The sequence below is a fragment of the Ambystoma mexicanum genome, chromosome 3q (genome assembly GCF_040938575.1).
Source record: "Ambystoma mexicanum isolate Mex_15411 chromosome 3q, UKY_AmexF1_1, whole genome shotgun sequence".
Lineage (NCBI taxonomy): Eukaryota > Metazoa > Chordata > Amphibia > Caudata > Ambystomatidae > Ambystoma > Ambystoma mexicanum.
The window spans coordinates 380,551,066-381,127,781 of record NC_090926.1 but is presented as its reverse complement, the minus strand read 5'-3'; the positions used below and the strand labels follow the sequence as shown (position 1 = coordinate 381,127,781).

At 46.9% G+C, this 576,716-nt stretch overlaps 1 protein-coding gene across 2 annotated transcripts; it reads right to left on the bottom strand.

Moving 5' to 3' along the window:
• Positions 1-99,822: 99,822 nt before the first annotated feature.
• DCTN4 (dynactin subunit 4) lies at positions 99,823-547,532 on the bottom strand. Of its 2 annotated transcripts, XM_069654034.1 has the most exons (14): positions 547,352-547,532; positions 508,406-508,476; positions 472,235-472,413; positions 415,093-415,136; positions 413,089-413,196; positions 411,840-411,860; positions 411,312-411,385; positions 407,175-407,287; positions 357,677-357,786; positions 299,392-299,465; positions 241,252-241,306; positions 240,727-240,831; positions 142,444-142,541; positions 99,823-102,906 (listed from the first exon to the last, which is right to left on the bottom strand). In XM_069654034.1, exons 1-14 carry the CDS (start codon positions 547,484-547,486, stop codon positions 102,693-102,695), a joined length of 1,401 nt encoding a protein of 466 aa, XP_069510135.1. In that variant the 5' UTR covers positions 547,487-547,532; the 3' UTR covers positions 99,823-102,692. The 2 variants fall into 2 exon arrangements, with proteins under 2 accessions (XP_069510135.1, XP_069510136.1); XM_069654035.1 differs by lacking the exon at positions 411,840-411,860.
• Between the last annotated feature and the right edge of the window lie 29,184 nt (positions 547,533-576,716).

Sequence of the window (576,716 nt, the reverse complement as noted above, 5' to 3'; positions counted from 1 at the left end):
CAATGTGGCAGAGACTGAATGAACAGAGTCTGGTAAAACAGGGAACCTTTATAATCATGTGTTCCCGGTTTGTTTCACTTTTCGGCGGATTTGCAGTGAATTGCGTCCGCCTTCATCAGGGCTCCGTAAAGGCGACCCTGCAAAGTGTATAGAAAGCTCCAGTGAGTAAATATTATAAAATGCAGACAATTGTTGAGTATGAATAATGATACGACAGTTCTCACAGCACCGTGCTGGTGTCTTTCCTGCCGGTGCTATGTATCCCAAGTCCTCAGTTTTCGATCACTAAGAGGACTAAAGCTGAGCATTGAGGCTCCTCAAAAAGGGTCCCATAGGAGTATGCGGGAACCCGGACAGTGTTGGTGATCCACACGGTGGTTGTGGGTGGAGAACAAAAAGAAAATGGAGGGGTAGATAGGAAGCTGCTAGATATCCATAATCCTATAATGACATCCTGGTGGCTGGATGGTGCTGATCCACTGTTGGGTTAGTAGGCTGGTGCTGGGATTATTTTCCTTAACGGCGAGCTGTTATCTGATGAGAGTCCTGGATTGGTCAGGGAAAGGAGAAGATGACCAAAATGAATTGGAAGACCAAGGTTAACAGAGAAGGTTATTGCTAAGGGGGTTGTTGTGTTCATTGTCTATAATGTGCACATGAAAAAAGGTGGTGGGTAGAGATTGCCGAGCGCGCTCAAGTATTTAGGCTCTGAGCTGGTAGGGTACACCAGTGGCGGTAATCTATAGTGCAGGGGGCAGGAACCAACAGTCATTCTAGTAGTGCTGTGCATGTCAGTGGCGGTCTCGATGATTCATGGGATCATAACTTAATAGTGGTTTCCCCGTGAGAGGGTTTTGCGGGCAATTATGTAGTGAGGTGCCCGTGTACCTGGAGTCATACCTCGTATATAGAGAAGTGCTGTTAGTCTCTATGTATAGGAGTTCCGAAAACAGATTGTGGAACGTCCGATCTATACACGGAGTGCCGCTTATGTGGATGCGTCACACAGTGGAAATTAGCATGCAACAAAGTGTGGACAACCGGGGTCTCCTCACCTGGTAAAGGGACTCGGTTATGCCTCCTGTGTAGGGAAAAACGAGCTAACCGGCATACGCTCGATGCGTCTTAACGATGTCTCTGGACGCGTGAGCAGTGAGGGCCGTTGTATATGTAACAGCGTCCCTGGAGACCGTGCGTGCGTAGAGCCCAGGGCGCCGTGACGGCAACCAATCCCATGTAATCAGGAAGCGCAACCGTGTCGGGAGATGTGCGCATGCTCTCACAGAGTTGTTGTTATGTTGGTTGTCATGGAAACCCGTGTGGAACCCGGGTCAGGAAAATCTGTACTGCCCGTTGTGGTAAGCCTAGAGTGCGTACCTCATAGACGGTAAGTCTTAATGAATAAATCCCAGCACATGGTTGTGTAGTGCAGTTGTATAGCAAACCACGGTCATGGGTCCAAGTGTAATTATCATTTTTGCAACCACATGACTCGTGAAGTCTCAGGGCTATTATACAGTGTGTATGCAAGGGACATATGAGACCAATGGGTTGTGTACGGGAGTTCCTGTGTGTGTAACAGGTGTCCCAAAGTTCACTAAAGCTGAAAAGTAGGAACAGTGTCACGAACAGTGGTTATACATGCCAAGGTACTCGGAGAGGGTGCGGCCTAGAGGGATGCGTAGTGAGGGCCGAGGAAGCAGTCTCCCCATTCCAGATGTGATTTAAATGAGAGGCTGAAAAATCTCGTTCAAAACCTCATGGTATGTGTCTAGGTGGTGAATCCACCTAGATTCTTTTTTCAGAAGACTGTGTTGGATATCAGGCCCACCTTTGATTTTTTCCACCACCCACCACAAAATGTCATTGGGGGTATGGTTGAGGGCAAGGTAGTGTTTCACTAGGGGTGCTGTCAAGTTTTTGCATCTGATTTTTGATCGGTGTTCTGAGATGCGAATATTGACTGCCCTAGTGGTCTGACCTATGTACCGAAGGCCACATGGGCACTCGATACAGTAGATCACGTTTTGACTTTTGCAGTTAGAGAGATCCCTAAGGGTCCATTGTCGTTCACCGATAGTAAAGGTTTTCATCTTCTTGGTGAATTGGCATGCTACACAGTTTCCGCATGGGTGGTGACCTTGTAGGGGGCAGAGGGTGCAGGAACTACCGCTAGCTGTGTCTTGCTGCTAAAGGGAATGTACCAGATGTTCTTTAATGTTTTTGGCACGTTTGTAGGTGATACTCGGAGGCTGTTGGTCCGGCAAGTTCAGGTGTGCTATATGCCAGTATTTGTTGACAATTTTCTTTAATTGTGCCGTGTGTGTGCCAAAAGTGACAACACATGTCATACGGGTCTCTGTTGATGAAGTATCCTCCCGTTCTGGGTGGATGAAGTTGTCCCGATTGGTGTTGCGGGCTCGTTTACTGGCCTGTGTAAGTTGTCTTTTTGGGTAGCCTCTAGCTTGTAAACGGGTAGAGAGGGCCTCAGAATGGCGTTTATAGTCCACAACCGAGGTGCAATTTCTCCGAATACGGAGAAATTGTCCGTAGGGCAAATTGTCTTTAGTGTGAGCTGGGTGGTTACTGGCATAATGCAAAAGGGTATTCCTGTCCGTAGGTTTGCGGTAAAGATCGCATTGTAGGGTGCCTTCTTTGTGTCTAATGATTAAGTCCAAAAAGTTAATCTCAGTATTACTGTGGTCGATGGTGAATTGTGTATCTGTGTTACAGGTGTTAAGCCACGTCCAGAAAGCACTCAATTCAGTGTCTGTGCCCGTCCAGGTAAAGATTACATCATCGATGTAGCGATGCCAATTACTAATCTGGGCCTGCCAAAGGTTACGGTCTGAGAAAATATGGTCATTCTCGGATTTGGCCATATAAAGGATTGCCAAGCTAGAGGCGAATGCCGCACCCATAGCAGTTCCTTTGGTTTGCAGGTATATTGTGTTATCAAATGTAAAAAAGTTTTTACACAGTGCTATATCCATTAATTCCAGTACAAAATTAATCGGAGTCTTGCAAGGGGTAGAATCTGCAGTCAGCCATTCCCAAACACATTCAATAGCATCAGCCTGGGGGATGTTTGTGTATAAGGACTTAATGTCCATTGTCACCAGAAGCTGACCTGTGGGGTCAAAGGCAAGGCCCTCGAACACTGTGATCGTGTGAGTATGTCCTTTAAATATGTAGGTGTTTGTGTACTGATAGGTTGTAGAAAATGGTCTACAAACTTGCAGAGGGGCTCCAAAATAGAGCCGCAGCCTGACACAATCGGGCGGATTAAGAGGGTCTTTATGTATTTTAGGCAGAGCATAAAAACATGGAGTTCTGCCCTATGGTCTGCTTAAAAAATCTGCCTCTTTACCTGAAATCCAGTCTCTTTCTCATGCAAAGTTAACAGCATTGCTTATTTCATGACAGAGATCCTTTGTAGGGTCTTTACGAAGGATGCTGTAGCTTTCTCTGTCATTGAGTAGCAGCAATGCCATGTCCTTGTATTGTTTGTTGCTCATTATCACTACACCGCCTCCTTTGTCGGAGGGCTTAATGATAATTTTTGTATTATTCTGCAGTGATGTCAATGCTCTTTTGTCCGCTGTGCTAAGATTGTGTTTAGTTTTCATGGTTCTGGTTTTTAGTCGGTCTAAGTCCTGTAAGATGCATCTCTCAAATGTGAGAAGGTCATGGGGGACTTGGCTGTCAGTCGGAGTGAAGGTGGAAGGTAAGTGAAGGCCAGTATCTTCTTTGTCGGCTTCTACGTCTGAGCCATGTTCCTGAAAAAAGGTTCTCAATCTCACTTTGCGGAGAAAGGTGCGTACCTCCATTTCTAAGTCGTACCAATCTGTTGAGGCTGTCGGTACGAAGGATAAACCTTTAGATAGTACAGATAATTCAGGCTCAGAAAGTTCAATTTTTGCTAAATTGAAGACAGGGTTTGTTTGGGCATTTGTTGAGGGACTCGGTACCACTGTTGGCGTCAGCATTGATTTGTTCTGCCTCCATGAGCGGGGAAAACCCCATTGTGGTTGCCCCCATTGGGGGTTGCCAAAGCCTCCACCTAAAAAAGGGAAGAAAGAGGGGGGAGGTTGAGGAGGATATGCAAAATTTCCCTCTGGTGGACCCTGTTGTTGCCTAGACTGGTCGTCAGAGGATGACCTACTGCTTGAGCCTGAGAACGTTACGCCCCTACGGCGATTTCTCTGTGGTCTTGCGTTCAGATTACCAGGTGCCGTCGACTGGTTCAGGTTGGAAATGTAGTTATCGGCGATGTATGGATAGACTACTTCAAGTTGAAATTCTTTGATATCTTTTTGAAGTTTCTTTGTCTTTCTAGTTAGTGTTGCAGATTTAAAATCAACAAATAATTTGTTGAGGTCTGAAAGTTGATTTTTAGCGTTGGTAATGGTAGTGTTCGTTTTGAAACGGCCTTCTTCCAAATCTCGATCTTTCTGAATTCGGTTGCTGATGCGTTGTGCTGTGGTGATGGTTAGGACCATCAAATCCCGACTGCACTTAGTTGCAACGTAGCTGAAATTTGTTACATATTCCTTGTCGTCTAGGAAAAGGCATGAGGTGTTTTTTACAATCAGGCCACTAGGGATAATATTGGCTTTCAGATACTCCCTCAAGAAGTGTGCAGGAAGTTCTGTGCAAAAACCCTTCTTCTTAAGGAGTAAAATGCTCTCTCCTGTGTTGGTCATCCCTACCGGAGGGTTTGTACCAGTGGGGTCAAAAAAAGAAGGACCAGAGATGGTGTCCTGAATCTGTTGATCTGTAAAGCTCAAAGTTTGCCTTTCTGCCATATCAGATAAGAGATAAATCGAAAGTGTGATGTCTTAATCTACTGTGTTGATCCAGATGCTCAGCCGCCCAACGTGATCGAGTGCCGTGAAACAATAATCTTGGGGGAGAAAATAGAGGCCAAAGGGAGAATGGACAACAGTTAGTGGTCACGAAGACCCAAGTCCTAAATATATAGAATACACCCTAAGCAACAAGGTTGCCTAAATTGGTAACATAGAGAACCCCGAAGGGTAATAGGGTACGGCTTAATTCAGAAAGGGTACTGAGCCAAAGGGAATAACGTGTAAACAAATGTATGTACCCTTACTGGTGATGAATGCTCTAAGCAATTGCTTGGTTGAACAGATACAAAGTTTTGGGCCTGTCCACAAGTTTTTTCAAAGTATGGTCTTCTAAGTAGCAGATCCAAAGATAAAGTCAATAAGTACTAATCACTCACTGTGTTAGAAAATACAGAAATTAGAAAACAATAATTTATTTGCTAATCATAAAAAAAACATATAGTGCATACATTGACATGTGAAAGTAACAGTTGACAGTGGCATCAAATGACAAATAAAAAGTATAGTGTATACAACAAAGTAAACATAAAATACTGTATGGTTAATATACAGATAAATCTCAATTGTTATTTCATTGGTACAGTAAATATACATACTTGTGTGAACACATAAGTGCTTTCTGATGAATCCAAAAGAAAGAAGAAACAAAAAGGCTATAATGTTGCCCGAGCTTCAAAGGTGTCCTAACTAGGGAATAATTTCCTGTATGTATTTAGTATTCCTTCGAAATATAACAATAAATGTTACAGGGTCATAGGGAAAACAAGATATCTTTTTGCCAACGTGGCATAGACTGAATGAACAGAGTCTGGTAAAACAGGGAACCATTGTAATCATGTGTTCCCGGTTTGTTTCACGTTTCGGTGGATTTGCAGTGAATTGCGTCTGCCTTCATCAGGGCTCCGTAAGGGCGACCCTGCAAAGTGTATAGAAAGCTATACACTTGAGAGTAAATATTATAAAATGCAGACAATTGTTGGGTATGAATAATGATATGACAGTTCTCACAGCACCGTGCTGGTGTCTTACCTGCCGGTGCTATGTATCCCAAGTCCTCAGTTTTCGATCACTAAGAGGACTAAAGCTGAGCATGGAGGCTCCTCAAAACGGGTCCCATAGGAGTATGCGGGAACCCGGACAGTGTTGGTGATCCACACGGTGGTTGTGGGTGGAGAACAAAAAGAAAATGGAGGGGTAGATAGGAAGCTGCTAGATATCCATAATCCTATAATGACATCCTGTAGAGGCAGTGAAGGATATTGTCTGAAAAACAAGTAATGAAAGAAAATACTAATGGGGGAGTACCTGGTGGCTGGATGGTGCTGATCCACTGTTGGGTTAGTAGGCTGGTGCTGGGATTATTTTCCTTACCAGCGAGCTGTTATCTGATGAGTGTCCTGGATTGGTCAGGGAAAGGAGAAGATGACCAAAATGAATTGGAAGACCAAGGTTAACAGAGAAGGTTATTGCTAAGGGGGTTGTTGTGTTCATTGCCTATAATGTGCACATGAAAAAAGGTGGTGGGTAGAGATTGCCGAGCGCGCTCAAGTATTTAGGCTCTGAGCTGGTAGGGTACACCAGTGGCGGTAATCTATAGTGCAGGGGGCAGGAACCAACAGCCATTCTGGTAGTGCTGTGCATGTCAGTGGCGGTCTCGATGATTCATGGGATCATAACTTAATAGCGGTTGCCCCGTGAGAGGGTTTTGCGGGCAATTATACAGTGAGGTGCCTGTGTACCTGGAGTCATGCCTCGTATATAGAGAAGTGCTGTTAGTCTCTATATATAGGAGTTCCGAAACAGATTGTGGAACGTCCGATCTATACACGGAGTGCCGCTTATGTGGATGCATCACACAGTGGACATTAGCATGTGACAAAGTGCGGCCAAACATGGGTGTCCTCACCTAGTACAAGAAGAGGTGCTGTTAGTCTCTATATACAGGAGTTCCAAATCAGATTGTGGAATGTCCGATCCGAAAGCGGAGAGCCACTTGTGTGGATGCGTCACACAGTGGAAATTAGCATGCGACAAAGTGTGGACAACAGGGGTCTCCTCACCTGGTAAAGGGACTCGGTTATGCCTCCTCCGTAGGGAAAAACGAGCTGACCGGCATACACTCGATGCGTTTTAACGATGTCTCTGGACGCGTGAGCAGTGAGGGCCGTTGTATATGTAACAGCGTCCCTGGAGACCGTGCGTGCGTAGAGCCCAGGGCGCCGTGACGGCAACCAATCCCATGTAATCAGGAAGCACAACCATGTCGGAAGATGTGCGCGTGCTCTCACAGAGTTGTTGTTATGTTGGTTGTCATGGAAACCCGTGTGGAACCCGGGTCAGGAAAATCTGTACTGCCCATTGTTGTAAGCCCAGAGTGCGCACCTCGTAGATGGTCAGTCTTAATGAATAAATCCCAGCACATGGTTGTGTAGTGCAGTTGTATAGCAAACCACGGTCCTGGGTCCAAGTGTAATTATCATTTTTGCAACCACATGACTTGTGAAGTCTCAGGGCTATTATACAGTGCGTATGCAAGGGACATATGAGACCAATGGGTTGTGTACGGGAGTTCCTGTGTGTGTAACAGGTGTCCCAAAGTTCACTAAGGCTGAAAAGTAGGAACAGTGTCCCAAACAGTGGTTATACATGCCAAGTTGCTCGGAGAGGGTGCGGCCTAGAGGGATGCGTAGTGAGGGCCGAGGAAGCAGTTTTCCCATTCCAGATGTGATTTAAATGAGAGGCTGAAAAATCTCGTTCAAACCCTCATGGTATGTGTCTAGGCGGTGAATCCACCTAGATTCTTTTTTCAGAAGACTGTGTTGGATATCAGGCCCACCTTTGATTTTTTCCACCACCCACCACAAAATGTTGTTGGGGGTATGGTTGAGGGCAAGGTAGTGTTTCACTAGGGGTGCTGTCAAGTTTTTGCATCTGATTTTTGATCAGTGTTCTGAGATGCGAATATTGACTGCCCTAGTGGTCTGACCTATGTACCGAAGGCCACATGGGCACTCGATACAGTAGATCACGTTTTGACTTTTGCAGTTAGAGAGATCCCTAAGGGTCCATTGTCGTTCACCGATAGTAAAGGTTTTCATCTTCTTGGTGAATTGGCATGCTACACAGTTTCCGCATGGGTGGTGACCTTGTAGGGGGCAGAGGGTGCGGGAACTACCGCTAGCTGTGTCTTGCTGGTAAAGGGAATGTACCAGATGTTCTTTAATGTTTTTGGCACGTTTGTAGGACGAAACTCGGAGGCTGTTGGTCCGGCAAGTTCAGGTGTGCTATATGCCAATTTTTTCTTCACAATTTTCTTTAATTGTGCCCTGTGTGTGCCAAAAGTGACAACACATGTCATACGGGTCTCTGTTGATGAAGTATCCTCCCGTTCTGGGTGGATGAAGTTGTCCCGATTGGTGTTGCGGGCTCCATTACTGGCCTGTGTAAGTTGTCTTTTTGGGTAGCCTCTAGCTTGTAAACGGGTAGAGAGGGCCTCAGAATGGCGTTTATAGTCCACAACCGAGGTGCAATTTCTCCGAATACGGAGAAATTGTCCGTAGGGCAAATTGTCTTTAGTGTGAGCTGGGTGGTTACTGGCATAATGCAAAAGGGTATTCCTGTCCGTAGGTTTGCGGAAAAGATCGCATTGTAGGGTGCCTTATTTGTGTCTAATGATTAAGTCCAAAAAGTTAATCTCAGTATTACTGTGGTCGATGGTGAATTGTGTATCTGTGTTACAGGTGTTAAGCCACGTCCAGAAAGCACTAAATTCAGTGTCTGTGCCCGTCCAGGTAAAGATTACATCATCGATGTAGCAATGCCAATTACTAATCTGGGCCTGCCAAAGGTTACAGTCTGAGAAAATATGGTCATTTTCGAATTTGGCCATATAAAGGATTGCCAAGCTTGAGGCGAATGCCGCACCCATAGCAGTTCCTTTGGTTTGCAGGTATATTGTGTTATCAAATGTAAAAAAGTTTTTACACAGTGCTATATCCATTAATTCCTGTACAAAATGAATCGGAGTCTTGCAAGGGGTAGAATCTGCAGTCAGCCATTCCCGAACACATTCAATAGCATCAGCCTGGGGGATGTTTGTGTATAAGGACTTAATGTCCATTGTCACCAGAAGCTGACCTGTGGGGTCAAAGGCAAGGCCCTCGAACACTGTGATCGTGTGAGTAGTGTCCTTTAAATATGTAGGTGTTTTTGTACTGATAGGTTGTAGAAAATGGTCTACAAACTTGCAGAGGGGCTCCAAAATAGAGCCGCAGCCTGACACAATCGGGCTGATTAAGAGGGTCTTTATGTATTTTAGGCAGAGCATAAAAACATGGAGTACTGCCCTATGGTCTGCTTAAAAAATCTGCCTCTTTATCTGAAATACAGTCTCTTTCTCGTGCAAAGTTAACAGCATTGCTCATTTCATGACAGAGATCCTTTGTAGGTTCTTTACGAAGGATGCTGTAGTTTTCTCTGTCATTGAGTAGCAGCAATGCCATGTCCTTGTATTGTTTGTTGCTCATTATCACCACGCCGCCTCCTTTGTCGGAGGGCTTAATGATAATTTTTGTATTATTCTGCAGTGATGTCAATGCTCTTTTGTCCGCTATGCTAAGATTGTGTTTAGTTTTCATGGTTCTGGTTTTTAGTCGGTCTAAGTCCTGTAAAATGCATCTCTCAAATGTGAGAAGGTCATGGGGGACTTGGCTGTCAGTCGGAGTGAAAGTGGAAGGTAAGTGAAGGCCAGTATCTTCTTTGTCGGCTTCTACGTCTGAGCCATGTTCCTGAAAAAAGGTTCTCAATCTCACTTTGCGGAGAAAGGTGCGTACCTCCATTTCTAAGTCGTACCAATCTGTTGAGGTTGTCGGTACGAAGGATAAACCTTTAGATAGTACAGATAATTCAGGCTCAGAAAGTTCAATTCTAGCTAAATTGAAGACAGGGGTTGTTTGGGCATTTGTTGAGGGACTCAGTACCAAAGCCCCCACCTAAAAAAGGGAAAAAAGAGGGGGGATGTTGAGGGGGATAGGCAAAATGCTGTCTTCCAGCGCTGCCAACCTATCATCTCCTGCCATTTCTAAGTGCCTGTGTCTCACAAGCAGTCACAGTTGCCAAACAGCACCGAATCGTTGGATCTTACTGATGCCACTCCTGACTGGACCCCAGCTCCGTGCCAAATGTGCTCAGACCCCCGTTTGGTGCCTAAAAGCCTGCACAAGCAAGAATAAAGGTATGGATAGTGGTTGTGCCCTCTTCCCCACTTCCTAGCCACAAAGGGCTTAAATTACATTGAAGACCCTATTCCTCACCTTTTTAAGCAATACAACAAACTAGAACATTTGCTTCAGAAACTGTTTGCCTGGCTACCCCTGGTTTCAAACCCGGAGTGCCCTTTTAGTCCAAAGTGTGCAATCTTTGTGTTTTCATTCACAAGGGTGGGTCATTAGTGTTTTTTATGAGTGGTGTGTATATTTAGTTTAAAGAGTCCTAATTGTATAGAACTCTAACTGGACATTCCCTTTATCTTGTTGACACCTTAACATTGTTAAGACAACTTCTGTCCTATCTCACACCCTGCCTGAAGAGGATTGCCTGCCCTTGGCCCAAGCTACCTTCAAGAGGCGAAGGACGTATTTCTGTTGAGCTGTGCCCGTTTCACCTTTAAGATTGGAATCACTGTTGGATTAGTAGTAATATGAGCCTGAGTAGGTGTTTAATTCACTACTCATACCTGTACTCATCTTGTCAGTTAGTAAGGACGGAACTATAAGGGAAAGGTAGTGAGGACCTAAGAAAAACGCCTACAGATGCAAAGTGGGATCCATTCTTGATTGTAGTCCACATTGTGGTTAGGAGTGAAGCATCTGACAAAGCTGCACACGTTACGTTCTGCCTATAGGATGTATAGATGACCAACTACATGCTCAAATGTGTATAGATGGTTATAGTAGTTCATTGAAGAGCCACATCTTTAGATGGTTCCTTAAAGTATGGTGGTCTTCTTTCATGTAATGTTGCTTGGGAAGTGATTTCCAGAATTTGCTAGCCAGTAGTGAGAATAAGGCTCCACCCGGATAAAACTTAGAACAAGTGCTAAAGCAGTATTACAGGACCTTAGGGCTCTTAATTTGTGTTGTGCTGGAGCATCCTTATGAACGAAACTGGGCCTTTTTCATGGTAAGTGCAGCGGACGATGCAGAACATTTTTAAGTGTATTTTTGTTTGGCCATGAGGTAGTGGAGAGTGCACAGCACTTTCTTAATGTGTTCCAACCTTTTCATTCTAGGGAGTAGTATGGCAGCTGAATTTTGGACTCTCTGAGGTTTTCCAAGAGGTATTCCAGGAGGCAGAGATAGAGGCTGTTGGCATAGTTCAGTCTTGATACAACTGATATCCTGTGGGTAAAATTCAGACAAGGCATCATATGTCGAAGTGCGAAGTTGGAAAAACAACTTCTGACAATGCCTCTCACTTGTGGTTCAAGCATGAGGCAGCTGTCCATTGTAGTTCAGAGGCTCTTTCCTGAGGGTGATGGTACTTGGCCTGGGCAGCCCAAGGGATTGATCTGCTGCTTGATGCAGCTGAACAGCAGATCATGGGTTCGGTGTTGGTGGGGTTAAGCTTTACTCTGTTGTCATCAAAGCGTCCACCTTTGTAAGGCATGTCTTTAGGTCGGTGACTAACAGGATATATGTGATGCAGCCCCCTTGCAGTTTAAGCTGCATAGGCACAGCTGCAAGGAAGGTGACCATAAACCACGGCAAACATCAGTCAAGCCTTCATGCTGGGACATTAGGCACAACGGAGGTCACATTTTTCCAGAAAAAGGTCACTCTTTGGACCCTCATTGGCTAGTTCTAGAAGAATCCAACTCTCAAAGCACAGGAGTGATCCTTAATCGATAATAAATAAAAAAAAGAACAGTTCTGGATATTTAATCTACAATCAACGACACAACAGCAATTTTAAGCTTGCATTGTAATAGTGTGCCTCGAGTCCCACAAATATATAGGCAGGAAAGCAATATTCAATATATTGGTATTTGTCAGCTGGAAGTGAGAGCATCAAAGACAGCATCTGATCCTTTGCCGATTTAATATAAACTGCATCGCCCAATAAATATAGCGGGCAATATATTCGGTGCCTAAAAGCCTGCACAAGCAAGAGTAAAGTGCAAGCACTTTCTGGGCACACTTTTTGAAAAACTTTCAGTGGAAGCGAGATAGTCATAGTTGGTGTATATTCTGCGGCAGGCCCATTTCAAACTACATGTCCCCTCGCCTCCTTTCTTAGCACAGTTTAAAAATGAATTGCTATTTGTTATAAGGAAAACACTTTGTTTTTTTACAATTTCAATTATCAGTAAGGATGATCGTTTACTTTTAATATTACAATGAGATTTCTTGTGAATTTGATAGCAGGCCAGAGGGGAGATATATATATATATATATATATATATATATATATATATATATATTGATGAAGGTACCTATGTAGTGCAATAATGGATTGTTTTATCATTTTATTGTCCTTTTGTGCATGTAGTTTTAAAGGTAAAGAAAGGAGCATGGCAGAAATCGCTCAGAGTAATGCAATACAAACATACTGTCCTGAAGAAGACAGACATGCATTTCTGCCCCTATCTCATCTATTCCCCGGGGAGGGCTACATGAGATGCCCCCCCCATTCATTTGGGGTGTGGGGAGAGGGCCACCAGAAAAGTTGGTGCAGGCCCCCCCAAGAATGGGGGCACACGTATTGAGACCCCTGGGGGCAGATGGGTGATCATCTGCCCACAGGGAAGGGGGCACAGAAAAATAAAATACAAAAAATATTTGAAAATGAAGGAGATTTGGGTGAGGGTAGGGGGCCACTAGCCACCAGTTTTTTTGTTGTTACTATGAAAGGTGGGTGGCCCTTCCCCCCCCAGCCTAAGTGGATGGGGTGGCACCTTATGTATCCTTCCCGGGGGGCACATTTCTGACCCTATCTGCCTCCAGAGAGGGCTACATGAGATGCCCCCCATTCATTTGGGGTGGGATACAATTGATGGGGCAGGCCACAAATTGCCCCCCATGCCAGCAGAACATTGGTGTTTCCCTGGGAGTTGACTGCCTGCAAGCCCACGCTGCACCTCTGGCTGTGCTGCGTTACAGATGTCACCTCAGGAGAGGAATGGGGATCCTGCACGGTCTCCCTGCGACTGCCGCTGCACTTGGGGATGGTCAACCCACATGGGAGACAGGTGCCCAAGGCCAGGTATGTGATCCCCAACCATCCCGGTATTCTGGCTGGCCTGCGTTATAGCCCCCCCCCCTGCGGGAAAGGACGGAGAATGTCCTGGGCCTCCCGGCAACCACCGCTGGGCTTGGGGACGTTCAACCCACACTGGGAGTCAGCCGCCCAAGGCAAGGCATATGACCCCATACCACCCTGGAGCTCTGGCTGGGTTGCATTATAGCTTCTCCCCTCTGGGAAAGGACGAGGGCCCTGCCGAGGCTCCCTGGGACTGGAGCTGCACTTGGGGATGGTCAACCCACATGGTAAAAGGATGTCCAAGGCCGGGGACATCACCTCCAACTGTACTGGAATCTGACTGGCCTACGTTACAGCTTTTCCCTTCGGGGAGGTATTGGCACACTGCCGGGACTCCATGGTGGGGAAAAGCTGTAACACAGGCCAGCAAGAACTCCAGGATGGTTGGAGGTGATTGCCTTTGGCCTTGCACATCCAATTACCTTTTGGGTGTACCATCCCCAAGCACAGCGGCAGCTCCTTAGAGCCCGGAAAGTCGGGTGTAATGTCCCTGGCCTTGGGCGCACGTCTCCCATGTGGGTCTTTGCCGGGGTTTGTGGGTAATACATTCTGGGCCGATTTGCACAAGTCAGACCTCTGTGGATTCCCACGGGTGTCCTCTTTTTGGAAATGCATGGGGTTCCATGTTTTCCTTGGTGTCTTCGACACCCTATGCCCAAATCTGGAGGTTGTCTCCCCAAACCCTTTGGGGGTCACCAGTGGTTTAGCCTTTTCCCTTTGCACCCAGGTAGGTGCACCCACACATGTGAGGTACTGTTTTCATCGGGACACCTTCAAGTCAGACCTCTAGATTCCAACGGGTGGCTTCTTTTCGGAAATGCATGGGGTTCCATGTTTTCCCTGGTGGCTTCGACACCCTAGGGCCAAATCTGTAGGTTGTCCACATCAGCAAAATTCACAAAAATCTGCTCGCCCGAAAGACTTGAGGTTACCAGTGTTTTGGCCTTTTCCCTTTAAGCCCAGGTGGGTGTACCCACACATGTGAGGTACCTTTTTCATCGGGACACCTGTGGGAATGCGGGAAGGTAGGCCATGTGTTGTTTGCGGCGTGTTTCGGTGGGTGAGCAGAGCGAAATGTGCGGGAAAAAAAAAGAATTCGCCACATTTCGGACTTTGCCAGGGGTTGTGGGTAATAAATTCTAGGCCCGATTCGTGCAAGTCAGACCTCTGTAGATTCCTACGGGTGTCCTCTTTACAGAAATGCACTGGGTTCCCTGTTTTCCTTGGTGGCTATGACACCCTAGGCCCAAATCTGTAGGTTGTCCACATGAGCAAAATTCCTGAAAATCTGCTCTGCCGAAAGACTTGGGGTTACCCGTGTTTTAGCCTTTTCCCTTTGCGCCCGAGCAGGTGCACCCACATATGTGAGGTAGGTACCGTTTTCCTCGTGACACCTTTGGGAACGCAGGAAGTTCTGACATTTGTTGTGTTTGCATGGTTTTCATAACGTTGCAACTAATTTGCTGCTGCCCTTTGTCACACAACCCTTTCATTTCCCAAATGTGACCTACAGTTAGTCGCTGCTTTAGGCACTATACACTTTTGTAACCTGCACAAGTCACCTACCCTTCAAAAAGTCTGCCTGTCCTCTTTCAAATAATGTATGCTTGCCCTTCCTCCCCGCATTTGTTTTCCTTATTTACACATGCTAAGTATGTCTGTTTAGGCCGTAAGCATAAAACTCCTGTGTACCATGGCTCAGTTTTTGGCTTTTGGTATTGCTTGTTTTGTGAAACATTACAAAAAATGTGTGGTTTCCAAACTGGAAGAGTTGGGGGAATGTAGTGGAGCATTGATTTTCTCAAAATTCACAGAAGCCATTGCTTTACCAGGCCAACCATGTCCACCACATACCTTTTTTTCTGGCATTTTCCCGATTTTTCCCCAAACTATGGAATGTTTCCCTACATGGTTGTTGCTTGACCTGCGCAAATGACCCTCCCTTAGGTTGGAATTGTGTCTACTTTTCAGAAATGTATGCCTTTCTGTCCTCCCATTCGGCTTTCCTACCCTTTTCTTCCATTCTGTCCACGCAGGTCCTATTGGAAAAAAAAGGCCAAAATCACCTACCTCTCACAAAACGGTTGGTAACTATATCAAAATATGTTTTTTTGGTTTCCACTCAACCTGTTCTTGAAAGCCTGGACAATGGGAAATTCAGCACAGCAAACCATTTGTTCCTAGCACTTACAAGGAAAAAAGCACAAGCTTCTTTGTACATCATTTTATTGGCATTTTCTGAAAAAAACCAACATTTTTTCCTTTTTGGTCATTTTCTCTCACCCCCCTACAGCAAACTAGAATTCCTTAGTGGTGTTAAATGTGGGGGGAAAAAAGAAGCCAAATTTGGCTGAAATATCTCATGTAACAAAAAAGTTACAAGGCATTGCATGGCGATATATCGAAATCACCAAAAAAGGACTTGGCACTGTGTGGGAAAACCCATGGCAGTTAAGGGGTTAAGGTGAGCAAGAATGTCTCTTCCATACAACATGTTCTCAAGGTTGGCAAAATCTGCTCTTTTACACAACTGTTGTTTCAAGGATGGCTGTTTTTAAAAAAATGATTCGAATATGACTTCCTGGTATACTACGCCACCAGGAATTCTTCAGTAGACTCTTTAAATCCCCTGGTATATTCTCCTGCCAGGTACTGTAAGGGAGGCATGGTATCACAAGTGAAGACAGCCACCAGAGATGCAATGTTCAAGGGTATTTATTGAACACAAGGGTTGGATAAATTCCTATCTGGCCCTAACTAAGGATGGAAGCACGCTATACCATCAAATAATACATAAAAACAGTCCTAGTAGTGTCTGTCAAAATAAGATGGCCTATACTAAAGAAACCTATTGCCTACCCTTATGCTACTACAACAAATAAGTGCATGGGAAAATGCTAATGTAAAGGAAAACAGGGTTCAAATGAAAAGTCAATGTGGTTGAGCTAGCAAACTCCCTTCCCCAAGTTTCTAGTACAGGAAAAGGTGGCACACTCTGGCTCAGGTTCTCAAAAGAAAGGCAGTTCAAAAACATGGATTGAGGCCCGCTTGGCCTTCCACGTTAAAGTCACCTATTCCAGCTTTCAATAGTTCTTTCACAGTTCAACAAACATTCACCCAGGTCTCCCTTGGTCAGGATCAGACCTCTCAAAACAAAAGGTTAACATAGGTCTCCTTCAGTCAGGCTCAGACCTTTCAATCACAGAACTTGCATGGGTTCCCTTCCCCAAGCCTAATTCACATACTTTAGGGGTTCCCTTCCCCTATTTTATCACACTATCGGTCTCCCTCGTTCGGGCTCCAACCTTTTCCTGATATTTAAGACTTTCAAATGTGCAAGGCCTTTACTATAGACCTCCTCTGGACCACTTTACTTTCCATTCAGCTCAGACTCTAGTGTTATTTGCCCCAGTGTCTCTTGGTCTGGGTAGTTCAGTATCACAAGCACAAAAGTTAATCATTCACCTTTTCACTTCCCCTTTTGTCAGGGTTCATCTTGCACAAAAGTTGAATACAAAAATATGTCTCTTGGCTTCAAGGTCCACAATGCACCAGTCTCCATTTCGCTACCACTATGCCAGCTCCACACAATGACATTCTCCAGGTTCTGGGAGTTGTGGGATTTCCAATGGGGCTTTCCTAGGGTCAGGGCCGTCCCACCTGCCCCTCAGAGGCCTGGGTTTAAATGTTACACCCAGGGGATGAGCCTTGGCTTGGGTCCTGTCAGATAGCTCCAGCTGCCCGTGGTATGGCTGCCTGCAAGCACAGCTCTCTTGCCACACTACAGCCTCTCCTGCACTTACGGGCTCAGTGACTTGGCAGCCTGTCCTTCTCAGGGTTCCTTCCCAGGGTCTCTGCAGTTTCTCCTTGGCTGCTCAGGCCAGCGCGATCATCTCAGCCTCTCCAGCTCACTCAGAGTGTGCCTGTGTGCTCTGTCTTTTATACTGTCTGGGAGCATTAATAGGTTTCAGGTGGGAATTATTGTTAAGGGAGGCCTGATCTTGCCTGGCCTCATCACCGGGACAAAATGGCAACTGCCCATAGGAATCCCTGGTGCATAGAATTCTATGGGTAATCTTCATCACTCCATTCTGCTTCTTCCTCGTCCCAGTGGTTTTGGAAAAGAGCAGTGGTGAGGAATTATGGGAGTTGTATTGGTCCTGGGCAATTGTGTGAAAATTGTGTGAAATGTTGTCAGGTCGGGGAGGATATATGTATGGGTGTAGGTTTTCCATAAGGCTCTTACCTTCTTTCCTTTAAAGGAATGTGCTGGGGTAGGATGGGACTTGGTTTAGAAAATCCCTTGAAGACTGAAGGGATGTCTGGTAGAAGTATGCCAGAGAGGGGGGGAATACTGTGTCCCTCCCGAGGGTAATACTCCTGCAGTCCCCATGGACCCCCTGCCAAGGGGATCCTCCCTCACTTGTCCACCCCCAGGGTTGTGATCCAGGCGCGATGGCCATTCCCTGGCCATCCGAACAAAGGATCCCCAGGGCCTATAAGTGAGAACACCCTCCGGTTTCTCACATGCCCTTCCCCTAAAACACTAGCCATCCACCCAATAAACATTAGCTGAAGGTTCTCCAGGGGGTGCTGGATCTAAGGGGTCTACCGCCTGAGTTGACCCTGTTGCAGAGGTCGCACAGCGGGAATCGTGAGAAATGGACGCTTACCCATTGAAGGTTCATTGTGCAGAGGTTGCGCAGCAGGAAGCAGCAGTAGCGAGGGAAGTGCACCCACTTTAGAGGCTTCAGATGGATGGGTTTCATTTCCGAGTGGCGTGAGCAGAAGTGGGCCAGAAAAGGCTGTTGGCCGGATCGCGAGGAGCCACAACGACAGAAGACCTCCGTGAACACCAAGCAGATAGCGGATGGTGGATATTCAATCAAAATCAAGGACTTCAATAATCCTATTCTCCCATTCTGGTGAGATGAAAATTACTAGCATGGGTTCTCAACTGTTATCGAGTCAGATCCCACTCCTGACACAACACCATATGTAGGGAAGACATGGTATCACAAGGGAAGACAAAAACAAGCAGATACAATTTGAAAACCTTTATTGATTTTTTAATGGGGTTGGGGAAACTCCTACCTTGCCCTATAGCTATGATGGGAATAGTCTCAACCATCAAATCATAAACAAAACAGTCCTAGTAGAGTCCATCAAACCAAAACGGCCTATGCTAACAAAACATAATGCCTGCCCTATTTCTTGTAGAAAAAGTGTATAAAGGAGAAATCAGTGTTCAAAAGTAATAAAGGTAGCTAAATCGGCTCTCCTCCCCATGTTAGACCCCACAGAATAAGATGGTCTTTGTAGGTAGGATGACACACTATGGCTTGGGTTCTTAGTACAATAAACAATACAGACCTTTTCAGCACAAAATTCAACAAAACCTGCAAAGGGGCTTCCTTCCCCAGCTTATTACACTTCAGGTCTCCCTCAGCCGGGCTCAGACTACTTTCGAGTGTCAAAAGCTTTCGAATGTGTGTGGCTTTCTTTACAGACCTCCACAGGACCGCTTTTACTTATAGTTCAAGATTGAACTTCCACTCTCCCCTTTTCTAGGAGATAATTCTGCTTGCTTACAAGCAATGCACCTTTCACAGAGACTTTCGAGTGGGCTACTGTCACGACCCGTGACCTAGAACCCCACTGACGTGGTCACATGCCAGGTAGGGTTAGGACCCAGGGTTCATTCGGGGCCCCAAGGGCCTTACATTATCATCAGGGACTCTCCTGGAGACAGTCCTGGCGCCTTTGGCGCCAGGCTCATATTTGGGATGAGACTTGAGGGGACTACTTTTTGTGTGTAAGCCTGCAGCCAACATGGAGGCACCCACACAGTCTAGTCCCGAAGAACCAGACTGTGCGGTGCAGTGTTTTAGGGTGTGGTAGCCCGGACTACTTTACCTGGACTACTTTACAGGGGTAGGCTATATAAACCACACCCAAGCTACAGAACGTGCTTTGTGTTATTCTGCAGCCAGCAGAGTGACGCTCATCGTGTTCAGTGACCAACACCCGGCGTTCCTGGAATAGCAGACCTGCTGAGGAGACAAAAGAGCATCATTAGCAGTCCCTGCTTACCTGCAGCTTTCCATCCTTCAACCCCGGCTGCTTGCGGTCTCCCATCCCGTTGGCAGCATCTTCAGGACATCACGCACCAGAACGAAGCACCTGGAGGGAGAGAGAAAAAAGGACAACGTTGAACAGGTTACTCACGGCAATCACAGCAGTACCATAACCTCTTCACCTGGCTGGGCATTTCTTGGCCGGTTCCGGTCCGGAAATCTCTGCACGTCCAGAAAGACCATCGCGACCTGAAAAGGAATAAAGAATACAGGTTAGCTCAAAAAGACATTAGTGCGCCGCACTTCGCGCTGGACCTACCATTCTTCATACGCTCCGCATTCATAATCCCGGCAGGAGCCTGATCCAAGCAGCGCACCCAGCGAACCTCCGCACACCTAAGGGGGAAACAATCAGTGAAAGACATTAACAGCACGAAGGAAAAGCAAAGGCCTTCAGAGACTGCTATAATCAGATTTACCTCCTTAAAGATGCTTGAATGGGTTGGCACCAGTGAAGTTAACTCGGTCGCTTCAACCCGCAGAAAACTACGCGCCCCTGTGCAGAAAGCAGGACGGAGAGCACGCCAGACATCATAACAAGGTGAGGAGGGGGCCATCAGGTCGAGTCCAAGGGGCTGGTGGGGAGGAAATGAAATCTGTTTCTAAGTCCAGTCCTCCTGTGTTTTAGGCCCAACTGCCATAGAAGACATCATCCCAAATTGGGCACATCCAGGGGGAATCCGGCAACCAGGGCATACGGGCGTACCTGTGGATACCAGGTGAGCGTAACAGAACGCAAAGCCCTCATAACAAAATCCACCTGGACACCATGGAGACTTCAGAAATGGACCAACTGGCCCAGTTATTAGGACAATTATGCGCCGAAGTGCATTCGGCTAGGCAAGAGACTAATACCCTGCGAAGAGGTCTTGTTGTCACCAAGGATCGCACTGAAGAAATCAGCAGGCAACTACTGCAATCACAGGCCGGGCAAGCTCCATTACCCGGGACAACTTTGCCGGCACAGGCAACCACTTCGTCTACCGCTCCAGTGCAAATCAACTTACCCAGAACAATACCGTTAGCACCGCCAGAAAGGTTTTCAGGAGATCCAAGAAAGTATGCTGCATTCATGAATCAATGTCGCCTTCATTTCCTCTGCATATCAGGTGCATTCCCTAACAGGCACAAGTAGCATTTATTTTGTCATATCTAAGCGGTAGTGCAGCAGATTGGTCAGTGCCGCTTGTGAGCTATGATGATCCGTTACTACATGACTTTGGGGGCTTCCAAAGAGAAATGGAAAAGCTCTTTGCCCGACACACCCATGAACAAGCTGTAGACAACAAACTCTTATCACTCCGGCAGGGGAATCGGGACTTACTAACATACATAGCAACCTTCAATAGGTTAGTGGCCGAACCCAGGTGGCCTGAAGACAAGAGAACCACATTGTTTCACTGAGGCCTTCGAGGGGAATTAAAGGACGTCTTGGCTCAGGTAGTTGATCCACCTAGAGACTGTAGTGAATTTATCAATCTGGTGGTGCAACTAGATCATCGACTACAAGATCGGAAAGTGGATCGTTCCAAATCAGATACACGGACCGTGTACCTACGAACCAAGGATGGTACTCCGCGCACGTCAGAGAATTCCACAGAGCCATTGCAAATTGGAGGCATACGGCCACCGTTCACAAAAGCCGAAAGAGACAAGAGAAGGCAACAGCAGTTATGTTTGTACTGCGGACAATCGGGGCACTTCTTAAAAGACTGTCCAATAAAACCCCCCAAGCGAGTTGTGGGAGCTACAGAAAAGGAGAGTAAGGAGTCGGAAAACTGCCTAGCTCGACAAAAGTAGAGGTCAGTTTGTCGAGTGAGAAGAATGAGCCACCGACCTCACATTTTGCAATACCAGTGATCCTAATCAATCACCAACAACCTTCAAGGATGCAATCCGCTGAAGCTTACATAGACAGCGGAGCAGTTGGGAATTATATTGATCGAGATCTGGCCGCACGGATGGGGCTTCCCTTAAGTTTTAAGCCGAACACAGAAAAGGTAACCACAGTAGATGGGACTGAAATAGCTTCCGGACCAGTAACCCAATGTACTGCAGGAATAACCCTGCTGTGCCAGGATGGACACCGGGAATCGATTTCTTTCGATCTGATGAAGGCGCCTCAGTTTCAGCTAATATTAGGGATACCATGGTTAGTTGCTCATAACCCTCGGATAGATTGTCGTGCAAGAAAATGGACTTTTCCTCATTATTGCGCCTCCACCTGTTATTTCCAAGAAAACAAGTCCAGTTTTAAGGTTTCTATGAGTCCTAGAACCGGTATATCTACACTTGATGCCACCAGTACTCTACCTGAAGAATATCAAGATTTCCAGGATCTGCTCCAGAAAGAACAAGCTAATACACTACCCCTGCACAGGTCCTATGACTGTCAGATTGACCTCATACCTGGTGCACAGATCCCTTGCGGCAGAATCTATGCACTCACCGAATCAGAAGACCAGCATCTAAAGTCTTATCTGGACCAGTACTTGGCAAATGGGTTCATTCGCCCATCCAAATCACTGACAGCCAGTCCCCCCTGTATTGACTATCGCGCCCTGAACCAGATCACCGTGAAAAACCGTTACCCTCTGCCCCTTATTCCCGAGATGCTAGATCAAGTCAAAGATGCCCAGTCAATGTCTAATTTATACTAAGTTAGACCTCCGAGGAGCGTGCCACCTGGTCCGAGTTAAAAAAGGAGATGAATGGAAAACAGCCTTTTGTACTAAGTATGGGTTGTTTGAGTACCAGATAATACCTTTCGGGCTTTGCAAGCCCTGGCGGCGTTCCAATATTTTATGAACGACGTCCTAAGGGAGCTGATCGATGTTTGGTCTACATACATGACATCCTAGTGTATTCAAACTCAGAACAAGACCATGTCAAGCACGTCCGCGCTGTCCTTGCCAAACTGCACCAACATCGACTATACGCAAAACTTGAAAAATGTTTTTTCCACGTAACCGAAGTTGAATTTCTTGGTTTCGTTCTTACTCCGAAAGGCATTCGAATGGACGCACACAAGGTGGATGCCATTCTTAAATGGCCCTCCCTGACCCCATTAAAAGGGGTCCAGAGCATGCTAGGTTTTGCAAACTTCTACCATCGATTCATCCCAGACTTTTCTCAGATTGTGCACCCGATCACGTTACTTCTACGAAAAAACAATAAAAGATTCATGTGGTCAGAAGATGCCGAAAAGGCCTTCCAAGAACTAAAGGAAAGGTTCACCTCAGCCCCGATTTTACGACACCCTCGTCCAGATCTTCCTTACATCGTGGAAACAGATGCTTCCAGTATGGCTATGGGAGCGTTTCTTTCTCAAAAAGATCCTGAAACTGGCCAATTGCACCCCGTGGCGTTCTGGTAGCGAAAATTCACATCTCCTGAACTCAATTATGCCATCTCCGATAAGGAACTGCTTGCTATAAAATCCACCTTCAAGACATGGCGGCATTATCTCTTAGGGGCCAGGCATACAGTCACTGTAATTACTGACCATCGGAACTTACAATATTTAAAAACAGCAAAGGCGCAAACCTCGCGCCAATTAAGATGGGCCCTTGTCTTCGCCGAGTATGACTACGTAATCACTTATCGACCAGGCGTAAGAAATGGGAAAGCTGACACACTATCTCGCATGGGCATTGATGCAAAAGAATATGCAACTCCAGATCCAGTGGCCATTATACCTGAGGACAAGCTTTTAGGCCTCACCACAGCTTTAACACAAACTGAACTTAAAAATATGATCCAACGTGAAATAACCCCAAGCGAGTTACTGGAATGGCATACCAAAGGAAAACAATACACTGTTAAAAATCAACTGCCATATTTTGACGAACGCCTGTACGTCCCTAAAACCGAGCTACAACAACAAATAATTTCAGACTATCACGATTCTTTGATGGAGGGTCATCCCGGAATTGCCAAAATAAAATGCAATTATTGGTGGCCCACTTGGCGTCGAGACGTCATCCAATACATTCAGTCATGTGGAGTGTGTGCACAAAACAAGTCATTGAAGCAAAGACCAGCTGGCCTCCTGCAACCATTAGAAATACCTCTGGCACCATGGCACACACTCTCTCTCGACTTCATTACCGATTTACCTCCCAGCCAAGGGTTCAATACCATTTTGGAGTTAGTGGACCTATTTTCTAAAATGGCTCATTTTTTCCCTTTCAAAGGCCTTCCAGATGCATCTCAGCTAGCAAAGGTGTTTTTGGAAAACATTATCAAGCTGCATGGGTTCCCTTCAGTCCTGGTCTCTGATCGAGGGAGCCAATTCGTATCGAACTCCTGCAAAAAGTGCTGCGCTATGGCTCATATCGACATACGGCTATCCACCAGCCATCACCCCCAAACGGATGGTCAAACACAGAGGACCAACCAGACTCTCAAACAATATCTACGATGCATGCTGCACCAAGTCGAAGGAACCTGGAGAGATCTATTATGGATAGCCGAATATGCTTACAACAATTCAGTACATTCCAGTACTGGTCAAACACCTTTTTACACCCTCTATGGCAGACATCCACATACTTCCGAACTAGACAGCCATCCCAGCCTCGAAATGCCAGCTGTAAAGACTCTTCATTCAAACATCACTCAAGCCTTTAAAAAGGCAACTGAGCAATTAATCAAAGCCATAAGTAAGCAAAAAAGATTTGCAGACCAAAGACAGAGTTTGGCTAGCAGCAAAATACATACCCCTAAAGGGAACCCAGACTTTTCGCCCTCGCTATTTGGTACCTTATCCTGTCCAAGCCATCATCAACCCGGCAGCAGTTAAACTAACATTGCCTGCTAACATGCAAATTCATCCAGTGTTCCATGTCTCACTGCTAAAACCAGTACAACCCGGTACACGAGTTAAACCACCACCTGAACACATCATGATCGATGGAGAACCCGAATACGAAGTGAAAGAAATCCTGGATTCCAAATATACCAGATCCAAACTATACTATCTAGTCGATTGGAAGGGTTATGGCCCTCAAGACAGATCTTGGGAACCTAGTGAGAACATTCATGCACGTTTAATTAGAACGTTTCATCGAAACTTTCCAGACAAGCCTGGACCAGGCAGAAGAATCACCTTAGGAGGGGCCTTGGGGGTGGGGGGTGGGGGGGGAGCTGTCACGACCCGTGACCTAGAACCCCACTGGCATGGTCACATGCCAGGTAGGGTTAGGACTCGGGGTTCATTCGGGGCCCCAAGGGCATTACATTATCATCAGGGACTCTCCTGGAGTCTGCGCCAGGCTCATATTTGGAATGGGACTTGAGGGGACTACTTTTTGTGTGTCAGCCTGCAGCCAACATGGAGGCACCCAGACAATCTAGTCCCGAAGAACCAGACTGTGCGGTGCAGTGTTTTAGGGTGTGGTAGCCCGGACTACTTTACCTTGACTACTTTACAGGGGTAGGCTATATAAACCACACCCAAGCTACTGAACGTGCTTCGCGTTATTCTGCAGCCAGCAGCGTGACGCTCATCGTGTTCAGTGACCAACACCCGGCGTTTCTGGAATAGCGGACCTGCAGAGGAGACAAAAGAACATCATTAGCAGTCCCTGCTTACCTGCAGCTTTCCATCCTTCAACCCCGGCTACTCGCGGTCTCCCATCCCATTGGCAGCATCTTCAGGACATCACGCACGCACCGGAACGAAGCACCTGGAGGGAGAGAGAAAAAAGGACAACGTTAAACAGGTTACTCACAGCAATCACAGCAGTACCATAACTTCCTCACCTGGCTGGGCATTTCTTGGCCGGTTCCGCTCCGGAAATCTCCGCACGTCCAGAAAGACCATCGCGACCTGAAAAAGAATAAAGAATACAGGTTAGCTCAAAAAGACATTAGCGCGCCGCACTTCGCGCTGAACCTACCATTCTCCATACGCTCCGCGTCCATAATCCCGGCAGGATTCTGATCCAAGCAGCGCACCCAGCGAACCTCCGCACACCTAAGGGGGAAACAATCAGAGAAAGATATTAACAGCACGAAGGAAAAGCAAAGGCATTCAGAGACTGCTATAATTGGACTTACCTCCTTAAAGACACTTGAATGGGTTGGCACCAGTGAAGGTAACTCGGTCGCTTCAACCCACAGAAAACTACGTGCCCCTGCGCAGAAAGCAGGACGGAGAGCATGCCAGACATCATAACAAGGTGAGGAGGGGGCCATCAGGTCGAGTCCAAGGGGCTGGTCGGGAGGAAACGAAATCTGTTTCTAAATCCAGTCCTCCTGTGTTTTAGGCCCACCTGCCATAGAAGACATCATCCCGAATTGGGCACATCCGGGGGAATATGGCAACCAGGGCATACGGGCGTCCCCGTGGATACCAGGTGAGCGTAACAGCTACTTCCTTTCACTGGACCTCTACGTTACTCAGTATTGCTGTTTCCACAGCTGTCTTTTTACTTGAAAGTTCACTCACAGGTCTGCCTCTATTTGCATTTCATCCACACGCGTGCAGCCTTCACTTGCAATACAATGTTAAACTTTCTTTAACACACATTGGTCTCTCAGGTCGCTTGCCAACTCACCAGCTGTGTGTGTTTCTTTCTTGGTTTTATGATTTCCAATTCATTAGTCAAGGTTAGTCAAGGTTAGTGCCACAGGCTTGGCCTCCTGACTCTGCAGTTCACCCGGGAGGGTCGCTGGCATCTTTGAAACACAATGGAGTCTTCACTTGCGGGACCTCCCCTTCTCCACTTGTCTTTCGCGGACTGGCAATGACCTGCAGTAGGGAACTCTTGGGGTTTTTGATGCGCTTCTCTCGTCCCCTGGTCCCTTGCTCTGCTCCAGTAGGTTTGCCTTCACCCCGGAAGTCCTGCTCGTACTTGTGTTCCGTCTTGCTCAGAGTGTCTTTAGGTGTTGCCATTTATCAGTGTGAGGAGAGCTAATTGGTACCAGGTGTATGCACTTGCAGTCAAGTGCCTGACTTCGTCTGACCCGATTAACGGGACAGGTCCAGTATGATGTATGAGAGTTAGTCTTGTTACTCTCAGTCACCCTCTTCCTCAGGCCAGTGTTTGTGTAAGAAGGGGGTGGGGGAGTTGGGACCTCTGAGAATACTACAAAATAGAATGGGGTAGATGAACAAAAAAGGGTGGGAATACTGCATCTCACCATCGGCTGCCTCACCCCCACTCCCTGAAGACCCCTCAACCAGGTGATCCTCCCACACTGGTCGACCCCCAGGAACTGGATCCAAAAGTGATGGCCGTGTCCTGGCCACCTGGATGACAAGTCCTTGAGGACCAGCGGGTGAGACACCCTTCTTATTTCTCTCACTTCCTTATATAAAGTTGCTCTAAAAGACAGTCTGAGATGAACACCTAGACTGAATTTATCCTGTCACCATCACCAAATACACAAGCAGTGACACCTCAACCTGTACGCCCAACTCAGGTGCGCAAAAATATTTGTTTGTTACAAAATTTGAATAATATAGTAATTTTTTTATATATACGTATGTATAGTTAACACTTGTATATGATCATCAGTCATCAATACCACACAATAATGTGGTAGCTTTTTCAAAACTCAGAAATTCTTCTAAAATAAAAAACTAAACAAAGAAACACAATAATCTATATTCATTGAAACCATTGTTCCATACTGAACCCTATCTCCATTTGATAGGTTAGTAATAATCAAAAGTAACCGCCCCTCACCAAGCTTAAGACAAAACATTATTACTCACATACCTTGAAATAATAACCAAACACGTTTGATTGTTCCTCAAGTATCTAGTTCAGTAAAATGTATTAAAAGGAGTTCTTTTTAAAGGGTACAATCACACCCTAGGTAACCGGAAAACAAAGGAATTGAAGCTTTGAATCATTAATTATCCAAATTTGAAAGTTAAAACTTACAAGTTTCTTGAACCATAACAACATCTCCAAACTCACATTCGGTCCCAGCCAGTTAGGCCGTAGTACTGCGGCGGTCCACATGGCTTTAGCAGCTGCCATTTTGCTTTTAAAATGTAAATAGTACCCATGACGTCAGACGGCGAATGCCTGACGACACGGGGTATTTATCATATCTCAACATTGGAAGCGCATTAAGGCACAGTCACTTCCTAAAGTCCAAGTGCGATTATCATCACCAAGCTTTCCAAATCACGATACATAATATGGCTAATGAATGTTTTAATATAATTAATTCCTAAACATCACCGCACATGGCTATGTGCATCATAGAAGGTATATCAAACAAGTACAAAATATGACGGAACTACCTTTTATCCATTATTTTCTTCATTCATTTTGTACCAGTTCAAATTAACTTACTGAACAATTCCATCCTAAAAGAGGATAGTCATACCAGTTGCCGGTCTAAAATATTGTCCTCACTCTCTCAGTGTAGTATCACCACGTTTCCACCATTACTGTGATCATTAATCTGGACCCGTTCCAAACAACCTACTGACACTAGTAAGTTGTTAATAATACTGATTGCTGTTCTAAATTAATAAACCCACTTTCTTAGTGTGGTATTGTCAATCTTTTGTGATGAACCTAACAATGTCACCACTATTTGCCGTGGGAGAGTCTCTTCCCATGTGGCCAAGGAAGGGCAGCCACTACCTGATCCCGACCCTGGGGGTGGTATTATGAGGGAGGATCATGTGGAAGGAGACCACTATCGAGGACGAAGTGATGACTCCGCTGGAAGAGACACGATATTCTTCCCCTCCTTCTGAAACTGTAACTTCTAAAATACTGATGGTATATTCTCAATCTGGCCAAAATAACATTCACACTTACAACACACACATAACATCTTCTGTCTTGGATGTTTTTGATTTAAACAAAGATTTAAAGCAATTTAACTTCAAAAGGTTTAAAACTCCTATGGACTCCAACTCCCATAAAGCCTCAAGTACCGAGATGAGGAAGAGGAGTCAATGTTTATCATACTAACATTCAGCTGTGCGGGACATTTAAAACTGAACACCTTCAATTCAGGAGAGGAGAAGAGAGCTGCAGACCGAGCGAAGCTAGAAGCAGAACCAACAGAAGAAGCAGATGCTGGAAAGCTAGACGCTTACAGGCAACCGCCTGGAAGCTTACTTTACCGGAGAGACGGGAGACCAGTGAAAGTGCAGCAGATAAATTGGAGAGACCGCTGGAAGGCAGACAGGAGCCACAAAGCTGTTGGAGACGTGGTCTGTGGAGCTGCCTTGGTTCCATCGCCAAGTAGGTTCAAAGCCAAAACGGGAACCGAAAGAGGGTGTACAGGGCAGGGGAAGCCTTCCCTGAGACAGAACTTTTCTGCAGCTACACGTTACACCGGTCAGTCAGCCCATAGGAGTTGGCAACCCTGGGTTGTGCCAGCAGACTTCCGAACTTTTCAAGAATTCTTTTGAATACCAACCAAATAGATTGGAAATGCAACATTTGTGCATATCTCTTTATATGAAATGTCAATTTGGGGAAAATTGGGACGAGCATTGTCAGAAGCAAAGAAATACTAATGGAGAGATTGCCAGACAGAACTTGAACAAGTCTCCATACATGAGATGTCAATATGGGGGAAGTTGGAACAAGTAGTCCCTGAAATAACGAAGTATAAACAGTGAAGGAGTGCAACTGTGTTATACTTGGAAGGAAAGTGAACATTGCGGGAGGCTCTGGTGAAAGAAGCACCTCAAGAAGTGAACCCTTTTTGGAGAAAGATACCTGGCAGGAGAGTACACCACAGAATCTGCAAGATCCAGAAGGGGGGAGTTCTGGCAGGGGAGTATACCAGGTAATCCATAAAACATATAAAAGAGACAAAGTGAAAGATACCTGGCAGGAGAGTACACCAGAAGATCTAAAGAATCAATTGAAAAATTCCTGGCAGTGCAGTTTACCAGGAAATCATCCTTGGAACAGTTCTATGAAAGAGACACTTTGTCACCTGTGAAGCAGTTGCGTAAAATAGACATGTTGCCATCTTTTAAAGTAGAAGAAACTTCTTTTGCTATCCTCCAAACGGTGTTGTGTTGAAAAATACATTTCTACTATTTCTGAGCAATCATTGTTTGAAAATGACACGTTTTGCCACCCTTAAGAAAGTGTTCTATGAAAGAGAAATGTCAGCTACTTTTAAAAGACGCAGGCTGTAAAAGGAACACTTTTGTTATCCTACCTGAAATACTCCAGGGGAAGGGAACCCCATTCTGGATTCAAAGATTTGTTACTTTTTCATACTTGATTTCTATATACTTTTCTGCTAAGCCATAATCAGAAACATTTACCTTGCACCTTTAATTGTGTATTTAAGTGTGAGGGTCGGATATGTTTTGGACACAAGGGCTATTTGCATAATTCTTCTAACACACACACACTGATCTTTAGCTTTGGTTTCCTAGGGAGGAAAACTCTCTTTAGGATAGGGCCCTTTTCCAACCCCTTTAATTTATTGTTTATTTATTTGTTTATTTATATAGCACTGACTGCCCGCAGGCATCGGGGCGTGTACGAGGAGACATGGACAAACGAAGAGTCGCACAGCGTGAGACGGGACAATTAACAGGAGTTTAGTCATTATCGGACCAAAAGGTCTAGCAATGTGGTCTACTTGAAAACCTCAGTTTTAAGCTTTTTACAAAAGGCGAAGAGATTGGTCTCCAACCTAAGACATTTCGTCAGTTTGTTCCAGTTAGTGGCTGCTCGGTTAGGGAAAGCTCTACCCATACCGAGTTCTTTTTTGTGTTTCCGGCTAGTTATAAATCCCTTGGCTTCTGATCCTAGAGCCCTGGGGGGGTTGTAAAGAGTGAGTTTAGACTTCAGATAGGCTGGTGCTTTGCCAGAAAGGCACTTGTGTGCTAGGCACATGGACTTAAATTGAACACGGTCCTCCATTCTCAGCCAGTGGAGATCCCGTCTAGCTTCACTGATGTCTTCACTTCTTGCTTTTTGTTTAATCATTCTGATCGCGTTGTTTTGGACCAGTTGAAATTTGGGCATGCTTTGCTTACTTGCTCCTGCAAGAAGTGCATTTCCATAGTCCAGACACGACAAGATGGTAGCTCTGGCTATTGTGGCACAATTCTTTTCACTAAGCAGGGGTCTAATTGCTTTAAGGAGTCTGACGTGATAATTACAATTTTTGATAACATACATAGCTTGGGCATCTGCGTTGAGGGAGGCTTCCAACGTCATGCTAAGTGTTTTAACCTTACCCGCCACTATGATACGAGTTTCTGTGATTTGGAATGCCTGATAGTCAGAGGCGAGTTTGGCGCGAGCCTGAGTAGGACCAAAGACCATTAGCTTGGTCTTATTGCCGTTCAGGCACATCCAGTTGTTGTCCATCCATTCGTCAATATTTTTATAAAGTGTGTTTAATGTCATACTGTCCTTGGTGTAGTTCCCGCTCAATTCCAGGACCAGCTGAGCATCATCAGCATAGTTAGTAAAGAACACCTGCAGATGTTGTAGTAACTCACATAGAAAATGGATGTACAAGTTGAAGAGCAGTGGGGACAGACTAGCTCTATTCTCGAGGAAAGAGGATAGCCAGCTTATTGCTTCCTTGGAGCAATTAGCAACTTTTTAAAGTGCTTGTTGTAGAAGCTGATGGTATAACAGATCAAAAGCAGCACTGAGATCCAAGAGGACTAGTAGGCCGGCTTTTCCCTTGTCCATAATTTCCAGCATTCTGGTCTGTAGATCGAGCATAGCTGTCTCGGTGCTGTGTGCGGCTCTAAAGCCAGATTGTTGTGGGTGTAGCATCTCATAGCTTTCTACATATTCCTGAAGTTGTGCTGTTGCTATCTTGTCCAAGACTTTAAGAATAAAATTACAGTTTGTGATAGGTCTTAGGTTGTTGGGATCACGTGGGTCTAAGTTTTTTTTTACTAGCGGTGTAATGGTGACCTTTTTTATGTTATTTGGCACTGCTTGATCACGGAAAGATGTGTTTACAATTTTAGTGAATAGTGGAGCAAATGCGTTCTCTAGCTTTTAGAAATTTTGTTAGCGAATGCTACCTGGGTGTTTTCACATTCTAATTGTGATGGAATAAAGGCAGGGGCCAGAGCCTGGGGCTTATCTATAGATTTGAGAATGTCAAAGAGTTTACTACCTGAATTGGAAGATGCTTCAATTTGACTATTGAAGTAGTTCATTTTTGCCTCATTGATGTTATTTTTGTAGGATTTTTGTAGTAATTTCCAGCTGGTCTTATTGTCATTGGTTGGGTTCTTAAGCCATTCTACTTCGCTGCGTTTCTTTTCCTTCTTAAGGATAGTTAGTTCAGGTGTGAACCATTTTTGATGGTTAAGGTTGGGCCTGACAGTTTTTTCTCGGTTAGGCGATTTCTGATTTATTAATATGAGCATCTGCTGATCATATTTTTTGATGATGGTGTCACATGAGTCCTTTTAATTTAGGTCTGCGAGAATTGCATTTACGCAAAGTTGCAAGTCTGAACTTTCGATGTTTTTGAAGTTTCTAGAAAAGACTTTCCTTGCTTCATTAGTGTTTTTTTTTAGCTGGTAAGGGTAAGTGTAGGTTGAAGACTACTTTATAATGGTCCTTCCATTGGTTATATAGTTATTAGTGTCTATGCTGTTAGTAATGATCCAGTCCAGTTGATGACCGTTTGCCATGGTGTGATCATGATTCATTACATTAAACTGCATTTTTTGCAAAGTTTTATTTCAAGAAGGATTGCTTCTTTGCATTTTAGGTCTCCACGCCATCGGTTTAAGTCTCTGAGGATAATCGTGGATTTATTTTGACCAATTAGTGAATTAGCAAGATGGATGAGTTCATCATTGAACTCAGATTCCAGTGAGGGTGGTCTGTAAATGAGTAAGAAATTGATACAGTTATTGTCTGTGGGACAGTGTTTTAGATGTACTGTTTCGCAGCCTATTTAATAAAGATATCTGATGTTGAAAACATTATAACTTTGTGTCCTCCTCTCATTTGTGACCCTTCACACTTTGCACCATTAAGCATTAGATTTCTCTATTGCATATAACCCAAACGTGTTGCTGCACAACCTCAATGTGTATACCTAACTCATAATGATCTTATTAGCTCTGCTAACACTTATTGTTAAACCACCCAAATTGTACAAAATAATGGCTCCAATGCATGTAATAAAATGACTTAAGGGCCATGAGAAAGTGCATGCCTATTACACAAAAATCAATGTTTCTGTGGGGTCCATCAGTAGATCAGACGCCCTTAGCCATTTGCATCCCTATATGAGGTGTGCTTCACCAATGTAGTATTTAGAAGTTATACAGTTACTCTCAATAACCCTGTGATCTCTAATCAACATGAAACAACAACATGCTCACATTTGTAAAGTGAACACGTTTTTCCATATTAATCAGTTCATCCTCCTCCACTAGAGATTGCAACCTCCACACATGTTATATTGTTAAACACATGATGTGTGAAAATATAATCCTTAATGAATTCTTGTTTACAGAAAACCCCCCTCTCATTATCTGTATTTAAGCCACTTTGCACAGTTCTGTATTTACAGATCAACTATGCCTCCACCAGTCATACGGATTTCTCCCTCTCCGCTTCGTGGATCCTACCATACTCTCTTCAATACGATAAATTGCATTGCTACTTTATCAAGTTGGTGATTTTCTTGCCAATGCGGATCATCATTCTTTATTGCATTGAAATGTTCTCTAATCCGTACTAGGAGTTCACGAATCATGCTGCCAATGTACACCAATCCACATAGGCGCACAATATCATAAACCACAAATTTAGATCTGCAATTAATAAAGTCTGAAATTATAAACTCCTCCTCAACGTTAATTTTAATGTTCTTACTGTCCCTGGCATACTGGCACATGCTGCACATGCCACATTTGTAAAAACCATGTACATTTCGGTGTCTTGGGAGGCTTTAATGGTTTAACAAATGAAGGGCTCAGTACAGTTCTCAATGTCACGGCTTTAGTATTCACAAAAGTAGGTACATCCTTGATATAGTCTCGAACATTACAATCCAAGGCCAATTTTTTCAGATTATTTCAGGAAGGACGGCAAAAGTGTCCTTTCCCAAACAATGTTCCCTTAAGGAGGGCAAGAATGTCTCTTCCATACATGTTCTCAAAACCTGCTCTTTTACACAACTGTTGTTTCAACGATGGCTCTTTTATACAAATGCTTGGAAGATGATTTCCTGGTATCATCCCTCGCCAGGAATTCTTCAGTAGACACTTTTGATCCCCTGGTATACTCTCCTGCCAGGTACTGTAAGGAAGGCATGGTTATGGGGGCCTCCAGATCCCTTGTCTCAGCTCCTGACAATTTGAGAAGGGGGATGTCTGACCTATATGTGTAAATACCACCCACCTCCTGTTTAGACTAACATTTATACAAGGCCTCATAAAAGTAAGCAAAGGCCACTTGTATCTGCTCAGAGGACGTCATTTTCACATTATCTTTCCTTGTGACTTCCAAGACTCACCTTCCCGCCTGCTATCTCTGCAACCTGGCCACCAAGAGTGCATCCGCCTTATCCCCTTTCTCATAAAACCTTTGTTTGAGAAATTGCGGGTTTACTTTCCTAAAGAGTCGCAATTTTTCCCTCTTTCCCCCAGCCTCTGCAAGGTATTCTTCCTCCCACTCCAGTGATGATTGCGCCTGCTTATCGAGTCTTCTTCTAAATTCCTGCTCAGCCCACATTCAAAGAGGGTCTGCTCCCTTTTTTTCTGCGCTCCTTCCCTGATCAATATTCCCTTCTAAGTCACCTTCCCCGCTTCCCAGACTATTCTCTTGGCTATTTCGCTTGTGTGGTTTGTGTTGAAAAATCCCCTAATTTCTTTACGCTTCTCCTCACGAAACACTGGGTCCTTTATTAGGCATTCGTTGCATCTCCATCTACAACCCCTGGGGTTCATTCCCGACCAACCCAGGTCCAGTATAACCAGTTCATGATCCGACCATGAGATAATGTGGATCTCAGATTCCCGGGCAACATCCCACAGGTCTCTAGAGATATACAAGTAGTCTATTCTCATGAAAGTTACGTGGTTGGGGTGAGAAAAACGTGCACTCCTTCTCCTACGGATGGAGGTGATGCCAGATACCTCATATACCATACAGTTCTAGTGTTTCCCATATCTCACCATAACCCAGACTTGGGGGCTCCTATTCTCTTCTACGCGTCCCCTGTCTATGCATGTCAATATTTGCCCAGGTATTAAAATCACCTTCCAGAACCAAATGTCCTGTACTTTCACTCAATATCTTAGCGAGGGTACCCTTCAAGAATCTCAATTGCCCCTGCTTAGGGGCATAAATCATGGCAAACGTAAAGTACACCTTTCTAATGCTCCCGAAACCAACAGAGCCCTTCCCTCCACCTCTGACCAAACCCTAGACACCACCATCTTGAGTATTTCACGGACTAGAATGCCCAGCCGCTTTCCTGGATGGGCCCGAGCCCCAGAATTCGTGCCCCGCTGTGCCATTCGAGATCCTCCGTTCTTCCCCATCATGAGTTTCGTCTCCTGAAGGAACAGGATATCCAAACCCGATTGACGACATTCCCTGGCCACTAAGGATCTCTTTGTCAGGGAGTTCAGGCCCTTTACATTCAGGGTGCCAACTCTCAGGAAGCCCATTTGCGGTCCTTCATCTATGGCATTCATCATGTTACCCTGGACGAGAGCCCCCTCTCCTCCACTTACTATGCCACTGTATGGAAATTTGAACAATTGTCATAACCCAAACAAAGGCGCCAAGTGTCTAAGAGCCAACTTCATACCCAAACCTCCCTTCCCTCCCATTCCCCCTGCCAATCCTCATTGGTGCTCGGTCCACACCCAAGATTTATACTAGGCTGTGGATGAACCACCAATCGGACGCGGAACACAGGTAATTTCAACTTTTATCCTATAACCATTCCCAAGCCAAAGGGGGCTTCCGCATCTCCCAGGAGTTCGTCCTTGGCTCTGTTAATCTCCTCCTCAGCAGCCAGTTTGGGTTTGTATCCATCAATTTCAAAAGAGATTGAGAATGGGAACCCCCATCTATATCCAACTCTTTTATTGTTAAACCACTTGTTAAGAGGCTGACAAAGTCTTCTCTTGGCGAGGGTCAGGGATGACAAATCCTGAAAAATAGTGATTCTAGCTCCACCATAGGTTATGGACCCCACCTTCTTAGCCTTCTCGAGAATCTTCACATTGTCCGGGTAGTTGTGGAAACAGATCAGGACTGACTTAGGGCCCCCGGTGGTGACGCCAACTCCGTATCCTCTTGATTTATGATTCATCTCTGGTGTCATCGCCAAAAATAAGTTTCATGATTTCGTATAGGTTTCTTTTAAGGTCTTTCTCTGTCTCCTCTTCTTTATTTATATATTCCAAATATTCTGAGATTATTCCTCCTTTCTCGGTTTTCAAAGTCATCCATTTTTAAGGTAATCTCAGCCTCTCTGCGCTCAATTTCGGCCATCCTCACATCGATTTGTGTTTCCAGTATGTCCAGGGAAGATTGATTATGCTCTACTTCCTGAAGTTTCTCCTCTATCTTGTCATTGTGATTTTATCCACCTTCCCACCAATGTCCGCTCTCATGCTTCTGGTCTCGTCCATTATTGAGGCCACATCCTTTTTTGTAGCCATGGAGTCTTCCTCCTTCTCTGCCATGGTCCCTCTCTGCTCCACAAACCTTGTGCCGTCCCTTGGGGTGTATCCGTAATCTGAGAGCCTCGATACCCAGTCCTCTTACACCAACTACGCTGACGACACTCAGATCCTTCTCACATTAACAGGTGACTATGACACTGACTGCGCAACTCTCAACAACTTATATAACACAATCCAAATGTGGATGGCCATCAACGGCCTCTGCCTTAACTCTGACAAAACGGAGCTCCTACTCGTAGGATCCCCTGACACCCTCAATAAACTTGACGTCCAGTTTAGCCACTTTACCATTGACTCAATCAGAATTCCAGTACTGGACACAGTAAAAACGCTAGGCGTCTATCTAGACTCCAACTTATCTATGACCAGACAAGTAAACGCAATCGCCTCCTCTGCGGCTTACTATGCAAAAATCCTCAACGCAATCAGGCCTTTTCTGTCAAAAGCCACTTGCACCAACATAGCCAGAGCCATAACTGGTTCCCGGCTAGACTACTGTAATGTTCTCTTCCTAGGGACCTCTAACAAAAACCTCGGGAATCTGCAAGTAATCCACAACAGCGCCCTGCGTGCTGCACAAGGCATTGCCAAGAGAGAGCACATCACTGCTGCCAGAAAAGCGTCCCATTGGCTCCCCATAAAAGAAAGGATTTTATTCAAAGCGTTAAGCATCACCCACAAATGCATCCACCTCTCAGCCCCAGCGTACCTATCCCAGAGAATCCACCCGGCCGCCTTCACAAGACCCACTACGACACCCTATGCCAATATGCTCTCCGTACCAGCGTAAAAAGAGCTAGAACAGGTGGTGCCAGCTTCCCCTACCTTGCTGCTTTACACTGGAACACCCTTCCCACCTCTCTGCGAGCTGAACCCTCATTAACTGCTTTCCGCAAAGCCATGAAAACTACCTTGTTCACATAACCAAACCCACATTTTTTTAACTCTCATGACTAACACGTATGATGTACTATGGTGTATTATGTATTATGGTGTATTATACTCCCTATCACTTAACACAGGATCCTGCCTTACTGTAACCCAAGGCACAACCTGTACCTGTACCTGTAACTAAGTTCCCTTACAAGTAACAGCGCCACAATGCCCCTGGGCTGCCTGCGCACTATATAAATGTAATACATAATTAAATGTGTCACCCCACCATACGGTGTGCACTCTTGTGGTGTTTTCATGACTCCGGTCTTGGGATGAGGAGGGTTCCCTTGTGCAGCCACTGATCGGGTCGTCCCCCCTCTACACAGTGCTCCCCAACACAGTCAACGTGAAGTGATAATCAGCTGGGGCCACCACTCCATGAGAGCACCCCCTGCAGGGAACCCAAACCGTCCACAACTGGGCCCCGGCTTCAATTCTCTGACCCTTGTTGAAATGTTTGCCCAGTAAGGCGGACACACTCCCCTAGTCAAAGCCAGGGGGCCCACACTTGAACTCTCAGTCCAGGGTCTCACTCCTCCAGCAGGGCCTCACACCACACTCCGCCACAGCTCTCCAGCGAGGGCCCCCTGCACCAGGTCCACCCAGGGGACGTGCCACACCACCCAGCCCCCAACAGTCTCACATTCCTAGGGGGTACAATCCAGTCCGTGACCCACTCACTCACCTGGGGCCACCACACTGACTCACCAGCGTCGACTCACCTGCACCTCTGCTCACTCCGCAGCCACACTGCTCAGTCTAGGGACAGTTGGGTGGGGGTCAGTATCCCACACGTACGGTCCAGGACTCCCAGCACCTTCTCACTCTCCCGATCTGAAATCAGGTAGGGGGGGCAGCCTGTCAGCCTCCTCCCGGATCGAGTCTCCTGCACCACCCCACCCCCCACTCACCAGAGCACCAGAACTCCAGTGCTCTAAGGTATCACTGTGGCCTGGGCCTCAGGCCCGACTCCGCTCCTGTAGCACCCTTGCATGTCACAGCTGTGGAACGCTGCATCAGGCAAGTCACTTTCGCTTTGCCGCTCCAACTTCTCACTAGCTTTTCTTGGCACCCTGTGGGGTAATTCATCCGCACTTCGGCACCTGTGCTCCCCAGGCACACTCACACAGGGCGGACCCAAAACCACTTACCCGGGGGTCCAAGTGGGGGCTCAATCCACTTTATGACCTGGTGATCGGGGACTGGACGCCTAAGCAGGTAGCATAGGTGCGGCCCCTGGTGGCCTTGCTAGCCAGACTTATTTTTTTATTTTTTTTATTTTTTATTCACTTGTTTATAATCACATTAGCAATTTTTACAAGAATCTTGAACGTTCCTTAGGAACTAAGAGATTACGGCAGAAGAGGAGACAGAAGCAAACTGAAGATGACGAAGAAGAAGAAAACAGGAGAAGAAGACAAAGAAGAGGAAGAAGATAGAAGAAAAGAGCAACGAAACTGTAGTGAAGACTGTCAAAAATAGTTAGGATGATCAAAAGCCAGGGCGCACAAAACCAAAAAACGAGATGTTTAAAGTTCAGAGATCAAAGCAGGGGGGTGAGGAAAGTTCTGCAGAGCCCACTCTCACACGGTTAGAGTCAATTCCCGTCCTGCTTGCTTAGCCTGGTCTCGGGTTGGCAGCGTAATAAGTGCGTCTGTTTGGGCATTAATTTTTTGAAAAGCACCTTCCAAAATGTTTGCCGCAGCTATTGTCCAGTTCGTCTTTTCCCCTGACATCAGTCTATTCCACCATTTGGATTCTTCTTCTCCCTGATGACCCACAAAGTCGGTGCATAGGCTGTTCATGTAAGTAGCCTGTATATCTCTTAGCTCCGAACAGTGCATTAGGAGATGTCTTAATGTTTCAGGTTGGTTGGACTCGCCACAGAGTCTGCGTTCTTTGATGGCCATTTTTAATCTGATAGCCTGAATTTCGCGTGTTGGCAGAAGGTTTAAGCGTGCTCTCATAAAGGTTATCCTTAGTTGTTTGTCTGGAAACTTTATGCAGTATGGCAGTGGTGTCTTCAGTCTGTTAAAGGTCGGAGGGAGGTGTTTTGTAAGTTTGTTAGACTGAGCTTTCTGAAGCGTATTAATCCAATCTTGGGCTTCTATTTTGGATTTTACGCTTACTGGGTTTGCTAGCAGATCTTCTTCTGTACATGCAATCTCCGCCAGCTTCTCCCTTAGTTTGTCTACCCGAACATTTAGAGTAGTCAAGTGGCAGTTTGATATTTCTCTCGCGATGATCTTGTAGATTGGCGGAGAATCAGGTGAGGAGGTGTTTCTGAGGAGTTGCATGGCGCCGAGTGTTACTGTCGCTTCCAGAGAAAGCAAACCTAGCTCTCGCCTAATGAGGTCCACTGAAAGAGTTAGGAAGGCCCAGCAGAGATTTCCAAAGGTAACCTAATTTCCGCCAGATAGTTTTTGGCATATTCAGGGTTGCACCCATCCCATAGGTAATAGTGGGGACTACTTTCCCTTTGTAGAATTGTATGACTGGTATAAATGAGAATTTCCCAAATTTTCTGTTAACTGTCTTCATTTGGGCTGCCAGATTTTTTGCTTTTTCCCACAGTTTTGCTTGCATCGTGGCTTCATTCACTGATGCATTGATAAACACTCCTAGGTAGTTGTAGGTAGGGACCACCTCGATGTTCACTTTGTCTAGAGACCATTTATTGTTTCTCGTTTTTTGTAAGGAACTTTTTCCCAGTATCAGTATCTTTGTTTTGTTTATTTGCAGGTTGTTTATTTCCATATATGCAGCCAAGTTGGAAAGTTGGCGCTGAAGGCCTATTTGCGTCTGATCTAACAGAATGAGGTCGTCTGCGTATAATAGGCGTGAAATATTCACATTTCCTAGTTTCGGCGGGAAGGCTCTGATGGATTGTTCAGTTTCTTTGAAGTCCCCTAGATAAGCGATAAACAGAGCCGGCGCAAGGGGACATTCCTGCTTCACTCCGCGATTTGAGGATATTTCACGAGATAGCCCACCTTGGATGTTAAGGCACACTCTTAACTTTGTGTTCCTGTGAAGAGCCATTACAGGGTCAAGCACTTCTTTCGGGCGTCTCCATTTTTTCAGTTTTGTCCATAATCTTTGCCTGTCCACTCTGTCGAACGCCTGTGACAAGTCTACGAAGGCCAAAAACACTGGGGGCTCTCCTTGCTTTACCTTTGCTTTTATGAGGCTTCGCATTAAGATGTTGACTGTCGTGCTTCAGTTTTTTAAGAACCCCATTTGAAAAGGGTCATTGGCAGGTGACATTTTTGCCCATTTGCGGAAGTGGCCTAGAAGTAAGGTTGCAAAAATGTTCCCTATTATGTCGAGAAGTGCAATCGGTCGGTAATTGCCCGGTTCTTCTCTTTCCTCTTGTTTGAATATTGATACAATTACCGCTTTGGCCCACGATGCTGGGATGGCTCTTTTTTCTCTGCAGTCGTTGTTGGGGGTCGCCTGCCATGGCCATCCGGCAGGCGCCCCCGGGGTGCTGTTTCCTCGCAGCACACCACAGGCCCAGTGCCTGTGGGGGTTTGGGGCCTGCCATGGACATCGGGCAGGCCCCGTGGCACCATGGGACACCAGCGCCATCGGGGTGGGGGGCACAGCCTGCCAGGCTCCTGACCATGCGGACCTCTGCCACCGTCCTGGCACGAGGGTCCCATGGCAACAGGGCCTGCAGGCCTGTGCCGCCCCGTGTAGGCCTCCGGCCTACATCAGTAAAGGAGACACAGACTCAGACCAACCTCTTATGGAGTCTGCAGCCGTTCTACCTCACGTGCCTGCAGGGGCTCCTTTTATTAGCTTGGGCCATGACACAGTCATGGCCCATCTTAAAGGGGCAATACACGTGGGAGGGACACATGCCCTTAAAGGGGCAATACACACACAGGAGGGTCACCCATCACACTCCTCCTTTTTCATAAAAATAAACAAACGTTGCTGAGGCATCCATGCATCCCCCCTGTTACAGAACAACAAACTAATAACCAATTCTACACACACTCAGCGGGTGACAGTCGATCTCAGTGAGCTGCCGGAGAAATGCAGGTAGTTCTACCAGTCTACAACACCCTTTATTAACCTGGGGTTCGGAACGGCAACTGCCGGACCAAGGCCATGATTGGCGGCTGGCACCACATGCACACCCTGCAACGGCGGGACCCCAGCTTCACATTTTAGTTCTTTACTGCGACCGATTGAAACATGTAGTTACTATGCCGGTTCACAGCATTAAAGCACACAAGATTACTGAGTCCTCTTTAAGCAATTGCAGGACCACAGACCAGGTCGCCTTTCATCAGCGTCGGTTCAGGAGTCACTTCCAGAGTCCAGGTCCATCAATGGCATAATTCACGGCCGGTAAAACCGCACCTGGCAGGTGGTGCCAGGGGCCACATCGGCATAGGTCCTTGATGTTGTGGGCAACTCATGCAGTAGACACTTCCCCCAGATCCAAGTCCCTTGATGGTACAGAGCACAGCCGGCAAAGCCGCACCTGGCGGATCCCAGGGGCCACATCGGCATAGTTCCCTGTTGTTCAGAGCAGGGCAGTGTAACGCAGGTCTCGGGGCGTCCATGCTGCTCCTGACGCCATTGATGAGAGACGTTGTGGGACGGTGCTGTAGGTCGGGACAAGGGGTAACAGGATATCACTTACCCCCTTGCCCGCGGTGCTCCCCCCAGTCAGGAGTATCTCCTTCCTCCCGGAGTGCCACGGGCGACAAGCACTCCTGATGAGCTGCAACCCATGCCCTCCCCGTTGCACTGCTTCTTGGTGTTGGTTCGGTCAGACATTGGTTGTTGGCCGAACTTGGGGGGGGCAGGAGGTACCGCCCCCAAACCCACATTGGCATGGTCTTACGATGGTATGGCAGGGAGGGCGACACCAGTGGCCGGCAGTCCAGGAACCTTGGCGGCTAGATGTCGAGGCCACCTGTGGGATAGGCAGGGTGGCTGTGAATTCCAAACAGCATGAGGGTGGAAGTCCCACATTGGCCACGGGGTGGCCACAGTTGGTGTTGGGTCTGTGCCATACTCCGGTAGCCTAGGGCTGCCTTTTGTGCACTGAGTCCTCCTTGTGCCCTGCCGAAGCGGCAGCGTCCCCGATTTAGGCTTCCCCAGAGTCATCTGACGTGGAAGGAGCCGCTGCCCTCCTTACACCGATTGATGACCCTCTAAAACCGGGTGGAGACAGCAGTCCACTTTTAAGACGGTCATTTTCGCAGCAGAAGCGTGTGCAGCTGGGTGACGGTGTCTCAGGCAAGATAACACCGAGGGGCGCCACTAAGCCATTTTGCTCTCACCTGCTCTGAGCATCGAGGGCAGGCATACTGTTGACACTCCGATCGCCGAACAAATGGGAGCACCCACCACCACACACATCTCTCCATGCCTTTGCCACAGCATCGAGTTCTCCCCAGTCACCGTCTTCCGGCCGCGGCTGTAGGGGCAGAACCAGCATGGTAGATGCCAACACTCAAAGTCACTTGGGTTGGGGGCGCACCTGTCACTCACTCTGGACTGGATCAGTCTATCATCTGCTGATCGGCAGCCTTTTATCTTCTCTGCTCCTCAGGCTGGTCCGGGCTGCAAACGAAAACCCCGAGACGTTTTCCATTCCCAGCAGCGGGTGCTGCAGCGTTTGGGCCGGCTCCATCTTTGCGGCCCTGGCAATGCCGCCAGGGTTTGTAGGCCGGCTGCCTCCCTGCCCTCCCTGGCCTCCACCACGGGGCCCAGGATTGTGCTGGGGGCGGCTGCAGGTGTTCACTTCGCTCCTACCAGAGCACGGCAGTTGCACTTCGAATCGGGTCACCTTCTCCATGACACCGCTGCAGGGCCCGGGATCAGGCTGGGCCTCATTTCACTGCCTGTCTGCTCCGATGACAGGAGCACGCATTCTTTACCGCCGGTGGCCCAGGATCACACGAGGGGGGGGCCACCAGCACCCATGGCGACAGCAAGCGTGGGGCCTCTATCCTTTGCCTCAGACTGGAGCTTGCATCACTCACACCGCCCAGCGGCCCGGGACTTCACACGTCCACTCGAATTACATCTCTGTTGCGGTGGACACCATAGAGGTGTGCAGGTCCGCTCCCTCCCTGGTCGCACGAGCACCCTCATTGCAGAGGGCCACGGCCAGATAGGATCGCAGACAGGGTCCTCTGCCCCCTCTGTTTCAGGGCATCTCCACTGCTCGCTTGGTTGCGGCATCAGCCGTTACGTCTCTTTGCGGTTCATGGGGAGGGGCCAGCACAGCTTCTCCTTGATTCGCTTGTGGAACGCCGCCAGGGGCACGATGAGGGTTCCTGTTAGCACAACTTTCGCTACTGGAGCACCTCCCTCCTTTTCAGCAGATGGCCCCAGATTGCGGTATGGGAGGGGCAGCAGTCTTTCCCTCTGCTCTGGTGGAGGTGCTTGGGCAGCAGGCGCACACCCGAGGTGTAGTCCGGGTGTTCTTTTACCATTCAGCGGGGGTTGCCGCGTTCGGCAGGTTGCCTCCTGCCTCCACAACATGGAGAGGCATGCTGGTGCAGGCCGTCTCACGCCCCTTCACACGGCGAGTCCACCACCTCCCATCTTCTTGTTCGCCATGACCGACATGCCGGCCTCCTTCATGCATGCAGCGGGTGCTGCGGGGAGCCGGTCGTTGTACCCCACATGGCGGGCGGGTGCCCCAGGGACAGCCCACTCTGCGGGGCCTCCAGGCGGATCCCCACCCCGGCCGCACGAGCACCCTCTTTTCTGAGGACCGCGGCCGGGGGAACAGGATCGCCAGTAGGGCGTTGGGATGGCCCGCCCCCCTGTACCCCATCCGGGGGCCAGGGTAGCACAACTCCTCGGTGTGCGGCAGATGCCGCAGGGGTGGAGAGTGCCTCTCTCACTCCTTCACTTCTTCGTGGCGGATACCACAGGGGCTGCAGGCTGGCTCCTCCCCTGGCCGCACGAGCACCCTCGTTGCTGAGGGCCGTGGCCAGGGAGGACCCACTGTACCGGACACCTCTGAGCCCTGCTGTCTTCCAGCAGGCATCCTTTCCTTTTTTTTTTTTTTTTGCCGCAGCAGGCCCAGATTCTGGATGGGCTGCCGCTGGCAAAAGTTCCCTTTTGCAATTTTTTTCTATTTTTTTTTTGAAAATTGCTGCTCCTCCCCCTCCGCGGTGGATGTCATTTCACATCTTCTTTGCGGGGTGGGGGGCGCACCTCCTCCCCATCGCGGGCTCCGACACCCGTTCTTCTTACTGTGGCGGGGGGAAGTGCTCGCGCAGCCGATTCCGCTTTTCCATCCCCGCGCGGCTGATGCTGCGTGCACCGAGCCGCCTGATGTTGTGCGGCCTCGGGTGGGGAGGGGCTGCTCACCCTCCTTCCCACACGGCGGATGCCGCCTTCAACGGTGGGCGGGCAACTTCCCTCCCTCCGACGGGAGGGGAACACCAGCTCCTCAACGTGGCAGCCGAAGCCGCGGGCAATCTCGCTCCACGTGGGGTTGGGGTGCAGACCCACACCCCCCAGCACACATCTGACACCGCTCGCCGAGGCGAGCGGGGGAGGGGGAGGGGCAGCTCCTCACCACGCTACGGGGCACGCAGGGCCCTTACTCCTTCGTCGCCATTGTTGGGGGTCGCCTGCCATGGCCATCCGGCAGGCGCCCCCGGGGTGCTGTTTCCTCGCAGGGTTTGGGGCCTGCCACGGACATCGGGCAGGCCCCGTGGCACCATGGGACACCAGCGCCATCGGGGTGGGGGGCACAGCCTGCCAGGCTCCTGACCATGCGGACCTCTGCCACCGTCCTGGCACAAGGGTCCCATGGCAACAGGGCCTGCAGGCCTGTGCCGCCCCGTGTAGGCCTCCGGCCTACATCAGTAAAGGAGACACGGACTCAGACCAACCTCTTATGGAGTCTGCAGCCGTTCTACCTCACGTGCCTGCAGGGGCTCCTTTTATTAGCTTGGGCCATGACACAGTCATGGCCCATCTTAAAGGGGCAATACACGTGGGAGGGACACATGCCCTTAAAGGGGCAATACACACACAGGAGGGTCACCCATCACAGTCGTCAAAGAGGGTGCTGATAAAATGTGTCAATTCGTCTGCGTTCTACTTGAGGTCTATATTGCAGAGACCGTCCGGGCCCGGTGCTCTTGATTTTATTATTTTTGTTATTGCCATCATTATGTCTTGTTGGAAAGGTCAATCCATGAGGTGCCTGTGTCGATTTGAGATGGCGTTTTAGTGGACGTCAGGGCTTTAAAGAGTTTTTCGAAAAAGGTGGCCCACGCTTCCTCACTCACTGAGTTAGTGATTCGGGTGTCTGTCGCCTTGTTAGGCCTTTTAATAAGGGCCCAAAAATCGCTGTTTTTTTTTTGTATACAGTGCCCGAAGCATCTCCTCCGCGTCCTTCTGGTACAGTGCATGTCTATGACCTAAAATCCAGGATTTATATTTCCTTTTTCAAGTTGGAGGGTACTCAAAGCCGTCGCGGAGTTGGCTATTATCGCTTGTCTTTCGCTTTTCTTAGTGCTTTTCTTTTTTCTACTACTTCTTTGTCATACACGTGGCTGTTTTTGCTTGCGGCGAGATTACCACCTTTCGTTTTCTTCCTGTACTGAAGCAGGAAGGGTAGATAGTCCGGGCATGCAGATTTTGATTCCGAAGGGTGGGATCCTCTTTTGTAAGCCTCTGTGATGTTTTTGATGTTGGATGCAGGTAAACGTAAGCGCGTGAGTTGATTATTCACCTCTATGGGGTGGTTGTAACTTTGGGTCGTCGGAGATGTTGATTGTCAAGAGGTTGTGATCACTCTCCTTTGTTCTTGATACCGAGTAGTCTTCTACATAGTATATCAAACTATGGGGGGATGAAGAAATAATCGAGAGTTGCATTCGAGTCGCCTCTCTCCCAGGTAGGTATCGTCACTTCCCACGCTTTCAGTGATTCAACGTTGTGTAGATTTCTTGATTTCATCAGGGACATCCATATTATTCCTCTTTCTTCCGCTTGCGTTAGGGCTTTCCTCACCATGCCGTTTTCCGTTTTGCAGATTGAGTTTAGATCCCCACATATGATTGTGTGTCTGGGGGTCTTCCACTGAGATGTTAACAACATTTGCTAGGTGTTTGAAAAACTCAGCACTCGTGGTTTTCTGCGAGTTCAAGTAGACAGTTATGATTGCTATCTTTGCTATTTCGCTTCCACTCCGCTGTGTTTTTGGGTCCACGTTGTTAAAACCGCAAGGATGCCGTATGATTCCATTTTTTTTTTGTGATCTTGATCCCTGACCCCATTCGAATTGCTATTAGCAGGCCTGAGGATGTGCGGGCGAAAATGCCTTTTGTTGCCCATGAAAATGCTATCTCAAAGCCGTCTAGAGATGGTTTTGCCATTAGCCACGTTTCCTGGAGACAAAGTATATCAAAGACTCCAAGGTCTTGGTTGTATGGGTGAGTTAAATGATGGTGGCCTCTCGTGTTCCATGAAACCATTGTCAAACGCTTCTTCGGCGGTGGATCTTGCAGACGAGGTGGAGGAGATCTTTTTCCTGGAGCTCCTCCTAGTGATTGCTATTTGTCGGGTTTAGAGTTTAAGGCCGCCTTTAACCGCTTCCATGGACCTTTTGATATTTTTGTGTCTCTCCTGTCTTGTATTCATTCTCTAATTCCGTTCTATTGCCATGTGTGGTCAAAGTCTGGTAGCCATCGTGGGCTCCTGGTTGATCTCTATGATTGCGACGTTGGTCGCTCTTCCAAACTGGAGTGTTCCTTCTTACATCCCTTGTGTCGATCTCTCTCCACCTGCTGGCCTCCCGTCTGGGTTCTTGGTTACACTGCGCCCTGTGGTTGTAGTATTCCTCTGTGTATTTCGATCTTGAACCGAGCCTTTTCCGGTTGTAGAGAGCTTGAGTTTTTGATGTGAAGTGGCGTTTATGGTCGCCACTCTCACTGCTGGTTAAACCCCTTGAAGTCTGTTTTGTTTGTGGAATTTCTGTCAGTGTAAAACCTGCCTTTTGTAGATCTTTATAAGTCTTGTTCGTAAGTCCCTTAAGTGCCCTACCTTTGATATGTAGGTAGGTTTTTGCTTTCTGTTCTCGATGGTAAGGTTCATTGAAATAGACTCCCAAGATCTTAACATCATTCCTGTTCACAATTGTTAGAGGTGCTAAAGCCAGAATGAATAACAATGGAAAAAGAGGGCATCCCTCTGCTTTGTACCTCTTCCCAATTTAAAGGCATCTAAACATATACCATTACCCAACACAGCTGCGACACGGCCTGAATATAGTAGCCTAACCCACCCTAGAAATTCCAGTCCAAAGTTCATTTCCTTAAGAGTCATGAACAAGAAGCTCCAGTTTACACAGTCAAACGCCTTCTCAATGTCCAAAGAAAGCACTACTATCCCCGTTTTCAGTTTGTATCCCTCTACCATCGTCAAGATCAGTTTCCCCATATTTGTTGCTGAACTTCTTTTTATAAAACCCGCTTGGTTTGGGTTCACAAGTTTAGGCAAAACTTCCTCTAGTCTTCACACTAATACTTTTGAAAATATCATGCAGTCAGAATAATCAGGCTGATAGGCCTATAGCTACCCAATATTGTCAGTGAGTTATCCTTCTTTAGCAGGACTGATATTGTAGTATGACACAGCGTCACTGGGAGAATACCTCTGTTCTGACTCAATCGATACATATCCGCTAAAATACTGAATACACTGTCTGGCATTATCCTGTAACTTTCAGCTGGAAGACCGTCTGGTCCTGGATACTTCCCCATGTTATGGCTATGTACAGCCCTTTTTGAACTCCGTTAGCTTTACATTTCTAAAGCCTCCTCCCCCCCCCCCCCGTTAGCTTTGGCAATGTCACCTCATTAAGAAAACTTGATATGTCATTCTCATTGCTTTCAATATTACTGGTGTAAAGGCTTTCATAATATCCCCAGAATTATTCATTGATCAAATTGGGTTTGTAGGTCATTCTTCCTAAATGTTTCTCCATGGCGCAAATAGCTCTACTCCCATTGATAATCCTCAGGCAATGAGCTAGTAAGCATCTGCATTTCCACCCACTCAAAATATGCACATCTTTTTCTTTTTCACATAGTCGCTTATTTAAGTCATACTTTGCCCTAATGAGTTCTCTTTTGTCATGTATCATCAGTTCTTTTTCCAAATGTTTTACTATACCACCTGGTGACTTCAACTCATGTTCTTGGTCTTCATTTTTCTGCCAGAGAGACTCATTAAAACCCGCCGTATGACATACAAACATTTCCCATTATCATCACTTTCACCATTTCTGCTCATTTTAATACATTGTTCAGCCTTGTGTGTTGTCAAGTCTGTTACACCCTAATCCTCCAGGATACATATGTTCATTTTCCAGGAGAGAGACCCCTTGGTCGAATAGTCAAGGGATACCTCCATCTTGATCAGGGAAGTGTCAGAAATGATTATACTCTCAATCTCAACTCAAAACTTTGAGTGACATTGCCAGCTGTTAATATATTTTCAATCCGTCAGTACACATCTTGTGCTCACGAGTGGAAAATGTATTCTCTTCCTCAAGGGTCACACAACCCAAACAGGATCGATCATTCATTGTTTTTTTTGCACAACCCCCCTCCTCCATCCTGATGAAGGCCACCCAATCTCAAGCACCATAGAATGCCTAAAATTTGCCGAAACACACCTGTGTCAACAATTCCACTCACAGTGTTTAATGTCAACACCTTTATCTGTCAGCTGTTTGAACCAGCATACACCACAAGTTATGTTGTGTACAATATGTCTTGTAAAAATTGTCTCTGATGTCCATTACTGTATGTACATTGATTTCTGTGCTGATTTTGACCAGAGCACATGTATGCAATAGTCTGTTTTTTTCCCTGTGTAATTAGGATTACATCAAGGTATTAGTTAACCAATATGTCATGTCAAAAACTCAGTATGAGTAAACCATTCTTATAGAAAAGGTTTCTGATACACACGTTTTTCGTCCATTCGGGACGCCCTGATCAATTGTATACTGTATAATTCCACTTACCTGGACAGATCAGGGGATTGCCAGGAGGCCCAGAGTACCCAGTCTCCATATATCCCGCAGATTAAATTCATTCATTAATGACCTTAGAGCTTCCCTATTCCCCTCTTTCTTTCTCTTTGGACTTCTCTATAGCTTCTGTCTAAAAAAAGGGGTCTAGGACCGAATTAAAATCACCCGCTAGTTAATATATCTTTAACTCCAGTGTTTTGCAAATGTTGGGCAACTTCACCCACAAATGTATTATTACCAATTGTGGGGCATAAGTGCTGCATATCAATAAAGTAGATTCTTGTAATTTAATAACTACAGATATCAGTCTTCCTTCCTTATCCATACTGTATCCAATGACCAAACCTTGTAGAATTTTCTTAATCAAACTCATCACCCCATGTGAATTTGGAGAATAAGAGGAGTCTATTACGTGGCCCACCCAACCTTTGCACATTTGTTGAGCCTCTGAATCAATCAAAGTAATCTCCTGTATCTGCACTATATCTGCCTGTATGCATTTCAAATGTGATATCTTTTTCCTTTTATTGTTATGTTATTGCACGGTCGTCCAAGGGCATCATGGCGCTAGAGAGGAGAGCTGCTCACGGAAGGGAGGGCCAAAAAGAGTGGAGACCTAAAACAAAATGGTCTTAAGGGCTCTTCTGAAACCAAGGTGGTTGGAAGCAATTCTTAGTGCCAATGGAAGATTGTTCCAGAGTTTAGCAGCTGCGATGGAGAAGGCCCTACCACCGACCCTTTCACGCTTGAACCTTGGAACAGCAAGAAGATTAGTGGTGGAAGCGCGTAATAAGTCATGTTCAGGGATATAACGAGATAATTTGATTTGCAGAAACTCCGCTCCTTGGCCGTGGGCCGCCCGGTGGACAATACACAGTGACTTAAAATGGACACACTGGCCCACTGGAAGCCAGTAAAGTCGGCGGAGCACTGGAGAAATGCAGGCTCCATAGGGAGTGCCAGTGGCTAGCCTGGCCGCCAGGTTCTGCATGCGCTGAAGCCGCTGTATTAGGCAGATTGGCTGCGACAGATATAGAGAATTACAATAGTCCAACCGCGAAAGGACTAACGCAGCCACCACAGGTGGGCGAATGGCTTCTGGTATCATGGGTAAAACCCTCTTAAGGACCCTGATCAGATGGTGGGCGGCTTGGCACACAGCAGTCACTTGGTTGGACATAGAGAGGGAGGCAGAGAGAATGACACCCAGGTTTTTTACTTTACTAACTGGACTAGGAAGAGGACCTAGAGAGGTGGGCCAGAAAACAGAGGTCCACAGAGAAGAATCCGGAGGACAACCCACCACCAATACCTCAGTTTTGTCGCCACTAAATTTGAGCCAGTTCTGATCCATCCAGTCACCGACGGCTCTCAAACAGTCATGAAGGCATGACGACACATCAGCCTGATCTTGATCTAGTCGGATTAGGATTTGAGTGTCATCAGCATAAGAATAACAGTTGAGGCCGTAAGAGCAGATGAGGCAGACCAACGCCCAGATATAGATATTGAACAGAAGCTGGGAAAGTGAGGATCCCTGTGGGACACCGCAGTTGAGAGAACAAGAAGAAAGAAAAGGGGGCATAGCAAGAGTTTGTGTACGTTCTGAGAGAAAGGAGGTAAACCACGCAAGGACTGGGCCAGATATCCAGATCTGAGCCAGGCGTGACAGCAGGATGGGGTGATCAACACCATCCTGGGTTATTGGGTTATTAATACCAATTACATTCCATAAGGTTATGGAAAATGTATCTTTCAGGATTGGGGGTCCATTCATCTGGACACTCCTTCCAAATATTATTCAATACAGGAAAACTAAACCTAGGAAAAAGAACCCCCCTCATCCCCAAAAAACAAGGCCGCGTCAAAACTGATTCCCACACCAGGAAACCTACTTTAGAAAGAAAAACCTTCTCTAGAGTGGTCCTTACTTATCCTTGGAGAACATAGATTAAGTTACATTAATTTACCAGGAACATCACAACTTTAGCTATATCTCCTAAATCAGTCTACAGCTTGAATGGTGCATATTATGTGCGTATTGCATACGCCTATATATTGCTCACGTTGTAGATCTCATATCTCCATATTTTGTGTTATATTTTCTCATTCCAAATATGTATAAATTATTGAAGCCCTGCCACCACCTATAATCAATCCCCTTACTTGTTAAGTGGCCGCACAACCTTACTGCTCTCACCTGCCTTTCCTTATTGTAATCTGAAGCCACCCTGCACAACCACCACGTGGTCAGGTGTTTTAGGGCCTGTCTGGTGCATTTTGGATTTATATGTGTTTTTACTTTGATTTCCAATCCATTTTCTGAGTTGGTCTGCATCTAGAGTGCCATGTCTTTGTTCTCTAGTCATTTGTTTGTTTCTGGCTTATTTTCCTTTTCCATCCTCCATTTCTTATGCACCACTCCCAGGGCAGCCTGCAAGGGCACAGGCTAAGCGCACCATCTCTAGGGCACCTACCATCTTCTTGTCTTGGTTCCCTAGCCCTGCCGGACATCTCGCTATGCATCTAGAGCTACTTACAGGTAAGGGACGTCTTCATTGAATATTTTTTGTGCCACACCTGCACAGTGCTTCAAAAGGTGTTCCAACAGGGGGCACCACATTTGAGTTTTGCCGCTGCATAAGTTGATTAAGGCTGCTTTTGAATTCAGCCACACTAGAATTGCAACCTGCTGCTTTTGAATTTAGCTACACTAGTGAAGGCACGCCCCTGTACACTCACACCAGAAAAAATACAGCCCACTAGGGAAAAGGGCCAAGACACTCTTGCAAGGATAACCAGTATTTATTTCCTAAACATCAGGAATGCATCAGCAAAAAACTGTGCTGCCGCCTAATGCTCCGAGCTCTGTAGGGACGTGCAGCACATTATAAGCACAGATAACGTCACTATTGACATAATCATATATGGTACAATTCTACAATCCTAACAGGACAAGTTCGTTATGTACATGGCCTGCTCCATATGGGATAAGAGGACATTGGTCCATCTTTATCTGTTTATCTTCGTCCACGTGGGTGTTGCTGGGCTCGTCATCTGAGGTAAAGTTGGCCTGATATTTAATTGGCTACCAACATAAGGTTATTTTATCATTGAAACGAGCACCTGACAGATACAGGGATGGGCTTGGGGGGGAGAGCGGAGATCACACTAAGTCACAAGCTTCACTCACTCCCAGACAGATCAGCAACCCCCAAGGTCCCCCACCTTAGTTTTAGGCTATCATTTGGATGCTACCCTGCCCCTTCTTGCACAAATCACGTGACCCATTTCTGAAGACGTGATAGCCTTGCCTTCTGATCTCAGTGATCAACCAAGGGGTGTAAAGGTTTTATGGTCGGTGGTCTGCGTTTGGACAAAGCCATGGTATGAAAGCATGCCAAAGCTGTATTTGTCGTGTTGGGATCGTTTGGGGCATAAGGGCCCAGCTCTCTGTCCCGTGGGATGGTACTGTCAAGAGGTGCTCTGCTCCCTTCTCATGACCTTGCACAGCACATTCTTTCCAGGAAGTGAGGACCTGTGACTTTCTGAACAATAGAGAAGGTTATGATCTCTGAAACATAGCCAGTGTGCGGGTGGAGTTCATGCTCATGCAAGAGGGTCTAATACTAACACACAAAATACTGTTCACCATGCTTCGGCCTAACTTCTAAGATGGCTGCGGATTGCCAAGATGGTGTTTACACCTGCATGTAGCTTACATTGCATGAACTAAGGTGATCGTGCACCCTCCTTTATGTGCACCCTGCTCCCTGGAGGTGCTCTCTTAGTGTTTATTTCTCATTCGATATCACCTGGGGGGGGATGGGGAGGGGTGGGAAGACCCTCTATCCTTCCCAACACTAGAGTTTCAACCAGCTGCTTTTGAATTTAGCCACACTAGAATTGTAACTTGCTGATTTTGAATTTAGCCAAAATAGAACCATACTCATTTGGCATCCGCTGATTTCGAATCTAGCCACACTTGAATTGTACTGATTTATTTGCTTAGATTTAGTTTAGAGTCTTAGACGCACCACACTGCAAACCATACACCAGGACCAATGCAAAAACAGGATAATATAGAAGAAAGAACCGACAATAAAACTACTCAACATGCAGAGATCACCTGAAATCAACTAACCACTCCCCTTCTCATCTCCACACCCGCACACTTCTTACGTACTACACCCCCCCAAAGGGCTAGTGGAACAACCCACCAAAAATGCGACAAATCACACACCCATCTCTAATCATAATACAAACCCAATACCTGCAAACAACTCAAGACACTGACCGCCACCCACATCCACCCACCCACTACGTACCTTTTTGGGCGTCCAATCATCTTCTGACACTGCGGCGTTGGATCCGTCCCTCCCACGTGGGTTGGATCCGACACCCCAGGGCCTGCTTTTCTTTATTTTCTTGTCCCCTGCCTCCAAACCGCCAGAAACGGGGGGACACCCCTGGTACCCCCAAAGGCCATCACTACTAAACATGGGGTCCAGGCGACACCCCCGCAATCCCCACTCCCCATGTTTGGTAGTGATTACCCAATCTGATCGTTTCCAAACGATTGAATGGTACTGGCCGAATTAGGACAGATTTACCATACGATCAATTGGAAACAATCAGTTTGGATACTACCACCCTTACATCCACCACAAGCCCAGTGTAAATAAAGCACACCCAGAAATCTCACACACAGATGTCAGTTCCTCCTGGTTCTGCATGCTTCAATAGATTAGCATAAATTCTATTCTATCCCTGGCTCCCTCACTAAGCAAACCCTACCCACTTTTCTTAGCGCCATGTGAGCGCCTGGAGACCATTCAAATGGCAGTGGTGCGTGGTATAAATCAACCATAACCCAGAGGCCAGTCTTCAGACCTTCTCATGGAGCGCACTGTGTGAGTGCCAGTGAAGGGAGATCCTTTCGTCTGTACAGCAGAATCGCACAAATCATATCTTGATACAGTATGTGGCAGCATGATAGGTGTCTGTGGATTCTGAAGCTCACTAGGACCTGCTGCACTCGGGGTGGGGGGGGGGGGTGGGGCGGGGGTGAACAGCTGCATGAGGATAAGCCTGATTCGGGCCTCCCTACCCAGGTGCAACAGAACCCTTGGGAGAAAACCCAGTAGTGCTGCAATGGACCTTGAGCTGTTGCTCGGTAGGCCATGGGGCCTCAAGGGTAGACTTCAGTAGTCCAATCACCTAAAGGAGTCCCCTCAGGCCTAAACCTGGTAGCAGAGCTGGTGTGCCCCTCGGCACAAGCACTGGCAGAAGCAGCCCTATGGGCCTCAGGCTTGTGCCAGGCACTAAAGGGTTTATGCCACTTGGAAGGAGGTCAGTAGGTAAAACCCTACAGGCCTCAGTTTCCCAAAGTATAGCAAAAGAACTTTGCTGAAGGGGAGGAGCGCTGACCCCTCGAATCAAGCCAAGAAAGGACCAGGAAAGGAGCCCCCACCCTCCCTGCTTATGTGCACCGGAAAACAAGGGTACACTTGCCTGGTCTACATGGGTCTTCTTGCTGGAACAATCTTTTAAAAAGTCTGGAGGGGACCTAAAAAAGAAAATCTCCCATCATCACTGAAGTGTATATTAAGCACCCTTGGAAGAAGTATCACACGCGCCTCAGAGTGCTTGCAAGTCCAATGCCAGGAAACAGTTAAAAAAACAAGCATTTGGAAAACCTGGCAGACACAGTCCTGCACCAGAGTGAGCGGGGGAACAGAGGCACCGAAGGCCATATGTGAAAAATTGAAAAACAGGAAAAAGGCAAGAGAAAAGCATGCTAAACATGTTGCTCTGGTAATGGCAATCGTTCCGAACCGCAATGAAAAAAGGACAGATTTGTGGCACCAGAGGGCAGGCTTAGTGGCGAAGAATAATGTACTGCAGCTGTGCCCACCTTGAAAAGTAAAAGGGGAGCACACTCTTGCAGTGAAAAATGCTCCTGTCACCTCTGCAATGATCAAAGGGAATAGGACATAGGAACAAGGAGAAGGCTAAGAGGCCAGGAAGCGAACAACCTGGGAAGGGGGTTCCCAGGCTAGGCGCTGATAAGGAGTGGAAACAAAGGTGGGTGGGAAGAACGGCTTGTGGCATGCCAGCGAGGGAGATGGGCCTGATCCAAAGGTAGAACAGGAATGGCAGAGAACTCTCCAGTATAGGTAACTTCTATCTCAACCTCACCACCTGAAGAACCCAGAGACCACCCACCTAAAAATGTTGAAGTCGCCTAACAAGTTGTTTTGCTGCCATGCAGACCTTGCTGTTGGGATTGAGCAGAGAGACATAGGAGAATTACGACTGAACTGCAGTGTGTTATATGGGAACCAGTTAAAGTCCAGGCCCAGTAGAATGTATTAAGGAAGACACTTAGATCGTGGCATGGCTAACTAGCTATGGGATAGGCTGTGGATCTCTGTGGCTCCCGCTGATCCTACATCCTCCTGGAAGCTTGCAAGAAAAGGGCGGTGTACAAGCTACTTAAACAGATCTATGGCCGGGGGAACGTACGCTGTAGGCAAAGTACAACATTAGTGGCAGATCCGATGTACGAGGAAGAAGAAATACACAGTAGAACAAGGACGAGATCCCGAAGACGCCTTAGCAAAATGACCGCTCTCCGAGAACAATGGGATTGAAGTTCTCACTCAGCGATCTGCCGCGGAACTTAGCGAGAACGTCCGCAACACAACAAAGTCTGGCCAGAAGGTCATTGGAGTGCCGAGCAACGTTGTAAGAGTGAAGCAGGCCTGTGGGTGAGACGAGCAGAGCCCTTGCAGCGTGCCACGACAGAGAGTAGCAGTACACAGACGGCAGGAGGCAGACCGCCGGTATGCAGAGACCTAGAGGCTAAACCGAATGCCATCTGCGAAGGAAGTAGGGCAGCTGTTTGATACATTTACAGGTCGGGCACGTAACGTTATGCATCCCGACTTGTGAACAAAGTCAAGTCCGCAGACAGATGAGCCCAGGAGAAAGAGCTGCATAGCCCCAGCTAGCAGGGTGCTGAAAGTGAAACTGACACGGTGCGATTCGGGAGAGGCACATTGAAGATAGGAGTGCCTACGATACCTGGAGTCAACAACCTGCTACAGTTTCATGCAGGACACAGAGCTGGCAACGGAGAAGCCAGACAATTATATCAAGTCGCCCAGCCAAGTAAGCACGACTGAGGAACACTTTGTTGCCCAGGCACGAGTGTCATCAGGGACGCACTGACAAACTGGACTTTCAGTTGTGTGTGTTATGGACAGAAAAGCACACTTTATATGAGCTGCTAGAATGGAAGGCTGGAGCATTGCTGAGACCCACCCAAATAACGAATAACGTGATGGATAGGAGGCTGTAGCAAAGAGGAGCCATATGAAGTGGGAAACAGATACCAAAACACGGGCACCCTACTGTAGGTAGTGGGAAGCCTAAGGAACAGTAATACGAAGCAGAAGGCTAATGACAGTGAATGTGGCAAGGTACACGATCATACCGAAAGTGATAAAAGGTATTGTGGCAGAGCAAACAGTGCAGCAGACACGAGCGCTTGGAGCTGTAGCTGGTGGATCTGAAGGGGATAGTGTCTCCACGAATTGAAGCAGAATGGCACCCTGAGCACACACGAGTGCAACAAGGATACACAGAGGGCAAAATGACAAGGGGCATATAAGGCTGGCTCCAGTATAATGGCGCACAGATGAGGAGTCCATAACGGAAGGTTGAAACCAATGTTCTGGACACCTAAGGCAACCAAGGTGAAGGAGTAACTGAGGCAACACGGGGTGGGATACCCTTGCACTGAATAAAGTGAAAGGGAAACAGTCAACGATGGAGGAATTCACCAAGTCACCACAGGCAACAGAGATGGGCAAGAACAAAGGGCAACATTCAAAGAGCGAGGTAACCCCGACATGAGGCGATCAGCAGATACTAGAGGCAATCGCAGACCTGAGGCATCATGGGAGGCTAAGCTTGATGTTAAAATGGCTGAACTGAAGACCTCACTGGAATTCAAGATTGACGGATTGACGTGGTAAAGGTGGACGTTAATTTGCTACGGCAGGATGCGAGGACGCTAGCGGAACGTACAAGTGTGTTGGAGACAGAGGTAAAGAAAAACGCTACCACCTGTTCGGCTAACGCCACGGAAATAAATACACTGCAACAGCAAATCCGTTCTGTTTTCTAGGTTACGCAAGGAACATACGAATTGTGGTACTCCCGGAAGGAGCAGAAGGATCGGACCCGACTGACTATATCGAAACTATGCTACTACAGGAAATCGGAGGGGAATCCCTCACCCAAGGGTTCATGGTGGAGAGAGCGCGCAGAGCCCTGGTCAGGAGGCCGCCGCCGGGAGCCCCCCCAGATCTAGTAATTGCCAAAATACTAAATTATAAAGATAGAGTGAAGATCCTAGAGCACTTCTGAAAAGGGGGAACAATAATCAGAGCGTCGGCAACCATCACTGCGTACCCAGATTACACCTTCCTGGTACAAAGACGGCGAATGAACTACAGGGCGGTCAAAAGGAGGTTACGCAAAGCGGGCTACAAAAACATGTTGATGTACCCAGAAAAACCTGAAGGTGTTTCATAAGAATAAGGCCCTCTTTTTTGAGACTACAGAGGACGCGACAGAGTGGTTGGACGCAAAGAACTGCCCAGCGGGAGTGGATGACCAGACGGAGAGCGATAAGTGAACTTGTACTTTCCTGCGATGTATTGTAGTATAAGAAAGAGACTTTGGGACTTGATTATAATATGATAGTACAAGCATATGACGAGCCCGAGAAAGATGTTCCGGAAAGAGATGTAAACTGAGCGATACATGGTTAGCTTAATGCGGGAGACACACGTGTGGCAACATATAACAAGCGCCAAGAGACACAATCACCCCCCTAGGTAGTTTAGTTAAGGTATTGGTAGCACGGTATCCTGCTGCTGTGCTCCGAGTAATGGTAACACCGAGAAAGGGCTAGATGCAGGATTGCCTGAGATCCAGGGATGGAGCTGGGTGACAAGTTAAGGGAAGTTGGGTTGGGAAGTGGGGCTAGTTCAAATACGGGAAGGGATACGGTTTGGGGAGTTAAGGGGACGAGGGGAATTGGGGGTGGGGAAGGAGCCTGCAATCATAAGCCAGTTCTAAAAAGGAGAAGGGTAGGAGTGGAGTCGGGGGAGTAGGAAATGGCTGGTATGTGGGACTTGAAGATAGTGACCTGGAATGTGAGAGGGCTAAACAGTTAATTAAAACGGAACAAGATTATGATGTATCTGAAGAGACAGAAAATAGACATTGCATTGTTACAAGAAACCCATCTGACCGGGGATAAATTAGAAGTGGTGAAAGGGAAATGGAAAGGGACCACAATAGGCGCAACATATTCCATGTATGCCAGAGGGGTTACCACTTGGATAGTACCACATGTCCCATTTAAACTGTTACAACGAAAGGCAAAGATGGATGGCAGAATGGTATTACTAAAGGGGATAGAAGGGAATAAAGAGGTGAAAATGATCAACATATATGCCCCGAATACTGACAATAACACATATTTCGGGAACTTATATGCAAGTATCTGTCCATATATGGAAGGAGCAGTTATACTTTGGGGGGGGGGGGATTTTGATTGTACATTGGACCTTGAGCTTGACAGATCATATAAGAATGTTGCCAAGCCCACCCCGGTGGCAAAGGCCCTGGGGGCACATTTAGACTATTTCCGTTTCGTTGATGTGTGGAGGATGCTTCACTAACACAGAGTACTCTCACTACTCAGCCCCACACAACCTACACACCCGTTTGGACTATATATTTGTAGCCAGTGCTAATTAATCGAAGGTATGAGAGGTCCAGAGTACAAGGCAGCAGAACTCTCAGACCACGCGCCGCTGATTGTAACATGCAGCTCTCACCCCCCAGGTCGAGAATCCCAACATGGAAGCTTAGAGCCGAAGTATTGAGGGATACTGCATTTCGAGAGGACCTGAGGAAGGTAATTAAGGAATACTTTGAACACAACACAGGGAGCGTGAGGTCAGCCGGCACACTGTGGGAGGCATTCAAGGTGGTGGTGGTGAGGAGGGGGAAGCAATTTTAAAATCAAAAGGATTACAGGGCGGTATAGTACGGGAATTGCAAGACACGGAAAAGGAGATAGAGGCTAAAATGCAAGAAGGACAGGTTCCTCGGGGGAGGCTGGTCATATTTAAACTACAGGAGAAATGCAGAGGCCACTGGGAGAGATTAAGTAACTAGAATTATAGGAAATATATAGAAAGGCAACATACGGAAGGTGACAAACCAGGCAGATTGCTAGCCTAGTTGTGTAAGAATCAAGCCCCCAGACAGGCAATCAGGGAAATGCAGAGGGAAGATGGGAGGATGGAGGACCATCAAGAAGGGGTGATTGAATGCTTTCATGAATATTATCAGAAGTTATACGCAAACAATATAGAGGAGAAGGAAATTGACATATTGGATACACTGGCTGAGATCAATATGCCTAGACTTGGGGAAGCGGGTAGGGAGAATTTAGAGGCCCCACTCACGCTAGAAGAGCTGGAGCGCGTGATCCAGACACTGCCCACTAACAAGGCCCCAGGGGCAGACGGCCTCCCAGGCGAGTTCTATAAAAAATATAAGGCAGATTTACTTTCACCAATGTTAGCTATGCTAAACGAGGCGTTTGACAAGGGTAGGTTGCCAGAGACTCTCAAAGAAGCGATTATTCCGCTCCTCAAGCCAGACAAGCCGAGCGCAGACTGCGGATCTTATAGACTGCTATTGTTGCTTAACCAGGATAGCAAGATACTTACCGCAGCGATGGCGAAAAGATTGGGACCAGTGATAAATAAACGTACACGTCCGGATCAAACAGGATATTGTCCCGCGCAGATGTATCTCCGACAATCTCAGGAGGCTTCATCATGTCATAGACTGGATGGAGGGGAGCCCCCAAGAAATAGCGAGTCTCACTGGACGCAGTAAAAGCCTTCAACTCGGTCAAATGGCCATGGCGGATGGCGGTTCTGAAGGAATACGGGAAGGGACCAATGTACCTGAAGTGGGCTCAGCTATGATATGATATGGCATTTGTAACGCGCCTATACACAAGTGTTTCAAGGCGCGATGAGGCAGGGGTGGGAACAAGGGGAGACAGACAACGATCCTACTAGGCCAGGTGTCATTCAGATCGCGCAAGTGCAAAGGGTAGAGGGAAAGGGAAAAGTGCAAGGGGGAAAGGGAGAGGGGAAAGTGCAGTACAGGGTTAATAGCATACAGCAAACAGGATAAATAAGGGCCAGCTGGTGGCAAGTGCAAAGTAAGTGAAGACAAGTGCTGGGAAGGGGGGCTGTAGGGATACAGACACAGTCCCGTAGTGCAGGGGTTGCCATGGAGGCAGTGCAGGGGAAGAGTGGCTGGGCCAAGGACCGAGAACGGTGAGTGGCCCAGTTGCAGATTCAGTGCAGTTTCAGTAGTATTAACAGGGGAGAGGTGGAGAGAAAGCGGAGGCAAAGAGGAAGGTTTTGAGGTGCTTCCGGAACCGGAGATGGTTCTCCTCAAGTTTCAGGGAGGCAGGAAGGCTGTTCCAGAGGGAGGCCCCTGCAGCGGAGAGAGATCTGCCCCCAACTCGTTGTTTGGAGAAGCGGCTGACCCTGAGGGAGTTGGAGGTGGATGAGCGAAGAGCTCGAGAAAGAAGATATTTAGGAAGAGAGAGTTAAAGGTATTTTGGCCCAAGGCCCCAGACGGCCTTGTGGACAATGCAGAGGGTTTTGAACTTGATCCTCGCAGTCAGTGGGAGCCAGTGCAGAGATTTCAGTCCTGGAGAGATACGGTCCCTGGGCTTGAGGCCAAGGACAAGTCTTGCAGTCCTGTTCTGGATGAGTTGCAAAGGGCGGAGAGTAGAGGCGGGCAGATTTAGGTAGAGGCTGTTACAGTAGTCCAGCTTCGAGAGAACCAGGGCTCTAGAGACAGTGAGCTTCTGGGGGAAGGAGAGGAAAGGAAGGATACCTCTGAGGAGTTGTAGCTGGTAGTGTGACTTCTTAGAGATGTGGGATATGTGAGGAGATAAGGAGAGTGTGGAGTCGAAGATGACCAAGGTTTTTTGCCTTGCAGGTAGGAGCAGGAAGAGGGCCAAGAGAGGCCGGCCAGAGAGCTGCAGGGAAGGAGGGAGTGGGTGTGCCGATGAGTAGAATCTCAGTCCTACTGGCATTAAGGCAGAGTCGTTGGCGGCACACCATTCCTGGATAGTAGAAAGACAGTCAGAGATGAGCTGCTGTACAGTGAGCCGTTGGCTCGTGTCCGAACAGGACCGATCACTTCGGAACAATGGACCCTGAGCAGAGGCACCAGGCAGGGGTGCCCTTGGTCCATGATGCTCTTTATCCTGGCACTGGAACCTTTGGCGATCTATCTGAGGCAACAATATAGCGAGGTGGGAATCAGCACGAAAGGAGGACAGCATCTGATATCGCTATACGCAGATGATATGTTGCTATGCCTGAAATATCCTGAAGAAAACCTACAGTACATTTTAGAGGTAATGGGACGATATGCGATACTCTGGCATAACAACCCTAAAAGGTCTACCATATTCCCCCTAGGTAGATATGTGGGAATACCACGAAACAAGCTACCAGTGTTACAGATAGGGTGGACAACTGATAATTTTAGGTACCTGGGAGTGGACATATATCACAAAGTCGAGGATGAACACAGACACAACACGGAGAAGGCGGTGGAAAAAATGGAACGTAGCATGATATTCTGGGTCCGGCTACCTTTAACGATGATGGGCAGAGCGGCATTACTGAAGATGATAGTACAACCCAGGCTACTGAACTATTTTGCGAATGTCACGTATATGATACCTAAGCGGTTCTTCACCAGGGTACAGAGCATATGCAGGGGGTTCATTTGACAAAAATCCAGGAATAGAATAGCATTGTGGAAATTGCAAAAACCGTATGAGCAAGGGGCAATTAGACTGCCGAATTTTGAGGTTTACTACCTGGCTGGCCAGCTTCAATACATAGCAAGATGGTTATCTAAGGACCCCACACCAGAGTCTAAATTGTTGAGGGCGGAGTGTACACATTATTTTCTGTATGAATGGATGTGGTTAGCAGAATCTCTGAAGTGAAGGGGGTCCACATTACTAGACCTGGGGAGGAAGATGTGGTGGAGAGCCTGCCAAGTGATGGGGAGCCCGCTTGCGTGTGCCACACAGGTACCACTAGTGGCACTAAAGGGGGTGGATGAGCAATTGAGGAGGACTATCAGAGAACACTGGGAACTAGTAGGAGTAACAACCAATGGAGATGTGTGGCAAGAAGGGCAGCAAATAGAATTTGATATACTGTGAGAGGACACAGGTCTACATGGTGGACAATAGATTACATATGCTAGGCTGGTAAAATTGGTAAAAGAGACGTGGTCGGAGGCAGAGATGACCCGGCCACCGGATGCCGCTATAGAATCATTTCAGGCGGTGTCTGATGGAGGCCATGAGGTCTCCCGAATCTACGAACTAATGATGTACAGAGTGGGGAGGGAGGTGGTTCAGATGAGGCGAGACTGGGAGGAAGAATGCAGGGAAACAGCAGGAGATGGGCTATGGGTCAGAATGCAAGGATAACATAAGAAAGCGTCAAGAAATGTGAAACTGCAACAGATTCAGTTATTTGTCACCCATAGGGCATACATGACCCCCAAGACGATTGTCAAGTTTACGAACACCAGGACACACATGCCCGAAATGTGGAGAGGTTGATTCAGGGATGGTACACATGTTTTGGGCATGCCCAGAAATAGCAAGTTATTGGAAAGAGGTAGTGCACCTCTTAGCGGATAAAGGGATAAACTTGGATGTGGACTCTGTGGGCGTGCATGGTGGGGGGGATTACCAAGACCACGCAAATTTAAACATGTGAGCAAACTTAAAGACCTGCGTATGTCCTAGCTAAACGCAGGATAGCAATGAGCTCGAAGGCAAGCACAGACCGAATGCAGAGGCGTGGTGGCAGGATCTCCTGAAGTGGGCGGATGGTCAAACAGTGGGGTGGAGGGAAGCGGTGGACAAAGGGAGGGGAGGAGGAGTACACTTACAGCCTGGCTACATTTGGTCACCTCATTGTCGGGGTCCGTGCAAGAGAAGCCCGAATAGGACAGCTCCTCGGGAAGTGAGAAAAGCGTGCACATGAGTTAGGAAGGGAAGTTTGTAAAATTGCGAGGCTGCAAGGGAGTGGAGTTGGGGGCGAGGGGTAAATGTAGGGGAACTGTATTTGTACACCATGTTTTGGTGTATGTATGTTGATTATATTGAAATTAATTTAAAAAAAAATTCAAAAAGGAAGACAGTTAGATGGGGATTTGGGACATCCACTTGAAAGCCCACACCTAAGAGACTTTTAGAAAGGGAGTGGTACATTTGTCCAAACCTCACAACTGGAGCCCGGTCTGGACTCATGGATTTCAGTTCTTATATCCTTAAGCTTTGAGATTAATTTGAGTTACGCGGTGCCATGAAAGCTAAGGGCTTTCTGTATGTTACTTTGTCTAATAAATCCTTGAAATCAGATATTGTGGTCTAGAGCGGTCTGCGATCCTGGCGTCCATCAAGATATAGCCCATCCACAAAAGATGCCCCTCAAAATACATTCATGCTAAAGTTACTTACCCCTGGTAACGTTCTTTTGACTGGATGTTCCTCCCACATATTCCTCATCTCTTGATATATATCCATATTCAGCTTTAGCTGCATCGGAAAATATTTTCAGCAGAGGGAGCTGCGTATATCGATGCTGGTTGACTCGATGTCCCTTGAGGGCCTTCGGCCAGATGTCGACATCACCACTGGTACATATATTGCGTGCAGCGACCCGTAGCTTCAGTTCTGTCTTGATGCGTTCCCTCAATACTATATGGTGTGACCCTGCGTAAGGCAGTATTCTGCCTTGAAACAACGTAAAGTGTAACACAGAAATTCTACTGCAGGATAGGTTTGGAGGGGCAATGAGGAATATGTGGGAGGAACATCCAGTCGGAAGAACGTTACCAGGGGTAAGTAACTTGTTCTTCAAATGTATTGTGTCCTCCCACGTATTCCTCATCTTTTGATACACTCCCAAAGAAGTATTTATTTTGGAGGTGGGAGTCCAAATTTAAGAGTTCCTTATGGGTTTGTATGAACAGAATGTAACACTGCCTTCCCAAAACCTCCTTCCTGGCATGAGGAAGAGTCCAGAAAATAATGCTTCCTAAAAGTATGAACAGAGGACAATGTGGCTGCCGCACAAATATCTTGAATTGGGACTCCTCTCTGTAAAGCAGAGGATGCAGCCATGCCCCTGGCCGAATAAGCCCTAAGACCCTCAGGAGGATCTTTTCCATTTAGTCTATAACACTTAGAAATGCCCAAGATAATCCACCTAGAGAAGGCTGGTTTTGTCACTGCCATCCCCAACTCATGGCCTGTATAACCAACAAACAGTTGATCATCTTTTCACAATTTCGACATTCTAAAAATATAAAAGCTAGGTACTTGCCTTGGGGCAGGCCTTTGCAATCTCTCCTCCTTTTTTCCCCAGTTGAGGAAGTGGATAAAAAGAAGGTAGTACAATTTTCTGTGTTAGATGAAAAGTAGACAATTTTGGATACAAATGTGGGTTTAACTGAAGTAAATTGTATAAGTAGGCTTGCAAGACAAAGCCTGAAGTTCACTCACCCTACGGGCTGATTTAATAGCAACAGAATGGTTTTGAAGGTTAACAACCTTAAAGGACAAGAATGGATTCGTTCCAAGTAAGTACACAAGGCTTTAGAATTTAGAATCAGAAGAAGGTCCCAAATTGGAAGCTGAAAAGGGATCGGAGGGAACACATTTGGCAGTCCCTTCAGAGATTGTATCACTAGTGGCATTTTGACGAAAGATATCTCTTCGACGAGCGCTTAAAAATTGTCAGCGCTGCTAGATATTCTTTAATTGTGCCATCTGGATTAGCTAGATGTAACAAGAACGATAACAACATAGGTGTACTGCACATAAAAGGACCCACATTCTTGTCCCTGCACCAGCTGCAGAACTTGTTCCAACGGCAGAGGTACAATGATTTTGTTGCTGGTCTTCTGACCGAAGGCAAAATCTCCATTATGTCATCCGTGAAGTCCCAATACCTATATATCAACCTCTCAGAAACCATTGTTAAGGTTGAGTTTCTTGACCTCTGGAATCCGACCTTTCTATCGCGTGAGAATATCCTCTCTTTGCGGAAGACTTATTGGAGGGCAGATGGACATGTCCAGAAGGTCCGGGTACCACGTCCTCCTGGCCCAATCCGGAGGAATAAGGATCATGGATTTCCCGACCTTTCTCAACCTCCTTATCACGTGAGGAATGACAGGGACTGTAGGAAACCCGCACAGGAGTGGCAACTCCTGGTCAACTACAAACACGTCCCATATAGCTCCTCTTGGGGGAAATTCCCTGGAGCAGCACAGCTCGCACTTCCGGTTGGACCTTGTCATGACCAGATCCACTTGAGGGGTTCCACAAAGGGTGAAGATCTCTTGAAGGACTTTGAGTTAGTTCCCACTCGTGGGAGACTGTGCTCTGCCTGCTCAGAGCGCCCTCCGCCATGTTCTCCTCTCGATCTAGGTGAACTGCCAATGGATTCCTTCTTGATTTGCCCAGAACCAGAGCTGCATTGCTTCTCTGCATAGTGGTAGTGGTCCTTGTTGAGGTAGTACATGGCCACAGTGTCGCCCAACATTATCAGAACATTTTTTCCCCTTACAGAGGGCAGAAAGGCCTTCGGCTCTAGTCTGATTGCTCTCAGCTGCAAAAGATTGATACAAAGTTTGGACTCCGATGGAGGTCAATGACCACGGATTGTCAGATCGTTGGCATGTGCCCCCCACCCTGGAGGCGTCTGTAATTACCGTCATCTCCGCCCATGGTTGCAAAAAAGGGTCTCCCTTCAGAAAGTTGTCCTTGCAGGCTCACCACATACGATCCTGTGCGAATCTGCATGGAACCTGAAGGTCTTCCATCCTGCCTGAGAATTGGGACCATTAAGTCCTGAGAGTCTATTGGAGAGATCTCATTGTCAGACGAGCCTCTGGCACCAGAAAAATGCAGGATTCCAGGAGGTTGAGCAACCTCAAAATGAATAAATACAAGAAATCTAAGGCCAGGAGACACTGGGCACTCTGGAATGTGGTGACCATCTGCAGAATGTGTTGAGTCCTTGCCTCAGGTAGCAAGGCTTTTCCCAAGGATGCATCCAGGACTGCCGCAATGAATTGGAGCCTTTCAGATGGTATCATGTGGGACGTCTTGTAATTGAGGGAGAAGCCTAGTCTGGAGAAAGTGGCAGGTTATGCTGAGATGTTACAGGGCCTGTTCGGGTGACCGAGCCGTGATCAGCAAAACATCCAGGTAGGGGTAGATGCGAATCCCACCACCGCCATCAACTTGGTGAAACCCTCGCGCAGGGTGTCAGCCCAAAAGGCAGAACTCGAAACTGATGAGAACCACCAACAACGAAACTCAGGTACCTTCTGTGCTTGCGATGAATTGGCACATGAAAGTAAGCATCCTGAAGGTCCAATATCATCATCCAGTCCTGAAGCTGGAGGGCCTAAAGGATCTGAGAAATGGTAACCCCCTTGTACTTATCCTTCCTGAGGAACTTGCTGAAGTCTCTTAAATCCAATATGGCTCTCAATCCTCCATCCTTCTAGGAGATTAGGAAGTAAGAGGAGTACCAAACCTTGTTCCTCTCCACTACATGTACTGATTCTATAGCACCTTTCTCCAGCAGGTTCAATATTTCTTGCACAAGGAGCAGATATGGAAAGTTGAAAGAGTTGCTCCCCGGTGGATAATCCAGAGGCCTTTTTAGAAAGGGAAGGCAGTAACCCTGGGTGGTTTCCAATCCCCATGCATCTGAAGTAATACCCCACCATTCTTGAGGATGCTGTGAGAGTCTGCCTCCTACCATGGTTTGTGGACAAAGGCCTCAGAGCGGTTTTAAAGCTGCTGATGCAGTAGCAGAGGGTAAAGCAGCAGTTGCCTGGGTGCTCTTAGCACCTCTTCCCCATCCACCACAGGGGAATCTTCTCCGACCCCTCTGAATCGCCAGTCCTCTCACTCTTCCATCTATGGAATTAAAACAAAAGAACCTGCCCCTCGAAGCTGTTGCACTGGGGAGAGTTTGCGGTTGGCTGACTGCAGCACAAAGGGATTTGGATGCCACTTCGGAGGTCTGCAGCTTCCTCAAGCTCTCGTCAGCCTTGCTGCCAAATAAGTGTGTGCCGTCAAAGGGCATGTTAAGAAGCCCTGATTGTACATCCAAAGCAAACCCAGACTTTAACCACGCAAATCTGCCTATCACAGTGCTAACCGCCATTGCTCTGCGGATACTGTCTGCAGAGTCGAGACCAGTTTAAAATCTGTTGCATTCTTCGCCTTCGGGAATATGATCAGCCGCAATTGCTATACAGTCCCATAGGGTAAAAGTGAACTTCGCAAGTGCTCATGTGGCGTTCGCCGACTTAAGGGCCATACTCCCAGCCAAGAAGACTTTTCTTGCCAAGGCATCATAACGTTCGTCTTCCCTGTCTCGGGAAGCTTTGGGTAGGCAGTTTGTTTTGAAGTTGATGTGGCGGCCTGTACCACCATGCTTTCTGGAGTTGGATGTTTCGATAGATAATATGGATCGCTGCTAGAGGTCCTGTATTAAATTTTGTATTTACTGCAGGAATTAACTCTGGCATATCCCATTTTGCACTGATCTGCGTTTGCAAGGGTATATGGAAGGGCAGGATGGGATCCTCTTGGGGTCCCTTGTTCAAAATGTGCCTTAGGTCATCCTGTTCATAAGGTGGTGCAGGCCTGCCCCACCCCGCAAATTCAATGATAAATTCAAGGACTTTAGCAATTAATTATCTATATGACCCATCTGCGTGATCTGAGGGGTTTGGTCTGCCAAATTCAATCTCTGGGTAAGTGTCTATCCCGCTTTCCGCCTGTAATGTCTAATACAGATCCTTTATCCGTGACTCTACTGATATTAGAGCCTCTGGAACACCTTGTGTTCCATACTCCAAGCCAAAAGGTCGATTTTCATCATCTGATGGCTCATGCTCCTCATATATTGACGAATGTGAATTGAAAAAGTATTGTCTTGGAAGTGGAGTGAAGGATTCTTTAGTTTTCTCGACCTTTTACAATTTCCGGCATTTTTGTCGACGATGGCGTTAGGGTCGTTGAACCCTTTGTTGTTGAAGATCTGGAATATTTTGGCTTAGACAGAGCAGGTTATCAACTCGAAAGGACCTTCGAAGGTTCTCGAGGAGTCATGGACACCACAGGCTCAAGGGCGCACTGGGTTTGTCCTTTGCCTTTTCCTTGTTGGGTTTTTCCTCGACAGGGTCATGGCTCCTACTCTTCTGCATCGAGGGGGTTGGGCCGCATTCTCAAAGACTTGGAGCATTTTATATACAAAATCCCTCTCATTCAGCCGGTGAAGCTGATTTCATCAGGTACGTTACCCATTCCGGGGAGGAACTCTATGCAGAGGACAGCGACCTGTGATGCCTTTTCTTCATTGGTCGTGAAGACTAAGATGAGTGGTGAGATCCATTCCTAGATAAAGATCTTTTAGCTTTCTTCCGACAAGGTGAGTCGTCCCTCGCCTAGTCAGAGGACTGCTTTTTAGACGGATTAGTTAAAGGGGATTTATCTTTCCTACCAGCAGCTAACTTCCCTTTACATTCTTTCAGGGCTTTCACTGTCATCAAAAGGCAGGATCCACACCCTGTCTTACGGTCAGATCACAAACACCACAGATACACTCGATGGAAATCCATAAGGGACATCTCTGCCCCGTAGTCATGGCATTTTTGCCAATGAAAATTGCATTCTTTTATCAATCGGTTTCTCGAAAGAACCGAAGCGCGCTGATCTTCCGAAGCGATAGCCCTTGCGAAAAAACGGATCTGAAGCGAACGGTCGCTGTGCAACCTATATGCACCAGTGGTGACGTTGACAACAGGACCTTGGATCTCAAGGGACATCGAGCCGACCGGCATCGGCGCACAGCACCCCCTGCTGAATTTTCTTTCCGAGATAGCTAAAGCTGAATATGAATATATGAAAAATTGAGGAATACGTGGGAGGACAATCCATTTGAATGTAATGTTTCACTAAAATCAAAAATGCTTTCCTTTATTTTCAAAAGGGAGACCCAATGAACCCTGCGTTACTCCTCAAAGCAAGTGTCTAACCTGCTACTCATGTTAAGCCAGTGAACCCACTTTCCCCTCTCCCCCCATTTTCTCCTTCATCTGCAACGTTCAGTGGCTTCACGTCTTATCCTCTTGATGGCAGCAGGAGAGGCTAGTGTGCACAGGCATACACCACTGTCTTTGACAGCCATGGGCCTGCACCAACTCATGTGTAGCCTTGAGCTGAGATCCTCGCACCCTCTGGCTCCATGTCATGCTGGCGGAAGAAATTAGCCTTTGTGAGTATGTGTCTTTATGAATGTTTGTAATTTTGTATCTGCTCTTCTGAGAATGCTTTGACATAACATATCCTGGAAGGGATGCATAGGTTCTAGTTGGCTGGGGAGAGGGCACTGTGAGAAACTAGACAGTATTTTCACACCCACTCCCTCAGGATCTTCCATTCAGGTGGCCAGGGAAGGGAAAATCGCTTTTGGATCCCAACCCTGGGGGTGGACAAGCAAAGGAGGGTAATCCGAGTGGAGGGTCACAGTGGATTGGAAGGAGCATACCCAAGGGTGAAACATATTTTCCCAATCCTCAAACACCTTACACCTTACCCTACTCTCCCTCAGCCTTTGTGGGGTGTTTACAATCTCACCTCCCCCTTTCCCAGAAATACAGAGATGAGGAGGCAGCGACTAAGATCAATGAGGATTACCCATAGGAATAACACGGGGAAAGTAAGAGCCATTAATAGAGTCAGGCAGCGTCAGGCATGGGCATGTAATATACTCCATTTGACTGTTCAGCTATAAAAAGGTGTGGTCAGTCACAGAGATTGGAACGAGCTGGGGATGAAGTCCAGACCAGTGAGCTGCAGGCAGGAGGGAGATGGCGCGCAGAGACGCTGGCCCGCTGTGTGTGGGCTGGAGCGTGGCGAGGAAGTCGTGCCTCCAGGGAGTCGGAGAAGTGCTGCCTGCATTCCGCAGGCAAGTTCCACCAAAAAGCTTGTTCCCTTGGGGCCAGTGCTGACCTCAAGGGCACCCGAGTGGCAGGTGGTGAGACCCCTATTTCCATCTCGCACTGCCTGGAGGAGCCGCCTCTCTATACAAAGCTGCCCGGTAAGTTTCATGAAGAATGCAAGAGAAACTCAGGAGCGTGCATTTAAAGGAAAAGCGGCACAGAATCAGAAAGAAAGAAAAGTGTGAAAGTTAAAAGTGAAAGAAAAGCGAAAAGGCTGAAATGCAGCAAGGAAACTGAATGCAAAGGAAAAGCAGTAAGAAAGAAGATCGGGGCAAAAGTCAAGCAAAAGCACGATCAAAGCAAAAAGAGAGAAAGTGGGAAAGAAACGGCGAGTGGCCCATAGTGAGAGAGGCACAAGAAAGGCAAAGAAGAGTGCCTGGGGCACGCAAAGTAAGGTGCAAGTGCGCATGGAACAATAGGCTGCAATTGTGCACAGAAGGAAAAATAGATCAGCAAAGTGCCGGGGGCACAGTAAAGAGGGTGCAAGTGTGCACAGAAAGGAAAGCCAAAGAAAAGGGGGGGGGGAAGAGCATCCAAAGGAAACAAAAAGGTAACAGAAGAGAGGGAGAAGAGGGTTTGAGTGGTAGCGCCTAGGAAAAAGCAAAAAGCCTAAAGCCTGACATTTTTGAAAGCTTCTGATTCTACCTCATGAAAGAATGGTTTATGAATTCAAGAAAGAACTGTAATAAATCATCTGTTGTGTTTGGAAGCTGGAAGAGGCCTAGAGTTTGGGGAAGGAAGGAGACACAGAGAGGCCCATTAAGAAATCAAAGTACATTCCAATAAAATAACTGATTTTGTGTTTGAAAGTTGAAAGGGGCTTGAGCTCGGTGGGGGGGTTGGGAAGGGAAACCTAAGAGGCCTAACCAAGTTAGAGACTTACGTTTTGTTGAACTGGTGAGAGGATTGAAGCGTGGGGAAAGAAACCCAGAGATGCTTACAAAAGGAACAGTGTTATTATTTTCAATGGTGGTTTGAAACTTGATGAAGCTGTAGCTCGGGAAAGGGAACCCCCCCAAGCAACTTAGACATTGAAGGTAGTTGGAACTACAAGAGACCTGTGGAGAAGGTCTTACGAATAGCCCTGTGGATTGAACTTATTTGTGTGACATTGACTCAACAACACCTGGTGAGAAGACCACACGAAACCAATTCTGGTTTCCATTTTTGTTGATCCACTATTTTTCTTATTTTTGAAAAGACGTTCCATCACATTTTTGTATAGATTGAGGGCAAGCATATGTTTTGCATTTTGACACAGGAAGACTTTTGTTTTGGACTCTTAGGCGAGGACGGCCATTAGAACCATCAGTTGAGGGAATTATCCCTTTAGAGTTAGGGCCAGTCAGGCATTACACCAACTCAGGAACCTTAGTAAATAAAGGTTTTCAAACAAATCCATATGAGTCTGTCTCTCTTGATACCATGCCTGTCCCACAGCACATAAAATAGAGCAATGCCATTGTTTGTTGAGTGCACCATTTTTGCGAATTACCAATCTTTGGTGTTACAACCACTAGATCCTTCCATGACACCTGCAATCATTGATGATCAGTCATTTGTATAAAGGTCTCAAGTGTAGTTGGTCCTTCTGTACCTTATGAATACAAGCAACCTCCTTCCAACATAGTCATAACATCACACGCTATCAGTCTGAGGTCTGGTAAAGTGCAACATGTTGCAAAAGGCTTGTGTCCTCTCCTATGAGGGAAAGGCCAATATGATTTTTAATATGAATTTTAACAGCCCATCCACAATTGAGTAATATTACTCATACCAGGGAAGATAAATGGATAATCACTGCACATCCCATATGGTGCACGAGTTGGACTGCTCTACTGCTCTCTGTATGTTAGAAACATTGTTTGCATGTACTCTCCTTTGCCAGCAGGTCTCCTAGGTATGTGTCCAAATGCAACGCATTTCTGCGTAGATGTGATGCCACAGCTGTTGACATCTTTGTGAACCGTCCTGTTACTGATGTGATGCCACCCAGGAGAGCCTTCAACTGATACCAGCTACCTAAAATCATACATAAATACTTCCTGTGGTTAAGACTCATTGAAATATGAAAATAGGCATCCTTGAGATTGATGGTGGCCACGTAACTTCCCTCTTACAGCAGAGCTATAACTTGTTGAAATGTGGTCATCTGAAACCTTAGTAGTTTGACAAACTTGTTTAGGCAGTCCAGTATAAAGTGTTCTGCAGACTCTAGTCTTTTTTTATGACTAAGGAAGAATGAGGCATGAATACCTTAATTCCTTTGCACTTTCTCTCTGGCTCCCTTTTGTAAAATGGCCTTCGCCGCTTCCAAAAGTGGGGGTAAATGAGAATTGTTCTGTCTTTGCCCTAGTAAAATGTCGAATGGTATCTGGACAAATTTTATGCAGCACCCATTGTGTTTTGTCACTAGCCCACACTGGTCATTGGAATATCTTCCCAACGACAGTAAAATGAATAGATACTCACCGTAGTGACTTAACTTACTCATAGTCCCCTTTCCTCCATACTGCATGGGCGTCCCACGCAAGGGACGGGAGACAGAACCTTTCACCAGAAAAAAGAATCTTCCCCTTTAAATTCAGAGGCACACGGCGGCACGGCCCTGGGAGCATGCACTCCCCTTACTCCGCCCACCGGTGCCACTCCTCAGTCACCATTGACACCATCGACAATATTTACCATTGCCTAATGACACAAGTATTAAGGGGGGGATGGTGGAACGTATGGAGGAAAGGGGACTATGGACTAAGAGTATGTTATTCACTACGGTGAGTAACTATTAAATTACTCTTAAGTCCCATCCCCTTTCCTCCATACTGCAAGGGCGGTTACAACTGAATGTAGCCCCAGGGTGGAGAGGAGACCCTCCTTGAGAGAATCGATTCCTTAAAACCACCTGCCCGACAGCCGTGTCTGACTTAGTGTCGGCGTCCAAACAGTAATGTTTACAGAAAGCCGACGGGGTGGCCCAGGTGGCCGCCCTGCTGATGACCTGCCACGGTACACGCCGTTGGAATGCAATGGCCGTGGCCTTGGCTCCGACAGTGTGGGCGTGCATGCTGGCTGACAATGGCCTGTGCTGCCCCTGTTAGGCCTCCCTGATGGCATTGACCATCCACTGTGCAATAGAGATCTTGGATGCCCGATACCCATGCCTTCGCCCCCCCCCCCCCGAAGGTAACAAACAGTGTGTCAGACTTGAGGAAGCCCTTGGTGCTGTCCAGATAGCATTTCAGAGCGTGTCTGACATCCAGCCAGTGCAAGACCCTCTGAGCCTCGTCCTAGGGTCAGCAAAAAAAAGTAGGTAACAATATTTCCTTGTTTAAATGGAAAGAGGAGGGTACCTTAAGTAGGAACGCAGGGTGAGTCCGCAGGACGACCTTATCTCTATGAAAAGTGGTATAGGGTTGCGAGGCCACCAGAGCCTGGATGACGCTGGTTCTGCGAGTAGAGGTGAGGCCCACTAATAAAGCCGTCTTAATGGTGACCAGCCTGATGTCCACGATTCCAATGGCTCGAAGGGCTTGTGCGCCAAGGTACCTAGCACTACATGGAGGTCCCTCACGTGGTGTGGTTTCTTGATGGGCGGGCAGAGCCTGGAGAGGGCTGCCAAATGTATTGGGACTATCTGGTTGAGGAGGAGAAGGTCTCCTCCTCTGAATTTCTGGAGGCCCCTATGGCAGCCAAATAGGTGCGGCATGTGTCCATCATCCAGTGTGCACGTAAGGAGGTTGACCCCTTTACAGTCCGCCCAAAGACAGAACCTAGTCCATTTACTTTAGCACTGGCTCCTGGCAGCTTTGCTCCTGGCCCTCCGAATGAGCTCTAGATTAGCCTGCGAGAGGCTCAGGTGCTTGAGCGTGACCTGTTCAGGAACCACACTGCAAGGGCTAACTTCTTTGGAGCCGGGTGGATGACCCTGCCTCCTTGCTGTGCCAGAAAAGGAGCTGGCCCCCTCAGAAAAGTGAATGGGTGGTCTGTCCCTGAGGCTGAGTAGTTCGGAGAAACACAGTCTCGCCGGCCACCATGGAGCTATCAGAATGACGCTGAGGTGACAAGATTCCTTTATCTGCATATCACCCTGCGGACAGGGATGTGGGAGGGAAGGCATACGCTGTAAGCCGTCCCACTGTATCTGGAATGCATAGCCCCAGGAGCATGGGCCCTACCCCTGCCAGGACGCAAACTGCTGGCAACTCCGTTTGCTGAAGATCTCCAGCAGTACCTGGTCATTCAATTGGCACACGTAATTGTCCGATCCCAGTCTGCTGAGCCTGTCCGCCTCCAGTTGGACTAGCCGAGGAGATGGACAGCCGTAAGGTAGATATCGTTCTCCAAGGGAAAGACTCTCTCTGAGCTTGTGTCCCAGATGAGGCCCAGGAAGGACAGGTTCTGCGTAAGTTGCAGCTGAGACTTCCTGAGGTGGATTGTAAACCCCAGGTCGTGGAGTGTGTTCCTAAGTGCGGAGGAATTGTGGTGTACCACCTCTGGAGATCTCGCATTGACGAGCCAGTCCAGGTACAGACAGACGTGGTTGCCCTGGGTCCTGAGGAGGGCTGCCACTTCATTCATGCACCTGGTAAATACCCTGGGGGCTGAGTTGAGGCCAAAGAGTAGCACCTTGTATTGGAAATGGCAGCCCATTATCCTGAAGCGCAGGAAGGAGTGATGTGGTTGCCAAATCGGGACGTGTAGCTAAGCGTCCTTCAGATCCAGGGAACACATCCAGTCTTCCTTGTCTAATGTCTCTGCAATGAGTGCTGGCGTACCCATCTTAAATTTTTGAAGACAGAGGGCAAGGTTGAGGGTGGATAGGTTCAATAACTCTCAGGCCAGTCTGGTGGTTCTTTTTTATGATGGTAATCCTGGAATAGAAGCCCAATCCTCTCTGGGAGTCTGGGACTTCTTCCATTGCCTGGCTCTCGACAAGCGACCGAATTTCAGCCAACAGATTTGCAGTCCCAATCTATGGGCGTGGAGGGGAGGAGAGGGATGGACCGGTAGCAGTTACCCCGGGGATACTACAGAGAGGATCCAGGGGTCCGAAAAGTTCTGTCACCAAAATGGCATGTGAAAGGCAAGCCTGCCCCCCACCGGAGACACATGGACCCAAACTTTCCCTCTGAGGCTGCTGCAGAGGGGGACTGGAAAAGCCTGATTATCTAATTCCTGATCAGTGGTAGAGTGAAAGAGGTCACTACCCTCGAATGGAAGGCACAGTATGCGTTCCTGGACATCAGGGTTAAACTTCGTAGTGCGAAGCCAGGCAGTCCTCATGTCCACGGCAAAGCATATGGCCCGGCCAGAGGTATCGATGTGAGCCAGGGCGGACTCCATGATGTCTTGCGCTACCAGCTTGGCTTCTCCTAGCCCCGCCTTGAAGCGTGCTTGGCTCTGCACCAAAGTTCTGGAAGGAAGTCTGCTATATCCCGCCAAAGCTTCTAGTTAACGGCTGCCAGCATGGCATCCGTGTTGGATTGACGAAGGTGCATCGAGGCGTTGGAGTACAGCTTCTTCCCGTATGCCTCCAAGATCTTCTCCTCCTTGCCTAGCAGCGCAGAGGACGAGGTGGCCGTGGACGACTGAGGCTTAGAGTAGAGTGACGCTGCAGCAGTCATGGAAGAGTGCATTTGAGGGTGCGCCGACAGTAAGAGTGGATCCCCCTCCACCTGTCTATACTTGGCATCGAGGCACCGATTGACAGGTTGGGCAGAGTGTGGCTTGAGCCACCCCTTCTTGGCTAAGGCAACAACCTCTTTCTGCATCGGGATAACCGCTCTGGTAGAGGGTCGTAGGGTGAGGACTTCTGCCAAGACCCCCTCCTCGGGCTGCTCGACCTCTGGTGAGGAAGGCCCAAATATTCAGCCAAACCTGCAAGCCGATAGTGGAAGGCTTTAGCTGACGGCGTGTCAGGGTCCTCCACTATGTCTGTGTCCACCAGAGTGTCTGGCTGTTCCGAAGCGGATGGAGGAGTGGTGGGCGCCATGGGCTGCGGCATGGAGACCAGAGCCAGAGGCTGCTGCTGCAGAGGCTGGTGTGGAACCACCTGTACTGTGGGAGGCAGGGGAGCTGGAATCGAAGGAGCTGAAAGGGGCAGCGGGGGCTGCACTGGGGCCTGTGGCACCAGAGCCATAGGAGGAATGACTATGGGTGCCGGTGGAGTGACCGGAGGGATTAAGTCCCTAACTGCATCCCGCAGGATGGCCCCCATCTGAGGGGTTTCTATCAGTGCCAGAAACCTTTCGAAGACCCTGTCTTCGAAGGCTGAAGTGGTGGCAGGTGATATTGACTGAGTGGCTGGAGGCTGCTGGGGCTGGAGCACACTGCGTCTCGGTTGCCGGGGGAACCTGCCCTGCGCTGCTGATGGATAAACGGTAGGCCACATACCTGGTTGACACCAGTCCCACCTAGAAACTCGTTCTCTTGCCTGCTCAGTTCCTAGAAGAGGCATCGGACAAGCGGCCATTTCTTTGAGCTGCGTGCCATGTGCCAAATTCGTGGAGCTTGGCTCCCTGGGCGAAGCCTCCTCCAAGACTCTTGGGGGTGGAGCATGAGACCTACCCTGCACCTCAGGCCAGGGCCTGCAAGGCGTATTGCCCTCAGCAAGGTCGCCGGTAGTGCTGCGTGCAGGCGCCCCCTCGGACATTAGGCCGGTACTAGGGCGTTGCCCCTAGAGTGTACACCCGGTAAAAGAACCTTGCGGTCGCTCAGCACTGTGTCGGGAAGGATCTACTTGCCCGTCGGCCGTGAGGCCGGTAGCTGGACTAGCCTTGGTGCGTGTGCTCATGCTAGAACCAGAGATGTTCCTCCCGCTGAGGCACTTCCTTGGGAAGGAGTCACCCTTACGGGGTGCGATGGAAAAGAGTGGCCCTCCCTTGGGCCTCGATCTCTGTCTGACGAAGTCCTTTAAGTCCTCTGGAGGTGACCTTCCGAAGAGCTCCCTCCACCTAGCTAGCCTGTTCTTCAGTGCGTGTGGAGTCAGTGCGTCGCACGCAGTACAACCTTGCCACCGGGGGTCGGGGCTAAGGGAGCGGAGGCAAAGAGCGTTGGGTTTCGGATGTAGGAAAGAGCCCCTCGCAGGCTGGGCAGCTGCTGAAGTCGACATGTGCCGGGGAGGATTGTGGCACCGGAGGACCAAGTACCGGATTGACAAAAAGAAGACAAAATGACAGAAGTATCCAGGGAAGAGCGTGTGCAATTACATGGCCGAAGCCAAACCCAGGATCGCTGGTGAAATCAGCCCATTCTCGTCGACGCGGAAAAGGGGACTGGGGAGTGGCGTCAGTGAGCAGAGTCAGGGGAGCGCATGCTTCCATGGTCGCACCCCTGAATTTAAAGGAGGTTTTTTCTGGTGAAAAAGGTTCCGTCTCCCGTCCGTAGAGAGGGACGCCCATGCAGTATGGAGGAAAGGGTAGTGGACGTAAGAGTAATTATGTTAACCTGCCTCCCACATTTGTGCAATGGTTGAACTTGAAGAAGGTAATCTGTAACTTCCTTGAAAGTGTTGTTGACCTGCTGGTGCCTGGCCCTGAAAGGACTGTGGAGTTTGTAGGGATGTTGCATATGGCCTATATTCCCTCTTGTTGGGAAGTGTCCCCTTCTATAGAACAGTCTAGACAATGGGGCTAATTACGAGTTCACCGGTATACAGTAAAAGTGCAGTTAATGCGATTTACCTGCACTTTTACTGGTCCGGCAAAGTCTGAGTTTGCCGGAACACAAGTGCCAGAATGATCAGTTCCAGCATCACCTCATCTGGTAATACCAGCAATGAAAATATTCTGATTGTCCGTAAACCAGCGTCGGTAATACAGGCACAGTGGTATCACCAGCATATTACGAGATTGGGTATGCTGGTAATAATCGGCAAAACCAAGGCAGAGATATGGAAATAAGGCCACATGTGCACACAATCCACCCAGGCGCACCCAATGCACACAGGAACAGTACAAAAGGGGCACACCTTCCCCAAAACACTTCCCAACACAACCATGCTGCCAGTCATTGTTGCAAACATGGAGCAGGGGGCACTGCAAGGGCCAGAGTAGCAGCAGAGGCAACAGGAGGCCAGGGAGAGAAGGAGGATGAGGATGATGGGGATGCACATTGTGAGGCGGAGGCATGCAGTGATCCCTCACACAAGGTCAACACTTTGGGCCTTCACCAACAGGCAGATAACCCTGTACCAACTAAACAGGGAGACCATACTTTACCACCTGACCCACACCCAGGTGGACATTATGACCAGGATTGGCATCAGGTCAGCCATACCACTGGTGGTAAAGCTGGTGTTGGTTCTGTACTGGTCTGTGGCACATTCCAGCCCTCTGTGAGACTGCTGCACAGCACGTCTTCTCCAGAGTGCTGGTGCAGGATGCCCTCCTGCGCCTTGTGGGCCAGGACATCGCCCTCCCCACCACCCAGGCACAGCGCAACGCCACCAAGGCTGCTTCTGTGCAGTTGCGGGCATGTCCAATATGGTGGCAGCATTGACTGCATGCATGTTGAGCTTGTGCCCCACTCCACCATGCCTCAGAGGAGTGTAACGCTCACCTGATTCCCACGGAGGCGCAGGTGTGGCTTCGAGTGCTGATGCTTCTTCAATGGTGAAGCGCTGGACTCTGAAGATGGGCAGGAAGGGCCCTCTACTCTGGCTTCTCCGGCTCGCAGGAATATTCCCCTGTGCGTGAAAAGGGAGTATTACCTACTGACTGAGTTATGCTCAAGCCTCCCACTCTCTTCCAACCCTCCACGATACCCTTCCAAGATTCCCCGTGAAGTCTCCCCTTAGGGTCAGGAAGGATGAGCTCTCCATCTTGCTTCTGATGCAGGGGCGCGTTGAAACCCAGTTACTTCACTGGATTGAGGATTGGTGGGAGTTCAGGTAAGCTTGACTATTCAGGTAAGGCTCTGTAAAAGTTCTGTTGCAAGTTCAAAAGTCCAAGCTTAATAATAATGTTAATTGTCTTTTTGCAGCAAGCGCTAATGCTTATGTCTTTTTTCCCCTTAGGGGCCGGGGTTCGGAATGCCGGAGATATGGCGCCGACCCGAAGTGAAACGTGCAGCTTCAGTTCCGGTAAATGGCAGGTTAGTTCTGGATGAGCGCTCGGGAACTGCCTTTGCATACGCTCATTCAATGTCTTTGTCTTTTTTCCCCATAGGGGCCGGGGTCCGGAAAATGCCTGGAAGCGGCAAGACCCGAAATGAAATGGGAATGACCCAACAGGTAAGTCTTATTCCCTTCCTTCTCTCACCTCTTATTCTTGTCTTTTTCTCTATGCTCTGGGAAGTGGCTGTGTATCCGGATGATCGCTGCTGAAGTTGGAGGAACCCAGGAAAGGTGAGTGAAATGCAGCGCTGCAGCGATCGTAACGAAATGCTTTTAAAAAATAATGTCTTCCCTTTCAGGATCGTCGGTGATGTCTCCGTGGTGCAGATTTAGCTGGTAAGGTCTCTTGTCTCCTTTTGCAGGTGACCCAGGATGCTGACAGGCGTGGCTGAAGTCCAGATGCAGGAGCTGACACGGTGAGCGTCCAGCTGCGAGTTGCTGATCGGGTGTGGTTTAAATAGCTTTGGGGAGAAGTCCCAAGTGTGGTGATGCTAAATATCCTTCCTCCGATCAGGTATGTATCCTTCCCCGACCACACCCGGGTGGAAAGTAGTCCCCCAGGTAAAGTAGTTCCATTCAGGCCTCAAGAGGGCCTGGATGTGGCAGCATGGTCTGCATCAGGTAAGTGCACATTAAAACACTTGAACACATGTCTAGCTTTATGAGCCTGGCGCCTAAGGCGCCAGGACAGAGGTCCAACATGAGCCTGGCGCCTAAGGCGCCAGGACTGCGTCCAAAGGGCCCCAGCTTGGGCCCGCTGGCACTCCCCTGGGGGAAATGATGCCTGCCTCTGGGGTTGCTGGGTCGGACCTGGCTCCTTGGAGGTAGGCATCATGACAGTACCCCCCCTCAAGGCCCCTCCCAAGGTTCTTCCCTCCGGAGGTTTGGGCTTGTTCGGAAATCTCCGGTGAAACCTTTCTACTAATCGAGGTGCATGGACATGGTTACTAGGCTCCCACGATCTCTCCTGAGGTCCATATCCCTTCCAGTCAACAAGATAGAAGAGTTTCGACTTTACCACCTTGGAGTCTAAAATGTCTTTAACTTCGAATTCTAATTCCCCTTCAATTTGAACTGGATCCGGAGGCTTGGACAATCGGGTTCCTGGTTGTAATGGCTTCAAAAGTGATGCATGAAAAACTGGATGAATACGCATGTTGGACGGTAGATCCAGTTTAAAGGCCACTGGGTTGATTATAGCTTTGATGGGATAAGGTCCTATGAATCTGGGATTGAAGGTTCGCGGGCCCTTGAGGGGTAAATGTTTAGTTGCTAGCCATACCTGGTCTCCTACTTGGTAAGGAGGAGTTTTACTTCGGTGCAAATCAGCGTTTTCTTTATACTTTTTCTTGGCTTGCTGTAAATGAGTCGCAGCTTCTTTGAAGGCTCGGGTTATTGTGGAATGCAGATGATTTACTGCGGGCATTTCCAGGGTCAGAGGTGGATCTAGGTCAGAGGTCCGAGGATGGTGACCATACAAAGTATAAAAGGGGGTTTGTCCGGTTCCAGAATGCACTGAATTGTTGTATGCATATTCTGCGATCCAAAGGATGTCTTTCCAATTTAACTCGGATTGGTGTAACATGCACCGATGATATTGCTCGAGAGTCTGATTGGTTCTCTCTGTTTGTCCGTCGGTCTGGGGGTGGTGGCTGGTGGATAACCGCACATCTATTTGTGCTAGTTGGCAACACTTCTTCCAAAAATGTGAGATAAATTGACTTCCACAATCCGAGACTAATATGGAAGGGAAACCATGTATGCAAACTATATTCTCCAGGAATTCCTTGGCCAAGGTGGAAGCTGAAGGCAGACCCTTTAAAGGGATAAAGTGGGACATTTTGGAGAATAGGTCGACAATTACAAGGATTGTGTTATAACCAGCACAAGGAGGCAGATCTGTTATAAAGTCCATTGACAGGATGTGCCATGGCGCCGGTGGAATATCCAAGGGTTGAAGTAGGCCGGCTGGCCTTTTCTTTTGAGCCTTGTTTTGGGCGCAAATTCCACAAGACAGTACAAAAGACTATGTCTTTTCTCCAAGAAGGCCACCAGAAGTGGCGTTTGGTTTTTTCCTCCGTTTAAGCGATACCAGGGTGTCCTTCCATTAAAGATTCATGATGATGGGCAATAACAAGTTCTTGCAATTCTTTACTTGGCAGAAACAACCGCTCCTGGAAGTAGGGTAAGTCATCCTTAACGGTGTAATGAGGACCCTTTTGACTCCATTCCAGTAAGGTTGAAGAGTCTAGAAGCTGTTTTACTTGCGTTTGGATATCCTCAATAGCTTGCAATGAAGTTAAGCCTAAGATTATTTGCTCAGGTATGATGGGCACAGGTTCTAAGCTCAAATTAGGTTCTTCCATGCCAATCCGGGATAAGGCGTCCGCTTTTCCATTTTTGCAGCCAGGGCGATAGGTAAATACAAAATCAAATTCCGCAAAGAATAGAGTCCATCGGAGTTGTCGTGAAGATTGAGCTTTGGCCGTTTTTAAATACTGTAAGTTTCTGTGGTCCGTAATTACGGTGATGGTGTGTCTTGCCCCGAGAAGGTAGTGACGCCAAGCCTTGAAAGCAGATTTGATGGCCAGTAACTCTATCGGTAATTGCGTAGTTGATTTCAGGAGGATAACATTTTCTGGACCAAAAGGCCAGTGGGTGTAGTTGGTTAGTTTTTGGGTCTCTTTGCGACAGGACAGCTCCCATGGCCGAACTGGATGCATCGGTTTCCACTATGTACGGGAGATCTGGGTGCGGGTGCTTCAATACAGGTGCAGAGGTGAATTTGGTTTTCAGGTCCTGGAAGGCTTGTTCGGCCTCAAGAGTCCATTCGAAGCATTTGTTTTTCTTTAGGAGAGCAGTGATGGGTTGGACTGTTCGGGAAAATTCCGGGATGAATCTTTGATAGAAATTGGCAAAGCCGAGCATGCTCTGAACTCCCTTCACCGAGCTTGGAGATGGCCATTTGAGGATGGCGTCCACCTTTCGCGAGTCCATTCGGACTCCTTGAGGTGTCAGGATGAATCTGAGAAACTCAACTTCTGTGGTATGAAAAACACATTTTTTGAGTTTTGCAAATAGTCTGTGCTGGCGCAGTCTCAAGAACTGCCCTAACATGTTTTCTGTGATCAGATTCTGAAGAAGAGTACACCAGGATGTCGTCAATGTAAACAATGACACTGACATCGATAAGTTCCCGAAGAACATAATTCATAAAGTACTGAAAGGCGGCAGGTGCATTGCACAAACCGAAGGGCATCACCTGATATTCGAAGAGCCCAAACTTGGTGCGGAATGCAGTCTTCCATTCGTCGCCTTCTTTTATGCGCACCAGGTGATAAGCTCCTCGGAGATCTAACTTGGTGTACACACAAGCGTATTTCACCTGGTCGATAAGCTCAGGGATCAAGGGCAGAGGATAACGATTCTTAATCGTTATTTGATTTAGGGCGCGATAGTCTATACACGTTCTAAGGTCGCCTTCTTTTTTCGGCACGAAGAACAGAGCTGAGGAGACAGGAGACTTGGACGGGCGAATAAAACCATTGGCTAGGTACTGATCTAAATACTGACGCAAATGCAGGTTCTCAGGTTCCGTAAGAGCATAAATCCTACTACAAGGTAGTTGAGCATTGGGTACCAGATCGATTTGGCAATCATAAGACCGATGGGGAGGTAACGTGTTAGCCTGTTCTTTCTGAAAAACGTCTTGGAATTCTGACGGTAGCTGTACAGGGGTGGAAGTTGCTGAGGCTAGACCCATAGCTGGATTTCTTGGATAACAAGTTGGTTCACAATCAGGAAAACTTATCTTCTTTGCTCGCCAGTCTATTCTGGGAATTGTGTGCTTCTAACCAAGGAATTCCAAGAATTACTTGAAATTGTGGGCCTTGATCACATCAAACACGATAGCTTCCCGATGTCCATCCTGACCCACCAGTGTCACTTCAACAGTGGAATGCGTTACAGGGCCTGAGGCTATTTCGGTTCCATCTACCGTAGTAATGACATCTTGGGTTACTTTCGGGCGGAGAGGAAGCTTAATCCTGGAAGCCAATTCACGGTCTATGTAATTTCCAATAGCTCCACTGTCGATGTATGCTTTTATAGCATGCAACTGCTGAGGCTGTTTTGGGTCCACGAGCACCATTGGCATGACAAAATGCGAGGTCAAAGAGTTAGTTTTCAAGCTTGACAAGCGGACCCCTACGCTTGCCGGGCTAGGTCGTTTCCCGAATCAGGTGTCACTAATTCGTTATCAGTAGCTCCAACCACCTTCTTAAGTGGTTTAACTGGACAATTTCGAAGAAAGTGACCGGAAGTCCCGCAATACAGACAAAGTTGCATTTGCCGCCTTCTCTCTCGTTCTTTCTGCGTTAATGGTCCTTTAACACCACCGATTTGCATAGGTTCAGATACGTCGGTACTCTTGGAGTTAGCGTGGGTTTTGATCGGTGCTCGGTTTTCATACTTGAACCGATCTGCTTTTCTATTTTGAAGTCTGTGATCAAGTTGAACCACCAAGTCAATGTAGTCTGCGCAGACCTGGGGTGGGTTTACTATCTGAGCTAGAACATCCTTAAGCTCTCCGCGTAGGCCTCGATGAAACAATGTGATCCTTTTGCTTTCTGGCCATCCAGTTTCCACAACCAGTCTGTTAAAGGTGGCTATGTAGGACAGAAGATCCTGATTACCTTGTCGTAAGGATAGCAGTTCGTTATCAAGGGCCTGTCCTTGAGAGTGTCGAGCGAACAATCTTTCCATGCTGGCCTGGAAGCCCTGAAAATTCTGGAGAATGGGATCATCCTGATTTACCAATGGAATAGACCAATCGGCAGCACTGCCACTGAGGTAAGATAGTATAAAGGCTACCTTGGTCTGGTCGTTAGGGAAGGCTCCGGGTCTGCATAGAAAGTGTAAACGACATTGGTTCATAAAGACGGCATATTTCTTGGGATCCCCCGCAAAACTTTCAGGCGGGGCCAAAGGCATGTGTCCAGGTAGATTAATTTGTACCGGGTTACTCAAACCCATTGATGTGGAAATGTCTCCGGAATTAGGTAAAGGAGTGTGCCCTGCCTGGGCCTGTAATAACCTTTTGGCTAGGTCATCTGTTCTTTCCTTGGATAAGATCAGTTCTCTTTTGAGAGCGTTAGTCTCCTGGCGGGCTGAGTGCACCTCTGCCCGTAATTCCCCCAAAAGCTGGGCCAGCTGGTCAGTCTCGGAAGTCTCCATAGCGCCCGGGTGGGAAATTGTGGGTAGGCTTTGCGTTCTGTAACGCTCACCTGATTCCCACAGAGGCGCAGGTGTGGCTTCGAGTGCTGATGCTTCTTCAATGGTGAAGCGCTGGACTCTGAAGATGGACAGGAAGGACCCTCTACTCTGGCTTCTCCGGCTCGCAGGAATATTCCCCTGTGCGTGAAAAGGGAGTATTACCTACTGACTGAGTTATGCTCAAGCCTCCCACTCTCTTCCAACCCTCCACGATACCCTTCCACGATTCCCCGTGAAGTCTCACCTTAGGGTCAGGAAGGATGAGCTCTCCATCCTGCTTCTGATGCAGGGGCGCGTTGAAACCCAGTTACTTCACTGGATTGAGGATTGATGGGAGTTCAGGTAAGCTTGACTATTCAGGTAAGGCTCTGTAAAAGTTCTGTTGCAAGTTCAAAAGTCCAAGCTTAATAATAATGTTCATTGTCTTTTTGCAGCAAGCGCTAATGCTTATGTCTTTTTCCCCTTAGGGGCCGGGGTTCGGAATGCCGGAGATATGGCGCCGACCCGAAGTGAAACGTGCAGCTTCAGTTCCGGTGAATGGCAGGTTAGTTCTGGATGAGCGCTCGGGAACTGTCTTTGCATACGCTCATTCAATGTCTGTCTTTTTTTCCCATAGGGGCCGGGGTCCGGAAAATGCCTGGAAGCGGCAAGATCCGAAATGAAATGGGAATGACCCAACAGGTAAGTCTTATTCCCTTCCTTCTCTCACCTCTTATTCTTGTCTTTTTCTCTAGGCTCTGGGAAGTGGTTGTGTATCCGGATGATCGCTGCTGAAGTTGGAGGAACCCAGGAAAGGTGAATGAAATGCAGCGCTGCAGCGATCGTAACGAAATGCTTTTAAAAAATAATGTCTTCCCTTTCAGGATCGTCGGTGATGTCTCCGTGGTGCAGATTTAGCTGGTAAGGTCTCTTGTCTCCCTTTGCAGGTGACCCAGGATGCTGACAGGCGTGGCTGAAGTCCAGATGCAGAAGCTGACACGGTGAGCGTCCAGCTGCGAGGAGCAGAACAACGCAAAGCGTGAGTTGCTGATCGGGTGTGGTTTAAATAGCTTTGGGGAGAAGTCCCAAGTGTGGTGATGCTAAATATCCTTCTTCCGATCAGGTATGTATCCTTCCCCGACCACACCCGGGTGGAAAGTAGTCCCACAGGTAAAGTAGTTCCATTCAGGCCTCAAGAGGGCCTGGATGTGGCAGCATGGTCTGCATCTGGTAAGTGCACATTAAAACACTTGAACACATGTCTAGCTTTATGAGCCTGGCGCCTAAGGCGCCAGGACAGAGGTCCAACATGAGCCTGGCGCCTACGGCGCCAGGACTGCGTCCAAAGGGCCCCAGCTTGGGCCCGCTGGCACTCCCCTGGGGGAAATGATGCCTGCCTCTGGGGTTGCTGGGTCGGACCTGGCTCCTTGGACGTAGGCATCATGACAAGGAGGTCTACAGGAACCAGAAGCAGTTCCATTCTCCGAATGTCCATGTCACCTGTGATGCCAACCTTCCCACCACACACTGTTGTGCCAGATTCCCAGGATCAACCCATGATGCAATGGTTCTCCGGAACACCACGCTGCCGGCCTACATGGAGCGTCACAGAGGACAAAGGACCTGGGTGTTGGGTGAGTACATGTACAATCCTATCTACCTTGCAGCATGGTTAACAGGTAAAAGGCTGGGAGAGCAACAATGTCACAAATGCATGTCCGGGATGGTCCCTGTACATGGAGGACCCACCAGCACACCCCTAAAATGACAGGTCACAACACACAGCAGTAGCATATGATTGGGGGTACAACAGTCACTGACCAGGCCTAACCAACCCCAACAGGATAATCACACAATGCACTACAGGTGCCAGAATGCAACCTGCTCCACCCCTGATGCAATGGCAGTGAATAGGTTGACATGGCCACCAATGGGAATCAAAAGCCTGTTGTCAAGCCTGGAGATGCCTGAAAGGAACATCAACGAAGACCAAGGTATACATGCAATTACAGGGAACTACACATTGGATTGATGCACAATTGCCTGTGCCTATCCAATGACACACAGATGACCACAACAGGCTGCCCGGGCCCACACAGACCTGGCGTAAGACCTGGGGTACAGGGCAAGACTAGGTGCAAGGCCCAAGAATAACAATGTTGCCCATGACAACACTGCAAGTTGCGCCACCCACTGACACCCCCATACATGGGATGAGACACTGCCAAACAACTACTGGGGGTCACTACCTTGCCATCAGGCCTGGCATGCACTTCGTTCACAAGTAATGACACACGCCATCATGGATGCCAGACAGACCACCTTCACATGTGACCCAGACTCCGATTAGGTACCATGCATGGTGGCAATGAATAGGTCGAGACCACCCTCCGGCCACTATGGCATGGCACCATCACAGTCACAAAAAAGGCAATGTTTGTTGCTGTGTGCAAGTATTTCCATGTCAGACTGGACAACCTCCTTGGCATTGCAATACGCATGCAAAAGCTGGAGCGTGCAACAGCGTGGCACACTATGAAATAGGACATGCATGCACAGACTGACCATTGAGTTGCTGCACGACAGGCATTACCAATGCCTGGCATCATGAGCAACACCTGTGTCTTTCCCCCCCTTGTAGGTGACTCTTGATACCCACTGCTTCCATGGCGGATGAACCCTCTGAGGAATCCCCAGACACTTCAGGAAATGGCAAGGAACAGGGCCCACGTGAGGACCAGGGTAGCCATTGAGCAGATCTTCGACCTCTTGAAGGCCCCATTCATATGCCTACACTGGTCTGTGGGTGTATGGATGTACAGACCAGACAAGGTTGGACAGACAGTCCTGGCCTGTGAAATTCTGCATAACATCAGCATCTGGAGCAACATACCCCTGCCTCCAGATCTGGACATGCCTCCCCCAGAGGAGGAGGAGGATGATGATGATGATGATGATGATGATGCAGCGTCAGCCGGTTCCATGCATGTGCGTGCTGAGCTCGAAGGCCAGGGATGGATGCATGGCCTGACAAGAACTGCTTGAGAACATTTGAGTTTGCCCTCCACTCTGCACACCCCTTGCACTTTTGTAAATATCATGCACCATCACAGTAAATGCCTTTTTGAAAAAATGAATGTCCGGTCATTGCTTCAAGTTCAATATTTTGTATTGTAACGTGAATAGTGCCAACCCCAAACATACCCCATCTACCCACCCTCTCCTTGCCCCGTCGCGCCCCATCGACCACCACACACCCCCTGTCAAGCACCCTGCCAGTGTTCTACAGTCACATGTGGCACAATTTCGCTACGGGGCACTTTGCCTCCTCCTTTGATGACTGGAGTTGCTGGGTGCTGCTCAGTGGGGTTCCAGGCTGGGAGCGCTCGGTGGTGGGGATTGAGGTTGATGGGTCAGATCCCTGGTTCTACATGTGATGCAGGGTCAATATGGCTGATGGCCTCCGCTGTGGTGAAGGCAACCTCATTGCTCTCACAAATCCTTTAGGCAAGGGAGACTAGGGCAGCAGTGGCATGTCCAAGGGACCTGGCAGTCCTGCGGCTCAATATCTGCATGCATTCCTGCATCTGCGCATCTCATTGACCTGCTGGCATGCTATGATGGCGAGTTTGAACTGCCTGTACTCAATGACACGCAGGCATGCACCCAGTGATCAAATGCTGGGCTGTGTGGTGGGCCAGGGCTGCAAAAAGCGGAGAGGTAGGACGTGTCATCATCCTCCTTGTCAGTGGTGGACACCCTGCCACCATGGACTGGTGGCTGCAGTGCCAGTGGGGGTGTTGATGGCGCAGGAGGGACAGCAGCATGGGGGACCCAGACTGTGGCCTGGTAAGGCATGCCAGAGGTGACACTTGGGGCTGGTGTGTCTCCCTGCTGACTGGTGGTGGGGCGACAATAAAAATGTTTACATTTATTTGTAGATCGCGCCAAACCCAAAGGCATCTAGGCTCTGGTTACAGGGAATACATTGGGATAGGTGGTTAGATAATACCTTTGCTTAGATATATGAGTGATTTGCATACATAGTGGGACTTAATGCTTGCATAGATTTGTTATGGTTTAAAGTTCTTGCATAAAGAGCCATGTTTTGAGGCCTTTCCGGAAGGACTAGAAGGATGGTTCTGATCTTGGGGCTTATGGTAGGGTGTTCCAGTGTATAGCAGCCATCACTGGAAAGCTGCGACCTGCTTTTTGCAGTTTGAATCTGGGATTGTGAGAAGGTGCGAGTAAGTGGCCCTAGTCGGGCTATTGGATTGTGATTTGTAGAATTTTTCTGAGAGGTGCAGTACTTGAAAGACATTTGTGTGTTAGTGAGAGTGCTTTGAACACAATACATTCTTGAATGGGCAACTGGTGGACGCTATATCTAGCGGTGCAAATATGTTTTTTTTTTTTTTTAGGGATGTTCAGTGTACTCTTAATACTTTATTTTGCAATATCTGTAATTTTTTTATGTTACGAGAGGTGGAACCTGCAAAGAGGGCATTGCAGTTGTCTAGTTTGGAACGAATGAGGGCTCTGGCGATTGTGATGCAGCTCTCTGTAGTCTGGAAGGGTCTGAATGTGCCGAGTTTTGAGGTGTATGCTGTGGCAGATGCAACTGCATTTACATGTCTGGTTAGTGATAGCGATGAGGCCAAGTAAATAGTTTTTACTTTTTTTGAGACAGGGATAGTGTTTCAGTCGATGATGAAGGATTCGTAGGCCCTGTTAAGTTTGTTTAGTCAGGTTTGAGTACCAATGAGTTTTCTAGTCATTCAAGCATGGAGACTGTTGAGCCATCCAGGCCTGAATGGTTTGGTTCCTACACACGGAGCAAAATCTACCAATCTCGTAGGTGCCTGAGATGGGTAAAGGGATCTGGGTATTGTCTGCATAGTTAGTGCAGTAGATGCCCATGGTGTCAAGGAGGTCGAAGAGGGGCTTCATAAAGAGGTTATAACGTGTTGGGGATACACAGGAGCCTTGAGGAACTCTGCAGGTAACTGGGGCTGGGGGCAGCAGGGGAAGTGGAGAAGACCCTCATTGTTCTGTTTGAAAGCAAAGACTTGACCCATGCTATTGCTTTTGTAGAGAAGTAGGCCGCTGATGAGAGATGTTGGCAGAGGATTTTGTGGTCCACCAGATCAAAGGCAGCTGAGAGGTCAAGTAGGAGGAGAAGGCCTTGTCAATAATCTCATCCATTAGTATTTTTAGGCTCACGAGTGGTGATTCTGTTCCGTGCCCTGGACGAAAGACGGATTGGCGTAGTCCTAGGAGGTTGTTTGCTTTGAGGTATTTTTGAATTTGCAAGTATGCTGCTCTGTCCAGTATTTTAAGAAACGGACTATGATGGGGCGGTAGTTGGTAGGGGTGTTAGGGTCTAGCGTGGGTTTCTTCGAGAGTGGGAGGAGCCAGGAATCTTTAAGATTGTTTGGAACATTGACCGAGATAAAGGAGTTGTTAAGTGAAGCGATGAAGGAGGCAAGTTCTAAAGCGCACCCTTTTATGAGCGAGGCTGGGCCGATGTCCCCTTGGCATCTAGATGGCTTCAGACCTTTGATGATTTTTGTAACTTGAGGTACAGACTGAAGTGAACTCAAACAGGTGAGTAGAGAGTTTGCATTTTCTATTCGCTCGTTATATGTCAGACTTTTGGCTTGGTCTATGGCCTATTTATAAGTTTTGGAGACAGTGGTGAAGTGCTCTTTATTGGGCCACTGAGAGAGTCTTTTTCCACATAGATTTGGCTGCTCGCTTTGTGGAGCAAAATGATTTGCGGTTAGGGGTGTATTAGGAGTTCAAGTGAGCTACTGGGTTAGATTTACATTTGGTAAGGGTATACCTTATTGATGGCCAGTTGTAGAGTTTGATTGTAAAGTTCTACCATAGTGTACGGTGAGTCATTAGAGGTTGCAGCAGCGGAAGCATATTAGGTTGTGTGATATTTTGGGCATTCTTTGAGAGGTAGGGCGGTGCCAGCTGGGGTGTAGCAGCCATTTCTTTGTTCTTGAGGATAGTAAAGAAGATAATTTTGTGGTCAGACCATGGGCATGGCTCATTGGCTAGAATATTGATGCTACAGTTGGCATCTGCCAACCAATCTAAAGTGCCACCTTTGTAATGATTGGAGCTTGTAATGTGTTGGGTGAGGCCCAATGCTTCAATGGTGTTGGCTAAGGCCAGTGCAATGCTATCAGTATGATCGTTGAAACCCAGGTTTATATCTCCCAGGAGGATAATTCTGATGGATGGCTTGGAGTCGTGTGAGAGGAGTTGAGAGATATCTTCCTCGAAGTATAGCAGGGGACCAGGCGGTCTGTAAATTAAGTGGAGAGTTAGAGTGTCGGTGTCATATAGGGCCAATTTGATTGAAAGCAGTTCCCCTGAATGGAATGCTTGGTTGGGGATTTCTCGAATGGTCAGATGCTTTTTTGCTATGATGGCCACTCCTCCCCCGTTGCGATCTTTCTTAAGGTTGGTATAGCTGTCCGGGGTGGCAAGGGCGAGGGCTGAGCCAGCAGCAGCATGCAGCCACGTTTCGGTAATGGCTATTAGGTCAAAGTTATTGGAAGTGATAAGGTCCGATATGTCAAGGGCATGGGCTAAGATAGATCTAGCATTGATGAGAGCTCCCTTAAGGGACGATGATGCATCAGTGTTGGCACTTGGGGTCATCCCGAAGGCAGGGGTACGCTTAGCTGGTGCATGGGATTTAGTTATGAAGGTGTCGCTTGCAGGGGCACCTGAGGCAAGGTTGCCGGCTGTGCTGGTAATAGTGGGAGCAACAGTGGCAATGGCCATTACAAGGGCCACAGGCGCAAAATCGCATAATGCACTAGCAGTTACCGGGACATCGGGCTCCCCATTGCTTGGGGCATTAGTGCTCTACCTTTCTGCAGTATTGTCTTCCTCTTACTGCATCTCGATATTAAGTATTAAGACTATGTAGAGCCCACATGGCACGATACTAGTGGTTCGGTTTCAGGCGAGTCTTTGTAATCATCACATATGCTACTGTTTATAGTCATCAAAATATACCTTCTGCACCAAGGAGCCCAATATTTCAACAAAGAAACTTGGGAACGGCCGTTTTCTGTGTATTTGAGAAGGCTTCTGTGGATCTGGCATGGATCTTTTGTCCCTTTGCTACTGCCCGATATTTCATAATTTTATTGAGAATAGCTAGTGTCTTTTGAAAAGTCAACAAACCTTTTTCTGTATGCTCACAACAATTTCTTGCGTTTCCGGCATATGTTGCGGTCAAAGCCCAATGGAAAGGTTTCTTGTTCATGATCTTCAGGCACTTGGTGTATAGGCATGGAAGATGTTCGGAGTGGAAATACCTTTGGAGCCAAGCTAAGTTTCGGCACCTGGTTACATTTGGTGCTATATATTTTGAGGCTATGTCAAGGGCCATTGTTTTCTGTGCCATGTTTAGATAGTGAACTCCTGGTTGTCTTTGAGGCTTCAAGGTCATAGTTTTCAGGTCAATGAAGTCGATGCATGCATAGGTGCTGAAGTCACATTTTTCTCTTTTGGCCTCAAAGGGTCACCACAATCTCAAAGTTTGCTTCATATGTGAATGTGACCATGTTTTTCTCTGCTAGTTTTATCCTTTCAATTGGTTGACTTGCAGTTCCCTCAACTAACAGCAAATCAATGGAGCTACAGCCCCCATGATGTAAACTGCCTAATGCCCTGTCTGCCTTCAGAGTGCTGGATGCAGACCTTCTGCAGATTTCACACTTGGTTTCACTGTGGTCTCATGGAAAACAGCAAACAGACACAAACACAGTGTCTATAAACAGGAACCTACGGTTGTAACAAAGAGAAAGCAGTGCTGTGAGACAATGGACAAAACTCCCTTGAAAAAAGGAAACGTTAAACCTGAAAAAAATTATCTAGCTAGTATAATGCCGAAAAACGTCTGTCAATGTCATGTAAATGGCATGTCCCAACCCAGTTTCTGTCTGATGCTTTCTCTTCCACGACTCAATCTGAAGTGGGTATCAACTTTCAAGGGCATTGTGGGAAGTACATACACAGCAAACCGAAATCCTACTTACTGATACCCATGCCAACGTCAAGTACTAAATTTCAAGTAAGCAAAGTTAATTACTATGGAGCAACCACTTCATGGCACATATCCTATGAATCCAAAACCGAATCACACGCTGAAAAATTATACATATTCATCAATATTCAATTTATGAAATACGCATAATCCATTTTTGAGCATGTGAGATCTTGCAGAACTATGTCCTTTGAAATAAAAAACAAAGCTCTGTCAAAGGACTGAACCCAGTTCCTAAGGCTGGTCCCCTTTTAAAATCTTTCGTATTCAAACCTCTACGCTAACGCTACTCTGGTTATGAAGCATCGAGAAGCGTTTATAGCATGCTGCGTCGCTTTGCGTTATGCGCCATCTAGGCATTCAGTGCCACTGCCTATACTGCAGAATGATTGATCATGCAACGTGCTTAGTATTGCTAACCCCACATAGGGGCAGTGAAAGTTGCTTCTAGCACCACACTGGAGTGAGTGAAGCATTTTGTTGTATTAACAATGGGGGAGGGGGAGGAAGGCATGCAGAAGGTAGCTGACCCAGATGAAGGGGCTTGTCGCGTGTCAGCTAGGATTAGTAAAGTACATGACAAATACTCTAGCACAGAATGTCATGGGTTCTGGCAGAAGATACAACATGGAATGTACAAGAGAACTCCATTGCCGGTTAGTAATATTGGGGAGCAATGTTCATGATTTGAAAGGAGAAAAACATTAAGTAGATAGCGACAATTGGTATTATAGTGATAGGAGAGTGCATAGGTAAAGACATGTCTGAAAAATCTTCCTTGAAGCAGTCACGATGAGGTGATGCTACCATCCAAGTTATCGGGGCTTGGAGTCCATCCTAGGAAGGCAGGCTTCCTCATTATGTATGGCCCCCATCTCTGTGGCTGCACATTGCCATAATGCACACGCCACGTCCAGTGGTTGAGGTGCTTTCTGTCCTTTCTGTGCCATTGATAGGAACCTACAGTTTGTGGTACACAGGCTCAGTCCTTGAGGCAAGCGACTGCCTAGCACTCTGCATCAGACTAATCATCTGGTGGTCACCACACTGCAGAGAGACTATTGAGTAAATGTTGGGAGACCAGCATTCACTTGGAGGTTCCGACTAGTCTTGTTGATCGTGGCCCTGACTTAATGTCAAGACTGTGGAGAAGGGCCATCACCTCGGCTCGAGAGCCAGTGAAAGGCCATCGTGCAGCTCGCAGGATGATTCCAAGTACTAGGACTTGGCAGACCTTTCACACACGTGCCTGTGTACGGCCTTGATGACCTTAGGAATGGGTCTCTGGTGTCGTGCACCTATCAGTACTGGACGATCAGGTGGTAAGCACTGGAAGATCTCCTCACAGCATCACAAACTAGTGGCGAGCGCTCACATTAAATCCTGTTGATCCAGAAAATGTTGAGATGCAAACACTGCAGGAAGGTGCGTGTGAACTTGATTACACAAATGCCTTCCATAAGAAGCACAGAAACTACACCCTGTACCCAATTGTTAGGAAAGACGTTATTTTTGCTGATCTCCTCTCCATAGACTTCAATGGGGAATCCATCTTTTTTGCTATGGTCTGCATTCGGTTTGGATATTTGGAGGCAAGTATCAGCTGCATTTAACTTGCTTTTGTTCACTTTTTATGAGGAGACTGATCAGTACTGGGAGACCCTGTCCTCCCTTAGTGGAAACTTATTTTAAAACTGCAGACATCGCCTTAGTGTGAAGTACTGTTGGCATACTTCATGTCTCTTTAACTTTTTATTTTGCAACTTTACTGTTTTAATGTGTCCAGGATGGCCGGTGGCAGCAGATATTTTCTTCCATGTTTTAACTATTCTTCACATGCATTTTACCGCAGTATGCCATTTAGAGTAACATATACTCTGAAATTGCAGTGCCACGAGAGGTTTGCCTGGCCAATAGCCATTTTTGTCCTTGCTGTTCCAGCCCTTGCAGGTCCGTATTGCCTTATATGGCAATCCTTTTCCCAGGACAAGTGGCAGTCTGGGTGAGGCATGATGGATGTGCGGGCTGGGTCTTTCTGGACCCAGCCCACATCCAAGCCAAAGTGCGTCTGTTGCTGGGCAGATGTGGCAGCCAGATGCTGTCCATGATTGGACAGCCCCTTCCAGTTCGAATGGTGCAGCACCTTATCATGGAGGACTTGAGGGAGACTACAGTCCAAATAGTAGGACAACTGCAACCATTCGACAGATCATCATTGGAGCCAAGCCCTGTAGGAAAAACGGCAGCCTGTGGATCACTAACAGCATACCAGCATTGCCTCCAGCCAAGTCCCGGTGAAGACCTGCTTCGCTCTAAAGATCTTCAGAAGGCACTTGTAGGTGTTTTGACCCCTGGACTGATGGGAACAACCTGTCGCAACCCTGCTCCAGGATCCGTTCCTGCTGTGCCTTTGGAAGTCTCCCTGGACCACCTAGTGGAATGGGCCAGCTCCCCCAGGGCTACCTCGCTGCACCAGTTGCTGTTCAGCCTCTGAATTCTGTAGATCCTCAGGTTGTAGGAAGAGACCCCTCCCTGCAGTTTCTGCCTTCCTGACCCAAGAGACGCAATGCAGGGCCTGTTCTCCTTTGCTCACACCACCAGGATCGCCTGTCGCCACCCGGTCGGGGTGACCACCGGAGCAGCCCTCGCATCCTGGACATCCCCAGAGGTTGCCTGCTACGCTGAGGTTTTTTTCCTTGTTGTGCCAAGGGTATACAGCTGTGCAGTTTCCAGTACTGTCACATCTGAGTACACAACCACCGACTAGCCGGGGAAATTCCAATAGTGACCTCTGCATCCACTGTCCTTTGACTAGACAAAGCATAGAAGAAAGTAGGCTCTGGATTCAGGAACCCCTGAAGTGGTTGCTGAAGAAATCAGAGTAAGGGGGGTGAGTTTGCATACCTATTTTTAAATCCCCCTGCCATATGGTTGTATGTACTGTGACAAATCTAGGCAATCCGTCTCCTCTCCCCAGGGGAAAAGCCACTCTGTTTGAAGCTAGGGGGGTGAGCACACTAAGCAAGACCGTCCCTAGGGATCAGGGAAAGCGGGACCTCACTGGTAGAGATTCCTTCTGTGGGACAAGGTCTCCCATTCCTTTAAGGAACTCCCTCCAAAGAACATAATTTCTGCCCATCTGGGAGTAGAAGAAACTAATGGTATGACTATATGGACTGTTAAATGCTGGAGGCCAGTTGTAGTTAGCTGTGGACGTACACAAATACACCCCTTTGATGTGTGCAAGGGTGAATAGAGATGAAGAATCGTGAATAGAGAACAGATCCTTCACAGAGGTGAGCCCCTAGCATATGGACGTCCTGGAGGGACGAAGCCGCACTAGACGGCGGAGCCAGCCGTAGCGTGGAAGCGAAGCGAGGAAGCAAAGATGCCACAAGGCTGGCGCCGAGAGAGGCGACACCGCCAAACTAGAGACTGCGCCGGGTGAATCATCCAATTTGGTGGAGTGACCACGCTGCAGCCGTGATGGACCAGGGAACTGAAAACATTTTTTTTAAAAACACATACTAAGACCACAAAGAACAGAGGAAATAATCCTCTGTTCTGGATATGACATCCAAGGAGTCTGCCATGCCGGGCAGTATCTAAGAAGAAGATGCCTATAGAGGTGAATGAGCTGAAAGAGAAACAGAGATGTGAAAACCATCTTCCTTGGCAGTGTGAACACGGTGCAGCCATGGTGGGTGAGGGACCCAAGAAACAGCACCAAGGCCAGGACAGAACAGACGAAAGAAACATCTGTTCTAAATACAATAAACAAGAGATGTGCTGGCTGGGCAGCATTCGAGAAGCAGACACTTCTGGACAAACCACACAGAGAAGGGAGGCCAATGGCCACAACTCTGCTGCGAAGTCACCCTGCTGGAGTACGTCAAGAAATATAGAAGGTATCGGGGTGGCAGAGGGTGGTGAGAAGAGCCCCGTGAACAGAGAAAGAGGGTCACGGGAGCCTTAAAAACCGGAGAGATGAATATGTGATAGAAATATTGAAACCAGCACAATTCCTAAACCCACAAAGCAAAAGGGGTCTGAAAGGCCCAAGAGAACTAAGACATTTGTGGAAACGCCACACTTAAGGGAGTCTGGAGGATTCAAGCAAGGAGGCTATGATATAAAGCCAAGAGACATTTGGGAAAACCCAAACAAGAGAGAATTCAACAAATGGGTTCCTGATATAACCCCAAAGAGACATTTGGGAAGTTAAGAGATGGGAACCGGGAGGGTCCGAGCAAGTGGGCCAAGTTATAAAGTCTAAAGTAAAGGTGGGAAAAGGATAAAGAAATCATTTCAACCTGTAAATAACTAGAGACATTTAAATTAAAGAGACTTGCAACTTTTACTGAAGAGATTAAAAAGAGTCAAAACCCTTTTTATTTCGAATGGTTTGAAAACTATCTCCAGAGTGAAATCCTCTGAACATTGACCCAAGAAATACTAAGTGAGAAGGCCATCACCTGGGCCCATTTTATGTCCTTTGAATATAGTGGTAGGGCTAAATAGGTTACGGAGTGAGTACTGCCTTTTTTGTTGATGACTGAAGAGCGCCATTAGTTTACGTTATAGGTAGGGAAATCCGTCATAGCCATAGTGATAGAGGCATTTTTATTTTCATTAAACACAGGTCATTCCTGAGTCCGTCTCCTTCTGGTTCACCACAGTGCATAAAGTCCCAAACCCAAATCCCCCTTACCTAGGTGGTCTGGTCAAGCATCCTTCTGGGGATTCCCCTAGAGTGGTGGGATTGGGAAAGGGACCCGTAAGAACTTACCCTGCTTTTCTATTGTGGAACACTTATTTGAAACCATTGTCCACGAATCATAGTAAATCCTCCTGCAAAGTGAACCTTGAGGAACTGACGTCCTTTGGGCCATAAACCTAATTTCCTAGAATGGCTGGGCTTATTAAGAATATGAACCTACATCTAGTTTTTCTTGAAGGCATTTTAACTGTTTTCTACCAACATACTTGCCCGTCTCCAACTGGTTGTAAATTGACATGTGCTCTTTTCTTCATTAATTTAAAATACACAGTTATCTAAAGTATTGTGTTTAACATTGCTTATAATTGCAGAACTGTTTTAAAGGTAAAGTGTTGGTGTTCTGTTAGTAGAACCCTCTCGCACCCCCAACCGACCCACATCAGGGAATGTATGTACAGTAGTAGTGTGACAATGCCAACAGGAGGTTTTTGTTGCTTAGAGTGTATTCAAAGGCCTAATCAATAATTGTCTATTTCTGTACATCTTCAGTCTAACTTGAATTATTGGAGTGCTGTGTGTCTCTCTCATGGTAGCCCGAGACCACTAGCCCCTTCCTTACTGCTCTGCTACCCTACATTGATACATTTTAACTAGACCTCAGTGTCTTCTCCCTGTTCACTATAGTAGAGTGCCCTGCCCTGCCCCACCAAGGTTGATTCTGAAAATCCATCTCAACACCAAGACATTAATGCGAGGGAAGGAAAAAAACCAACACCACACACAGTGTGTGATGAAACACACTGCTCCTTACCGATGGTCCTGTACCATCTCCATCTCCTTGATACCATAAGCATATGTGATGGAAGATTTGCAGAGGTATGGCTGAAGTGATACACCCAAGGCACAACGTTTTTTCCTTACACGACACACAGTATATTTAAAAGACTTCATTCTTGTCAGGGTGGATTATGGGATAAACATCTAAGTTTCTCTGTACAAATGAAAACTGTGTCCCCATTTCCGAACAATCTAAACAAAGTTGAGACAAACGGAAAACCTATAGTTACTCTGCTTTTCCCGGTCTATCGGAGATGCTTCTATCTTTCCAATTCCCCTTCCTTGTTCCAAGGTTATAGTGCTCTGCACGCTTCTTGCTGGTTTCAAGGTTATACCACAAAGCACACCTCTTGATCCTCTAAAGATAGTCTCATGGATAAAATGACCAGGGACAGAGCTATAGCGCCTATCTAACTATACACCCAGGTATATGGCACCCTGTTTGCTCTTACAGCCAGTCTCAGATATTCTCACCCACTGCGTTCCAGTCTCACAGATCTCTCCTGGACTCAAAGGCCCCTCGGTTTTCTTCAGTGTCCCAGTCTCCAAGAATCTGTGCTCACCCAGTTCTCCAAGGTTTCAACTTTTTATTCTTGCAGGTTTATCTAGTTTTATTTGCAAATGTCAGCCCTCTGGCATAAGAGGGTTCTCGACTTCTCACTTTCCGTTCTCCTGGCATCAGCATCTTTCGGAATGATCTGAGCAACTGCCATGTTTTGCTGGAATGGCTTGGTACTGGTAATGCCCCGTGAACCATTCTTTTAGCCCCTCTAGTTGTTTTGAGATTACAAATGTTTAACTCCGATCACCTGCCGGCTGTGTGTGCACCGCCAAGGCTTCAAAATACCTGGTGGCCATTTTGGGAACAGGAGGAGTTGCCACCTTGTGTCCAGGTTGCTGTGGGGGTTTTCGGTGGCATCTCACTGCAAATGCCTAACCAGCTAAGTGCGCTCTAGTGGGGAGCGCTGCTCTGTTCAAAAAGATCATACAGCACCTGCCTTCTGACATGGAGTCCAGGCTCTGAGGTGGTGAAACTTGGCAATGGGTCTGATCTTGCACATATAACAACTCAGATACTAGCTCTTCAGATTGGGTTAAGAACCACTGTCGTGTACAATTTAGGAATTGCAGTCAGGCAGAATAGACAAGAACCCTTTACTGGTGTCACCCATTACTCGGATTATTTTAAAAGGTGCTAGTTGGCCTGGGGAGCCAAAAGTGTCTCCTGGCAGCAGTCGGGCTCAGTCCAAAATAGCTCTTCTAGGCTACAAAGAACTATAGAGCTCCTAGCCATTTCAATCCCTGTAACTGGTAGGAATATGATCAAGATCCCACAATGCACAAACTAGCATTTATTTTAAATCCAAAACAAACGCCCAGGATCGCAAACATATTTTATCATTAGATATGTGCAGCCAGGGACAAATGTTACACATACAGTCAAGCGCAGAGCAGATGCGACTATGCTCTTCAGAAATAGTGTGTCATCAAGATGGTATTCAGCATTTCTGAAAGTGGCATAAAGCAAAAAAGTTATAACAATCACATGCTGCAATATAATTTATATACACCACACAAGATGGATCAGCTTTTACTTAATCTGCTTTATTAACATTTAGCGAACTACTTTAAGTTAATAAGGTTACAGTGTCCAGCGGTTGCTGCAGTATATGAAAAGGCCTGGAACAACAGACCATTCAGCTGTCTTAGGTTGTGGAATAACAGGAATGCGCTTTTTTTCATGTAAGAGAAATCATACATATGAAGTCAACAAATTAAAATTGCAAGTGCCAAATAAATTATTTAAGAAATTAAAAGTTTCCTTTTTCACAAAATTGGCAACTGGATACATTTTTTAATTAGTATTTTATACCCTGCTTTTCAATGTGGAAACAATGAAATTCACAGCAAAAAATTACAAGATGAAATAACAGAAACGATACTTTACTGATTCTTGGGATCCCAAACTCCAAATGTTTTCGGTGCAAGTGGAAAGGGGATTCCACTGCTTTTTGGTGGTTCAGTAACTGGCACAACTGTTTTTGACAACTATTCAAACGGGGTTCCACTGTCTGCAAAAACCGGACTGATTTTGGCAGAGGGTAATCATTTCATGGTACATTGTTCCCACCTAGATGCTTACACATACTAGACGAAGGCAGTTTCGGAGGTAGCTGAAAAACCAGGAATGTAATTTCCATTAGTCCCGAATGATATAACGCATTGGTGCGTCAGGATTTTTAGGGCTTAGACCGGGCCCATTTTTAGCCAGTATCCTTGGCAGACTGAACGACATTAAATTTCCTTTCATGCGTGTAAAATCTGGATGTAGTTGTCAAGTCGTGTAGCGTGAGGTTGACATTTTATCACAACTTCTCGGGAGTTTGGGGGTGTCAGTGTAATTAACCAAAATAAAGTCAAAGGGTAAACCAGCTCACTACAGCATCCTCCACAACCCAGCAGACACACTGTGTGAAAAGATCAATTGAACAATGAAGTGTAAATGTAAACTGTGATGTAACATGCTATTGCACCAGTTCTGAAATTCCGCACGAAGTCCGTGTTGCATTACTAAGCGCATAAAACAGCAATAGAAGCTATAGTGTGAAAGTCATACCATACATATAGGAATAAATACAGATAATGCCTTAAACCAATTGTAAGCCTAAACTAAGAAAGGCTGTACACGTATCGTACAACTGTGACGTGTGCTTGGATAATAAAACCGTGATACCTCCCAGCGCCTTTACAGAATGGAAAACGCGGTTTGCAATGTTGAAATAAAAGAACCATGGCACTCACGAGTGCCAGAAGGACATTATTAAGGTAAGCTCCAAAAGACGGACGCGGGCAAATATGTTAGGGGGGCCTGATTTGGCTTATATAAGACCTTACCCGAAGCAGCTCACCCCCCTTGTTTTGCGTGACTGACGCCGTTTCCACTGGACAGCTCGGTACGACAGATGTCTGCTTCTGACAGTAGCATTACTGCCTCTCTTCATCCCTAGAGAATCATGCTACTATCTTTATGCAGCGCCACACATCCGCCTTATTTCAATTGAGTTCCAAAAGACTTGGCATTACCTAACAGCTAGAGAGGAAACATCACTCGAGAAAATGATTGGCTACCCCAAGCTCTTTGTTGCAGGCTTGCAGCCATCCCGCAGATCCGCTCTGCAGCATTTAACACAAATTAAAATTAAGGCGCCCCATTCCTGTAATGCAGTTGCAATGAGAGATAATCCAAAAACGGGAAGGCTAAACCATCCATAGGCCGCATACAGGTAGGCAAGGATTGGTGGAAAGATTGCATGAAAACTAAGGATGTAAACTTGTTTCCAGAGCCAGGTCAACGGGAACCATATTATGAGGGTTTGAGCTGCTCCAGACTACATTTTGAGACTCTTATCTGTAACAAGAGAACTATCACATCTCAAAGCCACAGAGGCACTACTTCCTCACCATAACTAAATAAATAAATGGGGCAGAGACTGCAAGGTCAGTATTCCCAGTGCAAATGTACTTATTAATTGACAGTCGGAGTTAAGAGGAACAGAAGCATAGCAAGAAGATATGACTGCCACATGCTTGCTAGCACTTGAATACTTCACGAGGAAGCACAATTATCCAAAGCAAGTTTTGAATACATTTATGCAAACCTAGCATAGTCATCAATGCCAGTGCAACACAAAAGAACAGTGCCATATGTGCAAGCTTTCTTTCCCACTTGGCGGAAACCCATCTCTCATTAACACTCCTCCTTATAAAAACAAAATGCCTTTGCCCTCTGAACACTAACAGGGAGAGGACAGATATATTAAACATCGAATGGTTTCCCAATTTTTAGACACAGGTCTCCAGTTTATGTCAGAGAGCGTCATGCCACTGGCATACTGATAGATGATACCCATTAGTGCCTCTGCTCAAAGAATCCAAGTACAAACCAGATTTTGGGTGAAGCAAGACTTCTTTTAAGTTAGTGATCGTGGACAGAACAATTACATGCTGCACATTGGTGAATGTAGTGCTTCCTTCAATAGACTACTCACGAAAATCCATACCAAATTACTATAAACGTGCGCATTTAGCAATTAGTAAAAATGGATTCCGGTCTATATGCGTGTTATGTTGGCAAGTAATAGACGAGGGCTGAAACTAGTTCTGGGCTCAGCCGGACACAGAAATCAAGTACTGGAGATTCTCAGTAGAGTTGCAAGAAAGGAAAGAGGAACCTGCAGGATTTTGCTGCTCTCTTATGCAAAACATACAACAGCTAGTTGACAGATTCCCCTTCCTTTTCCTCATGCCTCTCCTGCCAAGCTGCATCCTCGGATGCTCTTGGTATCACATGAAAAAGGTTTACGAGCACTGTGTCAAAATTGCACCAGTATTCATTCCGTGCAGAGGACAGCTGGTCCAACGAAGCAGTCTTGATATAACCATGTTGCGAACCTTCAGGGGATAAGTGGCCCAAGGCTCAGCTCCACGTGGTGGGTGAGCCACACGGCTTCTGTTGAAGTGTCGCCTTCATCTATGGGACGAATAGGAGTCGCCAAATTCCTAAACTCGTGCTTCAGCTTAAAGCTCACCATCACCGGCCCCTCTTCCTGTTGCGGGGTCACCTTAATGAACACTCCCACCTTGTTGGCCTTTCTGAAGGCGACGACACTGAAAGGGATGAAAGAAAAACAATTAAAGCCACACACAATCTCCTGCTCGACTAACAATTGGGGCACGCGTTAAAGAAGCTGAAGTTGTTCATGCAGGTTTTTAAAAAGTTGGTTAGTTTCAAATGGGGCAAAAAAGGAAGACCTGCACTCAATTCTTATTAAGCTCCAGGCCCCAAACCTGCAAACCCTGGTAGATAAAAGGCAGATATTTGAATGGCTAAATCCAGAGTTCCCTAAATGTAGAAACCAAGCAGGCTGTTTAGTAGGGCCGACACAGGACTGCAATGCCAGTTAGCCATCAGCTCTTTTAAAGTGATAGGAGAGTAATAATTTGGAAATATATCAGTCCTACTGACATTGTTTCTTTTGAACTTCATTACCAGAGCCACATGAACCTTTTGCTCTTACCTTACAAGTTAACCAAACCCTGCCCCCTCAAGTGAATCCTAACCCTAGCCCCCAGATTTTTGAAGTGGGAGCATTTTACTCAATTTTTCTCTGAACCTGGGAGTAAAAAAGTAATACTCATTCCTGATGGTGGTACTTTTTGGAGGGCGTAAGCATATACTATTGCTTTAAAACATCTGCTTGTAATCTATACCTATTTGCACCTAGTACTATATTCAAACTACAATATATTGTGCCTACAAGTCTCTCTTTAGATTAGAAAGTAGTGCTCCTTCGGCGTCACTGCTTTGCTGGTACCACTGATCAGAAAATACCACTGCAGCAGTGCAGGCAGCCTGATCTGCATCAGTTTATCTCCATGATTTTTTGGGAGCACTTTTACTCCACATTTTAGTTCGAAGTATTTGACAGTCCTTAAGTAAAAGGGTCTGATGTGCCCCTTATCTGTAAGCGTCCCAGAGTGGGGTGCTTTGAAGGCACCCATTGTTTTTCCTGATCATACAATCTTGTCTTTTGATGGTGTGCACCGCCCCAGATTGTGCAGCAAAACCTGTAACATAATACATGTTAGGGTATGTTAAGATGGATTTCTGAACTCTGACCTTGTGTGCAGAGGTTCAGAAGGCCAGCCTAGTTTCTTGTAACAGGGTAATCTTCTGAACAAGCCAGACCAATCAAGGTAGCATTGGCGGCGGTCAAAACTAGGTCTCAGGAGGGGTGAGGGTGTTTGAAAGCCCACAATGAGCACATACAGAAAAGGACACTACAAATCACTCCCAGTCAGGTGTATATGAGAATGCATTACTTACCGTAAAAGCATTTCTGATGATTGTATCTGCTTAGATTCACATGCTGTGCATAGGTCCGACATCCAGTGGTCACTGCGGAGTATTGCATTTTGTTTTTCGTAGTCGAAAAGGGGACGTCGACAAGGCGTGTCTGAAACACTATCCCTATAGTGACGTGCGTTGTACCCACAATCCCTCACGCGTCGAGGTCCCTCTGTTTGTATTTTTCTGCCCTGAGGGAGCCTTCTAGACGTGAGTGAGTACAGAAAAGAGAGAGATATATAAGGAAGTCTATGTTCCTTCTATCCGAGCGGGGAGGAAGGGCGGGCGCATGTGAATCTAAGCAGATACAATCATCAGAAATGCTTTTACGGTAAGTAATGCATTCTCTTCTGATGTTTGTTAATCTGCTTAGAATCACATGCTGTGCATAGACTAGCGAGCAGTACCCGGAGTTGGCGGTGGGTTATGAGAAGGAACAGTAGAGAAAAGGTGTCGTAATACTGCCTGTCCCACTTGGGAGTCAGATCTAGAGTGTGTGTCTAGACAGTAGTGTTTTGTAAAGGTGTGCACAGAACTCCAGGTAGCCGCTTTGCAGATGGACTCAAGGGGAACATTTGCAATGAATGCTATGGATGCCCCCGTGCCTCGAGTAGAGTGTGCTCTTGGCCTAAAGGGCAGTTCTCTCTTAGCAAGAGTATAGCAGAGAGTGATGCATTGAACAATCCATCTAGAAATAGTGGATTTTGAAACTGCATCTCCTTCTCTTCCGGCTGCCACCGAGACGAAGAACTGTTTAGTCTTCCTCAGTGGTTTGGTTCTTTCCATGTAGAACATGACCGCTCTGCGTACATCTAGTGTGTGCAGAGTCCTTTCTCCCAAATTGGAAGGATTTTGAAAGAACGTTGGTAGTTCTATAGATTGGTTTACGTGGAATTTAGAAATAAATTTCGGAGCAAACCTAGGGTGAGTGCGTAGAACCACTTTATCTTTGTGAACTGTAACGAAGGGGTCTAGAATAGAAAGAGCCTGAAGTTCACTTACTCTCCTGATGGAGGTGATAGCTATTAAAAAAGCAGTCTTAAGCGTGAGGTGTTTAAGAGATGCTTTGTGCATGGGTTCGAATGGAGAGCCCATGAGTCTGGTAAGTACCACATTAAGGTCCCATCCGGGAGCTGGGTCAGCTATCGGGGGGTGTATTCTCTTTACTCCCTCCATGAAGGCCTTTATAACAGGGATCCTCCACCACGACACTTTGAGTTGGGAAGTGGTGTATGCAGAAAGTGCAGCTAGGTGGACTTTAATGGAGTTAAACACTAGACCTGAATCCAATAGGTGGGTCAGGTATAGGACCACATGTGTGGGAGAGCAGTCAATAGGGTTGATGCTTTTACTCCTGCACCAGATGACAAATCTTTTCCACTTGCTAGAATAGCAGTGGCGAGTGTTCGGTTTTCGGGCTTCCCTGAGGATGTCCATGCATCTTTGCGGGAGTTGTAGATGTCCGAACTCTATGATCTCAGGAGCCAAGCTGCTAAGTTCATGTTCTGGGGGCATGGATGCAGAGTCCTGCCTTTGTCCTGAGACAGCATGTTGTACGGGCAGGGGAGTTTTACTGGGGGGGATAGAGACATCTCCATCAAGTGAGCGAACCATGGTTGTCGTGCCCACATTGGGGCCACTAGTATCATGGTCACTTGTTCCTGGTGCATCTTGTGCACCACTTTGTTGAGAAGGGGAGTCGGGGGAAAAGCGTAAACAAATTTCCCTGACCATTGCATCGACAGACCGTTCCCCTTGGATTGGTTCTGGGGGTACCTGGAGGCGTAACTTAGGCATTGTGAGTTTTCCAGGGTTGCGAACAGGTCTATTTCTGGGAATCCCCATTGTGTGAAGACGTCGAAGACGATGTCTTCGTGCAGGCGCCATTCGTACTCTTTGGGCAGGGGGAAAATCTCTGCTGAGACTGTCTGCTAGCAGATTGAGTTCCCCGGGTACATGTAGTGATAGTAGGAACATGTCCTGTTTGAGAGCCCACTTCCATATATTCTGGGCCAGCTTGGACAGGCCTGGAGAGTGGGTGCCACCTTGCTTGTTGATGTAGTACATGGCTGTGGTGCTGTCTGTAAGGACCATTACTGTTTTGCCTTGTAGGTGTTCCTGGAAGGCTCTTAGCGCCTTGAACACAGCTAGTAGCTCCAGTAGATTTATGTGTTTGGATGCTACGTTCGGAGTCCACACTCCGTGAGCAGTCTGATGGGATAGGTGCGCCCCCCATCCTGTGAGGGATGCGTCTGTGGTTAGAGTGGCTTCCGCCGCGGGTGTGGCAAAGGGTTTCCCTTTTTCCATGTTTTCCTTTGTCCACCACCGTAGCGAGAGAACTAAAGCCTGCGAGACCACAACTAGATCCTCCCATAGTCCGCTGGCCTGACACCACTGGCTGTTGAGCAACTCTTGCATTGGGCGCATGCGCAGGCGCGCGTGAGGTACCAAATAAATACACGACGCCATCATTCCTAGCAAGCGCATTGCTTTGCGTACCGTCACCTCTCGACCGGTTACATATTGAGGGATTTGAAACAGCATGTTTTGGACCCTCTCTTTGGAGGGGAAGACGAGGCCGTCCTTTGTTTGAATTAGAGCCCCTAGGAATTGTTTGATTTGACTGGGGTCTAAACTGGACTTCTTTTCGTTGATGGAGAAGCCCAACTGGAACAAAAGGTCTACTGTCTTTTGGGTATTGGAGAAGCATGTTTCGTAAGAATCCCCTGTTATGAGCCAGTCGTCGAGGTAAGGGTAAACTGGGATGGACAACCTGCGCAGGTGGGCCGCTGCCACTGCCAGCACCTTCGTGAATACCCTTGGTGCTGATGCTATGCCGAAGGGTAGCACTTTGAACTGGTAGTGTTTGCCCTCTATCATGAACCCGAGGTATTTTCTGTGCGCTGGCAACATTAAAATATGAAAGTATGCATCTTTCATGTCCAATGTTGTCATGTAATCTCCCTGAGAAAGCAGTGGGATTACTTCCTGTAAGGTTACCATACGAAACTTTTGGGGTTTGATAAAGTTGTTCGCTGGGCGCAGATCTAATACAGGGCGCATGGTTAGATCCTTTTTGGGTACAAGGAAGTACACTGAATAAATACCTTCCGTTACCTGAGATAGAGGCACGACCTCTATGGCTCCTTTTTCCAGTAGTTGTTGTACTTCTTGGAGAAGGATGGCAAGATGTTCCGGTGTCATGCGACGTCCCCTCGGGGGTCTGTAGGATGGGGAACTGTTGAATTCGATACAGTATCCGTGGGCTACGGTGGACAGTACCCAACGGTCTGACGTTATCTCCTCCCATGCAGGAAGAAAGGATGTTATCCGGCCCCCGACCGGTGTTGCATGGGAGGGGACGCGAATCTTCGCGTCACTTGGAGTTGTTGGGGGCTTGGGAGCCTCTGGGGGTGGATCCCCGACCCCTCCCTTTGCCCCGGCGTTGTCCTCTTTGGCTGTACTGCCCACTATTGGTTTGGTAATTGGTGGCAGGGTATTGCTGATGTTGATTTTGTTGTTGGTGTTGGCGTTGGCCACGAAAAAAGCGTTTGTTGCCATAGCCGCGCCTGGTAGTGGGCTTAGAGATCTGGTCGAGAGTCTTGATAGTGTCGAACTCTTTTTTAGCCATCTCTAGGGCTTCATCTACCGCTTTTCCGAAGAGGTTAGCGTCCTCGACAGGTTTATTTATCAAAGACGCCTGTGTCTCTGGTTTAAAGCCTGAGTTGCGCAGCCATACATGGCGCTTTAGGAGTATTCCTTGTACCAAGGAACGTCCTGCTGTTTCTGCCGCGTCCAGAGAGTTTTTAACAATGCTCTGGTTCACTTGGGTTCCTTCGCCAATAGTTGACAGTAGGCGCGTACGTAAAGGCTCCGGTGCTTCCTCGGCGTCTTTTCGCAGTTTGGCCCACTGCGCGTCTGCGTAGCTTGCAAGCAAGGAATTGTTGTTGGCAATTCTTGCTGAGAAGGCAGCCGAGGAAGTAACCCTTTTTGCAAGGGCATATAGCCTCTTGCCCTCCTTGTCAGGGGGTGCCTCACTCGTGGAAAGTGGTACCCCTGCCCTCTTTCTAGTATTAGAAACCACTAGGGAATCAGGAATGGAATGTCCCCTAATGTAGAGGGGGTCTGAGGGTGAAGGAGTGAAAAGTTTTTCAATCCGTGGATTGACCCCTCTGATCATAGCGGGAGTGGACAGCGAAGGTATGATCCTTCTCTTCACTGAAGCGAGGAGTGGAATGGTCTGGCTGACCGGTGGTTTTTCCTTAATCACTCTTTCCACAAAGTCCAATTCTGGAGAGAGTTCCCCGGTGTCGAGTTCGAAATGCGCTGCTGCTCTGCGCAACAGTGCATTGAACGTTGGCTGATCGTCAATTGGAGACGTGTTCCTAACTGGAGAATTGTCCGGAGGAGTTAGGTTTATGACATCAGTGTCGGAATACACTGATGGTGATTGCCAGGGGTGTGAAGGTCCCTCTTCTGGGTTACCCCCGAAGCCTTCTTCTATAATGTCTGTTCTGTCTTCCAGACATTCCTCCTGGTTCTGTTCTTCATTGTCCATGAAATCATCTTCTTCCTCGAAGTCTTGCTCCTCCCCAGTGAGGTCATATACATCTTGGAAGTCTGAGGCTGTGTCCTGCTGGGGATCGACTAGCCTCGGATTTTTGGCCCTGGGGTCCTCCTGAGGCCCTTCTCTGGTCCTCTTGAGTGTTCGAGAGGCCTGGGTGCTCATGAACTTTTCCATCCTCTCCATACAGAGGTGGAGTCTTTCCATAGTTTCATGGGGTACCCCAGAGCGGTCTGGCGGGGGAAACATAGGGTTATCTAGCTCGAAATGGCTCGACCTCTCCCAAAGCGTCGAGGAAAGTGTCCCATCGCCCTCCGAAAAACCTTCTGGTGTGTCGGGAGACTCCCTGCCTGAAGGGGGTAGTCCCTGCTTCCCTTCGGGCTTTTTCGGCGTATCCTTTAATTTATGCGTAACGCTCGACGAAATCTTCGGCGTACGCTTTTGGGCGTCGGCTACAGCGATCCTTGCTAAGCTATCGGCGACTCGCTTGTCGGCGACTCGTTTGTCGGCGGAAGCTTGAGTTTTCGACGCTATGGGTATCGAACGCTCTACGGCGGTCTGCGCTTTCTGTTGATGCGCACCGGCCGATGGTTTGGTGGCAGCGCCCTTGTTTGCCGAAAGCCCAGTCGCAGGTCACGGCTGCGAGAGGGGCTTCGAACCCGAACGGTCCGAGGAGGCCGCCGGTGGAACCTGCGTCTCCTTGGGCGCCGAAGGTCTTTTCGACTTTGTCGACGAAGAGCCGTGGGTTGTGTGTTTATGTGGATCTTTGTGTGCGTCTGTGTCGCCGGGGTGTTCATCCCCATAAGCAGGGCGTGAGCCGAGCCCGTCGGGGCCGGGGACAGACGACGAAGCGCGTAAGCGCTCCTTAGAGGGGGTTTCGACTTCCGTAGCGGAGGTCGTGGTATCGCGTTCCTCGTCACTGTCGGTGGTAGCAGCGGCGGGTGAACCTTCGGCCTTCGACATCGCGTAGGCCGCCCACCTTTTAACCCTTCGGTCTTTTAGAGTTTTAGGCTTAAGAAGCCGACACGCCGCGCACCTTTCCTCCTTGTGATCGAGGGGCAAGCAGCGGTTACACCGTGAGTGCTTGTCCTTCCAAGTGAATTTGCCTTTACAAAGTGGGCAAAACCTAAACGGTGTCCTCTCCATAGCCGAGGCAATAAATCGCGATACACACCCCAAGGGAAAGGAAGGGGAAAGGGAAAGGCATTCTCAGAAAGACCCAGAGATGTCCCACGACCCCACTCTCCCTACTGTATATGGCCTGCGAGGCCAGGCCACGTGTTCGGCAGCGCCGAAGGATTTCTTCCGCTCGACCCTCCGTCAAAGATTCTTTTCGGCGGAGAACAGCTTACAACTGCGTCGAGGGAGGGATAATAAATATTAGTGAAAATACGACCAGGGGTCGAGGAGTTGCAATGTCTCTCGAGGAGCTCCGCGTGAAGGCGACCAGAAGCTGGGCGGAAAAAAACAATCTGAGGGACCTCGACGCGTGAGGGATTGTGGGTACAACGCACGTCACTATAGGAGAAAGGACTCTGCACACACTAGATGTACGCAGAGCGGTCATGTTCTACATGGAAAGAACCAAACCACTGAGGAAGACTAATCAGTTCTTCGTCTCGGTGGCAGCAGGAAGAGAAGGAGATGCAGTTTCAAAATCCACTATTTCTAGATGGATTGTTCAATGCATCACTCTCTGCTATACTCTTGCTAAGAGAGAACTGCCCTTTAGGCCAAGAGCACACTCTACTCGAGGCACGGGGGCATCCATAGCATTCATTGCAAATGTTCCCCTTGAGTCCATCTGCAAAGCGGCTACCTGGAGTTCTGTGCACACCTTTACAAAACACTACTGTCTAGATACACACTCTAGATCTGACTCCCAGGTGGGACAGGCAGTATTACGACACCTTTTCTCTACTGTTCCTTCTTTTAACCCACCGCCAACTCCGGGTACTGCCCGCTAGTCTATGCACAGCATGTGATTCTAAGCAGATTAACAAACATCAGAAGAGAATGCATTACTTACCGTAAAAGCATTTCTGATGATTGTATCTGCTTAGATTCACATGCGCCCGCCCTTCCTCCCCGCTCGGATGGAAGGAACATAGACTTCCTTTATATATCTCTCTCTCTTTTCTGTACTCACTCACGTCTAGAAGGCTCCCTCAGGGCAGAAAAATACAAACAGAGGGACCTCGACGCGTGAGGGATTGTGGGTACAACGCACGTCACTATAGGGATAGTGTTTCAGACACGCCTTGTCGACGTCCCCTTTTCGACTACGAAAAACAAAATGCAATACTCCGCAGTGACCACTGGATGTCGGACCTAGCAAGGGTGCAGAGGAGCAAAAACTGGGTCTCCTGCAGGGGCTGTAGCAGCTCAGAAAGGTGGGTGAGGCAATAAAGAATAAGTTCTCACTAATCCAGGAGGGTCTCCCCAAAAGGGCAGGATAGGTTCCAGGAGTTGGGAATCAGGCAGTAGCACAGGATACCTGTGGAAAGGTGAGTGGCCCCAGGGGCACACGTGAGTAAAAGTGGATGGATGTGCTAGGGCCCACCGGTAAGGGTTACAAGTACTCACCGACTCACTGACCCCCGGCGCACTCCGGACCAAACTTCTGCAGTCGAGTCCACTTCGGTTGCAGGTTCAAATGCAGCAATTGTGCCGCTGAGTGGCTTTCAGCGGCTGAGATACAGTGATGATTCCGTGGCAGGACAATGGCGATTTATTCGCTCCTGGTGAAGGGATCAGGCCAGTTTCACTGCAGCAGGTTTCAGGGCACAGCAGCAAGGCACCTGCGTAGTTCGTAACCATGGCTAGGCAACACAGTGACAGCGGGTACTCCGGTTCGGGCGCTCACTCTTTATTCCAGACCTGGGAATGCCAAGTGTACAAAATTCGGTGTGAAAGTGCAGTGACCACAGAGCTTACGAACTACCATGTTTAAAGTGTCAACTCGAAACAGCGGCGGTTTCCGAGCAAAGGTCCTGCGCAAGCTGGTCAGTTCACTGGTTGGCCCAGAAGAGGCTTACTTGCAGGTTCAGATGAAGGTGCCGTGAATAGCTAGTCTCACTATTCAAATGGGTCGAAGTGTCTTTGCAGACATTCTGGTTTGATCAGAAGCAGAGGGGTCCAAACAGGACAACAGCGGCTGAGGGTGCCAAACTTTCCAGCGGGTCACCAGCGGTTCCTCGACTCAGCTTCTTAGTTTCAGAATACTTGAATTCTATCCTAGGGTCTGTGAGAACTCAAGAGATCGACCTGGTATGGGTGATTGAAGCCTTCTCTGATCCAGAATCTACTTCGCGCCAAAACAAAGAGGACCCAATGGGAGATCTGCTCAAATACAGGCACACCAGACGTGGACCAATCACGGACCACAGTGGACCCAGTCATTCCCATCACACCAGACTCTCTGGCACCCAGGATGTGTATTGGAACTAGACGGTCCAGCACACATCCTGAAAGCACACACAAGGCATGCAGAAGCCCACGAAAGCTTGGCTTTGACCAAATAAGGACCGACTCGGGTCTGCGGACCTGGGGAAGGTAAAGGTGCAAGATGGCCAAAGGACAGGACAAAGAACCTTGTGGCATGGCCATTTTGGAGCCAGGCCACCTTCCTGTGCCAAATGCGGTAGACGCGGTTTGCATGGCAAGAAAGGGTTAAAAATATGCGAAAAGATATGCTGCCACCAGCCCTGTCCAAGGCACATCTGCACTTCTAAAAAAATCCTTTGAGGGAGTATACGGCCTGGTATATTTTGCTCACCACCCTGCTCAGTAGTGGAGTTGTGGAAAAGCATAGGCAAATTTCCCCGACTAGTTCATCCACAGGGTGCTCCCCTTTGACCCATGTTGGGGAAACCTGGATGCGAACATGGGGAGAAGATACCGTTTAGGATATTTCTGTCAAGCTGCCACTCGTGCTCTTCAGGTAGAGGATCTCTGCTTAATGAGCCTGCCGGAGAATGGAGTTCCCCTGGAACATTTTGCGATGTTGAGTGCCCACATCCACATTTTTTGTACTAGCCTGGACAGACGAGTGTGTGTGCCCCCCTGCTGGTTTATGTAAAACATAGCAGTTGTGCTGTCTGTGATGATTTGTTCTGACTGACCTGAAAGGTGCATTTGGAAAGCGTGCAGTGCTTTGAGCACTGCTAGCAGTTCCAGAAGGTTTATGTGATTTTGGGCTGTGTGGTGAAGGTAATGGGCTCCCCACCCAGTGAGTGATGCGTCTGTTTTGACAACTGCTTGCACTGTGGGGTTGTGAAAAGGTTTTCCCTTTAACAGGTTTTCTTTGTCCACCAGCGTAGTGCTTGTACTATGGTTAGCGAAACAACCACTAGATCATCCACCGACCACTTGCCTGAGAGACTGTTTCGATAACCACTCTTGCATTGGACGCATGAACAGCCATGCATGCAGAACCAGGTAAATGCATGATGCCATCATCCGATCAAGCGCATTGCTTTGCATACTGTTATTTGGAGGCCGGCTAAATACTGAGGTATTTGCAGATGTATTTTGCACTCTTTCGTTTGACGGAAAGACTAGACCCTCTTCTGTCTTTATGACAGCTCCTAAGAACTGTGTGGTTTTACTTGGAACGAGACTTGATTGAGAATCCCAATTGGAACAGGAGATGGATTGTTCTCTGGTATTTTGCTTGCAAATTTGGGGCGATTCCCCTGTTATCAGCCAGACGTCCAGATAAGGGTACACTGGGATTGATACTCTTAGATATTGCTGCCACTAACGCTAGTACCCTGGTAAACACCTTTGGAGCGGAGGCTATGCCGAAGGGTAGTATCTTGAATTGGTAGTGTTGGTTCGCTATTTTGAAACGCAAGAACCTTCTGTGCGCAGGGAACATTGAAATATTAAAAAGTTAGCATCTTTCATATCCAGGGTTGCCAGGTAGTCCCCCTGCTTTAGCAGTGGGATTACCTCCTGTAGCGTTGTCATGCGGAATATTTGCGGCTTGACATAGGTGTTTGGCAGGGCGCAAGTCTAGGACAGGGCACATTGTCACGTTTTTTTTCCGCCACAAGGAAGTACATTGAATAATACTCTTGTTTACCTGGTTTGCCGGGACGATTTCTATTGCGTCCTTTAGAAGCAATGCTTTCACCTCTTCCAACAGGATACGTTGTTCTTCCTGGGAGGTGTGTCTTTCTTGGCGGGTGGTTGGCTGGTGTTTGGATCAGCTCTATGCAATACCCCACCCTCCACGGTGGAAAGTACCTATTTGTCCGAAGTGATCCCCTCCCATGTGTGGGTGAAGTGTGAAATATGACCTCTTGGGAGTGGCATGGGAGGGAACCTATAGCGGGTGGTCATTGCTTGGGGGTGGGAGGGTTTGAGCCCCCTCTTGAGGAGGAGGATCTGCCCCTACTGCGAGACCTTCTTTGGCCTTTTTGAAAACCCTGTTGTGAGGACTGCCCTTGTGACAAACCCCAGGACAAACCTTGGCCACCTCGATTGTAATTTGAGGCCCGTTGGAAGTTTCGTCCTCTGAAATGCCAAGAGTTAGAGCCTCCTCTTAGCCCAAAGGGTTTGTTAGTGAGCTGCCCTAGGTGTCGGGTAATAAAATCGTGGCAAAAATTTCACCGGTAAAAAGAAATCGCGGCTTGCAGTGGTTTGACTCAGTATAGGTGTACCCCATTATACCATTTAAGGGGAGCGGGGGTGTCCCCCGTTCCCCTTAAATGGTATAATGGTACAGGCGTTGCGGGGGTGTCCCCCGCATCCTTTACATGATTGTGGCGCAAAACCACAGCATTTTTGCCACAATATGTTGTATAAACAGCCATTTTTGCTGCAATTGTAAGACATGGAACCCTGCCCTAGGGATTTAAGGGTGTCCTATTCCTCTTTCGCGCTCTTGAGAACATCCTCCATCGATTGCTAAAAAAGCATTGGGTTCAATGGGCATGTTTAGGAGGGTTGCCTGGGTTTCTATTTTGAAGCCCGATTGGCGTAGACATGAATGGCGTTTAATCCGTGTGCCTTCTGCCACGATTTGGCCTGAATTATCCGCTGCATCCAAGCTGTTTGAGGCTGCAGTTGGCTACTTGTTTCCCCCTCTGCGATGGTGAGTGAGAGCTGCGTTTTGAGGGGCTCTGGGACAGTATCTGTTGAGCGATTTTATCCCACTTGTGACAATTATAACTGGCTAATAACGTTGTGTTATTAGCTATCCTGGTTTGGTAGGCTGCGAGGAAGCTACCTTCCTGCCCAGGGTGTATATTTATTTACTCTCCTTGTCAGGAGGGGCTTTGGCAGAGGCTAGAGGGGTTCCTGTCCTCTTTCTTGTATTAGAGTAACTACCAAAGAGTCAGGCTTTAACTGCCCCCTAATGTACAAAGGGCGTGAGTGGGCTGGTCGGGAATTCTTCTCGATGCGCAGGTTGACAGCCCGTGTTAAGTTGGGTCTAAGCAGAGAGGGTTGAATGCATCTCTGTACAGATTTTAACAGGGGGATCCATTGGGTTGCTGATTTTCTATACCCAAGGATGTCCTCCACGAAGTCATTGTCGACTTGGGCTTCTTGTGTGTCTATTTTGAAATGATCTGCAGCCTTTAGGAGCAGGTCATTATATTCTAACTGGTTGTCGATTGGGGAGTCAGCCACCGGTGGGTCAGTGCGATCTGGGGACAGGATGACATACGTCCTCATCGTCGTCATAATATTGGTACAGATCCACTGTGTCCTCTTCGTCCTCTGGGTTTGTGTATGTGCCAGGGTCCTCAGGGCCTTGCACGGTATGGTAATAAGTGTCTTGCCCTAGTTCCTAATGCGAGGTGGAAGACTGTGCAGAGTCTAGGCAGGCTTTTTTGGCGGCTGGCTGAGTGGCTGCTGTCCCACTCTGTGGGGTTCCCTGAAGATTTTGGAGGCACTCAGGGTGGTCGCCAAAGAAACTAATAAAACAGGACATCCTCCTCATAACTATCAAATTCTTTTGATGTCCATTGTGAGGAGCTTGGCAGTACAGAGGGAGTAGGAGTAGCAGGTGTAGGTGGGGGCTCTGGGAAAGGGCTTTTCTTGTGATGCATAGCCCCTGAAAGAGTGCCCACTGGGGGTAGTGAAATCCCTGCTTTAGTACCTTAGACTTTTTCCACCAGGGACGTTGAAGACCTGTGGTTTTTTAGACATTCACGCTTTTTTGGAGGCTGTCAAAGTGTCTTGACGCCTGGTCGTCAGCACCTAAGGACTTTGTAGGTTTAGACATTGTGTTGGATACAGAATTTACCGTCTGTTTCGGGGCCCTGTCGTGTGGTGATCATGATGGCCCAGAGGACAGAGAAAGTCCAGACCTCCCCCTTGACGCCGCATGTGGCCTATCGATCGGCAGCGTGGTCGACTTTCGGCCGTGGGAGGTGTGCTTGTCGTGATGAGACTTGGTAGTGCTCGAGCCCCTAGGTGTCTCGTAGCAGAACCGCCGGCCTGCCTGGTGGGGGTCAGGGGCTCGCACGTGGGAATCTGATGGATCACGATCACCCTCTGCGTCATTTAAGACGTCAATGCTGTCATCGCTAGAGGCTCCCTCGACGTCCATGCTGGCCTCAGTATGCATGGCGTGGTGGGCCCAGCATTTGGTCTTGCGGTCCTTTAGGTTTTCAGGCCTGAACAGTTTGCAAGACTTGCACCGTTCCACGGCGTGATCCCATGGGAGACAACAATTGCACACCTGGTGCAAGTCTTTCCAGGGGAACTTCCTACTACAGGAAGGGCAACATTTAAAACGTGTTTTCTCTATGATGTATGGGGGTGGCAGCCTGGCGAAATAGTTGAGGAAAGGGGAATATACATTCTCTTAACAAGACTAGAATATAAACCTCCCCCCCCGCACTCCCTACTGTGCAGAGGCGAGGCCAGGTGGGGCCTTCAGAGGCCATAGACAAAAGGGTCGTGGAGACGGGTGTTGCTGTCGTTGAAGATTGAAAACTTGTCCTTGAAGCCGTCACGGAAGATCTTGCGGTAAACTGATATCGAAAGGACAGAAAGAAATACTAGAATGAAACTTTTTCTAAATAATGGCATCAGCCAAGAAGGAACTCTGCGATATGCGTCAGACTAGGACAGCAGAAAAAAACAATCTGAGGGACCTCGACGCGTGAAGGACCATGGGCACAGTAGACGTCACACTAGGGATAGTATTACTGGCACGCCCTGTCGACGTCCCTTTTGAAGTTTCAAAAACAATAACTAATACTCCGCAGCTACCACTAGATTCCGGTCTATGCATAGCATGTGATCTAAGCAGATTCCACAAGCCTCAGAAACAGTTATAAGGTTCATGTTGTAATATAACTGTCATTTCTGTTAAACTTGCATTGCCTATTACACCTTTTATGATGTCTATGTATGTTTAAGAATGAGGAATAGATTCCTTTTGTTAGTGTTTTCCTTTAGTCTTGGTTTGATAGGCAGGGAAATCCTCTTTAGGTTGGGGATAGCGAGGTGTTTATCACACTGTTTTGTGTTAATAAAATAGCTGCTTGTGAAAAATCTTAACCAAGTAGTCTTCTTCTCATTTCTGACTCTTCATATTACCTGTGTAGTTCCTTTTATTTATCATCTTTCCAAGTGTCTCCTTAGTTAAGCCTGACCGCTTAGCTTTGCTATTTTAGGAGTGGTTATATCATAGCCTTATAGACTGAGTAAGAACTCATTATAGCAGGATAATTCCCCACAACCAAGTTATGGCCTGAGGCGAAGCCGATGACCATATTTGAAAAGGCTCATTACCCCCAAGCAATAATTACCCCTCCCAATGTCTATAAGGCTATTGGCACATAGTGCTAGTAGCAGTACATGTTCTGCAGTTTTTGTGGTGAAGTAGAAACTGTATCCCAATAGGGAAAAAGTAAACTGAGTTAGTAAATGTAATGCATGTTTATTTTGCAGAATTGACTTCTTGAGTCAAGCACACTTGGTTATACTGGGTTTAACATGAGCAAGCATTGGGTGTCATGAAAAGTACAAGATTTCTCTGAGAAAGTTAAAGCATTTTCCCCATGTACTACGTTTGCTTTCTCTTTGTTGCGTTAAATAGGTTGCTGTAGCAAAAAAAAGCTCGTCCCAGAAAGGAAGTGTATTGTTAAAAAATATTGCATTGTTGTTTCTCCATTTGCTTTTGAAGACAAAATGTCCAGCTTGCATTCAATACCAGGGGTTATTGACTGAACTATGAACATTGTGATTGGCTAGGAGGAGGTCATTAATGATCTCAATGTGCTAATAAAAGTTGGTGGAGACAACCTTGTTGCCCCGGATTGTCTTCTCCGAGTCCTACCCCAACTAATGACTTGGGGGTAAAACCCTCCTAACAGCCCCCCAATCAGGAACACATTAAATCTTTCCAGAGCAAACACAGAATGAGGTTTCAACCTTGAAAATCAGACAGCCCATATGCACATGCTTGCCAGAGCTGGTATTGGATTCAGGTATGCCAGACATCCTGTGCACAGAGTACTCAAGACCACACATGGGCACTCTTTTACACAAAAGAAGCCAGGTTTAGCAATGGGCACTCGTTCAGTTTCTAATGCAAGAGAGGCACCTCGGGGGTTCTATGAGAGGGAAAAGGTTACAGATCCCCAATTGTCAACGATGGGCAATAAAGTCATTTATAACTCTCCTTTGGCAGACTTTTTAGTCCCTGTAAGCTTTTGCCCGCTTTAATGAATACCAACTTATTTTCAATGATGGGTAGACCTCTACTGAGGTCCCCTTGAAAGATGCAACTGAATCTTTATGCGCTTCCCCATATAGTTCACTAGGGAACTGAGACAAAAAGCCCCATCAAAGGCTGGTTGCAGGTTTGTACTTTTTTGGCTGTACGTTATCGTAGTCCTTTTACCACGCTCAGTCATTAAGGTGGATTTCCAAAAACACGCCTTGGGGGGAGGTTTTTGAAAGGCCACCCTGTTATGGTGAACAGGTAAGCTAGCAGAGCAGCAAGGCTTAATCCCAGGAAGGGTGTGAGAGTGGTCAAAGGCTACAATGAGTCCACACAGAGAAACACCAATAATCCCAGTTAGAGAAGGAAGTATAAAAATATACACTTGTTTATTAGACCTTTGAAATATACACTATGCAAGTAAAACCTTCAGTCAAATATTGTCACAGCAACACTGATAAAACAGATATATACACTCATCCTTCAGAGACACAGAATAGCATTTCATTCAATGACAAGTTTAATATAGGTGAGTATCCATACACAGTTGTGCAGTCTTAAATCAACCGTTGGCGAGTCCCGATTATAGATTTGGATAGATATAGTTCAGTTGTCTGAAAGATATGCTAGCCCATTATTGAGACTGCTCAATACTTGAGAACTGGATAATCCAAGTTGCGCCAATATAGGCGAGTACTGTGACGCATTAGAAATAGAAAGAACACTTTCTAATCACAGAACAGCTCTGCTTCCCTAGCTCTTCTACAATCCACCCATAAGATGCTTTGGGACATTGGCCCAAAAGTCACTAGTTCCACAGAGATTGGCAATGTCAGTAGTTATGATGAATAACAGTCAAAATGTTAGATACAGTTAAGGACAGTACATTCACTCAATGGTTACATGTCTTTATATCGAAGTATTTTGTATTGAATGCACATATCTCGAATATTTTATAGTGAATGCACTTTTTGCCCACCCAAAACCCCCGTTTCAAACCACTAAAAACCCACCCCGACCCGTTTCCCAAAAATATTTAACCCTTTCCTGCACCCCTTAATGCATTCACTATAAAGGTTTTCATTATAAAATATTCGATATATGGGTATTCAATATAAATGATTTGATATAAACACTGTATACCCCACTCAATCCCAGTCCTTTGGATAGTCTCAGATAAGAGTGATTTAGGAACAGGACTTTATGCCTCTGTAGCCCTATGGAGAACAGCGGGGTAATTTACGACACAGACTCAGATTCTTTCAGAGATCAGTGCTGGCTATCTTAAGGGGATGAACACAGACATGGTACAGCTTGCGCTCATGCAAGAAGGCTAAAAATGTAGGCGCAGGCGTCTTGGTCCATAAACTGAAGATCCTTCAAGTTACAAGAATTCACTCGGTATGACAACCACTACAGCGAGGTACCCCAGGAAAGAGCTGGTCAGTCCACTGGTTGGTCCAAGGATGCATCCCAAGGCTTCTAAGGCAAGGATCCTCAAACATACCAACTGGAAAAGTTCTTTTGACTGGATGTTCCTCCAACACATTCCACATCTTTGACATGTAATGTCCACAGCTGTGCACTTTGGAAACTTTTCGGCAGAGGGCGTCCTGCGTCGATGGCATCGGGTCCATGTCCCTCGAGTGCCTCCGTCGTGGACGACGTCACAGAATGTTATAAATAGGACGCACAGCGCCTGTAGCCTCAGTTTAAGGTTTTTCCCTCAGAACGTGACACACCATTCTGATGCCTGCTGGACTGCACTTAGCCTCGCTGAAACGGAAGCTGCAATCACAAAGAAAATTCTCCTGAGGGGCGGGCTGGGAGGGCGATGTGGAATGCGATGGAGGAACATCCAGTCGAAAGAACGTTACCAGTTGGTAAGTATTTTGTTCTTCGAATGGATTGTGTCCTCCAACGCATTCCACATCTTTGACAGACTCCTAAAGCAGTACCAGTAAATGGAGGAGGGAAAAGAATTTAGAATACCCAATTAGATTGCGAAATAAAGAATCACCTTCCCAAAGCACATATCCGGACCATGGATTGTATCCAGGGAATAATGTTTTACAAATGTATGGATTGAAGCCCAAGTAGCAGCATCACAAATATTCGTAATAGGAACACCCCGCTGGAGGGCAGTGGAAGTAGCCATGTCCCTAGTGGAATGAGCTCTCCACCCTTCAGTACCGTCTTTACCCGCCAAACGGTAAGACTCCGTAATGGCAAGGATAATCCACCTGGACAAGGTCTGTTTGGTAACAGCCTGGCCCAATGGGTGTCCAGCATATCCTACAAAGAGTTGATCGTCCACTTTGACCCTGGACATCCTAGAAATGTAAAATCTAAGAGCTCTCCTAGGATCTAACTGATGGAGACGATCCTCTTCCTTACCGGGATAAGGAGGAGGGTAGAAAGATGGAAGAACCACCTTTTGAATCAAATGATATTCAGAGACTACCTTAGGTAGAAAAGAAGGACATACTCGCAGTACAGCCCTGTCCTTGTGAAACACAGTAAAGGGTGGCTTAACTGAAAGTGCCTGCAATTCACTCACTCTGCGAGTGGAAGTAACCGCAACCAAGAACACAGTCTTGAAGGACAGTAATCTCAAAGGACAAGAGTGCAAAGGTTAAAACGGAGCACCCATGAGAAATCTCAAAACCAAATTCAAATCCCAAACCGGCAACTGGAAATGGGATGGCGGGAATACATTAGTCAGTCCTTTAAGAAACTGAGAAATCAAAAGGAATCTTAAAGTAAGAACATTATTCAGATAAGCGCTTAAAGATAGACAGCGCCGCCAGGTAGCCTTTAATGATACCCACATGTAGGCCCCTGTAGGCCAAAGAAAGCAAGAAAGAGAAAACCATAGGAATGGAGCACTGAAAAGGATCAACATTTTGATCCCTGCACCAGTCACAGAACTTACGCCAACGGTACAGGCCGCCTGGCCGAAAGCAACACCTCCATCACGTCATCCGGGAGGTCCCAATCCTTATAACTCAACCTTTCAGATACCAAGAGCGAAGGTTGAGAGTCTTTACCTCTGTATGGAGAACCTGACCCGACCAGATCCCCGCCCCCCCACGCCTCTCCCGCGAGAGCAGATCCTCTCGTTGGGGAAGATGGCATGGAGGGCAGATGGACATTTCCAGACGGTCTGGGTACCATGCTCTCCGGGCCCAATCCGGAGCAATGAGGATCATGTGGGAACCGAACCTCCGTAGCCTCCGCAACACTTAGAGGAAATTCCCTTGAGCAGATTCTCTCGCACTTCCAGTTGACACTGGTGGCGAAGAGATCCACTTGCGGGGGTACCCCAAAGGGCGAAGATCACTTGAAGGACTTCTTGAGCCAACTCCCACTCATGAGAGAGTGTGCCCTGCATGCTCAGAGCGTCCGCCGCATCATTTTCGTTGCTGGCCAGATGAACTGCCGAGATCGAAAATGTCCTGCTGGATGACCCAGAACCAGAGCTGCATTGCTTCTCTGCACAACGGGGGTGACCCTGCCCCCCCTTTTTTGTTGAGGTAATGCATGGCCACTGTGTTGTCCGTCATGACCAGGACACTCTTCCCCTTACCAAGGGCCGAAAAGCCTTCAGAGCTAGCTTGATGGCTCTCAGCTCTAACAGATTGATGTGGGGCCTGGACTTGTTGGCATAAGCGCCCCATTCAGTGAGGGAAGCGTCCGTCACAACACACCTCTGGCCACGGTTGCCAAAACGGTTCCCCCTTCATCAGGTTCCCTTCGTTCACCCACCACAGAAGGTCCTGGGAGACCGAGAGTGGGATCTGAACAGGATCCGTCATCTTGCCGGAGAACTGCGACCACTGCACCTTGAGGACCCATTGCAGGGATCTCATCCACAGCCTGGCCTGTGGCACCAGAAAAATGCAGGAAGCCATGAGGCCCAGCAATCTTAAGAATTCAAAAGCCGGGAGACTCCGCATGTTGAAACTTGTCCACCAACTGCACTATGTGATGAGCCCTATTTCCCCCAAGGACGTATCCAACACAGCCCCGATGTACTGGAGCTTTGGGGAAGGTGTTAGGTGCGACTTCTTGAAATTCAGGGAGAAGCCCAGCCTTTGGAGGGTGCGGCAGGTGACACCGAGATGATCCAAAGCTAGCTTGGGAGAGCGCGCCTGGATCAGCCAATCGTCCAGGTAGGGGTAGACGTGAATCCCCCCTCGCCTCACGTACACTTCCACCACCACCACCATGCGCTTGAAGAAGACCCTCGGGCGGAGGTCAATCCGAGCGGCAGGACCCGAAACTGAAAGTGTGAGTCGCCAGCTGCAAACCTCAGGTACTTCCTGTGCGCTGGATGGATTGGCACATGGAAGTAAGCATTCTTGAGGTCCAGAGACACCAACCAATCCTGAAGTTGAAGGGCCTGGAGGACTTGAGAAAGAGTGACCATCTTGAACTTGTCATTCCGGAGGAGTTTGTTCAACCAACGCAAGTCCATGATGGGTCTCAATGCTCCGTCTTTCTTTGGGATCAAAAAATAAGGGGAATACCATCCCTTGTTCCTCTCCGCTACAGGCACCAGTTCTATAGCGCCTTTCTCCAGCAGGGACAAGTTTTCCTGCGCAAGGAGCGGATCTGGAAGCTTCAAAGAGTTTCCCCAGTGGATTGTCGTGAGGCCGCTGAAGGAAGGGAAGACAGTAGCCGTGGGCTATGGTATCCAACACCCACGCATCTGAAATAATGGCCTGCCATTCTTCGAGATGCTGAGACAGTCTGCCCCCAACCATGGGACATGGCCTCTTGACTGTTTGGAAGCGGCTGCGGCAGTGCCTAAAGGCAAAGAGGCAGCTTCCTGAGCGGTTCTGGCACCACGATTCCCCCGTCCACCACAGGTACCTTTCCGCTTGCCCCTTTGACTGGCAGCCCCGCTAATACTACCAAAGGAGGAGTAGTACCGAAAGGAACCTCCCCTCCACTGCTGTCTCCTAGGACAAAAAGGCAGAGGTTGACGCACGGCGGCGCTCAAAGACTTTGCCGCAGCTTTTGAAGTCTGCAACCTCTCAAGGCTCTCGTCAGCCTTGCTGCCAAATAAATGTGCGCCATTAAAGGGCATGTTGAGAAGACGGTCCTGCACATCCGGAGCAAACCCCCGACTTCCGCAACCACGCAAATATGCGTATCACGGTGCTTGCAGCCATGGATCGGCTAACACTGTCAGCCGTATCCAAACCCGACTGAAGGGATTTGCACATGGCATCCTTGCCGTCTTGCACGAGAGCAAGGAAACCATCCCCTTCTTCACCCTCGGGAATCTGCTCAGCCGCCAAGGAAACAATTCCACAGAGTGTGTGAAAACCTTGCCAAGGCACACGTGGATTTGGCTGATTTCTAGGCCATGCTCCCAGCAGAAAATACCTTCCGGGCCCAACCGTCCACGCGCTTGTCGTCCCTATCCGGAAGGATGGTAGGGTACGCCGCCTGCCTCGAGGTGGGCATAGCCGCCTGAACCACCAAACTCGCAGGAGAGGGGTGAGTAGATAAATAGCTGGGGTCGCTAATGGAAGGGCAGTATTTCTTAGTTCGATTTATATTCACAGCCGGAAGAGATTCAGGGGACTGCCAAGCAGCTGCCACCCTTTTCTGCACGGTAGAATGAAATGGCAAAACAGGGTCAGAGGACGGACCTGGATCCAAGATGTCCGTCAGATCATCCTGCACAAAGTCTTCCGGAGGACTAGCGCCAGCCCAGATACTCCGAGACTCGCGCCATGAGTCTCCTATAAGACTACTCCGCATGAGCCCCAGGCTCAGGTCTATCAAACTCCACTTCCATCATGGAGGGTCTGCCTCAACTCCTCCAACTGACCGTCACCAGAAAACGTTGGAGCATCATCAAGGTCACCAGGTTCCTCCACCTCAGACCTTTCCTCCTCTTCAAACATATCATCCAGGGGTGGTTGAAACCCAGGTCTGGGGACAGAAGAGGGCCTGGAGGCCAAAACCGGCCTCACCAACTTCGATGTAGCCTTCCTTGAAGGATCCACGATGTCTGGGTACTTCAACGGCAAATTTCGAGAACAAAAATCCCAAAAGGCGCCTATAGCGTCGAAGGCTTCGGCATCGACATCGTGATCGCCAAAGGCTTCGGCGTCGACGCAGGTGATGACGGCGCCGTGGGCTGATATGAATGCAAAGCCCGAGCCTTCAAGAGGTTGATGCGGTCTCGCTGGGGATGACTGAGACGTAGAGACACGCATGGATTGCAGGGGCGCGTTGATGCCAGTTACTTCACTGGTTTGAAGGCGTGGGAGAGTTCCGGAGAGTATTGACTCTGAGGTTCCTGGCAAAGTCCGGTAAGTATCAAGTTCATAGAGTTCAATATGTCCGATGTTTCACTCTTGTCCCCCCTTCCTTCCTTGTCTTGCAGCTGAGATCGTGAGAAGATGCTCTTGTGGCAGCTGGTGACGCTCAGTTAAGAGTCTATTACCCGATGCTGTCCGGTAAATGTTGCACGTGTTTAACGTGTTGTTTTCTCTCTTTGCAGGTGCGGCACATGAAGATATGGAGAGTTATAGAATAATGCCTCCAGCGGTAAATCAGGTAGGTCTATGGTGAGAAGAGTTATATTTGATGGTTTTCTCGGCTCACCTTGTTGTTTTCTTTTGTCCACCAGGTGCCAGAGTTCGGCGAAGAAATGATGGAGGCAGCGCTGAATCGAAAGATGCTGCGAGGACTGGCGCGTATGGCGCGGCGCTGCAGCTGGAGATGCGATGCGTACAGAAATGATGTTCTTTCCAGGTCCGGAGGCGAGATGGATCCGGAATCAGGTGAGGAATTCGAAAATAGTTTGTTTTCTAACCTTGTCCTTTTCTTTCCTCTTTGTTTTAGGAGCTCCAGATTCGAGGCGGGCGTGGCAGAAGGCTGGATGTAGACTGTAGGCACGGTGAGCGTTACGCTGCTGAATGCAGAATAACGCGAAGCATGTGCTGTTGTTCGGGCGTGGTTTAAATAGCCTCCAAAGTAGTTCCCGGTAAGAAGTTGCCTAGAACCACACCGGAGTAAAAAATAGTCCCTGTAATAAAATAGTCCCATCCAGGCCTCACGATGGCTTGGACTCACTAGCAGCATGGTCTGCATCAGGTAAGTAAAGTCTATGAACCTGGCGCCTAAGGCGCCAGGACTGAACGCAGACAGCCCCCAGCCAGGGCTGTTGGGGTTTTAAATACTATCTGGATGCCTGCTCCCGGAGCTGATGGGCTTGGTCCTGATGCCCGGGGGTAGGCATCATGACACCCATTCCGACTTCGTAGGACACAAAACCTTCCTCGAGGCACCAACCTCCAAGGAGGGCGGGGAAGGCGAGCGGTGCCGGCGCGTCCTTGAGTGCCGGGACGAGGAAGATGAGTGGCAGGACCCACTCCAGGACCGAGATACCCGGGAATCCTCCTGACGCTGAGAGTCGCCCCTCGAGTCGTCCGTGGAAACCCCCTTGGACTTCGAAGTCTGGGACTTAGCGGGCTTAGAGCCCCTACCTACCTGGAGCTTCCCCTTCCGCTCCTGCAAGTCAGCAACTGGCATTTCGAGCAGTCGTCTGTGTCATGCGTCTCGCCCAGGCACCACAAACAAATGCGGTGGGGGGCGGTGAGCGACATCTTAGACTTGCAGTCCCGACAGGTCTTGAAGCCGGACCGCGGAGTCGGAGGGTTCGATGAGAAAGACATCTTCAATGAAGAACACACGAGGCGTGCCGAGTCTCACGAAGTTAACAGGTTCACGGAAAAAAAACGGAACTGAGGCTACGGCCGCTGTGCGTCCTATTTATAACATCCTGTGACGTCCTCGACGGAGGCCCTCGAGGGCCATGGACCCAACACCATCGACGCAGGACGCCCTCTGCCGAAAAAGTTTCCAAAGTGCACAGCTGTGGACATTACATGTCAAAGATGTGGAATGCCTTGGAGGACACAATCCATTCGAAAGGGCCATGTTGGTCATTTGTTCCCAAGTATGCTCCCTCAGTGCCCCCAAAAAATTATTTCTGCAGGTGCCATTTAGTTCACTGGATGAGAATCTCTCAATCAACATCCTTGTGAGCGAGCCCGCCAAAGTGGCATTTGGCTGGCCTGGAACATGAGAGTTGCTTAAGAACAAGATGGTGGTGAGAAACCTGAAGGTGTCTCCTAACTAATCCTCGGGGATCTGTCATCCAGATGGCCAGGACACTGCTATCGCTACTGGATCCAGTTCCTGGGCGTGGACCAGCGAGGGAGGATCAACTGGATGGGGGTCCTCGAGGAGTGGAAGTCGGACACTGATGGATGAGACGCGTTATCCCCTTCTTATAACACCTTTTCCCCATCTAACCTGTAGGATACTCCCAACACTCTACCTAACTCAGCACGGCAGTTCAAGAGGAGAAAGACGGCGTGAAACTTGAGGATGACAAAGAGAAACAACCTTGCTCTTTCCGACCTAGGTCCAGGTCCGTGAAACCTCCACGCAAGGAATCGTAAGACAGCGAACATTAGCCAGCGTGTGTTATGAGGCCCTCCTCGGTTGATAACCAAGCCGAGGAGAAATGCTTGCCTCTGCGGTACCAGCCAGGTCTTCTCAGAGAAGAAAAGCCAAGCGGTTCATCACAGCCGGTGAGTCGAGGGGAGAGCCGATAAGAAACCGAACTGTGTTGAACAAAAGTAGCAAATGGCTAATAGAGGAGAAAACCAGCTACATAGGAGTCAGGCACCACGTGGGTGCTCAATCGGGAGACTCTAGGAGATTACCCAATTGTTGAAACTACTGTTACCAGAAGGCCTTGGGAAAGGCGAGAAGAGGGTCAAAGTGGTCACATGGGGGTCTAGTAAAATGTTATTTTGCATTTGTATAACGCCTTATGTACCATTGGTATAGTCTCAAGGCGCTGGTAGGTTGAACGCTCTCGGGAACCACAGTTCGAGTCAGGGGAGAGAGAGGGGAGAGAGACGTAGAGTGCCTACGTGCACCAGGTATGTGTGCAGCTGCTGTGGTTGTTACATGATAGCTGCTTCTTAACGGTAGGTGTGGTGCAGAGGAGATCAATTGAATGTGTTCAGTTTGGAGGGTGGACATTCAGACTGAGATCTGGCCGCGTTAGGCCTGAGGAGACGCCTAAGCTAGCCGGTGTGTGCTAGATATCTGTTTTTTAAGGATGATGGGTAGTTTGATGGGTAACGTTCGTATGAGAACAGCCTTACCCAATGCGTCATAGTACTTCTGTGTTCTAGTTGAATGATGGTGTATAGGAGAGAGTAAGCGAAGTAATGGGATATTGAGGTAATCAGTAAAGTGTATGCGACCAGGTACACTCAGTGAATGTTGGGAATACCTACTAAATTCATTTCTACTACAGTGACGCTATTGGGCACACTCGATGTTGGAGTACTGTCTAGATTCAACATTAGCCTAGTGATGCTATTAGGGCACACTCAATGACGTTGGGAAAACCTTCTGGATTCGACTTTAACACACTGACGCTTTAGGCATATTTTCTAGGTTCAACTTTAGCACAATGATGCTGTTAGGCACACTTTCTAAGTTCAACGTTAACAGTGACGCTATTCGGTACACAATCTAGATTCAACTTTAAGACAGTGACATTTTATGCATTTTTCTAGGTTTAGCAATTAATACAGTGACGCTATTAGGCACACTTTCTAGGTTCAACTTTAGCACAATGATGCTGTTAGGCACACTTTCTAAGTTCAACTTTAACACAGTGATGCTATTGGAGCACACTTTCTAGATTCAGCATTAAAGCAGTGACGCTATTGGAGCACACTTTCCAAGTTCGACTTTAACAGTGACATTTTAGGCACATGCACTTTATCAAAATTGTGTCTAAAATGTGGTACATGCTAACATTCATAACTCCGTATGCATGTGATCCATGCTGATCTTCACAATTCCCTCCGAGCGTGGCACAAGCTAACATTCACAACTCTGCTAAGAGTGCGATATGCTATCATTCACAATGCAGCTACGTGGGGGGTTATGCTATCAGTCACAATTCTATATAGTAATTCTATCTACGCTATTTGGCACACTTCTAAATTCAACCAAGGCTCGCTAATAGGCACACTTCTAAATTCAACTTTGCACAGAGAGGATATTATGAACGCTTCCAAATTCAACCGTGAATTCCCCCTTTCTAGATGCAACTATACCACAGATAGGCTGTTTAGGCACACTTTCTCGATGCAACAGTATCACAGCAATGCTAGTAGGCAGGCTTTTAAGTGCACTGCCACCACGGTATGAAACATTTTACAATAGTTTGGCTTCTAGGGTTGAGTGGTAGGGCAGTATGGCATGAAGTAATGGCTTCTGTCCCCGGCCTTGCCACACTTATTTATTGTTGGCTTCTTGATTCTCCTGCTGATACCTGCAGATACGATCTGGAGACGCTTCTGTAGGAGCCGCCCTTTGCCTCGGGGTCCTTAGCTGCAGGGGCTGCCGGGCAGAGGGCTGCCCCGGAAGGGTCAGTAATGGGCAATGATCTTACCAATAGGGAAGAGGGGGTGGGCTGGAAGGCGGGAGAAAGAGGAAGCGGACACAGGGAAGGGAAACCGGGGGACAAAGGGGCTGCTGGCTCAACGGCACGTGCCCAAGGTGGTCATGTCGGGCAATATTGGGCCCAGGTGCCTCTAGCAGGGCTCACTCACCTGCAATCCTCTGTACAGTTGAAAGCCTTTGACCGGCACATGATCGTGAAGCAAAGGGAAGTGAATTCTGCATCGTGAAAGACTATTCAATCAATTGTGTGATTAACAAAGTTAGCAAGAACGAACCCGATGAAGGGATGCCGATAAAGAGGGGGAGAAGATTTAAGTCCCGATAAATAGCATGTTGATAAGAGTGAACCCAGCAGAGGGTTGTCCACAGTGAACTGTTTAAATACACATTAAGATTCGTGAATGTCACAAGAAATTGTGTTACAAGCCGTAGTGAAACCGACCGAGGGAGGCAAACAGTCGATAAGGGTCTGAGCCCAGAAGAGGGGGATCCACGGGTGAAAAGCCATCACCCACCAACCCGTGAATGCAACAGAGAAAAGGCAATAGAGAAAGTCTTTTGAATACAGGCCAGCGTGAACCCGACTGAGGGAGGCTGATATTCGAGAGGTCTGAACCCAGAAGAGGGGGACCCAGGGCTGAAGATGTATCACCCAAGTACACTGAGAAAATAACTTCAGAACTTTTGTTTAACTTTTGTTTATTGTTTTGAACCCGTTAGGCCCACGGAAGCAAGAATATTTACCTACCGAAGGTCCTGATATTGCTAAGAACCGTTTGTAGATCTGAGCCCGGAATAGGGGGATCCAGGGGTGGAAAAGACATCACCCAATGTGCAAGCAGAAAGGAACTTTTGTTTATTGTTTGGACCAAATCAGGTCCTCAGAGACAAGATACTTTTTATAGAAAAGAACCACCAAAGGCCCCGATTGCTGAGACCAGAACTGTAGTCTGGCGTTGGGTACGCTCGAGAGTGTGCTGTGCTCCCGAATCCCACCTTGTCCCATGCTCAAAACGAGGGGAAGGGGTAACCCAGGCTAACACATCCCGACTTCTTATTTGTAAAGACTTCTTTCTTTCCTGTGAATCCTATCCCACACCCTGTATTTAGCGTAAGGATTGGCAATAGGTTTTACACACTTTTATTTGACAAGACGCCACTAGGACTGCCTTATTATTAATTAATGGTTGCAGCTTGCTCCCATTTTCAATTTAGATTAGGCGTTTTTCCAACCTGCATATACAGTTTAATAAACACCCTTGAACTGTGATCACTTGTGTCTGTCTTTACTGTTGCCACCATGAGTTCCTTACACTGTCCAGAAGACCATTTGTTGCTTCCTCCCCATCTCGCTCACAAGATATTTCCTTTTCCTCCCTATATTCTTCGGGTGAAGCACTGCTCCTTTCTTGTGAAGGAAAAAGCTTGTCTAAAACTTTCTCCCGCTGATCAAGCAGGAAGAGCTGGTTCCTCCTCCATTTTAGCCATGTGTGCCTCGCTTAGCACCTGCTTAATTTAGTTGCAACTAGGACTAAAAGGGTGCCTGATGGATTGATGGAACAGAGGTCTGCTGATTAAACTTTTTTACTCCATTTTGGCACATCTTGACCTGGTTTCCGGCAGCTGTTTTTCATTCTGTCTCAAGTCCTGACTAACATTGTCCTCACAGAGATGTGAAGATTAAGTCTGCATCCAAAGTCAACCACTGTGGTATTAAGCTGCTGCGGACATCCAGTCTTCCACCATCCTGCGGGTCTTCTGTCGTCGACCTGCTGACTGTCTGGATGTCTAACTATCTGTGCCCAGCAGCGCCATTAAGCTTCAGCAGCACAACCTGTAAAAGCAGAGACCTCCTTCAATGTTTTTGCCGGGATCAGCAGCCTCTTCTACATCCCTTGCTTCTCTGGGCCTCAAATCTGTCATTGATGGCAGTCTGAAGTTCATGGGTGCTCCATGTGTCGATCATCTTCCAAGGTGCCATCACTGCCACTCTGCTTCTGATCCTCTTGGTTCCTTTATGCAACCTTCTTCCGGATGTCTGGAACTCACATTGTGGGGTCACCCATCCTCAGTAGCCTGAGAGTTGCAGTTAATCCTTACCAGAATTTTCATGTGACCGGGGGCTAAATGATTGATTATAACTATGTCCCATTCTTTTTTATCAACACTTCTGAAATTCAAAAATGCCTTAAAAGTTCTCGATACATTAAACGTTTAATTTGCATAGCGTACAATACTTAAGGGTCTTGGAATTTTTTCATTTTGAAATCCATTTCAAGACTACTTACCTGCTATTTTATATGCTTTATATTCTGTCTACAGATCACTGCTTCTCACTACTAAAAGCCCTTTAAAAGTAGTTCAGATTGCACCTGCACATGTTTTCCTACCAGGATTAGATTTCTTTTGATCTTTTAGAGACCCTTTTCTGTTTTTATAATACATTTATCTTTTTTAAGTACCTACCTGCAAATGTGTACATTTCTTGATGCTTTAGTTTATACTAAAGAGAAGAATTTTCAGTCAACATATTGCAATCTTATATTGTGTCCTCTGAGGTTGACTAACAAATGTATGACCACCACAAACCCGTCCGAAGAGTGAAGGCAGGCTCCTAGTCATGATACTATTGTGAGAGTAAGGAATAACCTAGTGGCAACTGTGAGGGTGCAGGAGTAAGGCTCGGACACAAGTGTGGCATTGTTTTGGTCATAAACTTATATTCATAAAAGAAGAGGTTGGAGAAAGGCCTTTTATATCCCTAAAACTAAGAGGGGTTTTCCTGCCTCAAAGAAACTAAGGAAAACTGTCAGAATGTCCAAATGAAAATAGTCCCTCACTGTCATGTCCCAGACCCCTACTTCTCACCCTAACACTATTAACTAATGACTAACCTGCAGGGACTCCAAAACTCCAAATTAAAATAGTAGAGATAGTTCTCGCCACTTCAAATTTCTCAGCATCTCAAGCATTCCAAGGAACACAAATGTTCAGTTTCTTAAACGATATTCCAGTTACCAGGGGTCGACTCCTTTCCCCTGGCTTCTAACGGGTTCTGATTAGGAGCTTATCTTCTCCTTTTCAGTAGTGGGCAGTCTTTTCTACCCTTAGGTTTTCAGACCCTCTTATTCTCAGGTCTTCATATGGGTGAAGGTCCCAGACTTGCAAAGCAGGATCACAAAATGTTGATGTAGATTCTTGACAAACATACTTCCTTCTGGACAGTGTTTCTCGTAGGGTCCAGGCCCTCTTATTGGATCCACATGTGGGTGCAGGTCCCAGACTTGCAATGCAGCAAAACCACAATTTGATTTACTCTGCTGCCAAGTATGTGGTCACTTTCAAATGCCTTTATACTCTTCAGGGTCCCAGATCCTCTTGTGTTTTCCGATATGGGTCTCTTATATGGGTGCAGGTACCAGAATCACAATATGTAGTCACCACGGCTTGGTTAACCCACCAAGCCTGTGGTTCTCTTTCACTTCCTTCAGTTATGTTCAAGGTCCCAGACCCTCTTGTTCTATGTTTCTCATGGGAGCGTGCACCCCAGACTTGTACGCCGCGTTCAGCGTCCCCGACCCTTCAGCAATGTTTTCCACATTTCTCCCGCAGCTTCCGCAGACCGCCACCCTTCTCGGTATGCTCACATACCCAGGCTTTTGGTTCGCGTCTCCCGAGAAACAGTGCTCTTCTGCGAGGCTCTGTCAGCACTTGGAAACTTGGCTTTGTTGTTCGACGCTTTGCTTCCTTTGGCATCCTTTTTGGAGCGGATTTGCTCCGCGTCGCAGCGCTCTGGTTCGGGGGACGCCTGAAGGTTGATTTGGCTACTCTAAGACAACAGTAAAGACAGACACAAGTGAACACAGTACAAGGGTGTTTATTAAACGGTATAAATTGGTGAGAAAAATGCCTTTTCTAAACCTAAATCTAAGATGGGAGCAAGCTACGACCATCAAATAATAATAATAAAGGCAGTCCTAGTGCCGTCTAGTCTTGTCAAATAAAAGGGCCGATACAAAAAAAAAAAAAATGATTGCCAATCCTTACCGCTAAGTTACAAAAGAGTGTGGGATAGTGTTAACAAGAACAAAACAAAAAAAGCGTTCACGAATGATAAGTCAGGATGTTATAGCCGGGGTCTCCCTTCCCCACGTTTTTAACACGGGTCAAGGTGGGATTCTTGAGCACAGCACACTGCTGGGCTTCTCCAGTACGAGGCTACAGTTCCTTTCAGCGATATCGGGACCTTCAGCGGTTAAGTGTCTTTCTGCAAATGTCTCTTGCCCCCGAGGGTCTAATGTATCCAAAATAACAAATCAAAGTTCCTTTCTGTATGTACGTTGAGTGATGACTTCACCTTGGGACACCCCCTCTTCCGGGCTCAGATCCTTCTCCAATGTTAGCATCCCTCCGTCGGGTTCACTATGGCCTTTTCTCAGACTATTTCACTGGTTATACTCACAAGTTTCAATCTCTTTTTAAACAATCTTCCACTGTGGACATCCCTCAGCCGGGTTCACTCTTGTCAACACAATGTTACCAAGGTTATCATACTTTACCCCGTTCCGCAGGCATCCCTCAACCGGGATCACATTTGCCACAAATACAGTTCACTTTGCTTTATGCAATGCAAGATTTAACTTCCCTTAGCTTTCCTCTTAGTTATGATATCCTCCCTCTGTGGGCTTGGACCATCAATTCCCTGCTTTTCATTCTCTTGCTATACCTCTTAGGTTCACTTCCTACCTAAATCCGGGTTTTCAGCCCCCGATCAGGCTTCATGTACTTCAATGTTCTCGGGGCGTTACTGATCACCCTTATTCGCAGGCATCCCTCCGTTGGGTGCACATTTGCCACAAACGCAGTTCACTTGGTATTCACAATGGGTCAAAGACTTGACTGTACAGGGGCTTTTCACTTGTCCCTTGTAAGGCCACTTTGACCTCTTACGGCAGCCCTCCTAGGGCCTTCTGGTATCTGTTGTTTCAACAAAAAGGGGACCGGTCAGAGCCTCTCCCCCACCCCCGGACCACTCTGCACCCGGCCTCTCCCCGGGTTTTCTTAACAGTTCTGTAACACACAACATTCACATAATGTTGCCACTTGCAACCTAAGCCCATCACAGTTCCGTTTACTCCATCGGACTCACCAGCTGTGATGAACAGTTTGGTATTTCTGGACTCAAGGGCGGTACCATGGTAGTAAGCGGGTCTCTTCGTCTCGGTTACCAGTGTAGGAGTTCTCTGCATCACCAACACCTGCTACACCACATGTTGGCTGTGCCCGCCCTTGTGTTTCTTTTCTCAGAGGCTTCACAGGTCTGGGTCGACAAGGGCAAGGGCTCCTCCCTCCTTGTTCTTTTCGAATCTCGTTGCCTTTCTGCTCCTCTTGAACTGCCACCCTGGAACAGCTGCCTCGTCGCACGGTCTGCCTTGCTCAAAGTGTGCTCTTGTGCTCCACCTTTTATCTCTGTGGGCAAGGGAAAGGGCAGTCAGGTGTGTGTGGATATTGTCAATTGCCTGACTTTGCCAGAACCTGGTGTTGGGACATGTCAGGTAAACGGCCCTGGTGTTAGTCCGTTGTCTTTCGTGGTGTAAGAAAGTGTTTGTGTATGAAAGGGGGGTAGGAAGTTTGGAACGTGCGAGTATCCTACGGGGTAGGATGGAGAAGAGGGGTTTTAAACATCTCACCCGTCTGTGTCCCACTTGCACTCCCGAGGACCCCCATACAGGTGATACACCTGCACTAGTCCACCGCCAGGAACTGGATCCAATAGCGATGGCTGTGTCCTGGCCACCTGGATGACAGATCCTCTGTCGCCTTCAGGTTTCTCACAGTACCTGATTGCACCGTTCCTTCTTCCTGCAGCGTGCCACATCTTCCGTGTGCAGCGTCTCCTCCTGCTCTACCAGGCTTGCCAGTGCAGTTCCTGCGGCTGCCAGCTGCCCTCTACTCTACTTCTCGGAGGGTACCTCTCCCTCGGAATCCCAGCTGACAGGGATTTGAACGCCTGCACTTCCCTGTTGGTGTGGTGTGGACCAGTCAAATATTGCAGAACACTGGACCATTCACTCTGGTTCTCTGGCGTGCTCTACATCTGCGTGGGCATCTTCACAGTACTTGTGTAATCTTTACATAGACAACCAATGGTGTCCTCCCCGCCCCCCTGGTATTCTTGTCAGGTCTGAGATATTAAGTTGACTGTACAACAAAGGATGTGGGCCCTATCTGAAGATATGAAAGAAGGGTTGGTCTTGGTAAAGAGGGTGTTTGAGAGAAGCAGGATCATACATCGTTCTCTGGGAAGGGTCATCCATAACCCCATAAGGGGCTTCCTCTCCCATGTGATCCTCCCCCTGTGTACCACTCACAGGGGTACTATTGTACTGTGGATGCACCACCTTTGCCCCATGGGAAAGGTGTCATCCTAGGGGAGATGGGGCGACATCCTCAGATTCATCACACAACCCATTCCTAACACTACAAGTTGCTTTTTGTAAGCCCTCACCAAAGGACACTTGTGAAACCTCCCAGAGTTATTTACTTGCAGGTGTTTGGCAACATAGCATAGCAGCCACCATGGTCCGGGGCATGCACACTTAACTTGGCATGGTTGAATGAGGGACATGTTTTAGGCCCTGAATCCAAAGCAGCTTAAGGTCTCTCAGGGGCAAAACATAGGGCTGCACCCTTAGTGGATACTATGATTGAGACTCACTAGTCTGATTAGGCACTAAGGCCACAGGCATGGAAGCCGTGGGAGGTGTGGGCAGCTTTGGATGAAGAGGAGCGTGAAAAGGTCTCGCAGGAGAAGATGGCATTAGATGAGGAGGGGTTCTATATGTAAAAGGTGTAAAGCATGTTGCATGCAACAATAGAAGCTTCTGCCACTCTTCAAAAAATCTCTTTCTGGGAGATTTCAAAGGCAGAAGTAGCATTTCGGATTCAGGTGAAGATTAAGGTGTTTTTCTGCCATGCTTGTGGGCACTGGAGAGGCCAGTTCTGTTGACATGGACCTTGTGTGACAAATCTGGGCAATTCCTCCTTTCTTTCCAAGAGAGAGCAACCTCCTTTGAGGCAAGGGGGTGACCCTGCTAAGCCAGAACCTCCCTAGGGGTCCAGGAAAATGGGTCCTCACTTGGAGTGACTGCCCTCTAGGGGACAAGGACACCCAACAAAGAACACGGTCTGCCTCTACGGTAATAGAAAAAACGGGTAGCATTGCTGTGGATTGGGATACTCAACTTACTAACCTTTCCCCCTTGTCTTTGGCTGAAAGCAATGTTGGAATCCTAGTGAAGGCAACAGCTGATGGAGATCAACACGGCCTGTGGGAGGCACGGCAGTGAGAGTAAAGGGACGAAGAAGCTGGAATGGAGGGGAAGGAATCCTATGCAGAGGCGAGCCTCTGTCATCCAAACGCCCTGGAGGGGCGGAGCTACGCTACACCGTGAACCCAGAGGTAGCGTGGAGAGAGAGGAAATGAGTGAGACGCCAGATGGCCGGCGGATTGAAGGGCGAAAAACGCCAAAGCAGAGATGGTAGCAAGAACGTCTCGCCTGGTGGTGGGACCACACAGCAGCTATGGTGGGTCGGGGGCCTGTTAACCGATGCAGAGAGCAGGTTGGAAGAGGGAAGCCAACTCCCAGATTTCTGCAATCGCTGCAGAGCCAGACATGAAAATGGAAAAAAACACTCCTGAGAAGGTAAAGCTGGGGAGAGAGAGAGAGACAGACGGTTATGTCCCTGAAGTAAGAAACTCGATTTGATTTTGAATGATTTATAAGCACGCACCGGACAAACTTAATCATGACTGGGCATCGATGGAACAAGTAACAATAAATCTGCATTCCTCCTGATGATATACGATCAGATAATATTTGCATAAACCAGTAACTAACCCTCCGCATTCCCTAACGGAACAAGTACATCTTCACAGCCTTACGAAATGCAGCGAGTTTTCATGTCTCCAATAATAGCTGGGAGCTTATTCCAGAGTCTGCGATCCCTTTACTTACATATTTAGACCGTGGTTCGTGCAGCAGATTCTTGTTGCATGAACGTAATTGGCGGCTAGCGAGATGGCTCTGAATTTTGTCCCATAGATAACTTGGTGCTATTTAATTCACACATTTGAAGACAAGACAGAACTTTAAAATCTATGTGCTCTCTCACAGCCAGCCAGTGTATAGATCTTCTTAGATTGGAAATGGGGGAAGATTTTGCCACCCTAAACACCAGCCGGACTGCTGCATTTTGGGCCACTTGTAATCTCTGCATCTGAATGACTGGTATACACAGCAGAGCATTGCCATGATCTAGTCGTGAGTTAACAAGGGTCCCCACGACTGTTGCTCTATCCTCGTTCTCTATGAACGGCAACATTTGTCCCAGCATTCGTAAGGTGGAAAACACTGATGCACCTTTGCGCTAACCTGAGCTCCACATCCCATGTTGTCGTCCCACACAAAGCCCAGATTTTTTACTTTTTGGGCAAAGTCCAACTGTGAACCCCGAAAACAGGGTGACAGCACCTTTCTTGGTATGTCACAAATGGTGTTTTGAGGTGAATAACAACCTCTGTTACGCTAGCATTCAGCAACAGCCGATTAGCACACATCCAACGCTGTACCTCTTTTAGGCGCTTTTCCACCACCACAAAAGTCTCTTCTGATCTCTACTTTCAGGAACACCCGAGTATCAACCGCATAGGAATGAAATTTGATGCAGTGTTTCCTCAAAATGTTCATAAGAGGTTTAACATATAGATTCAAAAGTAGAGAAAGTGAAGACCCCTGTGGAACCCCACACTTTTGTAAAAAGTAGTCCGACAGGAAAGCTCCAAGCTTAACCCTTTGTTCCCTTCCAGTTAGAAATGATTCAAACCATTGAAGGGCTTGTCCCAAAACCTTTCCCACCTCCCTTAGCCGCTTCAACAGAATCTCATGACCTACCGTATCAAATGCGGCAGATAGGTCCAACATAATCAACAAAGACATGACCCCTTGATATGCCGTTTTAAGGAGATCGTCCCAAACTGTCAATAATGCAGTCTCGGTCACAAATCCTGGACGAAATCCTGATTGTAAGGGATCGAATAGGTTCTCCTGTTCCACATATTCCTGTAGCTGGGATGTGAGTTTTCTCCAGAATTTCTGCCGGCCATGGTAATCCTGCCACTGGTCTATAGTTCTGGAGATTCTTGGGCTCTAAATGTTCTCTTTTTTTTGTTGCAATGGGGTAACCACTGCCTTCTTCAAGTTTACTCGCACTATACCTGTGGTTAGAAATGTGTTCAAACTGTGATAAAGGGGGGCAATACCCGTGGCTACTCGTTTGGCTACTGAAGATGGCATTACAAATAGAGCATCATTCGTAGGGTTCAGGTTAGAAAGTAAAGAACATAACTTCTCCTCCGACATTTCAGTAAATACGAATGGTTTCTGAACCTTTGTACTATCAAAGCTAATAGCCTCACCCATCTGATTGTTCCTGAGGATCTGTCAGTGTGGCTTGAGCAATCGTTTCTCAAATCAGATCGATTTATTTACATAAAATAGTTGTTAAAAGAGTCTACCTGTAATTGAGAAGTTTCTGGTGTGGCTAACGCAGACTTAGGTTCCACAAGATGTGAGCTCACAGAGCCTATTAATTGCCTTCTCAATCTTCCCTACCATGAATTTTGATTTGGCCTCAAAAATAGCCTTTCTATACTCTTTGGGTGATCTTGATCAGCTCTAGATCATTACCTGTACTCTTTTTTTTCCAGGGATCTCAACGGTCTTCCTTTTTTAGCGAGATCTTGCGAGAACCACGAGTTGGCCACTTTCCCAGGTCTACTTTGTTGGAAAGGGGACAATTCTTTACACAGCCTATCCATGATCTTTGTGCCGTTGTTAAAAAACCCTTCGCAAGGCAAGGAGTTATCAATTTGAGCAAAGGCTTGCTTTAATTCCTCCCCCTAAATCTTTAATAAGTCTTTAGACTTACAGAACTGGCCAGTCGTACAGTTATCGTGCGCCTCAGGTGTTTTCTCAGACAGTACTAAATTAAACAATCTGGCATAATGATCTGTCCATGATAGTGGGAGCGTATCCAGGAAGTGTATGATATCGCCTCTGTACAACAATACATCAAGGCAGTGACCCTGACAGTGCGAAGTTGAGGTTAGTAAAGATTTCAAGTCTTGAGCTTCCAGAATCCCTGTTAATTCCTTCGCCTCCACAGAAGTCATATCGTCCGCCCAGATGTTGAAATCTACCAGACAAAGCAGTTCCTTATTTGTATTTTATTTGTATTTTATTTATTTCTATAGCGCACCAGGCCCAGGGGCAACCGGGCGCTTAACTTAGTTACAACAAGATGAAAGCATGACAAGGCAATGTGACAGAGTATTACAGGATTATTACAGGAAGATTTACAAAATTTACAAAATATACATTCAAACGAATATCGATAAGGCAGTGATTTACAGGATAGTTAATAAAGGATGCAGAGTAGGTCAAAGTGCAAGTAGGGCAGTAAGCTGGTGTTAGCAGTCTTGGGCGGATAGCCAAGCTTTGGTAAGGTATTTGAATTTCAGGAAGGAAGGTTCTGCTCTAAGGTCATTGGGGAGTGAGTTCCAAAGTTTGGCTGCCAGGATGGGGAAGCTGGTTCCACCAGATCTTTGGAGATTAAAACGCGGGATGTCAAGGCAGTTGGCTTGGGCCGCTCTGCGAGGTCTGGTGGAATTGTGGAAAGAGAATCTGTTTGCCAGGTACTACTCGCATCTGTGAGAAACAGATCCAAGTTATCCAGAAATGCTCTTGCAGGACCTGGTGGGCGATACCCAAACAGAATCTTTATAGCTATGGTTGGGGTACACTGAATACATGCATGCCCTATCTGGGTGAATTCATTCCACTCCAATGATTGCAAATGGGATAGACTTAGCGGTGCTCGAATAACTGCTACTCCGCCCCCTCTTTTTCCAGATCTATTTATGGTTTGTATAGCGTAGCCTTAGGGAATCAATAGATGATACATGGCCTGTGATGTATCATTAAACCAAATTTCCGTCAAAAAGATACAATCCAATTCCTGGGATTGGATGAAATCATGGATCTCTATAGCATGCTTAACTGCTGATCAAACGTTCAGTAGAGCTGCTCTGAAAATGTTTACGTTATTGTTCTGTTTTATGGGTGCACTTCCAGTATTCTTCATCCTCTCAATGCCCAAATTCCTAACTTTAAGCAACGTGCGCATGGAAAGAAACCCTCCCTTTGCACCCCAACTCCTTTAATTCTGCATTAGTATATACTATCATAGTACTTTAGCTTTCACAGTTCCAACCAGACATACAATACCCAAAGTTGCTCACCTAATTCTAAAGTGTCCAATCCGTATAACAACGGGCAGAGCTTTACGCTGCAATCCGGCCGCTAACAGGCCTATAACAGACTTCACCTCAGCGCTTCATGCTGACGCAGACCAGTTATAGGCTTTGGCGCCTTCGAGCGCGTCAGAACCAGTGCACGAGCACCGGAGAGCTGAGAAGTTTAGTTTTCCCACACAGACTATTGAATACTAATGCAGGAGCACATTCAGTCCCTCCACAGTAAGTCTACTACTTCAGGTGGGCCATCGCTTCCAGAATTAAGGTCACCACAAAATTCATCTATTAACAAGTAAAATCCTATAAGTGACAGAATTTTTTTTAATGTGACCGCACGGATCGGTTCAATCCGGTCAACCGACGCGGGCCAGTTATAGGCTTCGGCCAAAAGGGTTACGAGAGCCCGAGAAACCAGACTGCTTGAAATTGGCAGATGCCCAAGAAAAACCCTGTGAATTGAGCCAATCAGAGGGGCAGAAGTCTTTGGGGAACCCTATGAAAATAAGCAACGTTTTTCAACATTTGGAAGACAAGGAACCTGGAGGGTTTAATTACTCATAAAACAAGGAACAATTGAAAGACAGCATCCAAGGGGATAGGATCGGAATATGAGAATCATTTCTCCTGGTTAGGAACTGGAACTATTGGATTTTTTTAAAAGTAATTAAAACTCACTATAAAGAACGTGAAGAGAGGATTGTAAACTTTATTTTGATGAACCATTGACATCCACGTTGGGCTGATGAACAATATTGGGGAGTAACCCAAGTAACATTGGCCTGAAGAAGCCCAAGTGTAAAGGCTACTGCTCTGGGCCATTTTTAGGTTACTTTTTTTTAATTTTTTTTTTTTTTTTTTTTAACAGTGGTAGGGCCAGATAGGAGTTGGGCATCAGACGGAGGGCTGATTTTGATTTGGACAATTGATGAGCACCCTTAGTTTGTTAGGCATGGAAAATCTCTCATAGCAATAAGGACAGTTAGGCATTTTTATTTAAAATAAAACCTCTGGAACGATAATGTCTCGTCTGTCTCCTTCTGGTTCACCACACTTGATGGAAATGTTGTTGAGGTTCAGGACAACAACGAAAAAGTATACGGTGCAGTGTTTGTCAGCAGGCATCGTAGCACTAAAGAGTGAGCATGCATATGAAGCATATTGCAGGGGTGGAAGGAGGAGGGGGGGGGGGAAGGCGGATGGATGAGTAGATGGGGAAATTACCATGTTTTCAGTGGGTCGAAGAAGATTCTTCAAGCTAGAGAGCCTGGACAATAACAGAAGTGCTAAATGCCATGATAGATGTGTATGCCCAGACAGCCATTGCCTTCAAAATGCCTTGATTGTTTACATGTTGCTGGTGAGCCCCTCAATGTTGAGGTGTTCCTACAGCTGCGAGTGGCCTCAAAGGTCCACAAAGATTTCAGGAGTGTCAGGCTAGTGACAAGGCAGTCCAGAGGATGCGACTTTCTCCCTAATTGGCCTCTTCAATACTTTGTTTCACGGGCAGAGTCTGAAAACACATTCTCTGCTGATTCGAAACGCAGCCTGATCCTAGCTCGCATTCTTCCCCACCCCATTGTTTAACCTGCAATCACAGTATGTTCTGGCAGATCCAACCGTTTACATGCAATGGTTTTCAGGCAAACAGTACATATGCACATTGTGCTCTTTCGTCTTTGCACTCATTCCTCCACATGGCTCCAAAAAGAGTGTACTTCAAAGGAAAGGGAGGGCTAAAAAGCTAAGCTGTGTTTAGGGATCCTCTCACATGATTACTGCATTACGGGGGTTATCAAGAGGCTGCTGCTTTAAAGTGACGCTTTTAGAACTGCATTACTTTTCATTTTTGTTTTCCACAAAAGAAAGCACGAAAAAAATAGCCGTGTGCTTGGTTTTCCTAACTTTATCATTATGTGTTTTTGGAAAAAACACAACTGTTGCATAAATAATGGTAAAATCGACTCTTTGTACAGATATTTCTCTAGTCTTGCTCATATGCAAACACAGTAATGAGTTAATGGATAATAATAAAGATCCCTGGATGAAGAACTCACTGGGTCATTGGAAAGCCCGTTTATTCCAAGTCACTGCAAAGTCACCAAATAAGCAATTGCACAACAATGTTAACTCACTCTGGGTCATCCTGAAAATCCTGGGGTTCAGCCAATTCATCATACTCTGCTGCAGCATCCTTTCCTGCAAGGACAAGCTCCTTGGAGGGAACTACCACCTGTAATACAAGTTAGAGGATGTCAGTTTAATGAATGATGTGCACACATACACTATTTTGGAAGGCATACATGATAGAAAACGTTGGCTACAAAAAACATTTTTCAGTGCTAAGGTGGTTTTCGTACCACCCTTTCCAACGGATGCTACAACAACCGACACTAGGGGGCAGGTTAAAATACCGGACAAGAACGGGAAGCCAATGCCCTCTTAAAAATGGGTAGCATGGTCAGAGCAACAACACTCATCTCTCAGGTAGGGGTGGTCAGTCGACAGAAAGGTACAATTATTCCACACGCAGAGAAAAAACACCACACTGACATACAAAGAAATATATAGGTTATCAAATCACACATATAAAACTATCAGGTCAAAAACGTATTTTAGAGGATAAGACAGCATTAAACAAATAGGAAGTAGATTTATAAAAACAGTAAAGCATGCAACGACTCTCCCAGTGCTCCAATGTCTATGTGTAACCTTGAGTTGAGCACCCAACATAAAACAACAAGGGAGTGGGGAGAACCAGGAAACTATAAACCCTAGCAAGCAGGTAGTGCAGTGTGCTAAGGAGACATCCAAACCCTAGTACATGTGAAAGGCCCTATGTGTAGTGGTCAGCACACAGCAAATATGGCAGGCAGGGTATAGTATTAAAGGAACAAATTACTTACCTGTTGTTCGCCAGCATGGGTCTGGCACGGATTCACATGCTCATGAATATTCCCCGTCGTTAGGCTGGGAATCCTCAGTAAAGAAAAAAATCAGTTTCAGTTTTGTTTCTGAACTGTCTTTCTACTAATAACCAATCACTGGTCTCTGGGTCATACTGCCTCCAGCCAATGACTGCCCTCTACCTAAGCCCCATCTCTGGCAGCCATCTTCAGATTTGGTAGCACGTAAAGTGGCAGTAGGATCAAGAGAAGAGCCGCATAGGGGTTGGAGGGAGGGTTTGCATGTGTATCCATGCCAGACCCATGATGGAGAACAACAGTTACAGGTAAGTAACTTGTTCCTGGTCTGGCATGGATTCACATGCTCATGAATACTAGAATATATAGCAGTACACACATGAACAACCACGGGAGGTGGCAAGGCTCACCATTAAGCATCTCTTACCTCCTCACCAGGCTCACCTTCAAGAGAACAGGTTGCGCAGCACTGCGTGGCCAACTCTGGACGCCTCCCTGGAATCTCGGTCGACGCAGTAGAATTTCATGAAGGTGTGCGTCGACCTCCACGTAGCCGCCCTGCAGATGTCCAGCAGGGGCACACCAGACAGGAAAGCCGTAGTAGCAGCGATCGGTCTGGTTGAATGGGCTCTCGGACGGCCAGGCAACGGTCGGTTAGCCAACCGGTGACAGTGCATAATGCAGCCGGAGAGCCATCAGGAAATGGAAGCCTTGGAGAGGGCCTTCCCTTGGTTCACAGGGCCAAATTTCACAAACCGCTGTGATGTCTTCCGAAAACTCTGTGCGGTCCACGTAGAAAATCAGCGCTCTAACCACATCCAGCGAGTGCAAAGTCCTCTCAGCTGGTGACAAAGGCGACGGAAAGAAAATAGGCAACACCAAGGGCTCGTTGAGATGGAAGTCTGACGGCACCTTGGGTATGAAGGAGGGGTGCATACTCACCACTGCCCTCGTCTCGTGGAATGTCACGTACAGGGGCTTACTGGAGAGGGCCTGGATCTCTCCCACTCGTCCCGCGGAGGTGATGACCACAAGAAATGCCGTCTTCCACAATAGAAATTTTCAGCGGCGCTGAATGTGAAGGTTCGAATGGCAGACCCATGAGCCTGGTGAGCACTACGTTGCGCTCCCACGCCGGGGCCAAAGCCTTCACCGGCGGGAACGAGCGGACCAGTCCTGTCCTGAACTCCTTCACAAGGCGGTGGGACCACAGCGACGACCGCCCCAGAGTTCTGGTGTAGCGGGAGATAGCCGTCAGCGGAATTTTGATGGTGGCATGCGCCAGCCCCGCCTTGGCCAGCGACAGCAAGTACAGCAGCACTTGAGGGGCCGTAATCCTTAGAGAGTTGGTCTTCTGTGCATGGCACCAGACAGAGAACCTCTTCCACTTATGTCCATAGCACTTAAGCGTTGAGGAAGCCCTGGCAAGTACCTCCTTGTAGTCCACCGGGATATTGTAGCCTCCTAGTGCTGCAGGAGCCAGGCCTGCAGGTTCAGCGATACAAGGGCTGTGATGCAGGATCGCGCCTCCTTCCCTGGCGTACTGATCCGCGTCAGTCAAGAGCTTGACTGGAGGGGACCTTGACCTGTCCAGAAGGTCCGGGCACCATATCTGTCTTGGCCACGCTGGTGCGACGAGGATCATCCTGCACCGGGACCGTCTGAGTTGACCGATGAGTCACAGAAGCAACGGCAACAGTGGGAATGCCGTCCCAGGGAAAGGAGAATGCGTCCCCCAAGCTCCCTGGCTAGGGAAACCTGAAGGCGAACCTCCGGCACTTGGAGTTTGCCGCTGTCGTAAAGAGATCGATCTGGGGATTGCCCCATCGTCAGAAAAGGAGACCCACCTGATCTTGCCGAAGCTCCCACTGGTGGCAAGAGCGCAGCTCCCTGCTGAGTGAGTCGACAACAGTGTTCTTCACTCCTGCCAGGTGAAAGGGTACCAGGAACATCCCTTGGCTGACGGCCCAGTGCCACAGATCTTGCACTTCTTTGGAGAGAGCCGGGGATCTGGTGCCCTCCTGCTTCCGGATGTAGAACATTGTGGTGGTGTTGTCTGTGAAGACCTGTACCACCTTGCCCTTGAGGGACGGAAGGAAGGACGAGATCACAGAATATGGCCCAGAGCTCCAGGACGTTGATGTGCAGCTCCCTCTCCTCCAGTAGCCAAAGGCCTCTTGCATGGGGATCGCCGGTGTGCGCGCCCCATCCCTCCAGGGAGGCGTCCGTCGTCACAGTTTCCTGATGCGCTGGGGTCTGGAAGTCCATGCCCGCCGCAAGATGTGCACGGGTGCCCCACCACCAGATCACTTGTCGGAAATTTTCGTTGAGGGTGATCTTGTCCTCGAAGCTTCCCACCACTTGTATCCAATGGGCATCGAGGAACTCCTGCAGCAGCCGCATCTGCAACCTGCACAGCCGCAGGAGTTAGATGCATGATGGCATCATGCCGAGCAGGGACTTGATGGACCTCACCCTGGCAGCTTCCATGGTCAACAGCCGTTGTACCTTGCCCAGGATGGCCTTTATCCTCTTCTCAGACGGTAAAGCCAGCTGCGCCACCGTGTTGAGCCTGGCTCCCAAGAACAGAGCATCCTGCGATGGCACCAAGCAGGACTTCGCATAGTTTATCGAGAACCCCAGTTCTGTGAGCAGGCAGACGGTTCTCGGTGTGTGGTCGATGGCGAGTTCCCTTGACTTCGCTCGGATGAGCCAATCGTCCAGATAGGGGTAGACGTGAATCCCCTGCAGGCGCACCGCCACCGGTGCCAGGCACTTGGTGAAGACCCTTGGCGCCGACTTCAAACCAAAGGGCAGTGCCTTGAACTGATAGTGCCGCCCTTGGACCACGAAGCGCAGACATTTTCGATGTCCCTTGTGTATGGCGATGTGGAAGCATGCATCCTGCAGGTCCAGTGACGACAGGCAGTCCCTTCTTCCAGCTGTCCTAGCACGTGCTGAAGGGTGACCATCCGGAATTTCTGGGATTTTATATATTTGTTGAGGCAGCGGAGATCTAGGATGGGCCGCCAGCTGCCGGTCTTCTGTCAGACAAGGAAGTACCGCAAGTATACTCCGGAGCCTCTTCGGGACAAGCTCTATCACGCCCTTTTCCAGCATCGCTCGTACCTCCAGAAGTAGCTGTGGAATGTGGTTTTCTTTCCTAGCCACCAATGGGAAAGTGGGGACACTTCCTTTAGAACTCCAGAGTGTGTCTGTGGGCCAGGGCATCCATCACCCAACAGTCGGTGGAGATGGATTTCCACACTCTGACGAAGTTCGCCAGCCGACCTCCCACCGGGGTGCTCGGGTGGGGACCCGACATCACGGCCGGTTCAGTCCTGCTTTGCCTAGGCCTTGCCACCTTGGGCCCCCTGGCGACAACGACGTCCACCGGCCTTGCAGCGGCCCCTGTAGGCTTCCTGCAAATAACGGGCCGCCTGATGGTATGAGCAAGCGCTGCCGCCCAATCCTTTGGAGGCACCTTGAGACTTTCCTCCGGAGGTCCGAAAGGACAGCCGTCGCTGATGGAGCATGCCCAAGGCACGGGTCGTCTCGGTGTCAGCCTTGATGGCTTGCAGTGACTAGTCCACTGCCTTGTCGAACAGGTTGTTCCTGTCGAAGGGCATGTCCAGTACCCTGATCTGTACGTCCTGACGGAAATCGGTGGCCTGGAGCCAACCGAGCCGGCGAAGGCAAACGCCGCTGCCCATCTGGCGAAAACCTGTGTCGGCGATGTCTGTGGCTACCGTGATGGCATGGTCAGAAGCCACCTCGCCCTCCTGCAGGATTTCGAGGGCCTCAACTCTCTTGTCGTCCAGAAGGAAGTCCAGGAGTGGGGCGATTTTAAAACCACAGCTCCCTATCGTAGCAGGCCTTGATAGTGAGAGCATTTGCCGCCTTAATGGTAATCGCTGCCAACGAGATGACCCGATGTCCCATGGAGTCCAGCTTCTTCCCCTCGCCGTCCGGCGGGGAAGTGGATGCCGTCGCCCCTGCCGATTTCTTCTTGGCCGCAGCGGAGACTACCGAGTACCGGGACTGCTGGGCCCTGAGGCACATAGGAGCGGAATCTGGGACCTGGTACTACTACTCGTACTGGTCTCTTCGCAGGGGCCGTGGACTGGTTCTTCAGAAGGGACAGTCCCTTGTCCAGATGTCGTCCAACAGCAGGACTGATAGTACAGTCTTCCTCTTGGCCTCTCGTCTCTGATAAAGGAATCCCTCCTTCTGCTCTTCGGGGCATAGCTGGAAGAGCTCTGAGGCCCTGGCGATCATGGCGTGAGCCGAGCCAATTTCGTTGGGAGGGGAAGCACGGGGAGGGGGCGACGGGAGATCTGTTCAGTCGTCGTCGTTGGTCTCTGCTTCAGTCCCCGTCTCATCCCTTGGTGGAGGGGATGGAGGTGAAGGATGGTAGGGTGGGGGGAGGATGGGTCCGCCTTCGCTTGGATAGTGGGCTCTCTGATGGTCCAGGGGCCGCTGGGTCGTCTGCCAGATGCAAGGGCAACCTTGTCCTTATGGCTAACAAGATGTCCTCCGACCTGTCCACCGGTGGAGGCAGCGGTTGCACCGGTGTAGAGTCCTCCGGGTCTTCTTAGATCTGCCATTCCTTGCCACCTCCACGTCGCTTTCCACGTCTGCCTCGTCGGGGTCCTTCCCCGTAGGCCATGACCTCAGCAAATTGCTTGTCAAGAACCATTTTAAGTCCTCAAAGCTCGTCCTCGGAGGAGATATCCGAGTCCGGTAGGACTACCGTGCTCCGCCCCTTTGTCACTGAGGGGCTTCACCGGGGTCTTATCGATGGGCGTGAAAGACAATTTCCTATTGCTGGGCAGGGAAACTCTAGGCTTGAGGGTCGTTTCAACTGGGGCCGCCTCTGCGGTCTTCGCCAGGGACGCCACCACTCCCTCAATCGATGCCCTAGTCTGGTAAATCTGGGCCTTCGCGACCTTAGGTGCGCCTGAGGCCTTCATCGTGGGGGGAGGGCCACTGCCTTGCTCCCTCTTGGCTTTCTCCATCAGAACCGATCGTGCCGTCTCCAGAAGCTTACCCGGGTTCAAGATTTCCTTTTTATCGAGCCGGAGCGTTGACAGCGTCAGTGATGTCGCGCCCGGCCTGGCAGCCGAGGAGCCCGTACCAACGGACTCGCAGTGCTTAGCCTCATGTCGGGCCCCTGTCGCCAGAGCGCCCTCAAAGGTCTTAAAAGACCGTTCGGATTTTCTCTTCGGAGAAGTATGTTGCCAGGGCTCACCTCTCGCTGGGCTCTTCGACTCCAGCTAGTCAGGGAGTCGCTTGTGACGGTCGTTCATAGTACGGGAGGACATGTCCTTGCAGAACGCACAGGCCTCCTCGACGTGCAATTGATCTGTATGCAGGCAGTAGAGGCACTGTGAGTGTCCATCCTCTTTGAAGACGTTCTGTAGTCCATATCCTGGTCAGATCCTAATCAGAGGCATCGAGTCTCTGTTGTCTTCGGCCATGACCAAGAGGGGTAGGCCGCCAAGATCTTATGGAAATTCTCCAAGAAGTGAAATTCGACGAAAATACGCCCTTGAGGGGCATAGAGATTTCCGAAACGGGTCCCCGTTGATCGGACGATGGATCAGTGGAGCTTTAGGCTCCATTTGACCGAAAAAATAAGAGTAAACTCTATGAAAAAATGCAATACGCAGTAAAGCTCGAGAGCCAAGCAAGAGGACTCCCAAAACTTGAACGTGCTGTAAAAATCTGAAGATGGCTGCCAGAGGAAGGGCTTAGGTAGAGGGCAGTCATTGGTTGGGGCAGTATGACCCAGACCAGTGATTGGTTACTAGTAGAAAGACAGTTCAGAAACGAAACAAACAGATTTTTTTCTTTACCGAGGATTCCCAGCCTAACGACGGGGAATATTCATGAGCATGTGCATCCATGCCAGAGAAAGAAAGTAAACAATTTTTCTGAAAGAAAGTTTGACTTACAATCCCTAGGCCTAAACACACTTATTAATTTAGACCTCCTAGAAAGGGGTCTGAAACCTGAGGCTCCCCAGATGTTTTGGAATACAACTCCCATGATCCCTCATCATTGACTAAACTGGGAAGGGCTGATGGAAGTTCTAGTCAAAAACATTGTGAGAGTCGAAGGTTGCAGACCACTGTCCAAAGGTCTTTTAACAGTATTATAGCCCAGTCACCAAGAAGAATAAATTAAGGTCACGGAGGATGGAACCACAATAATCTTAGCAAAAGCCTTGAAGACTCAATGAACATTTCAGTAACAGTTACCTTCCCGATACATTTTACAGAAAAATATTAACATTGTTACTAATTGAAGTTAGTGTTTAAAGTAGATCTGTCATGGCAGAAATGAAAGGGAGGACTTTGAAAATGGATACACAAATCAAGTAATGGTGACTCTTGGTCTAGAGCTCATTGAACTGGGATACAGTAAAAATGTCCATGGGCAGGTAAGTACCCCAGAGTCACTTTAAGGAGAGTGCCAGACTCAGTTCAATGTTCCATTGCAAGTAATGGGAAAAAGGTCAATCCATACTAATGGAGGCAAGTGCATATCTACCCCACTCGTGTGGATACTTCAAATATCTACCCTAGGGAAGGCCACAGCAGACCCCAAATAAGAGTTTGGCAGATGGACCTCAGAAAGCGTATGAGAACAAAAGTATCTCCCCCCCCCAACGCAAGTCAACCGGGCACTGCAGTTAGGACATGCCACCCAGGAATCACTACGACGTACCAGGGTGACACCCAGGGCGCGGAATCACATAAATAATCACCCTCCCGAGAACTCCAATGTAGACACTCACGTTGGCGGAAATGGCTCTATGGACCCGAAACAAGTGGAGTTAGTGGACGGTTAGCTCTTCTCTACAGGTGCGGTTTTCAAGATTTGGTTATCTAGGACTTGAACCCTAGGCCAATGAAGGCCCCAGCAAACCACAATATAAAGAAAGGCTCCTCCCAAATCTGGTGAGTGAGACTCCAGCGAGAAGAGGGAACCCAAATAAACGCCTCCCACTAGCAAGGCAAAACAAAAGAAGGCAGCAGCATGGCGAACAAAAGAAGGCAGCTGCATTGCAGCAAACTCCCTCAGGACAGAGGATGGGGACACCCTTGGATGTCCCAAACTGAAGATCTGTTCAAGTGATTCACTCTCAGAACCTCTCTGCACTCCTGCGGCAGCTCACAGCCAAGCAGAACTTCCTGGTGGTAAAAGGAGGGATGTGGAGGGCTCGAACCAGCAGATGTGGGGGAGTCACTGGAGTCTCTAGGAAATCTAGATTGGACTTCTAGCAGCAAAAAACCCAAACCATGATATGGCCAAGGTATTGCACTCCATGTTACAGTAACCAGCAAGCAGGAGAGTGAGCTAGGGGCAGGGCAGAACCTACACACACCTATGAAAGGTGATTGGTTTAAGGTTGGCCAGCCAATCATAAAAAGGGTCTGAGGGTCAGATGGCGAACCATGCTGTTTTGATATTGGGACTGCCACTCAGCCAAAATCACTCCCACAGGAAGTCAGAGGGCTACAACAGGGACCTCTAGTAGCCTAAACCAGTTAGGCCCAGTATGGAGGCCACCCCATGATGAGGTCAAAAAGAGCCCACCTTGCCAGAATGGCCATTTTGATCCTATGCCGAGTTCACCTAGACAAGGGGAAAATTAACAGCCTTCACCAGAGGGTTGTGAGAAAAAAAAATCTCCCCGATGACCACCAAAAAGCACCTGCAAGAGCCTATTTCACATTCACACCTGTAACTATTCATCAAACTCAAGTTCTAAATCAACTCCAGATCTTGATAAATAGCGCCAGCCTAACAGTTAATCCAGAGAGGCATCAAGACAACATCACTGTGGCTTCATGTAAGATCCAGAATCCAATTCAAGGGCCCCTTGCCGACTCATAAGGCTCAATATGGACATTCATTCAGTATCTCATGAACAAATGTAGCCTTTGCTGACGGTCCATGTCCCAACGACAGATGGTAGTTCTTACCTCAGAAATGTAAAAGTTTACTTTAAAGCACATGTGAACGATATGGCCGATAAGTGTGCATAAGAGAATTTGATAACTGGGCACAATGTAAACTGGTAATGATGCAGTAACTAAGTTCAAAAACACAAAACTTTTTTTTTTGAAGTACAGTGAGACTCCACAGCAAGTCCCAGATTCCCCATGGCACATAGAAACATGTATCGCCATATGAAGTCATTGTCTCTGGAGCTCATCTGGACAGTTGCATTCGTAGGGTGTTTGGAATTCACTGCGGAATCCACATACTGCGAGTTTATCCACATGTGTGAATGTGGTGACCATTCCCAATAGTTGGTTCCAAATGTTTGTTGGGGAGAATTTTCATTTCTGTGCCAATTCCCTTTAACCGTAGGGACGCACATCTCTTTTGCTGGACTCAGGGCTTTTTGAATTTTACTCTGGAGTGAGTAGGTCCTTTTTATCACTCACTTGTGTGTTTTTCTGACTATGAATTTCTATGTTCCATTCTGTTTTATGGAGTCTGGTAAACTCCATAGCCATCTGCTTTTGCATTGTGACACACAGCACCTATTGTGTAGTGCCACTGAGAAGACCCTTGGAGTCCTCTAAATGTTTAACTACATTTTCTCGGGTGAACAACGGTTCCCAAGAATAGTAAGATGACCAGTGTCTTACTTATCTTTACTTTATGGATCCAGCACACACCACCCTATGTGGAGTGCTGCGGGGTTACATAGTAATTCCTTTAACCCATTCCTTTCTTTTTTAATACCTAGTGACATATCTGCAGGCCGATACCTCAGCTGCAGTGCTGCACCCAAGAGTGACCATTTTCTTAAAATGGCCCCTGTGTTCTTTTTTTGCCATTCCTAGTTAGTTTCTTCTAGGCTTTTACTCTGTTTGCATCAGGTTTGAGTCCTTTGTGTAGTTTGCCTTTGGTGGGCTTCAGCCCTGAAGCCCACACAGGCTCCAGTGCGTCTGGAAAGGCAGGAAGTGAGGGGAAGGCCCAACAAGTTCTCTGTCCTTTGTCTCTAGGTGTGCCTGAGTGAAACCATTTCCAATTGGCCGGCTGGCTTCCTGGAGGACAGCCACCCTGTTGTGAGAGTGACAGCCTAGGGCTGTGAATGAGTGGGAACTTGCATAAAAAGCGAGGGTTTTGGGACTAGAAGGAGAGTCGACCACTGGAGGACAACACCCGAAGCAGAACACGAGAGAAGACGCTAGCAGCTCCCTCCTGGACTGCAAAGTGCCCGGTGAAGCCGTGCAGCTGTGCCAACCCCATTTTCGAATAGACAATGAAAACGTGTAAAGGACGACTTCCTCCCTTAGGCTGGTGGGACCAACTAGCCTCGAGACGAACAAGTTACTCTTACCTGGTAACGTTCTTTCGATGGGATGGTACGACGACATATTCCATATCTATGACAGTAATCACCACAGATGTGCTGATTCGGAAAATCTTTCGGCGTCTGCGTCGATACGCCGTCCTCGAGGACCTCCTCCGACGGCCGACGTCACCAGAAGTTACAAGTAGGACGCACGACGCCTGTAGCCTCAGTTGTAGTTTTTTCCCCAGAACGTGTGGCACCAATCGTCTGCCAGTATGACCACAGAAAGCCTTGCGGAAACGTAAGCTGCAATTGCATAAGAAATTCTGTAGCGGGGAAGGCAGGGAGGGAGCGATATGGAATACGTCGTTAGACCATCCCATCAAAAGAACGTTACAAGGTAAGAGAGTAACTTGTTCTTCGAGGGGATTTGGGTCCACCGACGTAATCCATATCCAAAGCAGTACCAAAGTAAGGAGGTGGGAAAAGAATTTAGAATATACAAATTTAGAATGCCTAATCAAATTGCAGAGTAAAGGACCGCCTTGCCAAAGGCCAGATCCTGCCCCTGGAGATAGAATCGAGGGAGTAGTGACGTACAAAAGTATGGACCGAAGCCCAGGTGGCTGCATCACAGATGTTACGAATAGGAACACCCCATTGCAGGGCAGTAGAGGCAGCCATACCCCAGCCAGCAAGACGAACAGTGGGTCCTTACCCGCCAAGCCGTAACATTCAAAAATTGCCAGAATAATCCAGTGAGACAGTCTGCTTAGTCACAGCTTGTCACAGCTTGTCCCAAACGCTTTCCAGCGTAACCAATGAAGAATTGATCGTCCACTCTGACCCAGGACATGAGTGAAATATAAAAAAGCTTAAAGGAATGGTTCGCCCAAAAAAATGTTATTGCAAAAAAAGATGGGCAATAATAAAAAAATAGATAAGGAATTAAAAAAAAAAAAAAAATAGTGCCAATGCAAAATTTTGAGCAATTGAAGCTCAAAATTTACAAAAGCAAGCACATGGGGGCATCCATTTTGTGAAATGGATGCCCGCCTGTGCTCGCTTTTGGGGCACTAATGAAGGAAAAGCCAGCCAGCTGTAGTAAACAAAAGCTACCACTGGGTGGCTTTTCCTTCATTGGTGCCGGGACTCTGATGACGCAGACCGGAGACTACAGGCAGAAAAGCTGCAGCTGCATCTCGGTAAGTGCCATTTATTTTTAAAAAATAAGCACTAGCGGCAGGTTTTTTTCTACGTTTTCCAGGCTGGAGGAGCCCGGAAAACTTAGAAATAAAACTGCAGCTTTAAAAACTTTGTATTTATGTTTGCGGTAGCTTTTGAAGCTCCCCTGGGGGAGCACCGGAAAGTGATAGCCACGGCAGGCAGAAACAACGCGGTTGTGTTTCAAAAACGCTGCGGTTTTTCTTTCCAAGTTTCTCAGGCTCCTCCGAGCCGGAGGAGCCTGAGAAACTTAGAAAGAAAAATTGCAGCGTTTTCAAACACAATAACGTATTTATGTTTGCGGTAGCTTTTGAAGCTACCGCAAACATAAATACAACGTTTTTAAAGCTGCAGTTTTATTTCTAGGTTTTCCGGGCTCCTCCAGCCCGGAAAACCTAGAAAAAAAAAAAAAACAGCAGCTAGTGCTTATTTATTTTTAAAAGAAATAGCACTTACCGAGATGCAGCTGCAGCTTTTCTGTCTGTAGTCTCCTGTCTGCGTCCTCTGAGTCCCGGCACCAATGAAGGAAAAGCCACCCAGCGGTAGCTTTTGTTTACTACAGCTGGCTGGCTTTTCCTTCATTAGTGCTGCAAAAGCAAGCACAGGCAGGCATCGATTTCACAAAATGGATGCCCTCATGTGCTTCCTTTTGTACATTTTGAGCTTCATTTGCTCAAAATTGTACATAGGGACTTAAAAAAAAAATGTGGCAATCTATTTTTTTTGTTTATTATTGGCCAACTTTTTTTGCAATAAAATATTTTGGGCAAACCATTCCTTTAAAGCTCTCCTACAAATCGAGCCTATGGAGCCTCTCCTCTTCCTTACCAGGATGCGGAGGAGGATAAAATGCCAGAAGAATAACCTTCTGGCCTAAATGAAATTCCAACACCACCTTCGGAAGAAAGGAAGGACGGGCTCTAAGGACAACCCTGTCCTTATGAAACACAGTGAAGGGTGGCTTAACTGAAAGTGCCTGTAACTAACTCACTCTGCGAGCGGAAGTGACCACAACTAAAAATACAGTTTCAAGGGTTAACAGTCTCAAAGAACAAGAATGCAAAGGCGGAGCACCCATTAGAAACTTGAAAACAAGGTTCAGATCCCAACCCGGCACCTGGAAAGGTGACGGAGGGAACACATTAGTGAGCCCTTTCAAAAACTGAGAAATTAAAGGGATTTTAAAATAAGAATACTCCTCAGACGAATGCTTAAATATAGACAGCGCCGCCAGGTAACCTTTGATGGTACCCACCTGCAGGCCCCTGTGGGCCAAAGAAAGCAAAAAAGACAGAACCACAGGAATGTCACATGAAAAAGGATCCACATCCTTAACCCTGCACCAGTCGCAGAACTTCCTCCAACGGCAACAGTACAGGGACTTCGTTGCCGGCCGTCTGGCCGAAAGCAACACCTCCATCCGTCTTCAGGGAGGTCCCAATCCTTATACCTCAACCTTTCAGAAGCCAAGCGTGAAGGTTGAGGGACCTGACCTCTGGGTGGAGAACATGACCCCCTCCCGTGAGAGCAGATCGACTCGGTAGGGAAGACGACGTGGAGGGCAGATGGACAATTCGAGAAGGTCCGGGTACCACGTCCTCCGGGCCCACGCTGGAGCAACGAGGATCATTCGGGAACCGAACCTCCGCAGCACTTGCTGGATGACGGGGACTGGAGGAAACGCGTACAGCAGTGGGAAGGACCACTCCACCACGAACGCGTCTCCTAAGGCTCCTCTTGGAGGCAATTCCCGCGAGCAGAACCTTTCGCACTTCTGGTTGACACTGGAGGCGAAGAGATCCACTTGAGGGGTCCCCCAAAGGGCGACGATCTCCAGGAGAATCTCCTGAGCCAACTCACTCGTGAGAGATCGCGCTCTGCCTGCTCAGAGCGTCCGCCGTATCGTTTTCGTCTCTGGCCAGATGAACTGCCGAGATCGAAACTTCCTGCTGGATTGCCCAGAACCAGAGCTGCATCGCCTCCCTGCAAAGAGGAAGTGACCCTGCGCCCCCCTTTTTGTTGAGGTACGTCATGGCCACTGTGTTGTCCGTCAGGATCAGGACATTCTTTCCTTGCACAGTCGGCAGAAAAGCTTTCAGGGCAAGCCTGACGACCCTCAGCTCCAACAGATTGATATGGAGTCTGGACTCCGACGGAGACCAACGACCGCTGTCAACTCGTTGGCATGAGCACCCCATCCTGTGAGGGATACGTCCGTCCCGATCGTCACCTCCGGCCAGGGTAGCCAAAATGGAAAAATGGAGCCCCCCTCATCAGATTGCCTTCGCCGGTCCACCACAGAAGGTCCTGGGCGACCGATGGCGGCACCTGAACGGGGTCAGACATCCTGCCGGAGGACTGAGACCACTGGAGCCTGAGAGCCCATTGAAGAGATCTCATCCGCAACCAACGCTGGGCATGCTGAAACTTGTGCACCATCTGCTGAATGTGCTGAGCCCTCACCTGGGGAGGAAAACACTGCCCCAGGGACGTGTCGAGCACTGCTCCGATGTACTGGAGCCGCTGAGTTGGCGTCAAGTGGGACTTCTTTAAGTTGAGGGAGAAGCCCAGCCTGTGAAGGGACTGGCAGGTGACGGACAGAGGACCCAGGACTTGCTCAGGAAAGCGCACCCTGATCAACCAATCTTCCAGGTAGGGGTAGACGTGAATCCCCCCCCTTTCCTGAGATACGCTGCCGTCACCACCATGAGCTTGGTGAAAACCCTCGGGCGGAGGTCAATCCGAACGGCAGGACCCGAAACTGAAAGTGCGAGTCGCCAACCGCGAACCTCAGGTACTTCTTGTGCTTTGGATGGAACGGCACATGAAAATAAGCCTCCTTGAGGTCTAGAGACACCAACCAGCCCTTAAGTTGAAGGGCCTGGAGGACTTCAGAGAGTAACTAACACACAGGGATTTTACTCAAATACACATTACCTCAAACAGCGGGTATGTGTCCTTTCTGTTACCAGAGAAACACTATAACACACAAAACAGAGTAAGGAACAAAAGCTTCACCAGAGCTATTTATTATATTGTGCAATTAATGCGACCCTAACTCTTTCCCTAGAGGGAGTACACTATGCTAACCCTGCATGATGTTTCTAACCCTCAAAAGCACTAATGCGCCGGCTACCGGCAGGGAATGCATGGGGACTATTTGTGCCCTATGTCGAAACAATGAAAAAACCTTTTCACAATGAACTACACAGTAAATTTTATACATACAAATTTCATACAGCTATGGGTCATTAGCCCAAACAATTAAAACCAAAGCAGTTACGGGAAAACCATTTCCCGGCTGCACCCTTGGATGAAACAGACCGGTCACGTGGGACTCGGCGTCAAACACTGACAATTTAATTGCCCTCCCTGAGGTGTGTCTGGTTGATCCAGGAGTAATTTCTAAAACATTTTGTAAAAGTATAAGTGTCGCACAGATTCTCAGCACCATATGCACTCTATACTCAACTCGTTTTTTACAGGTGCATGAACCATTCTCCTGTGCGGGAATACATGACAACTCTATAAAAGAAAACAGATTCTCTGACAATAATTCAAACAATTTTTGTCTAAAAGTGCATAAGTCCACTTGTGTCACTCTAAATGAGGTGACATCTGTATGTCTGGTCGACCGGTTTCAATGATGTCTTGCGTATATCATATTCTTCAGGACCCATTATTGCTTCTTTTGACCCAATCAGCAAGCCCCGTAGGGGCGGGATTGCGACATATCCTGTGGATAAAATTGGAGAACGTCAAAATGACTTCTCTCATATATGGGAAAAAGCATACGGCATTTCTTAATGGCTTTTATTGATGGAATGAAGTAATTTTGCTTTCCAATGTACTGAACAAGTCAATTTGTGACATTAAAAAAGAGGCTATCTTCACCCTGCCCCATCACCATTGAGTGCATGACATTATGTCTAATCTGACAAAATCGTACCTGTCCAACTATTTGTATGTGCGAAGAAGAGGCACATTCGATTTCTGTAGTGTTGCCACTTTCAGATAGTCAAGTTGGGACGCCTAAAATGGTGCTTAATCTGCAACATAAGAACACTCATGTTGCATTATCTGTGCCTATACTCCCGAGGGATCACATCACCTTGTCCTCAAATGTATTGTACCCGCAGTTGTAAAACTATTTATTTACCTTGCCACTCAAACATCCCTTCGATGAGGTGAGCTTCTTATAGTCTCGCAACCTTATTCGTGATGCTTTTGAAGGGGTCCTGCAAGAAAGGGGATTGCAGAGCCTTAATCGCAATGGATCTTTTCTTCGATGTTTTATTTTTATCTATATTAAGTGGAAGAGACCAGATGGCCGGTGCAGTCGCCAAGGGTGGCCCGCTCATTTATATCTCCTGGTGGTTCAGAGAGTAACCATCTTGAACTTGTCCTTTCTGAGGAGTTTGTTCAAACCGCGCAAGTCCATGATGGGTCTCAAATCCCCGTCTTTATTCGAAATAAAAAAATAAGGGGAATACCATCCCTTGTTCCTCTCCGCTACAGGTACCAGTTCTATGGCGCCTTTCTCCAGCAGGGATTGAAATTCCTGCGCAAGGAGTGGATCCGGACTCTTCAAAGAGAGATTCCCTGGTGGATTGTCTTGATGCCTCTGCCGGAAAGGAAGACAGTAGCCGTGGGCTATGATCTCCAGAACCCACACATCTGAAGTAATGACACGCCATTCTACAAGATGCTGCGCCAGCCTTCCCCCAACCGGTGAAGAATGGGCCTCAGGACTGAGCAGAAGCGGCTGCGGTGTTGGAAGGTAAAGAGGCAACTGCCCAAGCAGCCTTGGCACCTCGAGTACCTTGTTTTCCACCTCTGGCACTCTTACAGTTGCCCCGTTGACTTGCAGCTCCTCTCGCTTTACTAAAGGAGGAGTAATAACGAAAGGAACCTCCCCTCCATTGCTGTCCCCTAGGACGAAAAGGCGGTGGTTGGTGAACTGCAGCGCCCAGCGACTTTGCTGCAGCTTTGGAGGTCTGCAACCTCTCAAGGCTCTCGTCAGCCTTGCTGCCAAAAAAGATGTTCACCATCAAAGGGCATGTTAAGGAGCCTGGCTTGCAAGTCAGGAGCAAACCCCGACTTCCTCAACCACGCAAACCTGCGTATCACAGTGCTCGCCGCCATGGAGCGGCTGACACGGACTCACACATGGCATCCTTGCCATCCTGAATAATAGCAAGAAAACCATCCCGTTCGTCCCCTTCGGGAATATGTTCAGCCGCTTAGGCAATACAGTTCCACAGAGTGTGCGTGAAACGAGACGAGGCACATACAGAGTTGGCTGCCTGAAGCGCCACTTTCTTCGCCCAGCCATCAAAACGCTTGTCGTCCCTATCAGGAGGGATGGTAGGATACGACGCCTGCTTTGCTGGGGCCGTAGCCGCCTGCACCGCCAAACTTTCCAGAGTGGGGTGCGTGGTCAAGTAGCAGGGGTCACTACTGGCTGGGCGGTATTTTCGTGGCAAAGACTTGCCCACTGCCGGGAGACTCTCCGGAGCAGTCCACGACCACTTGTGAGTGCATTGTCTCCCGAAGTCCGAATCCGACAGATCTTCGTGGGCATCCAGAGGACCCTACAGAAGCAAGAAATCAGCGTCCAGAGTCCAGGAATGAGGGATCAAGGCAATCCCAACCAGAGCTTTTCATTGTTCATTGGCGCTGAGAAAAAGGCACCAAAACCACAGACGCTGAATCAATGGAAACCCATTGCTGCAGAGCCCCTCTCTCTCAAGTGCTGCCGCAGGAGCCTGCCAGATGTTCTCATTTCGTCACCAGGGCTAAGGACCAGGAACAAGGGTCTACTGCATTCCACCGTGAAGGCAACCACCTGGAACACTTCATTTTCAAGGCACTGTGGGGCTTGCGGTATTTGATCCTTTTGCCATTTGGGGTGCTTCCTATCTCTGGTAGTACAATTTAAACCTACACTAAGTTGATCGAAACTTACCTGCATTGGCCTTACAGCTTGAGCTTTCTAAAGGTGACTTCTCTTGAGTTGCTACAATTTCTCTTTTGAACACAGACTATTTAAGATCATTTTTCTAAGATGAAGAGCATCAGAACTTTAACTTTGCCCAATGACTTTGGCTGTCCTGGCTCCTAAAGGCCTCCTTCTGAACCTATTGTCTTTGGCAGGGCTTGTTCCCTCACAGGTTTTAAATGTTGAACACTTTAATCTTGGGATAATAGACTGCCTGCATCCCTTTGGAGAAACCAACAGTTCTTATAACCTATTAGCTGCTCTGGTCTAACCCTAACCTTCCCTTCCCCGAAAAACTCAATATTGCAAAGGTGATACAATATAAATTTTATACTGACCTCAAATGACGTCACCTCCAGGTGCTGGAACATGTGTAACATATTAATGAATTACTCATCTGCTTTATTGTTCATTTTTTTGAATTGACTCCTAATTTGAGATTAATGTTACAGCTAATTACTGCTTTTTTAAAGAATGCTTTAAATATCTTTGTGTATAAATAAATATGTATTACATAACAAGTGTGACAGTGTTTAATCGGATACTTGTATTTATTAGTTTCATTGCACAGTTCTAAAGCTCACATTACTCCCCCTTAAAATGAGTCTAGCTGCTCAGTCACGCTACCAACTTGTGTAGTACAGGCCTATATTAAAAGGTGGGTTACCTAATACCAAGTGTAGTCCCACACCGGTTGGACTGCACCAATTCTTACCCAACACTGGTGGCAGGTGGTGGGATTGGTGTAAAGTGGTTGCATGGACTATTGGTTGCAGTTGTGCCCAAATAAACCATCCACAAGCCTCGCTCCACCAAAAAGAAAAGTAATCTTGTAACTGAAATAATGCAAGGAACAGATAATTTTTATGAATAGTCCCTTACTGCACTTAAAATGGAACAATTGAAAAATTTAAGTAGGACAAGATGCAAAATCACCAAAACCCTGGGAGGAGACCCATAACCCCTACACCTAATCTTGATATGGAAATTAATTAAACTGATAGTTTAGAGCTTAGCTCCAATCTGCCAAATGGGTCACAAGGTGAGGATTCTCGAGGAGTGAGCAACTACCCTCTTCAGCCTGTTCCTGCAATTCAACAGTCTCCTATCACGATCCCTGTGGGTCACAATCTAAGCCCAGAATATCGATCTCTTGAAAGAATTAGACTGCAACTAGAATTCAAGAAACTTGCAGTGCAATCTGAAGACAAAGAGAGGAGGCGGAGAGAGAGGGAAATGCAGCATGAGTATGATATGAAAGAGATGTCAATTGATTCTGCTTCCTTCACAGGGTCCTCTCGGTCTACTAGTCCTAAGAGACATTGCCTACCAAAAGAGGATGCAAGTATGCATCATCATAAACTTTTGAATTGGTCGAGTACATTTGAATTCACTTATGTTTTGCTGAATATTTGTGGGAATGATTTAGTTGCATGGATCATGTCTAGGCTCCTCCAGAATGGTTGTGATGCTATTATGTGGGATGCTATTATATGGAGTGCTGCAGACAGGAAAGATTATGAACTAGTCAAATGGGCACTTGCTGCCAAATTTGGGAAGACTCCATCTCAATACCTTGGGTCTGCTGGGACAACAGAATATAGATGTGTATAACGCAATACCCGACAATAAAAAAACGATTATAAAGGACAGTGTACCTGTAAATAGTCAGAAGACTCCTGTCATCAGACACTGGGGCCAGCATTACAGTGGTCGGTGAAAGCTTCTTCAAACCAGAGGATGTAGCCAAGGCACCCAAAGGTCCCACCAAACTTGCTGGAGACCCCGTCCAAATGGTTCCCATTTTGCCAGCCCTCGTCCAGTGCAATAACATGACTGTACAAATTCCTGTTAGTGTGCAATGTGAAGTAACTGGGAGAGTTTTGTTGGGGAATGACTTGAACGCTCTTGGAGTAGTCTCCAGTACCCCTATGCCGCCCATCAAAGAGTTGACAAGATTGGCCAGAGAGGCAACCTTAAGAGACTCAGTTTGAGGTCCAGAACCTCAAACCAGCAGACATGCCAACTTTCCACTTCTAGAAAGAAGAAAGGGACCAAGGAGCAATCCAGATTCTATGGAAAGAAAAAGGGTCTCAGACCCAAACCTGCTCTGAAAACAAGCACTTCCCCGAGAGGACAGTCCCAGGTCACCCCAGTGACCCCATCCCCAGTTGAAACAGAATGGGTGGAGGAACCAAATCCTGAAAACCCAGCTACTGGTGAAACAGAACTGGAGGAGATCCTTCCCTGCTTGGAAGGTCTGGATCCTAGAGACTATCCCAAGCTACAAACTTTGCATGCAGAAGGTTGACCCTCTAGGGTGAATTTCAGCAGAGACCAGAAAGTGTTCCGCTCTAGAAGGTCTGAGACAACATACAGCTTCCCAGCTGGAAGGGTAAGAGCCAGGGAAGCATAGACTACTGGGAGGATGGACTCCTCTATAGTGAGCACACAGAATCTACCCCAGTGGACTTCAGGTGACTGGTAGTACCCCAAGAGGTGAGATCTAAGCTACTACAAGTAGCAAATGAGATACCTCTGGCTGGTCACTTGAACTCCAATAAGACCAAAGATAGTCTCTCAGTACTTTTACTGGCCCCAAGATGGGTGCAGATGTTGACAAACATTGAGCTGCCACACCAGCCAGACCTCTGGCAAAAGTGGATCCCAGGAGTGTGGCACCTTTAGTGCCCTTCCCAGTGGTGGGAGTTCCTTTTGAAAGGGTGGGGATTAACATTGTTGGTCCCCTAGACCCCCTCCCTACTTCCTCAGGAAATCGAATTATATTGGTTGTGGTAGACCATACTACCAGATACCTTGAGGCTATACCTATGAGGACTGTTTCTGTCCAAGCAGTGGCTAAGGCCCTACTGGTATTTGTACCAGGGTTGGGTTTCCTAAGGAAGTTCTCTCTGACAGGAGATCTAATTGTATGCCCCACTACATGCAGACCATGTGGAAGAAGGAAGTTACCTACCTATAACTATTGTTCTCCACCATGGGTCTGGCATGGATTCCCATGCTCATGAATATTCCCGGCCAGACTGGGAATCCTTGGTTAAAAAAAATAAAAAAAATCTTTCCCTTACAAACTGTATTTCTCCTTTAAACAAATCACTGACCTCTGGGTCATACTGCCTGCATGCAATGACAGCGCTCTCCCTAAGCCCTCCCTCTAGCAGCCTTCTTCAGATTTGGTAAGCAAGTAAAGTGGCAGTATGACCAAGAACCAAGGGACCTGAGGGAGGGGTCGCATGTGAATCCATGCCAGACCCATGCTGGAGAACAATAGTTGCAGGTAGGTAACTTGTTCCGTTCTTCAGCATGGGGTCTGGCATGGATTCACATGCTCATGATTAACGAATAATTAGCAGTAACATTACACAACCATGGGAGGTGGTCAGGCTCAACAGAAGCAATTAACTTGTACCTCTGGAAGAGACTCGCTCAAGCGAGCAGGTCATCTAGCACTGCTTGGCCGACTCTGGACTCCTCCCTGGAATCCATGTGGACACAGTACAACCTTGTGAAGGTGTGTGTGGCTTCTACATAGCAGCTCTGCAGCTGTCCAGCAGGGGCACACCTGACAGGAAAGACATTTGTTGCAGTGATCGCTCTGGTGGAGGGGGCTCTCGCACAGCCGGGCAGTGGTCGGTTCGCTAACCAATGACAATGCAAGATGCAGTCCGAGCCACCTTAAAATGGAAGCCTTGGACAAGGCATTTTTATGGTTCACAGGACCAAAGTTCCCGAATAGTTGTGAAGTCTTCCAAAAAACTTTTGTGCGCGTCACATAGAACTTCAAGGCACGAGCAACATCCAGCGAATGCAAGGCCCTTTCCGCAGGTGACTTTCGGGAAGAAAACATGTAACACCAAATGCTTGTTGAGGTGGAATTCCGACTGAACCTTCGGCATGAAAGAGGTGTGTGTCCGCAGCACCACCCTCGATTTGTGGAAAGTCATGTATGGTTGCTTGCAAGACAGGGCCTGGATCTCACCCACCTTCCTGGCATAGGCGATGGCCACAAGGAGAGCCATTTTCCATGAGAGCAACTGAAGAGGGCATCGGCTAGAAGAGGGCTCTCATGAGCTTTGTCAGAACCACGTTGAGTTCCCACGCCGGGGCAGTAGTGCTCACTGGTGGTTAAAATCATAAAATTCCTTTGAGGAAGACCTGGTGTAGCAGGAGATAGCCTCCAGATGCACCTTGATAGGCGCATGTGCCAGGCCGGCCTTGGCCAAGGAGAGCAAGTATGGAAGAATTTGCAGGGCCGTGAACCCCAACGGGGTAATCTACTGCGACCGGCACCACATAGCGAAATGCTTCGACTTCAGACTGTAGCACTTCAAAGTCGACGACACCGCGGCCTAGGAAAGAATCTCTCTGCAGTCCGCTAACACGTATCCACCAAGCTACAGGGCTGCAGGAGCCAAGCCCTCAGGTTCAGCGATCCCGAGTCGTGATTAAGGATTGCGCTTCTGGATCTTCTCTCCAGAGACGGAACTACCAGCAACTTGATCGGGGGCGACGCCTACGGACTGAGAAGGTCCGGGTACCAAATCTGCCTCGGCCACTCCAGGGCGATGAGTATCATCCTGCATTGGTACTGCGAGTGTGTTGACTCGTAGCAGGAGCGGTAACAGAGGAAAAGCGTACAGAAGAACAAGTTACTCTTACCTGGTAACGTTCTTTCGATGGGATGGTCCGATGACGTATTCCATATCTATGACAGTAATCACCACAGCTGTGCTGCTTCGGAAAGTCTTTCTGCGTCCTGCGTCGATGACGTTTATACGCCGTCCTCGAGGGCTTCCGTCGAGCCGACATCACCGGATGTTATAAGTAGGACGCACAAAGCCCGTAGCCTCAGTTGTAGTTTTTTCCCAGAACGTGTGGCGCCGATCTACTGCCAATATGACCACAGAAAGCCTTGCGGAAACGTAAGCTGCAATCGCATAAGAAATTCTGTAACGGGGAAGGCAGGGAGGGAGCGATATGGAATACGTCGTCGGACCATCCCATCGAAAGAACGTTACCAGGTAAGAGAGTAACTTGTTCTTCGAGGTGATTGGGTCCTCTGACGAATTCCATATCTATGAGACTCCCAAAGCAGTACCAACGTAAGGAGGTGGGAAAGGAATTTAGAATATACAAATTTAGAATGCCCAATCAAAGTGCAGAGTAAAGGACCGCCTTGCCAAAGGCCAGATCCTGCCCATGGACAGTATCAAGGGAGTAGTGACGTACAAAAGTATGGACCGAAGCCCAAGTGGATGCATCACAGATGTTACGAATAGGAACTCCCCTCTGCAGGGCAGTAGAGGCAGCCATACCCCTAGTCGAATCGGCCCGTAAGCCTACAGGAGGATCCTTACCCACCAGGCAGTAACATTCAGAAATTACCAAGATAATCCATCTAGACAAAGTCTGCTTAGTCACAGCTTTTCCCAAACGCCTTCCAGCGTAACCAATAAAGAGCTGATCGTCCACTCTGACCCGGGACATGCGTGAAATGTAGAAACTTGAAGCTCTCCTAGGATCTAACCTATGGAGCCTCTCCTCGTCCTTACCAGGATGCGGAGGAGGATAAAATGCCCGAAGAACAACCTTCTGGCTGAAATGAAATTCCAACACCACCTTCGGAAGAAAGGAAGAATGAACTCGAAGGACAACCCTGTCCTTATGAAACACAGTGAAGGGTGGCTTAACTGAAAGTGCCTGTAACTCACTCACTCTGCGAGCGGAAGTGACCACAACTAAAAATACAGTTTTAAGGGTTAACTGTCTCAAAGGACAAGAATGCAAAGGCTCAAATGGAGCACCCATTAGAAACTTGAGAACAAGGTTCAAATCCCAACCAGGCACCTGGAAAGGTGACGGAGGGAACACATTAGTGAGCCCTTTCAGAAACGAAGAAATTAAAGGAATTTTAAAATAAGAATACTCCTCAGACGAGCGCTTAAATATGGACAGCGCCGCCAGGTAACCTTTAAAAATGGTACCCACTTGCAAGCCCCTGTGGGCTAAAGAAAGCGAAAAAGACAGAACTACAGGAATGTCACATGAAAAAGGATCCTCATTCTGAACCCTGCACCAGTCGCAGAATTTTCTCCAACGGCAACGGTAGCGGGACTTAGTTGCCGGCCGTCTGGCCGAAAGCAACACCTCCATCACGTCTTCAGGGCGGTCCCAATCCTTACACTTCAACCTTTCAGAAGCCAAGCGTGAAGGTTGAGGGATCTGACCTCTGGATGGAGAACCTGACCCAGCTCCCGTGAGAGCAGATCGTCTCGGTAGAGAAGACTATGTGGGGGGCAGATGGACAAGTCGTGAAGGTCCGGGTACCACGTCCTCCTGGCCCATGCCGGAGCAATGAGGATCATCCAGGAACCAAACCTCTGTATCCTCCGCAGCACTTACGGGATGGCAGGGACTGGAGGAAACGCATTCAGTAGTGGGAATGACCACTCCACCACGAACGCATCTTGAACAAATTCCCGCAAGCAGAACCTCGCACTTCCGGTTGACACTGGAGGCGAAGATATCCACTTAAGGGGTCCCCCCAAGGGTGAAGATCTCCAGGAGAATCTCCTGAGTCAACTCCCACTCATGAGAGATCGCGCTCTGCCTGCTCAGAGCGTCCGCCGTCTCGTTTCCGTCTTCGGCCAGATGAACTGCTCAGATCGAAAGTTCCTGCTGGATGGCCCAGAACCAGAGCTGCATCGCCTCCCTGCACAGAGGAAGTGACCCTGCCCCCCCCCTTTTTGTTGAGGTAGTGCATGGCCACTCTGTTGTCCGTCAGGATCAGGACATTCTTTCCTCGCACAGTCAGCAGAAAAGCCTTCAGGGCAAGCCTGACAGCCCTCAGCTCCAACAGATTGATATGGAGTCTGGACTCCGATGGAGACCAACGACCGCTGACTGTCAGCTCGTTGGCATGGGCTCCCCATCCCGTGAGGGGTGCGTCCGTCACGATAGTCACCTCCGGCCAGGGCAGCCAAAATGGAGTCCCCCTCATCGGATTGCCTTCGTCGGCCCACCACAGAAGGTCCTGAGCGGCCGAGGGCGGCACCTGAACGGGGTCCGACATCCTGCCAGAGGACTGTGACCACAGCATCTTGAGAGTCCACTGCAAAGATCTCATCCACAGTCGGGCCTCTGGCACCAGAAGAATGCAGGATGCCATGAGGCCGAGCAGCCTCAAGAACTCAAACGCCGGGAGATTCTGGGCATGTCAAAACTTGTGTACCATCTGCTGAATGTGAAGAGCCCTCACCTGGGGTGGAAAACACTGCCCCAGGGACGTGTCAAGCACTGCTCCGATGTACTGGAGCCGCCGAGTTGGCGTCAAGCGAGACTTCTTTAAGTTGAAGGAGAAGCCCAGCTTGTGAAGGGAGTGGCAGGTGACGGACAGATGATCCAGGACTTGCTCGGGAGAGCAGGCCCTGATCAACCAATCGTCCAGGTAGGGGGAGACGTGAATCCCCCCTTTCCTGAGATGAGCTGCCACCACCACCATGAGCTTGGTGAAGACCCTCGGGCGGAGGTCAATCCGAACAGCAGGACCCGAAACTGAAAATGCAAGTCACCAACCGCGAACCTCAGGTACTTCTTGTGCTTTGGATGGATCGGCACATGAAAATAAGCGTCCATGAGGTCGAGAGACACCAATAGTCCTGAAGTTGAAGGGCCTGGAGGACTTGAGAAAGAGTAACCATCTTGAATGTGCCCTTCGTGAGGAGATTGTTCAAACCGCGCAAGTCTGTGATGGGTCTCAATCCTCTGTCTTTCTTCGAAATAAGACAATAAGTGGAATACCATCCCTTGTTCCTCTCCGCTACAGGCACCAGTTCTATGGCGCCTTTCTCCAGCAGGGATTGAACTTCCTGCGCAAGGAGCGGATCCTAACTCTTCAAAGAGATTCTCTGGTGGATTGTCGCAAGGCCTCTGCCGGAAAGGAAGACAGTATCCGTGGGCTATGATCTCCAGAACCCACACATCTGATGTAATGGCACACCATTCTACGAAATGCTGCGCCAGCCTTCCCCCAACCGGAGAAGCATGGGCCTCATGACTGAGCTGCTGCGGCAGTGCCTGAGGTCAAAGAGGCAACTGCTCGCGCGGGCTTGGCACCTCGAGTACCTTGTTTTCCACCTCTGACACTCCTACGGCTGCCCCTTTGACTTGCAGCTCCTCTCGATTTACTAAAGGACTAGTAATATCGAAAGGAACCTCCCCTCCATTGCTGCAACCTCTCAAGACTCTCGTCAGCCTTGCTGCCAAAAAGATGGTCACCATCAAAGGGCAGGTTGAGGAGCTGGGCTCGCATATCTGGAGCAAACCCCGACTTCCGCAACCACGCAAACCTGCGCATTACGGTGCGCGCCGCCATGGACCGGCTGACGCAATCAACCATGTCCAGACCCGACTGAACGGATTCACACATCCTGCACGATAGCAAGGATACCATCCCATTCCTCCCCTTTGGAAATATGATCAGCCGCTAGGGAAATACAGTTCCACAGAGTGTGCGTGAAACGACACAAGGCACAAATGGAGTTGGCAGCCTGAAGCGCCATACCCCCAGAAGAAAATACCTTCTTCGCTCAGCCGTCAAAAAGTTTGTCGTTCCTATCAGGAGGGATGGTAAGGTACAACGCCTGCTTTGCGGGGGCCGTAGCCACCTGCACCACCAAACTCTCCGGAGTAGGGTGCGTGGTCAAGAAGCAGGGGTCGCCGCCGGCGTCAATGTCTTCTTCGAAGACTTCAGAATCTCACGGTCTCGATGGCGTCGAGGACCAGGACCTGGAACGGGCATTCCTAGAGCGACCATCCTTGTCCGACCGGGACCTCAAAGGCGCCCGGTGGTCGCGACGACTGCTCGAGCCGGAAGGCAGACGAGCGGTGTCTCTAGCGCGGCCTCGACCAGCGTCCTCAGACTGCGCGGCCGGACCAGAGCCCTGCGATTGAAAAATCGGCAACATCTCCTTTCGGAACAAATCCCATTCCTCCGGAGTGAAATGCTTGCTGGGACAAGCTACCCGCCTACGGGCGGAGTCCTCGGAAGAGGACGGGGAAGGCGACCTGTGACGGTGCTTCCTGGAGTGCCTCGAAGAGGCAGAGGAATGGCGGGACCGACTCCCAGACCGAGAACCACCAGACTGACGACGATGCAGAGAGTCGCCCCTCGAATCGTCCATCGAAAGACCAGTGGAACGCGACTTCCGGGGCTTGGCCACCTTACCGACCGACAGCTTCTTACGCTCCCGCAAGGCCTTTGAAGTGAGCGATTGGCAGTCGACACAGTCGTCCGTATCATGGTCCTCCCTGAGGCACCAGAGGCAAGCGTTGTGCATATCCGTCAGGGACATCTTGGACCTGCACACCCGACACTTCTTAAACCCGGACCGTGGAGTGGAAGAACCCGAAGACATATTCGATAGCAATGAAGAAACAGGTTCGAAGAACCGAAAGAACAGGATTCAGTAGAATTGAGGTGTGCCGAGATCTCCGAAGCGAACACGTTCGCGGAACAAAACGGAACTGAGGCTACGGGCCTTGTGCGTCCTACTTATAACATCCGGTGACGTCAGATCGATGGAGGCCTTCAAGGACGGCGTATCGACGCAGGACGCAGAAAGATTTTCTGAAGCAGCACTGCTGTGGTGATTACTGTCATAGATATGGAATACATCGGAGGACCCAATCCCCTCGAAATTGGTCTTCCAATGGGAAGGAGAACATGTCCCCCCCCCCATGCTCCTCGGTTGGTGAAATCTGCTGGCAATCTTCTGGCATTTGGAGTTCGCTGCCGTCGCAAACAGATCGATCTGGGGCCTTCCCCACTTGACGAAGATGTGGTCCACCTGTTCCTGCCGAAGTTCCCACTCGTGGCTGTAATGCAACTCCCTGCTGAGGGAATCTGCGATGGGGTTCTTGACTCCCGCTAGGTGAAGAGGAACGAAGAACATCTTTTGTCCGATGGCCCAGCACCACAAGTCCGGCGCTTCCTTGGAGACCGCTGGGGATAGAGTGCCCCCCTGTTTCCTGATGTACATTGCGGTGGTGTTGTCTGTGAAAAAACTCACCACCTTGCCCTTCAAAGACGGAAGGAACGATTTGAACGATTTGAGGGTCCATAACACTATCCGTAACTCCAGGATATTGCTATGGAGATCTGTCTCCTTTGGCAGCCACAGGCCTCTGATGGACGGTGTGGGCTCCCCAGCCTTCCAGGGAAGGGTTTGTGGTGACGGTCTCCTGGTATGGAGGGTTTTAAAACCCAGTGCAATGTTGTAGCAGACGCCCCACCACCTTATCGCCTGACGGAAACTCCTTGTTGAGCGGGATCTTGTCCCCGAAGCTACCGGACACCTGTATCCAGCGAGCGTCCAGGAACTCTTGATGAGGTTGTATCTGTAACCTGCAGAGCCGGATGAGGTAGATGCAGAACAACATCATGCCGAGCAACAACTTGATGGTTCGCACCGTGGACGTCTTTATCAACAGCCGCTGCACCTTCCCTTGAATGGCCACTACCCTCTCCTCCGAGAGCCACGCCAGGCAGGACACCATATTGACCATACAAAACTGCAATTATCAGTGGATAAGTGCAACCCATCCATTCATAAAGTATTTTGCGCATGAAAAGCGCTACCAAACATCCTTTCCAAAAGGGTAACCCTATTCAAAGGGCATGTACTGTAGACGATTCACAGTGTGTATGTTCAAAGTTCATTTATTGCATTTATTATTCAAATTTTAATAAAAAACATTCATTTGTAAGAGAAAACCACATAACACATTGACATTTCATATATTTAAAAGCCAATTTTTATAATACATATCTCACATCTAGAAAAAACATATCAAAACCAGTGATCGAATCTCACCCATTCTTGCTCACATCCACTTTCATCCACATTCATACCATCCACCATTCGTACTGTGCAGAAACCGCAATGCTGATAGCTCTGTTCTAAGAATAGAACACCCATCTATTAGGGCTAGGATTTTGTTATATTTACAAGGGCATGTTAAACATGGAGTGTTTCTTTCAAAAGTTAAACAAGGCAAATGTTCAAAAAAACCTGTTTATGAACCTATGTCAGCCATATATTTTGAAAACTCAAGACGGCCCGACTAAGAAACAGTGGGCGCTATGGTGTTGTCTACTCGAGTTTCGGGCACCACAATAGACAAAGAACTCTTTCTATCTGGTGCTCCTCATCAGGACATACATTTCTTAATTCAAAAGACCAGTTCAAGTTAGCATAATTCAGCTCGATATGTACTTATCCAGGTGTTCCATACGGAACTTCTTTCCATTAAAAAGAGATTCACGCTTCTATAAGTCAAGCTGTGTTTCTGTGGAAATTGCCCAATTTGAGGGACGGCTGCAAGGAGCCTAAAGGTGCTTGGATTCAAGACGTTAGTGTTGCTGTCTTCAACGGAGTGTGTTTCATGTAGTAATTCTATTGTAACTACTGGTGCCTCTCCGGGCTTCCTTCCTGGGACAGGCTTGTTCTTTCTAGGGATTGTGGCCCTTTGTTTACACAAGGGTATCACTTTGCAAACCACCTTTGTTGGACACAATTGGCAACCTCAGGATAGGAGTCCCCGTTTCCCCTGTCTTTATGGTTAGATCTCTCCCTTCCATCTGTGTGTCCTTGTTATGGGTGTCCACAGTTGCAAACTTGGTTTTAACTGTGAGCTGCAGCTTCGGGCTTATTTGACACTGTATTGAGTATGGCTCCTAGGAACAGTGTGTTCTGCAATGGTGTCAAGGACGACTTTGGATAGTAGATGGCGAATCACAGATCTGTCAGTAGTTGAACGGTTGCATGTGTGTCCCCGTCAGCCAACTCGAGCGAGTGGGCCCGGATGAGCCAGTCATCGAGGTACGGCTGTACGTATACACCCCCCGCCCCAAGACGTAGATGGGCTACCACCAGTGCCAGGCACTTTGTAAACACTCTTGGGCCGACTTCAATCCGAAAGGGCCTTGAACTGGTAGTGCTGGCCCTCCACTACAAAACGCAGAAACGTTCTGCGTGCCTTGTGAATGGGGGCGTGGAAATAGGCGTCCTCCAGGTCCAGGGACGTCAAAGAAATCGGCTTCCTCCAGTTGGCCGAACATGTGCTGCAACGTGACCATCCTGAACTTTTGGGACTTAATATTTGTTAAGACGTCGCAGGTTTAGGATGGGTCTCCAGCCCCATCTTTCTGACCAGAAATCCCCGGAGCCGTTGGGAACTAGCTTGATCGCCCCTTTGCGCAGAACTGCCCGTATCTCTTCCAGGAGAAGAGGGATGTGCTGCTCCAGACGGGTAACCAGTGGGAACCACGGATACCTGCCTTGAAACTCCAGGGTTTGTCCCTGGGTGATAGCATCCAGCACCCACCTGTCTGATCTTCCACTAGCCGATGAACCTCGTCAGCCGGCCGCCCACTGCGGTGCATGTGCGGGGGCCCGACGTCCCAGCCGGTTCAGACCTGTTTCAGAGCTGGCAACCTGCCCTGCAGGCGACACTGTCCTCCACAATCGTAGGCCTGGGAACAGCTTCTGTAGGCTTCCTGGGTCATAGATCTAGAAGGCTAACCGTACAAAGAGGAGAAACCTTTGAAAGACCTGAGCGAAAAGAAGAGCACTGATGCTGGAGAGTGCCCAAGGAACGGGCCTGTCTCCGTATCCACCTTGATGGTCTGGACGGACTCGTCGACGACCTTCCCAAACAAGTTCTCTCCGTTGAAGGGCATGTCCAATACTATCGCCTGGACTCCCTGCCGGAAATTCGTGGGCTTCATCCAGCTTTGTCGACAAAGGAAAGGCATACACCGTTCCCCATCTGCCAGAAACCAGTGTCGGCGAGGTCAAACGCCAGTGTAATAGTGGATCAGACGCAACTTCCCCCTCCTGAAAAAGAGTGATTGCCTCCATCCTCTTATGGTCTGGGAGGAACTCTAGAATAGGGCCCAGCTTGTACCACAGCTCCCGGTCATAAATGTCTAGGATTGCCAGTGCGTTCGCCGCCTTGATCATGGACGCTGCAGTGTAAATCACCTTCATTCCCATGGCGTCCAATTTCTTCCCCCCCTGTCCGGAGGGTGCGAAGACTAGGATGGGTAAGCCGACTGTTTCCTCGTGGCTGCCGACATCACCAAATCTGGCGATGGTTACGACCTCAGGCACTTGGGAGCCTTATCCAGCACCTGATACTTCTCCATCTATCCCATTTGGCTGGAGCCATACAAGGGTTCTTCTTGAGGGCCAGGCCCTCATCCCACACGTTGTCCAAATACAGCACAGCCAGGATTGTCTTCATCCTAGACTCACACCTCTGGTACAAGAAACCTTCCTTCCTGGTTTCTTTGGGCGGAGGCCCTGGCGATCATGGAATGGAACAACCCCACCTTGTCCGGTGGCGACACCTGAGGTGGCGCATCCAAATGCGGAGACTCGCTGCGACGATATGATCGTCGTCCGTGGTCGTGTCTGTCCCAGTGTCTGGGCCTGCTCGGGGAGAGAGGGCCCGACGCTAGTGGAGGCTGAAATTGGGCATTGGATGACGCTTCCTCTTAGTTGGAGGCTGAGTGCGGGTCTGGGGGACTACAGGAAAAAGGCACAGTGGCATCCTCTTCTGGATCTCCGACACCAAGGTGGGAAGGGTCGACAGAATAGAGACACATCCCTTGGTTGAGCTGGTGTGATCAGAAAACTGGGCCCTGCGCCGCCATCTCTGTTGTCGCTCTGTCTTCTCCATCCTCTTCCACGTCCTCATGGATGGTGTGCAAGGATTCCTGGTCCTTGTTTGTGGGCGAGACCTCCATGGCTTGTGCCACAGTCTGTGAGGGCTGTTTAGGGGCCTCCTAACCCCGCCCCTTGTTGCGCCTAGGGTGCAAGGATACTTTGTGCTGCGTTGGCCACCTTCACAGGGTCAGCTCCCTTAGCTGTCATTAGAGCAGCTGCCACAAACTATCATCGAAGTCTTAGCCTGCGCGGATTGGGCTGCTTGGGCAGTTTGGCCTTCTCCTCCATCCGCCGCTTCTCGGATTTCTCCAACAGTTTAGCTGGGTAGATTTCCTTTTTGAGGAGGAGCTTGATTGCCAGAAGGCAATGGAAGCGGAGAGTGAAGTCGATTGCGTCCTCTTCACCTTGGGACCCTCTTCCGCGGTGACCCCGGTGAACTCTGACTTGTGGTGGGCCCCCATGGATGAGGCGCCCTCAAAGTACCTAGAAGTTTGCTCCTTGGACCGTCCGGTCATGGGTGAGGTATGAGCCTGCTCGAGGCATGGGGCAGAGGCCACGCCACCAGTCTACTGTGCTTGTCCTTCGTTGTCTTCTTGGAAAACCCCAGGCGTATTTTGCACTCCACCTTCTTATCGTCCGGGTGCAGGCAGTAGAGTCATTGTATGTGCTTGTCTTCCATAAACACGTTCTGTAGCCTGCATTTGGTGCAGGGCTTGAATAGGGACCGTCCCTCCTTCTCCTCTGTCATGGTCAGATGGCCTTCTGAAAATTTCAATCTTTGCTCTTGAGGGGCGCTGAAATTCACTGAACATGAATCCCGGCTGTCGGCAGAGGGAGAAAAAGGCACACAAGCTCTTTGGAACAAATATAGAACCTTTTTCCATAGAAAACATGAAAAACGTAGAAGTAGCTTGCAGAGCAAATTTGAGTACTCCCAACACTGAAGAGTGCAGCAAAAACCTGAAGATGGCTGCCAGAGGAGGGGGTTAGGGAGGGCTGACATTTGATGGTGGCAGTATGACCAGAGGACAGTGATTGGTTTAAAGGAGAAATACAGATTGAAAGGGAAAGTTTTACTGAGGCCCGACGACAGTGAATATTCATGAGCATGTGAATCCGTGCCAAACACCATGACGGAGAACTGTGGAGTAACTTACACGTTCTCAACTGTCTACCACCCTCAAACAAATGGGTTGGTAGAGAGATTTAACAGAACGAAGAGCATGATAGGTGCCTTATAAGAACCCCTGAGAAGAAAGTACGACCTTCCACTGTCATGCCTTTTATTTGCTTACAGAGAGGTGCCTCAAGCTGGAGTGGGTTTCAGCCCCTTTGAGCTCCCCTATGGTCATCCAGTCAGAGGCCCTTTGGCCCCGATTAAAGAGGGTTTGTAGAGTCCTGCATCCCTGAAGCCAGTCTGTCACTGGCTATGTGCTAGGCCTCAGGAGGAGGATAGTACTTTTGATGGCACAGGCAACAGAAAAGCTGAAAACTGGTCAGGTTCTGGTCAAACAATGGCATGACCAGAAGGCCAACATGGTGGAGTTTACTCCAGAGCCGTTAGTATTGGTTATGGTTCCTACAAGGCAGAGGGCCTTACAGGACAAATGGATATGACCCTTCAAGGTTGCCGGTAAACTTTGAGAGGTGAATTATTTAGTGGACTTGGGCAACCCCAAGGAGGCCCCTAGGGTATTTCACACTAACCATCTGAAGGCATATGTCTCTAGACCAGAACTGGGAGCTTTGCTTCTAGCTACTGATCAAGATAAGGAGGGAGCCTCTCCCTGATCTCCTCAGGGCACACCCTTCAGGTGAGACGATTGAAGGAGTCACACTCTCTTCAAATCTGACTCTGCAGCAACATGAAGAGTGCAAAGCTCTGTTAAGCATGGTATTGTCATGATCTCTGCTTCCAAAAGATCAGGACTTGCCCGACTCCCTTGGAAGCAGACCCATAACCCCGGTTCCGAGTGCCAGCCAGTCCCAATTGGGACCTTTATGGCACCAGGCTCATAAAGATGCCCAGTCCCAGCGCTGGAAGCGCCAGGCTCATAATGCTTGGGTGGACTTACCTGCAGCAGACCATGCTGCTTACTTACCTGCCAGTTGAACCCCTGATCCTCTTCTGTTTGGGACTACTTTTCCTGTTGGGTGGGGCAGGAGCCACTCCCTTGGTTCAGAACACTGGACCTCTTCTGGAAAGCAGGAACTCTTTTCTTACCTAGGCGTGGCTGTGGAAGGAGACACCTAAGCACTACAGGAGGCTATTTAAACCACACCCGATGGATGAATCTTGCTTTGTGTTATTCTGCATTCTCTGCAGCAGAACGCTCATCGTGTCTTCTGCTTCTGATCCTGGGCCTAAGGGAACAAAGGCTTACCATCCTGGAATCCAGTCTTCAGCAGCACCTGTAAAGACAAAGAAAGAACAGGTTAGCACTACGGTCTTCAGTGGCAGCGCATCTCTTACCTGGTCCATCGGCTGTCACCAACGCCTCGCGCTGCATTCCGGCATCTGAAAGACAAAGGCTTACCTACTCTTCGCATGCTCCGGAGGTCTTCGCACTGCATTCCGGCATCTGAAAGACAAAAGCTTACCAGCTCTTCGCACGCTCCGGAGGCCTTCGGCGCTGCATCCCGCATCTGAAAGACAAAAGAAGGTGCGTTTAAAGACATTGGGCAACTTTATTACTCACGTGCCATTACTCCTTCCCACGCCGAATCCAGTGGGTATTCCAGCACCCTTCAGCTTCTCTAAAGCTCCGAACTTGTACCTGCAAGATAAAAGGGACAGTTAGTGCGCATCGTGAAGCAGGCTACAAGCGCTTACTTACGTGCTTCCAGGCGCTTCTATTCCTCACGCGGGTTCGATCCTCAACTCTCATCAGCCCGCCATCACCCTGCAAAACAAGAGATATCATTACAAAAGACTTTTAAGACATTTGAAGTGCCCAGAACTTACCGTTCGTGCAGTTAACGACGGACAGCAGTCCTCTGAGGTCAAGAGGCCTGCACCCTTATCCAGTGAAGAAACTGGTTACGGCACCCTGCCCCGAGGCAGATGGAGAGCTCGGCGTTCACTTACCTAAGGTGAGGGCGTTAACCTTTGGGGTTCTACAGGAGAAGAGAAAGGGAAGAGGAGAGAGGCACCCAATAACCCCAGTTCATTAATCCCATATTTTCTATCTGCAGACATCTTACTCTTCGAGTCAGACATACAGTGCACAGAGGTCCAGCCCAAAGAGCCAACCGTGTGTTACACATCACCTTTGAAGATACGGCATTCACCCAGTCAAGACCGGCGCCTCTGCGGGAATCAGGTGAGCGTTACAGGTATCACCTCTGGTGACAGGGTCACTGTCAAATGCAGGGGCTACAGCAGGGGCTACAGAATGTCTGATCATGTCGGAACTCAAGGAGGTTAACAAGATGCTTGACCTCGGGGTAATAGAGCCATCTACAAGTCCATGGGCTAGTCCAGTTGTACTAGTGCCAAAAGCAGGAACCAAGGAATTGAGATTATGTGTGGACTATAGAGCTCTAAATGCAGTCACAAAGAATGATGCCCATCCTTTACCAAGAACAGATGAGCTGATGGACAAACTTGGATCTGCCAGGTTCCTCAGCACATTTGACTTGACCTCAGGCTATTGGCAAAAAGCACTGAGACCACGCCAAGGAGAAAACGGCACTTTCCACACCAGGAGGTTTATACCAGTTAGGACTATACCTTCTGGACTAAAGCATGCGCCTGCTACAACCCAAGGATGGTGAACCAGGTTCTGAATGGGTTAGAGGACTTCTGCATGGCATACTTGGATTACTGTTACGCTCACCTGGTCTCTGCGGAGGCGTTGGGGCATGGTTGCAATTCTCGCGGGAATGAGGTCGCTAAGGCCCGACTTCGCCCTCTGCACTTATGTGGTGACTGGTGGTAATAGGTGATGCTGCTTGGGACTGCTCCTGCGTGGCGAATAGGGGGTGTGAGTAAGCCAGCTTGTGCTCCTGATCCCCTTTCAGACCCCTTCTCCCAAACCGCAGTACCCGTGGGATGTGCTGTCCCAGGAAAGCTCACCTGTTGATTAGTTTTGGCGAGCTCTCCGTCCTGCTGCTTCTGGCAGGGGCGTTTGTATGATCTTGACCGAGTTCCTTCACTGGTCCCTTGCACGTGGTAGTCCAGTCCTGCTTCGACTAAGCCACCATACTTCAAGTAAGTGTTCCCGTTTGCCTCGTCTGTTTTTGTTGTATTGTAAAGTTCGCTGTCTTGTATTGCTGTCCGTTCCAATTTTGATGTTTACTCTTTTGCTTTCTTCCATTGTAGGTGATGTTGCCGGCCCGGCAGAAGCTGCGGAGCTCGAGGCGGCAGCCGGAGGGAATGAGGAACGAAGCTGCAGCGGTACAGTAGCTGGTATGTTTTTAACTGGGGGGGAGGGGCGCGGGTTTCAAATGCGGCGCAACCCTAGGACGGATGTTCTAACCATGTCTTTCTCCTTCACAGGATCCGAGTTTGTGGATGCGGAGTGCGGTACTGTGGCGTCGGGATCAAGATCACTGAATGTCAGGAGATAAGTCTGCAGATGAAGCGATGAAGCACTGGTTTCCTGGAGGCGAGTATGCAGGAGAACGCCTGGTTTCAAAGTTAAGTAAACTGGTCCAAGCGGTGGTGCGTGTCGCGTTGCACGCGAGTGCACAGTAACCCGAAGCACCGTCCTTAAGGACGGAGCAGCTTATATAGCTGAGCTTCTGAAGCCACACCCACCAGGTACAGCCTGCCTGCCACACCCGATGAGTCAGCACATGAAGACCAGGCCTAGGGAGCCACACCCAATAAGTCAGCACATGAGGATGTTCTCTGGAATAAAGGCTTTCCGCTCCTAGAAAGTTCTTGCAAAATAAAAGCACTCCTGCACTGAAATAAAGTGTTCCTGCTCACATCTCTATATGAGCCTGGTGCCAGGACTGAGTCCAGCCAGGGCCCGTGTGTTTATGGGACCCAAAGGGACATAAGTGAGGCAAGTGACCCATTGCCCCATCACTAGATGGTGTGGGTTTTGTGTTCTGGGGCCATGACAATGACATAACAGTGTTCTGAATAACTTGGGACGATCATCTTCATCGTCTTGGATATGTATTGCAGGGTCTTGAAAAGGCCCATCTTTCCATAAAGGCAAGAAAATGTCAAATTGGTCAAAGCAAAGTGGTCTACCCTGGGCATGAGGTAGGAGGTGGTGGAATTAGGCCATTGCCTAGCAAAGTACAAGCTGTACAGGACTGGGCCATCCCCAGTACTGAAACCCAAGTAAGAGCCTTTCTAATTCTCTTGGTACTACAGAAATGTCATTGTGAACTATGGTACCATAGCTTCTCCCCTGAATGCCATCTCCTCTCCAAAATGTCTTAAAAAGGTCGGATGGAATGAGGAGTGTGCAAAGGCATTCGCAGGGCTGAAACAAGCTTTCTGTAAAGCTCCAGTTTTAAGAACTCCCAATTACAGCCAATCCTTTATAGTACAAACAGATGCTTCTAATACAGGTATAGGTGCAGTCTTAAGGTCAACTGGATGAGCAAGGCAGAGAATATTTGCTTCATCAGTAGGAAACTGAAGGACCGTGAAACAGGTGGGCAACTATAGAGCGCCAGTGTTTTGCCATTGTGTGGTCTTTGAACAAGTTTAGGCCATACTTGTATGGTTCTACTTTCCTTATTCAAACAGGCAACCAACCCTTGAGATGTTAATGCAAATGAAGGGGGGACATCCTAAATTACTTAGATGGTCCATCAGCCTACAACAGTTTGATTTTACCATTGACCATGGGTCAGGATGCAATCACCAAAATGCTGATGGTCTCCCCAGAAGTTATGAAGGACTGTAACAAGAGATTCACCCAGGAGGGGATTCAATCTTCCTGTCCCCGAGTCTGGGGGAGGGGGACAAGTGTTAAGGAGAATTTTCATTTCTGTGCCAATTCCTTTTAACCTGAGAGACCCCTAGTTCCTTTGCTGGACTCCGGGCTTTTTAATTTTTATTCCCGAGTGGGGCCTTTTTCTCACTCATGTGTTTTTCTGGCTATGATTTTCAATGTTCCTTACTGTTTTATGGAATCTGATAAAATCCATAGGCATCTCATTTTGCATTGAGACACAGCACCTTTGGTGCAGTGCCACTAAGATGTCCTTTGGACTTCTCTTAATGTTTCACTACATTTTCTTGGGTGAACTACTGTTCCCAAGAATATAAGATGACCCCTGTCTTACTTACCTTTACTTTATGGGTCCAGCACACACCACCCCATGTGGAGTGCTGGGGAGTTATAGTAATTCCTTTAACCCATTCCTCATGTAACATTTTGTTACACTAACTCACTGGAATAGCTGGTGGCTTTGGTTTCTTTTTTACGATCTACTGACATGCATCTGCAGACTGATACCTCATCTAGTGCTGCACCCAACGGTGACCATTTTCTCAAAATGGCCCATGTTCTTTTTTCACCATTTGTTAGTTTCTTCTAGGCTTTTACTCTGTTTGCATTAGGTTGGAGTCCTTTGTGTAGTTTGCCTATGGCAGGCTTCAGCCAATAAGCCTGCCCAGGCTGCAGTGTGTCTGGAAAGGCAGAAAGTGAGGGAGGGTCCCGAAACTTCTGTGTCCTTTGTCTTTAGGTGTGTCTGAGTGAAACCAGTTCCAATTGGCCAGCTGGCTGTCCTGGAGGAAAGCCACCTTGCTGTGTGATTGACAACCTAGGGCTGTGAATGAATAGGAACTTCCAAAAACCTTGCTTTTTATGCGACTAGATGGAGAGCCGACCACTGGAGGACAACATGCGAAGCAGAAGACGAGAGCAGCACCCTTCTGGACTGCAAAGTTCCTGGTGAAGCCCTGCAGCTGTGCTGACCCCGTTTTAAAATCAACAGGCAAGACGCATAAAGGACGACTTCCTCCCTTAGGCTTGTGGGGCCAACTAGCCTCAAGACAAACTAGTTTGGTGCAACCGCGACTTGCCAAGGCTGCAGAAGCCCAATACCCGGGGTACCTCAACCACTTGTGAGTGCATTGTCTCCCGAAGTCCGAATCCGGCCAGATCTTCGTGGGCATTCAGAGGACCCTACAGAAGTAGAAATCTGCATGCAGTGTCAGCTTGTGCTTTCTAAAGGGGACTCCTCTTGAGCTGCTGTGATTTCTCTTTTGAACATCGACTATTTAAGAACATTTTTCTAAGACGAAGAGCATCAGAACTTTGATTTTACCTGTTGACTTTGGCTGTCTTGGCTCCCTAAAGGCCTCCTTCTGAACCCATTGGCTTTGGCAGTGCTTGTACCCTCACAGGTTTTAAACGTTGAACACTTTAATGCTGGGATAATAGAATGCCTGCATCCGTTTGGGAGAATCTAAATGTTCCTATAACCCATCAGCTGTTCTGATATAACCCTAACCTTTCCTTCTCTGAAAAACTCAATATTGCAAAGGTGATACAATATAAATGTTATACTGACGTCAAATGATGTCGCCTGCAGGTGCTGGAACATGTGGAACATATGAATGAATTACTAAACTGCTTTGTTCACTTTTTTAATTGAATCCTAACTTGAGATTAATGTTACAACTAATCACTGCTTTTTAAAGAATGCTTTAAATATCTTAGTTATATAATAAAAATGTATTTATACACAAAGTGTGACAGTGTTTAATTGGATACTTCTATTTACTGGTTTCATTGCACAGCTCACATTACCCCTGGCTGTCCAGTCACGCTATCAACTTGTGTAGTAAAGGCCTATGTTAAAAGCTGTGCTACCTAATACCAAGGGATAATTCTTGTGTAGTCCCACACCAGTTGGACTGCACTAATTCTTACCCAACAAGGTTTAATGTCGCTTTTTGATTGGAAGCTGAAAGCGCATTCAGCATCATACAGTGCTAGAAGGTAGGGTATTCTACACTATGCCTTGGTCAATCAAGCAGTTATCGCGGACGTTGGAAGAACTTACCAGAGGAAGACTAAGCAGGCTCTGATGTGGCATCTGCCTTGAACCTTCAACTGAAGGTAAGTGCTGCTGTACTCTGCAGAAACGAGACTTCAAGTGATCAGAGGGAGCCAAATTGTTGCTGGGTTGCCTTGATCGGGGGAGACTAGCTTGGTTACTTGTCTCAAAGACTCGTCCCTGAAAGCTTAGCTGCTGGACCATATGCGGCTTATCTGGTTGAAGGAACATCAATTACCTTAAGGAACTGGGCATTGGTTAGTCTAAGAGCTAAAACTGTTCAACAAAACTGACATACTTCCTGGGGTTCGAGGAATCCATGCCAACCTACCTTAAAATGCTGGAGCAATGCTTGCATCACTGGTCTGCTGAAAGTGAATACTCGGTTACCGAGTTAACTGTAACGTACCCCAGGATCATATCCACCTCTCCATGTTTTATCAGTTATCCAGGGCCCATGGTTCCCATTCACTAAACAGGGATATTGGACATCAAAAACGTGCTTACACTGGAAAAGAACATAAACCAGAGCCAAACTATATTACTGCACGTCTTGTGGAATCCCACAGAATGTTCTTAAGATCCCCTTTTCCAGTATCACAAGCTATTCCTGTTGTCTTTACCCATTGGTAAACATTGAGTGGAAGCAGTCCCAACCTTTTCCTATTTGGTTATGGCAAGCTGTTTTTCAACTGACTTGCACAGACTCTTGAATGTTTGCCAATCCCTTTTTCCTAAAACCACTGAGATTTTATTTTGGGCTTACAGTACTCACTAATTTTGGGTCTGCCTGCTTTTTTAAAACCCTATTTCTACATTTAATTTGGATCTTGTGAGAAACCCAAGGGTGTTCTCACTCCTATTCCCTGTGGATCCTTTGCACAGGTGGCCACTGAAAGGCCTTCACTCGTGGATCCTGACACTGGGGGTGGACAAGCGAGGGAAGATCACCTGGCAGGAGGTTCTGTGGGGATTGGCAGTGGGATGCCCTTGGGAAAGACATGGTATCCCCACCAGTCACCAACAAAGACCAAACCAACCCATGCCCAGTCTCTATGAGGTATTATAAAACATCTCCCGTGAATTACTCATACATGACCCCCAAAAGTACTGAGACGAGGAAGAAGCAACCAAAAGCAGTGAAGACTAGTTGCTTTCAACACTTAGGTACTGGGGCAAAGAAGAGGCTTGCAGAGCGCAGTAAAGGTCAGGCATGCCCCTTTAATGATGGTCAGGCAGGGAGGATTAACAACAGACACCTGCATTCAGGGCTGCAGGTGTATAAAAAGCCCAACCTAACTCATAAAGGAGGGAATGGTGACAGGAGCAGCATTAGTGATTTAGCAGAAGCAGAGAGGCCAAGAAGTACAGCGGGGTGCTGTTCGTTTTTCATCATGTTTTTGATTTACAGATGAGCAAGGTTTTGTGGAACCAACAGCAGCGTGAAAGGGGAGCCGTGCGAGGAGGATGCCCCTTTCTCCATTTTGCAAGGTGTTCGTTCTCCTGGGGACAGAAGCCGACTCAGGAGAGGCAGAAGGTGGAGCCTTGAAGCAAAGAAAAGAAGGCTGGAAGATCTGCAATGCTGGGACGCACATAAAAGCAACTAGCGAGTTTCTGGATACTTTTTTACGGAGTGATGGCGTGGATTGAAAGACATGTCGAAAGGTCTACGAATAGAATCCTTAAGTAAAATGACGAACATTAAAGACGTATTAATTCATGGAAGCCTGCTGAATAATTTGTTAGAGTTGTCGTAGGCAAATGGAAGCCTGTTCTCGAAAGTCTCTGCACGATGAGAATGATTTAAAGGCCAATAGGAATTACAGTGTTTAACCAATTGAACGAGCATAACCAAGTTATTTATGCTACACCCTTATTTACACAACGCAGGTGCTAAATGGCAGAGTGCTCAAAATATAAAGTCTACACTCATTTTGAATGTGGCATTTAACAACAAACTGAATGGAAGTAACTTACATTACACTCTTTTCATATTACAGAGGTGTCGAACGGCAGTGAATATTCAATTTACAAAGCTGCATTATTTTGAATACTGTATTGTAGAAAAACTTTTGTTTATCAAGAAAAGGGGATCTTTCTCAAACTAATTACCTTTCTTGTGTAACAAAAACCAGCAATATGCAGAGAACCCCAGAGTGGCACAGAATGTTAAAGAAATGAACAAGTTAATTACCACTGGTAACGTTCTTTTGACTGGATGTTCCTCCAACGTATTCCTCATCTTTGACATGTAATGTCCAGCTTCAGCTGTTTTGGAAAACTTTGTCGACAGAGGGCGCTGTGCATCGATATCGTCAAGTCGTCGTCCCTCGAAGGCCTCCGTCGAGGTCATCAGAGATCATATACAGCATGCGCGGCGCCCGTTGGCCTCAGTTCTGTTTTACCTCCTCATGCAGCAGCGATGCCCATAAATACGGGCATGACAGTACTTAACCTTGCTAGAGCGGAAGCTGTAATAGCATGGGAAATTCTACAGAGGGGTAGGTTGGGAGGGTGATGAGGAATATGTTGGAGGAACATCCAATCGAAAGAACGTTACCAGGGGTAAGTAACTTGTCCTTCGAATGGATTGTGTCCTCCAACGGATTCCTCATCTTTAACAGACTCCTAAAGCAGTGTTTATAATTGGAGGGAGTAGAATTCTACATACTACATACTATACATTTTCCAGGACAGCGCAAAGCACTGCCTTGCCAAAAGCCAGATCTTGAGAATGGGAAGTATCCAGGGCATAATGTATTGTGAATGTGTGTATTGTTGACCACATTGCAGCGTCACAAATATTTCTAATAGGAACTCCCCTTTGCAGGGCTGTAGATGTGGCCATGCCCCTAGTGGAATGAGCTTGCAAGCCCTCAGGAGGGTCTTTCCCTGCAAGCCTGTAGCACTCAGAAATTGCCAAAATGATCCATCTAGATGAGGTCTGTTTGGTAACAGCCTGACCCAGTTTGTGTCCTGTATACCCTATGAACAATTGACTGTAAAATCAAATTTTGGATGTTCTTGAAATGTAAAAGCGTAATGCTCTTCTAGGATCTAACCTATGAAGTCTTTCTTCCTCCTTACCAGGGTGAGGTGGAGGGTAGAAGGAAGGCAGGACAATTTTCTGGTTCAAATGAAAATACTAAATGATTTTCGGTAAATATTATGGTTTGACCTTCAAGACAACCTTGTCCTTGTAGAAGTCTTTAAAGGGTGGCTTTATTGACAGTGCCTGCAACTCACTCACTCTGCACATCGTGCTGATGTGAGAGCAACCAATAAAATGTTTTTAAAGCTCAACAACCTTAGTGGACTGGTGTGCAATGGTTCAAAGGGTGCACACATTAAGAATTCTAAAACCAAATTCAGGCCCCAAATCGGAACCTGGAAGGGAGATGGAGCATACACCTTAGTGAGACCGTTTATAAATTGAGTCACTAGAGGGATTTTGAAATAAGAACATTCCTTCCATTGAGTGCTTAAAAATGGATAGCGCTGCCAAATAGACTTTAATGGTACCAATCTGGAGCTAAGGATAGAAGGAAGGATAAAAACATCCGGTGTTTTACATAGGAAAGGATCCACATTCTTTTCTTTGCACCAGTTGCACAACTTGTTCCAACGGCACAAAGATTTTGTTGCTGGTCTTCTAGCCGAAAGCAACACCTACATAACGTCATCTGGGAGGTTCCAATCCTTATATCTCAACCTTTCAGAAACCAAGCGTGAAGGTTGAGAATATGGACCTTTGGATGGAGAACCTGACCCTCCTCTTTTGAGTACGATCCTCTCTCTGGGGAAGACGTATCTGAGGACAGATGGACATGTCTACAAGTTTGGGTACCAGGTTCTCCTGGCCCAATCCGGGGCAATAAGGATAATGTGCTTCCTGAACTTTCTCAACCTTCTGATCACATGAGGAATGACGGGGACTGGAGGAAACGCGTACAGGAGGGGAAACTCCCAGTCTACCACAAACGCGTCTACTAGAGCTCCTCTTGGGGGAAATACCCTGGAGCAATACAGTTCTCACTTCCGGTTCACCCCGGTCGCGAACAGATCCACTTCAGGGGTTCTGAAAAAGGAGGAAGATCTCTTTAAGGACTTCCTGAGCTAGTTCCCACTCGTGGAAGACTGTGCTCTGCCTGCTCAGAGCGTCTGCCGCCGTGTTCGCCTCTCCGGCCAGGTGAACAGCCGATAGAGATAATCCTTCTTGAATTGCACAGTACCAAAGCTGCATTGCCTCTCTGCACAGTGGTAGTGACCCTACACCTCCTTTCTTGTTGAGGTAGTGCATAGCCACTGTGTTGTCAGTCATTATCAGGACATTCTTCCCCCGTAGAGAGGGCAGTAAGGCCTTCAGAGCTAGTCTGATTGCCCTGAGCTCCAAAAGATTGATATGTAGTTTGGCCCGCGATGGAAACCAACGACTGCTGACTATCAAATCGTTGGCATGGGCTCTCCACCCACGTGATTGAGGCATCAGCCACTACTGTAATCTCTGGCCATGGTTGCCAAAAGGGTTCTCCCTCCAGAATATTTTCCTTGCAGGCCAACCACAGAAGATCCTGTGAGACCTTGGCTGGAATCTGAAGTCCGTCCGACATCTTTCCTGAGAATTGGGACCATTGTGTTCTTAGAGCCCATTGAAGGGATCTCATTCTCAGACGGGGTTCTAGCACCAGAAAAATGCAGGATGCCATGAGGCCGAGCAACCTCAAGAAATCAAAGGCCAGAAAATTCTGGGCATTCTGAAATTTGGATACCATCTGAAGAATGTCTTGAACCCTCACCTTAGGAGGCGAGGTCTTTCCCAAGGCCGTGTCTAACACAGCCCAATGTATTGAAGCTGTTGAGAGGGTGTCATATGGGACTTCTTGTAACTTAGGCAGAAGCCCAATCTGTAAAGGGAGTGGCAGGTGACAGATGATCCAAGGCTTGTTCGCGAGATCGCATTCTGATCAGCCAATTGTCCAGGCAGGGGTATACGTGAAACCCCCCCCCCTCCTGAGATTCGCTGCCACTACCGCCATCAGTTTGGTGAAAACCCTCGGGCAGAGGTTCGGCCGAAAGTCAGAACTTGAAACTGATAAAGAGAACTGCCAACTGCAAACCTCAGGTATTTTATGTGCTTGAGATGGATTGGCACATGAAAAAAAAAATTCCTGAAGGTCTAATCACACCAACCAATCCTGGAGTTGGAGGGCCTAGTGTGACCATCTTGAATGTGTCCTTCCTGAGGAACTTGTTCATGTATCTCAAGTCCAAGATGGGTCTCAGTCCTTTTTGGGGAACAAAAAATATGGGGAGTACCATCCCTTGTTCCTCTCCGCTACAGGTACTGGTTTCTATGGCACCTTTCTCTAGAAGGGTTAAAACCTCCTGCACAAGGAGCTGGTCCGGAACCATCAAAGAGTGGCTCCCCGGTGGAATGTTTTGAGGTCTTCTTATAAAAGGAAGGCAGTAACCATGGGCTACGGTTTCCAGAGCTCAAGCATCCGAATTAATGGCTTGCCATTCTTCTAAATGCTGAGACAGTCTGCCCCCCACTGGTGAACTGTGATTCAAGACCTAAAAGGGGTTTTGAGGCGGCTGTTGCAAAGGCCGATGGTAAAGAGACTGCTGGTTGAGCTGGCTTGGCACCTCTATCTCGTCCACCACAAGGACATTTACTCTGGCCTCTGACTGGCCATTCCTCTCACACTTCCAACTGAGGAGTAGTAGTGAAAAGATCTACCCCTCCAAGGTTGTCTACTAGTACGAAAAGGCTGAGGTTGCCCAACAGCGGCACCTAAGGACTTGGCTGCTGCCTTAGAGGTCTGCAACTTCTCAAGGCTCCCGTCAGCGTTGCTGCCAAAAAGATGAGACCCATCAAAAGGCATGTTGAGAAGTCTCGACTGCACATCTGGTGCAAAACCCGACTTCCTCAACCACGCATGTCTGCGTATTACAGTGCTGGTCACCATGGATCTGCTGATGCTATCCGCAGTATCCAACCAGGATTGAAGGGATTCCTTAATAATAGCTAAGAAGCCATCCCTTTCTTCCCCCTCATGAATATGCTCTGCTGCCATAGATATGCAATCCCACAGAGTGTACGAAAATGTTGCCAGGGCACAGGTGGAGTTGGCGGATTTTAGAGCCTTGTTTCCCGCTGAAAATACCTTTCATGCCCATCCATCTACACGCTTGTCTTCCCTATGAGGTGGGATGGTAGGGTACACTGCTTGCTTCGACGTTGCTGTAGCTGCCTGCACCAGCAGACTCTCCAGTGGGGTGTTTAGACAGATAATGGGGGTCACTACTGGAGGGGCAGTATTTTCGTGTCATATTTTTGTTACCTGCCGGATTGGTATCCAGAGTTTCCCAATTTCCAGCCACCCTTTTTTGCAAAGCCATATGGAATGGCAATAACGGGTCAGTTTGGGGACCTTTATCCAAAATATCGGTTAAATCTTCCTGTTCATAAGGGAGTGGTGGTCTGCTCCATCCTAGGTATTCTACAACTCTGGACATGAGTTGTCTGTATGGAGCATCGGCATGTTCACCCAGCTCAAATTTACCAAACTCTAGCTCGGGTTAAGTATCAACTTCACTCGCCGACAGTAAATTGTCGCATAGATCTTTAATCCTGGACTCCTCTGAAATCAGACACTCTGGAGCATTGGGCGTTCCATATTGCAGTCCAAACGGAGCATCCTCCCCATCAGAGTGTTCTTCATCTTCATAGATTGAAGAGAGTGATTTGAAAAACTCCTTTCTCGGTAAAGGAGTATAAACTTTTTCAGATTGAGTTAGTATAGGCTTCGATGGCGTTGAAGGCTTTATTGGCGCCGATTGAGGAGAGGTGCTTGGTTTTCGATGGAACAGCCAGCATATGCGGCGTAGCAGTCTTCAAAGTTGTCAAGGTCAAGATCCTGATTTGTGTCGACGACAGTCGTCAAAGGTCTAGCGTCCGTCGAAGACACTGTTGGCGTCATCGGTTTTGATGGCGTTGAGGGTCTTGATGGTTTTGAGGACCTCGATCTAGATTTTTCTTTGTTCTTTTCATCATAAGAGGGCCTCGAGGGCTCTCAATGTTTGTCAGGCTGTTTTCCCGGGCTCAAGGGCACACAGGATTTTGACCAAGACCTATCCTTACCGGCTTGCTTGGAAGGCTCGGTAGGAGCATGACCCTGTTTTTTCGAGAATTTTTAACATTTCCTTTTGGAAAACTTCACATTCTGCTGGGGTAATTTTTTTCTTGGGACATGCAACCCTTTCGGGTGAATCGTCAGAGGAAGACGTCGGCGAAGGTGACCTCCGGTGCATCCTCTTCGACTTTTTTGCCGACTAGTGCAAACCACTCCTAGACCTAGAACGCTTTGCCTTCTTCCTTTGAGGAGAGTCTCCTCTCGACTCATCAGTGAAAGGCTTAGCAGGTCGAGGGCAGGGGATTAGGTTAATCTTCCCACCTGGAGTTTCCTCTTCCACCCCCTCAAGGCTTTTCCTGCCATGGATTGACATTTTTAATTGGCCGTGTCATGGTCCTCGCCAAGGCACCACAAGCAGACACTGGGTCGGTAAGAGACATATTGGACCCAAAGTCCCGGCATTTTTTAAAACCGTTTTTTTGGTGTTGAAGGCGTCGAGGATGAAGACATCTCGAAGGAATCCGATTCTCGTTAGACCAAGCAAAAGCTGTCACGGAAAAACAGAACTGAAGCCAACGGGCGCCGCACGTGCTATATATGATCTCTGAGGACGTCACCCTTGACGGAGGCCTTCGAGGGACATCGACTCGACATACAGCACCCTCTGCCGAAAAAGTTTTCTGAAGCTGGACATTACATGTCAAAGATGAGGAATACGTTGGCAGACACAATCCATTCAAATGGGGAAATACCCTCATCTGAACACAGCATTGAAATTGTGTCTTGGGGAAAGGATCCCGAGATTGGAATGGTTTCTTTGTATTGAGGACGAAGCCTCAGGATTTTGTGTTTATACTATGTTTTGAAAGTTGGTGAAGGGAAACCCAGAGCATTGCGCAACCTTACATCGTTTTGAAACTCAAGACAATGTGCAGTCTTTTTAGAAGAACTGCTTTATACTTGGGAAAGGGAGCTGAAAGAACACTACAAGCTGAACCAAGTTCTGAACTTTATATTGCACATTACTTTTCTGGTTATTGGCATCCCTAAACGGTGTATACAATTAGTTGTGAGGGCAAGTATAGGTTTAGGACACAGACAGATTGATAAATTCAACTTCTTGACTTTGACTTTCCTTAGTTTTAGCTTGGTAGGAAAATTCCACCCTAGTATAAGTTAAGATAGGCATTTCTCCATTCTGACATTTAAGTTAATAAAAGTGTTTGTTTTGAACTTTGAATCCGTTGTCTGTGTTTTACTCCTAAATGACCTCAAAATCTCAAGAAATGAACTGATCATTTGAAGTTACTAACCAACACTCCATTCCTATAAAGTTGCTTACCTTTTTCATACTGCATTTGGTATTCTCAAAGTTTAAATAAAGAATAGGAGGTACTATTGTGTAAGCACCCCCTGCCTGTGTGCTAATGGTTGTTACAATAAACCATTTTATCATCCATCTCCCCTGCTAAATGTATAGCCATGACTGCTCTGCCAAGTGTACCCCGGGAGGTTATGTGTGGGTCTGTGTATGCTCAGTGCATACGGCTTAGGAATAAAATTGAACAATGAGAAAGTCTATCTGCAGGTAGAGAATATTGTACTAGTCAGCCTGTGCCTCTCCAATCAGTAATCTAAGGATGCACAGTATTTAATAGTGTGTGCTTGTGTACTGAAGTAATACGGTAACGTGCTTCAAAGGAAAATAATTGAATGAGAAAAGGGCCTATACCAGCTGTAAGGGTGCAGAAGTAAGGCTCGGACACAAAGCTGGTATAGTTTTGGTTATAAACTTATAAACCCGTAAAAGGTTTGCGAAAATGGCCTCTCGGTCCCCAAAGCTAAGAGGGGCTCCCCTTCCTCAAATAAATCTAAGGAAACCATCAGGATGTCAAAAAAATAGTCAATGTTGTGTCCCAAAAACCAGACTTCTGACTAACAATAATAACAAATCTAATGTGCAAGGGTGTTCTTTTCCAAACTAAAGTGGTAATGCCAGTTCTGGTCAACAGAAGAGTTCCCAATGTCTCCAGTGGTCAGAACGACAAAAGAAATGCTCCAAAATGTATTACTCCAAGGATTCAGGGTTAGCTCCTTTCCCAAAGATTCCTTCTGGTTCTACTTTAGGAGCTTGTCTCGCTCGTTATGCAGTTTCATTTCCTTTTCTCATCTCTTTGGGTCTTAGACCCTGTACCTTCTTTAATGAATTTCACTGTATTAAATGTTTATATGGGCGCAAGTCCCAGACTCGCAATACCGTATTATTCCAGCTCTGTGTACTCTCCTGCAAAGCGTATGTTTTCTTCTGTTCGGTCTCTCTTGCTTTCAGAGTCCCAGACGCCTATATTCTCAGGTTCACATTTGGGTGCAGGTCCCAGACTCCAATGGCTTGGCTTACTTTCATGACAACCATGTGCTTTCTTTGGTCTGTGTTTCTCCCAGGATCCCAGACCCTTTTGTTCTCTGGCTCTCCTATGGGTGTGGGTCCCAGATCGTAATGCGCTGTCGCAATAGCTTGGTTTACTCTCCCGCTAAGCATACATTTCCTTCTGTACTGTCCCCGTTTCTCTCTGGGTCCCAGACCCTCTCTGGCTCTCATATGGGTGCGGGTCCAAGACCCTCTTAGTGCAGGTTTTACAGCGGTGCCCTGATTTCACCCGGACGTCCAGCACCTCTCGCTCTTCCTGCATACCTCTTTGTATGGCTCGAGTCTTCCGAGTACCTGCGTTTCGCTGCAAGGCTCTGGCAGCGTTCGGGCGTTCTCTACGGTCGCACATGTCTGCCAGTCAACAATTCTTCCACAGTTTAGACCCGTCTCCTTTGGGTTCCTCTACTCGTCAGTTGCTTCGCCAGTTAGTGCTCCATTCTGGAGCCAAGCTTTTGCTTTCTGGCTGCTTGCCGGATTTTGGAACACCCAGAGGTTTGTTAGTGCAGCCTGCAAAGTAGCTCCTTCTCCCTGGACTACCTTTGCACTTCCGTTTGCCTTGGTTCACAGCATCTCCCGCTGCGGTACCCTGTTCGCGTCTCCCAGCGTCTACCGGATCTTCTCATCGGAGGATGGCTCTCTACATGTTTGTTTCCCTCAGATATTTTGTATTTCCTTTGACCAAACAAATGCTGTGAGAGAGAGCGTTCACTCCGGTTCTATGGAGTGATCTTGATACTCCTGGTCACCATCTTCACTGTACTTGTATGTGAGTTATATGGAAAGTAGTTTGTATTTTCAGGACTACTAGTCAAGTCTAACAGACTGGGTTGGTTTACCTTCTAACAAAGGACATTGGCGCTAGTTGGGAACAGGGAAGGAGAGTTTGGCTTGGGGAAAGAGGGAGGGTCTAACAAAACAGAGGTATACGCGTTCTCTGGGAAGGTTCGTCCTGCGGTCCACCACTCCCAGGGAGACTTTTGTACTGTGGACGCACCGCCCTGGTCCCATGGGGAAGGTCTCCCCCCTATGGAAGAAGGGGCTACATCCACAGATTGGTCACACGGTACATTTTTGTAGGGAGAATTCCTTCACCTCGCTCACTACCATCTGCAGGGTTGGGTCCTTTGAGGCCATCTCTTGATGTAAGAAGCACTGTGTTTCTTACTCTACATTGAAAACATATCTACTCCCCTCTTTAGTTGGTATCTAGTAGGTGTAGTTCTCCGAAGCAATTTGGAAGCCAAAGGCGCAAAGCTATCCATAGCTTACTTGGCTTTTGATTTCTTTAGTAATTGGGTGAATGTACCTCTTAATCAGTGTGCTGTCTGCTAAATCAACATATAGCTGTATTTATCAGCCAGTGTAGCCCCAACGGCATCTTCTTTGCCTCTTTCAGAATCCTTGCCTTTGTCTTTCAAGGTGCAAGCATCACCCAATTGCCTGTAGGCTTGGCCTCTCAGACACTCCCTGTGCGTAACATCTATTTCAAGAGGCACACTTGTGGAGCTACCCAGGATTTCTGCGATGATGGACTGAACATAAGACTTGATATTTACCCCTTCATCTGAAGCCATGGTCAGCAGAGGCGGTTCTTGTAAAGTAGAGCCGGCGAAGATGCTTACTCACCTCCTACACTGAGATGCACTCAGGCACCACTGTAGTAGTTGCTGAAATTGCTGTGCTCCCTTTTCTCAAAGTCCAAGAGGCTCAAGACAAGTCATTTCTGGTTTTGGGCCCGGCAAGTGAACGGTTCCGTACTTTCATAGGTTCTAGACAGTGGACACCTCTACTGGACTAAAGAAAGGACCAGCACTATGGAGATAACCTCCGAGGACTCCCAGGACACAATGCAGGAAGTGATTAGTGATGGCTACTCCAAAGAAATGGCTGAAGTTGGCCCTCCTGTTGAGAACAAAGAAACTGCTCCTAGTAGGCCCCTCTTACTGGCAGAAAGCTGCAACAGCAGGGTGATGCTGCCTGTCTTGAAAGTCGAGAATCAAGAGCCTAAAGCTCAACTTGGGATGACAACCAATGAAGCGAGGTAGCCTAGTTTGAAGCTGATCAGCCGAGATGATGGTTCTGGGATGCCTCTAAAGGCTTCCAGAGGGCAGGTTCCCCAAGCAGGGGTCAAGACCCCACTGGTACAGGGGTCCTAGCACTGAAGGTCTTCAGGAAATTTGCGAAGGAGCAGGGCTTCACCAGGACAGTTTAGAAGAACAAATTATTTACAACTTGCTTACCCGGTAATGTTATTTCTACTGGATGTTCCTCACACATTCCTCATATATTTGTATCCTCCTCTGCAGCTTCGGAAACATTTTTTGTCAGTAGAGGGTGCTGTGCATGGACTCGTGGCCCTCAACGGCTTCCATCCCGCTCTCAGCCGGGACGTTGAGAACAGTATAAGTAGCACACCCCGCACCTGTTGCCTCAGTTCATGTTTTTCCTCCTTCCCTTTGTACATCAGTCTTGAAGGTGACGAAACCAGAAGTTGAAAGATAGGAAACAAAACAGAAATTCATCCAAGGCTAGAGGGGCAGGTTGGGAGGGCGATGAGGAATACGTGGGAGGGACATCCAGTAGAAAGAACATTACCAGGGGTAAGTCATTTATTCTTCCAATAGATTGTATTCTCCCACGTATTCCTCATTGCTGATAAGATTCCCGTGGCAGTATGCAGCTGGAGGTGGGAAGAGGTGAATTTACTTCCGATTGACATCACTGTGAAGAACATCTTTGCCAAATTTAGCATCCTGGCCTGTTACAGAATCAAGTCAGTAATGTTTTGTAAATGTGTGTAGCGAAGACCAGGTTGCTGCACTGCAAATGTCCTGCACCGGTACCCCACTTTGTAAAGCTGAAGAAGTTGCTACACCTCTAGTGGAATGAGCTTTCAGAACGTCAGGATCTTCCTTACCAGCTAGAGTGTAACATTATGTAATGTGCAAAACAATCCATCAAGGAAAGGACTGTTTAGTAATAGCCTGTACCAGTCTGACCCGCGTAACCCACATCTTGCCTAATGTTAGCAAGCCTGCTAATATAAAAGGTAGGTGCTCTTTTGGGGTCTACACAAAGCCTCTTCATCCAGAGAAGGATGCAGAGGTGGATTAAAAGATGGTAAATAAAACAATCTTTTGTGACAGATGAACTTTGGGCACCACCTTAGGCAGAAATTAAGGTGGAGCCCTCAAAACAACTTTATCCATATAAAAGGTAGTAAACTGTGGCTTGGAAGATGAGGCTTGATGCTCACTCACCCTGCAAGCCGAGTTGATCACGGTCAGAAAAACAGTCTTCAAAGTTAGCAGCCTAAGTGGAAACTAATGAAAAGGCTAAAAAGGAGCTGCTGTCAAGAGGTTTAGCACTAAATTAAGGTCCCAAAACCCGAACAATAAGAGAAGCCGGTGGAAGACGTTCGTCAGTCCCTTCGGGAACTTGGCGACAATAGGAAGTTTAAAATAAGAGCCTAGTTCAGGCGAGCGCTTGAACATGGAAAGCGCTGCCAGATAGCCTTTTGCAGTAGAAATCTGAAGCCCTTGATGGGCTAGATACAACAAGAAAGTTAACACCAATGGTGTGTCACAAATAAAAGGGTCAATATCACTGTTTCTACACCAGCTTCAAAACGTGTTTCAATGGCAGCGGTATAGAGTTTTAGTTGCTGGCCTCCTGGCTGAAAGCTACACCCAAGTCTTCCGGGAGGTCCCAATACCTGTATTGCATTCCTCTCAGAAACCACGCATGAAGGTTCAGAGTTCTGATTTTTGGGCAGAGAATGCAACCTCCCTCCTGAGTGTGCAAATCGGCTCTTTGAGGAAGACAAATCGGAGCGCAGATGGACAGGTCCAGAAGTTCCGGGTACCACGTCCTCCTGGCCCAATCCAGAGCGATCAGGATCATGGATTTCCCAAATTACCTCAACCTCCAGATGACATGAGGAATGACGGGGACTGGAGGCCAAGGCCTCGAGTGGCTTAGAGGCGGCTGCAGAAGCAGCTGAGGGTAAGGTTGCCGCTGCTGGGGCTGATTTAGCACCCCTTCCTCATCCATCACGAGGGAATCTTCTCTGGACACTCAGTCCGGCTTGTCGTCTTCTTACAATTTAGGATTATAAACAAAACGACTTACCCCTCCAGATGAGCCGGAATAGGGTTGTTGAGATTGTCCAATGGCCTTGGAGGTAAGCAGCTTCACCAAACTCTCATCCGCCTTGTTGAAAACAAACCTTAAGCCGTCAAAGAGCATGTTGAGTAGTCTTTCCTGCACGTCTGGTTCAAACCCTGACTTCCTCAACCACGCAATACCGTACTAGCAGCCATGGATCTGCTGATGCTGTCTGCAGTATCCAAACCTGACTGGAGAAATTCACCGATTGCCTCCTTACCATCCTTAATGACCGACAGGAAGCCGTCTCCTTCTTTGCCTTTCAGCCGCCATAACACAGTTCCACCGGGTAAATGTAAATCTAGACAATGTGCAGGTCACATTAGAAGATTTCAAAGCCATACTACCTGCAGTGAAAACCTTTACGTGCCCAGGCATCTACCCTCTTGTCATCCCTGTCAGGGGGAATGGAAGGATAAGCTGACTTTCTGGTTGACGTAGCCGCCTGAACCACCAAGCTTTCAGCAGTGGGATGCTTGATAAACTAATCTGGGTCACTCCTGGAAGGTCTGTACTGCTTTGCAAATTTTTTATCAACTGCAGCTTCAGTTCCTGGGGTCTCCCAATTAGCAGAGACTTTCTCTGTAGAGCCAAGTGAAATGGTAAAATTGGGTCTCCGAGGACCCTGGTCCAAGAGGTCAGTCATCTTGTTCGAGGCCTACCAGATCCCATAAATTCAATGGCCTTTTCCATCAGTTTCCTGTAGGATGAGTCAGCATGCTCAGAGGGGTCAGGCCTGCAAAACTCATACTGGCGAGGAATCCAACACTTTCCCGATGTGATGGTGGATTCGAGCTCGGCTTCGAAGATTTAGCCTTTGACTTCCCTTGGTCATCCTTACTCAGAGCGACAGGGGCATGGCTCTTTTGCTTTTCTTTCGAGGGGGTTGAGGCTGCATTTTCGAAAGAAAATCACATAATTTCACTATGAAATGCGTCCCACTTTGCAGGGGAAATCTGATTTCGTAGGGCATGTGATTACCTCCGTGGAGGAATCGCTCGAGGTTGAAGGAGCCCTATGGAGTATCTTCTTTGCTTTCTTAGAGGAAGAAGCCGAAATGTGCCGCAATAAACTCCCCGATCGGGACCATGCTGACTTTTTGCCCCGGGAAGAGTCTTTTGACTCATTCTTTTTCTCCCTATTCGAAGTTGACTTCAATGCTAACCTCCCCACCACCAGTTTACCTCTACGCACTATGAGAGCCTTCTCGTTCATGGCCTGACAGGACCCACAGTCAGCGGTACGGTGTCCGGAGACTAGACACCACAGGCAGACGCAGGGAGGATCAGTAATCGACATTTTCGACCCACAGACCTGGCATTTTTTTTTAAACCCGACTTGGGCGTCTATGGAGTTGAAGATTTTCTCACAAAAATCTGTCACTGAAGCGCCGTAATTCACTCGGAGCGTTCGCTTGGAATAAAGGAACTGAAGCCAACGGGCGCTGCATGCGCTATTTATGCTGATGCCAACTGTTGATGGAGGGTCTCAAGGGACATCGACTCGACGACACTGCATACAGCGCCCTCTGTTGAAAGCTGGAGAGGGAACAAGTTAATTACCTGTAACTGTTCTCAAACATGGGTCAGGCATGGATTCACATGCTCAGGCTCATGAATATTCCCCGTCAGGCGAAATCCTAGGTAAAAGGAAAAAACAGTTTCACTTCGTTTATAAACTGTCTCTCTCCTATAAACCAATCACTGAGCTCGTACTGCCCCCAGCCAATGACTGCCCTCTACCTAAGCCCCTCCTCTGGCAGCCATCTTCATATATGGTAGCACGTAAAGTGGCAGAAGGACCAAGAGAAGAGCCACAGAGGGGCAGGCGGGAGGGTTTGCATGTGAATCCATGTCAGACCCATGCTGGAGAACAACAGTTAAAAGGTAAGTAACTTGTTCCTTCGCCAGCATGGGGTCTGGCATGGATTCACATGCTCATGAATAACACAGCAGCACATAATTACCCAACCACGGGAGGTGGCAAGGCTCAACAGACGCAATCTCTTAACTCCTCACTAGGCTCACCTTCAAGCGAACAGGTTGCGCAGCACTAGTGGGCCGACTCTGGACTCCTCGTGGACGCAGTAGAATTTCGTGAAGGGGTGCGTCAACCTCCACATAGCAGCCCTGCAAATGTCCAGCAGGGGCACACAAGACAGGAACGCTGTCGTTGCAGCAATCGCTCTGGTATAATGGGCTCTCGGACGGCCAGGCAGTGGTCGGTTTGCCAACCGGTGACGATGAGTGATGCAGCTGGAGAGCCACTTGGTAATGGAAGCCTTGAACAAGGCCTTTCCCATGGTTCACAGGGCCAAAGTTCACAAAAAGTTGAGAAGTCTTCCAGAAACTTTGTGCGGGCCACATAAAACTTTAGTGCTCGAGCCACATCCAGCGAGTGCAAAGTCCTCTCTGCCGGCGAAGAAGGCGTCAGAAAAAACACAGGGTTCATTGAGATGAAATTCTGATGGGACCTTGGGCATGAAGGAGGGCTGCGTCCGAAGCACCATCCTCATCTCATGGAAAGTCAAAAGAGACAACAGCCCTGGAGATAGTCGCCAGGTGAACCTTGGAGGCGTGTGCCAGCCCTGATTAAGCCAATGACAACAGGTACAGAAAAACTTGGGGGGGCCGTGACCCTCAGAGGGTTAATGTTCTGCGACCAGCACCAAGTCGCGAATCACTTCCATTTGTGTCCGTAGCACTTCAAAGTCGACAATACTCTGGCCCTGGCGAGGACCTCTCTGCAGTCCGCTGGCAGCTCATAACCACCAAACTAACACTTAGGAGCCAGTCCTTTAGGTTCAGCGACCATGGGTTGTGGTGTAGAATTACCCCTCCCTCCCTGTCGAGAAGATCTGCAACCACTGGCAGCTTGACTGGAGGGGACGCTGACATGCTGAGAAGGTCTGGGTACCATATCTGCCTTGGCGACGCTGGTGCGATTACGATCATCCTGCACTGGTACAGTGCGAGTTGACTGATGACTCGTAGCAGTAGTGGTAAGCGGGGGGCAGGAACACTTATAAAAACAGTCCTTCCCAAGGGAAGGAGAATGCGTCCCCCATGCTCTCCGGCTGGGGAAATCTGCTGGCAAACCTCCGGCACTTAGTGTCTGCTGCCGTCGCAAACAGATAGATTTGGGGACTGGCCCACTGGAGGAAACATTTGTCCACTTGGTCCTGCCTAAGCTCCCACTCGTGGCAAGAGCGCAGCTACCTGCAGTGTGTCGACAACAGTGTTCTTCACTCCTGCCAGGTGAAACGGAACAAGGAACATCCCCTTGGCGACGGCCAAGTGCCACAACTCCTGTGCCTCTTTGGAGAGTGCTGGGGATCTGGTGCCTCCCTGCTTCCGGAAGTAAAACATTGTGGTGGTATTGTCCGTGAAGACCCTCACCACTTTGCCCTTGAGGGACGGCAGAAACGACTTGAGGGCCCAAAACACTGCCCGTAGTTCCAGTACTTTGGTGTGTAACGTCTTCTCCTCCGGCAGCCACAGGCCTCTGGTGAGAGGACGCTCGGTGTGGGCTCTCCATCCTTCCAGGTCCATCGTGACTGTCTCCTGGTACTTAGGGCTTTAGAAGTCCGTGCCTCCTGCTATGTTGGAGCGCACGTCCCACCACCTTATCGCCTGACGGAACCCCTCGTCGGGCGCAGTTCTGTCCTGAAGCCTCCGGACACCTGGATCCAACGGGCTTCCAGGAATTTCTGTAGCGGGCGCATCTGCAATCTGAAGAGCCGTATCAGGTATATACATGACATCATACCGAGCAGCGACTTGATGGTCCTCAATGTGGCGACCTTCAGTGCTAACAGCTGTTGCACCTTGACCAAGATGGCTGCTATCCTCTCCTCCGATGGCACGACCAGGCAGGATACTGTTGAGCCTGGATCTACAGGAACAGCACGTCCTGCAATGGAGTCAAGCAGGACTTAGCATAATTCACAGAGAACCCCTGTCCTTTGACTTTGCCCAGATGAGCCAGTCATTGAGGTAAGGACACACATGAATCCCCCTGAAGTCGTAGATGGGCCGGCACCAGTCTGGGCAATGACTTCAGTGCGAAGGGGAGAGCCTTGAACTGGTAATGCTTCCCTTGTACGACGAAGAGCAGGTACTTGTGCTCCTTTTCGTGTATGGGCACGTGGAAGTACGCGTCCTCTAGATCCAAGGACGACAGAAAGTCTCCCTCCTCACTGACGATGTCGGCCATCTTCAAAGGCCTTGGAGCAACCCCCGTTGACTTCCTGGGTCTTGGAATGGGAGGGTTGGCGGTAAGAGGATGAGCCTGCACTGAAACCCTTCGAAAACCTGCTAGACTTCCCTCCTGAGGAACAAAAGGACGGGCAGTGCTGTTGTATTGTGCCCAAGGCACGGTCCGTCTCCGTGTCAGTATTGATGGCCTGGAGGGATTCATCGACAGCCTTCCCAAAAAGGTGGTCTGTCGAACGGCATGTCCAGCACCCTCGTCTGGACCTCCTGTCAAAAGTTGGTGGGCTTGAGCCAGCCGCGATGACAAAGGCAAACCCTGTTTCCCATAACCCATGTCCGCAATGTCCAGGGCCACCTCGCCTTCCTGAAGGATCTCCAAATACTCAACCAGTTTGTCATCGGGGAGGAAATCCAGGAGCGGAGCCATCTTGTACCAAAGTTCGTTGGCCGCCTTGACCGTTGACGCAGAGTAGATTACCTTCCTACCCATGGAATCCAATTTCTTCCCCTCGATGTCCGGGGGTGCAGATTAAGAAGACAATGACTTTAATGACTTCTTCCTGGCGGCCGCTGAGACCACAGAGTCCTGCGATGGTGGAGACTGTAGACACTTTACTCTGGCACCCAGTATTTCTTTTCAAGTCGGTCTCTCGTCGCTGGGGCCGAGGCCGGGTTCCTTAGAAGCGCCAGCCCCCCATCCCAGACATCGCCCAGGAGCGGTACAGACAGAATGGTCTTCCTTTTCGGCTCCTGGCACTGGTACAGGAAGTGAGTGAGCTGGAAGAGCTCCGGCACACGGGCGATCATAGAGTGGAAGGATCCCACTTCGTCTGGCGGAGAAGCCCTCAGTGGCAGGACATCCCGCCTGGTCTGTCCCTGTCCTCCTGGGGAGGATGTCGGAGGGGGCCGGGGGGTGCGACGGTTGGAATGGAGGCGTAGGGTGTCTCCTCCTTTCCTTCGATGGTGGTTGTCCCCATGTCAACGGGGTCACCGCCAGTAGTGCAGTCGGCATTCTCTTCTGAATCTCCGACACCAGCGTGTGAAGGGTCGAAGGAATATCCTTCAACAGGTCTCCAAGCGGTACCTGGGGAACAGGGTTGCTGGGCCCAGTGCCCATGTCATCATCCCTGTTGCCATTGTCGCCGCCTTGGCAGGCCTCTCCTCGACGTTCTCATTGTCGTCACCACCCTCCTACGGCATGGTGTGGACGGAAACTATCTCCTCCTCGTCGGACGAAGAAATGTCCGTGCCTGGAGTTCTTCCCCCACCCCGCTTCTGCGGGTCCTGAGGTTGTTAGGCAGAATCCTGTGCAGTTCCCTTGGGGAACACTGCAAAAAGATGAAGACTACAGGGGTAAGCAGTAAACCCAATTGGTAGCAGTCTGCACCACCCAGATTTACCTGGTAACTGTGGCTGAGCAGTCAGACATCTCTCGAAGAGTAGGGCAGTATATAGAGTATACACAATAGGGCTAAAAACACAGTAGAGCAAACAAACACTGACCAGAGCTTTGTAGAAAAAGTATATAATTATTTATTTAAAAACACACTTTAGGCAATATACTAGCACTCTAAATCAAAAGCAAGTTAAAACGCAGTCAGGTAAAGTATACACACCTCCCTTGATAACTATCAGATAAGTCGGCGTTAAAACACCACGATTTGTTAAAACAGATGTGAGCGCATAACCTGATGGCACTCCAATAGTTCAGGCAAAGGGAGAGAAAAAGGCAGAGCATAGAATTAAAACATGTCCCAACACTTTTCGGAGTTCTCAGCAAGGGAATAAAGGCAGTAAATACTGTAGAGCCAAAGTTCATAGGCCAGGCCCACTTTAAATGGAGCAAAGCGAAATTTGCCCAGGATCGCACGATTTAAAATGCACTAAAAGTCTTTGCAGAATGTTCAAAAGAGGTTGGGGTGATTCAAGAAGGTAAAGTTAGAAGGTCTGGGGCCAACCCAGTTGGCAAGCCAAGGATTTAAGGGTCACCTTGGGCAAACCGAAGAAAGGGAGGCCAGGCAGGACACAGTACCTTAAAGAGAGAAGCTCCAGCGGTGGCAGTAGTTCCTGGCAGTGGTTGCAGTTTGTTGTTTCGACCAGGGGAAGAGACTATCTCGTCGAGGAGGAAACGTGGAGTCGTTGCACTGCGCAGGGATGAAACCAGCCGCGGAGTTCATCGATAAAAGGTGCGTTCCTTTTATTCACAGTCATAGTGGTGAAGCTTGGCTATCCGGCCGCCGGGGTGCTTGGCACGGGCGATTCGACCAAGAGACATCTTTGGAAGGCGAAAGGGGCGAACTGGTTGATCCCACCAGCTCAAAGGAAGAAGACTCGTCCAGCAGAAGATCTTCTCTTGTCGTTGGGAAAGTGGCGAGTTTGTTGCAGCAGGGCTTCACCGGTGGTGTCGTCGTTGCAGATGGCTCAGCTTCTTCCCTCTTCGGATTCTTAGGTCCTGTGGCGACTTCTGAAGTTCCAGTCCCAAAGGCCCTGCTTTTATGCAGAAAAACCCCCATTCAACAGCCTAGCTGTCACTCAAACATGATAAGTGGTGAGCCGGGCGGCTCACCACTGGCCCAATCAGAACAGAGTGCGACTTTAGTTGCCAAGGCAACGCAGTCCAGGGTGCCAATTCCCCTCCCCACCCATCCTGTGGAACCCAGACAGAGTGGCACCATTTGGAAGGCTTCTGTGGAGAAGCCCGCCAAAAAGTGAACAAAGGGCTCGACCTTGGTCAGAGCTACAGAGTTACAGAGAACGCCATTTTAGAAAAGAGTTCTGGCAAAAAGACCCAACCGTTGATTTAATATTAAATAAATAAACCAGCGGTATCTTTAACATTGCACCAAAAAGTGGTGCGTTTAAAATCAATGGGAAAATCCCATAGAGAATATTCCGGTGGAATATTTCGTGTGGTAACCACTGCCACCAGTCAGAAACTCGACAAGGGGGGACTGGACAGTGCCCCCTTGAAAAGCGACCCAGGGGCAATCGAAATTAACCCCTTCCAGTACGTCCACAATATGATGGTTTGTACTGGTTCTGTTCACAATTTAGGACTAGTAAAGTCAATGGTGACTTTACATGCTCTGGGAGACTGTTAGTCCCAGGGTATGGAGCCTATGTTTGGGGGTCACTATGACACCCCTGTGTTACTGCACTGAGGGTGCTGTGTATAACACACAAAAAATAGATGATACCCTATGGAGCAGAAAGAAAACCGCATAGCCCATAAACACACAAAGGGTCAAAGACATACTTCAAATCATGCCTAAGAGTGGGAGGAAAAGAGTCTCACTCTTAGCAGCAGAAAAAAACAAACCCCAAAAATCCAGCAAAGCTGCTGGGGGACTCACTAAGTCTGGGAAATTAGCCTTATAAGAGAATTCTCCCTAACAGAGGGGTCGGTCTCGGGCTAAGGACTGGCATCCTCTTCTCCGGAGTCTTTTCTACCGGCCTGGAAGAAGCCTGCGGCCTGGGAGGAAGAGCTGCTCTGGCCGCCACCTGCGCACCCCATTAGGCAAAGTTTGTATGCAGTACGCTCTGGGAATACTACAAAACAACTCTGACTACAGGTAAGGAAACCCAACCTTCGGTATAAGCTTGTACTACACAGTTTTGGTAGCGTGTTGAGCAGCCAGACTGATCTCAAAAGGGTTGTAAGAATGGTTGGGGTTTTGTTGTGCCAACTTTCTTTGGTCCTGCGCCCAAATTTCAGGTTAAGTGCTAAGGTGTCGCAAAAGTGTGAGAAAAAAAACAGGCAATGACCCCTACCTCTGTTAGGCAAAGTTTGTATGCACTACCCTTTGGGACCACTGCACACAACTAGGACTACAGGTGTAAGCAAAACCAACCTTTGGTATAAGTCTGTACTACACAGTTTTTGGTAGCAGAGCTGAGCAGCCAGGCTTATCTCAAGAGGGGAATGTGAGCAGTAGGGGTCATACAGAGGTATACAATCACAGGTGTTCAAAAACTCTTACACTCAAGGTTTCTTTGTTAAATACATATTAATGTATTTAACTGTCAGTTATAAAACATTCACTAGAAGGAGGCAGTTAAATATCATACACAAATATACTTCAGTACTGTACACCAAGAGGCCGACTCAAGGAGACTGGACAAACACTGTTTAGGAGGGTTTCGAACCTATGACTTTTGGATATGATACCTAATGCACATGGAAATTAGTGTAGTTTGTTTTTGGTTTGATACAAATTGCCCGGATTTGAGAAAGGCACTTCATAGTGCTGAAACATGCGTAATCCAAAGGGCACTACCGTACTGAAGCGATTTCTATTTTCATGTGTTTGCCGAAAGGGCATCACCACATCAGTGGTTTTTTCAAATATTGCATTTCATCATTTGAAGTTTAAAGATAAAGTTGTTGAAGCACAATGAATCTGTGTGGTAAAAAATGCTCCAAACAGTTCTCTCAAGAGGCGTCAATGTGAGCTGTAGTGGAGTTAAACAGAGATTTACAGTGACAAGTATTCAAATAAACTCTTACACTCAAGGTTTCTTGAATAAACAATTATTTATCAGTCTGTTAGAATAAGACTTCTTCAGAAGGGAGCAATATAAAAGTAACACTCAAGATTGTGTATTTCATGAAGTGTATTTAAGATCTCTACATCAGTAGATACCTTTTGGGATGGCCCACAGACACTACCTACACCCTCAGGTGACTTCAATTGCTAAGGTGCTGGGGACATTAATATATCACTGTTGCATTTAGAATAATATAGTAATAAGTCAAAGGAAAAGATTTAGAACAAACAAGAGACCACAAATATTCTTAAGAAGGCAAATACTTTCAGATTCCCCCAATAAGAGTCATTCAGTGGAAGAGGCTAAACCAAAGTCAATAGGCAAAAATCTATATGAGCGGAAGCACATCTTTGTAGGTAAGTAGAAAGTATTTGCAAAGTGTTTTAGAAGTCTTGGAAGAAAAGAAGAATCAACTGTAGGGCCACAAGCTGATTAGACCTGTGAGTAGTAGAAGATGCAAGCAACTCTACAGTAAGAGATAAGTTCTCCCAGACTTTACAGTACCTTTAGAATGAAGAAAAGTGCAGCGGATGACTTCTGTTCCTGTGCAGCTCTGCAGATCTCACTGTTCCTGGGCCTCAATCGTGGGGACAAGAGGGGAGGACTTCTGGGGACTCCTGCACTGCAATGGGATGGTCACCGCTTGCAACCAGCAATCTTCAATTCAGTGGCTGTTCAGTGTTTCAGCTCCTTGTGTCTATTGCAAACAGCAACACCGTGGTTCCTGGCTGTCGAGATAGGCTTTCCTTGCTTCTGGGGTCCCGCACTCTGTTGAGGGGGCTCATGCATGGTCAGTCCTACTTCCTGGGAGTCCGGAGGATCTTCCTGGAGCTCTAGGCCAGCTTAAAAGCAACGCACACAATCTGGTGTTCCTCTCCCTGGCTATACGGTTTCCAGCAGCAACTCTGGAAATTCAAGCAGCTCTGAGATGGATGTCCAGGTGGCTTACTTTTGAGTTGATTGGTCCTACCAACTCAAAGGGAGAAGTCGTACTTGCAGGGGCTTCTCTGTCGATACAAATTTGGAGTTTCAGCACAGCTGCAGGGCTTCACCGGGCAAACCAACGGTCCAGGAGTTGCAGCAGGCGTCCTCTTCAAGTTCTTCTTCGGTTCCTTCGCCCAAGCCAAAATCATCGCCTTTTATTCAGTTCTCTCCCATTCATTCCAGCCTAGCTGTCAGTCACCCAGCAGGGTGGCTGTCCTTGCCGGACAGTCAGCCAGCCAATCACCAGAGAGTGCATTTGTGTCTCCTAGGAGACTAAGCACAGGGAGTTTCGGGCACCTCCCTCACTTCCTGCCTACCCCAGACACCCTGGAGACAGATGCAGGCTTCACTCTTGAATCCCACCAAAGGCAAAGCGAATAATGGGACCAAACCTGGTTTGGCACGCAGAGTAAATCTCAAGAAGGCCCTTTCCACAAAGAAATGGCAAAAAAAGAAGACCGGGGCCATTTTGACAAAAATTGCACCGTTGGGTGCTTCACTGCAACTGCGAACGCAGCCCGCGGTCAATGCACACCATGGTAGTTAAAACGAAACCACTGCCACCAGCCATTCAGTGAGAAAAGGGCAACATAAACATGTTACATGAGAAGCTAGACAAAGGGGATACTAGGTAACCCCTCCAGCACCCTATTGTAAGATAGTGTGTGCTGGGTCTAGAAAGTTACAATGTAAGTAAGTTAATTTCACTTTACTGCTCTGGGAAAGAGTAGTTTATCTCAGAAGGTATTTAAACGTTTGGGAAATCAAAGAATTCCCTGTGCCACTGCACTAAGGGTGCTGTGTGACACAATGTAAAAGATGATGCCTAGAGAGTTTGTCAGACTCCATAACCAAAAGAAACAGCATACAGAATCACATTAAAATCCACAAGAGTGGGAAAAAAAGGTCTCACTCTCTCCAGGTTAAAAAAAATCAAGTCCTCAAAATCCAGCAAAGTTCCTGGGGGTCTCTAAGGTGGAGGGAATTAGCACATTTCGGAGAATTTTCCCTAACACACTCTGGACCGGGTCAGCCCCTTGCGCTTTGGATAGGACGGCAGCAACCATCTCAATGGAAGAGGATGTTTTGGCCTGGATCACCTGGGCCTTCATGGCCAGGTCGGACACGTTGGCCTTCTCCGGTTTCTCCCGTAGCTTCCCTGAGGTAGCAGACTTTCTCTTGGATAAATAGCTGGAGCGCTGGCTGGAGATTGAGGCAGACACAGATGATGAACGTGCCCATAACCATCGTGGGACCCGCTTCGCAGCGATCCCGACGGAAGCAGACTTGCAGTGCTTGGCCTTGTCTTCAGCCCCCACAGATGGAGTGCCCACAAAGGACTGAAGCCTGCTATGGTTGGCTAGATCCGGATGAAGCATGCCCCTGTGAACTACCCAGGGCAGAGGCCCTGGCCTTGAACCACGTCGCCAGCCAGACGTGTCGATCCTTCCATCGTGCGCTTGGAGAAGCCACGGCAGATCTCACAATCTCCTTCCTTGTGCGTCGGGTGTAGACAATACAGGCACTCGGGATGCTTGTCGCCCGTGAAACAATTCTGCAAACTGCAGCTGGTGCACAGGAAGCTCTGTCCTTCTCCTTTCGACATGATCTGGGGCGCTGTAGGCCTGATGGACCTCTGGAAGCTTCCAAGAAGAAACACTTGACGATTTCTGCCCTTGAGGGGTGATTAAAGATACCGAAAAACTGATCCCCGTTAATTGGAAGGATAAACGAAAGGAGCACATAGGGCTCGAGTGCACCGACCAAAAAACGCAAAAAACCAGAAAGCTCGAAGAGTGAAAAGAACAAGTTACTTACCTCTAACTGTTGTTCTCCAGCACGGGTCTGGCATGAATTCACATGCTCATGAATATTCCCAGTCGCCAGTCTGGGAATCCTCGGTAAAGAAAAACAGTTTCAGTTTCCCTTCTGAACTGTCTTTCTCCTAACAACCAATCACTGGTCTCTGGGTCATACTGCCCCCAGCCAATGACTGCCCTCCACCTAAGCCCCTCATCTGGCAGCCATCTTCATATTTGGTAGCATGTTAAGTGGCAGTTAGGACCAAGAGAAGAGCCACAGAGGGGTAGGCCGGAGGGTTTGCATGTGAATAAGTAATTTGTTCCTTCTCCAGCATGGGGTCTGGCATGGATTCAGATGCTCATGAATAAAGAATGCATAGCAGTGCACACATGCACTACCATGGGAGGTGGCAAGGCTCAACATTAAGCATCTTACCTCCTCACCAGGCTCACCTTCAAGCGAACAGGTTGCGCAGCACTGCTTGGCAGACTCTGGATTCCTCCCTGGAATCGCGGTCTACCTCCACATAGCAGCCCTGCAGATGTCAAGCAGGGGCACACCAGACAATAACGCTGTAGTTGCAGTGATTGCTCTGGTCGAGTGGGCTCTCGGACGGCCAGGCAACAGTCGGTTTGCCAACCAGTGACAATGGGTGATGCAGCCGGAGAGCCACCTGGAAATGGAAGCCTTGGAGAGGGCCTTCCCATGGTTCACAGGGCCGAAGTTCACAAAAAGTTTCGACGTCTTCCGAAAACTTAGTCCGGTCCACATAGAACTTCAGCGCTCTAGCCACATCCAGCGAGTGCAAAGTCCTCTCAGCCGGCGACAAAGGCGTCGTGAAGAATACAGCCAACACCAAGGGCTTGTTTAGATGAAAGTCCGACAGCACATTGGGCATGAAGGAGGGGTGCGTCCGTATCACCACCCTTGTCTCGTGGAATGCCAAATAATGTGGTTTACAAGAGGGCCTGGATCTCTCCCACTGGTCGTGCGGAGGCGATGGGCACCAGAAACGCTGTTTTCCACGCCAAAAATGTCAGTGGTGCCAAATGCATAGGCTCGAACGGTGGACCCATGAGCCTAGTAAGCACCACATTGAGCACACACGCCGGAACCTTCACCGGCAGGAACAAGCAAAATGGTCATTTGACGAACTCCTTGACCAAACGATGCGACCATAAAGATGATCATCCAGGAGATCTGGTGTAGCGGGAAATAGCCGCCAAATGAACTTTGATGGAAGCATGGGCCAGTCCTGCTTTGGCCAATGCCAACAAATACGGAAGCACCTGCGGAGCAGTGTCTCGTAGAGGGTCGATCTTCTGAGTACGGCACCAAAGGGCGAACTTCTTCCACTTGTGCCCGTAGCATTTGAGAGTAGATCAAGGTCTGGCCTTGGCGAGCACCGCCTTGCAATCCGATGGAAGATCGTAGCCCCCAAACTCTAGTGCTGCCGGAGCCAGGCTTTGAGGTTCAGCGATCCTGGGTAGTGGTGCAGAATCGCGCCTCCTTCCCTGGCGAGAAGACCTGCATCCGCCGCCAACATGACTGGAGGGGACGCTGAGATGTCCAGAAGGTCTGGGTACCATATCTGTCTCGGCCACGCCAGTGCGACGAGGATCATCCTGCACCAGGACCGTCTGAGTTGACTGATTAGTCGAAGGAGCAACAGCAACGGAGGGAACGCATCCAGAAACAGTCCTCCCTTGGGAAAGAGAATGCGTCCCCCATGCTCTTCACCTGGGGAAACCTGCTGGCGAACCTCCGGCACTTGGTGTTTGTTGCTGTTGCAAACCGATTGATCTGGGGATTGCCCCATCTGCGGAACAGGCAATCCACTTGGTCCTGTCGAAGTGCCCACTCGTGGCAAGACTGTAGCTCTCTGTTGAGAGAGTCGGAGACGGTGTTCTTCACTCCTGCCAGATGAAACGGTATGAGGAACATAGCCTGGGCTACGGCCCAGTGCCAAAGGTCCTGCGCCTCTTTGGAAAGTGCCGGGGATCTTGTCCACCCCCCCCCCCCCGGATCTAGAACATTCAATGTAGTGTTGTCCTTGAAGACCGGTACCACCTTGCCCTTGAGGGACGGAAGGAATGATTTGAGGGCCCAAACACAGCCCTCGGCTCCAACACGATGTGGAACGTCTTCTCCTCCGGTAACCCCAGGCCTCTTGCATGAAGGCTTCTGGTGTGTGCTCCCCAACCTTCCAGGGAGGCGTCCGTGGTGACCGTCTCCTGATGAAGTGGGGTCTGGAAGTCCGCACCTGCGGGCAGATGTGCACGCACTCCCCACCACTGTATCGCTCAGTGGAAGCCCTCATCGAGCATGATCTTGTCCTTGAAGCTTCCTGACACTTGTATCCAGCTGGCGCCGAGAAATTCCTGCAGTGGAGGCATCCATAGCCTGCACAGTGGAATGAGGTATATGCATGATGACATCATGCCGAGTAGGTACCTTGTGATCTTCCGGGGCAACAGCTGTTGCACCTTGCCCAGGATGGCCGCTATCCTCTCCTCCAACGGAGACGCTAGGCACGACACTGTTGAGTCGGGCTCCCAGAAACAGGGCGTCCTGCAATGGAGTCAAGCCAGACTTTGCATAGTTGACCGAGAACCCAAGATCCGTCAGAAGATGGACAGTCCTCACAGTGTGGTCGACGGCGATGTCCTTTGAGCTCACCTGGAAGAGCAAGTCGTCCAGGTAATGGTACACGTGGAACCCTCGTAGCCGCAGCTGCGCCACCACTGGTGCCAGGCACTTGGTGATCACTCGAGGCGCCGACTTCACTCCCAAGGGAAAGGCCTTGAATTGGTAATGTTGCCCTTGAACCACGAACTAGTTAAGACGGCGGAGGTCCAGAATGGGCATCCAACCGCCGGTCTTCTTTCTGACGTGGAAGTAACGAGAGTACACTCGAGCCCAGTAGCCTCTTTGGGAAGAGCTTGATCGCCCCCCCTTTTTTTTACCATGGCCCGCACCTCCAGCAGCAGCTGAGGGACGTGATTTTCCTGACGGGCCACTGGTGGTATCTGGGAACACTTCTGTTGGAACTCTAAGGTTTGTCCGTGGGCGAGAGCGTCCAGCACCCAACGGTCGGTGTAGATGGTCTTCCACACGCTGACGAAGTTCGCCAGCAGGCCTCCCAGTGGGGTGCACGGGTGGGGGCCCGATTCCACGGCCAGTTCAATCTTGAATTGACATCGAAGCGCCGCCTTGTGGACCTTGGCGACGACGTCCACCTCCAGAATTGGCGCAACCCCTGTAGGTCTCCTGGGCTGATGAGCGGGAGGGCGGACTAAGACAAAGCACCTCCTCTGAATCCTTTAGAAGAACGGACGGCCATTGTTGCCCAAGACACGAGTCGTCAGTGTCCGCTTTGATGGCCTGGAAAGACTCGTCCACAGTCTTTCCACACAAATTGTCCCGGTTGAAGGGCACGCCCAACCCCTTCGACTGGACATCATGGCGAAAATCAGTGGCCCTCAGCCAGCCTCGCCGACGAAGGCAAACGCTGTTGCCCATTTGGGGGAATCATGTGTCGGCAATGTCCGTGGCCAATGTAATGGCGCGGTCGGAAGCCACCTCGCCTTCCTGTAGGATCTCCAAAGCCTCAGCACTCTTGTCATTGGGAAGGAAGTCCAGGAGGGGGGCTATCTTGAACCAAAGTTCCCTGTCGTAACGCGCCGCGAGGGTGTTGGCGGCCTTGATGGTAGTCACTGCTGACGTGATCACTCTTCGCCCCATAGCATCCAACTTCTTCCCCTCACTGGCCTGAAGTGGCGGGGGGGGGGTCATGGGGTTGGGAGGGGAAGAGGAGGCCGGTGACTAGGAGGAGCCCGAAGACTTCTTGGCTGCAGCTGAAACCAGAGTCTGGAGATGGCTGAGACCGTAGGCACAGGTGAAGAGTCTGGCACTTCTCTATTTCTTCTCGTAGCGATCCCTCTACGCCGGAGCCAATGAAGGATTCTTCATGAGGGACAATCCCTCCTCACAAATGTCATCCAATAGCGACATCGAAAGCATGGTCTTCCTCTTTACTACCCGGCACTGGTAAAGGAATCCCTCTTTCTTCTCCTCCGGGATGAGCTGGAACAACATCGAGGCCCTGGAGATCATGGCGTGGAACAAGCCAATCTCGCCGGTGGTGAGGATCTGGCAGGCGGTGACGGGAGATCCCCCAAGCCGCCGTCGTCCTTGCCAGCGCCCGTCGTCGCCGTGTCCAGTTCCGTATCATCCCTCGGGGGGAAGAGGGTGGCGAGAGGTGGAAGGGCGGTGAACTCTCCTCTTGGATGGTGGTTCCTCCGATGAGAGGCATCCTTGTCTGGATTTGCGAGCACAGGGTATGCAGAGCCATAAGAATGTCCACCGAGATATCCCCAGGTGGCTGCGAAGGGGGCAAGGGCGTTTGTGGCTGAGGCTGGTCCGACGCGTCTTCGCCACTTTTTTTGTTCATTCCACCTTCTTCACCGCCCTGTTGCTCCTACTCGGTCTCCTCGTTGTCACCTTCATTGTCACATTGGTCGTCGCCGTCGTCAGGATCCCTCCCATAGGGTCTGCTCTCGACGCAGCTTCCCTCCTGGAGGACCGCAAGGTTAGTGAGCTCCTCCTCTGAGGAGATGTCCGTGCCCTGCAGGGCTACTGTGCCACCCCCCCTTCTCTGCGACCAAGGGAGACTTTTATGGGCATCATCTTCTCCGGAGCCTTTTCGATGGGCTGGAAAGAGGATTCCCTCCTGGCAGACAGGGATACCTTCGCTTTCGGGGCCATGCCCTACGGATCCACCAGAGGGACGCCACCACTACTTTAATGGAAATGTAGGCCTTCGTCTGATGCACCTGGGCCTTCATGGTCTTGGCCGAGTCCGCGGCCTTCATTTTAGGGGAGGGTCTGGGCCCCGCTCCCCCTTGGCCTTCTCTGCAGGGCCGGCCTGGGTCTTCTCCAAGAGCTTGCCCGGATGGTCAGACTTCCTCTTTGAAGATCCCAAGCGTTGGCTCGTGGTCAAAGGTGCCAGAGATGCTGAACTCGCCCTGGCCGCCGAGGAGTCCTGTCGCAACGGCGCTCCCAGAGGCAGTGGATTTGCAGTGCTTAGCCTTATGTTGGGACCCGCGGGAGGGGTGCCCTCAAAGGTTTTAGAAGACCGCTCAGCATTCTTCTCGGCAGGGAAGGTATGCTGCCGGGACTCACCCAGAGCAGGGGCTTTGGCCTGCAGCCACTCATTGAGGCCCTTGTGTCGTCGGTCCGCGTGCGCGGCACCATCTCCAGGCAAGCCACGCAGTTGTCCTCCACATGCGTCAGGCCCGAATGCAGACAGTAGAGGCACAGGGAATGTTCATCATCCGAAAAGACATTCCGTAGGTTGCAGCCGAGGCAAACCTTGAAGAGAGGCGCCGAGTCCTTCTCCGCCATGTCCACGTGGTGTAGGCCTCGAAGAAGCTTCTGGAATCCTCCAAGAAGAAACTAGACGAAAATCCGCCCTTGAGGGGCGCTGAAGAATCCAAAAACGGGTCCTCGTTAATTGGAAGGTTGATCGATGGAGCTTGAGACTCAACTGACCAAAAAAACGAGAGCAAAACTTAGTTGCAAAACGCAGTAAAAGCTTGAGAGCTATAGCACGAGGACTCCCAACACTTGAACGTGCGGTAAAGATCTGAAGTTGGCTGCCAGAGGAAGGACTTAGGGAGGGCACAGTCATTGGCTCGGGGCAGTATGACCCCGAGCTCAGTGATTGGTTTATAGGAGAAAGACATTTTTATAAACGGAAGTGGAACTGTTTTTTTCTTTTACCAAGGATTCACAGCCCGACGACAGGGAATATTCAAGAGCATGAGCAGGTGAATCCAGGCCAGACCCCATGCTGCAGAAATATATTATCAAAAGAGGAGGACTACGTGGGAGGACACAATCCATTAGAAAGTCTGTACTTGCACATACACAAGCCTATTTTTCACCAAGCAAGATAGACCCCAAAACTCATCTATGTATAGTGAACTTGCATCACTAATATACTTCACCAGGTATATAGTTCTCTGTGTCATTACCCCAGGGCAAACAGTTAATAAAATGTTAGACTGATTCGATGATAGTAGCGGGATTACAAAAACGGCAGAGATTATCTGGACAGTCTTTGTTTTCTTCTAAACATGATCTCTTTAGTATGGTATAAGTTAAGCCTTAAGCGTAGAAATCGGTTTCGATGCAGTCTGCTAGGAAACTTTTGAAGATACTTCAGTAAGGTATTCAGCGTGCGTGGTTCATTTGGATACAGCAGCAGCTTTGTATTGCTAGCTTTGATTTTGTGTTTCAATCCAATCTCTAGTTTGTAGCTTTTTCACTACATCAGGGCCCTCTATTCCCGTATCCAGCTCTGCAAGGTGGTTCAAACAAGACTTGTGCCAATCATCTGTGGGCCAAACTTGAATTCCACTTGTTGGTTTGAATAGATTATAATATATGGACAAGCCGATTCTTGCATGCAGATTTTCCTAAGAAGCAATAGGCTTTTGCATAGTATTGAGTGTAAAGATTGGAGACCCAATGCACATCTGATAACACTCACTGGAATACTTTTGGGAAGATCAGAGTACAACTTTCCAGAAGGTTCATTCAAGCAGATTCCTTGTAGTGCATATCATGCTTAAGGTAGCTTCACTGCCCTATGTCATAGTTGGTAAAACATTCACATATAACATCAGTAAGGGTATCATTGTGAATTTCCCATACATAGCATGTATTAAATCGCTCCTTGTGAAGCGAGCAATTTGATTTTAGATTTTAAGATGTCTGACCATATTGCTTCTCCATATGCTTGTTGAAATGAATACCCAGGTATCTGATCAAATCAACTTGCTCCAGAACCTCATTCCCTATTCTCCATTGAGGTTTTTTTCCTTAGGACAATGTAAGACGGTTATGATTTTGGATTTCATACTATTGATCGTCAACTTATTTGTTTGCATGCAGTTTTCCAGTTGGTTCAATTTACACTGGACCCCTATTTGTGTACGATCGAGCACCAAATCTTCCGCGTATAGAATCCACACAATACTTTGACTATTACTTTTTGGCGGGAAGTCATCCACGTTCTTAAGAGCTATTGGCAAGTCTGCTAGATACAGATTGAATAGTGTGGAAGCTAGCGGACAACCTTGTTTGACTCAATGTTCTGTTTTTATTTTTTAGTCGTATTCAAATGGAGGTATTGGTTTGGAAAGCCTTCGTGAGCTAAAAAAGCTCCTCTGGGCAATTCCAAGCAGACTGTTTGTCCCATAGTTTTAATCTATTCATGCTGTCAAATGCCTGCTGGAGGTCAATGAATGCCAGATGTAGGTTGGTTTTAGTTTTAATTGTTTGCATCTTTAGTGCATTTAGAAGGAATACATTCAATTCCGTTCCTACTCCCTTTGTGAAAACGGTTTGTCTTGTGTCCACGATGTTGGTTTTATTAGCCCATGTTAGGGAGAATTCTCATAAATGTGCTAATTTCCCTATACCTAAAACCCCCAGCACTTTTGCTGGATGCCAGGACTTTTTAATTTTTAACCGGGAAAGAGCAAGACCTTTTTCCCACTCTCTCATGTATTTTACTGTGATTTAACAGTGTTTCTTTTTGGTTTTGGAGTCTGACAAACTCCACAGGCATCGTCTTTACATTGTGACACACAGCACCTTCAGTGCAGTGGCACAGGGAAGTCTCTTAGATTTCCCAAAGGTTTAAATACCTTCTCTTGGATAAACTACTGTTTCCAATAGCAGTAAAGTGAAATTGACTTTACCTACAATTGTAACTTTCTAGACCCAGCACACACACCATCTTACAATAGGGCGCTGGAGGGGTTACTTCGTATCCCCTTTGTCTAGTTTTTCATGTAACAATTTTATGTTACCCTTTCTAACCTTAATTGCTGGTGGCAGTGGTTTACTTTTTACTCCCATTGTGTGCGTTTACCGCAGGCTGCGTTCGTAGCTGCAGTAACGCACCCATGGGTGTCCATCTTGTCAAAATGGCCTGGTCGTCATTTTTCACAATTTCTTATTGAAAAGGTCCGTCTTGAGATTTATTCTGCGCGCCAAACCAGGTTTGGTCCCTTTGTTCGTTTTGTCTTTGGCGGGATTCATGAGTGAAGCCCGCCTCTGGCTCCAGTATGTATGGAAGGGGCAGGAAGTGAGGGAGGTGCCCAAAACTCCCTGTGCTTAATCCCCTTGATTTCAGGAATGTACCCAAAAGGTGATTGGCTGGCTGTCCGGCAAGGACAGCCACCCTGTGGTGTGATTGACAGCTAAGCTAGGCTGGAATGAACGGGAGAAACCTGCATAAAAGGCGAGGCTTTTTGGCTTGGAAGGTAGAGTCGACCACTGGACGAAGGAATCCGAAGAAGAACTTGGAAGAGACGCCTGCTGCAACTCCTGGACCATTGGTTTGCACGGTGAAGCCCTGCTGCTGTGCTGAAGCTCCAAATTCGCCTCGACTAGAGAAGCCCTGCAAGGACGACTTCTCCCCTTGAGTTGGTGGGACCAATCAACTCCAAAGTGAACCCTTTTGGACAACCTATCGGAGCTGGCTGTATTTCCACTGCTGCCGGAACTGAAGTGCCAGGGAGATAAACACCAAACGGAGTGCATCACTTTTAAGACTGACCCAAGCTGCTGGAAGATCCTCCGGACTCCCAGTAAGCAGGACTGACAAAGTCTGAGCCACCTCAGAGTGCTGGACCCCAGATGCGAGTAAAGTCCAGAGTGGTATCTGCGAGACCGCGGTGGTGCCATTTGCTGAGACGCGAGGAGCTGATAACGCGAAGTGCTGCTGAATAGACGTTGGTCTTTTTCTGATGCTGACCGTCCCGTTGTGTTGTAGGAGTCTGCAGAAGTCCCACCTCTTGTCCCCACGACTGAGGCCCAGGAACAACAGGATCTACAGAGCCACACAGGAACAGAAGCTAGCTGGAACCATTTCTTCTAACCAAAAGGTACTGTACAGTCTAAGAGAACTTAGCTCTTGTCTTGTAGCCTTACTTGATCTCAATTGAACTTGTCTTGGTTACTTCTGCAGTTGCTTGTATCTTCTACCTGTCACAAGCCTCCCAGCATGTGACCCTACTTGATTCTTTTTCTACAAAGACTTATAAAACATTGTGCAAGACCTTTACTTAGCTGCAAGAAGTGCTTCAGCTCACCTAGACTTTTGCTCAATTGACAATGGGTGGCCTCGCTCCCTAAATGACTTCTCTCCACTGCTTGTGTTTTAGCTTCCCTCCAGGAGAGGGTTAATTTACTTTGCATTGGGGGTTCAAAAGTACTTTCTTGCTTCAGAAGATTTGTGTGATCTCTTGCGTTATTCTTAAACCCCTTTTCGTTGACACCACACTCAGTAATGCTCTAAATGTACCAGTGATATATTAATGTCCACAGTGTCCTAGCAATTTAAGTCACCTGAGGGTGTAGGAAGTGTGTGTGCCAACCCAAATGGGTACTTGCTGATCTAGAGAAACTTGGAGTGTATTTGTGTTTTACTATTATATTGCCCATTCTAAAGAAGGCTTATTCAAACTGACTTAAATAAATTCATAATTGTTTAATCAAGAAACCTTGAGTTTAAGGGTTTATTTGGATACTTGTCACTGTGAATCTCTGTGTAACCACCCTACTGCTCACACTGATCCCTCTTGAGATAAGCCTGGCTGCTCAGCCACACTACCAACCTGTGTTGTTCAGACTTATACCAAAGGTTGGATCCCTATTGCCAGGAGGTCAAGGTTGTTTTAGTGCACCCAAAGGGTACTGCTCCAAATCTTGCCTAACAGCCCAGCTTACAAGTTGTTTGAGTGTTTGCTGCAAGTAATTTTCCAATTACATCCAGTAATGCGATAGGTCTGTAATTTCTTGGTTCCTTTTTGTATTCTTGTTTGAAAATCTGGACTATAATGGGCAGTTGCCCAGAATGGATGTAGTTCACCATTTTGTTATAAGAGCAAGCATATGGTATATGAGTTTGGCCCACACTTCCAGTGCTTTTTTGAGGATGTTGTTCGTTAGCCCATCAGGACCGGGTGCATTTGATTACTCCAATTTTTTTTATTGCGTCGCTTATATCCGTTTGGTCGATTTTAATTTGCCAAGATGACTGGTTTGATCATCGAGATCTCAGACTTTTTGTTTGGGTCTGTAAAGAGATTAGTAAAATGTTCTATCCATTGTCCTTCTGAGACTCTGCTACTCAGAATCGCCTGTTGATTTATGGTTGTCTGGTTTAAGAATGCCCAGGTGTCTCTTGAGTTTGACTGGCAGATTGCCTTGAGCATCTTCTCACCTTGTTATTTTGATTGCGCATTAGTCTAAATGCAATCACCCAGTTGCGATATTGCCTTTTCCTTTTTTTAATGGCTGCGATCCTCAGCGGCGTATGTAACTTCTTTGCCTTTTTCAGATCTTTGCTCAAGCATTTTATTTCTGCGAGCTCACTGCTATACTGGTGTTTGGGTTTGTGGTACGGATGCTTGAACACGGATCGAATCACCTCATAGCATGCCAACAGAGGGCGATAGATCAAAAGAAGGTCATACAGGATTAGGCTATCAAGAAATGTTTTAGTTAAGTGTCTTGATGTCTTCATGAGTAAACTTCAGGCGATTTTTCCGTTGGTTTACTGATATTTCAAGTAGTTGATGAATCCTTAAATTCTTGTTCCAGATTTTCCATGTCAAACACATTGCATCATGATCGCTCACAGCCATATGTAGCATATCAAGTCGTTCAATGTTGTGAAGGAAATTGCGCGAACTCCATGTATAAATCAATGGTAGAAGCCGTTTTCTTTCTTTTCCATGTAGTTTTCCCAGGGATATCCCCAGTAGTTTGTCCATTGAGCATGTCACAGTTTCGCAGGGTTAGTTCTTGATGCCACAATTGATTTCTTTTCACAACATTTGAGGCTGGGGGGCGTTTGAACATTTCGGTTTTCCCTTGTGGTCTAGGCATTTTATATTCAAATCACCACAGAGTAGAAGATGCAGATTTGTTAAATCCATACAGCACTTGTCGATTATGCCATTTACTGTTGCGATTAACTTATGTATTAGGATTGCTGTATTTGCTGGGAAGTCTCCAACTGTGCACGTGTGTTGTAAGATCGTTACCTGAATAAAGGGGTTTATTTTCATTTTTCGTTATCGTGAAACCAGGGTTATTCTTTAAAATTGTCAGCCCCACATACAGTCTTCCACGTTTGCCTTTCAGGGCAGGATTTAGAAATGTTACATATCCATCTCTTGTAGGTGTGTCACACACCCATGTTTCTTGTAGGCATATGTCTTGTTCTCCTAATTTTGCTGAATTTTGTCCAAACAGATTTTTAAACCCTCTAGTGTTCCACAAAAGAAGGGTCTGGATATTGTTGTCCAATTTTGATCTAGCTAATGTGTCTTGTTAGCCAAGATCCTGGGTAGCCAGTTCCAATTCTCAGGTTGCTCTTCTGTATTGCTCAAATTCATTTGCATCGCCCGTCTATTTTGGACTGTTCTATTGTTAAAGGTGACAGTAAGAGGTTTTTGTCTTCTCACGGAGTTTGGCAAACTCCCTTGCTCTTGATGTTTCCCTGAGAGGATTTTGTATGCGTTTGAATCGGCTTTAATGTTTAGTGTATCATGATGATCTATCGGTAGGTTATGGTCCCTTAATTCAAAACTGAAAGCTAAAATTGTAGCACTGCCTGCTAGTAGCGTGTCTTTTGCCAGCTTTGATTTCATGTGAAGAATTACCCAATCTAGTCTAGACTTTCGCATATTTTATGATTGAGAGGTCATCCGAAGAGACAATTCTTAGTGCCAGTACACAGTGAAGTAATAGCATTATGTTTTTTCCATTTAGATTTACTTGGTTTTTTACAGTCAGAATGTTTTCCAGGACCACTTCACTCCAATCTCTGTTAGACTTTCCGTTTGGTTTCTCAGAATGCTAAACCACTTGTCTTGTTTTTAGGTTTCTGTTGTGAGGCTTAGTTGGCTTAAGACCTTTGACATTACTTACTTTGATGGCCTCTCGACAGTAAGAAATGTGTCTCATAGTTTCTTGTAATCGCCTCCGTTTCTGTGACAATGTGATGAAACTTGGAGAAGTGCTCCCAAGGTTGGTCTGTGTCGATATCAGTGTCTTGCGGTCGCCGTTTCATCTTTTCTGTGGGTGAAGATATTGGGCTATAAGGTATTTCTTGTACATCTGAAGTTTTGGAAGGCTCCTGACCGTTTCTAAGAGTGTCGTCATTTTCTTCCAAGTATTGAGATAAGTCTTCCAGTGGGTCATAATCCTCTGGATTGATCACTTCTTGACTCACTTGGAAGGAGGTTTCCGTTGCAATTTCGTTGCCATTGATGGACACAGCCTTTGTACCAGCATTAGCAGTATCATCTGCGTTCGACGCTGAATCATGTATTAGCTTGTGAAGGGCCTCTTTTTTGGTGTCTTTATCTGGGCTGGTACACGTCAGAGGAGGGGGGAGGTGTCGTAGAAAGGCATGAGATAGTGTGATCTGATTTGTTTTCCCTCTGACATTTTTTTATTTAATTTCTGTGATTTGTGGGCCTTTATACTTACGCAGGTTTTGACTTTGTTTGGCCTTCGATATTGTTTGTTTCTTAAAAATGTCAACATTCCTCATCAGTTCGTGTCTCGATGTGGTTACTGGTATTAAAGGTGACATTCTGTTTGGCTAATGTTTTAATTACATTAGCATTCAGATTCTTGTGCGGTAGATTGGCAGTCTGATTTAAGTCCATCTTTGTTTTATTTTCAGTCTTACAGTTTTCTGCTCCCTGGTCATCTTGAACTATATTGCCTTCTGAAGGAATTTGGTATTCATACCTTGACCGGTATGTTGTTATAGTTGCCTCTGAAGTAATCAGGGCCGAATGGTAATGCGCTGGGCGAGTTTGTTCACCTTTTTTCCCATTTTGATGCTATTTAAGGTTTTTGTCTTCCGTTTTTCTTTTAGAGATTCCTGCGGATTCATTGTGCCATTATGCACCATTTGCTGATGTGCCATCTTATTCGTTGGTAAATTTGCCTTTTTCCTCATCCATTTTAAGGACTCCAACAGGGCATCCATCATGTTAACTGTCAATGTGTTCACCCTATGAGATTTCACCATCAAGTCTGTTTTGAACAGGTGTAAAGGTTTCTAGTTGTATGAGTTTGGAATGTATCATGGCAAGTAGGGTATTGTGGTCCTTTAAGCTGGTGTGTATGTCTTCATACAACTTTAGGAAGGGGGAAAGCGAGATTATGAGCGCTGCCATTATGTTATTGTGAATCTGCGTCGTTGTTGCGCTAGATAATCGTGGTCTTTGTCCGTTTGTCTCATTATCAAAAGTATGATCCACTGATGGTGAAGAGGTCGGCGAGCACTGCACACCACTTGAGGAATCCAAGTTTGTCGATTGTGATTTTTCCTCTTGCGTATTGCTGAGATCTACAAGAGAATATCAGCATTTGCAGTTTCCACCCCTTCACCTAATCCAATTGCGTCGCCATTTAGATCACTTCAGGATTTGAGGGACTTTGGATGTTGGAATTTACCTATGGGCACATCGGCAGGAGTAGAGCAATATTTGCCGTCCACCTTGTCTTGGTGCCTTTCCTCAAAAGAGAATCGCAAAGACTGTTTGCATATACGTGCTCTCCTTTCAGCAACATCCGGTCCGTTTTAATCTGGCAAAAAGACGTTGCTTGCGCGCCGCTTTTTCATTTGGATTCATTTTAAAAAAGCAGCTCTTTCCTCTGCCGTCATCATTTGCGGTGGATTGTTCCAAGTTGTTTGCATTAAACTTCGAACAATCCAACTTGTTGCTGCTGCTCGGTTTGTTGTTGATCAATCTGTCAGTATCACAGTGTAGTGTTACTTTTGTCACCAAGCCACAGTCACCAGGATGCTTGACAGCACTTTATTTCTGAGAGGGGGCAGTGTGGAGTTTGCAGGCTTAATGAGAGGCTACGCACAATAGTTCCCGTCTCCTTTACAGCTCCAAATACATTGTCGCCTCGCTCATTCTCATGATTACGCTCTTTCGTCTAGGTTATGTTTTCATTTGAATTCACAAGGAACTGCTCATGTTCTTTCAAAATTTCTGCCGGGCTACATGAATGAGCCGCCCTCGACTGTCCAAAAACACTGTCGGCTTCTAGTAATTCAGCGTCAGTTATGTCATGTTTGTAGTTACGATTGTCATTTCACTTGCAGCTTCATTTAATACTGTGCATAGGAGTGTGGCTGCGACTATGCGTGAAGCGTCCAAAGACCAAGAGGTCAGTGACATTTCAGACAACTTTAATGCTGTAGGTTCACTCACCTTGATCATCGTATCAAGTACGCTTTATCTCTCGGCCGGCAAGGTTGTCTGAAGAAGATGTGTCGTACGGGGCCCTGTTTGCTCCATTAGTTCAGTGGATAATGTAGGGAGCGAAGATTTGAAGTTGACGAAGGGAGCAGAGCCCAGAAGCAGCCTGAGAGTGACTGGGGAAGAGACTGGACTCTCCTGCCGGACTCTCAATTCATGAAGATGGAACATACGCTCTTCGCAGGACTGATGAATGACTAGATCATCCAGATATGCGCTGCAAAGGCTGGAATATAGTCGCAAAATCTTGTCCATTAGTCGTTGGAAAGTAGAGGGAGTGCCATGGAGTCCAAAGGGGAGGACTTTAAAATGAAATGGCCCTCTGGGGGTGGAGAATGCGTTTTTTTTCTTTGGATTGAAGGGCACCTGCCAGGAGCCATTGCTAAGATCAATCGTGGAGAGGTAGACGGCTGATCCCAGCCGATCAATAAGGTTTTCAATTAGCGTATCGGATAATTATTTGGAATATGGATTTAAGTTTTCTAAAGCCTATGCAAAACTTGAAGTATGGATCATGTTTTGCCACAAGGACAATTGGTGATGACCACGGACTTTGCAAGGGCTCGATAATATCCGAGGACAACATTTTCTCCACTTCTGGATGACTATTTCTTTCCTTGCCACTGGGATCCGGTAGGGTTTTAATTTAATGACTTTTACAGGAGGAGGGGGGCCCGGATATGATGTTAGATTCCTTTCAGTCTCCCAGGTTCACAATTAACGACATCTGGAAACTGGTCTAAAAGATCCTGGATGTCTTGCTGTTTTGGTGGAAGGCCAGGGGGCCTAAAGTAGTCCAATCCGCCTCTTCTGACAATAAACTGGCCATGACCAAGGGGAAGATGCAACTGGGTCCTGTTTCCATTCCTTCAAAAGATTGACATGGTATATCTGGGTCTTATTTAGTCTATTGGGTTAGGGAACTCGATAGTTATAGGGCCCGTTTTCTCTAAAATCCGATATGAGCAATGCCAGCCGGGCAATATTTTGTGTTCTGTAGTGGGTAACAGCACAAATACTTTGTTCAATGGAAAAGAATTGTGGTATTGCCCCCTTTTTTTTAATCATATTGGGCTTTTTGGACTTCCTGGAATTTTTCAAGATGGGAATGTACTATATATCTCTTATCACAACCATATGTTCTTTAATCCGCTGTGCAGTTTGAGAAAGAGGTAAGATGGCTTCTTCCCTCTCCTCCCAGGTCTCTCTTAACAGGTCAAGGACATCTCTTGGATTACGCCCATATAGGAGCTCAAATGGAGAGAAACCCAGGGAAGCTTGGGGAGCCTTCCTGATGGCGAATAATGCACAAGGAATCCTCATGTCCAAGTTACAGCTGTCAGCCTCTACCAATTTCTTCAAAACACTCAGCGCTCAACCAAACCCATCCATCCATCTGGGGGTGATAGACGGAGGTTCTTAATTTTTTTAATCTGTAAGATCTGTTTCACGTCTCCCATGATCTTACTCAAAGGTGGTCCCCTGGTCTGTTAAAATTTCTCTTGGACAACCCACTCATGATGGGAAAGGAATTAAATGTTTTAACATTTGCTGTGATGCATTATTCCTCAACAGGAAGGCCTCAGGGTAATGTGTGGCATAGGAGAGTACAACCAATATGTACTTGTTCCCAAGTTTAGATGCTTTCAATGGGCCTATTATATCCATTCCTATTCGGGAAAAGGGGACCTCTATAATAGGTAAATGTTGTAATGGGGCCACAAGAGGGAGGTGTAGGGCGGTCTTTTGACAAAAAGAGCATGCAGAGACAAAGTTCTTAACGTCAGCGCACACAGCTGGCCAGTAAAACCTACTCGCAACCTGTCCCTGTGGTTTTGCCATCCCCAAATGTCCTGCAGTTAGGTGGGCATGTGCTATTTCAAGGACTACCCTTCAATAACATATCAGGACCACTATTTGTGTTCAAGGGGTCCACCTCATTGGTGGTATTTCCCAGATATAACAACGCTTGCTTTATATAAAAACAAAAATTCAAAAAAAAGAAGGGCCCCAAACCCAAAACCTCCCTTAGGAAAAAATAGCCCAAAAAGCTCAAGGTCACTGCTGTGGCCCTCATCTCCATGACAGACTGAGGTGATAGAATCCCCAGAAGACCCATCTACTAGTGACACAGAGGTGGAGGAGATTCAACCTTGCTTGGAGGACCTGGATCCTAGGCTTTGCTTGCAGAAGGCGGATCCTCTAGGGTCGACATCAGCAAAGTGTCCCTCTTGAAGGCTTGCGCATACAAGCTGCTTTCCAACTTGGGCAAGATACTGGTAAGCACAGGCTCTATTGGATGGATGTCCAGCTATATAGTGAACCTGTAGAGTCTACTCCAGGGGCCCATAAGAGACTGTTGGTACCCCGAGAAGTCAGACCTTTACTTTTGCAGTTGGCCCATGAAGTGCCTCTATTTTGCAGTTGGCCCATGAAGGCACTACCCTATATTTCTACTGGTCCCAGAAGGGTGCATCATCAATACAGGAGTGGCCACAAATGTCAATTGTCTGGCGAAAGTGGAGCCAATAATGCGGCACCCCTGGTGCCTCTCTCAGTTGTGGGCATACCTTTTGAGAGGGCAAGGATTGACATTGTTGGTCCCTTCGATCCTCCCACTGCGTCGGGCAACAGATGTATTCTTGTTTCAGTCTACCATGCCACTAGGTACCCTGAGGCAATCCCTTTGAGAATGGTCACTGCTCAGGCAGTTGCCAAGGCACTACAATAGGTATTTTTTTACCAGAGTAGGAATTCCCAAGGAGGAAATCTCCGACAGGGGGTCCAACTATGTCCCAATTCAAGAAATCCATGTGGAAAGCCTGTGAGGTAACCTACAAGTTCTCAACAGCCTACCATCCTCAAACCAATGGTTGGTAGAGAGGTTTAACTGAACTTTGAAGAACACAATGGGAGCTTTAGGAGAATCCCGTTGCAGGAAGTGGGACCTTCTACTGCCATGCATTCTCTTTGCTTATAGAAAAGTACTTCAAGCAGGGATGGCCTTCAACCCCTCTGAACCTCGATGGACATTAGGTCAGAGGCCCTTTGGCTGTGATCAAGGAAGGCCTGAAGGCTTCTCTCCACCTTCCAAAGCCAGTGAACATTGTAGGGTTTTGCACGAAAACCAAGTTTGTACAATAAACGGCTGGGAGGGGCTAGATGACACTATGCAGTCAAACTAACTTAAGTTTCCCTGAACCACATAAGTTTACATTTTTGCAACAGTTAAAACACTCCCATATATTTTATTACAATCCACCCCCACACGATTGGTTGAAACCTATAAAAAGGAATCCCATCTTTCTCCAATTCTTCCATTCTCATTGGTAGCAGTTATCTTAGCTACCATCTTTAGCTCATGTGGAGAGCACACCTCTTTAGAATTCGTCTGTGGTAGGTCATGACATCATCATACAGTTAAACATTTGTGTGAAAAAATAATTCCTTTCAAGTCCCAGCTGGTCTGAGCCCTCAATCCTAAACGTAATTTGCACAGATACTTCAAACGACATGAGAGAGCAGAATAAAGAGGTTCCCTTGGAGCTGTCGATAGCCATCTCATTCACCCCTGCCTACTGTTGTCATTGGAAAATTCTAATCCAACAACTACCAATTCAGTACGCATGGCAAATCCAGGAAAGAATCAGTGGAGTATTGGTCAACTCTGGCCTCAGGCGTCTTTCACTCCATGTTTGTTAGTCAAAAGATTACACCTATGTAACGCTCACCTGATTCCCACGGTGAGCAGGTCTGGCTTCGAGTGCTGATGCTTCTTCAATGGTGAAGCGAAGGACTCTGAAGATGGACAGGAAGGGCCCTCTACTCTGGCTTCTCCGGCTCGCAGGAATATTCCCCTGTACGTGAAAATGGAGCATCACCTACTGACTGAGTTATGCTCAAGCCTCCCACTCTCTTCCAACCCTCCACGATACCCTTCCACGATTCCCTGTGAAGTCTCACCTTAGGGTCAGGAAGGATGAGCTCTCCATCCTGCTTCTGATGCAGGGGCGCGTTGAAACCCAGTTACTTCACTGGATTGAGGATTGGTGGGAGTTCAGGTAAGCTTGACTATTCAGGTAAGGCTCTGTAAAAGTTCTGTTGCAAGTTCAAAAGTCCAAGCTTAATAATGTTCATTGTCTTTTTGCAGCAAGCGCTAATGCTTATGTCTTTTTTCCCCGTAGGGGCCGGGGTCCGGAAAATGCCTGGAAGCGGCAAGACCCGAAATGAAATGGGAATGACCCAACAGGTAAGTCTTATTCCCTTCCTTCTCTCACCTCTTATTCTTGTCTTTTTCTCTAGGCTCTGGGAAGTGGCTGTGTATCCGGATGATCGCTGCTGAAGATGGAGGAACCCAGGAAAGGTGAGTGAAATGCAGCGCTGCAGCGATCGTAACGAAATGCCTTTAAAAAAATAATGTATTCCCTTTCAGGATCGTCGGTGATGTCTCCGTGGTGCAGATTTAGCTGGTAAGGTCTCTTGTCTCCCTTTGCAGGTGACCCAGGATGCTGACAGGCGTGGCTGAAGTCCAGATGCAGGAGCTGACACGGTGAGCGTCCAGCTGCGAGGAGCAGAACAACGCGAAGCGTGAGTTGCTGATCGGGTGTGGTTTAAATAGCTTTGGAAGAAGTTCCCAGTGTGTATCCTTCCACCGATCAGGTATGTATCCTTCCCCGACCACACCCGGGTGGAAAGTAGTCCCACAGGTAAAGTAGTTCCATTCAGGTCTCAAGAGGGCCTGGATGTAGCAGCATGGTCTGCATCAGGTAAGTGCACATTAGAACACTTGAACACATGTCTAGCTTTATGAGCCTGGCGCCTAAGGCGCCAGGACAGGGGTCCAACATGAGCCTGGCGCCTAAGGCGCCAGGACTGCGTCCAAAGGGCCCCAGCTTGGGCCCGCTGGCACTCTCCTGGGGGAAATGATGCCTGCCTCTGGGGTTGCTGGGTCGGACCTGGCTCCTTGGAGGTAGGTATCATGACAACCTACCTTTGCGATACTACCAGGCCACAAAAACCCTGGCTGGTCCTATCACTGAGCTAATCATCTGCGAAGGTCCTAGGTACTCATCCCTCTGGCCTCAAACTGCAAAATCAGTTTCTCCAAGTCACTTTAAATGTATCTCGCGAAGCACTGACTGCTGAGTTTAATCCATTTTCAAAAGTCTGACTACATGTACATTCTTATTTCCCTATGTATGTATACAAGTGGGCATGCATGTTTAATAATGGTCATGTTTTCTTCACAGTGGGTTCTCTATGACCAGTCCCCTTCCTCGCTTGTGCATTATAAAACTCCCTGCTGCCCAGCCTCTAGGCACATATCTAGATTGTGTTTTATATTTCATTTAGTGGTTTTGGCATTTGTCTTCCTATGCACGTGCAAATCTAATAAGTATCAATTTGTACACAAAGTAACACATCCCATTCACATACTACATAGGATATATAGATCTATATATATATATATATATATATATAAAATTGCAACCTGGCACTAATTTGCCATACCCCCAGTCACAAATATGGCATGCGTAACATGAACCCCCTATTCATCATAAGGACCTTTCCTGACCACCCCAACAACATCACTGACTATGTGCTAGGCCGGAGGAAAAGGATGCCACTGACGATGTCTGATGCAACAGAGAACTTGAAAGCTGGACAAGCCCTGGTGAAACACTGGCATGACCAGAAGGCTAACGTGGTGGAGTTTACTCCAGAACAGCAAGTTCTTGTGATGGTCTGTGAGAAACCTGGAGGTATTCTCCCAATTAGAACTTGAGAATCCTTTATTCAGGTGGCCAGGGTAGGGCTGGCACTCTCAGATCCCAACCCGGAGGGTGGACGAGTGAGGGAGGATCACCTGGGTATGGGAGCCAGGAGTTACGCACGGGGGAATCTCCCAGGCGAGACGTGGGAAAGAACAAAAAGGAGACCTAAGTCCTTGAGGCCTTTATAGGCTGTACCAGCTCAAATTCCCTTCCGCTCAATAAGTCCCCCTTACCAGAATCCAACCATCCGTACACCTCTGGTAAACCTATTAAGAGCCCAAACCCTGTTACAGTAGTAAACTACTTCTCTCAAAATCCCGGCTTTTCTGTTGCCTACCCGAATACTCCTGGTCATTCTTTTCCAAGCCCATCTGGTTATGTCACAAACTCCCCATCTGTATTGACAAAACACTACTGTTCCCATAATTCCCCCATATCTATTTCATAAACCCTACCAAATGACTCCGCCCCCTTTGACACAAACGCTATCTTACACGATGAAAGACAACGGACTAATATGAAAACTGTTTACCTGACATGACCCAACCCAAGGGTCAGGCAAAGTCAGGCAATTGACCAGAACCATACACACCAGACGGCCCTTTCCATGAGAGCACACTACGAGCAAGGCAGACCGCACGACAAGACAGCTATCCAAGCACGGCAGTTCAAGAGGAGGAGAAAGGCGGCGAGAACTGAAAGGGTGACGAGAGAAGCGTCCCTTCCCTTTCTGAACCAGACCCGCGATGATTCAGTGGAAGGAATCGTAAGACCGCAAACAATAGTCAGCGTGTGTTGCAGCAGATGTCAATGGTACACGCCTACACTGATAATCAGAACAAGGAGAGACATTTGCTACCATGGTGCAAGCCTTGACTCCAGGGACAAGAAAAGCCAAGCGGTTCATCACAGCCGGTGAGTCGAGGGGGAGAACCGATAAAAAACCGAACTGTGTTGAAGGAAAGTCACAAATGGCAAATTAAGGGAAGTTCAAAGAACATAACATTATGGGAAAACCAGCTGCAGAGGGGTCCGGCAGCACATGGGTGCTCATTCGAAAGACTGGGTGATCCTACGTTTGTTGAAACTTCAGATACCAGAAGGCCACAGGAGAGCAGCAGAAAATAGATCAAAGTGGTCATACAGGGGTCTAGCAAAACCCCCTGTACCTTCAAAAGTCTTTGACCTGCATGTAATTGGAAAGCTAAGGGAGATGAATCCTGCATAGTGAGAAAAGAGAAAGAACTGTGCGATAGGCAATAACTGGCAAGAGTGAACCCGACAGAGGGATGCCGATGAAACAGGGTGAAGCCTGAAGTCCCAATGAACAGTGTGTTGACAAGAGTGAACTAGACAGAGGGATGTCCACAGTGAACGGTTTAAGAAGACATTAAGAATTGTGAAGGCCACAAGTGAAATTGATTCGAGAAAAGCCATTGTGAGCCTGACGGAGGGAGGCAAACATTTGAGAAGTGTCTGAGCCCAGAAGAGGGGGATACAAGGATGAAAAGCCATCACCCACCGACACGTGAATGCAACAGTTAAAATCTTTTTCGTACAAGCCAGAGTGATGCTGATTTTCGAGAGTATCTAAACAAAAATGCTCAGTGAATCTCTCACTGGGCTTTTTGGAGACGCCTTATGTGTAGTAAACACTACTGCGTGAAACTTAAACCAATTTCTTCATTAGTTTAATTCTCATCCAACCTGTGAGGTTGTATCCAAAAAACATTAAACTGCTCATGTATCTTATTCAAATGATTCTTTTATTTCGAAATTTTTCTCATTATAGCAGAGACCCCAGCCAATGCATTTTGGACATAATATCCATTTTCAGGGTGGGTTCTGTATTAGCTCTTTACTTTGTTTCAAAATGCGTGCTTCTTCTATATTTCAAAGTGGCTTGTGCGCGGTCATCGCACTGAGACAGCGCTCTAATTCACAATGCCAATCTCAACAATTCTGTGTCCCATGCATCACGGGAAGTGCAGCCCTAGCGCTTATGCTCCGTCTGGTGCCCATTCCACGAGCCTGCAGAAACCTCCCTCCTGTCAGACCAGGCACAGGCAGTGATTTTCGAGGGGGGTCTGAGCCCGGAAGATGGAGACCCAGGGTTGAAGAATCATCATCCAAGTGCAATCAGAAAATAAATTGTTTATGATTTTGAACATATCGGGTCCTCGGAAGCAAGAGATTTACCCACTGAAGGTGCAGATATCTCTAGGAACTTTTTGTGGATCTGAGCCCGGAAGAGGGGGACCCAATGGTGAAAAGCCATCACCCAACAAACCTACGGAAAGGAGCTTTTTGTTTGTTATTTTGAACACATCAGGTCCTCTGAGGCAAGAGACTTTTGTAGAAAAGAGACTTAGCCACCGAAGATCCTGATACCAGAGAACGGAACTGTAGTTTCATGCTGGGAAAGCTCGAGCATGTGCTGAGCTCAGGAGTCCCCGCCCTGTACCATGCTCAAAACGTGGGCAAGGGAAACCCTGGCTACCACATCCTGACTTATTTGTGAACGCGTCTTTCTTTCTTGTGAACACTATTCCACACTCTTTGTATTAGTTGTAAGGATTGGCAATAGTTTTTGTACCATTTTATGTTAGAAGACGCCACTAGGACGGACTTATTTTCTGATGGTCATAGCTTGCTCCCACCTTAGATTTAGGTTTACTATACAGTTTAATGAACACCCTTGAACTGTGATCACTTGTGTCTTTCTTTACTGTTGCCACCATGAGTTCCTTACAGGTCCCACTAAGGCCCAAAGCCTTACAGGATAAGTGGACTGGTCCCTTCAAGGTTGTAGGCAACCTTGGAGAGGTGAATCATTTGGTGGACTTGGGCAATCCCCAAGAGGCCCCTGGGGTCTTTCACACCAACCGCCTGAAGGCTTATTTCCCCAGGGTGGAGATAGGTGTTTTGCTCCTAGCATCTGACCAAGAGGAGAGTGAGCCTCTACCTGATCTTCCAACAAGGGCACCCTTCAGATGGCTCAGTAGAAGGAGTAAACCTCATCCAATTTGACACTGGAACAACAAGGGGAGTGCAAAACTCAGTTTGCCCCCATGTTTTCTAATACACCAGGCTTGACTCCTTGGAGCCAGCATGACATTGATCCTGGTGATAGTGTCCCTGTGAAAAAAATCAGGGGTTACAGGATGTCAAATACTGTGAGAAATAGACAGAGGTCATAAAAATGCTTGACCTTGGAGTAATTGAACACTCCAACAGTACATGGTCTAGCCCAGTGGTTCTGGTGGCAAGGCAGGAACTTAGATTCTGTGTGGACTACAGTGCCTTAGATGCAGTCACCAAGACCGATGCACATCCATTTCCCAGAACAGATTAGTTTGTGGATAAGCTCAGCTCAGCCCCATCTCAGCACATTTGATCTAACCTCAAGCTTTTGACAAATAGCTATGATTGACCATGCCAAGGAGTAGCCGGCATTTTCTACCCCAGAGGGCCTTTATCAGTTTACGGTAATGCCCTTTGGACTGAAGAATGCACCTGCCACTTTTCAAAGATTGGTGAATCATGTCCCAAGTGGGTTGGGTAACTTCAGCATGGCATACTTGGATGACGTGGCAAGAACCTCTTTCCCATCTTGGACAATTGCTAATGGCTTTTCAACAAGCCAATCTGGCCATCAAAGCCAGAAAGTGACAAGTTGGTCAGAGTTCAGTGGTTTACCTTGGGCATGAGGTAGGAGGAGGCTAGATAAAGCCCTTACCTATTAAACTACAAGTTGTACAAGACTGGGAGACCCCCACTACTCAAACCCAGGTGAGGACCTTCCTAGGCCTCACTAGGTACTATAGGAAATTCATAGAAGACTATGCATCTATAGCAGCACCACTGAATTCCATGTCTGCTCCAAAGTACCCCAGGAAGGTGAAATGGACAGAAGTGCGAGAAAGCTTTCAAAGGGCTGAAAGATGCCATATGCCAAGCTCCAGCATATGGGGCGCCAGACTACTCACAGCCCTTCCTAGTGCAAACGGATGCATCCAACACAGCAATTGGGGCAGTTTTAAGTCAGATCGATGACAAAGGTAGGGAGCACTGCATCTGCTTCATCAGCAAGAAACTAAATAATAGAGAGAAGAGGTGGGAATCTATTGAATGAATACGTTTTGCCATTGTGTGGTCACTGAAGAGGTTTAGAGCATACCTGTACGGATTTACGTTCATGATTCAGTCTGACCACCAACTTCTGAGATGGTTGATGCAGATGAAGGAGGAAATCCTAAACTGCTCAGGTGGTCAATAAGCCTGCAAGGGTTAGACTTCGTCAGAGCATAGGGCAGGGTCACACCATAAGACTGCTGATGGACTCTCCAGAAGGCATGGCCGACTGGAACAATGAGTAGATTAAATCCTCCTTTCCCTTAGTATGGGGGTGAGTGTTGGAGTAGACTTTCCTTTTTGAGTGACATTCTCTCCACCTGCGAGTCCCCAGCAATGTTTGCTGGACTCTTGGATTTTTGTCCGACTGTCCAGAGTGAGTGGGAACCTTTTTCCATACTCACTCATTTTACTCTGTTCTTGGGAACCATTGTTACGTCTTTTTGGTATCACTTATTGGAGTCATGCTTTCCTCCAACTTTTCTGGCATCTACATTTCTAATGAAGTAGCACACAGCACTTTATGTGCAGCGTTACTGGACGCTCTTAGAGCTTCCACTGTAATGTTTCTTTATTTTCCCTTGGCTAAGACTCTGTTACCAAGGCAGGGAGATACTATTTATCCTACCTGTACTTTCTTTTGGGAGATCAGCACACCCCACCTTCTGATAGGGCTGAGAAAATCCAATATATCCCCTTTGTCACTTCTCCAGTAACTGTTTGGTTACAGAGATAAGTCCCTCTTTTCAGGCAGTTGGCAGTGCACCTTTTACTTTACTTTTTGCAAACTTTTATCGCAGGTTGTCATCGCGGTTACAGTAGGGGACACAAGGGTCAACATTGATACCAAATGGTGGCTGTCATTTTTAAAGTTCTGAACAAGATGGCTTGTCCTTTCTTAGGCATCCTTCTATGTACCTGAGTAGGGGAGAATCCCCTAGTTCCTTTGTCTTTGCCGGGCTTCCTTTGGAAAGCCCACAAAGGGTCTTTGAGTGACTGGCAGGACAGGAAGTGGGGCATGTCAACTGAAACCCCCCCCAGTCCTTTGTCCTGAGAGAAACCAGTTCTGACTGGGAGGCTGGCTGTCCCCATTGGACAGCCATCCCAAAGGTTGAATGGTGCATGGGACATGATTGGTGGGCTCAGCCAGGGTTCCTGCATAAAATCCAAGCTCCTGGAGATGAAATCCAGAGTCGACCACTGGAACTGAAGAATGTGAAGAAGCCTGCAGCAAGAAGACGCCAGCCACTTCCAGCAATCCCCAGAGCCTGCAGAGTAAATGCTGCTGTCCCGACTTGCCCGAGCGACAGGGAACATCTGGACGAGACTACTTGCTCCCTTGGACTGGTGGGACCAACCAGTCATAAGACTTAATGCATTTTGCGCACTCCCTAGACGAGCTGTGTTAGGCAAAGTTTGCATGCAGTACCCTTTGTGACCACTTCACACAACTAGGACTACAGGTGTAAGCAAAACCAACCTTGGTATAAGTCTGCACTACACAGTTTTGTAGTAGCGTTGCAGAGCAGCCAGGCTCATCTCAAGAGGTAATGTGAGCTGTAAGGATGATACACAGAGGTCTATAATTACAAGTATCCAAATAGACCCTTATACTCAAGATTTCTTGGTAAAACACTTATTAATTTATTTCACAGTCAGTTATAAAACATTTACTAGACGGAGGCACTCTATATCACACAAAAATATACTTCAGTACTTCACAATATCAGGTTCGGAGGCATTTAAACTACTTTGAAGGAGGAGAAAATGGCATTCGGAGCATTTTAAGTAGGAGCAAAAAGGCATAAGATAATAAAACGAATATTACAGTTACTCTAAAACAGTGCAAATAGTTTGAGTTCACCAGAGGAGTTGATTCAATGCAATAGGTTAGGCCAAAGTCAATGGGCTAAAGTCTTGTATAGGATAAAGCAGTTCTGGAAGTTAAACAGAAAAGTCTTTGCCAAAGTTCTCAGAAGTAGTTTGTAAAAGAAAGATTGATATGTTGGGTCACAAGCTGGCTAGGCCTGCAAGTTGCCAAAGTTTCAAGCACTTTTGCAGTGAGAGTGAAGTTCTCTCGGGCGGGTTTTCACAGTACCTTACAATGAAGAAAAAGATGCCTCAGTAGTGTGGACAAGAGGGAGGACGTTGGGGGACTCCTGCACTGGGACTGGTCAAAAAGCTGGCAAAGGCAACTCTTCAATTCCGGTAGCTGTAGTCAAGCACACAAAAACTGGTGTCCTTCTCCCTGGCTATTCGGTTTCCTGCAGTACTCCGAGGAAAATACGACCAGCTCACAGAATGGTATCCAGGTGGCTTACGAGTTGATTGGTCCCACCAACTCAAAGGGAAAAGTCGTCCTTGAAGGGCTTCTCCGTTGAGCTGAACTTGGCGATTCAGACCTGCAGCAGGGCTTCACTGGGCAAACCAACGGCTCCGGAGTTGCAGCAGCCGTCCTCTTCCAGCTCGTCTTCCGTTCTTTCGTTCCAGTGGTCGACTCTGCCTTCCAAGCCAAGAGACTTGCCTTTTATTCAGTTCTCTCCAATTCATTCCAGCCTAGCTGTCACTCATGCAGCAGGGTGGCTGTCCTTGCCGGACAGCCAGCCAATCGTGCCGGAGTGCATTTGGGTCTCCTAGGAGACTAAGCACAGGGAGTTTCGGGCACCTCCCTCACTTCCTGCCCAACCCAGACACACGGGCACCAGAGGCAGTCTTCAGTCCTGAAGACCGCCAAAGGCGTAGGAACAAAGGGACCAGACCTGGTTTGGTGCGCAGAGACAAACTCTACCTTTCCAAAATGAAATGGCAAAAAAAAGAAGCCTGGGACCTGTTTAAACAAAAGGGGGCTCAGACGCCATCTTGAAAAACATGGCTCCTGCGATTTAAAGCTACCCGTGTTCGCGGTTGCAAAAATCATGGTAGTTCGTTGTAAAACCACTGCCACCCGCCATTTCGAGAGGAAAGGGTAGCACTTGACTGCTACATGAGTTTCTAGACATTGGGGATACTAAGTAACCCTTCCAGCACTGTATTGTAAGATAGTGTGTGCTGGGTCTAGGAATTTACGAAGACTAGTAAGTCAATTTCACTTTACTTTTTCTGGGAAACAGTAGTTTATCCAAGAGAAGGCATTTAAACCTTGGGACAGCCTAAAAATCTTCCCTGTGTCACTGCACTGAGGGTGCTGTGTGACACAAATGAAAAGATGATGCCTATGGAGTGGTCAAACTCCACAACCAAAGAAATAAACACAGAAAACAAACAGAATTACAAAAGTTCAAAGTCCCAACGTTTAGCAAAAGAGCTGGAGGGCTCCAAGGTAGAGGTAATTGGCACATTTATGAGAAATCTCCCCAACAAGCTGAGACCTCCACAGCCTGCAATTCACCAATACCAGGGGTCCTGTGCTGCATCGCTGTGCATCGTCTGCCGAAGGCCAGTTTTGTCTAACTTTGTGGGCACCCTACCAAGCCTGCAGTGACTTGAGCCAGCTCTCCAAAGTCCCCTTAGCCGAGTCGAGGACTGTGAAAGACCACTGCCTTTCAACCGAGCCTGAAAAGGCGCCAAGTTAGAACCGTGAAAATCCTTTGCTGGGCATCAATCTGCACAAGAGCTGTCGCTAGATCCATTGAAGTCTCCCCTTCTGTTGCCAAGACAGAAAAACCTGTGATGGGTCTGCCATCACCTCACCGCTGCAACCGTCCTGCAGCAACTGCTTCATCATCTGGAGTTACTGTCCTGTTCCTGGTATAACTTACCTGGGGGCTGCTTGCTTGCTTTTGAGAGCTGTAGATTGCTTGAATCCTGCACCCCTCCAGATCCCCATAGGGTTACATTGGGATGGACAAACCGCCTGCCTTCGGACATCCCTTCAAGGAAGGGAACCTCCAAGCTTCCTTGACTTAAGAAAAACCTAACTGTACTTACCCGCAAACCGGAGAAGAGATCCTGCTGAACTCTGCCATCCCTAACCTTGTACTCTGTTCCCTGCCTTTTCTGCTCAACTCCTAACCACTGGTGGCCTAGTGCCCCCTCTGAACATTGCGAGACTCTCATAAGATGTATTACACTTAGATGGATTTTGGGGGTAGGAAATGTGTTGCACTTGGTGAGTTTTTAGTAGTTTGTTAAAACACATTTCCTACGATTATATGTGATCTTACCGACCACAATTACAGAGTGATAAATTTAATAGTGGAAAAAAATACAGAAAAAACACATTTTATTTTTTGTTTTTGGTTTCATTTGTGGGGGGCCCCCCTGAATGCCCTTGTTTAACCCCGAAAACACCATCCCCACCCATTTTAACCCAACCCCTTTAACCCACTACCCTTTATTTAAGGGTTGCTGTTTTTTCTGTGTTTTTGTCCACTCTGAAATGCACCACTTTTTCTTCAGATATTTTGACTAGATACCATTTTCTTACTCCCATAATACATCTATTCTGCATACTCACCCTCAACCTCAAACGCTAAACTAACCATAACCCCTACTTACTGTACCACAACACACACACATTTCACAACACCCAACATGAAACCAAACAAGATCACACAAAGCACCTATGTACAATCGTACCTCAACACTACACTATGGCCACCAACCAAAAACATACCAATGCTCAGTGGCTGGTTTTTTTAAAAACTGAAGCTGCCAACAGCACTTCAAAGCTATCTTGCTCTACTCCCTCTCAATCCCACCAACAACCTCTTCCCACCCTCCTAATGCAAATCCACCAAAGCGCCAAGAGACCACGCAAGTGGCAACAGTGCGTGGTACAAGACCACATAAGACATAGGGTTGGAGCTTTATAACAGGCTGGAACAAAGTTACTAACAGTTATAAGTTGGAAAAGTTTGCATATATGTATCGGATGGGATTACCATTTAATTTGGTTATTTGAAAAGCTATTCTAAAGTTACTACCCCTGTGGTTTATTATCTAAAGAATGTAAGTGTTCTATTGTTTACTGTGTTAAAGTACTTACCTGACTTGAAAGTTACAGTGTGCCTAGCGTATATAATAACAAACTTCTAAGTGCATCAGTGTTTCCTTGGACTGAGCGTATGCTTGAAGTTCTTTGTACCTCACTACAGCCCTCCTCTTAAACTAATCCTGGCTGCTTGCCATTCTACCAAACCTTTGCATTTCTTGCCTAAACTAAGAAGTGTAACCCTTTTCACTTAAGGTGGGCTTTTCCAGGTTCTGTCACAGACCTGTGTAAAACTCCCTAACACCTTTCAAATATCCCCATTGAAGTCGGTCTCTTCCTCAGGTACCCGAGTTTAAATATGAAATCTTGCAGCCACTAAGTAAATCAGCATACACAACTTGATCTCTTTAGGTGAGGTGAACGTTGAAGGTTCAGCTAAGTGAGGTGATGGTAGGGTCCATATCCGTACATATTTCTTTATTTTCATGAATAGCCTGTTGCCTTGTTCAGGTACTGACCGTCCCTATTTTGGAGAAGTTTGTCACAGGAATCCATGAAGGACTCATCTTCCTTATAATGGTAGAAAACCTTTCCTCAGTCCAAGGCGTGCCTTGGGGTGTTAATTTAGGTGTACACCTTATAATAACCCTTTCCTTCATTTTCTGACTCCAAAAAGAGGAGAAGGCACCCTTTTTCTGCATTGCAGATGTTAAAGTTCCTTTCCCTTTTACGGATGTCGAGCCGGAGGTTTTTGACATCGAAACTGGCTTTTAATGTTTCAACTGATGTTAAAAAGGTATAGCCTAGATCGGTGCTCTCTCTTATGTACTTCATGATGAGTGTCAAGAGCTGCAACTTTAAATCCAAAACCATTCCTGGAGTGATGAATTCTAAATTACAAGCTAAACCTCTTGAACCTCCTGTTCCACCACCAGTTTAGGCCTCAGAGTTGGAATGGTGTGCCTTGTTTTTGGTTTCTGAATTGAAACCGAATGTTCGGATGTGTTGTCCGATTTTGTTTTATTTTTATTTTAATTTTATTTGCATTTGTAAAGCACTCAAGCCCGAGGGCATCAGGGCGCTGTTTCCAACAAGTTACATTCATCTTGACAGCAAAAAGGGACAAAAAGAAGAACAAAAAGACAACATTGGAGGGTTTGGGGGCAAAGCCGTTGGAGAGGGGACTCGCTCTAGGCAAGAGGAGAAAGGGGTGAGGCTTGACAAATCCTAGGTTTAGGTGGTGTGGGTGGGCAGCAGTCCTTACACAAAGAGACAGGTTTTGAGTGCCTTGCGGAATGGGCGGTAGTCAGTTTCTGCTCTTAGTTCAGGCAGGAGAGAGTTCCATTGGGTAGCAGCTATTGTGGGGAAACTGGCCCCTCCTGCTCTTCTCTTTTTCACCTTCCGAAGGAGTACCCGGTGTGCCTGGCCGGTTCTCACTGGTCTGGTCGAGTTGGATTGATCAATTCTTCTCGCTAGGAAAGGGGAGCTGTGTTCGAGATACACTGGAGTGATTTAGAGGGTTTTTTGAAAATGATCCTTTCACAGACAGAGAGCCAATGGGCTTTTTTTCTTGTGGCAGCAATGTGGTCTCTTTTGGAGATGTTCAAGGCTGCTCGTAGGGCATTGTTTTGAATAACCTGTAGTTTGGCCAGGTTCTGCTTAGAGGTACCTGCAAATAATGCGTTGCAGTATTCCGGTCTTGCTCCAATGATGGCTCTGGCTATGGTTAAGCAGTTGGTCGGAGAGAGGAAGTGACTTCCTACATTGATAATCATAGTTGTGTAGGCGGACTAGGACGCAATGGCTTTCAAATGTTTGGTAAGGAAGAGAGTGGCATCTAGGTGGACACTAATGTTTTTACGGATGAGGAGACTGGGATTTGGTCATCTGTGCAGAGGGGAATTCTGTGCCGAGTTTCTTGCGAATGGGGGGGGGGCGAGCTAACTAATAGGATCTCAAGTTTTCCCGTCGTTCAGGCATAGGTGGATGGAGGCCATCCAAGCCTGGATGGTGGCATATATTTTGTTGATGGTGATGGAATCGTCTTGGAAGGAGCCTGTTAGCGGGTGGAGGATTTGAGTGTCATCAGCGTAATTGGTATCAGAGATGCAAAGGTAGTACAAAGGGTCCAAAAAGGGGTATAGAGAATATATTGCAGAGAGATGGGGAGACGCAAGAGCCTTGGGGGACGCTGCAGGGAATGGGGATGTGTGGGGCATTCAAGGAAGGAGGCTATCCAGGCGGCTGATTTCTGGGAGAAGTTTGTTGAGTTTGTGAGGTGATGGCAGAGTGTCGTGGTCTAACAGGCCGAAAGCGGCTGTTAGATCGAGGAGGGCTGGTTTGCCTTTGTCTTTGAATGAGTCGCAGCCTGTTGGAAGTCAGGGATTTTCTCCACAGCTCGACCAGACATTGGCCCTATGGGCTCAGGGCATGCTGGTAAGGAAACATTAAATGTTTTCCTCTACGTCTTGCTCTTCGGTCTCAAAATCTTCAGCTGCAGCAGTAATCGGCCCACTCTTTTCTGCCTGCATTGCATAAGCTGTCCACTGTTCACCTGATCCTCTAAGGGTTTTCAGCGTAAAAAGCTTGCAAGCTGTACACCATGAGTCGTCGTGATCCCTTGAAAGACAATTATTGCACAGCCGGTGCATGTCCTTCCAAGGGAATATGGAGTTGCACGATGGTCAAAAATTAAATGGACTCTTCCTCATGGGGCAGCCAGAAAACTAGAGATTACAGAATTACATTTAAGTGTGAATAGGGATAGGGTTAAAGGCATTCTCTAAATGAAGGTGATTAAATAAGCGTCTTAATTATACCACACTCTCCCTACTTCCTCGCATTTCTGCATGATATCCGTGTTGAATATAGCCGCTTTTGCAGTTTTTTCACGATGCCGAAATGTTGAAGTTGACCTCGATTAGGCCTCGAGAGTATCAGACTCTGCCTTTAACATCCAAAAGTGATGGCAGAAAAAAAAAAGTATGTTGACGCGTGAAGGATCATGGGTACCCTACACACGTATGGATAGTGTTGCAGGCATGTCCCCATCGATGGCCATTTGATTCAAAATCTTAGCAGATTCACAAGCCCCAGAATTACATTCACTTTGGGATCTGCTAAGAGCACAGAGATGAACACTTTACTTTTAAACACAGTTGCAAATACGTTTCAGGGTACTATATGTAGTGTAGCAAGCAAGTGAAATAAAGAAACAGAACCGGGTAAGTAATCAAGACTTTGAGAACTAATAGGTTGAGAAGAAAGAAGTTAGCAAACCCCATTAAAAACATTACAACCATGGTTTTAACCTTAAAAGTCCACCACTATCTAGAAAAGAAGGAAGGGGTGTAGTGCGCCCTTAAGAGAGACAGGTGCCAATAAAAGTCTTTACAGGAGGATAGAAGTATTTTAGGAAGTTGAACAAGTGTTGGCTTGAGCCGAAAATCACGTAACTTTTTTAAAGTTCATTAAAATAGAAAAGTCTTAAAAAGACCCTCTGCCAATTAAACCACTTTAGGGGATACGCGGGAAGATGCAAGGCCAGAACAGCAGTATTACCCAGTTTTTCCAAAATTTATTTTGCTGCATTTTTTTAACCACAAAAATATAGTTAGTAAGGTACATAGGAAGGGGAGGTGAAGGGTGGAAGTGGGTAGAGTGCAGGGGGGTCTGCTGTGTTTTTTAATGGTTAAAAAAAGCACAACAATTGGACAAACAATTCAGCGAAATTGCTATTCAGAAAACAAATGCAAAGGATGTTCATAGCTCCCTTAACATACTTGTCTTTTGCCAATAATGCGAGAGCTAAAAGAATACACCCATGATGGATTTCCCCAACAAGCCTAAGAGCACTGGGAGTGTGTAACTTTACACTTTCTTGACTGCCCAATAATGCCAGCACTCTGAATGTAAGAGCACACTTTTCTTTGCTCAGTTTCCTCACTATGCAGGTGGAAACATGCCTCTGACTAGACTGAATAGCATGTCAATTTTCAACCAATTTGGTTGCAAATTGAATCTGAACATTTTACTGGTTTCCACAAAATGATCAGGCACATGGATTTACTGTTTGGGCATGGTCAATATGGTAATTTTAAACTTGGCATCAACTCCAGTGAAGTCCCTGTGAAGCACTGATTCTCCCTCTGATCTCAAGAAGACCCTCTTCAGTGCTTTGACCCCTCTGGACCAGTCGGAACAACATGCCTCAACCCCTGTTTGAGAATCCGTGCCTTCGGAGGTGTCCCTGGACCAACAGGGGACTGACTAGCTCTCTCCTGGGCTACGTCACTGCAAACGTTACCAATCAGAGTGCATCCATGGAACATCGAGAATCTTTAACTTGTGCTACTAGTCACCTGCTCCTGCAAGTTCAGCCTTCTAATCCCAACAGAAGCCTGCTTGTTTGTAAACCCATAGAGGTCCCCTGCTCCACAGAAGTCTTCTTACCCCAAGGGTGTTCCACGGGAAGGTGACTGGAACGGAGATTCAAGCACTGCGACTGACGGAAACTAAATCCTGTGTCAGAAACGGCCCGCTTCACTCTTGGAGAGAAGATGCACACATAGTACTGCACACAGGCGCTATATTTTATTAGAAAGCGCACTTAGGCACTATGTTGCAGTCAAAAGCATTACAGCAGGGAGGGTGGGCATGTCTCCTTGGGAAAGCACAACAATAAGAGTGGGCGTTGAGCTGGAGGCCTTACCTTAGCCGTGCTGTCATCTTCTGGATCCCCTTCCTCACAAGCGGTCAGTGTCACATGGGTGACATTTTCAACAGGGTTGGTCAAGGTCAGGAGGACTTGGCTTTCCTGGGTAAGAAAATTAAATGCAAGAAAGCTAAGCACAGCAGTAAACTTGATTTAAGTAAACAGGATTACCTACTGGATAACTTCCTGGAAGACACCACAATAAATGTGAAACAATCGCAACACATCACACTATGCTACGGTATTCTGACGCTTGTTATTTCAAGCATTATAAAACCGTAAAACAAAGTCACACATTTTCTTGAGAAGGGAGGATCAGGGAAGTTGAAAGGCTCAGTGAGACTTTGCTAACTCATTCATGACTTTTCACTGGATTGTCTGGACCGCTTTAAGGTCCAACTGCCCAATCAGGCTCATGAAAGTAGAGGATGACTAGCCACAGGCTCTTTTCAAAGCTAGTTTGATAATTCCATCCTAGACTCCCTATGGCTTGTTCACGATAAGTACAGTGCAGGTACTCACCTTCATATGGCGCAGGTTTGGGATGGACATGATCCTTACTTCTGGGATGTAGTTTCTACATGGGGGAGGAAATCATCAAATACAGCATTGGAATTAATGTAAGAAATATAATCATCAACAGGAAAACTAATTCCACCCCATTACAAATGTTAGCATGGTACAGAATATTAATAACATTCTAATCTGTCTTTCCCATGACATCATGGAAAGCTGGGTGTGCTGTAATGGACTATAAATGACCTTTTATCACATCAAGGCTGCAAATTCCATGCATCATTCCTAACTAATTTAAACCTTTTCTGGTTAATTAAAGAAACTAAGGTCAAGCAAAAACCAAGCCAATAAACTGAGTGGGGCACATATGAAGAGGTCACATAGCTTAAATAATGCTAGTGATATTCTTTAACACTGGCCGTGGAAAGTTAAGCAGACACGAGAGCGGGCAATTGGTAACAGCAGGGAGACTGCAAGCACTCGCAGCAATCGAGATTGACCTAAGTGGACCGTCATTCAGTGAGCACTGCAGTACACTTCCCACTTTTACTGGTTTTGTAATGCACACCTTAACAGAAAATACCCTAAATTCACTTGGATGCGGGGAAGTAGAGCAGATAAGCCATGGGCACTGCATTATGTGCAACATGGACATTTCAAAACCGTCTGTAAGAAATAACTACCGGTTGTCCAGGCCTGCAGTGAAAACCCACAATGGCATGTTACGCTTTGACTGTAATCTAATTGAGCTGGTCTGTTTTTTAGGGGTAGCACAACATGCCACCCAGTGTAAATGGCTGACATGACACATCAGAATACATTTAATTGACAACACTGGAAAACTATACATGTGGGACTAGAAGGACAGAACTAGAGCTGGTCACTGTAAACATTCAGCCATCAGTAATAACAAAGGTATAACTGGATATACGACAACCGACCAGGACAAGAGATACCAATATCGGCATTAGGTAGCCAGGGATTTTCAAACATGTACTTGTGGGTGTCCAGATATTTGGTCGACTGAAAACTGGTCGACGCAATTTGGACGATTTTTTTTATTATATATATATTTTTTGGGTTTTCGTTTTTAAAAAAAAAGGGTTTGGTTTTTTTTAGAAAAAAAGGGGGTTGGGGGGACCCCCCCCTCCCAAAAAAAAGGGGTGAAAATAAAAAAAAATAAAAAATTCGACCATTTGGTTTTCGACCAAATTGGTTCAACCATTTGTCCAGTCGACCAATTTTTATATGGCGGAGAGATACTGCAGAACGTCAGAGGAAAGGCTGTAGCCTTTCCCTTCAACAGTGCCAGGACAAGCCCCGGATGTTTGAAATACCATAGAGCCTATGGGAGGACCAGGGTTCAAATCCCCCATAGAGAAAGAGGTACTTCTATTAATTAATTAAAAACCTGAGCCCCAAGAATCTGACAAATAATATTTAAAAGGAGCACAAGATAAAACAAGAATAGAAAAAGTAAATCAGTCATTGAAGCCCAACTGGCCAAAAGAAAGAGCCTAAACACGGGAGGACCAGAGTGGAAACACCCTTCCAGCCAATCCTGTAAGCAGAGCTTTCCACCAATGAACAGGAGGAGGAGGTTGGCTATAAAAGCAGAGCCAGCTCATTCTGAACTCGTCAGTCAGGGACAGGTTCCCTGTACTTCTCGCCAGACGCTGCTGCTTAAAGAGTAGCTGTATCGAGAGGGAAGAAATTGCTGCCTGGGTGAAGGAGCCTGAAGGAAACTGATTCACACAGGGAGAAGAGTACCCCTGCACCCCCACCTAAACCAGAAAGGGTGGAAGAGGTTTGTTTTGTTTTATTCGTATTTATATAGCACACAACAGCCCGAGGACATCGTGGCACTTGTTACAGTACAAAGCTTAGTTACATGGTCATTAGCAATATATATATACAGGTTGCAATATAGTTATAGTCATTAGCAGTATATATACATAGGTTACAATATAGTTATATTACATTTGTGTTATATTACAATATACATGGCAGAAGTGGAGAAGGCAGTCCTCCACTTGCTAGTTGAGGAGAGTGGCCTTGAGGTTGTTGCGGCAGACAGAGATGGAAGTTTCAGCTCTAAGGGTGGCAGGGAGTGAGTTCCAGAGTTTCGGTGCAATATAGGAGAAGCCTAGACCTCCCGCTCTGGCTCTCTTTATGTGTGGTATGTGTAGCTGGTTGGTGTACTGAGCTCTGGTGGGGCGAGTGGATGTGGTCCTTGATATTGCTTCAGATAGGTATGCTGGAGCGGGTTTGTTGATGCACCTGTGAGTGATGGTGAGGATTTTCAGAGTAATACGGTCTTTGACCTGGAGCCACCGGGCTTCACGTCTGGCGTGGGATATTTGGTCTCTTCTAGGGATGCTCATGGCGGCTCTGAGGGCATTGTTTTGTGTGGTTTGCAGTCTGAATGTTTTTGGCGCAGGTGCCAGCTAGAAGGGCGTTGCAATAATCGAGTTTGGCTCCTATAGTTGCTCTAGGTATGGCCAAGTGGTTGGGGTGGATAAGTAGGGCTTAATGGCATTGATGAGTTTGGTGCTGAACGCTGATGCAGAGGCTATGGCGCTGACTTGTTTGTTCATCGATAGATTTGCATCAATGTGAACACCTAGAGTCTTGACGGAGGATGATACGGAGATGGTTGAGTTGTCTATGTTGAAGTTGTTGTATTGGGGGGCTTAGTTTCGATAATGTGTTTGTCTGGCTCCAGGATGAGAATGTTAGTCTTCTCTCCGTTAAGACAGAGGCCATTGATTGCCATTCAAGCTTGGATAGTGGCATAGATGTTGTGAAGGGCCGTGGCGTCTTGGTGATAGAGTCCAGGTAGGGGTAAAAGTACTTGAGTGTCGTCTGCATAGTTTGTATATGCAACACCCATGGAGTCAAGTAGGTCGAAGAGGGGTTTTGTGAAGATGTTATAGAGGGTGGGGGCTGTACAAGGTCCTTGGGGGACACCACAGTTTATAGTGGTAGGATCTGCATTAGCTGTGTTGGATTAGACCTTCGTGGCTCTTCCTTCAAGGAAGGAAGTGATCCAGGATGCTGCTTGATTAGAGAAATTGGCTGCATGGGTGAGGTGGGTGGTGAGTGTTTGGTGATCTACCAGGTCAAAAGCAGCTGATAGATCGAGGAGGAGGAGCAAGGCAGGTTTGCCTTTGTCCATGATCTGTGAGATTTGATTTTTTAGGTCTAATAAGGCGGATTCTGTTCCATGCCCGACACGGAAGCCAGATTGTCTTTTGCCTAGTATGGAGTTAGCTTCTATGTATGATTTGATCTGGGTGTGAGCTGCTTTGTCCAGGATTTTTAGGAGGAACGGGACTGTCGTTATCGGTCTGTAGTTGTTGGGTTGCGCTGGGTCAAGTGTGGTCTTTTTTTTTTAGAAGTGGCCGCACCCAGGCTTCCTCGAGATTGTTTGGAACAGTTCCTGTTTGGAAAGATGCGTTAATGAAGGCAGTAATCAGGGGTGCTAGGTCATTGGCGCATTCCTTGATGATTTTGGGAGGGCAAATCTCTGCTTTGCAGAGGGATGGTTTGAGGTTTTTGATGAGATTAAGGACCTCAGGTTCAGTGACGTTTCTGAAGGAGCGTGATTGAGATTACTACTCTGGTCTTGTGTAGGGCGGTTGGTTTTTTGGTTTGGGAGGGCTTTGCAGTGGTTTTGGATTTTGTTCTGGAGGCGTTTTATTTTGTTGAGCATGGCGGACTGAATGCTGGCACACCAGGCTTTGTCTTTAGTTATCTCGTCAGCGGTAGCCGGAGGAGTGACTAATTCATTAAAGATTGCGAATAGTTCTTTAGCTTGGGAGTTGGCCTTTGAGATCCTATCACTGAAGGAGTTGGATTTTGCTGCTAAAATGGCTTTTTTATATTGGAGGGCTATTTGTTTGAAGAGGCTCTTATTTAGATCACTTGGATCCGTTTGCCAGTTTTTAAGCGACTGGCGCTTTTGAGCTTGGAGGGTTTGGAGTTCTTCCGAGAACCAAGAGTTGCAGTGAAATGATTTTGTTTCCTTCTTGCTTTCAAGTGGGGCTATAGAGTTTATGGCATTGGTGAGAGTATCATTGAAGATAGCTGATAGTATATTTGGGTCCTGAGAGAAAGGTGGTGCTAGGCAGGGGCTTTTGAGGTGGGGACGCAAGTTGTCTGCGTTGAGTTTTTTAGAACTTCTTACTGTGGCAGGTGGTGCGTGGGTGAGTCTTAGGTTTAGAGTTGGTGGGGATGAGAAATTCGATGCATGTGTGGTCCGTCCAAGGAAGGGCAGTGTTTGAGGTAATGTTGGATGCACAGTTGTGATCCATGACCCAGTCAAGGGTGCAGCCTTTGGAGTGAGTGGGGGTGAGGACTCTTTGGGAGAAACCTATGTCTGCGAGTTCTTTAGCTAGGGTTGCGGCGGATTTATTCTTAGGTTTATTGTATCCTAAATTTAAGTCTCCTAATAGAAGGATTTTGGACGACTTTTTAATGTTGCTGAGTCGATGGGAGAGGTGCTCTTGGAAGTTAGCTGTGAGTCAGGGAGGTCTGTATAGGATGTGGATGTTGATTAGATTATTGGGGGAGGGCGTAAGGTTGGCTGATAGGATATCAGCATTACCACCACATGTACTATGGTCTGGATAGTGAGTCTTTGTGGATAAGGGTGACTCCCCCTCCAATCTTATCACATCTACCTTGCCTAAGGATGGTGTAGCCTGTGGGTAGGGCTAGTGCGATGGCTGGGCAGGAGGCATCATTGAGCCAGGATTTGATGATGCAAAGTAAGTCCAGATTAAGTGTGGATAGTAGATAATTTATCTCGAGGGCATGTGCAGGTAGGGAGCGTACGTTCAGTAGTGCACATTTAAGAGGTGGGTGTTGAGTGCCTTTGATGTTTTTGTTTGTACTAGTAAGGGGTGAAGTGTGCTTGTTGTGGTGTGTGGTAGTGAGGGGCTTAGTGCGAAGTAGTGTAGAGGCATGTTGGGGTGGTGGGGGGAGAGGGGCGGTGCCTATTCTCATCTTAGTCGTGTAGTGCGGGTGCCTAATATGGCGTTTCTAGTCGTTATGGGTGTGGGTGAGCAGAGTAAATACCTAGGAAGTGATCGATTTCTGAGATTGCAGAGTCTGGTGGCTAGGCTAGGTGGCCGAGACTGTGATGTTGTAGTCTGGTGCTGCGGCATGTGAATTTAGTGCTGGGCGCTGGGCCAGGTGTGCTGGGAATATGTGGGGAGGTGTAGAGGCCCTTATAGTGAGGGCTATAAGGCTGGCTGTTAGGCTGAGTGGAGTGTGGCAGGGAGAGTGCGGGAGAGTGCAACTATGCTATGATTGGGAGGTGCATTCTTGGGCATCATGAACGTGTAGAGTGGATGTGTGTGTGTGCCGCTGGTATGTGACAGAAATGACAGGGGGATCGTGCGACTAGTGCTAGGTAGTTCAGAGGAAGGTCACAAGTCAACAAAATACAATGCCTAAATTCGATTTTCTAAGTGGGGCAGGCAGAGGCTAAATGGTGGCAGGGCATAATAGGTAGCAGTTGGCTGCACAAGAGGATACAGTACAACCGGATAAGCAATATTGGTAAATGCGCTAAATAGTATAGTGAGATATTATGCATCAACAATAGACCAGGTGATAGCAAGCAATTGGTGACCTGCCTGAGAAGCCCAAGTAGACTAGCTGACCTGGGGGAAGACGCAGAGTACCCCTGCAACCCACCAAAGCCAAACAGGGGGAGAGCGGTCCTGCCTGAGAAGAGGCGGAGGACACAGACTATCCCAGGGGGAAGAAGGTAAGTACCCCTACCCATACAGCCAGAAAAGTGAAAGAGCTGAACCGCCTGGGAAGAGGCCAAAGCAAAACCTTGCTAAGATCCTGGTAAAGAGAGACCAGGACAGAAGCATGACCCCTGAGAGCAAGAGGGACAAAAGCAAAGAATCCCTGAAAAGGAGAGGGGCAACAATCAAGATCCCATGAGGAGAAAAGAAGAACGAAGGGAGGTAATGAAGATAGGCTCCTGAAGGAAAGAGTCGTCGCGCCAAGAGAGGGATGAATGATCCGAAGGACAGAGATGGAGAACTAAAGCACAGGACCCAGCGGATCCCTTGCCTAAGAGGTCCTGCACCCAGAAGAAGACTGCAGGTCCCAGTCCCAGTTTGATTGCTTCACGTAAGCGGCCCTTTTGTCGGTCTATCTGAGGAAACCATTTAGAGAAAACCTTTTGAATTGTTGGACTTTTGTTATTTAGGGAAGGACTATATTTTACCCAAAATACGTTTCACCCGAGGGAAGGACTTTAAGTTTATATTCTTCACCATTTGATTGCGCTATTCGGACAACTCACTTTCAAGGAACATTTGATTTGGGAATCAAGTTGCGACAGGCCAGTTTACTTTAGGGGTTTTAATACTTTGTGGCACCTTTTTACTTCAAACTCAAGGTGTACTTACCTTGAGTTTGAGTTATTCACTCAGGGATGGAGTTCTAAAGACTTTTACGTTTGAATACTTTGCTTTATTCTTTAAACCCTGTTTTGATTACACCAAAAAACCTAGGCAGGTGAGTGTTGTGGCCCCCGACCTCCATTTTGGGCCGGAGAATCCTCCTGCAGAGCCCTCCCTTGCCCCTGCATCCCTCCCCGAGCGTGTCCCTGCTCCCTCCCGCCTCCCAACCCGCCCACCGCCCGCGATTGGTTCTGTTGTTTCCGTGTTTGGGGTCTAGCGACCCGCGCTGCAGGCGCTCACTGCCTTTCCAAAAAACCTAGGCAGGTGAGTGTTGTGCCCCCAGACCTCCAGTTTGGGCCGGAGAATCCTCCTGCAGAGCCCTCCCTTGCCCCCACGCATGCATCCCTCCCCGAGCGTGTCCCTGCTCCCTCCCGCCTCCCAACCCGCCCACCGCCTGTGATTGGTTCTGTTTCTCCCGTGTTTGGGGTCTAGCGACCCGCGCTGCAGGCGCTCACTGCCTTTCCAAAGAACCTAGGCAGGTGAGTTTTGTGCCCCCCGACCTCCATTTTAGGCCGGAGAATCCTCCTGCAGAGCCCTCCCTTGCCCCCGCATCCCTCCCCGAGCGTGTCCCTGCTCCCTCCCGCCTCCCAACCCGCCCACCGCCCGCGATTGGTTCTGTTGCTTCCGTGTTTGGGGGTCTAGCGACCCGCGCTGCAGGCGCTCACTGCCTTTCCAAAAAACCTAGGCAGGTGAGTGTTGTGCCCCCCGACCTCCAGTTTGGGCCGGAGAATCCTCCTGCAGAGCCCTCCCTTGCCCCCGTGCATGCATCCCTCCCCGAGCTTGTCCCTGCTCCCTCCCGCCTCCCAACCCGCCCACCGCCTGTGATTGGTTCTGTTGCTCCCGTGTTTGGGGTCTAGCGACCCGCGCTGCAGGCGCTCACTGCCTTTCCAAAAAACCTAGGCAGGTGAGTTTTGTGCCCCCCGACCTCCATTTTGGGCCGGAGAATCCTCCTGCAGAGCCCTCCCTTGCCCCTGCATCCCTCCCCGAGCGTGTCCCTGCTCCCTCCCGCCTCCCAACCCGCCCACCGCCCGCGATTGGTTCTGTTGCTTCCGTGTTTGGGGTCTAGCGACCCGCGCTGCAGGCGCTCACTGCCTTTCCAAAAAACCTAGGCAGGTGAGTGTTGTGCCCCCAGACCTCCAGTTTGGGCCGGAGAATCCTCCTGCAGAGCCCTCCCTTGCCCCCGCGCATGCATCCCTCCCCGAGCGTGTCCCTGCTCCCTCCCGCCTCCCAACCCGCCCACCGCCTGTGATTGGTTCTGTTTCTCCCGTGTTTGGGGTCTAGCGACCCGCGCTGCAGGCGCTCACTGCCTTTCCAAAGAACCTAGGCAGGTGAGTTTTGTGCCCCCCGACCTCCATTTTGGGCCGGAGAATCCTCCTGCAGAGCCCTCCCTTGCCCCCGCATCCCTCCCCGAGCGTGTCCCTGCTCCCTCCCGCCTCCCAACCCGCCCACCGCCCGCGATTGGTTCTGTTGCTTCCGTGTTTGGGGGTCTAGCGACCCGCGCTGCAGGCGCTCACTGCCTTTCCAAAAAACCTAGGCAGGTGAGTGTTGTGCCCCCCGACCTCCAGTTTGGGCCGGAGAATCCTCCTGCAGAGCCCTCCCTTGCCCCCGTGCATGCATCCCTCTCCGAGCTTGTCCCTGCTCCCTCCCGCCTCCCAACCCGCCCACCGCCTGTGATTGGTTCTGTTGCTCCCGTGTTTGGGGTCTAGCGACCCGCGCTGCAGGCGCTCACTGCCTTTCCAAAAAACCTAGGCAGGTGAGTTTTGTGCCCCCCGACCTCCATTTTGGGCCGGAGAATCCTCCTGCAGAGCCCTCCCTTGCCCCCGCGCACGCATCCCTCCCCGAGCGTGTCCCTGCTCCCTCCCGCCTCCCAACCCGGCCACCGCCCGTGATTGGTTCTGTTGCTTCCGTGTTTGGGGTCTAGCGACCTGCGCTGCAGGCGCTCACTGCCTTCCTCCAACCAAGGCTCCCCTCCCACCTCCCGACCCACCCAGCACCGCTCTCATTGGTCCCCCCAGCCTTTATCACCACTCCCCCAGGGCAGCCCTTCTGCCCGTGCAGTCCTGCGGCTAAGGGCCCCAAGGCCAACGGCGGCTCCAACAGAGGCGGATCCAAGAAGTGTCAGCCGGTGTCCGCAGGGGAAGCCAAGGAAGCCACCAGACACCGACAAACCCGTAAGTGTTGGCTTGGGGGTAGAGCAATTACTCTACTCCAGAAAGCTCCTGCCACTCTAACCTACCTTTCAATGGCCTGCAGTATAATGTCAACCAGTGATTGTTAGCGTATGCCACACGTAGAGGGATTCTCTAATAACCTCCCCCTGAAAGTTGAATTTACAATTGGTAGAATTGTTCCCAATTGCATTTAAAAGTGTACTCAATTGCATTTAGAAGTGTACCCAATTGCATTTGAAGTTGCGCCCAATAGCCTCTCTGAGAAAGTTGAATTTAGAAGTGTACCCAATTGCATTTGAAGTTGCGCACAATAGCCTCTCTGAGAAAGTTGAACTTAGAATTGTTCCCAATTGCATTTAGAAGTGTACCCAACTGCATTTAGAAGTGTACCCAATTGCATTTAGAAGTTGCGCCCAATAGCCTCTCTGAGAAAGTTGAATTTAGAAGTGTACCCAATTGCATTTGAAGTTGCGCCCAATAGCCTCTCTGAGAAAGTTGAATTTAGAAGTGTACCCAATTGCATTTGAAGTTGCGCCCAATAGCCTCTCTGAGAAAGTTGAACTTAGAATTGTTCCCAATTGCATTTAGAAGTGTACCCAACTGCATTTAGAAGTGTACCCAATTGCATTTAGAAGTTGCGCCCAATACCCTCTCTGAGAAAACTGAATTTAGAAGTGTACCCAATTGCATTTAGAAGTTACGCCCATTAACCTCTCTGAATTTAGAAGTGTACCCAATTGCATTTAGAAGTGTACCCAATTGTTTTTAGAAGAAGTTGCGCCCATTAGCCTCTGAAAAGTTGTTCAATTCAGAAGTGTACCCAACTGCATTTAGAAGTGTACCCAATTGCATTTAGAAGTGCACCCAACTGCACTTAGAAGCTGCGCCCAATAACCTCCCTGAGAGTTACATCTAGAAGTGTACCCAATTGCATTTAGATGTTGCGCCCAACAGTCTCTCTGAGAAAGCTGAATTCAGAAGTGTACCCAATTGCATTTAGAAGTACATCCAATTGCACTTAGAAGTGTACCCAACTGCATCTAGAAGTTGCGCCCAATAACCTCCCTGAGAAATTTACATTTAGAAGTGTACCCAATTGTATTTAGAAGTTCCGCCCATTAGCCACTCTGAAAAGTTGTTCAATTCAGAAGTATACCCAATTGCATTTAGAAGTGTACCCAATTGCACTTAGAAGCGTACCCAATTGCACTTAGAAGCGTACCCAATTGCTTAGAAGCACCAATTAGTCTTTGACTCGTTGAACCTGGAAGTGTGCCTAAAAACGTGAATCACCGATCTTAGAACTACAATCAGAAAACCCTCCTAAATCAACACAAAGCGCGCACCAATCATGAGCGCACAAACTCCACCAGTGCCTGTCAGAAACGACTCCCGTGGACCTCTTCCACTCTCCGATCTGCCTTCCCTGCCATTACCCTCTCCAAACACCAAGCCAGGGGGGTACGATGGCGTGCCACTCACCCCAAGACCACTCATCCCCTGAACCACACCGCCACTCACCCCAAGACCACCCATCCCCTGAACCACACCGCCGACCCGCCAGCACTGCCCATGCCCGCTCCCCTCACTATCACACCCCACCCTGCAATCACCCACTCCCCGCCTTGCCATCATACCCCTGCCACCTCCCCCCCAACCGCACCCTTTCCCCTCCCTAAAAACTGCGCGCCTAGCCCTAGCGAGAACCAAAGCTGCCTCCCTCTCCCCCTCTGACCCCTCTACCCTCTCTCTCACACCAGTCGCAGCAAAGAAACTAAAGAGGAAACGTTTCTGGTCCCCCTCAACCTCTCTGCTCTCCTCCCTTGTCTCGACCCACCACCTCTCTCCCACAATCTCCCCACTCCCCCATGGCCTCTCCCTTCCTGAAACCCCTCTCCCTCGACTTCTCAACTGCAACTGAAACTCCCAACCGCCCACTCCCCATCCTCAAATCCCCCACCCCAAACCCGATCATCCTATCACACACAGCCACCCAACCCCGCCCGAAGCATGCAAAACTTTCGGCTCGCCCACTTTTCCCTAGCATCACCAACCTTACCCCTCTCCCTCCACTCTCTCCCCCACCGCCCAATCCTGCTCCAGCACCAAAACCAACCTTCCCTGCCGATGTGAACTGTATCCTATTTAACGCCCGTTCTATAGCAAAAAACAGACATTGCATCCTTGACCTCCTCGCCTCTGTAAAACCAGACCTAGTTTTCATCACTGAAACCTGGTTCTCTGATGACTTCAGCCCAATCGCAAATGAAGCCTTTCCGCCTGACTACTGCCTCATCCCACTGAACCGTCCGTCCAGAGGAGGGGGGGGGTAGCATTCGTCTACAAATCTCTCTTCCGCGCCTCAATCATGGACAACCAACCCTCCATTCCATCCTGCGAATCCCTCCTCGTTAAACTATCCCTCTCCCCGTCGCTCTCACACACCTTCCTAATAATCTACAGGCCCCCTGGCTACGATAGACATTTCGCAAACAACCTTTGCGACTCTACTGCCACCCTCCAAATAAACCATCCCAACCTCACTCTTCTCGGAGACTTCAACATATGGCTCGACATCCCCACCAACCCTATGACACACGCCCTGGTTGACGGTCTTGATGCAATTAATCTCCAACCCCACATAAACGGCCCAACTCATTTTAAAGGACACACTCTCGATGCCATCTTTAGCCCCCAACACCCTGATTCATTTAAAGCCCCCCACCCCTATCATCTGGTCCGATCACTTCATTCTCTCGTTCGCCATCCCCTCACCCGTCCCCCTTCCCGTACTCGCATCTGAACCTCCGAACCTACGCAAATGCTGGAAAAACTAATAATCTCCCCGGACCTAGCCGAGGCACTCCTCCAGTCTCCACCACCTACCTGCCGTCCCAACAACCAACTAACACCTGAGGCCTTTAACACATGGCTCAACGCATCTCTGATGCGACTCACCCCCCGTCGTGGCCCTTTCCCCAGATGGTTCACTCCTGAACTGAAGACCACTAAACGACACTACAAATACCTGGAACGCAATTGGCAGAAAGAGAAAACCCACGAGAGCAGGGCCACCTTGGCCCGACACTTGTACCGGTACAAGGCCGAAATCCGGAAAGCTAAAAAAGCCCACTACAACACCCGAATCCTAAACTGCAAAAACCCAAGCAAAGAACTCCACAAAATCATCTCCGAATTCACCAATCCAGCTTGTAATACAACCGTCCCGATCCCGTCACAATCACTGTGTGACTCGCTCTCCCTCCACTTTTACACCACAGCTACTGAAAGGACACAAACTCTAAACACCAAACTGGCTCTCCTACAGCCAATCGACAATCCTTCACCCGTACCGGCCTGCCCGTCAGCTACAACCTCTACCCAACCAGCGTTCGAATCCTTTAGTCCAATATCACCAAAACAATTTCTCAAACTTTTATCTGCCCGCAAACCATCTGGATCCCCACTGAACCCCTGCCCAGCCACAACCCTTAAAGAAATGTTTGCTTCCACCTGCGCAGGAGAACACGCAAGATCTATCATAAATGCCTCCCTTTCCTCCGGTATTTTTCCCGAAGCATTCAAAATGGTACACGTCAAACCTCTAATTAAAAAACCTTTGCTCGACCCCAAAAACTACCGCCCAATCTCAAACACCAGATTCCTTGCCAAACTCATTGACCGAACCGCCTACTCTCAACTAAATGCCTTTGTCGAAGCCAACAATCTCCTTGACCCCGCCCAAACATGTCACGGAACTGAAACCACCCTAACCTCGATCTGGGACGACCTTAAAATGACAGCAGACTCCGCGGGATGTGCCGCTCTAATCCTTCTTGACCTATCCGCTGCCTTTGACACGATCAATCACTCAATCCTCCTAGACCGCCTCCACTCCCTAGGAATTTGTGGAACCGCTCTTAAATGGATAGCTTCATTCCTCAAAGACAGGCACCAAATAACGACACTCTCCAGCTTTACCTCCCAAGCTCAACCAGTCGACACGGGAGTCCCTCAAGGAGCATGTCTATCCGCCCTCCTGTTCAACCTCTACCTGATCACCCTCCCACCAATAATTCGTTCACACAACATCCTATGTTACAACTACGCCGACGACACTCAACTAATTCTAAAATTCCTGAACTCGAAACCCAACTCCCGACCCGACCTGGCATCCTGCCTCCTTAGCATAGAACGCTGGATGACCCAAAGCCATGTCTTGTTGAACCCCTCCAAAACAGAAATCATGGTTTGCGGCAACTCCGATCTTCTCCCGCACCCGCTACCCTGGCCACCCGCCATGGGCAACTCACCGACACCCTCCAACACAGTGAAAAATCTTGGATGCACCCTGGACCCCGACTTAACACTCTTGCGCCAAGTCAACAATGTCTCAAAGTCCTGCCACTACCACCTTAAAACCCTTAGGCGCATCTTTCCATACCTCTCATTTCCCAACAGAGTCTCCGCTGTTCAATCAATCGTTATATCCAGACTGGACTACGGAAACCCCCTATACCTCGGAATCCATGCCTACCAACTGAATAAACTCCAAAGAGCACAAAACGCGGCGGCCAAAATGCTACTTGCGCTCGGTCCAAGAGACCACGTATCCCCAGCCCTTAAGACACTGCACTGCCTTCCAGTAGCCAGTAGGGTGGCTTTCAAAACCTTATGCCTCTCCCATCGAGCACTGCATAAAACTGGACCCCAATATCTTCAAGACAAACTAATACCTTATCATCCCACTCGCACCCTAATATCAAGCTCAGCCGGCCTCCTAGTAATTCCCAAGACAAACTCAGTCAGGCTAGGCGGATCATCATTCTCAGCCCTGGCTCCAACCCTGTGGAACTCGCTCCCAATCCACATCCGCCTAACTGAGGACCTAACGTCCTTCCACAAACTACTGAAAACCTGGCTCTTCCCCTAAAACCGACCGGCTTCCAAACTAGCATCATCACAATAATACCGACCCATCAAACTACCTGAAGCGAGAAATGACAGCTAAATAAACTTGAATGTAAACTAGAAAGACAAACGGACCTAAACGAATAAAGTAAATCAAAACAGTGAAACGGATAATAGGAATAAATCATTGAGAAACTTAGGAGATCTGAACCAATGAAAGGGACATAATGAATGAGGCGGGAACGCAGTGAATGACATAAATGAAACAGTTGAAATGGATGAAGCGTATAGAACAAACAAACTAAGTGGAAGCGTGCATGAGTGGAAGAACAGACGACTAGAAAGATCAAATGAGTATGGTGACTGGATGAATTAGATGAACATACGAATGCCAATGAGTATGAAGAATGGTTGTGTGTGGGGGGCGTGGCCTGGAGCGCGGACTATGCAGTCGCCTCCTTGATGGCCTCCGTGGGAAGCCCGCTGCATCCCAGCTTGTGAAGGTTCCCAGGCAGCGTTTTCCGACCCAACTCGGTGAGGGGATGTGAGAAGGTCCGGAGCCCCGCCGCTGAGCTGCTGGGATCCGGATTCGCCGAGACAAAGATGATCGGGCCGCCTGCATTTCGCGGCCCCTCCGCCGCGTAATCCAAGATGGCGGACGGGACCCAGCGACGACGGCCGAGACGCGGCCTCGCCATCGGAGCTCCTCCTATGGACCCCTGAGCACTCCGGCGATCCAGCTGACATCCCAGGCGGCGGGAGACGAGGTAGGAGCTTCGGGCCCCCCTCTGCTTCCCCCTCTGTCCCGGACGCCCCCAGGAGAAGAAGACCTTGCAGCCGCCCCAGATACACCGGGGGCGCACCACACCACGCAGCTGCGGTCCCTCGGCTCTCGCCCTCCGCCACTTTGGAGGAGGGGGCCGGGGCCATAGAGTTCTCGAGGGCGAGCCTCGGACCAACTCCACCTCCATCAGACTTTGCATCCCTGCAGGAACAGACCTCCTGGCCCATAGTTCCGGATAACGGCGCCACGCTCTACTGCCCTCCTAACGGTGACATAAACCCTCTACTGCCACCATTACCACCAGGAATCCGGCGGGCACTCGTGGCGATCTGGACCCGCGCCCTCCTCTCTGAGAGCCCAGCCTGAACTGGCGTGCCCCGGCACCTGAGCTGCTCCCGCTCGTCCCCTTGTTTGCTTCCTGGGGCGCCCCAGCCCACGCCCGCCATCCCCCCCCGCCCAGCTTGGTACCAGTGAGACCGGGACGACACCTTAATCCTCCTCCCCTTCGCACTAGAAGCCCCTGCGTGCAACCAGGACATCGGAACACTCATTCCAGCCCCCGGAGGGTTTCAGGCTACCCTCAAGCCATCGCCACTTTTGCGTATGAACTGCCTGTGGCCCTGACCCACGCTTGCCAGGCCACACCATGTCTAGGCAACCGAAATCCGCCAAGTCCTCAGACATAGCAACAATGCTAATGTCGTCCGACAAAGCAAAGAAACTGGACACTCTTCCCCCCGCCTCACGAGAATCTCTGGACAACAGGGGACCGTTAGCAACTAAGGAGGACATTCGTGATTTCATGGCTGACATTAAAACCGAATTTCGATCATGTATGTCGGAGCTTACGGCCAAGTTGGAGACTACCGATAAAAGGGTCTCGGAGATAGAACAGAGAGTGGGGGAGATTGAGGATCGAGCCCAGGACCACGCCTCCTCCCTGTCTGAGATTCAGCGCTCCGTGGGGCTTTTGCAGGACAAATGCGAAATCCTGGAGTATAAGCAGGAAAACTTGGAGAACAGAGCCCGGCGCAACAACCTCCGCATCCGAGGGGTTCCTATGTCAGTCCCAGACCAAGAGCTTGCCGGATACGTGGGCCTCTTCTTTCAGTCTCTCCTCCCAGACATGGAGGATTCACTGCTGCTACTGGATCGCACCCACAGACTAAACCCCCGCCGTGGAGTTGAGTCAGACGGCCCTCCTGATGTGATCACCAGGGTGCATTTCTTTACAACAAAGGAAGCCATATCAGCAATAAGTCGCTCTGAGAACGAAATCACCTTCCAAGGGATCCCTCTTCAGATCTACCAAGACCTATCTCCGTTGACCCTCCAGAAAAGGCGAGCCCTTCGCCCGCTAACCACCTTCCTTCAAGCCCAAAAGGTTCGCTATAAATGGCTCTTTCCTACAGCCTTGCAATTCTCCTATAAGGGTACCATACGCAGGATCAATCATCTAGACGACGCTGGAAGTATATTGCAGCCGGTCCCCGCTAACTCCTCGCCCTCACAGGCCACTGAAGCGGCAACTGACTCGGACCTCATAGCCTCCCCTAGGTCCAAACAAAATACATGGTCGAGGGTTCCGAGATTTAGGAGGAGAAGATAACTTGGAACGACCTTGCAGGGGACCCTTCCGACCCCCTATGACCCAACTCAGCGATACTGGCGCAGCGGAACCAACCGCCACTCTTGTAAACATGGATGGATTTCATCCCCGATGCAGCGGACCCCCCCCCCACGGCTCATGCCCAGCTTCAAGGTACATTCCACCTATGAGTCCTTGGAGCAAACCACTCACATTTTCAGCCATGTTGGCTATTCTTTGGTTCACGGCCCCGTTGGCCAGGGGAGGGCCTAACCCCATAATGGGTCCTCTATCCCCAGTTAAAACTTGGACTTCCCGTTGGCGGTCCGAGCAAAAACCCCTGAAGCAGGATAACAGATGGTCTCATCTCCCACGACATAATGGCTGATTCTTCAGTAGCTCCCCCCCTCCCACAAGCTTCATCAGCGACCCCAGGTCCCGCTCCGGAACAGCAAACCTGGAAGTTCGTCTCTCTAAACGTCAAGGGCCTGAACTCACCGGCTAAACGCAAATCAATTCTACAAAAACTCCAGAATGAGGCCGCCGCCGTGGCCATGCTACAGGAAACTCACCTGCTACCGGCAGACTTCAGCCGCCTACACTCTCGTGACTTTCCAAAACAACTCTTCGCATCCGGCAACTCCAAGCGAGGTGGCACTGCAATCCTGTTCCGGAGGGGGCTGAATCCCCAGATTCTGGACACCATAAGCTGCCCGGAAGGACGCTACATAGCAGTGAAATGCCTACTAGCGGGACAACTGTTCTCCCTGGTCTCCGTATACGCGCCGAACCTGGGCCAAGCACCCTTCTATGATTCGCTCACCACAACTCTTTCGCCCTTTCTGGAGGGCCAGATAGTGATCGGTGGGGACTTTAATGGGGTCCCGGACCCCGTAAAAGACAAATCACACCCACCCTCCCCTGGAGACTTCACCACGGCCTTAGCCCTCCTGCGCTTGTTCAGGACCCTGGGAGTGGTGGACTCATGGAGAGTGCTCCACCCATCTGAAAAAGACTTCTCCTTCTACTCTTATGTTCACCGGACATTCTCCAGGATAGATCTCCTTCTAATATCCCCGCAAATCTTCGCCTTCACTGAAGAGGTGACCATAGGCTCCAGAATCCTATCCGATCACGCCCCGGTCACCTTGGAACTCCGAGTTCAGGGTCCCCCTGATTCCCAGCGACGCAGATGGACACTATACGACCCCATCCTTAATGAGATGCCACTCAGAGACGCTATCGCAACCACGATCGTCAATTTCTTCAAGGAAAACCCTAGCGAAGATACCTCCCTAGCTAACACCTGGGATGCAATGAAGGCAGTGGTGCGGGGAGAACTGATTGCCAAAGGGGCAGCCTATCATAGACACAAACAACAAACTCGTCAGGGCCTTGAAGAAGAACTGGAGAAGGCAGAAAAGACCCATAAGGAGAAGGGCTGGACCCCTAAAACGCAGCGAGCTCTCCGAATAGCAAAAAAGAAAATTGAAGCCCACTATGCGGAACATACCGCCCATCAAATGACGAAAGCCAAACAGTTCTATTATGCCAAAAATAATAAAGCAAACAAACTACTGGTGGCTAAACTGGCTAAGATAAGAAGAAACAACACAATCGTGGGCCTACGGGACCAGCAGGGCAAGACGCAATACTCAGATCACGACAAGCTTCGAATTGCATCTGCCCACCTGACCCAGGTAATGGCCGCCCCGCCTCGGAAGGTCGAAGAACAGAGGGAATACCTGCAAAGCGCGGCGCTCCCCCGACTAGAGGATGCAGCCCGGGACTCATTGGAAGCCCCAATCACCGGCGAGGAAGTCGATGAGGCGATAAAATCCCTCAAGTCTCGAGCCCCTGGCCCAGATGGCTACACAACGAAATTTTATAAAATTTTCAAACCCCAACTCCTCCCACCCCTGGTACAGCTGTTTAATTCATTCAGAACCACGGGCACTATAACCCCGTCAATGCAAGAATCAATCACCGTCTTGCTGCCTAAACCTGGCGGCGACCCAAAGAATCCTGCGTCCTACAGACCGATTGCTCTGCTCAATATAGACGCCAACATATACTCCAAAATTCTGGCAACCCGCCTGTCCCGGACCCTACCAGAGATAATTGACGCCGACCAGAGTGGCTTCATCACACACCGTTCTACAGCTGATAATATTCGCAGAGCTTTGAACCTGGTGGAACTTGCCTCCCGAGACTCCCGAGAGCTGGTGCTTCTGGCCCTGGACGCAGTTAAGGCCTTTGACAAAGTGGACTGGAACTTCATGAGGCTTACTCTCGAGGCCTTTGGCTTTGGTCCAGAGTTCTGCGCCATGGCTTTGGCTAACTATTCTGCGCCCAAAACCCTTCTCAGAGTCAATGGCATCCTTTCTCCCCCTATTGGCCTGACCTGCGGAACCAGACAGGGCTGCCCGTTATCGCCACTGCTTTTTGCGTTAATCATGGAACCATTTGCCCAACGGATCAGGCGAAACCCGGAAATCAAGGGCTTCCAATCGGACACAACACACCATAAACTGGCCCTATATGCAGACGACGTCTTACTGACCATCACAGAACCTCGCACTTCCTTCCCTCAGGCCCTAGCTGAGATAGAGAGCTATGGAAGGGTCACCGGCTTTGCCATCAACTTCCGGAAATCAGCTGCCATGGGGGTGGCCCTTTCCCGAGAGATTCGAGAGGCTCTGGCCCCGCTATGCCCGATACAATGGTCAATTAAGAGCATCAGCTATCTGGGGGTCCAGATCCCAGCTGACCCGGGGGAAGTTTACCGAGCAAACTTTCCCCCACTGTTCACGGAACTCGTGGCGGACTTAAAACGGTGGACGGCGCAAGAAATCTCACTGATGGGCCGTATTACGGCCTGTAAAATGAACTTGCTCCCGAGATTCCTATATGCTTGCTCTTCGCTCCCAGTACCGATCCCGGCACCGGCCCTTCAAAATCTGCAAAAGGAAATGTCACGGTTCATTTGGAAAGGGAGAAAGCCCAGAATCCCTAGGACCACGATGCTGGGCAATGCTAGACTGGGTGGCCTCGGAGTTCCAGACCTACAAAAATATCAGATGGCGGCCCAACTCGCCTGTATCCGAACATGGCAGATACTTACCAACCGCCCGAGATGGGTGGACCTTGAACAGGCGCAACTGCCACTCCCGCTACGTTTTCTCCCACATATCAATCTCTCCGAGCGCCGCCAGTGGCAGAACCTCCTGAGGTCCACCAAACACACTGTGGCTACCTGGGACAAAGCACTGAAACAAAAGAAAATCCCAGTGGGACTCAGCCCCTCCTCACCGGTGTTCCTGAACCCGGCCTTTACACCTGGCTGGGCCACCCGGAACTTCAGATCCTGGATAGCGGGAGGCCTGGTGACCCTGGGGCAACTTTTCGAAGGAGGACAGCCCTGCACCTTTAGGCGCTGTAAAGAACTCTTCCAACTTCAGGAGCAGGACAGATTCACGTATATTCAGCTGCGCCACTGGTGCTCCCACCCACAGACCCGCCAAGCTGCCACCCGCCCCCCCACGGCCATTGAACTGACTCTAAATGATCTCCCAACTAGGGGGAGCATCTCCACCTTATACAAACGCCTCCAACCTGACTTCCTAATCTCTAAAACCCGGTATATGGCCCAATGGGAGGCAGACCTGGGCCGCCCAGTCGAGGACCAGCTGTGGGTTGACATTTGGTCGCGGGCTCATACTTCTTCATCTTGCATTACGAACAGGGAAGGCGCCTATAAAATCCTCCTCCGATGGTATTATTCTCCCCTAAGACTACACCACATGAACCCCACGCTCAACCCGAACTGCTGGAGGCAATGCGGCCAAGTAGGGACTCTCTTCCATATGTGGTGGTCATGCCCGAGGGCCCAGGCTTTTTGGGAACAATGCCTAGCAACAATCACAGACATCACTCAGGTGCGACTTCCCCTGGAGCCCGAGCCCATCCTTCTGGGAGCCCCAGTCACCGGAATCTACCCCAGATCTGGCCCTATGGCCAAACTGTTATCTCAATGCCTATTGGCGGGCAGAAACGTAATAGCTCGCACTTGGAAAACAGCAGAAGGACCGTTAATGCCCTTTTGGTGGGTAAAAATCTGGGACATCTTAATCGCAGAGAAGGTGACGGCTGCCGGGGCAGGCCGCCTACATCGCTTCGAAAACATTTGGGGCCCAATCCTAGACTTTGATCGGAATTATCCAGCCCTGACATACAAGCCCCAACTAGCCAGGAGGACTTTACGGGACGATAACTCCCAGCGGCGACAGGAAGAAGAAGAATGTTAAGACATGGGGGAGGGAAAGGGAGAGTAATCTACTGTGCTTTCTTTATGCCATTTGTCGTGATTGATCACTTTGTATTGCCTAATCCTGCCTGTTTAAAATAAATATTTTAAAAAAAAAAAAGAATGGTTGTGTGTAGAGCGGTCGAACGTATTGAGTCGATGAGTACGTGTAGAACTAACGAGCAAGCAAATACAGTGAAGCGAATAAAACGCATGAGGGTGTAAAACTATATTGAACGGACAAACGTATAGACTTGATGAACGTTCGGCCAGACGAACGTGTGAGAGCGAATGAGCATGGGGATCGGATGAGCGCGGAGAGCAGATGAGCGTAAAGAACGGACGAACGTTGAGCGGGTGGGCGCGGAGAGAGCGGGTGGGCGCGGAGAGAGCGGGTGGGCGCGGAGAGAGCGGGTGGGCGCGGAGAGAGCGGGTGGGCGCGGAGAGAGCGGAGGAGTGTAGGGAGCGGAGGAGCATAGAGAGCGGAGGAGCGTAGAGAGCGGAGGAGCGTAGAGAGCGGAGGAGCGTAGAGAGCGGAGGAGCGTAGAGAGCAGTTGAGAGTGAACAACGACCAAATGTGGAAAGCGCAGAAGCGAGTGATGCAGTGGAGTGTGGAGAGCGACTGAGTGCGGAGCGCGGATGAGTGCGGAGCGCGGATGAGTGCGGAGCGCGGATGAGTGCGGAGCGCGGATGAGTGCGGAGCGCGGATGAGTGCGGAGCGCGGATGAGTGCGGAGCGCGAAAAAGTGAATGTGTGGTGTGGATGAGTGTATGGAGCGGATGTGTATGTGGAGCGAATGAGTATTTGGTGCGGATGAGTGTGTGTAACAGACGAATGCGTAGAGCGGACAAACAGAGCAGATGAGTGTGTGGAATGGATGGTCACGCAGAGCAGACGAGTAGTATTGTCAAGCCGATGAGTAGTATGTTGTGCCGATGAGTGGATGGACCGGATGAGTGTTGTGGACTGAACGAGTGTCTAATATGGGCGAGGGTGCGGACTGGACGAAGGTGCGGAGCGGACGAGTGCCTGGAGTGGACGAGTCTATGTGGAGTGAATGAGTGTATATGGAGCGGGAGAATGTATGTGGTGCTGATGAGTCTGGAGCGGATGAGTGTACAGAACAGATGTGTGTGGATCGCGCAAGGTGAACCAGAGTACATGAATATGTCGAGCAGACACAAATGTGTGGTACAATCTTGAACACCTGCACATAATGCATAGAACGGACGTGCCCGCACGGAACTGCGTGACATACATAATATGCCTTGGAATGCAGGGAACATTTGAAAAACATACATCATACCACACCCCACGCTTACTCTCTCCCTTAAACCACCACTCAACTAGAACACAGATTCTATGACACCATTCGGTATAATTGTTCTCATATCTACATCTCCCGCTCACTCCACATCACTAAGTAAACATTGCTGGTTTCACACCCCCCCAGCCAGGCGTTCTCCTCAGGCCTAAACGCAGCCACACTCGTTCTGGATAAAGCCGGCCAGAGCGAACACATACTCCTGATCTCTCAACCACCACACCTACCGCTAAGAAGCAGCTACCACTTGAATTCCGCACCAGCTGCACACATACCTGGTGCGCACACGCACTTTTTGGACTCCCTCTACTCTCTCTACTGACCCGAACTTCGGTTCCCAAGGGCGTTCAACCTACCAGCACCTTCAGACCAAACCAATGGTATATAAGGCGCTATATAAATGCAAAATAACATAACACCAGCTTAATAAAGTAATTTCTTTAAAAAGACCCAAAGTCTGAAACTCTTCTGTTTCACGAGGTCGTCGCACTCTTCACAACATAGAAAGCTAAAAAAAACAAAACAAGAAAAAAGAAAAACGGCCAAAAGCGGAAGAGTTGATGGAGAAGGCTCTACAAGGAGAGAGAAACCTGCTCACAGTAACCCTGGCACCTCAGCAGGCAATTCTTGACAGAACACTAGCAAAAATGTCACCTGCAGCAGAGAAACTGTGGTGGTGACCAAGATGGCCAAGAGAAGCAGATCTGGCAGGGTGCTTGGGTCCTTCTCCCGTAAGGGGAGCCACCCCATTTGAGGCTAGGGAGGTGAGCCCACTAAGCAAGACCCTAGCATACATATAAGATCATGAATGTATAGTCAATGAAAAGCTGGAAATTGTATGATATTTTGCACATAGCACATTTTCATCCGCTATGGTGCATATTTAATCTATAGAATCAAATGTTCTTACATTGCTTTGTCTAGGCTATTAAGCTGGATGAGAATGCATTACTTACCGTAAAAGCATTTCTGATGGTTGTATCTGCTTAGATTCACATGCTGTGCATAGGTCCGACATCCAGTGGTCACTGCGGAGTATTGCATTTTGTTTTTCGTAGTCGAAAAGGGGACGTCGACAAGGCGTGTCTGAAACACTATCCCTATAGTGACGTGCGTTGTACCCACAATCCCTCACGCGTCGAGGTCCCTCTGTTTGTATTTTTTCTGCCCTGAGGGAGCCTTCTAGACGTGAGTGAGTACAGAAAAGAGAGAGAGAGAGATATATATATAAAGGAAGTCTATGTTCCTTCCATCCGAGCGGGGAGGAAGGGTGGGCGCATGTGAATCTAAGCAGATACAACCATCAGAAATGCTTTTACGGTAAGTAATGCATTCTCTTCTGATGTTTGTTAATCTGCTTAGAATCACATGCTGTGCATAGACTAGCGAGCAGTACCCGGAGTTGGCGGTGGGTTATGAGAAGGAACAGTAGAGAAAAGGTGTCGTAATACTGCCTGTCCCACCTGGGAGTCAGATCTAGAGTGTGTATCTAGACAGTGTTTTGTAAAGGTGTGCACAGAACTCCAGGTAGCCGCTTTGCAGATGGACTCAAGGGGAACATTTGCAATGAATGCTATGGATGCCCCCGTGCCTCGAGTAGAGTGTGCTCCTGGCTTAAAGGGCAGTTCTCTCTTAGCAAGAGTATAGCAGAGAGTGATGCATTGAACAATCCATCTAGAAATAGTGGATTTTGAAACCGCATCTCCTTCTCTTCCTGCTGCCACCGAGACGAAGAACTGATTAGTCTTCCTCAATGGTTTGGTTCTTTCCATGTAGAACATGACCGCCCTGCGTACATCAAGTGTGTGCAGAGTCCTTTCTCCCAAATTGGAAGGATTTTGAAAGAACGTTGGTAGTTCTATAGATTGGTTTACGTGGAATTTAGAAATAAATTTTGGAGCAAACCTAGGGTGAGTGCGTAGAACCACTTTATCTCTGTGAACTGTAACAAAGGGGTCTAGAATAGAAAGAGCCTGAAGTTCACCAACTCTCCTGATGGAGGTGATAGCTATTAAAAAAGCAGTCTTAAGAGTGAGGTGTTTAAGAGATGCTTTGTGCATGGGTTCGAATGGAGAGCCCATGAGTCTTGTAAGTACCACATTAAGGTCCCATCCGGGAGCTGGGTCAGCTATCGGGGGGTGTATTCTTTTTACTCCCTCCATGAAGGCCTTTATAACAGGGAACTTCCACCACGACACTTTGAGTTGGGAAGTGGTGTATGCAGAAAGTGCCGCTAGGTGGACTTTAATGGAGTTGAATACTAGACCCGAATCCAAAAGGTGGGTTAGGTATAGTACCACATGTGTGGGAGAGCAGTCAATAGGGTTGATGCCTTTACTCCTGCACCAGAAGACAAATCTTTTCCACTTGCTAGAATAGCAGTGACGAGTGTTCGGTTTTCTGGCTTCCCTGAGGATGTCCATGCATCTTTGCGGGAGTTGTAGATGTCCGAACTCTATGATCTCAGGAGCCAAGCTGCTAAGTTCATGTTCTGGGGGCATGGGTGCAGGGTCCTGCCCTTGTCCTGAGACAGCATGTTGTACGGGCAGGGGAGTTTTACTGGGGGAGATAGAGACATCTCCATCAAGTGAGCGAACCATGGTTGTCGTGCCCACATAGGGGCCACTAGTATCATGGTCACTTGTTCCTGGTGCATCTTGTGCACCACCTTGTTGAGAAGGGGAGTCGGGGGAAAAGCGTAAACAAATTTCCCTGACCATTGCATCGACAGACCGTTCCCCTTGGATTGGTTCTGGGGGTACCTGGAGGCGTAACTTAGGCATTGAGAGTTCTCCAGGGTTGCGAACAGGTCTATCTCTGGGAAACCCCATTGTGTGAAGACGTCGAAGACGATGTCTTCGTGCAGGCGCCATTCGTACTCTTCGGGCAGGGGGAAATCTCTGCTGAGTCTGTCTGCCAGCAGATTGAGTTCCCCGGGTACATGTAGTGATAGTAGGAACATGTCCCGTTTGAGAGCCCACTTCCATATATTTTGGGCCAGTTTGGATAGGCCTGGAGAGTGGGTGCCCCCCTGCTTGTTGATGTAGTACATGGCTGTAGTGCTGCCCGTGAGGACCATTACAGTCTTGCCTTGTAGGTGTTCTTGGAAGGCTTTTATTGCCTTGAATACCGCCAGTAGCTCCAGTAGATTGATGTGTTTGGATGCTACGTTCGGAGTCCACACTCCGTGAGCAGTCTGATGGGATAGGTGAGCCCCCCATCCTGTAAGGGATGCGTCTGTGGTTAGAGTGGCTTCCGCCGCGGGTGTGGCAAAGGGTTTTCCTTTTTCCATGTTTCCCTTTGTCCACCACTGTAGCGAGAGAACCAAGGCCTGCGAGACCACCACTAGATCCTCCCATAGTCCGCTGGCCTGACACCACTGGCTGTTGAGCCACTCTTGCATTGGGCGCATGCGCAGGCGCGCGTGAGGTACCAAATAAATACACGACGCCATCATTCCTAGCAAGCGCATTGCTTTGCGTACCGTCACCTCTTGGCCGTTTACATATTGGGGGATCTGAAACAGCATGTTTTGGACCCTCTCTTTGGAGGGGAAGACGAGGCCATCCCTTGTTTGAATTAGAGCCCCTAGGAATTGTTTGATTTGACTGGGGTTTAAACTGGACTTCTTTTCGTTGATGGAGAAGCCTAGCTGGAACAAAAGGTCTACCGTCTTCTGGGTATTTGCGAAACATGTTTCGTAAGAATCCCCTGTTATGAGCCAGTCGTCGAGGTAAGGGTAAACTGGGATGGACAACCTGCGCAGGTGGGCCGCTGCCACTGCCAGCACCTTCGTGAATACCCTTGGTGCTGATGCTATACCGAAGGGTAGCACTTTGAACTGGTAGTGTTTGCCCTTTATCATGAACCTTAGGTATTTTCTGTGCGCTGGCAACATTGAAATATGAAAGTATGCATCTTTCATGTCCAATGTTGTCATGTAATCTCCCTGGGAAAGCAGTGGGATCACTTCCTGTAAGGTTACCATACGAAACTTTTGGGGTTTGATAAATCTGTTCGCTGGGCGCAGATCTAATACAGGGCGCATGGTTAGATCCTTTTTGGGTACAAGGAAGTACACTGAATAAATACCTTCCGTTACCTGAGATAGAGGCACGACCTCTATGGCTCCTTTTTCCAGAAGTTGTTGTACTTCTTGCAGAAGGATGGCAAGATGTTCCGGCGTCATGCGACGTCCCCTCGGGGGTCTGTAGGATGGGGAACTGTTGAATTCGATACAGTAACCGTGGGCTACGGTGGAAAGTACCCAACGGTCTGACGTTATCTCCTCCCATGCAGGAAGAAAGGATGTTATCTGGCCCCCGACCGGTGTTGCATGGGAGGGGACGCGAATGTTCGCGTCACTTGGAGTTGTTGGGGGCTTGGGAGCCTCTGGGGGTGGATCCCCGACCCCTCCCTTTGCCCCGGCGTTGGCCTCTTTGGCTGTACTGCCCACTATTGGTTTGGTAATTGGTGGCAGGGTATTGCTGATGTTGACTTTGTTGTTGGTGTTGGCCACGAAAAAAGCGTTTGTTGCCATAGCCGCGCCTGGTAGTGGGCTTAGAGATTTGGTCAAGAGTCTTGATAGTGTCGAACTCTTTTTTAGCCATCTCTAGGGCTTCATCTACTGCTTTTCCGAAGAGGTTAGCGTCCTCGACAGGTTTATTTATCAAAGACGCCTGTGTCTCTGGTTTAAAGCCTGAGTTGCGCAGCCATACATGGCGCTTTAGGAGTATTCCTTGTACCAGGGATCTCCTGCTGTTTCTGCCGCGTCCAGAGAGTTTTTAACAATGCTCTGGTTCACTTGGGTTCCTTCGCCAATAGTTGACAGTAGGCGCGTACGTAAAGGCTCCGGTGCTTCCTCGGCGTCTTTTCGCAGTTTGGCCCACTGCGCGTCTGCGTAGCTTGCAAGCAAGGAATTGTTGTTGGCAATTCTTGCTGAGAAGGCAGCCGAGGAAGTAACTCTTTTTGCAAGGGCATATAGCCTCTTGCCCTCCTTGTCAGGGGGTGCCTCACTGGTGGAAAGTGGTACCCCTGCCCTCTTTCTAGTATTAGATACCACTAGGGAATCCGGAATGGAATGTCCCCCAATGTAGAGGGGGTCTGAGGGTGAAGGAGTGAAAAGTTTTTCAATCCGTGGATTGACCCCTCTGATCATTGCGGGAGTGGACAGCGAAGGTATGATCCTTCTCTTCACTGAAGCGAGGAGGGGAATGGTCTGGCTGACCGGGGGTTTTTCTTTAATCACTCTTTCTACAAAGTCCAATTCTGGAGAGAGTTCCCCGGTGTCGAGTTCGAAATGCGCTGCTGCTCTGCGCAACAGTGCATTGAAAGTGGGCTGATCGTCAATTGGAGACGTGTTCCTAACTGGAGAATTGTCCGGAGGAGTTAGGTTTAGGACATCAGTGTCGGAATACACTGATGGTGATTGCCAGGGGTGTGAAGGTCCCTCTTCTGGGTTAACCCCGAAGCCTTCTTCTATAATGTCTGTTCTGTCTTCCAGACATTCCTCCTGGTTCTGTCCTTCATTGTCCATGAAATCATCTTCTTCCTCGAAGTATTGTTCCTCCCCAGTGAGGTCATATACATCTTGGAAGTCTGAGGCTGTGTCCTGCTGGGGATCGACTAGCCTCGGATTTTTGGCCCTGGGGTCCTCCTGAGGCCCTTCTCTAGTCCTCTTGTGAGTTTGAGAGGCCTGGGTGCTCATGAACCTTTGCATCCTCTCCATACAGAGGTGGAGTCTTTCCATTGTTTCATGGGGTACCCCAGAGCGGTCTGGCGGGGGAAACATAGGGTTATCTAACTCGAAATGGCTCGACCTCTCCCAAAGCGTCGAGGAAAGTGTCCCGTCGCCCTCCGAAAAACCTTCAGGTGTGTCGGGTGACTCCCTGACTGAAGGGGGTAGTCCCTGCTTTCCTTCGGGCTTTTTCGGCGTATCCTGTAACTTATGCGTAACGCTCGACGAAATCTTCGGCGTACGCTTTTGGGCGTCGGCTACAGCGATCCTCGCTAAGCTATCGGCGACTCGCTTGTCGGCGACTTGTTTGTCGGCGGAAGCTTGAGTTTTCGACGCTATGGGTATCGAACGCTCTACGGCGGTCTGCGCTTTCTGTTGATGCGCACCGGCCGATGGTTTGGTGGCAGCGCCCTTGTTTGCCGAAAGCCCAATCGCAGGTCGCGGCTGCGAGAGGGGCTTCGAACCCGAACGGTCCGAGGAGGCCGCCGGTGGAACCTGCGTCTCCTTGGGCGCCGAAGCTCTTTTCGACTTCGTCGAAGAAGAGCCGTGGGTTGTGTGTTTATGTGGATCTTTGTGTGCGTCTGTGTCGCCGGGGTGTTCATCCCCATAAGCAGGGCGTGAGCCGAGCCCGTCGGGGCCGGGGACAGACGACGAAGCGCGTAAGCGCTCCTTAGAGGGGGTTTCGACTTCCGTAGCGGAGGTCGTGTTATCGCGTTCCTCGTCACTGTCGGTGGTAGCAGCGGCGGGTGAACCTTCGGCCTTCGACATCGCGTAGGCTGCCCACCTTTTAACCCTTCGGTCTTTTAGAGTTTTAGGCTTAAGAAGCCGACAAGCCGCGCACCCTTCCTCCTTGTGATCGAGGGGCAAGCAGCGGTTACACCGTGAGTGCTTGTCCTTCCAAGTGAATTTGCCTTTACAAAGTGGGCAAAACCTAAACGGTGTCCTCTCCATAGCCGAGGCAATAAATTGCGATAAACACCCCAAGGGAAAGGAAGGGGAAAGGGAAAGGCATTCTCAGAAAGACCCAGAGATGTCCCACGACCCCACTCTCCCTACTGTATATGGCCAGCGAGACCAGGCCACGTGTTCGGCAGCGCCGAAGATTTCCTCCGCTCGACCCTCCGTCGACGATTTTTCTCGGCGGAGAACAGCTACAACTGCGTCGAGGGAGTGTGTATAAATTTTATGAGAAGAAACGACCAAAGGTCGAGGGTTGCAATGGTATCTCAAGGAGCTCCGCGTGAAGGCGACCAGAAGCTGGGCGGAAAAAAACAATCTGAGGGACCTCGACGCGTGAGGGATTGTGGGTACAACGCACGTCACTATAGGGATAGTGTTTCAGACACGCCTTGTCGACGTCCCCTTTTCGACTACGAAAAACAAAATGCAATACTCCGCAGTGACCACTGGATGTCGGACCTATGCACAGCATGTGATTCTAAGCAGATTAACAAACATCAGAAATGATTCTTCAACATTTAGTAATTTTTGTACTTTTAATGTTGGTTGACTATTTTCATTGACTATACATTCATGATCTTATATGTATGCTAAACAGACTGTTGGGTATATGCATCTAGGAGTCAGAAGGGTGTTGGACATCTAGTTAGAGATTTTCTCACAGGTGTTTCCTCCCCTTTCTTTTCCTCTTTTTTGCTTTTCTTCAACAGCAGCATATTAGAATTTTACTGCTGCTTTCTATTTCTAACTGCAGCATGGGTTATTGTGAAGCATGCACTTCCACTTTTTGCATTGAATTTAAATTGTGCAATATTATGAATTGTGTATCGACATGTATTTTTATGATATATTATGGGTTTATATTTTTTCTAATGGCTTTTTGATATATGATGAATAAATTGTGTTAATTTTATTATTTCCCTGACTTGGCCCATTTCCTCCCTGGTGTTTATGATTTAAGTCATGATCATTTCTTTTTAAGTATGGTTCTCAGTTCCGTGTGACCCTTTCCCTTCTGGGCTGTTCTTTTCGTTTGTTTCTTCTCCCCGGGTCCACGTTGTAGGGGTTGCCCATACTTGGCTTTATACAACTGATTGTAAAGCATGGGGGAACTCTGCAGTTTTGAGGTCCTTGAGGGGCAGAGCCACGTTGAGCCACAGGGCCAGTGGAAGCAACGAGGAGGAAGAAGACGCTAACCGAACGCCTGAGGGTTGGCGTTCTAACCAACCAAGAAGCTGAGGTCGGAACAGTAGCAGAGACAGAGATCACCAAGGAGCCGTGGTGGCTCGGAAGGCCGGCATCGGACGTAGAGACCAGACCGTACAAGGGAGTTTGGATCCCTGAGCTCTGTGCACGTTGGACAGTGGTTGCAGAGACACATAGCCACAGGGAAAGCCGACGAGGTTTCGAGAGCCTGAGAAACCCAACAAAAAACCTACCGCTACACGGTATGAACATTGTAAATAATGATTGGAAAACATAGCAAGGTTACAGGAGCCTGAGAAATTAGAGTGTGGAAAACACCCATGAAAAGAGAATTGAGAGAAATACAAGCATTGTAAATACTGATTGGGAACAATATCAAGGTTAAGGGTACCTGAAAAATCAGAGTAAAAAAAACCCTATGAATGGGGGACTGAGAGAAGTATCAACCTAGGTGAGTAAATATCATAGAAGGGGAAGAAAGGGATGTAAAGAACTTTGGGTAGTCCCAGTGCTTCGAAGGAGGAAAAGACAGAAATGTGTGATTTTATCAGCAACCTTCGAGGAATGGGATCGTTTGCTCCAAGAAACAGTTTTTTTTTTAACAAGGAGAGATTGAAATAGTTAATAGGATTTGGATTAAAGGACTATTTTTAGACTTTAACATCAATCCTTAGTTTTTGTTTTGCTAGGTAGGAAACATCCTCCATAGAAATAGGGCAAGTTGGGCCTTTTGATCTTTTTATTTTGAAAAGAATCCTTGAACTATAAGTCATAATCGTCCAAGTCCTCCTTCTGGTTCAACAGTACATTGGACTGCTAATGTAGTTCATTGACTTGCACCCCTGTTGAAGCCAAGACCAAATATTAGCTGCCATCAACCTATCTCCTCAAACCAATGCAGGTTAAAATCAACCTGCGGCATAAAAGTGTTGATTAAGAATGCCTCAGAGCCTTATGGGTGACCCAGGACTATATATATATATATCTCTAAGAAGTAAAAAAGGGATGTAGTAGCTGGGGAACTTCTGCTGAAGTCTGTGTGACCACATAGAATAACCGTGGTGAAGCACTCTGCTGCAAATTGCCCCCCCCCCCCCTGTACAGAATCCCATGGAGGGAAGATCTGCTGATGTAGATTTGCAGCAGAGTGCTTCACCCCAGTGCCAGGATGTTGACCATTGATGCGTGGTTTTTGAGAGGTTCAGGTGCAAACATTGGAGTTCACTCTGAGGAAGTTAATTACACAGTCCACCAAGTTCATTAGGATCTACGTTAAAATACTGGATTCCAAAAAACTTGAGTTTCACTAAACTCATGTAATAGGACTTTTCCATTGTTCTATGAACGATGGCAGACTTTCTTTTGCCGACCTAAACTTGCCACATTTAGTTTAACCGATTTTCCCCCCACTTTTTGTAAAATGCAAGGGGAGACTTGCACGCACCCCCCTTACTACTCCCACCTCCATATATACCTTAGACCAACTTACTATCGGCATTTTTATGCAAGAAGGGGGGGGGTGAAAGGGTAAAGTGTAGGTTGGCAAAAGGGGTGCATACCCTTTTCCTGGTCTTTTCAAAGACTGCTCACTAAAAAAAACTGCAGATGAGCTCCCCATCACGGACACAACTGCAATAAGAAGGACGGTCAGCCACGGTTGCCAGTTTGGGGCTCAGCAAATGAGTTTTGATGTGGATGCAACCGTTACAGATTTTGCATTTTGGGAATTCCATTTTTTTTTACCCCCAAAAGGTTTGCTTTTTATTTCTATTTTCGGATCATTGATCTGTTTTTGGTGGTCAAAAGGGACTTCAGAAGAAGTCCTCCTTCCATCGCAATGCTTTTTCACCTTTTCTTTTTAATCTGGCCCTCGATCGCCCATAAGGCTCCACGCACCAGGTGTGCTTCTTAAACACCCCATATGTTCCGTAGGGTGATTCTATCAACCTAAGTTGGTTTTAGGGGTAGGCTGGTGCAAGCCAATTTACTGCACAAGTATCCCAATGTTCCTTTCGGAAGACATTGGAGAACCAACAAATTAATTACATCCTACCATTTAGTCTTAGAGGCTGCCTTTGGTCCGCGCAACTAGAAGGCAGGCCTACAATGGCCGTTCTGCCCATGTGAGGAAGCCTCCATATTGGTTTGCACTGGTTTAGATCAGTCTCCATCCAAATCACATACTAAGGGAGTGGTTTTGGTTGAGTGGAAGATTTAGGGGCCAACCAAATGGTTTGGCTTACCAAGCCTTTGTTCTTAGAACCCAGTTCTTACTGGTGGGCTGGCTTAGTCAAGCCCCTGTGATTATTGGTTTTTACAGAGAAAACCTAGAGTTAAGTTCAGTATTGGATTTTGAAGCAGATTGCTTACTTATTGGAGGATTTCCTGCTTTGTTGGGACCAGATCTGGCCATACTGGCTCAATGTTGTGTCCCTTAGCTGATCTCCAGTTTGGAATATTGCATATGGACATTCATCTGTGGACCTCATCTGTCGTCCTGCTGGCTCTACTTGTGTGTTGGCTCAGGCCTTCCAAGCTGTATATGCTCCAGGTCTTTTTTTGCCACTTCCCGCCGTTTAATACCAATGTGTCTGCCATTGCATGGAAGGGTGTTGAGACTCCAACACCCCATATCTTCTGCTCTTCAGGGGCGTCCTTGGTCACCACACTGCAGTCTTCTTCATAGGACCAGCATCTGCTAGTCGGTACCCTTATTTTATTTTGGGAGCCTCCTGATTAGCTTTAAAATCGCATCTTCTACTTTTGTAAATAGGAATACTTATTTACACCATTTCTGTTGATACTTTTTTCTCTGATGTGTGAGAACTTGGTGTGCGAGTAGCTTGCCTTTCGTTTTCCTTTAGATGTGTTTTAGAAAGACCTTTATCCCACTAAAACCACTGCTGACTGATATGTACATTCGTATTTTCTTAAATACTATATCCAAGAGGTCTAGACATTATGCAGCTTTTTTAGTATTTGCATTGGGATCCTGTATGGCTATTTGAACTATATTGTAATGTCCGATTCCCTTCTAACCCCACCCCTTTCTTTAGAAGTGCCCATCTCCAAGGTAGTGCACCTACAACATAATACAGAGTGGTGCTTTTTGTTTTTATGACATGTACTGTTTTTATAATACACAAAGAATATGTATACTGTGTGTTGTATTTGCTGAAGTACTTCTTTAACTAAAAGAGGCATATATGCAATATGTGTCACATTATACAAGCGTATATTGGTCAGTATACCAATGTGGTGTATTTTCAATGGATAAGGTGTAAACTCACAAACTGGCGAGTGTCAGGCTACCTCAACCTCTTATTGTGCAGGCGAGTACGCTTATCTCTGGTGTTTTGGACAACCTGTGGTTTTAGGGTCAGGTTCATTAGCTGCATGAACTGATGGAAGCTGTAAAGCCAAACTAAAAACGGCATTAGTAACAGAGAAGCATGGAGAATAAACATGTTCTCGTTTATAGAAGAGCATTTCCAACACCTTCCAAACACACTGTCAATATTACCAAAGGGGCCAGGAGCCCCATCAAGTAAGTCCAATTCAAATAACTTATAAACGTTATCTTTTTTGCATTAGTGTGTCTAAGAACAGAACTCCATGGAAAAGTAATGTTGAAATACCTGAAATCAGGGGTAATTCCAGAAGACGTACAACTCCGGAATATACCCAGTGTTTTCATTTATAATCCAACATTTTTATTAAATTTCAGTGGAGTAGGCAACAAGTGCAGTCACGACTGGATTATCCCGATAAAGCTTCATTTCTTCTTCTGCTGTTTCTATGAAGTGTGGAGCTGGAAGCTTTACAAAAAAAGATCAGTGAGGACTCGACGATCAAGGATGCTAAAGCAAAACTTAAAAAAATTGAAGAAATTGAAAAGTTCAAACTAACGTTAGATAAAAAGATATGGAAATAAAAAAAGAATAGAAATCCATAAAGAGGAAAAAACGTATCCATATCTAAATACGGGGTTCTATAATCACCAAAACAAAATGTTTGTGAATAGAAATCAAAGCAGAAATGTCCCCCAAAACAGAAAAAGATGTATAACTTTTCCTGATACATCCAACACCACAAGTGGAAGCGACATCAACGCCACAAAACTAACAGCAACTGTTTTTTTGCGGACGAGGCAGAATAAGCAGAACCAGAAAACAGCACCCACAAGGCAGATACGGGTTGAGAACATTTTTAATCTCACTGAATATAAACTTTCAGAAGATGAAATCAGTATATTGAATTAGGAATTGAGTTTTGTACCCACTACAAGAGCAAATGATTTTCCAACAGAAGCAGAATTGAGGCGCTGTTTCAGAGTTTGGAAAATAAAATACTTCAGAGATAATCATCCCGCAAATACAGTAAGAAAAGAACCAAGCGTCACAGGGTTGAGACCCCTTCGACTTTCATGCCACCCATGTCTGCAATTAGCCCAAATATTTATACTTTTGAAAATACAGTGCTACATGAGACGAAAGCACTTCTAGCAAAGAAAAAAATCAATCGAGAGATAACCTGAGCAAAAAGGAAAGAGAAGCCATCAGTGAATTAGAGGACAATCCAACTTTCTTGATCAAGCCAGCTGACAAAGGAGGGGGGGATAGTTCTATGGAAACGTGAAGACTACAAGACTGAGGCACTTTCTAATAAACATTATTGTCAATTAGAAAGAGACCCAACACTGCACATCCAAGAAGAAATTGCTAGCCTGCTGGACCATGCAAATCAGGAAAGGTGGATAGATGAGAATGAAAATCAGTTCTTGAAACAACTCCTTCCAGTCACGCCTGCCTTTTACATCATGCCTTAAATCCACAAAAATCCGATCCAACCACCAGGCATGCCTATTGTGTCAGCAATTGGCTCCATATTGGGACCACTATCCTTTTTACGGCCATATGTGAAAGAAATGAAGTCCTATGTACGTGACTTTACTGAAGTGATAAACAGTGTATCTGAAATCCAGATGGACCATCACGACATCCTGGTGACATTCAATGTGGAAGCGCTCTATACAAGTATACCACAACACGCAACTATAGAGGTAATGTGACGCCGTCTAGACGAGCGGACCACTATCAAAGAAAACTTTGTTTCAGAAAAAACTGTTCAACCAGTATGGCGGCAACTTTTTGCACCAGATCTAGCTAATTTATATATGGACAATTTTTAGAACAAATTCAAATATAATTCCACCAATCCCTTCTCGAAAAACATCAAAACATGGCAATAGGTAGTGGGCCATGTGAGGGAGCTTCACCCATTCCCCATCCAGTGTGTACATGCCAAACAGTACCAGCAGGGGGCCCTTGTGTCTTTCCAGCCCATCCAAGGTCTTTGTCGATCCCAGGACCTCCCGCCAGTACACCTGCAACTTCTCGAAAGACCACCACATATGCCAATAGCCTGCTTTTTGCCCACATTTTCTCCAGCAATGGGGGTCTGGCACTGGATACATTTTGGATAGTTTTACTGGAACCCATTGCCACCTATACAACAGTTTGATTCCATGCAACTTGTACTGGCAGGATATGGATGTTCGGTGTGCGTTCACCACTGATCGATTTCCAGGTACACTCCCATATCCTTTTCCCATTTCCTCCATATGTTTGAATTTCCTCTCCCTGCGCCTCCAATAGGGCCTGGTACAATCTGGATCAACACCTTTGGTTCCCCTCATGGAGTTCAGTAATGCTTTCGTGCCAGTCAGCTCCCTTTGCAGTTCATCTTTCCATTTTCCAGACATCAACACCCCCTTTTGCTGTAGGTATTTGAACACGGAAATACTGCCTATACCCATACTCTTCTCCAGCTCTCCTACTTCTATAAATTATCCCTTCTTAAGGACTTGTCCTACTCTTTCCAATCCTGCATCAAGCCAAATCTGGAATCTAGGATGGTCTGGGACGTCATCTCGTATTTGGAGGAGGCCCATATGTGACTTAGTGGAGACAGCCAGGTTGCGACTCTTGTCATTTCCCTTTTTAGCCTTCACAGCTAACACAGCGATTCGGTGTGCCTTTACCTTTTTCGGGATTGCCTTCTGCGCAGCCCAGAGCCATTTTCCCCAGCGTGACTGGCCTCCATTGGTAATTTTCAATAATCACCCACTGCTTCTGTTTGTCCACTCGCAGGTGGGGGAATACAGCTCGGACCTGTGCAGTTCTATAATAGGTGCGCATGTCTGGGAGGCCCACTCCCCGAATCTGTTTGGGCGGTACGAATATTATCTATGCTACCCTCGGTTTCCTCCCTTGCCACAGAAATCTGCAGATTCTCCTTCTTAACTCAAAGTGCAAGTCTGGTAACTCTATTGGCAACGCTTGGTATAAATACATTAGCTCTGGGGAGTAGTGTCATCTTGAAAGAATTTAATCTCCCCAGCCAGGAAATCATGAGTCTTGACCACGTGTACATCTAAAATTACACTGCAATTCCTCCTTTTCATATTAATTTTGTTAAACAATTTTCTTCTATTTCGCTCCAAAATCTCACATGTGCAAAAGTATGAAAACGCACATCTAAAATAAAAAAAAAACTCTAATATCTACCAAGTCGACCATGGCCAGGTATCTTTCACCCCCGCCTCCCCCGACGAGAGTATACCTAAACAAAGAACTTTAAAAAAATATAAAACACTGACACCCCAAACTATATAGCCACACATACCGAACTAGACATACCCGCGGCTGTCTGTAGTGTTTTGTAGCCTCGAATTTAGCCGCAAATATCAAAACGGCAGAAAGAAAATGCTTGCCTGCCCCACCAGTCCTTCACCAATTGCCCCCTTCATCTGTACCAGCTCCCCTCCTCCTCCCTTCCCAGTCAGCCTCCTCACCTCCTCTGCCCTCTCCCTTTCACCCCAGAACACACACTCATTCTGTGACGCAGTTTTCATCGAGATGTTGGCTATTCGCGGCTATAGCCGAGGCTACGGAAAGCTTTGTGCTGCAAACTCTGTCCCTAAGCCCCCTCCAACTCTCATATTTCACTCAGTGCCCTCTGGCCACCCCCCCACCTCTACCCTGACATCTATATGTTTTCTGACCTACAAATAGCTTTTTACTGAGTTTCATTTTCGCATAACCTCGGCTATAGCCACAAATATCTCTCACAGAGAGAAAAACCAGATGGCGGTCGTTTAATTTCTGAAAACCATGATCTTGCAATGCACCATGAGAGATAACTACACAGTGACACAGGGTCACTGACACCCTTTCTCCGTCAAATTTTAAAATAAACCACTGCACGGAATAACTACAAACCACAAAAGGATTGCGAGTCAACGCTTCGTGCCCAAGTCGTTTCAGACCTGGCTCAAATCCGTCCAGCGGTTTAGGCTGTGCGCTTTGGCAAAAATTGACCTTTTTTTGTCAATGGGAAAATGAATAGGAAGTAGGCCGCCCATTAACAAATCTTTACGAAACTCTGCAGTCTGGGGGCGGGTGCAGATCGAAAATCCGGCCAAATCCGTTACCCGAATCAAAAAAGAGTTAACAGAATTTGAGGAGTTCTTAAAGTTTGGTAGAAGCACTTAAGAGCAACACTAAAACTAATCCCTAGCACTTATCAGTCCAGCCCTAAGGTGGATTGGGGCCTTGTGCCCTAAAGTCACCAGTTCCAAAGTTCTCAGTTAGGTTTACTATGTGATTGGACGATGCCAGTGATTGTGCCTCTCAGTTCCAAAAAGTTAAGGGAAGTCCAGGTAAGTAACTCTCTCAATCCCACTACGTAACGGTAGGTCCAGGAGGGGATCCTTGACCAAAATCACCGCTGATCGAAGTCAGGAAGGAGATGGGGACAGGCTTTACCCCCATCTTAGGGGTACATGGGTGTAAAGGGAACAGGTGCGTCAATGTCAAGTGGCACAGCGAGTAGAGCGCCCGCTTTGACACCCGTGCAGAGCCTGTTAACGCAGGTTCGAATCCCGGCGGGGCCAAACTCAGCCTTTCATCCTTCCGAGGTCGATAAATGAGCACCACACACCGTGGGTAATAATAAGCAGCGCTCAGATACCTGAGGGTTTGTAGCGCTATATAAAAGCCTAATTATTATTATTATTATTATTATTATTATTATTATTAATGTACCACTCCCCGCCCCCCTTACTCAGATTTCTACAGAGACTATTGCTGAGGTTCTGGAATCCACTGGGGAAATGTTTTTCATTGTCCTGCGGTCGCAGGTGCAGAGGTCCTTTCGGAAGTAAGATTTAGTTTCAGTCTATGGCGATGCTTGAAACGCTGTTCCAGGCACCTTCCAGCTGAACACCCATGAGAATAAAAGACGAAGACTTCCGCAGAGGATGTGACCTCTGGACACCTCAAGGGAGCGAAGAACATGGATTTCAACAGGAGTCACCACGATCAGGCGGCAATAGATGATTTTCAGTGGATGAACAAAGGAGCAGGTCATGTACGGCATCCGTTGCTGCAAGGAGGTTGAAAACGCAGGAGTAGGCGTCTGTTCGAATAAGCTGAATGTAATCCAAGTTCCAATGATGCACATAAAACATTGACCACTGCAGCGAGGTAACAGGAGTAAGCTGGTCAGTACACCTGTTGGTCCAGGGACACTTGCGAAGTCTCAGAAGAGACCGATCCTCTAGCAGGGGTTGAAACCGGGTGTTCCCATCGATCTAGAGATCAAAACTGACGAGGGTCTTCTTGGAATCAGGCAGAGGGGCACAGTTTCACTGGAGTAGATGCTTGTCAACAGCTGCATTTCTACATAGGTATATTGGCTCCAACAATGATTTTAGCCAAGATTTGGACTGGAGGCTCGCCCAGGTCCACACCCAGCCATACACAGACCACCCGGGAAAGGGCATTTCATATAAGGTCATTCCAGCCCTTAGAGGCCAGGAACAAGGCCAAACACTATGGCTAAAGGGCAGGCAAACATCGTAAAACATGGGAGGAAAATATCACCTGCCACCAGACCATCTGGATACATTGTATTTGTAACCCAAAAGTTACAAAAGGCAGAGCTATAAGGATGCAAAGTATCCTATCCGCACTTCACTTTAGGGAGATGTGTGCAGCTGAAGAAAATCCATAAAGAGCCTCATTCACAGTAAATCCGCCAAATGACCCCCATGACTACCATTAAAGCCACTTCTCCCACAGATTTACTGCGGGATAAAAAGTGGCAGTAAAGCGGTGTAAATCACAATTTTTGGAAATACATGGGATTATGGTGGAATTACTGCTGGCAGTAATTCCGCTGTGGTAATACTGCAGAATTTTGGCCGTAAAGGTACAGATTCGCCTCCAGCTTCTTGCTGAAGTCAGGAGTCTAAACAAAGCCAAAAGAAAGTGTGTCCCATAGAAGTCTATGGGAGGAAAGCAGCAAAAAGAAAATACTTTCCCCAACAGTCCCATACTGTTGACAAAAAGACTAGGATCTTTTGCCAGAACTTAATTCCTTTGACTATAATCCGCCAATATCGTGTATGGCTTGTTCTGGACTAATTACAGCACTTCCAAGACGTGCAATTCTTTTCCTACAATTCTTGTGGCACTATGCCACTTAATGCATAATTTTAGCTTGATCTGGTAATGTAATTATTTATGTACATTAGCCTTTTCATCATATCTTGTCAAAATGATAGTCTTCTGGGCCACTTAATCTGCCCGTCCAAACATCTACAAATCTTGACAAATGGTGTCTCAAGTTGTGGATAGGTAAACAGTCAAAACATATACAAAGAAACAAACCGACCATCTGACCTCTGCCTATGTTTCATAACTGTCAATATACCACTCTACATAAGAGGACTTGCTAATTGAATTAAGCAAGGCGTGCACAAGTGTTGGGTTACAAATCTTAGAATACGGAACAGCCCTAATTTCACAATAAAAATGTATTTGTTAAAAGGTTACAAGCTGCAATGGTATGAAACTATCTGCCTTCACAGACACTGTCACTTTCAGGCTAAATGCAGACATTTAAATAAACAAATATATGGGAACAGACCACCCTAGCTCCAGCTAAACGTCACCTCACATCATCTAGAGACTACCGTAAACATTAAAAAATAGAACTAGCTAATAAAGTTCAGCAGGATGCTCCACTGTGGTGTCCTACAAGTCCAAGAAAATGGCACAACAGTCCTCTTTTCAGAGTTGACTACTCTAGGGTATACAAGCTTCAATTACATGCAAACCACTTCCGACACAGGTATGGTCTCTCGTGCAGGACAAATGTCAATGGCCAATATATAAAGAACATAAGGAAATGGAGCACTGCGTCACTGCCAAAAGGTTGCTTAGCTGCAACCAGAAACTACTGTACATAATAGTACTTGCTGAATGAATTCACCACAGTGTCACACATTTGTGTGGGACTACCGGTTTGTGGTAAAAGTCTATGAAGTGGCTATATTGCCCATTTGGTTACTGCGTACCATTGGTCAAGTCATGAGACTTTTTGAGGATATTAAACGCTACTTTTCTTTTACTTTAATATCTTCAAAGGCATGCCGCATTGTACCCCATTCACAAACTGCCATCTTATCATATGTTGTGTGGCATGCCAAATGAGGTCCTGTCAAATAAAAAAAATAAAATAGGGGGGACTGCCCAGCCTGTGTTTGCCCCCACATTTCTCATACACTTCCTGTGCACCGGATATTTTGCAATTTCACAAACATTCTTGAAGAATCTACTGTGAACACGCTTATCTATCCCAGTCAGCTATTTCCCACATCACCAAGCAACCAAGGTGTTGGGATGTTTTCCAAAGTCAAAACCTGAGACAGGACTTGGAAAAGGTAACTTCAGGTTAGAAAGTTAGTTCACCGTCCAGCAATTAACAAGTTACTTACCACCTGGTAACGTTCTTTCGACTGGATGTTCCAACGTATTCCTCATCTTTGAGATGTAATGTCCAGCTTCGGCAAACTTTTTCGTCAGAGGGCGTCCTGCGTCGATGGAGTCTAGTCGATGTCCCTCAAAGGCCTCCGTCGAGGGTGACATCATCAGATGTTATAAGTGGCACGCATGGCGCCCATTGGCCTCAGTTCTGTTTTCCCCCTCCTCGTGTTAGCAAAAATGCCCATAACCACTGGCAGGAAGTACTCCGCCTTGTTGGAACGAAAGCTGCAACACGGGAAATTCTACAGAGGGGTAGTTTGGGAGGGCGATGAGGAATACGTTGGAGGAACATCCAGTCAAAAGAATATTACCAGTTGGTAAGTAACTTGTTCTTCGAATGGATTGTGTACTCCAACATATTCCTCATCTTTGACAGATTCCCAAAGCAGTATCCATTTGGAGGAGGGTGAAGAATTTAGATATGCAAAGTGTTAAAGGGCAGAGTAAAGCACTGCCTTACCAAAAGCGACATCCTGAGCATGGGAAGTATCCAGAGAATAATGCTTAGTAAACATGTGGATTGATGACCACGTTGCAGCATCACAGATTTTTCTAATAGGGACACCCCTTTGCAGGGCTGTCGAAGACCGGTTGAATGTGCATGTAAACCCTCAGGAGGGTCCTTGCCTGCCAGTCTGTAGCATTCAGAAATAGTGAGGATGATCCACCTAGACAAGGTCTGTATGGAAACAGCCTGGCCTAATTTGCATCCACTATACCTTACCAAGAGCTGGTCGTCCACTCTCAACGGGGACATCCTGGAAATACAAAAACGTAATGCTCTCCTAGGGTCCAACCTATAGAGCCGTTACTCTTCCTTACTAGGATGCGGAGGAGGATAAAAGGTTGGCAGCACAATTTTCTGACTTAAGTGAAAGTCCGAAACTACCTTAGGTAGGAAGGAGGGCCTAACACTCGACACAACCCTGCCCTTGTGGAATATAGTAAAGGGTGGCTTGGAAGAAAGTGCCTGCAACTCGCTCACTCTACGTGCAGATGTTAGAGCAACCAATAGTATTGTGTTAAAGATTAACAACCTAAACGGACATGTGTGCAAAGGTTCAAATGGCGCATACATTGGGAATTTTAACACCAGGTTGAGGTCCCAAACCGGAACATGAAAAGCAGAAGGTAGGAACACATTTGTGAGCCTTTTTAAAAATGGAGTCACCAGCGGGATTTTGAAATAGGAGCATTCCTCAGATGAGCGCTTGAAGATGGAAAGCACTGCCAGGTAACCCTTAATGGTACCAACCTGAAGACCCTTGAGTACTAAGTTCCCTGGTTCTCTCGAAGCTGGCATACTGTAACAGCCTCCATCTAAATCTGCCTGCCTCTACTCTCCGCCCTTTGCAACTCATCCAGAACAGGACTGCGAGACTTGTCCTTGGCCTCAAGCCCAGGGACCGTATCTCTCCAGGACTGAAATCACTACACTGGCTCCCAGTGACTGCGAGGATAAAGTTCAAAACCCTCTGCATTGTCCACAATGCCTTCTGAGGCCTTGGGCCAAAATACGTTCAACTCTCTTCCTAAATATCTTGCTTCTCAAGCTCTTCGCTCATCCGCCTCGAACTCCCTCAGGGTCAGCCGCTTCTCCAAACAACGAGTTGGGGGCAGATCTCTCTCCGCTGCAGGGGCCTCCCTCTGGAACAGGCTTCCTGCCTCCCTGAAACTTGAGGAGAACCATCTCCGGTTCCGGAAGCACCGCAAAACCTTCCTCTTTGCCTCCGCTTTCTCTCCCCCTCTCCCCTGCTAAACTTCTGAAACTGCACTGAATCTGCAACTGGGCCACTCACCGTTCTCGGTCCTTGGCCCAGCCACTCTCCCCTGCACTGCCTCCCTGGCTACCCCCTGCATTGCGGGACTGTGTCTGTATCCCTACAGCCCCCCTTCCCAGCACTTGTCTGCACTTATCCTGCACTTGCCACTAGCTGGCCCTTGTCATTTATCCTGTATGCTAGTAACCATGTACTGCACTCTCCCCTCTCCACTTCCCCCTTGCACTTTCCCTTCCCCTCTACCCTTGCACTTGCGTGATCTGAATGACACCTGGCCTAGTAGGATCGTGGTCTGTCTAGCCTTGTACCCCCACCCCCGCCTCGTGGCACCTTGAAACACTTGTGTATAGGCGCGTTACAAATGCCATATCATAAAGAAAGCAGAAAGGATAGAACATCCAGAGTCGTACATTAAAAAAGATCAACATTAGTTTCCCTGCACGAGTCTCAAAACTTATTCCAACAGCAACGGTACAGAGACTTTGTTGCTGGCCTTCTGGCCGAAAGCAACATCTCCATCAGGTCATCCGGGAGGTCCCAATACTTGTATCTCAACCGTTCAGAAACCAAGTGTGAAGGTTCAGAGTGCTGACCTCTGGGTGGAGAACCCGGCCCTCCTCTTGCGAGAAAAGATCCTCTCTTTGTGGAAGATGTGTTAAAGGACAGATGGACATGTCCAGAAGGTCCAAGTACCATGTTCTCCTGGCCCAATCCAGGGCAATGAGGATCATGTGGCTCCTGAACCGTCTCAACCTCCTGATTACTTGAGGAATGAAGGGGACTGAAAGAAACACGTACATCAGTGGGAATTCCCAATCCACCACGAACGCATCTCCTAGAGCTCCTCTGAGCAAATTCCCTTGAGGAGTACCGCTCGCACTTCCAGTTTACCCCGGTAGCAAACAGATCCACTTGAGGGGTTCCCCAAAGGTTGAAGATCTCTTGAAGGACTTCCTGAGCCAACTCTCACTTGTGTCGAGACCGTGCTCTACCTGCTCAGTGTCTGCCGCTGTGCTCGCCCTGGCTAGGCGTACTGCAGACAGGGAGATTCCTTCTTGAACAGTGATGCAAACAAGAGGAAAAAATCCAGGACATTGCGCCCAATAATTAGTCTGTCATACGCGTTGGCTCACTCAGTATTCCGAGTGAGCCAACGCGTATGACAGACTAATTTCCATGTAGATGGGATTTAACCCAATATAAGTACGCAACTACTAAGATGAATTTATGACTCCCGTCAACGGGAATGTATTATCCCTGATTTGAAAAAGGCCAGGAAGGGCCGAAACACGTGTTATCACCGAAGGGCTGACCTAATAATAAACACACACGTTTTTTCACCTTATTGGGCGCAATGTCCTGGATTTTTTCCTCTTGTTTGCATCACGCGACGGTTTCATTCCCGGCTTACCGTCAATCCAGTGACCTGCGACCAAACTTTAAATTGTATATGTGGACGTAGGGGTCTCCTATTCCTATACCACATTTGTTCAAGAGATTGCAAAGCAAATAGACTTGTTCAGTTATAATCGTGGAATTACAAGTCACTGAAGAGACCAGCTGTAACCACAAGCCTGGCTTCCATTGGTAATCCTTCTTGAACAGCCCAATACCAGAGGCTGCATTGCCTCTCTGCACAGTGGTAGTGACCCTACGCCTCCTCTCATGTTGAGGTAATGCATGGCCACTGTGTTGTCCGTCATTAGGACATGCATTCCCCGCACAGATGGCAGAAAAGCATTCAGCGCTAAAAGATCCAAAAGATTGATGTGTAGTTTGCACGCCGATGGAGACCAACGACCGCTGACAGTCAAATCATTGGCATGAGCTCCCCATGAGTGAGGTGTCCGTCACCACAGTTATCTCCGGCCATGGTTGCCAAAACGTTCTCCCTTCCGAAGATTTTCCTTGCATGCCCGCCACAGAAGATCCTGTGAGACTCTGGTCGGGATCTGTAGTTGATCCGACATACGGCCCGAGAACTAGGACCATTGTGTTCTGAGAAAACCACTGAAGGGACCTCATCCGCAGGCCGGCCTCTTGTACCAGAAAAATGAAGGATGCCATGAGGCCGAGCAACCTCAAGAATTCAAAAGCCGGGAGAGTGGGCATTCTGGAATTTTGTTACAATCTGGAGAATGTCTTCATGCCCTCACCTTGGGTGACAGGCACTTTCCCAAGGACGTGTCTAAGACAGCCCTGATGTACTGGAGCTGTAGGGAAGGTGTCATTTGGGACTTCTTGAAATTGAGGGAGAAGCCCAGTCTGTGAAGGGAGTGGCAGGTAACGTTGAGATTATCCAAGGCTTGTTCGGTAGAACACGTTCTGATCAGCCAATCGTCCAAGTAGGAGTAGACATGAATCACCCCTCTCCTGAGATGCGCTGCCACTACCATCAGTTTGGTGAACACCCTCGAGGCGGAGGACAACCCGAATGGCAGACTCGAAACTGATAGTGCGAGCCACCAACAGCGAACCTCAGGTATTTCCTGTGCTCGAGATGGATCAATATTTGAAAATAAGCATCCCGAAGGTCCAATGACACCAACCAATCCTGCAATTGGAGGGCAAGAAAGGATATGAGAAAGAGTGACCATCTTGCATTTGTCTTTCCTGAGGAACTTATTCAAGCATCTAAAGTCCAAGATGGGTGTCAGTCCTCTGTCTTTCATGGTGATCAGAAAATATGTGGCATACCAAACCTTGTTCCTCTACGCTACATATACTCGTTCTATAGCACTTTTCTCCAGCAGGGTGAAGATTTCCTGCACAAGGAGCGGATCTGCAATCCTCAATCATGTCCGGTGGATTGGTCTGAAGCTGCACTACAAAAGAAAGGCAGTAACCGTGGGCTATTGTTTCCAGAGCACAAGCATCTGAAGTAATGGCTCACCATTCGTCGAGATGCCAAGACAGTCTGCCGCCCCCAACTGGTGAATTGTGACGCAAGCCTTCAGAGCGGTTTTGAAGAGGCTGCTGCAGACGCAGATGACAAGGAGGATGCAGCTTGAACGGGCTTGGCACCTCTACCTTGTCCACAACAAGGACTTTTTCATTGGCCTCTGACTGGCAATTCTTCTCACCCTTCCAAATGAGGATTATTAACAAAAAGATCGACCCCTCCAGGTTGTCCGCTAGGACGAAAAGGCTGAGGTTGCCCAACAGTGGCACCTAAAGACTTGGCTGCCGCCTTTCGAGATGCTATCTACAGTATCCTATCCAGACTGAAGGGACTCGCACATGGCTTCCTTGCCATCCTTAATAGCCAAGAAGCTGTTCCTTTCATCCCCTTCTGGAATATGCTTTGCCGCCATAGACATGCACTCCCACAGAGTGCATGAAAATATTGTCATGGCACAGGTGGAGTTAGCCGACGTCAACGCCATACTCTCTGCCGAAGATACCTTACGCGCCCCTCCATCCATGCGCTTATTCGTCCTCATCGGGAGGGATGGTAGGGTACGCTGCCTTTTTAGAGGTAGCCGTAGCTGCCTGAACCACCAGACTCTCGGGAGTGGGGTGTTGGGAGAGGTAGTCGGGGTCGCTACTGGAAGGGAAGTATTTTCTTGTAAGCGATTTGTCCAACGCTGGATTAGTCTCCGGGGTCTCGGATCCATAGGCAGACCCTGGTCCAAAATGTCGTTGAGATCATCTTGATCAAAATGCACCCGAGGTCTAGACCAGCCAAAATATTCAACGACTCTAGACATAAGTTGCCGGTAGGAGGAATCTGCATGCTCCCCTGGCTCTGGCTTGCCGAACTCCAGCTCAGGAGAGGCGTCAATACCACTAGCATTATGCAAAGTGTCACAAAGATCTTGCATCCTACTCTCCTCTGAAATGAGACAGTCAGAAACATTAGGGGTACCATATTGGAGACCAAAAGGGGCCTTTTCCTCATTCGAATGCTCCTCCTCCTCCTCAAGGGACTTTAAAAAAATACTTTTTCGGTAGAGGGGAAAACATTTTCTCAGGTGTTGAACCCAGAGGCTTCGAAACAGTCGAAGGCATCAACCTTGACGTAGCCAGTTCCTTTTTTGGTGGTTCCACAGGCCTTGGGGGCTGATCTGACAAAAAAAATAAATAAAAAATTAAAAAATCGGTCCAGCCGACGGTATCGGCATCTACGTCGATAATGGCGCTGAAGGCCCGATGGGTTAGATCGATGGCTTTGCAACCGAGGGCTTTGAAGGCGTTGATAACCTGGACCGTTCACCACATCGAGAGATCCTTGGACACCTAGTCCGATCAAGGCCTTGAGGGCTCTCAATGGGGATCCCACCCTTTACTCGGGTGTGCGGGTTTACTACCAAGACCGCTTCTTGCCGGCTTCCACAGAAAGCGCGGACGGAGCCATGCCCTGTTTTTCAAAGACTTTAAGCATCTCCACACGGAAAGCTTCCCACTCTGCCGGTGTCGACTTTTTGGATGGGCAAGTCACCCGCTCAGGGGTACCGACTGATGAGTAAGGCAACCGGCGGTGCCTTCTCTTCGTGCGCTTCGACGAGGCCAAAGAGTGGCGGGAACCACTATGAGACCTTGAACGATTGGCCTTCTTACGACTCGTCCAGCAAGTCAGGACTTATGCGGTTTGGACACCTTGCCTATCTGAAGCTACCCCTTTTGTTCCCGCAAGGCCTTTCTGGTCATGGATTGACACTTAGAGCATGTATCCGTCTTGTGGCCCTTGCCCAGGCAGCACAGACAAACTCGATGCAGGTCCGTAATGAACACTTTGGAACCGCAGTCTTTGCATTTCTTGAACCCAGATCGAGAGGTCGTTGAGTGGAAGACGAACATATGTCGACAAAGACAACAGCAAGTACTTCAAAAGTATGAGGCGCAACGAGTTTCATTAAGAATACACATTTGCGGAAAAACAGAAATGAGGCCAACGGGTGCTGTGCATGCTACTTATAACATCCGAGGTCACCCTCGACGGAGGCCTTCGAGGGACATAGACTAATGCCATTGACGCAGGGCGCCCTCTGCCGAAAAAGTTTCCAAAGCAGCCGAAGCTGGACATTACATGTCAAAGATGAGGAATACGTGGGAGGACACAATCCATTAGACATTTTCATTTTGCTACTTTCCCTCCATAGACCTCGTTGAAACCCCCAACTTTCTGCAGTTCTTATCCTGACCTTACCTTTTGATGCAAGTAAAGCCTTTTTGCTTACTTACCTTGCTAAGCTCATCTGCTTTGGCGGCACTTATAGAGGGTTACCTATGGCTACAAATGAATTGATTATTTGTATAGCGCCTATACACAATGTGTTTCAAAGCACTTCAAGGCGAGGAGGGAACATGGGAGAATATAGTGGCAATTTAACAAGAGGAGGGAGGGGTGGAAGAGGGGATGGAATAAGGGAGGTAGAGAAGAACAAAACAAGCTACAACACAACCATCACTGGAGGCAAGGGGGGTGAGGGGGACAACACAACCATCACAGGGGGCAAGGGGGGCTGAGGGGAGACAACCATCACAGGGGGCAAGGGGGAGGGAGAGGCACAACACAACCATCATCGGTGGCAAGGGGGGTGAGAGGCACCCACAACCATCACCGGGGCTAAGGGGAACACAGCCATCATGGGAGGCAAGGGGGGGGGGTGAGGGGCACACAACCGTCCTGGGGCAAGGGGGGTGAGGGCCCACAACCATCACAGGGTTAATGGGGGTGAGGAGCACACACAACCATCATGGGGGTGAGGGGGGTGAGGAGCACACAACCATCCTGGGGCAAGGGGGATGAGGGGGCACAACCATCACAGGGGCAAGGGGGGTGAGGGGCATGCACAACCATCACGGGGCACGGTGGATGAGAGGCACAGAACCATCACAGGAGACAAGGGGGGTGGTGAGGGGCACAACCATCATGGGGGAAAGAGGGTGGTGAGGGGGCACAACAACCATCATGGGTGCAAAGGAACACCATTACAAAATTCTCCTCCATTACAATATTCCTTGTACTGCACACCTAACCTGACAGTGAAGTGTGGTGGAGGTGATTTGTATCCCTTTTGCTTGACTTTTGGTAACTTTATTGTTACTTGTATCGCATGTCCAAAACTGGCTGTTGTCAGCTTTTTTTGCTGCAATATTTTTACATTCCATGCATGCACTTTTGTATTTTACAGCATAATGCCTTTTAGTGTACCATATGCTCTAAAATGGCTGTCCCACAAGATTTCGCCCTGTCCGTTGGCCTTCTCCCTTCCCCCTCAGGGTCTCTCATGGCGTATTTTCCATATGTGGCAAAGCCTCATTAAAGCAGCAATATGTGTTTGTGTCCCGATATGGTGGGATGGAGCCTTCTGGTCACAGTCCACATCTTGTCGAAAGTGTTCCTATTGCTGGGCAGATGTGGAGGGCGGAGGCGGCTCACGATTGGACAGCCCCTGCTATTTTGAATGGTGCATAACCTTACAATTGGTGGACTCTGGCGATTCCAGCTCCTGCAACCATTCTTCAGATTCGCATTGGAGTCAAGACTCCTTCAAATTGGAGTATCCTGCTGAAGACCCATAGCTTGGCATTGCAGCCATCCAGCATGGTCTTGCCCTGCTCAAGGATCCTACCCTTGGAAGCCTTTCTGGAAGTGTTCCCGAACCATCCTGTTGGCTGACTAGCGTCCTCCTGGTCGTTCTCATGCATCAGTCAGATTTGGGACTCCGCAGACCCACGACTTGTGGAACAAGTTGCCTCCCCCTCCAGTTGCAATTCTCTAGCACAGGAGCTTTGCAGGACCAGCTTGGTTTCCAGCAAGAGGGTCGACTTTGGTGGTTTGATCGAAGTGGTCATCACTAATTTCCGACTGCATCATGTCCTGTGGGTCCACCAAGGTCGTAGACATTGTGGCGGTGCGATCATACCATGTTCAGCCAGCTGCTCAGTGCCAGTTAAAATCTCGCCAGAGCGCAAGACTGCCAACTAGCTGGACCAAAAATTCCTACGCCGAAACGGTGCTCTGCCAAAGCAACCCCTAGACCCTATCATCCAACAGAGCCAACGCACGAAGCAAGGGGACCCAGCAAATTCAGGAGCCTCTGAAGTCGTCCCAGAGCTAATCAGAGTACAGGGGGAGAGCTAACATACCTGTTTCTACCCCCCATCTAAACAGAGTTTAAGGTGGTGTAATCTGCAGAATACTTCATAAGAACTCTACGTCTACTGTTCTTAACTTTTAAAACACCTACAAACTGCCTGTTGGCTTTCTCGACACTGGTTCAGCCTACCTTGAAGATTCCCTACCCTCCTGCAAAGGGTTGAATTGGGACTTTTTGACTTTTATGGCACTCATCCACCAAGTCTGTGTATTATGTTTAAACTCCTTTCTTTTGAACGATTACTTTTCAAATTGGTTTGTGTATCTTCTTTTTCTTAACTTACTTTTCTCGATTACAGTATACCGTTGCTGATCTTACTGTGTATAAAAAGGTATAGTGTATAGCCAGAGCACCCCAAAAAGAAGGTGTATATATTAGTATATGTTTAGTGATTTACTTGCCTGTGATTTATAAGAGTTGTCCAAGGCCTAAAGAAATAACTATTTGTATACATTCTGCCCAAATTCCGTTATTAAGAGGGTTGCTTCACCACTCATCCTATCCCAGGTCTAAGCCTTACTGTTCAGCCGCACCACCTTGTAAGAGTGTGACTAGACAGTTTTCCGATTCACCAGAATAGGGTTGCTTTTCAGAATCTGTGCATAGGAAGGATTCTCAAAATCCATTTTAACACGATAAAAGAGATTAGATCTATCAAACAGCAGGTACAAAGCCTATCTTTCAACATCAGCAGTGAAATTGGCTGTTCTCATCGAAGAATGCAGTCTTATGACCCTGCTCCCAGAGCTTTATCCATATAGTCAGTCAGTTTGAAGGATGTGCCTGGCCATGTCCTGTACTAAATCTTTAAAGAAAGACTGCATTTTAGCTGGAAGGTGATAAGCTCAAATCAGTTGCTTCCCATAGACCTTTAGTACCTTGCCAAAGAATAGGAGGCATTCAATGATCTAAGGGACAAGCTAATGAAGCAAACAGTTTTCTTCCAAGGTGTCCAATCACCATCTCCTTCGGAGCATGGGAAAAGCTTTGGCCCCGAAGCCTACTGTAGTTACTTGAATAGCAAAGCTCTCAGGGGGGAAGGATGAAAGATCCAAAACATAGGGTATGTGGATGACACGCTATACTTCTGTGCAGGGTCTTCGTCTACATAAGAGATTGAGGCTGGTTTATTCCCAACTGGCATTGAATTAACAGTCAGTGCCCCACTAAAAGACAGTAGGGCAATCTTTGGAACATTTGGTTGGAGGATGTCTTATGGCACTAGTGGTTACTTCAGAGGCCAAAGCCATGCCTAAGGTACTACACCTCTAAAAGAGCCAAAGACTGGCCCAAGAGCAGAGCTGGGCTGCAGCAATGTCGAAAACCGGTGAAGTGTCCTGCGTTTCTGCATTCTGTAAGTCTACATAAATGTAGCAATGAGTCTTCTGAATGGGCATCTAAAAGCACCTCGGGCCAACACATGAATTTGTTCATCAAGGTCTTGTGTTATTGGAATCCATATGGAATATATTCCTCCTCTGAAAAACAAATGCCTTGGAACCTCTGGTACCAAGTCAGGCTATCGTCACTATGATACCAGGATTACTCAGGCTCAACTGTAGTTGCAGTCCGAGCGGCAAAGGTGCTTGTGTCAAGGTCACCAGCTTCAAAGGAGCCGTAGAAAACTGCCATTGAAGATACTGGCTCTGATGGAGTCGGGCCTGAAGTGGAAGGACCAGAGCGTGAAGGCTCTCCCAAACCATCAACTGGATCAGAGCCCTTAAGTGTGCAAGACCAGGTTGTCTTGTGTCCAGCGCTGTCTTTACCTGCAGCAGTAGGGACTTGCAGACTGACTCTCACAGTGGCCTGCTAAGATCTGCCCGTCTGAGGGATTCCTCAGGACCAAGAGGCGGGAAAGGACATTTCTTACTGAAAACCAACTGTGCTGCATAGTCCAACTCAGACCAATATCTTAATGTCTGGTGCCACTTATGTGAGGAAAAGGAGTGTAAGAACATGAGTAACTCACTCAGAAGCTTCTTTTTTTTCTTTTCATCTTCCTACGAACGCAACTGGGGCTCAGAGGATGAGTCTGAGGCTGAATAATGGGAGTTGATGCCGGAGTACTTTGTGAAATGTATCTAGGGGAGAAGTGTTTGAGGTTAGAAAATGCCTCACCATGGGCTCTCAGCACCTAGAGGTTCACTGCCTGATAGGATCGGTACGTCTTGGTTTTTAAACGACCAAAAAATACAAAAACAAGACATGGAATGCAGGTGGGTGACCAACATGGAGCAGTGATGCTCTCAGCAGGCTTTAAAGCCAGACTTCATACATTGCAGTAAAATTACAGAAAAAGAATAGAGAAAACGCTCTAAGTGGAAAAACAATTTCTATAAGTGCCCGTGGGGAAAGGAACTGGAGAAAATGGTGCAGGAGTCAAGTATATGTATGGCTGATATCACTTCTGGTACGATATGGGACAAGGTAGCTCTGAGGAAACCACCCTATGGCCTGCACTGTGCCACCAAACCTTTCGGAGCAGACTGCATTTGGACTGGATTTCAAAAGAAGCCAATGGTAGGAGGAATGTATCAATGAGATATTTAAAATTTAATCCAAGCCAATGAAAGCAGCCAGGCTTCTAGGGACCGCTTGAGCACATCAAGCCCATCCCACAGCCACACGCTACTTTAGTAGAACGAGTTACTTACCAACTGATAACGTTCTTTCGACTGGATGTTCCTCCAACGTATTCCACATCTTTGACATGTAATGTCCACAGCTGTGCTGCTTCGGAAATCTCTTGTCAGAGGGCGTCCTGTGTCGATGGCGTCGGGTCGATTTCCTTCGAAGGCCTCCGTCGAGGGTGACGTCACCGGATGTTATAAATAGGACGCACGGCGCCCGTAGCCTCAGTTAATGTTTATCCACTCCGCAACGTGTGACATGCCCGTACACAACGCCTGCTTTCACTGCACATAACCTTGAGGGAAGGCAAGCTGCAACCGCATAGGAAATTCTTCAGAGGGGCAGGCTGGGAGGGTGATGTGGAATACGTTGGTGGAACATCCAGTCGAAAGAACGTTATCAGTTGGTAAGTAACTTGTTCTTCGAATGGATTGTGTCCTCCAACGGATTCCACATCTTTGACAGACTCCCAAAGTACTACGAGTGATTGGAGGAGGGAGAAGAATTTAGAATACCCAATCAGATGGAAGAACAAACCACTGCTTTACCAAAGGACATATCTTGACCATGGAAAGTATCCAGGGCGTAATGCTTGACAAAGGTGTGGTAGGAATACCATGTTGCAGCATCACAAATGTTCTTAATAGGAACACCCCGCTGCAGGGCTGTGGAAGTAGCCACGCCCCTGGTGGAGTGAGCTCTCAACCCCTCAGGAGGGTCCTTGCCCGCCAATCTGTACCATTCAGTACTGTTGAGGATAATCCACCTGAACAAGGTCTGTTTGGTAACAGCCTGGCCCAATCAGTGTCCAGTGTACCCCACAAAAAGCTTGTCGTTCACTCTGACCCTGGACATCCTAGAAATGTAAAAGCTCCAAACCCTCCTGGGGTCCAACCTATGGAGTTTCTCCTCTTCCTTACCAGGGTGTGGGGGTGTGGGGGAAGGGGAGAGGATAGAAGGCAGGAAGTACCATCTTCTGGCTCAAATGAAATTCAGACACTATATTAGTTAGGAAGGACGACGTACGTACCCTCAGTACAACCCCATCATTGTGGAACACAGTAAAGGGTGGCTTAGACGAAAGTGCCTGCAATTCACTCACTCTGTGAGTTCAAAATAGAGGTTCAAACGGAGCATCAGGAATTTCAAGACTAAATTCAGATCCCATACCGGCACCTGAAAAGGGGACGGCGGGAACACATTTGTGAGCCCATTTAGAAATTGGGAAATCAAAGGAATCTTAAAATAAGAACATTCCTCAGACGAGCACTTTAGTTACCCACTTGAAGACCCTTGTGGGCCAAAGAAAGAACCATTGGAATGGAACACTGAAAAGGATCGACATTGTGTCCTCTGCACCAGTGGCAAAACTCGCCAATGGCAACGTTACAGGGATTTGGTTGCCGGCTGCCCTGGCGAAAGCAACACCTCCATTGCGTCATCTGGGAGGTCCCAATTCTTATATCTCAACCGTTCAGAAACCAAGCGTGAAGGTTGAGAGTCTTGTCCTCTGGATGGAGAACACTCTTCCCCCGCACAGACAGCAGAAAAGCATTCAGGGCTAGCCTGATGGCCCTCAGCTCCAAAAGGTTTATGTGGAGTTTGGACTCCGACGGAGACCAATGACCGCTGGTGGTCAGCTCGTTGGCACGAGCTCCCCATCCTGTGAGGGAAGCGTCCGTCACCACCGTCGTCTCCAGCCACGGTTGCCAAAAAGGCTCCCCCTTCATCAGATTCCTTTCACTGGCCCACCACTGAAGATCCTGCGAAACCGAGAGTGGAATCTGAATGGGATCTGACATCTTGCCCGAGAATTGCGACCACTGCATCTTGAGTGCCCATTGAAGGGATCTCATCCTCAGCCTGGCCTCTGGCACCAGAAAAATGCAGGATGCCATGAGGCCGAGCAACCTTAAGAATTTGAAAGCCGGAAGACTCTGGGCATGTTGAAATTTGCTGACCATCTGAACAATGTGATGAGCCCTCACCTTGGGAGGCGAGCACTTTCCCAAGGAAGTGTCCAACACAGCCCCAATGTACTGGAGCTTTTGGGAAGGTGTGATATGCGACTTCTTGAAATTGAGGGAGAAGCCCAGCTTGTGAAGGGAGTGGCAGGTGAGACTGAGATGATCCAAAGCTTGTCCGGGAGAACGCGCCCAGATCAGCAGGTCGTCCAGGTAGGGGTAGACGTGAACTCCCCTCTCCTGAGATACGCTGCCACCACCACCATTAGCTTGGTGAAGACGTGTGGAGAGAGGTCAATCCAAATGGCAGGACCCGAAACAAAGAGCGAGTTGCCAGCTGCAAACCTCAGGTATTCTCTGTGCTTTGGATGAATCAGCACATCAAAATAAGCATCCTGTAAGTCCAGAGACACCAACCAATCCTGAAGTCGAAGGGCCTAAAGGACCTGAGAAAGAGTGACTATCTTGAACTTGTCCTTCCTGAGGAACTTGTTCAAGCAACGCAAGTCCAAGATGGGTCTCAGTCCTCAGTCTTTCTTGGGAATCAAAAAATATGGGGAATACCATCCCTTGTTCCTCTCCGCCACATGCACTAGTTCTATAGCTCCTTTCTCCAGATTTCCTGCACAAGGAGCGGATCCGGAAACTTCAAAGAGAGACTCTCCAGTGGATTGTCACAAGGGAAGACCGTAGCCGTGGGCGGTTTCCAGAACCCACGCATGTGAAGTAATGGCTCACACCATTCTTCTCGATGCTGAGACATTCTGCCCCCAACCAGCCAACAATGGGACCTGGCCTCATAGCTGTCTTGAGCGGCTGTGGCAGTGCCTGAAGGCAAAGAGGCAGCTGCCTGAGCGGCTTTGGCACATCTACCAGTCCACCACGGGTACTTTTACGGTAGCCCCTTTGACTAGTGGCTCCTCTCGCTCTACAAAAAGAGTAGTAATGAAAAGGAACCCCCCCCCCTCCACTGCTGTCTCCTAGGACGAAAAGGCAGAGGTTGACGCACAGCTGCGGGCAAAGATTTAGCAGCCGCTTTGGGGGTTTGCATCCTCAATGCTCTCGTCAGCCTTGCTGCCAAACAAATGCGAACCATCAAAGGGCATGTTGAGAAGTCGGGCTTGCACATGTGTAGCAAAACCAGACTTATCACGGTGATCGCAGCCATGGACCGGCTAACTGTCCAACCTAGACTGAAGGGATTCACATATGGCATCTTTGCCATCTTGCACAATAGCAAGGAACCCATCCCTTTCTTCCCCCTTGGGAATATGCTCAACCGCTAGAGAGACAATTCCCCAGTGTGTGTGAAAATTGTACCTAAAGAACAGGAGGAGTTGGCCGATTTCAGTGCCATACTTCGAGCTGAAAATACCTTGCGTACCCAACCATCGAAGCGCTTGTCGTCCCTAACAGGAGGGGTGGTAGGGTACGCCGCCTGCCTTGAGGTGGCCATGGCCGCGGCCGCCTGAACCACCAAACTCTCAGGAGTGGGGTGAGTGGATAGGTAGCCGGGAACGCTACTGGATGGGCGCTATTTCTTAGTCAACGACTGGTTGACCGCTGGAAGAGACTCCGGGGCCTGCCAAGTAGCTGCCACCCTTTTCTTTAACGCCAAATGAAAAGGCAACACTGGGTCAGTGGACGGAACCAGATCTAAAATGTCAGTCAGGTCATCCTGATCGAATTCAACTGGAGGGCCGGACCACCCTAGGTACTCCGTAACGCTCGACATCAACCTCCTATAGGAGGATTCAGCACTCTGGCCGACCAAACTCCATCTCAGGTGAAGTGTCAAGGCCACTGGCATCATGTAGAGACTGACAGATCCTCCAACGGACTGTCCCCAGAAAAGACCATGTCAGGAGCCTCAGGTGTTACACCAGGATTATCAAAGGCCTCCAGCTCCACATCAGACCTCTCCTCATCCACAAATGTCCTGCAGAGAATGAAAGGACTCCTTCCTAGGGACAAGAGCGGTCCTGGAGTCAATAACAGGCTTCACAGTCTTAGATAGAGCTTTCATCGGAGGATCCACAACCACAGAGGCCTCCAACTGCAAATAACTGCCATTTTGCCCCGATGGCGCTGAGGGCGCGGACGGCTTCAGCATCAACAAGGGCGCTGATGGCGATAAGGACCGACCAGAAGGCAAAGCAACAGCCTTACTCAACGGACACAGCACCAATGCCGTCCTCGAGCCCTTTCTAAATTCCTGCAGTTTCGTTGGGGAAGAAGACTGCGATCTAGATCTGGCACGTCTCTGGCGATCCACCTGATCCTTGTTCGAACGGGCCTCGATCGCACCGAGTGGCATCGGACTAAGACCGTTCCCTGTCGGCTTCCATCGAAGGCGCGGACGGAACTGTGCCCTGGGATTGAAAAATCGCCAGCATTTGTTCCCTGAATGCCTCCCACTCCTCTGGAGTAGAGGATTTAGAGGGACAAGCCACTTTCCTCGAGGAGCCATCATCCAACGAGTACGGGGAAGGTGAACGGTGATGCCGCTTCCGGGAGTGCCTCAATGAGGACGAGTGGCAGGAACTACTCTGGGACCAAGATCCCCTGGATTCCTTCTGATGAGGAGAGTCACCCCCCCCTCCTCGAGTCGTCTGTGGAAATACCCGTTGACCTTTAGGTTTTACAAGGTTTGGCAACCTGACACACCTGCAACATCCCCTTATGCTCCCGCAAGGCCTTGGCAGACAATGACTGGCTCTTCGAGCAGTCGTCGGTATCATGGCTTTCGCCCAGACACCACAAGCAGATACGGTGTGGATCCGTGATGGACATCATGGACTTACAGTCCCAGCCATGTCTTAAAACCAGACCACGGAGTCGGTGGGGTAGAAGACGAAGCGATTTTCTTGAAGATAACACGAGGCATGCCGAGTTCTCGAAGCAAACACGTTTGCAGAATAAAAAAAAGGAACTGAGGCTACGGGCGCCGTGTGTCCTATTTATAACATCCGGTGACGTCACCCTCGATGGAGGCCTTCGCGGGACATCGACCTGACGCCATCGACACAGGACGCCCACTGCCAAAATATTTCCGAAGCGGCAAAGCATGTCAAAGATGTGGAACACGTTAAAGATATGGAATATGTTGGAGGACAGAATCCATTTGAAATACCCATTTATATCTTTGAAACTGCCCACATGTAAATAATTCATTCTTCAGACACTTACCAATTACTGCAGTCGTGACCTATGATCTACTTGGGCTAGATCAACAAGCACCCAAGCTATCAAACATTTATTTTCCTTCGACCTGCCCCACGTCCCATCTGAAACTCTGTTTGTTGCATCTTTGCCCACCCCCCCACAACTCCAATTCTCCCCTCACCAGACTACTTACAATATGTCAACTTCCAGTCAAGCCCTATCTCTCAGAAACCACAATCGTGGCGATTTTGTGCAGTATAAGAGATTTCAAACATAACTCGCATTAGAATACAGCCTTCATCCGAGAATATTTGCGAGACTTATCCTTGGCCTCACGCACATCTCTCCAGCCCAAAATCCGCACCAATGGCTCCCAGTGGTTGCTTTGACAAGGCTTTCTGGGGCCTGAGACCCTGCTCTATCCAAATCTCTCTCCCTAAATACCTCTGTGCTATAGTTCTTCAGTCCTCTAGCTCCAACTCTCTGCAGCTCAGACATTTCTCCAAGCAGAGAGTGGGGGTAGATCTCATTCCTCGGCGGAGCCTCTCTCTGGAATGGCCTCCCTGCCCCTTTCTGACTTGTGCCGGATCTTCTTACGTTCCAGAAGCTCCTGAAGACCTTTCTCTTCTCCTTCCATCTCCCTCTTTCCTGCTAGTTCCCACTACTGCTGCGATTGGTTGCCTGTGCCCAAGTCTTACTGGGGTCAGGCTCTCCTTGACTAGTCTTCCCCTGCACCTCTCCTTACCAGCACTTGCCCTCGGACACCCTTCTATGACCAGCCTACTGAGGCTGGCTCACCCCCGTCCTCACACTATTTATCCCCTTCTTCCCCCTGGCACTTGCTCTCTTGGGTTCCACTTAGCACTTGGTCAGCCCCTGGGCCCCCTCCACCCTGCACTTCTCCCCATTGCCCTCTCCCCATCTAATCTCTTCCCCTCCTGCACTTCTTGATAATGCACGATCCAAATATCACAAGGCCTAGTAGGACCGTTATTGTTCTATTGTCCCCTATCTCTCTCCACCACCCCCCCCCCCCATTACCCCCCCTTTTGTCTTGTGGCACCTGGAAACACTTTCTGCTGTATAGGCGCCATTCAGATGTTCAATGAATAAAATAAATACTTACACAGCAACTAGCTGGATCTTAAATTTGATCGAAGTTGGGTTGAATTCTGGTTTACTCAAGTTATGCTCACATTTCTGAGAGAAGAAAGAAACAAAGCAAAGTTACTGAGAGCGTCAGCAATCCCATCCATCTCAAGTTAGTCTAAAATAGGGACTGGGTGGAGAGTGCGAGAGCGGAACAAGTGAAAACTTACAGGAGGCTTGCTTTAGCCTCTACAGAGGATGTTAAGTGCACATCTACCGTATTGCAAATGATAATGTCAAACTCTACAAAATTAATGGATTATAAATGTTTTTGCAATCATGTCTTGGATAGTTTGATGAAAGCAGGTATGCACAATCTGAACACAACGCCAACAATAGGCACACTTGTAGCACAGATATGGAAAGGTATGGTATGCAGCTTTTAAAAAGTCATTGCTTGACTGCCTCAGGTGTGCTGAAAAAAACCAAATGCAAACAAATCCACTCTTGTGGTTTAGGAGACGTGAATGAGGTCTAAAGACAGTCAAGACAGATGTTAAGTGATTGGCCATTGCTGTAGGAAGACCGTGAACAACTGATAGGAAATGTGCTGTCTGCTGGGAATTGCTCGGAAGGAATTGTAGCGAATCAATACAAACATGTATACTACCAAACAGCATGTTGTAGGTATGTTCAAACTGCTTTGAAATGTAAGAACGCATATGCTATGTATATTAATATGTAGAAAACTGACCTGCAGTGCCAACACCCTGGAGCACGGATGCTCATTTTTGTGTGCACCCTAAATTTTGTGCTGCATTTTACAATGATGCACCGATAGTTTGCACAAGTGAGTCCCATCCAAGGCTCATTGGAGATGCGATGAACATTTGTGCCTAGTGGAAGCCCTTGTGACTCAAGGTGGAAGACCAATGAACGTGCCCCTTACTTTGGGTAAGTAACCCTGCTCACCAATGCGTCCATGTTTTTGGCTGGTGGGCGTATAAAGTAAAATCTACTCACCATAGCGACTACTGTACTCCTATTTTAATGTCCCCTTTCTTTCATACTTATGGGAATTCGGTTACAGGACCGGAGTAATAGCCATCCCAAGATTGTTTCCCCTTTAAAAAATGTCAAGCTGAGTAGGGTGAGCGAGTAGCAAACCAAACCCTATTCCTTGCCTCCCGTGCCACGCCCCTCTTCCTCACCTCCTGCGTCATGTCCCTCTTCCTCTCAGTCCCTGAATCGCTAACAGGAGCCACAGGACCAATCTACTCCTTTTTAGGGGGATGGAGTGCAGGTTTATGGAGGAAAGGGGACAGTGTTTAACGTTTCTTTACTCCTACATCCCACCCCCTTTCCTCCACACTTATGGGTGAATGTAAAGCCCAACCAGGGAGGATAGAATTTACACAGTTGCAAAGATATTCATTAGGACTGCTTGTCCATATTGGAAATGGAGCCCAGTCCGCAATGTTAACAGAAAGCTGAAGGGTCAGCCCACATCGATGCTTTGCAAATGGTTTCCCAGGGTAAATGACGTTTGAAGGGTACTGCCATACTCTTTACTCTTGTCAAGTGTGCATGAAAGCCTTGAGGAGGACTCTTGCTCTGCAATTGGAATGCGTGAGAAACGCATGAGACCATGCCTCTCGCTATAGTGGTTTTTGCTGCTTGCTTGCCTGGTGGTAGGCTGGTACCAAAAGGCTGTCCGAGGATCTTTGAGACATTGTCCTCTCAAGATGAAACCTCAAGACCCTTTGAATGTCCAAGCAATGGAGTATGCAATCAGCTTCGGTGTCAGGTTGTGGACAGAAAATTATGGTTGATAAATTTCCTTGTTTATATGGAAATCTGGGACCACCTTTGGAAGGTTGGAAAGGTGGATCCGTAAGACTACTTTGTCTCTGTGAAAGGAGAGGCAAGGCTCCTTGTTAAGATGGATTTCCAAAATAGAACCTGGGGTGATTTTGAGGCCAACCTTTTCTGGTGAACAGGAAAGACACTGAAGTATAGCCAAGTCCAATCAAGGTAGGTAGCAGAGCAGCAAGGCTTGGGCTCAGGAGTGGTTTAAGGATGCAATGCACCACATACAGATCACTCAAATCATTCCAGTGACAGGTACAAAAGTAAATAAAATACATGACTTATTAGGCCTTTCAAGAAGCATATAAGGCAATGAAACCTCTAGGTAAGTATTGTCATAAAACTAGCATAACATACATTCACTCTTGTGAGAAGATAGAAAAGCATGTGATTAAAAACCAGTGCAATACAGTGAAGTAATCATATGGATAAAACATAGTAGAAACACTTAAGGGCAATGGAGTAGTTCCCTTATACGTAGTAAATCCAGCCATGAATTGTATTGTGGCTTAGTGCCCTAAAGTCATCAGTCCCAGAAGATATATTCTTTTCATGTAGGTTTACTGTTGGATTTGGACAATGCCAGTGGTGCGATTCAGAGTTCCAAAAGTTAAGTTACAGTCCAATTACACTAAGGAAGGTTTAGGAGGGGATCCTGGATTAGACCACTGCCATTCTGAGTCAGGCAAAAGAGAGACAGGGCCAGGACTTTACTTCTATGTAACCTTATGGAGGATAGGGGGAAGGAAACAGGTCAACGTATGCCCCTTAAATCAATTTCTCTAGAGACTACTTCAGAGGTTCCAGATTCTGTTGGGGAAAAATTGTTCTGTGCTTGGTCGAGGGAGGCCCAGTGGTAATTTTTGAGCATGGGATTTAGTGTCGCTCGGTCTCGGTACCTGTAATACAGTTCCAAGCACTGTCCACCTGAACACCGCTGTGACAAAATTAAGACTTCTGTGAAGCAGGAGACTTCCAAGGAGCGAAAACGACGTGCAACGCGAGTCACCACTGACTGGCAGCGACAGGCGACCTTCGGTTGGCGAAAAAAGGAGCAGGCCCTGCCTGGCTTCTGTTGAGAATAGACCCTTAAAAATGCAGGAGCAAGTATCTTTTCGATTTATGGGCTGATCAGGCTTCTCATACAAATGAGCAGAAAGCAAGGGAAGTTTCCTCCAAAAAGTCAAGTTAGCAGCCAAAACAAAGCAAAGGGAAAGGGTGTCCCCATTTAAAACTATCGGAGGAAAGTAGCAAAATTACAATCTTTCCTAATACTCCGAGGTGTGGAAGTGAACAAAGTGGCCTTCATGTGATGGACACTGTTAGACAGAAACCTGTGCAGTTCCCTCTGGGACCACTGCAAAAGATTTAAGACTACAGGTGTTTGGCAGTAAACTCACTTGGTAGCAGTCTGTACCACCCAGGTTTACCTGGTAGCTGTGGCTGAGCAGTCAGACTTCCCTCAAGAAGAATTAGGCAGTATACAGAGCATACATAATAGGTACAGAGGCACAATAGTACAAGCAAACACTGACCAGAGCTAGGTGTAAAAGTATATATTTATTTAAAAGACACACTCATAAATTACACTAGCACAGAAAAGGTAAATAAGTCAAAACACAGTCACTATTACTCATATGTCATACATCCCTAGTTATTTGTTGGACAAGTCTAAGTTAACACCACTTATTTCCAAACAGAGGTGAGTGCCTAACGTTAGATGGCACTCCAACAAGTTAGTTAAAAGGGGGGGTGGGGAAGGCAAAAGAAGTGGAAACAGCAAGGCAAAACACTTTTCAGAGATTCACAGTGAGTGTAGAAAGGCAGTCTATTGAGGAGCAAGGAAGTTCGGTTGCCAGGCCCACTCTAGGGAAAGCCAGGCAAAAAGATGCCCAAGATCACACAATGTCACAAGTCTTTACAGGTGAGTAGAAAAGGTTTTTCCCAGCTAAGAAAAGTTTAGTTAGGGTGTCCCAGGCTTACCCAGGGTCGAGAGCCGGGGGCTAAATCTACCCCGTACAATCGGTGGCAAGGGAAGCCGGGCAGAACACAGTACCTTTAAAATGGAAAGGATCCTCCAGCGGGGGCAGTTGTTCCTGGTAGTGGGTGCAAGCCGCGGCGTCGTCCAGAGGAGAAGATCTCGTCGTGGAGGAAAGCTGAAGGTCGTTGCACTACCAGGGAAGAAACCAGCCGTGGAGTTTTTCCGGTTAAAAGGATGTTACCCCTCTTTCGCGGTTGAGGTAAAAAGTGGTATCCCGGTTGCCGGGGTGCTTGGCACAGGCAAGGCGGCCACGAGATGCTTCAGGGCGGCGAAAAGAAGGCAGAAACTGGTTGTCCCCACCAGTCAAGGGAAGAAGACTCTCCGGCGGGAGATCTCCTCTGTCGTCGGGAAAAGTGGTGAGACGGTTCCGCAGGGCTCCACCGGTGGTGTCGTCTTGGCAGGTCGGCTCGGCTTCTCCCTCTTCGGCTTCTTAGGTCCTGTGGCGACTTCTCCAGAACCAGTCCCAAAAACCCTGCTTTTATGCAGCAAACCCCCATTCATACAGCCTAGCTGTCACTCAAACATGCTAAGTGGTGAGTGGGGTGGCTCACCACTTGGGCCAATCACACCAGAGTGCGACATGAGTTGGCAAGGCAACTCAGTCCAGGGTGCCTAAACCCCCTCCCACAGCCCCTGCGGTACCCAGACAGAATGGCACCACTTTGGAGGGCTTCTGTGCAGAAGCCCGCCAAAAGTGAAACAAAGGCTCGACTCGGGTTCAGGGTTACTGAAGTGAACCTAGACGCTATTTTGGCGGCGAGTTCTGGCAAAAAATCCCAACCGGTGAATTTATATTAAATAAACCGGCGGTATCTTTAACATTGCACCAAAAAGTGGTGCATTAAAATCAATGGGAAATCCCATTGGGAAATATTCCGGTGGAATATTTCCGTGGTATCCACTGCCACTAGCCAGAAACTCGGCGAGGGGGGACGGGACAGCACCCCCTCGACAACAAACCCAGGGGCAATCTAATTGCCCCTACCAGTACTTCCACAGTATGATGGTTTGTACTGGTTAAGTTCCTAAGTTAAGACTAGTAAAGTCAATGGGGACTTTACAGACACAGGGAGACAGTAGTCAGTCCCAGGGTGTGGAGTCTATGTTTGGGGGTCTCAATGACACCCCTGTGTTACTGCACTGAGGGTGCTGTGTAACACACATTAAAAAACCAAAGATAGCCTATGGTGGAAAAAATACCCCATAGCCCATAAGCGCATAGCAAGTCACAGAAACACTCAAGTCATGCCCAAGAGTGAAGGTAAAAGAGTCTCACTCTTGGCAGGAGAAAAAAATAAACCCCAAAAATCCAGCAAAGCTGCTGGGGGACTCACTAGGTTAGGAAATTCAGCCTAAACAGAGAATTCTCCCTAACAGACACACAGACTCATCTGATAGTTTGCTGGGGAGGGGTGAGCTGAAGCAAAACTATTTTGAATGAGCTCTGGTCTCCCCTGTATTATTTTGCAGTTGAAAACCATTGATCTTCCGTTGCTATTGGAAAATTGTATTTTCTTTAGGGGTATATTGATTGCGTGTGCAAGAAATCTGAAAGTTACAGGTTCCAATCCCACCAATTCCCATATAATAAAGTTTATTAATATAGCTGTTGCGGGATCACTGTTAAGATCCAAACCCTGAGTAAAAGGTATTACCCAAATTGACCTTTTACAATTGATCTTTATTTTTGTTATTTTATTTATGTGTTGGGTTGGTTTTGGATTATAAATAATATAAGGGGATTGGGTAGGGAGTTGCGTGGGGTTTCCCCCCACATGTGTCCTAATTGACCTTCAAAATTAGGTAAATTCTCCTGAAGTAAATTCTCCCGAGGTCAATTGTGAAAAGGTCAATTAGTATACAACCGAGTAAAATAGCTCCGGAGGTGGTGTGCCTGCGGCAAAGTACTGTATTCAGCCTGCAGGCAAGGTAATAAAGCAAGTAAAATGGCTCAGTGGGAACCGAGCCTGTGGTTGCGATGATCCTGTAATATCGAAAGATATGTTACAATGTGTGCCATTCAACGTTATATTGCCAAATTGAGTCCCTTTGAATGGAGTAAAAGTGATAGATATTACTGAAGAACGTGGCTATTTTTTTTTTTTTAACCAAAAGGCCCCAGTCTGTGTCAGCAGAAATATTCCTCACATTAGAGGGTTATTTGTGCAATAAACACAAGGAGATGCAAATTTACAATTTAGAAACATTGGACCAAATGGATGTACAAGTGAAAGAAATAAGTAAAATAAACATGCACATGCCAATTAAAGATTTGAAAAATCAGCACTGTCCCCATTGGGTCAACCGAGAACAATGGGAGGACTATTTTTGTCTGGTGTCTTATACCATGCCCAAACACACCACAAACATACCACACCCGAAAAAGAAAGAAAAATACAGTCCATTAAGGAAAGGCATTTTTCAAATGCCTCATCCCCATTCAGCACCACAAGTAAAAAGAATGGCTTCAGCTTCCTCGAGTTTGTATTCAGTAGGAATATAGTAGTCAGCATGGTGCTAATTAATGTAATCACTCCTTTTGTGTTTCAGCACTTTGCTGGAGACAGAATGCTAAAGATGGGCAGGCCCAAAAGAACATTTGAAAATAGTACACACATTACAGTCTCCCCTCAGTGATTGCATATATGCATACTATACTTTGGGGCCAGTCTTAGTAACTTTGTCCCTGCCCAACAAGCAATACCTACGAATGCACAAAAATACAAACTGTGTTCCTATTGAACAGTTTACTCTCCGATATTTTATGCGTTTCATGGTTTACAAAAAAATCTTCTGTAGACAAGATAGAAAATGCAATAAAGAACGGATATACATATTTTAAAGTGTGTTTTAATTTACAAAGTGTTTTTCTTGTCTACATAACTTAATTTAGTCAAAAGGAAAATATTTGGCTCCGGCCAAATACATGACCAACTATTCGGTCGAATACTGAAATCTATTATTCGGTACACCCCTACTTGCCATAAGCAGTAGATCGGAGAAACAGCGCCTCTGCGGACAACGGGAGGATATTAGGAGAACTTTGCAGGGAGCGGAGGCTCTGAAATTCTGCAGGACAAATCAGAGGAAGAGAGGGGAAATTCGTAGCCAAACAGGTTGTTCCAGTAGATAGATAAGTCATCTACCAGTGAACCTTTGCCTCTCCCCTTCCATGAGACGTAATGTTCAGTTCTGTCGCAAAACAGATCCACCACAAGAATACTGCTGGAGGCAAAGATCTCCTGGAGGATCTGCTTGCTCAACTCCCATTTGTGGTTGGTGATCTCCTGCTCAGCTTCTCTGCTTGAACATGGTTCATTCCCGTTAGATGAGCTGCTTGCGGCACTAGGTTGTTGCTTAGTGCCCACTCCCATAGACACACTGCTACAGCACACAATTTCACGAATCTGGTTCCTGCCCGCTTGTTCATATAGAACAAGCGGGCAGGAACCAGTTCCAATATTGTCTGTCTGGATGAGGACATTGGAGTTGTGCATTACCGTTAAGAATGCCTGCAAGGTGAGGAAGGCAATTCAATTACATCTTTCAATTTCCTCCTTGTCCCACTTGTCGTGAACTTGTCAGTCCACCAAGGTTGCTCCAAAACCCAAAGGGAGGAAGGAATATGATAGGGTGTACTGATGGGAAGGGTCCTGGAAGGAAGTGCCCATCTGAAGGTTCCCGTGTTCTGCACACCAAAATAGATCTTGCTGGAGCTAGGTCGGAAAGGAGGTTTGGGGGAGGGGTGTGGAAATCACCTTGGTCAGGGAGGGGGGGGGGGTCGGAGACCTGAGTTTAACTCGCCGCCATGTGCAGTTGGGCAACACGCATTCACAACCTGGCCATTGGTACAGACAGATAAAAAGCTGCCATTAGGCCCAACGGATGTAGAAACCGAAATACAGTAGTTTGGGATTGAGACAGCAGCAGGGCTACTGTCTCCTGAATATCCTTTACTCGTGCTTATGTCAGAAAGACTTTGCCTAATGCTGAATCCCATAGGAGGAAGCCTATAAACTCCAACCACGATGGCGGATTTCTTTACATTGACCCGTCAGACGTACAATTACTTTAGGTAAAGAAGGAATTGGAGGGGACATGAAGCCTGAAGCTCTGATTAGCCAGTTGTCCAAGTAGGGCTAAAGATGAACCCCTCTGAGGTGTAAGAACGCCACCACCACTGCCATATGTTTGGTGTAGACCCCTGGGGGCAAACTCAGGCCAAAGGGTAAGACTTTGTACTGGTAATGGTTGTGGCCTATGGAAAATTGCAGATAATGGCAGTGGGAGAGGAAAGGGAGGTCAGAGCAGATAAGAATGCTCAAAAAAGGGTCTTGCAGGTGCGCAACTAACAGCTAGTCACATGGCTGAAGGGATGATCAGATTACAGCAGGTACAGCAGGCATAATCATCTTGAATTTATCTTGGGGCGAGAAAAGATTGAAGGGAGCGAGGCCTAGTACCGTCGACAGGCCAGTCTTTGTTCTTCGGAATGGTAAATGGTAAAGAACCTCCAGTAAAATCCCTGCCCCTTTTCTGAAGGAAGAATTTTCTCCATCAATCCATGGGCAAAAATGTGTGCATCTTTTTCGAGAGAGAGTCAGAGCCTCTTCGCTGGAGGGGAGGGGGAAGAGCAGAAGGCGATCGGGCCGAGTTATCGCTGGTTATGTGCTTCCACTATGCAAGATGATATTGCACCCTCACTTCAACACTGCTTGGCTTTTGGAGTGGGGAAGGATTGGGAAAAGAATCCCCAAGTGGGCGGACATGCTAGTTTATTTTGCACAGAGCACTGAGGGATCGGTCTCGTCTGTCAGGCACTCGTGAAAGCCTCTAAACCCTCCTCAGGTTTTGGAGGACTATGTGACGGACCAGATGAAGGACGCAGACATTAAGGATATTTATCAAGTGTTTTATTTAAGAAAAGAATAAGGCCTATCTTTGCCAATCACTATGGGGTGGTTCCCTGCCTACTTTACTAAGGTGCTTGGCAGTCATGAGTAATAGTCCAAATAAATCAGTCCGCTGTCCAAATCTAACCTTGCTGACCCTACCACTATAATACCACTACATATTACAGCAGATTTGTTTCCTAGGTTGCCAACATGTGCATAAAGGAATAAATCCTCTAAGAAATGCCTTAGTATGTGCAGCATGTGGAAATCTAGCTAAACCCAAACTGTCTAGAACTGTTACGTGTCCATGCTATACTTGTCAACATTGTAATAACGCGATCAAGGGGTCCACGATTAATCATCTGTATGCTGGCAAAAATATCAAATTAATGTCTTCTTGTATTTGTGATTGCTCTAATGTTATTTACGCTTTAAAGTGGCCATGTGGACTTCATTTTTTTATTATTTATTTTTTTACACAGGATTAACAAAGCGAAAGGCCAAGCTGCAATGGTCAGAACACAAGGCAGAGATCCGTATTCAGAACCTGAAATCTCCAGTGGTAATGCATTTTCAAGAAAAAAAAGACATTTGGTGGCAAAACCTTAGTTTGTCATTCTGAAACAGGTTGTACCTCTGAAAAGAGGAGTTGATGTGGTCAAGATACAACATCGAGAGATCTATTGGATTGATGCACTTTCCGCACTACACCCAAAAGGGATGAATCTGGACTTCGATTTGAATGGTTTAATTTCATATTACTTAAGGCTTGCGTTATGTATAACACTATCTAAACTGTGGTCTCACTCCATTGGGAGGGTCCATACAATTGATTTGGCTTCAATGTTACACTCTTTCATTTAGGGGCTTAGATTTGGTTCTTGATGCAATTTTGTTTTCACATTCTACGGTGCTCTTTACCTCTTTTTGGACCTCGTGCCATATGCCGGAATCTTTATTCTTTACATTATTCTTTTATATCTCTCAATTTCTTTGACACTTCTGTTACGTAGTTTTTTATTGTGAATCACGCGGGACATTTTACGTGACCAATGCAGTCAGGTAATCTTTCTGCATCTTTTATTTTGGTGGAGTTCTGTGAACACATTTTTATGCTAGTTTTGTTGCATTTCTGAGATAGAGAACAAGAATAGAGGGTACTCGTTGATATACATTTATGCATGGCAAGCCATAATAATATGGCTCTTGCTTATCCTTTAGTTTACTTTTTACGGCTTTGCGTGTGCGTCATAGCTGGCCGGCTGCCCAACTTTACTTGTACATGCGGGTTCTAGCTTGATCGCTCACACCCAGCTACAAGACAGGTTCACTGTGGACACAGCTTGCCGTTTTGATCCGTTTCCATTTACCAGCTGTGGAACTGCATTTGGCCTTCTCTTATGATTACAGTGTTCAGATGACCCAGAACTTAAATTGATATTCTTTTGTTCTGAATCTCCGTCAGCTACATCATGACACTGGTGTGCCACTACGGGTGTTTGTGGGTAACTTAAGTATGTGGTCGGTCTCACATGGGTTTTCCTTTCTTTATGTTTTTCAGATGACTGGTTCTCCAACTATTGCCCTATATTGCGACTTGTTGGTTACGTGATGCTTTCTAGATGAACAAGTTACTTCTTACCTGGTAACGTTCTTTCGACGGGATGTTCCTCCAACGTATTCCTTATCTTTGATAATACGTTTCCAGCTTGCAGGCCTCGGAATTTTTTTCTGCAGAGGGCGCTGCGCGTCCACGTCCGCCGAGTCGATGTCCCTCGACGTCCACCGTATCGGCGCCGACGTCACCATGCCCATAAATAGCCACACGCTGCGTCCGTTGCTCAGTTCCGTTTTGTAGCATAAGAAAAGACATGCCTGAATCGGTTAGTAACCTTGAAGGAGCGAAAGCTGCAACCACAAGGGAAGTTATCACTGCGGGGATGGATGGGAGGGGCGATAAGGAATATGTCGGAGGAACATCCCGTCGAAAGAACGTTACCAGGTAAGAAGTAACTTGTTCTTCGAAGGGATTGTGTCCTCCGACGTATTCCTCATCTTTGATAGACTCCCATAGCAGTGGTATGTAATTGGAGGAGGGAGTGATCCCTTTAGGGATGGACTGAATGTAATACGGCCTTGCCAAATCTGGTTTCTTGAGCAGTTGAGGAATCCAGATTGTAAAATTTTGTGAATGTATGTGCGGACGACCATGTGGCAGCCGCACATATGTCCCGGGCCGGTACCCCTCTCTGGAGAGCCGAAGAGGCTGCCGATACCCCTGGTTGAATGAGCCCTGAGATTTTGGGGTGGCTCTTTCCCTGCTAGTCTATAACATTCCAGGATGGCCAAAATAATCCACCTGGAGATGGTTTGTTTTGTTATGGGTAGTCCCAACTTGTGACCTGAGTATCCTACAAACAGTTGGTCTGCTTGCCTGATCCTAGCCATTCTGCTGATGTAAAAGCTGAGAGCTCGCCTAGGGTCCAGCCTGTGTAGCCTTTCCTCTTTCCCCAGATGGGGAGGAGGGTAGAATGAAGGCAAGGTAATTTTCTGAGTAATATGGAATTCAGAAACCACCTTTGGGAGGAAATTAGGCTTCACCTGTAGGACAACCTTGTCTTTGTGTAAGATTGTATGTGGGGGTTTACAGGAGAGAGCTTGTAGCTCACTCACCCTCCTAGCAGATGTTAGTGCTACCAATAGGACAGTTTTAAGCTTGAGAAATCTCAATGCGCAAGAGTGAAGAGGTTCGAATGGAGTGCCCATTAAGAAGTTTAAGACTAAATTTAAGTCCCATAATGGAACCTGGAATGGTTTTGGAGGGTAAACATTAGTTAGACCCTTGAGAAATTGTACCACTAGAGGAATTTTGAAATACCATGGTTCCTCCGCAGTGCGCTTGAAGATAGAAAGCGCTGCGAGATAGCCTTTTACAGTGCCAACTTGAAGACCTGAGTTTGCCAAGTAGAGTAGAAACGATAACACCGTTGGTGTACCACATGAAAAAGGGTTGATATTCTCTTCCCTACACCAGCTGCAAAACTTGTTCCAACGGCAGCGGTATAAAGACTTTGTTGCTGGTCTTCTGGCCGAAAGCAACACCTCCATGACGTCATCAGGGAGATCCCAATCCTTGTACCTCAACCTTTCAGAAGCCAAGCGTGAAGGTTGAGGGTTCTGGTGTCTGGATGGAGAACCTGACCTCCCTTCTGCGAGAGAAGATTCTCTTTGAGTGGCAGACGGATTGGAGGGCAGATGGACATATCTAGAAGGTCCGGGTACCACATTCTCCTGGCCCAATCCGGGGCAATTAGGATCGTGCTTTTCTGGAATCTTCTCAACCTCCTGATCATTTGAGGAATAACTGGGACTGGTGGGAACGCGTAAAGGAGTGGAAAATCCCAGTCCACTACGAACGCATCTCCTAGAGCTCCTCTCGGGGGATATTCTCTTGAACAGAACAGATCGCACTTCCAGTTGGTGCTTGTAGCGAACAGATCCACCCGAGGGGTTCCCCAAAGGGCGAAGATCTCTTGAAGGACTTCCTGAGCTAGCTCCCACTCCTGGGAGACTGTACTCTGCCTGCTCAGAGCGTCCGCTGTCAAATTCTTCTCTCCGACTAGGTGGACTGACTATAGAGAGATTCCTTCCCAAATTGCCCAAAACCAGAGCTGCATTGCCTCTCTGCACAGTGGCAGTGATCCTAGGCCTCCTCTTTTATTGAGGTAGTGCATGGCCACTGTGTTGTCCGTCATTATCAGGACATTTCTCCCCTATACTGATGGCAGGAAAGCTTTCAGCGCTAGTCCGATCGCTCTCAGCTCTAATAGGTTGATGTGTAGTCTGGACTCCGATGGAGACCAACGACCGCTGATGGTCAGGTCGTTGGCATGGGCTCCCCACCCTGTGAGCGAGGCGTCGGACTACTGTTATCTCCGGCCATGGTTGCCAAAACAGCTCTCCTTTCAAGAAGTTCTCTGGATAGGCCCACCATTGAAGGTTGCGGGCTACCTTGTCCGGAATCCAGAGGAGATCTGTCATTCTCCCTGAGAATTGTGACCACTGACTTCTCAGTGCCCACTGAAGAGATCTCATTCTCAGGCGAGCCTCTGGCACAAGGAAGATGCAGGATGCCATGAGGCCTAGCAACCTGTAAAAGTCGAAGGCTGGGAGACGTTGGGCATTTTGAAACTTGGTGACCATCTGTAGAATATCTTGAGCCCTCACCTCTGGTGGCGAGGCTTTTCCCAGGGAAGTGTCCAGGATCGCTCCAATGAACTGGAGTCTCTGTGATGGTATCATCTGTGACTTCTTTAAATTGAGGGAGAAGCCCAGTCTGTGAAGGAAGAGGCAGACATAATCTAGCTGGGTCTGGGCCTGTTCCGAAGATACGGCCCTGATCAGCCAATCGTCCAGGTAGGGATAGACGTGGATCCCTTCCCTCCTTAGACTCGCCGCCACTACCGACATCAGCTTGGTGAAGACCCTCGGGGCGGAGGTCAGCCCAAATGGCAGAACTCAAAATTGATAATGAGAGTCGCCAATTGCGAACCTCAGGTATTTCCTGTGTTTGAGATGGATTGGCACATGGAAATAAGCATCCTGAAGGTCCAGAGATACCAACCAGTCCTGGAGCTGGAGGGCCTGAAGGATCTGAGAGAGAGTGACCGTCTTGAACTTGTTTAATTCTGGTAAGTCCAGGATGGGTCTCAGTCCTCCGTCCTTCTTTGGTATGAGAAAGTGGGGGGGGGGGGAAAAGAGTACCAGCCCTTGTTCCTGTCCGCTACAGGTACCGGTTCTATGGCACCTTTCTCTAGCAGGTCCATAATTTCCTGCAAGAAGAGCGGATCTGGAACTTTTAGGGAGCTGTTCCCCGGTGGATGACTCTGAGGGATTAGGCAGTAACCTTGGGCAACTGTCTCCAATGCCGAAGCATCTGACGTTATAGCCTGCCATTCCGTCAGATGGTGAGTTAACCTGCCCCCTACAGGTGTATTGTGTGGGAAGGCCTCAGAGTGGTTTGGGGGCGGCTGATGCAGATGCCGAGGGTAAAAAGGCACCTGCTGCTGCTGCGGTCTTAGTACTTTTGACCCATCCACCTCGGGTGGATCTCCTTTGGCCTCTTTGAGCCGGCTGTCCTCTGCCTTTCCCGAATGCGGAATAATAGCGAAAGGACTTTCCTCGCCCAGAGGTTCCTGAGGGGCGAAAAGGAGTTTGGCGGATAGCAGCTCCTAAGGATTTTGCTGCTGCTTTAGAAGTCTGTAACTTTTCCAGACTGTCATCAGCCTTTTCCCCCAAATAATGAACAGCCGTCAAAGGGCATATTCAAAAGTCTGGCCTGTACATCAGGGGCAAACCCGACTTACGCAACCACGCATGCCTGCAGATTTTTGTACTTGCCGCCATGGCCCTGCTGATACTGTCAGTGGAATCGATGCCCGTTTGGATTCGCACATGGCATCTTTGCCATCTTTAATGATGTTAAGGAAGGCTTCCTTTTCCTCTCCTTCGGGTATGCAGTCAGCCGCTGATGAAGCACACTCCCATAGTGTGTGACTGAAACTGGCGAGCGTACAGGTGGCGTTGATGGACTTCAACGCCATACTACAGGCAGAGAAGACTTTCTTTGCCATGGAGTCGTACCTCTTGTCATCCCTATCCTGTGGGACAGTAGGGTAAGCAGTCCTACTGCTGGATGAAGTTGCCGCTTGAACCACCAGGCTCTCTGGGGTCAGGTGTTTTGACAGGTATTCAGGGTCAGCAGCCGCTACCCTATACTTTGTTGACAATCCTTTATTGACTGCAGGGATAACTTCGGGAGTTTCCCAATTTGAGGCAATTTTCCTTTGTAGGGCTGCATGGAAGGGGACCACCGGGTCCTCTTGTGGGCCTTTGTCCAATATATCGGTTAGATCATCCTGTTGGAAAACAGGTGAAGGCGCAGACCAACCCATAAGGAACAAGTTACTTACCTGTAACTGTTGTTCTCCAGCATGGGTCTGGCATGGATTCACATGCTCATGAATATTCCCCGTCAGGCTGGGAATCCTCGGTAAAGAAAAATCAGTATCAGTTTTGTTTCTGATCTGTCTTTCGTAGTAGTAACCAATCACTGATCTCCGCGTCATACTGACCACAGCCAATGACTGCCCTCTCCCTAAGCCCCGCCTCTGGCAGCCATCTTCAGATTTGGTAGCACGTGAAGTGGCAGTATGACCAAGGGAAGAGCCGCAGAGGGGTAGGCGGGAGGGTTCGCATGTGAATCCATGCCAGACCCATGCTGGAGAACAACAGTTACAGGTAAGTAACTTGATCCTTCTCCAGCATGGGGTCTGGCATGGATTCACATGCTCATGAATAAAAGAATACATAGCAGTACACACAGTACACACATGCACAACCACGGGAGGTGGCAACAGGCTCAACATTAAGCAATACCACAACTCAACATTAAGCATCTCTTACCTTCTCACCAGGCTCACCTTAGGCGAACAGGTTGTGCAGCACTGCTTGGCCGACCCTGGACTCCTCCCTGGAATCCCGGTCGACGCAGTAGAATTTCGTGAAGGGGTGCGTCGACCTCCACGTAGCAGCCCTGCAGATGTCCAGCAGGGGCACACCAGATAGGAACGCCGTGGTAGCTGCGATCGCTCTGGTGGAATGGGCTCTCGGACGGCCAGGCAGCGGTCGGTTTGCCAACCGATGACAGTACATGATACAGCCGGAGAGCCATCTGGAAATGGAAGCCTTTGAGAGAGCCTTCCCCTGATTGACAGGTCCAAAGTTCACAAAAAGTTGTGACGTCTTCCGAAAACTCTTTGTGCGGTCCACGTAGAACTTCAGCGCTCTAGCCACATCCAGCGAGTGCAAAGTCCTTTCAGCCGGCGACGAAGGCGACGGGAAGAAAACAGGCAACACCAAGGGTTCGTTGAGGTGGAAGTCCGACGGCACCTTGGGCATGAAGGAGGGGTGCGTCCTGAGCACTACCCTCGTGTCGTGAAAGGTCAAGTACGGGGGCTTGCAGGAAAGGGCCTGGATCTCTCCCACCCGTCGTGCGGAGGTGATGGCCACAAGAAACGCTGTTTTCCATGACAAGAACTTCAACGGAGCTGAGTGCAGAGGCTCGAACGGAGGTCCCATGAGCTTGGTCAGCACCACGTTGAGCTCCCACGCCGGGGCCAGAGCCTTCACCGGCGGGAACTATCTGAACAGTCCCTTCATGAATTCTTTCACCAGACGATGAGACCACAAAGATGTCCGTCCCGTGGTTCTGGTGTATCGGGTGATCGCAGCAAGATGAATCTTGATGGAAGCGTGCGCCAGTCCAGCCTTGGCCAGCGTCAATAGGTACGGCAGTACATGAGGAGCCGTAATCCGTAGAGGGTTAATCTTCTGTGCGTGGCACCAGACAGAGAACCTCTTCCATTTGTGTCCGTAGCATTTAAGAGTTGAGGACGCCCTGGCCTTTGCAAGAACCTCTCTGCAGTCGGCCGGTATGTCGTAACCTCCAAACTCTAACGCTGCAGGAGCCAGGCCTGCAAGTTCAGCGACTTCGGGTTGTGATGGAGGATGGCGCCTCCTTCCCTGGAGAGAAGATCCGCGTCCACTGGCAGCTTGATTGACGGCGACAAGTCCAGAAGGTCCGGGAACCATATCTGCCTCGGCCACGCAGGTGCGACGAGGATCATCCTGCACAGTGACCTCTTGAGCTGGTTGATGAGCCGGATCAGCAACGGCAATGGAGGGAACGCGTATAGGAACAGGCCCTCCCAGGGGAACGTGAAAGCATCGCCCATTCTCCTCGGCTGGGGAAACCTGCTGGTGAACCTCTGGCACTTGGAGTTCGTCGCCGTCGTGAACAGATCGATCTGGGGTGTGCCCCACCGTCGGAAGAGGCGGTCCACTAGATCCTGTCGTAACTCGTGGCACGAGCGCAGCTCTCTGCTGAGCGAGTCAGCGATGGTGTTTTTTATTCCTGCCAGATGAAACGGCACCAGAAACATCCCTTGGGCGACAGCCCAATGCCACAGATCCTGCGCCTCCTTGGACAGGGCTGGGGATCTGGTACCGCCCTGCTTCCTGATGTAGAACATGGTGGTGGTGTTGGTGTTGGTGAAGATCCTCACCACCTTGCCCTTGAGGGACGGAAGAAAGGACCTGAGGGCCCAAAACACTGCACGGAGCTCCAGGACGTTGATATGGAGGGACTTCTCCGTCGGCAGCCAAAGGCCTCTCGCGTGCAGATTTTCGGTGTGCGCTCCCCACCCTTCCAGGGAGGCATCAGTGGTCACGGTCTTCTGGTGGCCCGGGGTCTGGAAGTCCATGCCCGCCGTCAGATGCGCGCGGGTGCCCCACCACCAGATCGCTCGTCGGAAGCTGTCGAGTGTGATCCTGTCTGGATCCAGCGAGCGTCCAGGAACTCCTGTAACGGGCGCATCCGAAGCCTGCACAGGCAGATGAGATAAGTGCAAGAAAACATCATTCCGAGGAGGGATTTGATGGACCTCACCCTGGCCGCGTCTGCAACCAGCATCCGCTGCACCTTGCCCAGCAATAGCACGAGGATCCCAACACATGAACGTGCAGTAAAAATCTGAAGATGGCTGCTAGAGGCGGGGCTTAGGGAGAGGGCAGTCATTGGCTGTGGTCAGTATGACGCAGAGATCAGTGATTGGTTACTACTACGAAAGACAGATCAGAAACAAAACTGATACTGATTTTTCTTTACCGAGGATTCCCAGCCTGACAGGGAATATTCATGAGCATGTGACTCCATGCCAGACCCCATGCTGGAGAAACTCAATTATTCTTGCCATCAGGGTTCTATATGGTGTTTCGGCATGTTCCTCTGGGTCTGGCTTTACAAATTCCACTTCTCGGGAAGTGTCCAGTCCACTTGCCTCACGAAGTGACTCCTGTAGTTCCTTCAGCCTTCTTTCCTCAGAGGTGAAATCCTCTGCAGTAGGCAGTGTGGTTCTCTATAATCCAAATGTTTCCTGGTCAGAATCTTCCCCTTCTTCATAAATTGAAGAAAGACCAGGGTATCCTGACCTCTGAAATGGAGTAAAACCCATTTCTAGGGCCGAAGGAGCCAAACTCGTCGTTATTGGACGAGAAAATGTCAATGTCGTTGACGCTGATGTAACGGGCTTCGAAGGCACCGAAAAAACTGGAAGGGGTCTTGAAGAACTCGAGAGGATCGGGATCCTACTGGAGGGCATCGGCAACGGTCTCGGCGTCGTGCCGGAGGCCCTTGAAATCACCGTTGGCTGTGGAGCCTTGGTCCTCTCTTTCATCGGCGTCGACGATGGCGTCGAGTCGATCGACCGATGCGTCTAGGAACCCTTCGACAACAGCGTCGATCCGTGTGTCGAAGGAATCTTCGCCGACGGCGAAGGAATCGTCGAAGACGGTGCCATCTTACCCGATGGCTCATGGGGCTCTCGGGTGGAATGTTTCGCCGGGTGCTGCGACTCGCAGTGTTTTGATTTTTTGGGTTTTTCACCCGGGGTATCACCCTCAGCTGTCTTCGAGGGGGTCCAGGCCGCGTTCTCGAAGACGCTTAACATTTTCTTTCTGAATTCCTCCCACTCAGCTTGAGAACTGTGTTTGGTGGGACAGGAGACTCTTTCTGGGGACACAGAAGACGAGGAATGGGACCTTCGACGTCTCTTTTTTGAGTGTCTAGATCTCGACGAATGGTGGGAGCTGCTTTGAGATCTAGAATGGGAATGTTTTCGATGGCGAGGAGACGAATGCCTCGACTCAGCCGACGAAACCTTCAAGGAGGATTTGGCTGACTTACCTCTCTCGAGCTTCCCCTTTCGCTCCTTCTGGGCTTTCGCCGTCATGGACATGCAGTCCTCACACTCCGAACAATGGTGCTCGGACCTCAAGCACCATAAACAGACCCTGTGTGGATCCGTTATTGACATTTTTTTACCGCAGACTCGACATTTCTTGAAGCCGGATCGCGGCGTCGTCGGTTCTGATGAAGAAGCCATCGAGAACGATAAGGAATATTCAAGTCGAAATAGATAGTAAACCTGACTGAACTGAGCAACGACGTTCCGAGGCCCCACGAAGCCCGGAAAAATGGAACTGAGCAACGGATGCAGCGCGTGGCTATTTATGGGCATGGTGACGTCGGCGCCGATACCGTGGCCGTCGAGGGACATCGACTCAGCGGACGTCGACACGCAGCGCCCTCTGCAGAAAAAATTTCCGAGGCCAGCAAGCTGGAAACGTATTATCAAAGATAAGGAATACGTCGGAGGACACAATCCCTTCGAAATTTTGTTTGATTTAGAAAATTAATGGTCAGTTGGCCAAACAAAGGTTAGTTATTGATTGGTTGCTTCCCAGTATAACACAATTTACAACATGTCTTTATCAATCCAGGAGTTTAATTCTGACTGTACGTTATGTATCACTTTTGCAGAAAGATAACAAGGGTGTACCCTGAAGATGGGACTTTGGTCCCAGAACCCATAGGGCAGTGGGATTTGGACCCTCATTAGCTAGGTTTACAACCTTGTGGTTATAAGTATTTCTGCATGTGTAAAGTGTATTAAACTTGCAGTGAATGATCGACGCTTGAGTCTCTTTAGTTCTATGTATAAGGTTTACATTTTTTGTGAGGAAACATGTTGATTGTGACAAGAACTTTGGTGTCTTGTCCAAGTATTCAATGTGATGCACATTTCTATAGGTTTATGTTTAGTAAGAATTGGAACCTTTTGGTTCTTTTTTAGAAGTGTGCAGCTGGGTTCTGGTCAAATCTTGCCTATACTTTTCTTCATTTTTGTATTGTTTTATTGGCTGTTCATACTCAAACTTTCACATTTTAGAAAATAACAAAATGAACATTAACAATAGATTAAAAAAAAGTGACCAAATAAACCACCCAATTACCACCTTAGCCTAAAATTACATGCTTGATATAGTATCTTTAGAACAGTGATTGTGACAACAGTTTTGTCGCCGCTTGAGATACGGTTAAAGAAATTACCCTCATCCAACACTTTAGAATTGTGTACGGACCTACACAACCAAAAGGATCTATGCACTTTTAGTGCTGGCACTGCAAAAGGATGTGCTCCCTCTTTTGTAATACCCCCTCATTCTTACACAGATCACAACCCATTGTTACACCCATCTCCAGAGATCAAATCTGGCGATTTCTCCTCTGGGTAGCAGGTTCAGTCTGTATCTCGGGAAGTGAGATGCCCAATAACCATTAGGGAATTATTTTAGGTATTTTGGAATCATTCCCAGAGGCTTGCAAGAGGCTCTTGTATAATCTGTATCCTCTCATCCTAGACAGTGTTGTCATCCAATATTGCTGAACAGGATTTTTTTGAACTCATCAGGCTGGTCAATAAGGTCTCTTGGCAACATCTCATTTCCTGTTAGTACCTGATCCACTATTTCCCTGAACTGGGCCACTGCGTCCATAGATATTGTCTTCAAAATGGTATCAAGAACTTCATATAATGTAACAACCAGTGGAACCATCATCCATCTATATTGTTAAGGAGAATTCTCAGACATGTGTTAATTCCCTTCTACCTAAGAGACCCCCAGCTCTTTTTGTTTGACTTTAGGACTTTTTTTTTTAATCTATGTGATTCATTCTTGGTTTCTTTTGACTTTGTCAGACTCCAAACTCCATAGGCATCATATTTACATTGTGTGACACAGCACCTTCAGTGCAGTGGAACAGGGAAGTCTCTTAGAGTTCCCAAAGGTGTAAATACCTTCTCTTGGTGAAACTACGGTTTCCAAGAGTAGTAAAGTGAAAATGACTTTATGTACATTTTGTAACTTTCTAGACCCAGCACACTATCTTTCCATAGGGTGCTGGAGGGGTTACTTCGTATCCCCTTTGTCTAGTTTCTCATGTAACATTTGTATTTTAACCTTCCTACAATTAATGGCTGGTGGCAAGGGTTTACTTTTTACTCCCATGTTGTGTTTTTACCGCGGGATGCATTCGCAGGCATGGTGAGACACCCATGGGTGCCCATTTCATCAAAATGGCCCTGGTCTTTTTTCGCCATTTCTTGTCAGCAAGGTCTTTGAGATTTACTCTGCACGCCAAACCAGGTTTGGTCCCCATGTTCGTTTTGTCTTTGGCAGGATTCACGAACCTCTGGCTCCAGTATGTCTGGCAGGGGCAGGAAGTGAGGGAGGTGCCCAAAACTCCCTTTGCTTAATCCCCTTGGTTACAAGAATGCACCCAAAGGCGATTGGCCGGCTGGCTGTCCAGCAAGGACAGCCACCCTGCTGTGTGACTGGCAGCTAGGCTAGAATGAATGGGAGAAACCTGCATAAAAAGGCGAGGCTTTTTTGGCTTGGAAGGCAGAGTCGACCACTGGATGAAGGAATCCGAAGAAGAACTTGGAAGAGACACCTGCTGAAACTCCTGGACCGTTGGTTTGCCCAGTGAATCCCTGCTGCTGTGCTGAAGCTCCTAATTCGCCCCGACTAGAAAAGACCTGCAAGGACGACTTCTCCCTTTGAGTTGGTGGGACCAATCAACTCCAAAGTAAGCCCGTCTGGACAACTTCTCGAAGCTGGTTGCATTTGCTGCTGCTGGAACCAAAGAGCCAGGGAAAGGAACACCAGAGTGTGTGCGTTGCTTTTAAGTCAGACCCGAGCGCTAGGAAGACCCTACGGACTTCCCTGTTGCAGGACTGACCAAGCCTGAGCCACCTCAGAGTTCTGGACCTTAGAAGCAAGTAAAGTCTAAAGTGGTGTGTTGCTATTTGCTGTCAGACGCGAGGTGCTGAAACATGGAAGAACCACTAAATTGAAGTTTGCCCATTGCTGCCGTTGACCTTCCCAGGCGTCCTCCCTCTTGTCCCCACGACTGAGGCTCAGGAACAGGATCTGCACAGGAACAGAAGCCAGCTGGAACCATTTATTCGAACCAGAGGTACTGTAAAGTCTAGGAGAACTTACCTCTTGTTGTGTAGCCTTACTTGCTCTCAGTTGAGACCTGTCTTGGTTACCTTGCAGAGTTGCTAAAGCTTTGCCCCTCACAGGCCTCTCAGCTGGTGGTCCTTCAAGTGTTCTTTTCTACAAACATTTCTAAAAACGTTGCGCAAGACTTTTTACCTACCTGCAAAAGATGATCTTCAGCTCCCCTTGACATTGTGCAATTAACATTGGCTGACCTGGCTCCCTGAGAGACTCCACTTTACCTCTGCCTTTGTGCTGTTGTCTTTTCCCCAGGAAAGGGTTAATTTACTCTGCTTTGGAAGGTGTTTAAAAGTACTTACCCGATTGTTAACCTTTGTTTTATTCCTCTATCTTTTTCAAAACTAGTATTGCTCTAAATGTACCAGTGTTAAATCAATGTCCACAGTGTCCTAGCTATTTAAGTCACCTGAGGGTGTAGGAAGTGTCTATGTGCCATTCCCAACGGGTGTCATCTGATTTAGAGAAACTAAGAGTGTGTTTAAGTATATTTAAGTGTTGCATGTTTTGCTCCCTTTTTGAAGAAGACTTATATAACTGACTGTGAAATACATTAATAATTGTTTATCAAGAAACCTGGAGTATAAGTGTTTATTTGGATAACTGTATTGTGAAACTCTGACACAACATTACTGCTCACATTGACCCCTCTTGAGAGAAGCCTGGCTGCTCAGCCACACTACCACCCTGTGTAGTTCAGACTTCTACCAAAGGTTGGGTTCCAATTGCTAGGAGATAACGGTTATTGTAGTGCACCCAAAGGGTACTGCATACAATCTTGCCTAACATATATAGGGACAGGATTCTCCAATCTAATTTACACCTTAGTGACAATAGGCACAATTAAAATCCTAATTCTGGGATTGGTACACAATCAGGCAAGCCAAGAACACACTTCTATCCCCAGGACTCCCCTTTTTCATAGCCTATGGCTCTCAGACCCGTGGCTGTCTCTTTGCCAGAGAGTAGTTTAGGTACCACTTTCATATTATAGAATGTTAAGAGCAGCAAGATCGAGAATCTGCAAAAACAGGCCTTAATTTTTTCATCTGGGCAGGTGCCCGATTGGCCTGTGTCATTAAACGAGCCATCATTCAAAACCATTGATCTGCTTCATCCAATGTGAAGCCAGGTATGGGAGTGTCTGGCTATGTGTTGGGACCAGATTTCCAAATGTTTCAGGTGTAGCCCATTTTCCTTCTCGGATTGCTGATGGACCTTATGATGTTAATTTTAATTTAATTAATACATAGCTTATTCTGAGTATTCTAGTATAACAGTCTGCAAACCAACCTGGGTTCTGTCTAAAAGGAGAACGTTGTCGGCATGCGTCAAGTACAGGACGACTAGGCACTGAATCCTTGGGAGAGCAAACTCCCGGCGTGACAAAAAATACACAGATCCGATAGGCACAGATTGAAGAGGCAGGGAGCCAAGACACATCCTTTGCGGAGACCCCCTGTCTGCCAAAAAACACTGTCAAGGCTCCCGGCTCGTTCAATCATAACTTCAAGAGACTGTGCTCATGCAGGTTAACCAGTATGGCCAACAGATGTCTTGGAATCTGCCAATCCCTTAACTTACACCCTGGAAGATTTCTATTAATGTAGTACAAAGGCCTGCATGTAGGTCTATTAATGCCATGAACATAGGTAAGTTTCCGGACTTTGACGATTCCTCTTCCAGCAAACCCACAAAAGTGCCAATCACTTCTGTGCCCAGTCTTTTACAGAAACTAGTCTTATATTTCTAGAATCGACCACTAGCGATAGCCCAGTTTACCAATTCTCCGAGCCCAAGTCCAGCAAAGATCTTACTTTCACTGTCAAGAAGGGAGATGGGTCTATACGGGAGAACCATCGGCCTATCTCCCTTCTTGTAGATGGGTACGAATACAGCACTTTACCAAGATATAGGGATTTCACGAGACTCCAATAAGGCACTAAACAGGATGAACAATATCAATGACCACATCTTTGGATTCGATAATACCGCATTTGATAGAACATTCGGTCCGGCCGCCCTTGAGCTGGAAGACTATCAGCATCTCTATGATATCAATTGGTACTGATAAATCCCACAGGGTTTCTACCAGTTCAAATTCAATGTCACGCTGGGCGTTTCTGTACACATGCTGGAAATGGGCTACACGCTCCCCTTCAGATATAGGGTTACACTGTGTAAAACCTTGCAAAGAGGCAATGACATTCATCAGGTCCCAGAAATTCCTGAAATCATGCTGTAACAGAAAAGAACAAGTTACTCTCTTACCTGGTAACGTTCTTTCAATGGGATGGTCTGACGACGTATTCCATATCAATGACAGTAATCACCACAGCTGTGCTGCTTCGGAACACCTTTCGCCGTCTGCGTCCTGCGTCAATATGCAGTCCTCGAGGGCCTCCGTTGAGCCGAACTCCCCGGATGTTATAAGTAGGACGCACAACGCCCGTAGCCTCAGTTGTAGTTTTTTCCCCAGAACGTGTGGCACCAATCTACTACCAGTATAACCACAGAAAGCCTTGCAGAAACGTAAGCTGCAATCGCATAAGAAATTCTGTAGCGGGGTATGCAGGGAGGGAGCAATATGGAATACGTTGTTGGACCATCCCATCGAAAGAACGTTACCAGGTAAGAGAGTAACTTGTTCTTCGAGGGGATTGGGTCCTCCGACGTATTCCATATCTATGACAGACTCCCAAAGCAGTACCAACGTAAGGAGGTGGGAAAAGAATTTAGAATATACAAATTTAGAATGTCCAATCAAATTGCAGAGTAAAGAAACGCCTTGCCAAAGTCCAGATCCTGCCCATGGGAAGAATCTAGGGAGTAGTGACGTACAAAAGTATGAACCGAAGCGCAAGTGGCTGCTTCACAGATGTTACGAATAGGAACACCCCTCTGCAGAGCAGTAAAGGCAGCCATACCCGAATGGGCCCGTAAGCCTACCGGAGGGTCCTTACCCGACAGGCGGTAACACTCAGAAATTGCCAAGATAATCCATCTAGACAAAGTCTGCTTAGTCACAGCTTGTCCCAAACGCCTTCCAGCGTAACCAATAAAGAGCTGATGGTCCACTGTGACTGCCACTATAAGCTGGAGGGCAGCATATCTCACAGATTTTCTCCTGGTAAGGACCTGTATCTCATGTCCACCCTTTTCTCAACCGGTTGCACAGAAGCTGGTTTTTGAAGATTTTAAGGCCCACTACGGCTGAAGGTATAGGACCAACAGTTCTGTTCCTTTCCTCGAAAAGGAAAGAAGTACTCCCTGGTCTGACTGTGGGCTTTCTGGCAGCAGAATCGCAATGCATTCCAAAAGCCTCGGCACCAGGTTATGCAATACCTTAATCGACAGGTGTCCTCTGTATCTCCGCAAGAACATCTTGGTCGTCCGGTAGGACCGGGAGGCAGAAGAGTGGGTGGATCCTTTTAGCGGGGGAAAGCACATTGGTTTGAGAGCCCATGTCTCCCATTGGAGGTAGTGCCTCTGCTGTCACTGAAGTACAGAGGGTTGATTCTGTGGTTCCACTGGTTGAGGTGTGGGGGAAAGCCCTTCTTTCAGGACTTAAAATATTCTGTCTTCCCATGGAGGTTCTTGTCCACTGGATGACCCTGGGGAGGGCCTCTGTGCCCAGCTACAGCCCAACCGGTGATGAGATGTGGCCTGGGTCACCGTACAGGTCACAGGGCTCCCTGAGGTCCTGATGAGTGAGACCTAAATCAGAGTGAAAAGTTCATTTGCAGAGCAGGCGATCTCAGGACATCTCTAGGAAGCGAAGAAGAAGAATCAGGCACTGACAATCGATAGTCAATGGATGAACAAAGGAGCCAGCCTAGCACATTTTAGCTTGTTGCAAGGCAGTTGGAAATGCAGGAGCAGACGTCTTTTACACATGTTGAAGATCCTCCCTGAAACGAGGATGGCTGCAGCAAGGTAATGCAGGAGAGAGCTGGTCAGCCCACTCGTTGGCTAAGGAACACTTCAGAAGGCGTGGATCCTCGAACAGGGGTCGAGCCTGGTTGTGCCAACTGATCCAGCGGTTGAAGCACCAACAAGGCTCTTCATGAGATCAGGACAAAAGAGCAAGGATTTACCAGTATCAATTGCAGTGTTGTCCTGGTGAACTTCAGGGGACATCAGCAGGATGCACATCTTTGTAGAGGTTTGACTCCAACGATTATCTGGAGAATAGGCACACTCCTTTTATCTAAGATTTGGACTGTGAGCTTGACCAAGCCCACCAATGGTAAGGATCGGTACCATTCCAGAAGTCTGTAGATATTCAATAATGGACAGCCACTGTCCACAACATCTGCCCAGGAACAGACAGTCCCAAGCAGGGCACAACATTTGCACTCACCACTAGCCATACACTAGTAATATTGGAATCTTGGCGAGCAAGAACCTTTGTGTATGTATAGAATGGAGGTGGCAAGTGACTTCTATAGCTGGCTAGTAGTTTACAACTTAATTTTTGCACCAAGGTCCCAGACCTCTCCTCTGGACATACATACAAGCCACCCCTTAGCAGGAAAAAGCCAAAGCTATCCCAGGGAAAGGGTATTCCACATAATGCATTTCCTGAACTTAGAAAGGCAGGAAGAAAGCCAAAAAACAAGTAAAAAACTTCATAGCACGGCCATTTTAGGGTGCTAATGTTGGGAAGGAGAGAAGGTCTACCCACCCCCTAGGCGATACTGGATGAGGAATAAACTAAGAGGGCACGTCCAGGGAGCGGGGGTAAGGGATGCACATAGAGGGCGGTGCACGATCACCTTAGTGCATGCATTACAAGCTACATGGTAGATGTGGATGTGAATGCCATCTTGGCAAGCGGCAGCCATCTTAGAAGTTGGGCCCAAGCGCGGCAAACATTTTGTGTGTTATTAGGCTCCTTGCATGAGCGCAAACACCATCCCCACCCTGACCAGGTATGAGAGATACACAAACACCTTCATTGTTCAGAAAGTTGCAGGCCCTCGCGCCCTGGTCATGAGAAGGGAGTAGAGCACCTCTTGGCAGTACCATCCCACAGAGCTCATAGCAAGGCTCTCCTGCCCCCAATGATCCCTGCATGAGAAACACAGCTTTACCTTGCTTTCATCCCATGGCCCCCGCATGCCACAGCACCACCCAAATCCAGTCCATAAAACCTTAACACCCCTCGATTTATCACTAAGATCAGAAGGCAAGGCTATTGCGCCTTCAGGAATGGGTCACGTGATTTGTGCAGCGAGGTGCAGGGTGGCATCAGAATTATAGCCCAAAACTAAGGTGGAGGACCGTGGGAGTTGCCGATCTGTCTGGGAGCGAGTGAAGTGTGTGTGTGCGAGTTAGTGTCAGAGTAGCTAATTGTTAAGTAAGCTCACCACGGATGAGGAGCCCAGCAGCAGCTACATGAACAAAGATGGACAGATGAAGATGGACCAATAATAATTCTTCTCATTTATATAGCGCTACAAACCCTCAGGCATCTGAGCGCTGCTTATTACCCACGGTGTGTGGTGCATATTTATCGACCTCGGAAGGATGAAAGGCTGAGTTTGGCCCTGCTGAGATTCAAACCTGCATCGGCAGGCTCTGCACAGATGTCAAAGCAAGCGCTCTACTTGCATTGCAATCTGTACGGCCAATGGCCTGACATACCATATGAAGCAGGTCCTACATCTATACAGACCTCCTCAAATGAGTATTGTAGAATTGTACTATATAGGATTAAATCATTAGTGATGCTGTATGAGGGTATAATGTACCGCACATGCCGTTCCGCGGCAGCAGAGTGCTGATGCAATCCTAATAAGTTATCCTAGCAAGAGTGTCTTGGGTCTTTTTTCCCCTAGCGGGCTGTATTTTTCTGGCGTGAGCATGCAGGGGCGTACCTTCACTAGCCACCTTTAGTAGTCATTTGTAGAACATGCAAAAGAACATGAGTAAAATGGTCCAAAAACAGTAGACATAACTCTGCTGCCACCAGCCTGTCTTGTGCACATTGTAAAAGTAACCAAAAAGCTATTATATAAAAAGATAAAAGGACACAAATGATCCTAACTGCACTTGAATGTAAAGATGTGTGGAACTGTAACAATATAAGAAATTCACAGTAATGAAAGTCTTAAGGACTAATCAGTTTTCCCATAAGAATGGGCAAACAGGCAAGAGAAGTAAAGCAAAAGGCTTTACATGCATCCAAAAAGTCAGGACAGCGTTCAAAACAAAGCAAAAAGAAAGGGTGTCCCATGGAAGTCTATGGGAGGAAAGCAGCAAAAAGAAAATGGACAATTATTAATGATTTAGTGACTTCCAGGTCTAGTGACAAAGCCAGGTGAGCAGACAGGTGAACACTGTAGATGCAGTGTTCCAAATTCATTCTCTGGCACATAACAGGGCTTTGGAGGATGGGGGTCGGCTTGATGAGACCCAAAGGAAGAACGAGTATGCAACATGCTACTTACCTATAACTCCTGTTCTCCAGCATTGGTATCTTACTAATGGATTCACATGCTCCTAAATATTCCTCAGGCTAGGAATCCTCTGCAATATTAAAGCAGTTTGCTTTAAAGCTTAGAAAACTGCTTGGCACTTATATGGACTATTGCTGCCACTTTGGGTCAGACTGCCCCAGCCCATGAAACCAGTCCTCCTTAGCTCCACCCCTGGAGGCTGTCTTCCGATTTGTAAGCACATGTAATGTGGTAGTAGGAACCAAGAAGAGCACAAGAGAGGGGTAGGAGGGAGTGTTGCATGTGAATCCATGAAATAAACCAATGCTGAAGAACAGGAGTTACAGGTAAGTAAAAGTGTTCCTTCGCCAGCATTGGATCTTTCATGGATTCACATGCTAATGAATACAATTAGATAGCAGGTCACTACATAACCATTGGGAGGCGGAATAGCTCAACAGAAGCAATGAAAACTCACCTCTGGAACAATTGCTTCAAGCAGATAGGTTGCGAAGCACTGTCTGGCCAACACCAGACCCCTACCTTTAATCCCGGTCGATGCAGTCTAATTTTGTGAAGGTAAGTGTAAACCTCCACATAGCCGCCCTGCAGATGGTGAGCAGGGGCACACCAGACAGGTAAGCCATGGCTCTGGTGGAATGCGTCTTCGGTCTACCTGGCTGCGGCCTGTTTGCAAGGCGAGGATTTTGCAATATGCAGCCAGATAGCCACCTGGAAATGGAAGCCTTCGACATGGCTGTCCCCATTTCAACAGGTACGAAAGTCACGAAAAGTTAAGAAGTTCTGGGAAAGTCTTGTGCGTGCGATATAGAACTTCAAGGGATGGACAACGTCCAGTGAACTGAACGCCTTCTCTGCAAGAGAGGAGGGAGAGCCAAAGAACGTTGGCAGGACTAACGGCTCATTGAGATGAAGAGGATTTCACCATGGGCATAAACGAAGGATGAGTGCATAGCACCACCCTGGACTGATAGAAAGTCAAATACGGTGGCTTACAGGAGAGAGCTTGCAACTCTCCTACACGTCTCATGGATGTAATAGCCACCGCAAAAGCAGTCTTCCATGACAGAAACTTCAAAGGAGCCCAGTGCAGAGGCTCAAATGGCAGCCCCAATAGCTTGGAGAGAACCACATTAAGTTCCCAAGCCACAGGAGGTGCCTTCACTGCAGCAAAAGCTTGAACCGGTCCCTTGACAAACACTTTAACCAGCCTGTGTGACCCAGAGAGAAGTATGGCCAGTGCTGCGAGTATAACGAGACATAGCAACAAGGTGGACTTTTATGGAAGCATGAGCCAGGCCTACTGCAGCCAACAATGGAAGATATGGCAGGATCTGATTAGAGTTGATCCAAAGAGGGTTAAGCGGCTGTGACTGACACCATATGGTAAAACGTTTCCACTTGTGCTTGTAGCAGGAAAGAGTGGATGGCGATCTAGCCTTGGCCAGAATGTTACGGCATTCCAAACATAATGTGAACTATTCAAATTCTAAGGCTGCAGGAGCAAAGCACTCAAATGTATGGATGCTGGGTCATAGTGAAGTAATTGAGTCTTTTTCTCTGGAGAGCAGGTCCGGAAGCAAAGGCTGTTTGGTGCAAGGTGATAGACCGATGAAGGTCAGCATACCAAATCTGACAATGCCAGGCCGGAGAAGTGAGGATCATCTTGCATCAGCTCTGTTGTCAGTCTAGAAAAATTGATACCTCTACTGTGTGACCACAAACGTATTTTGGTGGCCGTGGGCCAACCGTCTCATGCACGATATGACAGAATATAGTTAAAATTGCTGGGTATGTGCCCATTTACCACAGCATGCTGGGAAAGGAATAGGGTGGTATGTACAGCCATTACCATTAAGTTCTGCATGTAGTGCATCTTTAGGTGCAATGTTCTATGGGAAATGGAATGAGTGTAGTACGGGTCAATTAGACAGAACCAACATGAATGAGTTTGAGGAAATAATAATGAAACCTGTGGGTTGTTCCATATTCCATAAAGCACAAGTAATGGCCCCAGAGCCCACGAGGAAAAGTACGCGAAAGATAACACGAGAAAATAGACAGGATAGACCAGAAACACATCTGTAATGACGTTTCGTGTAAGAACAGAAGGGGACAAAGATGCAATCCCCCCCATCTTACACAGTGAATTATAGCCCAAGAACTGTCCCTTTGTGTCTAAAAAAGAAAGGCTCTTTTTCAGTCGGAACAAATACTGGGTGCATGAATACAGTGGTATTGAAATGGGAAATAGAACCAGTATATGTGGGAGATCCAGTTTATTTTATATGTGAAGAGAAAGCATATCCTTGGTTGCCCAGAAACTGGGGAGGTACACGTTTCCTAGGTCTACTGTTCCCAGGAGTATTCCTCTTAGAAACAGCAGACATGGCCAGACTATCCAGAACTAGAGAAAAAAGAACCGACGAGGGTGTTTTGATAGCAACTGATGTAGCAAAATCATTCATTCCATTCTTAGGGCAGATAGTGAACTCCTATAATATAAGGAGGCTGTCCAGAATACAAAAAAATACCATAAACACAACGACAGATATACTTTTTAACATGACGTTGGAAGAAAGAGGAATCAGGTTAATGACGGTGCAAAATAGAATGGCTCTCGATGCAATCCTGGTTGATGGTGGGGGAATTTGCAAAATAGTGGGATCAGCGTGTTGTGTATATGTCGATGACTATTCCCCTACGATCTTTGAAGCGATAAAGAAAATGCATGTCCTAAGCTCTGAACTCCCTACTGAAGAAGGAAGCTGGGGAATAGGGTCTTGGTTTTGGGGAATACTGCGTTCTTGGGGATGGAAGTTGATTTCGATATTAGTAGTGGTGTTTGGAATATTCCTAACGTGCTGTTGTTGCATACATTGCCTACCAATAGTTTGCGCTGAGATAACTGAGGGATGTATGCATATGATGACAAAGAAAAAACAACCTCATGGTCGAGCTGACCAAGACACAAATGAGATGAAAACAGTAAAAGCGTTGATGGCTATAGATATTGATGAAGACGATGATGTTTACGATAGCATGCAAAATTCAGACATAAGTACTTCAGACTCATCATCACTAGAGGAGGTTTCAATAAATAGATGAGACGTTTGCCATACGGCCAAAGGAGGGTTTGTCAGTCTAGAAAAATGGAAACCTCTACTGTGTGACCACAAACGTATTTTGGTGGCCATGGGCCATCCGTCTCATGCACGATATGACAAAATATAGGTTTTCGAGTTTGCCAATGAACGGCCATTTTGATGAAACAAGAATCGCCATTTTGTTTTCTAACCATTGCGCATTGCTTTCTGTTCTTATTGCTTCGCAGTACATTTTCCGCTTTCCCTGCTAGACTGTAAAACATTGTTGCCTGCACGTATAAAGGACAAGGCCGCAGGGCCGCGAGGATAACAAGAGTTCATTGAAACACAACGTAGGCAGCGCCACAAAGAATGCCCGGCTCCCTCCCGAATGTAGCCTTGAAGCAGAGCTGCATGGCATTTAATCATTTCACAGCTGCCAGCCAGTCTCGTTACATGGTAGAATATGTTACAATAAAGCAGCTAAAGGCTTGAATTATGCTCTTCTTACGGCCCCCCTTTGCTGAGCCCCCTTAGAGCGTGTCGGCTCCCAGGACACGAATAGCACCTGATATAATAAAGAATCCTGCAGGGTTTTACAAGGAAGTAGAGTCCTGCCTGCAATCATCCGTGCTTACCATGGGTGACATAGACCTAATATTCCCAGTGATCCTGCCAGCAGACATATGGAAACAAATAAGAAAGGTGGATGACGCAACGGCCTTTGGCACCACATGGGCGGACTTGATAATAGAAGACAGGAATAAAGCGGTTGGAGGAACACCGGGACTTAACCTGGTAGCATTACCAGCACGAATAGTGCAGAAATGAAAAGAAATTGTCCCAGAGAAAATAATTCAATGAGACAAATTGACTGCATGTGTACAAGGCAAGGATGAGTTAGCTACAGATTATTTTAACAGATTTGAAGAAGTATTCACAGACTTCAGTGGGCAGGATGTGGGCTCGGAAGTGTGAAAAAGGTTATTTGTTGACAAATATGTGAGGGGGTTAAAACGTCCAATCCAGTATCTAATAATGACACCAGAGAGTGCATGGCAAGCAAAAACCCTATGTGAAGTATTACACATGGCCCAATATTATGAGCACAGAGTGACGGCGGCGAAAGAAAAAGAGAAGGATAGGGTAAATCCGAAAACATGGGTACTACTGCAGCAAGTAGTAGGACACAATAGAGGGAGAGGGAATGCACAAGGAAGGAGTAATTCAAATATGCATGGGGGAACAGTGGGACCAAATCAGTGTGCGTATTGTAAGGAGGAAGGACCTTGGTGAGCGCAATGTCCGCATCTACAGAATAGAAATGGGTCTGGTCAGAGGAGACAGCATAGACGACACCAAGGAGCGAATGGACCAAATAGGAATAGTATGCAGCACCACCACAATAACGGAGGTAATCAAAACCAAGCCCAAAACCAAAATGCCCCTAACCAGAGCCAGGGACAGCAAAACCAACAGTATGGAGACCAGAGTGGGGGAAATAGAGGAAAGAGTGGGAACGTTTTCGATACACAGCCAAACACGTATTACAGTAACAGCAATGATTACACATCGGACGATGTGTTACTTCCCCAATATGACAGCCCAGGACAGGGGTCGGAACCAGTGTCTATTCCCGTGAATCAGAGAGGACCCTACGTAGAAATGAGAGTCGGGAATGAGGAGCACCACTTTCTTGTAGACACAGGAGCGCAGAAGTGTTCAATAGACCACCACTTGGTTCCGGATATACAACTGTCAGGGCAAAAGAATGTTTCCGTAGGGTTCGCAGGTACACCAGTCATAAACCCAGTGTCCAAACGAGTCCCAGTTACTAGAAGACCATTTACTGAACATTGTCCTTTCCTTTTAACAGAAAATTTTGGGGAGAACTTGTTGGGATTAAATTTGTTGAAAAAATGAGGTTCTGTTATACATTGCACGGCAGACGGGGTGTTGCTACCGATTTGGCCACACGATGCCCCTGTATCAGAATTAATGTCCGAAACTTTACCAGGAGAACTAAGTAATGTGCCAACCTGTATATGGGCAATGCATGACAACGATGTAGGATGCTTAAAAATAGAGCCAGTAAAGATCATTTTGAAAGAAGGTGTTACCCTACCGTGAATTCCCCAGTATAGAATTTTGGCTGAAGGTGAGAAAGGATTGAAGAGTATCGTTACAGATTTGGTGAAATTAGGGGTAATTGAAGAAATTACAGGTAGTACATGTAACAGCCCGATTCTTCCAGTTTATAAAAAAGGAAGCAATGAAGTACCATACCGTTTTATAATTGATTTGCGCGCATTAAACAAGATAGTAGATCCACATTTCCTTTAGTGCCAGATGTCGCTACAAGATTGACAATGATACCTGTTTCAGCAGAATATTTTAGTGTAGTGGATTTGAAAAACGCGTTCTTCAGCATTCCAGTGGACAAGGACAGCAGATATTTGTTCGCGTTCACATTAGGACGACGATCATTTACATTCACGCGGATTCCGCAAGGTTACGCGGAAAATCCAAGTATTTACAGTAGAGCACTAAAAGAGCAGCTAGACATGCTAGAATCACCAGAGGGTTGTGTACTGTTGCAATACATAGACGATCTATTGTTAGCTGCAGATACAGAGGAGATTTGTAAAGAAAGTACTGTATTACTACGGTCACACCTAGCGGCACATGGCCATAAAGCTAGTTTGAAGAAATTTCAATATAATCGAAAGGAGGTGGTCTATTTGGGCTACCTACTTTCGAAAGAAGGGAGAAGGCCAACGCCAGAACGCATAGAAAGTATTTCTTGTATGCCTATTCCAAAGACACAAAAAGGAGTCAGAGCCATAATAGGCATGGCTTCATATTGCAGACAATGGATTGGTAGTTTTGTGTTAATTGTGAAACCGATGGTGAATTTGACTACAAAAGATGCGGTTATGCCATTACAGTGGGATGAGTAATGTCAGAAACCATTTGATCAATTGAAAACTGCATTATGCTCAGCTCCAGTTTTGGGCACGCTGAATTATGAGAAGGTTTTTAGACTGTTTGTGTGTGAAAGTGAAGGATGTGCATTGGCGGTTTTGACACAGGAACAAGGTGGAAGAAATAAGGTGGAAGAAATAGGCCATGCGGCTAATTTTCTTCTGCGCTGGACCCTGTAGCGCGCGCACTACCACAATGTTTGTGATCTGTCGCGGCGGCTGCTGCGTCAGTGAAACAAACGGAAGGGATGGTATTGGGGCACACTTTAATTCTGATGGTGCCACATGCCATAGACGTTCTATTAAATAGGACACAGACGCAACACTTCACCTCTGCTAGACTGACAAGATCTGAGATTATCTTGTTCGCGCCCCATATCCAAATTATGAGGTGTAGCGCTTTGAATCCTGCAGAATTAATGCCACTACCCATAAAAGAAATTGGGGAGGATGAATCACCCCCCCACGATTGCTTAATGGTCACTGAGGAAGAAACCAAGGGGAGAGTTGATTTAAGTGATACCCCACAGAACGAGCCAGATGGAGTTATTTTGTGACGGCTCATGTTTTAAATTACCAGATGGCACGACAACTGCCGCATATGCTATCACTACCCTAGAGTGCGTTGTAGAAAGCAAAAGAATCCCCTACAATTCGGCACAAGCCGCAGAGATAATAGGATTAACCAGAGCCTGCGAGATTTCTGAAAATGTTAATGCGAATATATATACTGATAGCCAGGATGCTTTTGGGGTGGTTCATAACTTTGGTCGACTCTGGGCTGAGAGAGGCTTCTTGACATCACATGGTGCCAGAATTTAACCTGGCCCTTTGATTGTACGATTGCTGTCTGCACTCACGCTTCCAAAGCGCCTAGCAATAGTGAAATGCGAGGCACACAAAAAGGTAACATGCAAAGTCGGAGAGGGAAACGCGTTTGCAGACAGAATTGCGAAACAAACTGCCACTGATTTAAATACCAAAATGATGACAGTTCAGACTGAGGAAGTACCCTGTATGATAGAAAATGGAGTTGCCACTGTCAAAGAAATGCAGGTCGAAGCTACGGCCTATGAAATACAAGGGTGGGCAGAGGGCTCTGCTGAGCTAGATCTGGAAGGTTGTTGGGTGGACAAGGGAACTAGAAACTGGATGTTGCCAAATTCCTATGTGACTGCAATGGTCACAATGGCCCACAGCCCTACCCACATCTGTGCGAAAAAGATAATACAGCACCTATCTACAGTATGGCAGAATGTAAACATAAAAAAGAATGCAGAGAGGTTGGTGCAGAACTGCATCACGTGTTTGCAACACAATGTAGGAAAGGGAACAGTGACTACAATAGGCAATTTTGGCCCGCCCTCTATGCCATTTGAGATGATCCATTTTGATTTCATAGAGATGGAGAGATGCCAAAACTTAAAATACGTCTTAGTGGTGATCTGTGCATTCAGTAAGTGAGTGGAGGCATATCCCTTGAAGGACTGCACAGCAATGAGCACGGCAAAAGTAACGCTCAAGGAATACTTTTCCAGATTTGGCTTGCCCCGTGTCTTATGGTCCGATAATGGACCACATTTTGTGGGTGCAGTGGTGTTACAGATATGGGCGGGTCTTCAGATTGATAAGAGATTCCATAGTTCAAGGCATCCGAATTCAGCCAGTCTTGTGGAGAGGCACAACGGGATTCTCAAATCAAAAATTAGTAAAATATGTGCGGGGAGCAAGTTGAGTTGGGTGGATGCATTACCAATAGCACTATTATTCATGCGTACGTCTATACAGGCTAAAACTGGGCTCTCCCCGCACGAAATCGTAATGAGGCGGCCGGCAAATGTATGGTGCGCACCACAGCCAAAACGACTTAGTGAGATAGAACATCCTGTGCTTAGTACTTATTGTGGCCTTTTAATGCAGAAATTGCATTTGATTCATCAGCAGGTACAGGAGGCATTACCAGTGAGATACACCGGTCCGGGGCACGCGCTGAAGCCAGGAGACTGGGTGCTGCTAAAGAATTTTGAAAGAAAGTCATCGTTAGCACCCAGGTGGCGCGGGCACCATCAAGTACTCTTGGCAACGCAGACGGCGATACGGGTGGATGGATGGAAGTCATGGATCCATGCCACCTATGCCAAAAAGATTCCAACTTCACTGAAAGACTTGCCTGACCCAAATGACCGGAAGGAGACAGCAGTCCCAGAAACGGAAGAAAATGTTGCCAGTAAGCAGCCACCAAATCTGCCAAGACGAGAAGTGGAACTCGAAACAAAGCCTGAGACAATTGCCAAAAAGGGGGAAGGGCAAAGAGTGCCCCAATGTTGCCCAGCAGAATCGACATCACTGTTGTCCGACACAAAATCTGCCTTGCAAATACCAGCAGAAACAAACCGTGTACCCCTTTGGCGCCCATCAGCACTTGCCAGCACGCCAAAGACCGAATCTGCATCACTGGCGCGCGCATACCAGCACCTGCAGTAGCGCCACAGGCTGACTTTGAGCCTGAATCTGGAAGTGCACCGGCACTGTTCACAGATCACACGATACCAGGAGTGAGGCGATACAATTTGCGGCCTCGAAAGACAAAGTGATCCACAGTTCTTTGGTGTTTATGTCAACCTCTGGTTCTGCTCATGGACGGAGAAGGAACTAGGAGGTGTAGAGGAGAGAAGCGTGAGAATTGTGCAAGTCGGACAATTCAAGACTCGCGGCTCCTCGGTGCGATCATAAAAAGTACATGTGTCAGGAACCAGAGCGGACAAGCTGGGCGCACATGGTACTAAGGCAATAGATAACTGATCAGAAGTCCTCTGAGCAGTACGAGAAAGAACAAGTGATCTTGCCTAAAAATAAATAAGCAAATCCAGGCTATAAAGGACTGGCAGAACTGAACTGTGACAAATCCGTTGAACTTACTGACATCAGAGCAAGCGCGACGAAGAGAGATATCCACGACGAACTGTAATAAGGAAGAAGAAGGACGATGAGAAACATGTCGGGACCGGCTCCAGCCTCCTCCTGCACCACTGCTGAGAATGAGTCAATTTTAAAGACTGTAAGCTTAAGAAAAACGCATGGTAAAACGAACTGTATGCTGGCACTGACAATAATAATGTGCTTTATGAGCGTGGTAGCACCAATAACGACAGCCTTAATATTATGGTATGTGGAATCGATACACCCTTAGAAATGTTTTTACCAATAGTTAGTATATCCACTACTGAAAGCCCGGTTTAGGTGATTACTTATAACCTGCCTCCAATGGAAGAAAGCCACAGGGAAGGTTTTGGGAACAACACGTTGTTATTAATCATGAATATGACACATGCAATTCTGAAGAAAACAAAATTGCTGGGTATGTGCCCATTTACCACAGCATGCTGGGAAAGGAATAGGGTGGTATGTACAGCCATTACCATTAAGTTCTGCATGTAGTGCATCTTTAGGTGCAATGTTCTATGGGAAATGGAATAAGTACGGGTCAATTAGACAGAACCAACATGAATGAGTTTGAGGAAATAATAATGAAACCTGTGGGTTGTTCCATATTCCATAAAGCACAAGTAATGGCCTCAGAGCCCACGAGAAAAAGTATGTGAAAGATAACACGACAAAATAGACAGGATAGATTGTCCCCACCAGAAAAAACATCTGTAATGACGTTTCGTTTAAGAACAGAAGGGGACAAAGATGCAATCCCCCCCCCCCCATCTTACACAGTGAATTATAGCCCAAGAACTGTGCCTTTTTGTCTAAAAAAGAAAGGCTCTCTCAGTCGGAACATATACTGGGTGCATGAATTCAGTGGTATTGAAATGGCAAATAGAACCAGTATATGTGGGAGATCCAGTTTATTTTATATGTGGAGAGAAAGCATATCCTTGGTTGCCCAGAAACTGGGGAGGTACATGTTACCAAGGTCTACTGTTCCCAGGAGTATTCCTCTTAGAAACAGCAGACATGGCCAGACTATCCAGAACTAGCGTAAAAAAGACTGACGAGGGTGTTTTGATAGCAACTGATGTAGCAAAATCATTCATTCCATTCTTAGGGCAGATAGTGAACTCCTATAATATAAGGAGGCTGTCCAGAATACAAAAAAATACCATAAACACAACGACAGATATACTTTTTAACATGATGTTGGAAGAAAGAGGAATCAGGTTAATGACGGTGCAAAATAGAATGGCTCTCGATGCAATCCTGGTTGATGGTGGGGGAATTTGCAAAATAGTGGGATCAGCGTGTTGTGTATATGTCGATGACTATTCCCCTACGATCTTTGAAGCGATAAAGAAAATGCATGTCCTAAGCTGCGAACTCCCTACTGAAGAAGGAAGCTGGGGAATAGGGTCTTGGTTTTGGGGAATACTGCGTTCTTGGGGATGGAAGTTGATTTCGATATTAGTAGTGGTGTTTGGAATATTCCTAACGTGCTGTTGTTGCATACATTGCCTACCAATAGTTTGCGCTGAGATAACTGAGGGATGTACGGAGGGATGTATGCATATGACACAGAAAAAACAACCTCATGGTCGAGCTGACCAAGACACAAATGAGATGAAAACAGTAAAAGAGTTGATGGCTATAGATATTGATGAAGACGAGGTTTACGATAGCATGCAAAATTCAGACATAAGTACTTCAGACTCATCATCACTAGAGGAGGTTTCAATAAATAGACGAGACGTTTGGCATACGGCCAAAGGAGGGTTTGTCAGTCTAGAAAAATGGATACCTCTACTGTGTGACCACAATCGTATTTTGGTGGCCGTGGGCCAACTGTCTCATGCACGATATGACAGAATATAGGTTTTCGAGTTTGCCAATGAACGGCCGTTTTGATGAAACAAGAATCGCCATTTTGTTTTCTAACCATTGCTCATTGCTTTCTGTTCTTATTGCTTCGCAGTACATTTTCCGCTTACACTGATCGACTGTAAAACATTGTTGTCTGAACATATAAAAGACAAGGCCGCAGGGCCGCGAGGATAACAAGAGTTTGTTGAAACAACGTGGGCAGCGCCAGGAAGAATGCCCGGCTCCCGCCCGAATGTAGCCTTGAAGCAGAGCTGCAGGGCATTTAATCATTTCGCAGTTGCCAGCCAATCTCGTTATATGGTAGAATATGTTCGAATAAAGCAGCTAAAGGCTTGAATTATGCTCTTCTTACGGCCCACCTTTGCTGAGCCCCGTTAGAGCGTGCCGGCTCCCAGGACACGAATAGCACCTCATAGATAGCAAGGTCTGGAATGCAACTCTCCCCCCGTATGTAGCTCGCTTCCAAGAACAGAAGCGCTGTGTTCTGTTCAACAACTGAAAGATGCCTCCGCACTCACAAATTGCAAATTGTTACTAGAATAGATGTTTGAAGGTGTCATAGTTGTCGAAGATGTCCATCATCACACCAAGTTCAAAGAAACCCAATAAAGGGGCGGTGTTAAACATGTCATAGCTGATTGTTTGATATGCATTTTGTTTATATGTAACTGATGTACGTAATTCACTCTCTTGCGTCCCTCGAGGTCTAGAGATACACGTCGCGGGGCATGAGACCGAGTTGGCCAACAGACTTTTGCTTTGCAATAAACCCTAGCTTTGGGAATACCACCTTGTGTCTGGCGTATCCATCGTGTGTGGTGACTCGCCTTGTTTCCATAGACGTTAGGGGCCCCTAGGGGCCCCTTTCACTGTTTGAGTGTATTAATGACTCATAGAAGCAGGATTGGAGAAAATGCATAGAACAGACCCTCTAGGGTACAGAGAAAGCATCTGCTAGATACCTCATTTGAGGATACCTTCTGGCAAACTGGGCGCACTTGGTGTTGGCCACCATGGCAAACAAGTTGATCAGAGAACAAATCCCATTTCAAAAAAAGATAAATAACTTGGTCTTATGGAGTTCCCTTTAATGGCAGGATCACAGTTCCCTGCGGAGGGAATCTGTAATGACATTGTGGATCCCAACCAGGTGCAACGGAATGAGGAACATCTTGCGTGATGTCGCCCAGTTCCACAGCGTTTGCGCTTCCTTGGATAGAATTTGGGAGCATGTCCCTCCCTGCTTTCTGATGTAGTACATGGTGGTTGTATTGTCTAAGAAGATGCAATCAACCTTGCCTTGGAGGTGTGGCTTGAAGGACTTGAGGGCCCAGAACACTGCGCAAAACTCAACACATTGAGGTGTAGCCTTTCGTCTTCTGGCTTGCAGAGGCCTCTGGCATGGAAGTTGTCTGTGTGTGCAGCCAAACCTTCCAGTGAGGAGTGTTCATCACCCTGATTTGATGCTCTGGAGAGCCTTGTGTGAGGCGTCGCTGAGAATTCCACTAGTGCAGAGTTCAGTGGAACACCAGGCTGAGTGTGAACCGTCGTTCCCATTTCTATCGCGCCTAGAAACACTTGTGTACATGCATGTTATAAATTACTCATCACATCAAGAGTCCGAGAACTGCTTCCACCTGGAGTCCAGAAACTTGTGGAGAGGACTCATAGGCAGCCTGCAGTGAGGAACCAGAGGGAGGCAGGATGACACACCGAGCAGCGCTTTGATTGAACAAACTACTATGGTCTTGACCCTTGTTAGGGAGAATTCTCAAAAATGTGCTAATGCCCTCTACCTTAGAGACACCCAGCAACTTTTCTGGATTTTGAGGACTTGATTTTTTGGACCTGGAGAGAGTGAGACCCTCCCCCCCCACCCCCCCACTCATGTATTTTAATGTGATTTTATACACTGTTTCTTTTGGTTATGGAGTCTAACGAACTCCATAGGCTTCATCTTTTACATTGTGTCATACAGCACATTCAGTGCAGTGGCACAGGGAAGTCTTCCAGATTTCCCAAGGTTTAAATACCTTCTCTGGGATAAACTACTGTTTCCCAGAGCAGTAAAGTGAAATTTATTTTACTTACCATTTTAACTTTCTAGACCCATCACACAACATCTTACAATAGAATGCTGGAGGGGTTACTTAGTATCCCCTGTGTCTAGATCCTCATGTAACATTTTTATGTTACCTTTTCCTCACCGAATGGCTGGTGGCAGTGGTTTTCGTTTTTAACTACTGTGGTTTGCATTTACCGCAACTGTTCTCGGCTCCGGTAAAGCAACCGCAGGAGCCATCTTTTTTCAAAATGGCACAGAGCCATCTTTGATAAAATGGCCCCCCGGTCTTTTTTCGCCATGTCTTTGTTGAAAGGTCCTTCTAGAGAGTTTCTCTGAGCACCAAACCAGGTTTGGTCTCTTTGTTCCTTTCACCTTTGGCAGGGTTTCTGAGTGAAACCCGCCTCTGGCTCCAGAGTGTCTGGGGTAGGCAGGAAGAGGGAGGTGCCCAAAACTCCCTGTGCTTAGTCTCATAAGAAACCCAAATGCACTCTGTGGTGATTGGCTGGCTGACTGTCCGGCAAGGACAGCCACCCTGTTGGGTGAGTGACAGCTAGGTTGGAATGATTGGGAGAGAACTGAATAAAAGGCGAGTCTTTTGGCTTGGAAGGCAGAGTCGACCACTGGACGAAGGAACCGAAGAAGAGCTTGAAGAGGAAGCCTGCTACAACTCCTGGACCGTTGGTTTGCATGGTGAAGCTCTGCTGCAGTGCCAACTTGCCAAGTTCGTATCGACAGAGAAGCCCCTGCAAGGACGACTTCTCCCTTTAAGGTGGTGGGACCAATCAACTCCAAAGTAAGCCACCTGGACATCCATCTCGGAGCTGGTTGAATTTCCTCAGAGTTGCTGCAGAAAACCGAATAGCCAGGGAGAGGAACACCAGATTGTGTGTGTTGCTTTTAAGCTGGCTTAAAGCTATTGGAAGACCCTGCGGACTCCCACAAAGCAGGACTGACCAAGCCTGAGCCCCCTCAGCAGAGTGCGGGACCCCAGAAGCAAGGAAAGCCCACCTTGACCTCCAGGAACCACGTAGTTTCTATTTGCGGTAGACGCAAGAAGCTAAAACGCGAAACATCCACTGAAAGTGAAGTTTGCCAGTTGCCAGTCCCAGTGCATTGCAGGAATCCCCCCGACATCCTCCCTCTTACACCACGACTGAGGCCCAGGAACGGTGAGATCTGCAGAGCTGCACAGGAACAGAAGTCATCAGCTGCATCTTTTCTTCTTTACCAAGGTACTGTAAAACAAGTCTAAGAGAACTTCCCTCTTGCTGTGGAAGTGCTTGTAACTTCTGCAACTCACAAGTCTAATCAGCTTGTGGCCCTACATTTGATTCTTCTTTTTATCAAAGACTCATAAGAACGTGTGCAAAGACTTTTCCATTTACTGACCTGAAGTGCTGCATCCTAAACAAAGACTTTTGCCCATTGACTTTGGCTTATCCTATTGAACTGTATGACTAAGAGGATCTGAAAGTATTTGCCCCGCTTAAGAATATTGGTGATCTCTTGTGTTCTAATAACCTCTGCCTTTTACCAACTTTTAAGAGTGTTCTGATTGCTAACAGTAAGATATTAATGTCCCCAGCACCCTTGTTATTGAAGTCACCTGTGGGGGTAGGTTCTGTCTCCATCCCAAAAGGGTCTTGTCCGATTCAGAAACTGAAAGTGTACAGTATTGAAGGGTATTTGTGTGTTACTATTATATTGCCCCCTTCTAAAGAAGGCTTTATAAAACTGACTGATAAATAAATGAATTGTTCATGCAAGAAACCTTGAGTGTAAGAGTTTATTTGAATACCTGTAACTGTGAATCTTTGTGTAACTCCACTACAGCTCACATTTCCCCTCTTGCGATAAGCCTGGCTGCTCAACACGCTACCAAAACTGTGAAGTTCAGGCTTATACCAAAGGTTGGGTAGCCTATACCTGTAGTCATAGTTGTTTTTAGTGTTCCCAGATGGTACTGCATTCAACCTTTGCTTAACACCCCTCTCCTCCAGAGGAGGAGCCAGGCAATGCAGTGTATATAATTGTGAAACAAGGAATGGAGCATTCTGAGAGGACACACAGGACTTCGGAACGTTGGAGAATCTCAGAGAGGGCAGGCATTGGATGGTATCTTCTGTGTGTTGCAGTGCTAGCGGGTGAGACTGGGCGCAGAACAGCCAGTCGTCCAGGTAATGATAAACGTACATGCAGGGTGGCGCAGACACCAGGGTGAAGTGTGGCTTGGCCTTTGAAGGCTGCGGTAGAAAAGAGTGCTGGAGGAATCTCTTTGTCCACACTTGTACTCATAGTAAAAGAAGCTAGCACTGACACGGTTTGGATGCCAATGCTGGTCTCTGAGGCAGAGCAATCCTGGCAACTGTGGTAGTGGTCACCAACTAAGCGATCATGGACGGAGCAGTCGACCAGGAGGTAGATTTTGTTCGACAGAGTTGTCGACGGGACTCATTGACGAAGTAGCTGGTCTCGACAATGATTTACACCTGTAGCTCGTCGACCGAGCGTGGCTCGTTGACGGGGTTGTCGTCGTGGATATTGACGGATGTCTCTTCTACAAAGAGCGGGGCAAGTGTTTATAGTAGTCTTAGTCGACGCGGTGTGGAAAGGGCCCTCGATGCAGGCTGAGGTCTGGCAGCTGCAGACGTCGGTGGAAGGGAGGCTAAGGGGGGGGGGAATTAGGGGTGGAGGGTTTCAGTTTAAATAAGTGACTGCTGTCCCCTTTTAGGTTTCTTTCCCAGGGAAATGTCCTCATGTGACTGCAACCTCTGTGTAGAGTCTGTTTTATGTGCCTGCTATCCCTGGCAGAGGCATGACTTCGGGCCGAGGCAGAGTCATAGGTCCTGGCGCCCTCCTCTAACCACGCCACCAACCAGCGAGGACAATGAGGACTGAAAAATGGAGCAGTTGTCCACATCGTGGTCCGGGGGCAGGAAATATATGCAAGTTTTCATGTTGATCGTCCACAAAAATATTCATGAGGCGACACTTGGAGCAAAGGTCTCAAACTGGAGAAGGAGTCTCGTAGCAAGAAGATCCTCTGATGGCCTAGTAGACCTTAAAACTTTGGAAGAAGCAATACAAAATGTGTTTCCTCTAGACACCTACAAAAAAGACTTGACACTCTATTAGCAGAAATGTCAGCCTTCAAAGAAAGTACCCTAACCGAGCGGGTCCGCAGGATGAATAAAGACTTACATTTTTTGCATGAAAAAGCATTTAAATATACACAAGACAACTACTTTCAGACTGTGGCAACAGGAAACTCTGCGCAAGGCGCACAGAAAAAAGTTCAATTTAGGAACTCTTCATTCAGCTCGAGTAATGGTAGCTCTAATGGAGACCCGACTCCCAGACAAGGCCAATCCAACCGCCGCCCTAGGAATTCAAAAAACAACTACCAAGGGAAAAATAATTCTAATCGTGGTGCCTTCCAAAACAAAGGTAGAACTCAGCCAACTGCACAGCCTTTTTTTGAGAGAAACCCAGAGGACTGGGACCTGGGACTGGGACCTGGAGCCACGAGTCACCCACAGTATGCAAGCATTATGGTGAATCTCTCCGAATACACACCAACAGAAGATGAAATCAAGGTTATTGAGAAGGGATTGGGATTTGTACCCACTAATGATTTTTCCAAGGCATTGACTCTGAACCTGACAACTCGGACTCCAAGCTACACAACAAATCCACTTTCAGTGTCCCTAGTCAAGCACAAAACGCAGAGGCCAAGGTATTCCAGAAATATGTACTCCATGATCTAGAACAATTGGAAAAGACCAGAAACAAAAGGACATTCACGAACATGAGTACACGTGAAAAAAATGCAATGCGAGATTCTCCTTACGAATGATAAAATTGTTATCCGAAAGGCGGACAAAGGGGGAGCAATAGTACTACAAGGCAAATACAAATATAAACGGGACTGCAACAGACAATTACTTGACTTGGACAACTATCGGCATCTTGACTGTGACCCCACTGACAAACTCAAGGAACTTATTGGGCAAAAGTTGAGCAGGCCAAACAAAGGGGGTGGATTACACCAAAGGAAGCTGACTTCCTTATTAAAACCAAACCCTTATTCCACAGTTTTACACGTTGCCCAAGATCCATAAGTCTCTGTCCAACCCGCCAGGCAGACCGATCGTGTCAGGTGTGGAATCAGTACTTGAACCCCTGTCTAGTTTTAGGTATACATTTCTTCAACCTTTAGTTCGAAAGATTGAATCATACATACAAGATACCACTCAAATGATCAAACTAGTGAAAGGCCTACCTTTTGACACCGATATAGAAATCCTCCTGGGTTTAGATGTGGTGGCTCTATACACTAGCATCCCACAGAAAGAATCCATCGAGATGCTTGAAGAAAAACTCCTGAATAATCATACAGTGGGCAAAACCCCAATTTCTTTCATCCTTTGGTGCGCTGAGATGAGTCTACAAGAAAATTAATTTCATTTCGACTGTGATTTTTACGAACAGATCCAGGGGACGGCAATGGGGGCTACACTAGCACCCATCATTGCCAATCTATATATGGAATTCTTTGAGCTTTCTAAGATTGTCCACATCACTAATCCTTTACTGAAGAACATTATCAAATGGAAAAGATACATTGACGACATTTTCGTTATATGGAAGGGTACACCAACAGAACTCATTTCCTTAACCGGATGAACATCCAAAATCGGTTTCTAAAATTTACCTCGAATTCGAGCAAAGAACTGAACCTCTTGGACATTACAATAACAGACATACAGTCCAAAACACTGTACGTCAAACCATACAATAAACCTACTGACAGAAACTCAATGCTCCACTACGAGAGCTTTCACCAAAAACATGTGCGGGACAACCTGCCACTCAGTCAGTTTTTGAGACTGAAAAGAAATAGCTCCACCAAACATGAAAGACAACTTGGAATTGAGGGGTTACCCCAAACAAATAACCACACAAGCCCTAAAAAGGGCTAAAAATAAAATAATCGAGAATCCCTGTTGGAGTATAAAGAACATAGCTCACGGAACAATCAGGATACTAAACTAGTGTTCGTGAATACCTACAGCGATATGTCAAACAAAATTAAGAAAATCATCCTAAAGAATTGGTCTGTATTGAATAAAAGCGAGACCCCGGTCCCAAGACCTGTGGTTGCATTCAAACGCAGCAAAAATACCAAAGACCACATCACCCGGAATGACATTACGCCAAGAATCCAACAACAAAGAAGCATTACGGAAATATGGAACATGCCTCCAATAACAGGTCATTTTCCATGTGGTCATTGCATCTACTGCAACTCGACAAAAAGAAGCACAGAAGTTGATTTGGGTCTTTGCTCGCCTTGGAAATAAACCAAACACACAAACTGTAACACAAGTATGGTTATTTATGCTATCTGGTGCCCATGCAAGAAATTCTACATTGGGAAGACAGACAGGAAGGTGAAATTGAGGATTGGGGAGCATAAGAATTGCCTAAGGAACAGAACTGCGAATGCCCTATTGGTTGACCATTGGATTGAATTTGGGCATGGAACCGAGGATATACAATGGACAGTTCTATACAAATTGACACCCAGTCCTGATACCAGCAGAGAAAAAAAGGAACAGTAAATCATCTTTTTAACCAAGAGTGCAATCTCAGGGCTTAATGACAAAATTGATTGGCTTAATATCTGAATAGAGAACCAATTCAAAACTTGCTTTGGGCAAACTGCCTACCAACAACATATGGATGAGTCCACGTACATCTATCACTCTGCAAAAAGATTTGGAGAGTGCTTCAATCATACACAGAACAGTGTACACCCCGAGTCCACTGACAATGGGAGTTAAACATTTAAACACACGAGCATCTTGTCCTTACGGAAGTGTGTTTTGTGTAGAGGACCCATAAAATACTAGTCGTTGTCGTTGCACTTTTGAAATCCTGACCCACTTTGGGCGGTTTTGCTGCTTACCTGCGTCAGCACTGTAACGAGGACTTAGCCATTCTGTCCTAGATGGTTCGCTTTTTCTTCCTCTCTGTATTTTTTGCAACGAGGCGATTGGCATTTAGGGGTTAATTTATGAATACCGCATCAGAATATTGAGACAGGAAACACATGTTCGACGGCAAGCTTTGGCTGCATCACGTCCGTATACCTAAACTTAGGATCACGTGGTAATATGGGTTCCAATAGGAACCCAAGAGTGCAAGAGCCGATCGGATTACTTCCACTCACATAAACATAGTATCATGTGACACAATAGGCTCCAATCAGAACGTAACCGTGCAGACGTCCCTCCGTACTTAGAGACGTATGGAAGCACATCACGCATACATCCTGGTCCACGCCCACTTTAGAATCCGGAATACGGCGCCGTACGGAACAAGGATAGAACTCTCCTTGGTAAGGATTGGACGCCAACAACCAGACGAACGCTCGAAGGGCTATAGTTAGCATGCCTTTCATTTCCTCTTCCCCTCTCTTTGTCGCCAGCTCCCTACACGCGACAGACTCGGGAGTCGTGGATGCATCTCGAATAGCCAGACGAGGTGCAGCTTAACTTGATACGGCTCCCCGCTATCTAACGGACTTTCTGTCACGGGTTTCCTTTTTTCTCACCTGTTTTTGCTGCCTTGCGGGATCCTTCGCCGGCGTTTTCTTCCGTGCTGTTCGGGTCTTGTATAAGCCCACTCGGCCATTGTCGGATTCCAGGATTCGTTCAGCTTCTTCGTCCGGGACCACAGAACTCCAGGAAGGAAGGTCGCACACGAGAGCGGTCTGCGCTGAACACGGATGGAATACAGGTACAAGGGGGAGGAAGGAGAAGGAATGGGTCCGGGAATTCGAGTAGCAACTCAGTTCCAGGAGCACGAACTGCGACGCACGTCTAGCCTCAGCCAACGATAGCGTTGAGACGCGCGGGGCCGCAGGGGCGTGGTTCCATTATGGAACGTGCTGCATGGACGTAAAGGTCGATAGACTGCTTTCTGTGAATTCGGCCATGTTGGGTGTACTACAGCGAGTAACCCCCGATGTGCCAGGGACCAGGACGACGAAAAGGGGCGTGATTGATGGATCATGACACTTTCCGTCATGTACACTGATCCCCGAGTCGGACTCCGGGACGTTTTACTTTGAAGGTACTATTGGTTTAGCCTAACTATAATACGGGTGGCTTTTCGCTCTCCCCTATCGTTTCTGATGTGGGTAATTTGTTGCCTTTCTCTACTTTTCAATCTTATAGACAACACAGCGACCAGTAGGGCAGATTACTCAGCTTTGCCCTCCAACACCAAGTAGTAATGTTTTCACCTCTCTGCGCATTCATCGCCTCTAAAGTACCTTGTGGTGGAATATATGATGCGTCATCCTAGACCATCTTATTATTGATGGTAAGCCAATTTCTAAACATACCCGCGGTTAAGCTAGCGGCAACTGCAAAATTGAGAGATTTCTCTCCTGGTTTTGCTAAGTGCTCGATGTGAGGAGTCTTTTGTGATGAAGTTTTGAAAAACGGTGTAGTCTTCGGATCCTTGTGTGGTCCCTATGTTGGCCGTTAGTGTTTATTTAACTTACACTAATACAACTGAGAAGCTAAATCGAGTTAGAAACTCGAAACTGGTAATTGAATACTAGTGAGCTTTTGGCATGACATTTGGATAGAATTTCTGATGGTCTTTTCTTGTTTTCTTTTTTCCTTAGGTAACACGTGGACTGAAAGTTTTTTTTTTTTAACCTTTTCTTTATTGTCATGTAGAGAGAACAGATAAACAACACGATGCATAGAACAAATGATATCGCAGTTGCATGCATGACATTACATATGTTTGAGAAGAACAGTTAATGGATGAGTCTTAGGATTTACACATTAGTGTGTTTCCGGGATGGTCAAGCTCTCTACGCCCGGAGGGGGAGATGATAAAAGTTCAATGTCCTCCTTGCTGTTCAAATAAGTACAGAACTCGGTCCATACGTTCTTGGGGCGAGAGGTCAACGGTAGGGTGTTCATGTAGTCCTCACACGTTTGAGTCCAGGTGAGGGCCTTTAGCCACATCTAAAATGATGGGGGGGTGTGGCGCTTCCAACACTGCAAAATGCATTTTTTGGCCACCATAGTTGCGACATTCAGAAATGTAGACCTCTTCCTAGCCTCGGGCTCGTCCCATACTCCGAACAGGACCGCCAAAGGTGCGGGAGAGATAGGAGACGCTATTATTTCAGAGAGGGTCTCCATGATGGCTTTCCAGTATGGGCCCAGTGCTTCACAAGCCCAGAACATGTGGATGTGTTCAGCATCTGTGGATTTACATCTAGGGCATTTGTGAGCCTGGTCGCGTGCAAACCTTCCCACCCTGTGTGGCGCGTAATATAGGCGATTCAAGAGCTTATATTGCATACATCGATATCTGGCAGTAAGGGAGGTCTTGCGTGTATGCATGCACATCTTTCTCCACAATGCGTCTGCAAGGGGTAAACCCAGTTCGTTACTCCACATATCGCGCGCTGGGTGCGGCGCATCATCAGGGATAAGCATCAGCATTTTATATAACGAGGATGTTATGCCTCTGGCCCCCGCCAAGTTAGTTATGTAATGGATTTCGGGCGAGTCTGGGGGTTCATCGGGATAGGCACGGATTGCTGCCTTCAACCTAAAATACTGCAGCAGTTCCAGCACTGAGCCAGAGTGCCCGGGCCGCCATGTCTGCGGGGTAATGAACTTCCCTCCAGGGTATAGGTCGGACAGTGCTCGATAACCCAGGTCGTGCCAGTGTTTCATAAGGAGTTTGTCATGAGTAGGGCCGAAGCCCGGAAACTGCCAGATGGGCAGCCATTTGTAGTACGGGTGGTGGTCAGGGTGTGTTTGTAGTAGTTTCCACGCAGTGGTGGTAGCTGCTACGGGATCGGCTGGGGCATCAGTATGGAATGTATGGTGGAGGATGAGGAAGAGGGTGTGGACTTCTTCACCTGCTAGTTTCTCAAGTTTCACATGTGGAGGAAGATCCGTGAATGTGTTCCAGTATGAGGCATGTTGCGCTTGTACGGCGGTCCAGTATTTGGCGAAGTCCGGGGCAGTGAAGCCACCCTTCTCGTAGGGAAGAGTCATATGTTGCCACTTTTTACGAACCGTGCCAGCATGCCATAGAAATTGGGAGCAAGTAGTATGTAGGTCCCTAAAGTATCGCCTCCCAGGCCAGATCGGCACATTTACGAAGATGTAGAGCAACTTAGGGACAATTATTTTGATTAGGGACAGCCTGCCCGATAAGGAAAGTGGGAGATTGTGCCACTTCGACAGCCGGGCCTCCACAAGTTGCGCCGCGGCTGCATAGTTGCCTGCAAATAGTCAGGATCTAGTAAGGGATACCTGAACACCGAGGTATCTAATAGCCCCAGGTGACCAGCGGAGGGGAAATTCACATTCTGGCTGGGAGGTTGCTGCCGTAAGCGGGAAGATTTCAGATTGTGTAATTTATGGTAAAGCCCAAAAATGTGCCAATTTTCGTTATGTCACGTATGATGGGCTCTAAATGGGCAGCCGGGTCTCTAATCTAGAGGAGCAAGTCGTCCGCATACAATGAGATTATCTCCGGAGTGTCTCGTAGGCGTATCCCCTCCCGTGTGAGTTTGTCTCTGACACTGTCTGCCATGGGTTCGAAAGCCAGCACAAAGAGTATTGGAGAGAATGGACACCCTTGGCGGGTCCCTCTATGGAGCGCGAAGGGGGCAAAACCTTGGAGTTGGTAAGTACTCTGGCCACAGGATTTATGTATAGTAGCTTAATATATGATATAATTTGCGGGCCGATTCCCATTTTGCAGAGTACCGCCCATATATACTGCCACAACACCATGTCAAACGCCTTCTGGGCATCAAGGGTGACCGCCATTGCACTGGCATTGGGGTCAATTCTGGACATGACGTTGAATAACCGGCAAATGTGAAGGGCTGTGGATCTACCTGGAACGAATCTGCTTTGGTCAGGGTGGACTAGGTGGGTCATTATGGGGAGGAATCTGCTAGCAATGACCTTGGCGAAGATTTTTGTGTAGGTGTTGATTAGTGACAGGGGTCTGTAGGACCTGCAATCATCAAGTGGCTTACCCGGTTTGGGGAGCACGGTGATGACAGCCTCGCGAATCGACTGGGGCAGGATAGCCAGCTCGAGTGATTTATTCCAGACTTCGAGGAGTCTGGGTGCAAGGATGGCTATATGCTTCTGATAAAACTCTGACGTGAGACCGTCTGGGCCGGATGCTTTGCCCTTCGGGCAGCTCGATATAGCTTCAGTTATTTCGTATAGGGAAATGGAACATATAGCGGATCTCTGGTAGCGCGGGAGAGAAGGGTCATGGGGATTTGGTCAAGCAGGAGGTCTGTCATGTGGGTTGTGTTCATGGTGGGGACCATATAGGGTTGTATAAAACGCTGTGAATGATTCAAGAATGTGCTGATCAGACCAGCGCAGGGTACCAGCCGTATCTTTGATGCAATCTATCCGGGTTCTGCCACTCTCTGCACGGCCCAATCTGGACAACGTCCTCCCCGGTCTGTCCCCTTCACCGTATTTACGAGCTGTCGTGGGGCGGGCATGGTATTGTATCTCCCTTTGATCATGTGCCTCGAACGTTTCGAGTTCCGATCTGATTTGTGCCAATATGTTCGGGGAAGGGGCGGATGTGTACTGCTTTTCAAGCTCTTTTAGTTTCACCCCTGACTGCTGTAAGCTGCTCCTAATGCTTTCGAGGACCCCGGCCTCCCTAGAGATGCACATCCCTCTGATGAAGACCTTGAATGCCTCCAACCCGACCCCATCGGATGTATCCTGTCTGTTATTGCATTCAAAGAAGGTGGGGATATCGGCCAGGATTTCAGCTTTGAAGACTATATCCCAGAGGGCCTCCGATTTGATTGAACGGGAAGGCTGGTTGTGTCCCAATGGGATTCGCAGCATTACTGAGGAGTGGTCCGAAAGTGTGCGCGGCAATATCTGTATCTATGGCCTTACCCACCATTCCACTTGATATGAGGAATGGGTCTATCCTAGATAGGCTATCATGTACTGATGAGTAAAAGGTATGTTCTCTCGCCTGTGGGTGGAGCACTCTCCATACATCTTTGAGACCAAATGCATGCGTGTGTGTGTAATCTGTTTGCCGCACGTGAGGTGGCTCTTCGGGCAGTCCCAGATCTGTCAAGCTCGTTGTCCAAAATCAGATTCATATCCCCCCCATATGATTGGGACCCCGACGTATTTCGCCAGTATGGTGGAGATTGCATCAAAGAAGTCTGGAGCTTCAAAATTAGGGGCATATGTGTTCACGAGAAGGCATTCCACATTAGCAAGCAGACAATGAAGTATCACATATCTGCCCTCAGGGTCTAGGTGACTAGTGCGCAATGAGAAATGGACCGATTTATGCACTAGGGTGAGTACTCCTCTGGCCTGGGTAGAGTATTTTGTGTAGTATCTGTTGACACCCCAGTTTGGGTCCAAGGCATGTCGCCAGGCGCCCCAGAGCATGTGTTTCTTGGAGGAGTATTTTGACTCTGTGTCTCTGGGCATAGGCAGTTATCCTGCGAGCTTTGGTGTAGTTGCCCAGCCCCCGAACATTCCATGTCATGATGTTAAGCGACATGGTGCAGTATTATGGGACATCCCAGCAGTAATATCTATACTTGTTAAGTATCGTGCGCTCAACTGCAGCAAAGACATAATGCGTTGCGATCATGCACCCTCCTTCCATGCCTTTTTCCTTTAACCAATTTCCAACTTTGCCTTCGCCCACCCCCAACTTGCAGTGTTACCCCCCCCCCCAACGTAAGTGCCAACAATTCTCCAAGCCCAAGTGGCTCTGGTTAAGCCAACGCCACCTTTCAGCTGCAGGTCAACGGGCAGCACCCAACGTGGGCGTACTTCTTCCATGGTCCAACCTGGGTCTAACAGCAGTGGCAACCAAATGAAAATAAACAAGAACATTGCAACTGCAGTGAGGGGCACTGTTGCCGTGTGGTCGGCATCTTAGGCATAGAAACGGACAGTAGATGCTGTCCAACATAGGTTTCTGCGGTGGGCAGATCCAGTGCTTATCCCCTGGAGCAAACATGTATACCAGAAAAAAAACGGATACGGATGTAGGAGAGTTCAAGGCAAGCGGCCGGTCACAGGCACCGAGGAGAAGGGATGAGGAGAAGGGATGAGGAGAAGGGATGAGGAGAAGGGATGAGGAGTTTCTCCAGTTCTGGAGCGTGGTTGGTGGCCAGGCCGCTTGTAACAGGGGGGCATAATTGCTGGGTGGAGAGCAACATTGCCATCATCGCGTTGTAAATCAAGGATCAATAGTTAGAATGGCCGTCTTCAAGCAAGGTGATCCAAGGGTATTCAGCGTTGATGCGACCAGCCTCTGGGTTGTGTAATGGTATTTGCGACTATGAACTTCACCGCCTCATCAGGGACCGTGAAAGGGTAGAGTTTTCCATCCATTGTGGGTGAGTTTGAGTCGAGCCGGAAACAGGATGGCATAAGGGAAATTGCGCTCCCTGAGCAGTTTTTTGACGCCGAGGTATTGGCGTCTCTTCTGTTGAACCGTGACTGAGAAGTCAGGGAAGATCCCGACGGTGTGGGCCTCTAAGCGCAGGATGAGGTCTCTGTCCCGGCAATTCAAAATCCTGGCGATGATGGGCCGCGGGATGTCACCCGGCTTGGGGCGAGGCGACAGGGCCCGGTGGGCGCGCTCAACTGTAAAATATGGTGACAGCGCCGGATTCCCCAAGGAGATCTTTGAGTATGGCCTCAACAGCGTCTTCCATGAGCCCTTTGAGGGCGTTCTCAGGAACGCTGATGATGCGTAGGTTGTTTCTGCGGGAGCGAGACTCCAAGTCGTCACACTTAGCCTTCACTGTCTTCATGTCTCGTGATAGGGATGCAACAGTGTTCTGCAGTGTGTGTATTTCATCCTCATTTGTAGAGATTCTGCTTTCAGCATCTGTGATCCTAGTCCCGGACTGGTCCAGACGCGCCCTGAGCGAGGCGACATTAGCATTTATGTCATCTAGTTTCTCGTGGAAGGAGGCAAGGTTTTTGGCCATTGATTCCATGAGGATGGTGAGGTCTGGTTCCGATGTGCCAGGGTTGGAATCGGCCTCCGGTTCTTCTTGTAAGGGTGGCAGCGGACTCGCCTTAGCTCTCGAGACGGCTCTAGCAAATGTATCCATGGCTCCCCCCTTGGCAGTTCCTTTCGGCCTGTTCGGAATGCTGAAATAGGGCTGATGTGAAGTCAGTCCGCGGGCAGTGCCAGCGGAGAAAGCAATTGATGGGGGCTTCAAGGATCAGGCTAGTCACTGATTAGCAATACAGCGTAAACCAGGGAACCGGTTGCGGCAGTGGGCGCGCGACAGTGACGAAGCTAGATGGGGTGGACGGCACGCTCAAGGCCCAGCGTGTAGAAGCTATCCTCACTCGGAGGTGGGCGCCAGCCGGCAGCGTCAGGGTGGCCGCTTCGTGCAAGGTTGGTGATCGCGAGGCCCCCAGTGAAGGCGGCCTCCCAGTGGTGTTCAGGTAAGGCCAAGGTCTGGGGGCGGGGGGCATGACGGTGGGGGAGCGGTCCCACGCTGGCTCCCCAAAAAAGAAATAATTAAGCTGTTGATGCGGGGTAGGTGGGGTGAGGGAGCCTGTATCCAGTTCAGTTCAGTGTGGCACACCCCCAGGTAATGCAGGCCCGCGCCGGCCTCCAGCGCAGACAGGCAGGCCCAGATGTCAGGGCCTTTAGCAGTCTACACATTCAGCGTTCACGCCCGCCCCTTAATATTTCAGGCCGCCCGTGGCCTCGTTAGTACGGCCGCAGCCGTATCTAATGTGTCCCCCGGCGCTTCTCACCTGGGTGCCGCTGGTGCCCGGGACACGACCCAGCACACACGCGGCGCTGGTCTTCACAGGAGCTCTGGCTCCAGGGATAGGGGCGGGGGCGGGAGGGGGAGAGAGCGGCCGCGCTCCGGCACAGGCCCAGCCAAAGCTCCACTCCCTGGCAATGCTGCCCGTGGAGACCCGCAGTTGGCCACGGCCCCTCACAGCCACGCCAGGGCCCAACTCGCCCGCTCAGGGCTGATGGCGGTGTGCCCAGGAGTCCCGGCGCCGCCGGATCGAGGACATAGCCTCGGGAATTTCAGCACCGGGGTCCGTGGGAGGCCCCCAGTGGGCCAAACAATGCCAAACTCGCAGGATGTGAGCAGGAGGTGGTCCCCAACAACTCCAGCCGACAGTCCTCAAAGGTGCAGTAAATCGCAGATGATAAAGGATACTCGCCGAAACCACACAGAGCTTGCTAGCTAGGCAGCCATCTTGGGCTGCTCCACAGCGCCCCCCACAAAGTTCTGTTTTTGTGGATGTATCTGTAACAGGAATTATCAGTAGCAAATTCATTTCACACTACTAGTTGTATTTCTTGGTGGATAGTATTGAATTTTAAAAGCACCCAATTGTTGGGTTGGTTTCTTTTTCATTTATCTAAGCTTACAGCGACTTAGGCGCCAAACGGTGAGTAAATTGTTGACATAGACCTACCTGACAGCCCCCTGACGAATTTCCCTCGACTTGGTTTATACCTCTCTTTTGTTTGTTGGAAAGAAACATGTTGGATGATTGTGTGTTGAGAAGGATGTGGATGTAACATTTTGAATGAGAGAATGAAACGTTGTTTGAAAAAACCTTGTTTGTTTGGTTAAAACAGCTGCGTATTTGCACTAGCACAAGACACTATCTGCAAATACTTCAGACCTTGGAGGGCAGCCACTCCGACCAGCCACCTACACCCAAAAGACTGACTGTCTGTTCTATGTTATGCACTGATGTCTTTTTATTGTTGAAGCTGAAGAACACGAGAGGCAAAGTTGAGTGGTAGTAAACCACACTGCTCCTCTCCAGAATTATCCTATGCCAGTACAATATTAACAGTGTACTGTGTTGTTCTTCATTGTGTGTTTTTATATGATCGACTTTTGTACATTAATAAAAATCATATTTTTCTAGTTTGTTGACACTGCCTGTTAATTTAATGTAATAGGGGCAGACTATCATCCAATTACATTGTTGGTCCAGAGGTTACCTGTGTGAAATGGAATCAAGATGCTTGTTTGTCCCCAATGTTGTTTACTAAAGGTTGTTGGCCTTTTTGAGGGTTGGTTGTATACAGGCTTTCTCTCCCTTCTACCTCCTTTTTGTGTTATTGGTCTGGGTCTTCACCAGCAACGTATCCCTGCTACCGGCAGTCACAAAAGTGACGGATGGTGAAGAAAAAGTTTAAGTAGTGTCTCAAAAATAGATAAAGACGATTATTTTGAGGAGCGAAACAACGAGGACTAGCAACACGTAAACGTGAAGTAAAAATCAGAAGACGGCCTCCACGGGTGAGCTAAGGAGGACTGGTGTCATTGGCTGGTGAAGTATTGCCCAAAGTGGTAGCAATAGGCTATATAAAGTGCCAAAGCAGTTTAAGCTTTAAAGCAAACTGCTTTATTATTACCGAGGATTCACAGCCTGATGATGGGGAATATTTATGAGCATGTGAATCCATGAAGGATCCAATGCTGGAGAACAAAAAACGCTTGTGAAGTCACACTGAAGAGGAGCTGTGCCACAGAAGGACCAGGAGGTGAGAAGCAGGAACAAATGCAACACATGCCCCTAGAGCTTCCCAGTCAGGGGAGATTAAACCAGGGCACATGCCAAATGTCCTATGATGAAGAGTACTAGTTCAGCCTAGAGACACTTCAGAGTCCTGGCAGTGAAGGGGCACTCGCTTCTGGATCCGGCGATGCAGGCCTGGTCTGGAGTTTCTGGGAAATGAGGCCGTTGGGCAGGCGCTGTGATCCATTTGTGCACACCAGACATGGACAAAGGAGCGCTGTAGAGAGGTCCTTCTTGTCATCTGGAGAGGCATAGCTTTGCATTCTTCAGACATGAAAGGAAGCTGGTGCAGCGCTTTGGTCCTTCAGAGCAGCAGGTATTTCAGGAATGTGGCACACAGTTCCAGTCAGCAAACTGGGTAAATGGTTAAGGAGGGTCTGCTTTTACCTCACCTGGGAAGCACTAAGTGAACACATCACCCAATCACAAACCAAGAGCTTTCAAATAGAGGAGTGAAGAGTCAATGGCAGACCAAACATCCAAGTAGACCAATGAATTCTGGAAGGGTCACTAATACATAGGAATGAATCCACAGTATCTAAAGGAAGGCATCTAAATACGCCAGTCAGAATTGGTTTTACGCAGATTACAGCCCCCCCCCAGCCTGGGAGACAGGCAGCCAGTGGCCCAGGATGGCCACTTTCCCACACACTCCAGGTAACAAGGGATAGTCCGCTGACCTCTCAGGTCTTGTAGGCAAAGACAGCTTTCATTTTGTTGAATTGAGGAAAGGGGGGGTTTAAGAAAAGACCCCAGCCAGGTAAAATGATATTCACTCTATGCAAACGTATCACACAGGCAAATAAAACGTGATCAGTCTAGCCATATGACTAACAAAAAATGGGTTAATTTCCTGAAACGCTATGGAGCACTTGTGGTTTAACCCCTGTCTTTGGAGTCATAAGGACTGTTAAGGCAGAACGCATATTAACAGGGCCACACTCAGTCAGGCTTTTCCAAAACCTGACTGAAGAAAAGGAGAAATTACTTACCGTAATGTTCTTTCTATGGATTCTTGTCACGCAGATTCCTCATCTGACAGATATCCCATGCAGCAGAGCTGCATGAGATCTCCATCAGATGAGGAATCTGTGGGAGAATAGCAATCCACTGAAACAAATTCCAAAACCCACCAAAGCCATCAAAAAGTACAGCGAGTTACATTATCTAATATACGTGGGCTTTCTAGCCAGACACCAGGAGCACTGCTGCTTCACCCAACAGTGATGATGGTTCCATTTTTAACCCTGGGCTTCTAACGACTGATGTTAACAGTTGCCTATTTTAAACCTGCCAAAGGTTTTGACGCTGGTCTGGGGAAACCAGAGAATTTTCATAACATTTGCAAGGTGACAATGCACTACAATGGAAGGGTCTTGCTTTTTTTTAATTTATTTTTTTAAATAGAGTATTACTTTGGTAAACCTTACCCGGCAGCGCAGTGAGCGTTTGATCAAAAGGTGCTTGTGTCGTGGGTGCAGCTGTGAGGCACAGATGGGCTGGAAATCGGGTTGCAGCAGACGTTGGTGGAGTGTGGTCACTACAAACAGATAACAAAATCAAACTAATTTTCATCCAAAAAGCAGACTGTTCTAACCATTCAAAAGATCAAGCACACACAAATTGAGACCGATAGGACATTGTTAAATACGATCATGTGCGTACATTTAAAACTGCAAACTACTAACCTAAAAATTGGCGCTCCAATGTGTGTGCCTGCAAAAGGGCTTATAACTTAGCATAGCCTCAAGTCTGAGACCGCAAGACTTGTAGGCGTTTTTCAGCAGTTGATGTTTTAGGAAGAATCTCACAATAGTAACATGGCTGAGCATCCGCCTCCACTTTTAGGAGAGTGGTAAACATAAGCACCTAAACAATTGTCCAGACAATTTATTAAAGTCATATTTACAAACAGGTAAGTACTAAAGAGCATGAAAATTAAAAACAGTAGGCGCATCTCCAGAAGACCCCACACCTTAACGCAAAGATAACAGTTTCAAAGGCAAGTACATATATTTATTTTTAGTTTAGTTACCATTCTAATGTACCTGAAGGTTTGTTCTATAGGCTAGAAGAAAAAGTTACCAACTGTAACGTTCTTTCGACTGGATGTTCCTCCCACGTATTCTTCCTCATATTCGCCAGCTTGCTGCTTCTTTTCGGGAATTTTTTCGCCAGAGGGCGCTGTGCTCGAGGCCGCTTAGCTTGGTCCCTCGAAGGCCGCCATCAACGTCATCCATCGTATAAAGGGCTTGAGCCGCGCCCGTTGGATGCTGTTCTGTTTTTTCGATGTTAAAGGTTGCATCAGTTGTATCAGGTATCGACAGATGTCAGGCTCTTAAGGAAGTACAAGTGCAAAAAGCGTAAAAACTGTACGGAGGGGTAGGTTGGGAAGGTCGATGAGTAATACGTGGGAGGAACATCCAGTCGAAAGAACATTACAGTTGGTAAGTAACTTGTTCTTCGAATGGATTGTCCCCTCCCACGTATTCCTCATCTTAGACAGACTCTCACAGCAGTAGTAATTTGGAGGAGGGAGTACCAGAGTTTTTAATTGTGTACTGAATGAAGGACGGCTTTTGCAAAAAGGCCTCCTTGGTAAGAAGTGGAGTCTAAACAATGTTTTACAAAGGCGTGCATGGATGACACAAATGTCCTGCACTGGGACATCCCTCTGAAGAGCCGTGGAAGTTGCTATGCCCCTGGTTGAATGAGCCCTTAAACCACCTGGAGGCTCTTTCCCAGCCAACTTGTAACATTCAGATATTGCTATAATTATCCATCTGGATGAGGTTTGTTTGGACACACCAAGGCCCAATTTGTGTCCAGTGTAACCAACAAATAACTGATCCGTTTGTCTAAATCTTTCAAGTCTAGAGATGTAGAAGCCGAGAGCCCTTTTAGTGTCTAGTGTGTGGAACCTTTCCTCCTCTTTACTAGCATGCGGAGGAGGATAAAAGTAAGGTAAAGTAATCTTCTGTGACAGATGGAAATCTGAAACAATTTTAGGTAGGAAAAAAAGAGCTTGACCTTCAAAATAACTATCCTTGTGGAAAATAGTGTGAGGATGCTTACAAGAGAGCGCCTGCAACTCACTCAACCCTGCGGGCTGAAGTTAAAGCCACTAGTAACACAGTTTTTAAAGTTAGGAGCCTTAAAGGGCAAGAATGTAAAGGCTCAAAAGGGGCACACAAACTTTAAAACTAAATTTAAATCCCAAATGGGAACTTGAAAAGGTGTAGGGGGGAGAAACACATTTGTTAACCCTTTAAGAAATTTGACAAGTAAGGGCATTTTAAAATATGAAACTTCTTCTGAGGAGTGCTTGAAGATAGATAGCGCTGCCAAATATCCTTTAATAGTTCCAACTTGGAGCCCTGAGTTGGCCAAATGTAATAGAAAGGAAAGCACCATTGGAGTGGTACATTGAAAAGGATCCACATTCTTATCCTTGCACCAGTTACTGAATTTCTTCCAACACCACAACACCGGTATAAGGATTTTGTTGCTGGCCATCTGTCCGAAAGCAAAATCTCCATAACGTCATCCGGGAGGTCCCAATCCTTATATCTCAACCTCTCAGAAGCCAAGCGTCAAGTTTGAGTGACTTGACCTCTGGATGGAGAACCTGACGTTCCTCTTGCGAGAGAAGATCCTCTCTGTGGAAGACGTATTGGAGGGCAGATGGACATGTCCAGAAGGTCCGGGTAACACGTCCTCCTGGCCCAATCCGGGGCAATTAGGATCATGGTTCTCCTGAACTTTCTCAACCTCCTGATTACATGAGGAATCACGGGGACTGGAGGAAAGGCGTAAAGGAGTGGAAATTCCCAGTCCACTACGAATGTGTCCCTTAGAGCTCCTCTCGGGTGAAATTCCCTTGAGCAATACAGTTCGCACTTCCGGTTTGCCCCGGTCGCGAACAGATCTACTTTGGGGGGGGGGGGTTCCCCAAAGGGCAAAGATCTGTTGAAGGACTTCCAGCTAGCTCCCACTCGTGGGAGATTGTGCTCTGCCTGCTCAGAGCGTCCGCCGCCGTGTTCAGCTCTCCGGCCAGATGAACTGCCAATAGAGAGATTCCTTCTTGCATTGCCCAGAACCAGAGTTGCATTGCCTCTCTGCACAGTGGAAGTGATCCTACGCCTCCTCTTTTGTTGAGATAGTACAAGGCCACTGTATTGTCCGTCATTATCAGGACATTCTTTCTTTACAGAGGGCAGAAAAGCCTTCAGTGCTAGTCTGATTGCTTTCAGCTCCAAAAGGTTGATGTGTAGTTTGGACTCCGATGGAGACCAACGACCGCTGATGTCAGTTCGTTGGTGTGGGCTCCCCACCCTGTGAGTGAGGCGTCCGTCACTATAGTTCTCTCCGGCCATGGTTGCCAACAAGATTCCCCCTTGAGGACATTCTCCTTGCGAGCCCACCATAGGAGATCTTGAGCCACCTTGGACGGGACTTGTAGAAGATCTGAATCTCCACCGAAAACTGGGACCATTGAATCCTGAGGGGCAATTGTAGGGGTCTCATCCTCAGTGGAGCCTCTGGCAACAGAAAAAAGCACAATGCCATGAGGCGCAGCAACCTTAGGAAGTCGAACGCCAGTAGATGTTGGACGTTTTGAAACTTTGCTACCATCTGCAGAATGTGGTGAGCTCTCTCTCCTCGGGAGGCAAGGCTTTCCCTGAGGTAGTGTCCAGGACAGCTCAGATGAATTGTAGTCTTTGGATCGGAATCATTTGCGACTTCTTGTAATTGAGGGAGAAGCCCAGCTTGTGTAGGAAGTGACCGGTCATGGCTAGATGTTCCTGGGCTTGTTCGGGTGAACCTGCCCAGATTAGCCAGTCGTCCAGGTAAGGGTAGATGTAAATCCCCTCCCTCCTGAGACTCGCTGCCACCACTGCCATTAGCTTGGGGAAGACCCTCGGGCAGAGGTCAGCCCAAATGGCAGACCTCGAAACTGATAGTAAGATCCGCCAATTGCAAACCTCAGGTACTTTGTGTTTGAGATGGATTGGCACATGAAAGTAAGCATCCTGAAGGTCTAATGAAACCAGCTAGTCCTGAAGCTGAAGAGCCTGAAGGATCTGAGAAAGGGTCACCATCTTGAACTTGTCCTTCCTGAGGAATTTACTCAAAGTTCTCAAGTCCCTGGGTCTCAATCCTGCGTCTTTTTTGGGGATGAGAAAATAGGGGGGTGGGGGGGGGGGGGGGGGGGGGTGGGAGTACCAGCCCTTGTTCCTCTCCGCTACAGGTACATGTTCTATTGCACCTTTCTCTAGCAGGGTTAAAATCTCCTGCACAAGGAACGGGTCTGGAATTTTTACAGAGTTGGCTCCTGGTGGATGATCTTGAGGTCTTTGATGAAAAGGAAGACAGTAACCATGGGACACTATCTCTAGTGCCCAGGCATCTGAAGTAATGCCCCGCCATTCATCCAGATACTGAGTAATTCTAACTCCCACCAGGGTTTTGTGGGTTAAGACCTCAAAGTGGCTTTGTAGCGGCTGCAGCAGTGGCTGAGGAGGTAGTAGCCGCCGCTATGGCTGATCTAGCGCCTCTCCCTTTTTCACCACGAAAGGGTTTCCTCTGTTGGTCTCTCCGACTGGCCTGCCCCCTCCCTTTTCAAAAAGAGGAATAGAAGCGAAAAGGGCGACTCTTCCAGGAAGATGACCCTGCGTAAGAGTGTTGCTGAGGTTGCCTTATAGCGGCACAGTGATTTTCATGCCGCTTTCGAGGTCTGCAGCTTCTCCAAGCTCTCGTCCGCCTTGCTGCCAAACAACCTCAAGCCATCAAAAGGCATATTAAGTAATCTGGTCTGTACATCAGATGCAAAGCCAGATTTCCTTAGCCATGCAAATCTATGCAAGACCGCGCTAGATGCCATGGTCCTGCTTATACTCTCTGCCGTGTCCAGTCCTGACTTGAGGCACTCCTCCATAGCCTCCTTTCCATCCCTTACTAGCGCCAGGAAACCATCCCATTCCACACCCTACGGGATGGGATCAGCCGCTACATTCAAGCAGTCCCACAGGGTGCAAGTAAATCTAGCTAATATACAAGTTACATTAGTAGATTTCAGGGCCATACTACTTGAAGTGAAAACTTTCCTCGCCCAGGCGTCAATCTTTTTGTCGTCCCAGTCAGGGGTCATGGAGGGATAAGCAGACTGCCCATTTGTAGTCGCAGTCTGAATCACCAAGCTTTCAGGTGAAGGGTGTTTAGACAGATACTCTGGATCCGAAGGAGGTGGTCTGTACTTTCCCACAAATTTCTTATTTACAGCTGGTAAAGACTCAGGGGTCTGCCAATTTGTCGTAACTCTCTTTTGAAGAGCTTTGTGGAAAGAAGGATTGGGTCTTTCTGAAGGTCCTTCATCAATAATATCAGTCATGTCGTCCTGGTCATACCTTGGAACACTGACTTGCACCCCATAAAAATGTATCACTCTTCCGGGGTATCGGAACCTCATGGGTTCCGCGTGGTCAGGCCTTTCAAATTCTACCTCAGGTGAGGTATCTAGGTCACTGGCCGATTGTAGACAGTAAAGGTCTGCCATTTTTGAACTAGGATCTACTAGTCCCTCAGGGACTTCTCTTGTCCCAAATCTAACACCAGCTGATGTAATTTCCTCATCAGAGTTTTGTTCTTCAAAAATAGCAGACATGGATTAAAAAAAATTCCTACCTGGGCTGAGGTTGGAAAAAATGTTCTGCTAAAGGTGGCGGCATAGACCTAGATTTAGCCATAGATGTCGTCTTGGGCATTGTATAAAAGATTTCCCTGGCAAAGGCGTCGATGGAATCGACGATGGCTTCGATATGCTCGAAGGAATCCCAGAGGTCATCGAGGATGGCTTTGACGCCAAGGTCCAAGGTCTCAACACCATCTTTGGCTTCGACAAAGTCGCCAAAGGACGCGTCGAGTCGATACCTGACTTCGATGATGAGGACGCCATTTTACCCTCCGTCAACCTCGATTTGTGCACCCAAGGTTTCCGTTTTGTTTCATGAGGCGCTGGAGAATCATTCTCAGAGGACGCCCTCGACTTCTTGTCGGATTTAGTGTGTGCTGTTTTAGATTTGCCTCTGTCGCTTTTGGAGTGGACTGGGGCATGCTCTTCATGCAACTTTTTTGAGGGGGTCGGGCCGCCTTCTCAAAATTTTTTAGCATTGAAGCCCTAAAGGCCTCCCATTTTTGGGGGGAATCATGCTTAGGAGGACAATAAATTAACCTTCTGTCGGGCGAGGAGGAAGAAGAGGACGAAGATCTGTGACGCCGCTTTTTTGATATTTTAGATGAGGAAGACTTCCTCGAGCGACTCTTCAACCTCGACGCGTGAAAAGATTTTCTACTCAACTCTACCAAGTCTTTTAGTCTTTTTGCTGACTTGAAAGACTCCTCTCCCATCGCTAGCTTACCTTGGCGTTCCTTAAGAGCCTTGTGTCAGGTTCCTACATTATGTACTTCACATTTGCGAGGGCCCTAGGAGATTTGGGTGTTTCAGGCATTCTTTCTGGAGAACTAGAAGGGGAGGTTGGTTTACGTATTAGGTAGATACTGGTTTGAGTGTAGCAGTTTTCATATTAAAGTTTATTTATCTTCCCTTAACTGATCTTCATTTAGAAAGATGTAATTCTCCCAAGCCAAGATGGAGGAACACCTTTTCAACAGTGATTGGTTTAGACTATTGTAGCCCGCATTGTGTTGTCACTTAGAATCTTCATTACTATTCTAAACTGCCTTTCATTAAAGTCATCCTCTGAGTAGGTCATGTATTAGTTAGCTCCAGTAATAATAAAGCTTAAAGTTTCCATTTCAAAGTTGTAGATTATTTTGACTGAAAAATATAAACCCAATCTTTATATAGTAGACCAGAAAGAAGTTTGAGAAGTCTGCAGCAGAAGATACAACAGAGAACCAGATTGCTGAGCAGCTGAGTTGTCCAGTCACTGAACACAGATCAAGCTAAGTGAACTTTTGGATCTTCAGTATATATGTATATAGTAGAAGATTTGTTTACCTGAAATTAGTTAGAGTTTAAATCAGGTTTTTGTAAAGAACAATGTTTGGTAAAGTTTGCTGAGGAAGGTCAGGGTGGAATGTCAAAAACTATTGGAGTCTGTTTGGCAGCAGGTTTGGTGAAGGCGCATGTAGTGGGGGCTGTAGCTGGAGTTTTACCTGAGTGTTCTAAAGATTTTCTGGATGTTTTTGATAAGAAGGAAGCTAATGAATTACCACCTCATAGGCCATTTGATTGCAAAATTGATCTTGAAGATGGAGCGCCGATTCCTTGTGGAAGAATTTTTGCTCTTACTGAGAAGGAGAACAAGTTCTTAAAAGAATATTTAGAGCAAAATCTTGCTAAAGGCTTTATTCAACACCCGCAATCACCAGCAGTTTCACCTTTGTTCTTTGTCCCAAAGAAAGACAACTGAGAACATGCATCGACTACAGAGCTTTGAATAAGATCACTATCAAGAATCGTTAACCGTTACCTTTAATATCAGTAATGTTGGATAGGATTCAAGGAGCTAAAGTTTTAACAAAATTGGATCTAAGAGGGGCTTATCACCTGGCTCGTGTTCGTGAATGAGACGAGTGGAAAACAGCATTTAGAACGCGTTACAGTTTTTTCGAGTACCAGATGATGCCCTTTGGTCTTTGTAACGCACCAGCAGCTTTCCAATTTTTTATGAATCAGGTTCTTCATGAATATTTGGATGTATTTGTAGTTGTATACATTGATGACATCTTGATTTTTTCAAAAGAAGAACATTTGGAACATGTAAAAGAGGTCTTGGTGAAATTGCCTGTGAACCATCTTTTTGCAAAACTGGAAAAGAGCCAGTTTCACACAAATTGTGTGGAATTTTTAGGCTTTGTGTTGTCTCCGGAAGGTCCTGAGATGGATTCAAGTAAAGTAAAAGTAGTAGAGATTGGCCGCAACCAGGTTCTGTGAAAGACATTCAAAGTTTTATTGGATTTGCAAATCTTTATCGTCAATTTATTCAGAACTTTTCTCAAGTGGTTTCTCCGATTACCAAATTGTTGAAAAAAGGAATTAAGTTTGTATGCAGTGAGGAGGCAGAAGAAGCATTTAAATTTCTTAAGGAAAAGTTTATTTCAGGACCTTTCTTTGTGAAGGCTGATGCTTCCGATTGTGCCATGGGAGCAGTTTTGTTGCAGCGTCATCCAAGAACTGGACAGATTCATCCTGTGGCGTTCTTTTCAAAGAAGTTTTCATCAGCTGAGAGGAATTATACAATTACAGACAGGACTTTTGGCCATCAAGTCTGCATTCAAGGAATGGAGACATTTATCTTCTGGGCGGACGTCATCGAGTTACAGTTTTGACCGATCACAGAAATTTGACTTTTCTTCGTTCCGCCAAGAGTTTAACACAAAGACAACTTTGTTGGTCATTGTTTTTTGCAGAATTTGATTTTGTGATTACGTTTAAGCCTGGACGTTTGAATGGAAAGGCTGATGCTCTCTCCCGATGTTTTCCAGGAAGTTTAAAGGCAGATGATTGTGCTCCAGTGCCACTGTTGTCTGAGCTTTGTAGCGAGTGAAGTGCATAAAGTTGATTTTCGAGAACAAATTCAACAGTCATTATCTAAGAAACAATTGGAAGAATGGGAAGCTGGAGATCCTGTGCGAAGTATTAAGGAAGGTTTGCCTTATGTAGATGCAAGATTGTATCTTCCTTCGGAGGAGTTACAGGAGGAGGCGTTAAATTGCCATAATTCACCATTGGCTGGTCATCCAGGAGTTAAGACGACTTTGTGTCTTCACGCATCTTTTCCCACCAAAATTCTCTCCGAAGCAGTTCCAGAAAACTATGTTAGAACTTGTGAAATCTGTATTCGTGCAAAGTCAGATCAAAAAGCTGCTGGTTTACTCGTACCTCTGCCGATTCCGCCTCGTCCATGGCATACTGTATCCATGGATTACATTGTGCAATTACCATCTGACAAGGGATATTCAACCATTTTAGTGGTGGTAGATGTTTTTTCCAAGGCAGGACATTTCATTCCTATTAAGGGTGCTGCCACGGCTATGTCTTTAGCACAGGCTTTTCTGCAGAATGCTGTGAAAATTCATGGTTTGCTGAGTCAAGTGATTTCTGAACGTGGAGCACAGTTTGTCTCAAAGTTTTGGAAAGCTTTTTGTAAAGGGTTGGAGATTGAGATTCATTTGACTACCAGTTATCATCCCGAGGGTAATGGTCAAACAGAAAGGGTGAACCAGGAGTTAGAAAAGTACATTTGTTGTTATTTGTGTTCAGATCACGGTTGGTTGTTGTGGTTGGTGGAATTTTGTTATAACAATACTGTAAAAGATTCAACTTCAATGTCACCATTTTGTGTAAATCAGGGATGACATCCACGTTCTCTGAGGGGAGTCATTCTAGAGGAGATAGAAGTTCCTGATGTGGAGTGCAGGTTGAGAATTATGGGACAAAATTTGGAGAAGGCAGTTCAAGCTTTAAAAGTAAGTAAATTGAGTTACAAGAAATTTGCTGATAGGAAACGCAGAGAGGCTCCTAAATATCAAGTAGGTGATAAGGTATGGTTATCCATAAGAATGTAGCTCTGAAAGGGAAGAACAAGTTTAGTCTATTGGACCATTTGAAATTGAACAAGTATTTTCTCCAGTTACTGCGAGACTGAAGATGCCATCTGGTGTGCAGGTACACCCTACGTTTCATGTCAAATTGTTGAAGCCATGTAGAAATGACACTAGATTATTGGGAGTTCCTGGTCCAGTATTTTCTGATGATAGTGAATATCAAGTTCAGGCAATTTTGGATTCTTGGATAGTTCGAGGTCATTTGCAATACTTAGTGGACTGGATGGGGTATGGGCCTGAGGCGCGGTCTTTGGTTAAAAGTGTGGATGTACGTGCTCCTAAATTGACCAAAAGGTTTTATCAGTTACAACCTTGTAATACAGGCCCTGGGACAATTAGTAATAGGGCTAGAACTTTGAACTGTAAATATTGCTTAATAGAAAAGAAGTGTATATCTTCTCAATAAGAAACTACGAACTTAAAAGGAAATGACAAGCAAAGTTGGAATATTTTCAAGATTCATTTATTGCGTGAATTATAATAACTACTAACAAGGTGTGCGGTATGGAATCGCTGTGTTAACATTAAGTACTAATTTAAAATACACTAACTTTAGTTAGTTTTCGTTTCTAGCACGAGGCGCGAACATACAGCGCGAGCAGTGTATTGGATCTCATTAAGTGCGCGGTTTAGAAAAAAAGACCTTACGACGTTGTGCATGCTTTGCGGCCATTTTGGATTTTCACATGATTTTTTCATTTTCTTCGTCACCTTCGTAACGAGAGATTCCAGTGAAAAGAACTTTCTCGGACGAGACAATTGTTTTGAATCTTAAATCTTAAGGCAGTCAACAACTGATTAAGACAGATTTTCTTCAAGTACATCAGCAGAGGTATTTAAAAGTGCAAAGATATTTAGAAGGATACACAGAGGTTGCCATAGATAATAGTAACTTATTCTTTTCTGGGCAAATAATTTAAAGGACTTTGTGATTATTAAGAGAGAGTGAAGAGAGAACTCATTGAAGAGAGATTAAAAGAAATTTCAACATTGCAAGAACCAGTTGAGAAAAGTATTTTTAACAGTAGACTGCAGTCAGCAACAGAACCCAATAGAAGTAGACTAATGGCAATCAAGCTTCGGCAACAGGTAAATTGAAAAGTAACTGTAGAGAGAGTTGTTAAGTGATGAGATTGGGAATTTTATTTAAAAACATTGTATTTTTCTTTTAGGATCACTACTGAAAACAAACTATTCCAGTGAAGACAGGCTGAAATACAGCAGTAGAAGTTCCTGAGTTTGTTATTTTCTCCATTCCCCTTTCCCCTTGGGTTTGCCTATCCAATAGTTGTATAGTAACAGGATTGTTCGGCTGGCAGGCTTAGGGGGTCTGGAGGGCCAGCTTCACTCCTGCAGGATCCTACAGCTTCATATTCGACACCTTGTTCGACATCGCCTGACACGACCCGCACTTGTCGACCCGATGGTCAGGACTAAGGCACCAAAGTCAGTTGCGGTGAGGATCCGTAATGGACATCTTTGTGCCGCACTTCAGACACTTTTTAAAACCCGTCTTGGGTGTTGTCGGAGTTGAGGATGAAGACATTTTTTAATGAGATAACCGAGGCGCCGTTTCAAAACACAAAGCAGAAGCTCGGAAAAACAGAAGTGCATCCAACGGGCGCGGCTAGAGCCCTTTATACGACTGATGGGACCAAACAACGCAGCCTCAAGCACAGCGCCCTCTGGCGAAAATAATTCCAAAAAGCAGCAGCAAGCTGGTGAAAATATAAGATGAGGAATACGTGGGAGGACACAATCCATTCGAAAGAGACTAAGAACATAGGTAGCTCCCAGTTTAGGCAGAAGGTAGGCAAACTTTGCCAGAGTCTCAGCGAAGTTGCAGGAGCGACTTCAACCTGGCTGGCTAAGATGGAGGACCACTACAAAAGGAAACTCTGACCCAGGTTTGACGACTAAAGGTCTTGAATGTAGCAGATGTCAATGGAAGATGGTGGCAGAAATGGCACAATGGAGGTACTCGATAGTCTGAAAGTGAAGTACTGAACACAGCCACCAATGGTTGATTGGGAGGAAAAACCCCTCAAGATGTCATCCCGGCTGCTAATAACTACTGAAGGGAACCACAGGATTCTTGCTCAAAGGTTTGTTCGGTCCCAATGCTATGGCTCAGATTAAGGACTACATGCAACCCCCTCTGGCATCAGTCGGTTGTGGCAAAGAAGGGAAACTATGTCAAATGCCCCCAAATATGTCACTATGACGTCTGTGGGGCCAAGCTCTGGTCAGGACTATGGCCCTGCAGTAAGGACAAACAATAGCCCATCAAAGGAAGGATGCGCTGATGCCTTGCTGACAAGCTACAAAGAAGAGCAGTACTAGAAGACAGCTAGAAACCTCGGTTGAGTCTAGGAGGGATCATGGGGCTACACATTTGTGATTAGAACCAGGAACTTCAAAGTAGCAGACAAGAGGATGCAGTGGAGGGTGAACTGCCAGTATTCGATTTCTCAAAGATAGGGCCGTCTTAAGGAATTTTGAGCCCCGGGGCACAGACTCTTTTGGGCCCCCTCTGAACCAAAGTAATTACTGGATACAAAATCTCTTGTCACCCCTCCATCCCCCAATCGTGATCACAGCCCACAGTTTGATATTCTGTCCTGCAGCAATTAACATATTCATAGTGCACCCTACCAGTTCCCTTAAACCCTACAGAAATGCTGGAATTAGAATAATAAACAAGCGGCATTCGAAGGGAAACATTTTCAGTCCAAGACAATGGTACTTGTGATCAAGCATAGGCACATGGCTCATTTCAGCACCAGCATCCACGTGAAAGGTGTAGATCAGATGCAGGGCACAGATAAGCAGTGGTCTGAAAAAGTCACACATAGCCCAGCATAGAGAGAAGCAGTCTCACTTAACGTAAAAGGGCACAACCGTGTAGACAGATTGCACAGACTGTGGAAATAAATGAGAAGCTATTGTTTTCAAGTGGTTTTGCTATTACTCAGCATAGTAACAAATGACTTGGTGATGTGCATTATATCAATGGTCACGATTATTATATACAATGCAACACTGCAGCACTGTAGCCAGTTAAACCATGATTTAGACTTCTTTGAAGAGAATATCCTCATAACTAGATGATTCTAGGGACTAAATTAAATTTACAGCCAGGAAATTGAGAAGTTAGCCAAAACGAGATGAAGTTAGTTGCCCTGGATCACGCATTTTCGTTGAGGTGAAGCTGAGATTTGAGCCCAGTGTGCAATTTCTGCCCTTTACCACAGTTTCCCAGTTATCATAGATCAAGTTGCAATTATTTGTGAATGTTTCACTTTCATGAAATAAAATAATAGGGTATTTCTTTAGAACTGATTTGGAAAGTACACAAATCACATAATAAACCAATATGACATTTAATAACAGACTGGGCGATTCATGGAATTAATGTGCGCTGAAATTTTCAGCGCAAGCGTGCGAATCGCAGTGCCAGTGCGAAAATCGCAGTGAAACCCACGCACAGCAATTCATGGAAGTCTGTGCGCGTGGAAATCCATGGATGTGCGCTGAAATCCTGTTCGGCGCACACGCCTTCAAACAGCGTGCGCTAAGCGCACAGCGAAAGCGCACATAGTGCGGCGCACACAGCAAAAGTAGGCGTAACACGGGGCGTGACACGCGGAATGGGGAACAACGCGTGAAAATGTGGGCGTCACGGGGTAAGTACAAGAGGCAAGTGCGCGGAACGCCGACACGCTCGCCTACAACACGTATTCATGGAATCGAATAGGGCAAACCAGCGCATGGGCAAAGACGCGCACAGGCCTAAACACGTCCGCCACACGAAGGCAGGTGGTAGCGTCCCTGCGCATTAAAAAAATGTGCACTAACAAAAAGAACGTACATACAGCTATGATGAATGTCCCATACTGTGTCCCTCTAGGACAAATGACGTGCAAAGGGGTATGCGTCAAACACGGACACCCGCTGTGTGAGAAATAACGTGTGCGTGTATTTCGGGGGTGCGTGGGAAGTTTTAACGCGATAGGCCTTGGCCGAGCGGGGTACTTGTATAACTGGGGTTCGCGTTAAGTCTCACACGCGGTTGGATCCGGGTATGTGTATTTCGGGGGTGCGCGGGAAGTTTCACACGCGAAAGGGCCTGTGAGAGTGGGGTACATGTATAACTGGGGTTAGCGTGGATTTTCATACGCGATTGGCCCTGTGCAAGTGGGGCACGTGTATTCCTGGGGTTCGCGGGAAGTCTTACGCAATTTCAGCAGGGTATGTGTATTTCGGGGGTGCCGGGGAGTCCTACACGTGAATTGGCAGTGTGGGTCCTCCCAGGTGTTCCCTCTACACCCTCCACGGCCCCTGCAGGCAGCCCACACCACAGGGGACTACCCTGCACCCCTGGTCATGTCCCGCTGGCAGCCCATCCACCATGGGCATGCCCCCCAGCCAAGCCACATGTCAGCTTGCACTACTGATCACCAATGCATGACCCCATGCACTCCCACACCCCAGCAGTGCAGGGCACCTGCCAGAAGGCCCCCACTCATGTCCCACACGTCCCCCAGCACCCCCACCCGCCAGCAGTCAGGGGCACCTGCCAGCAGGCCCCCACACGTCCCCCAGCACCCCTACCCCCCAGCAGTGCAGGGCACCTGCCAGCAGGCCCCCACTCATGTCCCACACATGTCCCCTTGCCCCTCCACCCCCCAGCAGTGCAGGGCACCTGCCAGCAGGTCCCCAATCATGTACCACACGTCCCCCAACACCCCCAACGCCCAGCAGTGCAGGGCACCTGCCAGCAGGCCCCCACACATGTCCCCCTGCATCCCCACCCCCCAGCAGTGCAGGGCACGTGCCAGCAGGCCCCCACACATGTCCCCCCTGCACCCCCGCTCCCCAGCAGTGCAGGGCACCTGCCAGCAGGCCCCCACTCATGTCCCACACATGTCCCCCAGCAACCCCCACCCCCCCAGCAGCGCAGGGCACCCGCCAGCAGGCCCCCACTCGTCCCCCTGCACCACCACCCCCCAGCAGTGCAGGGCACCTGCCAGCAGGCCCCCACACATGTCCCCCTGCACCCCCGCCCCCCAGAAGTGCATAGAACCTGCCAGCAGGCCCCCACACATGTCCCCCCTGCACCCCCGCTCCCCAGCAGTGCAGGGCACCTGCCAGCAGGCCCCCACTCATGTCCCAAACATGTCCCCTTGCACACCACCCCCCGGCAGTGCAGGGCACCAGCCAGCAGGCCCCCACTCATGTCCCACACATGTCCCCCAGCAACCCCCACCCCCCCCAGCAGCGCAGGGCACCCGCCAGCAGGCCCCCACTCGTCCCCCTACACCACCACCCCCCAGCAGTGCAGGGCACCTGCCAGCAGGCCCCCACACATGTCCCCCTGCACCCCCGCCCCCCAGAAGTGCATAGAACCTGCCAGCAGGCCCCCACTCATGTCCCACACATGTCCCCCAGCACCCCCACCCCCCAGCAGTGCAGGGCACCTGCCAGCAGGCCCCCACTCGCCCCCTGCACCACCACCCCCCAGCAGTGCAGGGCACCTGCCAGCAGGCCCCCACACAGGTCCCCCTGCACCCCCGGCACCCCAGCAGTGCATGGAACCTGCCAGCAGGCCCCCACTCATGTCCCCCTGCACCCAGCAGTGCAGGGCACCTGCCAGCAGGCCCCCACTCATGTCCCCCTGCACCCCTACACCCAGCAGTGCAGGGCACCTGCCAGCAAGCCCCCACTCATGTCCCCCAGCCCCCAGCAGTGCAAGGCACCTGCCAGCAGGCCCCCACACATGTCCCACAGCACCCCCACCCCCCAGCAGTGAAATGCCCATCCCATGACACAAACCAAAAGTCAACTATGTACATCAACACATGTCCATCACACACATACACTGGTTGGCACTGCTTGTGTAAACCCACATTTTCACATGCATCAACCCAATGAGCAAATCCCACACATGGAACTAAAAAATTAAAATGTATTATGTACATAAATTCAAAAATGAAATGAAAGCATACCAAAATATGAAACATGAAATGAAAAGCATGTGAAAAAGATTGAATGAAAATGGTAACCAATCCAAAAACATTAGAAAGAAAACAGTCCAAAGTTACCCTCCAACAACGCAAATACAAAGGAAATGTAAAAAAAAAATCTCCATTGCTTCATGTTCATAATAAAAAAAAAAAAAAGAGAAATCAATCCATAGTCCAACTATTTACAATCCATTGTCCGGAAAAAATAAATCCATTGCTCCATGTCCATAATGCAAAAAAAAAATACATGATGAAACTATATACAATCCATTGTCCAAGGATGTAAAGGGTTCATGATCCCAAACAAACAAATGAAACCTACCTAACAAACTACCTAAAAATATTACTATATACAAATGTGTGGCATTGTCCATTGACCACAAATAAAAGGAAACGAAAAGGAAACCCAACTCTAAAAAGTATTTACAAGGGCAGCGGGCTAGTCCGACGGCTCACTTTTGGATGTCCCGGGCCAGGGCATCATCGAAATCCTGCTCAATGTCCTGGAGGCGGTCCTCTTCCATGGCCCCGAGGGTTCGCAGGGACGACATGTTTTCCTCCAACTCCCTGCGAATTGCCTCGAGGCACTCGGCCCGCCTTAGGGCCCTCCGCATGGAGTTCTCTGCCCTGACCACCATGAGCCGTGCCTCTTCTGCCCGCTGCTGCTCCGCATCTATAGCATGGCCTAACCGCTGCCACACGGAAGACACTTCCAGTCCTGGGTCCTCCTGCCCTCCGGCCGATGCCTGCCCCTCCGATGTCGAAGGCCCTGAGCCATGATGGCTCCCACCTTGGTGCTGCTGCTGTGCCTGTGCCCTGGCTCTTGCTGCCTGCACATCCTCCTCCGGCTGGGGTGCAGTTGTTGAGGTGGCCGCCCCTGCTGGACGTCTGACTGTGGCAGGGATGTGTCATCCACCAGCCTGGCCGCAGGGTGAGGCAGCTCCACAGGGTACCCAGGTGATACATGGGTGGGAAGATGGCATGGAGGACGACTGGGGCATAGGGGGTTCAGTTGAGGAGGGGGTCGGAACAAGGTCCAGAAAACGGAGGAATCCGGCCCTGGTGAGCTGTCCCAGTAGGTCATCGAGCCAATCGAGAAGACGTGCAGTCTCCTCATGAAAAGACTGCAGGTCACCTCGCATGGCCCTTTGACGCAACACCACCCCACCCAGGACAGGCTCAACCCGGTCCCGGATAGCCACGTCCGCAGGACGCATGGCCAGTTGTTATAAGCGGATCCCCTCCCTGAAAACGGGTCTGGACGTAGGCATCCCTGCTGGTGCGGGATGATGCAGTCACAGGATCGGGGACAGGATTACACACAGGCACCTCCGCGGTGGCCTGTGCTGCCTCCTGTCCCTGCCCCTGCACTGCACCACTAGCACACCAGTGGAATCCCCACCTCCAGACCCTGTGTCTGTCCCTTGCACGGCCTCCTTTTCCATCAAACCCCCCCACCAACCTGGATGACTCTGTGCCATCTTCCTCCATCGCACCCTGTGGGGTCTCAGCTGCCCCTTCTGCTGCCGAGGAGTTCAACTCGGAGTTCAACTCCGACCTCTGCCTCTTGGACCTTCCCTCGGCAGGTGCGGCCTGGGACGCGGCACCGACTCCTCACTCCCCGACAAGATGACAACCTGGGAGGGGAGCCGGGCCTTGCGTCTCCGGCTGGTGGGATGATCCCTGCCGCTGTGCTCCACAGCACCCTCTCTGCCTTCTTCTTCAGTTGACGCTGCAGACAGGGAGAGAAAAAACACAGGAATCAGGGCACTGTACAATGGACTGATACACACATGACAGTTGCACATGAGTGGCATTGTTTAACTACAGACATGGCATCACACTCCACGACACACGTCATTTTAACTCACACACATGAACATTTCAACAGCAATATTGCACCAGGCAGCACCATCCATACACATACAACAGCATGAACAGCCAAAGGTCAGCCTGACATCACATGAAACACAATGAGTGCACTAGACATGCACACACGCCACCACACTTACATGCATGTCTACATCTCCTCCAACTTGCAGTGATGAGATCGCCATACATGTCACATCTGCCATTCATCCTTCTACATATCAGTGTCACGTGCATCCATGTTGCATCACAGTTGCACACTTGTCAGATACACATACATGCACATGTACACAGTGCAGATACATGCAGCTGGAACCAACATCCATGTGTGACACCACAACCTTGACAACTTACATACACATCATTCAAACATCTGCATTTGGCCTGCATGCTTACCCACACATACTCCATCCATGTGTCTCTGTCATAAATCACCAATGTATCAATTGAAAAGGATACGGTAACGAAAAAAGGATACAATTGGTAGGGCTCTTCCGGATCCTATTTTCACACGACTTGATTGTAGGTAGGTCAAATTAGACTTTCCAAATGATACAACTCTCTGACTGAATGAAACAGGCAGAGAGATGGATCACTGGAAAGGGCGTGGGAATTGTGTAGGAAGTATGGCTAGGATAGATAAAGTATCATAAGAAACTGTCCCAAACTCGAATTACTAAGATAACACAGTATTAGCATTAATTCAGACACTGACCTTATGGCAAAACTGAAGTAATCCACGAAAGTCTCTTGAAGAAAACCAGGAGTTGAACAAACGACAAAGGAAGGGAAGATTAGTAAGGGCGACTTATCCCGAACGGCACGAGGCTCTCGCTAGATACCGGGTTGGTGCACCACAGGATAGCGTCCAAAGTACTGTGCACAATCACCTTCCAATAGTTCATGAAATACTTCCTTTCCCACGAAGAACAAAAATTAGAATTTCACCTGTTAACTGTCACAGGTACCAAAGGTTCAAAGTAGTTCAGAAAACCACATGCAGGATTGCACGCGATCGCATACACGCAGCCATGCCAGCCGCGCTTGGAGACAGCGTTTCCGCGTGGAGATTTAGCACGCGAACTGGATACACGCAGCCCAGGACAGCCATGCTTGAAAACAGCGTCCGCGTGGAGATTTGGCACGCGAACAGGATACACACAGCTCAGGACAGCCGTGCTTGCAGACAGCGTCCCCGTGGAGATTTGGCACGCAAACAGGATACACGCAGCTCAGGACAACCGCGCTTGCAGACAGCGTCCGCGTGGATATTTGGCACGCGAACAGGATACACGCAGCTCAGGACAGCCGCGCTTGCAGACAGCGTCCGCGTGGATATTTGGCACGCAAAGAGGATACACGCAGCTCAGGAATTAGCGTGTGGAGGAAAACGCGCTCCAAAAGGCCAAAGAAGTTGCTGAAGGGAATGCGAGGACGCAGGTCCGGAGTTCAGCAACAAAACGCCAACAAAGAGTTAATCAGAAGCAGCGATCAGCGTTTCCACGCTGCTTATGTACGTACTGCCGTGATACACGTGATTGAACTAAATCACGTGAATTTAACGACGTGAAGAATGCAGACGTTGTTTACCGGGCAATGCATCGAACAACCTCCATTTCGAATAGAATGGTCTGGCGATTCTATGGGAGTAACTCATTTTGTATGGAGAGGTCGTTCCTGGTCCAGAGATATGTCCAGCAGGCATGACAATGCCACCCCCCAAAGGAGCAGCCTCTCCCCTTTTCGAGTGGAATCGCCTTAACAAAACAGGAGCATGAATGTTAGACAGAGGTTCCCAGGATCTATCCTCGGGACCATAATCTTTCCAATCCACCAGATAATACGGCTTCCCAGACCGTAGCCTCATGTCCAGTATGTCCTGTACTTCATATTCGTCTGACCCTTTCACAGAAATAGCAACAGGCCGTATAGGCAATCTAGTAGCATCAGAGCACGGTTTGATGAGTGACACGTGGAATACAGGGTGCACTCGCCACCGTTGCGGCAAAGCCAGACGGACAGCAGCCGGATTTATAACGTGGAGCACTTCATATGGCCCGATGTATTTAAGCAACAATTTCTTTTTTCCGGGTATCCTCAAGTTTTTAGTGGACAGCCATACCTTCATACCTGCTTTGTAGACAGGTGCAGGGATTCTATGTGCATCGGCATAGGTCTTATCTCGTTTTTTAGCTTGCTCCAATTGCTGCTTAACTTTCGTCTGTAGACTCTTTAGATCTCTAATATTACGTCCTGCTGCAGGAGTATCCAAAGACAAACTGGAATCCAAAGGAATGGATCGGGGGTGTTGCCCATACAGAGCATAGAAAGGAGAAGTACCTATGGCACTATGGTAGGAATTATTGTAGGCGAACTCCGCTGCCGGCAAGACATTGAGCCAGTCTGACTGAAACTGCAGGCACAAACATCGCAGATATTGTTCCATAGTGCTATCGACTCTCTCAGTCTGTCCATCCGTTTGAGGGTGATAAGCACTAGACAACCTGTCATCAATTAGTAATGCCAAATTTAGTGCTCTCCAAAAACGTGATGCAAATTGTGAGCCCCCCCGTCAGTGATCATCACTGAAGGTAGGCCAAAAAACGGAATATATGCCGGATGAATAGATCAGCCAGACCAGCAGCTGTTGGTAAACCAATACAGGGAATAAAAAGTGCCAATTTTGTAAAGTAGTCCACCACAACCCATATGGTATCGTAGCCTTTGTTTCTTGGAAGTTCTACCACAAAATCCATTGATATCATGTCCCATGGTTTTTTAGGAACAGGTAGGGACTGGAGTAAACCTACTGGTTTGCCAGGAGTGTTCTTGCATTGACTGCATACAGAACATGTGGAAACATAATTTATAACATCTTGTGTTATAGATGGCCACCAACACCATCTTTTCAGCAACTCTAGGGTCTTCTTCTGTCCAAGATGGGCGGCAATCAAGGAATCATGACCCCAACTGAGGGCCTTGTTCCGAGTGGTAGAAGTTGGTAGATAGAGTACTCCTTGTTTGAAAGGCAAACCATTGTATATATCAATATTCACTTCCTGAATCAATTGTGGATTTAGTTTCACCCACTCCTGTAACTCGTTTTTTAGGGAAGGTTGTGCAGAACAACTACATATCACGTGATCTGCCAACAACTTATTTTGCACCGATGGTTCTTCCTTCACCTCTTCACCGATGCGAGACAAAGCATCCGACTTGACATGTTGTCTGGCAGGGCGATAAGTAATTCGGAAATCGTATTGAGCAAAAAAGACATGCCATCTGGCCTGTCTAGCTGTAAGACATTTCATAGTTTTGAATGCTTGAAGATTTCTATGATCCGAGTACACCAGCACCTGATGTTTGGCCCCAAGAAGATGATGTCACCATTCTCGGAAAGCATCCTTGATTGCAAGTAATTCACGCAATGACAGTATAGTTTTGTTCATATGAGGTAAGCTTACGTGAGAAGAAAGCGACTGGATGCTCCTCCTTGGTTTCTGCACAAACGTGCGAAAGTACAGCTCCTGTAGCGACACTGGAAGCATCTGCTTCAACGATAAACTGACAATCCGGATCAGGATGTTGAAGTACAGGTGCAGTGATAAAAGCTTCCTTTAACATCTCAAAAGATGCTTGGGCATTCTGGTTCCAACAGAAGGGAACTTTGGAAGTAGTTAAAGTTGTCAATGGGGCCACTGTTTTGGAGAAAGAACAAATAAATCTGCGATAAAAATTCGCAAACCCTAGGAATGACTAATGACTTGACATTGTGTGGAACGGGCCAATTCAATATGGCCTTCACTTTGGAACGACTCATTCGAACACCTTGATTGGTAATGTCGTAACCCAGAAATTCCACTTCTTGTGTATGAAAGACAAATTTCTCGGCTTTAACAAAAAGCTTGTTCTCTCTCAGTCTTTGTAAGACAGCTAACACGCGTTTAACATGTTCTGGAAAAGACGATGAATATATCAAAATGTCATCCAAGTAAATCACCACAAACTGGTCCATCATATCTCTGAAGATATCGTTCATGAAGAACTGAAATGTGGCAGGAGCGTTACAAAGACCAAAAGGCATCACTAAATATTCATAAAGGCTGTACCGCGTCTTAAAAGCGGTCTTCCATTTGTCTCCTTCGCGAATGCGAACCAAATTGTAAGCACCGCGCAAGTCCAATTTAGAGAAGTACTTGGAAGTTCTTAATTGCTCTAACAGATCATTTATCAGTGGTAAAGGGTACTGATTCTTTATGGGGATGTCGTTAAGAGCCCTGTAATCAATGCAAGGCCTTAAATCTCCTTCTTACTTTGGAACAAAGAATAAAGGAGAGGCAGCCGGCGATTGTGATGGCCGTATAAATCCCAGATCAAGAGCTTTATCGATGTATTCTTTCAAGACAACATCTTCTTTGGGAGTTAAAGAATAGACTCGACCAGTAGGGATTTTAGCTCCAGGAATTAGTTCAATTGGACAATCATACTGCCTATGTGGAGGCAGCTGTTCTGCCTGGCCTTTGTCAAACACATCAGCAAAATCTGTATATTCACTTGGTATATGTGTACCGCTCTGATGTACCACACTAATAGTGGAAATTCCCTCCATAGAGGCCAAAATATGTGATTTATTTGACACCACTTGACTGGTAAAGCGATGTTCATTGCAAAAAACGGAAGGATATTGGATAAATCCCGTAACCCAGTCAATGGCGGAATTATGAAGAGTCAACCAAGTAAGTCCAAGTATTATTTTGTACTATGAAGCCGCAATGACATCCAAGACTATTTCCTCCGAATGACCATTTAATAAAGTCATCTGAATAGGTACAGTCTGAGTTACCATACCGGAAATCAAGACCGATCCATCCACAGTATTAATAGTTTCAGGTTTGTTCTCGTTTACAAGGGGTATAGAACATTTCTCGGCATATATGATATCGATGTAATTATTAGTGGCTCCAGAATCAACCACAGCTTTGGAAACCAATTCTTGAGCATCAAAACGTAAAGTCATCTCAACAGCTATAGATGTGTACGCTGGAAATGTAATGGAGTCCGATGTAACACTCGACACAGGGACTCCTGCTACTGTCGAGTTTTGGTGTTTCCCGAAGGCTTAATTGGTCTTTTAGGACATGCCGCCAGTAAATGCTCAGAGGAACCGCAATACATACATAAATTATTTTTTATTCGGTTCTCTCTTTCTGCTCTAGACAACCGGCCTCTCACCGCACCAATTTGCATTGGTTCAGGATCATTCGAAGAAACTGCCGGTGTATCAGAACAAACTGGTGCATGAAGGAAAGGTTTTCTCTCTCCTTTGCGGGCATTTCTTCGAGCATCAATTTGTAAAATCAAATCAAGAAATTCTGAGAAACCTGTAGGAACCACTGGGACCGTGGACAAGGCATCTTTGAGTTCTTCTGAAAGACCCTGGTAGAAAACAGCCGTCTTCTTGTCTTCCGGCTATTGGGTTTCTGCTGTTAATTGGTTGAATCGGGCGATGTAAGCCAACAGAGGTTGAGTGCCTTGTTGTAGCTTCAGCAACTCCAGATCTGTGGCTTGAGTAGCATGGCGCATATCAAAGACTTTGTTCATAGCAGCCAAAACATCAAAGCAATCGTACAACAAGGCGCTATTTGATTCCAATAAAGGATTAGCCCAAGCAGCAGCTGTACCCCCCCAAATGGGAAAGCACGAATGCTGCTTTAGTAGTTAGATCGGGAAACGAATTAGGTCGACAAAGAAAATGAAGTCGGCACTGATTAACAAAAGTTCTATAGGTTTTAGGATCACCTGTGAACCTTTCCGGGGGAGCCAAGGGAAACTGTGTTGGCATAACCACTTTAAGAGTTTCCTGTGATAATGATGATGTCGTAGTCCCAGATCCAGATGCAGTGGCTACTGGAACCTGTGCTCCCTGAGGAGTGGCATGTATGGCATCTTGCATAACATCCATGCGATGCCGTAGCATATCCTGTGCCGTAATCATTTCATTTCTCAAGTCAGTGATTAACTGAGTCAAAACAGTTAAAGGATCCGTACCCTCCATGGCTTCTGATTCTGTCATAAATCACCAATGTATCAATTGAAAAGGATACGGTAACCAAAAAAGGATACAATTGGTAGGGCTCTTCCGGATCCTATTTTCACACGACTTGATTGTAAGTAGGTCAAATTAGACCTTCCAAATGATACAACTCTCTGACTGAATGAAACAGGCAGAGAGATGGATCACTGGAAAGGGCGTGGGAATTGTGTAGGAAGTATGCCTAGGATAGATAAAGTATCATAAGAAACTGTCCCAAACTCGAATTACTAAGATAACACAGTATTAGCATTAATTCAGACACCGACCTTATGGCAAAACTGAAGTAATCCACGAAAGTCTCTTGAAGAAAACCAGGAGTTGAACAAACGACAAAGGAAGGGAAGATTAGTAAGAGAGACTTATCCCGAACGGCACGAGGCTCTCGCTAGATACCGGGTTGGTGCACCACAGGATAGCGTCCAAAGTACTGTGCACAATCACCTTCCAATAGTTCATGAAATACTTACTTTCCCACGAAGAACAAAAATTAGAATTTCACCTGTTAACTGTCACAGGTACCAAAGGTTCAAAGTAGTTCAGAAAACCACGTGCAGGATTGCACGCGATAGCATACACGCAGCCAGGCCAGCCGCGCTTGGAGACAGCGTTTCCGCGTGGAGATTTAGCACGCAAACTGGATACACGCAGCTCAGGACAGACACGTTTGAAAACAGCGTCCGCGTGTAGAGATTTAGCACGCGAACAGGATACACGCAGCTCAGAACAGCCGCGCTTGTAGACAGTGTCCGCGTGGAGATTTAGCACGCAAACAGGATACACGCAGCTCAGGACAGTCGCGCTTGCAGACAGCGTCCGCGTGGAGATTTGGCACGCGAACAGGATACACGCAGCTCAGGACAGCCACGCTTGCAGACAGTGTGCGCGTGGATATTTGGCACGCGAACAGGATACACGCAGCTCAGGACAGCCGCGCTTGCAGACAGCGTCCGCGTGGATATTTGGCACGCGAACAGGATACACGCAGCTCAGGAATTAGCGTGTGGAGGAAAACACGCTCCAAAAGGCCAAAGAAGTTGCTGGAGGGAATGCGAGGACGCAGGTCCGGAGTTCAGCAACAAAACCCCAACAAAGAGTTAATCAGAAGCAGCGATCAGCGTTTCCATGCTGCTTATGTACGTACTGCCGTGGTACACGTGATGGAACTAAATCACGTGAATTTAACGACGTGAAGAATGCAGACGTCGTTTAACGGGCAATGCATCGAACAACCTCCATTTCGAATAGAATGGTCTGGCGGTTCTATGGGCGTAACTCATTTTGTATGGAGAGGTCGTTCCTGGTCCAGAGATATGTCCAGCAGGCATGACAGTCTCACACATGAGAGGACTTGCATGTCAGCCTCACGGCCCTGTACATACACATCCATACATGGACCTACAAAACCACATGTGCAAACTGCACACTACTGGCACACCACCACACGCACAGCTTACAATCAGTATGCATGTACACGTACCGCACAACTCCAGACAGGTCTGCCTCCGAAGGATCTGGGCATGGAGCGCTGGGCCTACGCGTTCCAGGACCCTCATCTGGATGGTACTCATGCTGCCCCGGCCCCCCTCCATGGAGGCGCCGGTCCTTTATGAGGGTCCTGGACCTCAAGTCCTCCCAGCGCTTCTTGACTTGCTTGATATTGCGGGTTGTCACCCCCTCCGCGTTGATGGCAACCACAAAGTCGTCCCAGATCCTATCCCATCCTTCCTTGTTGGCGCATGATGTTCCGAAGAGGCTGGCTGGGGGTCACCAGTGGTCTCAGATGGTGTTTGCCCCGACATGGAGACCCCCCCGAGGCAGGCGTGGGTGGGCAACTGTGTCCTGGGACTGGGCTGTGGAGCGATGGTATCCCAGTCGGGAGTCTTCTGTTCCAGCAGGGGTGGACACAGCAACTGGACCCCTGCAGATGGCTGATGTGCAGGCACCAAATAGCAGGACACGTGGGCAGCAGCAGATGGCAGGTGGGAGCATGGGCTGCCGGCAACACTGCATAAAAGGTGTGGTGTGCTACAAATATACATTACAGATGCCATTAAAAAGGTATGGAGGAAAGCATGACTCCATAAAATAAATTTAAAACATAATGAACAGGGTTCCCATGGTCAGAGCAAAAAGATTCCCCTCATTCAGGAGAGCAGAAAAAAAGATCCACAAGTCCAGCAAAAAGTGCTGGGGGTCTCGCAGGTAGAGGGGATTTGGCATAAATAATCTCCCTAACAATCACCAAGGCAAGTATACAAGCACTGCAATAATAATTTATGTGAGCTTTAAATGTTTCATCTTGGATTTTCTATTGCATTTTAAAGCTTTACAGACACAGGCAACATTTCCTCCAATTATTTTTCTATAAGGTGCAGAAATTGTTTGCTTTTGTGCATATATTTTCAATGAAATAAACCGCTTTCTGAGCATGTATAATTAGCATGTATACTAAGTGCGCGATCATACCTGAGGGAAAAGGAATTTACTCTCTATAACCATTACACTTTACAAATCGCTATAAACTGTGCCACTTACATCACTTTACACTCGCCCGAAGAGATTAGAACCATACACTAATACCCTTCAATTTAAAAATCGCCATCAAATCACATGTTTCCCTAATAATAGTTTTACCAAACTCCTCAGTACCCTTCTTACAAACACAATTGTCGAACTATCCACAGAAGCCTCACATTCTACTTGCATATTGCATTTAGTGAGAGCAATAATTTTTGCTTCGACTCTACAACACCCATGATGACTTTCCCGACAATCATATTTACTCATGGCAGTTTTATGATACATTTGTTATTGTTTTCTAACATTCACCGTTTTTTGTGGACAACTGCAGAGTGTTGTCAGTGTGGCGGTAGAACGCTGTCATTTTTCTGCTGCAGTCTGTTCGCTGTATCAATCATTGAGAAGGAGGGTTTTTCATTCATAGAGTGTGCAGAGTGATGTCAGTGTGGAGGTACAACGCTGTCTTTTTCTGCTGCAGTCTGTACGCTGTGTCCATCACTGAGGAGGACATTTCATTCATAAACCACTCCATGGAGTGGATCAAGCACAGTGTGCAGAGCATGGTCAGTGTTTTTTGTTGTTTCTAAGGAGATAAAGGGCTTCACGAAACTAAATACTGCCGATTCTGTATCCAGTAGAATAAGGAGCGTTACTTTCAAACATGCACAAGGTGTTGTGGAATAGTTTGTTTCTGCGCAGTACGTTGAACATTGATCTCCTCACCCGCCCCCCCCTCCACACTCCTTGCGATTAGACCAGGGCTAGAGTCGGCTGAAGTTTAAATGCCTGACGCAACACTGCTTCTTTCAGCGGTACATAGCATCGTAGTTAAATAGCAAGGGCGCGAGTACATGGGTACTCCGGCCCGGGCACCCGCCGGCAGAATGAGGTCAGGGCCGAGTCCACCCCCCGGCCGTAGAGAAGACACGCAGTATGGATGAACGGGGGAAAAAAACGATTTTTAGAAATTGAGGGACAGATGCAAAGCAAGAGGCTCTTGTTTGCATCTGTCCCTCAATGTCTAAAAATCGTTTTGGTTTGGGTATACTTCTACCTCCACAGAAGTAGAGGTACATCCAACCCAAAACGATTTTTTGAAATGGAAGCACAGATGCAAAGCAAGATGTATTTGTACATCTGTGCACCCCTCTTGCATTGCATCTGTGCCTCCATGCATTTTGGGTTGTGTGTACCTCTACATCTGTGCACCAGGTACACCCAACCCAAAACGATTTTTTGAAATTGAGGGACAGATGCAAAGCAAGAGGCTCTTGCTTTGCATCTGTCCCTCAATTTCTAAAAAGCGTGGTGAAATAAAAATGTCTTAACCAAGTGTGCCTTCAATTGTTATGTCCTTTCATCTGCTTCTTGTACTGAAATCCTGTTAAAAGCAAACATTTGTACTGCCTCGTAGGAACAGATAGCATGCATACATTTTGGTGAATGGAGTTTCATTTTAGGATGTAAAAGAGTGAATGAGGGCACATGTGATGACACAAAAGATGACCAAATATTTTAAATCATATGATTGAAATGAGGGGAATGTGGGAGTGCAAAAGGGAGTGAGTATTGGGACATGTGGGCATAGTAAGTAACACAAATGCGGAGCATGTTCTACTGAAAATATTGGGAATAGAGGTCAAATCCTGGGCATATGGTATGCAAGTGAGGGATTTTTTTGTGAAATAGAGGGGTATTGGGATGTACACGATAGAGGAAGGGCAAGTAATGGTGAAAACTAGTATTATATTTGCAAAACTCTTTCAGTTAGGGTTTTGGGAATGGTCGTCTTACTAGTTTTGATAAATGTATTATTGAACAAGGTGTATTCTGTTTCGGTTTTATCAAGTGTGGACTATGATGTCCGATTATTGATACACTTTTATGATCCTGAATATATAGAGTATAATTGTAGCTGGGTTTATGCATAAGTAGTAAGCATGTGTGGGTTGACTGCAGGAGAAGCAAACCTTGACAAAGATAAGTTTTTTTCTTTTGTGTAGGCAATGGAGAGGCATTTGCCAGGCCCTCTGGTAGTTGCTCTATTTGCCAGCTGACTCCAAATTATGACCAAGTAGCAGAGTTCCATCATTGGCTGTGTTGCCAGGAAATACTCAGGTACTCTAATATTACAGGCATTTCTATTCTATTCCATTACATCTCACCTATAGTCCAGCTACCATTATCATCACTATGATACTATAAAGCCGTCCCATGTCACTTACTCCTTGTGTTGCGGAGGGGACCCTCCCTACACTGCTCTAGGACCTCCATCATGAAGTGGATGGTGGGACCCCCAACCCCTTGAGGTACCCTCACACATGTACCAGGGTCCTGACAGGCAACTTCAGTACAGGTCATACCAGTTTATGGAGATACCTTAAGAAATTGGTGTTTCCCCAGAGGGACCAACCCTCTTAATAGCTTTATGAGCCTCTACAGATGCCCACACTGCCCTTAAAAGTGGTCCTTTTTTAGTAGGATACAGTGTTTTAAATCTCCATAAGTGTGACTGTAGTGGATTGCACTAGGTGACCTTTTTGGCGTATCCGAGCACTTTGTAAACATTAGATCAACCAGGAAGCACCCTTTAACTATGAGTTTATTTGGTCCTCAAAATCCGCACTTCCCACTAGCTATCATCTAATGGTAATTTGCTAGTGCTAAGTGAGAAATGGTGTGTGGGGGCAAGTGGCTTTTTATGCCTGGCTAGTAACTTGCAACTTGAAGTTCTTTCCCCTGGTTTATTAATACCGGGTGAGGGAAAGCCATTTTTTTTACCCTATGCAAAAATGCAGATGTAAATGTACATTAGTTTACAAGTCCTCTCCTTCCCATAGAAAAACCTTTATGCACACAACTATCTGTAGGTGGAGCATTGTTCCGTTTAGCTATCTTACTTATTTTCCTCTGGGACCAATATCCTTACCCAACTTCATTAAGAGAGCTTTGAGATGATATTGTATTCTATTTTGAAACCAAGGCTTGAAGACATCGGGGTGCTGAGGAGCAGGACTGCCGAAGATCCCCTAACCGAGAGATTTAAACATTAAGGAATGTCTTTAAGGCCTTAAGAAAATGGAGGTAGTCAAGACCGTTCTCGAAGTTGAGGTGAGAGAGCATACCACATCTTCACAGTCAAAACAGGATGGCATGGTTGGTTGTATTGAAAGCGAAGTCAGGTAAAATGAAAACTCTGACCACACTGCGGTACTGGAGCATGGCCATGACATCAAGAACAGAAATCATCACAGATTCCATTCATCTAAGAAGTCTAAAGCCTGCCTAGAGAGTTTGACTCAAAGGAACATGAACGTTGTGGAGTAACCACGGATTTCATAAGTATTAAACAAGCATTCAGTTAGAAATAGCATACTGTTTCAAAGAAATCGGCTAATTTTTGGAATCCAAAAAGCATTACACTTACATGCAGTGTAGCCCAACTGGCAATGCCAGACCTGCCGGTCGAGGGATGTTGAACTTCTTTACTTTTTTCCCCTTGAAATGGGAACTTCTTTTTGGTGGTGCTGGTGGTACTCCACCTTGCAGCTATACCTTCTGTTCAGCAAACAACTCGTTCTCCCATCCTAGTTCAGTTGCACTGCCTTTTGAGGGCTACTACAACCTGAATGATTATAGAGGGGCAGTGATGGCTTACTGGAATGCAACTGGAAGACTTAAACCTCCTTCTTACTTGACTTTAGTATATGCAGTACATGCTAGCCAATGTTTCCACCCACCCCCGTTGCACCAAGTTGGTGACTATGTGCAAAAGCGGTCATAACTGCTGGTGATGTCACTTCCTACATATGGGCAACCCCCTGCCCTCCCCCCCTGGGAAATTGATAAATCGGCTCCCCTGGTTAATAGGGTCAAGTTGTACCTTAATTGTGACTATTAAACTAAGTAAAACGAACCTCCGACTAGCCGCTAAAAAAGTATAAGGTGCAGAGAGGGTACAGCTAACTTGAAATCCTGAGTCACTGACGAAACGGCTGAGCATATTAACAGCATACCTGAATTGTAACCAAGTAAGTGTTTCTCACCGAGAGTACTTAAATCAGTCCCTCCTTCGAATGCCTGTAAAAAAGTAAAATTACAATAAAATCATCAGAAAGTATCAGCAAAAACCATTTAACAAAATGCCGGCCACAAGATCGCAGGCAAACGCTACAGAGCCCCACACGGCACCTGGCACAAGAGGGGGAAAGGAACAGGGTCCCGAGGAGACAACTGGTGATATAACGCGACAAACAATTACAGCGTTCTTTCTTCACAAGGCTGACCCGAGTAGTGAAGAACAAGTGCTTGGAGAGCAGGTTCAAGGGGAGCAATCTGTGACAGCAAACCTCGATCTGACAAGCACAAACTTTGACAGCATCAATAAAAATTCTTAGCTCGACCTAGGTTATTCTTTGCACGAAACACTACAACCAGGATTCCTCCAGACGCAAATGCAAACGAACATTAACATCTCCATATCACATCAAGGCGCTCAGCTCCAGGACAATTCCATCATGTCCTTATCAGGTCAACTATCTGTGATTTACCATTCTCCCAGAATGTCTACCAATCCTGAGTTGTACCCACCGACTGGTGACCCAGAGTCTCTGGAAACATCTATAATCACAAATACCAACCAACACAGCCTAACAGGGAATGGAGATTGTAACGGCCCACTACAATTCACGGTGAAGATCCTACTGAAGTTATGCAGCACCATTCTTCAAGAACAAAAATTACAGAGTGCCATAATACAAGCAGTGGCAGAACAGATCAAAGAAAAACCGCTCAGTGATGCCAATAGTGCACAAAGGATAACCGTGTTTTGGAACAGGGCAAACAGACGTTCAGGACTCAGCAGATGAATCAACAATGTTCCCAACTCGAAATCAGCGGAGAATGGCCAAACAAAGCCTAACAAAGGGGGAAAACCCACGATCCTACTACCTCCCAATAGCTCTAGACTGAGAGCCCACAAACTGAACTATAAATTCAGAAACTTGTCCCAAGACACGGAAAACAAGAAAGATTGAATCCAGACGCAAGAAAAGGACACAAAGGGACCTTAACTAGCTGGTTATTGAAAGACAAAAAGAACCGCCTTTATAGAGGAAATCGGGCCCATGGAAACTGGAGCATCAGAAGAACCATTGCCAAACGACATGAGTAAGCCTACTGGTGCCGTAGTCGTCGAAGCATTGGTATGAGAACATGCAACAGGAAGCATCTAATTCAGTCCCAGAGGTATAACCAACGGTGGATCCCAAGAAATTTACAATAGTTACCAATGCGCAAAATAAAGTGAATTAACAGCAGTGAATTAACATTCTCCATAGAGTACCTTTTTTGAGAGTATTGAACTCCACTGACTTTGAATTCGCAGAACGCCTAAGAAACATCAGCAGTAACACATCAAGTATACACTGTATTCTAACAAAAACTGCTCAACTAATAGGGTCCCATAAAAGTACATTACAAAGTTTGGGTTACACATTAGACAAGGAAATCACTAGAGAAGTCCTTATGGGGTGTTGGGTGAAATGTTAAATGTGTGCTGCTAATACTAGGCATTGGGGTTTCTCCATTGCGTGATGGCAGCAGATGCTTGAGGCACTAAGTCTAGGAATACCCACTGTACTTGGCAAATACTATCGCAAGTAAAGGGTGAAAGGGCCAAGTCTATCGTAAACCTGAAAAAAAGTGAAGTTTGGGAGGCCCACCTAAAAGCAAGGGAAGAAAACGCCCCCTTAACTATCGGACCATGATCCCATAGAAGAGTGGCCACTGAGGATTACCCTTGACTTGATGGTTGAGGCAAAACCTCAACTAAAAAGCTCCTGAGAACCCGGTCCTAACGGGCTATCCAATCGGGTGTTAAAGAATTCTCCTGAAGCTTGGACAGCTATCCTCTTGGTATTGTTCAAGACAATGTATACCACACATCAAATACCAACATCTTGGCAGCAGTCTGTGTTGCTTCCAATTTACAAAAAAGGAGATCGGAAACTCCCGGACAACTACAGGCTACTGCCAATGCTAGATGTAACGGCAACATTGTTTGGAACTTTTTGTTGAAAGAACTGAAGAGTTGGGCAGAGACATCCAGAACACTTACCAAACAGGATTCCGACCAGGCTCCACAACAATCCATAATATCAAGTTGCTGGATATGTTGCAAAAAAGGATGGTCATTAAAGACAGTGCTTCTTTATATGTAACCTTTGTGGATTTTAAAGCCGTGTTTGACCAGGTGGATCGCGTGATATTGTGGCACAAATTAAGGGTTAATGGTCTGCCCAAAATGTCAAACATGCAATTCGGCTCCTGTACAATAAAACCCAAGTCCGTGTTTGTTTGGACAATGAGGGGAGTACATCAGGGTTGACAAGTATATGCAAGGGAGTGAAACAAGGATGTTTGTGGGCTCTTCTGCTATTCAATCTACCTCAGACCTTCCAGCTCGCCTCTTGGTGAGGTCAAACTGGCCACCTAAAATAGGGACAAACTATCGGGAGCATGTTGTATGTCGATGATTTAGTGTTTGACCATTAACTCACTGGCATTCAAAATATGCTAATTGAACTTTACAATTATGCGCACGAAAATAGACTCATGGTAAAAACCACAAAGATCAAATGCATGCTCCTAACAAGTAAAAAGGTGCACAAGACGGGCGGATTACCAAGCTGGGCTAGATCGATTATGTAGAAAACTATATACATCTGGGGATTGAAATAAATAACAAGAATTCCAATGTAGGTATAATTGAGGCCCAAACAAGGAAAGCGTGACAATGGACGCTCTTACTTCGGACATGTTATTAACACTGTGGGGTATACAATCAGGGTATCCTGATATTTTATAAGCAATATTACAGTTCCATGATATTGTATGGGTTGGAGGCCATATCAATGAGGGACCTTAGATGGCTAGAGTGGTTGGAAGGCAGGTTCTGGTGCACAGCATTAAACTTTATGGCAACCACTCCCATGGAGTACCTAAGACTTGAACTTGGGATTGCATCTTTAAGCACCCAATTGGACAAGAGAAGAGGGGCCCTATATGTGAAGTCAAAAATGTCCTCAACATGCCCACTACTAAATGAGCTGGGCAAGAATTCCGGACACGAAGTGAGCGTAGACGGGAAGAACTATGACACTTTAAACTTGGATTTCTTCTGTATTATTACCTGGACGCCCAGGCCTGAAAGTTGGTCCAATTCCGTCTTAGTCCAAGGCCAACAAATGGGATTGGACCAAAGATTATATCCATTTGACTAGCCTCCGTAATTACGGTACAGTTGCTCAGATTATCCATAGATACATGAAGCCACAAATATACCTTCTATTGAGCCCCAGACTGAGAGTCAATCAATTGCTGCTACCTACAATCAGAGGCCCACAAAAGGGCATCCGTAAGAGTTGGTTATGTCGGACATGTAAATCCCTTGAACAGTTGGAAACTGTAAGACACGTTATGACAGAGTGCAATTTACTTGGGTCAGTTTATATGTGTTTATTAGGTGAAAGACTGAACAATTACGACTCGATTAAATCATATTTTTCTGGGATTATTGTTTAAACTAGAAAATCGAACCAAATGCACATTACACTTTATCTGGTTTGGAAATCAATAGAAAAGCGGTCGGGTATTAAGATACTGCAGAAATGAAATCTGGGTCCAATGAATAGATCAGGTTGAAGGTAGTCCTGAATCGTGTGAAAACTGAGAATCCTGGTCCAAGTCCTTAAAGGGTCAGATATGTTGTTAACCCCAAATTGGGAAATTCTTTTAAGCGTGTCAAATATCCTATTTGTATACAAATGTTTCATTTGTTTTAATGCTCGTTTGAATGTTTTAATTGATTTTCATGTTTTGAGGAATCTTAATTGTACATGGAAAGCATTAGTAATGTTTACAACTACTTAATGCTTGCGAGTTCAACTCATGGATTTTTAACAGGAATTAGTTTTTATGCTGATTATTTATGAGATAATATTTGTAATATACATTTGTTGAAGTTCTTTTGAACTGTAAACAAATAAAGATAAATAAAAAATAAAAATAAATAAAACTAACTTCCTGCTGGCATTCTTGTGTTTTAAAATGTTACATACAATTATATCCCAAGGGAGTGACGTGGGACTTCCGGATCGGCTCAGTTCCACGCTATATAATCAGGTAGGGCTTGCAAAACCAGTATAGCCTGGAAATTGCCCAATGGGAATGAACTCCATCACCATTCACCCAGGGTCGCTGGCAGTATATGCCTTCCCACACCCGACAGACACGGATCTGGCAAAAAATGTTTTCCAACACATTGTAGCTTCTTAGGTAGGGGCCGGAGGCACCCCTACCAGCGCCTCTCTCATCCTGCCCAGGCCAAACCTTACAGACACAGCCCGGACATGAGAAATCAAATGCCCCACTACTTACCATGTTAGAGTGAGGAAGGGAGCAGGTGGGTGGGTGAGCGGATGGGCCCTTGTCGCCTTCGCCAGGTTGCATCTGGCAGATGCGGCCTGGCTGCTAATTAAGCCATGCCCCTTCCTCTGTCACATTTGGACGTGGTTGCTGCAAATTTTTTTTATTTATTTCTTTTTTTTAAATGTACATAATCGCTTATGGACCACACCCTCGGCCCATAACAAGAGTTATTGACCTTCAAGACCTTGTTAAATGCCCTTGCTGCGCTCAGGCCTTTAACGTGGTCTTCAGGGCCCATAACTCCCGGTACAGCCCTCGAGCTATATCTATAAAGCTTAATTCCGTGTTACCTATATTGGATGCATTTACTTACTACACTTCTGCCTTCCTCCATGCTCGCATCAAATCCTGCATTTATGGTTTCCATTTCAATCCAACCGAATGTATAAGCAGGCCATCCTCTTTCTCCAATAAAAACTACTCCTTGCACCCCAACGTTTACACTGTGTATTCATTATTTACTGGACTCCCCCCACCAAAGTAATGCCATTAGGAAAACTGATACCTTGACCCACATTTCAGAAAACATAAAACCCTATTCCCCCTTAAAGCGTTGATCATTTCTGCTCAGCCGAGAGGCTTATGTTTTTGGCGCAAGGTGGGAAAGCCCTTCGGTCTGACCACTGTTATCAGTTATATTTCCTGCATACCTTTCATAACACAGACAACTCTTGGCTCAGACATTTCTGTCTATTGGGCTTATGCTACTCAGTCTAGAGGTACCATTATCAGGGTAGTGTTTTGACATTACCAGCAGGTATCATAACCACAAAAACTATCTGGAACTCTTGAGCATATCTCAAGGCAATCACGCAGCCATAATGGATCTTAATGCATTTCCTCAACACACTTTATAGCTCTAACCTCCCAAGATGAGGTTGATATTAGGGTTTCATCTCTTTCTCACTCCTGACGTACCGTCCCTTTTCCTAACAAACAGCCATATGTCTCCGACATACATCCCTAATCAGGTTCAGTTAGCAGCGCCTGGAACTAAGCAGGCTCAGTTGGCAGCGTCTGAGCCAGATTCGTTCTGGACGGAGCAATTTCGGGTAGCGCACACCTGCGGCATTTTACAAATACTGTGCCTGAGTTGGATCCCTTTGTCAATACCTGTAAGGGGAGAACATCCCTCTCCAACATCAGATCATACAGGGGAGAATCTATGCAAGGTTCCCTCATGGACTGATCTGGCCGAATGACACTTAAGACAAGTTGGTAAAGTATAAAACCACTTGCCTATTTTTGTTTCTTCAACTTGGTTACGATATTTATGATTATACCAGTTGGTTGAAAACGGAGACTGTCCCGATGAAAGTGGCCCGATTTACACCTTTGCCACTGAAACCGGTCGATGGTGGTTGCTACACTCGAGAGGTTTAACTGGCCTACTATGTAGTTTGAGCAAACCTTTTTACTTGTTCGCACACTCCGCCTATTAAACACACTCAAAGACGGAGAGAGGGGACTGTATTGTCTTTGTTAGTTGAACAAGTTACTTACCAACTGTAATGTTTCTTTCGACTGGATGTTCCTCCCACCTATTCCTCATCTTAGATATATTCGCCAGCTTGCCGCTTCTTTTCTGAAATTTTTTCGCCAGAGGGCGCTGTGCTCGAGGTCACGTAGCTTGATCCCCCGAAGGCCGCCGTTGAGCGTCGACGACATCTGTCGTATACAGGGCTCAAGCCTCACCCGTTGGTTTAGTTATGTTTTTTCGATGTTAATGGTCGCATCAGTTGTATTCTGTGTCGGCAGATGTCGGGCTCTTAAGAAAGTACAAGTGCAACAAGCTAAGAACTGTCCGGAGGGGTAGATTGGGAGGGTGATGAGGAATACGTGGGAGGAACATCCAGTCGAAAGAACGTTACAGTTGGTAAGTAACTTGTTCTTCGAATGGATTGTGTCCTCCCACGTATTCCTCATTTTAGATAGATTCCCATAGCAGTTGTAATTTAGAGGAGGCGAGAGTACCATAGTTCTTCAATTATGCACAGAATGAAAGACGGCTTTTTGCAAAAAACCCTAAAAGGTGGTGTCTAAACAATAATGTTTTGCAAAAGTGTGCATTGATGACCAAGTGGCCGCAGCAACAAATGTCTTGCACTGGGACACCCCTCTGAAGAGCCGTGGAAGTTGCTATGCGCCTGCTTGAATGGGCCCTTAACCCATCTGAAGGCTCCTTCCCAGCCAATTTGTAACATTCAGATATTGCTAGGATAATCCATCTAGCTATAGTTTGTTTGGACACACCAAGGCCCAACAACTGATCTGTTTGTCTAAATCTTTCCAGTCTAGATATGTAAAAACTGAGAGCCCTTTTAGGGTCTAGTCTGAAATCTTTCCTCCTCTTTACTAGCGTGCGGGGGAGGATAAAAAGATGGGAATGTGATTTTCTGTGACAGATGGAAATCCGAAACTATTTTAGGTAGGAAAAAAGGCTTCACCTTTAAAACAACTGTTTAAGGAGGCTTGCAAGAGAGCGCCTGCAACTCACTCACCCTGCGGGCTGAAGTTAGAGCCACTAGTAGAAGCGTTTTTTAAAGTTAGGTGCCTTAAAGGACAAGAATGTAAAGGCTCAAAAGGGGCACACAAGAAACTTTCAAACCAAATTTAAATCCAAAATGGGAACTTGGAAAGGTGTAGAAGGGAACACATTTGTTAATCCTTTATGAAATTGGATAACTAAAAGGCATTTTGAAATATGAAACTTCTTCTGAGGAGCGCTTGAAGATGGATAGCGCTGCCAAATATCCTTTAATAGTTCCAACTTGGAGCTCCGAGTTGGCTAAATCTAATAGAAAGGAAAGCACCATGGGAGTGGCACACTGAAAAGGATCCACATTCTTATCCCTGCATCAGTTACTGAATTTCTTCAACAACATTGGTACAAGGATTTTGTTGCTGGTCTTCTGCCGAGAGAAAAATCTCCATAACGTCATCTGGGAGGTCCCAATCCTTAGATCTCAACCTCTCAGAAGCCAAGCGTGAAAGTTGAGTGTCTTGACCTCTGGATGGAGAACCCAACCTTCCTCTTTCGAGAGAAGATCCCCTTTTTGTGGAAGACGTATTGGAGGGCAGATGGACATGTCCAGAAAGTACCACGTTCTCTTTGGCCAATCCGGGGCAATAAGGATCATGATTTTCCTGAACTTTCTCAACCTCCTGATTACTTGAGGAATCACGGAGACTGGAGGAAACATGTAAAGGAGTGGAAATATCCAGTCACCACGAACGCGTCTCTTAGAGCTCCTCTCGGGGGGAAAATTCCCTTGAGCAATACAGTTCACACTTGCAGTTGGCACCGGTCGCGAACAGATCCACTTCAGGGGTTCCCCAAAGGGTGAAGATCTCTTCAAGGACTTCCTGAGCTAGCTCCCACTCGTGGGAGACTGTGCCCTGCCTGCTCAGAGAAACGCCCCCATGTTCAGCTCTCCGGCTAGGTGAACTGCCGACAGATTCCTTCTTGCATTACCCAGAACCAGAGCTGCATTGTCTCTCTGCACAGTGGAAGTGATCCTGCGCCTCCTCGTTTGTTGAGGTAGTACATGGCCACTATGTTGTCTGTCATTATCAGGACATTTTTTCCCTGTACAGAGGGCAGAAAGGCCTTCAGTGCAAGTCTGATAGCCCTCAGCTCCAAAAGGTTGATGTGTAGTTGGACTCCGATGGAGACCAACCGCCGCTGATTGTCAGATTGTTGGTGTGGGCTCCCCACCCTGTGAGTGGGGCGTCCGTCACAACAGTTATCTCCGGCCATGGTTGCCAAAAATGTTCCCCTCTGAGGATATTTTCCTTGTGAGCCCACCAAAGGAGATCTTGAGCCACTTTGGACGGGACTTGTAGAAGGTCTGACATCTCCCCTGAAAACTGGGACCATTGAGTCCCGAGGATCCATTGAAGGGGTCTCATACTCAGTCGAGCCTCCGGCACCAGAAAAATGCAGGATGCCATGAGGCCTAGCAACCTTAGGAAGTCTAACGCCGGTAGATGTTGGGCATTCTGAAACTTTGTTACCATCTGCAGAATGTGGTGAGCTCTTTCCTAGGGAGGCAAGGCTTTCCCTGAGGTGGTGTCCAGGACGGCTCTGATGAATTGGAGTCTTTGGCTTGGAATCATTTGTGACTTCTGTAATTGATGGAGAAGCCCAATTTGTGAAGTGACAGGTCATGGCCAGATGTCCCTGGGCCAGTTCAAGTGAACATGTCCTGATCAGCCAATCGTCCAGATAAGGGTAGACGTGAATCCCTTCCGAGACTCGCTCCCACTACCGCCATTAGTTTGGTGAAAACACTCGGGGCGGAGGTCAGCCCAAATGGCAGAACTCGAAACCGAGGGTGAGATCCACCAATTGCGAACCTCAGGTACTTTTTGTGCTTGAGATGGATTGGCACATGAAAGTAAGCATCCTGAAGGTCCAATGAAACCAGCCAGTCCTGAAGCTGAAGAGCCTGAAGGATCTGAGAAAGGGTCACCATCTTGAACTTGTCCTTGCTGAGGAATTTGTTCAAATTTCTCAAATCCAAGATGGGTCTCAATACTCCGTCATTTTTGGGGATGAGAAAATAAGGGGAGTACCAACCCTTGTTCCTCTCCGCTACAGGTACATGTTCTATTGCACCTTTCTCTAGCAGGGTTAAAATCTCCTGCACAAGGAGCGGGTCCGGAATTTTTACAGAGTTGGCTCCTGGTGGATGATCCTGAGGCGTTTGACGACAAGGAAGAAAGTAACCATGGGTCACTCTCTAGTGCCCAGGCATCCGACGTAATGCCCCGCCATTCGTCCAGATATGGAGCGATTCTGCCTCCCACCAGGGTCTTGTGGGTTAAGGCCTCAAAGTGGTTTTGCAGTGGCTGCAGCAGCGGCTAAGGAGGTAGTAGCCGCTGCTGTGGCTGATCTAGCACCTCTCCCTTTCCCACCACGAAAGGGTTTCTTTGTTGTCCCCTTTGACTGGCCTGCCCTCTCCCTTTTCCAAAAGAGAACTAGAAGCGAAAAGGGCGACTCTTCCAGGAAGATGACCCTGCGTAAGAGTGCTGTTGAGGTTGCCTTATAGCGGCGCAGAGTGATTTTGCTGCCGCTTTCGAGGTCTGCAGCTTCTCCAAGCTCTCCTCCGCCTGGCTGCCAAACAACCTCAAGCCGTCAAAGGGCATATTAAGTAACCTGGATTGAACATTAGATGCAAAACCAGATTTTCTTAGCCATGCGAATCTACGCAAGACTGCACTAGATGCCATGGATCTGCTTATAATCTGCAGTATCCAGTCCTGGCTTGAGGCACTGCTCCATAGCCTCCTTCCCATCCTTTGCCATCGCCAGGAAACCATCCCGCTCCTCACCCTCCGGGATGTGATCAGCCGCTGCATATAACAGCTCCACAGGGTGCAAGTGAACCTAGCTAATGTACAAGTCACATTAGTAGACTAAGGGCCATACTACCAGAAGTAAAAGACTTCCTCGCCCAGGCATCAATCTTTTTATCATCCCCGTCAGGGGGCATAGATGGATAGTCCGACTGTCTGTTCGCAGTCGCAGCTTTCAGGCGAAAGATGCTTAGATAAATATTCTGGATCCGAGGGAGCAGGTCTATACTTTCCTACAAATGTTTTTATTTACAGCTGGTAGAGATTCAGATGTCTCCCAATCTGTCATAATTCTCTTTTGAAGAGCTTTGTGGAAGGGAAGGACTGGGTCTTTCTGAGGTCCTTCATCAATAATGTCTGTTTAGTCGTCCTGGTCATATCTTGGGGACACTGACTTCCACCCCTTAAAATCTATCACTCTTCCCATGAGGTGCCTATACCCCGGTTCAGCATGGTCTGTGGGGTCAGGCCTTTCAAAATCTACCTCAGGTGAGGTATCTAGGCCACTGGCCAATTGTAGGCAGTTATAAAGTTCTGACATTTTTGAATTAGGATCTGCCAGTTCCTAAGGGACTTCTCTTGTTCCAAATCGAACACCAGCTGATGTAATTTCCTCATCAGAGGTTTTTTCCGCAGAAATAGCCAGATTTAAAAATTCCTGCCTGGGCTGAGGGTGGAAACATTTTTCTGGTAAAGGTGGAACAGACCTAGCCTTAGCTGTAGTTGTGGTCTTGGGAACCAGCATGAAAGATTTCCCAGACAAAGGCGTCGACGGCATCGACACCGGCTTCGACATACTCGAAGGAATCCCCGAGGTCATCGAGAATGGCTTCGATGTCGAGTAAGGCTCCGACGCCGAAGGTATCAACGCCATTTTTGGCTTCGACGGCGTCGAAGGACGCGTCGAGTTGATAGCCGACTTCAACAATGCGGACGCTATTTTGTCCTCAGGCAACCGCGATTTATGCACCGAATGTTTCTGTACAGTCTCATGAGGCGCTGGAGAATCATCGTCCGAGTATGCCCTCGACTTTTTGTCAGATTTAGTGTGAGATGTTTTGGATTTCCCTCTGTCACCTTTAGAGTGGACAGGGACATGCTCTTCACATAGCTTTTTTGAGGGGGTCGGGCCGCCTTCTCAAACTTTTTTAGCATTGAACCCTAAAGGCCTCCCATTTCTTTGGGGAATCATGCTTCGAAGGACAAGAAATTAACCTTCTGTTGGGTGAGGAAGAAGAGGACAAAGATCTACGATGTCGCTTTTTCGATGACGAGGAAGATGACTTCCTCGAGCGACTCGGCCTCGATCGCCTCCACTCATGAAGAAATTTAGATCTCGATTCTCTCGAGTCTTTTAGCAGACTTGAAAGACTTCCTCCACCACTAGCTTAACTTGGCGTTCCTTAAGAGCCTTGTTCGACATCGCCTGACACGACCCGTACGAATCGGTGATCAGGACTAAGGCACCAAAGACAGTTGAGGTGAGGATCCGTAATGGACATCTTTCTTCCGCATTTGAGACACTTGTTAAAAACCCGTCTTGGGTGTAGTCGGGGTTGAGGAAGAAGACATTTCACCATGAGAAAAACTGACACGCCGTTTTGATACACGAAGCAGAAGCTCGGAAAAACGGAACTGATCCAACGGGAGTGGCTCGAGCCCTTTATACGACGGATGATGTCGACGCTCGGTGGCGGCCTTCGAGGGACCAAGCTACGCTGCCTCGAGTACAGCACACTCTGGCGAAAAAAATCCAAAAAGATGCAGCAAGCTGGCGAATATATCTAAGATGAGGAATACGTGGGAGGACACAATCCATTCAAAATTTCTTTTTGTGTCTTTTTAAACCTTATCTCCCCAGGGTTAGCCAGACAATCTGTAGGCTATTAAAGTAGGTCACACCCTACTAGATGCCTGGTGCTCTGAATTTGGGTGCGCCGTTTTAATATTTGTATTTTTCTCTTCCAAATGCGTACACATAATGGAAGAGTGTGGTTAAGGACGGCCTCACAAGGCTGAATGCATTTCACCCTATAGAAGTTGATAGTTTATCTCTTATTCTATCTCTGTTAGACAAGCGGCACACCAGTGCGACCTAGTTGAGGTTCCTGGACGAGGCAGGGATAGCTAGAAATTCGCTCTATTTTTTCTGTCTTTCGCCACAGCTTTGTTGCCCTTCTTTCTGTCCTTACCACTGAGGTTCCTCGTCTGGATCTTAACTGGCTATAACTAAATTACGATACAGATATGTCTTGCCCTGTTTTTGTGTTAAAATGTGTATATAGTAAGGGCATCACCCATGTAACTTTCTTTTTGCCCCCCCTGTGTTTTGTTATAACCCAATTCCAAACCAGTCCCCACCACCCCAGGAAATTCCTTTAATTCCTCTGGGTCAATCTGCTGCGCCGCGTTTGTGAGCCTCCGTTTTGGTTGGTCCTCCGCTTCGTTGACCTTTATCAAATTTCAAAAGCAAATGGCAGCCACCCTCAGTGCCCAGGGTGATTATATACGCGATTCTCAGGTCTCACACGCAGGAGGAACTAACAGCTTGCATCCACCTCGCCTTAAGGAACTAGGCTACCTCGTCACCTGGCAGAAATCAGTGTTAAATCTGTTCCATAGTCTGGAATTCCTGGGTTTCCAAGTAGACCACATTAGAGCCTTTAATTTAGCTTTTTGTGAAATACGTCAAAAATTAGATTCTGCGGACCTCCTCAATCCAGGACACTCATTGTGGCATTCTATTACATGGACCTCCAGTGCCTCAAGATTAGACATATGGGTTGATTCTCTTCTATGCTCCGGTGATTCCTCTGGACTTGGGCTTTCACAGAGGACCACTAGAGGCTGGAACACATGAACACCTTGACAGAGCATGCCCTTTCTGGCGCCATAATGGATCTTGCGATAGAATCGACCGCCAGAAAGACTGGATGGAGTGCCACATGTGGCCCAGTAATGACTGCGGACACATTTCCTCCAGACAAGTTGGATCGCAACCTTTCCCTGAAGATTCTGGCAGGCTCATTCACGATTAAGAGCTCTGAGTGGAAGCCATGTGAATGCTGGCATTCTCCTAAATAGGGACACCTCAGCTGTGCACACCATCAACCACCTCGGTGGCATGAGACCCAGAATGCTAGGGGAGCTGGCGTAGACTTCTGACATTAGCTGCAGATTAAACTGCCAGTAAAAGTAGAGTACCTTTCTGGCCCTTTTACAATATAGTAGCGGATTGGCATTCGAGGCACCACTAGGACCCCAGTGACTGGAGGTTGGACTCCTCACTGCTCTTGAAACTGAAAAGAGGACCATTATGTGCCCCGGTTCAATGCCCAGCTTCCCTGCTCCAACTGGCATGCAGATCACAATGCCTATTGCAACCCATAAGGAGCTCTAAGGTACTTATAGCCATAAGTAACTTGTTGGCAACCGGGAGCCCTTGCTGAGGCCCTCGATTCGAGCTGGCCTACCATGGCTCAGGCTGGCAAGCTATCACAGACATGTGCATCAAATGTGTAAGTTTTCAAAATGTAGATAGCCCTTTCAAAGAAAATGTAGTAAGGCGTTTAGCTGCGAAAAATGGACGAGCGTCCCGTATGTTCGACAGATGAAAGTGACAGGAATTAACAGTATTAGATATGTGCTGAGAATGAGAAAGGGTAGACTTGAAGATGACACCAAGATGGCGCAGAGGGGAACAGATAGGAAGTTGAAGGGGTAATTATGGAGGAGGAGGAACAATAAAAGCAGGAAATAAGACTTTAGTTTTAGTGGAATTATGACAATGGGGGGTTATCCAAGACTAGATTGCAAGATGACTTGCAGAAAGTAGAATGAATACAGTCTAAAGGAAGAGAATGACGAGAGAAATAGCTGCACCATGAAGGACTAAAAGAAGAAATGATAGGGAAATATTTTAAAGAGTGAAATAACAATTAACCTTTCTAAACCAGTGAGCTGGAATAGGTACTCATGTCATTGGCAGCTAGATAGGCTGGGCTCTCTAGAACTGAAAGAATAAACATGTTTATCAGAGAAACCACCATTTGCGTCCTATTATGACAAAAAGAGAATTCAATAAATACTCTTAATCTAAAGGGGTCTGCTAAACCTCCTCCAGAATAGTCTACAGGAGAAGGAAATATTCTACTTCTACTTCCTCCCTCTGCCCACTCAGCAGCCACATTCATTTGACAACAGACTCCCACAGCTCTTTGGTTGATCCTGGAGTAGGAATAGGATCACTGTTCCCCCAACTGCCGTACTCTGGATCTTATGTGCTGGATATCAATGCATATGCAATTTCAAAGTCCAGACCATGACAATCGCAGGACTGTCCATCAGTGCTGCACCTGCCCAACTTGCATTTAAGGAGGGATATTCACACAGGCTGCAGCCAGGGAACTGGGGTAAGAAGCCCTGCAGGGGGCACCATCACAACTGGTGAAAAGATAGGCTATCCAAATAGAGGATTGATAAGTAGTTGAGTTGGAACTCTGCGCTTTGTCGCTCATCTTAGATGGTGGGCCATGCCCCCCCAATATACATCAAGATAGATAAAAATAAATCTGTTTCTGAACATAAGTGGATTAATATGTTGGGTGTACAAGACAAGACATACCTCTTGGGTTTACTGATGTAGCAAAAACATGCAATTGGTTGGAATGCTGTGGGAGCTTTAAAAGACATAACATTTCAGAAACCAAGCCCCTTTGGATGCGGATTGAGAAGTCATGCATCTGCCTGCTCCATTGAACTGTCTTTTATATATGGAAAATAATATAGCGGCCTCCTCAACGGCACCAACCATTAGGCATGTTATAAAAGAAAGGAACAATGGTAATGAACTTAAGGGAGAAAGATGCATTCTTTTGAAAGACTCATGCCTATGGAAGAACCCTGCAAAAATAATGGATAACTCCATTGTCTTTTGGAAAGCCTAGCAGAAAACTGGAAGATGGGACACTGAGCAGCGAGAAATGAGAGACTGACACAAAGTTGTAATGTTTTTAACAAGACATTTTATTAAAACAAAAGGGTTTGGATAAAGTCCTTTTTGTCCCTATCCGAAAGAGGGTTTCCTTGCCTAGTAAATCAAAACTAGGTATCAGTCTGTGTCTCATCAAAATTAGGCAAACTGCCCTTGTGTCCAAAACCTTCCGACTCTCATGGTGTAAGGTAAATGTCTGTTTTCAGCCAAAGGTGGGCAAAAACCAAGTATGTACATCCAACAAAACAATCCTTCTATCCAGGGGATACTTCCCTTCCCCTGAACTGCAGCAGGTAGAATATTGGAAATATTCTGTTCAGACAGTGATTCTTTAAGAGTAGTAGGAATGTCTTTCATTTAACACTTTCTTAAAGATGATGAAAAGTGCCTTTTCCAGGAAATGATGTTTTAAGGATGGCAACAGTATCTTAGCAACTTAAGGATGAGAAAAATGGTTCATAAAGAGTAGTAGAAATGTCTCTTTCCCAAAACACTAAGAATGATGAAAAATGTTTATTTTCCAAGTAATGGTGTAGTGATGGCAAAAGGGTCTCTTCTATACAACAACTTGTTAAGATAGTCTCTGTGTGTACTCTCCTGCCAGGAACCCTTTTACAATGTCTTTTCCTTTCACATATTCTAAATGGATTACCTGGTGTAATATCCTGCCAGGAAACCACCCGTGGGCTTGGTAGATCCTCTGGTGTACTCTCCTGCGAGGTATCTTCACCCTGCCCCCAAAGGCCTACTGCCTGATGCACTTCTTTCACCAGGTTCTCTTACAATCTTGTCTTTATCTTTAAATTCTCTACAAGTATAACCCAGTTGTGCTCCTTCACTGTTTATACTTTATTGGTTACAGATATTACTTGTTCCATCTCCCCCCATATAGGCATCTCATATATGGAAACGTGTTCAAGTTTTGTTTGTTAGCTTCATTGTTAGTGTTCATTGGCTTGTGGCAATGCTTGTTCCAATATTCCCTATATTGACATCCAATATATGAAGATTTGTACAGATCTTGCCTTTCAACTGCTTCATTAATGTTCACATGTACTCTAGCTTTCCCCACAAAAAAACCTCATATGGAGAATTGTGTAAATTCTGTCTTTCTTTATCATTTGGTTGATATTCAAAACAGGTTCCAATTGTTTGCACATCTGCCGGTGCACCCCGGGGCTCCCAATGCTTCTGGACAGACTCACTGATGTTTGCTGGTGTTCCTGACCTATGGTGTATGGCTGCTGCCAAGCTCGTGCTTCGGGAAAGTGTTCCATGCTCTGCAGTCCCTCCTGCACCTCCTGTAGTTCTCCCACCGGCTTCTCCTTCATCCACTCGTGGAACTGCTGTTGGTTGTGAGCGCATCCCCGACAGCCTTCCCACTGCTGCTGCTTCCTCAACAGTTCACCTGCACCACATGCTGTGCCTCCGTTTTTCTCTTGCGGGTCTGCCTTCGGTTCTGCTTCCCCTTCGGTTCTGCTTCCCGCTGCACCCACTCTGCATCTCTATTCTCCTGCTCCTCCTCTTCCAACTTAAAAAGGCACACAGTTTTTAAATATCCCACACAGCTGACTTCCATTACAACTAGTCTGAACATTTAGCTTGGTGTTTCTTCTGCTCCACATTAACTGCTTTCTTCTCTTCCTCGTCCCAGTACTGAAGGTTTTATGGGCGTTGGAGTCCAGTTTTAGACTTTTTAAAACTGTATTGCTTTGAATATATGTTTGAATCAAAACTGTCAAAAATATGAGTTGTTGTAAGCATTATGTGTAATGGTATTTTGTTTGGGACCCTTACTTAGGATAAAACCATCAGAGACAAAGGATGCTACATGCGAGTCATATGTACCGGAGGTGGAGATGGTCTTCTGCTTAGAGTATTTGCGGAAATGGTTCTTGGGGTCCTACAATGGGAGGGGCAACATTTCATTAGGAATTGGGTCTTGCTCATGATTAAAAGAAGAATATTGCATCTCTGATGATAGGGTTGCCATAGCTACCTGACAGCCATCTCCTCCCATGTGATCCTCCCTCATAATACCACCCCCAGGGTCGGTATCGGGTAGCGGCTGACTTCCCCAGGTCACATGGGAGGAGATCTAGGCCGGGGAATCAGGGATTACTTCACAGGATTCATCAAAACACCAAACGAAGCATTTGATGTGAACGACTCAATTCTTTACATGTAAATCGAAGCTTCAGCCGCTGGAAGTTTAGTGCTGAAGATATCGCCATGCCTTATTTATGGTCCTTTTCTCCCCCAATGAATGCAAATCTGCATGACCCCTTGGGTTGTTCCCATGATCGAGAGCATCCCCTTTATCCGCCTCCCCTAAAGCATACTTTACTTTGGCAAGAGCGCCTGGGTGATTGCTCTGGGACAAAGGCGATTGCTCTGGGACAAACAATTTCCCAGGTGGATTGGAAACGAATCTGCTCCAGAGCTTATGGCTAGAAGGTAGATATTGATCTACAATATACACTGTAAAGGTCTGTTCACCATGTACACTGGTCACCACAGAAAATGCAGTCTTTTAAGTTGCTCCTTGCAGACACCTGTTGGTCATGCAAGACTGAAGGGTGGATGACTATCCATGTTTTGGTTCTGCAATAAAAGGAAATGATTTTTTAGAAGAGGTGACGCAATGGGTAGACTTAATTTTGAGCTTCCACTTTTCCACGGTTTTCTTTATACTAGGATTAATGTCACAATATCCGGAAACGGTAGGTTCTAAAGGACATAGGACCATTATTGTAAATATTAAGGCTTTGGAAAAATGTGTCTAAACTCTCAGATTATGGGTGGTAAAATAACTTCAATACTGTGCCTGCATGGGAAAAGGTATCCTTCCAAAAGAAAGAAACTAGAAGAATATGGGAAGATATGGGTCTTTTTTTATTTATTGTGTGGCCGATTAAACCAGATCACATTTGTTTCTCACCCCCCCCCCCCATAATGCCCCTCTCCCCTAACCCCCGTTTGGAGGAGTGACAGGGTTTCTTTGTTTTTTTGCTAGGTGTTGGCTAATCATGTATCCCTTTGCGCCTCATTGTAATTATGTTATAAAACGGTTATTCTTGTTTGCGTATCAGCACAAAGCTCCTAGGTTAATTACATTTGGAGTGGAGTGTGTGAACTTTGGTTGTTCAGTGAGAAGAGCCTGATATGGATGCAGTTTCACCATCTGGAACATTTCCCACAGATCTCTTCTGCTGGCATTTGGGGGCAAAGGCATGGCATTTAGCTTTCTTTATCATCACAACTAGATCTGTCTTGTGATTCCCATTTTGTGGAAATTGTCCTTCCGATTTTGGGGTGTAGCTATCATTTGTGTGCCTGGTGTACTTGGTGACTAGGGTTGTCTGGAAATCTAATTCTATTTGTCTCGTACGCGTAGGGCCAATAGGGTGAGTTATCAATGTAGAAACAATTGGTAAATTTGCTATGTTATTACAGATCTGGGGTGAGTGCATTCCTCACCGTTTGCTGATTTAATACATTGCTGTTCTATTGGTTGATACGCATGTTTCCACCTCATTTACAAGGACCTACAAGACCTTTGAAACCCCACTGGTAAAGTAACCAAACCCTCCATTAAACACGCTAGAGTCTATGCTCCCCTAGATCTCAGTGCTCCAAGCCCCGACCGCCAGTTCCTGGTTTTCCATAGAGGTCGGGTAGCTTCGAGTCCAATATTTTTTGGGTGTGGATTTTTTTTACCGTTCACGCATTTTTCAACAAACTGGCTTCACATTTGTTTTTGTTTTTCAGTGCAAGAGGCCCGGCCTCTTGAGCGTGCCTTTAAAAAAAAAAATAATGTGATCCAAATTGGCTTTTGCAAAAAGTTTTACAGAAAGGTTTTCAGCTTGGCCACCTTACCAACAGCGGTCGTATGTGTCACAGACTTCATGAATACTGTGCGCAAGCTCCTTCGCAGCAGATGACCTGCACAGAGCCCTCGTCACACGCCTGAGATTCAGCAAGATCTTGCATGGTGTGTTCCAGTTGCTTTTTCACCTGCACCACTAAGCTAATTGTATGTGGTATTAAGTGTAGTTCACTACACGTCCGTAAGCAATTGTCAATGTCCACCTCCTGCGTATTACATTTTTAACTACTTGTTACCCCATCTGAAACAATGACAAGCTCCAAAAATTAGAGCAACAGAATGCACGCTCCACGGGGCATAGCTCATAATTGTGCCCAGCTTTTTAGCTCCTATTTGTAGCCTTGAAGAGCCTGGTTAGCTTGACACCAACACCACGAGCAACGTTCGACTCTCCAGGACAAACAGGTCCAGCACAAACAAATCCAAGTGACAAACAGTGTTTTGGAATGCACAGTAGCACACGTCTAAAATACATAAAAAACATAATGGGTCATGTAGAACAGACAAATGTTACTGTCTACATCTCATGATAACATTAGATTCGTGGCAAGTGCCTCTTCCAACCCCAGCGGTAGCTCCTGCTTCATTCCCAAAAGCTGCTTTTAGCTCCCGCTTGTCAAATCTTTACGTCTATGCCTGCAGGCAAGTTTGGAACGTTTACACTTTAAGTCAGAATTTTCAGCGATCATTTCTCATTTGGGAAAACATTCACTTTCCATAAAAGTATGTGTCAATCATGTCTGCGAGAGTTTCAAAGCACCTGCCCATCGGTGTGGTGAAGGCAATAATAGAAACCCAACGAAAAAACCTAATACACAAGACCATATCTGCAGTACGTGCGCAGATCGAATGGCACCCCAGTGGTGGTACAATGACCAGCCAGATGGTGTATGGCGTGACATTGGAATGTTAGGCATCATGCTTTATCGGCCACCAAGTTCGTGGAAGGTACTGGTCCAATCATCCTTGCCCCAGTGGACAGACGGAACCCAACAGGGGATACACATTAGCAAAGCTGCTATGATATTTAGCCATACATGCAAGCAGTACTTACCCTCGGTTAGATTGATAGGGCGTGTGTAATAGTCATCTGGTAATGGCTCCACCTCGTCCACAGCCTGCGCCGGTTCCACCTTGATTTCTTTCTGGTCCTCCCCTTCTTTCAACCTGTTTTCAATTGAGGGTTGGTAACAAAAAAGGAAAACGACAGAACATTGTTTAAATGTTCATAAGATTATTCAAGGTGGAAGCTTGCCTGAGCTGCGACAGACTGAAAAGCGTGCTCTTATTAAAAACAGAACAGGTCTGGCATGCTGGGAAGCCAATCTAGAGTCAAAGGGTAGAAGGGCTATGCCCGTCCCATGGAGTGCCAGTAGAATACATTAGTCCTGATCCGACAATATGCTGTAGAGGAGTCGTCTAGTGCGGTAGAAAGAAGCCTAATGTGTTGCATAAACAACTTTTCAAAGTGGGATCGAGGGTCACGTCAGCGTTTGCATAATTTTCATAGCTCCACCCAGCTCACTAAAAAACGGAACAAATGCTCTGTGCACCCACCATATTAAGGACAGTTGCATTGGAATTACAAACTAACACGGATTACCCATTTATTTTATTTTTTACAGCGCTCATACAGCCCAAAGGCATTGTGGCGCTTTTACTTGTGGCAAGCTTAGTTACAGAGGAATGCAGGCATACTATTAATGGTTTCAGAGCATACGAGTACAGTCAACAAGATACATGCATTATGACAATCCTAAGCATGTGGTAAGTATTGGTCAGTTTTCGGTCAGTAAGTCTTCAGGCAGGTCTTAAGTGAAGATCAGAGTTTTCACAGCTTTGCGGAATGCTAGGTGGGAGACCTCTCCTCGCAGGGGTGGTGGTAGGGCGTTCCATTGCAGAGCTGATAGGTATGGGAAGCTAACACCTCCGGCTCGGGCTCTCTTGACTCTGGGGATTACGAGCATGTTTGCATAGGGTGTTCTGGTCGGTCTTGCGGAGACTGTGGGGTGAGAATTCTTTCGGAAAAGTATGGTGGAGCAGTGTGGTGGATACACTTAGAGTGAGGGCAAGCACTTTAAGGAGGACTCTCTCTAACTGGCAGCCAGTGTGCTTGTATCCTGGCGGCTGTGATGTGCTCTTTTTTAAGGATTCCAGTGGCTGCACGCAGAGCGTTGTTTTGTATTATTTGCAGTTTGGCCATGTTTTTGGTGGAGGTACGCATTGCAGTAGTCTAGTCTTGATCATGTGGTAGCTCTAGCAATGGTGATGCAGTTGTCCTCGGAGAGGAAGGGTCTGGCTGCTGTCAAGAGTTTGGCATGGTATGCCGCTGATGAGGCTATGGCATTGACTTGCCTCGTCATAGTTAGGTTGGAGTCAAGAAAGACACCCAATGTTTTTACTGAGTTAGCTACAGGGATTTTTGATGCGGTCGATCATAAAGTGACTGAATTGGGGGTCGAGGTTCTCAAGAGTTTCCTTGGAACCAACCATGAGTAGTTCAGTCTTGTCTGAGTTGAGGCAGAGCCCATTGGCTTTCATCCAAGCTTGGATCGCGTTGTAAATGTCGTTCAGTGTCTTGGAAGCTGTATCAGTCTCCTGTTAGTGTGAGGAGGATCTGGGTATCGTCTGCGTAGTTAGAGTACGAGATACCCAGAGAGTCGAGAATGAGGAAAAGGGGTTGTGTACAAAATGTTGTAGAGGGTGGGCGAGATGCATGATCCTTGTGGGACACCATATAGGAAAATGTTAGGTGAGGCTGAGGCCATGTCAGAGAATACTTGCATGGTCCTTCCTTGCAAGAAGGAGGAGATCCAAGTGGTGGCGTTATCTATTCGTATTTAATACTGTGGATAAGTATATTCACCCCAACAGAGGTGACAGTTCCTTAGTTGACCGATTTGTGGTTAGAATGATTTCGGCAGACAAGCACTTCATTTTATTTGCATCACTCAGCTGAAGTGTATACTGCATTGTTCCTTTGAGGTACCCTTTAATAGGCATTCAGATGAGCACGTGCGTGGACGGTCAGTGATTTTCAGTAATTAATGTAAACGCAAAAAATAGAGAGATCGGGCAAAGAAGCCGCAGAGAATACCAGCGCTTGCAACCAGAAACCAGATTGTTGGTACACGGCAGCAGTTACGATGTGGGCGCATTGCGCTGCATCCCACATTAATGGACTTGCTTAGACATTTGTAAACAGTTACACTGCGCCACACCATATGATTCAAAATGTACAGTATTTTAATTTATATTCAGTACAGCCGGACACGTGTTTCGAGCTTGGCTCTTCCTCTGAGGCGGATACATTTAAACCATGTTAGTTTACAATTAGTCAGAAACGGTATAAACGGTAAATGCATTCCCATTGAAATTGGGATGGACCAAACCAAGGAGGCATTAGGGGTTGCATAACATGTTAAAATTGCATAGAGTCCATGATAGTCCATACATTAGGTCAATATTGTGGTAAAAGATTTTAAAAAAAATTTAAGCATTTTACCAATTCACGCTGTGGCATGGAAACAGTTCAGAGACGAAAAAAAGGAAAGGGAAACATAACCGTCTGTTAGCAAGGGAGGCATACACAGTCATGGTCAAAAACTGTGACGAATCCAAATTTGCATTTAAATTTAGTTGTAAGGGCAATTATAAGGTATATTTACCAATAGTTCTTGTATGATCTTGTGTGCTAGGATGTAAGTAATTTGAATCGTTATTATCTGTAGCCCTAGAGGGTCATTACAGTTCATGCTCCATATTGGAATTTGACTGATAAATTTGATAGGGTAATCACTTACCACTTAGGTTGAATAACAATGAGGTAAGCTTGATAGCTAGATTCGATAACGTAAATAGAACAAAATAGACGATTTGCAGAGATTGTTTCGATTTTGACAAGGATAAAGTTTAGACAAGAAAAACTACAATAACGTACGTTGCACTAGAAATTCACTGAGTTACCTTAAGTTATGCTGCATTAGCAGTTGCACATTAATTTGAGTGGCTGCAGCGTTTCCAAAGAACCACCTTATAATTGCCCTTACAACTAAATTTAAATGCAAATTTGGATTCGTCACAGATTTTGACCAGTACTATGTGTATGCCTCCCTTGCTAACATAGTTATGTTTACTTTCTCTTTCCTTTTTTTCGTCTCTGAACTGTTTCCATGCCACAACGTGAATTGGTAAAATGCCTAAATGTCTTTTTTTATCTTTTACCACAATGTGGACTTAATGCATGAACTATCATGGACTCTATGCAATTTGAACATGTTCTGCAACCCCTAATACCTCCTTGGTTTTGTCCATCCCAATTTCAAATGGGAATGCATTTACCGTTTATACCGTTTCTGACTAATTGTAAACGAACATGGTTTAAATGTATCAGCCTCAAAGGAAGAGCCAAGCCCGAAACACGTGTCAGGCTGTACTGAATATGAATTAAAATACTGTACATTTTGAATCATATGGTGTGGCGCAGTGTAACTGTTTACAACTGTCTAAGCAAGTAATGTAAATGCAGCCAACACAATTATGTGGAGTTGCAGTTAATCCAACTGCAATGCCGTGCATATCTGGCTGCTCGTGCATGATGTATTTTCAGAAATGAGCATTATTATTTAGACCCAGCCCCAACAATTGCTTTTCTTTTTGAAGGTGAGGCTGCAGGACTGTTTATTTCAGGTCTGTGAAATCTGCAGACTTTTGGAGGTCACAGGAGGTCAAAGCTATGTAAAGCCACTGTACTTCCTAAAGGGTGATCATTGAAGACCTTAATCAGCCTGCCCTGCTCGCAGGTTTCTAGGCGCGTTTGCAGGCTTAGGTATTTCAATGCGGGCTAAACCCTTGCGCTGGGGGTCAGTTGACGGCTATGGCAAGGCAGCCGTCAACCTCAATTCATAGCACCACAAGCCAACACTTGATACTGTGTTTACTTAAGGAGTTGTGTGGGAATGCAAATTCAAATAAAGTAGATGACGCCATACGCAACCATGAAACAAGGTCTACTTCAATTGTTCCCTTTAAATTCAGAGGACGGGGCTAGTACAGAGGAACTTGCTGCGATCAGGGCGGTCTATGAAGGGAGGCCGCTGCTGGGCGTAGGACATTGTATACACCATTCCCCCTGTCGTGAGGATTTCCTGCCTCAATAACCTAGACGCAGAAAAAATGGCAGAATACTCACGAGAGCCCTGCAAGTGAAGTGATGGGCGCCCCAGGTCTCTGGCGCTGCAGCCGGGTCCCACGCCCGTACTTGTCCTATGGAAGAGGAAACATCTATAAGACACTGAGTGTGTTCCCTGTAAGTAGGAATTAGCAGTACCTCATACTGGAGCCAGCACTGCACAACTATGCAACAAAAAGGTAAAACATGCTGAAGGACAACGAGAAAGACATTTACAAGACATTTTCGATTTTATTGTTAAATGTTTATGTAAAAATCATACCACAATTAACAAAAACTACGAAATCATTAAAGTTATTGAGGAACCAGGCCTGGTGGTTTGCAATTAGAAATTTCAGGGAAAAGGAGGAAATAATGTCAGTATCCTGTGGAGACAGCTAGGGCTGCACAAAGTTCATGACATGAACCACAACTGTAGACATTAAAACTAAAAAAAAAGACGTGCAAATATTACATTACTAACGATACGTTTTTTTTTTTTTTTTTTTAAATGAGCGGGTCATGAATACTAAGAATTCTCAAACTTACCGCCACATGAATAGTGTGTTGCTTTGTAGTTCCCCAAATTATACAGCAGGTGGCAGTAGAAACACAAGAAAGTAGCAATGAGAGCATGCAGACAGGCATCAATAAGCAGTTAAGACAAAACATGCAATTCTATCGTTATTCAAGAAGCACAATAGACGCAGCAAGCACATCCAAATAGAATAGTGCAGAGAGTGAAGAAGCAATATGCGCCAGTTAGCTGGATCGCCAGGGCCCCTACAAGAGTGACAACATGAGCACTCAATTGCTTGGTGGCACCTCAAGAAACAAGGAGCTTTAGGGAAAGCTGCCAAGCAGAGTAAAGCGGGCTAGTATTCGAAGCAGAACAGAGAGCCGACTCGAGTTTCTTGCAACAATGGGAACTAGGTAAATACGCGACTAACGGGGAATCGGTTAAACTGCGAATATCACAGGTCCATCTAACATTAATTCGGCATTGCGACCCTTGGAAGAACCCAGGTAGCAATGCTCAGTAGAGTCACGAAAAAGTATTTGGGGGTGTCTGGGCACAAGAAGAATTTGCAAGTAGCTGATGAACCTAGTCTAGAGGGTGTATGGCCTAGGTAACAAAAAGACTAGCCTAACTGGCCAGGCTGTTTTTGCCCTGGCCGAAAAGGGGGTACGATTTATTTCAAATGTTATCAGTTTTCAAATCTAAACAATTCGCTCCCAAAAAGTCAAACATTCAAATCTAAAAATGAAATCCAATTAAAATAGGCCAGTGCTGGTTCCAATCCGTCCGCTCTTTTGAAGAAAATGTAGCACTCGCATGTATTATTTTTCTAAAATAATTCTAAAGACAACACTGCAATAGTTTAGAGCTAAAAAAAAGCCATTCTGAATATGTTCCCTACCTTCGGAGTATCACACAACGAATAATGTAACTGTCTGAAACAGATGATGCAATTCTAAACAAATGGCAATAGTGACATCTACGGAGAAGAGCAGAATCAAGTCGGAGAGCCTGCCCCTATCCCCCCCCCCAAACCCCATTTTGCCCAGCCCATTTAAAAACCTAGCTAAATATTAAGACGACAATTCACAAGCTCGACAGCACAGGATCCTTCCCATTTGTCTGGAAATAATGTTGCATATAAGAAACGGACCAGGATTGCATGCAATTGTTACTGTGCCGGGCCATGCGCCACCCAGTTTGCCCATTGCAGGTTTCATGCTCAACATAGCATAAGGAGAAAGGGGGTGTAGGTAGTTAACGGAACCCAGAACTCACCGAAAAAGCCAGCGGCATGTAGGCCCTACGTCGCACCAGTTTCTTGCGATCTCGCTCCAACTTCTCTTTCTGTGCCAGCTGCTGGTAATACTCCACCAGTTTATTGATCTGCAGAGGGAGGAGAGAGCAGGACAGTGATTTACTCACCAAACTAGGCTGAAAGTGATTGCTATCAAACTAACGCTCTGTTGTGTACTTCTCGATGCATTTCAAATGCGGTGTGTATTGCTCTGTGACTGCTTGCATCACTTATGGTCTACCCTTCAAGTCGTGTTCCCACTTCCCACCATGTCTTCCATTCTCGGTGGGCCTCGTTTCTGGTGTCCTGCTCGCAGCTCAGTCTGGTGCGCGAAACAGGCCAGTGCTGACGCCAAAAAGTAATTGCACAGCACCCAGTGCAGTTCTGTGCAGATTTGAACCGGAGAAAGATCTCTTAACAAGGAAAGCGACTATGGCACGATACACGCAAACTCAACTGGAAAAAAAAGGTACTAACTAAATTAGCCCAACATCATTGCCATTCCTCAAAAGCTTTTTCCAACTTCAATGGAAAACACCCCAATAAGCATTTATTGTTTATGTATAAACAAATGTATGCAGGAACTTAAGGCTTGTTTGACGACTATATCTGGGGCTTATACAACCCGTTTGCTCTTCAAGAAAATGCATTTCTAGCAGACCGGAGACAACCTAACAGACGTCAGTTTTTAGCAGTAGTATCCCTCGCAGAGGAGTTTACATCAGACCAGAAGTCTACGCACAGCACTGAATAATCTCGCCACCCCTTAGTGCTGTTTGCATTACTCCAGTTTACTGAATATATTATGCACTGTCACAGCAACAACGGGCGCCTGGGAGACAGACCCTAACGTGTACAACCATGTCTGCCAATCTGTGGCAAGTATCATAACAAAACCAACAAACCATTAAAATCGACCAAGCTTATAACGGTGTCCAGAATGATTGGAAACCAGATATATGGTACCAACGTACCATCGGGCAACTGCCCTATCCAGCGCCAAGGTAACCGAGGTTCCACAACCCAAACTTCCAATGACCAAATCCGTGTGACGCCAGGAGTATGGTCCCACTGGAACCCCAACTACGGGCTGCAGGAAAGTAACCAGACCTAGGTAGATACAAATAGATCAGCGCAGTGTCCCACAGTTCCCCTAAGCTCCTAAACCTCCAACTAATCCTTAATAAACGGCACATTATAAATATATATGATGTCACTTACTGATTGGCACCCCACAATTCCAGGCCCTCGCTCAGGTGCTTAACTTGGGCGGCGGGCCGTTACCGATAGGGTCGGCCCGCCGCCTCGGTTAATATCTCCTCAAGAATACCCGTTTCAGAAACAATGACTAATTCATGTCATGAGCAAATGCAATTATTTTATTTTTTTTAAATCATCGTGTGGCGTTTGGCTTTACTCCCCTCAGGCCCACCAAGGGAGACATGATGTCTTACAATGCTTCGAGTGCCAGCAGGTTAGTGGTGTAGTGGCACTACTGAACTTTTACAGCGCCAACCTACTTCGGAATTATGGACAGATGTTGGAGATCGAGACATGCGACGAAAAGCAGGTGCATGCAACAAGGACGTGGGCCGCAGGCCCCAGGCACGTTCAGCTGCTTGAGAGCAACGTGAAGAACGACCAAAAAGGGGGCATGCGATACATACACATCTCTCTGTCCTCATATACCCCATCCCTAGTCATTGAGGGGAAAGGGAAATCGCGTCAAGACCTTAAAAACGGTAACAGTGTTGGTGGCCAAGGAGGACACTTGCTACAAACCGCACAACCGCCCCTACCCCAACATCAAAAACCCTTGGCACGCCCGGAGTATTTAGGAATCAATTGAAATCCCGCAAATGCCAATCATCTAGTAGCTTGCGTGGTCTGTCCCATTCCACAAGCCCCGCTTGAAAGCAGATTTCTCTGCCCCGCCCGTTTCACGTGACGCACAGGGCACAGCTTGGTGTCATGTCTTCACTTACCCTTTGTGTGTGCGGATTATCCGGCTCCTGCCAACCACCGCTGGCTGAAAGACAAAACACAAGCATTTTATGGCATGCTCTGTATACTCAATGCAGCCCACACGGAAAATGACATGTTTTCATTACAAATTCATATATTGCGCAAGTAATAGCCATGCTGCAAGTACGGGGGACCCCTTGTCGCACACCTGTTGAGTGAGAGATTCGATTTGCGGTAGGGGGAAATCAACTTCAAAACATGTCTGGGGCAAAAGCCGCGTGGGCAGGGGACGGCGGTTATTCCCTTGCACCCGGTCGCCTATTCTTCGTGTTAGAGACTTGCAAATATTTGCACAAAGGGTAGAGCTTCTGAAAAGTAACGTGCAGCGATAAGAACATTAACAAAACAAGCTTCGCCTTCTTATGCAATCGGCAGCCAGCATTTGGCGTGGCCGCGTAGAGAGACAGCTTTACTGCACAGCACATTTGCCAGCCGGAAGTTCCAATTACCGGCTCTGTTATGTGCTCATCACGGTCAGGCTCGGCGACAATGGTTGGGTGCGTTAGCTGGCGGAAATATCCCACACTGGCTTAGCATCTCGCACATTAAATGGGATCATTTGCGATCTCCATCACTTCTTTTGGTTATAAGGTCTATGCCATCCACTGTTATTTACTTGGAAAGTACAAGTACATTTATAGTCGCACAAAAACGTACATTATAGAAATGGCACAGAAGGCTTAATAATAAAACAATTTTACTTCGTGCTTCACTGTCTTGATGTGTATGCAGTCCCACTGAGTCAACAACGGGGTACATGCAAGATTTTCCCTTTCATCAGCAATGCCCATGTCACGTCACCACTGATAAAACATTTACTGCCGTCTACCCACGTCCCCACACAACAGTGCTCAAAACAATGATCAAGAAAAAAAGGAATTTCCATGCCAACAGGAGGCCTGCAGCAAGTGTACAGACCGTCTCAAAAGAGCGCCTTTAAGACGGAATGACGAGGGCAAAAAGTCTGCCCCCCATTTTTCCACGGATATATATGTGGGGGTTAAAGTTAATAAAAATGTATAGGGGTAAGGTGGGGGCTGAGGCCCCCCCCCCCACAAATATATTTGCGGAAAAATTGAGAAAAAAAAAGTCAGACTTTTGGTAGTCGCACTTTTGCATTCAGTCATTTCATGCAGATCCTTTAAAACACCAGTTCGGGGTCAACTGCCTCCACAAAACTACCAAGTGGAGGGATTTGGGGGCCAAAATAGTATTGCCCGGTGGTAGGCAGTAGCAAAATGTAACTGTCTATCAAACACAGTCTGGATCTATCCCAACCCAGTAGAAGGCTGGAGAGTCACAATAATAGCCAGGGGCAGGAGGCGTAGATTATGCACTTTCAGCTGCACCTCCTCAGAGGCATTCTCCTCTTCCTCGCCTTCCCCAAGAACCTCAATGTCTCAGGAGTTCTGGTCTTCTCCAGGCTGGACTACTGCAACAGCCTGTTCCTCAATCTGCCTAACTCCTCCCTTCGCCCCATCAACTAATCCAGAGCAGGACTGCAAGATTTATCCTTGGCCTCAAGCCCAGGGACTGCATCTCTCCAGCCCTTAAATCTCCCCACTGGCTCCCGGTTGCTGCAAGGATCAAGTTCAAGACCCTCTGCATCATCCACAAGGCTTTCTGGGGCCTGGGAACCGCTACATCCCTACATCCAAGCTAGAGCCCTTCACTTGTCTCACTCCAACTCTCTTCAGATTAGACGCTTTGTTAAGCAGTGAATGGAGGTAGATCCCTCTCCTCCGCAGGTGCCTCCCTGCCTTCTCAGACTTGAGACGGATTTCTAGGTCCGGAAGCTCAAGACCATCCTCTTCTCTTTCTCCCTTCTTTTTTTCCCTCCTCCTGCTTCTCATCCCCTGCCAATTTCCCTGTTCTGTCCTAGACTGATGGCCTGGTTCCCTTCAGAGTAAAACAGGGCTCCAGCTCGCCCCCCCTTGCCCAGTCTACCCCTGCACTTGATCTCTCCATCACCCCTCTCATCCTGCACTGGACCTCGTGGCCCCTCCTGCACTTGTCTGGCTGGCCTGCACCCTTGGAGACATCCCTGCCCCTTACCTCGCCACTTGCTTGTGGATACTCCTTCCCCTGCACACTCTGCTTTTCCCTGGCCCTTTCTACCTGGCCTCCCCTGGCACTCTGTCCACCGCCCGTTCCTGCACTCCCCCCCCCCCCCCCCGACTCCACCCTTGCACTTCTCGTTACTGCATTTGCACAATCTGAATGTTACAAGACCTATTAAGATCGTTATTTTGAACCTCCTCCCTTGTCTTGTTGTGCCTCGAAACACTTATGTATAGGCGCATTACAAATGACCAATAAATAGTCCATTTAACCATACCAAATTTGACGGTTAGGAAAGACTGATGCTTTCCCGCCATAGACATCTAAGGAACCCCCAAATGCTTTTGTTTTGGAAACCGACCTGACGTTTGGAGTAAAGTAAAGCCTTTTAGCTTCACTTATCTTGCTTAGCTCATCTGCTTTGGGGGCACTGATCAATCCGATTGGCTATCCGTGCAGGGGACTGTCCTCAGTTATGAACTACTTGTTGTTTTGCACTGCAAACCTCACCTTACAGTGACGTGTGGTGGGATACTTTGCATCCCTCACTTTGGTTTTTAGTAATTTTATGGTTACTTGTATGCTGTGTCCAGGGTGAAGTGGTGGCAGTCAGTGAAGCAATGATGCTGAAGGGCAGGCAAAAGCTGGCCCGCCCAATGCACCGGATGGTTGTAATGTATCTTTAGGGCTAAAATCAGCAAAAACAATAGCACTGGGCAATGTAGGCCCATGCAGTACACCATGACATTTTGTAAAGGCTCCGGTGCTCTGCCTGGTAACCACAAATGAGGGCAAATGATATAAATTTGTGTGAGGCCCTAATAAAGATCACCAATACCCACAATGGACACAGTTAAGTTATCATGTAAAGATGAAAGGGTCTCTACAAAAATTATACGGGGAGACTCAATAACAGATCTCATAGTTGAACCAGTAAAATACCATTTAATACATTCTAAAATAATGAACAACGCAGATTCGAACAGCTCTAGTACATTTTAATTATAAGAGGGACAGTGCTGCAATGGCAACAACCCATTCATATCAGCCATAATCTATTCACGATATTTAAGGTATGATCGCACCTACTATGCGTGTGTTCCAATGCCCCTGCCTACATAATACACCAGTGGTCTAAAAAAAATTAACATCAGGGACTGGTTTGCAGTGGGAAAGCAAGCAGTGCACTGCTGGTCGTGGATACTCTCCAGGGCATTACGTGGGACAGTGGAATAGCTGGCCATCTCAAGATGTGCAAACACGGGGAGCGGGACCAAGGATACACCGGAAAATCAAAGTGCCTATTAGAGCATCTGTATCATGATACAGGCCGCATCGCAACCCTGGATCCGCATCACATGGGGAGCTTTACTGAGCTTTCGATCCCCGACACATGTATATCACTTGGTGGGTAGGTTGGAGCAGAGGAAGAGATACGGGTGGGGGGTAAAATATGGCATTTAAAGAAATGCTGCCTACGTTGTTCAGTCAGGGATCCGCAGTGATGTTTCAGAACATGGCCATGGCCTCGACCCCCAATTAAACCCTCGTCCATCCGATCGGGATGAAAATCAGAAACGGAGCCACAGTAATACATAGGTCTGCCTGACACACCACTCCGGAATAATCCACATGTTCCGCCCGAGCCAACACAACAGTTAAGCCCCTACAGTTAGTAAATATACCCTCACCTCAGATTTTGTTTAATTTGAAGTGGTCCCGTCATGATACGATGAGTGTTTCCGCATTAGGTAAAAGGACCCTTTAGGACGTGATGTGTGCCATTCCCCATAGATGAACTATCACCAGAGGAACGCGTCACAGAGGACTTGTGTTTAGATTTAAAGAGGGACAATTCTAAACTGATCTTTACAATGAGTGCCATTTTGAGCCTTTTAATTTATATTTTATATTTTAACACAAACATGCAAGTATAAAAAATGTCCCTTCTAAGCCTGTACGTGTGCTACTTAAATAATGAAAAACATTCTTTCCATCTCACCTATAACGTTGAAACAGTCGTACTCATTCGTACAACCGGTTTAATTCATTTGGCATTTATTTACTGGTGCCCTATAACTAATAACCCATCTTTTGGCCTCCTCAGGATCCTCTGTAGTCTTGACCCCACTTGGAAAGTGAAGCTTTAGGATTGGAGATTTCACTAGTGAGGTCCTCGAGTCCTTTTCCGTAGCTAGTCTCTTTGCTTCTGTGAAAAGCTCTCTTTTATCCACCAATTCCTTTGGAAAATCCAGGAATATTGCTATTTGAGCATTTTGGTAAAGCACGCAAACCTTCTCCCAGGCAGCGTTTCATCATTTTTTTGCAGTAATTTTTGTAAAGACCATTAATATTTGTCTTGACTTGTTAAGGTCAGGTTTCCCAGCATAATCTAGATCTCCTGTGTAAATCTCTGGACCATAAATCTCAGACAGCACTTGATGTAAAATATTCTCCAAACACCCTTCCTTTGTGATGCCCTCTGATAGCCCCATAAGCCTGAGGTTCTGCATTCTTAACTTCAGGTCCAAGGGCACATTTTTCATTTTCATATCCTCTAGATCTTTCCCCAATTCATTGTAGGCTCTATAACTCCCAGCGCTGTCTGTTGAGAGGCCAGCCGATTTCTTTTCCACACGACCAACCCTTCTTTCCAGGTTGGAAACCTTTACGTTCAAATCAGCATAAGAGCATTTCATCTCACCTAAATTTTGGGACACTTTCAATCAGAGAATAAATATCTTGTGTGCTGGGAGCTCCTTCCATATCAGCTTTAGTTTTCTTAGGAGCTGGATTCTCCAGAGTATCAATCTTTTTTTGGTATTCATAATATCCTTGGACTATCAGATCAGGAAGGCAGGAGCTCAGAGTTCAAGCTGCTACCTGCTCAGCCAGCATTCCAGAATCCCTTGCTGTATTAACATAAGCGATTCAGTGGGCATGGAAGCTTCACACCTGACAAACATTTCTGTGTTGGACCCTGTTTCTATTAGACAAAGCGCATTAGAGGGAGGTACTGAAGGTAGAGAATCACCCTGTCCAACTTGAAAGTTTGAGGACTATGGACTCAGTATCCAGCGACTTCAAAATCTTGGCAGAGGTGCTGAATAGAAAACTGGCTCCCGTCCTCAGTGGTATTTACACTCAGACACCCTGAACATTTTGGATGATTTATTTATGGGGATGAAGGATGTTCTAGAACTGAAAGAAATGGTCTTAATATAGGTGGCAGAGCCTCGAGTTCAGTAAGTAAGCCACATCCGATACCTCAGAATGAGGCCCAGAGGATTACACAGTCTGTACCCCAACAGTCCCCACGCACAACCACAGAATAAGATGGGAATAGGTTTGAGTGATGTAGTAAGTACTAAAGGTTTAAAGATACCCCCCTCCCCAAACCTGCAACACAGACACTGCGGTCAAACAAAGTTGTAATTGACCTCCCGCCTGAAGCTGCACCATTGGTGGGAGTTATAACAGGTGTCCCTTGTTTGGCAGAAGGGATGGTAAAAAAAACACAATCTCCCTAATAAACAAAATGTCCCAATGGATCAACACCTGCCTACCTGGTATAAAGATCAACCCAAGGGAGGCTAACTGCTATAGCACGACACAGCCAGAGTATTCCCCAGAGCGCGTTACCTTTCACAGTTGGAACATTGCATGGGCAGTGACAAAATTACAAAGGAGGGATGTAGTGTCATATGATGACGTATGACATCCTCCTTTTGCAGGAAACTTGGGCTTTGGCATCTGTGCGCTTGGATGGATATGTCTCATTCTCAAGTCCAGCGCATAAGCACAACAGAGGCCGTTGGTATGGGAGAATGGCAATCTTGATTAAATCTTCACTCTATTACATTGAGACAAGGGAATTGAATGTATTCACTATCCAACATGCAGTAGTGAAACCTGAGCGGGGTTACAAATTGCAGTTGGTTAATTTCCATGATAGCCCACACACCTCAGAAAAACCAGCTAGGGGTAATAAAAGATTTGTTTGAGTCCACGCTTCCAAATCTGTTCAGTGAACACATGGTAGTGGTTTGGGGAGTGGGAGGGGGGGACGTCTTTAATGTGAAACTAGGTAACAGGATCCCCCACGGACCTCTCAGATGTGAGAGAAGACTTTGCATACGGGATTGCCCGCCTGCAGATGTCTGATGATAGGATGTGTTCTAGGGGCTTGCAGTTAAACACATGGTTCATGGAACGGGGATTCAGTTCTCTGAATGGACGTGTACATTCTGATGTACCAGGCAAGATTACATTTGCAAGTATCCAGGGTACATCAACAATTAATTACTTTTGTATGCATGTCAAACACTGGCACCTAATTGTGGAATTTGCAGTTGTAGATGAAATCACTAGTGATCATTTTCCCCTGAAGCTGGTCATAAGACTGGACCATCTTGACTCACCCACTGTCGCTCACCCACAACTAGGTTTATGGGAAATCAATTCACACTGTAAACACAGGGTAAGGTGGGCAAAGTGTGAACCGATATCAGCCCAATACAAAGGCAGTGTACACAAACTTACACCATATGACAAGTATTCTTGCTCACGATACTGAGCCACTTCAAATCACGCTCGCCTCAGAAAAACCTTGGAGGTCCCAGACTGATTTATTTCAGCAGGACTTTAAAACTGGCAAAGGAAAACCAATTAGCTGGTTTGATGGCACATGCAGGACTGCACAGAGCACCTTGACGGGGACTTTACGCAACAAGGACAGCACTAGGGGCGCCATCATCAGGCCAAGGGCAACCTATAAAGTGGAAACCAGGAAAACTTTGTTGGCCAATGCAGCGTGGGAAGAATTCATCTTGGCTGCCTCCAATAAGTAATCCAAAAAATGTGGGTCTTTTGTTGCAGGTGGACCAGCACATAAGAGGGTAAAGACACATAGGGAACATTATGTGGGTTCCAGAAGATGGTCAAGCCATTTCATATCCCTGTTGAAAGGCCAGGTGGCCAGATACGAGGGCGCTGATCAGTGCTCCACTCTGCGTCTGACCTTGAAGGAGGTCGAAACAGCAATCAAACAGCAATCACAAAACAGTGCACCAGACCCAGACGCAGTCCCTGCTGATTTATATAAGGGGGGAATTGGAACTGTGGGCTCTACTGCCGACAATGTGTGTGAACTCCTACTTGGAATTAGGAGTAGATCTCACAATCATGGAAAAGTGCTATTATATACCCTATATTTCAAAAAAGGTGATCCGGGCAGCCACCTGCCCTACAGGCCCATCTCTCTGCTGGACACCTCCTTCAGGTCTTTGGACATGTTTTCCAACACCTAGCGGAATGGATTCTTCAAAGTAACATTTTCTCTGAAACAGTATGGCTTTAGGCCAGGTCTGGGTACTCCAGACCAAGCACTTAATCTAGATTTGGTTGGGGCATCCTCCATCTTTGTGAGGGGCAAACCGATCTATTGGGCCTTCACAGACCTGAGTACAACCTTTGACAGAGTGGATAGGGCCATGTTATGGCAGGTGCTCAGGTCCATGGGCTGCCCAGCCAAGTTGTTAAAAGTACTGCAAATCATCCATGAGGACACCAGAGCATGTGTTAGTTTTGGAAAGCAGGGGCAATGCACAGGCTACTTTGGAGGTACCCTCGGGAGTGTGCCAGGGCTGTGTTGTGCCCCGGTGCTGTTTGCTTTTTATATTAATGGCCTAAACAGAGCACTAGTAGAGTCGAAGGCAGATTACCCTAGGGTGGATGCTAAAGCCCTCCCTGTATTGGCGTATGCAGATGACCGTTTTAATCGCCCGCACCCCAAAAGCCCTACAGCAGTTATGTTCATATCAACTTTATGTCTGATTTGAAGCCAACCGTTAACACTATCAAATCAGCAGTGAAGGCATGTTCCTTGAAGGGGAGGCAAGAAGACCAAAATGCGTAACATGTTAAGTAATGGTGCCATCGTTCCATGGGTGTCCAAATTTGATTATTTGGGCATTTGTTTTACTGAAAATTGCTGGGAGCCATCTCATATATAGAAGCAGAGTATGAACATTAAACAGTCTATGGGGAGAATTTCACGCTTCAGGACCATGTGTCCGGGCTAGCCAATCAATCTTATTTTGGAAGTCTATAAAGCACAAGCACAAGCTAAAGCCACGACCCACTATGGGGCAACAAAAAAATAACATGTATTGATGTAACTGAAAATATTTTCCTAAAAGAAATGCTAGGCCTCTCTTGTTCGGCCCCAAATTACGCTGTACCTATAGAATTGGGTATTACTCATATAGGAGATCTGTACATGGCACCACTCTTGCACTGGTTAACACTATGGTCAAACCCATGAGCCAGCCTCATTCGTAGCATAATTAAAGGCTTAATATGTTGGGGGTCTTTCTGGTGAAAAATGGCATGGTTGAACTTCATCTCAAACTGTTTATCACAGTCAGCTGAATACCCCCTCCCCCCCCTCCGAGTCTGTACTGCCCTGCTGCATTATTATCACCAGCTGAGTCCAACAAGTGCAAGCAGGTATTCCGTACTCTGGTCAAACTAGAGAAACATCTGGGATTTTAATTGACTCAAACAGAAAACATGTCTTGCTTGCGCAATCCAATGTAATGCGACCTTATCTGCTGTACAGTAACAACATTATGAACCATTGGGCACTGACCAAGGCCCATTTCAATCTTTTATGCCTCAGAGATAAAACAAAGAACTGGCCAGCCCATGAGCAGTCTGCGGGTTTTCCTGGTGGTAGCGCTGAAGATGATTTGTTGCATTTTGTTCTATTGTGTCCATTCTATCAAGCCATTAGAAAAAAAGACTACTGCCCATCTTCTGAGAGAATCCAGTTTTAATGAATGTCGACCTGCTTTGATCTATTACCTGCTGAATCAATTGCTGTTGCATGGGGGTGTTTGGAGTTCTTAAGAAAGTCATGCAACAGAAGAAAACACTTGGTGAATGACCAATATTTCTAATGTTTTTACTTTTGTCGCTATTCACACAATGATATAATTCTGATTTCATATATTCGTTTGATATTCTGTATTGGCGCATTGTTTGTGCTGCGCTTTATGGATTTTATCAGAATAATCTTTGATTGAGAAAGGGGAAAAGACAAGGTTATCGTATTATCGGTATTTGTGCATTCAAGCGGTTGTCAACAGGTCATAAGGTAATGCATTTACTCTGCAAACACGTATAGAAAAGTCACTTTAAAACAGAGGGAAATAAGTGGTTAGTGCAACATGAGCTTAGTTCAAGGTTCTAGAGACTGTTTCTTTGCCTGGCAAAGTCTTTTGTATTCAAGTCCAAAAACGCAAACCTAGCTAAAGGCGGTTCGAAGAGGGCTTGAAGTCTTGGCAAACAGCGTATAATGAAGAGTTCTTGCAGATTTCTTCCAGTGTCTAAAGTTATTAAAGCAGCAAGTTGATAACTAACAAAGTAGACCTAAAAACGGATTCGAAAAGTAACGCAAGCAGTAGCTTGGTTCAGAGGTAAGAGGGGGTTGCCCAGGACAACTCTACATGCATTTCAAAGCTCTGGAGCGACTTCTGGGAATCAGGTAAGAAATACCTTTGGTTTGAAGAAAGTGTTCGTGTTGGCTCCCCCACCATGTGGCAGCTCTGGACCCGACCTCTGGATTCCTTAGTCTGGTGATGAAAGGCAAGACAATGGACATGGTCTTTCAACAGCAGTCTCGAGGGAGAACCTGTAGCACAACTTTCAGCAATGTCTTGGTTCATGCTGCAGTTTTGGTGCCTTTTCAGCAGCACCAACCAAGGACACAGATCGCCCGGTCAATCTTCCTTGCTTCCAACAGTCCCACACTCTGGTGAGGGGGGTCCGGGTGAATTGGATCTCTGGAGTGTCCTTACAGGCTCTGCACAGATCTTGGACAGATTCTGCCTTTCCACGAAGATGCACTCAAAATGGGAAGCAGGTATTAGGGTTCAGCAGCTATGGAAGCTCCTAGGACCTCAGGAGATGGCTTGTTTCAAAGTTAGTCTTGGCACTGTTCGTTCCCACCAGCCAAAGGGAAGGAGTCGTCCTCTTCGGAGCTCCTCGGTCGCATAGAAAAAGGGATCATGACAGCAGTGGTCACTTCACGATCTTGCAAAGGGTCAGCAGGTGTCTCTGGTTGTCTTCAGTTACTTCGATTTCCATTGGTCGACTTGCTTTACACTCCAGAAGTACCTTTTATATAGTTCCAGTACACACTCCCCTGCAATCTCTCTCAGCATTTTACAGAAAGGGGTGTTTGGCTGTCCAAACAGGACAGCCAGACCCCCTGTGGGAGCTGGTCCTATTCAGGCACTCTGGCAGACAAGGGACAGGGGGGTGGAAGACTCCTCCCCCACTTCCTGCCTGCCCAGACACTGGAGCCTAGGCAGGGCTACCTACCGGTTCTAGACCTCCCCTGCCAGAATAGTGGAAGGAATAACAAAGAACCACCATGCTAGTAATGGCAAAAAAAAGAAGGGAGGCCTCAAGGTGGTACTTGGGTGCCCCTATTGTGCACTACCTAGGCTATGGACATAGCCTGCGGTATAGAAAATACACAACAGTTGGTAGAACACGTCCACTGGCACCAGCCATAACCAGGCGATTGTCTATGCGACTAAAAGGAAAATAACTTTATAAGGGGGACCATAGGGGCCACCAGCAACACTGCCCAGAAGGAGCTATGTACTGCAGTAGTAAAGCACAGATTTCTTTAAGCGCTATGGAGCAGATAGACTACAAAGTACAGGTAGATTACAAAGAATAGATTTTCAAAAGACAGGCCACAAGAATGAGTGAGAGGAAAAAGGCTCCACCCATTCAGGATTAAAAGGAAAAGGTCCAGAAGTCCAGCAGAAAGTGCTCAGGGGTCTCACTAGGAGAGTGGATGAAGCACAATAATGATACATCTCTACCTCGGAACCTGCCCCCATCTTCTGTGGTGTGCCCAAGGGAGCTCGTCTATCTCCCACTCTGTTCCACTTATACATTAGACCACTCTAATCGCCGATGAAATGGGTGTCTTTTTCACAAATGACACTGATACTCAGCTGATCCTTGAGATCAGTGGCGAGTTTGAGACGGACATAGTCAACCTCCAACATATATACAACACAATCGAACAATGGATGACCACCAATTGGATGTGGCTAAATGGCAGGAGGACAGAGCTGCTGATCTTTGGATCCCCTCAGGCCCAGTCAAAATTGAATGCTAGCTATTCTAGTTTTAACATTAAGGACTGTAAAATTCATGTACTAGGGAAAGTTAAGACCCTAGACACCCACAGAATCATCTGTCAGTGCTGAAGCACACGTAAACCAGACTACCAAAAATTTACAACTCTACCGTAGATTGCTAAAAAACATAAAACCATCTATCTCGAGGCAAACAGCATAACTATAGCGTGGGCCATTATACTGTTTAGGCTAGACTACTGTAATGCCGGTGCGAACAAAGGATGCCTCCAAAAACCAAAGTTCTCCAAAATGATACTAAAGGTATCATATCTCTCAGAGATCACATCTCCTCCAGTAGACAAGCTATGCACTGGCGCCCAGCCTCAGCACACATTCAGTTTAAGACTGCTACTCTGGTACATAGCTGCCTATACGGGAAAGCCTCAACCTACCTGGAAACCCAACTGGTCATATACAAGCCTAAAAGAACCTTACACTTTGCTGACCTGGTCGGCTGTCCGAGATTCAAACACAAATGGCCTTGGCAGGTAACTTCCTACCATGGTGGTCCACTTCTGGAACTACGACAGGAATCAAACCTCAAGACCTTGCGTAAATTACTAAAGACTACTCTTTAGTTAAAGCAGATGTTTCCAGACCTCCCCTGGCTTGCCCTCCTGCCTCGCCCTTGTAATTTTTCCTCTGTTCGTACTCGTGTTCCTGTGCGCCCCGATGCCTGCGGGGTTTCGGCACTCTACAAATAAATAAAATAATAAATATTGTGTCTGTAGATGGGAAGCAAGCGCTGAGGGCTGGCTTGTCCGGAGCCGGATGAATCACCGCCCGTTCTGTTGGGTTAAAAGGTGAACGTGCTCTGCCTGCAACTGCATAGGCTGCTCGTTGGCTAACTGCAGGAGATCTCAGAACCACACTCCCGTTGGCCAATTTGGTACTACTGGCATCATTGTACAATTGACTGCGTCCCTAAACTTGCGAAGGACTTTCTGAATGAATGGAGCTGCTAACACCTCATCCTGTTCCAGGGAATGTGGAACACATCTCCCAATTATCTTGCATTCTGCCCAGTCAATGAAGCATAGAGGGGGGAATTTGGAATTCTCCTTTGTCGCAAGCAGGTCTACCAAAGGATGTCCCCAGGATTGGAATACTGTCGAGGACTGTGAGATTGAGCTCCCACTCGTATGATGTGAAGCCCAGCCTGCTGAGCCTGTCTGCTTCCGTGTTCTGCTCCCCTGGGAGATGCACTGCCTGTAGGCGAGGACCATGACTCACTGCCCAGTTCCATGTTTCCACTGCTAATTTTCAAAGATAAGACCTGGTGCCACCCATTTGGATTACATAGTACATGGCTGTAGAGCGGTCTGTTCTGATGAGGACTGGCGTGTTGGTTATGAGGCGTTGGAACGCTCTCCGAGCTAACGCAATCGGTAACCGTTATAGATTTATGTAGAACAACTTCTCCTGGACGTCCCATAGTCCATGAAAGGTATACTTGGCCAGGGTTGCTCCCCACCCTTCCATTGAGGAGTCTGTGTTTAGTATTGCTCCATGCTGAATCCGACAGAAGGGAACCCCTCTCATAACGTTGGCCTCCTGCTTCCACCATCATAGGTTGTGTAGTAGAAAAGACGGGATGGAGAATTTGTCCAACTGACTTTGCGACACCTGATCCCATGAACTGGTTGAATGCATCTGAATGGCTATTATTCTGAGCCTGGCAAGTGGAACAGTAAGAACACAGGATGCTCGCTGAACAAAGCGGTTGGATCCACCATGTTGAGGTTATGTTGGTAAAGTGATTGACGGCAGCAACATTATCCCTGAATCTGTCCATTGTGGGGAACATTCTGCTGGAAACAGTGTCCCCCACCTTATTCCTTTTAAGGATGATGGAAAACCCTGAATTGGACAGTGTCTGAATTAGCCTATGGCATGCAATTGTTACTTCCCCTAGAGAACTGGTCCGGATAAGTCAGTCGCCCAGCTAGGGATACACATGGAGTCTCTCGAACCTGAGCACCGACGGTATTGCGTTCATTTTTTTGTGAAGACCATGGGCACTGCATTCAGTGAAAACGGGAGCATGCGGTATTGAAAGTTATGACCCATAACAGTAAAGTGTAATATCTGCCTGTGCGATTGCCAGATAGGGACATGCAAATATGCATCCTTTAGGTCCAGGGAGCACGTACAGTCTCCTAAACACAGTGCCTCTGCAATGTGAGCTGGAGCCATCCTGAACTTCTCTACAGGGAGGGAAAAGTTTAGGTATGGTCTAGGACTACTCTCAGGTCAGCCTGGTTCTTCTTGTGAATAGCAGATATTCTCAAGTAGCAGCCAGACCCTCCTCCTTCTGCGGGACTTTCTCCCGTCCAGCATGATTATTTCTTGTGATAGATAATAGAGCTAGCAATCCTATTTGAAGGCGGAGAGGGGATGACTGAAACCAGGAAGGTAGTGAAAATGACTGATCTGAGCCACGTGTCCTGAAAGAGTTGTTGCCAAACTTTATCCATGTCGGGCTCATCTACCCCCCCACCGGGGTGTCGAGGACCCGGACGCTGGCCTCATCTCTTTTTGGGAACTGAGGCTTGTGAGGAGTAAGGGAGGGTTAGGGGGAAGAAAACCCCCTTGGTTGTCGTAAGCTGCCATTTTCTACGGTGCATACTCGCTGATCTGTTTGGTTGCCTGGCCCTTCTATCTTGGAAGCCTCTGAATCCTCAAAACCCACCAAAGGAGCAGGATGTATGGTCCGACCTTTGTTGGGAACTTGTGAATTGTGTTGGTGGTGTTTGCTGTCTGGGAACTTTTCTTTTTCATCAATTCTTTGCAGTTGACAAACATAAGAGGTCCGTCCCCTCAAATGGGAGATCTAGGATTTCGTCTTGCATGTCTGTGGTAAATCTGGTGGCGTGCATTAATGCAGACCTCCTTGGATCCACACTAGGAGGATCCAAAGGAGGTTCTGGTGGTTGAACCTGTGCCACCACCACTTTGATCAGATTTTCCAATATGCCAGTCATCTGTGCGGACTTCATTAATACCATAAAGCGGTCAAAAAACCATCCTCAGATGAGGCTTGAGCCTCCAAATGCCTTTGTGCTGCAGCTGCCACCGCAATTGGAGTGGCTGTAGGTGTTGATGTGAAGGGGGCACATTTGTTGGTGTATAAGGGGGAGCAGGCCTGTGAGTACCTGACCTGGAGTTGAGACCTGCCAAACCATTCCTATGCCGGATGGCAGAGGATATGCCATACACCACAGTGACGAAAGCGGTTCTCATGGATCCCCCAAACCTAGAGGTGGACGATTGCCGGGCTGAGAGGCCCACTCTGAAGGAGAGGAACACACTAACAACGGAGTCTCCGCCCTGATGGGTCAGACTGCCTAGAGGACATACTTGGGTTTTAGTCTGGTAGGCAGATTGGGCTAAGGCCTAGCCCTTGTAGCCGTGTCGCGAATAGGCCCCTCTCACCCCCCCACTCCGGTACAGACCTGGAAGAAGAGGTTTGTAGCCCCTCGGACCGTTGTCCAGTAGAAGGACCTTTAGGTCCTCTGCAACTACCTGGTAGAAAATGTAGACCCCCTCGGTACGTATATTGAAAGCTTTAGCGGCCTCAGGCGCTCCTCCAGTACAACAGTCACTAGGAGCCCTCTCAGCAGGAGTAGTTCCCAGAACGGAATCTCTGTGTGGAGGGGAAAAATGATTACTTACCAGCTTCTTGGACTTTCGTCGAGCGAAGGCCATGAGGTGCTCCGTCGAGGAACCTTGAGAACATTACCCACCACCGTACAAGCCGGTTCTTCAACGGCCGCAGAGTTAACGTGTCACACCACGCAAAAATCCCACCAGTGATCAACCCTTAGAGGGAATGGGGGTCTGAAGCCAGGAAGGACCTCTCCCAGGACGAGCACCTGGAGAACCCGCATGGAACAGACATACACCGGGGGGAGCGAGGCACCAGAGAAAAGATGAAAATAAATTGTGGGAACCTGTTGTGCAGTAAAAATGTACACCTGCTGTATGAGGTACGTCAATCCCATCCGAGAATGGGAGGTGATACGCCGGTGGGATGGGTTAAGCAGGGTGTCATTACGACTGTGCCCGATCATGCTCCAACTTTAAAGGAGAAGCAATTTTACAAGGCAAAATGGCACTGGGACACCCACAAAGTAGGGCGGAAAGGGGATGCCACCTTCCTGGTAGGGTCTTTAGGTTTAGACCCCTCGGTACGTGTACTGGTCAGCCTAGGGGCCTCATGTGCTTCGCCAGTACGAGAGTCAGAGGGACTCCTCTCAGCTTGAGTAGTTCCCAGAAAGGAATCTGTGCGCCGAGGTGGAGAAAGAAAAATAAAAAAAATAATAATAAAAAAAAAAAAAAAAGACTTCCTTGCTTCTTGGACTTTTGTCGAGAGAAGGCCTTGAGGTGCTCTGTGGCTTTACTTATTTGCCCTTCATTTTTCACTAGACAATATGGACAATGTGTAGAAAATTATTACGTGTCAGATGTTTCAATGCTTGCACCTGTAGTGACGGCCGAGTTGGCCAAGCGTGGGAGATGGTCATTGGGTCCACCCACACCATGCACATTGCTATCTCATGCATTTGATGGAGTACGTCTATATATTGTAAGGGAGGAAGAGTCTCCCAGGCCCCCCCCCCCTTCATTCCTATTAGAACTTGCAGGATATGCTCATTCCACGGTTAACAACTCGCCTCTGGCCAAGGTGTGCAGTACCCATTGAATGACAACGGTGCATGGCATACAAGCCACAAGACTCATTTTGTTAAGTTACTGACTCCATTTTCTATTAGGCCACACTTAAACGTTAAAAGGCAGCCTTCATCTCTCCTCTTCAGTATCCGCGCATAGCAGCAAGCCAACCTCCCACTACCTCCCCTCCGCTTTCTCTGCGGCTGTCCTCATCTCACGGAAGCCTGGGCGCAAGAAGTATCAAACTAAACACTATCTCTCACCATACCTTTTACATCATTGCCCTGCTAATGACTGGGCTAGAGCCTGGTCCTGGAAAAAAACATTTGTCTTCCCAAACCTGCCTCTGCATCAACAGACCCCCTTTAAAGAAATATAGGCCGCTGCAGCATTAATAGAATTTCATTGTGCTTTTAAAACAAACGTTTTTCTCCTTGCAAACTAGCATTGCGAGCCATGAAGGGGCACTTGCTGGTGCCTGTGTGCTTCCTGGAGGAGGCGGGGCTTGTGCGGCACACGTGACGCATCACGTGACTTTTAACATCCTTAAAACGAAGAGCCATCCTCCCTCGCGGTGTTAAGCCCGTCGGAGAAAAGCCCTTGCTGTTGTGCGGCTGTTTGTTGCCTGGATGTGCATGTATTCAGGTGAACACAGTAAGAAAAGTTATTAGCGGAATAAAATTCTGCGTTTGGCCGTGTCGGCTTGTCCTACATAGATTGCAAATGAAGTTGTGTATAAGCTGATATCACCTGATTATTATATTGATCTATTGTAGATCTCGTGTGAGTAGCCCTTGTAAACGGCAGGAAACTGTGGGGTGACACCCTTTGATCCCAGTCGTTTCTCGGGCACTTAAATAATGCATTTATAGTATCTTTATTCAGTCTCCAAGTGAGCAAGCTTGTTGCACTCTGGGCGTATCAGTGCTAGTCAGTAAGTCTTGGCAAAGTACTACGGGTTTAAGGTGTGATGTTTTATATGTTCCAATTGTTGGAAGTGGCTTTGTTATATATTGAGGAGATAAAGTGGTTTTGCATTAATTTTATTCACTCTAGTTGCCGGTAAAGCAAGTATTTTTCACGTGTACTCGTGGAAGCCTATGCAAGTCTTGTTATGCCGCTTTACCGCGTTTAACGCAGTTAGCGATTAGCTGGTATTATTTCTTCCTTTTGCAGGATTTTTGTTTGAATTATTTACTTAAATCTTAATATGAAAAGAGGCATTGCCACTTTAAAATCAGGCATGCCTGTGGTAACAACCTTGCATTGTACTAATGGTGAGAATTCTCCTCACAACTTGCCCACTTGTCTAGTACAAAGGTCCAGACTAAGCTCCACCCCTCGCGTGGGTGCTATGAAACCTAAATAAGATCTAAAGCTGAGATGTCTTTAGGCATGGATATTCGACCCTTTTGTCGGGATGTAAGTCATGTCGAACCTACTGATGTGACCAATGTAGATATCTCGGCTGTGCCAGCCAGCCATGTGGATAAAAACTGCATTATTAATTTGTCATAAAAAAGACGTTCAGCATGGTCCTTCTGGCAAAAATGATGCGGTGGATGGAGGTTTATTTGGTGGGCAATTAAATCATGGGTCAGAGAATGTTACAATGGTAACCTTTGCAAAAGAAAATGTATCTTTAACAGATAGCATTTTGTTGAATAATGTCCTGACTGTCCCTGTCGTTTTAACAGCTAAAATATCTGATGTATCTGCATTCTCTGAAAATGACATTTACAATTCTAAAATGTCTAACATATCTACGCAAGAGGACATGCTGGAAATTGATTTAGATTTGAATGCAACATGTTTTTCTGCCCACACCATTTCTGAAAATCTAAATCTCCGATCTTGTTTACCAATATCAGTGCTGCTAACTCAGTAGAAAAGTTGTCTTTTATTGCTCCAACCCCTTGAAAATTTGGGGCAAGCCGTGCCCCTGTTGTGGATCCGGTTGAAACCCCAAATATACTTACTGGCATTGCTCTGACTTCAATGAATACTGCAATTTTATTGTTGGCCAAATAGTTTGAAGCATTAGCTAATCAGGCGGATGTACACTCTAACCAACTTAATCAGATTCTTTCTGGGCAATATACGATTACAAGTAAACTTGAAACTTTTAGCGGTTTTTTCAGCCTACCCTCTTCCAAAAGATCAGTAAGTTGTCAGACTGTTTCCCAGCCTAACACTCCTGTACAGCACTATCAGAACATTCCCCATATATCAAACCCTATCATTGATCTGGTAAACTGTGTAAATGACCCTTTGTCTGTACAAAAAAAAAAAAACACAAATTATGCACTTTTTGGTGGCACATGTGCAAATGTACTTGACACACTGTTGAAGCTGGAGCGCAATAATGGTGCCCTTTCTAAGAAATCTAAAAATGTGAAAACTACGGCTAAACGTTCATCACAAATTAAATCATTTGTTAAAAATTTGTCAATGCCCTCAACAACCACCAAAATTGCCTCTAAAGCTATAGTAAAAAAAATATTTGATGCAATCGCAGGCAAAGAGAGTGAAGGTTCTGCCAGATCCGAGATTTTCTGTTGAGTCACATAGTCCTTTGAATGACTTGATTTCTCTAGCGGCTAACGCTGCCAAAGCAACCAAAAATCAAACTGACAATGTTCCATGTTTAAAACCTCCGATAGTTTCGGAAGATCAGAGTTTGTCAAATCGTCGTAAAGAAATAAGACAAGCTGTTGATGACTACATGGCTAATAAACCAGCCTTAAGAAAGCTGAGCTTGGCACCATGTGAGGCTGCAAGTTCGAACAAGTCTGGTTCACCCTTAATACAGGAGGTCCAGACAGTTCGATCATAAGTTTCTGGCAGTGCTCTCTTAATACAACCTGTCATACAGGCGCAAACGCATAATAAGACAAGCATGCCAATCTCTAGTAATGCGGCTCCATGTGATATTGAAAAGCTAATTCAATCTACAATATTGAAGTTTTTTGATACAGATGCTTCCTCAAAAAGTTGTGACTCTGTAATTAAGAATTTAAATCAAGCCCCTTGTAACATGTTTAAACAAAAAAATTAAATTTCTTGTGCAAAGCGACCGGCAGTGCATTCCTTGTCTATTAAATGTAGGCCCCTTCCTGCTCGACAATATTATTTTAACTGAGCCTCTGTTTTGGATAATATTTAGTGTAATCCCTGCACTTGATGACATTGGCACTTTTGATATTGAGCAGGTGGAGTTTACTGATCGGGTGAAACGGTACTCTGTGAATCTTTGGATAAACTCAAGGATCGTAGTTAACACAATTTGGGCAGTTCGGTCCCAACTTTTCGACCTTGGCTTTATCCTTTCGGCAAATCCACTCTTGCCCGAAAGTGCAGCAGTTGATACACCGACACAAGCTATACAACAATTTATAAACCAAAACCATGGCAATTTTTCTCATAAATGTATCTGTAACCCCAAGGATAGCCAATGTTAGCATATGAATCATGGGGATATTACCTTCTCATTGATTAGTTGGAATTCTAGAGGGCACATGCATTTATTGAACAATCAGGCAATTTCTCTGATAGACCACAATGTTATTTTGATACAGGAATCTTGGTTTACCACCGCTCCATTGTGGAATAATTATGATACCCTCTTGATTCCTGCTGTTAAGGGAACTTCAGGACGTCCTGCCTCTGGCCTATTAACTGCTGTTAAACAGAGTTCAACATTAAAGTTAGAACCTTGGTTCTCTCCAAATGCTTTTGTACAAATTTCCAGATTAAACGGGACATAAGTTTTCATGTGCACTCTTTTTAATATGTACTGGAATCCTACAGGCATTCCTGATGACAGGTTTCTGGAATCTGTGAACAAAGCTTTAGATCTCATTATGATGGAAGGCAATTTGGAAATGATTATTCTAGCTGGGGACCTGAACTTGCATTGTTTGGGATCAACCCGCAAATCCGAAATAATACGCCTTACTAAATGGACAAACTTTGTAGAGTCCAGAAGCCTGTTTATGCTTAATGGCTCCTTTCCCAGAGACATTCCGCCCAAGACAACATGGCATCGAGCTTCTAGCAAGGGAATCATTGATTATATATATATATATATATGTCAATGCAAGTATGTTGAGTAGAGTAACATCTTCTCAAGTAATTGATACGGAATTGAGTGATCATAACATGCTCAATGCAACATGGCTTCACAAACCAGATATGATACAAGATCCATGTCATCTTATGGGCTCTTATACAATAAACACGGCTAGAAATAGGCTAACTTGGTCGGAGTCAACTTTGGAAGCATTTAGGTCATGTTATGATGCCCAGTTAAAGTGTAAGGGGGTTTTGGAAACAGGGTTCTGAGGTTGTCTATCATGATTTAATGCAGCTTTTTCAACCAACATCTATTACTCACAAACAAAAATGAATACCTCATTTGCATATTTTTGATCATGAGATCAGAATCAAGAAATCCCTGGTGAGGGAGGCTTATAAGCTCCCTTGTGATAAGCGAGCCAAGGTCTTGACTCATTAAAACAAGATACAGGAATTGGCTGAGAGGGAAGCAGGCTAAATGATATCAATCTGATGGTACTAACATGCTAAAATCTTTGGTTAGCATAAATTCTGCAGAAACGTGGAAAATAATAAATCAGGCGACTGCAGGCCATCAGGTGGCCGTGCAAACTAATGATGTGAGCGAAGAAATGTGGGTTAATTATTATTCTAACTTGTATGCTGCACCCTTGGAAGATACTACTATAGATAAGCCTGAGCCCCTTCCTAACTTCCATCTAACCTTTGATAAGGATGACATTTTATTGTTCATCAATCAAGTTAGCCAATCTAGAGCACCGAGTCCAGATGGATTGTCAAATATACAAATGAAGCAATTTCCGGATATTTGGGCTGACATTATATCTCATCTTTAAGAATATTTTGCTAACCCAAAAAATACCAGCGTCTTGGAAACAATCCATCGTCATCCCCATTTACAAAAAGGGTGCACGGGATAACCCGTTTAGTTATAGACCCATTTCCCTGTTAGACGTCCCTGGAAAGATCTTTTCCCGTCTACTTCTAAGGGATTTGAATAACTGGTCAAAAAAATTGTTTAAAGAGAGATCCTTTTCAATCTGGATTTGTGAATGGCCTTGGTACCCTCCCTAATATTATTTCAATTAACATGCTTAAGGCTCAGTACGCTTTTAGGAAACAACCTTTATATTTTGCATTTATTGATTTTAGGACAGCGTTTGATTCTATAAAATCGGGATTATTTCAAAAGTTGAGACTGCTTGGCTGTCCATTATCACTTTTGGCCTTAGTGATCCAACTACATACAGAAACCTCTATGCGTGTAAGATTATCATTACAAGGTCTCTTGTCCGCTTCCTTTTCGACATACTTGGCCCTTAAGCAGGGTTGTATTTTAGCCTCTATATTGTTTAATTTATTCATCTTTGACATGGGCAATTCATTTCTTCAAATTGTCTGATGCCCCTGAGCTGGTTGGTCAGCGTATAGCTTGGCTGTGGTACGCTGATGACCTATTACTAATATCACAAACCCCCAAGGGACTTCAGAATCTAGTGTCAGCTCTATCCACTTATGTTGAAAAAAATCATTTTATAGTCAATTTGAATAAATCCCAAACTATGGTTTGCAGGCCATAAGGAAAATCTAAAGTCAAACACTGTACCTGGTTTATACGAAAGGAATCTATGGCAGTTGCTTCGGAATATAAATACTTGGGGCTTGTGGTACAGAATACGGTCACAGATAAATAAATGTTTTCTTCAGTCTAAATTGACGAATTTGATTTCATAAGCTCGAATCCTCCTTTATAAATATGGGAAATTCACAATAAAACATCTTTTGTTGTTCTATGAGCAAAAAGTCATTCCCATATGGTTATATGGTGTCGAATCAAAACTGTATATGTGCGATAAAACATGGAACAAACTTGAGGCATGTTTTTGGAAAAGGGTTTTAAATCTCCCGAATTGCACACCTTTGCCTATCTTACAATTTGAACTAGGCCTAAACTCTTTGGCATGTAGAGTTCATTGATAAGGCTTTAGTGCACTTTCTTGAAACTATTTTGCCACCTGAAATCATTCTGTAAAAAAAAAAAAAAAAAAAAAAAAAAAAGTGAATTTGGCTTGCAACTATTTCAGATATTTATGCTTTTGAACTGTTGTGTACATTTCGTTTTCGTACCCGATTTGATTTTTATTTTTTACTGCTTATCTGAACAAGTTTTTATCATGTAATTTTGAGTGTAACTGAAAAGTAATACTTGTTTTTTTTGAAAAGTTGATTTATTCAGCTATATCAAAAAATAAAAATAAAAAAAAATATATAGACCACAAGCCCCTTCACCCCAACGCCTTTTGATTAGTTCACACCCCTCCATTACTCCCATGTGTGGCCATATATTTCTCTCGTACTAACAAACAGTAAAACGTCCTCTCAATAGATCTAAGGAGATGTGTGATGTATGTATTAGTGACATATGGTGTTAGATAAGACACCTGGAACCATGCACCCTCGCTTATTATCCAGGTAAAACGTTTAGTAATATAGTTATTGCATGTCGAAATGTAAAAATAATGTTCAAGGTATGATATATGATATGGCATTTATAACGTGCCTATACACAAGTGTTTCAAGGCGCGACGAGGCAAGGGAGGGGGAACAAAGGGAAGACCGACAACGATCCTACTAGGCCAGGTGACATTCAGATCGCGCAAGTGCATGGGAAGGGGAAGAGGAAAAGTGCAGGGAGGAAGGGAGAAGGGGGAAGTGCAGTACAAGGGATAGTACAATAAATAAGATAAATAAAAACGGCCCGCAGGTGGCAGTGTATGGTAAGTGCAGAACATAAGGGCTGGTAGGGGGGCTGTAAGGATACAGAAAAACAGTCCCCCAAGTGCAGGGGTTGCCAGGAGGCAGAGCAGGTGGGCAACTGGCGTGCCTGGGCCCAAGATCAGAAGGGAGGCCAGGTATCCAGTGCAGTAACTGTCAGGAGAATCAGCAGGGGAGAGGGGGAGTGAAAGCAGAAGCAAAGAGGAAGGTTTTGAGGTGCTTCCGGAACCGGAGATGGTTCTCCTCAAGTTTCAGGGTGGCAGGGAGGCAGGAAGGCTGTTCAGAGGGAGGCCCCTGCCGAAGAGAGAGATCTACTACCAACTCGTTGCTTGGAGAAGCGACTGACCCTGAGAGAGTTAGAGCAGGAAGAGCGGAGGTCGAGAAGGAAGAGAGAGTTGAAGGTATTTCGGCCCCAGGCCCCAGAAGGCCTTGTGGACAATGCAGAGGGTTTTGAACTTAATCCTCGCAGCCACTGGGAGCCAGTGCAGAGATTTCAGTCCTGGAGAGATACGATCCCTGGGCTTGAGGCCAAGGACAAGTCTTGCAGTACTGTTCTGGATAAGTTGCAGAGGGCGGAGAGTAGAGGCAGGCAGATTTAGATAGAGGCTGTTACAATAGTCCAGCTTGGAGAGAACCGGGGCTCTGGAGACAGTGAGCTTCTGGGGGGAAGGAGAGGAAGGGAAGAATACCTCTGAGGAGGTGCAGCTGGTAATGTGACTTTTTAGAGACAGAGATGTGAGGAGAGAAGGAGAGTGCGGAATCGAAGATGACCCCGAGGTTTTTAGCCATGCAAGTGGGAGCGGGAAGAGGGCCAAGAGAGGCCGGCCAGAGAGCTGCAGGGAAGGAGGGAGTGGGTGTGCCGATGAGCAGAATCTCAGTCTTACTGGCATTAAGGCAGAGGTCATTGGTGGCACACCACTCCTGGATGGCAGACAGACAGTCAGAGATGAGGGAAGGAGAGGCGGAGGCCGAGGTTAGCCTGAAAACGAGCTGAGTATTGTCGGTATAGCACTGAAAGTTGGGGCAGAGAGCGGCAATGCGGTGGGCAAGGAGTGCCAGGTATTGGTTGAACAACCAGGGAGAGAGGTTAGATTCCTGGGGGACACCAGAGGTAGAGACAAAATATCAGAGAGGAAAGACCCAAGTTGGACCTGGGAGGGTCGGTCAGAGGTTGGTATGTGTGGCCAAAAGGGCAAATGTCAGATAGTCTACATCACTGCAACTTGGACATCGCCCGACCCTTCCCCCCCACCCCCCCAGATGAGCCCAGCTGTAACCAGTTCCACTTCAACCAATCCGGGAGCACCAACCCTACAGCTTGGATACGGTCCTCTTTGCCCAATGATCACGATTCTATGTATCCCCTATAGCACACGTCATTGATGACATATTTTTGTAATAAAACTTGTATTTTCTGTTGTTCGGGCAGAGCGCTCTCGGAGTAAGCAGAGTCCTCTGCGTACCCCATTTTACTTTATATAAAAGACTTGTCTTTTAGCTCACCTGCACTTGGTCCTGGTCTCATTCCCTACTGGTGTGTGTCCATTAGTGTCTCTTATTTGGTTATTTTATTATATTTGTGGGGGGTCAATATTAAAGCTAGTGCCACAATGGTCAATCTAGAGGAGACAACTTCAAGCAAACTTCTAAAAAACTGTTCCTATAATATCTCAGAAACAGGTCATCTAAATAAGCCACCTATAATATTACAACAGGTAAGCCCTACTTTCCATCATGGCTTGAATGAAGCTCAGATATTTCCATAATTAAAACAAACAAACTCTGGCTTTGACTGGAGAACCCTTTTGTCTACATCTTTGGCTAATAACGGTACCCCTCAAGAATCCATCTCTTCTGACATTTACTCCTTTCCAGTATGGACTAGAATTCTAAGGGGCCCGATTCATGGAACAAACGTGCGCCGAAAATCTACGCGCAAGCAGGCGCAAGCGGAAAAAAACAGGCGCACGATTCATGGAAGTCCCTGCGCGTGTACACCCCGGGATGTGCGCCAAACCCGTGCATGGCGCACAAGTCACTGCAACATCCCGAAAGGCGTGCGCGACGCGCACAGTGAAAGCGCACAACCTCGGCGCATACACCAGAAAGTGGGCGGGACACGGGGCGTAATGCGCGGAATGGGGAACAACGCGCGAAAATAAGGGCGTAACTGGGGATGTACTGCAGGGAAGCAGACGGAACGCCCACACGCACTCGAACCACACGTATTCATGGAATCGAATAGGGCAAAGCCACGCACAGCCAAAGACACGCACAAGCCGAAACACGTCCGCCACACGAAGGCAGGTGGTAGCGTCACTGCGCATTACAAAAGTGGCAACATACAGCAATTGGGCCTGGGGGAGCGGGCTACGTGTATTTCAGGGGTTCGCGTGAAGTTTCTCACGCGATCGGGCCTGGGGGAGCGGGTTACGTATTTCAGGGGTTCGCGTGAAGTTTCTCACGCGATCGGGCCTGGGGGAGCGGGCTACGTGTATATCAGGGGTTCGCGTGAAGTTTCTCACGCGATTGGGCCTGGGGGAGCGGGCTGCGTGTATATCAGGGGTTCGCGTGAAGTTTCTCACGCGATTGGGCCTGGGGGAGCGGGCTGCGTGTGTATCAGGGGTTCGCGTGAAGTTTCTCATGCGATCGGGCCTGGGGGAGCGGGCTGCGTGTATTTCAGGGGTTCGCGTGAAGTTTCTCACGCGATCGGGCCTGGGGGAGCGGGTTACGTGTATTTCAGGAGTTCGCGTGAAGTTTCTCACGCGATCGGGCCTGGGGGAGCGGGCTGCGTGTATATCAGGGGTTCGCGTGAAGTTTCTCACGCGATCGGGCCTGGGGGAGGGGGCTACGTGTATATCAGGGGTTCGCGTGAAGTTCTTCACGCGATCGGGCGCGATCGGGCCTGGGGGAGGGGGCTACGTGTATATCAGGGGTTCGCGTGAAGTTCTTCACGCAATCGGGCCTGGGGGAGCGGGGTACCACTCACCGTCTGCCTTGCGTGTAGAAGAACGCGTAGCCAACACCCGCTGTGAAGTAATAGCGTGTGAACCCCAACGGATGGAAAACACACGCACCGCACGAAAAGCACGTACAGAACAGTGTAAAGGCACGCAGGATCTCCAAGCCCTGCCAGGGCAACGCCCGTGCGCAAAACGTCACAGACGCGCTTACGCTGTAAGGACCTTTGGTCCAATGAAATCGCGTACCCGTGCTGACGCGCTTAGGGCATTTCCTCGATTTTCACGCTGACGGGCAGGATTTTCACGTGCCAAATCACTCCGTATCAAGCTGGCCACGCGAAAACACACGGAAGACCACGCTCCTGCGCAGAAGGCCGAATTACTGGCCCCCAGTGCCCCGAGCAGCCTCCCACGTGCCATCTGCTGCTGCCTGCCTGCTGCCACCGTGCCCTGCCATTTGGTGCCTGCACATCAGCCATCTGCAGGGGTCCAGTTGCTGTGTCCACACCTGCTGGAACAGAAGACTCCCGACTCAGATAACATCGCTCCACAGCCCAGCCCCAGGACCCAGTTGCCCACCCACTCCTGCCCCTGGGGTTGCCATGTCGGGCACATCCACATCTGGCACCAGTGGCAACCCCCGGCCAGAGGGGCAGAGGGGCACCAGCTTCACTGCCACCGAAGTTGGTGTCCTGGTGGAGCAAGTCCTGGGGCAGTATGATGCCCTCTTCGGATCGTCCCGCGCCAACAAGGAAGGACGGGAGAGGATCTGGGCCGACTGTGTGGTTGCCATCAACGCGGAGGGGGTGGCAACCCGCACCATCCAGAAGGTCAAGAAGCGCTGGGAAGACATGAGGTCCAAGACCCTCATGAAGGCCCGGCGCCTCGTGGAGGGGGGCCGGGGCCGCATGAGTTCCATCCAGATGGGGGTCCTGGAACGCGTACACCCAGCGCTCCATGCCCAGGTCTTTGAGAGGGAGACCCGTCTGGAGTTGAGCGGTAAGTGGCCAAGCATTGCTGTGTGAGACAGGGCATGTTGCAGTGTGCTGGTTGTCTGATACTTGCCTGTATGTGTGACATAGGCCATGTACGCATGTATGTGTGCAGGGACATCATGGTAATGCATGTGCTACCAGTAATGTGTGAACCGCACGGTTGTTGCATGTGTTTAAATGCGACCTGGGGAGCCCTATGCAGATTGTACACATGAGAGCATGGCAGTCTCTGTTCCTTGACATGGGTGGGGGTGAGGGATGGGTGCTGATGCCAGGTACATATATGGTGTCCATGTCCGTGTGCCTGACCTGCGTGTCTGTGACTTGTGGATGCCATTGATGCATGACACATGTCTGTGACAATGTACAGATTCACTGATGCAGCCTAGTCATCCTTGTATCCACTGTGATTGGGGTGTACGGGGCCAGATGGATGTGACTGAGGAAGTGTGTGCATGTGATAGGCATGACCCATGATGCATGTGAGTTCCATTACATTGTATGTTTCGAGAGTCCATTGGACATGTATGGAAATGTCCATGGCATGCACCATGACTGTCACTGTGTGTGTTTTGCCTGGACTGACACATGTGTTGTGGAGGGACATGATGGAAGTGTACTTTGACAGTGGCACTCATCTGCTATTGCTTCCTGTCTAGGGGACCATTGTACAGTACCCTGATGCTTGTGTTCTATGTCTCCCTCTACGCAGCGGCTAGTGAAGAAGAGGGCGGAGACGGCGCTGTGGAGCAAGGAGGCGGGGATGCCCCCACGGCTGCAGCGGAAGGGGTGGGTGAGCCCCCACAGGGGCCTGCTACGGCGGAAGACGGTGAGGAGCCATCCAGGTTGGTGGTTTCCACAGAGGAGAAGGAGGCCGCCACTGAGGCACACATGGGGCCTGGTGGGGGCATCCCTGCTGGTGCAAGTGGTGCAGACCAGAGGCAGGGGCAGGAGGCAGCACAGGTCACCGTGGAGGGGCCTGTGCATGTCGCTGTCCCTGACCCTGTGGGTGCACCACCATGCACCAGCAGGGATGCCCCGTCCCAGGCCCGTCCGCAGGTAGAGGAGATGTCCATGTCATCTGACTCCCCTCCACCTGCGGACGAGGGGACCCCTGGCCGTATGGAGAAGGTCCTGATAGGGGTCGCGATGCGCACGGCTGTGATTCGTGATGCCGTGCGTGCTTCCCAGGAGGAGCATGCACGTCATCACGAAGAGCACCGTGCCGACGTGGCCCAATTGGGATCGTCCATGTTCGGGGGTTTCCTGCATGTGTCGGCCAATCTGGCGGCCCTCTCCTCCTCTGTGGAGACTATACGCCAGTCGTTCTCCTTGCCGTCTTCCGGCCCAGATGCCACCAGGGCCCCCTGTGGACCTGCCCTGACCAATACAGCCAGCTCGGTGGGGATCCCATCCCTGCCACAGTCGGGAGACAGAGGTCCAGCAGGGGTGGACACCACAGCAACTGTACCCCAGCAGATGGAGGATGTGCCGGCATCATCAGGCAGGGCACCTGCACGACGGCGTCGGTGGATTCCATCAGCCTGGATGCCGTCGTGCTGGCAGAGGCAGTGGCGTCGGAGGCAGCAGCGGAGTCAACGTGGGAGGCATCATGGCTCGGGGCCATCAACATCGGAGGGGCAGGCATCGGCCGGAGGGCAGGAGGACCCAGGATGGGAAGTGTCTTCTGTGTGGCAGCGGTTGGGCCAGCATATAGGTGCGGAGCGGCGGCTGGCGGAAGAGGCGCGGCTCACAATGGTCAGGGCGGAGAACTCCATGCGGAGGGCCCTGAGGCGGGCCGAGTGCCTCGAGGCAATCCGCAGGGGGTTGGAGGAGCAGATGGCGTCGTCCCTGCGGACCCTCGGGGCCATGGAACAGGACCGCCTCCGGGACATAGACGAGGAGTTTGATGATGCCCTGGCCCGGAACACCACGGAGTGTGCCGCTGGACTTGCCCGCCGCCTTTGTATATAGTTCTTTAGTTTTAGGTTTCATTTGTTTTTTCTTATGATTTGGAGTCGACGGACACAGCTCCACTTTTTGTATATAGTTGCATTTTAGTTAGGGTTTTTTGTAGGTTTCCTTTGTTCAGTTGGGCTCATGGACCCTTGGATGTTTTGTACATAGTTCTTCATTGGATTGTTTTATTTTTGATTTATTCTCCATGGAGCAATGGTCTTTGCATTTATTTTTATCTCTCGGATTGGTTTTATTTTTAATGTGACTTTGAACAACTTTTTTTTGGATTTGGATTTGTAGTTTTGATTTTTTGGACGGACATGCAGCTTATCTTTTTTTCATTGCCATTGTAGTTTGTTTCATTTCATTTGCATTCAATTTTTTTTAATACAATTTTGTTTTCATACTTCACTGTGTGGTATCATCTCATTGGTTTCATGCATGTCATGTTGGGTGTTTTCCCATTAATTTGCAACCATTGTGTGTGACGGACATGGGTTCATTTGCTTTATGAACATTGGGGGTGTAACATGTAATTTCCATTTCTATGTGGGTGAATGGGTTACTTGGTAGGGCCTTTTGGCTGTGGAGGCTGACCATAACGCACATGATTGGGGATTGTGAGGACCTGGGTGCAGGGGGACATGAGTAGGGGCCTGGTGGAGGCTGCCCCTGGTGACTGGGGGGGTGGGGGTGGTGGGAGACATGGGTGGGGGCCTGCTGGCAGGTGCCCCACAGTGCTGGGGGCCTGCTGGCAGGTGCCCCACAGTGCTGGGGGTGGGGGTGCAGGGGTACATGAGTTGCACATGGGTGGGGGCCTGCTGGCGGGTGCCCCACAGTGCTGGGGGGTGGGGGTGGTGGGAGACATGGGTGGGGGCCTGGTGGTGGGTGCCCCTGCACTGCTGGGGGGTGGGGGTGCTGGGAGACATGGGTGGGGGCCTGGTGGAGGCTGCCCGTGGTGGCTGGGGGGTGGGGGTGGTGGGAGACATGGGTGGGGACCTGGTGGTGGGTGCCCCTGCACTGCTGGGGGGTAGGAGGGGAGGGAGACATGGGTGGGGGCCTGGTGGAGGCTGCCCCTGGGGGGTGGGGGTGGTGGGAGACATGGGTGGGGGCCTGGTGGTGGGTGGGAGGGTGGTTGACATGGGTGGGGGCCTGGTGGTGGGTGCCCCTGCACTGCTGGGGGTGGTGGGAGACATGGGTGGGGACCTGGTGGAGGCTGCCCCTGGTGGCTGGGGGTGGTGGGAGACATGGGTGGGGGCCTGGTGGAGGGTGCCCCTGCACTGCTGGGGGGTGGTGGGAGACATGGGTGGGGGCCTGTGGAGGGTGCCCCTGGTGGCTGGGGGTGCAGGGGGACATGCGTTGGTGGGCAGTAGTGCAAGTTGACATGTGGGTTGGCTGGGGGGCATGGCCATGGTGGATGGGGTGCCTGCAGGACATGTGCAGGGTAGGCCCCTGTGGTGTGAGCCACCTGCAGGGGCCGTGGAGGGTGTAGAGGGAACACCCGGGAGGGCCCACACGTGCAATTCACGTGTGGTGCTCCACGCGCACCCCTGTAATACACGTACCTTGATGGAATCACGTGTCGAACTTCCCCCGCACCCCGAAATACACGTACCCTGATGGAATCGCGTGTGGAACTTCCTGCGCACCCCTGGAATACACGTACCCTGCTGATTTCGCGTGTGTAACTTCCCCTGCACCCTGAAATACACGTACCCTGCTGATATCGCGTGTGGAACTTCACGCGCACCCCGAAATACACGTACCCTGATGGAATCGCGTGTGGAACTTCCCGCGCACCCCTGAAATACACGTGCCATGATGAAATCGCGTGTGGAACTTCCAGCGCACCCCTGAAATACGCGTACCCTGCTCGCACGGGGCCAATCGCGTGAGGTACTTCCCGCGCACCCCAGTGATGCACGTAGCCCGCTTGCTGTGCTGGTACAGGGTTAGCGCAGCCCTTTGCTCTGGATTGGGTATATTGATGGCTTTTCCCTGCGCGAGAGGCGTTCTTGGGGGCGTAACTGGCGCTGCTGCAGGGTCGCTGCGCCACTGTGCGCCACGGCTGGTTTTGGTGGCTGGAATCCATGAATACGCTGTGTGCGGAAATGGATTTTAGCGCACGCGGCTGGCGCAGGGATTCGTACGCGCACTGTGCGCCAGCCGCATGCACCACTTGTGCGCTGAATTCTATGAATTACCCCTAAATGTACTGGATAAGGGCCATGACATCACGCAATATTAAATACTAGAAGTAAAATCCTCTCCTTCAGCGATTCAGGCCAAGATGAACAAGCTGGAGCAGTTTATTCTGGCCCGTGGGATGCAAACAAATAACTGCCAAGCTAGTGCAAATAAGAAAGCATATGGAATTTCGAGGGCATGCCAGACTGAGGTGTGGGGCCCTATAGAAGAGCATTGCTCTGTATCTCCTCTCACGAGCCTCACAAACCTCCCCAACACACAATTGATAAGACTATAAAAACAAGGGTTGATTTTGCACAAAGGACATTTTATATCTACATGTGATCAAGTCTCGGGATGATACTTTGCAGCAAAATGGTGAAGATATATGGGACATTGTCAACACCAACATGGCTAAGCTAGTCGCAATTGAAGAAAATAGCATCAGGTCACTTTAGAGTGCTATGAGTGATGGTGTGAAGTTAGCACGAATGGAGCCTGTGTTGGATCAGGAAATCGAATGTCAAGAAGCTATGTCATCTAATAGTCCCACACCACTAACAGATATCCTCATTTTATGGTATTGAATTCCCATAGAACAAAGCACAAAGAGACTACAGTAAAAAAAAGGCTATTAAGAAGAACACCACATGCAAGCTATAAAAATTGTGGGTCATAATACTGCAATTAAAAATGTGTAACCTGTCTCAAGAGGAATCAGACTAAAAAGCAGACTGCATCTTCTGACAAGTGCCAGTCCAATTCAGTTACAGCCCCTTTACCTGTTAAAACAAAGACTTGGCTGGTTGACGCAATGTACTTACCTGCACAGTTTTTGAATGGAGGTGTAGGCACCAAACAAAGCAAAAACGTTTTTCTCAATTACCACAAAAAAGAAAAGAACTTTTGGGGCATGATGGGGGTTTCAGTTTCTACATCCAACTCAGAACCTGCAATTCAAATTATTGCCAAACCTTCAGTGACAACAAATACTCTGGAGACTCAGGGTTATATCAACAATATGCAGGAGTGGAATTTCAGTCAAAATGACTTTCTTTGGCTCAACCATTGATAACACAACTTACAACAGGTAAATTACATTCCTATTTCTCAAAAGTCATGGGTTGAGAAAGTGACATTAAAATTAATGGCACTAGTAGAATTAACAGATCATGTATGCTGGATGTATTCAAGCAAATTCAAGCACTCAAGATTGTTAAACTCAGATGACATTGAATGGGTAACGTTACCACAGATTAACAACAATTCGTATGTTCTGTGAATTCCATTCAGTGATTATATCGAAGCTCTGGGAACAGCACCAGGATTTATTGACTGGGGTAAAAACGTGGTCTAATAAACTCCAAAGATGATGCTTATAAATGTATAGAAATTCCTATAAGTGACCCCAGCAATGTAAACTCTGTTCATTCGTAGGAAGGTATTATCGCAGGCACCAATGATTTACTGAAGGCTAAACTCTCCACCCTCGCCTAAAAGGTTCAGGATTGGTCTTGGGTGGAGCCAATAATGAAAACCTTTATGAAAGGGTCGCAACCCTAGCATGAAGTTGATAATCATAATGTTGAGGAATGTATGCAGCTCAAATAACATGAATTCATGGTTTTATAATCATGCGTCTGCTAACAAACCAACGGTTATGCTACTTCAGGAGACCATGGTGGGAAAGAATTCCAATTTAGAGGTTATGAAACATTCACATGTCCAGCCAAAAGAGGTTCAGTAGGATTTCCCAGCGGAGGGTTAGCTATCGCCATTGACAGAAGTATTAATTCCAAAATACGATTGATTCTTCTGATGACCCGTTAGCCATTGAGTTGGAGTTCGTAGATGAAGTGGCGTCTACTTTTTTAATGATTAACTTGTATTGGAATCCGGCTGGAATTAGATTGTCAGACTTCCTCTCCAAAATAACAGTACTACTTGAAGATTGGGTAAATGCCAACTCCAACAATCAAATCATCACAGGAGGAGACAAACTAATTGCTTTATGGGTGCAAAGCTGAATAATTACCCAGACACACACATCGATCACTATAAGTAATTGTAGGGGGCAGAAATGGGACACATTCTTTAGGAATGGGAAAGATTTCAGCTAGAAGCGGCCAAAGAAACATTGACATCTACTTGGTGCAGAGGTCGTGCTAATTCTAAGATTGACTATTTCCATGTTTCTGCTCCAATTATTGCCAAATGTGGGAGGATGACTATATCCAATCTAGGGCTAGGAGATCACATGATCTTAAAATTCAATCTTAATTTTAAAACTCCGGTTTTTGAGATCAATTCATCATTAGCCTTTTTGGAGGTTGAACGATCCGGTCTCTCACTCAAGCGGAATAGCAAAAACAAAAAATGTATGAAATTTATTGAGGAAGAATCTTCATTTAAACCTCCCAGCTAGAGCAGATACAACTACCCAAATAGTTCTGAAATTTCTTAAAATGTGTGTTGGCCTCTTCAATCATATAAATAGTAAACCTCAGTGTCATTTATACGATAAACAAGTGGCGCAGTCTAAACGACTCAATAACAGTAAAATTAGAAGTTTACTAACCCAAAATCTCTCTGCTGGTAAAAGGCGTTTTTGTCAAACACACAGTAACCTAGTTAAATATTTGAAGATAGGAATGCACATAAGGGACAATAAGTCTATGATTAGAAATCTTTGTAGTCATAATACAGAATCCTTTTGGTCCACCATGAGGTATACTACTGGCAAATCTAAAGTGACAATTGACTCATCCATCACAGAGGAGGTGTGGGTGAACCATTTTACTAATAAGTATCAATTGCGGTCACTATTTCATAAAACTAGTGACCCCCGTGAAGGACTGTTTCCACTAAGTCCTTGTCCTTGGACAAAGAAGATAACGTATGGGCAATACGCAAGTTAAATCCTTCAAGAGCTGCGGGCTCAGACGGAATACCTGTCTGAGACAGATCCTATTCTATGGGCGTCCATCCTAAAAATCCAATGTTATATGATATTTCAATCTATATTTCAATCTAACTATATTCCTAATTCCTTGACTCCGTCCCTTAATGTGCCCATCTTCAAAAAAGGGGACCCTCTGGATGCATCCAGCGACAGGCCAATAACCCTCACTAATGCTCGTCAAAGCTCTTCTCCATTTTAATCCTTAAAGATCTTGAGAGCATCACCCAACAATCTGCTATTCTTTCACGCTTTCAAGTAGTATTTTGCAAAAGAATGGCAACATCACTCAATGCAACCATATTGGCTCACCTGTTAGAGAATCAAACAGTTATAATGGTCCTATTTTTATGGCATCTCTGCATAGGACTGTCATTCGATCAATTTTAATGGAAAATGTTATTGAGATTTGGCATTCCTGCAAATTTGGTTCTACTGGTGTCACCGTTACATCGGGAAACATCTTACAGAATATGTATAAATCAGGAAGGATCTCTTACTCTATCAATCTGGACCCATATAGGAGTCAGACAAGTGGGCAACATGCCCTCTACCTTGTTCAATTAGTATCGGAGCGATATGGATGAGATCTGGCAAGGTGGAAGAATAACTCCTGTAAGATCAGGCAAACAGACTTCATTGGTTAGTGTTTACTGGCGATTTGATCTTCTTTGGTTTGTAGTCCAATCAGAGTCCTATCAAACTATTTTTTCATGCAATAAGCAACTAACCATAACCTACAGGCGAATGCTCACAACCTAAAATTGCGGTGTTCTCAGGACCCCAAAAAAGATTTTGACCCTAGGTTCAGAACAAACTGAACGAGTTGCACAGCTACGATATCTTGGTTCCAATTTGTGTAACTCCTCTTCCCTTGTTATGTGGAAGGAGTCAGCAAACAGACTTCTGGAGTCGCAGATGAAATGCCTTTGCAACAGGTTTTGTAAATTCTCTGTGTTGTCAGCAATAAAATATTATGTCTCCAAGGTCGAACCAATTCCACTTTATTATTTGGATATATGTGCCTCTTTGATTTGGGCGACTACTTTAATTCCATTCAGGGACGCCTACGGAAAGAAGTCCTTGGGTTTTCTAGCTCCTTACCGAATGCAAGAATTTGGCATAAATTGGGGCTTGTATCTCTGTCATCAAGATTTCCTTGGAGTTTACTACTGAACTATGCCAAGTTTTTAGATCCACCTCATAACCCATTATATGAGGATCTCAATAGAAAGTTAAAGGAAAGCGCTCCTCAATCCGTACTAAAATTTGAGTCAAGAATGCAAATATTTTTGATTGCTATAGGAGCTTGAGGAGAGGAACTAAATGGTGGACCAGAGTGTCAAAAAGAAGTTATATACACATGACTGGACCAATATCATGGACTACGAGTAGCTACAGGCTGCATCGGGAGTATGCCTGTTTTCCACCGAAAAGAGAAACTGTGCCCCCATCTTCTGCGCTTTCCCTGCAAGAAGGCACGTGCACTCTACATGAGATTTTAATGTAATCATTTTCATTCCAGAGCATGAACAAAACTGAGTAGGATCAGTGGTACTGGCACACAATACGACTTGTCGATTTTGTTCCAGTTCCCCCCCACGCCCCCCCAACTGGAAACTTTAAGAAATCTCATCACCATATGCCCCCACTTTGACCCTTTAAGGCTCAAAATATTTGGTTGGGCCAATACGGTCAACTGAATTTTCCAGAAATTGTCTTTGGCTAAGACTCATGTTCATGAATGAAGTCAAACGAAAGGTTGCACTGGTTAATCTTTATTGTATGGGAAATCAACAACTGACAACCGAGCATGGGAACTTAGTAGAAATCTAGTATGTGTTGATGGTGTTAGGGTTCCGAATTGTGGAAAGTTTTATGTAATGAAGAAGTTTGATGGTTTTTCCTGGAAGAGTCTTTACTGTTCTCTATTGTTTTTGTTGATGTAGCTAACGTATTAATAACAATAATCAAATACAAATAAAAAAAACAATCAACATGCATTGCTACAAACAAGGAGGAAGGCATACACAGATCACATTTAAATAACTGCAGTCTAGAGATGGAGAGATCATTAAGACGACACATGCGTTTGACAGGAGGCGCAACAACCAAGTAGAACACAAACGGCCCATCTACTTGACCTTTTACGGGGATGGTACCTGGAATGCATTTTTTGCATTGCTTGTTGGATATTGGATATTGTGGCAAAGAGGTCTAGAAGGGGTTGGCACCACGCTGCGAATATCCTGTTTATTTGGTTGCTGTGAAGCTGGCATTCGTGGGATTGTGTCGTGTCCCTGCTGAGGGTGTCTGCTCACTGGTTGCGTATCCCCGGAAGGTGAAATGCTTGCAGATAGATATTGTTGCGAATGGCCCAGTGTGAAATGGTTTGCGCTTCCTGAGACAGGGTGCTTGATCTTGTTGCTCCCAGTTTGCGTAGATAAAACATTGTGGTGGTATTGTCCGTGAGGATCCGCACTACTGAGTTTTGAATCAGCAAAAGGAAAGCTTGCAGGGTCGATTCTTCGGGAGTCCACAGGCTGGTGTTGGCCCAGGTGAGCTCCCCACCCTGCCAAGGAGGCATCAGTCATGATCGCGAGTTGATGGATTGTTTCCAACAGTGGCATCCCTTTCGAGATGTCGTGCACTGTCCACCATTTCAGTGATCTTGAGAGCGCAGGAGTGATGGTAATTTTGTCTCCCCAGGAACAGTGGGTTTGTGACCATCTGGTTGCCAGGAACTGCGGCACCGGTCGCATGCGTAGTCTGCAATTGGGTATCAGTGGAATGCAGGACGACATGGTTCTTATCAGCGCCATCTATCTGCGCACCGAGAGTGGTTTGTTTGGGGCGAATGAGCGTGCCAGAGCCATCAACCTGTATACTTTAGACTAGACCTCATGGCGTGAAGAAATGTGCACCCAGGAATACCAGACTTTTGGATGGCACTACGCAGGATTTGGCATAGTTGATCGTAAATCCCAACTGTTGGAGTAGAGTCTCCGTCTGCGTCAGTGAAGTCGCTGTTTCTTGGTGCATTGGGGCCTTGACCAAGCAGTTGTCTAGGTATGGGTGGACGTGGTGGCCCTGCTTTCTGAGGAAAGCTGCCACTGGGGTTAGGCATTTGGTAAAAGTCCTGGGGGCTGATTAGAGGCCCAATGGGAGGACTCGGAATTAGTAATGCTTCTCCCCGACTTTGACCCTGAGGTACTGCCGCTGCCTGGGGTGTATTGGGATGTGAAAGTAGGCGTCTTAAGTCTAACGTCGCTAGATGCTCGTGAGGCTGTACCACCTTTATGAAGTCTTGTAGCGTGACCATTTTGAATGTTTATTTCTTGATGTTTGTTTAATTTTCTAAAGTCCAGGATCGAACACCACTTTCCGTCTGGCTTTTTTACGACGAAGTATCCGGAGCATACTTATTTTCTTACCAAGAATGGGGGAACCCTTTCTATAGCTCTTTTGGCTGACATTTGATGCACCTCTGATTGAAGGATCCGTTGATGCGGATGTGACAATGTTACGGGAGGCATGGTTTTGGTTTGTGCTTGAATTCCAACAGATGGACGTGTTGGATGGCATCTAGCACCCATCTGTCTTTCGTTAATGTTCACCACCTGTTGATGTGAAGCGCCACATTTCCTCCCACTGGTGCGTCTTTGGGGCAGCCATTGCTGGGACTGGTTCTGCCTACATCTCTGTGAGGTGGCCGAGCCGTGTTTGCGTTGCGGTAGTCTCTGGTACGTTGGGAAGACTGGTAGTTTCTGGGAGTAGTAGCGGGATCTTTGATACCATTTGGAGTCTCTTGTTGAAAACAATCTGGTTTGACCTGAGGCTCCATGAAAAGACCTTCTGCTTTGTAAGGCAGTCAGTGATCGCGTGGTATCAGAGTCTGCCTTTAGAGCCTCGTCGATTTTGTCACCAAAAACGTTTTCACCCTCGAATGGCATGTCCATGAGTTTATGTTGCACCCTTGCCTGAAGTCCGTGCAACGTAACCAATCTTGCCTTCTCAGGAGCACCCCATTACCAAGCTACTTAAACCCTGTCTCTGTGAGGTCCACTGCGATATTTATACTATGGTTCCAAGCCTCATTGACCTCACGTACAATTGTCATGGCCTCCTTTTGCTGCTGTTCGGACAAATGCACGAGGATCGGAGCCAGCCGGTGACACATTTCACGGTCATATCGGGCCACTATGGCCAGGGCGTTGGCTGTTTTAACTGTTGTTGCCCTGAGGGAAAGTATTTTTTTGCCGAACGAATCAATTTTCCTGCCCTCGTTTTTCGGGGCTGTGGCACATTTGAGATGTGAACGCGCTTTGCGACTAGCTGCGGCTGACACCACTGACTTCGGGGAGGGCTGAGAGGTTAGTCGTGTCCAGTGGTTTGAACATTGTCCAGTCTTCTTTTACTGCAGGTTCAGTGAAAGGGTGCTTCAGGGATCACAATCCCTCTTGCCACACATTATCCAACAGCATGGAGATGTATCATACCAGAGTAGAGGAACTCCAGTAAAGTCATAGCAGGTGCCCCTGAGGAACCACTAGAAGTGAGACATTTGCTGCAGGACTGGAGGAGAGGCGGTCTTGTGGAATGGCAATGGTTCTATTGGCGAAAGAGTGAAAAGCTGATGTCGGAACCAAAAGAGACTGCCTGACAGGGGAAGCCGGCCCAATGAAAACCCTTGGCTGCAGCTGCACGTTTCACTGATAAGTCAACCCAAGAGTTGAAGGTCCCAGGATGTACCAACGAGTTAATGACACGAAGGGGATTCTTTTATTTTGAATACCGACCAAGTAGAATTGAAGGGCAAGAGCAAAAGTTGTACAGTTCTCCTTACATGAGTTGTCAATTTGGGGAAACTTGGAAAGCATTGTCAAAAGTCACTAAGAAACAGAACCCCATATGTGGCTATCATTAAGGGGGAAGCTGGAGCAAGTGATACCTGGAGTCAGCAAGGTATAAACGGTGAAGAAGTGCCACTGCGTTATACTTTAAAGAAAATTGAACATTGTAGAAAAGACCTGGCGAAAGATACGCATCAGGCAGACGTTTTTGGAAAGAGATACCTGGCAGGAGAGTACACCAGGGGATCTGCGAGAAGCAGAAATGGCAATTCCTGGCAGGAGAGTACACCAGGAAATCCTTTTTTTAGCAGTTGTGTGAAAGGGATACATTATCATTTGAAGCAGTTGTTGCGGTCAAGCAGATTTTTCCATCCTGAGAAAAGTGTTCTATGGAAAAGACATTTGCATTATCAATCTGAGGAAAGTATTTTGTCAAAGACATTTTCATAGACTAACAGAACATGGTTGAACAAAACACTTGCAACAGTTTTCCTGAAACAGATCAGGGGAAGGGAAACAAACGCTAGACACGACGAGTGCTTTGTTGGAATTGCACAATTGGATTTGTACACATTTTTGTTGAGCTGGAACCAGACATTTACCTTGTACCCTTTGATTGTGTAGTGCGAGGGTCAAGGATATTTTGGAAACAAGGTCCGCTTGTTTTAGTTTATAGGCAGGGACACATTAGGATAGGGACAGATGGGCCTTAGTCCAAACCCCCTTTATTTGAATAAAAATGGTTCATGTTGAAAACATTACAACTCTGTGTTCGCCTCTCATTTCTGACCCCTCACAGCATCCTCCCCCACAGGTGACAGGCCTGAAGGACAAATTTCCACAGCTCCTCCACACGTGTGAAGAGCTGCTGGGACCTGGTACCAACGTGCTTGTTCAGGTAAAAAATTGCAGTGGTATTACGCAAGAGTATGAGGATTTGAATAAAAGCTAAGACATTCAAAATGAAGTTCCAGAATGTTGTTTTTAAGTAGCTGTTGTTCAGAATACCACAAAACGTGCACACGAAGGACATCCAGGGTGGCTCCGCCTCCCACTAGAGATGGGCCCATGTTTATGGGTCCATGTGGAGAGGGGATCAGAACCAGTCCCCTCTCTTGAGGTCGAGGCAATCGCTCCGCCACATGAGTTTCGGGTGTAAGGATAGTGGGGTCCAGATACAGGCAACTGCTGATTTACTGCTTGAGATAGGACTGAAGCTGGGTTCTCCTCATCTTGATCCAGGCCCGAGACACAGACAGGACAAATGCAGCCCAGCAGTTCTTGGAACCATCATGCTATGGTCGAAAGGTTGGTGCAAGTTGAAAGAATGTCCTAAATCTCCTCAGCTGAAAAAACCCAGCCAGGCAACAGTTTCAAACGAAGCCAAAGATGATCAGCCTCAGTTGGTGTAAAGGAGGACTACACTGGGTACACCAACAGCACATAGCAACACAGGATATTGCGCAGGATTGAAAGAGAGGCCTAAACATCCAATGGGCTGGATGCACAAACCAAACTATCATCTAGGTAGATGTGCTTGCCCCTCTGCCCAAGGACGGCTGCCACAGCAGACATTTTGGTAAAACACTTGTGGGGCTGCTTTGAGCCTGAAGGGTAGCAATGTGTACGGAAAGGGACACCTCCCAATGGAGAAGCAGTCCTTTGGGTGGAGGAGGAAACCTTCAGGCCGGCTTGGCCAACAATGCCAGTGATTTAGTTGGCTGAAAACAAACCTTTTTGTAGAGGGCTGATCTGTTAGTTGAACAGATCAGTGCCATTGATGCCAAGATCCATAATCTTGTTGAGCATGTCCATCATGAACATGATACAAAACTGCCATGCCTCCTCAATTCAAACCCCACCAATATGCCTCTAGATAATGCGCACACATGTTAGGTTATGCTATTTGATATTTGTATAGAACCTACTGCCACTATTATGAATTCAAACCCTTTGGGGTGGTCGGCCACTGATTGTAAAAAAAGGTCCTGGGTGACCCATTTGGCCTCATAGAGACTGCCATGTCCGCTGGCAGAAACCTGCCTAAGTAAGACAGTTCCCACCACAACCAGTGATTGCCTGAAGTTTATTTATTTTTGCTGTTATAGCAGCGCACAAAGCCCAGGTGCACCTAAGCGCTAGTTACACTGGATAAAGTCAAATCAGGTAGGTTGCAGACATGTTAAGTTACATATACAGCACAAGACTGCAGGGACAAGACAGGAACATAGTGAGACTAGGGCAACCCCAGTGTACAAACTAGGACCGAAGTCATCTGGTATAGTAGCCATTTTGTGACCATGGGTTTAGACTCTTTGATGGCTGCAATATTGAGGCGCATATGGTACAGATTGGACTCCTACCGCAGGAAGCGGTTGATAGGCCCTGGTAAGGTTATGCAAGCGATGGTAGAGGTAGGTAAGGATGGACCCATTTCGCTGCATGCGGGGCTCTACAGACTGGTAGCAAGTTCTAGAATGCAAGTTAAGGTAGCAAAATCAAAGTTGTTTCAGAAAGATTTCTAGGCCGCAACTGTAACAAGTTGGAAGTGTTCTCTCCACCAGGACACATTTTTGCGACGGCACACCTGACTTCTGGTTTGAACGTGCCAACAAAATCCCTGCTAGTACATTGGTTTCCAGCAGTGGACTCTCCGGCATGGGGCTATCAAAATACTCGAGCAACCCCATGATCTGCTTGTTAAATGCTCTTGCCTAGGAATGCAAATCATCGCCCAGCCCATCCTCCATGTTCCACAAATCCAATGGGGGCACAAATGCATGAGTTGCGGGCACAAAGCAGGCAGGGATGCTGCCGGTGGTGGCAAAGGAGCAGGGTGGGGGTACAGGTTGAGTGCTAGTGACGGCACAAACTGCGGCATAGGCACCCCCCCCGAAACTGGAGGAACATTCATCATGGGTAGGGCGGCTGAATATGCCAGAGGAACCACTAGAGGCGTTGGAAGAGGCAGCAACATTTCCTGGATGATATATTTGTAGTATCTCCATATGGCTGGGCACTGCATGATTAGTTGTTGGAGGTTGAGGAGGCTGAAGTTGCCAGGACCAAGAGGATTGTCATGCCAGAATCCAGGAGGGTACTTTAAAGGGTGCAGAAGTAAGGCCCGTGCACAATGGTGGCATGTTTTTGGGCAGAAACATTATTCAAGAAAGGGTTGGAAAAACGCCACTGTCCCTAAAGGAAATTGCCAGAATATCCAAAACTATAAGTCTGTAACAATACTAGAAAGTTTGAAGTACTCACGTAACTTCTGACGATAAGTTTGTCTTTTATGAAGAAAATGGCATGTCTCCCTCAAGTCTCTAATGAGGCCAATGATTGGACTCAGAGACCGAAGGGCGGCATCCACGGGAAACCCTCCGGGTAAAAAAAAAAAACGTCTGCGAGATGCCGTCACAGAGTCCCAGGACTTTCGGTGGATATGCAGGTAAGACTTCCGTTCGTATCGATTCCGCAGTAGCAGCCCCGGCAGCTATAGAGAGTAACCGAAATCCTTTCAGTAATCCGCGGCAGCGATCGGCAACAAGGAAGGGGGAAGGTAGCTTCCAAATTGGAACCGCAAGAAGGCAAGCGGAAGGCAGCAAAGGACAAACAGGAGTAGCGTGGTACCGGAACACCGAGAGGGAAATAGCAGGGAGCGCAGAGGGGAGCCCATGAAAAGGGGATGATATAACGGAGGAGACTAAGTAAGAAAAGAAGTAATCAGTGGAGCGTAGCGTAGGAGCAAGCAAAGTAGCAAGTAGCGACGCACCTACCTGAAGCTGCAGAAGGAACTAAGTAGCTCTGGATAGATGGCGGTCGCCATCTTGAAAAGAACTAGACCGCTGGAGTTGGAAGAACGGAACAAAAAAGGCACCATCTTGGTTTCTTCTGAGAATACTTGGGATGATGCTTCTTCCACTGCATCCATAAGGATCTCCTCGTGGTTCTGACAGTATGCCCTCACCACGGGGTAGTAGGTCCCGGTTTCCATGGGTGCATACGATGGAATTTGCTTAAGAGTTTGGAGCGTGTACAGATGAAGCAGGTTCCCAGGAATGATCAGATGGAGCATAACCTTTTCAATCAATAAGGTATTGTAGAGAACCCCTGTAGTACCTAGAATCACATATTGAAGCAACTTCGTATTCCGGTCCGTCAGAGGTTATGCGGAGGATGAGTGTTCTGCCGCCTACGAAAAGTGTCTACGTCTTTCTTCAGTTGCGACACATGGAATACGTTATGTATCCGATGCCAAGTTTTGGGTAGTCGGATTTTATAGGCCACAGGCCCTACTGTCTTGAGAACCAGAAAAGGCCCAAAATACCGTGGTGAGGGTTTAGTAGGGGTCAGATGTTTTGGCAAGTAATTAGACGAAAGCCACACTTGATTGTAAGTTGAATTCCTGGGAACGTTTTCTGTATGCTTGTAGCTTGACTTTGGCCCTGGTATCTTTGAGGGTGGAAGCGAACTTCATGTGATTTTCTTGAATTTCTTTAACCAGAGTCCACTAAAGGGATCTTTGTAGGGGAAGGAAAGTTAGGAAGACAGAAGGATGGAATCCATAGGAACAGTAGAATGGTGACATTTGGATGGCTGAATGATATGCGTTATTGTATGCAAATTCTGCACAGGGTAGTAGAATACTCCAATTGTCTTGGGATGCGGATACAAAACAGCAGAGGTATTGCTCCGAGGATTGGTGAGTCTCTCTGTTTGCCGATTAGATTGGGGGTGATAGCCAGATGTTAGATTCCGCTGTATACCCAAGGAGCGACATAAGAGTTTCCATAAGGCTGAGATGTATTGTGGTTCTCGATCTGAAAATACTCTTGGGTAATCCGTGCAAACGAAAAACTGTTTGCAGAAAACAGGAAGCCATTTGTGCTGAAGAAGGTAGTTTTGTGAAGAGATTGAAGTGTGCCATCTTTGTCATGGAATCAATTGTCACCATTATGGTAGTGTATTGAGAAGGAGGTAGGTCCGTAATGAAATCTGTTGATATTTTCTCCCATGGCTGAGATGGCAATGAAGATTGCATTAACTTCCCCTTGGGTCGAGTATGAGGGTTTTTTGATTGGATACAAATGGCACAGGATGCTATGTAATCTTTTACATCTTTGTGCATAAGAGGCCACCAGAAATATCAATGGATTAACTCGTAAGTGGTTGTCTGTCCGCGGTACCCGGCTGTTTTGTGGTTGTGACAAAGTTGAAGGATACGTGACTGGATGCCCTTGGATGGTATGTACAATTTCCCTAAATGATAAAGCTCCTTTTCTCGTACCAGTTGATATTGCCGTATCTCTTCGGGCGTGACGTTTTTTGCTATTCTTGTTAACCTCTTGGAAAAAGGAGATGTAGTAGATGAAAGGCGTCTGAGGTAACATCTTTTCACTCGCAGAAAGCGGTTTGTATACAGATAGACTACGTGATAACGCATCTGCGATCGGATTGCTAGTTCCTGGGATAAAAGTAATAACCATGTCATAGGAAGAAAAAAAAATGAGCCCACCTTGCCTGGCGTGTGTTCTGACATTCAAAGTTTTGAAGAGATTTTAGGTTTTGGTGGTCTGTTCAGACTAGAACGGGGTGCCGAGCTCCTAGTAGCAAATGTCTCCATTCTGAACATGCTTTTTTCATGGCTAATTCCTCCTTCTCCAGTACAGTGTAATTACATTCGGCTGGAGTGAGGGGTTTTGACATATAGGCAATCGGGTGTTCTGTACCATTGGATGATGTCTGTTTAAGTACACCTCCTATAGCGGAAAACGAGGCGTCTGTCTCCAATATGAAGGGTCTACTTTGGTCTGGCAAGCTTAGGATAGGGGCTGTCGAAAAGGCGGTTTTGAGGGTCTCAAAGGCATTTTGCGCTTCAGGGCTCCAACAATATTTCTTCCCTTTTTGCAGTAAAGTTGTGAAGGGTTTGACTAACGCAGAGAATCTTGGAATGCATTTCCAATAAAAATTTGAAAACCCCAGAAATCTTTGTATTTCCTTGGTATTATGAGGGGGTTTCCAATCAATAATAGCCTTAACCTTTCTGGGATCCATTGCAGCTCCCTCTGAGGAAAGGATGAAACCCAAGTAAGGAATACTGGATTGATGGAAAGAACACTTTTCGATCTTGGCAAGAAGATGATTCTTTTGTAATCTTCGTAAAACTTCTGTCACATGTTTTACATGTTCGTGAGGGTCTTTTGAAAAGACGAGCATAGAGTCAAGATAGACTAAGAGAATGTAACAAAAGATCTGAGAATATGTGGTCGAATATGGATGGAGCATTTGCTAGCCCGAAGGGCATTACTCGATACTCATGTCCAAATGGTGTACGAAAAGCGGTTTTTCATTCGTCACCAGGTTTAATTCTAATCAGAGGATACGCCCCTCTAAGGTCCAATTTGGTGAATATATTGGCACCTGTGACAGCTTCCAAAATGTCTTGGATCAATGAAAGAGGGTAGCGGTCTTTGCAAGGGATTTTGTTCAGCCCACTATAGTCAATACACGGTCTTAACTCCTCCTAGTCCTCGAGAAGGTCTTTCAGAACGAGCTGGCTGAGAAGCCCGACTGCTTCGAGATTTGCGCTTCTCGTTATTTCTCTCTTGTACACGGTAATCCATCAGGAGTACAAGCGAAATCATTTCTGCGAGGTTAGGGGGTTGTGGTACCCGAGAAATTTCATCCTTAAGTTCATCACACAGGTTTCTCCGAAATATGGTAATTAAGGCATCGTCAGAACATGCAGTTTCTGCTAATTGTTTGAATTGAGTAATGAAGGAGAGAATCTCTGTGTTGCCTTGGCGTAGGTCGAGTAACTGCTCTTGAGCAGTGACCACTAATTCTCGTCTTCCAAACATTGCTTGTACACTATTAGTGAAACCAGCAAGTGAATCCATCAACTGATTGTTGGTGGTGACCAGGGGCGTAGCCCATGCCAAGCATTACCAGACATGTTTGTTATCATATAACTAACCTTCGCTAGGTAGGGAAAAATGTAGGTTTTTAGAGAAAACTGCAGGGGTGCAGGAGTCCAGGTATTCCTTGAGTTTCCTGGGATTACCATCGTACTTGTCCATAGGTAATGCCCCAGGTGGTATTTCAGAACGTGAGGTAACCAATTGTTGCAACAGTTGGTTTTCATTCTTTAGAGACTGCATGTCTGTATTTAGGGTTTGGACTGCCGATATCAGCTGTTGCACTTGTTGATCCATTGGCGTTGCTATCTGTAACAATACTAGATAGTTTGAAGTACTCCCGTAACTTTCGACGATAAGTTTGTCCTTTTTGAAGAAAATGGTATGTCTCCCTCAAGTCTCTAATGAGGCCAATGATTGGACTCACAGAGACCGGAGGGCGGCATCCACGGGAAACCCTCCGGGGAAAAAAAACCTGTCTGTGAGATGCCGTCACAGAGTCCCAGGACTTTCGGTGGATATGCAGGTAAGACTTCCGTTAGTATCGATTCTGCAGTAGCAGCCCCGGCAGCTATGGAGAGTAGCCGAATTCCTTTCAGTAATCCGTGGCAGCGATCCGCAACAAGGAAGGGGGAAGGTAGCTTCCAAATTGGAACCGCAAGAAGGCAAGCGGAAGGCAGCAAAGGAGAAACAGGAGTAGCGCAGTACCGGAGCACCGAGAGGGAAGAGCAGGGAGCGCAGAGGGGAGCCCAGGAAAAGGGGGATGATATAACAGAGGAGACTAAGTAAGAAAAGAAGTAATCAGTGGAGCGTAGCGTAGGAGCAAGCAAAGTAGCAAGTAGCAACACACCTACCCGAAGCTGCAGAAGGAACTAAGTAGCTCCGGATAGATGGCGGTCGCCACATTGAAAACTAGACCGCTGCGCTGGAAGAACGGAACAAAAAAGGCGCCATCTTGGTTTCTTCTGAGAATACTCGGGATGATGCTTCTTCCACTGCATCCATAAGGATCTCCTAGTGGTTCTGACAAAGTCTGCCACTGTCATGTCCCAAAAAGCCTACCTCTGTCCCCAACACTAATAACAAACCAACTCTGCAAGGATGATCTCTTCCCAAAGTAAAGTGTTATTTGTAGATCCAACCAACAGAAAAGTTCCCAGTCTCTTAGGCAACCAATGCTGGTGAAAACAACGAAATGTTCACAAATTTAGGACTCCCAAGGCTAGGGTCGTAATCTTTTCCCCTAGATTCCTTCTTGTTCTACATTTTCGTCTTTAGGGTTTTCTTAAGCAAATATCAGTGCCCACAAGGCCTTTTGGGGCCTGGGGCCTCATTACCTTCAACTGCCTCTTCCTAAATATCTTCCTTCTCGAGCTCTTCCCTCATGCGCCTCCAACTCCCTCAGGGTCAGTCGCTTCTTCAAGCAACGAGTTGGTGGAAGACCTTTCTTCGGCTGGGGCCTCCCTCTGGAACAGCCTCTTCCTGCCTCCCTGAAACTGGAGAATCATCTCCGGTTTTGGAAACACCTCAAAACCTCTCTTTGCTTCTGCTTTTTCTCCTCCTCCTCCTCCTCTCCCCTACTTAATTTCTGGCTGAAACAAACTGCACTGGTTACCTGGCCACCCTCTGTTCTCGGCCCAGGTCCCCGCCCCTGCCAGTCACACACCTGCACTGCCTCCGTGGCAACCCCTGCACTTGGGGACTGTTTCTGTATCCCTACAGTCCCATTACCAGCACTTGACACCTGATGTCTGCACTTACCCTTGCACTTGCCACTAGCTGGTAGTACTTTTACTTATTGTTTATTTATTCTATTATCCCATGTACTGCACTGTCACCCCACTCCCCCCCTGCACTTTCCCCCTTCCCCCTTCCCATGCACTTGCACGATCTGAAGACACCTGGCCTAGTAGGATTGTTGTCTGCCTTCCCTCTGTTCCCCCTCCCTTGCCTCGTCGCATTTTGAAACACTTGTGTATAGGCGCATTATAAATACCATTTCAGATCATTCACGATAACAAGCTTCTTAGATTTCTACTGTTTTATCCCAACAACTTGGCACATTCCTTTTACCAAGCGTAGGATTACTCCTCAATTATTGTTCTCATTTTGGTGGCGGGTCTGAGAATCGCAGTATTCAGAACGGCTTGGTTTACTCTCATGCCAAGAAATTGTCCACTTATGGACTTGTCTCTCTTTGGGTGAAGGTCCCAGACTTGCAATATTCAAAATGACTGTTTCTGTTTCTCATATGGTGTAAGTCGCAGACTCACTTCATTAACTGGGGTCCCAGACCCTCTTATCCCAGCTTCCACTTTCACCCCTTTTCTTTCCCGGACCTCCAGCACTTCTTGGGTAACCTGCGTGCCGGTTTACTTCTTTCGCGCAGGTACTGGCGTTTCCAGAGCATGTGTTCCATCTCTCTGCAGCGGCTTTTCGGAGGTCTGCTTCTTCCAGGCTGTGCGCCCTTTCTTGGGCGTTTTGATGGTGCCTTGGATGCCTGGAGGTTTTACAGGGCAGCAGCCAGCGCAGTCCTTTCCTCTTGGACCACGTTTGGGTTTTCCTCTTCTGCTCGTATTTTCCTTTGGCTAGCTCTTGTCCGGCAAACCGCTCACCCAATTCCTCCTTGGAAAATAGCTCTCCCTCGGTGTCTCAGCTGAGCGCCGTTTAAACCCCAATGCTGGATAGTTGAATTGCAATGAGCCAATCGCACACCGTGAGAAGTTAGAGCGCTCACTCTGCTTCTCCATAGTGATCCTTGGACTCCTGGTCATCATCTTCTCAGTACTCAGAATAGAACTATATGCAGCATACATTGTATTCTCTGATGTTTTAATCTTGTCCAATATATTAGGTTGGCTAACTTGACAATAGCACACATTGGCCATATCAAGAGGGGGAAGGAGGATTTCGCATTGGAGAAGGGTTTAGGTGTATTGACACGGAGGAATACTGCGTTCTCCAAGCACAGTCGTCCCCAATCGCATAAGGTGCTTCCTTCGCCATGTGATCCTTCCTCGGTGTACCACCCCCTGGGGGATTAAGGGAAAGGTCTCCCGCTGGAGAAGGGACAACATCCTCGGATTCGTCACAGTACTATGCTTCCTAATAGCCACATATCCGTAACAGATGGCGGGAGGGGCGAGTTCAACAAATCGGGGGAAATGACACCCTAGTTGGTGCAGACCACTGCACTCTTGGGGCAAAAGAGTCTGAGCCCTCTAGGAGGAGGCCCCTGTCAACAGGCCCGAAAGGCCAGGACGCCTACTGAATCACATGCACCTCCACCATAGTTGCCACCATTTCGCAAGGTTTTCCTTCCAACATTTGTGAGCCTTTAGAAGGTTTGTACTCTTGGGGGACGTTGGCCTGGCTTTGCCGAAACACTTGTCCGCCAAAACCCCATTGGAGGAGCTGGTGACTTAGCCCCTCTAAAATCCTTGTCCCCCCCCCCTTTTGAGGAGCCTGGTGACTTTGCCTTCAACCTAACCCCCTTAAAGGGGATCCTCGGGTGTCCTCCTGCACTTAGCCCCTAATCGGGGGGTATGGGGGGGGGGGGGGGGTGGGGTGGAACCTACGAAAAGCCTCCAATAGGCAAACGGTCCCTTGGATCCCTCCTGGACATACAGGAAGGAAAGATTGCATACCTCTTGACGCTGTTTCACCTTCAGGAACTCTTGAAGGTGCCAAGGTGGAAGCCTTGACATCAGCCAGCATTGAAGGTGGGGCGAGAGTGCACGGACGGACAAGGAGTCGCATTACCAGCAGTGGTCCAACTGTTTCAGTCTAAAACAATGTATACAGAATTAATGAAGATCAGCAGTGTGGAACTGCTTCTGGCAGCCACACAGGCTGCAAAACATGCTTTACCCATCATAAGCGAGGGAACTCCCAACCCCACATCACAAAGAGGGAAAAAAAAAAAAAAAAAAAAAAAAAAAAAAGAGTGCAAGGAGCGCAGCACCAAAGCTCAGTCTCGTCCGGCATCGAGAAAAGGACTGGCAGGGCAAGGCTGGGAGATTTGACTCAAATGGTGTGGCTGTGTACCAGAATGCTCTGGCCCTGTACCCGTAAGAACTCCAACAAGTATGGAAGAAGGGGCGGGAAGCAGGACATATGAGTAGAGGATGAAACCTACAACTACTCCCAGCCTATTAAAAAAAGGAACAATTAAGGAATTAATAGAAACTATCTGCAAGCGCAAACGTTAGGGCCATTCCATAGATGGACCTCAATAATACTAATTTCAAAACGCATATGGCAAACCAACATTCTGGCCTGAAAATCATTCTGGGATGAACTCATTGGCATGATCTGTCCACTGACACTTAGACTTGGCTGAAGAGGCAAAGTACTCCAAGGACTTCATTGACCCAAACAGCTCTAAAGTGCCCAACTGGTTTTGCTCAATGCTTATTGACCAATGAATGCAAACAAAAAAAAAAAAATTACCTTCATGGGGATTTTGCTACTCTTAGCTCGTGGCAAACTCCCCCCTCACAGGTTTGTAAGCCGAACAGTGCACATGGCCAAATCAGAAAACTGCTCAAAAAGATGCACAATACATCTACGGAATTTAGATAGCCCAGTAAACAAGTTTCCCACCATGTGCCCATGACCACCTCTGCTCTATAGAATTGCCTCCAGCTGCTGAACCAGTAGTTTTTATTTTTTTATTTATTTGCATTTGTTAAGCGCACTGGCAGCCCATAAGGCATCGAGGTGCTGTTACAGAGGATACACAGATTTAAGATTACATACAGGTGCCAGAAGGCTCTTAGTTACAGTTAGGCAGGCATATAATCAGTGGAGGATACAGATTTAAATTACACAAAAAGTCTGGTTTTGATGGCCTTGCAAAAGGCTAGGTGGGACTCAATGAGTCTTAGGTGAGGAGGCAGGGCGTTCCAGTGCGTGGCTGCTAAGGTGGGGAAACTGGAGCCACCAGTGCGCACTTTCCGTGAGGTAGGCGTAACAATAGTGTTGGCATAGATGGATCTGAGCGGTCTTGTGGCGGAGTGCCTGGTGATTCTGTTAGTCAGGTTGGGGGGGGGGGGCAAGTTCGTGAAGGCATTTGTGGGTGAGGGCAAGAGTTTTAAAAACAATTCTCTGTTTGACAGGGAGCCAATGTACTTGCCTTCTGATTTCGGAGATATGGTTTCTCCTTGCGGTGCCTTAGGGTGTCCTTAGTGCATTGTTTTGGGCTAGCTGAAGTTTGGCCAGGTTTTTGTTGGATGTCCCCACGAGAAGGGCATTACAGTAGTAAGTCTTGACCCGATGATTGTCCTGGCAATCGTGAGGCAGCTTTGACGGGCCAAAAAAGGTCTGGCTGCGTTGAAGACTTTGGAGTAGTAGGCTGAGGAGGCAGCAATGGCATTGACCTGTCTGTCCAGCGACAGATTGGAGTCGAGGTAGACTGAGTGTCTGGACATGGTTTGAGACCTTAATTGGTAATTGGAATGTTGTCAATAGTGAAGGTGGAGTACTGTTCTCCAAGGTTCCCGAGGGTGAACGGTGAGCCAATAAGGAGGAGTTCGGTTTAAGTTAAGTCAAGCACACGGATGTATGCACAAGGGATGGCTGGGTGTAAATTGTTTAAGAGGCAGAGTTACTGGCTAAGATCACCCGATACACCATGAAGTTAGTTTTTCTTTTTTTAGGCAGATGCTATCCCTTCTTCCCACATTTTTGGGACAGATTACAAAAGAAAGAATTGGGTTGATAACATATTCGAGTAGACGTCAATTGAAAAATGACACCCAAATATCCTGGCTGAAAGAAGGATCCGGTATGGAAGAGACACGAAAAGAATAGTGCTTGCAGAACACAGGTGGATTAGCCCACGTGGCCATCAAAAAGGTCTCAGATACATGCCGGATCTATGTGAATTTAACTTTTTTCTTTTTAACAAAAACATTTTTTACGAAACAAAAATATTGAACAAATACTGATTTATTTTTGTTTTATTTGCCCCCCAAAATTCCTGTTTCTCTAGGATTATAACCCAACCCCAACTGCCCCCCCTCCCTTTTTAATCCCCTACCTCCAACCCCCATATATATTTTTAATAACAAACAAATTTGGTCTTTATTTATTTTCTAGTCATAAAAAAAGTTATTCGTTAACATCTATCCATTTTTACTGGACACCACACATGCCTTTGGAAAGCTACAGATTCCGTCTTCAATCTGTTGCTGTGCATGCAGTCCCTCACGAAAGGGAAGAACATGCTTTGGAAATGCAAGAGAATCCAGTTGGCAACGGTGGCCATGGTGGACGCGGGTCAAGGTGAGAGCATAAGAGCAACAAAATTATTGTCTGACATATGAAAAGGGTCTTGTCCCACCCAAAGAGAAGCAAAATCCTGGCAGCAATCACATTAACCTGATCCTTGGCTGCTGGAAAATGTGGCCTTAGCTGAAAAACAGGCAAGTATATTTAGTGCTTCGACTGAAAACAGATGGAATAAAGGAAAGCACATACCTTAACAGCATGAAAAACTGCAAAAGGCTCCTTACATCCTGAAACTCGCTCACCCTCATGGCAGGAGTAACAGTACCAGAAAAAAGTAGGCCTCCTTGGAAGGAGGCCAAGGTCACAAAAAAGAGTGGTCAGGGTGCCAGCGATTCCCTCAAATTCCATCAGGTTCTCTAAGTAGTAATGTGGCAGAGCCCCCAAGACTTAAATCTTAGGTACGGTGGGAGGGATGGGAAGGGGCACACAACATTTGACAAAAAACAAATGACAGCATATCCGCACCCTTTTTGTATACAAACACATTCTTTAAATAGGAAAAGGCAACTGATAAAATGTTACACTAACCGGCAGCAAACTTCATTACACAAATGTGAAGCACTGTAATAAGGAGCAAGTTTAGAGTTAAATGTCTTTCCTAGAAGTGAAAATGCAGTCATGGGTATGAAAATAAATAAATAAATAATTTTTAAAAAAGAGGCTTTTGCTATTCAATCAGTAAAGACAGCAAGGGGAACCATTTGTGAGGATTTGGGCAGGCTTTTGTGGATAAGAGTTAACTTTTGTGAAAATGGACAATGGGGCAGTTTCTGGATTTTCAGTGAAGTTAAAAAAATATCAAGTGGAAGAAGGAGGCCTCAGGATGACAATCTAGTCAAAGGAAAGTCTTGTCAGTAGTGCCAGAGAGTTAGAAGAGCAAGATCTGCAAGTGCTTCTGCAGCAGGCAATTGTGTGTGTTTTTTTCAGAAGTAGTCACTAGCGATGTTTGGGAACCTCACAGTGCTCCAGAAATGCCAGCGCGCAAGAGGGATGCCAATACTCTTGTGAGGGATGGCCATTAGAGTCACTGGCACCCTGGCTGAAGGTCTAAGCCAGAGGAGCAGGAAGGCCAAGATGTGGCCTTTATTTATTTTCTAGTCATAAAAAAAAGTTCTCGTACTAGGGGTTTTGGCTTCTAAAGATAAGGTTTGCTTGAAAAGACCCCTGGGCAGGGCGGATGTTACATTTGTCCATATGAAATTACACCTGAGAGGAGCAAGTCTTGGGAGGGCAGCGAGGAGAGTTTGACTGTGTGGTTGCAGGAGCACAGGCCGGTGGAGCTTCCCAGAGAAGGGAGCTGGAACTAAGGGGTCTGCCTGATGTCCTTGGAAGAAGAAACTTCAGTCCAAATGATGCAGGCACTCTTCAGGGTCCTGACAGTGATCGGGCTCCCATTTCTGGATATGGCGATGTAAACCTGTTGAATGGTTCTACCAGATCAAGGGGCAGTAGTGTTGCAGTCAGAGAGGCAAGGCTTCGCTGGCGAGTTTGGTGGGGCGTAAAGATTCTGGTGCAGAGCTTCGGTCCTTCCACAAGCAGCAGGCCTTCTAGGAGTGCAGCTACAGAGTACCAGCAGTAGATCAGGTAAGTGATTAAGGAAAGGTCCCCTTTCATCCCCCTCAAGAGGCCCTGAGGGAACAAAGCATCAAATCACTTATTCAGCATCATTCAAGCAGGGGGATGTGAGTCCAAGCACATCCAGGGTGTCTCAAGCACATCCAAGCACTCTAGGAACGTCTCACATAATGCGATAAACCAGAGGGCGTCCTCACTTCTTTTCCCCCCGGTATCCCCTTCTCAGGTGGCCAGGGAAAGGCCATTGCTATTGGATCCCAGCCCTAGGGTTGAATATTCAAGGGAGGATCACCTGGGTGGAGGAGACGTGGGGAGAGGACATCCTTAGGTGAGACATGGTAGCCCCCACTTCCCTTTCACAACAAACCCTCCATCCCTTTATAGGCTTTTGTCAGTCCTTTCCCTGCGATCCACCCCCCTCCCCCCCAACGTATTCCCCGATTTGCACCAGTATCGCACTGGGATGAAGAGGACACCTAGAACACCACATCCTTACTTTACGAAAGCAAACACTTACCAACCCCAGCCAAGTACTGGGACGAGAAGGATGACAAGAGCAAAGCAGGGCTACCACTGTAATGGTGAGTGGTCCAGTGCTTTTTGGAACGAGAATGGAGGGAGCTTTAAAAGCTGGAATCTCGCAAGTAACAACAGCTAGGTGCAGGCAGACCTCTCCGGTGTGGCAGGAGGAGCGCTCGAGACCCGTGGAAAAGTGCAGAGCGTATGCAGCAGGAAGTAAAGGCACAGGACGCTGGAAGCCAGTGGCAAGCCGTAGGAATGAGGACGGCAGATCCAAGGGAAACCGTTGTGCGAGTCCTGTCTCACTGAGGAAACACTGCTGGGTATGCGCAAGCCACAAGACCACCGCTGGGAGAAGACGCGAGCGACTATATGGAGAAACAGAAATCCTTGGCTGCTGAGACCTAGCAAGGAGCCATAAAACCAAGCAGTGAGTGCAACCAGAAAGGGGGAACACCGGAATGGCAGGTGATCATAGAAATAAAGCTATGGACATTAACATAAATGGAAAATACACATTGCTACGCAAGTTAAAGCAAATATTAAGCATTTTGAATACCGAATGAAATGCAAGCAAGGCATTTTGAATATCGAACAAAATTAAAGTTTGTTAAAGCAGACCTAAAGGCATTTTTGAATACCGAACGAAATGAAAGCAAGTTGGGAACACTCGTGTATGTTGAGAGGAGCGAAAGAAAGATTGTGAAATAAGTTTTTACAATGTACGCATTAACTGAAAAGTGCTAGCAAAGTCAAGAGAGCACAAAGAGTTGTATGCATGACATAAAAAAAATCTAACATTGGCAACAGCCAAGAAAGTGCAAAGAACTGTATATTACAAGGACACAAGCATTGTCAAGATCCATGGGAACATAAGGAGGTGTAACAAGTGCATGGTGGTCAAAGAAGCCACAATACAGTGTCAGGAGAGTGTGAAATATGTGACTGAGGCAAGTATAGGTTTTGGGCACAGACAGAAGTTATACTTTGAACTTCCTGACGCAGACTATCTTTAGTTTTCTTTAGGTAGGGAAATCCCGCCTTAGCATAGGGCAAGTTAGGCATCACTCCACTGTGCCTTTTTGAGTTGATTCAACTTTGTTGAAAGAACTTGAACCTGTTGTCTGTGTCTGACTCATGAGGCCTTTACAATACCCAAAAGAAGGGAATACACAATACCCCAGTCAGGCATCTGAATATGCCAGTTAAAAACATATTGCAGGCTTGCTACAATCCCCAATTCTGGAATTGACACAAAGATGGACAAGGGATATTCTGAAAAGAGAGGAACCACAAATATTCCTTCTCTTATCCTGCACCCACACTCTGAAACTCTATCCCAGTCGTGGCTCGGAATGTCCCCACAATTCTCAATTTTCAAAAATCTCTCAAAACATGACTCTTTCAACATCTGACAAAGGACTAATTCCAATGGATGCACATACCGAAGCACAGTCCTCACAGTACTGCACTACTGTTAATCGATGGTAGCACGAATGCTGGCTACCCAGTCTGTACAGGGCTCCACTGCTTCCGAGCTAGGTCAGATGTTAAAAATAAAGAACATTACAAAAAATAGTCATGTGACCACCTGCAACCTTGAGAAAACAAGGCAACGTCCATTTTGTGAATTGTGTAGGGTCAAAATGGATCCCATGAAGGAAAAAAACAGTTTCCACAAAGTAGAGCTATTTTACACAAAGGAAAGTCCCCACCAGCATAGCCATATGACTAACAGAGAACAGGGACCCCTCTCTGGAACACAACATGGGTACTGTGGGTTACCCCACCTTAGAAGGCACATAGACTCCTCATTCGAGCGCAAAAAGAGACTCTCTATGATGGGCATTAGATTAAGCCTGGCAGGGAGGGACAGTAAAGTCCAAAACACTGAAAAATGTGGGCTTTCTACCCCGCTACCATACACTTGATGCAGTGAACAATACGGAAAAAGGAACGCTATGGGTGGAGCTTCAGCCTAGCCCCCCCCCACTCACCTCACCCGCCACCCTGCACACATGGCAATAATCTGTTAAAAAGGGACCATATGAGGTGGGCAGGCTATAGGTTAACTTTTTTTATATTCATTTTTGCAACTTTCCCTCTATAGTTTCATATGGGAGCCCCATTGCGTTTCCTTGTTTTGAACGATTTCCTGAATTTTGGGAGGCAGCTAAAGCCTTCTGCCTTACCTCCCTTGACTGTTAAACTAGTCCCGAAGACTGTCAATACTGAGAGAATAAGTCTCCCTTTATGAATTCTTGTATTTTTACAATTGCACACATCACCCAACTGTGCAGTTATGATATTTTGTACACTAATAACTTTTTCTATAATGTTTTGTGGTTACTTTGACAAGAGAAGCTGGGGACAACAATGCGATTCTTACAATTTGTATCAGATTATACTTATGCACTTTTGCATTTACCGTGAATGGTTAATAAAGGTGGCTATCACCCCCAAGCTGGCTGTGCCATAAGATTGTTCTTTGCCCATACTGTTCTTTGGTCGTCTTACCTTGTCAGGTTAGGAAAGGCATTCTATGGAAATCACTTTCCAGGGGGAAAAGTGCTGCTTTTGCAGGCAAAGGGGCTTTGTGTGTGAGCCAGATGAAGGAGCTGGGTCCGCCTAGACCCCAACCCACAACCCACAACCCACAACCTCTAGTGCCTGAACGTCGGTCACTGGGCAGATGCGATGACCAGTGGTTGTCCACGACTGGACAACCCTGGACTGTTTGAATGTTGCAGATCCTTACCATTGTGGGGGCTTGGGTTTGCTTCCAGCCTAAATCTTGGCTAAAAAGGGGATTCCTGCAGCTGTTCCTCAGATGAACATTTTCTTTTTAGGGAGCTCTAAGGCCTCTATGGTCTACTTGGAGTGAGCACCAATAATACACATTTATTTAAACAACAAAATACAAAAGAAAACTTCCATCGGAAGTTGAACTAAAGATGGACCCAGGCCGCCTCATCTGAACAAGTCACAACTACAGTGTCTGAACACTGTACAGTATAACAAAAACACATATTCCCAATCTTTGTCCTGGGGTGGTGGCAAAACCTACCAACAGACTTGTCTGCCATGCCCACGTCTCTCGATGTCCAACGACAAAACCCACAGGCGAGGTAATAGGCCTTCTTCATGGTGGTCTTGGCTGGGTCATCAGGAAGTGGTGCTTGCATGCTCGTTGCTCTGGTGGAGAGTGTGTGCATACAGCAAGGACAATCAAAACAGTTGGCACACCTGTCAATCAAATGCATTTAGTTAGAAGAACAAGACATACTAGACAAAACTGAAAGTGAGCTAAAACATGCTTTTAGACCGTCCTAGGTGGAGGAAATTTCACAGAACAAGTAATTTGAACTATCAGTAGAGAGGTTCTCACACGCTGGTGAAATTTGTAAGTCCCCTGGAGTGGCATACAGTCTACATTAGCCAACAAAATCTGCACATGTGCGTTGCCTTTGGACCACACACAGATGTATAACGCTGCAAAGAGAAACCAAAAAAGACAAGTCAAAATATTCTACTTTATTTGAAGTAAAAGTGTAACCCGGAGAACACTGACTGCACCCCAAGACCCAGAGATGCAATTCAAATTGCTAAAACTCAGGGTCTTACCAAGCATGATATCAAATGGGTAAACAGCACCCTTCCCTCTATACACACTTTCAAATATTCCAGCTCAGAAGTATATGCACAAGCCCACATCTGAAAACTTCCCTTTCAAGGCCTCATTTTTCTGATATAGGCCACCCGCCCATTTCATTCTGTAATGGGTGGTGTTGTATGATTTTCTCCAGTGGCTCACGGAGCACAACTCAATCCCACTGTAACAGGGACAGGAATGGGTAGGTCCCTTCCAGAGATTCAATAAGATGTTTAGTGAGTCGGTGGGGAGGTGCAGGGGGCGTTGAAACGATAGAAGAATGTAGAGGCAGGCATGGGTTGGATGCACATGATGTTTTTGAGATGTGCAAGTGGGGAGGTATTGCGTTCACTCATAAGTGAGTATCAAAGCTAGGCATCTCCCCCGCCCCGCAGTACAATACAACCAAGACCAGCCCCAGAATTATAACTGGCAAGTTGATTCACTATTTCCCTTTAACGCCATTGTCTTGCACATCCAGGTCCTAATCCTGGCTTACAATTGAAAGACTTCAGTGCCCAGTCTCATCCCATGTTATAAATGCACCAACAACACTCACTGGACAATGACCTTTGACTTTCAGGTGAAGCAACCTTATCAGCCTTGGGTAAAGCCTTGAGCTATGAAAACCAGCCACTTTAGACTCAGGCAGTGTCAGGGGATGGAAACTAGGAACACAGATGGTGATCATGCTTTGTGTTTGCCTTCCAGAAGCCCAAAGTGAACAGGCACATTGGGGACGTGTGTACTGCACAGTGGCTCACGCACTTAATTCTACCAATTCTCTTGGATTTTCAGATAAATGTATCTATTAGAGTAAAATACAGGCGAACCCAGAGGTCAGGTGGGCCACTCTAAAGAACCAGTGGAGTGAGATTAGAGGACTATTTACTTGCAACCCCTCTGCCCTAGTTCCTTACTTACTGGGATTTCAGACTTAAAGGGTGCTGTTATTACTCTGCCAACTGTGACCCAACTCTCAGCATACACCTCCATCACTACCCGCCTGTTCTCCCTGTACTCTTCCACTGCAGCGGTCTGAAGCATTCCATGGCAGTATTGAGCACTACTAGAGCTAGATAAGAGACAAAAGGGCATACACTTTATTGACGCACAATGGCTAAAGTAAACATAACGTCAAAAGCATTGGAAAAGTAGTAGAGATATTCAGGCCTATGAATATAGACAGGGAAGAAAGACAGAGAACATCAGAAAAGCAGCAGGAGCAGGCGTTGTGTGTGTGGTCTGCATTGGAATAAAAAGAATGCAAAGATTAGGAACGAATGCTATTGTGTCCCAGAATTGGAAAAGCTGGAAGTGTTGTAGGCAAGAATAAGGTGCACTGAGAACTGCATGTAGGTTTCGGCACTGGACTAGATGATAGCGCTACAGGACAAAAGATATACATGCATTGGCTACGTTGTGTGAATTACCATGCTAAAATAACAGATGAGCTAAGCGTTAAAACAGTGTTCTGGCAGAGCTAGGTGTGGCTAATAGTAATGAAGAATGTGTAGCCCAGTGAATTAAGTGGGATAAAAAATTGAGGAGGGTCACTAAAAGGTCAAAAATATATATTTGGGGCATAGCGTAACAGGCATAGGCTACTAGGGAAACATAAGTGGTGTGGTGTATGCAACCAGGGTTCGAAATTGAGGTGAGCTGGGAGCCATTTAGCTCCTGCTTATAGCATAGAAGAGTCTGGTTAGTTTAAAACCAGCAGTTACCAGGAGCTAATTTTGGATCCCCTAGCCAACGGATTGAGGACAAGCACAACTAGGTGAATTTAACTTTGTGAGTTTGGGACAATCTATAAATAAACGTTAGGACACAACTATATGACATTTAAAGCTTAAGGGGCCATGAATGGATATAATTATAGGTTTGCATTTCAAGTGGAAATTAGATTTGCGTAATGCTATGTACTAGCTCCTCATTCCCCAGTGGTAGTTCCTGGTGACCAGCTACTGCTCGATACCCAGGAGATGCTTGTAGCTCCAGCTCATCCAATCTGAATTTGGAGCCCTGGCCACTAAGTTAAAGGCCTAAGACGTGGCCATATATTCTAGCTAGAAGGAAATGTGCAGTAGCACCTGGAGCCTACCAAGAGCCAGATGGAATTACCAATAAAAATCTCAGAGCCAAATAACCAAACATACTTTGCCATATTATTTGAGTACTGCTTTATTACCAGCTCAATAAACTAGGGAAACATGGCGAACACCAAATCGTTGTCCACACACTCGACAATAATTTCATTCTACAAAAGCTTTATACCTCAATGTGCGTCAGCTATGACGTCATCCTACGTGGCAAACTTTAAAAACCTATTGATGGGAGGCATTCGTTAAGGGAATATATACCTATAGTTCATATATGTGTTAGTGTCATTATTGGATGCCCTTTATCTGGTAGGAATGCCTTGAACTCTCCACATGTAGAATACGGATTAATAGCAGAATAACAGCAGAGGATTGGCTTCTGCAACATTGTACAGTACACTGCTACACAGACCCTCATGATTGGTTGGCATACCCTTGAAATTTCACCTAGTTAGCAGCATGCACGCCAAACAAAACTCATGTGCAGAGAACAGCGTAAGATTACCCACTCGCCAATTTAGTCTACCATCTCATCTGTTAGGCCCTAAACCAAGGCTGCTTCTTTGTAGTTGACCTTGCAGACCGTTGTATTCTCCAGGACTTTTAAGGAGGTGCATGCACAACATGATCTTCATCTCGAGCTTAATGAAAAGGCCTTTTTTTCCCAAGTTCTGAATCACGTGCGAGGAGACCACGATTTTGTCCATTTCAACCTTTTATTTAGTTGCATTTAATTCAATTATGCTGGGTGCCTTTACTCCTCTTGGCCTCTGGAGACGTGGTTGCTCTGCCTCACATTTGCTTTCTGCATCCTTGATTGTCCAATTCTTGGCACTTGCAGATGTTTTCTTCATTGCTTAATCTAAGAGAAATATGTCATGCGTATGCAGCTGATCCCCTTGCGCCTTGCAATTATTTCTTGATGTGGCATCCTTGATCCGAGGCCAACAGATATTCTTCGTTCCTCACACAAAGCTGTTTTTCCAGTGCCTTTCACCTCTGCAGACATGGTCGTCTCCGAAGTAGTTTTGCCATTTTTTAACACGAATCTGACGTCCATATTTTAATCATGGCTGCTTTAAAATCGCATTATAGAACTCTTCACCATCCTCACGGAAATCGAAACACCCATACCTCCTCCATCCACCTGTGACAAAGATGCCACATGGTGTGCTGACATTCGGAGGGCACTACTAGACAGAATAGCTTTACTCCAGACCAAAAAAGAAACCAAAAGAACTCTCCTAGCCAAGAAAAGCTCAACTAACTCTGACCAAACCCATAAACCTGGTCCAACACAGATCTATTCGAATTCTCCCCGGTCACCATTACCCAGGTAGAAGCCATAATTGCCAGCCTCAAATCTTCAAAATGTCAAGGGGACATCTGTCCTGCTTCCATCATTAAAGGAGCCAAAGACTTTGCCCCCTTCATCACAACACTCATTAACGCTTCTTTCGCCTCTTGCTCTGTACCCAAGAATCTCAAAGATGCCTGGGTTAAACCCCTCCTCAAAAAACCTACGCTAGACCAAAACATCCCCACAAATTACCACCCCATCACCACCATCCCAATTCGGCAAAAAAGTCCTTGATAAAGAAGCTTATATTCAAATTCAGAATCACTTCGAAACCCACAACCTCCCAGTCCACCGCCAATCAAGCTTCAAACCTAGACACAGCACCGAGACAGCCCTTCTAGATCTGAAGATCCAGATGGATGAGGCCACACCTCCCTCCTCCTACTCCTTGATCTCTCTGCAGCCTTCGACTTAGTCGACCACAGCAGCTTAACTTCACACCTTACCATCTCAGCCTCCTTCTCACCCAATGTGGCCAAAAGGGATCCAATCCTTCCTAGCCGAAAGGTCCATACAGGTTTTTTCAGACACTGCCTCAGCAGACCCATCCCCCATCTCGTGCGGAGTTCCCCAAGGCTCCAGAGTATCACCCATATAACATCTTCACCAAGATGCTATTTGACCTCCTTGATGACATGAAAGTCCCTTATACCAACTAGGCTGATACACAGATTCTCATCACACTCTCAGGCTCCTACGATAATGACTCCTCCCGCCTCAATGAAATCTACAGCAAAATTCAAGACTGGATGGCCAAGCAAGGGCTTTGTCTAAACGATGATCAAACCGAGCTCCTACTCATTGGCTCAAAACAACGTTTTAACAAACTCAATACACAATACAATTTTCATTTAATATAGACGGAAACCTCATTAAGGTCTCTAAAAATGACAAAACCATAGGGGTCTACCTACACTCCACTCTGTCACTCTCAAAACAGGTTAACGCCACTGCCTCCTCCTCGGCTTACACCACTAAACTAATAAAGCTTTGTGTGGATAAGAAGGGTCTAGAGGCAGTTATACTAGCGAGAGCACTGATATTATCAAAACCTGACTACTGTAACTCTCTATAGGTACTAGTAAGCAGTACCAGTAAGCAAAACATCCACAAACTCCAAATCCTATAAAATAATGCTCTCAAAGCAGCCCTCAACATCGCACGTTCCAACCACATATCCCAAGCCAGACAGACGGCCAAATGGCTTCCTATAAAAGATAGGAATCACATTCAGAACTTTCATGATTACCCAAACCGCCCCCAAACACTTGGCGGACACATTCTGCACCAAGACCAAATCCAGACCCACTAGATCCAGTTATGCCCACTGCCTGAACATTCCCAAACACAGACTCCAAAGAACAGGTGGAACCAGCTTCCCAGTCCTTGCTGCAAAAACCTGGAACTCCTTGCCCCCAGCAATAAGAGAAGAACATTCATTCCCAGCATTCCGCTTCAAAGTCAAATCCTGGCTTTTCTCCACCATCTCTCCCACATAAGGTACTTCCTCGTAACCATACACGGACTCTGGACTTCTCTTTGAAAAAGGTAGACAATAGCTTTTAGCTGCATTCTACTTGCAAAATCCTATACATTATTGTAAACTGTAAATTCTTGTACTCTAGCATTGCATTTACTTGTGTAAATCCTTCACAATTGTACTCTATAACGTCCTATTTTACTGCATAATTTATTTTCTATCCATGTACACTGTATTTTCCTAAATGCCTGTATTTATATTATGCATGTACCCAGCCTCACTAGTGAAGCACCTAGCTACCTCAGGGGTCAGCGCGCTATATAAGCAAATAAAACATAACAAAATGAAATTATATTTTCATCTGCAGTCAGCTTCTATATTTCTCATCTACTTCGCGCTTCTGCGTATGTACATTCACTTCATCTCTTCATCTACTTCTTTAGTTCACATTTCTTTGAATTCATTAACATGTAATCTTGTTACTTTCGTTACATCTTTAAAGTATTTGCATATTGTTTCAGTGCGTCTGTGTCTTCTCTTCATGTCACTCTGCCCTCATCCGATTTCAGTTACAGCTCTTCGATGTACAATGGAGTATGCAGACATCATTCCATCATGTTAGTGCGAGCGTACATTTCATATGGTTGCCAGTGCAAAACGTCTTATTTTCGATGCGGCATTGGGACGATACCGGGTGTCTCTCACACAGCACTCTCTTGCTGCTATTCCAATATGACGGAGGTGAGAGGGGCAGGCACTAGTGAACATCTATCCCTCTACGTTACCCCCTCTGGACAAGTCCTCGACCACCTACTCTTCCTGCTCTTATCACCCTATTTTTGTTTCTTCGTGATCCATATTTTATTCACCCCCCCACTCCCCCTCAGGTTGCCTGCATTCTTAATGTGCTCATCCACATGCCAGGTCATGTGACAACACTCCAGTCGGTTAAAAAAATACTATGTTCTCCAGGGTGGTGTCTTCAGTCTGTGGTGTATGGTCACTGTTCACATCAATCATCATCTTCATCCCAATAGCTTTCCTTCCCGTCTTCTTGCATTGTCCTATAATGATCTCTCCAAAACAAAATCCTAGCAATAGAAACACTGGTATTGCTTGGTGTAGCTTGAAGGAATTTGCCAACAGGTTGGAATCCATGAAAACAGGGACGAAACCCAATAATCTTCCTCCGTCTCGTCGACTTCTTACTTCATCTTCGGCTGTAGAGTCGACAGTATAGTTATTGCCTCTGTCAGGGTTCCATTTTCTCCATCATGGGCAGGTGTCTATGTGCAATCGGAAGGCCCGATATTAGCACACATACTCCGCCTTAACAATGCTGTAATCAGATCCAGCACATATCTGTTCTGGAGGGTCAATGGTCTGTTGGCCCTCAATTCTTCTCAAATAACATTACATTACATTGATTGTTGTATTTATTGTTTGTAACAGTTCCCACCTGATTATCTGCAACCACTTGGCGTTCACGGCAGTCGGAATTCCTGGCATGAATATAGCCGTGAATATTACTGCCACCCTAATGAACAATGTATGCTCAGCTGCAATGCTATCAAAAGGCTTCTATTGATTTTGCTGAGAAATAGTTTTGTCTCTTCAGCTGAAGGAGGTTGGGCGACCTCTTGCTTCTCCGCTGTGCATCCATCTTTGGAAACTCTTCAATGTTCAATGTTGAGATCACTTTGGGGGGGTGGGGGGGGGGGGGGAAATCACAAATGCAGGAGCATGCATGTCCACAACAGAACCTATTCCTCCTCAATTCTTATGCAGCTGCATGTAAGCTCTGGATCCACAGGCCTAATAGTGGTCCATCAGCATGGCCATTCCGCCACTCATTCCTGTAACATCATTTATCTGCTTGATTCCCTTGTTTTTTTCCCCACTTTAGTTGATCCTGTATTTCTGAAGCACAGTGACATTCTTCATCGGTAGTATAGATACACGTCCCATTTCATTCTTGACCAACGTTAGTAGCTTTGCATACTTGGCCCATGATTTCAAGCATTCGGCATTCACTATTTGCACTATCTGCACTGGTGCAGTTATCAATAAGTGTGCAGTTATCAATAAGTGTGCACTAAAGGCCAGAATTCCATCTTCTCATCCTGCGCTGGTTGATACTAGCATCTGAGGCTCATCCCGGCAATTCCCATGCATCTGCACATCCTAGTCTCTTTTGCTCAACAATTCTCATCTGGTCTCCAGTCATACCACTGATGGAACCCACGAACATCCTACTCATCCAACCTGGTTCTTTTTCCATTTGCGTTTTTATATATCGATCTTCATATGGAAATGTCTTCCTTGAACTCCATGTTAGGCTGCTAAGTGACAGACATCTTGCATCATGTACAGGTATTTCTCTTGCGATTAATGTTCTGGCTGTGCTCATGGCATAAGGGGTGAAAGAACACACGTAGCAGCTTTCAGTTCTCATTCATGTGCTGATACCAAATGTTATTCTTTAAGTGGGCTGAATGATCAAGGTATGTATTTATAACTTCATGATCTTCACTAGCATCTCTTAAGTCAAAACAATTTTATTTTTAGCAAAATAAGGGAAAAATACTACTTGTGCTTTTGTTAGGGATCAGAGATGTTTCATGGTCAACCATTGTATCTGCATTTTTAATGTGTGTATAAATGCCATAATAAGGAAGAAAAGACATTGTGCAAAAATAGGTCACCATTAAAATGCCAAAGAAACGTATCTATTTTCCTGTTCATAGCAATTCTCTTATATTTTGGAACATTCACATTCTTTTAATTCAATATGTAATTTTGTGAATCACACTTTTATATCAAAAACTGATAAATGATCGCAATAATGATCCTGAAAATAATAGGACTGTTTTTAGGATTGCAGAGAAACGTAACAATGCCCACGTGTCGTCTTACTAGAGCTGAATAAGACTGCAAGATGTAAGCAAAAACAGCATACAAGAATGTATGTAACGTTATTAGCAGCAAAAAAAGGTGCAATGTGCTCTGTTTTATTAAATCCAGTACATCAATGCATTGTCTCTTTCTCTGATCTAAAATAGTTCTGGAATTTATTTCTAAAGTTATTCGTCCTTCTCCTTTGCCTTGAAAAGTTCTTTCGGAATTCAACGTGTTCTTATTTCAATTAATCTTGGCAGCCAATCGCATCATCCATGGAACTTCTTCTCTTGTTTCACCGTTAGCAGATGCAGGAGGAGTCAAGTTTCTCCTTTGTATGGCTTTACATCGTGCAGGTGCAGCCAGGCTCGTCTTCCTTGTAGCTTGAAAGCTGTTGGAGTGTAAAGCTCACCTGATTCCCACGGAGGCGCTGGTCTTGGCAGGAAGGTGTCTGTGACTTGAAAAGTGATGTGCAGGACTCGATTGGCTTCTGGGGTCGAACCTCTTCGCACTGTGTGTCGAACTCGTAGGGTGAGGTTTCTGCAGGTGAAAAAATATGGGGGTTAATGGTCTGGGTTGTTGAATGTCCCTCCCTCTCTCTCTCTCTTCCTAGCTTCTCCGTAGAGCCCCCAGGTCAACATGCTCACCTTAGATAGGTGAATGCTGGACTCTCCATCTGCGTCTGATGCAGGGTGCCGTTGCCAGTTCCTTCACTGGTGAAACATATGCCTCTTGAACTCAGAGGATCGTTACCGTCGTTAACTGCACGAGCGGTGAGTTTCCAGACACCTTTTTAGTCTTTATAGTCTTTAGGTGCGTGGCACGTTAATATTGAACAGGACTCTGTATAATGCTTTTCCCTTTTGTCTTGCAGGACTCTTGAGATGGAAGATGGAGTGAGCACCTGGAAATGCGTAAGTAAATGCAAGCGCTCTAACTGTCTTTTTCCCTTGCAGCTTAATTCGTGCTGAAGAGACGCCGGAGTATTGGCAGGCGTTCTATTGCGACGAGCGCGATGGGCGTAAGTAAATACCTGTCTAATGTCTCTTCTTTTGTCTTTCAGAAGTTGGGTTGCAGCGCCGGAGTCCACGGAATGCCCGTAAGTAATAACAATGCTTTTGTCTTCACAGGCGGCGATGCAGCGTGAAGAATTCCGGAATTCGCGGAGTGCCGGTAAGTAATAACAATGCTTTTGTCTTCACAGGCGGAGGTGCAGTGTGAAGAAAAGGCCGCAGCCGATGGATCAGGTGAGTAAGCACTGCGAGTAAAGGTTGCCTTGCTAACCTGTTGTTTCTTCTCTTTGCAGGTGCTGCTGTTGACTGGATACAGGAATGGTAAGTAGAATTCTTGCAGGTTCAGGATCGAAAGAAGAAAGGCTGGAACAGACTCGGTGAGCGTTCTGCTGCAGATGCAGAATAACGCGAAGCACGTTTCATCTATCGGGTGTGGTTTAAATAGCCTTGGAGTGATGAGGCGTCTTCCTCCACGGCCCCGCCTAGGTAAGAAAAGAGTTCCAGTTCCAGAAGAGTTCCAGTGCTGTATCCAGGGAGTGGAGCTTGCCCCACCCAGGTAAGAAAGTAGTTCCTGTTCACAGAGGACTTCTAAGTGGCTGGTAAGTAAGCAGCATGGTCTGCTGCAGGTAAGTCCACCCAAGCATCTTCACACATATTATGAGCCCGGCGCTTCCAGTGCCGGGACCGATAGTTTTGATAAGCCTGGTGCCACCGGCGCCAGGATAAGGTCCAAAAGGTCCCAGTGGGGACCGGCTGGTGCCTAGGATTACGGTTAGGGGCCTGCTTCCAAGGACGTTGGGCTGGTCCTGGCTCCTTGGAAGCAGTGATCATGACATGGAGTGACCCATCTGCTAGCTATGGTCCTTCAACACAGGGTATATTCCAAGTGCAGACAAAACTCTGCATTAGCACCTGGTCCCCTGGATACAAACTAGAATAATTTATTGGGACCAACTGCTTGGCCATCTTCTTCAATCTTCTTTGACCCCTCCCTCCGGTATTTGATCGGTTGAGAAATAAAAGAAACACGAGCAGTCATATTTGTTAAATAATCATGCATCACATCACCTAATGTTTTTGCTACACTGTGGACATCAGCCTCTACCCTAGTAGGCATCAGTTTCTACCCTAGGAGGAGGAGAAAGGGGTATTCTGCTACAGCGTCCAGTCACCAACTCATGAAGAGTCAGGTGGTGATCTGAGCGGAGCTGGTTTCATGGTGCGAATAATGCAAAGGGTAAGCAATGTAACCAACCCTTCTTTAAAGTGATTTTAATCTGGACTATCCTCTCTTTAAAGAGTCGATTTAAATGCTCACAGATACCATTCACCTGTGGGTGATAGGCAGAGGTAAATTATGCTGTATAGCAAATAAGAGTAACCTGCTCAAATAGTTAATTTACAAAATGTGGCCCAGTATCAGACCAAAGGACTTTGCACACACTCCCATCTAGGAAACACAGCACGAGAAGCTTGGCAGCACATGTGGCATCGGGGTGTGTACATTGAGAAACCTGAAGGTGTTTCACATGTTAGTCCCTGGGGAACTGTCATCCAGGTGGCCAGGACACGGCCATCACTTTTGGATCCAGTCCCTGGGGATGGACCAGTGCGGGAGGATCACCTGGGTGAGGGGTCCTCGGGGAGTGGAAGAGGGACACCGGATGGCGAGACGCAGTATCCTCTTCCCAGTGACACCTTTACCCCTGCGAGTGAAAACAGACTAACACCCGAGCTGTACACCCGACATGTCCAAATACAATGGTCAGGCAATTACTGACCATTACACACACCTGACTTCCATCACCTTTCTCCACATGGATAAAAGGTGGAGCATGAAAGCACACTCTGAGCAAGGAAAACCACACGAGGAAGTAGCGGTTCAAGCTGGCAGTAAGGTGAAAGATGGCAAAACCGAAGAGGATTGCAAGGAGGGAAGTGCCCTTAACCTTTTCAACGAAAGACAGTTACTTTCAGGAACCTTTCAGAACAGGAAATGCAAGACCAGGAATTGAGGCTGAACAATGCTGCATTAGTGTCGGAAGTACACAGGGCTCTGCAACATTGATAGTCAAGGCGGGGAGAATCGTTTGCTGCTGTAGTACTGTCCTTGGCTCCTACAACAAAGCAGCACCAGTGAATTTAGCACAGCCAGTGAGTTGGGGAGACTGATACCAGACAGGTCTGTGTTGAAGCCAAGGTTGCAAGCTGCAATGTATAATGAAAACTGAAGAGAACAATGTATGAAGTATATGTAGCAAGCGACGGGAACAATGAATCAGCGGATGAGTGATTGAACTTTGAAGCCAAGATACGATACCGTAGAGAGAGTGGTCCGGCACCAAATGGGTGCTCATTCAAAAGTCTATGTTAGGTATCCAGCTGAAAGGTAGCAAATGTGAAGAGTGATAAAGAACTGTGAAATCGAAGTGGTACTGCAACGGATCAAGCAAAAACCCTGTTCACATTCAAAAGTCTTCGATAGTTGATGAAATCGTATAGGAAGTTGATCCGAGCCAGACAGAGGGAAATCAGCTAAAAGCTTTTGGTTAAATCAAGTTTCTGTAAAGTTATGAACATTGTGTTAAAAGGAATCCAAACCCGACCGAGGGGGACCCGAAATCTGAGCCCGACCCAGGGGGATCCGAACACGACCGAGGGGGACCCGAGATCGGAGCCTGATCAAGGGGGATCCAAGATTGGAGCCCGACCAAGGGGGATCCGGGGTGAACCGCGAGTTACCCGAGAAAGAATACCCTACAAGTAAGTAGATGCATAAATAATGTACGAACATTGTGGTGAAAGGATATGAGCCCCGCTGAGGGGATCTGAGGTGAATAGCGAATCGCCTAGGTAGTGGAGTACTTGTGATAATCTGAAAACAGAAAATAACGTATTGTTTGTTTGTCACATCAGGCCCTCTAAATAAAGAAACTCTGAAAGGCCAAGAGACTTGGCACGGAAGGCCCTGATTCCAATGTTTGAACTGCATCCTTGTGCTAGATAAACAAGAGACTGTGCGAAGCTCTAGTTCACCGCCTTGTCCTGTGCTAAAAACGTGGGAAAGGGAGGCCAATGGCCTGAACATCCTGACATATCATTTTATGAACACTTCTTTCTTAGTATAGGACCTTTTATTTTGAGAAGACACTACGAGGACTACATTATTATTTGATGGTCGTAGCTTGCTCCCAACTGTACACTTAGGATTTGATGGGCGTTTTTCAAACCCTTTTTTAAAGTTCAATAAACACCATTGAACTGTGGTAACTTGTGTGTCTTACTGTTGATACCATGTCTTACTCTCACCACAGACCTACCTCAGTCCATCTGGAAAAGGGACATACTACCACGAAAGTGCATCTATAACCATTGCATTTCTGCAACATATCCATATAATCTATATGCAAATGCTGGAAGGGGCCCTTGGGTCTAGGCATTGCTCCTCTCACCATTCACAAAGTGTGCCCTGCTGTAGATTTCTGGCACACAATGCAGTTCACAATAAACTGTGTCCCATGTTCTAATAAAGTTGGCGAAAACAAATCTTCTGCAATCATGGCAGCAAGACTCTCTAGAGTGGTGTGTGCGGTGTAGTGAAGCTGCTCCAGCGTCACCTTCAATAATGGCAGAGGGATAACTGGCTTCCCAGTACTATCCTATCTCCATATAGCCCCAGTGGGGGATAAACCAATGTTTCCTTCATAAAGCTTGCTCTTCTTGTGGGGCTTCACCTTGTAACTCAATTAGCTGAACAATGCACAACATATTGAACCTATCGCTAGCATCATACATCATTCTGACATTTGTTTAATATGTTTTACTTCAAAATCATAAATATTTGGGAAATATACTGCTTCTACATCTGCTGTTTTGTTACCGTGAGAAATCGGGTCTGTCCTTTTAGTATGGGCTGCGCATTTCAACACGGAGATAGCCAATGGGAGTCTCAATGCCTCAATAAGCTTATCCAATAAGGATGCTTGTTGCACTGGTGTGTCTTCTGCTCAGAGGAAACGCCTCCTTTTCCAACATGACAATTCTGCGTGTACCGTTGACATCACATAGGCGGAGTCAGTACACAGGAACTTCCTCATATCACTGAAGTGCTGCGATAGCCGCCACTAATTTTGCAGCCTGTGCTGAACAACGTGAAGGCGGTCTCGTACTTGTCACTAATTCAAATTCACCATCACGGTTCAGCTTCAATACTGCTGATCCTGTATGTCTTCCTCGTGTCGTTTGGTCAATTTTCAAAGAACCAACAATGAACAGAATTTCTCCCTCGCCTCCAAGAGCATTTTCTCCAACATAGGGAATATCATCATAGAAATCAGTATACGCTGTGCAAGCATGTACATTGTCGTCCTTTCCGACTTGTTCTGCTATAAATGTTGCTGGATTCGCTATTCTATACCTAACTATTTTGATTGCTGGGTTTGAAATAATTACCTCATACCCTAATGCTCTTCGTCTAGTCAATGTACTTTTGGGTTTCTCTAAAATAGCAAATAACGAGTGTTCGACAAATAATGTAATACTTGCACCCTTGTCAATAGCAAAAGTAGCAGCAGCTAAAGCCTGCTTGCAAGGGTAACAAGCTTTTATTACTGGATCTAAAATCCCACTATAACAGGCTAATGGTTTATGTCCATGTCCTAATTTTTTCTGCGCGAGGACTGCTGTCATTCCTTCTCCATTTGAATGTGAAAATAAAACTCTTCATTATAATCTGGAACTCCTAACAGGGGCTGTACGGATACATTTTGTAATTCTTCAAATCCTTCAGTCATTTCATCGGTCTATGTTATCTTAATTTTGCCTACCCGTGCTTCCTCAAGTCCTTTTTAAAGTGGTTGAATATAGTACTGTAATCAAAATCCCAGGCCCTACAATAGGTACATAGGCCTAAACATTGTTGCATGTCCCTCACTGTTTTAGGTTCTGAAGTGTCCATGATTGCTTCGGCTCTCTCGGATGTCACCTTCTTGAGAGATAAACTGTCCTATGTACAGGACCTTTTCCTGACAATATTGTAGCTTCTCTGTCTACTTTATATTCTTTTTCTGTTAGTATAACTTAACAGAGTCTTTTCTACACTTTTCTTCTGTCTCGCTGCACACTAATATGTAATTTACATGCTGGATTATAGCACTCTCAAGTTGTAAATTACCTAGGTCTATCTGAAGGACCCTTTTAAAAATAGAGGGGTACTCACAGTACCGCTAAGGAAGTCTTGTGTGTTTCCAGTGCTGGTTTGTATATGAAAATGAGGTCATAGCCTGCAAGTCCTCATGAAGAGCTATTGAGGAAAAGGTGTTCTTCAAATCTATTACTGTAAAATATTTGGCTGTGGCTGGAATATTGCATAACATCGTAGCTGGATTTGAAGCCAAAAGCAAATTCTGCCTCGACTATCATTTAAGGGACGTAGATCCTGAATACATTTCCATGACCCACTTTTTGATTTCTTCACTGGATATACAGCCGTGTTACATGGGGATTCAGATGGTACCAATATTCCCTGTTGCACTAAAACGGAAATGGTTTCAAATATACCTTCATCTGCTTTTCTGGACATGGGGTACTACTTTGCTCGTGGCAAAATAGCTCCATGTTAAAGCTCGATTTTAACTGCTCCTGCTCCACTCAATAGGCCCGTGTCAAATGGACTGCTAGTCCATAGAATGCTTGGCACCTTCTCTAAATCTTTCAGAAAAAATGACGGTTTCTTTTTTTACCAATGCCATTCTCTGTGGCATATGTAAGGAACTCATGGTGGCAACAAGTAAGACAGACACAAGTGATAACAGTTCAAGGGTGTTTATTGAACAATGAATCATGTATGCAAGTTGGAAACATGCCCAATCTAAACCTAAGATGTGAGCAAGCGTCGCCCGTCGAATGAAAAATAAGGCAGTCCTAATGGCGTTGTGTCAAATAAAAGGGCCTATACTAAAAAACCTATTGCCAAACTTTACCACCAATACAAAAAAGGGGTGTGTGATAGTTCTTTCTTTTCTTGAGAAGTGTTCTCAAATAATAGGTCAGGATGCGGTAGCCTGGGTCTCCCTGCCCCACGTTTGAGCATGTGGTAAGATGGGAGCTTGGAGCACAGTACAGTCTCTGGCTTCTTCAGCTTGAGACGACAGTTCCAATGGCAGTTGTAGTCTTGTTTCCTTTGAAAGTCTCTTGCCTTCGAGGGCCTGACATGTTCAATATGGAAAAACAAAGGTTCCTTTACATACAAATAAAGTTCAGTTTCCAACGTTCGCTGGATGCTGGGTTCACCACTGGGTCCCCCTCTTCTGGGCGCTGACCCTTCTCAATTAAACACAGTTTCACATAGGGCGATGGCTTCACCCCTGCCCCCCCCCCCTCTTTTGGGCACTGACTCTTCACGTATCATTTCCACGAAAATAAAGTTCTTTACTCATGAAGTTTTGGATGATAGTTCACCCCCTAGATCTCCCTCAGTCGGGCTCGGATGCCTCTTCTCTTTAGCAGGATTTCTCTTCCCTTAGTTTCTCATTGTCTTTTCAAAGAGTTCATAGTGGACATCCCTCAGCCGGGTTCATGTCTGTCAACATATTGTTTCTCGGGACTTTAGACTTTGCCCCTTTCGTCAGCATCCCTCTGTCGGGTTCACTCCTGCTAACATCACATTCATTATTGCTTGCAGGATTCACCTCCCTTTCTTTCAAACAGTTTGTAGATCAAAGTCTTTTGATTGTACTGGGATTTAGCTTGACCTCCTGTATGACCACTTTGACCTCTTTTGGCGACGCTCGAACGGACTTCTGGCACCTGTAGTGTCGCTAAGATGGAGATCGACCACAGTGTCTCGAGTTAGCACCCACATGGTGCCGGTTTTCCCTCTGCAGCTGGTCTCCCCTTAACACTCTTTACAGTTCTTTCATAGCTCATAGAAACTTGGTTCAAACTTGCCACTTTGATATTCTTACTCAACACAGCCCGTTTCTTATTGGTTTTCCCCTAGACTCACCCGCTGCGATTAACCGCTTGGCTTTCGGCTTTAATGCAGTCAAGGACAGGATCACTGCGGAGGTAGCTTACCTTGCTCCTGTTTATCGGCGTAAGCTTGCTCCGTGTACCGTTGACATCTTCTGCAAGACACTTGTGCTATTGTTCGCGGTCTTAGGCTCCCTTCCACCAGGAAGGGCCTGGCACGAAAAGGGCATGGTCACTTCTCTCCTCGCTGCCCTCTCGATTCCTGCAACCTTTCTACTTCTCGTGAACTGCTGTGCCTGAATAGCCATCTCGTCGTGCTGGCTCCCATGCTCACCTTGCTTGTACTGTGCTCTTTTAGTCCACCTTTTATACGTGTGGGGAAAGGAAAGGGCTGTCTGGTATGAGTGGTTCAGGTTAATTGCCTGACGCTGAGGTTGGGAAATGTCAAGTAAACAGTTTTATTACAAGTCTGTTGTCTTGTGAGAAAGCGTTCGTGTCGGAAAAGGAAGGGGTTGGAGTGTTGGATAAAGCTGGTGGTAGAATTTCCCAATATCGGGGTCAGAAGGAAAGAAGGTAATCATGGATTTATAACCCTAGGATTAGTGTTTGTGGTGACCTCGGGAGGGTAGATTTTGTGACAAAAGCAGGAGGGTTTGTGAGAATTTGTAAAATGTAATCAGAGGGACAGGATTGGTAGGGTTTGTGGGGTAAACGGGACTAGCTGGGATTGTGAAATGAACAAAGGGGATTGTGGGAATCTTAGTGTTTTGTCTGACCAGGTTGGGAGTGCAGAAAATAATAAATCAGAGGGATGGGGAGTATTCGAATGGAGACCGGTGAAACAAGGATTCCCCTTCGCCTTGCTATCACCCACATGGAAGATGTGGGCTTAACAATGTCATGCCTGCAGGAGAAGGCCCAGGAGGGCTCATACGACGACCGAGGACCAAGGTAACCCAAATTGGGCTACACATGGCTTTTTCACCACTCCGACCATAATTTCTAGCAAACTTGGTCTGTTTCTGCCCACATCGCTCCAATATTTGTACTGTTTGCACCATAGGCTACCCCGATGCCTGAGCTCCTGCATGAGCACAATCACGCTCTTTTATTCAAATCTTGATACCCTGCCACTTGAATCGCAACACCGGCTCCATTTGAAAATGGCCACCGGACTAGAATCGTGGAAGGGCTCCTCGCTTCTTGCGCCGGATCGTTGCTGTTGATCAGATTGGTGCCTGCCCAAACAAAGGCAACCAACAGGGAGCCGACAGGCGAACGCCGGCCTCCCACCAAAGGCCCACACTCACGGCCCCAGACTGTGAGGCAGATGCGGCCTGTGGCTTCAACGTATGCCTTCCACCGACTATACAGTAAGTCATATCCCATATCCAATAATACTGCGTGGCCCCTAGCAGTTCGCCAAGTCATGCTCACTCCACTCTATGGTCTCCTCCAAATGAAAGATCACACTACAGTATAACGTCCAACACCTGCCTTTTTCTCAGCTTCTCAGTGTCCCCCCCATTACCCACATTGTTCCCGACCATGCACTTCTCATCAGTACGCCAGCTATCCCGCCTAGCTGTGCATACCCCAACCAACTGCTAAGGTTGCATGGATATCCGGCCCCGGTCCCACAACCATCCCTACCCCCATCTCCACTACTGCGGTCTCATTTACGCCAACGTTCGTCACTTTCCTTCCGGCATCACGATCTAACAAATTACTTTGTGTTGCACAAACACCCCCTCCTTCACCAATGCCGAATGCTGTACCTCCTCTATCGCCTGGGAATCTGGTGTGATGCACTATGAATAACCATCAAAACCATTGAGTATTGCCTTTGCATGCGAAAGACCAGATTGCTGCAGACACTGCACCTCACCCATTGCTCGAAAATGTGAGTATTTTACTTATTGTACTATGTCCACTTGCTGAAAATATTGACGTTGTACCCGGCCCATTGCCTGAATAGATGGAGTATTGTATCCATTACACCCTGCCCATCTCTTGAGATATGGAACACTGTACCTTGCCTAATGCCAATACCAATAATGATCACAACCAGTCTAATGCCAATACTAATCATGGTCACAATTAGCCTAAGGGATCTGCCTTGGTCGTCAGGCTCCTTTACCTATGTAGGGAATGGCCTCGCCTGACTAAACTGCGTACGCCACCACCCCCTCCCCTGTTCGACCCCTTTCCTTCCTACAGTGTTCCCCTTCTCTGCATTAACACCTCCTCCCCAGACCACCAAACTAGCACATACCAGCGAGATGTTAGATCCCACTGCCCCAGCTAGATCCCAATCTACACGCCCCATCATTGGTCCCATAAGGAAACTTAGACTATCGTCTCAAACTGGTCCTCACTATACTCAAGGAACATGACCGCCCACACACTGCCTACTAGCCTATCTAGTTGGCAAACACCTCAAAAACACCAGAATCTGGACACTCCAGCCATACTGCTGCCCAAGCAAACTAATAGAACACCTCCATCCACAAGGCCATCCCAACACACCAAATGCCAAACGTAGCTGGAAACAAGTTAAGAAAACCATAATATTCACACTAAAAAACCAGAACACACCGACTCAGCGATACACCTGAAAGGTGCCCTTATTAATGCAAGGTCAATCAGAGCCCAAGCTCTAGACATAGTGACCTAATCAAAGTCGATGACCTAGACATATTGGCAGTCACAGAAACTTGGCTCCATATGGCCTCAGGTCCCGTCCTTTCACTAGCCATCCCAGAGGGTTACACAATATATAGGAAGGACACAACAACAGCCATAGGAGGTGGAGTAGCTCTCATAGCTAAAAATTCCAATGATATTCTAATATCAGAAGAACTCTCTATCACCTCGGGCGAAGTAATCACTTTGAAAATCAAACTTACTCACACCTGTACTTGCACTCTACACATTGTATATACAGACCCTCCAGGACCCCAGTCCACCTTGATGACATTACCGCTCTCCTAGCCTTCAACATGAAACCACAATATAAAGCCATCATCCTAGGTGACTTCAACCTTGGGCTGAACGATCCTTCGGATAACCACGCAGGTTTCCTTGCCAATTCCATGAGAGCCCAAGGCTTCTCCCATCGCATCAGTACACCCACCCATGAAAAGGGTCGCGCCTTAGATTGGATTGCCGATACCAACTGTGTCACGGACATCATATCGAACACTCCATCCATCACCATTGTCTGACCAGAACACCATAGTTTTCTCTACCTCCATAATATCCAAACCGGCTAAAATTCCCTTACTCACACCTACGCTACCATCTAGAAGCTTAAAAATTATCAATCGCGCCAACATGCTCTCCCTCCTAGCACCCCTAACAAATTCCACTTACCTGGATGATCCATCCTCACTAGTTAAACTGTACAATAAAACTATGCCAACAGCCGTGAATAAAGTTGCTCTCCTGAAATCCAAAAAAGTGAAACCTAAAGCTCATGCCAATGCATGGTTCACTTCAGACCTACAAACAATGCATGCGACCAAAAGGTCTGCCGAATGCAACTGGCAAAAATCGCCAACACTTCAAACAAAGCCACCTTCCAGGCTAATAGCTATAAGGAGGCCATCACCAACGCTAAAAGTAACCTACATAATACCAGAATCCAGAATGCCCAATCAAGCCCCAAGGAATTATTTGCCATTCTCTGCGAGCTGTAATCACCTGCCCCAGCCCTGGACCACACCATCAAAGATGTACAAAAAGCGCTAGCAGACAAAAATCACACTCCTGCAAAGTAAAATTGAAACCAAAAAATGCAATCTCAACCTGGACCCTGCCTACCAAACTACACCCTCGACTCTAAGCCAGTGATTACAGCAGAAACCATTAATATCATCAAAGGGCTAAATCTGTCAAGATGCAAAGGAGACATTTGTCCCCCCACATTGATAAAACAATGCGCATACGAACTAGCTCCACTCATCACCTCCAATATTAACACTTTGTTCACACCCAGGCCCATACCCGACTACCTAAAAGAAGCCTGGGCACTACCATTGCTAAAAAAACAACCCTGGACCCTAAGATGCCAACTAACTTTCGACCTATTACTACAGTGCCATCCTTATTAAAAATCCTCGACCGTGCAGCTTACCTGCAGATCCAACTATGCCTGGAAACCAACAAACTCTTAGGACTAAGACAATCTGGGTTCAAACCCGGCCATGGTACAGAGACAGCTTTACTGGACTTAAAAATACAGATGGACCAATTCAAAGACAGAGGAGACCTTTGCATTCTTCTCCTACTATATCTCTCTGCAGCTTTTGATTTGGTCAACCACATTATGCTACCACCTCGAAACTGCAGTCCACTTCTCCCCTGAAGCTATCAAATGGATGGAATCTTTTCTTTCCAACCATACAATGAGAGTCTTTTTCGTCTTCATCAGCAGCCTCCCCAGTCCCAGTAACATGCAGCGTACCGCAAAAGTCCTGCATATCACCAATATTGTATCACACCTTCACAAAGCTCTTATTTGACAAATTAGACAACATGGGGATCACATACCAATTATGTGGATGATACGCAAATACTAATACCCATATCAGGCCGTCATGACACCGACACCTACAACCTCAACAAAATCTACCTTGCCATCCAGGCTTGGATGGCTCAAAACGAATTATGCCTCAACGATGATATGACAGAGTTAATCCTAATAGGAAATAAATTCAAGTTAGACAAATTGCCAAATCAATACGATTCCTTCAATATTGATGGCAACAAAATCAAGATCGCCAAAGAAATAAAAGCACTGGGAGTCTACATTGACAACTCATCTTCCTAACCAGACAGGTCAATGCCATTGTCTCATCTGCAGCCTACACATCCAAACTTATTAGATCTAGCAGACCCTTCCTCTCAACATATAATAGTATCACTCTAGCAAGCGCACTGATCCTCTCGAGGATAGATTATTGAAACTCATTATTTACAGGTACCAGTATTAGAAATATCAAAAAAAACTCCAGGTAGTACAAAACCACGCTATCAGAGTTGCGCTGAATATGCCCAAGAACGTGCACATCTCATCAACCAGACGACTTATCCATTGGCTTCCGGTCCATGACAGGGTCAAATTTAAAATTCTCACTCTCACTAACAAATGTCTTGCCAACAGCCTATTTGAGTAACCAAATCATCAGAACCCAATTCAACAGACCCATTCAAACCTCATACACTAACCTCATCGCCACACCAAGATTCTTAAAGCAGGTGGGTCCAATTTCCCAGTAGTAGCAGCCAAAATGTGGAACACCTTGCCACTACACGTAAGAAATATTCTGAAAAAGCATGAAAACTAGACTATTTAGCATAGACTGCCAACAAGGAGATACTACATATAGACAAGACAGCCTACTCCTTATCCTCCAACCTTTATAACAAAACTAGTTAGTCAAGTCCACCACCTTATTACCTTGCACGATAGCACCTACAGTACTATCAACATGTTTAACTATGCCACAGAGATGTCATTACTGTACTGTATATCTGCTCTGCTGAAAGTATTTGGATCAAGTAACGTATATGAAGTGTAATTGTTCTTGTATCAAGTAACATGTATGCTTAAGTGTAACTGTACCCCTCTGTAACCATTCTCGTAAGTATTAGCGCTTAGATGCCTCTGGGCTAAGAGCGCTTTATAAATGGCAAAATAAATAAATACATAAATAAGGATTCTGAGAGTTATGCTTTTTGGGCGTAACCGGGTTTGGGACCTTAGAGAATTGATTACGTACAGAGGTGTTGTTGGATCTGGGCCAGAGAGCTCTAGTTGGAGGAAGGGAGGCAGATGCAATATAGCCCATGAAAGCCTCAGATATCTCGCCCTCCTCTCCTTCTCTGGTACAATACTGCGTCGCACCTGGGACATTTCCCAGACAATAACCCTGGGTCCCTGAACCCAGGTGATCTTTTCCAGCTTGTTTGCCTTCAGGGTTGGGGCAACAGAGGGCTAGTCCTTTTGTGGCCATCTGAATAAGGGGTTCCCGGATCTACTTGGGAGAACACCCTCAGGTTTCTCACACATCTCTCTTTTCTCTACTTTAATCCAATAAGTGAGACTTATGAAAAATACAAACATCACCCTAATAATCATCTCTGAAAAGTTCTTAGTCTGTCAATCTATACCCTTCACCAAGGGCAATCACTGGCCTCCATCCACTTCCCTCATAGTCTTTCCCACAGACAACCACCCTTTCCTCTCTTGCCACTGTCTATGTCTAGTTCTAGGGGGATAACTTGTCCATCATCCATTGGTATTTTTGGTCTAAACAAAAACTCTTCAGGTATTCTCAATATTTTACCTACCAGCCTAGGTAACGACGTTAATAAAACAGTCACTCCATATAACAATACCTCTGGATCTAAGGGAACTCCTGGTAATGCACTTTGGCCCACAAATGCTAACATACACTCCCTTATATTTCATATAATTTATCCCAGGCATGGAACACACTATTCTTTTGTCAGTAAAAAAGAGAGTCATAAGTTTTGTCAACAAGTCATGCCCTAATATATTAACTAGTGTCTGCCGAGAATACAATAGTGGCATAGTCACGTCATGTTCTCCTATAGAGATTGGTAGTTCATCAATAAGAGGAACTTATAGCTCCAGAGAATCCCTGCGCAATCATGGCAAAGCTAGAAATTGGGTACTTTCCCTCTCGAACACAAGAACGAGTCGCTCAGTGTCTACAAGAAACGAAAATGTCTTGCCTCCTATAGTTACCTTGACCTTTGTTTCCTCTTGGAGGTCTGGTGTCACTGATAATACTGAACACATCAGGTCTCTCTGTGGGCTTTCCTATTGTATATATAAATTCATCCCTGTATCCGAGAAAGGATTCCCCCATAACACGGTCACACTCCCTATTCTAGGTGTGGGTGCTTATGGGACAACATTTGTGTTCCATTGTGGCACCATGGCCTTTTGAGTCTGGGCTTGCTGAGTCTGTACTGCCTTTGCATTGGCACTTGCTGTGATTGCCCTTGTGGCATTTGTGATTGGATTGGAGCTTGCAGTGTTTTCTGCATCTGCGGCACACGGGTCTGATTCTGCATGTGATCTTGGGCATAATACTCTTGTGGTTCTGTATTGTGGAACATAGCCCACCCATCCTCTTGGGGCTTGCCCGTTTTGCTGCATGCTCCCTCTAGCAGGCCTGGTGGATTTTCAAACCTAAATCCAGCACCAATGGACTTAACAAGGCTGAACCAAGTAGCCCATACACCTAAACCCCTAAGATACCTTACTTGGCCCGCTCTCCCACCCACCTCTCTCTCTTCTCCGTGTCCTGCTGCCCCAGTTTTCCTATATTGAGGTTGCTTTCTTCCACACAATGCAAGCTTCGCCATTAGCCCTAGTCCGAGGCCCACCTGCTTCTCCTTCTCTCTCTCTCTCTCTCACACAACTTATCCACCTCACAGGCTTCTTACACCCCTGCCCCCCTTCCGACTCAGACCATTCTAGTACAGGCCATGCGGTCTCTAAATAGCCCACATTGCTCCCCCAATTAGGGCAGGGCAGTTTCCAAACACACTACTTATTCAATTATCCTTGATTCATTGTTACTGTCTTAGTGTAGTCAGTTACTGCACATGTATTATTACTCAATTTATTCTCATCGTTATCATTTTATTGCAGACAGCACAGCCGTCTCCTGACTAGGAGACGCATCCACCCCAGGTACACACGCCCTCTTAGCTCTTGTTCTGCTATCCAACATGCAGGCCCCCTCAGCCCCCCCTATGTTTACATAGTCTGACCGTACTTCTCCTAGGAGAACATGTGTGCTCCTTTCGCACAGCGCATTTGCTTTCTGGGCTCCCACAGGCCGTACGTCGCAGCCCCATGACAACGGGATGCTTTAGCTCCACGCATGCGCACCGGGAGGGAACACTACACTCTCGCACATGCTCAATAACTCCTCCATGCACAGCTAAGCGAGTTGCAGCACCGGAGCCACTGTAAGCGGTTTGACTGTTACCACAGCACCAACAGAGCCCTCCATCATATCTCGAAGGTAGGCATTCTCTGCTTCAATCCTTTTACAGATGCGACACTCGCCTTCCTCTCCACGTCAGACCATTAAAAGACACTGCCTCTAATGGTCTTTTCCCACAGGGAGCCGTAGCAGATGTCCCTGAACCAGCTACCTCCCTACCGCTCCAGCAATAATTTACCTTACAAAAGGTAATTATCTTGACTTGTCAGACCATTCTCTCTTGTTTCTTGGTTTGAATTACCTTATGTCCCCCTCCGATGCTGTATCTAAACAGCACGACATGTACTTTTCTTTACCCACCAGAACATTTCTCCAGGACCTTGTGTGGCAAGACTAAGCCTTAAAGCTACTTTTTAAAGAACATACCCGCCTCCCCTCCCAGGAGAGGCTCCCGAGGAATGCATTTAAGGTCAGTGAAGCACCAACTTGTTTTTATAGTAAACTACATGGTGTTCTAGATTAGCTTCTTTGCATGTTATGTTTTTACTTTAGCAATACGCAAAACCCACCGCTAATTGACCCCCACCCCCCCACTTTTTCCATGTCCCACCTATAGACCTATTACTGGGTCACCCTTTCTGCCTGGCATTGCAACTGCATTATTTGTTGCTGTTTTGCTGTCGCATAACTGACAAATGTAAATGCGTAATTAGGATATGCACAAGGTGAAGGTTACACACAAGTACCACTGCACTATCCGTTGGTTTATTGTTTGTACAATGATTTATGTTACCAACAATGTTTTTAGAAACAAGTAAAATATGTAATCCATAAAAGATTGAGAAAAAAACAGTATCTGCAGCAAAATAATAAATGCTGTATGTGCTCAAATTGGTAAATGTGTTTTGCCATTGATTACTAAAATTGCATTTAACACAGATTAATGTCGATTGTGCAATACATAAAGTTAAACATGTTTGCATAAAAGATATTTAAACTCTAGTTGTGGACGGCAGGATGCCCCCAGTGTGTTTCAATTCCATTTAGCCCACAGTCTTGGCGTCTTTTGGGTTGTCCCTCATGTTACCAGCATGCCCCCTCTACTTCTACATAGTTGGGCTATGTGTCCCATCCTTCCACAATTCTAGCATTGCTGCGGCTGTCTGTCAGTAAATCCTCCTGCTCCCTGAGGGTTTTGAAATCTGCCTCGTCCTCCCCTAGGTCCATTGCTCCTAGCCCGTGGACAAAAACCGTACCCCCCCCCGTTCTATAGATACACTATAATGCTCGACTGTGCTGCCTTGTGTGGTCATGCCTCCACCACTTGTCAATATTCCCTCTATGGCTAGTTTTGACAATTCTGTCTGAGCCAACTTCGCTTCCTCCTGTTTTCTACCCTCAGCTTTCTTCTTATTCTTGTCTTGTCACAATCGACAAGGATGTACAATAGTCATTTATATCACTGGCCGTGGCTTCGCCTCCATCCCTACCTGCTTCTTCATCTGCCGCTGCACTGGCTCGGGTAGTCCCCGACATAAAATACGATAGAATAATGCCACTGTTTTATCCGACGGTTCTCTCGTCTCAAGACGCCAACGCTCTTGAATGTCTTGAATAAAAGCAATACAATATTCATCCTCACCCATTTTCCTTGTCATAATCGCATCAATGTCCGTTGTGTCGGGATATTGTACTCAGAGCGTCCTCCATACGTCTGGTCTGCAATTATTGAATGGCACCCCAACATGTGTCGTGTTTTGTGCCGTCACACTAACATATCATGCTCGTCTCCAAATGTCGTCGGCCCTCTTCCCTAGAATGGTGGATAGTAGGTATTATGTGTCACCTATTGCCAACGTCATTCCCAACATCATTCTCGAACATATAAATCCACTTCCCCACACCTGCAGTCAAACTAGGTAATTTAAATTTAAAATGATCTTATCTATTTGAAGCCACAGTATATATTGTGGTTGTCCTCCCCCTTTCTCTAATAATGGGAATTGTATAAGTTGTAGTCCACAATCATAGCCACCTACACTTCTCTTCCAGGTTGGGCTAGTCTCGCCTGTTTGTCTCCGTCTTGGCAGTGACCTTAATCTGCTTACAGAAGGCAGGGTTATGTCCCCTTGCACTGTGCGATCGTGCTGGTCGTCGCTCAGTATATGGGGGCAGTTCCGGTGCATTTTCTTTGAGTCTTCCAAGTCTGACCTTTCCACCCCTCTTTCTACACTTGGATCTTTCTTGCGCTCTTTCGCTTTCCTCCCTTTCCTCGTCTGACATACCACAAGCTTGTACGACTACTGTCCCTTTCCACGCCGTCAATGTTTAGCCTATCTAAAGACAGCGTTCTATGTTCGTACATCATCTGGTCTACCTCTTGCTTCTCTTGATGGAAATCTTTCAGTATTCCATTTGGTTTTGTAACCAACTACATCTCTCATTTGCCTATATAAATCCCCAATACTTTTCCCTATGTCTCCTGCCCTAGCTCATCAGCCCATGTCTGCATCCTCTGTATCCCTTGCAGCTCGCGAGGCGGTTCTTCCCATTATGCTTGAGCATCACTTGGAACTATGCATCCATTGAATAAATAAACTATTTCATCATCCCTTTGTCCCCTACTCACATTAATTTCTTCTTCCCACTTCCCTTTTTCTCTTCTTGCTCTTGCCTTCTTTGTAACCCATGTTCTTTCAATCTCCGTTTATATCTCGGCTCAATGCTTCTCTACTCTCTTGTTCCTCATACCTTCTTGGTTCTTCCTTTTTCCTTCTCTTCCTTGTATGCTTTTGCTCATTCTTTTTTCTTCTTTTCCCGTTCTTCTCTTTCTCCAATACCATTGATGCCCTTGTCATCTAGCTTAAGTCATATCTGTCCTCCCATCCTGTACTATTGTTACTTCCTTGGCTTTGTCCTTCACTTCTTTGTCTCTTCACTTCCTCACTTTCTTTCATTAGAAGGTTTATTTTCATCGTCTGTTGACATATTTACGTTCTCCATTTTTTGTCTCTTCCGTGCTATTCTCACTGTTATAAGCAGAGCGGGGCTCATATGTCGGGTTAACATACCCCGCTGCTGCTTTTAATTCCTTTAAAAGGATAAAATCTCTGTTTCTCAGGGTCTGTGCTCTTGTTTTCAGAAGGGGAAGAGGCGATGAAGGCATTACATACTCTTTATGCTGATTAAGCATCCACTCCTTTTCAGGTGGATCTTCTCTCTCACTTTGATCTATCATCCATAATTCTAAAACAGATAATCTTTTTGGTAGCTTCTTCCCTTTTTATGTAGCATGCAAGTATGTTGTCATGCGTCACAATATTGCTTTTCATAATGAACCTTCCTGAGGCCATGGAAAAAGTCAATCCCTTTTACCCGCTTAGTGTGGTACTTTCTAATCTTAGGTGAGTACCTTGGTAATGTCCTGCATATAGATGTCGAAGTGGAGTTTCCGCCATGATAAGTTGTTTTTGACTTAATACTTACCAGACCTTCTATCCTTTTTTACTTATATAATCAAATATAAAATAATCAATTCGGGCAAGCACCATCAATCAACACCCTTAACCAGACAACTCATTCTGGACCAATTTTTTTAAAATCTATAAGGAGGTCTTCATTCCTTTGTTTACAATTTCTAGCAATTCTTGCTTTGCCTTTTTTTTATATCCACACTAAGAATCTCTTTGTTTACCATTTTCCTTTAATTTTGATCCTTCTCTGATTGACAACAATCTCTCGGTTTTAAAATCTGATGATCACCAAGATTACTCTCTTATAACTTAGTCTAAAAACAAAGATTTTACGCTGCCATGTTTATAACCACATACACATGTGCACCTTTTTTTTGCGAACGCCTTTCTTTACCATCTCTAGTAAATGTATCTCATCTCACTATTTACCCAGTTTTGGAGTTTGATGGGCATCCTTCATCGTGGCCTTGCGTCAGGAAACCTTATAAAATACCCGGTTTGGAGCTTAGTGCGTATCTGTAGTATCTTGATCCCAGCCAGCACAGTGCCTATGATGTAATGTAGGGAATGTTGAGTAGTGAGGGATCCAGATTGGAAGGATGACTGATAGAGGGCCTAGTGAAAGGAGGAACGCTGCGGGGGGACTTTAGGTTATGCTTAAGTATCATCTGAAGTTTGTGAAACCTGCCTGGCTCCTATATACCTCACTTTTCCTTCTGCTCCTCTTAGAACCAGGAATCGAGGTATCGCGCTCCCTCTTTCTAACCAAAAAAGATCCTGTTGCTATATATAATACACATACATATTACAGTCTGTCCCCCCTTATTTGCCACCTGTGATGCTCTACTTACATCTGGTGCTCAGCTAGAGTCCCTCGGTATCGACCCTTCCTCAATCGACCACATCTGTCCACGGGGCGCATGCGGGAACCGGGCAGGAATTTCGTCAAAGGGGCCCATGCCAATCGTCTCGCTGTCACATGTGTGTTGTTACTATATTCTCCACAGGAAACACTGCAATCTTTTGGCTAATGGTGGAACATGGCGATAGTATGAGAATCTGGATCTGGGCCTGGGCCTGGGCGACTGGATCAGAACCATTCACACCACTACCAAAATGTGCAGTAGCACCCGGAGCGTTCCAAGTGCCAGATGGAATTACCAATAATAAACTCCAACCCAAATAACCGGACAGACTCAACGAATATGGCAAAAATGCTACTTTATTATCAGCTCAATAAAGTAGGGAAACCTGGCGAGCAACAAATTGTTGTCCACACACTATCGAAAATATTTTGATTATACAAAAGCTTTATACCTCGATGTGGGTCAGCTAGGACGTCATCCTACGTGGCAAACTTTAAAAACCTATTGACAGGAGGGATTGGTTAAGGGAACATGTACACCCATAGTGCATATAAATGTTAGTGTCACGGTTGGATGACCCTTATCTGGTAGGCACGCCTTGAACTCTATATAGAATACAGATTAAAGCAGAATAACAGCATCGGATTGCCTTCTGCAACACTGCATATTACACTGCTACATAGACTTGTGTTTGGTTGGCATACTCTCCCAACCTTTGGCTCGTTAGCAGCACCTAAGCAAAACGAAACTGAGGTGCAGAGAACAACGTTGTACTACTACCCACTCGCCCAATTAGTCTACCATCTCTCATCAGACAATCCCTAAGCAAAGACTTCTTCTCTGTAGTTGACCATGCAGGCAGTTCTCGGCTCTGTACTTTTAAGCGGGTGTAGGCACACCACTATCTTCGTCTGAAGATTCATGAATAGACCTTGCTTTCAAGTTCTGAACCACATGTGAGGAGACCATGATTTTGTCAATTTCGACCTTTTATTTAGTGCCAATTAATGCAAATATGTTGGGTACCATTACTCCTCTTGGCCTTTTGAGACTTGGTTGCCCCGTCTCACATCGTTTCTGCATCCTTGATTGTCCAATACTTGGCACTTGCAGATGTTTTCATCTTTGCTTAATCTAATAGAAATGAGTCATGCGTACGCATCTTATCCTCTGGACTCTCCTTGTGCCTTGCAATTATTTCTTGATGTGGCATCCTTGATCCCAAGCCAATAGATATCCTTTGTTCCTCACACAAAGCTGTTTTCCAGTGCCTTTCAACTATGCAGCCCTGGTCTTTCTCCGAGGTAGTTGGGTCATTCTTAACACAAGTCCGACATCCATCTTTTAATTATGGCTGCTTTAAATCGCATCATATTTTCTTCTGCAGCAAGCTTCTATATTTCTCATCTACCTTGCGTTTCTGCCTATGTACATTCAATTAATTTCTTCTCACTCATTTCTTTACTGCACATGATTTCTTTGTATTCATTTACATGTTTCTCTTGTTACTTCAGTTACATCTTTAGTCTTAAAGTATTTGCATATTGTTTCAGTGAGTCTGTCTTTTCTTCATGACGTCACTCTGTCCTCGTCGGATTTGAATTACAGCTCTTCGATGTCCAATGGTTTATGCAGACATCCTTAAACAGAGTGTCAGTGCAAGGGTACATTCAATACGGTTGTCCGAGTGCAGAATGTCTCTCATATCTTCGATGTAGTATTGGGACGATACCTGGAATCACAGTGTTCTCTTGCTGCTATTCCAGTATGAAGGAGGTAAGGGGACGGGCACTAGAGATGACGTGTACATCTGCCCCTTGACAGAAATATACATGCATGAAAGGGAGACCAATGCAAGAGGTGAGTTTGAATACAATGTCATCATCTAGTAGTCAAAATAGTCTACCAATAAAAGATTCGACTAAAAAAGGAGACATCAAATTAAAATTCATGCAAGTTCCAGCCCATGTAAGATTGCATAAATCATGGCTTGTTCCCCCTAGGTCAAAAATTTCCTTCCAAATAAGATCTCTCAATAGGTTCTTGTGCCTTCTGCAGCGATCTACATGAAACATAAGACACAGCTCCTTACACCAAAACTAGAAACTATTCTTATTTTTTTTAATGTTATTTGTGTTTAATTGTGAATGACAATTTTTACAAAAAGTGAAACGTTTTGATGTGAACAGTTGTGCGAAGGTATTCATCATCCCCATCATCTTTTCCTTTCTCTGTTTCTTCATGAAACCCAAATTTGAGGTTACAGTTGAATCATTTTGATTCGCACCGAGTGGTGCGTCGCATGCCTGCTTTGGCTATCCAAATCCAGGCTCTGAAAACTTTTGCCATTGCTATAACCAGAGGTATCTTCTTGTCACTTATCCTGTTCCACCAGACCACCTCATCAAGAATGTACGCCGCCTGCCAATGATGTTTCAAGTAGGCGGTTATTGATTTCGCCATGCCAGGGCACGACAATAGAAGGCGTCGTGCCGTTTCCATCTGGTTCTTGTTTTCACAATATCGCCAAGAGTTAGTGATTGATTGACCTCAGATTGCCAGGATCTCGATTGTTTTAAGGACATTCTTTTGTGCTCTAAGAAATGTTGAGTGCAGTGATCTATCTGGGAACCTCTTCAGGTCTTTCAACACCTCATCTACTCTTTGTGTAGTCACGGGGAGGTGGGTGGTCAGCTTGTGGTTGTTTGACATATCTAATGAATTGGTCCAATCCCCGTTTTTTTTAGTATAGTTTTCACTTTGTCCGAGTTGCGGTCCAGTTCCCCTTGTGAACTTCCGATAGTTGAGAGTAGGTCCACGTTTTTATTAAGCCAGGCTGTCAATATCTTGTTTTTTCCCCACCTACCATTTCATTGTGAATAATTTCCAGGATTTTCGGGCGGGGATTTCTCCAAATTTTGCCAAAGAATAACAAGTTGTTTCTGTCCACTACTGCTTTTAACGAGAACAGGATTAGTTCTTTTCTGATCGAGACTGGAGGGGTCGAATGAGGTAATTTCAAAACATTATGCCAGAATAGGCATTGCAGTTTGTTCCAGATCTTGTCCTGAATTTGCGGCATCGCTTCTGTTCCATAAGTGATGGTTGGTATGGCCTTTGCTTTATAAAAGTTGATCACTGGCAGTAGAGAGAATTTTCCAAATGTTCTGTTTTAAGACCATTGCTTGCGTGGGCAGTGTGGTGGTCTTAGCGAAATGTATATGCTGCATTGCAGTTTCAACTGGGCTCCTGTTGATTCTGACTCCCAGATAATTGAAGTTTGTTACGGTCTACAGTTTCTGGGCATCGAGGTGCCAATGTAGATGTTTCGCCCCTCTGGTTGACTTTTCTATAATCATGATTTTGGTTTTGCTCGTGTTCATTTCCAATTCATTTTCTTTTGTGTATGTCAGCAGGCTGTTTAATTGGCGCTGTAGACCAATTGCTGTTTGGTCCAGAAGAATGGTATCGCCTGCATAGAGCAGCCTAGTGATCATCTCCTCGCCTATTGTTGGTGGAAAGGATCTGGTGCCATTTTTGAGGTCCACAATGTCGCCCATATAGGCGTTGTATAAGGCCGGCCCCTGTTGGTTTTTATGGGGTTGGACAGGTGGCCTGCACAGTTTAGCCTCACTCGCATGGAGTTGTCAGAGTAAAGCATTTTGATAGGGTCCATGAGAGAAGGCGGGCACTTCCACTTCATTAATTTTGACCATAGTTTCGCTCTATTTACTCAAATACCTGAACTAAATCTATGAAGGCGACAAATATTCTCGGGCGACCTTCCATCAGCTTAGCCTTTAAGATGCCGATTAACATGATGTTGGCTGTTGTTCGTAGGTTCTTGACGAATCCCGATTGATATGGATCCGCACAACCCACCATTTTCATCCAGGTTTGCAGTTTTTCCAGAAGTAATGAACCGAAAAGCTTGCCCACCACATCCAGCAAGGCTATTGGACGATAATTTTTGGGATCACATTTTGCACCATTTTTAAAGATCGGGACGATGTTCGCCGATTTCCAAGATTCAGGTATACTTTTCTGGACTGAGTTTCTACCAAAGATTTCAGAGATCAGGTCTGCCCATTCTTCTGGATCGGATTTTAGTTGGATATTTGTGATCCCATTGGGACCTGGGGCTCTCGAGTTGTTCAGGTTCTTTATTTTTTTTAAGATAGAGGCTTTGTCGCTTTCAATGTCCCATACAGGTTGGTGGGGGTTTTGGTCAGGACTCTCACCATCTGTTGTGTGCTGGAACAGCTCTGTAGAGTGGTTTATCCAAGCTTGTTCACTGACACAATTTTGTATGATGTTTTCCGTGGTGAATGTAGTTTCTTTAACTATTGTCCAGAAATCTTTAGATTTTCTATTGCAGACAGCGCATAGCATGGTCTCCGAATCTTTTTGGTAGTGTGTTCTTCGAAACATCACTAGCCAGGTTTTCTAAGAGTTTCTTGCTTTTGTTGCCAATGCGTCATTTTGTGGTGACTGGCTAGTTTTGCAGGTCTGCTGGCACTTCTCATGATGTTCCTTCTTTTCCTTAATGCTGGTTTGTAAGTATGCAGAAGATGTTTCGATGGATCCCTCCTCCGAGTCCTTTGGTCTAAGAATGGTGTAAGCAATGGGCAGTAATCCATGTCTGGTAGGGTTGGTTCTCCCACCTTTTGCACATGCCTCCCCTTGTATTCCTTTACGATAAGGCAGATCCCTTCTTTCGTCAGCTGTATCCTTGTGCCCTGGGAGCCGATTTCTACTGGGGTCTTCATCATTCCTGGGTTGGCTTTTGTTGCGGGCCTTGAGGCTACTAAAATGTTGTGGGTGCTGTGTAGTGTTTTGACCACTTCTAAAGAACTTTTCTCAATCATTGACTCATTTTAAGTATAGAGGTGGTCTATGGTGCTCCCTTGAATTTCTCTTTCCCAGGTCGGCACTGGCGACTGGTTGTTTTTTTATTTGGTGCAAGTTGTATAAGTCACGCGATTCCATAAGGTCAGACCAAGCGGTGCCCCTCTTGAGTGAGTCCATTTTATGTTGCTTTTGATGTTTTTTGCTGCCGACTCGATTCCAATCCTGTGTCGTGACAGAACACGTTAAGATTCCTGCATACTATAATGTGATTTATGGCATGTGATGTGATGGCATCTGTGATGATTGAATCAACAGTGCTCAAAAGACCTTTGCGATTGAGCTAATGGGTTCCAATAAATGTTCATCACAAGCACTAGTTCTGCTGCTCCAGTGAATGTAGTCGTTTTGAGGTGATTCCAAGATGCTAGGACGGCTTGGATAAAAATGGATGAGGCCAAGTCTTGTTCTATGTGTAAGGGGCCACCTGAACGGATCGCTGTTAAGAGGTGCGAAGTGGGACGACCTTTGGGGCCCTTAAATGCTGGCGATAGGCTGAAATCCGTCTAGGCTTGGAGGTGTCATTAGCCAGGTTTCTTGTAGGCAAAGTGACTATAGCCTCTTATGTTCCATGGCCCCAAGATTAGTTTTTGCATTGAGTTGGTTCCTGGGCTGTCCTGTTTTGCGATTGTGCAAAGTATTTGTTGATTGCTATTTACGGGAATGCTGTGAAACCAAAAACTGAAAACTATGCGCCAAATTCTTTCTGATGAACCATTGCCACTGCTGTCTTTTTACAAAAGGTGTCAAACAGTGTGTAGCCAGCTCAGAACATGCAACGAGTACCCAGAGGATTGAAATCTTGTTAAGATTGTAAAGAGAAAAGGCCAGTGATCAGTGAAGGGCAAGCTGACTTTAAGGGACAGGAATGGCAAATTTAGTCACAGTTCTAGGGTTTCCAAGGCTATGTGCGGTGAAATATCTGAAAGAACCCTGTATTAGCATATGCATCAACACCCATGGAATGGACCTCACTCCTAGATTCTCATGAGAAGTTATATTAAAAGAAGTTGACAGAAGACACAACTTTGTGATTTGCCATATAGAAACGGCCATCTTTATTCCATTATGGAGCAAAATCATAGCCTATTAACTGAGAGGCTCTTTTCCATTAGCATACATTGTGAACTGAACTACTTCTAGGGACTGCACATTTTTTAGCAGCTAAGGCACAATGGGCCTCATTACAAGTCTGGAGGTAGCCCATGACCCAGAACGTCCCCATTCTTATTTGAGCCCCATACGGCTCAATGGGAATGGGGAGGATGGTAGCAGAGGTACCGTTCATAACGTTACCGTTGCTACCATCCTCGTCTGCTCGCGGGTGCCGCTCTGCACGCCTGGTGTAACTAGGGGTGCAGAGCACCGCCCGCGAGCAAACTCGTAATGTTGCGGCATGGCAACAATGGCACTGGTAGCACTACTACCAGCGCCGTTGTTGCCTTACCGCAACATTTGTAATGAGGCCCAATGTGTTCAAATCAATTTCAGAGGATAAACTTTAGTTAAGTGGTGCATCCAGAATTTGAACCCAGACTGCAGTTTAGGCACTTTCCACATCATCTCAGTTTTAGCTGGAAAAACAGTGTTAATGTTTGGCTTTAAATAGCTAAACGAATTCAGGTTTAACGCACACTCACATAATAAGCCAATCTCACAAAATAAATATTTATAGAAACAGGTTGACCAAAAATCAAACACCAGTTTAATATTCCCCATGCACATCTAAAATGCAAATATATTAGCACCCGGCCGGTGCGCCTTCTAGAATCAGAGGGCTCAGTACATTACCTCCTGAAAAGCACCTGCATGCCGAGTCCTCGGTTCGGTGCACCTCTTGCCACTGCATGCCATGTTCTCCTCCTACTTTGCCCCTACCCCTGGACAGATGGTGGGGGAGGTAGGTGTGCAGTGCTCCACCACCTCTTACAACCAATCCCTCACTTACCTGAATTTCATAATCTGGTTACGGGCCTAGTTTGCTCTACTTCCATGCCCATCCATGGAAACAGTCAAGGGACTCTACAAGATCCTTTTGTCATTTCCGTGGGGCCCATGACTTTTTTTATGCCAAAATAATCTTAACCTTTCCAGATCTCATCCTGTGCCAACAGCTGTTATTCCCTCCCAGAGTGCTTTTCCAACGAGTAACTGTGCCAGGAACCTTGTTAAAGGCCTTTGCTTGGGGACATTAACGCAGTAGCCAGATCATTACCGCCTTGCACATTGATTAGAGCTTAATTAACATTGGGACTAAACAGGTCAAGCCTTAAAATGTGAACTCGCCACTAGCTATTGCCAAGTGAGGCTGCAGATAATACCAGGCTATGCGGGAGCATTGTCCAGGACACAGCCTCACCAGCACCAGTTTCATGCAACCCTGGCTGTGATGGAAGCGAGTGAAGTCTGCAAGGCCCTACAATGCTGCTCTGACAGCACACATGCCTTTGCGACGGCCCTGCATAGACCAAGCAAGGGATTGAAATCAAGTTGTGGACATAAGAAGGTGCTCTCTTTTACCTGTTCTTCTTAAGCTTGGCTTCGGCAGATGGCATGTTTTCCAGGCAGCTTGGACAATAATGGGAATCCACCTTCAAAAGAAAGAAAAAAAAAAGACAACATAAGAAAAGTTATTATGCAAGTCACAAAAAAGAATGGAGGTAATACCAATTCTCTCCAGCACAACCACTAACCACCCATATGACCTGGTGCATACCATGAGAAATCATGGGGAGGTTGATGGAGGTTCCACATTGTCGCTCGTTGTTTGAAATTGCAAATGCCTTCCGTTTAAGCTCTTCTAGTAGTCGGCATACGAGTGGTCCAAAAAGTATAATTTTCTGAATTTAGCAGACCAGAACGAATTATCCAATCACACCATGGCTGAGGGAGTCCAGCCCCCACAAATTAAGTAGCACTCCACTCAATGCACTTTTATAAACTTTAAGCAAAAAAGAATATATTGGACAAAAACAACAATGGCTAACCAATAAACACTTTGCAGTGGGATATAGGTTGACAGGCAGCACAAAATAGATAACCACTGCAAGTCTCAACACTTCCGGTCATGACAACACAAAATATAATAAAGCAATAACGACCAAAAGGAAGGGCAATAGCATTTAGGTAAATTGGCTGTGGAAGGATTTGCCAGAAGCTCTCGCCACTGATACCTAGTCATCGGCAACAAGTGCTGCTGTAATTTTGAAGAGCGTTTCAAAGAGCTTTAGCTCCCATCTACTTTAGGCTCTGGAGCCCTGAGCTGGTTCAGTTTGCAACAAAGCTCAAAATATCCCCGTGAAGTTTCTAGCAAGACTGCCCCCCCCCCCCCCCAGGCTATCAGAAAACATTCTTCCTCCACTGCATCCCTTCCTCCCTTTTTGTAGCATTTGTTTTCCACTTACACATCCTCTTCTCTCATTCTCTCCTCCAGCAGAAAGACTAGATACCCCTGGCTGGGGCACTGCACACCCCTCCACTGACAAGCCTAGGCGCGGAAAATTACTATTTTGACGATTTGGCACAGTATAAAAGCAGATTTCAAGAACTAAAAAAACTGTCTGCGCTGTATTACACTGCCAGGCTGCACATTCTTTGATCTTCTTTCTCTGCCTGTCTACATCTTGTTTGAACCATGCCTTTCAGCTTGCTTGGCAGCCATTTTTTACCCGCGTTTGTAGGATTTTAGTTTAATAGCGAGAGAGTGACAGCTCATCGCAACCGCATCATGGTGATCCCTCCCGTTCTTTGGTGGCACATTTTAGGAGGAACATAGTGGGCCTCATTATGTAACACTAGGGTGACAGAGATATGTCCTGTCAACTCTAGTAATATACATAGCTATAAGGGTGGTTTTCGAGGAGCCATAACCTACCCACCATAGCCATGCAAGATTCACTGCACAATGGCGCACCAACAGATGGGCCTCATTGGTTTATAGTGATTTTTTCGAATGACTTTTTCGAATGCCATTTTCGCGACACCATTTTGCCTTGAAAAAAAAATAATTTGAATGTTTATTTTATGGGGAGCGGGGGGGTTCCCCTCCAAACCCCTGTTTTTTTAAACACCTTTCTTACTTACAAAACCCAAAAATAACATAAGAAATAATACATTCTAAAAAAATAAAAAATTTGATAATTGCATTTCGAAAAAATGCATTTGAAAAAAAATGACCAGATCCCGGGCCTCATTATGAGTTTGCCGGTATACTGGTGGAAAATCCGCCAGGATACTGCCAACCTGCATTACTGTTACCGGCACTCGGTCTGGTGGGAAATACTGCCGGATTACAAGTGCCGGTAAGGGTAGTTACTCCCCATTCCATGGAGGGGGGTTTGGGGGGGGGGGGGGGGGGGTGGGCGGAGTTACCGGTAATACTGGTACTGGTAAGACTGGCTATTTTTTCTGGGGGGGGGATGCAGGAACTACCACCAGCTACTAGCTGGAGGTAATTCCTGCCACCCCACCGGAAAACTTGGGGTTTGCCGATGCGGAAACATGCCGGTAAATGGAATTCCCAGCACGTTAATTCTGCACAGAGTTGTGAGATTCTCTCCCATAAAGGTCAAACTATGCACATATGCTGATGGAGCTGGCCCTGTCTGCCGCACTTTGACCACAGGGCTCTGAAGACCTAAACCAGCCAGATGCCATGCCCAATGTGACTTTCCAATTAGCACCCAATAGGAATTGGGGAGAGAATAGCCCTGGGACAATGAGGTCAGTAAGGCAACAGACCTGGATACCTTTCAATGCTGTCTAAGGGGCATCGGACGATCATCAGAAGGACATGCTTTAGGATATAGTCAAAAACAGCAGTGTCGAAAAAAGACCCAACTCATTCCTAAAAGAAGTGGAAATTAAAATGAGGTAAAATAAAAACACTTTAAGGTTCACTAGGAGGAGGAGTGGTGGTGGTATAACACTTAAAATCAAACAGTATGTAAAATCTAGTAAATCCAGTGCTAGATCTAAAAACAACTTCAGCCCTAAAGCTAGCAGGCACACTCAAACACAATTGAACTACTTCAGATGGTAAAGTGAAACTAAAAATTGCACTGATTTAGCGCAATCAAATGCATTTAAAAACAAAAATAAATAATCACAGGAATACTTTGCAAATGCTAGGATTCCTCGAAGAACAATCTCAGAACCCAATAGGGACAAAAGGCAGAGGACACACAAGTAAAGGTTGTCACATGTCTATAGATGTTAGAGTTGCAGAAAAGGTGTCCATAGAGTTTAATGGAGCAAATGAAATTGTTCTCTTGCAGGTACAAGTACATTTTAAATATGCTGTACTTGCAGTCAGCCGGTGAAATAAACGACAACTATTGCGTCGAGGTGTCTCTGATGGATCCCACCAAAAGATCTCTGGGCCCAGGTTCCACCACCAAAGACATTGGGGAGGATGGCTGCAAATAAAGTTCATCCAAAAATGTAGTACGGCAGCAGTCAGAGGGGCACAAAAGAACAGTGCACCAGGAGCAAGCCTGACTAGATTGTGGTCAGAGAACTCTAGGAGAACAGATCGAGGCAAAGACATTGGCAAAATGACCCAGAAGCGTGGTTGCAGAGGTAAGTTTCAGATTTTGGACTGTGTCCAGCCATTTGCCGGTTTGAGACTCTGGTTACGGAGAGTAGATATCCAGATTGAAGCAGCGCCAAGCCACTAGGATCCATGTGAAGAACCCTCTGCAAACTATCGGAAATGGTGGAGGGCAAAACAGCAGCAATTGCTTCAAAAAGGGGCAACAAGAACCCAGCAAGCATGTCCCAGGATGCTCTGGTGGAACAGGCAGAAGAAATGGTCCTTTGGATAACATCATCTGCTGGAGGTGATAGAATGTGTCCAAAGACAAAGCAAAGTCAAGGCGGAATAGCAACAAGTGAGCAGAAGGGCTCACCTTCAACTAAGCATTTACTACAGGGACAAGAAGGCTTCACAAGAGCATTCTAATGCTGCAGGATTTGAGTACCAGAAAGCAACACCGGAGGGCAGTATAAGCAGAGCCCAGCAAGAGATTCAAGAACAGAGACAGGGAGGCATTCATAAAAGGACAGGCCCATATAGGACAACAAAGTTAGGATCCTCAGGAACCGCTCATCTCGACAACAGTCTTCCAACAGGAATGTGTGTGAAAGTCTGTGGTCTGATACAGACACAGAGGAGCAGGGGTAGCCCTACTCACAAATCCACAACTGTGCACCATTGAAAGTTTTGGGGGCCATCCAAACCCCATACATCTAGGCACGCTCACACATCTATATTGAAGTGTCTCTGAGACCCTCATCCAGCTGACTCCAGACCTCAGCTAAAACAAAGTATCTTGGTATGTTATGGCCCTGCTCTTCACAACTTAGCCTTAGTAACCCTTCACCTAATAATGTCTCAATAGGAGCATGCAGTGTCACCATTTCCTAATCCGGCTGCTCCAGAGGCATGTCACAGCTGGAGTACTTGAAAAGAAAAATCTATGCAGGGATGACAGAGACCAGCCACAGGTGCTCCAATGACCTTAGTGTGGTAGGGTACCAGTAATATAGATAATGCTACACAATGGTTTCCAGCCACCAAAGCCCACCATTCCTTCCCAACTCCTCCTCAGATGCGTGAGGGGGCAGAGGTTGTCACCAATGGAAGCCATATCAACCCAGGCCTTGCGAAGCATTGCCAATTATTGGGAGAAAGCCTTATTGCCTTGGCTGTTGATGGTTGCAGGGCCCGATTAACACCCCCCCGTTGAATTGTTGTCCCATAGTTTGTACATCCAATTATATAGTGTGATCCTCTCTACCCTGCCCTCAGCCCAATGTCCCTCTAAACCCCCTGCACTCTTTCTGTTACACCAGATAATCACAATCATCTTTAGAGCAAAGGCCTGCCCATCAGTTCTGGCCACTTCAAACTAAAAATCTTGCGAAAAGTTCTCCTTTTCATTCCGGCTCAACTTCAAGCTCTGGTCATGGCAGCTCTTGTACTTAGCGCCGTTGATTAATAAAACTTGCTTTATCTAGGCCAACCCCGCTATTTTAGGAACAGTCTCCAGCTCCTCCAGAATGCTGCAGCTAGGTCTGTCCTCCATCCTCTGCTGGGTGCACATATGTCCCCCTTACTTCAACAGCTGCATTGGCTTCCTGTTGAGAAGGGTGTTCTTTTTAAATCTTGATGCATCGTCCATTGTGCATGTCATAAAGTGGGGGCAAAATATCTTCAGGCTAAGTCCCCCCCCCCATGTTCCATCTCGCCTCCTCTGTTCCCAGTCTGCTCTGCTGGTTCAGGTCCCCCTGTTCAGACCCTTGTGAGGGTGGTACGCTTTTTCAGTTGTCGTGGCTAAAGCTTGGAATGGTCTCCCCTATTTTATGCGGGCTATCTCTGACCACTTGGTTTTTCATCATTCTCTTAAAACTTTTCTATTCTAGGTCTCCAGTCAGTTGCGTTTGCCAGTTTAGCGCCAGGATGCCTTCGGGCGTACATGCGCTATATGAACCTATAGCATAACATCAGCATACCAAAAGTGTGAACCTATGCCCAAAATCCATCCCACATCCTCTGGTTATGGCTTCCTCCCACTAGACACACACTTGAGGACTGGGATGGATAGCTAACCGTAACTATACCCAAAACACAGTCACACATTACAGGAACAGGTTACGTATTTAGTTATAGTTATTCAGTTGTGACCATGAGTACATCCTATATGGCCCTCCTACCATATCTTCCTAAAGCCTCATGTGGGATCTAAACCCCAGGGTGCAGTAATGTGCTGCTTATCTAGGGTTAGTGGATAGGAGAGGAGGCTTGATCTAACTTATAACAATGTGCAGAACTGCAGCAAGTGTCCAATCACCTTCTGGGCATTGTTAATCAAGCCCAGAATATTGTTGGAAGTCATACAAGGTTCACTTCATTGCTTTTAATTACCCTGTTTAGCGGCTTCAGAATTGTATACAAACACAAGCTAAAAGGTTTTAAAGTAATAGTGAAGCTCTGTGTTGTAACGGAGCAGAGCACATCATTTAGTAAGCACTGAGGTTCCTTTTGCGCAAGCTCCTAAGTACTTTGGAGGTCGCAAGAAACCCTCTCTTGGACCGACCGGTTTCAGTGGTATGTTGTAAATCGCACCACTTTCTTCAGGCCTGCGGTCTACTACTCCCCGCCTAGCCACAGACAGGAAGGTAACCTGACCCAAGAAGGCAGGCAAAACCTCCCCTCAATGACGACGCCCAATAAGGCAGAAAGGTTGCCGTTGATACTCTTGCTCTGAAGATTTGTCTAGCATTTCAGTGCCGACAACAAATGTACTCCTTGTTCCAGCTTTAATATAATATGGCACTACGAAATAAAAAGCAATTGTGTTTTAGATTAAATGTTTTATTATGCAGAACATTTTTGTCCATGACATTTACCTTTCTTTCAACTGGGAAACTCATACTGGACTAGATTACAGCAAAGTAAACCCATGATTTTTTAAAGAAAATAAAACCATAATTAACACTGATGCAAACAGCAGAATGTTATAATGTCAAAGAAAGGAATACAGAAAATCTGTGAGGCTATCTTTGAAGAAAAAAGAAAAAGGACGACAAGCACTTGTATTATTAATCCTTTGAATAAGAGCTTCTATGGATAAGAGCTATGGGGATAACATTCCTGAAATGTTAAAGTAAAGATATGGTTATAGAAATGTTGAGGGCACTGTGGTGGGTCAAAAGAAGGAGTCATACTCAAAGGACATTGCGATTCACTTTTACTCAAATTATAAGATAACTAACTTAAGCAAGTCCAGGAGATTGGCTCGATTCTTCTGGTGTGCCAATATCTTTCGACAGTCACTTTGTATCAATGTCTCTATTCCTTGTGCCGCTTATCTAGCACAATCTTCTGTAATGGTCTCTCTATCTCTGTGATTAACTCTTGTAGCTCTTCTACAACAGTCTTTGGTTTGGTACTCTAGTATCTGTGACCACTTTCCTCGTGATACTTTCTCACATTCTTGTTGGAGGTTTTAGACCTCACTCTATTGATCCAGGTATACTCAGCTTGGCTGACGTTTGTTCCCACTTGATATTTACCCCTCTTCGGGGTTTTTGCTTTGCAAATATCCTGTTCACTTAACAGTCTGGTCTGTCGTCCTTTATAAGATTGCATGCTCCAGTTTCTCCTTTTCAGCTTGGTGCTCATATAGTAACTTCCCTCCTTTATCTGGTCTCTGCTCAGAGTCTTCATAGACTTCCCACACAGGGTTATCCAGTCTCCTCGATAAGCTTTAAAAAGTTTCAATTACACATGTTTATATTTAGTAAATCGTGAGTTCCCCTAACAATCCGACCAGTACCCATCACTAAATTGCCACCGATTTATCACGTTTACACCATATTGCTAATATTTTTAGACATGTTGCACAATGTTAGAAATTCACAACTCGCATCACGTAGTGACCCAAATCATTGGTGTATCACAAGCACCTACACGCCCAACATTTTCACCAAAAAACTGCAATATTCCTTTAATAAAGCGCACTAGGGCAATGTTTTTTGTTCCCTATAAACAGCATAGCCCATAATGTTTCTGCCCGACGGTACATTACCGAGTCCATGAGCCACCTCTCTCTGTGGGCTCACTTTTTCACAATGCATGATGAGACGTTTCCAGGACTCAGCGTCATGCCTACACAATCGACACCCCTGCTTATTGGGTACACCGTGTCTAGAGTCCGTAGAATGTTAAACCGGAATCGCATGGATGTTTCCCTTATCTCAGAAGTTTGTTATATACCAATTCAACCTGCCTATAATGCTCATTGGCCTTGTAACCTAATAAGCTGTGTGACACTGTGTAAAGGCATCATGAAGCAAGACAGACAACAGATTCAAAGTTCAAACAAAAATAGCTTTAACTTAAATGTCAGGATCGTTGAAGGCCTACCTTGTCCTATGGTAAGGTGGGATTTCCCTACCTAAAGAATCCAAGGATAATCTGAGTCAGTAAATTCAACTTAAAGTTCAGTGTCCAAAACATATTCTTGCCCTCATAACTAAAGCTAAACAAAGTGTCAGCAACAAAAGAAATAGTGTTCTAAATGAAAGTTATGGGCTTCTTCCACCTCTGGTTATTGCTCTCCAACTCCCCTTCTCCAAGTCCAAGATAGTTCCACAAAGTGTCAGAGTTCCCTTCCCTAAGTTCAACACAATTCGACAAGGATCTCTGGGTTTCCCTTCCCCAAGATGTCAGCTTGTCCAACTTGCCAAATTATAATTTCAGTCTCTTAATACTCAAAACCAGTTCCAAAATCAACTTTACACTCCTCCCGATTCCTTGCCAGTTTATACACAGTTTTTCTCTGCATTACTTCTGCAATCTCTCTTATATATGTGGATTTGTTCTCTGCATATTACCTTGAATTTCATAGATAGGGTACTCCCGGTCTAGGTGCAGTTGTCAGACCACAAGGTCCATCCAATACAGATCATGCAACCGTTAACCCTAGGCTTCCTTGTCCGCACAGGTTCTTTTGCCACTGTGCCTGCATGCTGATTCACATTCACTTGACTTTCTCCTCGCCAGCCTTTTGGCTTTGTCACAATGTGTTCTTTCATACCATTCACTACATGCTGCTCTTTCCGATACATTACTTTTACAATCTTCTGTGATATTCATTACTTGCTTTTCATCATATTTGACATGATTCGTTCTTTGCTTTCCAATATATATTCTGTGTACTTAACACAAGCTTGCCTTCCATTCGTAGGCTATAGCAAAATCTTTTTCAGTTCAGTATTAAATAATTTAGTTCACATTCTTTTCATTCACAGTTCATCTTGTATGCATTGTTCACTACAACCCTTCACCTCGTGTTCACTTCATCTTGCACATCACATTTCGCTCATTCTGAAGTTACTTCTCCCGTGTAACAGCCCCCAGGAACACCCTAGTACGAGTGTTCCCTTTTGTGCACTCACCAGTGCCTGGCGGCTGCTTTCGTCTTCTTCTGCTCCACATTCACGTCTTTGTGGTATTGCGGGCACTGCTCGCACTCTGGTCCTCTTTCTGTGGGTCTGCCGGCACCTCTGCTCGCCTCTTGCCAACGCTGCCAGTAGTTTATAGCAATTGGATTCCTTCTGTGGCCCGCAGCTTCTGCTTTGGGCACCCGACCAGGGAGGCTCCCAGCACTGCGACCCATTCACAGCACGCCTAAGCCTCAGCGCCACAGTCTCTCCTGGGTACTTGCCGGCGTCCCAACCTCCAGGCAAGACCTTCCTTCTACACAGGATTTCTCTCCCCTCACGCCGGAAAACCCCAGCCCGGCTTCTCTCCTGCTGGTGTCGCTCCACTGATTGTCAGCCCTACCTTTTATACATCTGTAACCATTTAACAAGCTGCAGGTGAGTGCCCTCAAGCCCAATTGCTGGACCATAATTAGTGGAGGTTTCTGGACATGCCTGACCCTACAACAGTCTGCAGGCCTCTTCCTCGTCTGAGAACCAGAGTGGTGAAATGACATGTTAATGTGCACCACTCTTAGTCGCCTCTTCCTCGTTCCAGTACTATAATGGTATGACTGAAGGGAAGTGAAGGTAAGTGATTGGCAACAGCCTATAAAAGGAAGGAGGAGGGTACGGTTGACTAGTACCAGGAAAAGAGGGATGCCGTGTCTCGCCTGCGGACATCCTCTCCCCAATCACCAAGGACCCTTCACCCAGGTGATCCTCCCTAGCACCTCTGCCCCCAGCGCCATGATCCAAAAGCGATGGCCTTTCCCTGGCCACCTGTGTCGAGGATCCAAGGGGAGTAGGTGTGAGGATACCCCAAGGTTTCTCACAGCTGTCACACTGGTTACACCAGTCCCATATTTTAATTTTCTTCTTGTGCAGATTAAGATTTGCCATCAATGCATCCATGAAGGACCCTACATTGCCCAAGTCAGACAAGCATTCTAGGTAGAATTCATTCATAGACCTAATGAGTCTATAAGTGGACTCAACATTTTCTACAGTAACATCTGCTTCTAATAGATAATTGGGTCCCATGATTGTAGGCCAAGCTTACTGAAGAAAGCTATTGGGAGGGATCCAGGAAGCCGAAGACTAAGTTTCCATACAAAGCCCTCTAATCTATCCAGGGAATATATCCTTAGAATATGAAGTACTTCCAATCCACATTGCATTGTTGGTACAATTTTTCCCCAATAATACTCTAACAGAGGGCGTGAGGTATAAGCGCAGTATTTGCATACATTTGTCACATTAGTGCAGCCAGTTGAATTGGCTCACTACACAGTCCCTCAATAATTTGACTTGGGCTTTTAATAGCATACAATGGGAAACCAAGTAAAGAATCTGTTCGATAGGGTTTGTTTTTTTTTTTTTTTTTAAATGGACACCGCCCAGATGCCTTTTGTACTTGATTTTCTTTCTCCTTCTACTGCAGAGCAAAATAGATTACTTCAATGCATGGATTTTTAAGCCATTATCAGCTACATACTTGTCAAGTGCAGAGAGGGACCTTGATAATCCAGTCGGTGTCCTATCAAACAACAATGTCGTCTGCAAAAGTCAACGAGTGGACTTTAACGATGCCAATTCTAGGAGGTGCAGGTCTCACTGCGTTCAACTATTCAAATAAGTCTGACATGTATAAATTATAAAGGCATGGTGCAAGGATGCAACATTGCCGTAATCCAGGTGTTGTAGACACCTCCCGAGTTAAAATGCCCATTACATTAAGCCGAACCTGAATCAATGTATGATGCAGGGTAATCAGTAGGTTAAGTAGCCCACTAGGCATGCCCCATCTATACAACTTGCTTCAAAGAACGGAACGCTTGACATAATTGAATGGTGCAGTGAGGTCAACACACACCAAATACAAAGCTTGACTGATGTGACGACAAACACTTTGTTGCCTCAGAGTGACAAACAGCCATGCCCTACCCTACAGCCAGTCTGAAATTCTGAAATAACATTGGCCTCAGCAATCAATTTGTCAAGGTCTTGCAAGACCAGCTTTGCAAATATTTTACTGCAAGAGTAGAGGAGCTCTGAGCATCGGTTTTTTGGACCCCCCCCCCCTTTTTTTATAGATGGGGGTCAATAGATGGTGCCATGTCCTGGGGAACATTCACCTAAAGCAAATTTCAGTAAAAATCTTACATAAAGGATTTCCCAGAGACGTATCATCCTTCAGTACAAGAACACTGAGACCATCTGGGCCTACTGCTTGTGTTGCCTTAGCTTTAGTGATCAAGTCTTCTATATCTTCCCAATCAATATACCTTTCCCAATGGGGCAGTTTATCTCCATCGAAATTCCAGTTCAACATGTAATTCTTTATTAAATTTCCCCTTACAAAAATACGCACATCAAGTGTCTTCGGAAATAGGGTTTGTGTTTCATATGATGCCTGTTCTAGACCATTAACTAAGTGCCAAATGTTTTTAGTATTGTGCGGGATCAGGACGTGAACCATTGTTGCACTAGATGCAGAATTCTTTACCACTGTACCACGGTATAGTGTTTCATCCAGTTTATATAATTTTGCTGTAAACTCCTTTTACCCTCTCTATAGCCCTATTCATCAGACTCCCTAGTGGATTCCAGCAATCAAATAGCTTTCCTTAAGCATCTCTATTTGCACTGTTGGCACTGTACCGTGCAATCGATGTCTCACGCTTACTAGAAAAGACCTTAGTTGATTGAGTTTTTATTACCCTCAATCGACTGCATCAAGCTTAAAATGACTGCATTGTAATTTGTCAAATTCATGTCTGTGTCCTGAATTCAACTGTGCCCTCAGCTTCAGATTAGCTTCTTCGTAATGAAAATGTGCCCATTTAACTTTTAGATAGATTAGTAGCGGTTAAACCTGTTAAGATGTACACATAGGTAGAGGTGGCCATTATCTCTAACTTTTTAGCACCAGTTGAACATCACCACTCTGGTCATTCTTGACGGTTGTGAAGAATATCGATGACAAATACATTCTTAGACAAAAGAAATGTAATCAAAAGCTAAAGCTTGTACCCGAGGGCCAGGTTGGTGCACTTGGAATGTCTCCAGCGGTTTATAGTCATTCCATCAACAGCCAAAGCATCTAATGCCATACCATCTAAATAAAAATAAAAAAATAAAAATCTAATGCATTTTTTTTTTCTTTAACCCCTTAAGTGCTAAGGAGGAGATATCTTGTCCTTGGCATTACCTCCAGGTTTCGGCACTTTGTTTTGAGCGATCCCCACGGGTGCCTTTTCAGAAATGCATGGGGGCCCCCCGTTTTCCTTGGTGGCTTGGACACCCTAGGACCAAATCTGAATGGTGTGCACATGAGTTAAAATCATGCAATCCTGCTGTGCGAATAGAGTTTTGGTTACCCGTGTTTTCGGGTTCGTCCCTTTGCGCCCCAGTAGGTACACCCACACATGTGAGGTACCGTTTTCGTCGGGACACCTGTGGGAACGCAGGACGGTAGGCCATGTGTTGTTGATGGCGTGTTTCGGTGGGTGAATGGAGTAAAATGTGTGGAAATTGTGTTTTTTTCCCCCAAATTTGGACTTTGCTGGGGTTCTGGGTAATAAATTCTGGGGCGATTTGCGCAAGTCAGACCTCTTTGGATTCCCACAGGTGTCCTCTTTTGGGAAATGCATGGGGTTCCCCGTTTTCCTTGCTGGCTTCATTTTTGAAGAGTACATATGTATCGCCCCACCGAGCTCTTGCAGCCATCACATATTCACACTCCACGTTCAATTCAAAAATGTCCATCCAATACACATTGTCTAAACTATTTAGAAGGCCACTCCAAAGGGTGACACTTCAAGCCTTTTCCAGCTTTTTTAAGCATGTTATGATCTGTCAACAACAATCTCGTCAGTTAGCCATGCTTCCTGCAAAAGGAACACCGAAAATGATTAATCGCATACCCACTCAAAACTGTTACATCCTTGGGTATTTCAGGATCACACTGACAAAGTCGTCATATTAAATATGCATGTTCATTGGTCATGATTCATAGTTGTTGCCAAGTATACAAGGAAGCCATTGCCAATCAATGTTGGAAGTAGGCAAGCAATTTGTCTCACTGCAATGATTCATGGTGACTATGCGTTTGTTCCCTGAATTCGTTGGACATCTAAGTGACTGATGTTGCTCATCATAAGCAGCAAAAGTCATTAATGCTCGGGATTAAACACCACTGTTTAAAGTGCTGCTAGTTTTGGCACGGATTGGAACACATCAAACCCCATCGAGGCAAAAGGCTATTTGGCCGAGAATAATTTTGTAGCAGAGTCTAGAATTAATATGAAGTACAAGGTCTAGTCTAGGCTCGTCCATAAACCCCACCCTATTTCCCGTGACTCAATCAGCCTTTGTGCTGAAATTGCAGAGAACAAGTTAAAAAAATAGATAAATAAAAATCATACAGCAGTTATACACCGAGAATCAGCATCTTTAAAATTGTTTAACACCCAATTGCCATTTACATGATAATTATCCACCGTTCGCATCTACAGTTTATAAAATATACATACCTTTAACTATCCTTCCCTTCACAATTCCCTAGGAATCCTCTGGCATGAGCAGCATCTATTGGGGACCCGCTACATCATCTCACCTTTCCTTGGAGGGGTTGAGAGGACGCTTAGGGTGAGCCTGATGCAACAGACCCCGTACCAAACTCAGCTACAACCCACACAGAGTGTGAGGCCAAAGGACGGCCTCTGTGGGTGGTCCCAACTCGATAGGCGGCCTCAGGTAGGCTGCCAATTGTGGCCCTGGCCCATCTTCTCTCAAGGGTGGCTCTGTCCACATAGGGCCACCCATGCTCCCAACTGTCCTCAGTGGCACCCATTGTGTAGGGATCCACCCATCACCACGGCTGGGTCCCTTCCGATTCTAAAATGAGTTGGCGCCCGCTATCATCTCTGGGCCCACGGCCATCTCCAAACCGTCTAGGTGGGCCCGGTCAACTGGGAGGCCCATGCACCGTCCCTGCTGCACTTTTCACTCTACTGGTGTGCCCCCAGCCCCGTTGCCTGGGGGTGGGCTACGTGCACTCACTGCTACCCCTCTGAAATTTTTTAACTATTCGGAGCAGCACCTTTAGCTTGGGAACCGCCCCACGTCACTGTTGCGGCTCATGCCACCATTTCAACTTCAGGCGTCAACCCTTGAGCCGTGGCACGTTTGCGGCCCGACCCCCCTGCAATGCGGTGAGGCGCAGGCCTTTGATCTTCATCCGGGCGGCTCTGCTGGGTAGCCCGGGGCTTTCCTTCACACCAGGGTTCCCACTTCCTCCCTCCTCTTCGCCTGGGCTGGTCAACCAGGCAAGGCCGGGACATCTCTTCAGGAGCGGACTTCCCCACTCTTCGCAATGCCTGGAGGACTTTTAGCCACCTCGCTGGCCATGATGCAGGCCAACAGGGGGCACGCCGGGCAGCCTGGTCTGAGCCACTCCCCACAGGTGGGCCAGGCTGTTCATTTCAGCCAGCACCATGCTGCATGCTGCCCAGGTCCTTCATAATGCTGGGCCTGTCCAGTCTGGCCACCGGGCGGGCTGACACCCACCACTGTCCCGGAGAGGGCTGAGCTGTCTCTAACATAAGCAGCTCAGCCCACTGATTGTCTCTGGGAAGGCAGCTCACCCATGTGCCATTTATGGATTATGGCCCTGTGGGGCCGCTTGAGGTAGCAGACCCCCCACCTCATTCCAGGTAAGTATCTCTACTGCTCTTCTGTCATTTTTCCAACTGGCTTTTTTAAAAATCATCTCTGGATTCTTTTCTCACTTGCCCACTCCATTCCAGGGCAGTGGAGTTCTGTTCCATTGTTCCTTTCTTTCCTTTAAAACATTCCATCCAAGCTCATGGTGGGTTGGATAGACTCTCCCAAGCTCATCAACACAACAACTAAAACACTACAATTATTAAAATACTTACTTCCCTGGTGTCTGCGTCTTTATTTCTAGGTGTTCCCCTAGGGGACAAGCATGCAGCCCATGCTAGCCGGGCCCAAGGGTACTTGCAGCCCATTGTTGGAGTTTCAGACACTGGTTTTAAAAGATGAAGCAAGATTGCATTTAGCGGCAGATTGTTCCATTTTTTTAAAAATGTTTCTATTGTAAAAATGTTAAACTTCTGTTTTCTTGACCATTTCCCTGCTTTGAAATATATTGTTCAAATGGTTTAAAATATTCCAGAAAATATCTGAGAAACACACAGCTACATTTATTGTGGTCTTTTAGCAACAAAATAAAACGTACGGATGTGTTGGATATTACTGCCGCTAGCCTAAACCCAAGACAACGTTGAAAACATTGAGTGCAACATGGCAATGCCAAGTTGTCGGTGTGTCGGTGGGCACTCCACACAGAAACAAACTGGAGGATTCACAAGCACCCCATGAGGAATGGCGCACATCACACCTCTATACTGTTGCTTTGGTGCTGCCTTGCTCCATTCAGTGCATTTTCTGGTTCTTGGTGTCCTTCCTCTCCATAGTCTCTGTTCTTGTTGTCTCTTCCATCTTCTGTCTGCCCTTTCACAACTCCTCCATGCTATCTTGCTTGTATTCCAGACATCAAAGGCTCTGCTGGGCCCGTTAGTCTGGCCACTGGACGGGCCGACACCCACCACGGCCCCACAGAGTCTCCCTCTTCATAATAGGACTCTTGCTCTACCCTAAACCTTCCTGGCTTCAGTCAACCTTGCCCAGCAGCACTTACTCCGCACCTCTAGGATTCCACCTGCATCCAGTCTAACCTATGTGAGGTTTTTCCGCTTTCTGGGTGTTTTTCTCTTATGACCTGAAACCCTTGGGTCAGCAACTGCCCTCGGTTTCCATCGGAGGATGAGGGTGGCTAATCGAAGAGAGGCTGTTTTGGTCTTTGGTGAACGGGTAAGCACCTGTTCATTTATTACAATTGATTTTGCACATCAGGTTTAACTATTTATTGCATTAAAAAAAATATAACAATTTTGAATCATACATAAGTATGTTTGTTTTTGCAACTGTGATGGTCACAAAAACAATTAAATTATAGTAGCACCAAAATATACTTTAACATTTACTTCTTACTGATCAAAATATAGTCCTATTCTAACCAATACATTTGCTGCACTTTTCCACCAAATTTGCTGTTGCTTTTGTCAATTTCATCTTTTTGCCTGTGTAGTGCTGTTTTGTGTTGATTTCTTTGGGCAATAAAAAAGTTGCTTGTATATTCTGGTGTGTTAAAGCAGCAGCAACTCTGAATTAATCTCAATAGGCTTGGAGGTCCCACATGATTCAGCCTTTTGTTCTTCAAAGGGTAATTTCACATGCATCACATTTATACTACAAAGCAATACATATAAAATAAATTGGTCTGTAAGCTGAGCAGAGGTGAGCAGTCCTGGTCCTGCACACCACTTTGGAGTCTGTCTACAGTGGTTTTGCTAAGCGGGCTGTGCCTACAAAACCCCCAACTGGCCGCGGAGCTGCCGCAGAGGTGAGCATTCCTGCAGTCCGGCAGCTCCGAAGCATAAAAACTATGGGAGACTAATCAAAGAGTGTGTGGAGATTGAGCATGGGAAACTTAGAAGTGGTCACTGGTGGAAAGCAGAATGTCAAGTTGTTAAAACACAACCGATGCGCAAGGGGAAAAAAAACCCTCAGCTCGAAAAACAACGAAATAAGGAGATAATGATGACAAGTGCGTATCCTCAGATGAAGGTGAGCAAACTACCCCAATATCGCTGACTTCGCTGGAAAACTCCCCCGCCACCCCGATCCTCCCACTGCGGTCACCCCTAAGGCACCAAACAAATGGAAATATAAACAGACTTACGGTGGCCGGGTGTAACGAAGCAGCAGTGCTGCCTGCTGCCCGGTTCCCAGCGACGCTTGAGGCTCCACCCGCATCGGCTCCCGCAGTGATGATGGCTGCGGCCGAGTTCGAGCCTGGGTCAGGGGGCGCAGAGATGGGATTGGCGCGCCACACTTTCTTCAGAGGTGGGAGGCGCCAGACTCCAGGTGGACCTGGTGACAGGAGGCAAAGCAAGGTCCGGCCACGCTCCCCGAGGGGACCGCGACAGGGAAGATACAGTGGACCCTCAGAGCCCCTAAGCTCGGCAGAGGCGGGGCGGCCGTGGACTCGGGGACTCTAAGGGCCCACGTGCAGGACAAAAAAATGTACAAAGAGGTGGGGGTGGCCCAAAATACAAATCCCGCCCGAGAACTACTCCCGGGGCAAAATGAGACCAAATACAATCTGAAGTCCCACAGCCGTATACAATCGACGTGAGTCTTGAGGCGCCAGGCCAACCACCAGTGGAAAGCCGGCACTGAAATCCACCCAGTGCTATTAATGAAGGATGTGTCTAGCCCCTGGATTAACATCGATGACCCGGGCGACTCCAACACATCGGCCGAAACTCCCAGTGTATCAAGCAAGGCAGATAAAAAGCCTGGTGAGCACCAGACGTTGCCGAGTGAAATTACAGGGGGTAATTGCTCCGTATTTAACCAGTATACTGCGGAGGTTGAACTAGATGCAATCCACCAAATGAATTTAGCCCCAACGGGTGAGCGAACAGTTTAACACGCCAAACTGTAAGGAGCCACGGCACGATCAGTACAAACTTAGTTCAAAAAAAGTTAAACCCATCTACTGGGCCCACAGTAGAGAAGGTGCAATCACTTGCTAATATTAAAATTAGCCATGAGACAAAAAAACCCGGGAATACTGCCAAAACAAAAGATGGGAAAGCATATGACCAACCTTACCCTGGTGCTAAATTGGGAAATGACCCACCTGCAGGAGCCAGTGAAATCTCTCGACGCTAAAATTCTGGAGGGTTTGGAACCAGACATCACAGATGGAACGGTTGCAAAACAGAACCCTGTGCTCCTTCAGGAAAAGTCAGAACAAAATATAAATGGAATCCCCATCCCATCACCAAACACAGTTAGATGGCACGGAAACCCACGAAGGAGTACAAACAAACGCTGAAAGGGCACTCGAAAGAAAAAACCGCAATGGAGATAAGAAAATTGTTCAACCAAAAAATTGTTCAACCAAAACAACCCCGAAAGACGAGAAGAAAGGATCAAATACCACCAAATTAACCAATCGAACATCTGCCGGGAACTCACCTACGCCAAAACAAACTTTACATATCCCTCCATTGGAACTGAATCTTAAGGAATGCGAACACAAAGTGGCATCTACAGAAAAAATACCACGAAAAAGGGGTGGACAAAACAAGGGAGCAAAGCAGACAACGTTACAAATGAAATTCCCGATGCAGTAAACTCCGACCCGCAATTTTGGTCAAACTCGAAAAGACCAACTGAAGCAGAGTACACAACTGAAGAATTCACCTATCAAAAAACCTGATATTTTTGCCGTAAAGTCTCTGGTAACAATTGCCCTTGCCCCTTTCGGAAAATGTTACGAGTCATTAGCAGAGACACTTAAGGACCACATGTCCATGACGGCCCTAATGCACTCTAAACTTACACATCTAGAAGGCTACATAATGGCCATGGAATCGTGGAAAATGAATACAAGAGAGCAAGGTACTATGACGGACAAAGAGGTAGCGGTTGAGATAAAGGACCAGCATACTTTTATGCCAATGACGAAGAAACCTCTGATCAATACGGGAACTCAAACAGCAGAATTTAACAAAACCCCCAAGGAGTCCATCTCAGGAAAACAGTTCTGCTAAAGTCTTCACCCTTGGAAGCTGGATTGAAAACTACTGCTCAAAATAAAAATGAGCAATTAGAAAAGGGGGAACCCGCACTTAAGAAACCCAGCATTACCAAAGATAAAGTGCCACCACAGAAAAATGTTAAAAACCAAGAGACTGACAAAGTTTCCGTAAAAATCTCAGAAAATACTAGGTCGGAGCGATCTTAAAACTAAGAAAACTGCTTTCACGTTACGAGACACAGAGCATTTGTATTTGTATTTTGTTGATTTATAAAGCGCAGCCAGGCACAGGGGCATACGGGCGCGTAAGTTTAGATCTGGTTACAGTTACATTTGAATGCGGTAGGCAATGGTTACGGTTACAGATACATACAGACATTGGTGTTACAGGTACATGCATACAAGTTGCAATGTTCATGTGGTGGGCAATGGAGGATGCAGATAATATAGTATATACTATATTATTTACAATACGTACAATAGGCAGGCAGTAAGACTAGGATCTAGGAAGTTAGGCTGTCATTGTGTCCAAGTCGTGAAGCCAACACTTCCTGTTACGTTTGAATAGGTTGAAGGAGGGTTCTGACCTGAGAAAAGCGGGGTGTGTGTGTTCCATAACTTTGAGGCTTGTACAGGGAAACTGGCTCCTCCCGAGTTATGGAGTTTGAATCTCGGTATGGACATGGTGTTTGCTTGAGCTGCTCTAAGCGGTCTTGATGATGTGTGTGGGGTAAGTTGGTTGGCGAGGTAGGATGGTGCAAGGTTGGCCCTGGCTTTGTGTGCAAGGGCAGAAAAAAGGAACAAAAACAACCACACAGAAACCAGGAGTAGCTCCTATGTTTGAGTCACAGAAGCACGTAAAAGGAAGACGCTCACTTAGTAGTGAACGATCCACCCTCCAAGTCCAGTTCAGAAGAAACAAACGTGCAAGATGCCCCGGTACACACAATTGACCTGTTGGAGATAAGTCAGTACACCATTGAAGAATCAGAATCTGAAATACCACCAGCAAATGAAAAAAAAAAAAAAACGGAAAGTCTGCTTCAGGGAGGAAACTTTTCCAGATTGTGAACCAAGAAGAAAAGTGACACTTAAGAGTCGTCGTCTCCAACCTTCCAAATGCTACAAGAAAGAAGTAATAGTCTAGGGAGGACTAAAAATCGCAACCATAGCGACAGCGCGGAAGGGGAATCAAGGTGGCGTCAAGACAGAGGTCGAAAGGGATGGAGAGAAGGTAGACATAGCTTACACACAGAACCAACGAGGACTGGCAGCTATACAGCTCACACGGGAAAAAAAATAAAAAAAAAATAGTGAATGAACAGAGAAGAACAGTTATAACGCTAGAAAAGCAAGAGACAAAAGGGAATACATACCACCGCCAGAAAGAAACAGAAACCAGACAAAGCACCTTGTTCACACCGAAAAGCAGAGCGACTAGAACCCGGAAATTGGAGAGGACCTCAAACAAAGACGGTAAACAAATTCTGAACAGAAGTACGGTAATGGATATACTAAAGCACATCTCGGAACTGAAGAACAGAGAAAAGATATAAAGATCATTGAATTTGCTAGAAGGGGTTGTCTGGATGGCATCTACCTACACTTAACATCTTCAAGCATCAAGCATCAAGCTCCTGTTGATAAAAGCAGCAGGGAAATTACAAAGACTGGGCTACGATATTAGAGAAACTTCGGCTAGAGAACGAGTAATGGAGCATCATGACAGACCGTCGTCCAGGGAAAGGTTGCCTGCTGTAAAAAAAAAAAAAACACAAGGTGAATCGCTACAGATCCAGAGCAATCTCAACCCCTGAAGACATCCACTACAGAAGTTCCCACCAGAACAGTTGCTCAGAGTCTGAGTACCACAGAACTAAATCGAGAAGACATGAATGGACATCAAAAGACAGCCTTCGACAAAAAAGAAAAAAAAAAAAAAAAAAAATCAAGAGATAAGTAGAAAGCATGAGGAAACTCGACAATATCCAATTTCTCGGCCGAGTAAATACCCTCATGAGCATGACGAAAGAAAACCTTGAGGACCACCTACAAACATCAAATTCACCTTGAGACAAGACATCCACAAGGACAGAAATGACCACCCAGTCAGAATTCACTCTAAAGCACTGGTAGAGCAAGAGGCAAAAAAGTGGGCATGGGTTCCAGGGACTCTGACGCACAATCCCCAAAAATAGCAATCAATAGTTGCTGCGCCAACGTCACCCATTGCCAAATGGGCAGAAACACACACGCACAAAATTTTGACTGTAGGATCTTGGAACACTAGAGGATTCACGTACCTCACAAGGGAAGGTGACGTGAACCTAGGTTTCGACCTGCTTTGCTTACAAGAAACTTGGCTACTAAATACTCAAGTTTGGACGGATATGAAATAAGCCTAGTACCGGCTATAAAAGGCTGCAAATGCAGACCATCATCAGGCCCTATGATGATGGCGGTCCGTTCGGGTAGCCATTTACACAGGCTGAAGGGCCTGCCATCATCGGCCTTTGAACAAGCATTTCTATTGTCCTGGACACACTACAAACCTTCAAAACTACAAACTACAACAGAGCTACTCCTCATATTAAACGTTTATTTGAACCCACAAGCAGTCACAACAAAGTCCTTTTTAACAACTATTGATGCAACCATCGAAGAGCTCACCACGACTTACAATATAAGCCACATAATCTTCTGTGGGGACCTGAACGCAATTTGCATTGAACAAAGAGGAAGCAAATAAAGAGTCAACAGAACAAACAAAGACGATCAAAGAAAATAACAGAGGCGTGGAAGAGGGAGACATCCTGGGTCGAACTAATGGAGACGCGCAATCTCTACAACTTAGACTCCATTACAAAAAAAGAACAAAGAATCTAACCCGACCTGGGAAAGAGGGTTCCAAGCGTGATATAGACCACATTTCCACTTCAAAGGAACTATTTTCAATCATTTCGTACTACGAAGTGATTGCAACGCAAAACAGTGACCACAATATCTTAAGGGCCCATCAGACCTTCAAACACACACGAAGAAATCATGAAAACTTCTGTGGCGAGTGGTTCAAACAGTCTCCGCCTGAAGCTAACAAAAGAAGCGATATGCTCCATTACTAGAACCTACAAAACACAGATCGATAAGAACCCATCCACCAACCTCCCTTTGGCCCCAGACTATAAACCACTCCTGGTACCATACTTAAAACCCAGAGCAAGGCAAAATCAACATTTCCAACAACATCAACATGCTCATAATATGGAGCAAAGAGGAAAAAGGTTATGAGCCGAGCGATAAGATACGCATAAATTCACCCCTCAGAAAGCAATCAAGCTCAAGCAACAAAGGCCAGAAGCTCATATAGAAACTGATTAAGGAGCCATCGGTACAAACTTTATCAAGAGGACTCGGAGAGGATGTTGAGAGTACTCACTAAATGAAAATCCAAGGACTTTTGGTCATTGGTAAAAAGCACATCTTCTTCAGAAAAAAAAACTACAAACTGCATAACGACAAATGCCTGGGTAGAGCACTTGAGGAAACTATTCCATCAAGAGAATGGTATAAAGAGTGAACTCAAGGTCCAAGAAACACCGTGGGACATAGAATATGAGCAAGAAACAATCATGAAGAAGATCAAAAAGCTCAATAACTCAAGGGCTCCCGGACCCGATGGGATCACTAATCTTCAACTGAAAATAAACCAGGTCGACTGGGCTGACATAGATCAGCAAAATCATCGGAAGATGCATTGCTGCTAGAGCAATTTCAACACCATGGAGACAAGTAAATATCGTCCCAATCTATAAAAAAGGCGAGAAAGACGATCCAAACAACTATCTCCCAACAGCTCTGCTTGATGTGGTGGGAAAGCTGTTCGGGTCCCTACTACTTGACAAACTGGCAGCCTGGGCTAAAGCGACGAGGGCATGGAGACCAGTTTCAGACAGGATTCGTAAAAAACATAGGCACACAAGCTAACATGATGATCCGTATACTAAAAGCTAAAGTCATGGAGGGTCGGCCCAGAATTTTCATTGCTTTCATTGATTTAGTGCAAGCAATAGACAAAGTTAACAGAGAAAGACTATGGACCAAGCTTACAACATGGAATTGTCCAAACTCAATACTGGAACCAGTCAAACTTCTTTATATCGACACTTCAATGAGGGTTAGACTAAACTGCGCTGGACAACTCCGACAAAATAAAAACAAAAGTGAGTGAAACAGGGGTGCCCATTGGCGCTCACCCTCTATAATACCTAAACGGCCGACATCGAAGACAGAGGTTCCACCAAGAGTAGGTGAAGCAATAATCTCTCGCCTCATCTATGCCGACGATATAATTTTGCTGGACCATAGTAAAATAGGTCTCCAGAGACAACTAGCGAGCTTGATGAACAATATCAAAAGAAACTAATTGGAAATGAACATCAATAAGACAAAAATCATGATCCTAGAAAAATCGAGAAGGGTGGAAAAAACAAGATGGAATTTAAAAGAAGGAAAACTGGAAACGGTTAATGAATTTAAATACCTGGGAGTGACCATAAACAAAAGCCCTGTCAAAATGCCAATACAGGAAGTGTTTTACTTTAAGATGACGGCACTAACATCGCAACAGTAGCATTAGACAGGAAATTTGGTAGATACCCTCTTCTTTCTGCACTAAGCTTCTATAAGGCTAAAGTTATACCAACAGTAGCATATGGAATGGAAGCTATCCGCAAAATACCAGTGGGAATCATATTGGTGCAAACGTTTGAAACTGCCTCAAGGTACGCCAATCGCTACGATTAGAAACAAACTTAGTCTAACCTCCTTGAAAGGCACTATAGACAGAAATAGCCTGATGTTTTATGGGAAAATCAACAGGATCCCACATCCAAGGCTGCTGGATATCCTCCGTAAAGAAATGGAAAGCGGAAGAAACAAAATGCTGATGCAGTGGGAACAAAAAAAATTCGGACCCTCCTGCAAGACATAGGAAGCTCTAAAGAAGAACTTGATTTCAATCCCGAAAAAGTGACAGAAAAGCACAAAATCTGGGATTGGATCCAAACGGTGGATGAGGCAGCAGGGTACAAAATGACCGTGCACCTGCCACCAAATTCGCAAAAAGTGGGCACACCACTAAAATATCTAGTAAAATTTCCGGACAGGATATTGCGCGCAACATACCTGAAAGCACGGCTAAACATGCTAAAAACAAACTAAATCTTAGCCATTAGGGACAATCATCGTGTAATACCTGTCGCTACTGCAAGGATACTTCAATGAAAGAAACAATACGACATCTTGTGTCAGGATGCCCTGGGACACGTTGGGCTAGAGAACTCTACCTAAAACGTGACTTGGAATCAGCGTCCATTGGGGACAAGGACTACTGGTGGGACAGACTGATCAGTGGAACCAATGTTGCCTTAGCAACAGCAACTGCACAAATTTTAAAGTGCATAGGCCTACTGAATTAAGAGGTCGCAAAGAACACAATTAAAACAAAAAAGGAAAAAAAATGAGGAACGCCCCATGTTTTGTAAAAATTGTTTAAATAACAATTAAATGCAAATAAAAAAAAATAGGAGGTTTGTAAACGTACAAGTAAATCTGCCCAATATATTGAACTGCAGCCCTCTGGTGGCTTTGAGAGTGAGCTTTGCAAGATCGTCCTGTCTCCACTCCCTCGTCCAGTTGTGTTCATGCTGAAGGTTCCTCTGCAGAGTTTACACCGATGGCTAGTCCGACATGGCCCCTTCTCCAGAGCGCTGCCGGTATCTCTTGGCCTTGCATTCAAATGCTGCTAGAAGTGATTAAACAGCAAGTATGACCTTCACCCATTTCTGAGTAAACAATGGTCCGCAATCAATCGTGCTGATGGAAAGGTATGTCTTAGCCTGGTCTGTTCCTATGTAACCTTGGCAGTACCTAGACCAGCAGTTAATATGTTTGTTAAAAGAGCAAAATGTTCATTTTCAGAAAAAGTGTGCGAAGGGGCTTAACATTTAGGACAGCCAAAGCACATAGCCAAGTCCCTTTCATATATTAACTAGACGGAAAGGCCCTAAATGCACATTCTCATTAGATAATTGTTTTATGTCAGAGTTGAAGCCACTGCCACAAGCCAAAACTAATCAAAATTGCTTTAAAAGGAAACATTTCACAGAATAGTCCTATGCTTTGCAGAACAAAAAGGCTATTTAATAACCGCTACCTGATAGTTTGTTTATTTTTTTATTCCTTGTTAAAGCAGAATCATTTTCTGGCTCTGGTTTCCTTCATCTTCTGATTGCTCCGAGTAGGTGTAGGGTGTTGTCTCTGTATGGTCTGGGGAGGTGGGAGTCCATGCAGGGATTTATGTTTAGTAGGGATGGGCAAGCAGAATTCCAGGTAGGGGGATTTGTGTTGTTGGGGTGGGAGGTGGAATGCCATGTATGGTATTTGTGTTAGGTGGTGGCAGGCCCCAAGTAGGAAGTGTGGGGGGTGTTGGGAGGAAGGATGCCAATAATGGGGGCTTGCACTGTATGCCAGCAGAGTGTCAGCATTACATGCTAATTTTTCCGGTTCAGCACACGTTTGCCATTTAGGGCCAAGTCGGACTCTAAGGCTCAACCCTGACTTGGCCCATCCCAGAATTCTCTGTCTCTCCCAACTCTACATCCTACAAATTCCACCAACAGAGCATAGCTCTCTGTCTGTCTCATGCAGAGTCCTCACACCCATCTTTACCCGCTGTCGCACAATGGGCCACTTTGGAACTGGAGAGATTACCCAACATAAATTCCTTTGAGAGGCCTGTCAGGTGGGGGGCATATCACTCTGCCTGAATAACGAGCCCTGCTAGTCTCTCCTACCTATTGTGAATTCTTAATGTTTCTCCATGGGCATGGCACATAGGAACAAATGCTGCTCGCTTTCACTTATCCTCGCCACTCAGTCTCACCAATAAACAAACATATGCACCTCACCACTCCCGATAAAATATCAGAATGTTAAACTCAGGACTCAAGTCCTTTAAAAAGGTAGAGGGGTGTGGGGTATGGTGTGTGGGGGGGGGGGGGACTTTGACATATGCAATGGAAAGTGACATGACAGGAACTGAATGTATCCTAAAATGAAATATGCACATTTCTTTCATTTTGTCTTGTCCAACTGAAGGAAGTGCACATTGCATATACACATTTGCCAAAAGAAAATATTTTCCTGTATTGTTGCAGGCTAAGTATAAAGGGTGAGCACCTTTCAGGTCTATGAACCTGTAACAAAACATGCCCTAAAGAGCAGATTACAATATACGATATTTTACAGCTGTGTGATAGCAATTTGTCTTGTGGCTAAGTGTCTGGTCTAATTCTATTCAGTTTTGTAAACTGAAGTCTATATTTGCCTGTGTTCTTGGTACATTATATTCAAATGAGAATGGCAAAGTATTTGGCAAGAGCAGAACAGCAAGAAAATATTTGGCTGCAGCCGAATAGCTTTTTTTCAGCCGAAATTAGGCCAAATACTTACTTGAAGCCAAAGTTTGTGACACCCCCGATATCATCAACCCTTTTGCTCCCTAAATGGTGAAAGACTGACTCAGTCTCTCTCTTCCCCCAGACGACAGTGACACCTCAGGAGAGAGGTTAGAAGAGGAAGTGTTGGCTTTGTCCCAAGTAATGACGAAAAATAAAGCTTGCTTGATCTCTGGTAGGGAGCCCACTATCCCTGCTTTGGCAGATGATCAAGCCCCCCAACAGACTAAAAGAAAATATTGACTAGAGCAAATGCTACATGTTAAGTAAGGTGAGCAAGTAATGTCACTTCCCGACCAAAGACACGAAGGTGCCATCTCAGCAGGAAGTGAGGACACTGAGGTAGAGGACAACATGTGGTTGCATCCGCAATGGGATCAATATAAAGAAGCTCATTCTGCTCCTGGCGTAATATGAATTCAAAGTGTAAAAATCAAGACTAAGACTAACACTTGTTCACATTTTCATTCATTTGGCAGAGAGGAAGGATGGATCATATGTTAGGATTCCGCCTCCCCCTTCACCATACAAATACTGCATTTTCATGTTGGTATGAATGCCGTGTATTCCTATGGATTCAGGCTGCATTTTGCACAAGAAAAAAGCAAGCAGACGGCATAGGAATCCACTGTAAATGCCACCTGCGATGCATACATACCCAGCACAGTTTACTCAAAGTGCCAGGAGCAGTGTAAAATGGTGGTGTACAAGCGTGTATGTTACTTTTTTGCTCTTTACTTTTGCACTATGGTGTGCAAATGTTGAAAATTGTCACTGGAAAATGAGCTCCAAAGTGTTCATGCTTGCCACGCTGCCTGTGAATCCAGGGTCAATTCATAAACAGTTGTCTCGTTCTGCTCCTGGTTGCTTTGTGGATAGGCAAATAACAGGGAAAACCTCAAACTGTTAGGAAAGTGGTGTGTTGAGCCATTGGAAAAGTTCTTCACTTGTTGAATCTCCAAGACGGTGAAGTCAAAATGTATTGAGGATACTCCCATAAAGCCAATGAAAATTAATACACTGATCATATTCAATTGGCGGCATTTCAGTTGTTAGGGACGAAGGTGTGTGTAAAGATTTATTCGTAATGCACAGCTACGCTGTACAGATCACTTCAAGGTGCTATAGAAAAAACTACTGAACACAATACAAACACAAAAAAAAAAAAATCACAATGGTCAATTTCAGACTAAATCAGTCAAAATCAGCAGATGAAGCAACCCGTGATAAAACAACATCTTTATATTTCCTTTCAGAAGAACTGAAATGGGCCTGGCGCTGCTAAAATATGAGCAAAGAATACCCCGAGGTACCACCCACCTGCAAGGACTTCCAGTCAAGGCAGCCTTTATTAGAAGGAGCTACTTTCAATTTGGGGTCAGTCAGAATACATTCTGAATAGGTAAAGGACACATCACAGGGCTAGAAATTAAGATTGGTTAAGCAGGAGCTAAAAGCAGCTCCTGGGCATCCAGAATCAACCAGTGACCAGGAGCTAACTCTGTAGAACGAGGAGCAAGTACATATCGTTCCACAAATCTAACGTCCACATAAGATGAAAACCTATCATTTTGGCCTTGATTTAGGACTCCTTTTGATTTAAATGTCATTTTTGTGACCTAATGTTTTTTCTAGAGTGTCCCAAATGCACAGTTAAAATCACATAGGTTTGTTTGTTGAGAATCAGTTGGCCTGAGGAGCCAAAAGTAGCTGGTGATAGCCAATGGTGTCAAGCTAACCAGGCTCTTACAGACTACAAGCAGGTGCTAATTTTATTTTTAGATGTGTTTATTGGCATTTATAGTTAGCATAACGTTCATCAATAATACTTGCATGTACAAAATACCACAAACTTAAACAATAATTAAGCAACAAGTCTTCCTATTCTTCCGTTAGGCAATATTTTTTGCAGGTGTTTAACTTCAGCGATTCGGTGGCAGCAGCTGTGTTATGGGCCACCTAGGGCTTGAGTCATGGGCCGTGCTTTCATGGGGGTTTGTCGTCCAATGAGTGAAACATGTCCCATAATAGTGCCTTCCAGGCTTCATATGATGGGCTTGCCTCTCCCCCAGCTTTGGAGACCCCTTCGCCCCACACTCTGGACTCAGCAGCCGTCCAGTGCTCCATCTCTTTATACCATTTTTCGTATCGTGGCCCTCCCGAGGCTTTCCAAGCCATATCCATTAGTAATTATGTGCCTGTATTTACCTATTCTCGGGTAGGACCCCAGGAGGCATTCCTTTGGTGACCACTCATACCTCGCTATCCCGGCCTTCCAAGAGGCCTGTTCAACCTTATTCGAAAAGCTATGCACCTTTGGGCATTCCCAAAACATGTGGGTTAGACCTGCTCCCTCTGGGCCACACCAAGATCATTGTGAGGTGACTGTTAAACCCAGCAATTCGACCCAGGGTCATATGTCCTATATAGGACATTTAGTTGGATCAATCTAAATCTGGCGTTTCTAGAGACCTCCCGGGGGTATGGCAGGGCCCTGGCCCATTCATTGTCTGTTATCTTGGTTCTCGTATCAATATCCCATTTTTGTTTCAATGCTGCGCTTTTGGGGTTTGGTCTGTCCATTAGTTGGGCGTAGATTCTGGACACTGGTTTCCACCCATCCCCAAGATTGTGCAGTACCTCTAAAGTCGGGTCAATCTCTGGTTCTACGGGCCACTCCTCCCAGGTGTTTTTCGCAACTTTTTTGATCCCATGGTACCATAGAAATTGGCCCTTGGGGAGCCCTTCTCCTGCCACCATGGACTTGAATTCCCTTAATGCCCCTTCCTCCTACATCCCCACTATACAGGTCTCGTATTTTAGCAGGGGTTCTGTCTCCAGGTTGCATTGTGTGATATTTAGACTCCATTGATAGGCCTCTCTCCCACTATACAGGCCTCTCGAATTTTAACAGGAGTTCTGTCTCCAGGTTGCATTGTAGCACATTTAGACTGCATTGATAGGCCTCTCTCCCACTATACAGATCTCTCAAATCTAGCAGGGGTTCGGTCTCCAACTTCACTGTGTGATATTAGACTACATTGATGGGTGCCTCACCACTACACAGGTCTCTCAAACTTCGCTGACCAACTCACTCTAAAGTGAGACAGAACCCACCAGGGAATTGCTGTGGAGGGCCACTCAGATTAGGACCTCAAAAGGTGTACACCCTAGCTAAGCCCCTCCAAGCCACTCTTCAACTAGTAAATGCCCTTCTCTAACCCACATAGCTAGCCCACCGCAGTGAACCTCGTACAGGGAAAAAGACACTAAAGAGAGCCACCGATAACACCCAACTATACAACCCTTAACCACCTCCCCTACCCCTCTCAAGACAGCGACTGAACAAGTCGGCAACATCAGCCGGAATACAACCTACAGACAAGAGCCCAACCTAGTAGCGGACAGCCCTCCACACCCACTAGTACACCGCAAGACCAAAGCAGAACCGACTGGACATCAAACAAACAAAGACTAAACAACTCTCAATCTCATAATGCCACGCAAACGACCCATTCCGAGGGAAAGAAAAAGAGAAGAAGAAAGAACACACTCCGGATCAGCAAAAAAAAAAAAACAAAAAAAAAAAAAAAAAAACACACAACTACAGGGATCAGCAACAAAAAAAGACAACTACAGAACACACCCCCACAGACAGAAACACAAATCGAACCAACACTGAGAGAAGAGCCAAATCCCTCTACTTAACTCCATACCTCGCTGATAACTGGTCACCAAAGCAAACCAACCCAACGCCTGAAGCAGCAACATCAAACAACTTAACACAAGCACGTAGAAGAAGGCTGAACAACAAAAAATGCGATAACACCCTACATCACCAAAGCAAGAGGAACTTCAAATCGGCAACCACACTCCTGGAAGACGAACCCGATGAAAACAAAAACCCAAGACAGAATCTAGAAGAACTCTTCGAAGACGCTGACACCCCGAAACCTACATCCCAACAAGAGATCGACCAGAAAGTAAACTTCAACACTGATCAGAAGACGACCTCAACAAGTCCAAACCAAACACCACCCACAAACTCAACTGCAATCTAATAAATGCAAGATCCATGTCAAAACACTCAGAGATCTTCGATCTACTCGATGACAACGGCATTGACATCCTGTTCATCACAGAAACATGGCTGGACGACAACTACAAAATCACACTCCAAAGCTGCCTTCCAACCAACTTCAAATACCTTCAAATAAAGAGGGGAAACAAAAAAGGAGGAGGCATCGCAATACCATTCAAAGGACACCTGAAAATATAAACTGATGAACCACTCAACATCCTCAACTGCGAAACCATGGTGATACACCCAACAGCGAGCCCAAAAACCAACATCACATTCATCTTGGTGTAAAGACCACCGACATATGATGCAACCTTCGTCGACAACTTCATAGAAGCCATCACCAACTTAGTCATCAGCCACGAACAACTAATCATCTTGGGGGACTTCAACATCTGGTTTGAAGACAGTCACGCCAACTCCCAAAACTCACTGATTGAACAACTCACTACTATGAAACTACGACAACTAGTCAAAGGAGCAACACACTCGGCAGGACACACCCTCAACGCAATTTTTGCCAAAGAAAAACGCATCACCACGGCACCACCGATACAAATACTGTGGAGCGACCACCTCATCATCATCCCATTTGTGATCTGCTTACCTACCCAAGTCTGCATCCAACCTCCTAAACTCACAACAATCACAAAAAGAAACTGGAACACACATCAAAGAAAGCAACCTATTCGAGCAATTGGAATTAACCAAACCCTCAACTACAGAACTAGAGCTAGCTGACATAGACGAGAAAGCGGAGCTAATACACAAATGGATTGCAGACACAATAGAGAAGATTCCTCCAGAAAAACCATTCACCCCATAAAAAAAAGAGCAATGGCAAAATGGTTCACCCCACTATTCAACACCATGAAAAAGGAAAACAAAAAGACGGAACTGGAATGGAGGAAAGAATACAACCCAGACAAAAAAAAAAAAAAAAAAAAAAAAAAAAAAAAAATGTTCCAGAAACAAATTCAAAAGGCGAAGAGAAGGCATTATGATGATAGAATCACAAATGCCACCAACACACAAAAAGAAATGTTTAACATCATTAAAGAGATGAGAAACCCACCAGGCTGCGATAACACCCCGACCTCCTCAGAGAAACTATGCAACGACCTGGCAGGCCACTTCAAGAAAAAAAGAAAAAAAAAAATCAATGGCATCTGACAAACCAAGAGAGAGACCAACCAACCACAACATACAACCAACCGAACCTAACACAGAACCACAGCACAAACTCAAAAGGTTTCCTGAAATATCAGTAGAGGCATTCGCAATGCTGGTAAAACGTAGCAAGAAAGCTGGATCACCTATGGATCCCTGTCCCCCGGACATCTACAAATCAATCCTCGCACAAGGAACGCCAGCAGAATATTACAGAAACCTCTAAATCTATCACTAGCAACAGGGACTGTACCAATGATCTTCAAATCAGCACATATCAAGCTCTTCTGAAAAACACAAGTGGTGATGTAGAAGACCTCTCCAACTACAGGCCGATCTCAAACATTCCGTACCCGGCAAAACTCCTGGAAACCTACTTATGTAAACTTACCCAAGAACACGTAGAAAAACACCACCTGCTAGAGGAAGCTCAAGTCGGTTTCAGACCAACAAGAGAACGGAAACAGCACTACTATCCATCTGGGACGACCTAAAAACTAACGCAGATTCAAACACAACCTCAGCCCTTATTCTGCTCAACCTCTCCGCAGCCTTTGACACAGTTAGCCATGACACCCTGACCAAAAGACTAGAAGACATAGGCGTAACAGACACAGCACTACTATGGACTAAATCATTCCTAGCAGATAGAACAGAAACCATATGGATTAAACCCTTCCAATCCACTCCACAAGTTAACGACTGGAGTGACACAAGGATCCTCACTGTCACCACTATATTTCAACATCTACCAGACTCCGGTCATCAGAATCTTTAAAAAAAATACAACATTACATGCTACAACTACGCAGATGATACTCAAATCATCTACAAAATCAAACACACCGAAGCCGATCACTCAACCCTAATCGATTGTCTGAAAGAAGTCTTCAAATGGATGAATGCCAACAACCTGAAAATCAACCCAGGAAAGACAGAAATCATGATCATAGCCAAAGACCAAGAGAACAAAATCGCCATCCCGTGGCCAACAGAAACGGGAACTGAACCAACACCATCTAAGGTAGTAAAAAATCAGGGAGTCCTGATGGACAACACCCCAACCTTAGAACCACAAATAAATGCAACAGTGAAAAAATGTTTTTTCCTCCTCCACATGGCAAGAATCCTACCTTTCCTCTCCTTCACGCACAAAACACTCACTATCGTCGCCCTCATCATGTCAAGAATCGACTATGCAAACAGCCTCTACCTCGGAATACCAGAATACCTCCTGAAGAAACTACAACGGATGCAAAATGCTGCAGCCAGACTACTCCTCAAACTATCCAGAAGAGACCACATCACTCCTGCCCTAAAAACACTACACTGGCTCCCAGTAAAACATTGCATCACCTTCAAAACCATGTGCATAACGCACAAGGCAATCAGTGGACAAGGAGCAGAATTCCTAAAAAAGAAAATAATCTACAAACCAACGAGACCCCTGCGATTAAGCAAGGAAATCCGCCTGGAACTAAAACCATACCTCAAGAAAAAACTTGGAGGCACCTCCTTCTACCACCTGGCCGCAAAAACCTGGAACAACATCCCAAAAGAAATAAGAAACACTGAAGATCAGCACAAATTCAGGAAATTACTTAAAACCTGGCTCTTCAACACCACAGACTCAAACTGAAAACCGAAACAGAGAAAAGGATAACTAAACAGGAAAGGACACCGACAGCCAAGAACCGACAGGGAACCACCCACTGCACCTGGACAGGTGACACCGGATAGACTGGAACACAGGTGGCACGCATGGAGGCGGAGTCAACTACCCCAGCCATTCCCACCCAACATCCTCACCCGCCCCTTAGTTGCTACCAGGTACCACAATGTTGTGGAATTGTCGAGATATTGGCAATCACCACACTAGCTGAGTTGTGGATCTAGGCAGGTGCACTGCCCACAGAAGTATGAAGGGAGGACAGGTGGGGTTGTGAGGGAGGCTGGTGGAGGTGCGGGTCAGATGTGAAAGGGACCTTGAATGCCAGATGGGCCCAGACCAGGACAGAGGCACCTCAATTCAGGATAGAGATGCCAACTAACCAATTCCACTAACAATTTCCCCGCTCTGCATACACCTCTCAAACTCCTAACCAAACACAACCACAAACCGCACAAACTTCACTACATTGCAACAACAAAACAACACACAGACTTGCACAACAGTACACAATGACTATCAGCCGCAAAAACCCCAGGCCCAGTCAACGGACCCACCGGGCTGAGGTCACCAGCAGCACATCACTGCTCTCTTGCACTTTTCCTACTTCCTCCCATTAACTCATCCTCCCTTCCTCTTTCAGAGCCGCCACGGGACCACTCCGGTGGTGATAGACATTTGTACCGTGCACTATTAACATTAACAAACATGTCACCCCATGTGTAGACACCGTACCTCTCCCATAGTCTCATACCTAATAGGTCCCCCTTAACTACACAGACTTCAGCTGCTATTGGGGTGTCTGGGGACTAAGGGCAGTCCCTTTTTGAGAGTTTGAGGACCGTGTCCCAGACCTTCCTGCCCAGTGTCACTATCATTGGGGTTGTATTCAAGCATTTTAGCAAGATCCAGAGTGTTTCTTTTAAGTGTGCGGGGCCACAAGGTGTTTTAACAGTCTTGTTTCCGAGGTAGTCTCATCTGCAAGCCATTTGGGCACGTGACTGAGTTGCGCCGCTAGGAAGTACCTTTCTAGGTCTGGTAGTTGGACCCCGCCCTCTTTGTATGGTAGCGACAGTGTGGATAGGGACAGTCTATGTCTGGCGGTACCCATTAACAGTTCCCTGAGCAATTTTTTCATTGTGCGGAAGAAAGAGGCTGGGATATAGTGGTGCACGTTATGGAAAAAAATACAAAAACCTTGGCAGGACTATCATGTTAGTTATAGCAACTCTCCCCATCACTGATAATGGAAGTTTAGCCCAGAAATCCATGGATTTTCTAAGTCTCTTCAATGGCAGTTTGGCATTGTCCTTGTGCATCAGGTCCGGGGTGTGCCAGATGTTCACTCCCAAATATCTGAATGTCGTGGGCCCCCAATTAAGCCCAACCTCTGGTAGCTCTGCCGCCGGTTTCCTAGCCAATCCCGCTAATGGGAATATGCAGGATTTTCCCCTGCTAAAGGATATCCCTGAGAATTCTGCAAATCTCTCCAGTACATCTAGCATCACTGGGACATTCAGGTGTGGGTTCCGTAGGTATAGTAGCACATTGTCCGCGTATAGGGACACTACGTGCTGTATTCCTCCCACTGCGATACCAGCATCAAAAAACTGTTTCCTTATGTAAATTGCTGTCGGCTCCAGGCCCAGTATATAGAGCATGGGCGACAGCAGACAACCTTGTCTCGTCCCTCTCTGGATATCCCAGGGGGCCGAGAATGTTCTCACTGTTTTCACCCTGGCTACCGGGGTCGCGTATAACAGCTCCACCCATCTGATAAAGTGTTCACCCAACCCAAACTCTCTCGACGCTGCAGTCATAAATTACAAGCAAGTGCTAAATAGCTCCCAGCTACCCTCAATTTCGAACCCTGATGTCACAAGTCAGTTGAATAAATTATGGCAACACAAAGAACCACCATCCAAATAAAGACAGTACTTTTGATCAGGACATTTTTCGGGAACCAGCAAGACTCTCCGTGGATTCTTCGATGAATAATACGAACATCGCGTTAGGCCTGTAGCTTAATCTGCAATTTGTTTAATACATTAAGGTAAAACTTCTGAACAACGAAGGTCAAAGCAATTGCTTGAACAGGTATTTTCTTATGGGCCAAACCCAAAATTATGCACATTTTAGACAAAGTAAAGAGAGGTCTTCCCTACAAACTGGACCTGGTCAAAACCAACTCTAATGCAGAAAATGTCCCCTAAATTATAAACAGGTTTAACAAGGTAGGCAGCATCTTAAAGCCAAGAGAATGGCAAGGACCCCCCCATCCTTACAGCAACCGAACAGAAGAATCCCTTTTACTCGCGTTGAGGATTTATCCAACTGCCATAAACAACCTCCAATAGACTGGCTGTCATTTGCTTTGTCACGAAGATCAAGCAAGATCTTTGAGTCACTGCCGTACCTCTGACACCACATCTCAGTGTAGTAGAAAGAATAAATAATGTTTTGACCGTACCCGTTGGACCTTTTTCATAAGAAACAAAAAAGCAAATCGAGGTCAACGCTGTACACCTAATACCTTTAACCTGAGCCTCACAATGCAGGAAAATACTGTGCTCCAGGGTGTCAAATGCTGCAGACGGACACAAAAGGTATTAACGTACCTGGATGGTGTTGCATGTCACCCCTGGGGGACATGGTACCTTCCGGTGCTGGGGTCATGGTCACATGGGGTAACCATGTGACCGTGCAAAGCCACTTCCGTCTCGTCAGTCGATCAGATCCTGACTCTGGTGTTTCTTATTAGCACCATGCTGTTGCAACACCACGTGCTGAAGGCCCAAGGACGGGGCCCAGCACGAGGACGGTGCCTCTGCTGGGCAACACCGTCCCCCTTGGGTATGCTGGCCAGGTGATCCACGGTTGGCTGGGCAACCAAGGCCGGGGTGCCCCCAGAGCCGGGGCTGCCGTGAGCTGGGTGCCCCCAGCCCACGTGGTGCGATCCGGTGAAAGCAGGGTGATCCCTGAGATGTGTATGCTGTGTGAACGCAGCCCTGATGTCTCCGTCAGGTGATTCCGACAGCAGGGTGGCCCGCTCCAGTGACCCGAGAGCGGGCCCCCAACAACGGCGACAAGGGCTGGAGCCCGTGGGTGTATGGCGGTGTCAGCCGCTGAAGGTGAGGAAGTGCTGGGGGTGGCCTAGGGCCCCCGTGTGCTCTGACACAGGCCGCCTGGTGCCCCCAGGGAGGAGGCCGCGTCAGCCGCATGTGCGGCAGGGATGGCCACCCGAAAAAGAAATGTTTAAGCCACCTGCAACCCTGGAGAGGGCAGATGGAGGGGTGTTCGTGCGCGCATCGCCCGGCCGCGAATCACTGGGGGTGCTCGTGCGGCCGGGTCGGTGGTTGACCAGCCACCCCCAACCCCCACTGTGGGTGCCACAGAATTTGTAGTGGCGGGCGAGCAGGAAAGGTGCATGAGCGGCTGCGATTAAAGGGGCGTGGGCGCTACACCAGGCTGCCCGCACCGCAAAAGAGAGCAGCCAAGGGAGAAAGGTGCCAAGGGGGGCCGCCAAAAAGCTGAGGCGGCCCCAATGACCAGCAGCGCCGGCCACAGCACGACTGAGGTGCAGGGGCCACCGAATAGCTGTGGCCGCCCCAAACACGAGGCAGGCCCATCAACACTTGGGCCCGCAAGGAGAGAAATGTGCACCGGAAAGCGAGAAAAAAAATAAAACAATAAACACAAAGGAAACGGAGCCCCACGGCGGCCCTGAACGAACAAAGGAAAGGGGTGTGGCCTAAGTAACCAGGGGACGCGGTGGTGAAAAAACCATGAAGAAATGGTAAAGGAAGGGGGTGTGCCCTACGGGTTCTGTGGATTACGGCAGCCCACTCATGCTGCAAGTACAAAAGGGACATCGGTGCCCACAGTGCCCCGAAAAGGGGGCGTGTGTCCTGTCGACGCCCAGGCAGAAGAAAAAAAAAATATATATATATATATATATATATATATATATATGAGGAAGGGCTCCACACCGGAGCTTTAAAAGAAAACAAAAAGTGAGATGGAAGGAGGCCAGTGGCAGCCCCCCAATGACAAAGGATAGGGTCATGGCCATTACTCACCCAGTCCGCAGAGGTAAGAAAAGGAATGGGACATGAGGGGAAAAGTGGGCCAGTATCATTGCAAACTGTCCCTGAGCCACGGTTCCTCAGCCACCCAGAAGAGCTGCAGGTAGCCATCCCATAAACAAAAGGGGGGCAACGAGAACAGTGATCCCCGCAGTGCAGCTTCCATCCACCATAAGGAGGGGGCACTGCCATTGTCTAAGAGGGGCATGAAGATGGCCAGGCTGGCCGCGAAGCAAAGCAGTGGCCATTCAGAAGAGCTATGAACCGCAGGCTACCCGGGGTGGCAGCTGGGGTGGGTGAGGCGTCCAAGTGCACATGTGTGCAGGCAAGGGGAAGCCATATTGCCCTGTGGCCCTACAGCAATAAGGGAGAGGGCCATGCTAATTATGCTGCCCACCAGCCTACAAGGCCCATCAGGGCGGGGATACAAGAGGATGACCCACGAGCCCACCAATCTGTCCTTCGCATAACGGGCCCCGACATCCGGTCACCGATGCCTCCCTGCCCGTAACCCCAGAAAAGGGGGGGGGGGTGAATGGAGCGGTCTGTCATTCCGTCAGCACCCTGCAGCAGTGGGCCTACCCAGTCTATGAATGCGCATGGGTGCACTCATCGAACTGTGTGCTCGCCTGTCATCCGGCTTACACTAGCCAAGGACTGGGTCGATGTGGCCCCTGGCAACCCCAGGCGCGGCCTTACCGTCTCCTGAACGTGTGATGCTTCTGGAGACACCACAGTGGAGGCCGGATGAGTGCCCTGCAGTTGCCCACACATAGTGGTTGGAGGTCTGCAGACCGACAGTGGCCCAGCCCAAGTGTGGAGTAGGACTGTATTCATGTGTTTGGGGGTTTGCTGTAGCATGGGGTCCCAGGGTCGAAGCGTGGTGGTGTGTCAGTGGAGCTATGCCCACTCACCCAGGTTAATAAAGGGTGTGAAAACTAGTAGGGTTTATGGTGTTAGTGTGTGTATTGTGTTGTGGGATTTTTGTTGTTATGAAAAAGGAGGAGTGTTGCATGTCACCCCTTCTGGGGGACATGGTACCTTCCGGTGTTGGTGTCATGGTCACATGGGGTAACCATGTGACCGTGCAAATAAAAGAGAGGAGCCACTTCCGTCACGTCAGTCGATCAGAACCTGACTCTGGTGTTTCTTATTAGCACCATGCTGGTGCAACACCACGTGCTGAAGGCCCAAGGACGGGGCCCAGCATGAGGACAGTGCCCCTGCTGAGCAACACCGTCCCCCTTGGGTATGCTGGCCAGGTGATCCGTTGTTGGCTGGGCAACCCCGGACGGGGTGCCCCCAGAGCCAGGGATGCCGTGAGCTGGGTGCCCCCAGCCTACGTGGTGCGATCCGGTGAAAGCAGGATGATCCCTGCGATGTGTATGCTGCGTGAACGCAGCCCTGATGTGTCTGTCGGGTGATCCCGACATCAGGGTGGCCCGCTCCAGTGACCAGAGAGCGGGCCCCCAACAGATGGCTTATGTCTCTTAGAAATAACCTCAAAAAAAATAATAACGGTCTTCGTACACTTAAAGGAGACATAGTTCAGGGCACCCCGTGGCGGTCTACTATTGTAAATGTGAAATCACATTTATATGCTGACTTAATCTGGAGCCCTCGGGGTCATCTTGTGGTACTGTTTTCCCCTAGGTGGCTAATACGCGACACGGTACCCCCGCGGGACACCTTAGATCAGTGACTGACAACTTTTATGGTCCACGGTCACCTATTATTCTAACACGCATTGTCCCTTCTTGCTGAGAATGCCTCATGGGGCGGATGGGAGTAAAAGGACAAAAACACATGAGGGTGACAGGCTAAACGCCTCTGCCATAGACGCAACCGGCTCCTTCAAATCACATAACACGCTCTGCCTAGCATGCCCATATAAACCAAGGCAGTCGGCGCTTTCACGCCCCTGGAACTGTCAAACTAACCGATCCCAAAACCGCCCTGACTAAGGAGCAGTCTATCCCCCGCCCCCCGCTCTAAGTTCCCACCTAACTGGCATCCTCCTCTGCCAATCAGAGACCATCAGCATAAACCGGCGGCGCTTTTAACCAATCACAGTAAACACTTTCCAGGTACAGCAACGATGCTCAGATTGTAACATCCAATCAACAACGCCACCAACCTCAGACCTAACTGCCAATGGTGCGTCTGGATGTTTTGAAGAGCACGCTGAGCAGTCAATGGGTGAGGAGGGACATAGCCAAGAAATAGTAACAGCTTTAACGACAGCTCACCTCATGAGACACGCACTCCAGAGAGCGTAGCTCACCACAGTACCGACAGAAATACAGTTGAGAAAGCGGCGCCCGGAGCCGTTTCTCCCCATCTACCCGGTACAGAACCCGCTCCGACTGTAGTAGAGACGCCATCTTGGATGGGCTCCTGCCCGCCCCCTCTCATGTCACATGATTCGTGACAGTTACCGGTATCGCTGTGACGTTAAGAATCACATGACAGTTGTTGCTTGATTCTTTTTTTCCCCGTCAGCTAGAGAAGTTCTGTTTGTTTTGAAGATGAGGGAGTGACCTAACTCACATAAAGCTTTTAATTCCATGACATTGCTCGTATAGAGGGTTTGTTTCCTCTTTAGAGACAATAGTTATAAATTGGAAGCACGTCATCAAGTTCTCGCTGTACTCCGGGCTGTCCCAAGAGTTGCTGAGGCCCCCTGAAATGCGAAAACGAACCATCTACATTTTATTTTACCGTAGGATTCCCAACAGAGACGGAGGTGGATGGGTATAGCTAGGAGGTGGATGGGCAGTGTCCTCACTAGAAATCAATTTTGGGGGAGGCAGGGCACGAAATACAACAAGGGAGGGAGTGTTGTGGTGGTGTTCTGTAATATTTGGTATCCCATACCGATCCGGTATCCCCTGTCTTCGGCTGCCTTCGTAGATCGCAGACCAAAGTAAGGGAGTTCCGAGCCTCGGTATGGGGTACCAAATGTTGCACAACACCGTCATAACGCACGAGTTCCATATTGTCCAGTCGGGAGTATTCAGCATTGGCTGGGGGGACAACCACGGTGAAACTCCTGCTACATTTCCCTCAAATGCAGTGCACGCAATTCCAGGTTGTCTCATTCGCGCCCACAAAAATCTATTTTTTTAGTAACATTACTATGGCACTTCGCATTTTAACAGAACAACAAAAACGGCAGAATCATTACAAATGCAGGGAACTCATCTATTAGAGATCTGTCCAGGCGCTCTAGGGCAAAATACATGCACATCAAATAATTTGCATATGGATTGCACCAACAGACATTACTTCAGAGAAAGCTAATCGCAAGGAGCATCATCAGTCTTTGATACTTGGAGGCGCCATGCAACTAACTTTAAAATAAGTTGTCATAAGTAAGCCAAGTGGCAAATAATTCTGTGGTGCAAAATACCTAAATTGCACTGTTATATATGGAGCAAGTCAGGCTTTTTAAAAAAAATAACAGCATCATATATTAACACATAAACCTTGAAGTGAATCACTTACAGAGCTGCAGATAAGAGACAGTCTGATTTCATGATCTGCCCAGGATCACACACTTTGGTTAATAGTGAAACCGGGATGGAGACAATTTAAGCAACTGAACACATCTTCACAGTTTTAGTTTGTTTAGATATTTATTAATGTTTCCCTTTGCATTTCATGTGCTGAAATAATACAATGCCTTGGAAGGAAAGCACATTACATAACAAACTTCCCTTTCATTATTAACTTTACACTATACATCATTATAGACATATGTTGAGCAGTAAGAGGATGGATTTGGTTTTATTCTCCCCTCCCTGCAAAGTCACAATAGCATCATGTAGATTAATGTGAGACTCACAAATCCCGCTTGGGTAAAGCCATAGTCATTATTTCATAAAGCCTGCAGCATTATGCAACCTTCTAACACCTGATCACTCCCTGCCATGCACATTTCTAAAGGGACAAAAGTCCCTGCTAATAGTACCCCCCCTCCCTCCCACCAGTGCCTAATGGTTCACATTGAAATGCTCTGTTGACACAGAGCAACTTGCGAGCCCCTCTGCTGCTGCCCTGAGCTCCTTGGAACATTGTCCTGCCAGAGGTTTCGGAAAGGGTAAGGTGTCCTGCTGCCAGGACAATTACTGTGCTGAACAGGAATTACTTAGCACACATTGTCCTGCCAGTGGGACACCTTTCTCGTTGGGCACCCTCATTGAGGTGCCGAACGGTAAGGGTGGCCCACTGACGAAAGAGCCTGTGGGGTGGCAGCGTGCCCCCCCCCCCAACCCCTGGCTCGGTACGCCACTGTTACTTGATCAAACAGCTGAACTGCATTGAGTTAAATGAAACTTAGTTGGTTATATGGGTATTTGTAGCTTAAAAAAAAATCACAGCTGCCAACAATTGGTGGGTTATTTGGTTATTAGTAGCTGAATAAATCACAGCTGTCAACAGTGATGGAAATGGGTACACAAACTACGCTTGGAAATTGAAAAAATACTCCGGAATACTACCTTCCTAGGGAAATTGACCCGATAGATGGGTTCACTGTAGAGGGTGTTGTGTAGCGGTGCAGTCATCATGGCAGGCACGTAAAACACATACAAATAATATTTAATTTTACAGGGTTGACATGAAACGCAGATAAATCACACAATAAACGAGACTGACAATATATATATAACCCATCTCATAGCAAAGTGGGAGTATTTGTGGTGTTTCCCTTTTAAGGACATGTATTGCCCCTCCAAGGATGTCAAGAGAGGATTAGAGTCAAAGTCTACCCTTGTTCTAGGCCTTTGACTCTAAACCTCTCTTGACATTCCTCTCTACACCTTCTAGAGTCGTGTTCCCTGACAAAAAAGAGGGTCTCACCCCATTTTTCTCACACCCTCTAAGGATGTGTCATGACAGCTTCATACCTGACTGGAAGAAGAAGTCTCCCCATGCACGTGCACTACCACGGTGGTAGACTAAATGTAATGGCACTCTGTCTCTGTGTCTCACAGTGTAGGGCCTGCAGGCCAACCCCTTGTGATCACAGGCCTGCGGCCCGGCTAGTCTGGGTGTTCCAGACCAGCATGTGTAACAGGGTGCCTCCAGGCCACTGGCCCTCTGTGTGATCGCAGAGCAGCTGCTTGTCCGGGAGCCACAGCAGCTGCGGTCTTGTTGTGTGACCATGACGATCAGGGTGATCCCTGCCACATTAATTTTGTGTTGGTGCCCCGAGCACCTGTTGGGCTGGCCCAGAGTCACAGTGCACAGAAATTATGTACTCCCCTCCCCAATTCAAGGGATAGTTCAAGCAGAGTGTTGTTAAATGTTACCCCTCAAAAACAAGGGGATACCAAAAATTACAACCCTATATTAGCCATTATATTTGGTATCCCCTTCAAAAAAAGGATGGGATGGCTTCCAGAAGCAGCTGTCACAGTGAAGGTTTATGATGTACTCCCCTCCCCAATGCAATGGATAGTTCAAGCAGAGCGTTGTTAAATGTTACCCCTCAAAATCCAAGGGGATACCAAATATTACAACACTATATTAGCTGTAATATTTGGTATCCCCTTCAAAAACATTCTGAGATGGCTTCCAGAAGCTGTCATAGTGTAGGCTTATGATGTACTCCCCTCCCCAATGCAAAGGATAGGTCAAGCAGTGCGTTGTTAAATGTTACTCCTCAAAATCAAGGCGATACCAAATATTACAACACTACATTAGCTGTAATATTTGGTATCCTCTTCAAGAAAAGGATGGGATGACTTCCAGAAGCTGTCACAGTGAAGGCTTATGATGTGCTCCCCTCCCCAATGCAAGGGATAGTTCAAGCAGTGCTTTGTTAAATGTTGCCCCTCAACATCAAGGGGATACCAAATATGACAACCCTATATTAGCCATTATATTTGGTATCCCCTTCAAAAAAAGAATGGGATGGCTTCCAGAAGCTGTCACAGTGAAGGCTTATGATGTACTCCCCTCCCCAATGCAAGGGATAGTGCATTGTTAAATGTTACCCCTCAACATCAAGGGGATACCAAATATTACAACACTATTAGCAGTAATATTTGGTATCCCCTTCAAAAAAAGGATGAGATGGCTCCCAGAAGCTGTGACAGTGTAGGCCTATGATGTACTCCCCTCCCCAATGCAAGGGATAGTGCAAGCAGTGCTTTGTAAAATGTTACCCCACAACATTAAGGGGATACCAAATATTACAACCCTATATTAGCCATTATATTTGGTATCCCCTTCAAAGAAATAATGGGATGGCTTCCAGAAGCTGTCACAGTGAAGGCCTATGATGTACTCCCCTCCACAATGCAAGGGATAGTTCAAGCAGTGCGTTGTTAAATGTTACCCCACAACATCAAGGGGATACCAAATATTACAACACTATATTAGCTGTAATATTTGGTATCCTCTTTAAAAAAAGGATGGGATGACTTCCAGAAGCTGTCACAGTGAAGGCTTATGATGTGCTCCCCTCCCCAATGCAAGGGATAGTTCAAGCTGTGCTTTGTAAAATGTTACCCCACAACATTAAGGGGATACCAAATATTACAACCCTATATTAGCCATTATATTTGGTATCCCCTTCAAAGAAATAATGGGATGGCTTCCAGAAGCTGTCACAGTGAAGGCTTACGATGTACTCCCCTCCACAATGCAAGGGATAGTTCAAGCAGTGCATTGTTAAATGTTACTCCGCAACATCAAGGGGATACCAAATATTACAACACTATATTAGCTGTAATATTTGGTATCCGCTTCAAAGAAAGGATGAGATGGCTTCCAGAAGCTGTCACAGTGTAGGCTTATGATGTACTCTCCTCCCCAATGCAATGGATAGTTCAAGCAGTGCGTTGTTAAATGTTACCCCACAAAATCAAGGGGATACCAAATATTACAACACTATATTAGCTGTAATATTTGGTATCCCCTTCAAAAAAAGGATGAGATGGCTTCCAGAAGCTGTCACAGTGTAGGCTTATGATGTACTCCCCTCCCCAATGCAAGGGATAGTTCAAGCAGTCCTTTGTTAAATGTTACCCCTAAAAATCAAGGGGATACCAAATATTACAACACTATATTAGCTGTAATATTTGGTAACACCTTCAAAAAAAGGATGAGATGGCTTCCAGAAGCTGTCACAGTGTAGGCTTATGATGTACTCCCCTCCCCAATGCAAGGGATAGTTTAACCAGTGCTTTGTTAAATGTTACCCCTAAAAACCAAGGGGATACCACATATTACAACACTATATTAGCTGTAATAATTGGTATCCCCTTCAAAAAATGGATGAGATGCCTTCCAGAAGCTGTCACAGTGTAGGCTTATGATGTACTCGCCTCCCCAATGCAAGGGATAGTTCAAGCAGTGTTTGTTAAATGTTGCCCCTCAACATCAAGGGGATACCAAATATGACAACCCTATATTAGCCATTATATTTGGTATCCCCTTCAAAAAAAGAATGGGATAGCTTACAGAAGCTGTCACAGTGAAGGCTTATGATGTACTCCCCTCCCCAATGCAAGGGATAGTTCAAGCAGTGCATTGTTAAATGTTACCCCTCAACATCAAGGGGATACCAAATATTACAACACTATATTAGCTGTAATATTTGGTATCCCCTTCAAAAAAAGAATGAGATGGCTCCCAGAAGCTGTGACAGTGTAGGCCTATGATGTACTCCCCTCCCCAATGCAATGGATAGTTCAAGCAGTGCTTTGTAAAATGTTACCCCACAACATCAAGGGGATACCAAATAATACAACCCTACATTAGCCATTATATTTGGTATCCCCTTCAAAGAAATAATGGGATGGCTTCCAGAAGCTGTCATAGTGAAGGCTTATGATGTACTCCCCTCCACAATGCAAGGGATAGTTCAAGCAGTGCGTTGTTAAATGTTACCCCGCAACATCAAGGGGATACCAAATATAACAACACTACATTAGCTGTAATATTTGGTATCCTCTTCAAAAAAAGGATGGGATGACTTCCAGAAGCTGTCACAGTGAAGGCTTATGATGTGCTCCCCTCCCCAATGCAAGGGATAGTTCAAGCAGTGCTTTGTTAAATGTTGCCCCTCAACATCAAGGGGATACCAAATATGACAACCCTATATTAGCCATTATATTTGGTATCCCCTTCAAAAAAAGAATGGGATGGCTTCCAGAAGCTGTCACAGTGAAGGCTTATGATGTACTCCACTCCCCAATGCAAGGGATAGTGCATTGTTAAATGTTACCCCTCAACATCAAGGGGATACCAAATATTACAACATTCTTAGCAGTAATATTTGGTATCCCCTTCAAAAAAAGGATGAGATGGCTCCCAGAAGCTGTTACAGTGTAGGCCTATGATGTACTCCCCTCCCCAATGCAAGGGATAGTTCAAGCAGTGCTTTGTAAAATGTTACCCCACAACATTAAGGGGATACCAAATATTACAACCCTATATTAGCCATTATATTTGGTATCCCCTTCAAAGAAATAATGGGATGGCTTCCAGAAGCTGTCACAGTGAAGGCTTACGATGTACTCCCCTCCACAATGCAAGGGATAGTTCAAGCAGTGCATTGTTAAATGTTACTCCGCAACATCAAGGGGATACCAAATATTACAACACTATATTAGCTGTAATATTTGTTATCCGCTTCAAAGAAAGGATGAGATGGCTTCCAGAAGCTGTCACAGTGTAGGCTTATGATGTACTCTCCTCCCCAATGCAATGGATAGTTCAAGCAGTGCGTTGTTAAATGTTACCCCACAAAATCAAGGGGATACCAAATATTACAACACTATATTAGCTGTAATATTTGGTAACACCTTCAAAAAAAGGATGAGATGGCTTCCAGAAGCTGTCACAGTGTAGGCTTATGATGTACTCCCCTCCCCAATGCAAGGGATAGTTTAACCAGTGCTTTGTTAAATGTTACCCCTAAAAACCAAGGGGATACCACATATTACAACACTATATTAGCTGTAATAATTGGTATCCCCTTCAAAAAATGGATGAGATGCCTTCCAGAAGCTGTCACAGTGTAGGCTTATGATGTACTCGCCTCCCCAATGCAAGGGATAGTTCAAGCAGTGTTTGTTAAATGTTGCCCCTCAACATCAAGGGGATACCAAATATGACAACCCTATATTAGCCATTATATTTGGTATCCCCTTCAAAAAAAGAATGGGATAGCTTACAGAAGCTGTCACAGTGAAGGCTTATGATGTACTCCCCTCCCCAATGCAAGGGATAGTTCAAGCAGTGCATTGTTAAATGTTACCCCTCAACATCAAGGGGATACCAAATATTACAACACTATATTAGCTGTAATATTTGGTATCCCCTTCAAAAAAAGAATGAGATGGCTCCCAGAAGCTGTGACAGTGTAGGCCTATGATGTACTCCCCTCCCCAATGCAAGGGATAGTTCAAGCAGTGCTTTGTAAAATGTTACCCCACAACATCAAGGGGATACCAAATAATACAACCCTACATTAGCCATTATATTTGGTATCCCCTTCAAAGAAATAATGGGATGGCTTCCAGAAGCTGTCATAGTGAAGGCTTATGATGTACTCCCCTCCACAATGCAAGGGATAGTTCAAGCAGTGCGTTGTTAAATGTTACCCCGCAACATCAAGGGGATACCAAATATAACAACACTACATTAGCTGTAATATTTGGTATCCTCTTCAAAAAAAGGATGGGATGACTTCCAGAAGCTGTCACAGTGAAGGCTTATGATGTGCTCCCCTCCCCAATGCAAGGGATAGTTCAAGCAGTGCTTTGTTAAATGTTGCCCCTCAACATCAAGGGGATACCAAATATGACAACCCTATATTAGCCATTATATTTGGTATCCCCTTCAAAAAAAGAATGGGATGGCTTCCAGAAGCTGTCACAGTGAAGGCTTATGATGTACTCCACTCCCCAATGCAAGGGATAGTGCATTGTTAAATGTTACCCCTCAACATCAAGGGGATACCAAATATTACAACATTATTAGCAGTAATATTTGGTATCCCCTTCAAAAAAAGGATGAGATGGCTCCCAGAAGCTGTGACAGTGTAGGCCTATGATGTACTCCCCTCCCCAATGCAAGGGATAGTTCAAGCAGTGCTTTGTAAAATGTTACCCCACAACATTAAGGGGATACCAAATATTACAACCCTATATTAGCCATTATATTTGGTATCCCCTTCAAAGAAATAATGGGATGGCTTCCAGAAGCTGTCACAGTGAAGGCCTATGATGTACTCCCCTCCACAATGCAAGGGATAGTTCAAGCAGTGCGTTGTTAAATGTTACCCCACAACATTAAGGGGATACCAAATATTACAACCCTATATTAGCCATTATATTTGGTATCCCCTTCAAAGAAATAATGGGATGGCTTCCAGAAGTTGTCACAGTGAGGGTTTATGATGTACTCCCCTCCCCAAATCAAGGGATAGTTGAAACAGTGCGTTGTTAAATGTTACCCCTCAAAATCAAGGGGATACCAAATATTACAACACTATATTAGCTGTAATATTTGTTATCCCCTTCAAAAAAAGGATGAGATGGCTTCCAGAAGCTGTCACAGTGAGGGTTTACGATGTACTCCCCTCCCCAATGCAAGGGATAGTTCAAGCAGTGCGTTGTAAAATGTTACCCCTCAAAATCAAGGGGATACCAAATATTACAACACTGTCATGACCCGTGACACAGAACCCCCACTGGCATGGTCACATGCCAGGTAGGGTTAGGGCTGGGGTTCATTTGGGGCCCCAAGGGCCTTGCATTGTCACCGGAGACTCTGCTGGAGTCAGTTCTGGCGCCTTTGGCGCCAGGCTCATATTTGGAATGGGACTTGAAGGGACTACTTTTCATATGGAGGCCTGCAGCCAACATGGAGGCACCCACACAGTCTAGTCCCTAAGAACCAAACTGTGTGGTGCAGTCTTTTAGGGTGTGGTAGCCCGGACTACTTTACCTGGACTACTTTACAGGGTAGGCTATATAAACCACGCCCAAGCTAAAGAACGTGCTTTGCGTTATTCTGCAGTCAGCAGCGTAACGCTCACCGTGTTCAGAGACCAGCACCCGGCTTTCCTGGAATCGCGGACCTGCAGAGGAGACAAAAGAACATTATTAGCAGTTCCAGCTTACCTGCAGTCTTCCATCCTTCGATCCCAGCTGCTCACGGTCTTCCATCCCGTTGGCAGCATCTTCAGGACATCGCGCTCGCACTGGAACGAAGCACCTGGGGAGGAGAGAAAAAGGGACAACGTTAAACAGGAAACTCACGGCAAGCTCAGCAGTAACCAAAATCTCCTCACCTGGCTGGGAATATCTTAGCCGGTTCCTCTCCGGAAAACACAGCATGCCCAGAAAGACCATCATAACCTGAAAAGGAATAAAGAATACGGGTTAGCCCAAAAAGACACGAGCGCGTCGCACTTCGCGCTGAACCTACCTTTCTTCATACACTCCGCGTCCATAAATCCCAGCAGGAGTTGAACCCAAGCAGAGCACCCAGCGAACCTCTGCATACCTAAGGGGGAAACAATCAAGGAAAGACATTAATAGCCCACAAGAAAGCAAAGGCCCTCAAAGACTACTATAATCGAACTTACCTCTTTAAAGACACTTGAATGGGTTGACCTTAGTGAAATTGACTCGGTCGCTTCAACCCGCAGAAACTATGCGCCCCTGTGCAGAAAGCAGGACGGAGAGCATGCCAGACATCATAACAAGGTGAGGAGGGGGGGCCTTCAGGTCGAGTCCAAGAGGCTGGTGGGAGGAAACGAAATCTGAACCTAAGCCCAGTCCTCCTGTGTTTTTAGGCCCACCTGCCATAGAAGACATCATCCCGAATTGAGTACATCTGGGGGAAATCCGGCAACCAGGGCATACAGGCCTCCCCGTGGATATCAGGTGAGTGTAACAAACACTATATTAGCTGTAATATTTGGTATCCCCTTCAAAAAAAGGATGAGATGGCTTCCAGAAGCTGTCACAGTGTAGGCTTATCGTGTACTCCCCTCCCCAATGAAAGGAATAGTTCAAGCAGTGCATTGGTAAATGTTACCCCTCAAAATCAAGGGGATACCAAATACTACAACACTATATTAGCTGTAATATTTGGTATCCCCTTCAAAAAAAGGATGAGATGGCTTCCAGAAGCTGTCACAGTGTAGGCTTATGATGTACTCCCCTCCCCAATGAAAGGGATAGTTCAAGCAGTGCGTTGTTAAATGTTACCCCTCAAAATCAAGGGGATACCAAATATTACAACACTATATTAGCTGTAATATTTGGTATCCCCTTCAAAAAAAGGATGAGATGGCTTTTAGAAGCTGTCACAGTGTAGGCTTATGATGTACTCCCCTCCCCAATGAAAGGAATAGTTCAAACAGTGCATTGGTAAATGTTACCCCTGAAAATCAAGGGGATAGCAAATATTACAACACTATATTAGCTGTAATATTTGGTATCCCCTTCAAAAAAAGGATGAGATGGCTTCCAGAAGCTGTCACAGTGTAGGCTTATGATGTACTCCCCTCCCCAATGCAAGGGATAGTTCAAGCAGTGCTTTGTTAAATGTTACCCCTAAAAACCAAGGGGATACCACATATTACAACACTATATTAGCTGTAATAATTGGTATCCCCTTCAAAAAATGGATGAGATGCCTTCCAGAAGCTGTCACAGTGTAGGCTTATGATGTACTCGCCTCCCCAATGCAAGGGATAGTTCAAGCAGTGCTTTGTTAAATGTTGCCCCTCAACATCAAGGGGATACCAAATATGACAACCCTATATTAGCCATTATATTTGGTATCCCCTTCAAAAAAAGAATGGGATAGCTTACAGAAGCTGTCACAGTGAAGGCTTATGATGTACTCCCCTCCCCAATGCAAGGGATAGTTCAAGCAGTGCATTGTTAAATGTTACCCCTCAACATCAAGGGGATACCAAATATTACAACACTATATTAGCTGTAATATTTGGTATCCCCTTCAAAAAAAGAATGAGATGGCTCCCAGAAGCTGTGACAGTGTAGGCCTATGATGTACTCCCCTCCCCAATGCAAGGAATAGTTCAAGCAGTGCTTTGTAAAATGTTACCCCACAACATCAAGGGGATACCAAATAATACAACCCTATATTAGCCATTATATTTGGTATCCCCTTCAAAGAAATAATGGGATGGCTTCCAGAAGCTGTCACAGTGAAGGCTTATGATGTACTCCCCTCCACAATGCAAGGGATAGTTCAAGCAGTGCGTTGTTAAATGTTACCCCGCAACATCAAGGGGATACCAAATATTACAACACTATATTAGCTGTAATATTTGGTATCCGCTTCAAAAAAAGGATGAGATGGCTTCCAGAAGCTGTCACAGTGTAGGCTTATGATGTACTCCCCTCCCCAATGCAAGGGATAGTTCAAGCAGTGGTTTGTTAAATGTTACCCCTAAAAATCAAGGGGATACCACATATTACAACACTGTATTAGCTGTAATATTTGGTATCCCCTTCAAAAAAAGGATGAGATGCCTTCCAGAAGCTCTCACAGTGTAGGCTTATGATGTACTCCCCTCCCCAATGCAAGGGATATTTCAAGCAGTCCTTTGTTAAATGTTACCCCTCAACATCAAGCGGATACCAAATATTACAACCCTATATTAGCCATTATATTTGGTATCCCCTTCAAAAAAAGAATGAGATGCCTTCCAGAAGCTGTCACAGTGAAGGCTTATGATGTCCTCCCCTCCCCAATGCAAGGGATAGTTCAAGCAGTGCGTTGTTAAATGTTACCCCTCAACATCAAGGGGTTACCAAATATTACAACACTATATTAGCTGTAATATTTGGTATCCGCTTCAAAAAAAGGATGAGATGGCTTCCAGAAGCTGTCACAGTGAGGGTTTATGATGTACTCCCCTCCCCAATGCAAGGGATAGTTCAAGCAGTGCGTTGTTAAATGTTACCCCTCAAAATCAAGGGGATACCAAATATTACAACACTATATTAGCTGTTATATTTGGTATCCCCTTCAAAAAAAAGCATGAGATGGCTTCTAGAAGCTGTCACAGTGTAGGCTTATGATGTACTCCCCTCCCCAATGCAAGGGATAGTTCAAGCAGTGCGTTGTTAAATGTTACCCCTCAAAATCAAGGGGATACCAAATATTACAACACTGTCACGACCCGTGACACAGAACCCCCACTGGCATGGTCACATGCCAGGTAGGGTTAGGGCTCGGGGTTCATTTGGGGCCCCAAGGGCCTTGCATTGTCACTGGAGACTCTGCTGGAGTCAGTTTTGGCGCCTTTGGCGCCAGGCTCATATTTGGAATGGGACTTGAAGGGACTACTTTTCATATGGAGGCCTTCAGCCAACATGGAGGCACCCACACAGTCTAGTCCCTAAGAACCAGACTGTGTGGTGCAGTCTTTTAGGGTGTGGTAGCCCGGACTACTTTACCTGGACTACTTTACAGGGTAGGCTATATAAACCACACCCAAGCTAAAGAACGTGCTTTGCGTTATTCTGCAGTCAGCAGCGTAACGCTCACCGTGTTCAGAGACCAGCACCCGGCGTTCCTGGAATCGCGGACCTGCAGAGGAGACAAAAGAACATTATTAGCAGTTCCAGCTTACCTGAAGTCTTCCATCCTTCGATCCCAGCTGCTCACAGTCTTCCATCCCATTGGCAGCATCTTCAGGACATCGGCTCGCACCGGAACAAAGCACCTGGGGAGGAGAGAAAAAGGGACAACGTTAACAGGTTACTCACGGCAAGCTCAGCAGTAACCAAAATCTCCTCACCTGGCTGGGCATAACTTGGCCGGTTCCGCTCCGGAAAACACTGCACCCCCAGAAAGACCATCGTAACCTGAAAAGGAATAAAGAATACGGGTGAGCCCAAAAAGACATTAGCGCGCCGCACTTCGCGCTGAACCTACCTTTCTTCATACGCTCCGGGTCCATAAATCCCAGCAGGAGTTGAACCCAAGCAGAGCACACAGCGAACCTCTGCATACCTAAGGGGGAAAAAATCAAGGAAAGACAGTAATAGCCCGCAAGAAAGCAAAGGCCCTCAAAGACTACTATAATCGAACTTACCTCTTTAAAGACACTTGAATGGGTTGGCCTTAGTGAAGTTAACTCGGTCGCTTCAACCCGCAGAAACTACGCGCCCCTGTGCAGAAAGCAGGCCGGAGAGCACGCCAGACATCATAACAAGTTGAGGAGGGGGGGCCTTCAGGTCGAGTCCAATGGGCTGGTGGGAGGAAACGAAATCTGAACCTAAGCCCAGTCCTCCTGTGTTTTCAGGCCCACCTGCCATAGAAGACATCATCCCGAATTGAGTACATCTGGGGGAAATCCAGCAACCAGGGCATACAGGTGTCCCAGTGGATATCAGGTGAGCGTAACAAACACTATATTAGCTGTAATATTTGGTATCCCCTTCAAAAAAGGATGAGATGGCTTCCAGAAGCTGTCACAGTGTAGGCTTATGGTGTACTCCCCTCCCCAATGAAAGGGATAGTTCAAGCAGTGCATTGTTAAATGTTACCCCTCAAAATCAAGGGGATGCCAAATATTACAACACTATATTAGCTGTAATATTTGGTATCCCCTTAAAAAAAACTATGAGATGGCTTTTAGAAGCTGTCACAGTGTAGGCTTATGATGTACACCCCTGCCCAATGCAAGGGCTAGTTCAAGCAGTGCGTTGTTAAATGTTACCCCTCAAAATCAAGGGGATACCAAATATTACAACACTATATTAGCTGTAATATTTGGTATCCCCTTCAAAAAAAGGATGAGATGGCTTTCAGAAGCTGCCACAGTGTAGGCTTATGATGTACTCCCCTCCCCAATTCAAGGGATAGTTCAAGCAGTGCTTTGTTAAATGTTGCCCCTCAACATCAAGGGGATACCAAATATGACAAACCTATATCAGCCATTATATTTGGTATCCCCTTCAAGAAAAGAATGGGATGGCTTCCAGAAGCTGTCACAGTGAAGGCTTATGATGTACTCCCCTCCCCAATGCAAGGGATAGTTCAAGCAGTGCTTTGTTAAATGTTGCCCCTCAACATCAAGGGGATACCTAATATGACAACCCTATATCAGTCATTATATTTGGTATCCCCTTCAAAAAAAGGATGAGATGGCTCCCAGAAGCTGTGACAGTGTAGGCCTATGATGTACTCCCCCCACCAATGCAAGGGATAGTTCAAGCAGTGCTTTGTAAAATGTTACCCGACAACATCAATGGGATACCAAATATTACAACCCTATATTAGCCATTATATTTGGTATCCCCTTCAAAGAAATAATGGGATTGCTTCCAGAAGCTGTCACAGTGAAGGCTTATGATGTACTCCCCTGCCCAATGCAAGGGATAGTTCAAGCAGTGCTTTGCTAAATGTTACCCCTAAAAATCAAGGGGATACCACATATTACAACACTATATTAGCTGTAATATTTGGTATCCCCTTCAAAAAAAGGATGAGATGCCTTCCAGAAGCTGTCACAGTGTAGGCTTATGATGTACTCCCTTCCCCAATGCAAGGGATAGTTCAAGCAGTGCGTTGTTAAATGTTACCCCTCAACATCAAGGGGATACCAAATATTACAACCCTATATTAGCCATTATATTTGGTATCCCCTTCAAAGAAAAGGATGAGACTGCTTCCAGAAGTCATTGCCTTCATTTGGCAGTGCTTCCATCTCCTGTTGTGGGAGCTCAGGTGGTGCTCTCTCTGGTCGTGGGCGACTCCTGTCGATGTCTTGCCTCCGATTCGGCCTCCAGTCACCCTCTAGGTTTCTTTTCGCCCAGTTCCATGCTTTTCTGGGATCCATGAAATGCAGTGTCGTACCATTGGGATATATTTTCAGTTGTGCTGGGAACAGAAGTACACATTTTATGTGAAGAGCGTGAAGGTGTTTCTTGAGTGGGTCGAAGGATTGCCTCGCTTTTTGAACCTCCCTGGTGAAGTCTGGGGAAAAAGGCAATTCTGGAGCCATTAAACGTTATGGAGCCCTTAGTTCTGGCCATCTGCAATATGGCATCCCGATCCCTATAGTTCAGGAGATTTGCTATTACCGTGTGCGGGGGAGCTTCGGGTATTTGTCTGCCTGTTGGTGAGCACGTTCAACTGAGAAGAATTTTGATAGGGTCTTGGGAGCGAATAGATCCGCAAGCCATTGCTCTAGGAATAGCTCCATGCTCGGGCCTTTGGAGTTTTCAGGCAATCCAAGGATCCAGATGTTGTTCCGTCTTGCTCTGCCCTCACCCTCTTCCACTCATTCTTCCAGTGCCTTGAGGCGTGCCAACACTCCGGTGATTTGGCGATTTACAGTCCTCAGTCTGTCCTCTGTTTCCGACATGCAGCCCTCTCCTTCCCCGGTACGAGCTGTGAATTTTTGCAGGTCATGGCGCAATAGCGACACCTCAGTACTTATGCCATCCATCTTTTTTTCCAGGAAGGTCCTTGAGTTGGTGATAGCATTCATGATGTCTATAAGGGATATATTTTCATCCTTCGGTCCCAATGCATCGCCAGAGTTGCCTTGCTCCTGCAGGGGAACTTGGGTAGCGATTGTGTACTGCTCCATTTTGCTCTGCATTGTCGCATTCTTTGCCCTGTCTTTCCCCATGGTGGTCAAGCCAGTGTTGATTTGCAGTTGCTCCCTTCCCTCTCAGCCGATGTTTGTGCAGCTTTTTAGGTCAGTGGGGTGCTCGCTTCAGGCGCAACGATTCGGCAAGGCACCATCCAGTTGTTGCTGTTGGTTCAGGATCTTGTGGATACTGGTCAAGTGGTTCACCAGAGACGCTTGTTCCGCCTTCGCAGGTGCACTGTCCAGCGTTTATTACCAAATGGTGCTGTCCGTGACCACCCGGCTGCGGTACTCAGAAGACGGCAGAGCCACAAGCCTTGGCTTTTATCTCGCTAGGGAGGTGCCGTTGTAATCTCTAACACCTCTTTCCTCCTTTTGGTTTCTCTTACGGTTTATTTATTTATTTATTTTTATTTTATTGTAAAACTTCAACTTGATAAAATTATATCATGTTTTTGTTACATTTCATCTAAAAGAGAGAAAAAAAAGTTAAGTATTTCTTCCTTTCCTTCTTTCCAACTCTTCCTTCGTATTACTCAGATCTTATTTAACAGTTCAAGATAGACTATTGGGAGAGTCGGTCTCACGGAGTACTATCCGATATAAATGGGTTGTTTCCGATTGCGCAGTTATGCCATTCAGATAGGAACTGACTTTAAAGCTTCATCAAAAAAGTTAATTACGTGACAGGACAGCTTGATGTTATGCCCTGTCACAGCATAGTCCCACCAATCGTCTGACTCATTGGATAGTGGTTTGAATTCCTTTAAATGTACTTCACGTAGTTTAGTCAACATGGGACATGCTGCTGCCAGATGTTTTAGAGACTCGACTGCTGATGTTTTGCAGAAGCGGCATTTGTTGTTGACTGTATCTTTGTTCTTACGCATCCAGAGCATCTCATTAATGTTTAGAGCATTCAATCGTAACCTCAAAAATTGTGCCCTATGATGGCGCGAAGGGCAGTCTGTGAGAAATTTTGGTTGAGAGTGTAATTTAACCATACTTCTGGAGGAAGGAAGGGTGGACTTGAGGGCTGAGCGGCTGTTGTACGTTCTAATCCAATCCCATGTTGCTAGCTTCTTCTTCGCATGTTGTGGGCGCTGGATTAACTCTTCTTCAATTATGCCTGCTTCAGCCATAATCAAGTTTAGCTTAAGCTTCCATGCATGAATCAGTACGTTATCCGTGGAATCTTTACTTGGCTTTAGAATGTTATATGCGGGAATAGAGGAACCAAGTAGTATCTTACGTAGAGTTGATAAAGATTTCCAGACGATTGTCACGTAGATTGAGTTCAGAGCTAACTCATATCTCAGTGCTGATATTGAGATGTAATTCGGAAGATTCAAGACACGTCTCCAAAATTTTCCTTCCAGACGGCTCCAGACATTATGATCGATGTTCAAGGCAGCTTCACCGCCAAAGGTTATTGTTGGTATTACTTTTTGGAGGTAGAACATGATAACAGGCGTGATGGAAAATTTCCCATAGTCAAAGTTGATTTTGGCCGCTTGAAGACTCAAGATCTTTCTTTTAGCTATCAAGTCATCTATCCAGGCAGCTTCACATAGCGAGTCATTGACCATTGCACCTAGATAGCGGATTGACTTAACAACATCTAGGGCTTTTTGCTCTATATGCCAACGGAAAGATTTATCTTTCTTTGACATGGATCGTCCAATGCAGATAATTTTTGTTTTCTCTGCATTCAAACAGAGCTCATTGGCGGATAGAAACTCTTGCAAGCGGGAGAGAAGATGTTGGAGGCCGATTTGAGTCTGTGTCTATGTCGTCAGCGTAGACCAGATGATTTACAGTGTGACCATTAAGCATGGGAGGAAAGCAATGGACAGACTTTAGCCACTCTGGTAGGTCGGCTATAAAGAGTTTAAAGAGGTCTGCTGCGAGTGGACAGCCTTGTTTGACGCCTTTGAACGTTCTTATTGGATCTGTGAGGTCGCCTTGTGAATTGACTCTGATTTGGATCGAGGTGTCAGAGTGCAGGGCGATGATGGGATCTAACAGATGATCTGGGCACTCCCACAAGCGTAATTATGCCCATAATTTGGTCCGATTGATTGCGTCAAAAGCTTGTCGAAGGTCGACGAATGCAAAAAAGATTTTTTTTCCGCTTCCAGTGCTGACAATTTTAGAAATGACAAGAGTATAAGGTTCATATCGGTGCCAACATTTTTTGTGAAGCCTGATTGTCTGGAGTCAAATTTACCAGATGAGAGGGCCCAATTAACCAGCTGTTGGCGCAAGAAGGATCCAAAAATCTTGCCAATAGTGTCGAGAAGGGTGATCGGGCGATAGTTCGCAGGATCAGCCCGACAACCCTTCTTATATATCGGGACCACTATTGCCTTGGACCAGGAAGAGGGCAGCTTCTTGCTAGTAGCAATCTGAAGAAATAGTTTGTGGATGAATTTGGCCCAATGTGATTTGTGCTTTTTAAGCATCAGATTTGATATTTGATCGGGGCCGGCAGCTCTTGAATTTTTTAGCTTAGCGATTGCAAATTCAATCTCTTCGCACAAAGGTATAAGGTCCCAACTGGAATTTGACACACTCGGCGGGAGAGAAACTTCCAATGCAGAGTTTTCGTATAATAAAGTGAAATATTCACGCCATTTCTCGCTCGGAATTTCATTAGAAATTGAAGGATTGGATTTCGAGCGACCACCATTTAAAATGGCCCAGATTTCACGTGTGTTTTTCTGTACCAGAAGTTTTAACATGGATTCTGGTCGTCCTTGATCGATTATGACAAGATGTGATCTTAACCAGTTTGTATATGATTGCCGCCGCTTCTTCACTTCCAAAGCCTTACAATTCTGATCACACTGTGTTCTTTTGATTTGTATGAGGTCCCTCCTTAATGATTTTTTTTCCTCTGCTATTTCTAAACTATATAAGTGTTTCGGGATTGTCCCAAGGACTCTTGAATTAAGGGTTATCTGAGTTTGGTCTGTCAGAAGCGGTGTGTACTCTACGGTCTGAAGTACATTTAAGCTATGACTTAAATGGGCGATCATAGAGCCGTTGGTTCTCAGTCGATTTCCTGCAGCATTTGTTTGAAGTCGATCTGAGTGTTTTTCTGGCATGCCACAATGCTCTTCGCACCAAACGAATCGCAATAAGTCATGATCACTAGATGTCATCGGCTGCATTTTTAGAGAGATGGATTTTTCAAAAAAGTCAGATGAGGCCCACATATAATCAAGTGTATTCATCCAAGTTATGCTATGCCATGTTGGATTTGCGGGAGAGTCGCCCTGAATTGCTCCATTCAGCATGTGACAGTTGCAATCTAGAAGATCTTTGGCCCAAAGTTGGCCTCTCGGAGTAACCTCAGAATCCAGCAGCTGAACATTTGATTTGGAGAGTAGATCAAACTTAAACCAGCTGCAGTTTAAGTCTCCACAGATGAGTACAGAGACGTTTTCGTATTTTAGAAAGGTAAGATCAATTTCATTCAATACTGATTGAATGAAAGATGAGGATGAAATCATGGCGGGATTCCAATATCCATTGATAATTAAGAGATTAGAAACCGTAGCTCTCAATGATAGTCTAATCAAAGTGCTTTGCACGAATGGATTAGGGTTCGTAGACGTCATCAACGTCCACCAATTCCAGATTTTCAAGAGAGTTATTAATCCTGCAAAAGGCCAGCCTTTGGGGTTCTTTCCAGCTGGATTTATTAATATGGAAAAACCATCACGTGTGGTAGGATCTCGTAGCCATGTTTCTTGTAAACATATGATGAATACATTCTCCAGAGATTCCTGGAATGTGTTGAATAAATGTGTGAAACCCCTTGTATTCCATGACAATAGAATTAGCTCTTGTTGTTTAGTTTGTGATCGTTGTTATTTGCGTGGCCCATGTGGAAATCTTTTCAGGTTATTAGCTCTTCTTTCGAAAGACTGATGCCTGGCAGCATCTAAGATGTCAGGGGATGAGACCATAGACTGACGCAGGGCTGATCGCTTGGCAGCGCCAAGGTTTGCCTCGTGATCAAAATTTGTTTTAGTCGATGAAATGGAATTCGAGGCCAATGGCTCGAGGGTGAGGTCAAAGCCATATACCAAAAGATCTTCGTTTGCTTGAAGTAGCATATTTTTTACTGCTGCAGAAGCTATATGAAGAAGAACATGATCAGAGGACATTTCAGAGACATATTCCACAATTTTGATGTCATCTGATGTGATCGCTCGCAAAGGTGGAATGCAAGCAAGCAATTTTAGAATATTTCCTCTGTTTAAATTAACTTCGTTGCCATCTGAGTGAATATTTTGGAGGCGAAGTTTCCACTTGTATTTTTGTGTTTCCGAATTTCTGAATCCGGGGGCTCGCTGAGTTGGAGGCAAACGCGTTTTCAGCTGATTCAATGTTTGTTTTGGATTTAACCTCTAACTTAGTGCTTTCTGTGGAGCCTTTTTTGTCACGAAGGAGAGTTGACTACTGATTGGTCTAGCCTGCGGTAACCTCGAAAGATGGTTTGCCTCTTAGATTTTCCTCAAAGGGGGTTCGATAGTTCTAACGACTTGGTCTTCGACAGAGACAATGGTGGAATTCTCAGGATCAACTGAATAGGTGGATAAATTGCATAAATCAGTTGAAGAGTCTGAGGAGCCGTGTTCAGAAGAAGAAGCGCTAGATGCTAAGCGCCGCCGTTTTGCCGAAATCTTTGAAAAGCACAAGACAGTGCCTGTTGAACTTGTTGGAGGATTTCCAACAGTTCTCTTAGTAGTTATTGTGTGAGCTGGTCTGGTGAACAGACTTGTCTTCTTCGGAGTTGTTATATTTCTTATGAATTTTTTGACCTTTTGTTGTATTTGTTCGGTGGAATACTTTTTTTTTGGATTGCTGGGCTTGTTTCGCAGATATCTTTTTTTGATTGCTTTCTGTCGTTGTTGCAATTGTTTTTGCAGAGCCTTTAAAAATATTGAAAGAATTTACTGTTGTTAAGGTTTGCAATGATACAGTTCCTTTTAGCCCAAATCGTGTGTGGTACAAGAGTGCTCACTTGCGGAACAGAGCCTTGTGCAGTCTGAGTTGGATCTTGAGCGTCCTGCATGGAAGCCAACAAGCTCGTTGGTAAATCAGACTGTGAAAATTCATTAGGAACTGTTACCAAATCGCTTCTCGATGGAGAATGACTAGAACCAGAAGATGTGTCTCGAGACACCGGGGCTCCACATACTTGAATGGATGTATTCTTTCGCATCCATTTTACAGAGTCCAAGAGGCCTTCCATTAAAGCATCATTTTGGCAATGATGCCGAGCGGTTAGATCACTCAGCCTGTCCTGCCATCTCGTTGCAATTTCTGCATTAGTTGTCATTTGATCCTGTAGAAAGCTCGAGAAATGTTCTAACTTGTCAATTTTTGTCGTTAGATTGGATATTGCAGCACCTTGATCACTTATCGTGCCAATCAGAGACTCAAAGATTTTTGTAAATGGTGCTAGAGCAACCGCCGAGGTGGCCAACACATTGTTATGGATCTGCGAAAGTGCTTCAGATGAAATACCGAGCAGTTGTGGCTCAAGTTCCTGAAGTGATGAGGAGCAAGTTGAATTATCCAGATTGTACTGCGGATTAAATGTGCAACATTTCTTTACAAAGTTCGTTGAATGAACCTCGTCGCTTGATTGAGATTGCATATGATGCGGAGTACTCGCATTCAGTGTTGGATTTCCATGTCGAGGAGGTATGGTGGACATGCTTTTTCTTTTAAGCTCAGCGACTCTTTGCAGGTGACTAGCACGAGCGATCGTGCTCCGATCGAGAAGTATAGGCAATAGATTGAGATTTTGTACTGGGAGTTGGGAAATACTTGGAATATTAAGATCGATGGATTTATCGTTTATGCTTGACATGGAAGGATGCCTAACATCAGGTGCTTGGCAAGCTAAGGCACTGTCGTTCTCAGGTTCGGTGCATTCAAGTACGACTTCTGAAGTAGCTCGACCTGCTGGTTTTAGTGTAATAGGGTCGATTAGAGAGCCACTTAAATTTGTTGTAGATGATGGACATGGAATATAAACAGGGGGCTTCAAGACATGTTTGGCGTTGATCGTGCCAGTCTGTAAGCCACTTGACTTGGCCAGAGAGTAACTAGAGAAATTCTCCTGTGACAGAGTGTTTCTGGCATTAAGAAGTAAAGTCGGCACCTTTGTGGGCATTAGTGGTCGATTAATGTGCAAAGTATGTTTGGTATTCGAATTATTCAACAGAGGATTTCCCAAGTCTAAATTAGAAATTTTAAGCAGTTCTTCGTCAGTCACTACATTTGAAAGAAGACCTTTTTCTTTCCAGAGGTCAACACCATTTGTGAAGTTATCAGTCCTGAAAGGCACAGGAGCCAACAAGACTGAATTCATTGATCGCTCAGTTGGAGGAGCTCTTGCATCAGGCTGAGACACCCAAATGGCAGCAGAGAGGCTAGGTAAATTCGGCCGGTCGGCGCTAGCTGTTTGAAATGCAGCTGAGTCAGATTCGCTGGCTAACGCTCTTGCACAGGGATCGCCATTGGGAGTTGGATTTCACTCGAGATTGGTAACACAAGTGCCTGATGAATATTGGTTGTCAGGTTGGAATGCTGGCGCTTCTAAAAGAACGCAAGGCTGGAGCAATACGTTGGAGCCGTCATCTGGGGTGCATCGTTCATCAAGAGTCGATGATGGGGGAAGATGTTAAAGGTTTAATTTCCCCAGTAATTATTGGGCTTTTTAGTGTTGATGAATTATTTGCAGCCATTAGCGCACGGCCAGTGGTTTTGCTTACCTTAGCCCCAGCAATGGCTTTCATCCTGGCCCAAGGGTTAGTCACGCGACGTTGCTGTGATGATTTTTTCCGGGTTTGGGGGCCGTCTGATAGCAAGGTCATTGTTTATTTCACAGTTACAGACAGCAGTAAAGCAGCAAACAGCGAAACAGCAGGAATCACAGCAGACGCCCTTTACGCGGCCGGGCTTAACGCCGCAAAGGTGTGCTGAGCTCTGTTTTGTGGGCCTGGGAAGGTCACGTGAGCAGTCACGTGACAGGCACAGAGCTCCGCCTCCTCCTGGAAGCGAGCAAGCTGGCGAGTTGGGAAATGCGAAATGCGCGAGTTCTTAGAACTCCCAGCGCACGTTATCAAAATGCAGCAAGCAGCAAGAAAGTGTCCTCTCCTCACGGAAATTGCACACGCCGCTCGGCTGTGCTGAGCTCTGTTTTGTGGGCCTGGGCAGGTCATGTGAGCAGTCACGTGACAGGCACAGAGCTCCGCCTCCTCCTGGAAGCGAGCGAGCTGGCGAGTTGGGAAATGCGAAATGCGCGAGTTCTTAGAACTCCCAGCGCACGTTATCAAAATGCAGCAAGCAGCAAGAAAGTGTCCTCTCCTCACGGAAATTGCACACGCCGCTCGGCTGTGCTGAGCTCTGTTTTGTGGGCCTGGGCAGGTCACGTGAGCAGTCACGTGACAGGCACAGAGCTCCGCCTCCTCCTGGAAGCGAGCGAGCTGGCGAGTTGGGAAATGCGAAATGCGCGAGCTCTTAGAACTCCCAGCGCACGTTATCAAAATGCAGCAAGCAGCAAGAAAGTGTCCTCTCCTCACGGAAATTGCACACCAACAGTTTATATGCACTGTCCACTTTGTGGTTCTCTTCCCAGAAGTCTGCTGCGTTATCTCCTATGCCCTCTCCCTCCTTTGTTTTGTTGGCCTGAGGATTGGCTTGGTTGGCACCCTATCTTTCGGGAAGGAGGTGTTTCTATTAGTCTCAGTTCAAACGTGTGTCTTAGACTCGTACAGTGCAGGATTAGGGGCCGTGTTGCTGCTTCACACCACGAACAAGCAGGCCAGTACTCCAGTTGCCTCCTTTCCTGGGAGACATGCTCATTTCAGTTGTCCTCAGTATTAGTCTTTGATCGGGCCGGTGATATCAGAATGTTGTTTTGCTCTCTCAAATCCCTGCAGCTTCTGAAGTACGTGCTGCCCCTCAGGTCGGCGCACTGGTTGTGTACAAGCTCGCCTCCCAGCAGGTGGTCGCTTTTGATAACGATCTGGGCTCACAAGCGATTTTAAGTGTGTAAACCACATTTATTGCTGCGTGTTATGGCAGCTAGGTGATGTATTGAAAGGATATTAGTCTTATTGGGTTCACCTTGGACACTCAGCGCTCAGCCACATCACTACTTTATTGGGAGCTCAGAGTGTTGTAGATTCAGTGCGCAGTTCTCATTCACCTTATAACAGCTATGCCCTCAGCGTAGGCAGCTTACCTTCCATTCTTGGTTGCTTTGTGGAACGTGTTTTGCAATCCACGTGTCGCGTTCCACTTTCAGTGTCCCACTGTGAGCGGTTGGGGCCCAGGGATAATTCTGCTGCGTATCGTTGTTGGTAGGCAGTTTAGCTTCTTCGCACCATCTCTGGGTAGGAGACGTGTTTGATTTGGTTGCCCCCGCTCACTCCTTGTGGCAGGCGCTGCTCACTTCGCTGTCGGCCTGGCTCTCCTGCAACCGGAGCGCCTTCAGGCAGCCTTCCTCAGTTCACCTGCTAGCTCGGGTCGCGTCGTTCCCAGGGATCCACAGCAGCTTCTTGCAGCCTCAGATGGGACTGCCCCATCGACCGCCGGGGCAGCAGCTAGGAGCCGAGCCTCGCTGGCACTTGGAGATCCCATCAGGGGGAGGACCCATAGCGCGGCTCACCTTGTCGCTGCAGTGATCAGGATCGTAACGTCGGCTGGTCATCTCTGTCGTCCTCAAGCAGGGTTGCTCCACCTCGTTTCGAGGCAGGGGATGCCAGTGCCCGCCTACTTTTATGGGCGCGCTCGCCACCTACTCGCAGTGTTGTTTGGGGTCGGGATCAGTGTTTAGTCTTCCTGATTTTGGCCTTAGCGATGTGATGGTAGTTGCTGTTGCGGGGTGCTTGGTATGCGCACCTTCCTCTTAGCTCGCAGTCCCGGCGGCCACCTTATCTGGCATACGCAGTCAGCCGCTTATGGATTCCACAGCGCATATCTCCGGAACCACACGTCGGTTCATGTCCATAGTGCAGCGACCCGTTGCAGAAGGGTTCCGCCACTTTTGGAAGCTATTTTCATGAGTTTAACAACATGAATTGTCAGGATAAAGGCAGGATCTAGCTGATGGACTGGGAGCAGCAAGGAATCACGTCCTCACTGCCCACTTGCTGGCCACACCCCCCTCCAACCATGGTGATTATTGAAGGTAAGGTTACCCGGTATATCAGGTGCTTTGCGTCCGTTTACCGCGCGCAGCCCCTATTCGATGAGCCATAAACACATTTGGAGACCCTTTGCACACATCCGTCCATATTTCATTGTGGGCAAGGGGATGTTCAGTGACCAGTCCTCCAGCGGATCTAACAGATCCTTTGGCAGACCTACACCCATTGTGACGTTAAAATCTCCTCCCCATATGCATTGCTCATTACGGTTCCTCCTGTTTAGAAATAACTCATCAATAAACGCCTTGACTATGGCTAACCTGACTGCCTCAGCCTTCTGGGGGCTGTTATAGAGGTTCAAAATTATTAACGGGTCCCCCCAGAGGGTAAAATACAGAGCACCTGTAGGTAGTCCATGTTAGTCTCCACTACCGTAAACCTACAGGTTAGGGAGGCTTTAATCAAAATCGCCAGACCCCCCATAACATCTTACTCTAGCATTTTTTTTCGCTGAGATCCCCTTCAATGTGTAGCCATCTAACAGTGTGGTCTTCAAGGCCCAAGTCTCTTGCAGGAGAATGACATTGTGTTTTTTTAAAATTTAATTTATTTTTATTGGTTTTATGAAACAACAGAGAACCTTCGGAGCAAACATGAAAGGGACGTGTGTCCCTATAAACCTTATACAAAACAAAAATGAGATAATTCCCTGGCCTATACACCCTCCCTTCCCACCTCCCCCACCCCTTTCAAGGCACAGTCTCTGATCGCTGCTTTCACTTATACTGTTCAATCCATTGTCGGCAGTCCCGACCGGGCACTAGATCGTCGGAAATGGGCTGATTCCTCTGAATTAAAGTCTGTGTTTTCCAAGTTAACCATTTGGTGGGGCTGAGTCACTGTTCTCCGGGAATTTCAACCAGTACTTTCCATGATACTAAAAGAACTAAAGAACCCGAGCCATTCAGTCTCTATCAGAACGCTGGATCTCTGTATAGCTTCTGTGATCTATTCCATAAGATAAATATTCCTGGTCACTGCCACCCATTCTTTTTTCATGGGGAGGCAGGTCCTTTTCCAAGTTCTAGCTCGACAGGCTCTGGCCGCTAAAAGTAAACAATGTGACAGGTGTGGAAGCTTGTCCAACCGCTCATCCCTTCTTTCAAGTCCAAATAATACTAAGATTGGGTCTAGTGGGTGGGATCCTCCGTCCGCCTCTTTGATCCAGCTCAACACTTCTGTCCAATATGTGTGCACTTTGTGACATGTCCACCACATATGCCACTAACTGGCTTTTTCCCTGCATCCATGCCAGCAACGGGTAATCACCACTGGAAACATCTTGGAGAGTACTACCCGGTGATATTTACACCTGTGAAGCAGTTTTATGGTGTGCATCTTATATTGACACAAAATTGAGGTCTTAAATGCCCTACTACAGAGTCGCACCCATAAACCGTCCCCAATTTCTCAGCCCAAGTCCCTCTCCCATCTCGTTCTTAGACCCCTGATTGCTCCTTCACGGCGGGACAAAAGCGCCGTATACAGGAGGGAGATGAGAACTTTCATATCTACATGCGTGTCCAAGAGCTTCTCTACTGGGGTGAGTGGCCTCTGTATATGCTGCTTCCATTTCCCTGCCATGAATACCCCCTTCAATCTAAGATAGAGGAGTGGGGACAGCCTGCCAATGTCCAATGCTTCCTCCAGTTCCTGGATGCGTATGAATGTATTTTCTTTCACCAACTGACCCACCCTGCAAAGCCCTGCTTCAAACCAGGACTGATAATGTTCGTGGCCAGGGATCGCGTCCCTCACTGGTGGGGACCAAATGTGCCCACCTTCAATCCTGAAAAATGCCCGATCACCTCTATCACCCGCAAGGCGGCTGGGACAGATTGGGCTGGCTGCCTCATGTGGAGCATTATATCATCTGCATAGAGACCGAGTTTAAAGGTTCTGTCTCCCACATCTATGCCCATCACATCAGGGGACCTCTCAGATATTTCGCCAAAATCTCCATGGTCATTGCAAACAATAGGGGCGAGAGGGGGCTACCCTGTCGGGTCCCTCGCTGAAGGTTAAATCTACGTGATAGCCACCCATTTACCCTAACTCTGGCTGACGGTTCTGCATACAGAGCTTTCGCTCGTCGGGCACCCTCACCGAAACCAAATTTCTCTAGTACCCCATGTAGAAACTCCCAGTTGACTCGGACAAAGGCCTTTTCGGCATCTATGGCCACCAAGACTGGGTTGCCCCCCCTGGGTGCTGCCTCCCCATAAGATGGAGAGTCTTCCTGAGGGTGTCTGCTCCCTGCCTCCCCTGTATGAAGCCCACCTGATCAGAATGGATGAGCCTCGGAAGGAGGCCCTCTAGTCTTGTTGCAATTATTCTGGTGAACAACTTTGCATCAACGATCAGGAGGGAGATTGGTCTATAAGATTGGCAGTCTGCGAGGTATTTTCCTTCTTTGGGCATGACCGTGATTAATGCTTTCCCAAATCGCCAGTTGGCCTGCAAATGCCTTATAGAAGCCTGCCATGAACCATCCTCTCCCGGGGCCTTCCCCAGCTTCAAACCTGATATTGCCTGGAGGACTTCCTCATCTGTTATTGGGGCCTCTAGGGTGGAGACTTCTCCAGGTCTAAGAGTCGGGAGGGTCACTCCCTGCAAATAGGATTCAAATGTTTCCCCTCCTATAACTCCTTCCTTCTCATACAATATCTCATAGGAACTGGCGAATTCTCCCGCTATCGCCTCTGGGTCCGATCTTTCCCCCTCTTTCCCATTCTTGATTTTTGCCACCCATCTATCTGGCCGCTGGGCACGGAGCTTTTCCACCAGCCTGGCACCCGTCTTATCCCTTTTTTTCATAATATTTCTGTCTCAGGTGTTGGAAGCCTGCTACAATTTTAGCCATCTCCATTTCTCTAAGTTCCTGTCTCTTGGTTTTGGTGATCCCCAGGTCTCTCTCCTTCTCTTCCTCTTCCTTCCCCTCGACTCTCTCCAATAGGCGTATCTCAGATATTAGTTTGTGGGCCAAGAGCGTTCTAGTTCTCTTCTTGGCCGCCCCTTCCCTAATCAATCTACCCCGCCATGTAGCTTTAGCCGCCTCCCATACTGTCTCCAAGTGAACCTCACCAGTGTTGTTTAACTCAAAGTACTCTCTAATGGCTGAAAACATCATCTCCTCTCTAAAAACCGCATCACTCAATAGGAGGTTGTTGCACCTCCACAATGCTTCCCTCGGTTTTAAACCCGATATAATAATGTCTGCCCAAACCAGGTCATGATCTGACCAGCTAACCCTGTTTACATTAAGCGATCCTAGCCTTAAAGTTTCTACCCGGCCCTTTTCTCATTGTCTGTCATCGAATGACATTTTTGGATTCACACCTCTTCCGGCCATATGGAAGCCGCTCAGCTCACTTCTCGAGTCCGATCTATGTTGTACCTGACCCCATACATTCCCAGCCCTTTCCAAGCCACTCTGGGAAGTGGTCCGTCCGTCCCTCGCTGTCCTTCTTATCTCCTCGCCACACCCGGCTGGGGTCCTTTAACTTTTCCCGACTCCTGCACCTCTGATGCAGCCCTGATCTTTTAATCCTCCTCTAGATCATGCGTCGAGGTGTTGTTTTATTTTTATTTTCTCTTGCCCTTCATCATCTTCTTTTTGGCCCAGGGGCCTTGTGGTTCTCATCTATGCTCCTGGGGCGTCGGGGTCCCTTCGTAAAGCCTCCTTCCCCCTGTGACTCGATAATCCACTTCATCCCATTCGAATGCGAGGGCAAATGGGTTGGACCATCTACATCGTATATCCTGTTAGTGAGCCATTGTGTGAGGGGACGGCATTCCCTTTTGCAGGTAAGTGTGAGCGTGGAGAGATCTTGATAAATCCTGATTGTGTCCCCCTCAAAGGAGAAGTTCTCCAGTCTCTTCGCCTTTTCTAGGACCTCCATCTTTTCTCTGTAGTGGAGGAAACGCACCACGATGGATCTTGGGCCTTTCCCTCTGCCTCCACCACCCCTACGAGCTCTTTCCAGCTGGACTTCCTTGCCCAACTCCAGGGTGAAGAGTTGCTCTATTAAGCCTAGGACTATCCTCCCAACATCCGCCGCTGTCTCCCCCTTTTGTTGGGTCACCCCTAGAATACGCTGGTTATATCGGAGTTCCCTGTTTTCAAGGTCGTCCATTTTCAAAAGCATGTCCTCTTCTCTCATTTCCAGGTTTGTCAGCCTCGCTTCATATTTCATGTCCAGCAGATCAGTCTGGAGGTGATTATTCTTCCATTTTCTCTTCAAGAGTGTCAACTCTCCCTTTAAGAGCCACTATCGAGGCCTATCTGTCCTTATGGCCTTGATTTCCTGCAGAATGTCTTTAAGGTCATCCCTGGTAAGTGGTGCATGGGGGGGGCACTTCCTGTGGCCATATTGTAGTGCGTGTCACCAGGCACAGCTCCTAGTGCTGGTTGATGCCTACGGAAATGCTGGAGGGATAGGATTGTGTGGTTAAGTGCTTGTTGCTCAGGGGTGCCTATCAATGATTGCTCCAGGTTTCCGGTCCCCTGGGTTCCAATAGTTTGGTGCAGACTTCCAGGCTTCCCTGTCTGTACCCCTGGGACCTCGTTCCAGACTCCTTTGTTTTTTATGTCTTGAGCCCAGATATGGTTTTGCCCTGGAGGGGCCCCACTGGAAGCCCAGAGTTCTTTAGAGATTCCTCAGATGAGGTCTGGGGCCCAGTTTCTGGCGGGGCCTCCTGTGTTGAGCCTTCTGCTTCTGCCCTTAGGCTCCATCCGTGTTCTCTGTCTCTCCCTGG

Excerpts from the sequence above, each read along its gene's own strand:
- DCTN4 (XM_069654034.1), bottom strand. The coding sequence starts at position 547,486 with ATGGCGTCTCTACTACAGTCGGAGCGGGTTCTGTACCGGGTAGATGGG. Across the intron at positions 508,477-547,351 it reads TGGAGTGCGTGTCTCATGAG|GTGGATTCCCATTATTGTCC; the intron begins GTGAGCTGTCGT and ends TTTCTTTTGAAG. Across the intron at positions 411,861-413,088 it reads ACATGCCGCTGGCTTTTTCG|CAACACACTATTCATGTGGC; the intron begins GTGAGTTCTGGG and ends GGAACTACAAAG.